At 42.3% G+C, this 533,098-nt stretch overlaps 7 protein-coding genes, 1 long non-coding RNA gene, 1 other non-coding gene and 1 pseudogene across 19 annotated transcripts; 5 read left to right on the top strand and 5 right to left on the bottom strand.

The window, feature by feature from the left end:
* Positions 1-1,143: 1,143 nt before the first annotated feature.
* NDUFC2 (NADH:ubiquinone oxidoreductase subunit C2) lies at positions 1,144-9,338 on the bottom strand. Its single transcript, XM_061406152.1, has 3 exons — positions 9,016-9,338; positions 3,154-3,297; positions 1,144-1,325 (listed from the first exon to the last, which is right to left on the bottom strand). The coding sequence occupies exons 1-3, from the start codon at positions 9,182-9,184 to the stop codon at positions 1,276-1,278; spliced, it is 363 nt and encodes a 120-aa protein (XP_061262136.1). The 5' UTR covers positions 9,185-9,338; the 3' UTR covers positions 1,144-1,275.
* A 6,907-nt stretch (positions 9,339-16,245) lies between these two features.
* Positions 16,246-44,376, bottom strand: ALG8 (ALG8 alpha-1,3-glucosyltransferase). Of its 5 annotated transcripts, none has more exons than XM_061406146.1 (13): positions 44,210-44,376; positions 39,578-39,656; positions 32,996-33,189; positions 29,987-30,096; positions 28,935-29,002; positions 26,079-26,205; positions 25,411-25,514; positions 24,474-24,594; positions 21,606-21,745; positions 19,972-20,111; positions 18,610-18,707; positions 18,213-18,285; positions 16,246-16,876 (listed from the first exon to the last, which is right to left on the bottom strand). In XM_061406146.1, the coding sequence occupies exons 1-13, from the start codon at positions 44,302-44,304 to the stop codon at positions 16,645-16,647; spliced, it is 1,581 nt and encodes a 526-aa protein (XP_061262130.1). In that variant the 5' UTR covers positions 44,305-44,376; the 3' UTR covers positions 16,246-16,644. The 5 variants fall into 5 exon arrangements, with proteins under 5 accessions (XP_061262130.1, XP_061262134.1, XP_061262132.1 ...); XM_061406150.1 differs by having other exon boundaries at positions 19,972-20,077; positions 21,606-21,704; positions 44,210-44,369; XM_061406148.1 differs by lacking the exon at positions 44,210-44,376 and adding an exon at positions 43,462-43,531.
* Positions 44,377-107,181: 62,805 nt separating this feature from the next.
* On the bottom strand, positions 107,182-128,317 carry KCTD21 (potassium channel tetramerization domain containing 21). The gene is made up of 2 exons (XM_061407682.1): positions 128,220-128,317; positions 107,182-110,365 (listed from the first exon to the last, which is right to left on the bottom strand). Exon 2 carries the CDS (start codon positions 110,332-110,334, stop codon positions 109,552-109,554), a length of 783 nt encoding a protein of 260 aa, XP_061263666.1. The 5' UTR covers positions 110,335-110,365; positions 128,220-128,317; the 3' UTR covers positions 107,182-109,551.
* Positions 128,318-128,346: 29 nt separating this feature from the next.
* On the top strand, positions 128,347-192,697 carry USP35 (ubiquitin specific peptidase 35). 2 transcript variants are annotated; one of them, XM_061407674.1, is made up of 12 exons: positions 128,347-128,811; positions 135,226-135,908; positions 136,866-136,998; positions 138,545-138,674; positions 139,090-139,191; positions 140,762-140,920; positions 145,523-145,716; positions 187,368-187,461; positions 188,367-188,473; positions 188,922-189,426; positions 189,505-190,419; positions 191,643-192,697. In XM_061407674.1, the coding sequence occupies exons 2-12, from the start codon at positions 135,236-135,238 to the stop codon at positions 191,808-191,810; spliced, it is 3,180 nt and encodes a 1,059-aa protein (XP_061263658.1). In that variant the 5' UTR covers positions 128,347-128,811; positions 135,226-135,235; the 3' UTR covers positions 191,811-192,697. The 2 variants fall into 2 exon arrangements, with proteins under 2 accessions (XP_061263658.1, XP_061263657.1); XM_061407673.1 differs by having other exon boundaries at positions 188,922-189,495; positions 189,664-190,419.
* Positions 159,268-161,603, top strand: LOC133241749 (phosphomannomutase 2-like). Its single transcript, XM_061407683.1, is given in 3 exon segments — positions 159,268-159,395; positions 159,565-159,895; positions 159,897-161,603. Coding segments are annotated over 3 exon segments (744 nt in total). The 5' UTR covers positions 159,268-159,330; the 3' UTR covers positions 160,245-161,603.
* Positions 192,698-193,480: 783 nt separating the features above from the next.
* GAB2 (GRB2 associated binding protein 2) lies at positions 193,481-377,118 on the bottom strand. Of its 2 annotated transcripts, none has more exons than XM_061407675.1 (10): positions 376,869-377,118; positions 251,468-251,768; positions 219,770-220,013; positions 205,007-205,599; positions 203,884-203,978; positions 202,600-202,864; positions 200,808-200,898; positions 200,447-200,549; positions 198,070-198,195; positions 193,481-197,272 (listed from the first exon to the last, which is right to left on the bottom strand). In XM_061407675.1, the coding sequence occupies exons 1-10, from the start codon at positions 376,947-376,949 to the stop codon at positions 197,129-197,131; spliced, it is 2,043 nt and encodes a 680-aa protein (XP_061263659.1). In that variant the 5' UTR covers positions 376,950-377,118; the 3' UTR covers positions 193,481-197,128. The 2 variants fall into 2 exon arrangements, with proteins under 2 accessions (XP_061263659.1, XP_061263660.1); XM_061407676.1 differs by lacking the exon at positions 376,869-377,118 and adding an exon at positions 296,282-296,741.
* Positions 282,530-283,361, top strand: LOC133241748 (RNA-binding protein with serine-rich domain 1-like; annotated as a pseudogene).
* On the top strand, positions 293,990-294,061 carry TRNAC-ACA (transfer RNA cysteine (anticodon ACA)). Its single transcript has one exon. It is a non-coding gene; the product is annotated as a tRNA-Cys (tRNA).
* LOC133241750 (uncharacterized) lies at positions 373,553-400,913 on the top strand. Its single transcript, XR_009734677.1, has 3 exons — positions 373,553-375,698; positions 380,993-383,885; positions 394,416-400,913. It is a non-coding gene; the product is annotated as an uncharacterized LOC133241750 (long non-coding RNA).
* On the bottom strand, positions 396,339-531,424 carry NARS2 (asparaginyl-tRNA synthetase 2, mitochondrial). 5 transcript variants are annotated; one of them, XM_061407679.1, is made up of 14 exons: positions 530,916-531,423; positions 526,074-526,183; positions 525,585-525,705; positions 521,009-521,149; positions 514,444-514,524; positions 465,355-465,449; positions 424,840-424,972; positions 419,122-419,220; positions 418,984-419,021; positions 412,882-412,948; positions 411,294-411,431; positions 402,018-402,115; positions 400,012-400,038; positions 396,339-396,728 (listed from the first exon to the last, which is right to left on the bottom strand). In XM_061407679.1, exons 1-14 carry the CDS (start codon positions 531,054-531,056, stop codon positions 396,584-396,586), a joined length of 1,434 nt encoding a protein of 477 aa, XP_061263663.1. In that variant the 5' UTR covers positions 531,057-531,423; the 3' UTR covers positions 396,339-396,583. The 5 variants fall into 5 exon arrangements, 4 of the variants coding, with proteins under 4 accessions (XP_061263663.1, XP_061263662.1, XP_061263665.1 ...); XM_061407678.1 differs by lacking the exon at positions 530,916-531,423 and adding an exon at positions 528,426-529,798; XM_061407681.1 differs by lacking the exon at positions 412,882-412,948 and having other exon boundaries at positions 418,984-419,016; positions 530,916-531,424.
* Between the last annotated feature and the right edge of the window lie 1,674 nt (positions 531,425-533,098).

The raw sequence follows: 533,098 nt of genomic DNA, 5'->3' as shown, positions 1-533,098 counted from the left end.
TCAGTGATGCCATCCAGCCATCTCATCCTCTGTCGTCCTCTTCTCCTCCTGCCCCCAATCCTTCCCAGCATGAGTCTTTTCCAATGAGTCAACTCTTCACATGAGGTGGCCAAAGTACTGGAGTTTCAGCTTTAGCAGCATTCCTTCCAAAGAAATCCCAGGGCTGATCTCCTTCAGAATGGACTGGTTGGATCTCCTTGCAGTCCAAGGGACTCCCAAGAGTCTTCTCCAACACCACAGTTCAAAAGCATCAATTCTTCGGCACTCAGCCTTCTTCACAGTCCAACTCTCACACCCACACATGACCACAGGAAAAACCACAGCCTTGACTAGACGAACCTTTGTTGGCAAAGTAATGTCTCTGCTTTTGAACATGCTATCTAGGTTGGTCATAACTTTCCTTCCAAGAAGTAAGCGTCTTTTAATTTCATGGCTGCAGTCACCATCTGTAGTGATTTTGGAGCCCCCAAAAATAAAGTCCGACACCGTTTCCACTGTTTCCCCATCTATTTCCCATGAAGTGGTGGAACCGGATACCATGATCTTCGTTTTCTGAATGTTGAGCTTTAAGCCAACTTTTTCACTCTCCACTTTCACTTTCAAGAGGCTTTTGAGTTCCTCTTCACTTTCTGCCATAAGGGTGGTGTCATCTGCATATCTGAGGTGATTGATATTTCTCCCGGCAATCTTGATTCCAGTTTGTGTTTCTTCTCTGTTTAAAATCCTTTAGTGACCTTCTACTACCTAGAATCGAGTCAAAATTATTCTACATGACTCACAAAACCGTCCATCATCTGGCTTGCTTGGTTCACTCTGCACTAGAACTGGAGCAGGTGAAACTCTTCTGTAAAAGGCCATATATTAAATAGTTCAGGCTTCATAGACCATAAGGTCTCTGTCATAACCACTCAACTCTGCTGCAGAAGGAAGCAGCCATTAACATGTAAACAAATGAGCCTGGTTGTGTTCAATAAAACCGGACTGGCAGTGAGCCAGATGTGGCCCACAGGCTATTAGACTGCCAACTCTGAACTAGAACTAAACTCCATTTTAAAATCTACCAGATGTCTTCTCAAAACTAGCTAAATGGAAACTGACCATTCTCTGATAAACTGTTTTTTTGACAGAAAGGAGTCAGAGCGCTTATAATGACCATTTTAATCACAAGGTGTTAACATTAAGAGATTAACATAAACTTCAGATGTCATAGAAACAGTTCAACAAAATACAGAAATAACTGATATCAATTAAACCGGAGCAAGCATTTTGGAGACTTCAACGCACTGGATGGAATTCTTCAAAAACTTCCCCGTAAGTTTTCTTATCTATAAAAAGAAAAATCACAAAAGATTTTAAAATCATGTTTAAAAAATCATACTTCCTAAAGAAACATTAACACTTAATATTGTTATAAGAACTGCTTTATTTTCTAGTCCTCAACCCAGCTTCCCAACCAGGCATTTTGTTCCACTGAATGAAGAACTGCTTTGAGTCTATGGTGATGTCCAGATGGTTGTCTAGAGAGGCAAAGTGCTGTCAGAGGGATCCTGGCTGAAGGAGTGGAAGCAGGATTGAACAGGGAGCGGCCCAGAGCTGAGGTGGTCAAGCTTTCCATGGCTGCACTATTGGTGCAGAAGGCTCTTTGCACACCTGCCAGTAATCTGCTGCTCAGAGAGAATGAGCCTGTGAGGCTACACGCACTGTCAGAGGGAGTTAGTGGAAACATACAGGCGAAGAGCCAGAGGTATGGGTCGAAGGACTAACTGCCACTGGGTCTCCCTCTTAGAAATCACTATTCCCAAGATCCTTCCATCTCCAACATCCAGCAATCCTGACTATTCCCATCCCAGACACAGCCACTATTCATGGCTTTGTACTAGTCTTTGAGCTCTTTACTGCAAAAAAAAAGCCGTACCCTTCTGATCCACCACAAACATCACATATATGACTGAAGGATAAGGAAATTATTATTAAGAATCATACAATTTCAGAGTTAAGTAGGACCTTACAGATCACCATTCAGTCTGATGAGATTTAAAATGCTTAAATTGAAATGCTTATTTACATAAATAGGAAAATCTAAAAATCTATAAAATTACAAGTTTAAAAATTCCCTACACTCATTCATTCACGTATGCAAATATCTATATTGCATATTTGTATAAAATATAAACAAGAAAACAGCTGTATTACAGTTACATTCATAGTTGCACAAAGATAAGTAGAGTGTGGTCAGAAAATTCCTGTCTATAGCACGATGACTCTGGAGCAGGAATCTGTAGGTGCACAGGGTGGAGATGGGGCAGGAGGAAGACTCAGGGGCACCGCATGCACGCAGTGACACAGGGCAGGCTCAGGACAGCATTTCAAGCGGCACGAGCTGAGTGACACAAGATAAGGCAGGGTTCTGTGTAGGTGAGGCCAGGCATTATTTATTAAATGCCTACTATGTGTAGGTTCTGGGCTGGAGGCGGGAGAAACAAAGATGAAGCTTCAGTCCAGTGAGGAACACAGTCTGTGTGTGTAATGGGGTGGATAAAAGTCTAAGTTAAGTGTTTATACCAGGCAATCAGCCTGGGGGGAAAAAGCCATCTTAATGGAGTCTTGATTTTATCCAAAAGGTAATGGATAGCTATTTAAGCATATCCATATTTATCCAGAGAGATGTGATTTTTGCTAAGAACAAAAGCAGAGGCAAGCTGGAGGCAAGTGCAGGAGTCTACACAAGAGATTACCAGGGCCTGAACCAGGGTGGTGGCAGTGGCAGAGAGGAGAGTTCAGAGTTGAGAATTATTTAGGGATTAGAACGGTAAGACTTGATGACTAATGAGAAGTCAGAGACAGCTGTGAAGACGATTCCCAGGCTTCTGGCTGGAGCAACCAGGTGGGCGGTAGTGCCATTCACTGGAGCAGGACACAGAAGCCCAGGAGGTCTGGGTGAGCAGGGGGGACGTGAGTCCTGTTTGCTGTTTGAGGGACGCAGAGGTGCTCAGCCAGAAACTGGATATATGAATTCAAGAGAATTTTGGTCTACAGACAAAGAGGCGGAAGTCAACAGAACACAGAAGGCCTGAAGTCACAGGCATGCGAACGATTAACTAGGGAAAATGGCACAGAGCAAGAAAGAAGTTTTCTACAATGAACTTGAAATACCTTTTTCAGGAAAATCCTCTGGATGTGACTTTATATATGAGAACATATCGTGGTCCCTCACAGCATACATATAGTCTTGACGTTTTAAAAGATAATATCCAACAAAAACAAAGGAAGTAATATATAGAAGCTGGCGATGCAAACCTGAAATCGAAACCACAAATTCCAAAGAAAGCAAAAATCAGTCTTGTGTGTTAAAAATCACATTTTTAATGTTTTAGATACATAGTTTGTAATTTCTTCCAACATTCTTAAAAAAAAAAAAAAAGCTGTTGCATATGGGTATTTTGAACACACAGCTATGACCATGGAACATCTTCCTAAGGATATCTGGCAACTATGAAAAGCAACATTTTGTCTACGAATGTAACTATCAACAGAACCTAAAATTTTTTAAATTCATGTTTTATAAGTTTCTTCAAGGATAAAGGTGGATAAGCACAAAAACTTGAATGATAGACTGACAAAGGAAAAAAAAAAAGCTCTTCTTTTTTAATAGGTTAACTTTAGACCTTAGACTTACACTAACCTGCATTCCAGGACATGTTCAGGACATGATGAGTAGAGGTTAAAGCCCTCTACAAATGGTCTAAGAGCAGTTTGGTTTGTCTCCAAATACCGATTTGTATTTACATATCTAGTGGTTACTAAAACAGTACACTGTACTACAAATACATCTCATTCTCTTGTATCCTCTGAATTTTCTAATTTTGCAAGTACTACCTATTCAAAAACTATCTCTAAAAAAATCATCCTACTGGGACGTCCCTGGAGGTCCAGTGGTTAAGACTCCATGCTTCTACTGCAGGCGGTGTGCACTCGATTCCTGGTCAGGGAACTAAAATCCCACACGCTATTCAGCACAGCAAAAAAATAAAATCATCCTGTTATAATAAGACTGGAGAGGATCAAATCACATGATCTACAAAGCCAAAATTTTAAATGTGAAGGGGAGATCCAAAGGTATTAACTTTATATAAATTTTTTTTTTTTTACAAAAGGCTAAGTGTAGATTTTATAGCTATGCCTATTCCCAGCCATTCTCGTATCCCACACAGGCTTTCATTCCTATAGTTTTATCTATTATCCAAGTACTGGTAACCCACTAGTAACGTCCGACTCAGATACCTATCTAAACAAATATATCCAAATATCTGACAGATACGATAACCTGGATTCTCCCAAACCAACTCAGTTCCTTCCTATTCATATCTTTTTCCTGAAAGACCATTTACCCAGAAATCCAAGTCCTGGGTAATAAGCATACTAATTATCATTTTTTTTTCCACCCTTATCCTCTACATTCAGTCACTGTCAATTCTACCTAATAAATATTTCCTTAACTCATGCTCATTTATATAACTGGTTTACCTTTCATCTCATTTTCTACTCCACATTGATTCCAGCTTTTACCCTGTCACTAGAGGAATTTTTACTAAAACACAAATTAGTTCGTCAGTCCCTTCTTCAATGATGGTTAACAAGACCCCAATCTCCCGCATGTGACCTCCCAGGCCCTTCATGAGCTGACTCCTCCACCTTCATCTTCTGACACTCCCTGGTATACATATTGTGCCCAGCAACACTGAACTACTTCTAATTCCTCACATAACCTAGGCTCCTTCATACTTCTATACATCATGTACTGATTACTTCTCTGCCCAGCAATGTCCTGATCCTTCAAGGCTTAACTCACACAACACTTCTGCTAAGAAGCCTTCCTAAAACTTTCCTGGAGTTAAAAGGATGAATTCATCCCTCATGATATGTAAACTGCTATAGTAATTATTTCTCCCTCTACTACCAGGCAAAGTCAATGTTTCGCTCATCTTTATATATTAGCACACAGACAGCACTTAATAAATAGGCAATAAATGGATGAATGGCCGTGGGCAAATCAATTTACTACCTCTAAAACAAAGATAATAATACCTAACCGTTTTTCACAGTAGTTATTAAAAGTGTTTTGGGAAAAATTGTAAAACAATAAAAATACAAAATATCACTATGATCTGGGATTGGACAGCACTCAGACTATTTTGCATTCTCCCTTACCCCGAAAGCAGCTTCCCTGATAGCTCAGTTAGTAAAGAATCTGCTTGCAATGCAGGAGACCCTGGTTCGATTCCTGGGTTGGGAAGATACCCTGGAGAAGATAGGCTAGCCACTCCAGTATTCCTGGGTTTCCCTTGTGGCTCAGCTGCTAAAGAATCCGCCCGCAATGCGGGAGACCTGGGTTCAACCCCTGGGTTGGGAAGATCCCCTGGAGAAGGGAAAGGCTACCCACGTCAGTATTCTGGCCTGGAGAATTCCATGAACTCTATAGTCCATGGGATCACAAAGAGTAGGACACGACCAAGCAATTTCACTTCACTTCACTTTACCCAGAAAGGAGATTCCCAGGTGGCACTAGTGGTAAAGAACCCACTTGTCAATGCAGGAGACATAAGAGATGCAGGTTCGATTCCTGGGTCAGGAAGATCCCCTGGAGGAGAGCATGACAACCCACTCCAATATTCTTGCCTGGAGAATCCCATGGACAGAGGAGCCTGGTGGGCTACAGTCCATGGGGTCACAAAGAGACACAACTGAACTGACTTAGCACTGAATAGCACAGCACTTACCCCAGCCACTGCTTCCCCTAATGAGCCACCTGTAATACCACAAAGTGTGCTGCGTTTTCCCATGTGCCACTGGACTAGATAACAGACCCAGACTCGCTGTGTTTACCCATATCCTGCACAGAAGATAGGCATGGCCTGGCCTCTTCTCAAGTCCCCATTTCCCTAGCCTCTTCTCTTTCAGCAGTGGTCTCCCTCTCACCATATACACAATCCCTTCACAATCATTTTCCTCTTTTTTCCTTTACTCAGTTGACCTAAACTTGAAAGCCACAGTGCTCTTTGCAGAACACAATAAATTACTCTTACCTTAGACTAGAAATCAATACAGATGAAGTTTTGCAGACTACACTTATATACTAAGTCTAACTTTAGGGCAGGTGAGCGGTATCCAGAAACAAGGGTTTAAAAATAGGTGATGGGAGAAAAGCTTAAGAAAAAACTGTATTTAATATTTTCTGTGTACTTGAAAAAGATCTGCACAGATATCCCAACTACTTAGAGAATGCCAGATACTCTCCATGGTCACAGCTGGAAAAAATCCACCATGTATTCCTCCTTCCCCATTCTTCCTACTCTATCTGTATAAGTTTGTATCAGAATTCATCTTTTTCATAGATATGCCCATCTGGTTTGTAAATCTCTGGATGGTTCTATATTTCCTTGTTATCTATACATTCATTCAATAAATACTCACTGAGCATTACTATTCGGCAGACATTGAACTAGATAAATACAGTATGCATTCAATAAATGCTGCTGAGGGTAACGATTTCAATAAAGTTCTCAAGGCCTGAATTTTCCAAAGCAACAAGGGAAACTCAGGAACTCTGACCCCTAGGCCTGGGCTACGTGCTTTACATTCATCATCCCCCCTAGTTCTCACAGCCACACAAAGAGGTAGATACCATCCCTATTTCACAGATGAGGAAACTAAAGCTCACAGAAATAAGTAACTTCTCCAGAATCAAATGGCGAGTAGGGAGGAGGAGGTGCATCAAATTCGAAAGCTTGTGCTCTTAACCACTATGTTCTTCGGTCTCCCAGAAAAGGCACAAAACATTCTTTGACAACAGCAAGGTGAGATTAAGTGATACAAACTTCAAATTTCAGCCAATCTTTTCTTCTTCTGGAACACCATCTCTCTGATCTGAACCTTCTTCAGACTCCTAAAGTACTGTCTGCTCACCCAGCTATCAAAACACCTGTCACGCCTAGACTCATACCTGCTTGTCTCACTGACCCAATTAGGAGTTCCTCAAGAGCAGGTCAGTATTTCTCCTCCCATACCCAATGTGTAACACTGCCTGGCACAGAGAAAAAGCTCAGTCAGGACTCAACAAATATACAGTAAACTGTGCAACAAGAGCTAAGCAAAGGGAAACCTGTTAGCACCTTCTGTGTGCCACATTTACCTATAGATTCTCACTTAATTCTCACAAAAAAATTTGCAAAGATGAATTATTCTCACTTTATAGGTGAGGAAACTTAAGCTCTGATCAAGTAACTTGCCCAAAGTGACAGAAATGGGAAGCAGTGGGGCAAGGCCATTTAACTCCAAAGTGGACCTCTTTCCATTACACCAAGTAACAGGCCTGGGCAGTGTGGAGTTGTGATAAAAAGGGAGAACACTCCATAGTTCCTAGTGGCAGAAATGGACAAAGATCACTCATTTCTGTGGAGTGGGGTCATGTCCAAGGCAGATGGGGTTTCAAGTCTATTTGAGCCCTGGAAATGCTGACATCTGGTGGGTTGGGAGTCAACCTCCAGGCATACATACACCTGGGAGGCAAAAGAGGCACAAGGGAGTGATTTCTGGTTGCCCGAAAGAGTGTAAGTTGCTCAGTCATGCCCGACTCTTTGCCACCCCATGGATTGTAGCCGGCCAACTCCTCTGTCCATGGAATACTCCAGGCAAGAATACTGGAGTGGGTTGCCATTTCCTTCTCCTGGTTTCCTGAACCACTGAATTAGTTTTCTTCCTAACTGGGCTTTTTGGCTCCAGTTTCTAACAAAGTCAACCTTTTAAAACACAAGTCCAATCACTGTATTTCCTTGGCAGCTTTCAAAAATTATGTAAGGTTCCCGACTGCCTGGAGAATAAATGGCCACAATCTACCTAAATCTTTGTTGCCTTATCACCCTACTCTGCACTTACTCATCATCAACTGCCCTCCCATCCCCATGCTCTTGCTTCCATTCACTCTCAGTAGCTTCCCATGGCCTGGAAGGCTCTCTCCAAGAATTCCTCTGACAGATCATGGCTAAATTCAAAAATATCTCTTATAAAGTTTCCCTCTTTTCCCTTGGGAAATCCACAGACTTTAGCACAGTTACTGTGTCTCTTGGGCTTCCCAGGTGGCTCAGAGGTAAAGAATCTGCCTGCCAATGCAGGGGATGCAGGTTCCATCCCTAGGTGAGGAAGATCCCCTGGAGAAAAAAACAGCAACCCACTCCAGTATTCTTGCCTGGAGAATTCCATGGACTGAGGAGCCAGGCTGGGCCCATGGGGGTCGCAGAGTCAGACACGACTGGGCACGCACACAGTGTGTCACTTATTATCACGGCTGGTCTCCGACAGGTGGACACGGACTTACTGGGAAAGACAGCCTGCTACTCAATGTAAGGTCCCCAGACCAGCAGTGTCTGGGAGACTGGGACCACGAGGCCTTTCTCTCTCCAGGGCTAATGAATCAGAATCTGCATTTTAACAAGACCCTCAACTTATCAGTATGCACATTAAATCTGAGAAGTGCTGGTTCTCAAAGTAGACTCTTGGGGTTTACAAACAGACTGTGCTACTTACGACCTTGGTCAGGCTGCTTTAACCTTTCTAAGGCTGTTTCCCCACTGTGGCTAATGCTCCCCACTCTGTCTTACCCCATGGCGTTTGATGACTAAATGCTATAACGTAGGTTTAGTAGAGCAATGGATAGACTGAGAGCTAATTTTTGCACCCCTACAAAGCGAAATGAGAGGGGAGCAAGCAGTTCCATCCGGGGTCCTTCACAGACTCACTGCGAGGTCGTGGGTTGCACTGCATCTGTTTCCTGAAATGACACTCTAGCCGGCCCGATTCTGAGAAGCTCAAGGGGAGCGGATACCTGAGACAGGCGAGACAGGGCCAGTTAACGCGAAAAGGCCCGGAAAAGCGGAGGCACCCAGGCAGCCTAAGGCAGAGCCGGCCCTCAGCCCTACGACCCCAGCTCCTCCCGGCCGATCCCGTCCGCGCAGCCCTCACCGGCCGACAGCACCGGCCTCCGCCGGATCGCGTTATCAATCAGGCCGGAGCAGTAGCCCAAGAAGCCTACGAAGGCGAGCCGCGGGTCCGTCAGTTTCGGCGGCGGCAGGCTCCGGGCCTCATCAGGCAGGAACTGGAAGGTAGCTCGGCCCTGCCGTCCAGTCATCATTGTGACGCCGTTCCCACTTGAGGCCTGGCCTCAGGCCTTCAACTACAAAGAAAACCACAGGGACCACTGCAGGGGCCCAGGCTGAAGATTTCACCTCCGAGCGCTAGGCTGAAGGGCATGGCGCAGGGCGGTGCGGCACGCAAAGGCTTCCCCGGGCGCGCTGCTGCCGGAACCGCGCGCGCGAGGTTCCGGGCTACTAAGTATCCCATGTCGCTAGTCTCCCGGGCGGCGCTAACGCCACAAGTAGAAGTTCGGGGGTTAGGTACCTATCGAGCACTACAATAAACGAGCCAAACCCGGAGAAGACTAGGAGACGTTGCTTTTTTCACCCAGTCTCCCTTGCCCGCTGGAGAAGGAAACGGCAACCCACTCCAGTGCTCTTGTCTGGAGAATCCCATGGACAGAGAGAAGCCTGGTGAGCTACAGTCCATGGGGACGCAGTCAGATACGACCGAGCGACTAACACACACCCTTGCCCACAACTGTCTCTCCTTCCTCCGCCCTAGAGTGTTCCTTCGGCAAGAATTTATTTTTGTATCCAAAACCCCACGTAGGCTTGATGGGTAGTTTTAAGCAACGTAATTAATTGACATCAAATAAAAACGAGTTTTCTTTTTCTGAGTTTCCCGTCGTTCATCTGCATAGGAACACCCTTCACAAAGCCTAAAATTAAGGTCCAGCCAGCCATAAAGAATTCGGAGAATCCCAGGGCTGAATCATTTAGCTAAACTCTCGAAATTAAGTCTGGGTCTTTAGGTCCTTGCACGTCGCTGAGGGACGAGGTGTTTCCTAAAGTTTTGAAGAATGGAAGAAAAAAGAGAGAGAGAATCTATAATATTCTGCCAAGTAATTGTCCAGTCTCTGGTCACCTGCCTCCAACTCCGATCTTTGAAAAGCTCTCTGTTTAGACAGCCCTTGTTTAGACAGCTGAAATATCTTCAACATTTTACTTAGAAGAATGCTGATTAAACCAGAGGTTAACGCAAAGCCGTATGCCTCAGGTATTGATTTCCAAAGTGGAAGAATTAAGTATCAACTAATAAAGGATGAGACTCTTATGCCTACAAAAGGACTCCCAGATCTGTAACATTTAAAGTTAGGATCTTCCAAAGGAATGTATATTGGAACAGTTTCTTGAAGTTTAAGCTGTTTGACATAGTAATTACCTGAGAATCTGCCTTATGTAAATACCAGTGTGACACATGAAAGAGGTTTTTTATTTTTTTTCACAGTCTTTTAGATTTTATTTATTTAGCTGCGCCTTGGTTGCTGCCAGCGGATTTTTCTCTAGTTGTGGGTCAGGGTTTAGTTGCCTATTAGCAAGTGGGGCCTTAGTTCCTTGCCCAGGGATCTAACCTGTATCTGCTGTATTGGAAGGTGGATTCCTAACCAGGGAAGAAGTCCTTGCACACTCTTTTTATTTTTTTAAACCCATAGTGTTTCTTTTAAAATTGTACCAAAAGAGTGAAAACCATAAAAAATCTACCTTCAGTTCAGTTCAGTCGCTCAGTTGTGTCCGACTCTTTGCGACCCCATGAATTGCAGCACACCAGGCCTCCCTGTCCATCACCAACTCCCGGAGTTCACTCAGACTCATGTCCATCAAGTCAGTGATGCCATCCAGCCATCTCATCCTCTGTTGTCCCCTTCTCCTCCTGCCCCCAATCCCTCCCAGCATCAGAGTCTTTTCCAATAAGTCAACTCTTCGCATGAGGTGGCCAAAGTACTGGAGTTTCAGCTTTAGCATCAGTCCTTCCAAAGAACACCCAGGGCTGATCTTCTTCAGAATGGACTGGTTGGATCTCCTTGCAGTCCAAGGGACTCTCAAGAGTCTTCTCCAACACCACAGTTCAAAAGCATCAATTCTTCGGTGCTCAGCTTTCTTCACAGTCCAACTCTCACATCCATACATAGAATTATGTTAATTTTGAATACTAGATGATGTTAGGCAAACACAAATATTCAATATTGCTTAAATATTCTTCTCCACAGTCTTCTCGGTCCACTCTCTCTCTCTTTTAAGAAACTTAAGACCTACAAAAACAAAAAATACAAAGAACAGTATAACAAATACCCATATGCTGTCACCCAGAATTGTTAATATTTTGTCATATTTTAAAAGGAAATAAAACACTATAAATATAGAACCCTTTCCCATCCTCCTCGGAGACAATCATGAGTTTAGTATACACTTACAGTTCACTTTTTATATTTTTACATATATTTAGTATGTATTATGCTTTAAAATTTACATAAATTGTACAATTCAGTGTTTCTGTTTTCTCTCACTTTCATCATTCCACATGTTTTGAGAGCCATCCATGATGATATAAGATCAAGCTCATTCCTTTTGATTACTGTATGATATTCCATTATATAAGTAAGTTACATTTTAGTCACCCATTAACCTTTTGATGGATATTTAAGTTGTGTTCCATTTCTTTTTGATTTACTTAAGACTGTAGTCCACAGTCTAGGGTCTAGAGAAGCTTTGGGGTATGTTAACCAGGACTAAGAGACATACAAGAATATTATATTACAAGGAGTAATATCCATTAGTAATAGCCCCAAACTAGAAACATTTAAAATGTCCATTAAGAGCAGAATAGAGGATAAATTGCCATGTTTTCATTCAAAGGTATATCCAGTGTGATGAACTTAAAAAAAAGGATCATGTTAAAAAAAAGATTAAAAGATCAGAGAAAAAGAGATGTTAGAATACAATAAATGATCCCATGTATAAAGTTCAATATTAGGCAAATATATACTATTTAGAGATATCCATATTAGTAGTAAAATTATAAAGAAAAGCATGAGAAGGATTAACACAAATATTTAGAATATTTAGTTACCTCTGTGGGATCTTCTTGGACCAGGAATCAAACCCATGTCCCCTGTGTTGTCAAGTGGATTCTTAACCACTGGACCACCAGGGAAATCCAGTAACTTTTTTTGGGATAAATTAAAATTTTAACTTTTTAAGTTGTGGTAAAAAACATAACATTAAACTTACCATCTTAACCATTTCTAAGTGTATAGTTCAGTAGTGTTAAGTATATTCACATTGTTGTATAACAGATCTATAGAACTTTAATCTTGCAAAACTGAAACTCTCTATCATTGAATGCTAATCCCTTTTCCCTCCTACCCCCAGCCCTTGGTAACTGCCTTCCTTCTTTCTGTTTCTATGATTTTGACCACTTCAGATACATAGGAGTGGAATTACAGTCTTTTGTGACTGGCTTATTTTATTTAGCAGAATGTCCTTGAAGTTTATCCATGTTGTTCCATGTGACAGGATTTCCTCCTCCTCCCTTGTTTTTTTGGCCTCACCACATGGCTTACAGGAACTTAGTTCCCCAACCAGAGATGGAACCCCAGCCCTTGGCAGTGAAAGTGTGGAGTCCTAACCACCGGACCAGGGAATTCCCAGGATTTCCTTTCCTTTTAAGGCTGCATAATACTCCATTGTAAAATGTATATGCAACATTTTTTATCTACTTGTCCATCTGTTGATGTCCATTTGGGTTGTTTCCACCTCCTAGCTATTGTGAAATAATGCTATAATGAACACAGATATGCAAAAATCGCTTCAAGATCCTACTTTGAATTCTTTTGGATATATACCTGAAAGTGGGATTGATGATTCATACGGAAATTGTATTTTTTGAGGAATCTTCATACTGTTTCTCCCCAATGGCTGAACCATTTTGCTTAAGGGTTCTATTTTCTCCACATTCTTGCCAACACTTCTTTTCCATTCTTTTGATAGTGACCATCCTGTAAGTGTGTGGTTTTGATTTGCATTTTTCTTATGATTAGTGATGTTGAGCATCTTTTCATATGCTTGTAGGCCATTTGTATATGTTTGGAGAATTATCTATTCAGTCCTTTGTCCATTTTTAAATTGAGTTGCTTGGTTCTTTTTGTTGTTGGGCTGTAGAAGAGACCTGTATATTCTGTATATTAATCCCTTATCAAATATACGATTTCCAAATATTTTCTTTCATTCCATAGGTTGCCTTTTCACTCTATTGCTTTTTTTTGAAAGTGAAAGTCGCTCAGTCGTGTCCAACTCTTTTGTGACCCCATGGACTATACAGTTCACAGAATTCTCCAGGCCAGAATACTGGAGTGGGTAGCTGTTTCCCTTTCCGGGGTTCTTCCCAACCCAGGGATCAAACTCAGGTCTCCTGCATTGCAGGTAGATTCTTTACCAGCTGAACTACCAGGGAAGCCCTGTTTCTTTTGAGGCATAGTCCAATTTGTCAATTTTTGCTTTTGGTGCCATGTTTTTGGTGTCATATCCAAGAAAATCACTACCGAATCTAATGTCCTACAGCTTTCCACCTATGTTTTCTTCTAGGAGTCATCTTCCTGGCTCTTACATCTCTCTAGACACTAGAATATAAATTCTTGAGTGCAGGAATATGTCTTTCTTGTTCACCTTTTGATCTCCAGCACCTAGCACAGCATATGACACTCAATAGGAACTCAGCAAATATTTGAAGCAAGAATGAATTGCTTTTCAAACTTTAGGAAGGATAAAAAGCGGGTAATACCTAGCATAACACCTGTTATGTAGTATGCTTTCAGTAGAAAGGGCCACAATGTGTGGGACCTCCCCTTTGTGTATCCTTTGAAGGGTTGTCACGATAGGAATAGAACATCATTGGAAAAGACTCTGATGCTGGGAGGGATTGGGGGCAGGAGGAAAAGGGGATGACAGAGGATGAGATGGCATCACCGACTCAATGGACGTGTTTGAGTAAACTCCGGGAGATGGTGATGGACAGGGAGGCCTGGCGTGCTGTGATTCATGGGGTCGCAAAAGTCAGACACGACTGAGTGACTGAACTGAACTGAACTGAACTATGGTTTCAGAGATCAACTGGTAAGTTAGAGGAAAAAAATATGAATTCAGCATTAAATGCCTTAAGAAACAGCTGCACATGTGGAAGGAGATGCTTTACACAATGTTGAACACCTCAACACTGCCTAATCAGCTATCTATTCATTCAGGAAAACTGTAAAAAATGAATCCTCCCTGAGTGCTCTTCTGAGAGGCTCTAGGATTCTGTACGTAGGTATACTATGGGTCCAGTCCTTTTTATAACTGTCTTATGTAACCTGCTACAGTTGCTGATGGACAGTACACTCTGTGCTTCAGAGGATGTTAAGGTGATAACAGGATGAAGCACTCTTTGCTTCAGATGGAGAAAATTAATTTGACAACAGGATGCTCTGTGCTTTGGACAAGCTGGTCCCTTACAGTTAGATGTGTATCTTAGCAAGAATTTTAATGAACCCAGATTCTTGCATCTTCCTATACGCAGAAGAGCACTAAAATTATTGAGATGTCTGTTCTTCGTGACTAGCAGTAATCTTTTACCAAAATGTATACTTGAGTGCATGTATTCTCTAGTCCCAAAGTCACATATATACTTGAACCTCCCCCCTCCTCTTCAGAGCAGTTCTCTCAGAGTTACTGAGAAGCTATTTCCTAGGCTACAGCCTTTACTACAGTCCCTGAATAAACCTGAAACAACTCCTATGTTGCGTGTGTGTTTTTCAGTCAACACTTCTGAGACTGAAAAAAAACCCAAAAACATTTACTGACCTTTCTATAAAGTGGAGATGCTGAATACAGGACTTTATTGTGAGAAACTAAAGGCTGTATTGATTCAGGGTTTTGAGGTTTGTAAAATGGTTCTAATTTCAGTTGTCATTAGCATAGTAGCTCACGTTTTTGGAGCACAAAAAAGCAGGTAGGTGGGCCGAAATAATTTTTTATTTTTACCATGATTATACTGGAAGAGTAATTTTATCTAACTGCTTAAGAGTAAAACATCTTTTTCAAAGATTTTAATAGAATGTTTTTTCCTCCCATTAAGTGCAAACGGAAACTGCATGGACTACGCATAGGGGGCAATTCTCTCTGACACTGAAGTGCTCCCTTTACAAACAGTAGTTTCTAGGTGGGAATTATTAACACGGAGAACGATGCCAGTGTTGGGCTGGAAAGAGGGCATCTTCTTCCCGCCCAGTTCTGGCTCTATCTCCTCAACCTGGGAAAATGTATTGTGATCAAGAATACCAAGTCCTTCCCACTTTTCTTTTCCTTCCACTTGTTAAATTTTGGTACACTGCATATAAAATTAAACAGCCAGTAAAAAATGGGCTTCACATATATCTTGTTTAAATTTTGATAGTAACTTTGCTTGTTTTCACTTACAGATTTCAGAACATTTTGAAGTTGAATCTTGAAGTGCAGACAATCAAGCGACAGGGTATAAAAGTCAGCAGAGAGAGGGAAGAAAGGAAGTGGCAGGAAATGAAAGGAAGCAGAGGTAGGAAATAGCACAGCGCACCGGGAATTCTGTTGGGACAGCTGGAGCACACGGCACAACGGGGAACTGTGGGGAGGAAAAGAGGCTAGAGAGGCTGTGCTTCCCCCCTCCTTTGGCAAATATCCCTCATCTCTGAATGAGACTCAAAAGAAGACTTGGAAAATAGAGTGAATTTAAGAGATGGATAACTGGATTAGCACCCCAGGATTCTATTGACCTTGGACTCTCTCTGATCTTCTTAGGGGGACAAGGGGTAAATAAAATGTGAAGGTTCCTAGTGACAGCTAGATAAACGTTGGCTGAATTGGAATGTGCTGCAGATATTAGGCAATCTGGGGTCCTGGTTAAAGTGTATGAAGTACTCTCAAGGTACGGGGAGGACTAGATTGGGCTGGGAAAAAAAAACAGTTAAGACTGTTCACACAGGAAAGTTTAAGGAGTGACCCTACCGAATTTGGAGTACGTGCTTTTAGAACAAATGAACTGCAGAAGATGTCCTTAACTCAATGTAAGAGCAGAGTGGCTTATAATCTTCGCTGACAAACCGAACAGTTCATTAAATATTGTCTTTGTGAGTATTGTCAATGCATAATTTCAATGGAATAAAAAAAGCACCTCCTGGAACAAGGTGTACAGAATGGGGATTAGTGCACACCATTTGTTGTGTGCACACCAATAGGAAAATGGAGGAGCTGGAAATAATCCAAAAAGTTTTTTGTGCAGAAATACAAAATAGTATTTTATTTATACTTCCCTTAGCACATGATCTTAATTATGCTTTATATCCTGATGATGGTTATTATAGGCTACAAAAAATCATGCTGTTGATCAGATTCCCTTCTTGCCTAGAGCAAGCACAGCAGTCTCAATGACAATTTTAAAAGGGGAAGGCGAGATTTGTTTCAGATGTATTTCACTGCTTATGGAGGACAAGTGGCTTCTCACCATGGTGACAATCAGGTTGCTAGGCTGGGCAAGGCCAAGTTTACAAGAATGGTCCTCCCACAGATTTACTGAAATGAATGCTTCATGCTACCAGCAACTTTCTTCAAGTTCTGATTAACTTCCCATGAAATAATTGCTTGGAATACATCCAAGCAGTTCCTTTACTCATTGCTTCTTTGTCTTGCCGACAGGAGGGTCAGTCAGTACGGAAACATACAGTTTGAGCCAAGCATATGTGATGCCCACTGCACAATACACTGAGGTCAGTAACAAAGGGATAAACGGGTACTTCAGGTTCCAGGAGGTGAAAGGGAATACAAATTCACAGAAGACTTCCAGAGGTCCCAGGCCAAGGAGGTAGAAAGTTTCCATCCAATTAAAAAGAGGCTTTTCTTTTCTGAAGAAAAAAGGAGAGAAGTCTGACTTTAGATGAGTCATTCTGCTTTTGCAAACATTTCTCAACTAAAGCTGCCCAACTGCACTGTCTTGATGTGCAGTGCAGCTAAAGCCAGAGTCAAAAGAATGCAAAAAATTTCACATTTAGAAAAAAGTGATAAAACTATATCATTCTATTAACTCAACAATCCAAATTATCCAGTCATCATCGATGCTGTCACTTGGCTGAAGTTGCTGAGGGAGAACTAGCTATGCATTTGGAAGACGGAAGGGGGCTGGATACTGTGATGCTGGAATAAGAGTATGGTAATCAGTACATAATTTTTGTTTGGTAAAGTCATATACAATTTGTTAACCATTTTTTATTGTAATTAAGTAGTAGTAAGTATATTGATAATGTTGTGTAACCATGACCATCGTCCACTTTCAAAACATTTTCAACACCCTAAAAAGAATCTTTGGAGACAGTAAAGCTGGATAGGTGCTCCCTATCCAGCACCACCACCGCTCGCTCCCACAGGTCCCTGTAACCACTGATTTACTTTCTGTCTCTATGAATTTGCATAGTGTAGATATTTCATGGCAACCCATTCCAGTACTCTTGCCTGGAAAATCCCATGGATGGAGGAGCCTGGTGGGCTGCAATCCATGGGGTCATGAAGAGTTGGACGTGACTAAGCGACTTTACTTTCATGCATTGGAGAAGGAAATGGCAACCCACTCCAGTGTTCTTGCCTGGAGAATCCCAGGGACGGGGGTGCCTGGTGGGCTGCCATCTATGGGGTCCCACAGAGTCTGACACGACTGAAGCAACTTAGCAGCAGCAGCAGCTATTTCATATAAATGAAATCATATGATATTTGTCCTTTTTGTGTCTGGCTTATTCAGAGTGATGGAATATGAGTAATTTCTCCTGCTATTGCTGATATTCAGAGAAGGCAATGGCACCCCACTCCAGTACTCTTGCCTGGAAAATCCCATGAACGGAAAAGCCTGGTAGGCTGCAGTCAATGGGGTCGCTAAGAGTCGGACATGACTGAGCGACTTCCCTTTCATTTTTCTCTTTCCTGCATTGGAGAAGGAAATGGCAACCCACTCCAGTGTTCTTGCCTGGAGAATCCCAGGGACGGGGGAGCCTGGTGGGCTGCCGTCTATAGGGTCGCACAGAGTCGGACACGACTGTAGTGACTTAGCAGCAGCAGCAGCATTGCTGATGTTTTGTAAGGTTGTGATATTACCACTAATACTTAAAAAATTAAAATGTAAAAGACTTAATCATTTAGGAGTAAACATTTCACAAGAGTAAAAAGAATTTTAAATGTACTTTTTTAGATTACCTGAACAGAGTCTTCAGTGAGGAAATACTATAGATGGTAAACAGTAACATGAGTATGATTTTAATGGGAAGTTCTGTTAAAAGAATAAAAAGGTACATATGATGATTAAGTTGGTAAGAGGAAGGTTTATGATACTTTAGGGAATACTTAAAGGAATATAATCACACTGACATAGCTATATAGTGCTAGGAATGCTTTTTGAGCTTAACTATGCATTTTTGTGACATCTAAAGATACTGAGAATTAGGGATATATTGGAGGTTTTATTTAAAAGAATGGATGAGCTCTCTCTTTCTAAGAGACTTTAAGGTAGTTTAAATCAGATAGCACTGATCTGCAAGCGCTGATGTAAAGGCATGACAATCAGATAGATCTGTCTTAAAAAGAAGCTATTTACCTGGTGCAGTGAAGAGCAGAGGGAAGAGGGAATAATGTCCTGTTGTGGTCAGAATCAGAAAAATTGAAGCATCTACTGCTTTTCCCACCGATAAGAGGCTAAAAATAAAAATTCTCAAATAATTCTTAGTGTAATTCATTAAAACATCAAATGAAGCTTATACTTGCAAATAGCTATACATATATATATATCATATTATTTCTAGAACTGGCTTTGCATAAAACATATTAATCTTTGCTACAAGTCCAATTCAATTGAGAATATTAATTTTTTTAGTGGGAAACTTGAAGCAATACATAGAAGAATGTACTACACTGAATCATGGAACATTCAAAAAAGAATCTTGTCTCTCTGAGTAACTGCCTCCTCAAAGAAAGGAATATTGTGGGGTTGGGAGCTGCTTAATGGTGGTAGACAGGGAAACTGGACTTGAGAGTTTTATTTCCAACCCTATAGCTCTTCTTTGGGACAATGCCCCACATGTCCTGGTGTTCAATTAGAATTCTAACTAAAGACATTAGGAATTTTGCCCTGTTGAACTCAGACAAGACATGTACTGATCTGACATATTTGCTTAATGTTCTTTCAGAGCTTAAATGACGTCTCTCAGGATTTAAGAAAAAGCTTAAGAAAAGGGCTAATTCTATTACCATCTATGTAACTGGGTTTCAGTTGTATATAAAATAGACACATTGTGCTTTTTTTTTTTTCCCCAGCATGGCATAGTGAAAAGAACTTAAGATTCACTACGGTAAAATTCAGGTTAAAGTCCTAATCCTGCTATTTGCTAGCTGTGTGACTTTGGATAAGGCAAACTCTGAGCCCCAGTTTCTGGGGCTTTATAAAGACAGGGGATAATCATTTATCCTAATTATCTTATAGGCTGTTGTGGGGCTCAAAAGAAAGAATACAAAAGCACAAAACAAAATCCCAACAATCAACAAAAACAGTTCTGAAAACTCTGAAGTGCTGTGTGTATGCTAGGTATTATTCCATAATGGACTCACTCCTTACTTTGACTAAACAACACCCAACAAGGAATTGTGGGCGTGATGACATCAAATACCACGTTTTTTCATACTACGCTGCCATTCAAAATTCAGCAGTAACAGGCTGGTATCATGACTCTTAATTACCACAAGACCCCTTACCAAAAAATGCAGAGACAATACAGGCAGTTCTGCATAGCTTAGAACTTTCACAGGTCCAAGGATCCCAAGTTAAGCATCACCATTCTGTCCAGGTATAAACCTTTTCCCACACATCTTTGCCTATCCCACTGAACATGTCAAGGGACAGATCAGATGGAAAACAACAGGGTCACTGTGAAATATGCCAGAAGTGCTCACTAACTGAGCTTACCTCATTGGGAGAACTGCGAGGAGAATGGCTTTTTCATGGACGTGCCAACCAAACATGAAGGAGCTCAAGGCACAAAGAATCAGACATCGGAGAAAGCCTCTGGGCCCTTGAGGTTTACACCAAAGACAGAAAACAGAGGGCTAGAAACAATAGGCAAAGATAAAACTTCAGTATCATTTAAAATAGGCTTTATTGAAACATCGTTAGGTGAATATAATTTACATCATCTCTGAAAAACAGTAGCTCATTATTCTCCATCAAACTGAGATAATCTGCTTTGTGAACAGTCCACTAAAAGTTAACATAGAAACACTACTCAGAAAAAGGCATTTGGAAATACATATTTAACTTGTTAAAATTAATTCTACTCATTGACATTAATAAGGAATGATAAGTTCTAGGATAGCCAGTATAACCCCCATTACACCTTCATAATTAGTTAACTAATAGTCACTGAACTTATTAGATCAAACTACAAAAGTTCATCGATATTGTGGAGCTAATAATAAATTCAATGGGAAATGGCAACCTACTCCAGTGTTCTTGCCTGGAGAATCCCAGGGATGGCGGAACCTGGTGGGTTGCTGTCAGTGGGGTCGCACAGAGTCAGACATGACTGAAGTGACTTAGCAGCAGCAGCAGCATATTAATAAGCAAACACCAGGGACTTCCCTGGTGGCCCAGTGATTAAGACTTTGTCGTCCAATGCAGAGGGTGCGGATTCAATTCCCACATACCTCGTGGCCAAAAAACCAGATCACAAAATAAACAATTTTGTACCAAATTCAATAAAACTTTAAAAATGGTCCACATCAAAAAATCTTAATAGTAATAAGCAAACATCTAACTCTGTGAGCTGGAGTAGTGTAATTTACAAGCAATCCAAGGCCTTCCACATGCAGCTTACAAGGCTGAAATTTTAGGAAAAAGTTTAACCTCAGTTAGAACATGTGGATAAATAGGCCAACAGAGCTTAATTACCTACCAGTACCGCCATGCAATTAAGTGGGGTCAGGTGTCTTGTGAGTAGGCTTGATTATTCAGAAACAAAAATTAAAACTGAGTGTAATTAGGTATGACTGAGTTATTTATATTGACTTCTACTAAAATTATATCATGAAATTGAGTTCATCATGATCACTAACAAAAACAACTTTGAATGATGCCTATAACAGCATCTGACTCATATAAGATTCTTATCCGATGCTCAAACAGCCACTGTGGCATCTCAGCTCATTATCAAGACAAAATATCCAGGCGGTCCAGAAAAATTTAGACTTTTGATCAGTTCACCATGGAAGAAAACAAAAACCTGATGTCCTTACTACACTGTCCTCTTTCTCCACGGTGTGGTCCAGGATCCACCCCTCCCCGGGCTTTTCATTCTTCTTCATCTGATGGTGAACAGATGGTCTATTAGCCTTTCGTGAGGACCTCTCTCAAAGAGGCTTTACTAGTAATCCTTCCTTATGGTGTTCAAAGTTACCCTAAGAATTGCTAGGAAATGCCTCAATCTGCAGCAGGATTACAGGCATGGAATTTATCCTACAGTTAGGAAAACTTGAAATTCAACCAGCCACACACAAAAAAAGGAGAGAAAACTCAATAAATGAGGACCACGTGTGAATTCTTACCAACATGGCAATCAGAGTGCAGATAAAGGTGGCCAAGGGAGTCACTGAGGGAAGGACTGTGTGTTGGAACTGCTGAACTAAACCACTTGTCATTGAGGCCTTGGGAATCTTGTTGGGGTCAAGAAGTTTCAGTTCTAAACCTACAGAGTAAACAGACATTTTGTTTTGATCAATGACACACCATGTGTTATGTGGCTTCCTTGGTGGCTCAGCTGGTAAAGAATCCGCCTGCAATGCCAGAGACCTGGGTTAGATCCCTGGGTTGGGAAGATCCCCTGGAGAAGGGAAAGGCTACCCACTCCAGGGTTCTTGCCTGGAGAATCCCACGGACAGAGAAGTCTGGCGGGTTACAGTCCCTGGGGTTGCAAAGAGTCGGTGACACTTTCACACTGTATTTTACCAGTCAATTCCTTGAGGAAAAAAAGAATATGCCACTAAATCTTATGACTGCTTCAAGGTCAAGATTTCATTAACTCAGTCCCACAATATTCTATCTAAAATGCCTCTGGTTTACAATGTGGTTGTCTATATTGGAACAGGAAACCTTGCTGGCAGGTAGCATGGACAGCAATTTGCTATCATCTCTAAAATGAAGCAAGCTTTCTCAAATACTACCATGTCACAAGCCAGCTTTGAATCCTTCCTTGACTATGGGATAAAGTCCATATTCCTAAGCACAGTCCACAGTATCTTCCATGATCTAGCCCCTCCCACCTTGCCAGACTCATCTGCTTCACCTTGTTAAATATAGTTCGGCTGCAATGAGCTGACATACCCCTCAGACACCCATGTCCCTCTGCACAGACTACTCCTTTTGCATAGAATGGCCTACTCACTTTAGAGCTAACTCCTAATTCACTCACCTAAGAAAGCTCCTAACTCAGGAAGTAAAGCTGATTTTCTTGTGGGTTAAGGTGGTCTCTTATACATGCTGCACTGTATCTGTTTATATGTTCATTTACTCTCCTACACTGGGTTCCTTAAAGGCAGGAATGACAATTTATTTCTATGCCCAGCACATATCATAACATTCCAAGAAATACTTACTAAATGAACCAAGTCCAAGGATAATGATGCAAGCCCCAGCCCAAACAAGCTAACAGAAGAGTCAAAGATGGTCTGAGCACCTGAATGGCCCCATCTAATGCCACTGAAAATTAGTGAAATGTGAGAAAAGTGTAGACTACTAAAATACTTTCTATTCATTCACCTCTTCCCTTTTGACTTCAGCCTGCAGATTCTCTCTTAAAGCTAATAATTACCTGCCTGAAACAGAATTGCCTAACCTGCCACTGGCTTTCCATTCACAACATTCTTGAGGAGACAGATACACAAGATGAGGTACAACAGTTTCCTGACTCAGATAAGGCAAGTGGCCCCTGTACCTCATATTATGCCAGTCATTTAAAGTTTTCAGAAGTGTTAAGAACTACTTTATAAGATGCCAGATATATCAAGGCTGGGCTCAGTGGGTGAGTGAGAATACCAAATTATGATTTCCCGCAAGTACGTGTCCAAAACAGTAATAGCAGCCGCCATGCATTAAGCACCTGCCATATGCCAAGGGCTCTGCAGCCATTACTTTTAGCTCCTTGAGGCACACAAAGATGAGTGACATGCCTAAAGTCACACAGCTTAGGTGGAAGAATCAAATCCAGTGCTGTCTGGTTCCAAAGCCCCTGCTACTGACAGCCTGGCATGTCTTTATTGTTGCATTTGCTTCTCACAATAAGTTGTTACATTTTAAGGGTTGTAAAGGTAGACTGCAGTCCATGGGGTTGCTAAGAGTCAGACATGACTGAGCGACTTCACTTTCATTTTTCACTTTCATGCATTGGAGAAGAAAATGGCAACCCACTCCAGTGTTCTTGCCTGGAGAATCGCAGGGATGCGGGAGCCTGGTGGGCTGCTGTCTATGGGGTCGCACAGAGTCGGACACGACTGAAGAGACTTAGCAGCAGCAGCAGCAAACAAGCAACCAAACACCTTATGTGGCTTGCAAAGCCTAAAATATTTACTGTCTGTCCGGTTACAGAAGCTTGCCTGGCGTTCTCTTGGTCCTGCCATTTCCCATCACACTAGGCTGCATTCACAGATGAGAGACTGTGAGTTGTTCTACAGTTAGTTATTTTCAGAACCGTCTGAAGGTATAAATTCCTTTTCATCACATCGCAAACTTAAAAGCATAGCCTAAGTTTTCTCTTTCTTTCATCTCATGCTGAATGCATGCCTACCATTATCTTTAATACCCAGAATCATAACTTACACATTCTTAAAAATACTTCTTCACATTTTAAAGTTTAAAAGTAAGGTTATAACTGCTGAAAAATGTTTTACTTGAGGTAAGAATTACCTTTTAAAAATGTCTGAATATTTTATTCCCAAGGAAAGGAACAACCATCTCATTGCCACAAAGAGCTTTTATAAGGAATGCAGTCTATTTCCACTGCTGAAGTATCAGTCCCTAGAACCACTTCTCTGTTTATCCTGAGAGCGGAAACGCGGGGCTGGAGAACAAACAGTTCAGCCTCATTCACAAGACAAAGCAAGGTTTTTTTTTTTCCCATTTCTCAATGTGACTAGCCCTTGCAATATTCATAGTCTAAGTAAGAAGGCTTAGGGAATTCCATGTAGGTCCCTACATGGACTCAGTGCTCTCACTGCTGGGGCCCGGGCTGATCCCTGGTTGGGGAACGAAGATGTCACAAACCAAAAGCAGAGACGCCCCCTCCAAAAAAAGGTGGTTAGCACTCAGTGCTCTCACTGCTGGGGCACGGGCTGATCCCTGGTTGGGGAACTAAGATCCCACAAACCATGAGCAGAGACCCCCCCCCCCCCAAAACAAGGTAAGAACGTTTGCTACCATACCGATGACAGACAGCACTTTATCCAAAGCACTGTACAAAGCCCAGAAGTTTGGAGCCCAATATGCGTGGCAGAGGCCCCTCTTGAAGGGGAATAGTCGGGAAAAGACTTGAGGCAGTTGGTTCTGTTGAAAAGAGATTAAACAGTGATCAATCTTTTCTAAGTTAAAAAAGAGATCTAGGGTACTATCTGTGGCATTGTGTGAAGAAAGTTATGAGGTCTGAGTTCCAGTATTTGTTCCTTCAAGGAAATAGTTATGTGATGCTGAGCAGTTCATAGAACTTCTTTTTGTCCAACCTTCTCATCTGTCATGTGTGACAAGGTACATCAAAGTATTTTGAATACCAGTCTGATACTGTGTATAATAATATAATATAATAATGGAAGAATTCATAAGGGGCAAAGGAGAACAGACTGCAGCTTCATCAAGTTTACTGAAGAAATGGGGACGACGCAGAACGCTTGATGAGACATGCAGTGTTTCCCAGTTTTAGCAGCAATTAAAATTAACAAGGAAAGAAGCAAAAAAAGGAAAAACACCTGCTGAACATCTGTAGTATATTTAGTATATATTCTAAAGTAAACACTTTAGAATGTTTGCTGTCAATGACTGACTGGCAAAACGCTGAGGACTGACTTGGGGTTACAAATAAAACATAGCAAACAAGCAAATAAACAAATCCAGAAATCTGTGAATACTTACGATCAACTCTGTGTGAGTGTGTGTTTGTGTGAGACATGTTGTTAAACATACAAATATATGCACATACATATTTGCATAGGCACAAAAATGCCTGAAAGAATACCATCCTATCTTTGTGGAGTCATAGTTGGAAGGAGTGAAAAGGGAGTAGTTTTGCTTATTTTATATATCCCTGGCTTTATTATTTTTTCTAAATAATACCAAACATGTCTTCTTTATAACAAATAAAAGACTTACCAAGGCTAGAAAAGGACCCAATGAAAGAGCAGAAACTAGGAAAACAATCAGTCCCAGGGAAATAAGACGGACAAAGCTGAAGCTGTTCCATCGGATGGATCCATCTACAGAAAAGACCATTATCATTAACCAGGAGCATGGAAAGCCATAGCTTATATAACATGCCCAAATTAGTAGTAGCCCACGACTGAGCGACTTCACTTTCACTTTTCACTTTCATGCACTGGAGAAGGAAATGGCAACCCACTCCAGTGTTCTTGCCTGGAGAATCCCAGGGACAGGGGAGCCTGGTGGGCTGCCGTCTATGGGGTTGCATAGAGTCGGACACGACTGAAGTGACTTAGCAGCAGCAGCAGCATGATAATATACCAATCTTTATGATGTGGCAAGAACACAGAAAAGTAAGAATGGGTTTTTACCCATTTTTATAGGATCAATAGTTGAAAGATACCTGCTGTGCCTCATAAAACCCTCTCATAGGAGTTCCTTGGTGGTCCAGGGGTTAAGACTATGCTTCCACTTCAGGGGGTATGGGTTCAATCCCTAGTCAGGGAACTAAGATACTAAGTGTGGTCAAATAAATCAATAAAAATTAAAAAGCAAGCCACTAAGTCAAGACAAAATAAAAAAAAAAAAAAAAGAAAAATAACACAATCACTAAACCTTGCCTTGTTTATTTGCAGTGAAACAGTAAGATCGCAGCAAATATACACCGTAAGCTGGTGCTACATAGAGGTAGATGTGCTTGAAATGCAGGAGAACAGCAAAGAGAAATGCTCCTTCCATATGCCTTTTCTAGAAGATTGAAAAGGGAAATATCAATTCAAAATTCAGGGTAAACTAAACACCATAATGTAGCATCCTGGACTGGATCCTGGAATAGAAGGATGTTAGTGGAAAAACTGGTGAAATCTGAATGTATCAATGTTGGTTTTTTAGTCTTGATGAATGTACCATACAATGGTAACATTACAGGAAAATGAGTGAAGGGGTATAGGAACTTTATTGTATTTGAAAATGGTTAAGATAAATGGGTGAGGGGAGAAGAGAAATAGGTGAGGGAGATTAAGAGATGAACTACAGTTGCAAAACAAATGAATCATGGGTATGAAAGGTACCGTGTGGAAAATGTAGTCAGCAACTATATCTGTCATCTCAGTATGGTGACAGATTGTAACCAGACTTACCGTGGTGATCATTTTGAAATGGATAGAAATATTGAGCCATGATGTTATGTAACAGCAACTAACAGTGTTGTAGACCAATTATTACTTCAAAAACAAACAAACTCATAGGGAAAAGATTAGACCTGTAGTTAGCCAGAGGTGAGAAATGGGGGAGGGAGAATTGAATAAAGGCAGTCAAAAGGCACAAAATTCTAGTTACAAGACAAATAAGTTCTAGGAATGTGATGTACAATATGAGAAATATAACACTGGTGGTGTTTCAGTCTCTAAGTCATGTCCAACTCTTTGTGACGCTGTGGACTATAGCCCACCAGGCTCCTCTGTCCATAGGATTTACCAGGCAAGAATATTGGAGTGGGTTGTCATTTCCCTTTCTGGGGATCTTCTTGACCCAGGGATCAAACCCACATCTCCTGCTTGGCAAGTGGATTCTTTACCACTGAGCCAGCAGGGAAGACCAGTATAAGAACAGAAGGAATTGATTCCAATTAGCTTTTACAGTTTGAGAAGGCAATGGCACCCCACTCCAGTACTCTTGCCTGGAAAATCCCACGGACGGAGGAGCTTGGTAGGCTGCAGTCCATGGGTTGCTAAGAGTCGGACACGACTGAGTGACTTCACTTTGACTTTTCACTTTCATACATTGGAAAGGAAATGGCAACCCACTCCAGTATTCTTGCCTAGAGAATCCAAGGGACGGGGGAGCCTGGTGGGCTGCCGTCTATGGGGTCACACAGAGTCGGGCACAACTGAAGCGACTTAGCAGTAGCAGCAGCAGCAGCTTTTACAGTGAGCCTAGTGGGTTCATAAATTCATTACTTCAACAAATATTTATTAAGTACTAAGTTTGATGTTGAGGTATAAATACATCGGCATAACAACACACTACAAATTCTCGCTAAGGGACCCAAAGATGTTAATTACCTTCACTCTCTTATAGTTAAACAATAGCTGGAGCTGATTTCCAGAGAAGATCTGGGAATCAGAGTATGAATAATTATAGATAAACTATGCTAACAAAGAATCACTTAAATCGCACATTACATATTAGGTAACATAGAGGACGACTGGGCTGAAGGCAGCAAGCAGTACCTGATCTAACAAACCACCCAGGAGAATTAAAGGCATTCTGATTCTGGGGGGAAAAAAAACAACCCTCCAAACTGAGTTGACTATGACTAGAGAAGTCTGAATTCTACCTACCTCACGGGAATTTTGGAAGGACCAAATGAGATAATGGTCCTGGGGTTCAGCAAAGAAACTGCCAGAGGGACCGTGAAAGGCCAGGTTCCTCCTTTCACTGTCTCATCAGGTGTGGTCTAGAACAGATGAATCAGCAATGGTAAGGCAAAACCAAAGGGATGCTTCTAAATCTCTCCACCAATTTTATTATTTATTTAAGATTCAGAGAAAGTCCAGCTGGGGTTCTACAGCTAAACTTTAGTTCATTTGTTCAACAACCATTCACCCTTCACTCATTGAACACCAATTATGATCTATGGATAGTGTGGCTTATAATGGTTAAAAGAAAAAAAAACTTATCCAGACATTCATAGTTGATAAAGAACTTTAAAACAGATTATTGAATTTGATCTTTCCAAAGTCCCTGTGAGGTAAGTGGCCCCATTTAATAAACAGAATGTATCGAGGGTAAATTTTATTTTATGGATGAGAAAACTGAGGCTGGGAGGGTCGGAAGACTTGCCTTGGGTTGATGGTTCCCAAACCTGATGGTGTATCAATATTCCCTGGAGATTCCTAAAACCCAATCCCAGAGATGAGGAGACATCCAGAAATCTAAATTACCTGCTTTCCTCCTCTAAAGAAAGGAGGATAATTTTAACAACTTCACACAACAGTTGCAAGGTTTACTCAATAAGATATTATATATAATGGACCCAATGCCAATGCTTTTAAATTACTTGTCTGAGTCACACAGCTTGTTTGGGTTATTCAGGATTTCAACCCAGGTCTTCTGGTTCCAAATCCCATACTTTCCATTACACTATGCTACATGCTTCTGATGGGTAAGGCCCCACCATCATAGTTACTATTCTGTATGAACTATGGAAGACTTCCTTTCTGGACAATCCAAACCAAATATAGAAACTCAAGTTTATTTCAGGCCTGCCACACCCTAACACGTTTTTAGAGTATAATTTTCTCATCTGTAAAATGGAAAAAAGTATTACTAAAAGAGAAGATGGAATTTGTGAGAAATACTCAATACAAGTGTGAATACCACTTGGCAATGGAAAACAGTTGGTCAAATAAATTTACCTATCACCTTTACAAGCTAAAAACCAAACTAATATAACTAGCCTATTCTGTGTTTACCTGAAAGAATCGTGCAATGGAGAGCAGCATTAATCCAGATAAAAAACCATTGTACTGGAAATGAATATCTGGACTTAGGTCAAGGAAGGAAAACAGAGGATACCAAATTCACAATGAACTGTGCCAGCAGACTGAGCATCAAAGTTACAGGTGCTTATTTTACAGGTAAATTAAAGACAACAGTATTACTACCAGTTTGGACTTTGCATAAAAGTGTTTTGTATAAATTGTAAAATTCTGGATGAACTTTTAAATTAAAATTTATGTTTAAGAAGAAAACCAGGAAACTTTCCCATATGTTCTGTAAGTTAAAGAATGAACAGCTAAAGGAGTATTTTTTGTTTTGTCTTCTAGAATCAGGGATGAGAAAGGAAGGGACCTAACAGCTACCAAAGGCCATTTCATGCAGCATTTCGTTGTCAGTAAGCATACAATGAACCTGTGAGGTAGTCAGAGCCCAGAGCATTACTATACTTATGGCCTATCACCACTCAGATGACAAAACTGAGATCTGAGTCCAGGTCACACCTAAACCAAGGTCTAGGTGCTCTCACCTACACCTGGCTACGTCTAGGAAAACTAGAAATCTGGCTTCGGTCATTTGGATTTTAGTTACATTCAGACCCTTTGGATTTAAGAACTTTGCCTATTAACATGGGGCAAGCCAAGAGGGGAGAAAAGCAGGAAGCCTTGTTTCCACATGCAATACTGTGATAGGCCCTTTTCTACAAAAGGTATTTAGAATAATATAAACTATTTCAGATATGTATATTAGATTAATCTAAAGACAGTTATAAGTCCCAGTATATTGCTTTCCTGGTGATTTACCTGATTCTCGAACATCATCACTAACTTTTCAGGGACAAAGTGCTCTACAACCAGAGGGTGGTAAAGTTGAGTAGAGACCACAGTTTGGGGAACTGACTAACCCATCCCACATCCACTTTCAAAAGCAGCTCACATTTCAGAATCATCATTACAGAAAGAATTAATCTTATACTTTAGTACATATCAAATAAATAAGGGAACAGTGCATAAAACGTCAAGGATACGGTCTACAATCAACAACCCGAAGTTCCACAGCAGTAGTACTGACAGAATAAACTTTGGCTTCTCTGTAAGTTCTTTGCCTGCTTTTTTCCCATCAATGCATTTACAGCACCTAAATTGGAACATGAGGAAAGAATCAGAAACAACATCTTCATTAGAACATTGCAGTACTTTTACAGAGTGCTCTGATACACTCTGTGGTGTTTTATTAGCCATTCATGAGAAGCTGTCCATGCCATTCTTTTCTTTTTAACGTGGAACTATTTTATTTTGAAAACGAATGATAGAAAAGCAACATTCAGGCTGAACAGCAGTTGGAAAACTAAGGTTTGAACGTGAAAGTGAAATCGCTCAGTCGTGTCCAACTCTTTGTGGCCCCATGGACTATAGCCCCCCAGGCTCCTCCATCCATGGATTTTCCAGGCAAGAGTACTGGAGTGGGTTGCCATTTCCTTCTCCAGGGGATCTTCCCGACCCAGGGATCGAACCCAGGTCTCCCGCATTGTAGGCAGACGTTTTACCGTCTGAGCCACCAGGGAAGTCCAACTAAGGTTTATATCAATCCAAATATGAAGGGGAAAAAAAGGAAGGAAGAAATGGAGGAATGAGGAGAGAAAAGATCAAGGAAATAACGCTACTATTTATGGAGCACTCGGTATATCCAAGATGCTTTCACTAAGAGTATAATATTTACTTCCCAAGGACTATGCAAGGTTTTCTTTTTAAAAAGGAGGGAAGAGACTCCAGGAGACTTTCTTGTAGCCCTTCAATAGGTCTGCACCCAAATCACAGCTCAATGTTGCCAGTTATCAACAGGGAAGAAAAAGAAAGGTGACAGGATCCAGGTCTGATGATACGGACAACTTTTCAGTTAAAGTGCCCTTGGGTGTCACCGTTCCCAAGTAATTCCAGGGAGTTACAAAAGTTTTAATTGCTTCCCTGTCGGTTCATTAGAAACAAGGATTGGGGTGTCCATGCCATTCCTAAACCTAAAAAGGTGGTAGCAGAAAGAAAGTCCTCAGGGCCAGTTTCGTGTCTCTCTCAGCTACGCTGACTTGAAACAAAGTCTTCATTTAATAAAACAAATTAAAAAAACCAAAAACCCAAAAGAATTTTGAAAACTGAGAGGACACACACTATTTTAGTCCGTAAGACTAAAAAAATGCAGACCAGGATAACACTACATTCTAAATTATATGTCATCAAACCAGCCAAATTAAGAATAGGCCGGCGAGAGTTTGGGAGAGAGTGGTGGAGGGGATAGGGAAAAAAAAAAGAATAGAGACACAAACTTGCAGCTTTCAACTACCCAAATAATTTTAAAAACTCCTATAAAAAAATGTATGTCATTTAAAGGTAAAGAATACAGTGATTAAGCGACAGCAGCAGGTGACAACTGTACGATCCATTTCTATTTTGTAAAAATTATATTCAGACACAAAAAGAGGTTGAAATAATAGGCACCAAAATGTTGATAGTGATAGCAGTAAGTGGAGGAATATGGGTTCCTGTTAACTTTAGCGAAAGTGAAAGTGTTAGTCACCCAGTCGTATCCGACTGTGTGACCCCAAGGACTGTAGCCCGCCAGGATCCTCTGTCCGTGGGATTCTCCAGGCAAGAAAACTGGAGTAGGTTGCCATGCCCTCCTCCAGGGGATCTTCCCGACCCAGGGATCGAATCCAGTTCTCCCACCTTGCAGGCAGATTCTTTACCGTCTGAACCACTGTATATGTGCTGTTTTCCAAAATTTTGACAACAAGGATGTATTATTCTATGAAAAGATTTTTTTTTAATGTGTTTCATTTGAATACCAGCAAATCCTGAAAACAAAGAAAGCTAAAAGGGAAAGCAGACATAATAAAGATGCAGTTGGACAGGGGCTAGGGAAAGGTGTCTTGCTTTTCCTGCCTGTAGGCTGAGTTTCCTCATAAATAGAGAGAGTAACCTTATAGGGTAATTGAGAAAATGAAGCAAGTTACTAATCTACACAGAGTGCCTTGTTTGAAGGTTTTCTCTTAGTTAGCTGTTCTCTCTTACACTGTAGATGGAAATGAACTCTCCTCCTTCTCGCTGCCTGCATACCCTTTCCCTGGGAGCATGAATTTAAAGATTTTGAGTTAAAAGGAGTACATGATATATCACCTTCTCCTCCAACTCTTGCCAGGTCATACACAGAATGAAGGTCAGGGAGCCAAACAGGAGTTATTCCGTAAGGGGCAAGAGGTTCACTTGAGAAGGCCACATAAACAGAAATGATCTATTTATGACAAGGGGCACTAGTAACAGAGTTACTTCTCTGTCACAATCATATGAGTAGGCTTAAGTATTAGGACAGAATAGAGACCAACAATGACTGGGAACTCACTATTTGGAAGTCACTGTGCAAAACATTCTACATATATGTATTCAACTACTTAAAAGTAATTTATAAGTAAAAGGTGCAAAACATAAAAGTATACGATATAAACATAACTTAAAATTAACGAAGAGTCTTTGTGAAGGAATGAATCCGGAGATTGCAACTAGAAGCGCTCAGTGAGATGTCTTGAGTTTCCTAGAATGGACACTCCATTGGTGGTTAGCACTATGCGTGTGTGTGCATGAGTGTGCTGTGTGGTGTGTATGTGAGTATCCTAAAGAGTATCCTAAAGAATAGGGGAGGTCACAGCAGCATGTGGTGGCCTGCTACAAGATAGGAAAGAGAGGCATGTAGAGCAATTCTGGGCAGGAGAAATGGTCCTGGAACTCTACTTGGGCCTACTTTTCACAACATTCACAATCTTGTACTATCTCTACCTTGTAACCCACCTTAACCCCCATTTTTTTCCCCACAAGATTCAGCTAGACTGCTAGCTGTAAGTACTCACTGTGCAGTTTAAAACGCAACAGTTACAAATGTCCCAGCATTTGCTATTATATGAACTTCGTTTGCCCACAGTGAAGAACAGGTTAATACTATTTGATACCATCTCCTCAACATCTTCCACACGGAATAGCATTCTCAGACTTACTCATGGACGGCATACACAAAGAGTGCGTCTGTAAAGATGACAGAAAATCTCTGGAAGAGTAAGGTCCTTGAGCTGGAGTAATTCAGATTACGGACATTCAGCATCTCTTGATCAAAATATTTTGCAACATGTGACAGGGCATACTCAAACCACGCAAAAAAGGGAGGGTAATCCAAGGTCCACTCTGAAGTTGCCTGTGGTAAAAACAGAAGACAGAATATATCCTAAGTAACTGAATAAACAAAGAAGATACAAAGACTGGAAATTTTCATTCTCTGGTCTTCAAAAACAAAAACAAAAACAAAACACACATAAAATGAAATTACACTTAAAATATGCCATAAATAGAAAAATCTCTGTTAGGACTGAACAGAACACTAGAAGTCATTTCCTGAGTTATTTAATATAGTCTTCAAGTTCCTTAGAGTCAACTGTACTTCAAAACAAATTAATTTGAAACCTTGTAGTAATGAATTTGCTTATGACATGGTTCTATTCATCTAAATATAAAAAGGGAGCTTTACTGTTTTGTTGCTAAGTTGTGTCCAGCTCTCCTGTGACCCCATGGAGTGCAGCCTGCCAGGTTCCTCTGTCCATGGGATTTCCCAGGCAAGAATACGGGAGCGGTTGCCATTTCCGTCTCCACAGTATTTTCCTGACTCAGGGATCAAACTCATGTCTCCCTCATTGGCAGGTGGATTCTTTACCACTGAGCCACCAGGAAAGCCCCCGAAATAGAGTTAAGGCATAACAAATGATTCTTTAGCTTGGGTTTAAGTTCTGTCCCAGAGACACAATTTCTCTACCTGTAAGATGAGATATTGTGAGGACTAAATGAGATAATACATATGAAATCTATTTATAAATAACAAAATGCTAGACTGATCTACTTATCTTTTGCTCCACTAGGTTATAAGACCCTTCAGAGCAGAAACCACTCTGTCATTTCTGTATCTTGAACGTTAAGTTCCTGATATATTAAGAACAGTCATTAGTTAAGTGAATAAACAGTCGCTAATGATTAAATAAAAATATAAATCATATGAAAAATATATAAACTATACAAAAACATATAAACTATATATAAACTTTATGGTGCTATAGTTTGGTATTTTGTTTCAGTTTCTACATTCATACAAGAATGGTAGTACTCACCTCATAAGTTATCTCATTACATCTTATATAAGTGTGTGTGTGTATAGTGCTGAATCAGATACAAACTAAGTATCGATAAATATTATTTATTATAATTTACAAAAGTGATTACTATTTCCATTACTTGTCCCTAAAACTAAACCTAGATCTTATACCTAAACAGCTGAGATAGCAATTATCTCTCTACTCTGCACCTGTTGCTCTTTTCAATTGAAAGCTCTTCTCCTTCTGGACGGAGAAGGCAATGGCACCCCATTCCAGTGCTCTTGCCTGAAAAATCCCATGGATGGAGGAGCCTGGTAGGCTGCAGTCCATGGGGTCGCTAAGAGTCAGACATGACTGAGTGACTTCACTTTCACTTTCATGCATTGGAGAAGGAAATGGCAACCCACTCCAGTGTTCTTGCCTGGAGAATCCCAGGGACAGGAGAGCCTGGTGGGCTGCCATCTATAGGGTCGCACAGAGTCGGACATGACTGAAGTGACTTAGCAGAAGCAGCAGCTCCTTCTGGAAGTACACTAAGGGTTCACTTGGTACTAACTTGGTGCCCACAGGGACTATTATTTAGGGTCTCTCCTGTGTTATAAAATGAGGCAAGAGACACTCAAATAACTTGTTAGCTCTTTGTTTCTGATAAGGAAGAATGAAAACTTTAGGTCCTAATAAGAAGCAGCCTGTTTACGCCCCGGGCAGGTATAAAATGCAAAAGCCTCAGCCCTGATCCAGCCCAGAGGCTCTCTGTATAGGGCACTCAATCTACAAATCTACAAAACCACCCACTATATTCTCCCTTATGAAATGTTCCTTCACTAATCTCAAATCTCCAATGTGGGATATAAACAAGATGAGCCACTGAAAAATGGAAAGTAATATTAGAAATTTTATTTTTTAATCTTATCCTTCTTAATTTTTATTTTTAAAGTATATTAATACAGTAGTACTTTTATTATTTATAAAGACATATTGGGTAGTAAATGCTTAAAAATGACTTCTTGCTAGGGTGTGTATATATATATATATATATATATATATTTTAACGTTTAGCAATTACTGGTCTATATAATTTCAAGAAGTTCAACAGGAATTTAGACTATTAACATCCATGGTTTCCAGCCACAGTTTCTATGTCAGAGCTCACACTACCCTTAAAGAGCCATTTATCTTACTGGAAGTCTAAACAATTTTTCTACTTTATCGACATATTTATTATTCTAAATAAAACGGGGAAAAGGAAGCATTAAAAGGACTGAGAAAAGGAACAGGTGCTGCCCGAGAGATAGTCATTTTCCCAAAACAGTGTCCCTGTGCTTCCCTTGCTATATCTAACCCCACACCACCTCAGGTCCTCTCATATGCTGCTGCTTCTCCCCACTGAGACTTCCCACGCCGAGCCCAGAAGGTCCTCCTGACCTCAGGAACTTCCAGCTAGAGCCATCCTCTGACCTAAACAGCTTCTGGGAAGCCAAGCAAGCTATTAGCTCACATTTCCTCCCAAGTGACCAATTCTCTCACTTACATGTGGTAGAGCTGGGGCTCATATTCTGTGTCTCCTGACTCCAAATGCATTAGCTCAGGAAGCTACTAGAACAGCAAAGACCCTCACTCAGTGGAGGATGGTGACTACATGTTGACCAGAATGGGGAGGTCTCAGGCCCCAGGAGGACAGCAGAGCCCAACAGGAAGAAGAAAGTCTCTCCGGCTCAGCCAACTCGAGGCTGCCACAACTCAAGCCGATGAAAAGCCATGGCTCTTTGTTGACTACAGCCCTCCCAACTTCCTTTTCCCCTCTTTCTAAGAGCTCTCCTGCCCTTGCTGTGCAGGGACCTTGCCACAGTTGAAGACCCTGAATTGCAATTTTCTGTTGATTTTTTTTTTTCCTGTTGATTTCCTGTGTGTGTGTCTGTGTGTGTGCGTTAGTTGCTTGGTTGTGCCTGACTCTGCAACCCCAGGGACTGTAGCCTGCCAGGTTCCTCTGTCCACGGGATTCTCCAGGGAAGAGTACTGCAGTGGGTTGCCACTCCTTTCTCCAGGGGATCTTCCCAACCCAGGGATCAAATCCAGGTCTCCTGTACTGCGGGCAGATTCTTACCATCTGAGCCACCAGGGAAGCCTCTGTTGATCTTAAGTAAGTCCATTTTTGCTGGAAAAATAACTGTCAGTCTACTTGTTTTAGGTCAACAAAGATTCAAAACAATTGTGTTCATTCCACAAATATTTACTTGGGTGTTTTTGTCTTTCCCAACCAAGGGAGCAATCCTTTTGAGGTCAGAGCAGAAAGGAAGGTTAGAAGCCATGGCTAAGGAAGGCTCTACAATGCAATCTACTGCTCAATATCTACTCTCCTCAGTATGACAAAGACCCTTCCAAACCCACAGCAGACACCTTACCATCCCTCTGTCAGCCTCACTGACAACTGAGTTTTGCCCCATTGATTTCTTTCATTGTTACTGCTGAGGAGAGCAGGAAGAACAAAGAAGTATACCATTACTAGAATCTCTTTTCATATAAACCTCTTGTATCTAAAATAAATGAATAACAAGTGACAGCTCTGGCCTAAATATACTTCCAGGAGTACTAAAATAATAGGTAGTAGTGAAAATTATAGGAGTAAAGGAGAGAACATCCAGAAAGAATGAAAGAATATTAAAAGAAAAAGGAACCACAAAGAGAAGCCCAGAGGAAACCAGCTTTTGAAAGAGTATTTAGATTCAGAAGAGTTAGCAAAGGAGACCAAGAAGGAATAGTCAGAGATAAAAGGAAAAAATGGTGAGACAAGGGACTGACTTTCCATACATAGGTTGAAAGTTATTATATTAATAATGCTAATTATTAAGAACCTTTAGTAATGTTTAATGAGCACTTTTACTCTCAGTACATCACATACATTATATTCACTTTATCCCAATAATTATTTATTATCATCTAATATTAATAGTTGGTGATGCGGAGGCTTTAAGCGGTCAAGCAGCCTACCCACGGCTGCCCAGCACAGGTTTTAAGCAGCAGAGCTGAAAGTCAAATCTAGACAGTCTGGAACCACAGCCCAGCCTCTTGACTACTAGGCCACACATAAAGTTTCCTCACTGGTTTGCATTATTATTTACTTACAGTTCCTTAGCATTCCTATTAAATACTTGCAGTGTTATTATGTGAAGAGGAATTTAGTCAATTAGATCAATTATTCTCAAGCTTTTTCAGTACAAAGGTCTATTATGACTTGACCTAAAAATCCAAAAGGCAACTACAAACTCACAGAAACAGTTTAGCAGTTGTCTTAAGAAAAACCTCCCTGACATCAGAGTGCTGTTTTTGATCAAGTAATTTCTGAGCTAAGGTCTGTTTTCCATGAAGTATCAGATGTAAGTTAGTAACTCATACCAGAAATAAAAACACAGACATGGTTTTTATAATAATGGGAGAGAATGGTTTGTATATTGCCAGATACCTACACATCACATTTCATTATTCCTGTCCTCATAAATCACAAAATGTTAGGGAGAGACAGGATCTTAGAGATAATTCATTCCAAATCCTCATATAATTGATGAAAAATCAAGGCTCAGAGAGATGAAATATATTTTCTAGGTGCTGCAGAGCCAGGCCTAGAATCTAATTTTCCTTCTTTCCCTATCCAATATTCTTTCAAAAAGGATGTGACAAATATTATAATTCCCCATGTAAAATTTGGGAAACTCATTTTGAAGTAAAGGGGTCCCCTAATAGTGCCAGAGGGCAGAACTGAATGAAACTGACTCTTCCTAAAACCAAGCTCCCTTGCAGAGTTTGTGATTAACCTTTCTATCCAAAACTTTATTCCCTTTCTTTTTAAAAAATTTTATTTATTTTTGGCTGTGCAGGGTTTTTGTTGCTACGTGAGGATTTCTCTAGTTGCAGCAAGTGCAGGCTATTCTCCAGTTGTGGAGTGCAGGCTTTTTATTGCAGTGGCTTCTCTTACTGTGGACCATGGACTCTAGGGAGCGTGGACTCAGTAGTTGTGGAGCACGGGCTTAGCTGCTCTGTGGCATGTGGGATCTTCCTGGACCAGGGATTGAACCCCTGTCCCCTACATTGGCACGGAGACACCCAACCACTGGACCACCAGGGAAGTCCCTTTATTCCCTTTCTTGTCCCACCACGTTCTCCTTAGGAATTGAAGAGTATCAAAGAAAAGAGGGGGCTGAAACCAACAAAATCCTGTGGGGTCTACTCAGGTATAAGATTCTCCACAACCCCTACTTCTTGTTTGGCCTTCCAAAGAGCAAACTCAAGGAGTTAATGATTAGAACAATAGTCACAGGACTTTTAGATCCTCCTGAAGGGATATAGATAACAAGTGGACTCCTATCTTTGAGTTGTTCTGCAGAAACTAATACCCTCAGTTGGTGGATGATGCTGACTACATGCTGACCACAGCACATAGACCCCAGGCTGGAACCAGAAGGTTGATGATTAAGATCCTCTAATCACTGCAGATGGTAACTGTAGCCATGAAATTAAAAGACGCTTACTCCTTGGAAGAAAAGTTATGACCAACCTAGATAGCATATTGAAAAGCAGAGACATTACTTTGCCAACAAAGGTCCATCTAGTCAAGGCTATAGTTTTTCCAGTGGTCATGCATGGATGTGAGAGTTGGACTGTGAAGAAGGCTGAGCACTGAAGAACTGACGCTTTTGAACTGTGGTGTTGGAGAAGACTCTTGAGAGTCCCTTGGACTGCAAGGAGATCCAACCAGTCCATTCTGAAGGAGATCAGCCCTGGGATTTCTTTGGAAGGAATGATGCTAAAGCTGAAACTCCAGTACTTTGGCCACCTCATGTGAAGAGTTGACTCATTGGAAAAGATTCTGATGCTGGGAGGGATTGGGGGCAGGAGCGAAGGGGACGACAGAGGATGAGATGGCTGGATGGCATCACTGACTCGATGGACCTGAGTCTGAGTGAACTCCGGGAGTTGGTGATGGACAGGGAGGCCTGGCATGCTGCGATTCATGGGGCTGCAAAGACTTGGACACGACTGAGCGACTGAACTAACTAACTAACTAACTAAACATCACTCTATGACTTCACCACCAACCAATCAGAAAAATACGCATGAGCTGATTATGTACCCTGTGACCCTCACCCCCTACTGCTACCTTTAAAATCTCTTGCCTGAAAGCTACTGGAGAGTTCAGGTCTTTCAAGCACTAGCTGCCCATTCTCTTTGCTTGGCGCCCTGCAATAAACACTGTATTTTCCTTCACCATAACCCAGGTCAGTAGACTGATTGGTTTTGTGTGTGCCAGGCAAGGGGGCCCAAGTTTGGTCTGGTAACATGAGGAAAGAATACAAGTTTTTTTAACGATCCATTCAACCTAAGATCACAGGGAGAACTCTTTTAATATCAGTAATACTTGTATGATAAGGGTGAAAATTATCAACTTACCTCATAATACCACTGTGATATCGGCAAACTGTGGGTGATAGCAAGCCAGTTTCGGTGTACTTCAAAATCTGTGGAATGGCTATGCAAAACAATCAGATGAATAAAATGAGAGCTCAAAATATTTATCAATTTCACATTTCTAAAATTATGCTTTTAAATGATCGACACCCCTTACATAGTCACAGCTCACTATCCTATAAAGACAAAAATAGGTACTATATAAGCCTGAAACACTTCACTTATTTGGAGGCCAGACTTCCTTCTGGAAAAGCTGGGGAATCTAAGTGAAAAGGGTCTCTAAGTTAACCACAGGCTGACCTAAAAGCCCATACTTTTTCTCATGGGAGGCCCTCAGGCTATTGCTCAGAGACGACTTATTCTTGTTCATAAACAATGTTAGTAAGATTCATGATCTGGAAAAGGCCTCACAAAAGCTGGATATTCAGGGATGAGTAGGTAAGTTCATGAGACAGAAAAGGTGGGGGGAAAAATGGCCCTGTCTTTCCCATATCTCCAAATACTGTTTACTAGTCTCCCACTCACTAAATATAAATATATCTAAGTATGTGCCCTATAGGGGAGGAAAACTGTTTTCCCTTCAACCCCTCTAGGTTCTGTGGCTGACCTAAGAATTAAATTGACATAAGACAGAATGGTGCTGCTGCTGCTAAGTCACTTCAGTCGTGGAATAACAGGAGGAAAAAAAAAGACAAATTATTTCTATTTACTTATCTATTTTTGGCCACACCATGGGCAAATGGGATCTTAGTTCCCTGACCAGAGATTGAACTCACGCCTCCTGCAGTGGAATCACTGAGTCTTAACCATTAGACCACCAGGTTAAGTCCCCCAAAAAGACAATTTGAATTATTTACATATGTACAGAAGTCCCAGAAGATATGAGATGAGACTCATAAGGTAGCCAGATGACTGAGGCTCATCTCACTATTCTGAGAGCTATGGAGAGGGGAAGCGGGCTGAGGCTTCAAAGACAGGCGAAGGTAACTCAAGGGTAAGTCTCTTAGGTGAAAAAGTGATCTCTGGTAAGAGCTACCTTCCAGATACAGGCCCCCTTTCTAATGTATTCCATTGAAAGTAACTTTGACAGCTTTCAGAGCTTCTCCTGTATCTGTAGTTCCTCAAATTAATAGGTCCCCCCAAATCCTTACGCCAAAGAGGCATATTTTGGGGTGCACTTCAGCCACCCTTTGTTCTTCTTTAGCAAAAGCTTATTTTTCTGTTTGCTCACTGCTGTACTTCCCCTCCACATCTTGCACAGCACCTGATATGTGTGTGGATGGGCTCCATACATTCTGGCTGAATTAACCACTCACCAGAGTCAATGAGTTCCACAGCAGAACATGACTTACACTTTCCAATGTTTCATACATTTCTACAATGACAACTCTGTGATGAGTTTCCTAGCCAAGCTCCTCCATGTCTCTTTCATGGCTTGCCATTCCAATATTCATCAAGCCCATGTTCCCTTATGTTCAGTTCTTGGCCTTCTTTCTATTCAGCTTACTCTGCGCTGGACAATCTTATTCACACTTACTACTTCCACTATGAACTGTGGAATGGTGACTCCCAAATCACATATACAACCTTGGTCTCTTTCCTGAGTTCTAGAGAGAGGCATCTCCAACTTCCTGCTGACAATGTCACCTGAACCTCCTACAGATTTCTCAAAATCACAATTCACAAATGATCTTATGACCTAACAGATTTCTCAAAATCACAATTCACAAATGATCTTATGATCTAACATTTCCATTTCTAGATATATACTTGTAGGGGAGCAAAATGTGTCTCTTTGGCAAGAGGATTAATTTAAGCTAATTATTTTTAAGAAACAGAAGACTCAGGAATCCTTTTTTAGCACCCTCTTAAGGGCCCAACGAATTTATATAAAGGGCTTTGTTCCTGGAATAGAGCTATCACCACTGATACTGGTCAAGAATATGGGCTAGGTGTGGTGGAAGAAATTCATCAGAGCCTAGAGATCAGAGTCCACTCTGTCCCACTGTCTCTTCATGGCCCAGCAAACATTTGTTTACCAAGCGTTTGCTTTTCCATCTCCATGTTGACTGCCTTTCTCCCCTTTGCAGTCCCAAACCATTACCCTTAACATCTGCTTGTCTTTAGTTGAAGACAGTATTTAAGGTGGAGGTTTCAGTCATTTTGGCAAGTTACTCTGTTATCCTGAGTCTCTCCCATGTACATGCTGTTACACTTTTATTTGATTTTCTCCTATTAATCTGTCTCCTGTTAATTTAATTCATAGACCAGCCAGAAAAACCTGGCCAGAAGGGTAAATGAAAATTTCTTCCTCCCCAAGACACTCAATAGAAATGCACACATATGTTCAACAAAAGACATTTACTAGGTATGTTTTCAGGCCTCATTATATGTCAGAGACCTTTACTGCTACCCAATCTAAAGTGAGTCTCTGGGACTTCCAGAGTATTGGCGGTCCAATACTTAAGACTCCAAGCTTCCACTGCAGGAGACATGGGTTTGATCCCTAAGTCAGGGAACTAAGATATCATGTGCTGCCTGGCACGGCCAAAATAATAAGGATAAATAAATAAATAAATCTACTTTAAAAAGTACTTTATTGCCATCACTTTAATTAAATAAGTCTTCCCTGTTAGTCTTCTTATAAGATCTCATTTTTTCCCTTCATAACACTTAACATAAGCATTGTTATGTAATTATACACTTGTGTTGATCTGTTTCTGGGCCTGCTATCCTTACTAAACTACATAGGAGTTCCCTGGCAGTCCAGTGGTTAGGACTCAGAGCTTTCACTGCCATTGGGCCCAGGTTCAACCCCTGGTCAGGGAACTACAGTCCTGCAAGCTGTACGATGCAGCCAAAAAACCCAAACCAAACCTACACTCTGTAGCCTTAGGGATGATATCCATTTTTTCCCTCCTCTCTAGTACCCAGCCCCAGTATCTGGTTCATAATATAGCACTTAGTAAACATCTTGGTCCCCTTCATGGATCACTGCCTTGCCGTGGCACAGGGGCTTGCGTAACTTAATGAAGCTATGAGCCATGCCATGCAGGGCCACGCAAGACAGACAGGTCATAGTGGAGAGTTCTGACAAAATGTGATCCACTGGAGGGAATGGCAAACCACTTCAGTATACTTGCCATGAGAACCCCATGAGCTGTATAAAAAGGCACAGGGACAGGGAAGCCTGGCATGCTGCAGTCCATGGGGTCGCAGAGTCGGTGACTGAACAACGACAACAAAAATATTTTGGTGAATACTTTTGCATTTATCCTGCAGCTTCTCTCTCACATCCCAGGGGTTTCCTGTTTGAGAAGCAGACCATCAACTACAACTGTACACATTCTTAATCCTGGACCAAGAGCGGTATTCAAAATAACCATGCTGAAGACACATTTCTGGGCTGAAGTAACTAAAGCAAGGAATGTCGATTTATATACACAGTTAAAAAGAAAAATTCCCTTTCATTCGGATTTGAAAGGAACTTTCTTCATATTTAGAAAGATTTTTTTCCAATTTGCTTTTAAAAGGAAAAGATGTTTTTTTATTTCAGTTCTGCAAAGTTCAACTGCCAAACCCCTTCTTTTCCCAAGCTCCTGTAATTCATTTTGCTAAACCTACATAAATACTTCATTGCTTATATAGACATCAGTACATGTTTACATTCTATACACACAGCTCTTTCATACCCAACAAGAGGTCACCAAGATCTTGAACTAAAGGATACCAGTAAACCAAATCCTAAACTGGGAACTGGGGTAGGGAGATCCATAGAGAGAAAAGGAAAGAGGGAAAAAGTCAAAGGAGAAAAATTAGGATGAACAGAATGTGGACGCCAACATTAATAAATATTGAGTACCCACTGTATACACCTGGTGGCTGTTCCCACGCTTTCAGTCTTGGTTTTGCGTCCATGTGTCACACACTGGTCTAAACCTGAGTGATCTGGCCCTGTCTACCTCATTCCTTACTGCTCTTCAGTCACAATGGTCACTTTCTGTTCCTAGAATACTGAGTTCTTTCTTAGCACAAGGCCTTTTCACTTACTCTTTCCTATTCCTGGAACTACTTTTCACATTGCTTATTCTTCTGCACCCTACAGCTTTCAACTCAAACATCATCTCCTTTTGAGTATAGTCTTGCCGGGTAGTCGCTCTCTACTTCTTTCAGACCTCATCACAATCTGAAACTTTTCTGTTCCTCTATCCGCCCCCACCAACTCCTTCGAGGACAAAGACTGTAAATGTCTTCCCAACTGCCTCTCCAGGACTTAGAACAGTGCATATTAGCACAGGAGGCAGCTGATACATACTGTATTTGAATGAATGTTGGAGGTAGATGCTGTTTACCTGCATATTAAGGAAGAGGACCCTGAAGCCCCAAAACACTAAAATCAGTGCCAGACATGACTCCAGCTATCCTGAGCTATGATCTGGTCACTAGATTCTTGTGCATAGGTAAAATAACTAAAGCGCTGAGTGGGAAGCATAGCAAAGTGTAGCAGCGACCTCACCACTTCAAGTTCCTTTTCCTCCTCTCATCCACGATTACTCTCGCCCGTCCTAACCGACGGGCCTCCCCGCCCAGCCCCGGGTCGTGTGGGTCCCTTACTAGGTAGGGATGAGAAGGCATTTGAGGAGCGTCACCCCGAGCGCCAAAGCCGAAAACCAATTGCTACCGCCGGTCGCGATCCCGAAAGCCGCCATTGCTACGGCGCCGCCAGCTTTCAATCAACTAGACCCGCCTGCACGGCCCCGCGCATGCGGGGAGGGCCCTCGGAGGCGGCGCCCGCGAGCTGCGCGCATGCGCCGAGCCGCTCAGCCACTGAGGTAGAGGGAGGCCGGAGCTGGGGCGTTTAAACCTCCCGCCCTCACCGCCCCGCCTCGTGCCCCGCCCCGACAGCCTCCCAGAGTCTGCGCGGTTTCCAGAGCGACAAGTTAAGTTTCACAGGCTGTTTTTTTTCTGTTTTGGTTCACAAAATTGTTGGGTGTCTGCTCTGGTTGTTGATTTTGCCTGTCGTTGGGAAACCTAACTGAGAGAAAACTGTATTTTTTCGTAGAGCCGTTCACGTACTAATGGAAAGAATTGTAATCCCAGAGTAATAGTGGATAAAAGTACCTCAGGATGTTTATTAGAGGCACCTAATGTGAACACCTAGAGTATTATTAGCTCCAGGTAGAAATTGCCTGGGCAGAGATTCCGACGGGAAAGCTTGGGGAGGCACCTGCCTGAGGGGAGCCCTCCGTGAAGCCTGACTAAAGTCTAGTGCTTCTTCTTTGTGTACTCTTGGGGCCTTGCTAAAGTTCAGATTCTCAGTAGGTCTTACAAAGTCCTACAGTGGATACTGCTGATGTCCGGGCCGAAAGAGCCGAGGCACAAAGAATGGAGCTAGTCTTGTCTCCCTCGTGTACTGTCTGATGGTGGACAAATGCCTTAAAAAAAATTTTTTTTTGTCAGAGTACAGTTGATTTACAATGTGTTAGTTTCTGCTTAGAGCAAAGTGAATCAGTTATACCTATATCGACTCTTTTTTAGATCCCCTTCCTTTTTAGGTCACCAATGAGTACTCAGTTACTCCCTGTGCTATACAGTAGGTCCTTATTATCTATTTTATACACAGTAGTGCTCAACATTCAGAAAACGAAGATCATGGCATCTGGTCCCATCACTTCATGGCAAATAGTTGGGGAAACAGTGGAAACAGTGTCAGACTTTATTGTTTTGGGCTCAAAAATCACTGCAGATGGTGATTGCAGCCATGAAATAAAAAGACGCTTACTCCTTGGAAGAAAGGTTATGACCAACCTAGATAGCATATTGAAAAGCAGAGACATTACTTTGCCAACAAAGGTCCGTCTAGTCAAGGCTATGGTTTTTCCTGTGGTCATGTATGGATGTGAGAGTTGGACTGTGAAGAAAGTTGAGCACCAAAGAATTGTTGCTTTTGAACTGTGGTGTTGGAGAAGACTCTTGAGAGTCCCTTGGACTGCAAAGAGATCCAACCAGTCCATTCTAAAGGAGATCAGCCCTGGGTGTTCTTCAGAAGGACTGATGCTAAAGCTGAAACTCCAATATTTTGGCCACCTGACGCGAAGAGTTGACTCATTGGAAAAGACTCTGATGGTGGGAGGGATTGGGGGCAGGAGGAGAAGGGGACGCCAGAGGATGAGATGGCTGGATGGCATCACTGACTCGATGGACCTGAGTCTGAGTGAACTCCGGGAGTTGGTGATGGACAGGGAGGCCTGGCGTGCTGTGAATCATAGGGTCGAAAAGAGTCGGACACGACTGAGCGACTGAACTGAACTGAACTGAACTGAGTGTGTATATGTGGAGAAGGCAATGGCACCCCACTCCAGTGTTCTTGCCTGGAGAATCCCAGGGACGGGGGAGCCTGGTGGGCTGACATCTATGAGGTTGCACAGAGTTAGACACGACTGAAGTGACTTAGCAGCAGCAGCAGTGTGTATATGTCAACCCCAATCTCCCAATTTATCCCACCTCCTGAATGACTAACTTTCTAAACCTAGTTTTCCTTTTTAGTAACTAAGAGATAAAAGTGGTGTCTTCTTCCTAGAGTGGTGGTGAGGATTAAATGAGAACACATAAATTGCTTGATATGATGCCAGGACAGAATAAATGTTCAGTAAACAATGTTTCAGAGAAGTACTTTGCTGAAAGATGAACAGCAGGTGGGTAACAATGTCACTGTCCTCATATGAGTGTATGCCCTCTTGCAACTTCAAATGCCACCCACATGAATTGTTTTTCAGTCACTAAGTTGCATCCTACTCTTTGCAACCCCATACTGCAGTACATCAGACTTCCCTGTCCCCACATGAATATGACACTCAAATTTATATCTCAGGCCCAGCCCTTTTCTCTCACCTCCAGACTGTTATATCCAACTGCCATCTCTTTTTTGTTGTTCAGTCACTCAGTCATGTCCAACTCTTTGCGACCCCATGGACTGCAGCATGCCAGGCTTCCCTTTCCTTCACCATCTCCTGGAGTTTGCTCAAACTCATGTCCATTGAGTTGGTAATGCCATCCAACCATTTTGTCGTCTGCCATCCCCCCTCCTCCTGTCTTCAGTCTTTCCTAGCATCAGAGTCTTTTCCAATGAGTCAGCTCTTTGCTTCAGGTGGCCAAAGTATTGAAGCTTCAGCTTCAGAATCAGTCCTTTCAATGAATATTCAGGACTGATTTTCTTTAGGATGGACTGGTCAGATCTCCTTGCTGTCCAAGGGACTCACAAGAGTCTTCTCCAGCACCACAGTTCAAAAGCATCAATTCTTCAGCACTCAACCTGCTTTATGGTCCAACTCTCACATCCATACATGACTACTGGGAAAACCATAGCTGTGACTATAAGGACATTTGTCACCAAAATGATGTCTCTACTTTTTAATAGGCTGTCTAGGTTTGTCATAGTTTCCTTCCAAGGAGGAAGGAAATGTCTTTAATTTCATGGCTGCAGTCACCACCCACAGTGATTTTGGAGCCCAGAAAAATAAAGTTTGTTGCTGTTTCCATTTTTTCCTATCTATTTGCCACAAAGTGATGCAACTAGATGGCACATGGGATCTAGTTCCCTGACCAGAGATCAAACCTGGGGCCTCTTGCTTTAGGAGCACAGAGTCTTAGTCACTGGACCACCAGGAAAGTCCTTCTTAGATGTTTTAAAGGCATCTTACTTTGGTTTCCTAGGTTGCCGTAACAAATAACCACAAACTTAAAACAACAAAAATTTATTCTTCTACAGTTCTGGAGATCAGATGTCTAAAATCAGTCTCACTAGGCAAAAGCCATGTGACATCACCATTGGTGCCTTATGGAGGTTCTGAGAGGAGAATCTTTTCTTTTTCAGCTTTTAGAAGTTGCCTGTATTCCTTGATCACTTCCTTGGATCACTCTAACCTCTTGCTTCTACTGACACATCTATTACTTTTTAGACTCATATGTCCCTTGCTTCCCTTTCATAAGGATACCTGTGAGTGCATCTGGGGTGCTCCCATCTCAAAATATTTAACATAATCACATCTGCAATATCCTGTTTGCCATTTAAGGTAATATTCATGAGTTCCAGAGTTTAGGACATGGTTATCTTTGGAGGCCATTATTCCGTTTACCACACAACTCACACTCAGTGTATCCAAAACTGAACTCATGATATTTCAGTATTATCTACTCAGAGAATGACACCAATCATTTGTTCACCTCCCCTGCCTCACACCTGCAAACTCACTGTGAACTTACTAACTCAATACCCATTCCCAATTCTCCTTCTTTGTTTTCCTTTTCTTCTAAAGAGTCTAGAAAAGTTTTAACAGTTTATCTTGCAGCTTCCCTGGAAGCTAGGTGTGGCCTGATGACACAGTTCTTTTTTTTTTTTTTCTGATGACACAGTTTGCTGGGGGTTTCTGGGAAAGGATTTCTTTTCAGTCAGTTCAGTTCAGTCGCTCAGTCGTGTCCGACTCTTTGTGACCCCATGAATTGCAGCACGCCAGGCCTCCCTGTCCATCACCAACTCCCGGAGTTCACTCAGACTCAGGTCCATCGAGTCAGTGATGCCATCCAGCCATCTCATCCTCTGGCGTCCCCTTCTCCTCCTGCCCCCAATCCCTCCCAGCATCAGAGTCTTTTCCAATGAGTCAACTCTTCGCATGAAGTGGCCAAAGTACTGGAGTTTCAGCTTTAGCATCATTCCTTCCAAAGAACACCCAGGGCTGATCTCCTTTAGAATTTCTTTTAAATCCTTCTAAAAGAGGCAGTTGGTATGGATTTTGCCCCTTTTTTCATTCTTCCTGGCTTAGACTTGGTCATGATTCATGGAATGATTCTGAGGAAAAGGCACATCATGCTGGCCCTGACATCACTGAGCTGCTAAACAAATGCTGTCTACCTCCAGAATTATTCTTACCTTTTTATTGTCTAAGGAAATTTATTAAGCGAGGAAACACATACACACATCATCATCATCCTTATGTATGTGGGCCACTGTTGTTAGATTGTCTGCTCCTTCCGGTTAAAATGTTTCTAACTGCTATTGCCAAATCCTGTCCATTTGACTTCTTGATGACATCCACTCCTCTCCACCTTCTGTTCTCTTGTCTAGCCTAACTTGCTTTCAACTTCTAGTACATGTCATGTTCCCTCCTGTCACTACACCTTTACACATTCTTTCCCTGTATTTGGAATGTTCTTTCTTCTCCCAGTTGAAAAACAAAATTAAAAAAAAAATTTAACTGAATAAGTCTTAAAGATCATATTGGTTTTATTCAATGATTTATGAATCAAGCAGCATCTGTCTAGCAGATAGAAAGGAATTCTCTGGCAGAACAACCGCTGCAACATATGCACTCAATATTTGTTGAATGGCATGAATGTCTGGAACATAATTCCAACCCAAGTCTCTCCTACTGGAATCACTCTTTTTTCCCCACAGTTTACCACCCAGAATGAGTAGATTATAGGCAGAGGGGAGCAATAACAAAGAAGTTATGCTAGGCAAAAAAGCAGATTGGTTATTGCAAGGTTTCTTTTCCTATAGAGGATGCCAGGGGGTTGTCAGGAAGATTACTCACCTAATGATACAGTGATTCCTGATTTTCTGGTTTTCGATTCCATTTCTGGGAGGACAAAACTGTAATTATATTGACTGGGGGATTTTTGCAGAAACTAATGGCTGTGGGTGGTGATTTTTATTTTGACCAGCCAAAAATTAATTCTGTTATTTCACCAACACTTTGTGGGTTATCACGTTCAGTAGTTTAGCTGACACACCTGTAAAGCCTTCTTCAGCACCATGGATTTAATTTTCACTGTCCATATCAGAATCAGTCACTGAGATTTTTGTCTTTTGGCTGGTCTAATATTCCCATTGTCTGAATCAGAACTATATTCTGAGGCACTAGGTATTTATGTTGCTTGGACAATCAGAGAAAGCATCTGCGTGAAATTCACTGAGAAATTTTTCTTCACTCACATTTTGTGATATGTCATTTTTGAAAATTTTAAGGTAATAAACCTGCATCTATAATATACACAAGATTGGAACAAAAACCTAATGGAGCAAAATATGAATGATAATGAATCATACGTTGCATAATGAACTACTGATCAAGTTTAAGCTCTAACAACTTTGCACGGTGCTGTTAATTGTATCACTCTCTAAAAACATGTTGATTTCTGTCTCTGGTCAATAATGTGTTTAGTTAAGTCTTATTTTGGTGATGTGGAGCTTAGCACAAGTGATTCCATTTTGGGCCTATTGTCTTGTTTTTAATTTCTCTTTAAGCTAGATATCTCTCCATTCTTTAGCTCTTAGATCAAGCATCACTTTCCCAGGAAAACCTTCCCTGCCCTCACTTCAAGCACCTGTCCGCTGAGGGCAATTTTACATTTATTTGTGTGATTATCTAATTTCCCATTAGGTTTTCATACTATTAGGGCAGGGACCTTGTCTGTACTTAAAACTGGCAGAGCAGCCACTACAACATATGCACTCAATGTATGTTAAATGGCATGAATGTCTGGAACATGATTCCAACCCAAGTCTCTCCTACCAGAATCACTCTTTTTCCCCCACAGTTTACCACCCAGAATGAGTAGATTTCAAACCTGGGGAGATTTTGTGCCATTTTTCCAACTCCTTGTCACATTTTAGTATTCTTGCAATATTTCATACCTTTTTATTATTGCATTTGTTATGGTGATCTGTGATCAATGATCTTTGATGTTACTGTTGGGGAGAGGAAGCGTTTTCCCCTCTACCCCTCTTGAGTTCTTGTGGCTGGACTAATGACAGAATTGACAAAAGAAGAGCTTAACAGAAGAAAAATAAACCAATTTTAATTCATGCTCATGGAGGTCCCATAGAAATGGGACCTAAGAAGTGGCCACACAGGAGACTTTCCTGCTTTTTAGACAAAAAGGGAAAGCAAAAAACTAAATTTGTGAGGAATTGACAGGGCGAAGAAACTTAGGTTTTGGGTGCCCAATTAGTGAAGAAACTAAACAGAGCTTGGACTTGGGATAGTAAATTAAAGAAGTATCAGGTTTATTTATATAGGCTTCTTGGCTCTGAATTCCCTATCTTTGGCAGTCAGAGTGTCTGCCAATACAGGGAGCACACCTTTTGCATGGGAAAGATTTCTCTCCTGCTTTTAGGGAGACAGAAGGGAGACTCAGAGTGTCCACCTACATTGGCTGTTTTTTATGTAACTTTAATTCAAAATAAGTAATATGCCATCGAGGTCCATTTTGGAGTGGCCTACCTTGGGCTCCAACTTTACTATTGCAATTGTTTTGATGTGCCACTAGCCATGCCCATAGAAGATGGTAAATTAAATGGGTAAATGTTGTGTGTTCTGACTGCACCACCAACTGGCCATTCCTCTGTGTCTCTCCTATGTCCTGAGACACAATAATATTGAAATTAGGCCAATTAATAACTCTACAAAGGCCTCTGAGTGTGCAGGTGAAAGGATGAGTCACACATCTCTTGCTTTAAATCAAAATCTAGAAATGATGAAACTTAGTGAGGTGGGCATGTCAAAGTCTTCCTCTTTCACCAGTGGGCCACATTGTGAATACAAAGGAAAAGTTCTTGAAGGACATTAAAACTGCTACTGCAGTAAACACACAAATGATGAGAAACCAAAGCAGCCTTATTGCCGTTATGGAGGAAGTTTTAGTGGTTTGGATAAAAGGTTAAAGTAGCCACAACACTCCCTTAAGCCACACCCTAGTCCAGAGCAAGTCTCTAACTTTCTTCAATTCCATGAAAGCTGAGAGAGGCGAGGAACCTGCAGAAGAGTTTGAAGCTAGCAGAGGTTGGTCCATGATGTTTAAGGAATGAAGTCATCTCCATAACATAAAGGAGCAAGATAAAACAGCAAGTGCTGATGTAAGAGCTGCAGTAAGTTATCCAGGAGATCTAGCTGAGATAATAAAGGTGGCTATACCAAAAAACAGATTTTCAAAGTAGACAGAATAACCTTATATTAAAAGAAGACACCATCTAGAACTTTCATAGCTAGAGAAGAGAAATCAGTTCCAGATTTCAAAGGACAGGCTGATTCTCTTGTTAGAGTCGAATGCAGCTAGTAACTTTAAGTGGATGCCAGTGCTCATTTACCATTCTGAAAATCCTAGGACCCTTAATAATCATGCTAAATCTACTCTGCCCATGCTCTATAAATAGAACAATAAAACCTGGGTGACAACATGGTTTACTACTCTTTTAAGCACATTATTGTGACCTACTGCTCAAAAAAAAATTTCTTTCAAAATGTGGCTTCTCATTGACAATGTGCCTAATCACCTATGAGCCCTGATGGAGATCTACAACAAGATTCATGTTTTCGTGCCTGCTCAAACAACCTCCCATCTGTAGCCCATGGATCAGGGAGTAACTGTCTTTCAAATCTTATTGTTTAAGAAATACATTTCTTAAGGCTGTAAATGCCACAGATAGTGATTCCTCTGATGAATCTAGGCCACTTCAGTTGAAAATCTTCTCAAAAGGATTCACTGTTCTAGATGCCATTAAGAACATTCATATTTCATGGGAAGAAGTAAAAATATCAACATTAACAGGAGTTTGGAGGAAGTTGATTCCAACCCTTATGGATGGCTTTGATGGGTTCAAGACTTCAGAGGAAGAGGTAACTGCAGACGTGGAAATAGCAAGAGAATTAGATTTAGAAGTGGGGCCTGAAGATATAACCGAATTGCTGCAATCTCATCATAAGAATTTAACAGATGAGGAGTTGCTTCTTATGGATGAGCAAGGAAAGTGGTTTTTTGAGATGGAAACTACTCCTGGTGATGATGTGAAGATTGTCAAAGAGACAAGAAAAGACTTAGAATAGTACATAAACTTAGTTGATAAAGCAGCAGCAGCAGCAGCAGGGTTTGAAAGAATTGACTTCAGTTTTGAAAATAGTTATACTGTGGGTCAAATGCTATCAAACATCTTTGCACGCTACAGAGAAATTGTTTGTGAAAGAAAGTGCCGACTGATGCAGCAAATTTCATTGTTTTCTTTTAAGAAATTACCACAGCCACCCCAACCTTCAGCAACCACCACCTTGATCGGTCAGCAGCCATCAACATCGAGGCAAAACCCTCCATCAGCAGAAAGTTTTAAATAATGGTTAGCCTTTTTTAGAATAAAGTATTTAAAAATTAAGGTATGTACATCTTTTTTTAGACATAATACCATTGCACAATAGACTACAGCATAATGTAAAGACAACTTTTATATGCACTGGGAAACCCAAAATTCATGGGATTGCTTTACTGCAATATTTGTTTTGTTGTGGTGGTCTGGAACCGACCCTGAATATTTTTGAGGTAAGCCTGTACTTCCTTAGTTGTGGCTTATATTTTCACCTCATAATCCAGATGGGAAATTCTGCTTATTCACTGGTTTCCAGGCAGATCTGCTCATACACGGTATTTATGAATACAAAATACTTGACTGAAAAGCTGGGGGTCACGTAGCAAATCCTTTAAAGTCTACAGGAGTCAGCCTGGCCCTGGCTTCCCTGCTTTGCCCTTTCCTTGTGCAGTACCAATCTCGCCATTTCCCTGGTCTCCCCTTACTCTCTGAATCAACAAATCTCTTCCATAAGCAGAGCAATTTCAGAGCACTTTCTGCAAGAGCTTATCAAGGTTTTTTCCCAAAGGCAACTGCTTTTCAGAGAGGGATTCTGTGGCCACCTGTTAGGATAATCGTTTCCCATTCCTGTTCCTAATTATATGTTTATGAGTGTTGCACCCAAGGGTCTGAATCAGGTCTTACTTGGTTTGTTTTGTTTACCCCAACTTCCTGCGCTGAGCTCTCAGTAACATTTATATTGATGAATGGTAACAATGAATTGATGGTTGAGAAAATGGTTGAAAAGTTGATTCAAAGAATGAATGCTGCTACTGCTGCTAAGTCACTTCATAATGAATAGGTTGATGTTAATTTGATCTAATGGTTCCCAGGGATCTTTGCTATGCAAAAGAAAGGGGCTGATTGACTAAGAGTCTAGCCCTTATTCTAGTCCCATTTCTGCCTCTAACTTGATAAATATCCACAGGCTATCACTTTTCCTTTCTGTACTTTGGCTGTAAAATGAGAAGGTGGCTCCTAGTTATTCCTTTCTTTTCTATCAACCACACTTCATTCTAATCCCACCTGATACCTGAAGCTTCACCGTGGTTGGCCGGCTGGGTAGCTTATTAAAACTCACCTGTCTGGCTAAGAAGTGCTTTCAAAGCTAGGACCCGCCTGGAATTGTTTCAGCCAATGCGTCATACTCAGCAACACCAGATTTTACCACCTGCACTTCCCTCACTCTCCTCTAATGCCTTAGCTAAGCTGGATATTGAATGAGTTCCCTTTCATCTTTCCCCAGCTTTATGTATTAAATCTCACCAGCCTTTTCCTAAACCCAGTCCTCAAGCACAAGGGCTTTGTGTATGCACTTCCTTAACCAGGTTTATTGTCTCTGGAATTTCCTGAAACTTCCTATAGCATTTCTGAAGGAAGTAGGGACCCCATGTGGTATTTTTGGCAACATTGCCATTTTAGCTGCTTTTTCTTTGGGGCCTTACAGCTTGAACAACTCATTGTGAGTCCTCAGAGGAAAGAGTTTGCGAGAACTGACTGACCAATGTTCATTCATTCATTCCTAGCTCATTGGTAGCACTAAGCCGCTGTGCCAGCAACTAAAATTTTACTTTTAGTGTCAAAGAATATCCCACTGTTTCCTTTCATATGATGTATTTTATTAGTGGTGCCAGGGCTCCCATTTCAGTAATCTTTGCTCTGAGGGGTTCTGAGGTAACTTAGGTAGCACAGAATCCTAGAAAATTTGATTGGTTCACAGTTTCTTGTGAACTAGGAAATGAATAATTATTATTACTCAATTTTGATACTAATTATTCAATTATGATAATTATTCAGTCATTAGCATATACATCTCTTTGTCAAACATAGAGCTACATAATAATACGTGGGGCATCTCATTTATGTAAACATTATGAGCAGATACCATTGAACAGGTTAAGAAATCCATAGCTGGTGACTGATGTATTTGATGGATTTGATATTCTAACCACTCCATCAGATACCAGCATCTGCATTCCTAACCACCACACTGCTTCTTTCTCCTAGCTACCAATTTGCTGTTCTGAAGGATTATATACGGAAGAGAAAGAAACTCTTTCCCTATTAGCCCTTAGACTTTTACCTTTGACTTGGTAGTGTTTGCTGTGGGGTCCCTTCTCACCTTGTCTTCAGGAGTGTTCTATACTTTGTAGCTCTCCAACCATAAGCCCAGAGGAGTCCAGACTTCATTGAGTATCTCGATATCTGGATCCTTCCCCTTGTCCATATCTGAAGATCATACCAATGTCAACATTATATGGATCCTGGAGACCAACTAGGAGAAAGATGAAAACAAACTATTTTAAGAGCAAAAGAATTTATATATATAACTGAATCACTTTGCTGTATACCTGAAACTAACACAACATTGTAAATCAACTGTGTGCTTTGTGCTCATATGTACTCAGTTGCTTCAGTAGTGTTCGACTCTTTTGTGACCCTGTAGAGTGAAGCCTACCAGCCTCCTCTGTCCATGGGATTCTCCAGGCAAGATTACTGGAGTGACTTGCTATGCCCTCTTCCAGGGGATCTTCCCAACCCAATGACTGAACCCACATCTCCTGCTCTCCTACATAACAGGCAGATTCTTTACCCACTAAGCCACCTGGGAAGCCTGTAAATCAACTACGCGTGTGAGTCGCTCAGTCATGTGCGACTCTTTGCGACCCCATGGGCTGTAGCCCGCCAAGCTTCTCTGTCCATGGGATTCTCCAGGCAAGAATACTGGAGTGGATTACCATTACTTTCTCTAGGGGATCTTCCTGACCCAGGGATTGAACCAGGGTCTTCTGCATTGGAGGCAGATTCTTTACCGTCTGAGTCACAAGGGAAGCTCTAGTATAAAAAAAAAAAAAAAAAAAAAAAACCACCTTGCTGATTATCACCAGGTGACCCTATTTCATTGGAAGAAAATGTAGATGACATTTTTAATGAATAATAGCATTGTTTAATCTTGGAGCACAATGGAGGAAAACATTTGACTCCAAATCCCAGCCACCAAACCAGAAGTCCAAAATAGCCTTTCAATTCAGTTTAAAACCTTAAAGCAATTGTCTTAGCCTAGTTTTTCCCCAAAGTACAGCCTGAAACAAATGCTTATATGAGTATTATAATAGTTTAATTTGATATGATGATCCCAGGAAGCAGGAAGAAGGGGAAAAGGGAATGAAATAGGGAGAGAAAATGTCGAGTTGAAAACCATTAAGGGCAGCTCCTGGCTCCAACATATGAGACCTTCAGAGAAGCTGTATAAAATGCGTATAAGGATTGTCTGCTCAGAGGAAGAAGGTGCAGTACCCATCAGCTTCCATCTCCCATTGGTTAAGAATGGCCCCAGGGAACATTTGGATTTCAAGTAAATGAGTGTTAAGTGGACTCCCACAAGCATCCCTTGAGGCAGCTCAGAGAGGCTGAAAGGCTGCAAATGAGAGACCTGAGGCCTCACACTGTGAGGTTGCATCTTCATGAAGGTATACTTTATGCACCTTGGCTGGAACCAGAGGTGAGACTGTTAGGGATTGAAGTGAAACACAGGAGATTTTAGATAGCTCCCCTCTTGCACCATTCAGGCCCACTTATGCCTTCCTCTGGTGGCTCAGACTGTCAAAGAATCTGCCTGCAATGCTGGAGACCCAGGTTCAATCCCTGGGCTGGGAAGATCCCCTAGAATAGGGAACGGCTACCCACTCCAGTATTCTGGCCTGGAGAATTCCATGGACAGAGGAGCCTGTTGGACTATAGTCCATGGGGTTGCAAAAAGTCGGACACAATTGAGTGACTAATATTTTCACTTTCATATGCCTTCCTCATATGCCTTGGATATATGCCAAGCCCAGTGGGTCATAAAGTCCTCTTCAGTATGGCTGCTTGCTGCAGTCCCTGCAAACACTTAATAATCTACGAGGATTAGTAAAATATGTTATTCCTGCTGCTGCAGTTGGTCTCAAAGCTCTAGCTGATATTCATCACCGATGTCTTCTGCCACCCAGTCTAGATTTTCTTTATCTTAGCCAGCACTTTGGCTAGTCTGGATTTCTCATGTGGTGGGGGGTACTATGGCCTTCATCCCCAAAGCCCTAATAGTTGCCTTACCTTTGACAGAAACATAGTTATCATAATTGCTTGCTTATCCTTACCACTGTGTTAGTTAAGTGCTTGACTTGGCACTTAACTAAGCTTTACCTGAATGCTCCACCGTTCTGATAATAGTCCTTCTGGGTGGTGAGATATAGGAGCTGCTGCTGCTGCTGCTAAGTCGCTTCAGTCGCGTCTGACTCTGTGCGACCCCATAGACAGCAGCCTACCAGGCTCCCCCATCCCTGGGATTCTCCAGGCAAGAACACTGGAGTGGGTTGCCATTAGGAGCAGTGGGTCCTAAAATCAACACCTTCTTCACTGAAAGTAGGTCCCTTGTTCTGAGTCAATCTTGTGTGTGCACGGGTTCTCATATAGTGGTTCTGGTGTAGGCGCAGAGAAGGCAAAATCATTACAGGCTAGGCACCATATCACTGCTCCCTCCAAGACTAAAGGGGTTTGTTCATTATTTGTTAAGCATCAGCTATTATGTAGAAAAGAAACAAGCCATAAAATTTTAAAGATATGATGGAGAAGAATGTTAGTATATAGATATACGAGGAAACATTCTCTATATAAATATGCTTAAATTTTGTCTTTTTACATGCTCATTCTGATTTGCCATTTTTATCCATTTGTGTTTAATTTTTCAAGAATGAGATTATGTACTGTACCAATTAACCCTCTACCTTAAAAAATATACAATAAATGATTCTTACTAAAAAAAAAAGACTAAAGAGGTTCAGTGTAATCAACTGGTCACTAAGAGGTGAACTGGTTTCCTTAAGGATTAGAGCTCAGCCTTGGTCTCTGCTATTGACTTCCTAAGCATTTAGCAAAGGTAGTAACTAGATCAGCTTTGATAAGAGGGAGCCTAACCTGCTGAGCCCATGCGTAGCCACCATCTTTGTCATCATAGCCACTCAACTCCTGGCCGTATTGTGCTAGCACTGAAGTAGCTGAGGAGAGGCTGACTGAGCTACAGGATGAGTCATCTTCTCTCCTGGTTGTTGAGCACCTTCTCTATAGTGGCTGCTCTCTTATGGCATTAACTTGGAATACAAAGATCTCTATGCCACCTTCCACATGTCCATACACCTGTTTCTTGCCCAGTTTTTTTTTTTTTTTTAAAGCATTAAAAAAAATTAATTACTTTATTTTTGGCTGGGCTGGCTGTTGGTTGTTGAGCAGGCTTTCCTCTAGTTGCGGTGCGCCGGCTTCTCCTTGTGGTGGCTTCTCTTGTTGCAGAGCGTGGGCTCTAGGGCGCACAGGCTTCAGTAGTTGTGGCATGTGGGCTTAGTATTTGCAGCCCCCAGGCTCTAGAACACAGGCTCAGTAGTTATGGTGCTCATGGGGCTAAGCTGCTCCACAGCATGTGGGTTTCTCCCAGATCAGGTATCAAACCCAGGTCTCCTGCATTGGTAGGCAGATTCCTCACCACTGAGCCACCAGGAAAGCCCCTTGCCCAGATTTCTTTAGTCCAATCTTCCAGTGGTGTTTCTTTCAAGTCTCTGACCACTCACTTCAAGCCATTCACCTTTGCTCAGGAGATCATGTAGACTGTAGAACTATACCTCAGGCTACTTTTCTTTCCTTCGTAATCAACTGAGAGCACTGATTTTAGCTCTGTCCAGGATTTCCCTTAACTACTATCCTTTACAACTACCCTTTGAGTCATAATGCAGTTGTACAGTTTTGGCTAGTACCAACAAATTGTACCAACTCATTTCTCAAGTAGGGGCTTCCCTGTAACTCAGATAGAAAAAAACCTGCCTGCAATGCAGGAGACCCAGGTTCAATCCCTGGGTCAGGAAGATCCCCTGGAGAAGGGCATGGCAACCCACTCCAGTATTCTTGCCTTGAGAATCCCATGGACAGAGGAGCCTGGTGGGCTACAGTCACAAAGAGTCTGACATGACTGAGTGACTGACGATACAATACGTTTCTCAAGTAGGTTTGAGTTTTTTCTTTCTCCGTCAGTTCATTATATGGTCCTATCCCTTCTACCCACAAACACCATAGGTATGAACTGAAGAAGTGTCAGTGTAACAGAAATAGGGTACATGGGAATCTGGGCGTAGTGTAATTGTATTTTCTGGACCTGTTCATGTCTAATACCTAAGGCACCATTTCTATCCTATAAAGGATTGATTTTCCAATCCTTATGGCTTGGTGGATCTGATAATGCTCACTCATGATCGGCAGTGCCTGTCTTATAGTGACTTGGTGAATTACTTTTCTATGGCTGCTGTAACAAATTACCACAAGCTTTTAAAGCTGTGGTTTGAAACAATGGAAATTTATTGTCTTACAGTTCTAAAGGCCAGAAGTTCAGCATCTGTTTCACTGGGTGAAATCAAGGTATCATTAGGGCTATACTCGCTCTGGAGGCTCGAGGGGAGAATTTGTTCCCTGCCTCTTCCAGTCTTTTTGATACGTGCCAGCATTTCTTGATTTGTGGATATATTACTTCAGGGTCTGCCTTCAAGGTCACCATTGCCTTCTCCTCTTTTTATGTGCATGCCAAATCTTCTGCTCCTTTCTCATATGGATACATATGATTGCTTTTGGGGCCCAGTTGAATCATCCAGAATACTTTCCCTGTCTCAAAATTCATAAACTAATCACAAGGCAGACTCTATTTTGTCACTTAAGGTAGCATTCACAGGTTTTAGGGATTAAGACATGGATATCTTTTGGGAGACTGCTATTCAGCCTGTCACACGTGGTATTCCAAGGTCAAGCAATTACTCTCCACTAGGACCCTGCTGCATGTAGAATCTGGTTTTCAAATATTGAGTGGTTCTGTGCCATAGAAGACATGGTCTTGATCCAGAACTCTAGGGCTGCAGCTCTTGTAGAGTTTTTCAGACATGCTATATAGCATCCTTATGCCCCACAGATCTTCTCGGTCATATGCATGAGTGTTAAGGTAACTTGAACTGCAGACTGAACCTGCTGCAGAATCTTCTTTTGCCATGAGCAAAAACAAAACAAAACAGAACTGGCAATCTTCCAAGTCACCAGGTAAATGGACCAGAGTAGCATGGTAGTCTATTATATGCTTCCTCCAAAATCCACCAAGCACGTGGTTCTTCTTCAATGATAGGAATGCTACTGCAAAAACTTGTCCTTTACCTTAGATGGAATGTTTTGCCTACTCTAGGTCACTGAGCCCCTAAAAACTTCTCTAACATGGTAAGCCCTTGAATCTACATTGAGTTTTTCTCGCATTCTCTGGAATAATTATGTCTTATTGGGGCATCTAAAGTCCTTTTCTTTTTTTGCTCACTAGCATGAGGCCATCATTCTAGAGACCACTACCAATGTTGTCTGCAATGAGACCACTCTGTGACAGAGCAAGAGAGTTAACACAGACTTGGGGCAAGATAGCGAATATAGACTAGTATCCTTTCCAGATAAAGGTGAACCACTTTAGATCTTCTTTACCAATGGAAATTGAGAAGAACATGTTTGTCAGATCAGTAGTCAGATTTCAAGTTGCAGTAAAGATAGTCCATTCAGCATGGAAGCTACAATTAAAGTTACAAGTTGGTTAAGTTTATAATAGTCCACCATCATTTGCCAGAGCCTGTTTTTTTGTAGGGGCAAGTGAGGTGATTTGAATAAGGCTATAATGGGGATGACCACTCTTGACCCTTTAAGTCTGTTTGTGCTCGACTTTGTCATTCCTTCCAGATGCACTGTTGCTTATGGTTTTCTCCCTCGACTTGATGGGGCAGTGGGCTGCCTGGGTAATATCAAAGGCTTCCACTCTAGCCCTTTCTGTGAAATCAAGGCAAAAATTCTGATATCTGCTAAATCTATCTTTACCAATCTCTACTCTCAGAAACAGGAATTAATTACAGGGTGGGTCTATGAACACATTTCACCTTGAGCAATGAACTTGGGCTAGAAGTCCTTTTATCACTTGGCTTCCTTTTTTTTTTTTATTTTTAAACTTTACAATATTGTATTAGTTTTGCCAAACATCAAAATGAATCCGCCACAGGTATACCCATGCTCCCCATCCTGAACCCTCCTCCCTCCTCCCTCCCCATACCCTCCCTCTGGGTCGTCCCAGTGCACCAGCCCCAAGCATCCAGTATCGTGCATCGAACCTGGACTGGCGACTCGTTTCATATGTGATATTATACATGTTTCATTGCCATTCTTCCAAATCTCCCCACCCTCTCCCTCTCCCTCTCCCACAGAGTCCATAAGACTGATCTATACATCAGTGTCTCTTTTGCTGTCTCGCATACATGGTTATGGTTACCATCTTTCTAAATTCCATACATATGTGTTAGTATACTGTATTGGTGTTTTTCTTTCTGGCTTACTTCACTCTGTATAATAGGTTCCAGTTTCATCCACCTCATTAGAACTGATTCAAATGTATTCTTTTTTTTTTTTTTAAACTTTACATAATTGTATTAGTTTTGCCAAATATCAAAATGAATCCATCACAGGTATACATGTGCTCCCCATCCTGAACCCTCCTCCCTCCTCCCTCCCCATACCATCCCTCTGGGTCATCCCAGTGTACTAGCCCCAAGCACCCAGTATTGTGCATTGAACCTGGACTGGCATCTCATTAAATATATGATATTTTACATGTTTCAATGCCATTCTCCCAAATCTTCCCACCCTCTCCCTCTCCCACAGAGTCCATAAGACTGTTCCATACATCAGCGTCTCTTTTGCTGTCTCGTACACAGGGTTATTGTTATCATCTTTCTAAATTCCATATATATGCATTAGTATACTGTATTGGTGTTTTTCCTTCTGGCTTACTTCACTCTGTATAATAGGCTCCAGTTTCATCCACCTCATTAGAACTGATTCAAATGTATTCTTTTTAATGGCTGAGTAATACTCCATTGTGTATATGTACCACAGCTTGCTTATCCATTCATCTGCTGATGGGCATCTAGGTTGCTTGCATGTCCTGGCTATTATAAACAGTGCTGTGATGAACATTGGGGTACACGTGTCTCTTTCCCTTCTGGTTTCCTCAGTGTGTATGCCCAGCAGTGGGATTGCTGGATCATAAGGCAGTTCTATTTCCAGTTTTTTAAGGAATCTCCACACTGTTCTCCATAGTGGCTGTACTAGTTTGCATTCCCATCAACAGTGTAAGAGGGTTCTCTTTTCTCCACACCCTCTCCAGCATTTATTGCTTGTAGACTTTTGGATTGCAGCCATTCTGACTGGCGTGAAATGGTACCTCATAGTGGTTTTGATTTGCATTTCTCTGATAATGAGTGATGTTGAGCATCTTTTCATGTGTTTGTTAGCCATCTGTATGTCTTCTTTGGAGAAATGTCTATTTAGTTCTTTGACCCATTTTTTGATTGGGTCATTTATTTTTCTGGAGTTGAGCTGTAGGAATTGCTTGTATATTTTTGAGATTAGTTGTTTGTCCGTTGCTTCATTTGCTATTATTTTCTCCCATTCTGAAGGCTGTCTTTTCACCTTGCTAATAGTTTCCTTTGTTGTGCAGAAGCTTTTAAGTTTAATTAGGTCCCATTTGTTTATTTTTGCTTTTATTTCCAATATTCTGGGAGGTGGGTCATAGAGGATCCTGCTGTGATGTATGTCGGAGAGTGTTTTGCCTATGTTCTCCTCTAGGAGTTTTATAGTTTCTGGTCTTACGTTTAGATCTTTAATCCATTTTGAGTTTATTTTTGTGTATGGTGTTAGAAAGTGTTCTAGTTTCATTCTTTTACAAGTGGTTGACCAGATTTCCCAGCACCACTTGTTAAAGAGATTGTCTTTAATCCATTGTATATTCTTGCCTCCTTTGTCAAAGATAAGGTGTCCATATGTGCGTGGATTTATCTCTGAGCTTTCTATTTTGTTCCATTGAGCTATATTTCTGTCTTTGTGCCAGTACCATACTGTCTTGATAACTGTGGCTTTGTAGTAGAGCCTGAAGTCAGGTAGGTTGATTCCTCCAGTTCCATTCTTCTTTCTCAAGATAGCTTTGGCTATTCGAGGTTTTTTGTATTTCCATACAAATTGTGAAATTATTTGTTCTAGTTCTGTGAAGAATACCGTTGGCAGCTTGATAGGGATTGCATTGAATCTATAAATTGCTTTGGGTAGTATACTCATTTTCATTATATTGATTCTTCCAATCCATGAACATGGTATATTTCTCCATCTATTAGTGTCCTCTTTGATTTCTTTCACCAGTGTTTTATAGTTTTCTATATATAGGTCTTTAGTTTCTTTAGGTAGATATATTCCTAAGTATTTTATTCTTTCCGTTGCAATGGTGAATGGAATTGTTTCCTTAATTTCTGTTTCTGTTTTCTCATTATTAGTGTATAGGAATGCAAGGGATTTCTGTGTATTGATTTTATATCCTGCAACTTTACTATAATCATTGATTAGTTCTAGTAATTTTCTGGTGGAGTCTTTAGGGTTTTCTATGTAGAGGATCATGTCATCTGCAAACAGTGAGAGTTTTACTTCTTCTTTTCCAATTTGGATTCCTTTTATTTCTTTTTCTGCTCTGATTGCTGTGGCCAAAACTTCCAAAACTATGTTGAATAGTAATGGTGAAAGTGGGCACCCTTGTCTTGTTCCTGACTTTAGAGGAAATGCTTTCAATTTTTCACCATTGAGGATAATGTTTGCTGTGGGTTTGTCATATATAGCTTTTATTATGTTGAGATATGTTCCTTCTATTCCTGCTTTCTGGAGAGTTCTTATCATAAATGGATGTTGAATTTTGTCAAAGGCTTTCTCTGCATCTATTGAGATAATCATATGGTTTTTGTTTTTCAATTTGTTAATGTGGTGTATTACATTGATTGATTTGCGGATATTGAAGAATCCTTGCATCCCTGGGATAAAGCCCACTTGGTCATGGTGTATGATCTTTTTAATGTGTTGTTGGATTCTGATTGCTAGAATTTTGTTAAGGATTTTTGCATCTATGTTCATCAGTGATATTGGCCTGTAGTTTTCTTTTTTTGTGGCATCTTTGTCAGGTTTTGGTATTAGGGTGATGGTGGCCTCATAGAATGAGTTTGGAAGTTTACCTTCCTCTGCAATTTTCTGGAAGAGTTTGAGCAGGATAGGTGTTAGCTCTTCTCTAAATTTTTGGTAGAATTCAGCTGTGAAGCCGTCTGGACCTGGGCTTTTGTTTGCTGGAAGATTTTTGATTACAGTTTCAATTTCCGTGCTTGTGATGGGTCTGTTAAGATTTTCTATTTCTTCCTGGTCGAGTTTTGGAAAGTTGTATTTTTCTAAGAATTTGTCCATTTCTTCCACGTTGTCCATTTTATTGGCATATAATTGTTGATAGTAGTCTCTTATGATCCTTTGTATTTCTGTGTTGTCTGTTGTGATCTCTCCATTTTCATTTCTAATTTTATTGATTTGGTTTTTCTCCCTTTGTTTCTTGATGAGTCTGGCTAATGGTTTGTCAATTTTATTTATCCTTTCAAAGAACCAGCTTTTGGTTTTGTTGATTTTTGCTATGGTCTCTTTTGTTTCTTTTGCATTTATTTCTGCCCTAATTTTTAAGATTTCTTTCCTTCTACTAACCCTGGGGTTCTTCATCTCTTCCTTTTCTAGTTGCTTTAGGTGTAGGGTTAGGTTATTTATTTGACTTTTTTCTTATTTTTTGAGGTATGCCTGTATTGCTATGAATTTTCCCCTTAGGACTGCTTTTAAAGTGTCCCATAGGTTTTGGGTTGTTGTGTTTTCATTTTCATTAGTTTCTATGCAAATTTTGATTTCTTTTTTGATTTCTTCTGTGATTTGTTGGTTATTCAGCAGAGTGTTGTTCAGCCTCCATATGTTGGAATTTTTAATAGTTTTTCTCCTGTAATTGAGATCTAATCTTACTGCATTATGGTCAGAAAAGATGCTTGGAATGATTTCTATTTTTTTGAATTTACCAAGGCTAGATTTATGGCCCAGGATGTGATCTATCCTGGAGAAGGTTCCATGTGCACTTGAGAAAAAGGTGAAATTCATTGTTTTGGGATGAAATGTCCTATAGATATCAATTAGGTCTAACTGGTCTATTGTATCGTTTAACGTTTGTGTTTCCTTGTTAATTTTCTGTTTAGTTGATCTATCCATAGGTGTGAGTGGGGTATTAAAGTCTCCCACTATTATTGTGTTATTGTTAATTTCTCCTTTCATACTTGTTAGCATTTGTCTTACATATTGTGGCACTCCCATGTTGGGTGCATATATATTTATAATTGTTATAATCTTCTTCTTGGATTGATCCTTTGATCATTAGGTACTGACCATCTTTGTCTCTTTTCACAGCCTTTGTTTAAAGTCTATTTTATCTGATATGAGTATTGCTACTCCTGCTTTCTTTTGGTCCCTATTTGCATGGAAAATCTTTTTCCAGCCCTTCACTTTCAGTCTGTATGTGTCCCCTGTTTTGAGGTGGGTCTCTTGTAGACAACATATGTAGGGGTCTTGTTTTTGTATCCATTCAGCCAGTCTTTGTCTTTTGGTTGGGGCATTCAACCCATTTACGTTTAAGGTAATTATTGATAAGTATGATCTTGTTGCCATTTACTTTATTGTTTTGGGTTTGATTTTATACACCGTTTTTGTGTTTCCTGTCTAGAGAATATCCTTTAGTATTTGTTGGAGAGCTGGTTTGATGGTGCTGAATTCTCTCAGCTTTTGTTTGTCTGAAAAGCTTTTGATTTCTCCTTCATATTTGAATGAGATCCTTGCTGGGTACAGTAATCTGGGCTGTAGGTTATTTTCTTTCATCGCTTTAAGTATGTCTTGCCATTCCCTCCTGGCTTGAAGAGTTTCTATTGAAAGATCAGCTGTTATCCTTATGGGAATTCCCTTGTGTGTTATTTGTTTTTTCCCTTCCTGCTTTTAATATTTGTTCTTTGTGTTTGATCTTTGTGAATTTGATTAATATGTATCTTGGGGTATTTTGCCTTGGGTTTATCCTGTTTGGGACTCTCTGGGTTTCTTGGACTTGGGTGATTATTTCCTTCCCCATTTTAGGGAAGTTTTCAACAATTATCTCTTCAAGTATTTTCTCATGGTCTTTCTTTTTGTCTTCTTCTTCTGGGACCCCTATGATTTGAATGTTGTAGCGTTTAATATTGTCCTGGAGGTCTCTGAGATTGTCCTCATTTCTTTTAATTCGTTTTTCTTTTATCCTCTCTGATTCATTTATTTCTACCATTCTATCTTCTAATTCACTAATCCTATCTTCTGCCTCTGTTATTCTACTATTTGTTGCCTCCAGAGTGTTTTTAATTTCATTTATTGCATTATTCATTATATATTGACTCTCTTTTATTTCTTCTAGGTCCTTGTTAAACCTTTCTTGCATCTTCTCAATCTTTTTCTCCAGGCTATTTATCTGTGATTCCATTTTGATTTCAAGATTTTGGATCAATTTCACTATCATTATTCGGAATTCTTTATCAGGTAGATTCCCTATCTCTTCCTCTTTTGTTTAGTTTGGTGGGCATTTATCCTGTTCCTTTATCTGCTGGGTATTCCTCTGTCTCTTCATCTTGTTTAAATTGCTGAGTTTGGGGTGTCCTTTCTGTATTCTGGCAGTTTGTGGAGTTCTCTTTATTGTGGCGTTTCCTCGCTCTGTGTGGGTTTGTACAGGTGGCTTGTCAAGGTTTCTTGGTTAGGGAAGCTTGTGTCGGTGTTCTGGTGGGTGGAGCTATATTTCTTCTCTCTGGAGTGCAATGAAATGTCCAGTAATGAGTTATGGGATGTCTATGGTTTTGGGATGACTTTGAGCTGCCTGTATCTTGGAGCTCAGGGCTGTGTTCCTTGTTGCTGGAGAATTTGCTTGGTATGTCTTGCCCTGAAACTTGTTGGCCCTTGTGTGGTGCTTGGTTTCAGTGCAGGTATGGAGGCATTTGATGAGCTCCTGTCAATTAATGTTCCTTGGAGTCAGGAGCTCCCTGGAGTCAGGGTTTGGACTTAAGCCTCCTGCTTCCAGTTATCGGTCTTATTTTTACAGTAGTTTCATAGCGTCTCCTTCTATACAGCACCATTGATAAAACATCTACGTTAAAGATGAAAAGTTTCTCTACCGTGAGGGTCACCCAGAGAGGTTCACAGCGTTATATGGAGAAGAAAAGAGGGAGGAGGGAGTTAGAGGTGACCCGAATGAGATGAGGTGGAATCAATAGAGGAGAGAGTGGGCTATCCAGTAATCTCTTCCTTATGTGCACCCCACAACTGAGATGTTCACGGAGTTATACAGAGAAGAGAAGAAGGCGGAAGGTGACAGAGGTGGCCAGGAGGATAAAAGGGGGAATGAAAAGGAGGGAGACAGATCCAGCCAGTAATCAGTTCCCTAAGTGTTCTCCACCGTCTGGAACACACAGAAATTCACAGAGTTGGGCAGAGTAGAGAGGGGTTAGGGAGGAGACACAGGCGACCTGGTGGAGAAAAAGGAGAGTCCAAAGGGAGAGACAGCAGTTAAGCCAGTAATCTCGCTCCCTAGTGATAAATGGGTACTGAAGATTGGGTTCTTAAAGGTACAAAATTGGTAACAAATACATAAAAGCAAAAATTAAAAATCTAGAGTAGAGTTTGGAATTTCAAAAATACGATGTTAAAGAAAAGAAGAAGGAAAAGAAAGAGAGAAAAAACGAACAAACAGAAACAAACAAGGTCGTGAAAATTATAAAGAAAATATAGGTACAAAATTGATAACTAATACCAAAAAGCAAAAGTTAAAAATCTAAAGTAGAGTTTGGAATTTCAAAAATACAATGTTAAAAAAAGAAGAAGAAAAAGAAAGAGCGAGAAAAAAACAAACAAACAAGAACAAACAAAGTCGCATAAATTATAAAGAAAATACAGGTACAAAGTTGATAACAAATACCAAAAAGCATAAATTAAAAATCTAGAGTAGAGTTTGGAATTTCAGATATACAATGTTATTTAAAAGAAGAAGAGAAAGAAACAGAGAAAAAGAAAAAGAGAAAATAAAAAAGGGTCACAGAAATTATTAAAAAAAAAAAAAAGAACTATAGGTACAAAATTGATAACAAATACCAAAAAGCTAAAATTAAAAATCTAGAGTAGAGTTTCGAATTTCAAAAATACAATGTTAAAGAAAAGAAGGAAAAAAAAAAAAACAAGGTCAAAAAAATTATAAAAAATATATATATGGAGTTTGCTTAAAAAAAAAGGGGGTCTTCTTTTTTTTTTTTTTTTTTTGCAAAGTAATCGGTTATAAAAGTGAAAATTAAAGGAATAATAGAGGACTTAAATTTTTTTTTTTAATTAAAAAAAATAGAAAAAAAGAAAGAAAGAATGATCGTAAAAATAGAAAAAATATGTCTAGGACTTTCTCTGGTTTTGTTGTGAATATGGTGGGTTTAGTTCATTTTTGGCTAGTTCCTTGGTCCGACTTATATTTCTCAAGATCTATAGGCCCCTTCTTATGTAGTTGGTACTAACCACAGGGTTTTAATCTATTGCCTGGAGCTTCCAAGGCGGTTCCGTCTGTTATAGCTTCTTCTGTTTGCTGGTCTCTTCAGTGTCTGGTTTCTGCCCTGACACAAAGGGGACGGTGGAGGACACTTTTTTCTTTTTTTTTAGGCTCACTTGTTCAGTCGCGCTGAGGGGAGGTTGGGGGGTGGGGATGCTGCAAACAAATAACACTGGCGTGTGCTCGCAGTGCCTCAGCCACACTGGGTCTGCCCCCGCCCCCCCCACCCCGTTCATGGCGCGTGTGGCCTCCCTGCCCACACTGCTCAGTCTTTAGGTTGCTCCGCCGGGAACCATCCGTGGCCGGCCCTGGGCTGCCTGCACTTCCAGGTCCAAGCCGCTCAGGTTCTGCCTGCACTTCCAGGTCCAAGCCGCTCAGGTTCAGGCACTCGGGTAGTCCTTAGAGGCGCAGACTCTCGGTTGGGCCTGCATTTTGTGCCCTTCCCAGATCCGAGCAGCTCAGGTGATGAGGTGTTTGGCGTGTGCGATTGCTGCGACTTATCGCCTCCCCGCCGCTCGGTTATCTAGGTGTGCACCGGCGCACCTTCTCAGGCAGATGTTGACCGTCCAGACCCCCAAGAAGTTTTAGTTAGCAAAGAAGCCTGCTTACGGTTTTATAGATAATGTCTCTCTGGGGCTGCGATTGTCCCCTTCCAGCTCTAGCTGCCTATCACCGGAGGGGGATGGTCTGCCGCCGGCTATCTCTGTTCAGTCCTTTGTTCCGTGTGCGGGCCTGGCAGTGTCTTAGGTTAGGGCTGGCTTTTTGCGTGGTAGATATCCCACAGTCTGGTTTGCTAGCCCAAATTATTTCGCTCAGATAGTGCTCGGGGTATTCAGGCCAGTTCCTTGCGATGCAGCCTGCGTCACGCCTCCCTGCCCACGCCGCGCCTCCCTGCCCAGCCCCTGCTTGCTAATGGCGGATGCAGGCGTCTGCGCTGCTTCTTCACTGGGGGAGTTACCGTAGGGCTCACAATGTGCAGGTTTTAATTGTTTGTTTATTTTTTCTCCCTGTTATGTTGCCCTCTGTGCTTCCAAGGCTTGGCACAGATTCGGCAGTGAGAAGGTTTCCTGGTGTTTGGAAACTTCTCTCTTTTTAAGACTCCCTTCCTGGGACAGAACTCCGTCCCTCCCTCTTTTGTCTCTTTTTTTGTCTTTTATATTTTTCCCTACCTCCTTTCGAAGACTTGGGTTGCTTTTCTTGGTGCCTGATGTCCTCTGCCGGCATTCAGAAGTTGTTTTGTGGAATTTACTCAGCGTTTAAATGTTCTTTTGATGAATTTGTGGGGGAGAAAGTGTTCTCCCTGTCCTACTCCTCCGCCATCTTAGCTCCTCCTCCTATCACTTGGCTTCCTTAATTCCCCACTCTAACCAGAGGCCTGTAGTGGAGTTTTAGGTCTCCTAGTATAATCAGCATCAGCTTACACTCCATATCCAATGATCCTGAAAAGTGTTCTTCCCTATCCAGCCATGTATCTCATCTTCCTAAGTCTAATGCCTTCAACCGTTTCCACATATGTTTCCCTGATATCTTCCAGTATGTATCAACCAGGTCTGCAATACCTTCAGTGTGGAAGTTGTCTCCCCTCAGAGATGGTTATTAGCCTGACAACAGATGGAGTGATATGGTCAGATACTGAGGAAGAAGACAAGCATCTGCCTCAGGGTTTTTGTAGCCTCTCCCGACAAGGAGGGACTACTGTCTTCTGGCAAGACAGAATGAGCTGTTTCTGCTGAAACAGAGAATTTTGGAGAATCTGAAAGTTTAAGATTCTAAGGTTTCCCAGCTAGAATGTCCCCATTTCAGCTGTTAGGATTCTATCCTTTGCTATTAGGACCCTGACACTCACATAGGAGGCATTAAAAAAAAATAAAAAATTAATTAATTTAGCAGCAGCAGGTCTTAGTTGCAGTACGTGGGGATTTTGATCTTTGTTGCAGCTTGTGGGATCTTTTTGTTGTTGCAGTATCAGCTGCGGCATGTGGGATTTAGTTCCCTGACTGAGGAGCAAACCTGGACTCCTTGCATTGGGAGTGCAGAGTCTTAGCCACTGAACCACTAGGGAAGTCCCGACACAGGAGGCTCTTGAGGTTGTGCGTTCAGTCTCTTCTGTAGCTCTGCCACTAGTCCCAAACTGAGAAGGGGTCTCAGAAAGAAAACATGGAGCCTAGTTTTTATAAAATCTTTATTATTTTCTGATTATAAAGTTATTGTATGCTCATTATAAAAAGTCTGTTAAGTATAGAAAAGTATAAAGATGTAGAAAAGTTCTACCACTCAATGCAACCGATGTATTTCCTTCTAATCTTTTTTTTCTGTGCTTATTTTAACTTAGTTGAGCTCACATATATATATACAGTTTTACCTGTTCATGTAAAATAGTCACTCAACATGAGAAAATTTTCCTGTGCTATTAAAATCCTATTTTTTAGTAATTGAATTTGAATAGAAAGTAAATATAGCAACATTTACTGAACTGTTCTTCTATTATTGAATATTTACTGTGCTGTGCTCAGTCACGTCCATGGGTTCTCTTTTGTGACCCCCATGGACTATATAGCCCACCAGCCTTCTCTGTCCATGGGATTTTTCAGACAAGAATACTGGGTTGCCATTTCCTTCTCCAGGGGATCTTCCCTACCTAGTGATTGAACCCAAGTCTCTTGTGTCTCCTGCATTGACAGGCAGATTCTTTACCACTGAGCCACCCCGGAAGCCCCATTGAGTATTTAAGTTGTTGCCAAATTTTTGCCACAAGGGCAAGAATGCAGCTTTTAGAGACAGGTGTATTTCAATTCCAGTGTCTTCTTTTTAATTTCCAGTCTTCATTCTGTGTAGCCCTGAGTAAATTGCTTACTTTCAAATCCATAATCTAAAAATGGGATGACAGTTCCTAAAGTTTCTGTGTGGAATAAATATGTGTAAATACCAAGATGTGTGTAAATACCTGTCACATAGCACATGTGCAGTAACTAGTACTGTGATGGGATATATTTCTGTAGAAATCTTAGTCCTAATTTTGAATGATTTTCTTAAATCTAAATTTTTTTGACTTTCCCAAATTGACTTCCATGGTATAGCACAGTGATTAAAAACAAAAACTTGGGAATCAGACTGTGGGGCTTCAAGTCTTGGTTTTACCAGTCACAAGCTGTTGAACTTTGGGCAAATGGTTTAACCTGTGACTCGATTTCTTTGTCTATAATATGAGGAAAAGTATAGTATGTACCTCACAGTATTATCCTGAGAATTGAGTTATTATATGGAAAACACCTAGAATTGTGTGGCACATGGTAAGTTCTAATGTTGTTGTTGTTGTTATTATTATTATTTGGTCAATTCCATCACTCAGAATTTCTCACTGGCTGACTTTTTCCCTCAGAAGCCCCATCTATTGCTCTGTGACTTAATTCCCCACTCCTTCTTCCCTCTTCTTCCTCCACCAATATTGAATTCTTATTTTATACTATCTCTATTTAGCTTTTTCCTTCCAAATTATACCCAAGGGGCTCAACTTTTCTGGAAAATGTAATAACAGAAACATTTACCTAGCACTCTATTCCAGGCACTGTGCTAAATGCTTTATATGAATTAACTCATTAATTCTCACAACAGTCTTATGTGTACATGAGTGCTCAGTCATATCCAACTCTTTGCAACCCCCAGGGCTGTAGCCCACCAGGCTCCCTTGTCCATGGCATGTCTCAAGCAAGAATACTGGAGTGGGTTGCCATTTCCTTTTCCAGGGGATCTTCCTGACCTAGAGGTTGAACCCGCATCTCTTGCGTCTCATGCTTGGCAGGTGGATTCTTTACCACTGAGCTACCTGGGAAGCCCAAATAGTATGTCTGCTTTATAGATGGGGGACATTATAGTTTTAGGAAGATGTGACAACTTACTCAAGCTCATACTCTAGGAATTGGTAGAGTCTGGAATTGAATACAGCCTGTGGGATTCCATTCCCCGTGCCCTAACCATTAGAGGCTGGTATCGCATAGTGATGAAGACTGTACACTCCAGTGTCAGAATATGTTCAAATTCTTAATTTGTTGCCTAGCTTAGTGGCTCCTGAAGGGATTTTTCCATTCCATTTGAGGCAGAAGCATATGTGATCTAGTTGTGTGTGTGTGTGTGTGTGTGTTTTAATTAGTTAATTTTTAGCATGTGTGGTCTAGTTGCGTGTGTGTGTTTTAATTAGTTAATTTTTGGCTGTGCTGGGTCTTCACTGCTGTGTGCAGGTTTTGTCTAGTTGCTTAAAGTGGGTATTACTCTTTAGTTTCAGGGCATAGGCTTGTAATTGCAGTGGCTTCCCTGTGGCTCAGATGGTAAAGAATCCGCCTGCAGTATGGGAGACCTGAGTTTGATACCTGAGTTGGGAAGATCCCCTGGAGAAGAAAATGGTAACCCACTCCAGTATTCTGGCCTGGAGAATTACATGAACAGAGGAGCCTGGCAGGCTACAGTCCATGGGTCGCAAAGAGTTGGGCACGACTGAGCTACTTTCACTTCAATTCACTGCACCTCTCTTGTTACAGAGTACAGGCTCTAGGTGCATGGGGATTCAATAATTACAGCACATGGGTTCCACAGTTGCGGCTTGCTGGCTCTAGAGCATGGACTCAGTAGATGTGGCGCACAGGCTTAGGTGCTCCACGGCATGTGGAGCCTTCCCAGACCAGGAATCAAACTTGTGTCCTCTGCATTGGCAAGCAGATTCCTATCCACTGCGCCACCAGGGAAGTTGCAGTTGTGTATTTAAATAGTGCTTTCTGCAATACCCAGCATAGAACCTGCCACAAAACAGATGCCTAATAAACATTTGCTCAAGCAAATAAATATATGCAAGATGCTGTTATAGATATCATGTGGTTCAGTTCAGTTCAGTCGCTCAGTCGTGTCCGACTCTTTGCGACCCCATGAATCGCAGCATGCCAGGCCTCCCTGTCCATCACCAACTCCCGGAGTTTGCCCAAACTCATGTCCATCGAGTCAGTGATGCCATCCAGCCATCTCATCCTCTGTCGTCCCCTTCTCCTCCTGCCCCCAATCCCTCCCAGCATCAGGGTCTTTTCCAGTGAGTCAACTCTTCTCATGAGGTGGCCAAAGTATTGGCGTTTCAGCTTAGGCATCAGTCCTTCCAATGAATACCCAGGACTGATCTCCTTTAGGATGGACTGGTTGGATCTCCTTGCACTCCAAGGGACTCTCAAGATTCTTCTCCAACACCATAGTTAAAAAACATCAATTCTTCGGTGCTCAGCTTTCTTCAGGTATGATCTAAATCAAATCCCTTATGATTATACAGTGGAAGTGAGAAATAGATTTAAGAGACTAGATCTGATAGACAGAGTGCCTGATGAACTATGGGCGGAGGTTCATGACATTGTACAGGAGACAGGGATCAAGACCATCCCCATGGAAAAGAAATGCAAAAAAGCAAAATGGCTGTCTGAGGAGGACTTACAAATAGCTGTGAAAAGAAGAGAAGCGAAAAGCAAAGAAGAAAAGGAAAGATATAAGCATCTGAATGCAGAGTTCCAAAGAATAGCAAAGAGAGATAAGAAAGCCTTCCTCAGTGATCAGTGCAAAGAAATAGAGGAAAACAACAGAATAGGAAAGACTAGAGATCTCTTCAAGAAAATTAGAGATACCAAGGGAACATTTCATGCAAAGATGGGCTCAATAAAGGACAGAAATGGTATGGACCTAACAGAAGCAGAAGAGATTAAGAAGAGGTGGCAAGAATACACAGAAGAACTGTACAAAAAAGATCTTCACGACCCAGATAATGATGATGGTGTGGTCACTGGCCTAGAGCCAGACATCCTGGAGTGTGAAGTCAAGTGGGCCTTAGAAAGCATCACTACGAACAAGGCTAGTGGAGGTGAAGGAATTCCAGTTGAGCTATTTCAAATCCTGAAAGATGATGCTGTGAAAGTGCTGCACTCAATACACCAGCAAATTTGGAAAACTCAGCAGTGGCCACAGGACTGGAAAAGGTCAGTTTTCATTCCGATCCCAAAGAAAGGCAATGCCAAAGAATGTCAAACTCACAGACTAGGAGACCCTAATCAGGTGTTTAAATCGCCATAACATCAAGATGAATATACTAAACACTTCTGTATAGAAATAAAGTTATCTCTATAAAAACAAAGAAGAGGGGGAGACTAATTTGGTTGGAGGCATACACTAAGGTTTTCTGGAGAAGTTATTGTTGGAGATAATCTTAAAGAAACAGTTACCTTTTTCAGGATGGAAGATGGCAAGGAAATCACATTCTAAGCAGAAGGCACAGAGGAAGGAGAGTTCGGGTATGTTCAAGGAATGGCAAGTGTCTGGGTAAAAGAGAAGTGTAGTTGTGTGGGAGGAGAAGTTGGGTAGGGGCCAGGTGAGTCTGACCTTGGACACCACTGAAATGGACATTTGGACTGCTTAGTGTTCATTCACCTACTTCCAATAACAACCCCCAATTTCCATTCAGGGGTCTACTGTACCTTATTCTCAGTCCATGTTGGTTGAGTAGGCAGGCCCTATCCGTACACACAGTTTAGACCCAGATAAACTGATGCTTGGAGAAGGAAATGGCAACTCACTCCAGTATTCTTGCCTGGAGAATCCCATGGACTGAGGAGCCTGGTGGCTACAGTCCATGGGGTCACAAGAGTTGGACACTACTTAGAGACTGAACCACCACCAACTGATGCTTGGCATATCATTGCTAACAGTGACACACGACCACATCAGACCACCAGAGCCCCCTATGCTCATTGTTTTTCCCTACAATGTATAGTTGAGATATGGAAGAAATGAGTTCTCTTCTTCCCTAGGACTGGACCTAGGAGTGTGCAGGCTGGAACTGCAGCATCCATCTTGCTACCATGAAGGGACAGCATAACCAAGAAAGGGATTACAATTAAAAAAACAAAAGGACAGCAAAGCTGAGAGATGGAGGAGAGAAACTATTTCTGGTGAAACCAGAACTTCTCTTAACTTTTCTAGTACATCGAGGCATAAGTCCACACACTCCTCCTGCCTTAAATTTTTTTTAAGCCAGTTTGAGTTATGTCTTCTGTTACTCGCAAACAAGAAAGATTTAACAAACATAGTCCTGCTAGGAATTTTTATTCCTGTAGATGATAGATTAAATGAAAGGATTCACATAGGCTATGACATGAACCTACTTGTGTTCTGTCAAGATCACTCTGACTTCAAATGCTCAAAGTCAGATGGATCTCTATTTGAACCCTGTCTGTATCAGTTATTAGGCCTGTGATATCAGGGAGTCATTCAGGGATGATATCAGGGATATCATTCAGGATTGTACCAGAGAAAGAAAACCTTTAGAAGAAAAAAAAAAGTATGTGTATGTGTGTTATATATATGTAATTATATTTATAATTTTGGGGGAGGGGCAACAAGTATTTTTATTGGAGAAAACTTATTCTGACCATGACCAGTTTACTGGTTCACAAAGGAGACATATCATGGAAACACTATTTAATCCTAGGCAAAAAATATCTACTACTAGATCAGCTGTATAAATCCATCCTGAGTCAGCAGTGACAAAATGCTTTACTTTGATGTCAGACATTTAACAAAACCAAAGCAGAAATAAAATATTTTAAAAATACCTTATGCCAGCAGCACAAGGGAAAAAAATCAGGGCCATGAGCTGTATATCTATATCTATATATCTGGAGAGGGAGGTGGGAAGGGGGATTGATTTCAACGAATTGGCTTTTGGGATTGTGGGGGCTGGCTAGACAAGTGTGGAATCTGCAGGCAGACCAGCAGGCGGAAACTGTCAGGTAGGAGCTGAGGCAGCAAATATGTGAATTTCTTCCCCTTTTAGGAAACCTCATTTTTGCTCATGAGGCCTTTTTAACTGATTGGGTGAGGTCTATCCAAATTATTGAGTATAATCTCCTTTATCTAAAAGCCAACTGACTGCAAAATACCTTGACAGCAACACAGATTTGATTTGTGTTTAATTAGAAAACTGGGTACTATAGTATAGCCAAGTTAGAACATAAAATTAACCATCACAGGAAGTTATGTAATTTCTTTAAACCTTTTGTTTTCTCAGCCAGAAAAACTGAGATACTGATACTTACTTACCTCAAACATGAAAATATATGTAAAGCAGAACTTTAAATAAAGCTCAGAGCATACTGCTAGACACAGTAGCAGCCCAGTTTATGGGGAAAAAATGAGGCATTTGCAAGAGTTTAGAACATTAGGGTTTGGTTTGGATAAATATATATATTTTTCTTTCTTGAATACTTTTAAAATAAAAAGTAATAAAAGGCTAGGGGAATCAAATCAGTTCAAACTGGTAGTCACTGAAAAGTTTGTCACCTCCTACTCCAGAATCTCAGGCCCTTTACTCAGAAGTAACCATTGTTGATGGTTTTCTACTATCTTTCCAGAATTCTGTGTTATATGTGTACATATATCCCTTTAAAAATGTTTCTAATATCTTAAATAATATTTTTTATTTAAAAATATTTATTTAATTTATTTAGGCTTCCCTGATAGCTTGGTTGGTAAAGAATCTGCCTGCAATGCAGGAGACCCTGGTTCAATTTCTGGGTCAGGAAGATCTGCTGGAGAAGGGATAGGCTACCCACTCCAGTATTCTTGGGCTTTCCTTGTGGCTCAGCTGGTAAAGAATCCATCTGCCATGTGGAGGACCTGGGTTCGATCTCTGGGTTGGGAAGATCCCCTGGAGAAGAGAAAGGCTACCCACTCCAGTATTTTGGCCTGGAGTTCATGGGGTCACAAAGAGTTGGACACGACTCTTCATTTTATTTATTTGGCTGTACCAGATCTTAATTGCTACATGTGGGATCTAATTTCCTGACCAGGGATTGAACCTGGACCCCCTGCTTTGGGAGTGTGGAGTCTTAGCTATTGGACCACAGGGAAGTCCTTAAAATTTTTTGAATGTTGTTTTAAATTTTTTAAATTGAAATATAGTTGATTTGCAGTGTTTCAGGTATACAGTAAAGTGATTCAGTTATATATATAAATGTATGTATATGTGTATAGATAGATCAATAGATATAGGTATTATAGGTGGCGCTAGTGGTAAAGAACTTGCCTGCTGATGCAGGAGACATAAAAGACCTGAGTTCGATCCCTGAATTGGAAAGATCCCCTGGAGGAGGGTATGGCAATCCACTCCTCTATTCTTGCCTTGAGAATCCCATGGACAGAGGAACCTGGCAGGCTATGGCCCATAGGCATGCAAAGAGTCAGGCGACTTATCATGACTTAGCACGTTATATAGATAAATTCTTTTTCAGATTCTTTTCTATTATAGGTTATTATAAGATATTGTATATAGTGATATGTAGTCGGTCCTCATTATCTATTTTATATATAGTAGTGTGTATCTGTTAATCCCAAACTCCTAATTTATCCCTCCCCACCTCCCGTTCCCACTTTGGTAATCATAGGTTTGTTTTCTATGTCTATGAGTCTATTTCTGTTTTGTAAGTAAATTCATTTGTATCAATTTTTTAGATTCTGCCCGTAAGTGATATTTGTCTTTGTCTTTGTTTTTGTCTGACTTACTTCACTTAGTATGATAATCTCCAGGTCCATTCATGTTGCTGCAATTATTTCATTATGGCATTAGTTCATTCTTTAAAAAAAAAAAAATTTATGTATTTATTTTTGGTTGCACTGGGTCTTTGTTGCTGCCTGCAGGCTTTCTCTGGTGGTGGCAAGTGTGTTCCACTCTTTGTTGTGGTGTGCAGGCTTTCTGTAGTTGCAGTGACTTTTCTTGTTACTGAGCACAGGCTCCAGGCTCACAGGTTTCAGTAGTTGTAGCACCTAGGCTCAGTAGTTGTGGCTCACAGACTCTAGAATACAGGCTGAGCAGTTGTGGCGCACAGGCCCAATTGCTCTGCGGTGTGTGGAATCCTCCCAGACCAGGGACTGAACCTGTGTTCCCTGTAGTGACAGGCAGATTTTTATCCACTGTGCCACTAGGGAAGTCCTAGTTCATTCTTTTTTTATGGCTGAGTAATATTCCCTTGTGTATATGTACCACATCATCTTTATCCATTCTTCTGTCAGTGGACACTTAGGTTGCTTCCATTCCTTGGCTATTGTAAATACACTGCTATGAAAATTAGGGTGCAATATATCTTTTTGAATTATGGTTTTCTCCAGATATATGCCCCAGAGTGGGATGTTGGATCTTATGGTAGCTCTATTTTTAGTTTTTTAAGGAACTTCCATACTGTTCTCCATAGTGGCTGCACTGACTTACATTTCTACCAATAGTGTAGGAAGATTTCCCCACACACCTTTTTTCACATCCAGCTTCCCCCATTTTGCCCCCAGAATCTTGCTATTTTAATAGTACATCTCAGAGAATGTTTCATTTAGGCACATAGAAATCCACTTCCTTTTTAAAATGACTGCAAAATGTCCCATTGTGTATTTTAACAAAATTTATTTAATAAGTGTCCAGCTGACAGTCATTTAGATTTAGATTACTAACATTTTTTTCTATGATATATACAAGAGTAAACATCTTGTACATATATCTTTGCATAATGTACAAGAATGTCTATAAGATAGATTTCTAGAAGTAGGAGTGCTACATTAAAGGGTTTGTACATTTAAAATGTCAATAAATATTACTAACCTGTCCTTCAAAAAGATTGCATTAGTTTACACCCCACTGATAGTATATAAGGATAGTTGTTTCCCTACGCTATTATCAACACTACCACCCTGGATTTAAACTCACTTTTTTTTTTTCCTTTAAAGTACCAAAATGCACATTTAAAAGAATAGGCATCATAATGATTCTTTCTCTGGGCAAGAAGTCCAGTTTTGTTTTATCTTTGTGATAATAGATCTAGGCCTTCTGCCCTGTCCTGTGTTCTCCACTCTGAAGGGTTGGGGCAGATGACCTGATCACAGAATAGCTCCAGGTCACCAGGCAAAAGGCTAGGCCAGACCTGGGCTTGTGTCCTGCCTGATGATGGAGTGCAAACAAGCCCAGTTCTATAACAGAACACAGAGCCATTGTCGGGAAACCACAAATTGCTGACTTGCTCCTGCAAACAATCAATACTCAGAAGCTGAGTCCAGGAATTCTAAGGCTGCACCCTGCATGAAGGGCTGAGTGGGGGAGGACACTCTGTTAGAAAAGAACCCCACAACAGAGGTCCTGGTGGTGCTTCTTAGAGAGCCATCAAGAAGGCCTTGTGTCCCCTTTGCCATGCCCTCTAATGATCCCAGAACCCTAGGCTGCCAGAGCCAGAGTGGATCAGGACATTATCTCACCCTAGTGGAGACCAAGTGAAGAGCCAGGGCAGTTCCAAGAAGTATGTGCTCACTTTCATGGGACAGTGTGGTGCAGTGATTAGTGACCACCTCTAGGCTCAAATCCCAATTCTGCATTTACCAATTCTCGGAAAACGAAGATCATGGTATCTGGTCCCATCACTTCATGGGAAATAGATGGGGAAACAGTGGAAACAGTGTCAGACTTTATTTTTTTGGTCTCCAAAATCACGGCAGATGGTGACTGCAGCCATGGAATTAAAAGACACTTACTCCTTGGAAGGAAAGTTATGACCAACCTAGATAGCATATTGAAAAGCAGAGACATTACTTTGCCAACAAAGGTCCATCTAGTCAAGGCTATGGTTTTTCCAGTGGTCATGTATGGATGTGAGAGTTGGACTGTGAAGAAGGCTGAGTGCCGAAGAATTGATGCTTTTGAACTGTGGTATTGGAGAAGACTCTTGAGAGTCCCTTGGACTGCAAGGAGATCCAACCAGTCCATTCTGAAGGAGATCAGCCCTGGGATTTCTTTGGAAGGAATGATGCTAAAGCTGAAACTCCAATACTTTGGCCACCTCATGCAAAGAGTTGACTCATTGGAAAAGACTGTAATGCTGGGAGGGATTGGGGGTAGGAGGAGAAGGGGACGACAGAGGATGAGATGACTGGGTGGCATCACTGACTCGATGGATGTGAGTCTGAACTCTGGGAGTTGGTGATGGACAGGGAGGCCTGGTGTGCTGCGATTCATGGGGTCGCAAAGAGTCGGACACAACTGAGCGACTGAACTGACTGAACTGACTGACTGACCAATTCTCTGACCTTGTGCATAGGACTTCAGCCCTCTCAGCCTCAGTTCTTCATCTATAGAATAGAGATAGCACTTACCTCAGTAGGACATTGTGAGGATTCAATTGATTATGTTTGTATATAACAGCATGGTGCCCGGCTCTTTGTAAGGGCTTAATGAAATATTGTTGTTGTTGTTGTTATTAATAATAATAGGAGCTTGTTTGTTGGGGGGACTAAGGAAGGCTTCCTGGAGGAGGAATCATTTGAACTAGATCTTAAAGATTTGGGAAGATTTCATACATTGGGATGAATAAAGAGAATGAGTGAAGTTCACATGTAAAGGCTCTCTTATAGCTTCCTGGGCCTGACCCAGAGACACTTGGAGGCCTCAGTGGTAGGTCAACATGGAGAGGAGGGTGAGGTAGAGACAGGGGACCTGCTTTGGAAATTGCCCAGTGGTTTTACAACTGGACAGATGGATGCAGGGGCCAGAGTGTATATTGAATGGACTCCACAGTGTCACTGGCATAAGAAGTCCAAATTGGAGCATGTGGCTGGGCACAGTTGTAGGAGTCTTTGCAAGGGGTTAGTGACATCATAGGAATAAATCCTGGAAATCCTCACACTGAACTCAGTGGCATATATTCTGATCAAACTGTCTGTATCTCAAATATCTCATCTTTCATTGCAACGTGACACGGTCTTCTCCCATTGTCCAACTCCCAGCCTGTCATTGCTTTGACAACCCACGTCTCGTTACATGTACTGTATAAGAAGAATGAAGCTGAGAGCTGGCTAATGCTCTCCTGCTGCAGCCTCTTTGGAGACAATTTTTATTGCATTGTCTCCCATAAACTTTGACATCTTATACCCCTTCCTGTGAAGTTCATGAACACTGAGAGTTCCCAGGTGGATCCAGGTTGCACCAGACATCATGGGAAGAGTAGGAGTCTTCCTCTACCAGATAAACATAATGATTAAATACATTCTGAAAGTAAGCTAGGGGACAGCTGAGGACCAATCTGGGATTTTCACTTATTCACCTGTTTACTTTTTGGGAAAATACAGGCAACAGAGGCTGTAACTGCCAAATGCCAGATTTGCCAAAAGAGCTTGGACTTTAGGTACTGCGTCATTAAGATCCATTAGAGAACTTCCCCAGTTCCTACTGAAAACACCTTACCTGCAAGGCCCATAACATAGCAGGAATGTCTTTGTTCCAGGGAAGTTGTCCTTATGAAGCAGACAAAAACCTGCAACTGGGTAGATGTGTCCAGGGGCCAGAGTGTAGATAGAAGGACTGGCAGAGCCATATAGTTTTCTGAACCTGTGCAAAGAAGCTAGGGTTTAAGACAAAGCTTTGGCCCCTGGCAGGAGGTCAGAGGACTTCCCACTTCATTATTCTTGCCTGGAGAATTCCATGGACAGAGGAGCATGGCAGGCTACAGTTCGTGGGGGTGCAAAGAGTCAGACATGACTGAGCGACTAACATACACACACACATACAGGAGAACTGAGCCACCTCAGGGGCAAGCAGAAAGCTGGAGCATCAGAGCTCCTCACAGGCTCACTGGACACCAGGCTCAGGGGCAGCAAGACCAATTTCAGAAGAGGGGTCTTGACACATGGCTTGGCTTGGTGTCATGAAACAACCCCTGTTCTTATATGTGTTTCTCTTTTATGGGTAAGGTGAAGGTATTTGTTTTAAGTTTGGCTATCTGCTGCTGCTAAGTCGCTTCAGTCATGTCCGACTCTGTGTGACCCCATAGACGGCAGCCCACAAGGCTATTCTGTCCCTGGGATTCTGCAGGCAAGAATACTGGAGTGGGTTGCCATTTCCTTCTCCAATTTGGCTATAAGTGAGAGTAAATAAAGAGTAGCTCAAAAAATGTTGACATTCTCAATCACAAAATTGTAGAGGTTGTCAGTCCTGGGCTGATACAGCACTCCCTGATGTCAGTGACCCAGGCTCCTTCCCTGTTGTGGCTCCACCATCCTCAGCATGTGGCTGTCACATCATCATTCATGATGGCTGCTCCTGCCATGTGTCTGACATTCCAGCCAGTATAAAGAAGGAAGGGACAAAGAAGGGCACACTCCCTCACTTGAGAGACATGTCCCAGAAGTTACCTGTACCACTTATAACCTGTTGGTCAGATTTTAGTCATATGGCCATACCTAGCTGTAAGCGAGGCTGGGAAATATGGCCTTTCTTCTGAGTGGACAGATTTATGAGTTCCTATTACAGAAAGTAGTAGGAAAAATGGATACTAAGGGACAACCAGCAGCTTCTGCGACAATCAGTTTATCATCTGTTTTCCTAAGGGACTGGATATCCCTGAAGCAAGAGAGTATGGTCATGTTCTTGTGGGTAGGTAAATCTCTCCTTTAAAGGGGTGATGTTTCTTTGTGAAAATTGTAGAGGACAGTGAAGTATAAAAGAGGAAATCAGTGTGAAAGATATGCTTGAAATAGGCAAGCTGAAGACCAGCTGTCTGTTTGGGTTTCTTTCTGGGAGCTGGGAATCGGAGCAGTTTATATAGGTGAATAGGATCTCTGGGTGGGGAGAAAAATGGCCTCTGATACACTGAGGGAGGTCTCCCTTAGGGTGTTCCTAGCTGAAGGAGAGGACCTAACTTTCTAAGGTGATCTAGCTCATGTTGTTCTTAATGTTTATTTCCATTTTGCTGTCCCCTGAACCCTAGGGAAAGTCTTGTTCACTGCCTGTGTCTGGTCATAGCTATGTCATTGGAATTATAAGATGGGGTTTCTTTCCACCTTTGAATGCAGGTTCCATCAGGGCAGGCCCCTTTTCTTTTATGTAGTGGCTGCCTGATGATGAAAGGCACATACCAGCATGGATTGCTTCTATTACATTCAACATCTGCTGCTTCCCTCCCTCAACACTGCCTGGCAGCCTTTCCCTGTGGCAAGGACTTAGATGTGGGGTATATCTCTAGTTTAACACTGAATCCCCAGAGCCAGATATGCAGGAAACACTTGGTGATTAAATTGAATGAACATAACATAGTAAACTCCTGGAGTTGATGATGGACAGGGAGGCCTGGTGTGCTGCGGTTCATGGGGTCACAGTCAGACACGACTGAGCGATTGAACTGAACTGAACACGCAAAACTCTTCATAGTCTGGTCCCAGCATATATTTTATTTATTTATTTTTAAAGAAGTAATGTTATCTTTAAAAAAAAATTGTGTATTTGGCTGTGCCAGGTCTTCGTTGTGGCATGTGGGGTCTGTGATCCTCATTGCAGCAGGTGGGCTCTTTTAGCTGCGGCATATGTGGGATCTAGTTCCCTGATCAGGGATCATACCTAGGTCCCTGCATTGGGAGCGTGGAGTCTTAGCCACTGGAACACCAGGGAAGTCTCCCAGTAGATATTTTAGTCTCTTCCCTTAGCCTCAACTCTAGTTAGTCTCTGAAAGTGTTAGTTGCTCAGTCGTGTCCGACTCTTTGCAACCCCATTGTTGCAAACCATGTAGCCTAACATGTAGCCTAAACCCCATGTAGCCTGACAGTTCCCTCTCTGTCCATGAAATTCTCCAAGCAAGTACTGGAGTGGGTTGCCATTCGCTTCTCCAGGGGATCTTCCTGACCCAGGGGTCGAACCCAGATCTCCTGCATTGCAGGCAAACTCATTACTGTCTGAGCCATCAGGGAGGCCCAGTTAGTCTCTGCTGCTGCTGCTGCTGCTAAGTCGATTCAGTCGTGTCTGACTCTGTGTGACCCCAGAGACGGCAGTGCACCAGGCTCCCCCGTCCCTGGAATTCTGCAGGCAAGAACACTGGAGTGGGTTGCCATTTCCTTCTCCAATGCATGAAAGTGAAAAGTGAAAGTGAAGTCGCTCAGTCATGTCTGACTCTTAGCCACCCCATGGACTGCAGCCTACCAGGCTCCTCCATCCATGGGATTTTCCAGGCAAGAGTACTGGAGTGGGGTGCCATTGCCTTCTGGTTAGTCTCTGCTGCTGCTGCTAAGTCGCTTCAGTCATGTCCGACTCTTAGCCACCCCATGGACTGCAGCCTACCAGGCTCCTCCATCCATGGGATTTTCCAGGCAAGAGTACTGGAGTGGGGTGCCATTGCCTTCTGGTTAGTCTCTGCTGCTGCTGCTAAGTCGCTTCAGTCATGTCCGACTCTAGCGACCCCATGGACTGCAGCCTACCAGGCTCCTCCGTCCATGGGATTTTCCAGGCAAGAGTACTGGAGTGGGGTGCCATTGCCTTCTCCGAGTTAGTCTCTAGCCTCAACTAATAAAAATAGCAATATTGATCATTATCATGCATTGAATGTATATCAGGTGCCAGTCATTGTTCTTAACATCTTATGTGCATTGACTTTTATAATACTTATAGAACCCTATCAGGTGAATATATCTGCAGTTGTCTGATGAGGAAATTAGAGGTGAGATACTTTGCTGAAGACCATGTAGCCAGCAAGTGGTTGAGCCAGGACTTGAAGTCAGGCAGTGTGCTCAGACCCTTAACTATTCCCACCCACCCCTTTTCTAGTGCCTCTGTTTCAGAGGCAGCCTTGCTCTTTCCAGTCTCAGAGCTGGGCTCTGCTAGAATGCCTTTCCGTAATCTCTGGCTCTAGCAAGCTCTGTTTACCTTTTAAAGTACTGCCCAGATTTCATCCCTATTTCCACCTGCCTCTCCAACTAGGGAGGAAAGCTTCCCCTCTCTCCTCTTTGCCCCCTTTACTAGTTGCTCCCAACCCTGACCTGAAAGCTCTCCTGAAATTGGGACCACATCTCACGTCTCAGTATCCCCAACCTTCAGCATGGTACCTGTATATGGAAGGTCCTTCGTTCATGTTTGTTGAATAAGTAATTGATCCCACTCTTTCACACACGAGGAAACAAGTCCAGACAGGTGGAGGGACCTGAACACATCACAAAGCAAGTGAGAGAAACAGCCAAGGCCAGATCCCAGGACTCATGATTCTCAGTCTTGCTCTTGTACACAACCATGCTGTCTGTGCAAGGAATATTTGAAAAAGCCTTCATGCATTTGAGCCTTTCCTCATTCTGTCTCACATCTCACCCCAAAGAGCACTTCTTTGAGAATGCTGGTGGGAGAGTGAGTTTTGGCAAATCTTGTCTGGAAGTCATGAGGCAATAGGGACAAACAGACAAACAATCTTGGGATGTATTTTGCTGACCCAGTCTTTAAAAACAGCAGAACAAAACACTCCAAACTGAAGCTGTGGCCTCTGGCCAGCAGGGCACCAAGTCAACTTGGACGGAATTCACTAAATGGGTCTTCCTCTTTTTTTATTAAAATGGTGGGGCCATTGGATAGGAAATGCTTTCTGTTTTGTCTGGATTTTCTTCAAGACAAAGCAAAAAAATATTGAAAATTTCACAAGGTCCTAGAAATTTCCAAATGTAAACTAGCTCTGGGCACATCTTATCTTGCCCCATCTCATTGTCACATGAGTCCATGTGGCCCAAGACATGGAACTCCCCGCTATGCTGAGATCAGAAAAGGCTAGAGGAAGAGCTGATAACCATTAATCACAGTTAGCAAAAAAATCAGAGAAATGATTAAGAAAACATTACACTTCTTTTATTAACTCAATTCTAGACTCGGGTCTGTGCCCCGAGTCCTGACAGTGCCTACATCCTTAGAATAGAAACACTCCGAGTTTGGGAAGTGGAGGGTGGCAAAGATGACAGGTTAGGAAGACCCTGAGCTCACCTCCTCTCACAGGCACACCAAAATTACAATTGCTTATAGAGCAACTATCGATGAGAAAGACTAAAAGACTGGCTGAAAAGATCTTTTGCAACTAAAAGTATAAAGAAAGAACCAAAATAAGATGGGTAGGAGGGGTGGAGACATGGGATAGTTAAGACCCATACCCCTGGGTGGGTGACCCACTAATGAAGGTTAATTACAATTGCAGAGGTTGTTTCCGGGGACTGAGGGGTCCAAGCCCCACACTGGGCTTACCAGCCCAGGGTTCCTGCACCAGGAAGATAAGCCCCCAGAATGTTTGGCTTTGAAGGCATGCAGAGCTTTCTTTTGGAGAGCCAGAGGGCAGTGGGAAATAAAGAATACACTTTTAAAGGATGCTCACAAAATCTTACACATTCTGGGATCCAGAGCAGAAGCAGAAATTTAAAAGGATCCTGAGTTAGACCCACTTTCTGATCTTGGAGAGCCTCCCAGAGAGTCAGGAGGCAACAGGAGCTCACGCTGGGGACACAGACACTGGTGGCAGCTATTTGGGGGAGCTTATTCTACCATGAGAACCCTGGTACTGGCAAGTGCCTTTATGGGATCCTTCCTCTAACTTACTAGTGCTTGGATCTACTCACCATACCAGCAGGCCACCACTGGCTCTGAGACATCTTGCACCCCTCAGCCAGCTGCCCTGGGATCTGACAGCATTCCCCAGTGGGCTGACGTAAGCTGCAGGACACCCACACCCTGCAGCCAGCTGTGTCAGGAACTGTCCAACAGCGGGCTCACACCAGCTCTGGGACCCCCAGGGCCCTGCAGCCAGAGACCTTGAGACCTGGCTCTGCCTACTGGTGGGCAGGCACTTGCTCTAGGATTCCCCTGGGCATTGTCCCTGCCCATCAGCAGGCTAACACCAGGACTGAGACACCAGGGACCACTAAGACTGCTGCCCCAGATATAGTTGACCCACTTACCAGTGGGTCAGCATTAACTTTGGGACATCCTGGATCCAGCAGAAAGGCATGTCAGGAGCTGGCTCCATTTACTTCTAGGCCAGCTGTCCCTGGGATACAGCCCCACCATCCAGTGGGCCAACATTAAGCTTAGGACACCCTAGATCCAGCAGAAAGGCATGTCAGGAACTGGCCCCACCCACCAGCAGACCAACACTAGATCTAGGACCCCTGGTCCTGCAACCACCCACACAGCACCTGGCTCTACTTTCCAGTGGGCCAGCACTAGCCCTGGGACCCCAGGGAATGTAGCCAGCTGCTTCATGACCTGGCTTTGCCCACCAGCAGCTGGCAACCTGTACACAAGGCAGGGCATGGCAACCAGCCAGACCAATGGTCAGCAACTTAAAAACAATCATGTATGTGTATATATGATTGTATAGCTATACAAAAACCTCATGGTAACTGCAAAAGAAAATCTGTAATAGGTATAGACACAGAAAAGAAAAAGGAATTCAAGCATAACACTACAGGCAGACATCAAATCACAGGAGAACAAAAGAAGGGAAAAAAGACCTACAAAACAAATCCAAACGATTACCAAAATGGCAGTAAGAACATACATATTGATAATTATCTTAAATGTAAATGGACTAAATACTCCAACCAAAAGACACAGTCAGGCTGAATGGACACAAAAACAAGACCCATATATTTGCTGCCTGCAAGAAAATCACTTCAGATCTAGACACATATACAGACTAAAAGTGAGGGGATGGAAAAAGGTATTCCACACAAATGAAATCAAAAGAAGCAAAAGTAGCAACACATATCAGACAGAAGAGATTTTAAGATAAAATCATTACAAGAGGCAGAAAATACCACATAATGATCAAGGAATCAATCTAAGAAGATATAACAATTGCAAATATATATGCACTAGTATAGGAGCACCTCAATATATGAAGCAAATGCTAACAGCCATAAAAGAAGTACTCAACAGTAACATAATACTAGGGTACTTTAACACCCCACTTACACCAATGGACAGATCTTCCAGACAGAAAATAAGGGAGCATAGGCCTTAAATAATATATTAGACCAAATGGATTTAAAGCAGCAGAATACATATTCTTTTCAAGTGCACATAGAACATTCTCCAGGATATAACACATGCTAGGGAACAAAACAAGCCTTGGGCAAATTTAAGAAAATTGAAATCATACTAAGCATCTTTTCTGACCATAATACTATGAGACTAGAAATCAGCTATAAGGAAAAAAACCCTGCAAAAAACACAAACACATGATGGCTAAACAATATGCTGCTGAACAACCAATGGATCAATGAATAAATCATAGAAGAAATGTAAAAAATAAAAAAATACCTACAGAAAAATGAAAACAAACAAACAAAAAATCCAAAATCTATGGGCTGCAGTAAAAGCAGTTCTTGCAGTGATACACACCTACTTCAGGAAGCAAGACAAATCTCAAATAAACAACCTAACATTACATCTAAAGTAACTATAGAAATCAGAACAAGCAAATCCAAAGTTAGCAGAAGGGAAGAAATCATAAAGATCAAAAAAGAAAATGAAAAATACTAAAAAAAAGGTAGAAAAGGTAAATAAAACCAAGAACTGGTACTTTGAAAAGATAAAATTGATAAACTTTTAGGCAAATTCATCAAGGAAAAAAGAAGGCCCACATCAATAAGGGTTTCCCAGATAGTGCTAGTGCTAAGGTGCCTGCCAACACAGGAGACATAAGAGACGTAGGTTCAATCCCTGGGTTGGAAGATCCTATGGAGTAGGAAATAGCAACCCACTTTTGTATTCTTGCCTGGAGAATCCCATGGACAGAGGAACCTGGCAGGCTACAGTCCATGGGTCAGAAAGAATTAAAAGATGCTTGCTCCTTGGAAGAAAAGATATGACCAATCTAGACAGCATGTTAAAAAGTGGAGATATTGTTTGCTGACAAAAGTCTGTCTAGTCAAAGCTATGGTTTTTCCACTAGTCATGTATGGATGTGAGAGTTGGACTATAAAGAAAGCTGAGCGCTGAAGCATTGATGCTTCTGCAGCTGTGGTGTTGCAGAAGACTCTTGAGAGTCCCTTAGACTGCAAGGAGATCAAACCAGTCAATCCTAAAGAAAATCAGTCCTGAATATTCATTGGAAGGACTGATGCTAAAGCTGAAACTCCAATACTTTGGCTACGTGATGCGAAGAACTGACTCATTTGAAAAGACCCTGATGCTGGGAAAGATTGAAGTCAGGAGGAGAAGGGGATGACAGAGGATGAGATGGTTGGATGGCATCACTGATTGGATGGATATGAGTTTGAGCAAGCTCCAGGAGTTGGTGATGGACAGGGAAGCCTGGCATGCTACAATTCATAGGGTCACAAAGAGTCAGACATGACTGAGCGACTGAACTAAACTGAACGGAACTGAGTGACTAACACTTTCACTTTCAAATCAATAAACTCAGAAGTGAAAATGAATTTACTACTGACACCACAGAAATACAAAAGATCATAAGTGATTACTATGAGCAATTATATACCAGTAAAGTGGACAACCCAGGAAAAAAATGGACAAATTCTTTGAAAGCTACAATCTCCCAAGACTGAAAAAGGAATAGAAAATATGAATAGACCACTTACCAGTAATGAAATTGATTCAGTAATTTGAAAACTCCCAACAAACCAAAGTCCAGGACCAGATGGCTTCATAGGTGAATTCTACCAAATATTCAGAGGATAGTTAACACTGATTCTTCTGAAATTATTCCAAAAACACTGCAGAGGAAAGAACAATTCTGAATTTATTCTAAAAGCCAGTATCACCTGATACCAAAACCAGATAAAGATATCAGACAAAAGGAAAATCAAGGGTCAATATCACTGATGGTTATATATGCAAAAATCGTCAACAAAATACTAGCAAATCAAATTCAACAATGCATTGAAAGGATCATACACCATGATCAAGTGGGATTTATCTCAGGGATGCAAAGAGGGTTCAACATTTGCAAATCAGTCAATGTGATACACTACTTTAAGAAATTGAGGGAAAAAGATTTTGACAAAATTCAATATCAATTTATGATAAAAACTCAATAAAGTGGATGGTGGAGAGATGGGGAAAAAAGTGGAAAGTTACAGATTTTCTTGGGCTCCAAAATCACTGCAGACAGTGATGACAGCTATGAAATTAAAAGATATCTGCTCCTTAGAAGAAAAGCTATGACAAACATCAGTGAGTCAGGCAGTCAGTTCAGTCGCTCAGTCATGTCCAACTCTTTGTGACCCCATGGACTGCAGCATGCCAGGTTTCCCTGTCCATCACCAACTCCTGGAGCCTTCTCAAACTCATGTCCATTGAGTCAGTGATGCCATCCAACCATTTCATCCTCTGTTGTCCCCTTCTCCTCCTAACTTCAATCTTTCCCAGCATCAGGGTCTTTTCAAATGAGTCATTCTTCCCATCAGGTGGCCAAAATATTGGAGTTTCAGCTTTAGCATCATTCCTTCCAATGAATACTCAGGATTGATCTCCTTTAGGATGGACTGGTTGGATCCCCTTGCTGTCCAAGGGACTTTCAAGAGTCTTCTCCAATACCACAGTTCAAAAGCATCAATTCTTCGGCGTTCAGCTTTCTTTATAGTCCAACTCTCACATCCATACATGACTACTGAAAAAAACAAAGTTTTGACTAGACAGACCTTTGTTGGCAAAGTAATGTCTCTGCTTTTTAATATGCTGTCTAGGTTGGTCATAACTTTTCTTTCAAGGAGCCAGTGTCTTTTAATTTCATGGCTGCAGTCACCATCTGCAGTGATTTTGGAGCCCCCCCCCCAAAAAAAAACAAAGTCTGTCACTGTTTCCATTGTTTCCCCATCTATTTGCCATGAAGTGATGGAACCAAATGCCATGATCTTAGTTTTCTGAATGTTGAGTTTTAAGCCAACTTTTTCACTCTCCTCTTTCACTTTCATCAAGAGGCTCTTTAGTTCTTCTTATTCCTGAGAAATCTGTATTCAGGTCAAGAAGCAACAGTTAGAACTGGACATGGACCAACAGACTGGTTCCAAATCAGGAAAGGAGTACGTCAAGGCTGTATTTTGTCACCCTGCTTACTTAACTTATATGCAGAGAACATTATGTGAAATGCTGGCCTGGATGAAGCACAAGCTGGAATCAAGATTGCTGGGAGAAATATCAATAACCTCAGATATGCAGATGACACCACACTTATGGCAGAAAGCAAAGAACTAAAGAGCCTCTGGATGACAAATATAGATAATGCATTAAAAAGCAGAGACATCACTTTCTGACAAATGTCTGTATAGTCAAAGCTATGGTTTTTCCAGCAGTCATGTATAGTTGTGAGAGCTTGACCATGAAGAAGGCTGAGCACTGGAGAATTGAGGCTTTTGAACTGTGGTGCTGGAGAAGGCTCTTGAGAGTCCCTTGGACAGTAAGGAAATCAAACCAGTCAGTCCTAAAGGAAATCAGTCCTGAATATTCATTGGAAGGGACTGATGCTGAAGCTGAAGTTCCAGGACTTTGACCACCTGAAGCAAAGAGCCTTCTTATTGGAAAAGACCCTGATGCTGGGAAAGACTGAAGGCAAAAGGAGAAGAGGGTGGCAGAGGATGAGATGTTTAGAAAGCATCACTGACTCAATGGATATGAATTTGAGCAAACTCTGGGAGATAGTGGAGGACAGAGGAGCATGTTATGCTACAGTACATGGGGTCACAAAGAGTCGGACATTACTTAGCAACTGAACAACAATAACAACAACTGGCAGAGGATCAGTGAAACAGAATAGCCAAGAAATGAACCCACATTCTGGGCAATTAATCTGTGACAAAAGAGGAAGAATATATAATGAGAAATGACAATCTCTTCTATAAATGGTGTTGGGAAAATTGGACAGGTACATGCAAAAGAATCAAATTGGAGTAATCTCTCACACCAAGCACAAAAATAAATTTAAAGTGTATTGAAGACTTAAATGTAAGATCTGAAACCATAAAACCTCTGGAAGAAAACAAACAGTAAGCTCTTTGACATCAGTCTTAGTAAATATACTTTTTGTGTATGTCTCCTCAGGCAAAGGAAACAGAAGCAAAAAATAAACAAAACTACATCAAACTAAAAAGCTTTTCAAAGTGAAGGAAACTACTGTCAACAAAATGAAAAGGTCACGTACTGAATAGGATGCGATACTTGCAAATGATATATCCAGTAAGGGTCAGAAAAGGTAGAGGAACCAGAGATCAAATTGCCAACATTCACTGAATCATAGAAAAACCAAGGGAATTCCCCAAATCATCTACTTCTGCTTCATTGACCATGCTACAGCCTTTGACTATGTGGATCACAACAAACTGTGGAAAATTCTTAGAGACAGGAATACCAGATCACCTGTATGCAGGACAAGGAGCAACAGTTAGAACAGGACATGAAACAGTGGACTAGTTCCAAATGTGGAAAAGGGTACGTCAAGGCTGTTTATTGTCACCCTGCTTACTTAACTTATATGCAGAGTATGTCATGCAAAATGTCAGGCTGGATAACTCACAAGTTGGAATCAAGATAGGTTATGGAATCAATAACCTCAGATATGCAGATGACACCACGCTAAAGACAGAAAGGGAAGAGGAATTAAAGAGTCTTTTGATGAAGATGAAAGAGGAGAGTGAAAAAGATGTCTTAAAACTCAACATTCAAAAAACTAAGATCATGGCATCCAGTCCCATCACATTGTGGCAAATAGGTGGAAAAAAGGGAAACAGCAACAGATTTTATTTTTCTGGGCTTCAAAATCACTGTGGGCGGTGACTGCAGCCATGAAATTAAAAGACAGTTGCTCCTTGGAAGGAAACTATGACAAACCTAGACAGCCTATTAAAAAGCAGGGACGTCATTTTGCCGACAAAGGTCCATATAGTCAAAGCTATGGTTTTCCCAGTAATCGTGTATGAATGTGAGAGTTGGAACATAAAGAAGGTTGAGTGCTGAAGAACTGATGCTTTGGAACTGTGGTGCTGGAGAAGACTCTTGAGAGTCCCTTGGACAGCAAGGAGATCAAACCAGTCAATCCTAAAAGAAATCAACCCTGAATATTCATTGGAAGGACCAAAGCTACAGTACTTTGGTCACCTGATGTGAAGAGCTGACTCACTGGAAAAGACCCTAATGCTGGGAAAGATTGGGAGCAGGAGGAGAAGAGGGTGACAGAGGATGAGATGGTTGGATGGCATCACTGACTCAATGGACATGAGTTTGACCAAGCTCCGGGAGATAGTGAAGGACAGCGAAGCCTGGCATGCTGCAGTTCATGGGGTTGCAAAGAGTGGGACACAACTTAGCGACTGAACAATAACAACCAAAAATATACCAACAAATCATACAACACCACATCAAAACTACAAACAACCCAATTTCCAAAGAAGACACACAGATGGCCAACAGGCACATGAAAATATGCTCAACATCACTATTCATCAGGGAAAACTAAATCAAAACTACAGTGATATCACTTCACACCTGTTAGAATGACTACTATCAAATAGACAATAGATAACAAGTGTTGAACAGGATGTGGAGAAATGGGAATCCTTGTGCACTGTTGGTGGGAGTGTACATTGGTGCATTCACTATGTAAAACAGTACCACTACAATACTGTAAAGTAATTAGCCTCCAATTAAAATAAATATATTAAAAAAAAGAAATAAAGTAAGTGGTGGGAATTAGTCAAAAATAAATAAATAAATAAAAATAAAACTGCAGTATGATCCAGAAACTCCACCCCTGGTTATTTATCCAAAGAAAATGAAAATATTAATTAGAAAATATATATGCATCCCTATGTTTATTTATAATAACAAAGATATGGAAACAACCTCAGTGCCCATCAATAGATGAATGAATAATAGAACAATGATCTACCTATGCATCTATATCTATATGCATGTATATAGAATATTTCAGTACAGTTCAGTTCAGTCGCTCAGTCATGTCTGACTCTTTGCGACCCCATGAATCGCAGCACGCCAGGCCTCCTTGTTCATCACCAACTCCCGGAGTTCAATCAAACTCATGTCCATCAAGTCAGTGATGCCATCCAGCCATCTCATCCTCTGTCGTCCCCTTCTCCTCCTGCCCCCAATCCCTCCCACCATCAGGGTCTTTTACAATGAGTCAACTCTTCGCATGAGGTGGCCAAAGTATTGGAGTTTCAGCTTTAGCATCAGTCTTTCCAAAGAACACTCAGGGCTGATCTCCTTTAGAATGGACTGGTTGGATCTCCTTGCAGTCCAAAGGACTCTCAAGAGTCTTCTCCAACACCACGGTTCAAAAGCATCAATTCTTCGGCACTCAGCTTTCTTTATAGTCCAACTCTCACATCCATACATGACCACTGGAAAAACAATAGCCTTGACTAGATGGACCTTTGTTGGCAAAGTAATGTCTCTGCTTTTCAATATGCTATCTAGGTTGGACATAACTTTCCATCCAAGGGGTAAGCGTCTTTTAATTTCATGGCTGCAGTCACCATCTGCCGTGATTTTGGAGCCCAAAAAAATAAAGTCTGACACTGTTTCCACTATTTCCCCATCTATTTCCCATGAAGTGATGGGACCAGATGCCATGGTCTTCTTTTTCTGAATGTTGAGCTTTAAGCCAACTTTTTCACTCTCCTCTTTGACTTTCATCAAGAGGCTTTTTAGTTCCTCTTCACTTTCTGCCATAAGGGTGGTGTCATCTGCATATCTGAGGTTATTGATACTTTTCCCGGCAATCTTGATTCCAGCTTGTGCTTCTTCCAGCCCAGCATTTCTCATGATGTACTCTGCATATAAGTTAAATAAGCAGGGTGACAATGTACAGCCTTGATGTACTCATTTTCCTATTTGGAACCAGTCTGTTGTTCCATGTCCAGTTCTAACTGTTGCTTCCTGACCTGCATATAGGTTTCTCAAGAGGCAGGTCAGAAGGTCTGGTATTCCCATATCTTTCAGAATTTTCCACAGTTTCTTGTGATCCACACAGTCAAAGGCTTTGGCATAGTCAATAAAGCAGAAATTGATGTTTTTCTGGAATTCTCTTGCTTTTTCCATGATCCAGCAGATGTTGGCAATTTGATCTCTGGTTCCTCTGCCTTTTCTAAAACCAGCTTGAACATCTGGAAGTTCACAGTTCACGTACTGCTGAAGCCTGGCATGAAGAATTTTGAGCATTACTTTACTAGTGTGTGAGATGAGTGCAATTGTGCAGTAGTTTGAGCATTCTTTGGCATTGCCTTTCTTTGGGATTGGAATGAAAACTGACCTTTTCCAGTCCTGTGGCCACTGCTGAGTTTTCCAAATTTGCCGGCGTATTGAGTGCAGCACTTTCAAAGCATCATCTTTCAGGATTTGAAATAGCTCAACTATTTCAAATAGTTGAGGGAATTCCATCACCTCCACTAGCTTTGTTTGTAGTGATTCTTTCTAAGGCCCATTTGACTTCCCATTCCAGGATGTCTGGCTCTAGGTGAGTAGTCATACCATTGTGATTATCTGGGTCATGAAGATCTTGTTTGTACAGTTCTTCTGTGTATTCTTGCCACCTCTTCTTAATCTCTTCTGCTTCTGTTAGGTCCATACCATTTCTGTCCTTTATCGAGCCCATCTTTGCATGAAAGGTTCCCTTGGTATCTCTAATTTTTTTGAAGAGATCTCTAGTCTTTCCCATTCTGTTGTTTTCCTCTATTTCTTTGCATTGATCGCTGAGGATGGCTCTTCTTGCTATTCTTTGGAACTCTGCATTCAGATGCTTATATCTTTTCTTTTCTTCTTTGCTTTTCTCTTTTCTTATTTTCACAACTGTTTGTAAGACCTCCTCAGACAGCCATTTTGCTTTTTTGCATTTCTTTTCCATGGGGATGGTCTTGATCCCTGTCTCCTGTACAATATCACGAACCTCAGTCCATAGTTCATCAGGCACTCTATCTATCAGATCTAGTCCTTTAAATCTATTTCTCACTTCCACTGTATAATCATAAGGGATTTGATTTAGGTCATACCTGAATGGTCTAGTGGTTTTCTGTACTTTCTTCAATTTAAGTCTGAATTTGGCAATAAGGATTTCACCATCTGAGCCACAGTCAGCTCCCGGTCTTGTTTTTGTTGACTGTATAGAGCTTCTCCATCTTTGGCTGCAAATAATATAATCAATCTGATTTTGATGTTGACCATCTGGTGATGTCCATGTGTAGAGTCTTCTCTTGTGTTGTTGGAAGAGGGTGTTTGCTATCACCAGTGCGTTCTCTTGGCGAAACTCTATTAGCCTTTGCCCTGCTTCATTCCGTATTCCAAGGCCAAATTTGCCTGTTACTCCAGGTGTTTCTTGACTTCCTACTTTTGCATTCCAGTCCCCTATAATGAAAAGGACATCTTTTTTGGGTGTTAGTTCTAAAAGGTCTTGTAGGTATTCATAGAACCGTTCAACTTCAGCTTCTTCAGCGTTACTGGTTAGGGCATAGACTTGGATTACTGTGATATTGAATGGTTTGCCTTGGAAACGAACAGAGATCATTCTGTCGTTTTTGAGATTGCATCCAAGTACTGCATTTCGGACTCTCTCGTTGACCATGATGGCTACTCCATTTCTTCTAAGGGATTCCTGCCCGCAGTAGTAGATGTAATGGTCATCTGAGTTAAATTCACCCATTTCAGTCCATTTTAGTTCACTGATTCCTAGAATGTCGACATTCACTCTTGCCATCTCCTGTTTGACCACTTCCAATTTGCCTTGATTCATGGACCTGACATTCCAGGTTCCTATGCAATATTGCTCTTTACAGCATCGGACCTTGCTTCTATCACCAGTCACATCCACAACTGGGTATTATTTTTGCTTTGGCTCCATCCCTTCATTCTTTCTGGAGTTATTTCTCCACTGATCTCCAGTAGCATATTGGGCACTTACCGGCCTGGGGAGTTCCTCTTTCAGTATCCTATCATTCTGCCTTTTCATATTGTTCATGGGGTTCTCAAGGCAAGAATACTGAAGTGGTATGCCGTTCCCTTTTCCAGTGGACCACATTGTGTCAGACCTCTCCACCATGACCCTCCCATCTTGGGTGGCCCCACAGGTCATGGCTTAGCTTCATTGAGTTAGACAAGGCTGTGGTCCTAGTGTGATAGATTGACTAGTTTTCTGTGAGTATGGTTTCAGTGTGTCTGCCCTCTGATGCCCTCTTGCAACACCTACCGTCTTACTTGGGTTTCTCTTAACTTGGATGTGGGGTATCTCTTCACGGCTGCTCCAGCAAAGGGCAGCTGCTGCTCCTTACCTTGGACGAGGGGTATCTCCTCACCACTGCCCCTCCTGAACTTAAACGTGGAATAGCTCCTCTAGGCCCTCCTGTGCCCACGCAGCCACCGCTCCTTGGATGTGGGGTAGCTCCTCCCGGCCACCGGCCCTGGTCTTGGGCGGGTAATCATAGAATATTACTCAGCCATAAAAAGAATAAAATCTTGCCATTTATGACAACATGGATGGACCTGAAGGTTCTGCCAAATGAAATGAATCAGACAGAAAAATACAAATACAGTATGATTTCACTTATATGTGGAATCTGAAAAGCAAAACGAACAAATACAACTAAACAAAAACAGAGTTGTAGATACAGGGAATGAACAGGTGGTTGCCTGAGGGGAAAGGGAGAAGCGGAAGGAAAGAAATAGGTAAGGTAGATTAAGAAATAGAAACTCTCAGTTGCAAAATAAGTGAGTCAGGGTATGAAATATGCAGTGTGGGGAATACAGTCAATAACTCCATAATGGTGACATACTGTAACTCTGCTTGTTATTAGTAGGCCGTGCTACACGGCTTGTGGGATCTTAGTTCCCAAACTAGGAATCGGACCCAAGCCCTTGGCAGTGAAACTGTGGAGTCCTAATCATTTAACCGTCAGGAAATTCCTGTATCTAAGCTTATTTTGGTGGTCAGATAGGCATTCCCTGGCCCTGGGGCCTTCTCAGTGGTGGAGGTGGTGGTTTGGGGCATCAGTTATGAAGCCAACTGCCTGTGTGCAAAATCCTCCTTCAGCCTCTTCCTTGCTGTTTTACTTCCCTGCGCCTCAGCTTCTTCACTGTCCTAGTCAGCTAAGGGTACCATTACAATGTATCAAAAGCTAGGTGTCTCAAACAACAAAAACTTATTTTCTCATAGTTTTAGAGGTTAGAAGTCTAAAGGCGTCAACAGGGTTGGATTCTTTGGAGACCTCCGTCCTAGGTTGCAGATGGCCCTGTGTCTTCACACGGTTCCCCTAGTATGTCTGCCTCTGTCCAGGTTTCCTCTTCTTAAAAGAACATCTGGGCTTTGCTGGTGGTCCAGTGGTTAAAAGTCTGCCTGCCAATGCAGGGAACATGGGTTCAATCCCTGGTCAGGGGAGATCCCACATGCTGCGGAGCAACTAAGCCCATGCACCACCACCAACTAAGCCCGTGCACCACCACCAACTATGTCCGTGCACCGCAACTAGAGCTGGTGCTCCGAAAAAAGAGAAGCCAATGCAATGAGACATCCACACACTGCAATGAAGTGTAGCCCTCTCTTGCCACAACTAAAGAAAGCCCGTGTGCAGTGACAAACACCCAGCATAGCCAAAAACAAATACATAAAACTTAAAAAACAAACTAGGTGGGGAGGAGCAGATGCAGCCCACAGGAAGTTGACCCAGCCCTGCCACCGACTGGCTTTGGGGCCCTGGCCATTTTCCCTACCTGTAAAATAAAGATGGTGTGCCAGGAGTGAAGGAAGCGAGGTTCCAGGGTCGAATTAGCCCAGGGGGAAGGGTATGCAGACCTGCAGTGCCATTGCCTCTGCTGGTTAATGCTGGATTTCATTTACCTAAGACAATTTCAAGACACAAGTTTATTTTCTATTTTACCACTTAAGAATAAATGCCATCGGGTACTTCCTTGGTGGTCCAGTGGCTAAGACTATTTGCTCCTAATACAGAGGTCCTGGGTTCAATTCCTGGTCAGGGGACTAGATCCCACATGCCTAAACTTAAAGATCCCACATGTCACAGTTAATACCTCATGCAACCAAACAAATATTTTAAAAAATAAGAATAAAAAATAAAAAAGAATAAATATTGTCAATTATAATCGAAAGTTCCTATCAATTGTTAAGTCTCCCCCTGATTTCAGAAATGTTGGAATGTGAAAAAATGTCTTAGAATTGATGAAAGAGGATGTCTTGTTTCTCTCCTTTTGGAAAAATCTACTGAAGGGGAACAGGCAAGGCCACTTGGCCTTCAGCCTCAGATTTTGGCCATTATTCAATGTCAGATTTATGCAGAGAAGTAGGGTGGTGAGACACCTTTCCAACTGATGCTCATCACTTGCAGAACTAGCTGAATTCATGGCTGGGGAACAGATCTAAAAAGCAGCATAGGCCTCACTTGAGCTTTTGGTGCACCTCAAAGAGTGAGCTCATGGCTTTGGGGCCTGACAGACCTGGGTTCTGGTTCCAAGGCTGCTAACTCTCCAACCAAGATGTTGAAAGAAGAAAGACCCCCCCCCCCCAAAAACAAACAAACAAAAAAAAAACACACAAAAAACCCCAACAAAACAAAAAACAAAAGCCAAAAGAAGAAAAGAAGAAAGGCTCCCATGTGCAAAGAGGGCTTTGTAAGATGTGGTGTGGACAGTTGCAGTATATGGGAAAGAAGAGGGCTAGGAGGCAAGGGTCCTGGGTCCTCCCTGGCCGTGTAGCTGGAACAAGTCCCTCCACCACTCTGGACCCATCTCCTTATAGGTAAAGAAGCAGAGTTCAGTCATTTATTCAACAAATGTGAACTGAGGAGCTCCCCTTGGAGGCAGTGTACTGAAGGCTAGGGATCTAGAGGTAGAGGGGTGGTCCCTGCTTTGGGAATGATCCCCCCATCCAGTGTTCCAGTGTGGAGAGCAAAGAATTCAGAGCCAAGGTAAGGGAGCTAGGCGCTATCCATGCATTTCCACATTTCATCATTTCATTCTTATAATTACTCTATGAGGTAGGGAGCAGGTATTTTTATCCCCACTTCCTAAATGAAGTCATTGAGACTGAGAGAGATGGTGTTGCTTGCCAAGGTCACACAGCAGAGCCAGTATTTGGACTGGTCTGCTTGACCCAAAGCCAATTCTCTTTCCTCTTCACCTTTGGTGGTCAGATATAAATTTCTTCCTGTCACAACATTCTCAGATTCTATGCCCAAAATAGCCAATGAATGTCACATTTTGACAGTCTGTTCTCTTAGCAGGCAAGTAAGGAAGCCTCTCAGGAATGCCGGTGGTGGTGGGGGTGGGGGCTCAGCTTGTCTAATCTGCCTCTCCCTTTAAGGATGTGGGGGTGCTGTGTTTCAGTGGAATGAACCTCATCCTCACAAAAACTTTAGGGCTTCACTCTTCACTCAAGGGAATATTCGACTTCCCTCGTGCTCAGATGGTAAGGAATCCACCTGCAATGTGGGAGATCTGGGTTCAATCCCTGGGTTGGGGAGATCCCCTGGAGGACAGCACGGCAACCCACTCCAGTGTTGTTGCCTGGAGAATCCCCATAGACAGAGGAGCCTGGTGGGCTACAGTCCATGGGGTCGCAAAGAGTTGGACACGACTGAGTGACCAAGCATAAGGGAATATTAGTAGTATGACATGATATTTGAGTGATTCCCCTTTGCTTGGTTGTTTTAGCCCCAGAAGCACTTAATAACGTTCAGCATTTCACACTGGAAGATACAAAAATTCCAGGACTGCTCTATCAGTGAGTATGTTCACAGGATGAAAAGGTGGCAGAAGACAAGCAAGGCCAGTCCAGTGCCAGGAGCCCCCTGACCATCCCATCAAGGGATCAAGGGATTTAAAACTCTTTGCTCACACAGCTCCAGAGCTAGGAGGATCATTCTTCCATCCAACTCTGGCTGGAAGAGACTTCTAGCAGGTAGAGCTGAACTCTATCTTTTTGTCTTCACCCAAGGATGCTTTCTGACCCAGGACTGGATGTGATTTGCCTGAGGTCACCTGGAACATTAGTGGAAAAGCCTAGATCAGAGTCCTGGCACTTGGAAGCCTAGTTCTGTTTTTGGCTTCACAACTGAGGGGAATTAATCCTGAAGGAGGGTTCAGACTGGGTTTTCGTCTTGACTTGGCCACTTAACTTGAATCAAATGACGTAGAATTTAATTTCATAATTGGCCACCCTGGTGGATCAGTTGGTAAAGAATCTGCCTGCAATGCAGGAGACCAGAGTTCGATCCCTGGGTCAGGAAGATCCCCTGGAGGAGGAAATGGCAACCCGCCCCAGTATTCTTGCTTAGAGAAGCCCATGGACAGAGAAGCCTGGCAGGCTACAGTCCATGGGGTCACAAAGAGTCGGACACAACTGAGCGACTAAACCTACCTACCTACCATATGCTGGCACTGTTCTTACACACGGTGTGTTCACAGGCAAGTCATTTCATCCTCATCTATTAAAAAAAAATCCATCCTTTGCTTCTTCTCTCAGAGCCTTGCTGTGAGGATTAAATGAACAAAAGAGAGCAAACTGCTTTGTAAATGGTAAAGCGGCATGAACACTGAGGCTGTCCCATCTCTGTGGCCTTCTCTACCTGGAGCAGGCACCTTAGCACTGCCCACCCGATTGGAATTTGTTTACCTCTCTCCTCAACAAAGGTCCGTCTAGTCAAGGCTATGGTTTTTCCAGTGGTCATGTATGGATGTGAGAGTTGGACTGTGAAGAAAGCTGAGCGCCGAAGAATTGATGCTTTTAAACTGTGGTGTTGGAGAAGACTCTTGAGAGTCCCTTGGACTGCAAGGACATCCAACCAGTCCATTCTGAAGGAGATCAGCCCTGGGATTTCTTTGGAAGGACTGATGCTAAAGCTGAAACTCCAGTTCTTTGGCCACCTCATGCGAAGAGTTGACTCATTGGAAAAGACTCTGATGCTGGGAGGGATTGGGGGCAGGAGAGAAGGGGATGACAGAGGATGAGATGGCTGGATGGCATCACTGAATGGATGTGAGTCTGAGTGAACTCCGGGAGTTGGTGATGGACAGGGAGGCCTGGCGTGCTGCGATTCATGGGGTCCCAAAGAGTCGGACACGACTGAGTGACTGAACTGAACTGAACTCCCCCACTGCATACCCTGAGGCAGGAATGTGCAGGGTTCATCTTTACTTTCTCAGAGGCCCAACCCTGGGGTCGGTATACATTAAGCATATAAAAGAATATGTGAAGAAACAGTCCGTGTGATTTGAGAATCTGATTTTCAGACCCATGCCTATGCCAACCAGAGGGCGCTGAAAGGCCAGAGGAGGAAGGGCTCAGTGAGAGGGTGGGGGGGCGGGGCAAGATGGGCGTCCACTGTGGATGGACAGGGTTTGGGTCACTGGAGAGGAGAGCTGGGATGCTTCAAGCAGTAGGAGTGCCTTGGGCAAAGGTCAGGAGTTAGAAATCCGTTCGGATTGCACAGGGGACACTGAGGGCATGAGTAAGATAGCAATGAAAGATACAGACAAAAGAGACTCATGTACCCCGGTGTTCATCGCAGCACTGTTTACAATAGCCGGGACACGGAAGCAACCTAGATGTCCATCAGCAGATGAATGGATAAGAAAGCTGTGGTACATATACACAATGGAATATTACTCAGCTATTAAAAAGAATGCATTTGAATCAGTTCTAATGCAGTGGATGAAACTGGAGCCTATTATACAGAGTGAAGTAAGTTAGAAAGAAAAACACCAATACAGTATATTAACGCATATATATGGAATTTAGAAAGATGGTAACGATGATCCTATATGTGAGACAGCAAAAGGGACACAGATGTAAAGAACAGACTTTTGGACTCTGTGGGAGAAGGCAAGGGTGGGATGATTTGGGAGAATAGCATTGAAACATGTATATTATCATATGTGAAATAGATCGCCAGTCCAGGTTCAATGCATGAGGCAGGGTGCTCAGGGCTGGTGCACTGGGATGACCCTGAGGGATGGGATGGGGAGGGAGGTGGGATGGGATGGGGAGGGAGTTGGGAGTGGGGTTCAGGATAGGGAACACATATGCATCCATGGCTGAGTCATGTGAATGTATGGCAAAAACCACTACAATATTGTAATTAGCCTCCAATTAAAATAAATAATTTAAAAAAACCAAAGCAGAAAATGAAAAAAAAAAAAAGATATGGAAAGATGATGATGATAGTAATGCTTACAGTAATGGTAGTAAGTATACTCCTGGCCCTATTCAAAAAGCTGAAGATGTAATCCTCATCAAACCCTTGGAACAACACTATGAGTTGTAGATACTATCACCATCACTTTACAGACAAGGAAACAGATGTTAAGTAACTTGCTGAAAGTCATATAGGCATTAAGTAGCAAAGCCAGGATTTGATTCTAGGCAGTCTAATTCCAGAATCTGTGCTCTTAAGCAGGTTGAAGTCTGTCTGTAAAGAGCCAGGGACCTTTGGACTTTTTCTTGTGTTATAGGAAAAAGTTTGAGCAAGATGGAGTTTGAGTAAATTTGTCTTACTGTAATAAGACATGGTAAAAATGTCTTATTTCACAGGTGGAGGATATCTTATTTCACAGGTGGAGATGTCTTATTTCACAGGTCCCTCAAACATAATTGTGCACTTTCTGTGTGCTGGGAACCAGTGATACAAAGAGCCAGGTAGAGCCCCTTCCCCCAGAAACACAGGGTTCAGTGGGAGGCATGGACGTGTGCTGGAGGAGGCTCCCTCAGGCTCTCCAGAGCCCACTGTATGCCTCTCTCCCCCCATGATCAATGACTTCATGTTGGTGCCTTGAAATTGATTATGGTGGGAGTATTTACACCATGAAAATTGGCCGATGCTACAGACCATTGCTTTTCCCTGAGAGCTGGTTGTTAAATATTTACCAGTATACCACTGCCTGTGAACAGCTGCAGTATGCTGATAAAAGTCCACACCAGATAGAGGGTGGTACAAAGCCGGCTGGAACTGACTCTACTTGGCGAGCCAAGGAGGCAAGGTTTATGCAGAGTGTTGAAGGATGAGCTGATATGGAGGCAGCAGAGGAACGGCAGGCAGCTCTGGTGAGGTGTGGAATGGCCTCACACCGTCATTCTTTTGCTTTGTGAAGGCAGACTGTGGATGGCAAGAAGTTTGGCAACCTATGAGATGCCAAACGAAAGGGTGTTTATTAAGCAAATTCAGTACTGGGTTTATTAATTTTATTTATTTTTGGTTGTGCTGGGTCTTATTTATTTATGTGTTATTGCACTGGCTGTTCGGAGAAGGCAGTGGCACCCCACTCCGGTACTCTTGCCTGGAAAATCCCATGGACGGAGGAGCCTAGTAGGCTCCATGGGGTCCATGGGGTCACTAGGAGTCGGACACGACTGAGCGACTTCACTTTCACTTTTCACTTTCATACATTGGAGAAGGAAATGGCACCCCACTCCAGTGTTCTTGCCTGGAGAATCCCAGGGACAGAGGAGCCTGGTGGGCTGCCATCTCTGGGGTTGCACAGAGTTGGACACGACTGAAGCAACTTAGCAGCAGCAGCAGCACTGGCTGTTCTCTAGTTGCGGAGAGTGGGGGCCACACTATAGTTGTGGCATGCAGGCTTTCCAGTGTGGTGGCTTCCCTTGTTGCAGGGCGTGGGCTCCAGGGCACAGACATCAGCAGTTGTAACACATAGGCTCAACAGTTGTGGCCTCCAGGCTCTAGAGCATAAGCGTAGTAGTTGTGGCACATGGGCTTAGTTGCTCCTCGGCATGTGAGATCTTCCCAAGTCAGAGATCGAATCTGTGTCTCCTGCATTGGCAGGCAGATTCTTTACCACTGAGCCACTAGGGAAGCCCTATAATGGGCTTATCAAGTGAACTAAGATCCAACCAGTCCATTCTAAAGGAGATCAGTCCTGGGATTTCTTTGGAAGGAATGATGCTAAAGCTGAAACTCCAGTACTTTGGTCACCTCATGCGAAGAGTTGACTCATTGGAAAAGACTCTGATGCTGGGAGGGATTGGGGGCAGGAGGAGAAAGGGATGACAGAGGATGAGATGGCTGGATGGCATCACTGATTCGATGGACGTGAGTCTGAGTGAACTCCGGGAGTTGGTGATGGACAGGGAGGCCTGGCGTGCTGCGATTCATGGGGTCACAAAGAGTCGGACACGACTGAGCGACTGAACTGAACTGAATTGGGGTTGGGGAGGGAGAAACCATGTTGCAATGCAGCAGGATCTCTAGAGGATTTGTGAGTTCACTGGGCCTTTACCCAGCACCTCAGTAAAAGAGAAGCAAGGCTTTTGGGAGGGACTTAAGAAAGGGCTTGAACACTCTAGGGCTGTCACTTAACTGGAATGTTGACAAAGCCTTTGAAATACTACCAAATACATATATTGGGGTGGGAGGGTCAGGGAAGTTGGTGGGAAAGAGGACCAGGAGCGGGAGCAGTGAGATCAGACACACCCGACTGGGTGTGTACTTCTGCCCAGAAGTCTGAGCCAGGCAAGGGCACCACTGAGCTTGTTGTGTTGCGGGGTGGGGTGCCCTGGATGCTCTGGGTTGCTCAGTGATCCTCTGGCTTCCACAGGGCAACTCTTCTTCTCAGGGCCCCACTTGGTCCCTTTGCCCCAGACTGAGGTAAGCATGCCACCAGACTTGTCTCCACGGCTCTCTGCTTGAGGCCACACTGTCCTGAAGGTTCTGAAGGAGACTGAGGTCACAGGGCTGTCCTGACAGATGGAGCTGCCAGAGCCAAGACCCCACAAGGCCTGGAAAGGAGCCTGGGCCCCTCTCTTTGCTGGGCCAGTTGTCAAGGTGGTTTTGCTCTGCAAGATGATCATGGGGTCTCATTTCCCTGCCAAACGCTGCCCTAGCCCTGAGTTCCCTGGGACATAGGCAGACTCAGGCAGTCAGTTTGAATAGACTGCAGTTCAGGAAATGGATGGGCTGTGAGATTCTGTGTGATTTGAACGCATGAGAAATTGGCTCAAGGCTGACCTTGACTATGCCCCCACTTACAGTAGCATGTTTTAGGAATAATTTGTACGACAAAGCTGAAAGTTTGGGGTGAACAGAGGTGCAGTTACAAAAGTGCCATGCTTTAGGCCACACAGCAGTTTACAAAGCAGAGTGACTGCATCTCAGCCTGGGGGGCTGTGTAGGGCACTGAGATGTGGGCAAGGGGGCTGGCCACCTCGGCACGGGGAGCTCTGGCCCAAGGGTGGCATCATGAGCTTGTCCTTCAATAAAGGCAAAGGGCTTCAGGTGGTCCTGAGGGTGAGGTCTCAGGGAGCGGTGCCTGAGGTGACAGCTCTGCTGGTCTTCCCACAGGTAGGGGCCCTGTTTTGTGGCCTCACCAAATGACACACCAAAATGCCCTAGGGTTCCCTTGAGCACCCTTCCTGACCATCCCTCTGCATGCCCAGGGAATGAACAGAGAGCTGACAACGTCATGCGTCCAGAAGTGCTCTTTAGTTGGGACAAAGCTCTCACCTGTGCAAAAGGCTAAATGAACTGAGTCCAGTTGAGATCACTGATCACTATCGGGTCTTGCTCAGGGCAGTAAGGGGCTCAGACAAGCACATACCTGCCTCCCAGTCCACCCTGACTGGTCCTCTGGGATGGGGCCGCCTGCAGGCTTATTATCTGTTGCACAAGCAGGTGGCTGCACACACCAGAGTGAGATGTGTGCTCAGTGAGGGCCTTGCATGCGCTGCCCGTGGCTCCCCTTCTGCTACGGCCCCGAGTGGACACTCCCCCACCCTGCTTGGCTCCTTGGCCTTGGCTCATGGTGTTTCCTGGTACAGTGCAGCCTACCCTGAGAGGCCCAGCTCGACCACCCATTAAGCCCTTTCTGAGAGCTAAGTTTACTTTCCCCAAGTTCCCAAGCCCAGGGTGTGGACCTCTAATCTTTTCTACGCTGAACATATCTGTGACTGTTCCCATCCTCAGGGCCCATATACCAGGTACCCCAGAAGGCTTGTTAAATTGTTATATGTTTGTGGTGTCTCCAGCTTAACAATCCATCATTACTTCTAAGAGAGCAAACATTTATTGAGCTATGTGCCAGGCCTAGCTAGGAATTTTCACATACACAACCAGGTCACATAACACTGGGAGGTGGGGTTGTCATCAGATGAGGAAACAAATCAGGGAGGCCCCGGGACTTGTCCAAGTTTACACAGCACGTGCTGGAGCCAGAATTGAGACTCAGGTCAGCCTGATTCCAAAGCCAAGGTTTTTCCCCTTATATGTAGACACAAAATAATAACAACCATTTATCATTTATACTGTATTCTCATATACATTATTTCATTTGATCCTCACAACAGCCCTGTGAGGTAGATAGGGTTATGGGTTACTGTTATGCCCATTTCACAGATGAAGAAACAAAGGTGGCTCAGTGAGGTGAGTGACTTGCATAAAGTCACACAACAAATTAGTGGCTTCACAGGTCCTGTGCTTTCTCTAAAGTCAAGCTGCTTGAATTAAGAAGCACCAAAAAGACGGAGAAATACTTTTTATGAAAAGGAACATGGGACAGTAGTGATTTATGAGATTTCTTCCTTAAATTGTTCTGCTGTGGTCACACCTTCTGCTGGCTGGTCTGAACTGTGTTCTCCTGAGTGGCTTTCCCAAATACCAATAGTCTGGTGGCCTGGGACAGTTGTGAGACTCAGGGGTCCCACTGTACGGGGGCGGGGGGGAAGACCTTTATTACTTAAGGAATGTGGCCTTTCCCACAGCTGAGCACACAAGCTCCTTCCTCAGCCCATCCCCTGGGGTACCTGTGGCACCAGGCGTCTCTGGCTTTGTCTGAGGGCCCCTGCCTAGTGGGGAAGACTGTGGGACTTCCACGGTCACCCTCATTCCAGGGATGAATCATAACGTGCAGTTTTGAGACTTGCACTGCTTATCACCCCTGGAAAGTGGTGGCTCAGGGTGTCTTGCCCTGGGTCTCACCCCAAGGAAGTCAACAGACTGGTTATGCACAGAAACAGTACCACATTCCTCAGAGCAGTGTTATAGGTGCTGGACACTTCCTCCAAGGGCAGTGTTATGGTTCAGACCACTCCTGGGCTCCTTGCTACACACTGCCAAGACCCTGGTCTCCTTCCTCTGGGGAAGCAATCTTCAAACTTACCAGAAGATGGTCAAAAGCTATGCAGGGTCATGTCTGGTGAGGAGGGAGGGTCATAAACAAAGTGAAGCTGTAAAAAACAGGGATGACCTACAGGGACAGGGATGACTTACAGGGAATGTCAGGGGGCTAACCTTGGTTTTGAAGACAAATCCCAAGGGGAATCCTAATTCCAAGTAGTAATATTTTCAGAATAGGTATGTGGCCTCTCTCAAAGTGACTATTCTGAAAAACAAAATACACATTTGGGTGAGAAGAAAGGTCTACCAGGAACAGAAAATGCTTGTGGGAAGACAGATTTCAGCTCAAGATAAGGAAGGACTTTCTAACAGCCAGCCATGACAGGGGCTGGTTGTGGGGATGACGGATGTTCTGTTGCTGAGAGTATGTAAGCAGAGATAGTTATCTCCTGAAGGTACTGGGGGGAAGCCCTCAGCCTCAAATGTGCTGGGGTGTGCTTGGGGTGGGAGAGCACTAAATGACTGTTGAACTATTTTCCAACCCTGAGAGTGCATAATATATTTGTTTAAAAGAATCTGTTTCAATGACACTTCAAATTCTTGGAGAAAGAAGTCAGGGATCAGGCCACATGATGAAGTGCCTTTCATTGTAGTGGCTCCAGATACTTTCAAATCTTCACAGGGATTAGCAGCTCATTCCTGAAGCCAGGAATCCCAAGATGCCTAGATTTGGCCCTGTCAAGAGGGACACCCCATCTTCTGAACATGCCTGGAGACTCACTCCTCTATGCCGGGCCAGCTCAAATCCCACCCCCACTACCTACTTCATTTCCAAGCCAGCCAGCAAGCCCCAGGTCCTGGCCACATCCCGGGGATGGAGGGGCAGGCAGGATGGGAATCTCTGGGGAATTCCTGTTCTGAGAAACCAGAAGGAGCCTCTTATTCTCACTTCACCCCCCTCTACCAAAGGAAGGGCTGCAGGCAGTGCCTCATGGTACAGAGAGAGCTGGAGTCCAAGGGAAAAGTGCTGTTTTCTATCTAGCCAGGAAGTCCTCCTGTAGGACATGATGGCAGACTTCACTTACAGCAAACTGCCCATCTCCAGCTCAAAGCGGCAAGGAAAAAGGTGGCTGTGTCAAGAGGACACACAGATTCCTATGGGTGGACTGCATTGTTGGGGGGAATCAAGTCCTGCTATGCGATTAATGCAGATTAGTATGGTACCCTGCCTCACACCACCGGTGAGACATTCTCCAACATCCTGGCTTTGGGAAGACCCCCTCCAGTGTTGCTGGGGTCCTTTTACCTATACCGTATTAATCGAATAATCTTATTGTTCATAAAATCCACAGCGTGTGGGTGAGAAGAGTCGATGCAGAAGCCATCACTCAGTGCAATCTTGAGCACCTCCTCCACAAAGACCTGGAAGCTGTTGATCTGCTTGTTGGCTGGCACCACCCAGAGCCTCTTGAGGTTCTGCTTGGTGTACTCCTCCTCTGGCAGGCCCTCCACATTGGCCACCCAGTCCAGAGTCAGGTGGTTGGGGTCTTGCAGGTGGCTGGTGATGGAGGAGAGGTTGCCATTGGAGCAGTAGAAGAGCTTGGAGCCGAGGAGCTTGAGGAAGAGGCAAGAGGTGCTGAAGATGTTGGCATTGAAGACCTCCATGCTGGAAGAGGAGAGGCTGTAGATCTGGGGTGCCTCACGCACGGTGAAATGGACCGTCTGCACACGCTGGTTCAGCGTGATGTTGAGCATGGCGTTCTTCTCGGCCTTGGACAGCTCCACCTCCTTCTCCTGCAGGGCCTCAATCAGGGGCTGCACCTGGTAGAAGTCGGCCTCCCTGCGCAGCAGGCCCATCTCCTGGAAGTCCTCGGGCAAGTCCAGGTGGGAGGTTCGGAGGAAGTTGAGGATGTAGCGGAACACTTTGCCGTCACGGTCAATGAAGCAATTGCCCTGGCTGTCCCTCTTGGTGGGCATCTTCCCGCTGAACATAGCACCCAGCATGGAGTCAGGGAAGCTGGTCAGGGTTGCCAGTGAGGTTGTATAGAGCTTCCCCCCGACATTGAGCGTGATGGGGTCAGACATGGCAGGAAGGCTGGGGTGCAGGAAAATAGTCCTACAGAGAGAAAAGAAAGAAATGACCATTACCCAACCATATCTGATGTCTTAGTCTTTTGGGGCTGGTATAACAAAATACTGTAGACTGGGTGGCTTAAGTAACAAATGTTTATTTCTCATAGTTCTGGAGGCTGGGAAGTTGAAGGTCAAGGTAGGGGCAGATTTGGTGTCTGATGTGTTCTAATATGGAGAAGGGGCAAGAGAGATCTCTGGAGTCTCTTTTATAAAGACAGTAATCTCTTTCATGAGGGTGGAGCCCTCATGACCTAATCTCCCAAAGGCTCTACCACCTTATACCAGCCCATTGGAAGTTGGGATTTCAGTGTATGAATTCTGGGGGACACAAACACCCAATCCATAACATCTGGGTAGTCACGGTTCTCAATTTCTTATTGTATGTCCTTGGAGTTGAAATGAATGAATAACTCGATAAACAATTGGATGGGTAATAATTGTCACTCAGACAGTAAAGCGTCTGTCTACAATGCGGAAGACCCGGGTTCGATCCCTGGCTTGGGAAGATCCCCTGGAGAAGGAAATGGCAATCCACTCCAGGACTATTGCCTGGAAAATCCCATGGACAGAAGAGCCTGGTAGGCTACAGCCCATGGGGTCACAAAGAGTCGAACACAACTGAGCAACTTCACTTTCTTTCTTTCTAAAGCATGTTAGGTTCACTAAGGGAGTTAAAAAAGAAAGAAAGAAATGAAAAGAAAAAGCAGAGAGGGATGCCTTCTGGCGAGGGTTACCCCTGCAATGTCAAGAGTCACAGTGACAGCTTGGATGTGCCAGCGGAGGGGAGCTTTGTAAGCCTTCAGGCATCTGTTTTGCTGTGAGACTGAAATACAACCCAAAGAACTGCTAAGAAAGAGAAATATCAAGACTCTACTTTCTCCAAAGAAATCTCGATTAAAACTTAGAGAGAAGAAATACAGCTCCACTCACCAGAACACCGACACAAGCTTCCCTAACCAAGAAACCTTGACAAGCCACCTGCACAAACCCACACAGAGCGAGGAAACGCCACAATAAAGAGAACTCCACAAACTGCCAGAATACAGAAAGGATACCCCAAACTCAGCAATTTAAACAAGATGAAGAGACAGAGGAATACCCAGCAGATAAAGGAACAGGATAAAAGCCCACCAAACCAAACTAAAGAGGAAGAGATAGGGAATCTACCTGATAAAGAATTCCGAATAATGATAGTGAAATTGATCCAAAATCTTGAAATCAAAATGGAATCACAGATAAATAGCTTGGAGACTAAGATCGAGAAGATGCAAGAAAGGCTTAACAAGGACCTAGAAGAAATAAGAGAGTCAATATAAAATGAATAATGCAATAAATGAAATTAAAAACACTCTGGAGGCAACAAATAGTAGAATAACAGAGGCAGAAGATAGGATTAGTGAATTAGAAGATAGAATGGTAGAAATAAATGAATCAGAGAGGATAAAAGAAAAACAAATTAAAAGAAATGAGGACAATCTCAGAGACCTCCAGGACAATATTAAACGCTACAACATTCGAATCATAGGGGTCCCAGAAGAAGAAGACAAAAAGAAAGACCATGAGAAAATACTTGGGGAGATAATAGTTGAAAACTTCCCTAAAATGGGGAAGGAAATAATCACCCAAGTCCAAGAAACCCAGAGAGTCCCAAACAGGATAAACCCAAGGCGAAACACCCCAAGACACATATTAATCAAATTAACAAAGATCAAACACAACAAATTTAAAAGCAGCAAGGGAAAAACAACAAATAACACACAAGGGAATTCCCATAAGGATAACAGCTGATCTTTCAATAGAAACTCTTCAAGCCAGGAGGGAATGGCAAGACATACTTAAAGTGATGAAAGAAAATAACCTACAGCCCAGAATATTGTACCCAGCAAGGATCTCATTCAAATATGAAGGAGAAATCAAAAGCTTCTCAGACAAGCAAAAGTTGAGAGAATTCAGCACCACCAAACCAGCTCTCCAACAAATACTAAAGGATATTCTCTAGACAGGAAACACAAAAATGGTGTATAAACTCGAACCGAAAACAATAAAGTAAATGGCAACGGGATCATACTTATCAGTAATTACCTTAAATGTAAATGGGTTGAATGCCCCAACCAAAAGACAAAGACTGGCTGAATGGATACAAAAACAAGACCCCTACATATGTTGTCTACAAGAGACCCACCTCAAAACAGGGGACACATACAGACTGAAAGTGAAGGGCTGGAAAAAGATTTTCCATGCAAATAGGGACCAAAAGAAAGCAGGAGTAGCAATACTTATATCAGATAAAATAGACTTTAAAAGAAAGGCTGTGAAAAGAGACAAAGATGGTCAGTACCTAATGATCAAAGGATCAATCCAAGAAGAAGATATAACAATTATAAATATATATGCACCCAACACGGGAGCGCCGCAATATGTAAGACAAATGCTAACAAGTATGAAAGGAGAAATTAACAATAACACAATAATAGTGGGAGACTTTAATACCCCACTCACACCTATGGATAGATCAACTAAACAGAAAATTAACAAGGAAACACAAACGTTAAACGATACAATAGACCAGTTAGACCTAATTGACATCTATAGGACATTTCATCCCAAAACAATGAATTTCACCTTTTTCTCAAGCGCACATGGAACCTTCTCCAGGATAGATCACATCCTGGGCCATAAATCTAGCCTTGGTAAATTCAAAAAAATAGAAATCATTCCAAGCATCTTTTCTGACCACAATGCAGTAAGATTAGATCTCAATTACAGGAGAAAAACTATTAAAAATTCCAACATATGGAGGCTGAACAACACCCTGCTGAATAACCAACAAATCACAGAAGAAATCAAAAAAGAAATCAAAATTTGCATAGAAACTAATGAAAATGAAAACACAACAACTCAAAACCTGTGGGACACTTTAAAAGCAGTCCTAAGGGGAAAGTTCATAGCAATACAGGCATACCTCAAAAAACAAGAAAAAAGTCAAATAAATAACCTAACCCTACACCTAAAGCAACTAGAAAAGGAAGAAATGAAGAACCCCAGGGTTAGTAGAAGGAAAGAAATCTTAAAAATTAGGGCAGAAATAAATGCAAAAGAAACAAAAGAGACCATAGCAAAAATCAACAAAGCCAAAAGCTGGTTCTTTGAAAGGATAAATAAAATTGACAAACCATTAGCCAGACTCATCAAGAAACAAAGGGAGAAAAATCAAATCAATAAAATTAGAAATGAAAATGGAGAGATCACAACAGACAACACAGAAATACAAAGGATCATAAGAGACTACTATCAACAATTATATGCCAATAAAATGGACAACGTGGAAGAAATGGACAAATTCTTAGAAAAGTACAACTTTCCAAAACTCGACCAGGAAGAAATAGAAAATCTTAACAGACCCATCACAAGCATGGAAATTGAAACTGTAATCAAAAATCTTCCAGCAAACAAAAGCCCAGGTCCAGACGGCTTCACAGCTGAATTCTACCAAAAATTTAGAGAAGAGCTAACACCTATCCTGCTCAAACTCTTCCAGAAAATTGCAGAGGAAGGTAAACTTCCAAACTCATTCTATGAGGCCACCATCACCCTAATACCAAAACCTGACAAAGATGCCACAAAAAAAGAAAACTACAGGCCAATATCACTGATGAACATAGATGCAAAAATCCTTAACAAAATTCTAGCAATCAGAATCCAACAACACATTAAAAAGATCATACACCATGACCAAGTGGGCTTTATCCCAGGGATGCAAGGATTCTTCAATATCCGCAAATCAATCAATGTAATACACCACATTAACAAATTGAAAAACAAAAACCATATGATTATCTCAATAGATGCAGAGAAAGCCTTTGACAAAATTCAACATCCATTTATGATAAGAACTCTCCAGAAAGCAGGAATAGAAGGAACATACCTCAACATAATAAAAGCTATATATGACAAACCCACAGCAAACATTATCCTCAATGGTGAAAAATTGAAAGCATTTCCTCTAAAGTCAGGAACAAGACAAGGGTGCCCACTTTCACCATTACTATTCAACATAGTTTTGGAAGTTTTGGCCACAGCAATCAGAGCAGAAAAAGAAATAAAAGGAATCCAAATTGGAAAAGAAGAAGTAAAACTCTCACTGTTTGCAGATGACATGATCCTCTACATAGAAAACCCTAAAGACTCCACCAAAAAATTACTAGAACTAATCAATGATTATAGTAAAGTTGCAGGATATAAAATCAACACACAAAAATCCCTTGCATTCCTATACACTAATAATGAGAAAACTGAAAGAGAAATTAAGGAAACAATTCCATTCACCATTGCAACAGAAAGAATAAAACACTTAGGAATATATCTACCTAAAGAAACTAAAGACCTATATATAGAAAACTATAAAACACTGGTGAAAGAAATCAAAGAGGACACTAATAGATGGAGAAATATACCATGTTCATGGATTGGAAGAATCAGTATAGTGAAAATGAGTATACTACCCAAAGCAATTTATAGATTCAATGCAATCCCTATCAAGCTACCAACGGTATTCTTCACAGAGCTAGAACAAATAATTTCACAATTTGTATGGAAATACAAAAAACCTTGAATAGCCAAAGCTATCTTGAGAAAGAAGAATGGAACTGGAGGAATCAATCTACCTGACTCCAGGCTCTACTACAAAGCCACAGTTATCAAGACAGTATGGTACTGGCACAAAGACAGAAATATAGATCAATGGAACAAAATAGAAAGCCCAGAGATAAATCCACGCACCTATGGACACCTTATCTTTGACAAAGGAGGCAAGAATATACAATGGATTAAAGACAATCTCTTTAACAAGTGGTGGTGGGAAAACTGGTCAACCACTTGTAAAAGAATGAAACTAGAACACTTTCTAACACCATACACAAAAATAAACTCAAAATGGATTAAAGATCTAAACGTAAGACCAGAAACTATAAAACTCCTAGAGGAGAACATAGGCAAAACACTCTCCGACATACATCACAGCAGGATCCTCTATGACCCACCTCCCAGAATATTGGAAATAAAAGCAAAAATAAACAAATGGGACCTAATTAAACTTAAAAGCTTCTGCACAACAAAGGAAACTATTAGCAAGGTGAAAAGACAGCCTTCAGAATGGGAGAAAATAATAGCAAATGAAGCAACGGACAAACAACTAATCTCAAAAATATACAAGCAACTCCTACAGCTCAACTCCAGAAAAATAAATGACCCAATCAAAAAATGGGCCGAAGAACTAAATAGACATTTCTCCAAAGTAGACATACAAATGGCTAACAAACACATGAAAAGATGCTCAACATCACTCATTATCAGAGAAATGCAAATCAAAACCACTATGAGGTACCATTTCATGCCAGTCAGAATGGCTGTGATCCAAAAGTCTACAAGCAATAAATGCTGGAGAGGGTGTGGAGAAAAGGGAACTCTCTTACACTGTTGGTGGGAATGCAAACTAGTACAGCCACTATGGAGAACAGTGTGGAGATTCCTTAAAAAACTGGAAATAGAACTGCCTTATGATCCAGCAATCCCACTGCTGGGCATACACACTGAGGAAACCAGAAGGGAAAGAGACACATGTACCCCAATGTTCATCGCAGCACTGTTTATAACAGCCAGGACATGGAAGCAACCTAGATGTCCATCAGCAGATGAATGGATAAGCAAGCTGTGGTACATATACACAATGGAGTATTACTCAGCCATTAAAAAGAATACATTTGAATCAGTTCTAATGAGATGGATGAAACTGGAACCTATTATACAGAGTGAAGTAAGCCAGAAAGAAAAACACCAATACAGTATACTAACACATATATATGGAATTTAGAAAGATGGTAACAATAACCCTGTGTACGAGACTGCAAAAGAGACACCGATGTATAGATCAGTCTTATGACTCTGTGGGAGAGGGAGAGGGTGGGGAGATTTGGGAGAATAGCATTGAAACATGTATAATATCATGTATGAAACGAGTCACCAGTCCAGGTTCGACGCACGGTACTGGATGCTTGGGGCTGGTGCACTGGGACGACCCAGACGGAGGTAGGGGAGGGAGGAGGGAGGAGGGTTCAGGATGGGGAACGCGGGTATACCTGTGGTGGATTCATTTCGATATTTGGCAAAACTAATACAATATTGTAAAGTTTAAAAATAAAATAAAATTAAAAAAAAACATACAAAAAAAATAATTAAAAAAAAATGAAAAGAAAAAACAAAGCCTGAGTCCCACCCTCCAGAGACTGTTTTAATTGGGTGTGGCATGTAACCCCACCATTGACGTATTTTAAAGCTGATTCTAAATGTTCAGTTAGGACAGAGAACCACTGGTCTAAGGAAAGGCAGAAAATGCACCTGGACTGAATGCTATGCTGGCTGCCCTTACGTACATTTGCTTACACACTATCCTTTGACATACACAATACCACCAGTCATCCCCACTGTGAGGGAAACTGCCAGGATTCACTCCCCAGGCTTACAGTGGTACAGGGTCCTGCAGGATTCAAGCCCAGCTGCCTTTATACGAGACAGAAAAATGTATTCATCCTTACTAGCCAACTACTGGGCCATTCTCGGTACTTAACAGACATTCTGAGGTGTAGAACTCCAAGCCCTGTTCTCCTTCTGCTGTATCAATGTTGCCTTATTTATTTTTCTATCTAAAAGAATGCACAACAAATGGCTGTGATTAGTACCATTTCCATCTATCTTTCAGGCCCACAATGGGTCACTCGGTCCTCTGGACTCCCAGTGACGCTCCTTCTGGATTCTCACCCTCCCATGATGACCTGCCTGGCCATGAAGATGCCCTTGGCTCCTGATGGCCTTCCCTTTCCTACCATGATGGAACCCCAGGCTCCTCTGAACCTTGCTTTGTAGTGCGGATGTGGGCCTTTGCCACCAAGCACCCTTCCTGAGGGCTCTTTACCCACTCCTTAACAACTCTCCCCCGCTATCCCCCCACTGACCTCACAGCCTCTAGTGTCCATGGCTGGTGAGTCTCCTTCAACCTGAAGTCTTGGATTCTAACTTTTCTTTAAGGGTCTAGAAATCAGGGGATGTACTGTTTTTGTTCCTAACATGATACCTTCCCAGGAGTCAAATTGTGCAGTGAATCCAGGAATCTTTCCCTAATGTTGGGTGTGGGGCACAGGTAGGAATCAGTCCCAGTGCTGCCCCTGAGAAGAGGCCAGGCTGGCAGAGGAGACCGCAACAACAGGCAGTGATGAGGAAAATGACCAGCTACAGCACAGTGAGGACAGCTAATATTTCATAATAACGTTAAATGGTGTATAATCTATAAAAACGCTGAGTTGCTACGCTGTAAACCTGAAACTAATGTTGTAAATCAACTCTACCTTAATAATAAAGAAAGAATAAAATAAAAAGAAGGAAGGAAGGATGGAAAAAAGGAAGAACAAGCAGGAGTAGGCCTGGGGTGAATTCTGGCATGCTTACTGTCCAGATGGGAAAACTGAGGTCCAAGCAGGGGACTGCCCTCAAAGTCACCCAGCAAGGGTAGCAAGCAGGCCAGGGCGGTTGTCACCAAACATCTGCCTTCTGAGGGGGCTGACTGCACTGTGAACCTGTGAGTCACTCAGTCGTGTCTGACTCTTTGCAACCCCATGGACTATTTGCCCCACCAGGCTCCTCTGTCCATGGGGATTCTCTAGGCAAGAATACTGGAGCGGGTGGCCATTCCTTTCTCCAGGGGATCTTCCGGACTCTGGTATCGAACCTGGGTCTCCCATAGCGCAGGCAGATTCTTTACCATCTGAGCCACCAGGGAAGCCCGACTGCACCGAGACCCCTTTACTCCAGAGGGTGGTGGCCATGCTGGGTGTGGAGGACTCTTGGCTGCCTCACCCAATTCTTTGGCGGGGTTGGCGTGGGGGGTGAATTCTGTTCCTGTCCAACAGGGCACTTTGATATTGCAGAAAGGCATTAACCATCTGGAGTGTCTGAAGAGAAACAAGCCCATGATGAAGTTACAAAATCATTAACAGAAGCCTGGAGCAGATGGGCTGTGAGACGGTGGTGGTGGGTGGGTTGGGGTTGGGGGAAGGGGGGTGTCCAACAGAGAAGGCTGGGGGAGGGCTCCTAGGAAGGGGCGGTAACCACGCTGCTGAGACTTGCAGCTGAGGTGTATGCTTGGCCTGGGGCCCGAGTCTGACCAATTTTCCCTCCAGGGGGTGCAGGCAGGAGCTGGACCCAGGAGTGGGCCACCTGCTTTCTCATTCCAGCATCTCCTTTTCTTTCTAGATAATAATCTGCACCTTCAACTTTCCAGTCTCTCTTTCTCTTTAAGGCTCAGGCTCTGTGAAGTGGCTGAGCTCCAAGGAAAGGAAAGGGCAGGCTTTGGCGTGGCAGAGAGGCTGGGATGTCTTTCCTGACAATTCTCTGGGCTGCAAACCCCATATCTCCTAAGTACATAACTTCTGAAGAGCTCAAAGCAGGTGGGGAGGACAATCAGGTGCCACAGGGCAAACCGGGGCCCTTGGATGGGCACTCAAAGTCCTATTTTTCTGCATGCAAAGCGACAGAGCAGCTGCCTTCCTGCCCCCGCGCCCTGCTGTGCGGCTCCTGGTCATTCATCCAGGGCAGTGCCAGGGGTTGCAGTCTGGGCCGAGGCTGGTTAGAAGGAGGTCTCCTGACCCCTAGAATACAGACTCAGACACAGAACACTGGGGGAAGGAGAGGGTGGAATGACTAGAGAGAGTAGCACTGAAATACATGTTACCATATGTAAAATAGATAGCTGATGGGAAGTTTCTATATAGCGCAGCAGGGAGCTCAGCCTGGCGCTCTGCAACAATCTCGAGGGGCGGGATGGAGTGGGAGGTGGGAGGGAGGTTCAAGAGGGAGGGGATATGTGTATACCATGGCTGATTCGCGTTGATATATGGCAGAGACCAACACAACATTGTAAAGCAATTATCCTCCAATTGAGAAAAAAAGAAGGTAGGTCTCCTGACCCCAGACTAGGGGGCTCCCTGTGCTCTTCTCCACAGACTCAGGAATCATAGAAGTCAGCCCTTCCAGCCCCTATTTCCTAGTCACAGTGCCCAGCGCCCACCGTGGAAAGTCCACAGGCTTGGTCTGAGAGCCATGATGACACAAGGGGGTAGGAACTGGCATCCCAAGGCTGAGCAGCTTCCCTGAGGGTGGCAGGGGCTTTCACCACTGAGCTCCAGCCCCACTGTGTACCCAGCTGCCTCTTAGACATGCCCACCTGGATTTTCTGTGGATACCAGAAGCCTCACAAAGAGTTCCTCTTCCCCAGATCCTGCTGTGACTTCTCAGCCACCCATCTGCGTGAGCCCACAAGGCAGCCCTGACTCAGCATCCCTAACATTTTTCTCAACTGTCTCCTTGAACCTGTCCCTGTAGGAACTCCTGGAGCTCAGGGCTCACCCCGACTCCCCCAGCATCCTCACGTGGCTCCCTGCCTCCTTTCTGTCCACCTGCCATTTCAGTTTGCAGGCTGATTTTCCTGAAGCAGTGCTGCCTGCTCTGACTACTGTGTGCAATCCAATCTCAACTTCAATCCCGCCTCTCCCCACACTCTATGCTCCGGCTGTCCTGACACCACGGGATCCGCCCTCCCCTGCCCTGCCTTTGCTCTCCTTATACCACCCTTCTTCACTTTTTTCACTTTCTCTGCATTCAATCTATGAGTCACTGCCTCTATCTATCCCCAAACCTCCACTTTGCCAGCTCTCTTCTTGGGGCTTCTGGTCCCTTGCACAGACCACCATTCTATCATGTAATCAATCATGTAATGATCTGCTTTGGATTTGGCCCTCCTCCCTAGTGCTCTCAAGGTGAAGATCACTGGACATCGATATGCATAAAAAGAACCTCAACTCTTATCTCGAAACACAGATGAAAAATTAACTCAAAAGCGGTCACAGACAAATGGACTGTGACTCAGCAATACAAGCCAACTAGCTACTGACACACAACACAGAAGCCCCAAAGCATCCTATTAAGTGGAAGAAGCTGGCCTCAAAAGGTCACATGGTGTATGATTTTACTTATACAACATTCTGGAAAAGACACACCTATAGATACAGAAGTCAGACCAGTAATTGGAGAGGCTGGGGATAAGACTGGCTACAAAGAGACTGGAGGAATATTCTGGACTGACAGAAATATTCAATATCTTGATGTAGTGGCAGTCAGATGACTATATAAAGATTATAGAAATTCGTGTAACTGTACACCTAAAAAGCATGACTTTTACTGCACATAAATTATGCCTTCATAAACTGGAAAAAACCAAGATTGTGATTATGTCATGAATAATATAATACACTGGGTTATGACCAGTTTTATATATATTGTTGTGAAACTTTTGTTTCATTTGTGTGTGTGTGTGTCTGTGTGTGTGAGAGGCAGAGAGAGAGAGAAAGGAACTGGAAGGTGATATAAAGTGTACCTTCATAACGTGGGTTATGATGAAACTTGTTTGTGAAAACCGCTGCCTGGTTTGTAATCTCTGTGGCCGCGGTGACCCAGCTCCTGTCCCTCTGTGTTCACTGCCGAGCACATGGCGGGTGCTGGGGGTACTGCGGAGGAGGGGCCGAGGGAGGAAGGGATGAACACGTCCTGAGCATTCTACTACATCCTAGGCCTGTACACCCACCAGCCCTTTTAACTCATATAGCAGTTCTACAAAGCAGCCATCGTTCCGTTAGGCAGATAGGAAACAAGAGACTCAGGAGACTGAGGACTTGCCCAGGACACACGGCCAGGGAGTGGAAAGCTCACTCTCTTTCCCCTGCACAGGCTGCTGAGAGCTGGAACAGCAACAAAAGGCTGTTTCATAGCTTTCACAAGTTTGAGAATCCCTGAAGCAGCCTTTTAAAATAGTGCTAGGCAGCTTGCTTGGCAAGACAGAGCTACCACCTGCTGAGCACACACTTCCTGCTTTTATAATGCTTTGGCTAACACACAGTAGCATTTTATTTATTTTTAACAAATTATATAGAAAAGTATAGAGAATGATACTACCGTGCTGATTCTTTACCTGCATTACCTCACTTGATGTCTATATAAGCACCCTGCCGGACAGATGCTATTATTTCTGTTTTACAGATGAGGAAACCGAGGCTCAGGAAGGTTAAGAGATTGCTCAAGATTACAGAGCTAGTCACTGGAGGAGCTGTGATCTGAATCCAGGTCGGTGCGAGTCCAACACCTCTCACTGTTTCCCCTTCCCACCCTGAGGCCCTAACATGAGTGGAAGGTGCACATTCCCTTATTCTCTGCCCAGATCCGACTGAGGTAGGTCTTTTGGCAGCTAGTCTGGGGCTGGCCTGGGACTCTGCCCACTCACATCTGAGGATATGGGGATTGGATCCTGGATGGCCTGGAGCCCCTCCATAGCTGACACACCACAAGTCTAAACCCTACTGTTTCAATAGCAACCCATGATCCCTAATGACAAAGCAGCAAAATACAAAAAGCCAGGTTTTTTTTAAAAAGCCAGATTAGAAAAGATGAATGAGAATTACAAACCGGACCATGAAACAGGAGATAAAAGAAACTCCACCACTGTCTGAACAAATAATTTGTCCTAAGCAGGAGAATTTCCAAGTCTGCCTCTCGACTCAAAAAGAACCAAGAAAAAAGATCAGCCCATTTCCCTCTCTGAGAAAACCAGGAAATTATCCCAGGCAGATCCTCGGACCATCTGCCTGGGCAGGGAAAGTCAGGGGGCCTGGGAACTTGGGAGGTGGCTGGAACTCTCTCCTCCCTGAAATAAGTCTGTGGCCCAAATGAGGGGTGGTGGATCTTAAAGCCCAGCCTGGTACCATGTGGAGGGCAATCCCAGTCTAGAGTCTGAAAATCACCCCGTTGCAACCTTTAATTGTAACAAAGGAAATAGAATTCTCTGAGAGTGAGTGTCCTGTAAGCAAGGGCAGTTAAGACATTGCTCTGGAGTCCTCCTTTAAAACTATGTCCTTTAAAACCATTCCCACAGGTCTCAAGAGACACAGCTACTGCCTGGTGAGTACTTATTAGGTACTTGCTATTAGACACATTTGCTCAGTTAATCCTTGTAACTTCCTTTGAGGAAAGCATTCTCTCCACTTCATAAATGAGAATCTGAGGCTCTAAGAGGCAGGTGACTTGCCCAAAGAAATGTGTGGCGGAGCCAGGATTCAAGCCCAGGCCCGTCTGACTGCCATGCTCTGAATGACCTTGGGAATTCAGCAGTCAACCCCCTTGCAGAGGTTTGGCACTTGTCCTCTCCTACCTCTTACCAGGTGCTCTCATACCTGCCACCTCATTTTGATTCTGACATGCATGACCAGTGAGTGTGCAGAGAACCAACATTTCCTGAGCACTGAGGACATGTCCCGAGCTATGCGAGGCATTTTCCTGTAGATTATGTCACTGCAACACCACACTGAGGCTGTGAGGCAGGTACAATTATTATCTCTATTTTCTGGATTATAAAACTGAAGCACAGAGCAGTGAAGACAGCTGCTTAAGATCACACAGCTAGCAGTAGCAGAGCTAGAATTCCAAGTGAGGCCTCTCTTCAAAGCCTGTGCTGCCCAGGGACTTCCCTCGTGGTCCAGTGGTTAAGAGTCCACCTTGCAGTGCAGGGGATGTGGATTTGATCCCTGGTTGGGGAACTAAGATCCCATGTGCCGCGGGGCAACTAGAAAGTCCATGCACTGCAATGAAAGATCCCACGGGTCAGGCCTGCAGCCAGGTAAGTAAATATTTTTTTTTTTTAATTACACCTATCTTAAAAAACCCCTGTGCTCCCTTCGAAAACAAAGAAGCATATGCTTCTTTATTAAGAAGCATAAATAGGACTCGAATAAACAGAGACCTGTGATGATTCTGAGAGGCAGTATCTTAAAGCTGTTCTTCCCTGGTGGCTCAGACAGGAGATCTGCCCACAAGGCAGGAGACCCAGGTTCAATCCCTTGGCTGGGAAGATCCGCTGGAGAAGGGAGTAGCAATCCACTCCAGTATTCTTGCCTGGAGAACTCCATGGGCAGAGGAGCCTGGCAGAATACAGTCCATGGGATCGCACAGAGTTGGACACGACTGAGTGACTAACACTTTCACTTCACTTAAAAATTAATTATAGTTGTTATGCTATTCTAATCCCACTCCCAAAAGTATTTTTTCAAAAGATTAAAAAAAAAAAAGGATTAAAATCTTATTTTGGAAAAATTGGTGATAACCTAAAAGAGTATTTGAAAAAGTATATTTTAGTATAATGTATGAAATCAGACTGTGAGGCAATGACATTTCAGACTGTGGTGTTAAGACAATGAAAAGGGGAAGGAATTTTGTAGTAACCATGTTGAAAAGACTGATTATCAATTAAAAAAAAAATATTGATCCTTACAACAACTCTGGGATGTAGGCAAGATAGATCACATTATCTTTATTTCACAGACACAGTGAGAATGAATCCCTGGCCCAGGGCTTTGTGTCCATTCTTGACCTCTGAGTCATGGCCTCTGGGAGGTTCCAGGTTTGGACACTGCTCAGAGGACTAGTCCTTTGGAGGCAGCCTAAGGTCTTCTCTAACCCGGGTCCTGAACAAGAGACTGAACCCAGATGCAGAGGTCCTAGTTAATAGCCCACACACTAACAGAGCCTTAGAACAAGCAAGGGCTCTTTCTGTGCAATTCCCTACATTATTGCCCACTAAGCCTCCATAATGAAGGTATTTTACATGCAATCTACTCCTTTTACACACCGAGGACCAGTTGTTTTAACAATCAAACTACAAGGCTTTGATAATTATTTATCTTTTTATCCATCCATCCATCTATACATCTATCATGTCTCTGCTCTGCTCAGAGCCTAGAAATGATACTCCAAGTAGCAACGAGCACACCTGACTCCGGATCGTGGTTTTTAAACCTTAACTCCTACAAAAACAAACTATGGTTTCCTGGGGAAACTGGTGATTCCAGGACTTTGACAGGAAAAATTCAAGGTGAGCCTGGAACATCTCTTTCCAGACAGCAAAGAAGACATCAAAGATTAACGTGATCAAGTCAAAAGAACACAGATCTCAAAAGCTGTCATCACAAGGAAAAATTTTTTTCATAACTATGTGATCATTCCACAATATATACAAATATCAGATCATAATTTGCTGTTTTTCTTGTTTAGTTGTTAAGTCGTGTCTGACTCTTTGAGACCCCATAGACAGTAGCCTGCCTGTCCATGGGATTTTCCAGGCAAGAATACTGGAGTGGGTTGCCATTTCCTACTCAGGGAGGTCTTCCCAACCCAGGGATTGAACCCATGTCTCTTGTTATCTTCTGCATTGGCAGGGGCATTCTTTACCACTGTGCAGCTGGGAAGCCCACTTTAGTTACAAGAGGGAAAAACTTAACCTTTTATGGAAAGATCAGGCTGTTATGACCTTATCCAATAATCAAACTTAGCATTCATGGATAGGATAGTAGGATTCTGATAACATATGCCTCCTAATGTGATGCAATTATAAGTACACAACATTGCCAGAAAAGAAATAAAACAAGTTGAACCTAGTTATTGCTAAAATAAATTAAACGGGTAGAGGGGCTCTATCTAGATTAAATGAATTGCTTAGAGAGATATAATTAAATGTAATGAATGAATGTTGACTGCATCTGATTAAAAAAATATGAGATAATTTTTGACAGTTGGAGAAATTTGAATCTCAACTGTTTAGTAGATAATATTGAGTTCTTGCTATTTTTCTTAGGTATGATAATAGTCTTATGGTTATGGTACAGAATGTTATAATTAGGAGATAATATGCTGAAGAATTTAGGGGTCAAGTGTCAAGACATCTGTAACTTTTCAATAGTTTAGCAAAAACTGTACATGTGTAAAAACAAAATTGTCAATGTGAATCGGTGCATCGGTGAAAGGCTATTCCTTCAATGTTTCTGTATGCTTAAAAATTCTAAGAATATTTTTATTTTGAAGGAAGAGGGAAGAAAAGAGCACTTCTTTCCTGCGACTACAGATGTAAAGTTTAGTCAGAGTGCCTGGCCCTAGTAAATAGCCAGATTCCATAAATATTAGATGTTATTACTACTACTAAGGCGCATTAGCATCTCACGATCTTCTCCTGATGTCTCAGTGCTCTGGAGGATGAAGACGCTAACCAGGGCTAAGCTAAAATAGCCCACAGTTGGTGGAGGGCAACTGAATGTACATCCAAGTAGTCTTCATACTCAGACGAAACTGCCCACAGGAACCACAAAATTAGGCCTGCCTGTCTCCATGCTGAGATCCAGGCTGGGAGAAGATGGCTGTTTAGGCCTTGTTTTCCCTGCTTCCTTCTGAACTCAGTCTCTGCTACTACAGTAGAAAAGAAACTCCTGTGATGGTTTACCAAGAATGTTAACAAAGAGGGGCCACTTCTGGGCCTCACAGATGTTTATGGGAAGAAGAAAGTGCTTGGGCTTTGGTGTCACCTGGGCTTGCATTTGAATCAGGCTCTGCCACTTCATTAGCTGTGTGGCCCTAGACCAATTCCTGGGCACACGATGGTGATCATAACAACAACAGCAGTAATAATAATGGCTGACGTTTATTGAGCAGTTACTACTATGCTATGCACTTTGTGTGTGCTTAGTTGCTCAGTCGTGTCCGACTCTTTGCAACCCCATGAACTGCAGCCCACCAGACTCCTCTGTCCATGGGGATTCTCCAGGCAAGAATACTGGGGTGGGTTGCCATGCCCTCCTCCAGGGGATCTCCCCAATCCAGGGATCAAACCCAGGTCTCCCACATTGCAGGTGGATTCTTTACCGACGGAGTGACCAGGGAAGCCCTTTATGCATGTTAATTTCATAGATGAAGATGCTTATTATTATCCCTACTTTACAGACCAACCACATCACGCCCTCTCCTATCTCTGCAGTTTGGCATCTGCTATCCCTCTGCCTGCACTGCGAAGAAAATGCCATTCATCTGCCAGGCCCATTGGCTGCAATTCATTCCTTTCTTCTTTGCATCTCCAGAGCATTTTATTCTTACTCCTTACCAAGGCTCACTTTCCTTAAGTAGACGGTTGCTTGGCCACCCTGTCAGGTCAGGGATCTGTACCCCAGATCTGTACCCCAAGAAGTCAGCAGGCAGGGGAAGGGGGAAAACTTTCTCCCCGTTTAGTCATATCCATTTTCCTAGTCCCAGACTATCATCTACCAATAGGGAGGTTTACCAATCTCTTCTGAATTTTCAAAACTTTCTATTTTGAAACAGTCTCTTGAATTTTCAGTTTGGAATCTGAGGCACACGGCAAAGCCCAGGTAATTACCTGGAAGTAAATATAAGAACTCCCAAAGTATAGGGGATGCATAGAACACAGCTAGGTAAACTTCAAGGATGACAGCACTCAAAGTGAGTAATGCGTCTCCCAAAAAACTAGAGCAGTCTTCCCCATCTTACTTACACAGCCCACCAGATAAAGAGTCTGGCTCACAGCCCTGGAGACTATCTGGGGATACCGCCCTCCACCTCCCCTTCCTGGCCTCCCCACACCCAACAGCTATATCTTTAGCTCTGCTTTGCCCAGTTCGTATCTCTAAAAGGCCCAAATGCTGTTTGCTCTATTATATGCTCACCAGACAGAGAAGGTGCTTCCCAACTCAGATGACACACTTGGATCTTTGAAGGAGTCAACCAACAGGGCAAAGTCAACCAACAGGGCTGGAGAAGGGAAGTCACCTGACCTGGCTTGCACAGCAAAGCATTCTCTCATCTGGTGTAGATTTCCAACAATCATCACCATCCTCTACCCTCTTCCAGAACCTTCCTTCATCCTTTTGGCTCACCCTTAGGCTTCACCTTCTGGTTTTCCTCAGGCCCAACCACTCTTCCACGGTCTTCCTGCTCCTCACAAGAAAGATAATTTATGAACAAACGTCTTTCAAACCTACCTCCTCATTTCATCCTAACAATAAGCCTCGGAGGTTAGCAGTGAGGAAGCTGGTCCTGTCACACAACCTGTGAAGGACCGGGACACTTGTCATCTATTCCCGGCCATTCACTACAGATTAAACCTCTACCTCCCTGCACTGCAGGAAAAAAAGCAGTGCCTTGAGAGTAAGGAGTCCTTGGGTGGTTTGGGGCAAGTCATTTTACTTCTCTGAGCCTCAGGTTCCTCAACTGTAAACCGATATGGTGACGTCTTCACAGGGTGTGAGTTGAATGAACTCAAATGTGTGACGCCGGGTTCAAAGGATGGGCTCTTTATTTTCTAGTCACAAGGAAAAGATGCTCCGTGCATCTGTAGACATTTGCCCATCTGGGCACTCTCTTACTCAAGTCCTATCAGCGCTGCTGATCCAGGGCCGAGAGGGATCCTTTTCATCTTTCCGTCTCCACCCTTCCCTCCCCAACGCTTTTCGGCTCATTCCACCCAATCCAACTCAGGCTTGCTTCCTTGGCTTCCTTTGCACCCATTCCCCAGCCCCTTCTCCGATCTCACGCGCGTTCCACTTCTTATCTAGAGACCCCGCCCCTCCTTGACCCACCCACCGGACTCCTCCCACAGTCTCGGCCCTTATTATCCGGGCTTTTCAGACTATCGCCATCCGTCCAGGCTCCTTCCACCAGCTCCGCCCCTTCTTCCCCATAAACGTCCCCTCCCCCGCAGCCACAGGCGTTGCTATTCCCATTGCACGGATGAGAATGGCGAGGCTAGGGTAGGCTAGATGACTTCTCACGGTAGGACAGGTGTCCAGATGGGTCCGTGACCCCTAGCCAGCAGTCCCTGCACCCGACACCCCCGTCCGTGCCGCACCCACCTCCTGCCCTCGCTCAGCAACCTCCCCTCCGCGGGCGGCCAGCGCAGCTTTGCGAGGGGGGCGGAGGGCCGGAGCCCAGCCCAGGGGCGTGGCGGCCCGGGACCCGCCCGCTGCTCTCTGGGACTTGTAGTCCTCCAATAGGCTCTTTGTAGCTCTGCGTTTCGGGCGTCGAACTCCATCTCCCGGGAGGCATTGCAGTTAGCCGGCCCGCTCCCGCCCCGCCCCCACCAGAGCTCAGGCCGGCTGGCCTTAAAGGGGACGCAGCGTGAGTGGCGGTTCGCAGGGTGGCCCCCGCTGGGCTCCGCCCCTTTTCCCGCACCTCGCCCCTCCCCCCAACTTCGCCCCGCAGCCCTGTGGCTACGCAGCTGAGTCGAGCTCCCCAGTTACAGACTTGTGCAGGGCCGGGTGGAGAGGTTGGGCTTTGCAGTGGAAGCAGCATCCCTGCTGTCTGGGACTTGGCGGAGGGCGTCCCCACTCCGGGGGAAGCGAAGGACCCGCCCTGACCTCGCCTGGCCCAGCCTGGCTCCTTCCCGGCCAGAGCTCCCCTCCTTAGGAGCTGACTCCTGAGGCCGGGGCCACCAGGCTTCCGAAGGTAAGGGGACTGGGGCGTGTATGAGGGTTGGGGGAGGGAGTGTCTGAACCATCCTTTTGATGGTTCGAGAGCCCGGACACGCGCGTGGGGCTCTGAGAATCCGGGGCTGGGAGGCGGGAGGTCTGGGTGCATAGTGGGCCTGGCTGTGTGACCTTGGGCGAGTAGCTACCCCTCTCTGGGCCTCCATCTCCTTCATCAATTGTGTACATAGAGACCCCGCCCCTGCCCCCGCCCCCCTCAGGGTTGAGGGCACCGGCGCCCAATATATCATGAAGCTCACCGGCCTTTCGTGGGATCCGCAGACCCAGTCTGGGCTGGGAGCAGGTGCAGTGGTATAACTGGAGGGGGTGGGGTGGGGCCGAGGTGGGTTACAAACTGGGGGCGCCCGAGAGGCCACCTGCGCTTGGAATGGGCTCTGCTATTCTCTGCATTCTCGGCCAGGGCGTACTCCAGCTACAAGAAGCCTTGCGCACGGGAGACCCCGGATATGTCAGCCTGGTGCCCGCCCTTCCAGAAAGCCTGGGGTGGGGTGGGGATGGGGGCGCGGCCACCAGAAGTGTGTGAGGGGTGGCCCCCATTGCTTATGTGTTTCTGAGAAGGGAATATATCCCACCTCCTTCCCTTCTCTTCCTCAGTTCCCCTTCAGTAAAATCGTAGGTGGTTTTTACTGATAACCTCTCCCCACCTCATTTTTTCCCCTCCTTTCTTTCGGGGTGACAGTTTGGTGGCCCAAATGAAGGTCTCCCGGTAGTATGGCAAGGGAATCCTTCCCAGGGCTGCCTTGCATAGAAGTTCAGTTAAAAAAATCCAGAGAGGAATGCTGCTGTCCAGAGGCCTGAGGGACCAGGGATGGAGAGCTTCTGGGTGTCAGGAAGGACAGCTTGGTGCTCCCGTCTCCCCCTCCCACAGGCAGCTCCAGCACCCAGGGGAGCCAAAGGAGGGAGACTGGGTCTGAGGGTCAAAGAGGAAAGGAAATGCGCTTCTCAGTGCTGGGCTGCTGGGCCGGGGGTGGGGGTGAGTAGGGGGCGTGGGTTGCTGTGCTCCGGCATCTGAAGAGATTGAGTGAGACCTTGAAGCACCCTTCCGTGTCCCAGGAGATTCTGTGAGCTTTCTACCTGAGAGTTAACCAGGAACAGTCTTCTTTGTTTGTTTTCTTTTTCTTCAGCTCTGGTTGTTGGAGTCATTTCTAGAATGGCCCATCCAGTGACCTCTGTAGGGGCTCTCTTGGCTGAGGTTTTCAGATTCTCAGGGTTGTGGATATGCACGACTGGACCTGACCAGGGGGCGGTGAATGGACCGAGGGTCAGGCCTGTCCCTGGAAGGAGCTTTTCTAGCGACATCCTTGGTTTTATCTCATCTTGCTGTCATGTCTCTCGGTCACTTGGCACTCCTTCACCTCTGTGCCCGGTCCTGTGCTGGACACTGGGCACAGACAGGGGAATTGGACCTACTTCCTCCCCAAAGAGATCCCCACCTGGTGGGGGAGATGGATATAAAATCAATCTGGTTCCACTGCTGAAGGATGAGAGAAGTGAAGACGGCCTTGGGAGGCCAAAGCCCAGAGACTTGAGTTGCAGGGGGATTTGGAAAGGCTTCCCAGAGGAGGGGTCATGTGACCCGGGTATTGAAAAATGAGTCAGAATTTGCCAGGAGAGAAAAGAGGATGTTTTCTCTTTCCCAGCAGAGAAAACATCCCCAAAGTGTTGAGCAGGAAAAAGCCCACTGCCCAAATTCCTGTAGACTCACCACCACCAAATGGAGTTTGTCAAGTTCATCTCTAACCCTGCCCCATATTAGCTTAGTGTCACAGAAAAGACTTGAAAGACAGGCTCAGGAGTTTGGACTTTACCTTGAAGGGATTGGGGAAGCCTTGAGGGTTCTAAGCAGGGACATGGCAGGATGGAGTTTATTATTTAATGAGGTTGCTTTGCCAACATTTGCAGGGTGAGTGGGAGAGACCGGGGAGGGATGGGGAAGTCTGAGCTGGGGCCCGGGAAGAGAGTGAGGCAGGACATTGTGCACACAGGCACACACACAGGGTGCTTTGGGGTTGATGAGTGATGGACAGTGGGTACATTCAGTCTCTATCATGCAGGAACAGAGACTGTCAATACACCGTGGAAAGGCAGAGGGTCACTTAAGAAGGACAGTTAAAGGGACCTGGGCTTTCCAGGGGAGGGGTCATGATTTTCTTCTCATGTGCTTTCCCACTTCCTGGAGCAGGCTGGATGTTGCTGGGACTCCCAGGCTGCCCATACAAGCCAAGGGTGTGGGGAGGAGCCACAGCACTGGCTGGGAAAGGCTAAGGAGTGAGCAGGTGGTCATCTTCCATTTGGGGCTTCATAGACTCCAAGAGGTGGAAAAACACCAGCCTTGATGGTTGTGGCCACAATGTGGGTAGTAGCTGGACTAGATCTGAAACCTGGACTCTGTACTCCTACAGGACACATGCCTCTAGTGGAGGTTGGATTGGGGAAGGGAAAACGGGGATTGGTTAAGAGGCTACTGCACTAGTCCAGGCAAGAGGTAAAAAGGAGCTGATATTGGGCGGGGCTGGAGCTCAGGAGAAAGAATGGAAATGATGAGTTGGCAGTGAGGGTTAATGGATGAAATTCCTTCCAGAATCAGCTGGATCAGGAGTATGTGTCTCCTTTGTCTCCAGACAGTATCAGTTTTGCTTCTCAGTGCAGATGTCCCAAGAATAGACTCTTATTTTTTCTTATCTATTATCCAGCCCTTGGGGCTTCCCTAGTGGCTCAGATGGTAAAAGAGTCTGCCTGCAATGCAGGAGACCCAGGCTTGATCCCTGGGTTGGGAAGATCCCTTGGAGAAGGAAATGGCAACCCACTCTTGCCTGGAGAATTCCATGGATGGAGAAGCCTGGCAGGCTACAGTCCATGAGGTCACAAAGAGTTGGACACGACTGAGTGGCTAACACTGTACCTAGCCCTTGATGTGCCTTGTGACTTGAGGGATCTCATTTCCCTGACCAGGGGCTGAACCGAGGCCATGGCAGTGAAAGCGCCGAATCCTAACCACTAGCCAACCAGGGAACTCCCTGCCCTCTCAGCCTCATCAGCGGTAGGCTCAGAATGGTCCCCATTTCCAGATGAGAAGGCTGAGGAGTCTCAGGAGGGACTCACCCAGGGTCACCTGGTGATTCTAAGGCAGAGAACCCGAGTCTTCTACTCTGACTCAGGCTTTTCTGGGGGAGGGCACAGTTGCTGTTTGCTGCTGCATTTGGCATGGGGCAGGTGCCTCTAGGGTCAGAGCCAGCGTTGACAGGGTGTGTCCTCCTCCAGAGCCTAGAAGGAAGGTAGTTCCCCACCCTCCCCGTGGCCCCCCCACACACCGAGGAGCACTGGCAGTCTGCTTCCTCCTCCCCAAGGGCGGCCGAGTGCAGGTTCTAATCCCACCCTGCCAAGGCGCGTCTTTGTCCCTTGTTGGTTCTCAGCTTCCCCACCCGTGCCGTGGGGAGAGCAGGCATTATTCTACCTCCCTTCTGTGGCCTGGGATGGGTCAGGTGAGGTCCATGCCTCTAAAAACCCCGTTGCATGAATGCATCCAAGATATTCCTGAGTGGGTTCGTTGGTGACCATGGTGACAGCTGACCTCAGAGTGCCTGTGTGGGAGTGGGGGCGGATAGGCAGAGCTTGCCAGAGTGGTCAGGCCACAGACTGCACAGAGGCTGCACAGCTGGCCTTGGAGATCACACCCTCGTAGAATGGCTCCACTGACCAAGCTCCCAGCTGCCAGGCATGTATCATGTATTATGAGGCAGGTATCAAGTAGAACAGTAGGAAATTGCCAGCCTCTGATCCCTCGCTTTTTATCCCCATTTTACAGAAAAGAGGCTCATGCTATTATGTGGTCAAGGTCACACAATGAGTTGCAGGACTAAATGGGATTTATTCCAGGTCACACTTGAATGCAGGACTCCTCGTTCCTAATTTGATTTTCTTTCTACTTCCAGAGCCTTCCTTAGCGCTAGAACTCTATTTATGCCTGCCCCAGGTCTTTTTCCTCCACACATGATGTTAATATCTCATTGATTAGAATTTCTCCTTGGTTGCCTGAACACCAGGGTTTCTCGGCATTTTGGGTTGAAAGTATTAAGTCCACTAGTCTGGAGGGTAGGGGTTTGAGGGATGGTCTGCAAGGGACTGCTCAGGAAGGAGAGGACCAGGGCTGAATGCAGATTCATTTTTAAAGACACTTTTAAAGGCCTTTTGAGAGCACGCCTTACTTACATTGACACTCCACCAATGCATCTGTCTCCACCACCAGACTGGAATCTCCTAAGGGCGAGGACTTTGCTTCTAAAGCAAAAAGCATTGACACTTTTTGAGCACTTTCTTGTGCCCAGCACCATGCTAAGGCCTTTATATTTGTCTTCACAACAGCCCTACAGGGTGGAAATAGAGGCTCAGAGAGCCTCTATCATTCTGGATGGTAAGCAGAATGGATCCCTGATGACTCTCAAAGAATAGAGTCTAACACCATTCCAGACTTGGGGGATATGAACTTGTACTAAATGCTCAGGTGATTCTGAAGCAGCGAGGCCAGCATTCAGGAACCGCTATCTGTGCCCTAGCTACACCCTCTAACCGCAGTAAACTCCTCAGGGGCACCTACTCTGCAGTGACTGGTCCCTACCTGGAGGAGCTCACAGTCTGGTGAGAGAGAGAGAGAGAAATGAGTCCATTACATTGTAACACTTGTAGTAATGGAGGTTTGGTCTCAGTGGAGAGCTAGGACAGAGAAGGGAGTGTCTCCATAGGACCTGGCACATAGTTGGGGGTCCCACAGTATCTGTGGTTTTGAATAAAAGTTTCTGGCCCATCATCTATGAAATTTCTGGCATGTCTTCACACCTACTCCAGGTCTTAAGAGAGTAGTTTTTACTGATCCAATAAGTTTAATTAAACAATTACCATATACTGACCCTTATACTGGGTCCTGCCCAGTATGGGATTAAACAAAAGAAGCAAAGAAATGATCCTGCCTTTTAGGACCTGAACCTGTGGGAACCAGCATGAGAGTCAGGAATCGAAGTGGGTCAGTTTAGGATGAAGTCTTCCAGAAAACAGCTCAAATGGAGAAGGGCAGAGATTTGGCTCAGAGGAATAAGGAATAACTCTCAACACACACTGCATCTGCTCATTCAGCAGATCCCTACTGTGTGCCAGGCACTGTGCTAGGTACTGGGGATACTGTGGTGAACAAAACCTGACTTGGTTCCTGCCCTCAGGAACCTATATATTAATATAGTGCAGGAGGATGACCCCAACCAAGAAATCATGATTAGTACTCTATAGGAGGATAGGATGCTGTGAAACTGTTAACAGGGGTGTTTGACCCATACAAGGACGTCAGGCAGGCCCTCTGTGAGGAAGAAGTTGGAGCTGAGGTTTGTAGTGTTAGCCAACCAGGGAGGGGACAAGCAAGTGCAAGCGCCCAGTGGCAGGGAGGATACAGTGAGCCCAAAGTGAGGGGCTGATGTAGGCTGAGGCTCGGGAGGTGACAGGCCCCCACTGTGCAGGGCTGAGCACAGAGACAAGGTGCTCTGCCTTGGTGGAGGAGATTCGAATCCATACAACCCGGCACTGTGTGATCCCAGCTACAGTGGACGAAGTGGCCAATGGAGGTGACCAATGGAGAAATCCAGTTGAGGGGTGAATTCAAGCCTGGAGGTCCAGGGAGTTCTAATTAAGGTCTGGGTGTTTTAAGTGGGCTTTAGAGGAAAAACAGGACTTTGCCTGGTTGTATGAATATGTGTTCATGGTGGAGGTCTTGGGAGATAGGATGTTTCAGGTGAAAGGCACGGTGAAGGCGAAAGGCACGGTGAACACAAAGAGGAAAAGGGTAGGTCATTTGAGAAAGAGCAAGAAGCTGACTGGGGGCAGAATAAAGTGTGCAGGGATCTCTGGAAGCCCTGTCAGCCCTCCCTTCCTGGAGGAGTGATTTGTGTGTGCGCACAGCTCATCTTCCCGCAGGACATGACTTGGTCAGGGCTCTGGACAGCAGCTTCTAGATCCAGCTCTTACCTGCCTTGCCAAGAATGGACTAGGTGGTCAGGGAGGCCCCGGGGTGGAGTTGGGAATGGGTAGGGGAGAGGCAAAGGGGCGGAGCAAACGGGAAGACTCAGATGTTGCCTTTGTGAGATGCATCAGCAATAATTACAATCCACTGGGGCTTATTTATGTGCCAGGCATTGTGCTTTTACCTCATTAGGATACCTCCCAGGGACGAACGCATCGTTGCCCCATTACACGGATGGGGAGCTGGGGTCCAGAAAGGTTGAGCTGCTCGCCCCGAAGTCTCAGCACGCAGGAGACCACGTGGCGGGGGGAGGGGGGGCGTGGAGCTCGGTCCTGTCGGGCAGATTGTGACCCTGCTCCCTGTCCCCCACAGCCTGGTCACCATGGACAAGATCCTGGAGGCCGTGGTGACATCATCATACCCAGCGAGCGTGAAGCAAGGGCTCGTGCGGCGCGTGCTGGAGGCGGCGCGGCAGCCGCTGGAGCGCGAGCAGTGCCTGGCGCTGCTGGCGCTGGGTACGCGCCTCTACGTGAGCGGCGCCGACGAGCTGCCCCGCCGCGTGGGCTGCCAGCTGCTGCACGTGGCCGGCCGCCACCACCCGGAGGTCTTCGCCGAGTTTTTCAGCGCGCGCCGCGTGCTGCGCCTCCTCCAGGGAGGCGCCGGGCCGCCGAGCGCCCGCGCGCTGGCCTGCGTGCAGCTCTGTCTGCAACTGCTGCCCGAGGGGCCCGGGGCCGACGAGGTGTTTGCGCTGCTGCGGCGCGAGGTGCTGCGCACGGTGTGCGAGCGCCCGGGCCCCGCGGTCTGCGCGCAGGTGGCGCGGCTGCTGGCACGGCACCCACGCTGCGTCCCCGACGGCCCTCACCGCCTGCTCTTCTGCCAGCAGCTTGTGCGCTGCCTCGGCCGCTTTCGCTGCCCGGCCGAGGGCGAGGAGGGCGCCGTGGAGTTCCTGGAGCAGGCCCAGCAGGTGAGCGGGCTCCTGGCGCAGCTGTGGCGCGCGCAGCCCGCCGCCATCCTGCCCTGCCTCAAGGAGCTGTTCGCCGTTATCTCCTGCACAGGTGCGTGTGCCCTGGGGCCGCAGTGGGGCCCGTGTGTGCAGTCTTCTGCGTGGCGCGCCCGCTTGGTGGTGTGGTGTATGCACGTTAGTGCACAGGGGTGTGTGGGGGGATGTGCTTTTACTTAGCAGGCCCCTCCTGAGCTCCTGCGGGTGGAGGTGGGGGCTCAGATCCTGTGGTCCACTCCTCTAGAGGGCCAGGAGGAGTTGGGGGAGGGGGATGAGTGAGTCAACAGGAAGCGGGGATGGTCATCATGCTCTGTGGGTCAGGTGAGTTTCCAAGTGATGATTTTTGAGGCTGGCCTTGAGAGCTGGGCAGCGCCAGGCAGCAATAGGGTGCTCAGGGCAGGCAGAGGGGTAGATCCAGAGACATGATGGAGCCTGTACCTGTCAACTGTGAATTGTAAATCTTGGCCCTGTTGACAACTGTGGAAATTGGACTGTAGTTTAAATGGCTAAAATAAAATTTGTGCCTTCCCTGATTATAGGGTTGTTCATGGGAAAGGAAGGGAATGCACCTGGCTTGGAGGAACCAGGGCTGGGTGTGTAAGGACCTAGGTCTTTCATACAATTGGACAACAAATTTTGATGACTAATTTTTTTTTTTTAATGTCTATTCGGTTCACCTGGAATGTCCTTCCTCCCCTCAAGTTACATTGCCCTCTTTCCTGTTCTTTCCAGCTCCACTGTTACTATCTAAGGGCCTTGCCTATACAGGCGTAGTTAGGGGTTAGTACTTTTTTCTTTGCTCAGCTCAGGGCCAGAGCAGTGCCAGTGAAGGTCTGTTGAGTGAATGAGCTAAGGTGAGATAGAGGCTGGGATGCTGTAGGAGGCGAGGAGGTGGCCCCAGTGTGCTCTTTGCAGAGGGCCCCTAGTTCCTTGGCAGCATGAAGGACATGGGGTGCTAGGGGAGGGGTGGGGCCCATTTGTCCTCTAAGCTCAGCCCCGGCCCCTGTTCCAGAGGAGGAGCCACCGTCTAGCGCCCTCGCCAGTGTGGTCCAACACCTCCCGTTGGAGCTCATGGATGGTGTCGTCCGGAACCTCAGCAATGATGACAGTGTGACGGACTCCCAGATGCTGACCGCCATCAGCAGGTGGGCTGAGAGACAAGTGGTGGTCAGGTCTCTCTCTGTGTCCCAGAAGCCCCTTCCACTGGGTGGGATTGCTGGGTTAGATTTAGTGTCAGAGGGCCCAGGCCCTCATGCTTGTTCAGTCCATCCATCCTTTGAGCCCTTCCTGTGCCTGGCCCAGGGCTGGATGTGGGAGACACACAGAGAGCTTTGCTCTAGTGATGCTCTCAGGCTGTCTACCAACTCTGTGACCCTAGACCAGTCAGCGGACTCTCTGAGCTTCAGTTGTCCCATCTGTAATAGCAGAGGTAGTATAAAAAGTTGTCAGGCTCCCATGGGGTCAATGATAGGAGATAAAAAGTACTTTATGAAGTGCTTTCTGAGTTTGGCAAGTATGGTAAACAGAGTTTGGGTACTTTTCAGCTCACAGAGCTCTTGCACATCCCCCACCTCATGTGAACATCATCACACCTGTGATCTAGCCACACCTGCCTGGCCAGTGACCTCAGAATATGACACCTACCCTCCTGCCTGCAGGCCTTTGGCTCTGCAGACTCCATCCGCCTGGCATCCCCCCTCCCCTACCATTCTTTCCATTCCTGTGTGCAGATCCACTGTCTCCTCCATTGGGCCTTCCCGGATTCCTTGTCTTTAGTGGGTGAGAGAGTGGGCTCTAGAAGTAAACTGCCTGAGTTCAAGTCTTGGCTGTCCCACTTCTTGCTTGTGTGATTCTGGGCAAGTTACTCAACCCCTCTCTGCCTCAGCATCCTCATGTGTAATTTGTAGTATAATTGGGCCCATCTTACAGGGTTGTTGTGAGGGTTGAATTAGGTAAGATGAGATGTTACATGGTGCCTAGAATAGTGCCGTGGTAGCTGTTACTACCATATTTACTACTTCTTTGTAGCAGGAGCTACCAAGTATAAAAATAATGATATTAGTGCTTTTTTTCCCAAGTACCTACTGTGTGGCAGCTTCATGGTCCGTGCATGCAGGTGTTATCTTGTGGGGGGGTCACAGGGGTTAATACATGTAAGGCAGAGCAGTGCCTGTTGCAGAATGAATAAATGTTATCGGTTAGCCATTGTTATCTCTTAATCCATACAACAACCCTGTGAGGTAGGTGTCGTCTCTATTTGACAGAGGAAGAAACTGAGGCTAAAGAGAGTAAGTGACTTGCTCCAGGTCACGAACGAAGGTTTGCTGGAGCCAGAGCTTCTGGCCTCGGGGCAGTACTTCTCCTGCCATTGGGCCCCACAGTCCAGGCAGAGGTAGCTGAAAGCCCTGCTCTGCTACTGCAGCGCAGTGTGTGTGGGGGGAGGTTTGGGGCGTTCAGAGGGCCTGGCTTCCCTCCTGCCGGGCTGGGAGCCCCAGTCTCTGCCGGGTGCCTGTGCTTGGCTTGTTTATAGTCCCCAGGGTGTCCTGTTCATCCCCCAGATCCCAGGGCTGCCCTGTGTAGGTGTGAGTCAGTGTGAGGGGATCTCAGGTCAGTATGGCTGGTCCCTGGGCTGCCCGCTCCCAGGCATTTGGGACTCCCTGGTCCTTGTGTCGCTGTCACTCCCCTCACCAGGATGATCGACTGGGTGTCCTGGCCCCTGGGGAAGAATATTGACAAGTGGATCATTGCACTGCTGAAGGGTCTGGCCGCTGTTAAGAAGTTCAGCATCTTGATCGAGGTTTCACTCGCCAAAATTGAGAAGGTTGGTGGGCCCCTGTCCTAGTCCTGGCCTCTGGCCTTTCCCACTAGTCTCTTGCCAGGGGCAGTGCAGGTCTGGGAGGCAGAGCACTGAGGCTCCCACCCAAGCTCACTGTGACCTGGGACAATTCACTGCTTTCCTCTGGGCCTCAGGTTTCCCCCATTCATTCCTCTGACTCTTCATTCAAGTGTGTGCATCTGTCACTTTTGGTGCATCCATCCATCAGATATCTGACAGTCTTGCTGTCCATTTCACCAGCTGTCCATCCACCCAAGTCTGTGAGCACCTCTGTGTTCTGGCTCCCTCATGGGTCTGCTGCTTTGACTCCGGTGTCTCTGGCCCCCTTTCAGGCCTGTGGCTACACTTGGCCCTGGGTGGCCCAGGTCTGTGGGACTCCTGACCAGGTTTTTTTTTCCAGGTTTTCTCCAAGCTTCTGTATCCCATTGTCCGGGGCGCCGCCTTGTCCGTCCTCAAGTACATGCTCCTGACCTTCCAGCACTCCCATGAGGCCTTCCACCTGGTAAGGACACCTGCATGTTGCCCTGAGGATGGGTGGGTGGCCCTGCATCCCCCAGTGGTCTGGCTAGAGGCCAGACGTGTTGTCTCTGTTGGGGCTTAAGGGGTTGGAGCTTGAAGGCTAAGACCTCCCAGTCCTGGATGTTAGCACTGGAAGAGACTTGAGATCCAATTTTACAGATAGAAAACTGAGGTCAGAGAATGCATGTGACGCTCCCCCTGGGCCCTGAGTACCGGCCTAAAATGAACGGCAGTAGTGTTTCTTGGGTGCCAGCTGTGTGGCAGGCACAGTGCAAAAGACATTACATGTTCATTCATTTTACTCCCAGAGTAGCCCCAAGACAGGTTTTTGTCATTTTCTCCATTTTTCAACTGAAGAAACTGCAGATTAGGGAGATTAGATGGCATGTTGCAGGCACACTGCTGGTGAGTGGTACAGGGAAGATTCCAGCTGAGTTGGTTTCACTGAGTTGGTCTGACCCAGTGTAGGTCAGGAGTCCATCAGGAGTCCAGTCTAAACCCTGCTGTCCATCAGCACCCAGGAGGCCTGGCCTCAGCTCCGGGCCCTTTCTGCTGCCTTCTGGGCCCTCCCTTGGGAAGAGCAGCCTGCAGCCCTGCAGAAGGGGCCCGGGATTCTTGTGGCCCTTGATCAGTGCTGAAAAATGCTTCCTGACTTGTGCAGTGGGAAGAGCACCGAACCAGGGATTGGGGTTGCATGGGGTTGAGTCTCAGCTCTGCCGTTGATCAGATGTGGTGACCTTGGGCCAGACACTTAGCTCTCAGAGCGTGGGTTGGGGGTAAACCCTTAGGCTGGTGGAACAGGGTTAGATGAGGTCACATTTGTCATAGCCTGTTACGTGCAAGGGACTTGATATATATATGTATATATTTCCCCCCCCCATCCTTCTCCTGGGCTCCCCTGCTTCCAGTTTCTGTGTCCTGACTCTTCCATCCTTGGTACATTATGGTGTGGCTTCCCTATAGGTTTGAAAGTTAACACTATAGCACAGAGGAAAAAAAAATGGGCTTTGGGTTCATACAGACCTGGCTCAGACAGCAATGGTGAAGTCCTTGCCAAATTACATAAGCTGTCTCATTTAATGTCTTCATCTGTAGGATGGGGAGAGTAATCGCCACATGTCACCGTGGGAGGAAGTGCTTTCCACGTTAAACATTTGCTGCCACTCATCTCTGTCAGGGCTGCCACAAGCTGACCACACTGTGGCCCCAGCATCACTCCTGGGTAACAGAGTAGCGCGGGTCACTCTGCCCTTCAGGCTCTTCAGGCAGATCGGTTGGCTGATACTCGATAGCTGGGGCTCAGGCCTGCCCTCAGCTGTGAGCAGGGAACTATTTTCCCATTAAACAGATGAAGAGGGTGAGGCAGATTCTTTATTTGTGTTGTAAAGAGTCAGCTGCCTGCAGAGCTTAGAGCCCCAGGCAGGTGAGGGGCACAGTGGTCAGGTGGGCACAGCTCCCTGCTTTGAAGAAGCTCTGGGTGCTTCCAGCATTGATTTCCACCCCACAACTCAGGCGGGGAATCTGGTGCTGACTGACCCTCCTCTGCTCTCCAGCTCCTCCCTCACATCCCCCCGATGGTGGCGTCTCTGGTCAAGGAGGACTCCAACTCGGGGACCAGCTGCCTGGAGCAGTTGGCGGAGCTGGTGCACTGCATGGTGTTCCGGTTTCCTGGCTTCCCGGATCTGTATGAGCCCGTCATGGAGGCCATCAAGGTGAGCGACAGTCCCCACTGTTCCCGCACCCCACTCTGACAAAGGTGCCAGTTGGGGCTTTGCTCAAGGCCATGCTGCAGGTTGGTGGCAGCCGTCCCTCCTTTAGCCCTTGACTGCCTCCCGTCATCTCCCCGGGCGCATCCTGTGCTTCAGGCACCCTGAGCCACCTGCCATTCCCCTAGATGGCTCTTCCTGTCTTGACTGTTCTGAGCCTTTGTATGTGCCAATCACTCTAACTTAAACTCCTCTCTTGTTCTGCCTGGATAGCTCCTGCTCCTCCTCCTAAGCCTTCTTGAAGGCTCTGATGACTCTGAATGAGCCCCCACCCCAGCCCTGTTCCTTGGCTGGATCATGGCCTCTTTGAGCTTCCACAGCCCTAGTCCATCCCTCTGCCACACAGCGTCACTGTCTGTGTGTCGGTCTGCTCTTAGACTGAGCGCTCCAGGAGCAGACTTATGCCACACTCTGTGCCAGGCCCAGGCTGGGAACTGCGGACGCAGGCATGAGGCAGATCAAATCTCCTCCCTGTGAGAAGCTCACAGCCTAGTGGGGTGACTGACGTGTTTACCCATAACTCTGATCTAAGCAGCTTATGAAATACCTGTGAGGATCAGCCCAAGAGCAGTGAGGAGGCAGAAGAGGGACAGATCTCCTCCAGTCAGAGGTGGAAGCTGCAAGGAAGAAAAGGCTTCTGAACCCAGTTTCATCTGAACAGTTAGGACAATAACCAGTGTTTGTAGCTAGAGTCACACTTGCCAGTGTCTTCTAATACATTCTGTCTTCTGTTGCTTACTAGAAACCTATGAGGCAGGTACTGATGTTTCAGTTTCATAGATGAGGAAAATGAGACTCTGAGAGGTATGGTATTTTATTCACAGTCATGGAGATAGTGAGAGATGCAGCCAGGGCCCAGGGTTGCCGAGCCCTTTCCCACTGCATGATACAGAGGACAGGTTCAAGTGTGGGTGACGGATGTCCAGGTAGGTGGTGATCCTTTTAGGACCTCTGATCTGACTTCCATATCTGTAACACAGCAGATAAGTAACCTGAGAAATGTCCCATTGGAAAGCACCCAGAAATGCTTGTTAAAATATAACAAACATCTTTTTAAGTATATAGCTGAGCTTGCAAGAGAGTAAGTAAGGATCCACAGGGTCCGAAAAGGAAGAGAAAATCAAATTCCAGAGTGGCGAATGAGAGGTGATACTCTTTAGCCATGAGGTGGGGACGGAGGTTGGGTGAGATGGCCAACCTCAGCCCCCACGGGGCATGAGCTGGTGGGGACAGGAGTTGAGGTTAGGGCCTGCCGTCAGGAGGGAGTTAGTATCAAGGGGCCCCTGTAATTCGGGACCCAAAAAAGGCTTTACTATTAGCAAAATGATGTTCTAGAAAAAATACACATGGTCCCAAATAGACATCAAGGAAAGTTCTCCGGCTTGGATTGGGAAAAAAGAAATTTGTCATCACTGGACTGCTCTCATCTGATTTTAGGGGTTCAGGTTCATATCTTTTTCTGCAGTTATGGGACCTCTTAAGCTCAGATACTAACACTGAAAGTGGTCATAAACTTGTAATACCCAAGGGTTGCCTGATAAAAGCAGAAAAGAAACCACTTTTAAGCCACAAAGATAAAATTCTATTAAAGATGAGTTTATAATCCCCAAATACAAAACACACAAGGGAACAATCCACCGTGAATGAGAGTAGGAAAACACAACATTTACCTGTCATTTACTTGGATTTTCTCAGTTCTTCCAGTTGAGCATGAGAGAGTTGTTTTTTTTTTTAACAGTCAGAACTAACCAACAGCAGAAGCAGCTGCCTTATTAGATCATGAGCTCCTTGGCACTGGAGGTGGTTGAGCAGAGGAGACAGGGCTCAAACTTGTTGGAAATGACTGTTCCTGTGAGCTTCTGATGGGCAGGGACCATGTCGTTTTGATCTGTGTGTCTAATAAATGAGTGAATGAACAGGACTGTGGTGTGACGTATGGTATCATGGAGGTGTGAACAAAGAGGGAGCATGGCCCTGAACTGGGCACCAGGGGAAGCTCACGCTGAGGAAGACCCAGGTTTTGCACACTGGAGGCTGTGGCCTGATCCAGGGGGTCGAGGTGAGTCTGCAAATACATATGCAATTGGCTGTAGGGAGTTAAGCTCTATAAGACAGGTGTAGATAGTGTGAGGGCCCCCACTTGAGAAGATTATGGAAAGTCTTCTGGAGAGGGGATATAGGAGTTAGACCTTGAGGGACAGGAACTGGGAGGAGGAGGCCAGGGGATAAGGTGTGGGAGCAAGAACGTGCATGTCCAGTTTGGTGGTCACATGTGGTGGAAGGGAGGCAAGACGAGAAGATGGGCAGAAAATAGGGCCGAGTGACTGCATGGTTCAGCAGATCTGGGCTTCTCAACGTCTCCTCCGAAGTACTTGACCTCAGAACAGGGGACTTACCCCAAGCAGCCTGACACAAGCTCAGTTTCTGTAAAATCTCATGTCATCTCAAAGATTCAAGTATATGCTTCATAATTATAAACATCTGTTTTAATAGAAACATATTTTTCTTCCTTGGATTTTAGCTAATATAGATCTAGGAAGATGTGTGATACTTGCTGTATGGCTTTGACTGCCTTTTGGTACAAGCTAGTTTGAGAGGCAAGTCTGCCAAGTATTAATAGGATTTATTATTTATAAAATTCTTCCACATTTTATTCATCCTTTGAATTGTTTTTTAGTTGCTAAGTCATGTCAGACTCTCTGCAACCCCACTGACTGTGGCCTGCCAATCTCCTCTGTCTATGGGATTTTGCAGGCAAGGATACTGGTGTGGGTTGCCATTTCCTTCTCCAGGGAGTCTTCCTGACCTCTGTATACAGGCACCTTTATAAATTCTGAAAAGTTCTCTCACTTAGGGAGCTGTGTTAAGTTATGGCAGTTTCTCTGGGGGCTGTGGTCCTTGCTGAGGGAGCTACATTTTATGTAGATTTCTAGTAACAGGAGGAGCTTGAAAGTTATTTGAAAGTTTTTGTTTTATTCTCTTTATTCTCCTATGAGTACAAAGTTACCTTCTTTGGGAAAAATGACATTTGATTTTTTTTCTAGTGTGGATATTTTTGCATTTTGTGGTGTTGGGGAGCAGAGAGTGTTGGTTCTGTCTTTTTGTCCCTATTTGTTCATGTTGTGTGTGGGTGGGGTTGGATTGGCGATCGTAGGAAGAAAAAAGAAGGGACTACAAAGTTACTGAGCCCTTAGCTTCTTTTCTTTGGGTTTCTCTGGTGGCTCAGCTGGTAAAGAATCTGCCTGCCAGTGCAGCAGATGCAAGAGACGTGGGTTCGATCCCTGGGTCAGGAAAATCCCCTGGAGGAGGAAATGGCAGCCCACTCCAGTATTCTTGCCTGGAAAATTCCATGAACAGAGGGGGCTGGCTGGCTACAGTCCATGTGGTTGTAAAGAGTTGGACACGGCTAAGCACACATGCCTAGCTTCTTGCCTCAGGCACCTCCTATATTTTTACTATCTGTGGGAGGTGACTGACTAATCTGATAAATTATCTGATAAATAGTCGTGGGAAATGAGTGAGCAAATGTATTAATCCACTGCCACTGCTTGAGCCCTGCCTTTTGCACTGATGAGGGCTTTCAGTGCTGAGCTAGTTTGAAGCTCAGGAACCTTAGACAAATCTAGGAACTGTGCTAAGATCTGGAAATAAGAATGGGGCTAGAGGAACTTTCATGAATATCACTTAACTCTAGTGAATAATATTGCATTATTATGCTAGGGTGTCTTTCTTTAGACTATGTCCTCCTTAGAGCCAGTGCTTTGGTTATACTCTCTTCAGTGCGGCTCTCCAGTGTGAAAAGGGTAATGAATGGTAAAGTGTGCCAACCCCTGCGCCTGTGACCAAGGACTCATACCTCAGACCCCCAGGATCCTCCCACCGTCCTGACTGTGGGATCAAGTTCCCAGGGCTGTGTGTGTGTGGTGTTGACTAATTTGAAAAAGCTGACTGTGCGAACTTTAACGTGAAGAATGTATAAATAGGAGCAGGCCCCATGAAAGTATAGCGTGCTGAACTGACATACGAGTAGGAGTGTCCTCATTTGACAGATGAGCAAACTGAGGTCCAGGGAGGTTAGCTGACTGAGTCAGGCTGGCTTACTGACCACAGCCAGAGAGCTGTGAGGATAGGAGTCAGGACCAGGGTTGAGATCTCAGCACGGCTGGATTGGGCCAGGGGGCCAGTGTTGTCATTGCTTAAAGTGTGTCACATCCTGGACTCATCTTAACATATAGTAGAGTCTTCATTTACTGCCTCTTAAGAAAATCCTTTATCTGGGTCTTGGTTTTTTCATCTACATAGTGAAGATTTTACCCCTTTCTAAAGGCAGTTGTGGCATGAAAGATCATCTCGAAAGCCCACGTGTCAAGATGAAAACCTAGAGTATGTTTGAAAGCAGGGGACAGTTCACACACATCTCTGTGACATTTTTTGGGTGGTGTGCTTGACCCGTGTGTAGTAGGCTGTACTCCAGGGTTTCCTGGAGGAGGTGGTATTCTTCGAGCTAACCCTGGTGCTCAGTGACCCTCTGGCTTGTTCCTCACTCAGGACCTCCATGTTCCCAATGAGGACCGAATCAAGCAGCTGCTGGGGCAGGACGCCTGGACCTCGCAGAAGAGTGAGTTGGCCGGCTTTTATCCCCGGCTCATGGCCAAGTCAGACACGGGCAAGATTGGTTTAATCAACCTGGGCAACACGTGCTACGTGAACAGCATCCTTCAGGCCTTGTTCATGGCTTCCGAGTAGGTGCTGTTTTTATATGTCTTGTCTGCTTGTGCCTCTGTCTGCTGGGCTTCCCGGTGTGTGGCGGTGGGGGTGGGGGTGGGGATGGGGGGCTCCTGCTCTGTATCATGGGCACAGTTCCCTGAGGTCTCTGGGTAAGTGAAGGGCAGGTGAGAGCTCCCAGAGGGCTGCAGGCCATTGTCTAGGCAATAGGTCAAGACTTGATGGGAACTTGAGATGGGGATTTGGGGGCCAGGCTGCAGCAGGAAGTGGGTCTGCTGCGTTGGTCGACACACTGACTTTCCTCCTAGAGTCTGAGAGGGTGGACAGTGTCTTCCACTGTAGAACTTCCACCTTCCTTGGCATTAGTGAAACAAAATTGTTGTCGTCAGTGGGTACCTATTCAACTGATGACTTGCTTAAAGATCAATCAAGCTTTCGGCCACAGAAGCAGACATACTTTCCTCCCTATTTTCCTTTTTTTAAAAAAAATTTATGGCTGCACTGGCTCTTCGTTGCTTCTTGCCGGCTTCCCCTAGTTGGGGTGAGCGGGAGCCACTGTGGTTGTGGTGCGCAGGCTTCTTGCTGCGCTGGTTTCTCTTGCTGCGGAGCACGGGCTCCAGGTGCTCGGGTTCAGAAGTTGTGGCACATGGGCTTGGTTGTCCTGAGGCGTGTGGGTCTTCGTACCCAGACCAGGGATCGAACCCTTGTCCCCTGTGTTGGCAGGCAGATTGCCAACCACTGATTTTCCTTTTTTGTGTGTGTGTTTAAAAATGCGCATAACATAAAATTTACCATATTAACCATTTTTAAGTATATAGTTCAGTGGCGTCAGATTGTATTCACAATTGTTGTGCAGCCGTCACTATCATCCATCCCTTTAACTCTTTTCCTGTTGTAAATCTGAAGCTCTATGCCTATTAAGTAATAACTCCCCATATTCCCATTCTCCCTTCCCCACAGCCTCTGGTAATCACCATTATACTTTCTGTGATTGTTGTCTCTGCTTTAAGTACCTCATATATGGTACTTGTCTTTTTGGCTTATTTCACTTCGCGATTCATCTATATTGTAGCGTATCGCAGAATTTCTTTCCTTTAAGGGCTGGGCAATATTCCATCGTGTGTATAAACCACATTTTGGTAATGTTCATTGGTAAAATGATAGACGTATGATTGCGTCTGTGTTTTACCTGTTATGAACACGGGGGCACAAGTGTCTCTTAGAGACCCTGCTTATGATTCTTTCAGATACATACCCCGAAGTGGAATTACTACGTCATTTGGTAATTCTGTTTTTTAGACTTTCTGAGGAACCTCTGTCTTGTTCTCCGCAGTGACAGCACCAGTTTACATTCCTACAAACAGTACATAAAGGTGTAGATTTCTCTATATCTTTCCAACATGTCTGGTTTTTTGTTATTTGTTTTTTTAATAAGTCATCCTAATAGGTGTAAGGGTTTCCCTGGAGGCTCAGTGGGAAAGAACCCTCCTACCAGTGCAGGAGATGCGAGTTTGATCCCTGGAGAAGGAAATGGCAACCCACTCCAATATTCTTGCCTGGGAAATCCCATGGACAGAGGATCCTGACAGGCTATAGGGTTGCAAAAGAGTCAGACGGGACTTAGCTAGTAAACAACAACAATAACAAATGGGTGTGAGGTGGTATGTCATTATGGTTTTTAATTTGCCATTTCTGTAATGATTAGTGAATCTTTTTATGTGCTTATTGGCCATTTGTGTCTATTCTTCAGCAAAACGTCAATTTAAATCCGTTGCCTATTTTTGAATCAGGTTGTTTTTGTTGAGGGTTAGGAGTTTTTTTGTATGTTCTGAATATTAATCCCTTATCACATACATGATTTGCAAATATTTTTTCCCAGAGCCTTCTAGGGTTGTCTTTTTACTCTGTGGATAATCTTTTTTTAAAAAAAAAAATTTATTGGAATATAGTTGATTTACAGTATTCTGTTAGTTTCTGCTGTTTAGCAAAGTGAATCAGTTATACATAGACATATATCCACTCTTTTTTTAGATTCTATATAGGCCACTGCAGAATATTGAGTAGAGTTCCCAGTTCTATACAGTAGGTCCTTATTAGTTATCTATTTTGTATACAGTAATGTGCCTATGTCAATCCCCATAGCCCACTTTATCTCTCCCCCCCTCCTTTTCCCCCTGGTAACTGATAACCATGACTAGTGTTTGTTTGTTTGTTTTACATCTGTGACTTTTTCTACTTTGTAAATAAGTTCATTTGTACCATTTTTAAAGATTCTCTGTGGAGTGGATAGTCTTTTTTTTTTTTTTTCAGTTGTTGAAAGAGGTTGCTTTTTAAAAAATTTACTTTTATTGAGATATAATTGACATATCACATGACATTAATTTCAAGTGTATTGTGTAATGATTCGGTATACCATTAGTTGGCCCTTGAACAGCATAGGTTTGAATTGCATGGGGCCACTTACATGTGGATTTTTTTTCTCATAAATATATTGGGAAAATTTTTGGAGATTTGTGACAATTTGAGAAAAAATTGAAGGCAAACCTTGTAGCCTAGAAGGTATGTTATGAATATATGAAAAATCTGTTGATATATAAATAACATAAAAAGTGTATGTTAACTGCTTATGTTATTGTTAAGGCTTCTAGTTGACAGTAGGCTATTAGCAGTTATGTTTTGGGGGAGTCAAAAGTTATGCATGGATTTTTGACAGCATGGGAGTTGGTGCCCCTAACCTCTGCATTGTTCAAGGGTCAACCATATGTCTATATTATGAAATGATCACCATAATAAGTCTACTTAACATCCATAACCACACATAGTTACACATTTTTTTGTTCTGATAAGAAATTTAAAGATTTATTCTCTTAGCGACTTTCATATTCGATACAGTATTACTAAATATAGGAACTATGCTGTACATTACATTACATTCTCAGGACTTTTTTTTGCAACTGAAACTTTGTTATCCTTTGACAACCTTCATCTATTTCACCCATACCCAATCCCCATCTCTGGCAACCATCGATCTGTGTTGATTCCACATATAATTGAGATGATACAGTTTGTCTTTTTCTGTCTGACTTATTTTACTTAGTGTAATGTCCTCAAGGTTTGTCTAATTGTCGTAAATGGTAAGATTCCCTTATTTCTTGTGCCTGCATAGTAGTCCATTGCATATATGCATACTGCATTTTCTTTATCTGTTCATGCGTCATTGGGCACTGAAGGTTGTCTCCATGTCTTGGCTCTCGTGAATAGTGCTGCTTTGAACACGGGGGTGCATGTATCTCTTTGGATTGTAATTTGTCAGGTGTGTGCCCGGGTGTGAGATTGCCGGATCATATGGTAATTCTGTTTTTAGTTTTCTGAGGAGCCTTCGTGCTGTTTTCCTTAGTGGCTGTACCAACTTACATTCCCACCAACAGTGTAGAAAGGTTTCCACTGCCTCCTCCAGCATTTGTTATTTGTAGACTTTTTAATGACTTTTCTGACCGGTGTGAGGTGAATTGTAGTTTTGACTTGCATTTCTCTGATAGTTTAGTGATGTTGAGCATCTTCTCATGCGCCTACTGGCCATCTGTATGTCTTCCTTGGAGAAATGTCTATTCAGGTCTTCTGCCAATTTTTCAATTGGGTTTTTGTTGTTGTTGTTGAATCGTATGACCTATTTGTATATTTTGGAGATTAAGCCTTCTTTCTTGTCTTTTAATATAAGCATTTTTAGTTATAAATTTCCTCCTTAGGAGCACCACTTTTGCTGTGTCACATAAGCTTTGGTATGTTGTGTTTTTGTTTTCGTTCATATCTAAGTATTGGGATCAGGGGCAGGAGGAGAAGGGGATGACAGAGGATGAGATGGCTGGATGGCATCACCGACTCGATGCACATGAGTTTGGATGAACTCCGGGAGTTGGGGATGGACAGGGAGGCCTGGCATGCTGCGATTCATGGGGTCGCAAAGAGTCAGACATGACTGAGCGACTGAACTGAACTGAACTGAAGTATTTTCTAACTTCCCCTTGTGATTTCTTCTTTGATCCATTGGTTGTTTACAAGTGTGTTGTTTAGTTTCAGCAATTTTGTGAATTTTCCAGTTTTCTCTCTTACTGAATTCTAAGTTTATCTTGTGGTAGTCAGAGAAGATACTTTGTATGAGATCTATCTTTTAGATCTATTGAGACTTAATTTGTAGCTTAACTTACAGTCTCTTCTGGACAAAGGTCCCTGTGCACTTGAGAAAAATGTGTATGTTGTTGTTGTTGGGTGGAATGTTTCTTTAATATGTGTTAAGTTTCCCAGTTTCTCTGTTTATCTTCTGTCTGGTTGTTCTGTTTGTTATTGTGAGTGGGGTCATGAGGTCCCCAACTGTTAATGTAGAATTGTCTATTTCTCTTTTCAATTTTGTTAACTTTTGCATGATTGCTTGTAATTAGGGGTGTAAATGTTTGTAATTGTTATGTCTTTTTGCTGTATTGAGCCTTTTATTAATATATAACGTCCCTTTTGTCTCTTACTACCTTTCTTGACTTAAAGTCTGTTTTGTTTTACATTAGTACAGCCACTTCTGTTCTCTCTTGGTTATTATTTGTGTGGCATTTAGTTTCCCATCCTTTCACTTTCAACTTCCTTGTGTCTTCGTATCTCAAATGAGTCTCTTATAGACAGTATTAAAATTGGATGTATTTTTATCCATTCTGCCACTGCCAGTCTCTTCTGGTGACAGAGTTTAATACATTTGCTTTTATTAAAAGCTTTTATAGAGTTTTTAAAATTTATTTTTTGATTGGAGGATAACTGCTTTACAATGTTGTGTTTCTGCTGTACAACAGTGTGAGCCTCTCTCTTGAGCCTCCGTCCCATGTCCCTGCCTTCCAGGCCATCACAGAGCACAGAGCTGAGCTCCGTGTGCTGCACAGCAGCTTTCCACTATCTGTGTTACACATGGTGGTGTATCTGTCTCAATGCTACTCTCTTAATGCATCCCATCCTGTCCTTCCCCCACTGTGTCCACACGCTCATTCTCTACGTCTGTGTCTCTTTTCCTGCCCTGCAAACAGGTTCATCAGTACCATTTTTCTAGAAGGGAACTGACTTCTGCCATTGGGCTATTTATTTCCCATAAACCCTCTAGCTTTTTTATCCTTCATTTCTTGCATTCCTGTTTTCTTTTGTGTTGAGTTGATTTTTTTTTTTTTTTTTGGTTCAGTCCCCAGTTTGGGAAGATCCCTTGGAGAAGAGAATGGCAACCCACTCCAGTATTCTTATCTGGAGAATCCCATGGACAGAGGCGCTTAGGGGGCTACAGTCCATGGGGTCTTAAAGAGTTGGACACAACTGAGCGACTAACACTGCTACTACTTTAATAACATACAAAAACTCTGCTCCTTCACAGCTCTATCCCACCTCACCTTGGTTGTTGATATCACAGAATTACATCTTTATAATCATGTGCCCTAAAACATAAGCAAGTAATTCTTTTAGATGCATTAGTCCCCTGAATTATGTGGAAGAGTTTTGAATTTCAAATCAAAGTTATAGTAATACTAGCTATTGCATCAATAATTGTCTTTTTTCTTTACATATAATCATTCACGTATTTACCTTTGTTGAGATCTGTATTTTTCTATGTGACTTTTAAAAATTTATTTATTTTTAGTTGAGTGATGATTGCTTTATAATATTGGTTTGATTTCTGTCATACATCAACATGAATTAACCACAGGTGTACATATGTCCCCTCCCTCTTGAATCTCCCTCCCACCTCCCGTCCATTCCTACCCCTCTAGGTTATTATAGAGCCCCAGTTTGAGTGCCCTGAGTCATACAGCAAGTTCCCATTGGCTGTCTGGTTACATATGTTAGTGTATATGCTTCCATGCTACTCTCTCCTTTCATCTCACCCTCTCCCTCCTTTCCCTCATCCTTGTCATGGCATCCGGTCCCATCACTTCATGGGAAATAGATGGGGAAACAGTGTCAGACTTTATTTTTTGGGCTCCAAAATCACTGCAGATGGTAACTGCAGCCATGAAATTAAAAGACGCTTACTCCTTGGAAGGAAAGTTATGACCAACCTAGATCGCATATTCAAAAGCAGAGACATTACTTTGCCAACAAAGGTCGGTCTAGTCAAAGCTATGGTTTTTCCAGTGGTCATGTATGGATGTGAGAGTTGGACTGTGAAGAAAGCTGAGCGCCGAAGAATTGATGCTTTTGAACTGTGGTGTTGGAGAAGACTCTTGAGAGTCCCTTGGACTGCAAGGAGATCCAACCAGTCCATTCTGAAGGAGATCAGCCCTGGGATTTCTTTGGAAGGAATGATGCTAAAGCTGAAACTCCAGTACTTTGGCCACCTCATGCGAAGAGCTGACTCATTGGAAAAGACTCTGATGCTGGGAGGGATTGGGGGCAGGAGGAGAAGGGGACGACAGGATGAGATGGCTGGATGGCATCACTGACTCGATGGACGTGAGTCTGAGTGAACTCCGGGAGTTGGTGATGGACAGGGAGGCCTGGCGTGCTGCGATTCATGGGGTCACAAAGAGTCGGACACGACTGAGCGACTGGACTGAACTGAACTGTCCATAAATCTGTTCTCTATATCTGTGTTTTCACTGCTGTTCTGCGAATAAGTTCATCAGTACCATCTTTCTAGATTCTATATATATTTGTTAATGTATGATATTTATTTTTTCTCTTTCTGACTTACTTCATTCTGTATAATAGGCTCTAGGTCCATCCACCTCTTTAGAATTAACTCAGATGTGTTCTGTTTTATGGCTGAGTAGTATTCCATTGTATATATGTACCCCAGCTTCTTTATCCATTCATCTGTCGATGGACATCTAGATTGCTTCCATGTCCTAGCTATTGTAAATAGTGCTGCAATGAACATTGGGGAATATGTTTTTCAGTTTTGGTTTCTTCAGGGTATATGCCTAGAAGTGGTATTGCTGTGTCCTATGGTGGTTTTATACCTAGATTTTTAAGGAATCTCCCTACTGTCTTCCATAGTGGCTGTATCCATTTAAATTCCCACCAGCAGTGCAATAGGGCTCCTTTTTCTCCTCCACACCCTCTCCAGCACTTATTGTTTGTGGATTTCTTGATAATGGCCATTCTGACCGGTGTATCTCATTGTAGTTTTGATTTGCATTTCTTTAATAATGAGTGATGTTGAGCATCTCTTCATCTGTTTATTAGACATCCATATGTCTTTGGAGAAATGTCTATTTAAGTCTTTTGCCCACTTTTTGATTGGGTTGTTTGTTTTTGTGGTATTGAATTGTATGAGCTCCTTGTATATTTTGGAAATTAATCCTTTGTCACTTGCTTCATTTGCTATTATTTTCTCCCATTCTGAGGGTTGTCTTTTCACCTTATTTATACTTACATTTGGTGTGCAAAAACTTTTAAGTTTAATTAGGTCCCATTTATTTATTTTTGTTTTTATTTCCATTTTTCTAGGAGGCGGGTCTTAAAGGATCTTGCTACGATTTATATTATACAGTGTTCCGCCTGTGTTTTCTTCTAAGAATTTTATAGATTCTGGTCTTACATTTAGGTCTTTAATCCATATCAAGTTTATCTTTGTTTGGTGTTAGAAGTGTTCTAATTTCATTCTTTTACACATAGTTCTCCAATTCTTCCAGCACCATTTATTGAAGAGCTCTTTTTCCCATTGTATATTCTTGCCTCCTTTGTTAAAGATAAGGTGTCCATAGGTGCATGGATTTATCGCTGGGCTTTCTGTTTTGTTCCACTGGTGTATACTTCTGTTTTTGTACCAGTACCATACTGTCTTGATGACTGTAGCTTTGCAGTATAGTCTAAAATCAGGTAAGTTGATTCCTCCCAGCTCCATTCTTTTTCCTCAAGATTTCTTTGGCTTTTTGGGGTCTTTTGTGTCTCCATATGAATTGTGAAACTTTTTGTTCTAGCTCTGTGAAAAATGCCTTTGGTAGTTTGATAGGGATTGCATTGAATCTGTAGATTGCTTTTGGTAGTACAGTCATTTTCACAATATTGATTCTTCCCACCCAGAAACATGGAATATATCCCTCCATCTGTTTATGTCATCTTTGATTTCTTTCATCAGTGTCTTAAAGTTTTCTGCATACAGCTCTTTTGTTTCCTTAGGTAGGTTTATTTCTAGGTATTTCATTCTTTTTGTTGCAGTGGTAAATTGCACTGATTCCTTAATTTCTCTTTCTGATTTTTCATTGTTAGTATACGGGAATGCAAGTGATTTCTGTGTATTGATTTTGTATCCTGTGACTTTACTAAATTCACTGATTAGTTCTAGTAGTTTTCTGATAGTATCTTTATGGTTTTCTATGTACAGTATCATGTCATCTGCAAACAGTGAGAGTTTTACTTCTTCCTTTCCAGTCTGGATTCCTTATTTCTTTCTCTTCTCTGATTATTGTAGCTAGGACTTCCAAAACTATGTTGAATAATAGTGGTGAGAGGGTACCCTTGTCTTGTTTCTGATCTTAGAGGGAATGCTTTCAGTTTTTCACCTTTGAGAATGTTTGCTGTGGGTTTGTTGTATATGGCCTTTATTATGTTAAGGTAGGTTCCCTCTATGCCCATTTTTTGAAGAGTTTTTTTAAATCATAAATGGGTGATGAATTTTATTGAAAGCTTTTTCTTCATCTATTGGGATAGTCATATAGTTTTATCTTTCAGTTTGTTAATATGGTGTATCAGATTGATTGATTCGTGTGTATTGAAGAATCCTTGCATCCCAACTTGATCATGGTGTATGAGCTTTTTAATGTGTTGTTGAATTGTTTGCTAGAATTATTATTGCAGTTTTTGCATCTATGTTCATTAGTGATATTGGCCTGTAATTTTCTTTTTTTGTAATATCTTTGTCTGGTTTTGGTGTCAGGGTGATTGTGGCCTCATAGAATGAGTTTGAAAGTGTTCCTTCCTCTGCAATTTTTTGGAAGAGTTTCAGAAGGATAATAGACATTAACTCTTCTCTAAATGTTTCATAGAATTCACCTGTGAAGCCATCTAGCACTAGGGTTTTGTTTTTTGGAAGATTTTTGATCACGGTTTTAATTTCAGTGCTTGTAATTGGCTTGTTCATAATTTCTGTTTCTTCTTGGTTCAGTCTTGGAAGGTTGAACTTTTCAAAGAATCTGTCCATTTCCTTTAGGTTGTCCATTTTATTAGCATACACCTGTTCATAATAGTCTCTTATGATCTTTTGTATTTCTGCATTGTTGTAACCTCTCCTTTTTCATTCCTAATTTTGTTGATTTGATTTTTCTCCCTTTTTTTTTCTTGATGAATCTGGCTAATGGTTTGTCAATTTTATCTTCTCAAAGAACCAGCTTTTAGTTTTATTAACCTTTTCTATTGTTTCCTTATTTTTCAGTTATTTCTGCTCTGATCTTCATGATTTATTTCCTTCTAACTTTGCAGGTTTTTTGTTCTTCCTTTTCCAGCTGCTTTAGGTGTAGAGTTAGGTTGTCCATTCAGTGTTTTTCTTGTTTGTTGAAGTAGAATTGTATTGCTATAAGCTTCTCTCTTAGAAGAACTGCTTTTGCTGCATCCAATAGATTTTGTGTTGTTGTGTTTTCATTGTCATTTGTTTCTAGGAATCTTTTGATTTCCCTTCTTATTTCTTCAGTAACCTCTTTGTTACTTATACATTTATTATTTACTCTCTATGTGTTTGTGTTTTTTTGCAGTTTTTTCCCCTGTAATTGATATCTAGTCTCATACCCTTGTGGTCAGAGAAGATGCTTGATACAATTTTAACTTTCTTAATTTTACTGAGGCTTGATTTGTGACCCAAGATTTTCTGTGTTACTTTGAGGTTCTGACTTGTGTGTTTTCTTTTCACCTTGTAAGACTCCTTTGAGCCTTTCTGTATGACAGGTCTGCTGCTGCTGCTGCTGCTAAGTCACTTCAGTCATGTCCGACTCTGTGCGACCCCAGAGGTGGAAGCCCACCAGATTGCCCGTCCCTGGGATTCTCCAGGCAAGAACACTGGAGTGGGTTGCCATTTCCTTCTCCAATGCATGAAAGTGAAAAGTGAAAGGGAAGTCACTCAGTCATGCCTGAGTCTTCACGACCATGAATTCCTTCAGCTTTTGTTTATCTGGAAATGTCTTGATTTTTCCACACTTTTGAAGAACAATTTTGCCAGATTTAGGATTTTTGGTTGACAGTTTTTTTTGTCCTTTGAGCATTTTGAATATATCTGTCCACCTTCTTATGGCCTCCAAAGTTTCTGATCAGAAAATCTACTGATAATCTTATGAAGGATCCTGGTATGTGATGATTTGCTTCTCAGTTGCTGCCTTCAAGATTTTGCTGTTTGTCTTTTGAAAGTTTGATTATAATCAGTCTCACTGTGGGTCTCTTTGAATTCTTCCAATGGATTCTGTTGAACTTGGATGTTTACATTTTTGTCTTCATCAAATTTGAGGAGTTTTCAATCATTATTTGTTTCAGATGTTCTTTCTGCCCTTTTTTCATTCCCTCCTCCTCCTTCTGGGCCTCCCACAGTATATTGGTCCTTCTGATGGTGTCCCATGGACCTCTTAGGTTCTGTTCACTCTTCTTCAGTCTTTTTTCTTTCTGTTCCTCAGCCTTGATAAAATTCCATTGTCCTGTGTTGAAGGTCACTGAGTTGTTGTTCTGCCTGCTTAAACCTGAAAATCTACCTCTGTTAAGTTTTAAAGTTCATTTATTGTACTTTTCTGCTCTAGAATTTCTTTTTTTGTTTCTCTTTTAGTTTTTCTCTTTATTGATATTTCGATTTTGCCCACAAATCATTTTCTTGACTTTCTCCATTCTTCTTTTAGTTATCACCTTGAAGACCATTGCTTTAAAGCCTTTGTCTCATACATCTGCTGTTAAGTCTTTTTCAGGGACAGATTTTGTTGAATTTTTTTTTTTTTTCCCTCTGAGTGGGCTGTACTTTTCTGTTTCTTTGTATGCCTTATGATTGTGGAGCTTTGGACATTTGTTAATATGGGAACTCTGGAAATCAGATTCTCCTTCTTCCCCTGGGTTTTGTTTTCTTTTGTTTGTTTCATTTTTGGTTGCACTGGGTCTTCATTGCAGCATTCGGGCACAGCAGTTGGGCTGTGTAGGCTTAGTTGCCCCATAGCATGTGGGATCTTACTCCCCCAACCAGGGATTGAACTTGAGTTCTCTGCACTAGAAGACACATTCTTAACCATGGGACCACCAGGGAAGTCCCTGCTTTTGTTTTTTATTGTTATAGTCTGTCTCTGTGCTGCAGGGCAGCCTGAAGTATAAATTTAATGTCTTCTTATGTCTTTTCTGAGGCTTTCAGATGGGCATGTGCAGTCATTTTCTAGTTTTTCCCACATGTGCAGTTGTCTTTTAATGCCCTAGTCACTAACGTTTAGCTCCTCAAAAGGGAAAAACGAAAAATGAAGCGGTGAAGTAGGAAAGTGGGAGTGGGGAGAGTGCTGGCCTTCTAAGTCTCCTGGAAGTCATAATTTAGCTTGAGGTGGAAGGATTTATAACAGTGGTGGAACCTGTAACAGTGATGGCTGCCCATGTCTCTGTCTGCATCTGTGTGATCAGGAGCAGCAGCTGGAGCAGGAGTCCTTAATACTGGGGGATGGAGTCCTTTTTACCCACCGCAGCTCCTGCAAGATGTGTGAAAAACACTCCAGGAGCATGTGCACAGCCGTACTCCTTCTGTGCAGAGAACTGAAACTGACTCCAGCTCACCCTGGAAGCTTTCGCCTGGAAGTTGCAAGCCTTTAACACACTTCAGAGTTCCCCAAATAGTTACATTAGACAGATTCTGCCAGTACAGTTATTGTCGAGGTGGGGAGACAGTTTCCTAATACATCCTACTCTGCCATCTTCCCAGAATCCTCTTTCTTCTTTAGAGTAGGTTTGGTTCCTCAGATGATAAAGAATCTGCCCACAATGCAGGAGACCCAGGTTTGATCCCTGGGTCAGGAAGATCCCCTGGAAAATGGTATGGCTACCCACTCCAGTATTCTTGCCTGGAGAATTCTGTGGACAGAGGAGCCTGGCAGGCTACAGTCCATGGGGTTGCAAAGAGTCAGACATGACTTAGGTTTACAGAAAATTGACTCTTAGGTTTACAGAAAATTGAGAGGAAGATTGATTTTCCATGCCCTGTGTTCTCACAGTTGCATTGCCTCCTCTGTTATCAACATCACTAACCAGACTGGTACTTTTTCTTTTCCCGCTGAGGAGAAACCTGCACAAAGACAAACTGTAATCACCCAGAGTCCATAATTAACATTATGTTCACTCTGTATTGTACATTCAGTAGGTTTGGAAAAATGTATAATGACACCTATCATTATGGTATCATATAGCGTGTTTTTAAAATTTATATTGGAGTGTAGTTGATTTACAGTGTTGTGTTAGTTTCAGGTGTACATCAGAGTGATTTAGTTACAAATATAGATCCATTCCAGAGAAGGCAATGGCACCCCATTCCAGTACTCTTGCCCGGAAAATCCCATGGACGGAGGAGTCTGGTGGGCTGCGGTCCATGGGATCTCTAAGAGTTGGACATGACTGAGCAACCTCACTTTCACTTTTCACTTTCATGCATTGGAGAAGGAGATGGCAACCCACTCCAGTGTTCTTGCCTGGAGAATCCCAGGGACGGGGGAGCCTGGTGGGCTGCTGTCTATGGAGTCGCACAGAGTCGGACATGACTGAAGTGACTTAGCGCAGCAGCAGCATATATCCATTCTTGCTAAGATTTTTTTTTTTCATATAGGTTATTATAGAATATTGTTGAGTTCCTTGTGTGATACAAGAGGACCTTGGTGGTTATCTGTTTTATGTATAGTGGTAGTATATACTAGTCTCCAATTCCTAATTTATCCCCCCACCTTTCCCCTTTGGTAAACATAAATTTGTTTTTTATGTCTGTGAGTCTGTTTCTGTTGTGTAAATAAATTCGTTCGTGTCATCTTTTTTTAGATTTGACATAGAAGTGCTGTCATAGGATATTTGTCTCTCTATCTCATGTACTTTACTAAGTATAATAACCTCTGGGTCCATCCATATTGCTGAAAATGGCATTATTCCATCATTTTTTATGGCTGAATAATATTCCATTGAGTATATTTACCATTCTTTATCCATTCATCTGTTTATGGACGTTTAGATTGCTTCCATGGCTTTTTTTTTTTTAATTAATTACTTTATTTTAATCGGAGGGTAATTACTTTACAGTATTGTAGTGGTTTTTGCCATCCATTGACATGAATCAGCCATGGGTGTACATGTGTCCCCCATCCTGAACCCACGTCCCACCTCCCTCCCCACCCCATCCCTCAGGGTCATCCCAGTACACCAGCTTTCAGTGCCCTGATTCATGCATCGAACGTGGACTGCTGATCTGTTTCACATACAGTAATATACATGTTTCAGTGCTATTCTCTCAGATCATCCCGCCCTCGCACCTTCTCCCACAGAGTCCAAAAGTCTGTTCTTTATATCTGTGTTTCTTTTGCTGTCTTGCATAGAGGGTCATTGTTACCATCTTTCTAAATTCCGTATGTAGGGAAGTTCCGGGCAGAGGTCCAAGTGCCAGCGAGTCCTGTTAGGTGCATGTGGAAACTAGGGTCATGACTGCGCCCGGTCCAGCGCTCTGCCTTTTCGACGTGGACGGGACCCTGACGGCCCCGCGGCAGATTTTGTTGCCATGGGCACAGATTTTGTGATGACGCTCATTCTGACCTCCCCCTTGCATGAATCAGTCACTGAACAGCAGCCATTCAAACTTGGGACTGGTTCCAAGTGGCCTCACTGTCTTCAAGTTCTGTCTCTACCCTGCTTGGTTCAGGCCGGATGGTAGCAGTGAAAATTACCAAAGACATGGATTGCTTTCTGCAAAAACTGAGGCAGAAGATCAAAATTGGTGTCGTCGGCGGGTCGGACTTTGAGAAAGTACAGGAGCAGCTGGGAGATGACGTTATTAAAAAATATGATTACGTGTTTCCAGAAAATGGCTTGGTAGCATACAGAGATGGGAAACTCTTGTGTAAACAGAATATTCAAGGTCACCTGGGTGAAGCCCTAATCCAGGATTTAATCAACTACTGTCTGAGCTACATCGCGAAAATCAAGCTCCCGAAGAAGAGGGGCACTTTCATAGAGTTCCGTAACGGGATGCTGAACGTGTCGCCGATCGATCGGAAGAAGCTGCAGCCAGGAAGAACGCATTGAGTTCTACAAGCTCGATCGGAAAGAAAACATAAGACAAAAGTTCGTGGAGGATCTGCGAAAAGAGTTTGCTGGGAAAGGCCTCACGTTTTCCATAAGAGGCCAGATCAGCTTCGATGTCTTCCCCGATGGCTGGGACAAGAGGTACTGCCTGGGACACGTGGAGAAGGACGGCTATAAGACCATCTATTTCTTCGGCGACAAAACCATGCCAGGCGGGAATGACCACGAGATCTTCACAGACCCCAGGACGGTGGGCTACACGGTGGCGGCGCCGGAGGACACGCGCAGGATCTGCGAGGAGCTCTTCTGCTGACTGGCCTGCACCCCATGGGAGGGGTTGCTCCCTGTGGGAGGGCTCCCCCCAGCCCACCCTGCAGTCCTCGCTACCATCCCCGCTTGGCAGGGGAATCGCCCTCCGTTTTCAGGGCCAGAGAAAAAGGCTTGTCAAGAACGGTTCCCAGGACTGCCTCCAGCAGAGAGTTACATCCCCACCCGAGTCTCCGACCACCCCCACTCTACCCGATACGTGCAGTCACAGTGCCCCCAGGGGTTTTGTTTTTAAACTTCCCCATCATTCCAGAACAGTCCAGAGAGAATGAAATGAGTGAGCCTGGACCCTCCCTCTTCATGGGTCTCGTGGAAAATATAACAGATGTTCATGTTGGGACCCGCTGCATCAGCACTGGAAGGGGGCTCTCTTGATGAGAAAGGACAGGACGTTTATGATGAGGCCGACCCCAGCACAGACAGTTAAGACATTTCCAGAAATGAAGCCCATGAATGTCTGCGCTGGCCCAGTGACCACTGACCCCTGGGACTTTGCATGTCACTCGCTGAGGACTCGGGGTAGCTCCATATCCACTACACATTGAAGAGCCCATTGGTTCCGGAGACATGGACGGTGGAACCAACAGCCCCGCCGAGAACTGGCCCGCAGGCCGCCTGAGATGCTGCTCTGAGCCCCAGCCCCGCGAGTGCCAAGGCCTTCACACTTCACTCCTCAGGGATCAGGGAAGGGCCTGAGCTGCTAACAGATCTGGAGCCCGGTCTTTGAATAATAAGCCCGCCCCCTCCCTCACTCCCTCACCCAGACTTTGACCCCAGGGCTGGAGCAGCTCTGTCAGGCCTCTAACCCTGTCTCCCCTCTCTCCTGCCTCCTGCAAGTTCCTGTGTGGCTGGAAGGACAGCAGCTCTGGCCCTCACCCAGAGCATGGACATTAGCTTTCCAAGAAAACGGTTCACACATCATTTTTCAGCTTTGGTCCCTCCAGACCGGGGTGGGGTCAGTCCAGGCGTGACCTCTGCTGGGGACTCTCAGACCTGAACCTGAATCTGGGGGTGGGGGAACTGGAGAGGGGTGTTCTGGCACGCCACTAGTTGGTCCCCACCAGGTGCCTTCATCACAGAGGAACCTGGTTCCCCCCTAGCCTCCCCTGAGCCCAGCTTGTCTTAGCCTGGAAGAGAAAAGCAGCACCAGTTTGGAGGTCAGCCCCAACCAGCCCCGCCCGCAGTCACGTGCTAGGGTGACCGTTCTCAGTGGTCCCCAGGACTCAGCAGTCCTGGGGCATCTTTCCTGGCTGGATTTTAAATGATACTGCAATGATCTTTCAAAATGAAAAGTAGCAAATTAAAGTGATTTTATTGGTAAAAAAATAAAAATAAATTCCGTATGTATGCATTAATATACTGTATTGGTATTTTTCTTTCTGACTTACTTCATTCTGTATAGTAGGCTCCAGTTTCATCCACCTAAAAAATTAGGGTTAGGGTTAGGGTGGATTATAGTAGGCTCCAGTTTCATCACCTTCACTCAAATGCGTTCTTTTTAATCTCAATTCAGTTTAGTCGCTCAGTCGGACTCACTCAGTCGTGTCCGACTCTTTGTGACCCCATGGACTGCAGCATGCCAGGCTTCCCTGTCCATCACCAACTCCTGGACTTTACTCAAACTCATGTACATTGAGTTGGTGATGCCATCCAACCATCTTATCCTCTGTCATCCCCTTCTCCTCCTGCCTTCAATCTTTCCCAGCATCAGGGTCTTTTCCAATGAGTCGGTTCTTCGCATCAGGTGGCCAAAGTATTGGCATTTCAGCTTCAGCATCAGTCCTTCCATTGAATATTCAGGGCTGATTTCCCTTTGGATGGACTGGTTGCATCTCCTTGCAGTCCAAGGGACTCTCAAGAGTCTTCTACAATACCACAGTTCAAAAGCATCAATTCTTCTACACTCAGCTTTCTTTATAGTCCAACTCTTATATCCATACATGACCACTGGAAAAAACATAGCTTTGACTAGATGGACCACTCCTCCTGTGCAGTGACTGCTTATTCTAGGTATTTTATTCTTTTTGATGCAATAATAAATAGAATTGCTTATTGATTTCTCTTTCTGATCCTTCATTGTTAGTGTATAGAAACGCAACCAATTTCTGTGCATCAATTTTGTAACCTGAAACTTTACCAAGTTCATTGTTGAGTTCTAGTAGTTTTCTGGTACATGTAAGATATTAAGAAGATGTGGCAAGAATACACAGGAGAACTGTATAAAAAAGAGCTTCATGACACAGATAATCATGATGGTATTATCACTCACCTAGAGCCAGACATCCTGGAATGTGAAGTCAAGTGGGCTTTAGAAAGTATCAGTAGGAACAAAGCTAGTGTAGGTGATGGAATTCCAGCTGAGCTATTTTAAATCTTGAAAGATGATGCTGTGAAAGTGCTGCACTCAATATGCCAGCAAATTTGGAAAACTCAGCAGTGGCCACAGGACTGGAAAAGGTCAGTTTTCATTCCAATCCCAAAGAAAGGCAATGCCAAAGAATGCTCAAACTACCGCACAGTTGCACTCATCTCACACGCTAGTAAAGTAATGCTCAAAATTCTCCAAGCCAGGCTTCAGCAATATGTGAACCGTGAACTTCCAGATGTTCAAGCTGGTTTTAGAAAAGGCAGAGGAACCAGAGATCAAATTGCCAGCATCCGCTGGATCATGTAAAAAGCAAGAGAGTTCCAGAAAAACATCAATTTCTGCTTTATTGACTATGCCAAAGCCTTTGACTGTGTGGATAACAATAAACTGTGGAAAATTCTTCAAGAGATAGGAATACCAGACCACCTGACCTGCCTCTTGAGAAACCTATATGCAGGTCAGGAAGCAACAGTTAGAACTGAACATGGAACAACAGACTGATTCCAAATAGGAAAAGGAGTACATCAAGGCTGTATAGTGTCACCCTGCTTATTTAACTTATATGCAGAGTACATCATGAGAAACACTGGGCTGGAAGAAGCACAAGCTGGAATCAAGATTGCCGGGAGAAGTATCAATAACATCAGATATGCAGATGACACCACCCTTATGGCAGAAAGTGAAGAACTCAAAAGCCTCTTGATGAAAGTGAAAGTGGAGAGTGAAAAAGTTGGCTTAAAGCTCAACATTCAGAAAACAAAGATCATGGCATCTGGTCCCATCACTTCATGGGAAATAGATGGGGAAACAGTGGAAACAGTGTCAGACTTGATTTTGGGGGCTCCAAAATCACTGCAGATGGTGATTGCAGCCATGAAACTAAAAGACGCTTACTCCTTGGAAGGAAAGTTATGACCAACCTAGATAGCATATTCAAAAGCAGAGATATTACTTTGCCAACAAAGGTGTGTCTAGTTAAGGCTATTGTTTTTCCAGTGGTCATGTATGGATGTCAGAGTTGGACTGTGAAGAAAGCTGAGTGCCAAAGAATTGATGCTTTTGAACTGTGGTGTTGGAGAAGACTCTTGAGAGTCCCTTGGACTGCAAGGAGATCCAGCCAGTCCATCCTAAAGCAGATCAGTCCTGGGTGTTCATTGGAAGGAATGATGCTGAAGCTGAAACTCCAGTACTTTGGCCACTGCATGCAAAGAGTTGACTCATTGGAAAAGACCCTGATGCTGGGAGGGACTGGGGGCAGGAGGAGAAGGGGACAACAGCGGATGAGATGGCTGGATGGCATCACCGATTCGATGGACGTGAGTTTGAGTGAACTCCGGGAGTTGGTGATGGACAGGAAGGCCTGGCGTGCTGTGATTCATGGGGTCACAAAGAGTCAGACATGACTGAGTGACTGAACTGAACTGAACTAATGTATGGTATCTGCAGACAGTGACAGTTTAACTTCTTCTTTTCCAATTGGATTCAGCTTTTTACCATGGAGTATGATGCTAGCTGTGGGTTTGTCATATATTGACTTTATAATGTTGGAGTACATACCCTCAATGCTTACTTTCTGGAGAGTTTTTTTTAATCATAAATTGGTGCTGAATTTTGGCAAAAGCCATTTCTTCATCTATTGAGACGATCATATGGTTTTTATTCTTCAGTTTATTGATATCATGTATCATATTGATTGGTTTGTGGATGTTAAAAAAAAAATCCTTGCATTCCCTGGGATGAATCCCAGTTGATTAAGGTGTATGATCTTTTTAACGTATTCTTGGATATGAATTGCTAGTATATTGCTAAGAATTTTTGCATCTATATTCATCAGTGATCTTGGCCTGTAATTTTCTTTTTTTGTGATATCTTTTTCTTGTTTTGTTAAGAAGGTGATGGTGGCCTTGTAAATTGAGTTGCAAAGTTTTCCTTCCTCTGCAACTTTTTGGAACAGTTTCAGAAGGATAGGTGTTAACTCTTCTCTAAATGTTTGATAAAATTCGCCTGTGAAGCCAACAGGTCCTAGACTTTTCTTTGTTGGGAGGTTTTTAATCATGGTTTCAATTTCAGTGCTTGTGATTGGTCTGTTTATATTTTCTATTTCTCCATGGTTCAGTCTAGGGAGACTATGCCTTTCTGAGAATTTGTCTATTTCTTCCAGGTTGTCCATTTTATTGGCATACAGTTGTTCATAGTAGTCTCTTAATATTTCTTGATATTTCTGTGGAGTCAGTTATAACTTTCCTTTTTTCATTTCTAATTTGACTGATTTGAGTCCTCTCCTTTTTTTTTGTTGATGAGTCTGGCTAAAGGTTTATCGATTTTGTTTATCTTTTCAAAGAACAAGCTTTTAGTTTCATTGATCTTTGCAGTTGTTTTCTTTGTGTCTATTTTATTTATTTCTGCTTTGATCTTTATGATTTCTTTCCTTCTACCAACTTTAGGTTTTGTTTGTTCTTCTCTAGTTGTTTTAGGTGTGAGGTTAGGTTGTTCATTTGAGACCTTTCTTGATTCTTTAGGTAAGACTGTATTGTTATCAGCCTGCATCCTAGAACTGCTTTTGCTGCATCCTGTAAGGTTTGGACCATTGTGCTTTTGTTTTCGTTTATCTCTAGGTATATTGTAAATTTCTCCCTTGATTTCTTCAGTGATCCAATGGTTGTTTAGTAGCATGTTGTTTAATCACCACATGTTTGTGTTTCTTAGAGTTTTTTTCCTATAGTTTATTTCTAATCTCATAGCGTTGTGATCAGAAAACATGCTTTACATGAGTTTGATTTTCTTAAATTTACCACGGCTAGTCTTGTGTCCCAGTATGTAGTCAATCCAGGGGAATGTTCTGTGTGCACTTTAGAAAAATGTGTGGTCTGCTCCTTTTGCATGGAATGCTCTAAAAATATTGATTAAGTCCAACTCGTCTAACGTGTCATTGGAGGCCTGCATTTCCTTATTGATTTTTTTGTGTGGATGATCTGTCCTTTGACGAAAGTCGAGTATTAAAGTCCCTCATGATTATTGTGTTACTGTCAATCTCTCCCTTTATGTTTGTTAGTATTTGCTTTACATGTTGAGGTGCTTCTATGTTGGGTGCGTATATAACTGTTAAATCTTTTTGGATTGAACCCTTGATCATTATGTAGTGTCTCTGTCTCCTATAACACTTTCATTTAAAGTCTATTTTGTCTGATATGAATATTGCTACTCCAGCTTTCTTAAGATTTCCATTTGCATGAAATAACTTTTCCCATCCCCTTACTTTCAGGGTATAAGTGATGGTAGGTATGAAGTGGGTCTCTTGTTGTTGTTCAATCACTCAGTCATGTCCGACTCTTTGCGACCGTGTGGACTATAGCACGCCAAGTTTCCCTGTTCTTAACCATTTCCCAGAGTCCTCTCAAACTTATGTCCATTGACTCAGTGATGCCATCCAACCATCTCATTTTCTGTCACCCCCTTCTCCTCCTGCCCTCAATCTTTTCCAACATCAGGGTCTTTTCCAGTCAGTTGGCTTTTGGTATCAGATGGCCAAAGTATTGGAGCTTCAGCTTCAGCATCAGTCCTTCCAGTGAATATTCAGGTTTGATTTCTTTTAGGATTGACTGGATTGATCTCCTTGCTATCCAAGGGACTCTCCAGCACCACAGTTCGAAGGCATCAATTCTTCAGCGCTCAGCCTTTTTTATTGTCCATCTCTCACATCCATATGTGACTACTGGAAAAACCATAGCTTTGACTAGATGGACTTTAGTTGGCAAAATAATGTCTCTGCTTTTTAATATGCTGTCTGGGTTTGCCATAGCTTTTGTTTCAAGGAGCAAGTGTCTTTTAATTTCATGGCAGCAGTTGCCATCTGCAGTGATTTTGGAGCCCACAAAAATAAAATCTGTCACTGTTTCCATTGTTTCTCCATCTGTTTGCCATGAAGTGATGACACATGACACAACAATGCCATGACCATTGTTTTTTGAATGTTGAGTTTTCAGCTAACTTTTTCACCTTCATCAAGAGGCTCTTTAGTTTCTCTTCACTTTCTGCCATAAGGGTGGTGTCAGCTGCATATCTGAGGTTATTTATTGATATTACTTCCTGTAAAATTGATTCCAGCTTGTGCTTCATTCAGCCTGGCGTTTGGATGATGTACTCTGCATATAAGTTAAATAAGCAGGGTGACAATATATAGCCTTGACATACTCCTATTGCCATTTTGAACTAGTCCTTTGTTCCATGTCCAGTTCTAATTGTTGCTTCTTAACCTGCATACAGGTTTTGCATGAGGCAGGTAAGGTGGTCTGGTATTCCCATCTCTCTAAGAATTTTCCACAGTGTGTTGTGATCTACACAGTCAAAGGCTTTAGCATAGGCAGTGAAGCAGAAATAGATGTTTTTCTGGAACTCTCTTGCTTTTTTTATGATCCAGCAGAGGTTGATGTTGGCAGTTTGATCTCTGGTTCCTGTGCCTTTTTAAAATCCAGATTGTACATCTAGAAGTTCTCGGTTCACATACCTTTGAAGCTTAGCTTGAAGGATTGTGAGTATTACTTTACTAGCATGTGAAATTAGTGCAAATGTGAAGTAGTTTGAACATTCTTTGGCATTGCCCTTTTTTGAGATTGGAATGAAAACTGACACTTTCAAGTCCTGTGGCTGCTGCTGGGGGCAGTTTAGTTGATAAGTCATGTCCAACTCTTGCAACCCCATGGACTGTAGCCTGCCATGCTCTTCTGTCCATGGGATTCTCCAGGCAAGAATACTGAAGTGGGTTGCCATTTCCTTCTCCGGGGGATCTTCCCGACCCAGGCATTGAACCCGGGTCTCCTGCACTGCAGGCACAGTCTTTACCAACTGAGCTACGAGGGAAGCCCAACCAAATTTGCTGGTATATTGAGTGCAGCACTTTCACAGCATCATCTTTCAGTATTTGAAATAGCTCAACTGGAATTCCATCACTTCCACTAACTTTGTTCATAGTAATGCTTCCTAAGGTCCACTTGACTTCACACTCCAGGATATCTGGCTGTAGGTGAGTGATCACATCATTGTGGTTATCCAGTTCATCATGATCTTTTTTGTACAGTTCTTCTGTGTATTTTTGCCACCTCTTCTTAATCTCTTCTGCTTCTGTTAGGTCCATACCGTTTCTGTCCTTTACTGTGCCCATCTTTGCAGGAGATGTTGCCTTGGTATCTCTAACTTTTCTTGAAGAGATCTCTAGTCTTTCCTGTTCTATTGCTTTCCCCTCTTTCTTTTCATTGTTCTCTAAAAAGGCTTTCTTATCTCTCCTTACTATTCTCTGGAACTCTGCATTCAGATGGATATATCTTTCCTTTTCTCATTTGCCTTTAGCTTCCCTTCTTTTCTCAGCTATTTGTAAGGCCTCCTCAGACAACCGTTTTGCCTTTCTTTTTCTTGGGGATGGTTTCTTGTGTAGAAAGCATATATTGGTCTTGTTTTTGTATCCACCCAGCCAGTCTATGTCTTTTGGTTGATACATTTAATCCATTTACCTTTAAGGTAATTACTGGTATATATGATCCTATTACCATTTTATTCATTGTTTTAGGTTTATTTTTTATAGATCTTTACCTTCTGTTGTGTTTCTTGCCTAGAGAAGTTCCTTTATCATTTTTTGCAAAACTGGTTTAGTGGTGCTGAATTCTCTTAATTTTTGCTTGTCTGGAAAGCTTTTGGTTTCTCCTTAAAATCTGAATGAGAGTCTTGCTGGATATTCTTGGTTTTCGGTTCTTCCCTTTCATCATTTTGAATATTTTGTGGCATTCCCTTCTGGCTTGCAGAGTTTCCGTTGAGAAATTGGCTGATAACATTATGGGTTTTCCCTTATGTGTTGTCTTTTTTCCCTTTTTTTTTTTTAATAGTTTGTCTTTAATTTTTGTCAGTTTGATTATGTGTCTTGGTGTGTTCCTTATGGGGTTTATCCTGCCTGGAACTCTCTGTTCTAACTGGACATGGTTGACTGTTTCCTTTTCCATGTTTGGGAAGTTTTCAGCTATTATCTCTTCAAATGTTTTCTTGGTTCCTTTGTCTCTCTCTTCTCCTTCTATGACCCCTATAATGTGAATATTGGTGCATTTAATGTTCTCCCAGAGGTCTTTTAGTTCAGTTCAGTCGCTCAGTTGGGTCCAATTCTTTGTGACCCCATGGACTACAGCATGCCAGGCTTCTCTGTCCATCACCAACTCCTAAGTGATGTTAAAGGTCTGTTAGGCAGTCTTCATTTCTTTTCAATATTTTTTCTGTATTCTGCTTTGCAGCATTGATTTCCACTATTCTCCCAGGTCACTTATCCATTCTTCTGCCTTAGTTATCCTGCTATTGATTCCTTCTAGTGTATTGCTCATCTCTGTTTGTTTGTTCTTTGTTCTTTTTCTAGGTCCTTGGTAAACATTTCTTAAATCTTCTCAATCTTTGCCTTCATTCTTTTCCTGAGATCCTGAATCATCTTCACTATCATTATTCTGAATTCTTTTTCTGGGAGGTTGCCTATCTCTACTTCATTTAGTTGTTTTTCTAGGGATTTATCTTGTTTATTCATCTGGGAAATAATCCTATTTCTTTTTATTTGAGGTAGCTTTCTGTGATTGTGGTTTTAGGTCTGGAGGCTGATGGGATTGCAGTTCTTATTTCTTTTGCCTGCCCTCTGGTGGATGAGGATAAGAGGCTTGTGCAAGCTTCCTGATAGGATGGACTGGCTGTGGGGAAAACTGGGATTTGCTCTGGTGGGCAGGGTAGTGCTCAGTAAAATTTGAATCCAATTGTCTGCTGATGGGTGGGGTTGTGCTCCCTTCCTATTAGTTCTTTGGCCTGAGGTGACCCAGTCCTGAAGTCTATATGCTTCTATGTTGGTGCTGCTAAGTCTCTTCAGTCGAGTCCGACTCTGTGCAACCCCATAGATGGCAGCCCACCAAGCTTTCCCGTCCCTGGGATTCTCCAGGCAAGAACACTGGAGTGGGTTGCCATTTCCTTCTCCAATGCATGAAAGTGAAAAGTGAAAGTGAAGTCACTCAGTCGTGTCCGACTCTTCGTGACCCCATGGAGTGCAGCCCACCAGGCTCCTCCGTCCATGGGGTCTTCCAGGCAAGAGTACTGGAGTGGGGTGCCATTGCCTTAGTAAGGCTCAAGAAAATAAGGTCTGTCACTGTTTCCATTGTTTCCCTGCCTGTTTGCCATGAAGTGATGCGACTGGATGTCACGATCTTAGTTTTTTGAATGTTGAGTTTTAAGCCAACTTTTTTACTCTCCTCTTTTACCTTCATCAAGAGGCTCTTTAGTTCCTTTTCATTTTCTACCATAAGCATGGTGTCATCTGCATATCTGAGGTTATTGATGTTTCTCCTGGCAACCTTGATTCCAGCTTGTGCTTCATCCAGCCTGGCATTTTGCATGATGTACTCTGCATATAAGTTAAATAAGCAGGTGACAGCTCTGGGAGATGGTGAAGGACATGGAAGCCTGGTGTGCTGCAGTCCTTGGAGTCACAAAGAGTTGGACATGACTGAGTGATTGAACAACAACAAAAGTAGGGCTATTGATGACCTCCAAGAGGACTTATGTGGAGACACATCTCCTAGGACTGCTGCTGCTGGTGCCCCCATCCCCATGACAGACCACCATTGACCCACACCTCTGCAGGAGACCCTCAGACACTCAGAGGCAGGTCTCGCTCAGTGTCCTGTGGGGTCACTGCTCCTTTCCCCTGGGTCCTGTTGAGCACAAGATTTTGTTTGTGCCCTCCAGGACTCTCTGTTTTCTCCAGTCCTATGGAAGCTCTGTAATCAAATCCTGCTGGCCTTCCAGATCAGATTCCCTGTGTATTCCCAGTCCCTTGGCTGGATCTTCAGGCTTGGAAACCTAATTTGAGGCCTAGAATCTTCACAACAGTGCGAGAACTTCTTTGGTATTATTGTTCAACAGTTTGTGAGTTGGCCTCCTGGCAGCTATAGAGTTTGATTTTATTGTAATTGTGCCCCTCCGACTGTCTTGTTGTGGCTTCTCCTTAGTTCTTGGATGTAGGGTATCTTTTTTTAGTGGGTTCCAGTGTCTTCCTGGCAATGGTGGTTTAACAGCTAGTTGCAATTTTTGTGCTCTGGTAGGAGTAGATGGGAGAAGGCAATGGCAACCCACTCTAGTACTCTTGCCTGGAAAATCCCATTGACAGAGGAGCCTGGTAGGCTGCAGTCCATGGGGTTGCTGAGAGTCGGACACGACTGAGCAACTTTACTTTCACTTTTCGCTTTTCATGCATTGGGGAAGGAAATGGCAACCCACTCCAGTGTTCTTGCCTAGAGAATCCCAGGGAGGGTGGAGCCTGGTGGGCTGCCGTCTATGGGGTCGCACAGGGTCGGACACGACTGAAGCGCCTTAGCAGCAGCAGGAGAAGATGAGCACACATCCTTGTACTCTGCCATCTTGCACCAATCCTTTCATTGTAGTTTTGATTTGCATTTCTCTAATAATTAGTGATGTTGAACATCTTTTCATGTGCCTCTTGGCCACCTGTATGTCTTTTGTGGAGAAATGTCTGTTTGGGCCTTCTGCCCATTTTTTGATTGGGTGGTTTGCTTTGATGATATTAAGCCTTATGAGCTCTTTGTAAATTTTGTAGAACCATCCCTTGTCAGTCACATCATTTGCAAATATTTTCTCCCAATCTGTGGTTTGTCTTTTCATTTTATTTATAGTTTCTTTTGCTATGCAAAACCCTTTTAGTTTAAGTAGGTTCAATTTGTTTATACATTCTTTTTCATCTTCTTTTCCATTATGGTTTATCACAGGATATTGAATATAGTTCCTGTACTATACAGTAGGACCGTATTTATCCATTACATATGTAACAGTTTCCATCTGCTAAACTCAAGAACTCGATCCATTCTTCTTCCACCAGTGTCCCTCTTGGCAGTCACCAGTCTATTCTCTATGTCTGTGATTCTTTCTATTTCATATATAAGTTCATTTGTGTTATATTTTAGATTCCACTTAAAAGTGGTATCTTATGATACTTGTTTTTCTCTTTCTGACTTATTTCACTTAGTATGATAATCTCTAGTTACATCCCTGTTGCTGCAAATGGCATCATTTCGTTCTCTTTATGGCTGATTAGTGTATTCCATTGTATATATGTACCACATTTTCTTATTCCATTCATTTGTTGATGGACATTTATGTTATTTCCATGTCCTGGCTATTGTGAATGGTGTTGCTATGCACTTAGGAGTACATATATCTTTTTGAATTATAGTTTTGTCTGTACAGATGCCCAGGATTGCAATTGCTGAATCATATAGTAATTCTATTTTAACTTTTCTGAGGAACCTCCATACTGTTTTCCACGGTGGCTGCAGCAACCTACATTCCCACCAACAGGGTAGGAGGATTCCCTTTTCTCCACACTCTCCGGCATTTGTTATATGAAGGCTTTTAAAAGAAAAGTGATTAATTATTTATTTTTGGCTGTGCTGGGTCTTCGTTGCTATGCATGGGCTTTATCCGGTTACATCGAGTGGGGGCTTTTCATTGCGGCGTCTTCTTCTGTGGCAGAGCACTGGCTGTCGGGTACCTAGGTTTCAGTAGTTTCAGCCCTTGGGGTTGGGCTCTGTAGTTGTGGCATGCGGCCTCTAGCGTGTGTGGGCTTCAATAGTTGTGGCATGTGGGCTTAGTTGCTCTATGGTATGTGGAATGTTCCGAGAGCAGGATTTGAACCTGTGTCCTTTGCATCAGCAGGCAAATTCTTAACCGCTGGACCATCAGGGAAGTCCCTGTACACTTTTTTAATGATGGACATTCTGACTGGCACGTGGTGGTACCCCATTTGGTTTGTGTTTCTCTAATAATTAGTGATACTGAGCATCTGTTTTACCGAAAGTTTTCACTTCCGTCTCAGGTTCAAAGAATTTGTTAACAAAATAAGCTATTTGTTTTATACAAATAATACAAATATTTATTAGAGAATTATCTAGCTTACTTTCAGTATACTAACATTAAAAGAAAAGAGAAATAGAAACAGCAGAGGATACATCACCAAATCGGATTTTGACCAACATCTAGACTCAAACAGTGCTGGGAAGTCCTGTGTCACAGCACATATGGAGTCCCAGCTGGGGAAAGGTCCCAAGTAGTGTGTCCACTCCATGGGTGAGACTTAAAAAATTGCAGTTTGCGGTTCACGCTTGAAATCCTTGGATGCAAACTGATGTCATCATCAATCTGCATAAAAGTAGAAGAGCTGTCAAGGTGACTAGAAGAAAGGCCAGCCAGGAGAAACAGGACCAGACATTGGACCATGGTGTTAGTGTTTCTCTAAGTATGAGAAGATTGAAGAATTTGGGCTCATAAAAGATAAAAAACATTACCTGAAAACATCTGACTATCTGAAGGCCTGTTTTGTCCCTTTTTCCTGGAGCACAGAGTGAGCGCCTGCTTCCTGATATCCACCCTGAATTCTTTTCAGGGAACGTTGAAGGTCAGCAGTGTAGTGGCCGTGGTTTAATCTTTGCAGAGGCAGTCTGCTAGTGCCAGTTTCCAGTTAGCAGGGCCCTTCATAGCCACAGAAATGACTATGCTTTGGGGGCATTTCATGGCCATTGTGTCCCATGGTGCTAGAAAGGCTCGTTCCCAGGTCTAGACAGGATTTCATTGATAGGCCACTCAGTGTGCTGTCATTGGACTAGGCCCCATGAATACCAAAAAGTCTCCAGACCATACCTATCTTATTAGCCTCTTGAACCAGGAAAATATTCTCTCTTGTTGCTTCTTCCCATATCTGGAGTTACATTATTAAACCCATTGATTTCATAGGGAACTAAATACATCCTTTTATCAGTAGCTCAGTCATATACTTGGTAATGTGAGAGACAACAATTTCCTGGAACAAGTGACATAGAACATAATATAGCTAGCCGTTATTACTAAGGTCACAAGTAAGAATTTAAGCCAGGAACTATCATTAGGTATATCCCCAGGTCATCTGACTTAGGTAAATAACTTACTGTTATTCTTAGTGTTAACTTAGTGTTAATCTCCTGGTTGTAGATCGTGGAGCGTCTGATCTTTATCCAAAGATTGACTACTGATATAAGAAACAAACTTAAAGTGTCCTTTTAACAACTTAATTAAATTTTAAACACTATAACAACAAGGAACTATATCTGAGAAATGAGTAACAAAACTGGAATTTAATGTTCTTTGAAACATAAACATTTTTCATTGTTAAGGGTTTTAACCCTGCAGCCAGGGAAGGCTTTGTCCCATCAAATAAAAATGAAGTTTGTCAGGGAGTAGAGAATAGCTAAGTGGATGTTTTGGGTTTCCCATAGCCCCTGACTATTTGATTTACAGCTATTGCTTACCCATTTTAAACTCCCCAATTTAATTGCACTCATCTCACATGCTAGCAAAGTAATACTCAAAATTCTCCAAGCCAGGCTTCAACAGTACGTGAACCATGAACTTCCAGATGTTCAAGCTGGATTTAGAAAAGCAGAGGAACCAGAGATCAAGTTGTCAACATCCATTGAATCATTGAAAAAGTAAGAGAGTTCCAGAAAAACATTTACTTCTGCTTTATTGACTATGCCAAAGCCTTTGACTGTGTTCAGTTCAGTTCAGTCGCTCAATTGTGTCCTACTCTTTGCAACCCCATGAACCGCAGCACTATGTGGATCACAACAAACTGTGGAAAATTCTTAAAGAGATGGGAATACCAGACCACCTGACCTGCTTCCTGAGAAATCTGTATGCAGGTCAAGAAGCAACAGTTAGAACTGGAAATGGAACAACAGACTGGTTCCAAATTGGGAAAGGAAAATGTCAAGGCTGTATATTGTCACCCTACTTGTCTACCTCATATGCAGAGTACATCATGAGAAATGCTGGGCTGGATGAAGCACAGGCTGGAATCAAGATTGCCAAGAGAAATATCAATAACCTCAGATATGCAGATGACACCACCCTTATGGCAGAAAGTGAAGAAGAACTAAAGAGCCTCTTGATGAAATTGAAAGAGGAGAGTGAAGAAGTTGGCTTAAAACTCAACATTCAGAAAACTAAGATCGTGGCATCCAGTCCCATCACTTCATGGCAAATAGATGGGGAAATAATGGAAACAGTGTCAGACTTTATTTTTGGGGACTCCAAAATCACTGCAGATGGTGACTGCAGCCATGAAGTTAAAAGACGCTTGCTCCTTGGAAGAAAGCTATGACCAACCTAGACAACATATGAAAAAGCAGAGACATTACTTTGCCAACAAAGGTGTGTCTAGTCAAGGCTGTGGTTTTTCCAGTAGTCATGTATGGATATGAGAGTTGGACCATAAAGAAAGCTGAGTGCTGAAGAATCAATGCTTTTGAACTATGGTGTTGGAGAAGACTCTTGAGAGTCCCTTGGACTGCAAGGAGATCCAACCAGTCCATCCTAAAGGAAATCAGTCCTGAATATTCATTGGAAGGACTGATGTTGACTGAAACTCCAATACCTGTGGCCACCTGATGTGAAGAACTGACTCATTGGATGAGATGGTTGGATAGCATCCCTGACTCAATGGGCATGAGTTTAAGGAAGCTCTGGGAGTTGATGATTGACAGGGAAGTCTGGTGTGTTGCAGTCCAAGGGGTCACAAAGAGTCAGACATGACTGAGCGAGTGAACTGAACTGAATTTAGGAGTAGACTATTGCCATGTTTTAAGGACATCAGGATAGCAATAGTCTGAGAGTGCTGGGAAAGCTTGAAGGCAGGTGGAGAAGGGGATGACAGAGGATGAGATGGTTGGATGACATCAGTGACTCAGTGGACATGAGTATGACCAAGCTCCAGGAGATAGTGAAAGCCAGGGAAGCCTGGTGTGCTGCTGTCCATGGGGTGGCACAGAGTCGGACACGACTGAGCGACTGAACAACAGCAAAGCAGAATGAGCTTTATGTTCAGTGCTTTACCAGAGTACCATAATCTTCAGAGATCATTGTGAAATAATACTTATTTACTTTACCAAAGGGATAAGATATTTAAAAAAATAGGATTTTAAAAACAAATATAAATAAAGGCAAAGAAATTCACAATCTGTTACCAAAGCTGCATTCTAAGAAAACTTTGTTTTCTTGACAAATTTCAGTCTGGTACCGTGTTAACTGTTAATAACAAAATGTGTTTATCTGGTTTCTCTTAAAAAGTCTTTTCTATAAATCTTGAAGAAGTAGCATTATTTTTGCAAAGGCATCAGAATGAAACCATAGAAGGCGTGTTTAAAATCTGATTATGTTACAGTTGACAAAGCAACCTGGTCATTGCTGTGACACATAACACTTTCATATGAAAAGTAGAATTTTAATTGACAACATTTTATCAGGACATATCAGATCTTTATGAATTCCACATAATTTTAGGATATCTATATTAGTAAATCAGCCATACAGTATAACCAAAGATTCGTCACTCCTCCAACAATACTTCTCATGTAATTTAACATGTCAAATGAACCCAGGTAGTTTAATATCTCTCTTTGGGATGTCTCAGGAGCCCTCTAAAGCACTCCAAAGTCAGCTAGAGATCAAAAGAACTTCATTATATGCAGAGTACATCATGAGAAATGCTGGGCTGGATGAAGCACAAGCTGGAATCAAGATTGCCAAGAGAAATATCAATAACCCCAGATATGCAGATGACACCACCCTTATGGCAGAAAGTGAAGAAGAACTAAAGAGCCTTTGATGAAAGTGAAAGAGGAGAGTCAAAAAGTTGGCTTAAAGCTCAATATTCAGAAAACTAAGATCATGGCATCTGGTCCCATCATTTCATGGCAAATAGATGGAGAAACAGTGGAAACAGTGTCAGACTTTTACTTTTTGGGGCTCCAAAATCACTGCAGATGGTGACTGCAGCCATGAAATAAAAAGACGCTTACTCCTTGGAAGAAAAGTTATGACCAACCTAGACAGCATATTGAAAAGCAGAGACACTACTTTGCCAACAAAGGCCTGTCTAGTCAAGGTTCTGGTTTTTCCAGTAGTCATGTGTGGATGTGAGAGTTGGATCATAAAGAAAGCTGAATGCTGAAGAATTGATGCTTTTGAACTGTGGTGTTGGAGAAGACTCTTGAGAGTTCCTTGGACTGCAAGGAGATCCAGCCAGTCCATCCTAAAGGAAATCAGTCCTGAATGTTCATTGGAAGGACTGATGCTGAAGCTGAAACTCCAATATTTTGGTCACCTGATGCAAAGAGCTGACTCATTTGAAAAAACCCTGATGCTGGGAAAGATTGAAAGCAGGAGGAGAAGGGGATGACAGAGGATGAGATGGTTGGATGGCAAAGATGGTTGGATGGCATCACCGACTCAATGGACATGGGTTTGGGTAGACTCCGGGAGTTGGTGATGGACAGGGAGGCCTGGCGTGCTGCAGTCCATGGGGTCGCAAAGAGTCGGACACGACTGAGCCACTGAACTGAACTGAACTGAGAATTTAATTTTAGAAAGTTTTGCCAAAACTATAAAAAAAGGTTTATAACACTCAGTTAGATAGGATCATATAGGTCACTGTGAAACAGTTATTTACTTGGCCAAAGTAACAAAAGATTTTGAAGGTTAACATAGAACAGATCACTTTAGAGGTAAAGAAACTTAAAATCCATTATCAAAGGCAATTAGATGTCTGAAAATTTGTACTATGCACAAAACTCTTTTCTTGGGGTCCGTCTTCCATAAACCTCTGTTTAAAAAAACAAAAATCACTTTGTTCATTTAGAAACAGATACCTGTATGTCAGACCTTTTTTTCTTAATAAAATGTAATTTCAATTTTCATACTTTTTTTTTTAAACTAAAAACACACATCCTACTATCCTTAAGCAACCCTGAACTGTCCTTTATATTAGCATTCTGTAAATTGGTGAACATAAATACCAGTGATAATTTCTAAAAACATTTGCTTTCTTATAGAGAAAATCTCAGGGTGGCACCAAACATACTCATTAATAGTGCAGGATCTCTTTAGTTTCTCTGTAAGAGGAAGTTAGTGTTCAGTAATTAATATTTTAGAATCTTATTTTATTTGGAAATGACCTAGCTATTCAGTAAACTTTCATCAATTAGTTTAGCACAACTCTAGAAATTCAAGTTACTCCAACCTGGAGAGACTATTTTAGATAGATATTCCTAAAGCATAATGAAGCATTTATAAATTAATAGAATTTATCTAAAAGCTCCTGTCTCTTTTACATTTTTCTTTGTTTAAAAGTTTCTTCACTTGAGTTACTTTCCTTATGGACAAATTTAGCTTACATTAAACTAGGCACAATAAAAGTATTACACAGTGTTGATGACTCAAGACATGTCTTAATTAGATTAGCAAATAAACATTAATGATGAGTTGCTTCAGTTGTGTCTGACTCTTTGTGACCCCATGGACTGTAGCCCACCAGGTTCCTCAGGTCATGGGATTCTTCAGGCAAGAATCAGATCAGATCAGTCGCTCAGTCGTGTCCGACTCTGGGACCCCACGAATCGCAGCACGCCAGGCCTCCCTGCCCATCACCAACTCCAGAAGTTCACTCAGACTCACGTCCATTGAGTCAGTGATGCCATCCAGCCATCTCATCCTCTGTCGTCCCCTTCTCCTCTTGCCCCCAATCCCTCCCAGCATCAGAGTCTTTTCCAATGAGTCAACTCTTCGCATGAGGTGGCCAAAGTATTGGAGTTTCAGCTTTAGCATCATTCCTTCCAAAGAAATCCCAGGGCTGATCTCCTTCAGAATGGACTGGTTGGATCTCCTTGCAGTCCAAGGGACTCTCAAGAGTCTTCTCCAACACCACAGTTCAAAAGCATCAATTCTTCAGCGCTCAGCCTTCTTCACAGTCCAACTCTCACATCCATACATGGATTTCTATTTCCTCCGCTAGGGTATCTTCCTGACCCAGGGATCAAACCCATGTTTCTTATGTCTCCTGCATTGGTAGGCTTTATCACTAGAGCCACCTGGGAAGCCATAAAATATTTACTATTTCCCAGTTCATGTGAACCTGAAATTCATTTAGGTTGATTTCTCTTGTAATTGTTTGATTTGTAAATGCTTACTTTTCTTTAAGTCAATTGAATTAGAGTTCATATGCAGATTGATCTCAGCAATATTATCCAAAACAAAGACACACTGAGACATACATAAATCCAGACAGAGATGTCATAGTTTTCTGCTTGAGATTTAAAATGTCTCTTTGACTCCTCCCCCCAACCCTTTCTTTCTTGGCTTGAAGTTATAATTTACCCAAGGCTGAGGTTTCAGGCAAAGTGGGCTGTGTATTTCAAGGACATGCAAGGGTTAACTTCAAGCTTTTCCCTGTGTGAGTGCTTAGTCACTCAGTTGTGTCTGAGTGGCGGGCTTTAGCCTGCCAGGCTCCTCTGTCCATGGGATTCTCCAGGCAAAAATACTGGAGTGGGTTGCCATTTCCTTCTTCAGGGGATCTCCTGACTCAGGGATCGAACTTTGGTCTCCTGAATGGCAGGCAGATTCTTCACTGTCTGAGCCACCAAGCTATTCCCTAGGCAATGCTTTTTAACAGGCTGCCTGTGTTTTAACTGCAAATGCAAAAAGAACCAGTTTTGCAGTTTCAAAGAGAAAAAAAAATCTAGAGTCTAAAGAATATCATGGCCATCCTGTGTCCAAAAAAAAAAAGTCATCTTTCTATAGTCACAGTTTTACAGCTGAAATATAGACCAAATAGTGCTAAAATTGACGGTGATAAAAGGGGCAGATGGGCTGATAAAAATCTTGGATTGTCCCCCTGGGGAGGTGGGGTCTTTGATCAGAAGAATCTGAAGGGGCAAAGAAACTTGCTAGAGTGGGGGAAGCTAGGCTCCTCACTCCCCTGATAGGGGAAGTTAGAAGGGGATTAGCTGATGGAGAGGGAGACAGCGAGTTGGGGAGGTAGAAGTCCACACCTGCACAAACAGGAGAGAGAGGGCAGTGGGGGACACTGTTAGAGCTGTGGGCAGGCACAAGGGAGAGCCTACTTAAAAAGTGAACATTTAATGCCAATTTTTTTTTAATGCCAGTATAATTTTGGCATTGTAGCATGGACAGTTGCCCTCACAAATCTCATAATTCTTTTTCCAGTTGTAACTTCTTAGACAATTTTAAGTTAGCTTCATGTACCTTACAGCAGGCAGAGAAGAGGATCCAGCGTCTCACCCGGAGTGTCACATTCTTGTCCTTTTTCAGTCTGTGCGAGCCGCAAACATTCAGTAACTGCTCAGGGTTTGGACCATTTTTTAAGATTCCAATTCTCACATAATCCAGTGACTATGTACCGTTCATTGTCTGACGAGCAATAAGGTGAATCTTGCCATCTGGAAATAAACTCTTCATCAACCTTAATCTCTTTCTTCTTGAAGAGGGCGTTTTGTTTCACAAATCCTACTCAGCCAACTAGTGTCTTGTTTTCACTTTCTCAGGTTCAAAGGATTTGTTAACAAAATAAGCCACTCCTTATATACAAATAAGTAATACAAATATTTATTAGGGAATTATCTAGCTTGGTTTCAGTATACTAACATTAAAAGAAAAGAGAAATAGAAACAGCAGGGGATACATCACCAAACAGGTAGGTTTTTGGGAAAAGGTCCCAGCTAGTGTATCCGCTCCATGGGTGAGACTTCAAAAATTGCAGTTTTGGGTTCCTGCTTTTAATCCCTGGATGCAAACTGATACCATCAATCTGTGAGCAAATTGCGGCTCTGGTTTCATGTCAATGCTATTTTTTTGTCCTGTAAAACTTGGAATCTTGTTAAGCCTGGCGCTTGGTTGACCAGTACCCCTCCAGGGGCTCAACGATTTCAGAACCTGTCTCCCATCTTATCTGTGGTGCCTCAAGTCTTGCATTCACAGCAGGCAGTCAGGGCACTCAAAGTCAGGGCAGTGTCCAGGCAGGTGAAAAGCTAGGTCAGAGGTCTGCTCTGCTTTGTCTCTGAAGCCTAAACAAGACTATTGATTTAATTTCCCTAACAGCATTTTTTCATGCTACTGGCCATCTGTTTGTCTACTTTGGAGAAATGTCTGTTTTGGTCTTCTGCCTGTTTTTCTGTTGGGTTGTTTTTTTGGTTGTTGAGTTGTATGAGCTATTTGTATATATTTTGGATATTAAGCCCTTGTTGGTCACATTGTTTGCAAATATTTTCTTCCATTTTGTAGGTTATTATTTTCATTTTGTTTATTTCCTTTGCTGTGCAAAAACTTTTAAGTTTGATTAAGTCTCATTTGATTTTATTTTTATTTCTATGGCCTTGGGAGTCTGTCCTAAGGAAACATTGGTACGTTTTGTATTAGACAATGTTCTATGATCTTTGTTTTGAAGTCTGTTTTGTCTGATAAGAGTATTGCCACCCCTGCTTTCTTTTCATTTCTATTTGCATGAAATATATTTTCCCATCACCCCACTTTCAATCTTTGTGTGTCCTTTGACCTAAAGTGGGTCACTTATAGGCAGCATATTGAAGGCTCTTGTTTTTTCATCCAACCTTCCATTCTGTATCTTTTGATTGAAGTATATTTAGTCCATTGACATTCAAGCATTCAAGGTAATTATTTATAGATCTGTATTTTTTTTTTTTTTTGCCATTTTAAACCTTGTTTTCCTGTTCATTTATTCATTTGGCTGTGCTGGGTCTTTGTCACGGTGTGTGCTATCTTTTAGTTGTGGCATGGAAACTGCTAGCTGTGGATGTGTGATTTAGTTCCCTGATCAGGGATCGAGCCCTGGCCCTCTGCATTGGGAGCATGGAGTCTAAGCCACTGGGCCACCAGGGAAGTCTCCCTGTTGATTTATATTTCTTCTTTGTCCCTTTCTTTTTCCTGTTGTGGTTTGATGATTTTCTTTTGTATTATAGTTCCCTTCTTTGTGTGTGGGTGTGTGTGTGAATTTATTGTATGTTTTTGATTTGTCGTTACCCTGGTTTTCAAGCACGGTAACCCCTTCCTGTATCTACTTGCCATGGACTGGTAGTCATACACCCCCAGGTGTAGTCACACTGGATTCCAGCCCCAGTCCTCTCCCCACTTCTGATACCTGAAGCCTGAGTTCCAGCACTCCCTGCTGCCAGCTCCAGTGGACCTGCATGTCAGGCTGGGGAGTGCCTGGTGGTACTGACCATCTGTGCAGTTCTTCCTCTGCTCTGGCTGCCACGAACAGGCTGCTGCGCTCTCCTCTGAGGCCGTGAGGCTCCCCTTCCATCCTGGCTGACCTCCTTGCCAGTCAGGAGGCTTCCCAGGTTGCAGAAGTCTTTCCTCCTTTATAGCTCCCGCCCAGTGGTAAACATCCCATCCCAATTCCTGTCTTGCTTGCTTGCTTTTTTTCCCTACCCAGTTACATGGAGATTTTTTTTTGCCCTTTTAGCCTGTCTGAGGTCTTCTGCCAGTGTTCAGTAGATATTCTGTGAGGATCATTTCACATATAGGTGTATTTGTGGCAGAGGGTGAGCTTCATGTCCTACTACTCCAACATCTTGATCTGTCCCTGTGGTCAGTACTTCTAATCCCTAGTGTTGTGGTCAGAAAAGATGCTTGATATGATTCCAAGTTTTCTTAAATTTACCAAGGCTTGCCTTGTGGCCCAGCATGTGGTCAATCCTGGAGAAGTTCCACCTGCACTTGAAAAAGAATTTGTATTTTGCTTTTGGATAGAATGCTCTATGAATATCAATTAAGTCCATTTTGTCTAATATGTCATGCAAGGCCGTTATTTCTCTATTAATTTTCTGTTTGGATGATCTGTCCCTTGATTAAAGTGTGTGGGGAGGGTTAGTGTCCTCTCCTATTCTTGTACTGCAGTTGGTTTCTCCTTTTATGGCTGTAAGCATTTGCCTTATATATTGAGGTGCTCCTGTGCTGGGCACACATATTTATAGTAGTTAGATCTTGGATTGATCCCTTGATCATTATGCAGTGTCCTTCTTTGTCTCTTATGCTATGCTATGCTATGCTAAGTCGCTTCAGTCGTGTCCGACTCTGGGCGACCCCATAGACGGCAGCCCACCAGGCTCCACCATCCCTGGGATCCTCCAGGCAAGAACACTGGAGTGGGTTGCCATTTCGTTCTCCAATGAATGAAAGTGAAAAGAGAAAGTGAAGTCGCTCAGTTGTGTCTGACTCTTCACGACCCCATGGACTGTGGCCCACCAGGCTCCTCCGTCCATGGGATTTTCCAGGCAACAGTACTGGAGTGGGTTGCCATTGCCTTCTCCATTTGTCTCTTATAACAGTCTTCATTTTGAAGTCTGTTTTGTCTGATGAGCTACTCCAGCTTTCTTTTGATTTTTATTTGCATGGAATCCCTTTTTCCATCTCTTCATTTTCAGTCATATGTGTCCCCAGATCTGAAGTGAGTTTCTTGTAGACAGTATATATATGGGACTCGTTTTGCATCCATTCAGCCAGTCTGTGTCTTTTGGCTGGAGCATTTAATCCATTTATATTTAAGGTAATTATCAATATGAATGTTCTTATCGCCATTTTGTTGTTTTGACTTTGTTTTTGTAGGTCTTTTCCCTTCCCATCTTCTTTGCTTTCTTCTCTTGTTGATTTGTTGACTATCTTTAGTGTGGAGTTTGGATTCCTTTTTCTTTTTTTATGAGTGTATGTAGTGTAGATTTTTGGTTTGCAGTTACTATGAGGTTTTGATATAACAGTCTCTACCAGATTGTTTTTTAAGTTGCTAGTCTGTTAATTTCCCATGCATTTCCAATATGCTGCATTTCTGCTCTCCTCTTAACGTTTGCTGGTCTTGATGTCATATTTGTGGGTAGATGATTTCTTACCTTTTTGTATGTTTGCCTTTACCAATGGACTGTCCCGTTCATAATTTTCTTGTTTCTAGTTGTAGCCTTTTCTGCCTAGAGAAATTCCTTTAACATTTGTTGTAAAGCTGGTTTGGTGGTGCTAGATTCTCCTAGTTTTTGCTTGTCTATAAAACTTGCTGTCAAATCTGAACGAGAGCCTTGCTGGGTAGAGTGTTCTTGATTGCAGTTTTCTCCCTTTTATCACCTTAGCTATACCATACCACTCCCTTCTGGCTGGCAGAGTTTCTGCTGAAAAATCAGCTGATAAAGGTATGGGGATACCATTTTATGTTATTTGTTGCTTTCCCCTTGTTTTTAATATTTTCTGTCTTTAACTTTTGTCAGTTTGATTAATATATGTCTCAGTGTGTTCCTCCTTGGGTTTATCCTGTATGGGACTTTTTCCTTTCCCATATTAGGGAAGTTTTCAGCTATTACCTCTTAAAATATTTTCTCAGGCCTTTTCTCTCTCTTCTCCTTCTGGGACCCTGTAATGCAAATGTTGGTGTGTTTAATGTTGTCCCAGAGGTTCGTTTAGTGTATTTTCACTACCCTAAAAATCCTCTGCTCTATCTGTTCATCCCCTTCCAACTCCTGGCAACCTTTTTACTGTTTTCATAGTTTTGCCTTTTTCAGAATCATACAATTGGAATCATATAGTATGTAGTCTTTTCAGATTGAGTTTTTTAACTTAGTAATATGCATTTAAAGTTCCTCCATTTCTTTTCATGGCTTGAGAGCTCATTTCTTTTTACCACTGGAAAATGTCCAGTGTCAGGATGTACCACAGTTCCATTTATCCATTAACCTGTTGAAGGATATAGGATATTTTGTTGCTTCAAAGTTGGCAGTTATGAATAAAGCGTGCATCAACATACTTGTGCAAGTGTTTGTGTGGACATAAGGTTTCACCTCCTTAGGGTAGATACCAAAGAGTATGATCGCTGCATGGGATGGTGAGAGTATATCTGGTTGTGTAAGAAATTGGAAAACTTTCTTCCGAGGTAGCTATACTATTTTACATTTCCACTAGCAATAAATGAGAATTCCTGTTGCTCCCTGTCCTTGCTAGCATTTGGTGTTGTCAGTGTTCAGGATTTTGGCCTTTCTTTTTTTAAAAAAGTAGTACTTACTGGAATATAGTCGCTTGCTAATGTTGTGTTAGTTCCTACTGTACAGCAGAGTGAATCAACTATATGTATATATTTACCCCCTCTTTTTTGGATTTCCTTCTCACGTAGGTCACCGCAGAGCACTGAGCAGAGTTCCCGGAGCTGTACAATAGGATCTAATTAGAGCACTGAGCAGAGTTCCCGGAGCTGTACAACAGGATCTAATTAGAGCACTGAGTAGAGTCCCCGGAGCTGTACAATAGGATCTCATTAGTTGTCTGTTTTATACGTACTGTCTCTAGTGCATGAATTTTGGCCTTTCTAGTAGGTTGTTGTTGTTGTTCAGTGGCTCAGCCGTGTCTGACTCTTGGTGACGCCATTTACTGCAGCACACCAACTTTCCCTGTCCTTCACCATCTCCCGGAGTTTCCTCAAACTCACGTCCATCGAGTCGGTGATGCCATCCAACCATCTCATCCTCTGTCGTCCCCTTCTCCTCCTGCCTTCAGTCTTTCCCAGCATCAGGGTCTTTTCTAATGAGTCAGCTCTTTTCATCAGGTGGCCAAAGTATTGGAGCTTCAGCATTAGTCCTTCCAATGAATATTCAGGGTTGATTTCCTTTAGGATTGGTGTGATTTCCTTGCTATCCAAGGGACTCTGAAGAGTTCTCCAACACCACAGTTAGAAAGCATCAATTCTTCGCTGCTGAGCCTTCTTTGTGGTCCAGCTTTCACATCTGTACATGACTAGTTGGAAAACCATAATTTGACTATACAGACCTTTGTCGGCAAAGTAATGTCTCTGCTTTTTAATATGCTGTCTAGGTTTGTCATAGCTTTTCTTCCAAGGAGCAAGTGTCTTTTAATTTCAAGGATGCAATCACTGTCTATGGTGATTTTGGAGCCCAAGAAAATAAAGTCTGTCAGAGTTTCCATTGTTTCCCCAATGTATTTGCCATGAAGTAATGGGACTGGATGCCATGATCTTAAGGTTTTTCTGAATGCTGAGTTTTAAGCCAGCTTTTTCACTCTCTTCATTCACCTTCATCAAGAAGCTGTTTACTCCTTGCTTTCTGCCATAGGGGTGGTGTCATCTGCATATCTGAGGTTATTGATATTTTTCTTGGCAATCTTCATTCCAGCTTGAGCTTCATCCAGCCCAGCATTTCACATGATGTAACTCTGAATAGAAGTTAAATAAACAGGGTGACAATAATAAACAGCCTTGATGTACTTCTTTCCCAATTTTGAACCAGTCCATTGTTCCATATCCAGTTCTAACTGTTGCTTCTTGACCTGCATGCACACGGGTTTCTCAGGCAGGTAAGGTGGTCTGTTATTTCCATCTCTTTAAGAATTTTCCACAGTTTGTTGTGATTCATACAGTCAAAGCCTTCATTGGCTAGGCTTTACTGTAGTCAATGAATCAGAGGTAGATCTTTTTCTGGAATTCTCTTGATACTGTAACAGAAAAATTTTAACTTTAATGAAATTTGGCTTATTATTTTGGTGATTTTTCTAAAAAGGTATTCACCACACTCAAGGTCATTAGGTTTTCTCTTGTTGTTTTCTAGGAGTTTTATACTTGAGCATTTTATGATCCATTTTGAGTTAACTTTTGTGATGGGTGTAGGGTTTGTGTTCAGATTACTTTTTTTGGTGGGGGACGTGTACTTGTTCCAGTACCATTTTGTTGACCAGAGTGTGTCTGCCCCATTCTACTGCCTTTGCTCCTTTATTAAAGATCACTTGACTGTGTTTATGGGGGTCTGTTTCTGGGCTCTTTATTCTATTTATCGGTTCCCCTGTTCTTTGACCAGTACCACACTTCAGCATCTTTTTGACAAGTCTCAAAGTAAGGCTTGTTTTTGGCTGTGGGAGGAGCTCCAGGCAGTTTGTCCTCTCAGCTTCAGCTCCAGGGGAACGAGGTTGGAGCTGAACTCCAGGACTTCCTGACACCACTGCTGCTGTGGTTCTCAAGCTGCCTGGGGAAGGACTAGCTTTGTTTTGTTTTTGGATTTCCAGTCTGCTGTAGACTCCTACTTTTGTACAATATAATGCAGTGACTTACTAGGTGATGATCATGTGTCTGTATAACAGTGGTGTCAAATCACTATACAAGTTTCTAAATGCTCTCTCCGAACCTGCTTTGTCACAGCCTGCTAAGTGGACCACACTTTGGTTACACTGCCCCTGTATGCTCAGAGCTTTTTGTGAGAACAGGAGCTCAGCTGGGGCCTGGGAACTGGGTTGTTCCAGGGGATGTGGTTGTCAGGAAGGGCTTCTTCTCGTCTCCCATAGGATCAGACTTGTCAAGAGCCCCAGTCTACCCCCACAGCACCCTCTTTTTTTCAGCATATTCTTCACATTGACCCCTGCCTCGCTCATTTGAGGAAAGAGGAACAACTTGGGGGTGGTCCTCGTGGAAGGGGCTCTGGTTGGAGTAGGGGCCTGCTACTCTGGACGGTCTGAACACCATCACCCAGGGACGCAGGGCGGAGGGTGTGCGCGGCTGGTGGTGATATTGGCATGGATTCTGGAGCATGTCTGAGAGTTCAGATATTAGAACCTTAGGACATTGAGCTCTTGGAGCCAGGGGCTGTTAGAACTGGAAGGGGGATGGCAGGGGTCATTTAATTGTCCAAATCGAGTTGTTCACCTGCCCCCCTGCCCGGATTCTGGCTGAGTTGAGCTACAAGTGTCTGTCCTGCCTGTGGCCTGGAGGCCTTGGGTTGCCACAGTGTGGGTGAGTTAGAGGTTCTTTGGGTGCCCCGGCTTAACTCTGGGTGCTCTGTTTTGAAGTTTCAGACATTGTGTGCTCCGTTTGACCGAAAACAACTCGCAGCCCTTGATGACGAAGCTGCAGTGGCTCTTCGCCTTCCTGGAGCACAGCCAGGTGAGTGCAGGGGGAGCGGGCTGCGGGGTGTGGGGCATGCTGGAGAGGAGGCCTGGTCTGCCGCCTCGCCTTCACCGGAACCCGCCTGCACCTGCCTCCAGGCCCCTGCTTGCTGTAAGCTGTTGGGCCCCAGTCCAGGCGGGCATGGGTTCAAGGGCAGAGCCCATGGGGCCGGCTCAGTGCCCTGACTGGGCAGGAGAGGGCGAGCCAGCAGAGCCCCCCTGTGCGGTGCTGCCCACTTCGCTCCCGTCGGTGATCCAGTTCACCGTATGAGGTGTTGCTCTGTTGCCTGGCTGTCATTTTGGAGCACTCACACTGCCAGGCACCCTGAGGGCTGTATTTGTTCAATTCACTGCCTCTGCCCTCATGGAACCTAAAGGCCTTGACCAGGCATCACACCAGGCCCTCTGCAGGGGCGGGGGGCACAGAGGTGCATCAGCCAGTCATGCTTTCACAGGGCGCAGTCTGGTGGGGAAGATGGACCTGTAGACTGGAACGGTAGTGCTTAAGCAGAGAACGAGGCGTGTGTGGTTTCCACGCAGGGTAGGGAGAGGCTGATCATGAGGGGGATGGTGGCCCTTGGAGGACTGCGTGGGACAGGGGACCGTGCATCTGGGACTTGAACTCTAAGCTAAGCTTCTGATAGGGGAAAGGGTGTTTCAGGCAGAGGGAATGGCAACAAACAAGGGAAGAAAAACACATCCTCTATGTGGATGCTGTGCTCTTAGGTGGCATGGACTTAGAAGGATGGGAGAAGTCAGGGACGGACAGCTGGGAATGAATGGGGAGGCTGGGAGTTTGGGGCAGTGATTCCCCAGGGTGACCCTCAGGCCCGGCACACTGTGGAGCTGGTTGGTGAGTGGCCCCCCAGCTCCTGACTTGTCTCTCTCCCGCTTTGGTTGCAGCGTCCCGCCATTTCTCCAGAGAACTTCCTTTCTGCATCCTGGACACCCTGGTTCAGCCCCGGCACCCAGCAGGACTGCTCGGAGTACCTGAAGTACCTGCTGGATCGGTAGGGGAGGCGGGGCCTGGCTCTGCTCAGGGCTCCGTGTCTGCAGAGGGTGCTGGGGGGAAGCCCCATGCCCCTGGGCGGCGCTGTCTCTTCCTGGAAACTGGGCTGTGGCCCGGCGCTTGTGGAAGGCTTGGAGAAGATGGGGACAGGGGCTGCGGGTGGGGGCACATTCTGGAGGTGCTGAGGTGAAGCATGTCCGGGGAGGGTAAGTGTGTGTATGTACACCGTGCTTGCCTGAGTGTGTACCTGTGTGTTTTCTCATCAGCGCTCTGGGGGCACGTGCACAGCTTTTTGTGGCAGGTTTGTGAGCTTTATGCAGGTTTAAGTATGTAGCGTGCATGCTTGTCCTGAGAACACATGCAAGTGTGTTCCCTGTGCCATCTCCTGCACGTGTATAAACGTGTGTGACCCATGCGTGTGGACGAAAGCCCTTTGCTCCCCGCGCCAGGCTGCACGAAGAGGAGAAGACTGGGACAAGGATCTGCCAGAAGCTCAAGCAGTCGAGCTCGCCCTCCCCGCCAGAGGAGCCCCCCGGCCCGAGCGCCACCTCCGTGGAGAAGATGTTCGGGGGCAAGATCGTGACTCGGATATGCTGCCTCCGCTGCCTCAACGTCTCCTCCAGGGAGGAGGCCTTCACGGACCTCTCACTCGCCTTCCCCCCGCCCGAGCGCTGCCGCCGCCACCACCACCATCACCACCACCGCCGCCGCCGCCTGGGCTCAGTGATGCTCCCCGCGGAGGACGCTGGCGCCCAGGAGCCAGGCAGCGCCGGGCCTCGGAGGCAGAGGAAGCACTGCATCACGGGGGGCGTCCCCCCCACCATCCTGGACATGGAAGGCCTGGGCCCCCATGGCCTCGGGGGGCAGAGCGGGCAGGAGGAGAAGGTGGAGAGAGGGGAGAGCACAGAGGAGGAGGAGGCGGCAGGAGAGGAGGAGGAGGAGGGGGAGGAGAAGGTGAAGGCGGAGGTGGAGGAGAAGGTGGAGGAGGAGAAGGTGAAGGAGGAGGAGAAAGTGAAGGAGAAGGTGGAGGAGGAGGAGGAGGAGGAGAGGGCAGCCCAGGAGGAGAAGGAGAAGGTGGAGGAGGAGAAGGAGAAGGTGGAGGAGGAGAAGGAGAAGGTGGAGGAGGAGAAGGAAAAGGAGATGGAGGAGGAGAGGGCGGCCCAGGACAAGGAGGAGGAGGTGAAGGAGAAGGTGGAGGAGGAAGAGAAGGTGGAGGAGAAAGAGAAGGAGGCCCAGGAGGAGAAGGAGGCGGCGGCTGATGGGGAGGAGGCGGCGGCCGGCCCGGGCCCAGGGACCCTCCAGAGTGCTGCGGCCGCCTCCGGGGACGGCTCCCGCTCGGTTCTGGACCTGGTCAACTACTTCCTGTCGCCCGAGAGGCTGACGTCAGAGAACCGCTACCACTGCGAGTCGTGCGCGTCCCTGCAGGATGCCGAGAAGGTGGTGGAGCTGAGCCAGGGCCCGCGCTACCTCATCCTGACGCTGCTGCGCTTCTCCTTCGACCTGCGCACCATGCGGCGCCGCAAGATCCTGGACGACGTGTCTGTGCCCCTGCTGCTGCGCCTGCCGCTGGCCGGGGGCCGGGGCCAGGCCTACGACCTGTGCAGCGTGGTGGTGCACTCGGGGCTGTCCTCCGAGAGCGGCCACTACTACTGCTACGCCCGCGAGGGCGCCGCCCGCCCCGCCCCGGCCCTGGGAGCCGCCGAACGGCCGGAGCCCGACAACCAGTGGTACCTGTTCAATGACACCCGGGTGTCCTTCTCCTCCTTCGAGTCTGTCAGCAACGTCACCTCCTTCTTCCCCAAGGACACGGCCTACGTGCTCTTCTACCGGCAGCGACCCGAGGAGGGGTCCGAGGCCGAGCCTGGCTCACCCCGCACCCGGGCAGAGCCCACCCTCCACAAGGACTTGATGGAAGCCATTTCCAAAGACAACATTCTTTTTCTGCAGGTGAGCAGACCCCCACGGGCTTCCAGCAGCCCACTGGCTCGGATTAAGTTGCTGCTCCTCTCTCAGAGTCTTTTCCTTTTTCCTTTGATCCACTCACCTCACTCAGTGCTGGGGAAAAAAAAATCAGTGCGCCAGACAGACCTCCTGCTTTAGAGGGACACACATTCAGTTCAGTTCAGTCGCTCAGTCATGTCTGACTCTTTGTGACCCCATGAACCCACAGCACGCCAGGCCTCCCTGTCCATCACCAACTCCCGGAGTTCACTCAGACTCATGTCCATCGAGTCAGTGATGCCATCCAGCCATCTCATCCTCTGTCGTCCCCTTCTCCTCCTGCCTTCAATCTTTCCCGGCATCAGGGTCTTTTCAACACACATTAGGAAGGACCGTTTCTTTATCAAGCTGTTGTGTGCTGGAGGAGGGGCTCCATGAGTAGTGGATACGAGTGGGTGGGAAAGGCCTTTGGGAGGGTTGCCCTCTCACTGTGCCAACTCCAAAGAGTCTAGGGTGGCATCACTTAGCAGTGAAACAGCCAGGGCTCTGAGCAGCGTGAGGCATGCTGCCGTAAACAGCTGGGGTGGTCACACCTGGACCCTGGCCTGCAGCACCTGGGTGGGGACACTGGGTCTGCTTTTCCATTTCCGCCGAGTCCTTCAGGGGGAGGTGGGTCTGGGGCCAGTGGTGAGGGGTCTCCAGGGCAGGCCCCAGCGCGGCAGGAGGGAGAGCTTTCTCCTCGGCAGAGTCTGTCCCTCCTGCCTCGACAGGAAAGAAGCCTGCAGAGAGGTCCTGGTGGGGGAGGAAGTGACCTTTGAAGTCTCTAGACTGTCTCCTCCAGGTGCCACCTGAGGCCCCTGTCCGCTGTTCAGTCTAGTAGTGGAAGTTCACCTCAGTAGAAGTGAGGTGCTGGGAGTTCAGTCTAGTCAGTGGAAGTGAGTTCCTTTTCTCCAGGGTGCTGGGAGCTTATACTGGGAGGGGAGGAGGAATGGTTTCAAAGCCTAGATACAGGATGGCTGTGGGTCCGGCCCTCCCATCCTCCGGCTGAGCAGGAGTGCCCTTGGGGGGAAGCTGGGGCTCTCCTCTGTGCCCGGCTCTGGGGCCCTCCCCAGGGGTGAAGCTCCGAAGGGCTGGGTGGCCGCGGGAGGCGGGGTGGGTGGTGAAGGGGGCACTGTGGCTTCAGAGCCTACGTTTGAAGCCTCCTGCTCCATCCCCATCTGTGTTTCCAGGAGCAGGAGAAGGAGGCGCGGAGCAGGGCGGCCTACATCTCCGCGCTCCCCGCGTCCCCACACTGGCGGAGGGGCTTTGACGACGACAAAGACGAGGACAAAGGCCCTCCTGGGGGCTGCGGCCCTGCCGGTGGCAGCGGTGGTGACTTTAACAGACTGGTCTTCTGATGGGAACCTTCGACCCACCCCTCAGCCCGATCTCGCTTGTGGGGTGCCACAGCCAACCTCGGGGTGGGGGGCCCAGGTCCCGGGCAGAGGCGCTCAGCCAGGTGGGGTCTGGGGGAGGCCATGGAGGCAGCCCCTTCCAAGGGCGAGAGCGATGGAGCAGGGGCTGCCGATCTCAGCCTGGCAGGCACAGAGACTCAGAGGCGGAGGTGAGACCCGAGCCCCTTAAACTGCCCTCGGGCCCCCACGCTGGGATCAGCCCCCTTAAGACTTGCACCTGAGAGTTGTGGTCAGCTTGGAGAAGCCGAGATGGACACTCCCTGGGCCTCAGCTCCTGCCCTGTGTTTGCCATCAAGTAGCAGTTCCCTTCCAGCTCCTTTCAGACGACAATCCTGTGTGTCTATAGCACAGACCTGAGGAGGGTCCCAGCCCCAGCATAAACAAGGGGCTGCGTGTCGCCCCTCCGGCCGCATCTTGCTTCTCCGAGGGGACTGAGGCGGTGTGTGTGGGTGCCGACGCTGTCCTCTTGTGAGGCGCGCAGGTGGGAAGCAGGCTGGCGCGGGATTAGAGAGGCACCCCCGCCCCCTCCCCGCGAGCAATGCAGAGGGGAAGGACGGCCGCTTAGCCCCCTCTCCTGCCTCAGTGCCTGAGAATGCCCCCTTCTGGGTACGAGAGAGAGTCCTTATTTTACTGCAAGTGTGTGTGTGTGTGTCTCACGACGTCTGTCCTGAGGGACGCTGGCTGGCTCAGCGCCTCAGCTGTTTGTCATGGTCCCCGGGGCTGGTGGGGAGCAGATACTGCCCGCGTTGTGCCCTGACACTGCTGTACCCTTTCTAAACGGAGCGGAGAGAACCAGAGTGTCAAACAGGAATAAAAAGAGGTTCTCTGAAGCCTTCAAAGCTGTCGTTCTTCCCGCTCTAGCCATGGCTTCTCGCGGTCTCTGGGCAGGAAGGCAGGGACACCCCCTTGCCCTGCCGACCTGCATGCTGCACCAGGGAGGTGAGTGTGCCCTGCACGGAAGTGCTGTGTAAATGTGAGGCCTGGTGGCCGGGATGTGCCCAGATTAGGGGGGGTTGACTCTGGAGGGATGGGTGCACAGGCTGGGGCCACCCAGACAGGACGCTGTAGACGGATTCATCTGTCAGCTCCTGGATGCCTGGAGCTCGCGGCTGCTCCCACACTCCTTTCTTACCCCGGAGAACCTGGGTGAGTGGGCTCAGGCCAGGAGCAAAGCAGCCTGCAGCCCTCAGGGCCTGCCCATCTGGGAACCTGGCACAGTGACGGCCTGGCCGGGGGCTTCCTGGGCTACAGTGGAAGAGCTGAGCTTTGGCCCCAAAGCCCACAGAGCCCCGAGACTCGGACCAGCGCAGGTGGGCTGACGGGTCTGTCAGAGACCGAAAGGTCATACTCAGAACTCACCTCTGTGGTCCAGCGCGCCTTTTAAGAAAGATGAGCGGACAGAGGTTGCTATTACTTCCATTTCACACACCAGGAATACAGATTCCAAGGTAAGGGGGATTCGCACTTGTTCTTACAGCCAGGAAAGGTCCCCAGTTGGCTCCTGTTGAGTGGAAGGTGGAGTGGCCGGGGATGGGGGCGGACCGTCTGGCCGAGGACCGCTGGCCTGTGAAGCCCGCCGCCCGCCCCCCGGACGAGGCAGACGCCGCAGCCTCTCTGCTTTCTTCTCACGGACTTTATTGTCATCTAGCTCCGCCTCCAGTAACAAGGGCCCTGCAAGCTCCAGGCCTGTGCCACCACCGCAAAAACAGGACGCCTGTGAACGCATTCCCATCCCACCCCAGACCTACTTACAGGATAAATACATGTTACATTTTTTTTTTAAAGAAAACAATAAATTAATAACTTAAGTGATTAGGCACCAACAGCGATTTGAAAAATTAAATGTCAATTTTAAATGGTAACAGGGCCAGAAACCTAAGACCAGGCTTCTTCCAGCCCATTTTCTCTTCTTGATAAAGCAATGATTCCGTGGAAAATGATTCTACATTTCAAGACACGTGTAACCAACAAACACATAAGAACACACACCACCAAATATCACACGCCAGCCCCACGGCAGACGGCCCACTGGTCCCCCGAAGAGGTCAGTGGGTTTCAGAAGGCTGCAGCTTGGTGCTCCTGTGCGCAGCCTCTGACGCTCGCCGTGCGCAGGACGGACGGATGGAGAGGGGAAGGACACACCGACTTCCCTCCTGCCCCGTGCTCTGCTTCCAGCTTCCGGAGCTCCCTCAGAGGGCTGTGGGCAGGGCAGGGTGGGGTGGCCACAGCTGGGGGCCTTAGCCCCGGGGCAGGCTGAGAACCATTGTGCTTCTGTCCTAGGGATGGGACGCTGTTGAACGGTTTCGAATGTAAAAGTTACTGCAATCAGGTCTAGGGAGGGCACTGGGTTAACTGGCCCTCAAGACAGGTCACAGAGCAGGGAACAGCCACAGACAAGGCCTCAGCGCCCAGCTGACCCCACCAGTGGGGAAGAGACACAGCTCCCTGCAGGCACTCCTCCCTGCCTCTGACCCCGCGGAGTGGGGGAGCTGGACCAGGAGGGGACAGCTGCTGCTCCTGGGAGCCCCAGGCAGGAGGGGGCTCTGCTGGCTGATGCAGGGCTTCCTGGGGTCTCCGTCCACGCCGGGCCACCAACAGAGGTGAACTCTGAGCCACCGAGGGAAATCTCAGACACCTGGTACTTGGGGCTTTTGAGCCCCAAGTCTCTGCTTTCAGCAGTCTCTGCTCCCGCCTCCACCCTAAGGGTTTGGAGGTTGGAGGAACCAAGAGCTGGAGGGAGGCCTCCTTGGAGGTTAGATTTGAACACCTCCATCTCTCGAGACTCCAACCAGTCTCACTCACCTTATGGCACATTCGGAAAACATTGACATCATTAGGGCACCTGATGATCAATAGGGAATGATACTGGGAACTGACGCATCCATACCTGGGCCCACCTGTAGCCTCTGGGGTGGGGGTGGGCGTACCATTCAAAGCCCTGCCGTATGAGACTGTCTGCAGAGGGCCCTAAAGGGACACAGGGCTGGGCAGTGACCTACCAAACCCTGCCCAGGGTAGGCCACTGCCACCATCACCACTTCATCTGTGCGAACACCAAGGCCTTGCTGCTGCTGAGGGCCTGGCCTGGGCCCATTCTCCCAAAGGTCTCCTGTTCCCAAAGCACAAGTCTCTCCATCTTCCTCCACTAGAGCCCAGACCCACCCTCCTTCCTCTAAAAATCTGACCCTTCTTCCCCTCCGGCCAAGTCAGGCACCCGCTTTTCCTAGAAACCACATTCCCTGATCTGCACACCTCCCCACTCCTGCCCACACACCAGCCTCCTGGAGAAGTGGTCTTGACTTCTCCACACATCCCCAGCTTTGAGTCTCTCACGGCCATCATCAACGTGTCCTTGTCTTTTTTCCTGATCGAGCGTGACCTTCTCAAACACAAAGTCTGATTAACTCCTGTGTCCTCAGGGTGCAGTCCAGACCTGGCCACAGCAGCCGCTGCCATCACCTAACTGAGTTGATGTGACTAATACTAGGAAGAGTTCTCACCTGTTGAGAGCATCTCTCCCAGGACAGAGTACAGTCAGGCCTCAGGCTGCTGAGGGGGTGAGTGTGTGTGTGTACACACGCTCACAGGACCAGAAAGGTGAGCAGCAGTCACCTCCCTTAGGTAGGGTCAGAACTCATTTCTTTTGGAGGAAGAAGGCCTGTTCTCCCCAGGGTAGGATGAAACAGCTGGTCCATCCAATTGCCTCTGAAACTTTTTAAAAATTTGGCGAAGAACTTTAACATAAGAGAGTCTCCCTCCCCAGACTTGGGAGAAGGAGCCTGGGGGTGATGCCCCCCTTCTGTCCTGGCAGAGGGTGACACCGACCTGGGGGCCTTTCCAGCCCTGCCCTTTCCTGTCCCTGTAGCCAGGCCTGAGTCCAACAGGGCACCTGGGACTCCACAGAGCAACAGCGGGTGACCTGAGCTGACTGGGCACCAGGCCACGCCCTAACCTTTCCTGGGCCCTGCACAAACCTCAGTTGGAGGGCACAAGCCACCAACCACCCTGCCACATCCTCGGGGCTCTGTTCCACCCGCCGTCCGTCAGTCCTGGGGACTGCCCTCGCCTGCCACCAAGCCAGCTGCTCCCCGACAGCGACGTCACCAATCCCTTTCTGCTCAGCCTGCGCCTCCGCGGCACTGCCGGGGGCTCTCTCTCCGGCAGGCGTGCTGGGTGGGGCGCAAACCCCACAGCCCCCACCCCAACTCTCAGCCGCCCCAGCTGCGCCGCCCGTCTTACAGAAGAAGCTCACTTGCTGTGCCGTCTCCATGCCAGTCCCGGGCACCCCCGGGTGCCTCCGCCCAGGCTGTCCCAGGGTGGCCCCTCGGTACCCCCACCCCTGCACGTCCCGCTTGCACCCCGCGTCACCCCCCCACCAGCTCCACCGGCCCCCCCTCGCCATGCTGGCGCCCCCGCCCCCACGCTGTCACCCAGCACAGTCCAAGCCTTGTCCAGAGCGGCGCCTCCAGGCTGGCAAGGTCAGGGGGAAGGCTCTCTGTCCCGGACAGCAGAGCCAGCCTGGTGCTTCACGTTCCCAGGGGCCGGGCCCCACAGCATCTGTCTCCCCATCTCCTGGGCTCTGAGCCCCCCTCCGTGTTCTCGGTGGCCGGTTGTCCCCAGCCTCTCCCTCCTTCCACATCTCCCACTCCTGAAAGTGGGGGGCTGCCCCGAAACCCCTGCGGGGCTCCACTGCCCTTCTGTGTCTCGGGCTCTAATTCCTCTGTCCCTCAAGACGGTCTCTGACCTTCCCCCGCGGCTCCTCCGCCTTTAGGTGGCCTTGCCCCGCCCCTGTCAAGGAAGACCGTGTCCACACTGGCCTGCTGATCCTTGGGTGCCTGGTCAGCAGGACGATGTGGCCTCTTCTGGGACCGAGGTGGGGAGCCCAGTAGCTGGAGGCCCGACGGTGAGGTGGGGAATCAGCTCGAGCCGCGGCCCCGCCCCCGCACATCCTGTAGATATTCGGGTCTGAAGGGCAGGCGGAGGCTTAAGGATGCTTTTTGGCAAGAGCTCTAACTAAGGTAGGATGGCCATTGCTGATAAAAATCAAAGGTGGGCCCGGAGAGGGCGGAGGAAGTGCCTCCATCAGGCCCTCGCCTCCCAGGGCGAAGGAGTCAGGGTCCCTGATGCCAAGTGCTTTGAAGGCCAGACTGGCAGAGGAGAGAGGAGGTGGGCAGGAGGGCGCGCTGGAGAGGCGAAGGGCAAGAAGACAGGGAGGCCGGCTCTGCAGACGTGGCCTCTGGGCCCCTCCCTGGCACGGGGTGTCACAGCTTTGCGCCCTTGGAGGGCTCCGAGGACTGCCGCACGTCTGTCCACTCCTGCATGGTATTCTGCAGGGCCTGGGTCTTCTCCTTGTCCACTTGAACGTAGTCCACCTTCTCGTCGGAAGTGACCGATGATGTGGATGGCTGGGGGACAGGCCAGGGAGGTGAAGGGGCTGTGAGTTAGCGTAACGTGGGGAGCAACAGGTGGCTGTTCCTGAGTGGTGTCAGGGCGAGGAGATGGGCTTCTACCTGCCTCTCTGACCTGTTTTTTCCCCCTCAAAGTGGCCTGTAGAGCCTGACCTCCACCTTGCACCAGCCCTCCTCCTGCTCGATGCCACAGCCTCTGCCAACCCTCTTGCTGTTGCAGTTCTGAGGGGACCCAGGCCCTTCCTTGGGTCCAGGCCTCCACCCACTCCCCGTGGCCCCTTGTCCAGGAGAGGGAATTGGGCAGGCGCCACCAAGCGCCAGCTGCAGGGCTCTGTGGGGGAGCGTGGTGAGCACGCACAGCCGCCCTGGGTGGAGGGGACTGTGTCAGTGCTGCGGTCGGGACCCGGCAGCTAAATGTGCCTCTGGGGGTGGGGTGGGTGGGGTGCGGGTATGCCTTTCGCAGGCTGTGCCTGGACAGCGCATTCTCAAAGAGCTCAGCACCGGGACACATGATCCCCGCATCTCAGCTCTGTCACAGATTCACACGTGATCCTGAGCGGATCACGACTCTGTGTGTGCTCATCTGTCCAATTGCATGGTGAGGGGAGGGATGGGTGGATGGACGAGGGCCTGTGGACTCAGGGTGCCTGAGTGCTGAGGCTGAGGGCACATCAGCCCACTTGAGACCCAGACCTCAGGGCAGCCCAGCCGGATGAGGCCCCTGGCCTCCAGGACCCCTCCCCCCAGGGCCCCTGGAGCTCAGTGGGACCACCCCCCACTCCCACCCTAGGCACCTTGCGGTGGGGGCTCGGGGAGCTCGGCTGGAAGTCCAGGGCCAGATAATCCACACTGCCAGTGCTCTTCTTAGGGGCTGGGCTGTTGGTGCCGCTGGGAATGGGAGATGCAGACACGGGGTTTTGCTATCACAAAGGAGGGGAAAAACTGTTAATAACTTCAGGAAGTGGACTAACCGACCACTGGGGGAAAAACATGCCTCTGGGAGTGAGAGCAGCTAGCTCACCAAAGGCCTGCTCTGTGCCGGGGACAGCCCGTGTTCCTGTTTAAACCCTCACAACAATCCTGTAGGCATTATTACTTCTCTTATTATTTTTTTTACAATGAATATAAAACTGGTTCAGAGAGTTAAAGCAACTTGCCCAGGGCTGCACAGCTGGTGGGCAGGGCAGACCTTCCAGCCTGGGCTGCCCTCGCTGTGCCGCGCTGCCTCCTGCCTGGGCCGTCAGGCCGCGCCTCACCCTCCCTGCCTCCCAGACCGGCCCTCGCTCGCTGCCCTCAGAAGGGAGCTGTGTCCAGTGTGCGCTGGACCAGCCCTGCTTCTCTGGGGCTCCCACCACAGCCTGGAGTGGAGCAGTTACCCCGCAGCAGCCTGGCCCCCAGCCTGTCCCAACTCCTCAGGGGTCACTAGAGAGGGACCTCGTCACCAGGCGGCATGAAGCCCTGGTCCCCCAGCAGCTCTCGGATGACCCACTGCAGGGCCAGTCTCCCCAGGCGCTGAGGCCAGCTTGTCTGGCTCTCTCCTGAGGACGCCTTCTCATGAGAAAGGCGACAGTCCTGTGCTGCGCTTCGGTTCCTTCACTTGACGGGTGGGTTCGCGCTCTCACTATATGTCTCTTACATGTCCATGTGTCTCTGTGTCTCTCACATGTCTGTGTGTCTCTGTGTCTCTCACATGTCTGTGTGTCTCTGTGTCTCTCACATGTCTGTGTGTCTCTGTGTCTCTCACATGTCTGTGTGTCTCTGTGTCTCTCTGTCTCTCACACGTCCGTGTGTCTGTGTGTCTCTCACATGTCTATGTGTCTGTGTCTCTCACATGTCCGTGTGTCTGTGTCTCTCACATGTCTGTGTGTCTGTGTGTCTCTCACATGTCCGTGTGTCTATGTGTCTCTCACGTGTCTATGTGTCTCTCATGTGTCTATGTGTCTCTCATGTCTATGCGTCTCTCACGTCCGTGTCTGTGTGTCTCTCACATGCCTATGTGTCTCTCTCACGTCTATGTGTCTCTCACATGTCCATATGTCTATGTGTCTCTCACATGTCCATATGTCTATGCGTCTCTCACATGTCCGTGTCTATGTGTCTGTGTCTCTCACATGCCTATGTGTCTCTCTCATGTCTATGCGTCTCTCACATGTCTGTGTCTATGTGTCTGTGTCTCTCACATGCCTATGTGTCTCTCTCATGTCTGTGCGTCTCTCACATGTCTGTGTCTATGTCTCTCTCACATGTCTGTGTCTCTCACATGTCCATGTGTCTATGTGTCTGTCTCTCACATGTCTATGTGTCTGTGTCTCTCTCACGTCCATGTGTCTACGTGTCTCTCACATGTCTGTGTCTACGTGTCTCTCACATGTCTGTGTCTATGTGTCTCTCACATGTCTGTGTCTACGTGTCTCTCATATGTCCGTGCAGCTGCACCCTGGGCAATCCCCGTGGCCCACTCTGTGAGCGCCCCCCCAACACGTGCGCTTTCCTGCCGCGGGGCACTCAGTGGACGCCCATACTCCCACGCCTCCTCCCAGTCATGGGGACAATGGGATGAACACATGAGGAGACCTTTTGCTTCTGAAGTTTTAACAGGATGGAACAAGGGGGTTAACTTGGGACGCTGCCCCAGTTCTTCCCTGTAGGCTCCCCCGATGACGATTCTGAAACACGGTCTAACTGCCTGGCCTGTGGACCCTTGCGTGGCCCCCACGGGACAAGTGCAGGCTTCTGGAGATAGCATTAGGGGTCCTTCGTGGTCTGACTTCTAGTCCAACCTCCCCGCTGGCCGCCCCCACCTTCAGCCAGAGTTAATGACCATGATTCTCCGTGTCCCCATCCACATGGCCATCTCTGCCCAAGACCCCCCGTTTGCCCACCCTGCTGTGATCGCCCGTCCTGTGGGTGCGCCCCCATAACATCGCCTCTCCAGGGCACTGACCACACTGCTTGGGTCACAGTCGTGAGAGAGGCAGGCCTCCTCTCCTCCCTGAGGGCAGGGACTGCATCTTCCTTGCCTCTGATGACGAGTCCACAGAAACTGACATGTATGTGCTCCAGACAGACAGACAGACGAGTAGCAGCACACTGCCCTGGGGCTGGGGTGAGTCAGCGGGCTGGGAAGTGCGGAAGCACTAGGTGGGCTCCAGGGGTCCCCAGAGGACTCACCATAGGGACGTAGTTCTCTTCACTGTCTCCGGAGTCGGTGCTGGTGATGCTCTGTGTAGAGATGGGGCGGCAGTACTGGGAAGAGCTGGGGCTGAAGGAGTGGCTGTTGGGGGGCGAAGACAGGGAGTAAACCCTGGGTACGGCCAGCCTCCTGCCGGGCCCTGGACCCCACACCTCTGGACAGACCTCTGGCCTCCATTATCAGACTAAGATCTGACACGGAGAGGGGACTGTCTTCCCTTCATCACAGAAGAGGAAGCCAAGCCCTGAGCTACCAACAGCATCAGGAACGTGGCGGCCTGTTCCACTCACCAACCCACTGCCCCATCCCAAGCTCTCGCATCCACAGACAGACACTCACATGGCCCTGGACCAAGACCTGGTGATGGGGGACTTGAAGGGGAGCTCATCGATGACGGTGTTGTTTCTCAGGTCAAGTGGTGTTGGCTTTGCTGCAGCAAGAACAGAAGGTCGATTCATCAGCCAATGATGACAAGGCCACACATACAGACCCTTACACATGGCACACAAGTGCGTTGAAAATCCCTCCTACTCATCCCAGTTATACATGGGGAGACGAGGCTCCGTGAGGGTATACGATCTCTGCTCATGAAGTCATGTCTTCAGATACCAAATTATCTATTCCTCACACTGTACTGATGGCAATCATACTTTCAGATCTAAAATGAGCACATGGGCTGTGAAAACATTTGTGACTGAGAATGAAAACAAGAGATGATATCTGAAACATCATGGAGAAGGCCACCATGAGCCCCCCTGCCACTTCTGGGCCAGGACTGTGGAGCCTTCTATGGAAGAAGGTGAATGTCACAAGGCCCTGAGGGCTCCGATTCAAATGCTGAGCTCTGCATTCTCTGCTGACCGGACCCAAGGGGGCTTCTGTCTGCCCACTGACTCTGCTTCTCCCCTTGAGTCCCTGCCCCTGATGCAGGCCTGCAGAATGTGGTCGAGGCAGACCCGGAACCTGAACTGCAGTTCTTCTTCCTGGTCTAAATGCACCAGTCATTGTCTTAGATGCTTTACTTCTGAACAAACCCAGGAAGTAGGCATGACCATCCCCACTTCACAGATAAGAAAACCAAAGGCTCAGAGAACTCACATGATTTACTCACTCACACTCCTAGGAAGCACATCTACCCGGTTTGAGAGCTCAGTACTTCCTTTTATAGCAGAGTGTATCTTTTAATGGAATACTCTGACAATTCTACCTTTTTCAGCCCTAGAGCTAATAAAAATCTCTTATCCTTGAGTTGCACTTCATACACTACGAAGCATATTAAGATATATTATCTATGCCCTTCAATGTCTCTGATAGGCATGTTTTAAAAAAAATTAATTTATGTATTTTAATTGGAGGCTAATTTCTTTACAATACTGTAGTGGTTTTTGCCATACATTGACATGAATCAGCCACGGGTATACATGTGTCCCCCCCGTCCCGAACCCTCCTCCCACCTCCCTCCCCACCCCATCCCTCAGGGTCATCCCACTGCACTGGCTTTGAGGGCCCTGTCTCGTGCATCAGACTTGCACTGGTCATCTATTTCACATGGTAATTAATATACATGTTTCAATGCTATTCTCTCAAATCATCCTGCCCTCGCCTTCTCCCACAGAGTCCAAAAGTCTGTTCTTTATATCTGTGTCTCTTTTGCTCTCTCACATATAAAGTCATCGTTACCATCTTTCTAAATTCCATATATATGCATTAATATACCGTATTGGTGTTTTTCGTTCTGACTTCATTCTGTATAATAGGCTCCAGTTTCATCCACCTCATTGGAACTGACTCAGATGTTTTATACTTCCCACTTCACAGATGAGAAGCGAGGCATAGGGACAGAGAAGGATTCGTTTACAATCACATGTTAGCAGGTGGCAGGGCTGCAACCTGAATCCATCCTATCTTTCTGATCCCTGCACTTCTGCATTCTGGTAGCCAGTCCCTACTGGGATGAATTTGGAGAGTGTGTAATGTGTGTGCGCGCACATGTGTGTGTGTATTTGGGGCGGTTTAGGCTCCAGAGGCTGTCACTTCCTTGCAAGGCAAGTTTAGGATCCACGGGATCCCTAAATGAATGCACAGTCCCTGAAGAGTGTCCAGAGCTGGGCTGGGGAAACCGTGGACTTACCCTTCCGGTCAGGTTTGAGGTTGCGGTTGACAGGGGGTGGCTGGATCTCACTCCCTCTGCTGGAGCCTCGGTGCAGAGAGAGGGCTGAGGAGGGGTAGCCGAGTGAGTCAAAGTGGTGCGGCCCGGGGCTCATGGGGATGTAGACACTCTGGGAGTTATCACCGGCTCGCTCCAAAGCCAGCAGGGTGGAGGAGCCTGGGTTCATGGGCACGTAGTTGTCCTCGGAATTGGTGCTGTCTGATCGACCCACGACTGCTTTCGCTGGCTAGAAGTGGAGATAAATACCGCTGTTACCAGGGAGAGGAAAACAAGAGGGGGTGCAGATCTGTACACCCAAGGGCAAGAGAAGACGGAGCTGGGCGCACGGTCAAGCTCTAAGGCAGACCCTGGGAAAACCAGGTAAGAAAGCAGCGGGGAGACAGGAAGAAACGAAGCCTGTGGGCCTCTTCTAGCTTCCACGATCCCTTGAAGCTTACTTATAATTTGTGATAAACCTTGTATAAAACATCCACAGGCTTTCTGGCTGCCTGACCACGTCAGAGGGCCTGGGTCACAGGTTTGGTTCAGGACCCGCCCCCCTCCTCAATTCCACACTCATCACTGGAGGTCAGCGGCTCAGGCCCTGGGCAGGGCAAGGAGCCTCTGGGGGGCCTCAGCGCTGGCAGGCGAGGCCTGGGTGGGCAGGCTTCCCCAGGGCAGCTCTCAGTGTGACTGCCGGGCTGCAGTCAGGGCTGCAGTGCGGCCACCACCCTGGCTGCAGCCTTCCTCTACCTCCTGTCCTGTCTGCTGGATGCATATACACCTAAGCTGCTTTTGTGCACGATCTTCCCAGGGAGGCTGAAGGCAGGCCCTCGTCGACGTAGCTGGGCCCGACACCCAGCAGGGCTATCATCGACGCCCTCCTGAAGGCGGCCTGGGATGCTGCTCTGACACCATCCTTCTGTCGCTGTGCCCGACTCTGAGCGCCACCCCTGCCTGGGGTCTCATCCCCCGGTGGGACATTACGGTTAGGGTGCTGCACATCCCAGCACCTGCGTCCCCTGCATTCTAGACCCTCCCTGCTCACCCTGGGTGATGAGCCTTCTTGTCTAGGGCACCTAAGTACACACATTTCTTCCAGACCAGGATACGTGCATCTTTCCAAACACTCAATCCAGGAGTTCTCAACGAGGAAGCAAGGCAGGCTCCTAAGAGGTAAACACCCAGGCTGTGGTTTCAGTTCTGTGGGCCTGAGCCTTGATCCACCTGAGCTGCCTTAAGGACCCCTGATTAAACCCCACTCACCAGGAAAGCGCTGACTGCATCGCTCATGGACTCAGCAGACCGGCCGGCACTGTCTCCACCACGCTGCGGGTAGTCGTAGGACTCGCAGGAGGAAGCTACAGCAGAGAAGAGAAGACCCCTGAGAACTCAGAGTTTGTCCCTGTGCTGACACTTTCCCACACCCTCCCCAGTGTTGCTCAGGATCGTAACTGCTACTCCAGGAGATACCGCTCTCAATTCCTAAGACAAGGTATTGCTTCTACCACATCACCCCTCAACTCACAAATTCCTCCTGGGCTTCTGGGCATAGCTCCAGGGTTGTTCAGTCGCTAAGTATTGTCCAACTCTTTGCAACTCTGTGGACTGTAGCCCACCAGGCTCCTCGGTCCGTGGGATTTCCCAGGCAAGAAGAGTGGAGTGGGTTGCCATTTCCTTCCCCAGGGGATCCTCCCGACCCAGGTATCAAACCCATGTCTCCTGCATTGGCAGGTGGATTCTTTAATGGTGAGCCACCAAGGAAGCCCAGCTACAGGGTTATTACCAAGAGGTAAAATGAAAGAGATTAATATTATTCTACTTTTTCATCAAACGGAGGAGGTTACATGCAGAGTTGGAATACTCTCAGTGGGAAATGAGCAACAGTAGAATTTAAATACCTCAAATAGACATTCAGACTTTAACCAGAATTGCAAATGTGGCTTAGAAAATATTTTGTAAATCTAATTTTAATAGTCTGTTGGTCCACAAAGGTTTGGCTCCAGTTTGGACTAGTCTTCTAAATTTATTTTTGAAATCTTTCATTTGATTTATAAATGAGTAAAAGACTATGATCTGGACCTCTAAACCCCTAATACGTTGTAATGTGGTTAACCAGGAATGTTGTTTCCTTAGTGGAACAGTAACTTCTCTCAGGCAGGATCTGCTAAACTCTTGCTGCTGTGGTGTTCACTAATAGCCTCCAGGGTTGGGGGCCCAGCTAGGAAAGGTCTGGGGTGAGAAGATGCCTAAAGCTGTGAGCATCGCTGACCTAGGTGGGCCTTAAGCCCCTGTGGCCTGGATGACCGAGAACTCGTACAATGCTGAGTGCCTTGTGCCCCTTCCCTTCCTCCCACCCGCTCTGGGTGCAGCCAGGGCTCACACTGACCTCGGTGAAGCCGGCTGTTGTCCATGGCTGGGAGGGTGTTACGCCTGGGGATGGTGGCGGCGGCAGAGACCGATCTGCTGCCTTCCCCGGTGGGAGGTCTCTGCTGAGGGCTGCCCCATCGAGGTGTGTCTGCCTGACTCGGCTTGGGGGGCCGGGGCGGGGGAGCTATGGCCGAGTCCCCAGGCGTGGCCACTGCCATGGCGTTGTGGTTCTTGTCCAGCGTGAACGTCCTAGGGATCTGGTAGGCCGAGAGTGGGGTGGTTGGAACGTCCACGTTGTCCACCAGGAGGTCCCCAAACTCCCGGCACAGGGTGCTGCTGGGCGTCTTGAAGGTATACACATCCTCGTTGTCTGTCTCGGAGCCGGTGAGGCTGCCCTTGGTGTGGCCGTGGGCGGCCAGGCTCCTGGGGAGGTCGTAGGCACTGTCTCTGAACTCTGTGTTGTGCCGGCTTGGCTTCGGGAGGCTGTAGAAGCCGTGGACTTGACCACCGACCCCGTTGACACAGTGCCCGTTGCCCTGGGCAAGTTTCTGCACAGCTGTGTCGCTCCTCATGAGGAACGAGGCCCTGGAGCCCTGAGAGAAGCTGGCACTCCTAGGAGACAGAAAGAGGGGGGCGCGGGGGTTAGAGGAGGCTGGCCGGAGTGTCCACACCCCGCTGCAGCGACGTGGTGGGGAACAAACACAAGCTGAGGAGGCTGGAGGCCTGAGGCTTATCTGGACACAGTATATCTCCTCTTGGAGTTTCAGTAAATGCATCTGCAAGAATGAGGATTAAAATCATAACTTTGCAGCTTGTTTAAAACTGGACAAGGCGCATCTGGTAAGTATGTGTTCAGTGTCAGCCTTTGTCCCGTCCCCTACCCCCTCATGTTCACCGCTTTAAGTGGCACAAAATACACGCATGTGTATACAAAGGCTGTGAGACAGTGGGAAGAACCCTTAAGTTGGTATCAGAAAACAGCAAACAAGTCATTTTATCCGAGTCTCAGTCTCCCCACTGTAGAACAAGTCAGCTGACATGTTCTAGGTTAAACAGAAGTATTCAAATGTAAGCTATAGATTTATTTTCCATCATGTTCACTGAGAGGCATTCGGAGGGGAAAATCTCTCTCCAGAAGACTAAAATACTATAGGAAAAATGTTTTCCAGTTTAGGAACTATACTCAGGAGAGGAAAGGTCTTGATTATTACTTTTTAAAATTCAGGTTTTGGGAAAACAAGGCAAGATTAAAAACTAAATGATCTGGGGGTGAAGGGTTTGTGTGAGTTCCATCCCCACCACTAATACACGCTGTGGGCTTCCCCAAGGAGGGACCTGGGTGTCTTACACACTGCAGGCTTCCCCAAGGTGGGACCCGGGGGGTCTTACAGGCTGTGGGCATCCCCAAGGCGGGACCTGGGGGGTCTCCAGGGTCTTTTCAGGTCCATCTGGTTCTGAAAAGCCATGACCCCTTGGCTGTACTAGCATGGCTTCCAAACTACATTCTGTGTTCTGTGTAGGTCCCTCCAGAAATGAGAAGATGACATTCTGAGCAAGCAGAGATTCATGTCTGCTTTTCTCTCTCTCATAGGATGACTCTTCATAGGATTCCATTTGGGGAAAATGAATCAGAATTCTAGAATAATCCTGTACAGTGGTGATTCCCAGCTTTTGGGAGGCTATATGCCTCTTTAAGGATCTGATAAAAATCTCTTCTGGCACTTCTCACCAGAATAAGGCAAATCTCACACACATACAGATTTGCAAGCTATCAGAGGGATGGGCAGCCCTTAACCCACTGAGGCCAATCCATGGAAGCCCCGCCTTATACAAGCTCTCTCAGCTCATGGGGAGCTTGTTATTTATGGATGTAGCCACCAGATGGTGATAGATATTAAGGCCCATCAGCTTAGAAAGCGGAAGGGAAACAGGTGTCTAGGCCAGGCTCTCTTTGTTAGTTAACTTGCATCTGTGATGGCTGGGACTGACATTTCAGACCCCACACCGTTCACGACCCTCGTCCCTGGGCCTCCATATTCTCTTCCTTTCTGTTCCATTTCACACACGTAAGCAAGCCAGCATCCCTGGCCTAGAGCACTGAACATCCAGCCTTCAGATCCTGGAGGGCCTGGGTCTGAGGCCGGGGAGCCAATGGTAGACATCAGGGGCTCACATCTGTCTTTGATGCCTTTCATTGTGTCTTTTGGAGCTTCCAACTCTGGCGGATGTTCCCATCTGGATCTGTCCATTGAAACAAACCTTTCCTGACATCTCACTTTCCATCTGGGCCAGGCCCAATGGATACAGAGAAGCCTCCTGCCCTGGCGGAGGGGGCACTGTGGTAGAGGAGGTGACAAGCCTGCAAGCCTTACAGTCAGGCCTGTGAATATGCAGCTGTTGACATATTTAGAGCAACCCTCCCCGGCGGTGGTGGTGGTGCAGAGTGTCAGGGAGGCTTCTTCAGCGATGTCACTCTGGACTGACTGGCAACTGGCCAGGCAAAAGCAAGAGAAGGGAAAAGGTGTTCCCATAGAGGCAGAGAAGTAGAATGCCATCTGGCAAGTTCAAGAACCACAAGCTGTTCAGGCTAGAGCAGGAGCCTTGGGAGGTGGGGTTGAGGGATGACAGTGGAGGGCCAGGCCTGGGCTGAGGAGAACAGGAGTCCTTGAGAGTCTAAGGTGGTGAGGGGTGTGGAGAGCATCTCAGGGAGCCTGCAGTGGCCTTCATTATCTCTCTGCTGACTCTCCGGTTTGGGGAAAGGCACCAAGCCACTCAAGCCAAAGCCCAGGAAGAACCTTTCTCATTTCTCACTCCATAAGCACATCAGGTCCTACTGACTTCACCCCAGTTCAGGTCCTCCTGATTTTCTTCTGCATTAACAAAAGGGCTAGTAACGAGACTCCGTAATCATCTGCCCGGCTCTCTGGTCCTCTTTTCATCCCACTCACGCTTCCTTTCCTAACTTCCCAGCTTAACAATTCTCAATGCCGTCTCAGTGTCTTTAGGGTGATGGCATGTCCCAGCTCCACCTCACCCGCCCAACCTCTTCTCCCCAGCCGCCCTCCCCAGGCTGGGATCTACGCAGTTGGCTCTCCAGGGTTCCCAGAAGACCCCAGGCAACCAGGCCTCTGTGCCGTGTTCGCTGTCTCTGGAAGGCCCCTCTCTCCCATCTGGCAGCTCAAACTCAGCTCCAGTGGCACCTCTTTTGAAGTAGGTTCTTGCATTCCCCACCTCCCAGCACAATCGCTTGCTCACTCTCTTCTTGGAGCAGGTAGGAACTGTTACCTGTGTCACATACCAGTTGCTTATTTCCTCCACCAGGTTGATTTCCTTGAGGAAAGAAACAGTGTTTTATTCATTTTCTTCTCATCAGCACCCAGATTAGTGCATGTCATATAGTGAATAGTGAATATGTGTTTGCTGAATGAACAAGCAAATAAACTTATAAACAGACACACAGGTAAAGAAAAGCCTTGGTGCTGCCATCCACTTTCCCCGAGCTTGGCCTGAACCCTCAGGAGCAGCAGATGGAAACTCTTTTCTCTTCAGAACACGAGAGCTCCTGTCCCAGCCTCCTGCTGCCCTGGTGTCTCCTCTCCAGTTACCGAACTGCTCACTCATCCCTGAGCTCCCGGCCTGGGCTGGCATTATCTACATTTCTCTGGAATGTTTCCTTGATGCATCACGATCTTACAAAGCGCCAAAGAAGCCTTTCTGCTCCACAGAAGGGTTTCAGTCCCTCAGACTTTCCTCGTCACTTCACTCACTCTTCCTGCTTTGTTCCCACAGCACTCCATGTCCCCCGCACACACTCACCTCAGCCGTGTCTTGTGTGACAGTTATTTGAGTCTTGGTCCTTCTACCTGACCCTGTGTTCCCAGAAGGCAGGGCACCAAATCCCATCCCCAGGCACAGCCCCTGGCATGTGGTAGACGACACCCATGCCTGCTGAGGGGACTGGTCATCACTGCAAGAATCGGGTCAAAGGAGCTGAGCAAGGGAAACAAGCTTGCCCAAAGATATGCACTTTGGCAGCAGAGCCGGGGCCAGCTCCCAGACCCCTGGACTCCCTGCTCCTAACCCACACGGCTGTAGTGTGATCACTCCAGACAAGAGTCAAGAGCAGGCATTCTGAGCACTCAGGAGTCCTTGGCTTTCTACCACCTTCCCGGAAACCTTCACTGAGGCCGGTATCACCCTGATGTGCCGAGGTGCTTTCTGGGACAGATACCCAGAAGCAGTAGATTTGTACAAGGGTTTCTCTTCTGGGCTCTGGGCTGACAGAGACCTCATAAACTGAGCACCGTACTGTCCCAGGTGGGCTTCCCTGCTGGGTCAGGGATAAAGAACCTGTCTGCCAATGCAGGAGACATGAGTTTGATCCCTCAGTTGGGAAGATTCCCCTGGAATAGGAAATGGCAACCTGCTCCAGTATTCTTGCCTGGAGAATTCTTGCCTCTATCCACGGGGGTGGATAGAGGAACCTGGAGGGCTACAGTCCATGGGGTCACAAAGAGTTGGACATGTCTTAGCGACTAAAGAACAACTGTGCCAGGGCCATCATGTGTGATGTTGCTTTTAATCTTCCTGATGGTTTTGGGAGACAGGTATTACCCTCGTGCATCAGAAGAGAAACACAGTAAATGGCAGAGATGGTGCAAGAAGATATTCAATCACAAGTGTATAGGGGAGCTCCCTGGGGACAGAGGGAAGTTTGCCAGAAAATATTCCCCCATGCCAGCAGCTTCCCTTTCCATTGCTGGCCCCCCGCTGCTCTAGAGGCTGCTGGTGGGTGGGGCTATCCTGCCACCTCGGTCTGAAATCAACTCCAAACTTCTCTCTCGGCTTTTAGAAACGCTTTCTTAGTTTTTCCCAGCCACTTTATTTTGCACTTTTTTTATTTTTTTAACACATTGTCACACATCATGGAACATACAATTTCACTCTTTTCCACTCTGTGAGATACCAAGTACGATAACAATGAAAGGCCCGGTTTGATTTTCTTTTACAACTTCTTCTTGTTCAGTCGGTAAGTTGGTTAAGTCAGGTCTAACTCTTTGTGATCCCGTGGACTACAGCATGCCAGGCTTCTCTGTCCACTATCTCTTGGAGTTTGCTCAAGTTCATGTCCACTGAGTTGGTAATGACTGTGTTCCCATTTAAGGAAATCTTGTAAACACTTGTAAGTAAATTAGCCACCATTTTAGGGTTCTGGCCCTGTCGCTGGCAATCTTGAAAGGTCATTTGGACCATCATTCTGCATCTGACTCATTCCAAAGGGATCCTTCCAGTGAGGGAAGAAAGCTCAGAAAATTCTGTCTCACAATCTCTAAGAGGTGACATGGTCTTTGTATCTCAAACTTTTCTGGCTGCAATATTGAGCTTGCCTTCTCTCTGCAGTGACAGAGAAAAGCTGTGTATGTGAAACTAACTGAAAGTAAAAGCTGTATCTTCTGCCTTTGGTTAATCACAGCCACGAACAATCAGTCACCGGTTAAATTCTCCGTCGACATTTCTGGTTTTACTTTTTACCCACCATCTTTCTGTAGAAGACTGCTACAGGGTCCGTGATGCTTCCATTTTGGAATTTCATCCCTTGAAATTTTGCTTCCCTCAACTCTTACCAGAATTATGGCTTTCCAGGACGTGTGACTTACCACATCACGTCACTTGTTGCCAGTTTAACAGCCTTAAGACAGAGGTCGGTTAAGACTCGCTAGAATCTAGAATGAGGTCCCGAGTGCGTGTGTGTGTTCGTGTGCTAAATCAGTTCAGTTGTGTCCAACTCTGTGACCCTGTTAACTGCAGTCCGCCAGGCTCCTCTGTCCAAGGGATTCTCCAGGTGAGAATACTGGAATGGGTTGCCACGCCCTCCTTCAGGGGATCTTCCCAACCCAGGGGTCGAACCCAGGTCTCCCGCATTGCAGGCGGATTCTTTGTTGTCTGAGCTACCAGGGAAGCCCGAGGTCCCAAATACTAGAGGATAAAAATAAATCTAGTGAAACTAAATTGTTTCCAAAAACAAAAATGATTCTGCTTGCTTTGACAGCATCAGTTCAAAACTCCTTCCACTGGCAACAGTTACTGTTTTGAATGATTACTTATTTTAGCTCAGTGGAAGAGCTGGATTTTTAGAACTGAAGTCATTTTAACCAGAATACATATTATCCAGTACTTAAAGAAACATTAGTGGCTAGTAGTGTAGTAAGAGTAATAAAAAATTCATGGTTTTATCTCTAGGATGCTTAATTTCTTGTAGCTGTATATCAGGATCCCTCATAAATATAAAAGGGATAGAGAGAAGGCTAGTATTATTAGCCTCAGTAAATATGATTTCAGTAATCAATCAGGCATATTTACATCTGTGCTAGGCAGAGATGAATGAGCTAATTCTCTCTCAAAATCCCTACTCAAAAGTAATCCTGTGAGATTACTTTGGAGATCAAAAGAGGTAACTACTGTTAAAGTGCTTTGTAAACTGTTTGTTTCCAGAATGAAGTATATAATGAAGCTGTGCATGACTAAAGCCCATCCACACACTTGCCAACGCTTGGCATTGCTAGTTTTTTTTTTTACTGAAGTCATTCTAGTGGAGATTAAGCAAAACCTCACTGAGGTTTTAATTTGCATTTCTCTGATGCTTCAGCATGTTTTCATGTGCTTATTATTGGCCATTCTTATATCTTTTTTGTGAAGTGTCTCTTCACATCTTTTGCCCATGCAAAAAAATTTGCTTGCTTGTCTTCTTCTTGAGTTGTAATAGTTCTTTATGTATTCTAGAAATTAGTTCTCTGTCAGATATATGCTTTGAGTATTTTCTAGTATTTGTTGAGTAGTATTTGCTTTTTGTTGTTGTTGTTTTACTTTTTTGTCTGCACTGCACAGCATGCAGGATCTTAGTTCCCGGACCAGGGATCATACCATGTCCACTGTAATGTAGGGCAGATTCTTAACCACTGGGCCACCAGGAAAGTTCACCATTGTATTTTCCTAATGGGATCTTTTACAGAGCAAAAGTTTTAATTTTGATAAAGACTATCAGTTTTTTCTTTTATGATTCCTGCTTTTTAAATCCCATTTAAAAATCTTTTCTTACCCCAAGATCACAGAGATATTTTCTTCTGTAAGTTTCAAAGTATTAGACTTTACATTCAGGTCTCTGATACTTTTTAGCTTTTAAGTAGTGTGATAGAAAGTAAAGGTTTTTAAAAATTCCTATATAGGTATCTATTTGTTGAAAAAACTTTCATTTCCCTATTGGCACCTTAGTAAAAAACAAACAAACAAACAAAAAATATATATATACACACACACATACATATATTCATTCTAGCCCCTCCAGATTCACTAATCTGTTCTAGTGATTCATATGTTTAGCCGGTCATTAATACACCTATCATGATTAACCTTAGTTTGACAGAAGGTCTTAAAATCAGGTAGTATAAGTCCTCTAACTTTGTGCTGTTTTTTCTTTTTTTAAAAATCACTTTGGTTATTCACATTTTCACATAAATTTTAGAACTAGTTTATCAATTTCTGTGAGAAAGCTTGCTGGGATTTTTATTTGGACTGCACTGAATCTATAGATTAATTTGGGAAGAATTACCATTTTAATAATATTAAGTCTTCCAATTCATAACTATAGTATATTACCCTCCTCCATATTTAGGTTTTTAACTTCCCTCAGCAATGTTAGTGATTTCAGTGAAGAGGTCTTGCATGTCTTTTGCTAAATTTATTCCTAAGCAGTCCACTTCTTTTGGCATCATTATATAGATTTTTAAAGTTCATTTTTTCATTTTTTTTGTTGCTAGTAAAAGTTATTTTTGTATAGTAATCTTTTCTCCTGTGAATTTGCTAAATTCACTTATTAATTCTAGTACTTATTTTCTATATTCTTTAGGATTTTTAATACAAACAAGCATGTTACCTACAAACAGAGACTGTTACACCTTCTTTTCTGGTATTTGTGCCTTTTATATATTTTTGTTCCCTTATTGAACTCACTAGGATCTCTAGTACAACTGTGAATAGAACAAGGCAGAGCAGGTATTGTCTCCTTGTCCCCAGTATTAGGGGAATATATTTACTATTTTTCCACTAGGTGTGATACTAGCTGTAGGCTGTCCTTAGAAGTAGTTTGAGATATTTCTCCTCTATTTACAGTTAGCTAAGAAATATTTTTTATAAAGATGTATTCAGATCAGATCAGATCAGTCACTCAGTCGTGTCTGACTCTTTGCGACCCCATGAATCGCAGCACGCCAGGCCTCCCTGTCCATTACCAACCCCTGGAGTTCACTGAGACTCACATCCATCGAGTCAGTGATGCCATCCAGCCATCTCATCCTCTGTCGTCCCCTTCTCCTCCTGCCCCCAATCCCTCCCAGCATCAGGGTCTTTTCCAATGAATCAACTCTTCGCATGAGGTGGCCAAAGTATTGGAGTTTCAGCTTTAGCATCATTCCTTCCAAAGAAATCCCAGGGCTGATCTCCGTCAGAATGGACTGGTTGGATCTCCTTGCAGTCCAAGGGACTCTCAAGAGTCTTCTCCAACACCACAGTTCAAAAGCATCAATTCTTCGGCGCTCAGCCTTCTTCACAGTCCAACTCTAACATCCATACATGACAACAGGAAAAACCATAGCCTTGACTAGACGGACCTTTGTTGGCAAAGTAATGTCTCTGCTTTTGAATATGCTATCTAGGTTGTATTATGTTTTGTCAAATCTTTCTTAGCATCTACTGAGGCATATACATGCAATGAAATATTTCAGTTCAGTTCAGTCGCTCAGTCGTGTCCGACTCTTGCGACCCCATGAATCACAGCATGCCAGGCCTCCCTGTCCATCACCAACTCCTGGAGTTCACTCAGACTCACGTCCATCGAGTCAGTGATGCCATCCAGCCATCTCATCCTCTGTCGTCCCCTTCTCCTCTTACCCCCAATCCCTCCCAGCATCAGAGTCTTTTCCAATGAGTCAACTCATGAGGTGGCCAAAGTACTGGAGTTTCAGCTTTAGCATCATTCCTTCCAAAGAACACCCAGGGCTGATCTCCTTCACAATGGACTGGTTGGATCTCCTTGCAGTCCAAGGGACTCTCAAGAGTCTTCTCCAACACCACAGTTCAAAAGCATCAATTCTTCAGTGTTCAGCTTTCTTCACAGTCCAACTCTCACACCCATACATGACCACTGGAAAAACCATAGCCTTGACTAGACGGACCTTTGTTGGCAAAGTAATGTCTCTGCTTTTCAATATGCTATCTACGTTGGTCATAACTTTTCTTCCAAGGAGTAAGCGTCTTTTAATTTCATGGCTGCAGTCACCATCTGCAGTGATTTTGGAGCCCCCCAAAATAAAGTGTGACACTGTTTCCCCATCTATTTCCCATGAAGTGATGGAACCAGATGCCATGATCTTCATTTTCTGAATGCTGAGCTTTAACTTTTTCACTCTCCTCTTTCATCTTCATCAAGAGGCTTTTTAGTTCCTCTTCATTTTCTGCCATAAGGGTGGTGTCATCTGCATATCTGAGGTTATTGATATTTCTCCTGGCAATCTTGATTCCAGCTTGTGCTTCTTCCAGCCCAGCATTTCTCATGATGTGCTCTGCATAGAAGTTAAATAAGCAGGGTGACAATATACGGCCTTGACGTACTCCTTTTCCTATTTGGAACCAGTCTGTTCTTCCATGTCCAGTTCTAACTGTTGCTAATGAAATATTTACTTAGCCTTAAAAAGGAAGAAAATCCTGACACTGGCTACTATATAGATGAATTTTGAGGGCTTTATGCTAAATGAAAAAATCCAGTCACAAAAAACACTGTAAGAGTAGCCTAATTCATACAGATAAAAAGTAGAATGGAGGTTGTTAGAGGCTGGGGGGAGGTGAAATGAGACGTTAAGGGTATAGCGTTTAAATTTTGAGAGATGAGAAGAGTTCTAAAGATTGGTTGCATGAGTGTGAAAGTACTTAACACTACTGAACTGTACACTTAAAAATGGTTAAGATAGTACGTTTTCTATTATGCATATTTTAACACAATTTTTTTAAAGGAGAAAAAAAATCAGAGGAAGAAAGATACAATTACATCCAGGAGAATAAGAATATAAAGAACAATTGACCTCTCATCAAAAACAAAGAAAGTCAAGAAGACCATAGGATGGCATCCTTTAGAATGCTGAAATAAAGCCATTTTTACACTCAGCAAAAATGTCTCTCAAAAATAAAGGTGATACAGTATGGCACAGGGAACTATACTCAATATTCTGTGATAAACCATAAGAGAAATATGAAAAAGAATGTGTATTATACTTGTGTATAACTGAACCACTGCTGTAGAGCAGAAATAACACCACACTGTACATCAATTGTATACTTCAATAAAATGAATATAATCAAAGGTGAAATAAAGGTATTTTCAGATAAGTGAAAGTTGGGAAAACTGGTCACCAGGGGAATCACATGGCCATGACTGGTAAAGGAGGCTCTTCACGCGAGTTTCCTGGCAGTCCAGTGTAAGGACTTGGCACGTTCACTGCCATGGGCCTAGGGTCAATCCCTGGTCAGGGAATGATCCCCACAAACCACGCAGAGTGGCCAAAATGAAATAAAGTTAAAAAAAAAAAAAAAAGGAACTTCAGGTTGAAGAGAAATGAAACCATGTAAAAACACCACTAGATAATGTTTAATATTTGTTTTCAACATTCATACATATTTTAAAGAATTTAGAAGGGGAAAAAAAACACTTTATAATTTTGAAGATATTTACTATTTCTGCTTGTCTTTCTTCATTCCTGCTTATAGTTTTCTTCTGGTAAGACCTTGGCTTCAGCCTTATTATTTCTTTAAATTAAATCTCCTAGAAATTCTTTTACTTCTTTTTCATCTGAGAATGTCTTTGTTTTCATTCCTGAAGGAATACTTTTACAGAATTCAGACCTCTGGGTTGATAAGGGTTTCTACTCCTTTTCATTAATTTCAAGTGTGTTTTCTTTTCTCATATGGAATATCATTATAATGTGGACTTTTAAATCTGTGTGTAGAAGCTCCAACACTGGTAATAATGAGATTGGTCTCTGTGCTCGCCCTTGAGAATTAGTTATAGTTTGCTCATTTTCTGTATGCCCAGAAATTTTGGATTATATTCTGAATGTTATGTAGACTGCGTTCTTTTATCATCCTCTGGAAAATGCTGATGTGTTTGTTTTTGCAGGCAATCAACATGGTTAGGTTTAGCCTTTTAAGTTCTGTTTCTCCTTTTGTGTGTAGTAGTAAAAATCTCAGTTTAGTTCACAAAGCTCTTGTTATGCTGGTTTGAGTCTACCTCACACATGGGTTCCCTGGTGGGTCAAACAGTGAAGAGTCTGCCTGCAGTGTGGGAGACCTGGGTTCGATGCCTTGGGTTGGGAAAGATTCCCGGGAGAAGAAAATGGCAAACAACTCCAGTATTCTTGCCTGGAGAATTCCACGGACCCTACAATCCATGGGGTCGCAAAGTCGGACACGACTGAACATCTCACTGTCTGCACGGCTCCACGCCCATCCCACAGCCTCCCATCAAGGTGAGCCTGAGACTTGTGTGGTTTTCATATCCAGAATTAGGAACTCCCTTCTCTAGCTCTCTCCACTCTGGGATACTCCACTCTTCCCCAGCCCCCGAAGGGCTCCTTTTCTGGTTCCTCTAAGCAGAAAGATGAGATTTCTATAGAGTTTCAGCAGCCTGCCCCACTGGGCTGCTTTGGGAGGGGGTCCATACTCAGGACAAATCCACCAGAGACAGAAAATTCACTCTGCGTAGTTGCATCTCCAAATTTTGCTCTGCTACATAATCTGCTTCCTTTCATTTACAGAGTCTTTGGGTAATTATATTTTGCCTGGAGTTTTTAGTTGTAATTAGTGGGAGGGATAATCTGTAGTGGCTTCTGCCACCACAGAGAAACTGAAACTTACACGTTCTTTTTCAAAGTTTCTTTTTCCTAAATTTCACCATCTCTTTACTCATTATCCGTTTTCCCTCCCTGCCACAGATTAAAGCAATCAACACAACTATTCTAAAGTCTTTGTATGCTAACTCCAAAAGCTGAGCTTATTTTGCTTCTATGACCTGAGTTCTCTTGACTACAGGTCAACTTTACAGTGTCTTCAAATGTCCAGCAATTTCTCACTATCTTCCGAACACTTGGGATGCTACGTATGGGAATTTCATTCAAAAGAAAAGTCATGTAAATTGAATCTTGTTCAGTGTGGGTCCCTTTTTTTAAAATAAATTTGTCCTGCCTTTTGATTGCTTCAGTGCCTTCAGTTGTTTAAAGTGTTTTGTCTGGAGTTTATAATTGTTATAGTATGTTTGCTATCATGCACACTACTCTACTACCACCAGAAACTATATATCCCGCTGAAGAAAGCTTCCTTCCCACCCTCCATTCCTGCTTGGAATCCTACAAACACTGAGTTTACTATTTTTTAAAATCTCCCTGAGATCCTACTCATCAACCTCTTGCTCCCTCACCCACACAAGTCAAAACAAAGACCCAGAGGAAAGCACGACTTGATCAAGGCCCCACAGTCAAGTTGCTTCCCCAGATGTAGGTAAGTTCTGTTTCATTCATGAACATCCACAGGCTATGGAGATAACATATTTCTGTAACAGATTTGTTCAAATATTTATCATGCAACGATACGTGCTCTGAGTCCTGTCCCAAAGGACAGTAACGCATTAATATAAAAATGGAAGGGTGACCTGCAGTCTGTGCTAGCATCATTTACAGTTTTGCAGAATACCAGGATCTCAGGACCCACCGCAGGCCCACCGAATCAGACGCAGCATTTCAACAAGATGCTTGGGTATTTCGTGTGCCGTTCCTGTTTGAGAGACACTAATATAAAGTGCTCTGTCTTTCACTAAAACTATGACTGTACAGCCTCTCATTCCTTACTCCCCTGTGATCCTATGTGTAGCGGAAGGGGTGGGGGCCTGGGAGAGCATCTGGCAGTATGTCCCGAGGACCTCCTACCTCATGGGTACCTCAGGAATGTTTTGCCATTTTATGTTCATTAATTATGCTCATGAGTTAATTATTCTCACTCTGCAGAGAAGGAAACTGAAGGTCAAGAAGGCTAAATAAATGGCCCCCAAGGTCACAAAGTGGCCAAACCTGAATCTGAAACCATAACTGACTGAACTGAAGAGCCTGTGAAATACTTTGCATTCTACCAGTGTCCCTGGTCTGTGGTTCAGAAGAATTAGGTGCTAACTAGTTCAGGGACCTTGGCTAATTCATTCTACCCATGTAGAACTCAGCCCCTCATGCGTACACTGATGGAGGTCGCCTGAATTAGCGAAAGTTCACAAATGAATCGTGCTGCTTGAGGAAAATGAGTTTTTGAGGCAGATTTCAAACTGAGTATTGGGAGTGTATGAAAATGACTCAGAAAACCAGAATCACAGAATAGCACGGTGTAGAGAAAAGAGTACACGACCAGAAAGGAGAAGCCTGGGTTCTAGTCCGACCTCTGTCATTCAGAAGTTGTGAGTCTCAGTTTCTTCATCCGTGAAACAGAGAGAAATGATCGATCCTAGCAATTTCTCAGTGTGTTTGATTGGTTTAAGTGTGATTATGCATGAAAATATTCCGTAATGTGATTTATCAATAAACCAGCTCTCTAACTGCCTTAATGCTCATAACACAAATTAGTTATTTCTCAATTAATTAATTCAGGAACATGATTTGCAATCTGCTGGCCATGGTAGAATTGGGAACCAGTTCCAGCAGAGTCCACAAGCCCTGTGCTTTTGTTTACCCTAATGATGAGACTAAAAGGTAATAAAAGTATGTACAGGCTCTATACCTGAGAGAGTTTTCGCTGTCAGAAAAACAAAAACTTACTCTAGAGCAGAGAGTTCTTGCTATGACTTTCTGTGATGATGAAAATGTTTTGTATTTGCATGACCCTGTATGGTAGCCAGTGGCCACGTGTGGCCACTGAGCACTTGAAATATGGCTGGTGCAACTGAATAACTTAATATTCAATGCAATTTAATTAAAATAATTTTCTTTTAAATTTATGCTGTTACAGACATCTTTGGCATCTATTTTCTTTCATCATCACCACAGTCACAACTGTTCTTTCTTTCACTGTGTCTGGTCTTAGCTGCATCATGGGGGACTTTTGTTGTGGCTCACGGACTCTCTAGTTGTGGCATGCAGGCTTAGTTGCTCCACGGCTTGTGGGTAGTAGTTCCCCGATCAGGGATCAAATGTGTGTCCCCTGGGCTGGCAGGCAGATTGTTATTCACTGGACCACCAGGGACATTCCTGAGTTTTATTTAATTTTAATTGATTCCAATTTAGATAGCCACATGTGGAGAGTGGCTGCCACATGGAACGCTGCAGTGGTAGCAAAACTGAGATACGGATTTACTCAACAATGTTAAGGTTTTATAGCTATATTGTTAGGGTCAACAAATGCACTGACTTTGTTTTTGATTCTGAAACTCTAGCTTCTTAACGCCTTTTTTTCCAAATTAAAGTTTTTATAGCAAGATTTTTGATAATGAAAGGATTCTTTGGAATCCAAGTATCATTATACAGCGATGTAGATGATACCCATAAAATGTGAAGGTTACCTAAACTAGAGCAATGGTGATTTTGTTTTATAATTATGTATCTGGTCACCTGGAGAGATATAATGATAGTTTACTCCCGCGCCTTCAAAATTAAGAAGCAGAGGCTGAAAAGGACCGGGCCCTGCGAGCGCTCGGCAGCGCGCCTACCGTGTGCTCTCCGCCCTGCGGCTGATGCACTGGTGCAGATAGAGGTACTCCTGAGGCGCGCTGGCGGACAGGGCGGGCTGCACGTGGTTGGACAGCGCGGGCTCGAAGGTGAACAGGGTCGGCTGGCTGGAGTGCGACGGGGCCGAGGCTTTCCGCTCTCGGAGAAGGTGCTGGCTGGAGCTGCTGAGCTCCGCTGGAGAGGAGCGCGGCCCGTGCGGGGCCGAGGAGATGTTCCGCAGGGAGTCTGTGAACAGAGAGCAAGAGCTGTGTGAGGGGACGGGGAAGGGAAGGCGGCCCTCTCCGGACCGGGCGGGCGGAGGACGAGGGGCTGTGAGGGGCAGAGGCGACGCCCCGCAGCGGCAGCGTCCTCAGCGCCTGCCCGCCCGCTGCCCTCCCTTACTGCCCCCTCCCGGCTCAGGACCTCCGCGCTGCCCCCGGGGTCGCCCGGAGGCCACTGTCGCCCGGTCACCACCTGCCCCGCTCCGGGAGGCGAGGCTGCTCAGGGTCCAGGCCCTCGGCGAGGCCAGCCTCGGGCAAGGGAACGCCACTGCCTCCCCTCTCTCTGGGGGCTCCTGGGGCATCGCCTCCCTCAAAGCTACGCTGGCTTTATTAAATGAAGCTCTGCTTCCCGAAGGCTCAGGCAGCAAGGGGCCTGGACCATGTCACCGCACTACCTGGTAAAGTACACGGAACGGAACCACCAGTCCCTTCAGACCGTCCGGGCCCCTCCAGCTTGCCCTTCCACGTCCTCCCAGGACGATGCTGCCGGGCTCCTGTACTCTGTCTGTGGGTCTTTTTTTTCTTTTTCTACTTAACTCTTATCTTAAACTCTCGCTGTTGTGTTAGAAAGGAAGCGAGGTACTAAAGACAGATAATAGTTTTAGAGTGCTACACCCCAAGCCAAGGGCATTATTCATTTGGCTGGCTCTCTAAGCTTAGTCCAAATGCCTTAGCACAACATACAAGGCCTTTCACAGTCTGACCCATTTCCTGCTTTCCTCCTCCCATACCCCAGGCATATGGAAGCTTCATCAGTCCGTGGACACACCAGCCCCTTTTATGATTCTTTGCTTTGGTTTGTGCTCTTCCTTCCGCCTGGATTTTACTTCTTTAGCATCCACAGGCAGACTTTTAAGACCCTACACGGATATCATATTCTCCCTGAAACGTTCCTGGACTTGGTCATTGTTTTGGGTGTGAACAGCACGTGGCCCACGCTTCATTATACCCACTGTCACCCTGCTTCCTTGCCTGGCCCATGGGTGTCTAAGAGCAGTGACTGCTGACGTTACCTCTTCAGTGCCAACATTTATCTAATAAAGCCCAGGTACACAGAACAAGTTCTGAGTCTGTCTTTGCAGAATAAGCAAAAAATAAAAAAATGTATTCGGCATACAGTAACTCCACCAGCAAAACTTTTTGTTCAAAAGAAAGGTTAGATGTCATTTCTGGCAGTGTGATGGCCAGTGGGGCTGATGTTTTAGTGGTGATGATGGGGGCTTTCTAGGGCTAGTGAACATTTCAGAGGGGACTTAGTTCTCTTTCTACCCTTTGTTATCTGACCTGTTTTAGCACCCTTCTCATGGCCCTGGGCGGGATCACCAGCTCTACAGCATTAATGACTCTCCAGTCTTTTCTGATGCTGGAGAGGTCAACTAATGCCAGCATGTAGCAGGAAACGCCATGGGCCTCTGGGGAAAAACTGTTCCATCGACAGCTCTGTCGACCTCCAAAGTGAATGCCCATTACAGGTCTTGTGAACTGGATGTCTGTTAACAGAATCGATGGCTATGTTACTCCATTAGATGTGCGAGATGAGCTCTCCAATGGCAGAGGGTTGACACCCGGGAGAGAGGAAGGCCCAGCACCAGGGGAGGTGCCAGGGCAGCCTCTTGGGGGGCATCCTGCACTCTCCGTGGTCTCTGGACCCCCTCTCCCCCGGCCAGCCCATCCAGGGGGCTTTCCTCAGTGCTCTGCGCACACCCTCCTGTGACCTCACTCTCCCTCTGGAGACTCTCTGGGGTATCCTGTCCATTCTCACAGCTTCAGCTATGTGATGACAACTCACAGATCTTAATCTCTGGCTTGGTTCTGTCTCCTGAGCTTTCTGTCCTATAACTGCTCCCCCGTCCCTTCCTCCCCGCCAGCCCCCCAATCTGCCGAGCACCACCATTCAGCTGTCCCACAAGCAGGTCAAGCTCAACAATCTCAATGGAACTCCTCCTGCATCCTGTGTCTCAGTGACGCACACCAACACCGCCATCCGGTCAGTTCTCCGAGACAGAAGCCCAGGCGTTATCTATCACCCTTCCCTGTTTCTCAATGACCACCTCCTGTCTTTGTGCCTCTGCCCTGCTTAAAATGCATCAGTGGGTCCCTGTGATCCTCAGGAGGACTTACAGAGGTCTCTCTTTTTAAAACCACTTCCTGTTTATTTCTTCAACTGTGCTTCTCACTTGAACTTTCCTGTGTTTCAAACAGAATTTCAGGAGAATACCAACCTCTTCTGCATCACTGCATACATTAGGCGATGAACTCAGTGACGGCAGAGGTACTGTCTCTTTTGTAAGTTTTATTCCTAGAAGGAAGCCCCGTCTATGACACAGGTCCACAATCGTGTGTTGACTGAATGTCTGAAGTACACAGCATAATAAGTCAGACCCCCTCAATACCACCCATGACTCCTCATCACCTTCAGAATAAAGACCAGGTTCCTCAAACTGACAAGAATAGCCGTGTTGTGACAACCAACTTATCCTGCCTTCTCACCCAATTCCTTTTTCACGCCCCCTGTGTTGAATGCTTGTGGGTCAAGCATTCAAAGGAAGACTGACCCAGCCTCAGTGCCACCAGCTCAGGCTGGGGATGCAAATGTGACCCGGTCTGTTTAGTCACAGAGGAGGAGAAATCATTTCACCCTGGTCTCAGTTTCCTTGTTTACAAATCTCCAGAGGGTGGCTGTAAGGATGAAACGCAGAAAGGGCCAGAGAAATGCTGCCAGTTGTAGTACTCAAGATGTGTTCCAGTCTCCTCTGTCATCTGTGGTGCCTAGAACAGTCCCAGAACACAGTGGGTATTCATTACATATGTGTTGAATGAATACAATAATTTTCTCTGGCACAAAAATCCATACATGCTTGTTTCTTGTGGTCAAAATCAAAGAGGTTTTCGAGGTCTGGTAATAAGATGGAGTAGGTGTTAGGATGAGTTGGGCCCAGAGACACTTGGAATTTCACTCTTCTGACATAAAACCATGTCTATGAAACCAGTTAGCTCCATAATGGTCTACAGCCCCAGGAAAGTTCTTCCCAAGCTGTTTTGGTATGAAACCTTGCCAAAAATCCTACCTCAGCTTGCAACTTTAAAAGACTTCTATCTGAATTCATGTGATTACTCCTTCGTGTCTTTATGGGTTGAACAGTGTCCCCTCCAAAACTCAAGGAACCTCAGAACGTGACATTTGAAAATAGGGTCTTTGCAGATATAATGAATTAAAATGAAGTTACATGGGATTAGTGTGGGCCTTACTCCAGTGACGGGAGTCCTTATAAGAAAACAGAGATAGAGACACACAGGGAGAACACAATGGGATGACAGAGGCAGAAGCTGGATAAATAAAAGGTGGGATATTCATACAAGGGAATATTATTCAGTCATATAAATGAATGAAATACTAATAACTTGCCACAGTATGGTTGGATCCCCAAAACACTGTGCTAAGTGAAAGAAACTAGTGACCAGAGACTATGGATCACATGACTTTGTTTATGTAAAACGTCTAGAATAGGAAAATTCAAAGGTAGCAAGTCAACTAGCGGTTGCCTGGGAAGGAGGTGGGCTGGTAAGCAGGAATGGAAAGTGACTGCTAATGAGAACAGTGTTTCTTTTTGAGGCTGATGAAAATTTCCTAAAATTAGACTGTGGTGATGGTTGCACAACCCTGGGAAATGCTAAAACCACTGAACTGTATACGTAAATGGGTGACTTTTATGGTATGAGAAATTGTTGCTTAGAAGCTAAGCCGTGTTCGACTCTTTGGTGACCCATGGACTGTAGCCCGCCAGGCTCCTCTGTCTGTGGAATTTCCCAGGCAAGAAATCTGGTAGGGTAGCCATCCCCTTCTCCAGGGGATCTTCCTGACTCAGGGATCGAACCTGCATCTCCTGCACTGGCAGGCAGATTCTTTACCACTGAGCCACCAAAAAGCCCAATATGGGAAATATATCTCAGTAAATTTCTAAACACACACACAGTTGACAGTTCCTCAAAAAGTTAAACACAGAATCACCACATGACCCAGCAATTCCACTTGTAGGTATGTCCTAGGAGTAAAGGAAACACACGTCCACAGAAAAACCCGTAAACAAATGTTCACAGCAGCTTTACTCATTATAGCCAAAGTGGAAACAACCCAAATGCCTATAAGGTGATGGATATATAGAGAGAATTTGGGATATCATATAACGGAATATTATTCAGCAGTAGAAGAATAAAGTACAAATACATGTTACAAAATGTGTAAACTTTGAAAGCATTGTGCTAAGTGAAAGGAAGCTAGATTCCACCGGTATGAAATGTTAGAATTGGTATATATTCAGAGACAGAAAATAGATTAGTAGTTGCTTGATGATGGGAATAGGAAGTGACTTCTAATGGGGACAAAGTTTCTTCTTGGGGTCATAAAAACGTTCCTAAATTAGACTGTGATGATGGTTGCACAATCCTGTGAATATACTAAAAACACTGACTTGTATACTTTGAGTGATATACAGTATGTGAATTAAACACACACACAGGCATAAGCCCTTTGCAAAGCGTGCAGTGTAAAATATATGCAAGAGATTAACAGTCATCCAGTTAAACTCATGTGACCTTTAGTTTTTATTTCCTCTCTGAAAACTGAACGCTCAGTAAATACCAAGCCCTTGCTAAACTCCCTTGAGAAAAAGACATTCCCTGCTTCCTACCTTCAGTTCCCTATACTTCCCTCCAACCCCACTGTAGAGGGTTTTACCCCATAATCATAGCAAGGCAGTGGGCAGCTCAGGTAAACAGAAAGCTAGAACTTATGGTTTGGGGTGAAAAGCCTCAAGCAGGTTGGAATTCCACCTCACAGTGTGTGGGCCTCGTGCATGGGACAGGAGTCAGGAGACCAGGGACCCGGCTCCAACTCTGCCTTTATGAGGTCGTGGACAGGTCTCTGAGCTCTGGCTGCTTACCTGTGAGCTTGGGAGGATAAACCCTGGGCTGCCTACCTATCTCACTGGGCTGCTGTAAAGGGCAAATGAGATAAGCTTGTGAAAACAAGTCTAAGCACTCATATAAAATGTTCGTTTAAGATTTGTTTTTATTGCCCTGGGTACCTCCTGTGGAAAGGAAAGAATGCTAAAAATAAAGGAAAACATTAGACAATATGTGGCTGGGCTGTTTTTGGTGTGTGGCTATCAGGCAGTTGTAATGATGTGTCTTGGGTCATTAGGAAGGTCAGTTACACAGCAAGAAGAAAATGGGCATTTCCAGACTTCTGGCCTGAGCTTCGATCTCCAAGTCTAGACGAAAGATAATGTCAGAAAACGCCTGAGTCAATTTGTTTTCTTTTCAACAGGGTTTTATTTTTTCCTCGTCTTCCTGGCTTCTTTTTAGGGCCCTACAAAATCACTCCCCTTCCTTTCCACAATCACTCATGGGAAGCCTGCCCAGCATAAAAACACTCCTCCCACCTTCTTGCAAAACTCTAGAACAGGAAAGCTCTGAAGGATTTCAGCAGAGGAGCCCAGCCCAGCCCAGCCCAGCCATCCACTGGCTAGTGATAACAGGAGCAGGAAAGGGGCGGTTGGCGAGAGTTTCTGGAAAAGATGACTGGCCAAATAATGACTGGTTCCCTTATCTCAATGCCCTTTTAATCTTTATCCCCCCTCCCAAACCCTCACCCCAAGCCTCGGTGGGTCTCAGAACCCATAAAATGGCAGACCAAAGCTGATGCTGGAGCCCAGGCTGGACTCAAACCCTGGCCCTGGTCACTCCTGGCTCTGGCCTTGGACGGGTTACATAAACCTCTTGGAACCTCATTTGTTCAACAGGGAGAACACATAGTTTGCAGGGCTGCTGCAAGGATTGGAGATCATTTATACAAAGTATTTAGCAGAGCACCCCACTATTCTTACTGCTCCTATTCCTAGGGTACACATGAAACCGACTGAGACCTTGACATTGGCCAAGGTACGGAATCGCTTTCCAAGTCACAATTCTACCTTGTATAGATGTTACATGTGAAAGTAATAAGAACAAAAATGTCTATATTGACTGTAACAACTACAGCTGCCATTTAGCAAGCACCTGCTATGCGTCTCTGGTCTACCCTGTGAAGTAGATATTATTTCCTCCGTTGTTTGTTTGTTTTGTTTTATGGGGGGGATGGAGAAATTGAAGTGCAGAGATGTTAATAATGAGTTCTGGGTCACAGGCCTAGAACGCAGCAGAGCCTAGATCTAAATGAGATCGCTTTGTCTTCAAAATCAATTCTTTTCAACCATGGAGAGAGAAGAATTCCTACACAATCCTTACGTGGTGAATGGTACTAGCTTTATGGGAGGCAGAGTCAAACAACAGAAGGAGGGTCAAGGCCCAGCTCTGTCAGCCTTGGCGGACTGACCTCCGGCATGCCATCTCCCCTTTCTGAGCCCTCTTTTCTCTATTTATAAAAGCAAGGACTTGGATTAGATGAGGGATTCACATCAAAGTCATCTTTGGGGAACTTAGGAGAGCTGCTCCATGTAAGATCTAACGAGTTATATTTACACAGAGATTTAGATTCAGAACCAGTGGCTTGGTTTTTAATAATCTCTGGTTCTTAATTCTGGGGCAGGGGCAGAAGTGTTAGAGCTGACTGAAAAATCAAGGGCAAAGCAAGCTCTGAAAGCCAAACGAAAGAACAAATTCTTCCCCAAATCTTTCTTGGTATCATCAAACTTCCAAATTGGAAACCATCCACATTCTTCCTGGCCCTCCTTATCATCTGTTCATGGCCAATTCAAAAGGAACGGGCGAGCAACAGAAAGAGGCTAAAGTGGGTCAGAAACGTGGGAGTCCACATTCTCAGACGACTTTGCCGCAGGGCCTTGGACAAAACTTTTAATCTCTCTGCACCTCCTCTCCCACACTGTGAAATGCCAAAGAGAACCGAACACTTTACAGGGTCCTTTGAAGGACTCAATGGGATAAAATATGAGTAAATAGTAACTATTAAATACTAAGTAAATGGTTGTTGGTTGATACTTGTTACATTATATCATTTGTTCCTAGAAGTAGAAAAGTGGTAAGATTCTGAGGGTTTCTTACTGGGAGAAGATGAGTAATGAAAGAATTTTGCAAACAACGGTGTAGGATTTTATGGGATGAGTGATCCCTGGAGAAAGCTAAATGAAAAGCAAGAATCAGATAGGCGGTGAGTTCTAAAAACAAAAGCCCTGGACTTCTCGGGTGGTCTAGTGGCTAACTCTGTGCTTCCAATGCAGGGGGCCTGGGTTCAATCTCTAGTCAGGAAACTAGATCCCACGAGCCACAAATAACAGGCTGCATGCCACAACTAAGAATTTGTGTGGCACAAGGAAAGATCCTGTATGCTGCAATCAAGACCTGGTGCAGCCAAATAAATAAGTAAATATTAAAAAAAAGGAAATAAAAACATCCTGTTGACAGGATGGCTGATGGCAAAATTGGATCAATAGATCCAGGTCATTTTAACTCACAATCACAAGCCTGAAGTAATTTAAGAAGGAATAATCCTCAAAATCCTCTCACAGACATCATCATTAAGAGAAGTTATTCTTACATTTACGGTCAAACACAATAACTCCCATAACACGGCAACTGGAAGGGATCCTGGTGTCCAGTCATTCATTTATTATCACTGCCCAGAAAGGTAAGGCTACTTGTCCAAGGACATACAACGGGTCAGATGTAAACTCTGGAATTAAAACTTAGCTCCTGTAGCCCAGGGGTCCTTCTGAAGTACCAGTAGAAAGATGTATCCATGTGAACAAAGATATATTCTCTATAATGGGGGGAGGGGGGCAGGGCGGAATCAAGTCAGGAGATCTGATGACCAAGACACTGGGTATCAGGACTGCTGTTTTGTCATGAGTTTATGTTACTCATATTTGCATGAAAAGTAAACATTTGCTGGATCAAACTACTGAAGACTAGTATAAATAATTCCCCAAGTTCAAAAATATAAGGCTCCTAATGTTTATAAAAACTATAAAGCAGAGGAAGAGAAAAGAGGACGCAGAGACAGGCAGAAACATGGGACCCTGTGAGACCTTTCAGGGGCCAGACTTCCCCATCGCCCCCTCCACCACTTCTGAGGAAGGATCTGGGAAAAAACAGCATCCCAGAGATCCAAGAGCCAAGTCCAAGGGCCCTGACCTCGATGGATATGATCTCTCAGTCTACTTTGGCAGAAATCGATCCTGCAAAGGGCCCGGGGCAAAGGCAGTGAGTGGCTGCAGCTCACGGGCATGTCAGCCAGTCTCTGGTCACACATCCTTACGTAAGGGGCATCTCAAGTCAGAGATGGGAACCTAAGGTCCACAGCAAATGCCATGCTTTCTAGGTCTCTGGTGAGAGCCAATCGTGCCTTCCTCTAAATCTTCGGCAGTGTTTCATTCTGCATTTCATGTTGGGAATTCACAAATCTCTTGTACAGAACTAGGCTGAGAGCTGTTAGGACTCAGGACCAAGACTGTTTTCTCTGACAGCGTTCAGTACAACACTGTGTGCCTACTCAATGTCCAGATCAGAACAAAGGGCTCAATAAACACATCACAGCAGCAAGTTTTGTCGGAAACGATCCTTTTTGGGTCAGAAGAAGGAATGAAGAGCTCCAGGATCCACAGGTCAGCTGCTGTTCCGGGTGAAGGAACTGGGATCACTTAGCGAGGCTGTCTGAGCTGTGCTTGCTTCTGGGTTGGGACAGCTGGTCTATATTTAGGCACGCATGCACTGTCCTGTCCATGTCAGACAGATCAGGTTACGAGCTGCATTCTCATCTTACCTGCCACGTGGACAGCACATCTCAGTTGTGACAGACCTTACATGGTTGACTATTGACTGTGTTCCCCCCTCATCCTCAAATCTCTCATTTACAGTTGGAGACACTGTGGTTCCCCCACAAAGCCAATCCATAAATGGAATGAAGCACTCTGCTGTTTACTTAGGGTCATGAGGACTGATTGTGGGAACTCTGCTAAGAGCTACAGGCCTATCAAAAAGAGTGGCCCTGGTCCTCGCTCTAGGAGTTTATACTACAGTTGGGAGAACAAGTTTATACTCAGGGCAGCACTTCTCCCTTCCCCCAAGGAACTTTGGGAACCCATTAGTATTCCCATGAGAATCAATCCATCTAGTGGGCGCCATAAGCTCACACATCAATGATGCATTTGACCTTTGTGACCTTTCCATTGAAATACTGAAACCATATCACTGTATTTTTAAACTAACCAACTCCACAAGAGGCAAGTTTCCCCTTTCTTTGACAGTGGCTTTCACTAAGAGACAACTGGCCACCAGCATGAACCATGAGTGTCAGACGTTAATAATGGGAGTTTATCAAGGATCATTAGCAGTGGCAACAATCATAAGAACAATTCCTGGAACTGCTCAAGTCTGGATGGGGAGGCTGGGATTCTAAGAGCTCCAGCTTGTCGAGGGAATTCTCAGATCCACAGCATTACTTGACCCAGAACTGTGCCTTCGGGAGAGGCAGCGTGGTTCAGGGAAAGGAATGTGGGTTCTGAAACTGGAATCTCAGCTGGTTTTGCTGTGGAACCTAGGAATGGCATCTGAATCTGTGTCCTAATGCGTAGAATTGGTACCGACAGCTCCCTGTAGGGTTGGCCCAGGGACTCCAGAGGTGCCCCAGTGCCTGTGGGTCAGTGCTCCACAAAGGAGCCCTCTCCCTCAACACTCCATCCGGGGGTCACCTGGTGTGTGAACTGCGTGTGCAGACCTTCAGGGTTTGGTTACAGAGGCAGGACTGGTCCTCTGGCCTTCCAGTGGTGGCAGAGGGCAGCAGGCAGAGAGCCTGGCAGGACTCAACTTCCCGCTGGCAGCTCTTTTTCAGCCGCGGCCTCCATCCTGGGGTCGTAACAATCGCCCAGCTTCGTATCTTGAGCTTCCCTACTCATCTCCCACTCTTGTGTCTTGATGCCTCAGCATTCCTCATTTTTTCCCACTGGGATCCAAAAGGGAGAGTTATTTTTTTTAACATCCCCAGGAGGGCCCGCACACTACGACCATATGTACATGGATCTGAGCAGGCTTGCCAAGGCATATTATTATCACACTAGAACAGGGGTTGGCAAACTAAGGACCGTCAGTCAAATCTGGTCCCCTGCCTGACTTTATAAACAAAAGTTTTACCCCTAGTCATGTACATATTGTTTATGGCTGCTTCTATGCAAAGTGGAGTCCTTGTGACAAAGAACATACAGGTGGTAAAGCCTAAATATTGACTATCTGGCCCTTCAGAGAAAGTCTGCCAGCCCCTAGACTAGTAATTCTCTGTCTGGTTTGTACAATCATGTCCTCTCTCAAAAATCTTAGTATCTAATTTAAGTTTGTCACTAAGGATACAGAAGTGGGTTGAAACTAAGACCCATGAATCCTAAACTCATGCTTTGGAATAATCAAGAGAAAGAACCACAGGAAAAGCCAGTTTGGAGAGCTCATGAATGTAATTATAAGAAATCATAATCATTCTCATTTTAGCACACCTTGGGCACAAACAACAAGCTAGCTGCTGGTCAGCATACAGAATCAGAAGGTGTAAGAGGATAACAGGACTGATTTACGCTGCCAGACTTGGGAGAGAACACCAGTTTTTTTTTTCTGATTCTTAACCATTTCTTCTTCTTCCATATCACAGATGCACAGATGTCATTTTCTGTATAGAGATCTTGTGTGTTTCTGGGGGCGCTGGGGAGGGGGGTTAGAGTTGCTTTACAATGTTGTGTTAGCTTCTGCTGTACACAGAAGGACATCAGCTATATATGAGCGTGTATATATACATACATATATATCTATCTCCACTCCGTGGGTCTCCCTCCCACATGCCTAGGTCAGCACAGAGCACTGAGCTGAGCCCTCCGTGCTATACCGCAGCTTTGCACTAGCCACCTATTTTACACATGGTACTTCCAGTCACTCCTTAACACATTACTTTGTCTCCTTTTCATCAAAGCACTTATTACTACTATTTCACCTGTGACGCACTGCTGATGCTTCAATATGGTGGCCATAAAAACACGCCTCTCAGATCTCCTGATGTGGGTAGCATATTTTCTAACAGCCCCAGCTGTTGGCCCTCTGCATCCCTTAACTCCCCTGGGCTGTTCTCATCCACTGACAAAGAACAGCATCCTGTTCCTATGAGGAGATGGGACTCCTTCAATGGGAAACCTTGGCTTGAGACTTTCCAGTGACCAGCCCGAAGCTGTCTTAGATCTGCACTATGCTCCAATCCTCCTTCCTTCCTTCTCTTCATCACTGGTGTCAGACCTGCAGCCCAGTGAGGGCTTTCTTCCTTTCTCAGGGTCCTTCCCAGCATCCTTCACAGGCATCTCCCCCAGTAAGTCTCTCGCACATCTAAATGCATCTCAACAGCAGCTTCTTGGAGAACCTGAACCAACATACCCAGTGTCTAAAAGAGTCTGATGAACATCTGGTTGGCCCAGGTTCATTCTGCAAGTAAACCACAGACCCAGAATCACAGCCCAGTCCTCCACATCAAAACCTTTTCTACCGACAACAATCATCTGAGAATTACGTCCTTGGTACCTTTGTCCAGAGGGCCACTGCTCTGAGGAATCTGATGAGAAAATGTGTCCACCAATGACCAATCCCCACGGCTAGCCTCTGAGCTCTCTTTACAGTTATGTGGACTCTAGTGGGCATGAGGACATATGTCTTAGATTCAGAGAAAGCTAAAAATATGGTTTAGGGCAATCAAGAAGAGCTGGCTTAGGTTGAAAATAAAAGCAGAAAGAGCTCTGTGTGATACTCTCTTAAAGGAATGTAGGGAAAGCAGCTACAAAGGTAAAGACAGAGAAGGTCATCACAAAGGAGCAGACACAGCAGTGGGCCTCCCCAGGTCATCATATGTGCGCTGAGGACCCCACACAGGCACTGTGACAGCATGAAGCAAGGAACAGTACCTAGAATTTCAGGGTATGGTTTAATTATTAGGAACATAGATTCTGGAGCCAGGTTGTCTGTGTCTGAATCCCAAGTTCTTTAATTAGTAGTTGTAAGAACCAGGGAAAGCTGAGCCTCTTTGTGCCTCGGTTTCTTCATCTGTAAAGTGGGACTAAGACAGTAAGATCCCTACCTATGAACCTTCAACCTCGAACTTTCAAAGGTGTGACTATGCATTCGTATGTCCAATCACGTGAGTTAGTGCCTCTGTCTGGTGTACACTGTGAGTGAGTGCACCTCTACGAGTGGGTATGCTCCTGTGTGCTTTACTGTACAGAGCGCAGTAGCAGAGCAGCTTCATTTCAAGCTAGGTCTGCAAGAGGATGACTTCACTGAACTCCTGGCTGTGCAACCCGAGGAGCTTATTGATGAAGACCTGATGGAACTGGAGGCCCAGAGAAAGGATGAAGGGAGACAAGAAGAATTAGTGAAGGGATTCACAATGCAGGAAATGGCAGGGGGTTTTCTTTGTCTGAGGAGGCACGGTCAGTTTTTGAGGCACAAGACCCGAATGTAGACCGGGCCGTGGCAGCTGTTCAGGATCCAACCCGGCATTACCGTGTCGTCTAACATCCAAAGAGTTGGACATGATGAGAAAAAAAGAGCTACTACCCAGGCATCACTGTATCGTTCTTTTCAAGAGGGTCGACAGGATTGACTCCAGCAAGGAACCAGAACCTGAGCCATCAACATCAGGCATGAGTGATGCAGCTTGTCCTCCGTCTCCTACTGCTGACGATTCTTCAGCTCTACCATCTCCTGCCTCCTCTAGTCAGTAATTCTTCTTGCCCGTTCACGTGATGCCAGCCTGTATGTCAGCTGCTGTACTGTAGCACTGTACTTTCCAAGGTCCTGGACTGTCAGACTAAAAATGTTTTATTTTTCTGTTTGTCTGGTATGTATTATTCGTGTGAAAACTATTATAGACTTAGTACAGTACAGCGCTATGAAGCCAATTGTGTTAGTTGGGTCTCTAGGCTAACTTTGTCGGACTTACGCACAAACTGGACTTACTAATGTGTTCTCGGAATAGAACTCATTTGTATGGAGGAGACTTCACTGTAATAGATGTCCACTTCATAAGATTATGAGTTAAGATCTGTGAAATGCTTTGAACACTGCCTCCTACAAGGTAAGCTCTAGGTAAAGATCTCTTTGTTAGTAGTAGTACATTTAAAGAGACACCTTTGTTTTTGAGCATCTCAGTAACTTAAGTATAATGCATTTCAAATTAAGAAAGTCAGCAAAGTTTGTATGGTAAACATATAAATCACACACAGTAAAAATGTTTCTGAATTTAGGCAAAACAGAGATAGTGTTCTTTAAAATGTTTCATTTTGGGGGAGATAAGACTCTTGAGAGTCCTTTGGAGATCAAACCAGTCAACCCTAAAGGAAATCAACCCTGAATATTCACTGGAAGGACTGATGCTGAAGCGGAAGCTCCAATACTTTGGCCACCTGATGCGAAAAGCTGACTCATTGGAAAAGACCCTGATGCTGGGAAAGATTGAGGGCAGGAGGAGAAGGGGGCAGCAGAGGATGAGATGGTTGGATGGTATCACCAACTTGATAGACATGAATTTCAGCAAACTCTGAGAGATAGTGAAGGACAGGGGAGTCTGGTGTGCTGCAGTCTAAGGGGTTGCAAAGAGTTGGACACGACTTAGCACCTGAACAACAACAATGACAAAGAATAACATGCCATACACACTCAAAGGACTGCTTTGAAGATCACAGAGAAGGCTGGAACAATTTATTAGCTATATACTCCACAGATAATTCATGTGTACTTATCATGTACCAATGGCTTCCCAGATGGCATTAGTGGTAAAGAATCTGCCCGCCAATGCAGGAGACACAGGAGATACAGGTTTGATCTCTGGGTCAGGAAGATCCCCTGGAGAAGGAAATGGCATGCACTCCAGTATTCTTGCCTGGAGAACCCCATGGACGGAGGAGACTGGCGGGCTATAAGCCATGGCATCTCAAAGAGCTGCAGATGACTGAGCACGAGCACAATACAATGCTATCAGGGACCAAACACCACGCTGTGTGGTTTACATGGATTCTTATGTAATCTTAAAGAATGCTTAGAGATGGGAATACCAGACCACCTGACCTGCCTCCTGAGAAATCTGTATGCAGGTCAGGAAGCAACAGTTAGAACTGGACATGGAATAATGGACTGCTTCCAAATTGGGAAAAGAGTACGTCAAGGCTGCATATTGTCACCCTGCTTATTTAACTTATATGCAGAGTACATCATGAGAAACATTGGGCTGGATGAAGCACAAGCTGGAATCAAGATCGCTAGGAGAAATATCAGTAACCTCAGATATGCAGATGACACCACCCTTATGGCAGAAAGCGAAGAAGAACTAAAGAGTCCTTGATGAAAGTGAAAGAGGAGAGTGAAAGCTGGCTTAAAATTCAATATTCAAAAAACAAAGATCATGGCATCTGATCCCTCACTATGTGGCAAACAGATGGGGAAACAATGGAGACAGTGACAGATTTTGTTTCTCGGGCTCCAAAATCACTGCAGATGGTGACTACAGTCATGAAATTAAAAGATGCTTGCTCCTTGGAAGAAAAGCTATGACCAACCTAGACAGCATATAAAAAGCAGAGACATTACTTTGCCAACAAAGGTCCATCTAGTCAAAGCTATGGTTTTTCCAGTAGTCATGTATGGATGTGAGAGTTGGACCATAAAGAAAGCTGAGCGCTGAACAACTGATGCTTTTGAACTGTGGTGCTGTATAAGACCTGTGAGAATACCTTGGACTGCAAGGAGATCAAACCAGTCAATTCTAAAGGAAATCAAACCTGAATATTCATTGGAAGGATTGATGCTGAAGCTGAAACTCCAGTACTTTGGCCATTTGATGTGAAGAACTGACTCACTGGAAAAGACCCTGATGCTGGGAAGATTGAAGGCAGGAGGAGAAGGGGACGACAGAGGATGAAGGGTTCGATGGCATCACTGACTCGATGGACATGAGTTTGAGCAAGCTCTGGAAGTTGTTGGTGATGGACAGGGAAGCTTGGCATGTTGCAATCCATGGGGTCACAAAGAGTTGGACCTGAGCGACTGATTATATGGTCTTTATAATAGTCTTGGAAGAATGTCTTGTTTCTATTGTACAAATGGAGAAACTGAGGCTCAAAAAAGTAAATTGACTTGCCCAAGACCATGTTAAGACTGAACTCATCCATGTTGTGGATTCATGTATTTATGATTCCAAGACCTGTGCTCTTTGCTCCTTACTAAATTGACCTTCTGAACTGGTGTGTATGTATGTACGTATATACACACATATATGCATATACACACATACATGCATCACACAAGTGAGAGGTGAAGCCTGGGTTTCATCTCTAACCTTGCCAGTTAGCTATATGATCTCGAGAAAATTAGCTCCCCTTTCCTGACCTCCAGACACTGTCATCTGAGGAGTGTGGAACTAAACACCCTCTAAGGGCCCTTCAAGAGCTCATATTCTAGAATTTTCTCAGTCTATGAAATCTACTCCCTTCTCTGTCTTGGCTGAGTGTTTTGGCTATTATGATTCACAAGTTATGATGAATTTGTTCACTGATCTCACCCACAAAAGGAGTGAGGAGGTGGGAAATAAAAGCAAACAATAAATAAGTGATAGATATATAAAATAAAGTTCAGGTCACTGGCATATTCTATCTTTTCAGATTAGTTAGATCATCATCCATTTTGAATTTTTTTTTTTTTTTGCTGTCCTTTTTCATTGTATACCACTGTTTTATACAGAATTTTAGACTCTATGTCCTGTTAATAAGGTTAGCATTTCTTGAAGCTTCTTTTTGCACCCCCCACCCCCCACCCCCAACAGGGAATTTCTCAAAACAACAATGTTTGGAAGTAAACTGTCATTTTCAAACTGTCATTTTATATAATTATAACTATTTACAAAGTTATAAGCAAACACTATAACTAAATCATTCATTTGAATCATCACTGGCCAGCTGCTATGAGTCTCTACTAATGTGGTGCCAGAAAGATAGAAGGGCCATGTTCCCAACCTCAGTCTCTCAGTCTCCCCTCATTCCCAGACTCTGTACTCTAGCCTTGGCGAATTAGTTTCAGTTCCCTAAGCTCTTGGGAACTTGAACATGCAGCCCACAGAGAAAGCAAGAGAAACCTGAGCTTTGGGGTGGTAGATGTGTTAATTGCCCTGACTGGTAATCATTTTACAATGTTTGCATATATCAAATAGTCATGATGTATACTTTAAATATATACAGCTTTGTTAATTATAATTCAATAAATAGATGGAAAAATAAATATCTGGTTATTTATTTCTATTTATGTGGGGAAAAAAGAAGAGAGAAACCTGAAGTAACAGAAATTCCTGTATTGATGGGTTTTAACCTAAGTTGATTAAAACTTCAATTTCTATCACTACCTTGATATTGAAATTAAACTCAGAAGTCTGAAAAAAACTTTTTCTTTTCACACTTGAGGTTAACCTCAATTTTTTTTTTTTTAATCTGTTAGTCATATTCTGGCGTATAGCCAAGGCAGAGTTCAGTTAAAGGCAGGCAAATCTTGGTGAAGACAGAGGGCCCCAGAGTACCCCAGACTGTGGTACAACACACAGAGGAGGCAGGCAGTCACTTTAAGAAGGGCTCCAGGGGCAGTGTGGCAGAAAGAACACAAGCCGGAGGACTTGATAAAGCTCGAGAGCGAGATCATGGCTTAAGCTCTTCGCTGGCACATGACCCTAGAACGTGACCCAAAAACAGGTACTCAGTGTGCTGAGTGAGTGAGTGTAGAGCAGAAACTGGGATCACCCAGCCACGTGGGCAGCAAAGGCCAAGAGGAGGAAGAAGCATGTTTAGGGAAAGCAGAAGCAGATTTTCTTCAGAAATTCAGGTAGACCACTGGCCACCTGGAAGTCAGCCACTGGGTAGATGGGCTCCAGCCACTGGCTTACTGGTTCGGGTAAGAGAGGGGCTAAATAAAAGCAGGAGAGGGTACAGGCCTAGGTGGAATTCGAGATGACAGTCAGGTTAACAGGAAATGACTCAAGAATAGGAAAAGTAGACAAAGTCCCAGGGCTGACCTTAGTTTACACGCAAAATGAAGGTCAGAACTGAGCAAAAAGGATGAAGAATCCCAAAGCCCTGACTCCAGGCTGGGGTGCAGGGTGGGCCTCAATGGGAAGGCAGAGTCCAAAGGCCTCTGGCCGAGTACAGAAGCAGAGGCTGGGAACTGGGTGATCCCGACACCACGTAACCTCTAGATGACCGCTCCCCAGACTTTTCCATCTTATGGAGGAGTGAAAACACTGCCTCTCTGTTTATTTGTTTGTACACTTTAAAAAACTGACACACAGGGTTCACAAATTTTTACTGTGAATATGGAAAAACTATTGTTTACTGTAACTGTCATTTCACACACACACAAACACAAGGACACTTTGACAAACACGCACAGCCCTAAGAAGAGAAGCTCTGGATAAAGGCAAGTTATGAAATCTGACTACATTTAGCCTTATGAAAACTGACTACATTCTCATTATGTTTTTGTTTTTGTTGTGGACTGAGGACATTTTTCACAGCTCAGCACTGGTCTGTGGGACCTTGTTTGGCAATAGTTGCTGCAGACCAATATTTTTGCACTGTGTTCCAGCCTTCCCAGGCCACCAAGGGTGAGAAGGAGGGCAGGCCATCTGGGTCCAACGCCAGCTTCCAGTGCTTGACTCCACCTCCCCTGCAACATTTAGAACAGCTCCTTCTCGCCTGTTTCACATATTGTGTCCATGTAAGATTTAGTTAACAAGCATTGCAAGGAAAAAAAAAAAAGTTTGAAAATCACTGATCCCCAAGCTCCTCGTTTACTGTTGAAGAAACCAAGAGCTACACACTGGATTCAATAACAAAGCTGAAATAAAAAATCAGGACTTTGACTCCCAATTCAGATCTCAGAGAAAGGTGACCATACCTACTGATTTTGCAGAGTTCAAAATCCTGGGCAGAACTCTATATAGCTGGATGTTTTAACCATAACCAAGAGCTTTAGAGGTCCAAGGTGACCTTACCACTAAATTCAAAATCCTAATTCTACCTTTAGCCAAAATTAGAGTTATGTTGGGCTTTGGAGTCTGGTCTGGGACCAATTCCACAATAATTTATTACCCTCCTTCACTAGAGATAATTAGAAATATTCAAAGAACAGGAAAGGGGGGAGCATCTCATGGGATGTCTGGAAGTTATCCAAAGCTTCTGGTGTTGAAGAGCTGGGGTGAGGCGCTCTCATTTCTAACAGTCTGTGGGTTTGGCAGGTAACACTAGACTTAATCTAAGCTGGCTGGCTGGGGTGCTGAAGGGCAGTCTCTGGTACACAAGGGAAAGCAGGAAGGAGGATCAAGGCTTAGAACGAAGCAAAGAGGGTCAGGTTTCTCCCTGTCTCCCTTGCCTCCTCCAGAGGGTCTGGACTTTGCTGCAAGTCAGGGTTGAAGCCTGTTCCAGGACAATGCAAAAGTGTCTGTGTGGATTTTATGGAGTTCATGTCCCAGCTCAGAGCCTACTCTCAGGGTGACCAGACCCAGCTGTGGACAAAAAACAACAAACAAACAAAAAATCGAGGAAGGTCTGATATTTCAGGGTTATTTAGAATAACATTTTCTTTTTCAAAATAGGGCTTGAGGACTTCGGATCTGGCTGGAAACTGGTCTGGATGTTTATTTTCCTCATTGTCTCTGGAAAAAAAGGGTGGGTGATTCAGACATCTGCCTCCACCTCTGGGCTGGGGCCTGGGTCAGTCTTCACTCTGATCTTCACTCCTCAAGGGACCTGTGTCAGTCTGCGGGGGAAGCTGCCTACCACCTCCCACATTTGCTCTAAGCTTCCCACAAAGGTCCCCCAGAGGAGTGAGAGATCTGAACTCAGTTTAAAAAGGCAAAATACAAAAGGTAGGGGAGGGAACAAGGCAGGAAAAGGTCCTCCCAGAATGAGAAGAGAGACAGGGTGAGGTCTCCAAGAAAGGCTTCTTCCCTCCCCAGCCTCGTCTACTCCCAGCTTTTCCCTCTAACCCCTGCTTCTCCCTTGGCACCACTCCCTGTGTGAGGGGGAAGGACCAAGGTCACCAGAAGGTATCTGAGTGGACTGCCTGACTCCACCACAGCCCTCCCTGCTGTAAGAAGTCCAGCTGGAATAAGGGGGCCTGACCTTTCAGGCACTAATCATTCTCCTGGAGAGGAAGGAGCTGTTTGAAGACCCTGATAATATTCCTCCACTGGAGGTTGAAGACTTTCCCAAAAGCATATTGATGAGTATCATTTCATCTCAGAGGGAACCAGGACTTAAAATAATTCTGCTGTTGAGTTACTGGGAAAACTCATGGATTACTAGAAGTTTATGGCCCCTGCCTAAGGATAACATGCAAATTCGTGAAGCATTTCCATATTTTATGGGGCTTCCCTAGTGGCTCACACAGTAAAGGAACTGCCTGCAATGCAGGAGACCTGGGTTCGATCCCTGGGTTGGGAAGATCCCCTGGAGAAGGAAATGGCAACCCACTCCAGTATTCTTGCCTGGAGAATTCCATGGACAGAGGAGACTGGCAGGCTACAGTCCGTGGGGTCACAAAGAGTTGGATACAACTGAGTGATTAACACTTTCACTTTTCAAATATTTACAAAATGCTTAAAGGGGGGCAGTCTCACCCAAAATTTTAGTAGGGACAGATAAAGAACAGTTGGCTGGAAGGTCATCTTTCCATAGAGTTAGTCATGCAACTGTCGTGAAATTCCTGCTAGGGAGTTTAAGAAGAGAAAAAGCTACAATAAGAGACAGGATATGGAGGAGGCTCTGGCCTTATTTCAAAATCTTCAAGAGTTGCAAATGGGGGTCTGGTGATCTAACCTCCCTGAGCTTTTAGTTCACAGTAGTTTGTTGGCTACTTTGAGATGGATCATGTTGTCTTGCTAATTTAGCCCTTTGAGATTAATATTAGTGCACAGATAGCACTTTGTATATGTAAAGCTCTCAGTGATATATCAACTTCTTGCTTCTCTTCCTTGCTGGCTATTTTGTGATTTACAAACAGCCACAATAAACAGGTCTACGAGGCCAATATCACTGATGAACATAGATGCAAAAATCCTCAACAAAATACTAGCCATCTGTATCCATCAATACATCATAAAGATCATAAACCATGATCAACTGGGATTCATCCCAGGTATGCAAGGATTTTTCAACATATGTAAATCAATCATTGTGATATACCACATTAACAAATTCAAGAATAAAAATCATATGATCATCTCAACAGACGCAGAAAAAGCTTCTGACAAAATTCAGCACCCATTTATGATATAAACTCTCCAGAAAGTGGACATAAAGGGTACATAACTCAACATAATAAAGGCCATATATGACAAACATCAATAACCTCAGATATGCAGATAACATCACCCTTATGGCAGAAAGTGAAGGGGAACTAAAAAGCCTCTTGATGAAAGTGAAAGAGGAGAGTGAAAAAGTTGGCTTAAAGCTCAACATTCAGAAAATGAAGATCATGGAATCTGGTCCCATCACTTCATGGGAAATAGATGGGGAAACAGTGGAAACAGTGTCAGACTTTATTTTTTGGGCTCCAAAATCACTGCAGATGGTGACTGCAGCCATGAAATTAAAAGACGTTTACTCCTTAGAAGAAAAGTTATGACCAACCTAGATAGCATATTCAAAAGCAGAGACATTACATTGCCTACAAAGGTCCGTCTAGTCAAGACTATGGTTTTTCCAGTGGTCATGTATGGGTGTGAGAGTTGGACTGTGAAGAAAGCTGAGTGCCGAAGAATCGATGCTTTTGAACTGTGGTGTTGGAGAAGACTCTTGAGAGTCCCTTGGACTGCAAGGAGATCCAACCAGTCCATTCTGAAGGAGATCAGCCCTGGGATTTCTTTGGAAGGAATGATGGTAAAGCTGAAACTCCAGTACTTTGGCCACCTCATGCGAAGAGTGGACTCATTGGAAAAGACTCTGATGCTGGGAGGGATTGAGGGGCAGGAGGAGAAGGGGACGACAGAGGATGAGATGGCTGGATGGCATCACCGACTCGATGGACATGAGTTTGAGTGAACTCCGGGAGATGGTGATGGACAGGGAGGCCTGGTGTGCTGCAATTCATGGGGTTGCAAAGAGTCGGACACGACTGAGTGACTGAACTGAACTGAACTGATGACAAACCTATAGCTAACATAATACTCAATGGTGAAAAGCTGAAAGTTTTCCCTCTAAGATCACGAACAAGACAAGGATGCCCACTTTTACCACTTCTATTCAGCATAGTTTTGGAAGACCTAGATATAGCAATCAGAAAAGAAAAAGAAGTAAAGGGAATCCAAATTGGATAAAAAGTTAAACTGCCACTGTTTGCAGATGACATAGTATTATACATAGAGGATCCTAAAGATGTACTATAAAACTACTAGAACCCATCAATGAACTTGGTGAAGTTGCAGGTTACAAAATTAATATACAGAAATCTATTGCATTTCTATACACTAACAACAAAAAATATGAAAGAGAAATTCAAGAAATAAATCCATTTACGATCACATAAAAAAAAAAAAAAAAAAAAACACCTAGGAATAAACCTACTTAAGGAGGCAAAAGACCTGTACTCCAAAAACTAGAAGATGCTAATGAAAGAAATTGAAGAAGACATAAACAGATGGAAAGATATACCATGTTCACGGATTAGAAGAATCACTATTGCCAAAATGACAATACTACCCAAGGCAATGTATAGATTCAATGGAATCCCTATCAAATTACTAATGGCATTTTTCACAGAACTAGAACAAAAAAATCTCAGAATCTGTACGGGGACACCAAGGAACTCGAATAGCCAAAGCATTCTCAAAAAAGAAAAACTGAGCTGGACAAATCAGGCTCCCTGACTTCAGACTATACTAGAAAGCCACAGTCATCAAAACAGTACGGTACCAGCAAAAAATATAAATCAATGGAATGGGACAGAAAACCTAGAAATAAGCTCATGCACCTATGGTACAGTAATTTATGACAAAGGATGTAAGACTACTCAATGCTGGAAAGACAGTCTCTTCAACATTTGGTGCTGGGAAAACTGGATAGCCACATGTAAAAAAATGAAATTAGATCATTCTTTAACTCCATACACAAAAATAAGCTCAAAATGGATTAAAGACCTAAATGTGAAACCCAACACTATAAAATACCTAGAGGAAAACATAGGCAGAACATTCTCTGACATAAATCACAATAACATCTTTGTCAATCCATCTCCCAGAAAAATGGAAATAAACAAAACTAAACAAATGGGACCTACTTAAGCTCAAAAGCTTCTGCACAGCAAAGAAAACAATAAACAAAATGAATCGACAATCCAAAGATTGGGAGAAAATATTTGCAAATGATGTGACTGATAAGGGATTGGTCTCCAAAATTTACAAACAGGTTATGACCCTTAACAGTATCAAAACAAACAACCCACTCCAAAAACTGGGCAGAAGATGTGAATAGACATTTCTGCAAAGAGGACATACTAATGGTCAATGGGCAGAAGAAAAAGATGTTAAACTTTGCTAGTAATTTGAGAAATGTAAATTAAAACTACAATGAAATGCCACCTCATACCTGTCAGAATGGCTATCCTCAAAAAACTCCACAAACAACAAATGCCGGAGAGGGCGTGGAGAGTAGGGAATCCTCTTAACACTGTTGATGGGAATGCAAACTGGAATAGCCACTATAGAGAACAGTATAGATGTTCTTTAAAGAACTAAAAATCAAGCTACTGTAGGACCCTGCTATCTCACTCCTGAGCATATATCTGGAGAAAACCATGATCTGAAAGATTACATGCACCCCAGTGTTCACTGCCTCACTGTTTACAGCAGCCAAGACGTGGGAGCAACCCACACGTCTATCAACAGAGGAATGGACAAAGAAGCTGTGGCACATCTATACAATGCATCTATACTCAGCCATTACAAAGAATGAAATAACGCTATTTGCTGAAACATGGATGGACCTAGAGATTGTCATATTGAGTGAAGTCAGTCAGACAGAAAAGGAAAAATATCATATATTCCTTACTGTGGAGTCTAAAAACAAATGATACAAAATAACTTATAAAACAGAAACAGACTCAGAAAACCAACTTATGGTTGATGGGGAGGAGAAGGGATAGTTAGGGACTGTGGAAAGATCATGTACAGACTGCTATATTTAAAATGGATACCCACTGGGGACCTACTGTATAGCGCATGGAATGCCACTTAATGTTATGTACCAGTCTGGATGGGAGGGGGTTTGGAGGAGAATGGATACATGTATCTATAAGGCTGAGACCCTTTGTGTTCACTTGAAACTATGACAACATTGTTAATTGGCCATACCTCAATACAAAACAAAAAGTTTAAAGTTTGATTAAAAAAAACAGGTCTGTGAAAAGGGATTGGGACCAATGAAAAGGAATCAGAGCACACAGTCCTAGGATGGAGTTAAAGCTCTTAAGAGTCTGGACCTGGCGACACTGCTTCTTTGGGAGCGTCAGTGCCTTTAAACCTCAGCTTCCTTACTTGTGCAACAGGGATCACGCTAGCGGCCCTGCCTCTCTTGTATCTTTATGCTCAAAGGAGACTGCGTATAAGTGTTTCTATAGACTGTACAGTTCTCTAAAAACAACAGGGACTTAAATCATATCCTGTTCATCTTGACCTTCAGATATAAACATCATCACATTCACCGAAAGCACTACATGGAAAGCAGAGAAACAAGCCGCTGCCATTCACACTGCACACCTATGCACTTCCCCAGCTTCCCCCCAACCCCTCGGTGAGGGAGCGTCATCTCCACATTACAGATGGTAACACCTCCGAGAGACACTTATTCAACGTCTAGAGCTCATAAGTAGCAGCAGCCAGTGTGCCTTTCAGAGCACATGTGAGAGTGAGGGGCTGTGCAGGCCCTGCACTGGCCATGGGATCAGAGGAAGACGGGGGCCACCGGGGACGAGAAGCTCTTGGCTTAGAGGATTCAAAGGGCTGGGGGCCTTCCAAGCAGTCGGTGGCTCCTGAGCCCATGAATAATTCATCCAAGCTCCGCACTGGGAGCTGGTTCTTTTTGTGTGTGGTACATCTGGTCAGGGACAGCTGCCCATGACGGAGCCACAAACGTGAGGTCTCGGCTCTGCCTGCTCGTAAAGACAGCTCAGAGCAGCTTTCTGCTCCCTGCTCGGGGGACTGAAGGCTGTTTTGATTCCCAGAGAAGGCAGGGTTCTTACTGTTGCTTGTGCATGCGTGTACACACACACGCACACACACACCCACCCCCCCAAACAAACAAAAAGCCAACTCCACGTATATGACCTGAAATCCTGATATTCATTCTTGGAACTGTTTTTCCTTCCCGAGCGTCGTTCTTGGCTTCCTGTCAGGAGGCTGTTTTCCCCACCCTTGGGTCGATATTCAGACTCTGTGTCACTCTTGGTTTGGTCTTGATACTAGGCAGGTTTTATCCTAAGCATTTTTGGCTGAAATATGTGAGGAATTGGAGAGTCGTAGCAGAAAGAAGAAGCTGGGGGTGGCAAGAAGGATTAAAAAAAGACTCCATCTGCCACAGAACTCCTTCCAGCTGAAAGTGAAAAACACAAGTTTTTTTTTTTTTTTTTTAAATGACAGGTCCCATCACAACTCTTAAAAAAAAAAAAAAAAGAAACAAGGAATATGTACTTGGAGGAGGCTCTGTATGAGAAGGAATTTCTACAGGACCAACAGCAAGTGAGGGTATGGACCGCACAGGTCTTGGGGACACCTCTGCATAGAAACCAATGTGAATCCTGCATTGGGAAATATGAAACTTGAGGGGCTGCCAGTGGTCTAAGGTCTGTGCTGATAAGCTCATAGAGAAACAGAACTGGTAGATGAAAAGATTTTCTCTGTTTGAAGAAAGGAAACTAAGACCTCAATCAAGTGACTTCTTCACATCATCCCAGAGTTGGGATGTGAGCTCAGGCACACCGATCACCCACCCACCACAGACTCACCAACAGAGACTGATGGCTGGATTAAAGCTCTACAAGTTACTAAATTCTTGGAATAGTCCAGCCCGAGGATTTCAGCAATATGGACCGGTAAGGAGGGAAACCTGAGCCAGCTGCAGGACCCCGGCGGAAGGGGTCAAGGAGTGCTTTCAACCTAATATGTGGCATCCACAGGGGCGAAAACAACAGGGCTTGGTTCTGGCTGATGTTCACGTTCCAGGAGGGCTGGGGCAAAGAGATGGCGTGTGAGAATGCAGAGTCAGACTCGGGTTAGACTAGAATCCCGGCTCCATCATTTTTTAGCTGTGACCGTGAGTCAAGATCATTGCTACCTCAAAGGATTACTGTGCATTTCGAGTAAGAATGTATTTTACACACCCTATTTTACAAAGGGTAGATGCTCAATACACAGCTCCTATTATGTCCTTTTGTGGTCACTGAGGGTTACCTATGAGTACAGGATGCATCCCACACGAGGCAGGTGAGCAAGCCCTAGCAACAGGAGAGTGGCACTGTATTTAGGAGGAAGCTTGGCTTCCCTGGTGGCTCAGAGGTTAAAGCGTCTGCCTGCAATGTAGGAGACCTGGGTTCGATCCCTGGGTTGGGAAGATCCCCTGGAGAAGGAAATGGCAACCCACTCCAGTATTCTTGCCTGGAGAATCCCATGGACAGAGGAGCCTGGTAGGCTACAGTCCATGGGGTCACAAAGAGTGGGACACGACTGAGCGACTTCACTTTCACTTTCACTTAGGCAGATGAGGGCTGCAGAGTCTGTCTGAACCCAGCCAATGCATGGGTATGATAGACAAGAGCTTTAGTCCTAGAGTGTTAGGCATGGGAAAAAAAATAGCACTCAGTTGTTTTTTTTTTTTTTTGAAAGAAATGGAAACACAGTTGATTAAATGAAATAAAGCACTTTAGCAAAAGTAGGTAGTCAAATGTTGACTTCCTTCCTGCTTTTCCTCATATCCTGATTCTAAAAGAAACACTGACTTAGATGATTAATCTTCCTCTCCTTACCTGAGGGTTTCATAGATAAGACACACTTTTAGGAAAAGCTTCTAAGTTAAAACAAAACCTATTATGTGGCTGAATCTTGTTACATACCAGATTCTACCAGAGGAAGAAAAGCCCATTTGGTTTCATCAGAAAGATCTCACAAAGAATCCTAAACCTCTATCATAGACAACTAATATTCTTGCTCTGACAATTAACGCACTAGATATCTATTAAATAATCCCTTATAAAAGAAGTTAAAAGTTAAAGGGAATATATTGTCTAATAGACAAAGCTGTTGAAAAATACTGACTTGCTTACTTGTTGCCTCCTTAACATTCTCCCTCTTCCTTCCTTCACTGAGCTGGTGGTGTGTGGGCTGGTGCCTCCATCCCTGGTGATGCTTCTGTTATAGAACTTCCTTGGGACTGTCTGGTTATGTCTGTTCCCTCCACTAGACTATGAGGTCCGAGTGCTGGAACTCTACTGTTCATCTTTATAGTCTGTAGCCTCAGTGGTTATGACAGGGACTGTCACAGAATAAGTCTTCCATAAAGATCTGCTGAGTGAATGAACATTGTATGAATGAACAAATGAATATTCCTACCAAAAGAAAGTAAGCCCAGATGATGCAGTTCTACATATTTGAATTTGAATCATATTTAAATTCTATATAGTAAAAGTAGGGATTCAGACAGTAACTGTTTTTAAAATACATGATTTAAAAACAAGATATTTGCACCAAGAATAAATTTTGCTACATTTTAAGGATAAATTTTTTTTTGTAGGGACACCTCTAATCCCACAAGAAAATAGTTCAAAGTAACTTTCTTTCTGGTTCCTCCCCAACCCCATTATACATATTTCCTAAAATCTTATGTATTCCTTGGACTTACTTCTCACATTTATGAAAGCTTTGAGACTAGAGGGTCTCTGGATTTTTTCTCGTGCTTTTTAAAAACCTCTTCCTTATTTTCTTCCTCTTTTTTTTTTTTTTTGCATAAGCATTTTATTCCTCCATCAAAAATAAAATGTAAAACAAAATCCATAAAAGTTATAATAACAAAGATTTGGTCAGATGGAACCAAAAATTCCACCCAGAAAGAAAAAATTATACCAAAGAATTTAAGAGTAAAATGGGGCTTCATAATCCTTCCTCAAAGAAGATCACAGAATTCCTAGGGAAGGACATCTAGTCCAGGCACAATCAGCTACATAATTTGCAGAGCCCAGTGCCAGGTGGCAAAAGCCCTTTGCTCAAAAATTAAGGACTTCAAAACAAATAAATGTAAAGATAACTTGTGCTCATGGATTTTAAGAATCTGCATTGTTAAAATGTCTATACCACCCAAAACCATTTACAGATTCAGTGCAATCCTCATCAAGATTCCAATGACATTTTTTTTTTACAAAAATAGAAAAAACAATCCTAAAATTCATATGGAACCACAAATCACCCCAGATAGCCAAAGCAATGTGGAGAAAGAACAAAATTGGAGGGGTCACACTTCCGGATGTCAAAGTATATTATAAAGCTACAGTAATCAAAACAGCATGGTACTGGCATATTAATAAAAAAACACACACAGACAAGTGGAACAGAATAAAAAGCCCCAGTATATGGTCAATACTTCATAAAGGAACCAAGAATACTCAAAGGAGAAAAGTCTTCAGTAAATGGTATTGGGAAAACCAGATATTTACATGCAAAAAAAATTAAATTAAAACCCAATCTCACATTATGCACAAAAATTAACTTGAAATGCATTAGACTTAAATGTAAGACCTGAAACTATAAACATCCTAATAGAAAACACAGAGGAAAAGTTCTTTGACATTGGTCTTGGCAATGATTTTTTTTTTTTTTTTGATGTGACACCAAAAGCACAAGTAGAAAAGGCAAAAATAAACAAGAGGGACTACATTAAACTACAACGCTCTGCACAGTGAAAGAAACAATCAATAAAATGAAAAAGCAGCCTCAGGAATGGGAGAGAAATACTTGCAAACCTCATATCTGATAAGGTGTTAATACCCAAAATACACAAGGAACTCATATCATTTGACAGCAAACCTGAATAGACCTTTTTCCAAAGAAGATATCTGAATAGTCAACAGGTACAGAAATGCAAATAAAGTCAAAACCACGAGATACCATCTCACACCTGTTAAATGGCTAGTATCAAAAAGATTGCGGTAAGTGTGACCAGAGATACGGGGAAAAGGGAACTCTTGTGGACTAGAGGTGGGAATATAAATTGGTACAGCCACTATGCAAAACAGTATGGAGGCTTTCCTCAAAAAATTAAAAGTATAACCATACAACCCAATAGTTCCAGTTCTGGATATATCACTGAAGGAACTGAAATTACTGTCTGGAAGAGTTATCTACCCCCTCACGTTCATTTCAGCATCATTTACAGTAGGAGTGACATGAAAACAACCAAAGGTCCACTGAGGAATGAAGGGATAATGAAAATGTGACCATATATGTGTGTATATATGTATCAAATTATACACACACACACAATTTTTTAAACTGGTGTATATTTATAATGTTGTGTTACTTTTTGCTGTACAGTGAATCAACTGTCCATAATACACAAATCTACTCTCTTCTAGACTCCAAACCCGTATAGGTCACTGCAGAGTCCTGAACAGAGTTCCCTGCACTATACCGTAGGTTCTTACTATCTTTTATATACAATAGTGGGTACGTGTCAATCTCAGTCTCCAAATTTATCATCCTCCTTTCCTCCATGGCAACCATATGCTTGTTTTCTGTATCTGTGAATCAATTTCCGTTTTGTAAACAGTTTCATTTGTACCATTTTACATTCCTACCAGCAACATATGAGGTAGGATGCATGAGCAAAGTATGTTTCTTCACATCCTGGCCAACACTGGTCACTGTCCATATTTTGATTACAGTCATCCTAGTGGGTGTGAAGTATTATCTCATTGTGGCTTTGTTTCACATCTCCCTAATGAGTAAGGATGTCCAACATTTTTGCATCTTCTCATGGGCTTACTGGTTATTTGTATATCTTCCCTGGAATAATGTCTATTCAGATCCTTTACCTATTTTTAAATGAGGTTATTTTGTTGTTGTTGTTACTGAGATGTAATAGTTCTTTTTATATTCTAGATACTAGACCCTAATCAGATATGATTTGGAAATAATTCCTCCCATTCTGTAGGAGGAGTATCTCAAAACTGTTTTGCAGCCCTAAGGCAGATCTACTGAATCAGTACCCATAAATTAAAAGAGCAAAGTTTTTAGGGTGATTCTGATGACCCACCAGGTTTGTGAACAAATAATCCAGACCAGAGCTTCTCAAATTTTACTGTGCCTACAAATCACCTAGGTATCTTAATACAATTCAGAGGGAGATACAAAACTTCCTTAGGATACCATGGTAATAACGGTTGCAAACATGATCAGCTGATGAATGCTAAAATTAGTGGGCAAAAGTTTAAGCAGAAATGGGGTATTTGCACATCATTAAAGTACTTCCTGCAAAATATTTATTAATTATGAAAGCACAGATAGCAGCTTTACAGCAGAAGAATGTGTCAGATACCATCTTAACCAAGCGATGAGGTAACATGACCAGTAATAAGGCATATTGATACCATGTGTCTCCTGATACAACGTGCAGAGAAAGGCACATTACCTCTGTGGTAGTCTCCCCCAGACCTCAATCTAATCATGAAAAAACATCATACAAATTCAAACTGAGGGAGATTCTACAAAATATCTAGCCAGTATGCCTTATAAGTGTCAAGGTCAAAGAAAAACAAGAGAGGCTGAGAAACTGGCATCCCAGATTGGAGGCCCTAGAGGCAGAACCACCAAATCTAATATGCTATCCTGGACCGAATCCTGAACAGAATAAAGACGTTGGTGAAAAACAAGTGAAAGCCCAATACACTGCAACTAACTGTATTGTACCAATCAACATTTTGACAACTATACTCTGGTTAAGAAAGATGTTAACATTAGGGAAAGCTGGATGAAAGATACATGGGAACTTGCTGTACAATTTCTGCACCTCTTCTGTAAGTTTAACATTATTTCAGAATAAGAAACTTTAAAAAATATGCAGATTCTGATCCTGTAAGTCTGAGCAGAAGTCTTCTGTCTTCCTAACAAGTTCCCAGGAGAGGTTGATGCTGCTCATCCATAAATCCCACTCTGATAGTAACAGTCTAAATCGGTGGTTCTCAAACTTAACCATGCATCAGATCACCTGGCAGGCTGGTTAAAACACCTCCAGAGTTTTCTGATTCACTGAGTCTGGGGTGGGGCTTAAGAATCTTCATTTCTAATAGGTTCCCAGATGAGGCTGATGTTGTTGATGTGCTAGAAACAGTTTTTATGTTTTTAAAGGGTTCTAAAAAGTTTAGAAAGCAGGTATAGGAATCAGAGATTGTATGCAGCCTTCAATTATTTACAAAAAATGGATGCTGAGCCCCAGACCCTTGCCACTTGGTGTGAAGCCTTTAAAAGACGGATGCCTAGGTCCCACCCCTGACATTCTTAGCTAACTGATTTGATATGTATCTTTAGCATCAACATTTAAAAAATGTTCCTCTTTAATTCTGATATGTAACCAGGTTTAGGAAACTACTAACTTAGGCTTTCCATCAGCCACACACACAAAAAGAACCCTACTCCTCAATCATCCTAGAGTTGGGGATAAGCCCAAACAAATGTCAAAGAGCATTTCTGCAACTGAAGCCTCACTTAAAAATGTTGAGCTACTCTTTCTGTGAGGGCTAACAAAATCTGAACACAAGTCAGAATCTCCCCCTTCTCGTGTGTCCATTCCCAGGGAAACATAAAGAACAGTGGATTGTACATCAACAGTACTCACAAAGAATCCCACACCTCCCCTTGCCAGAAAAGTGGCAAGTATAACCATGCAGGTTGTTCTGAAACAAAGGACAGGAGTGGACAGAGGATGCATCAAAGAAGAGAGCAAGGTGCAAGCTGCCCGTGTGTGGGTGACAGGTTAACCAGGCGCAGACAGCTAGAGAGCTGAGGGGGGGGGAAGGGCAGACCTGAGAAACGGGGTAGCACGGAGGTACCTGAAGAAATGCCATCAAGTACCTCGAGCTTCATCATAACCCCAGCATGCCTGCTTTCCACGTGAGCAGACTCAGGGCTAGGAGGCCCTCTGCTGTGGCCAAGCCCTTCACACTCTTATCCTCTGCCTACTTCCCCCCCGCCTCAGAGGACAGCCTTTAGCTAAAGCCCACTCTGCTGTTCAAGAAGTCTGAAGGCCGTCCCCTGGGCCCCAGGGGCCCAGCCACTGCCAGGAGGCGCCTGCCTGGTCCCTACTGAGAAGCGTCTCGTACCTGTGCTCTCTTCTGCCTGGTTGAAGCCGCAGATCTGGCAGATGCTCTGGACCCACTTATTCATGTCCTCCTCCGTCTCGGCCACCAGGTAGAAGGTGCGCTCGCTGGTCTTGATGTCGAACACGAAGCTGTCCTGCAGCTCCTTCTTGTTGAAGGTCAGGCCTGCATCCACCTGCTCGCAGAAGTTCAGGTTGATGATGCGCAGGGGCTTCTTGGAGTGATCGTTCTTGTAGTATTCCAGGACGTCGGGGTCACCGCTCATCCGGCCGCTCCGCAGGATAAACCAGCGCTTCTTCCAGGCCTGAACAGGAAGGAGTGAGAGGAGGGGGAAAGTCATGAGTTACTTCAAAGCTTTTCACAGGTCCTCAGATATCACCAGGCTAAGGCTGGGGACTGTTGCACCTGCCGGCCGAGCGTGGCCTCTATCTCCTTTTTGTGTTTCCCCAGAGTTTAAGACGGAGAAGGCAATGGCAACCCACTCCAGTACTCTTGCCTGGAAAATCCCATAGATGGAGGGGCCTGGTAGGCTGCAGTCCATGGTGTCGCTAGGAGTCGGACATGACTGAGCCACTTCACTTTCACTTTTCACTTTCATGCACTGGAGAAGGAAATGGCAACCCACTCCAGTGTTCTTGCCTGGAGAATCCCAGGGATGGGGAGCCTGGTGGGCTGCCGTCTATGGGGTCGCACAGAGTTGGATATGACTGAAGCGACTTAGCAGCAGCAGCAGCAGAGTTTAAGACACAGCAGATGACTTTAGTACACACGTTACTGCAGCATTTCACTACTGAAACAGGGTCTTATCACTATGAAATGAGATATGTCATTTCAAGAAGTCAGATGAGGGCTAAAAGACTTTACACAATTATTCCATCAAGCTAGAATACAGCCTCAAACTCACAGGACTTTTAGTCAGGGTGGAACTTGCAAAGCTGTAACATCTCAGTTTATGGATGGGGCCCCCCGCTAAGACAGAGTGAGCTGAAGCAACAATGTCACAAACAGCAGGTAGCGGAGAAAAAAGCTTCCAAGCTTTCAGCACCTGGTGCTTTTTACCCAATCACGACGCCTTGGAAGAATCACACAGAAACCCTTCTAAAACTTCCCTGAAGCACATAACTTCAGAATTTCCCCCATGTCATTCACTATATACAGTGGATAATACTATGTCCCTAGTATTTATAATACAGCCCTGTACCTAATAAGCATTCAATATATATTACTGAATGAATAAACTCCTTATGTCATGCCATATTATAGAATTTAACTCAGTTGCACACTTCCTTATGTGGTTGTCTACATTCCACGTCTTCAGTGAGACTGAGTAATCTGTGAGCAGACATCACACGAAGTGGTAAAAAGATATCACAAATAAAACAGAGCCTCGGGTGGAGTCTATGCTTCATCACGGACTAGCTGTGCGATTTTCACATAAAGTTATTTATCTCTTTGGAGCTTGCTTTATCTATAGAATGAGAACCACCACTTTATCTATAGAATAGAAGATCACCACCAACTGTCCTACCTACCATATAGGGTTTATACTGCACACAAAGCACTGTGATGCAACCCTGAAGCACCACCAATGCCAAGGATCTGACTGCCATCACGGTTCTTTAGACCTCACTGGGACTTCACTCCATTAATCCTGGCACCTTGCACTCTCACCTTCTATCTCCATCCTCACTTCCTTCTACCTGCCTTGTTCCTGTGATCCATCATTATAATCATTCTCTTGCTTCTCTTCCTCTCTTTATCTGGGAAACCATAACCCTTGACTAAGTCTAATGCTTAACCTACTCTGCCTGTTCCCACTCAGTGGAGCTGGAGAAAATCACACAACCACATTGGCTGCTCTCACTTTAAGCTCAAGTGAGCCCTCACGCTGCGACAGTCTGACTACATTGATCTGGTCCGTGATTTTCCGTTGCTCTTTGGCAATCTTCTGAACCTTGCCCTCTTTAAACCTGTAGCACCTCCACTCTTTGGTATGAGAATATACAAGCAAGCAGAAGAGAATCTACACATGTTCCATTACCGTATTTACCAGTCTGCCTGCATTAGAGCAAAGTGGTTTATTACTGTGCAGCAGGGGTGGTCCACCCAGTCTAAGGCCCACTTTCTTCCACTAGAGCATCACCCCCTCTCACTACAGGGGGCAATACTGTATCTTGGCACTCACTGCATCTTCCTTCCCTCCTAGGATCATTCCCACCAGGACACCAACTTGTCCCATCTCAGAAAAAAAAAAGTTTGGCTTGATCTCACATTCCCTTCCAACTATGGCCCAGTTTTCTACTCCTCTTTACAAAAAAACCTCAGAGATTTCTACAGTGTTAATCATTGTTTCCTCTCCTCCCATTCTTTTCTTGGAAGCAATACAAGAAGGCTGCCCCCAACCCCCACCTCCTTCAATAGAGGTCTTAAAGACTTCAACACTCAAAGCAACTTTTGGATTTTACTTGATCTCTCAGCAACATCTGAGAACAGTTTATTATTCCATTCTCTTTGAAGCATTTTCCTCATTTGGCTTCAGTGCTCACTCTCAATCTTCCTATCTCCCAGCTTCCCTTTTTCAGTTTCCAGTTCTGGTTCCTCCTCGTCTCCCTGACTTCTAAAGGCTGGAATGCCCCCATGCTCAGTTCTTAGACTCTTCTCTTTCTATATCTACTTCTTAGGTTATTCTATTTAATTTCACAGCTTTAAAAGTCATCTAACTGCTGTAATTCGCAAATTTATAGCTCCGGCCCAAACCCATCTATAGAACTCTAGCGTCTCATACCTGCTCCTCACTAACAGGCATCTCAAATCTTTATTTATTATTTTTTTAATTTAAATTTATTTATTTTAATTAGAGGCTAATTACTTTACAATATTGTATTGGTTTCGCCATACAGCAACATGAATCCGCCACGGGTATACACGTGTTCCCAATCCTGAACCCCTCTCCCACCTCCCTCCCTGTACCATCCCTCTGGGTCATCCCAGTGCAGCAGCCCCAAGCCTCCTGTATCCTGCATCGAACCTGGACTGGCAATTCGTTTCTTATATGATATTATACATGTTTCAATGCCATTCTCCCAAATCATCCCCCCCGCCTCCCTCTCCCACAGAGTCCAAAAGACTGTTCTATACATCCGTGTCTCTTTTGCTGTCTCGCATACAGGGTTCTGGATACCATCTTTCTAAATTCCATACATATGCGTTAGTATACTGTATTGGTGTTTTTCTTTCTGGCTTACTTCACTCTGTATAATAGGCTCCAGTTTCATCCACCTCATTGGAACTGATTCAAATGTATTCTTTTTAATGGCTGAGTAATACTCCATTGTGTATATGTACCACAGCTTTCCTATCCATTCATCTGCTGATGGACATCTAGGTTGCTTCCATGTCCTGGCTATTATAAACAGTGCTGCAATGAACATTGGGGTACACATCTCTCTTTCAATTCTGGTTTCCTCGGTGTGTATGCCCAGCAGTGGGATTGTTGGGTTGTATGGCAGTTCTATTTCCAGTTTTTTAAGGAATCTCCACACTGTTCTCCATAGTGGCTGTACTAGTTTGCATTCCCACGAACAGTATAAGAGGGTTCCCTTTTCTCCACACCCTCTCCAGCATTTATTGCTTGTAGACTTTCGGATCGCAGCCATTCTGGCTGGTGTGAAATGGTACCTCATTGTGGTTTTGATTTGCATGTCTCTGATAATGAGTGATATTGAGCATCTTTTCATGTGTTTGTCAGCCATCTGTTCAAATCTTTCTTTAAAAACACATTTTATTTATCTGGCTGCATCGGGTCTTAGCTGGGGCATGAGAAAGCTTTGTTGTGTCACGTTGCATCTTTCATCAAGCCACATGGACTCTAGTTGTGCGCAAGGGCTCAGTGGCAACACCGCTCAGGCTTGGCTGCTCCACGGCATATGGGATCGTAGCTACCAACCAGGGCTCGAACCCGCACCCCCTGCTTTAGAAGGCAGATTCTTAACCACTGTGCCATCAGAGAAGCCCTGGCATCACAAACTTCCTTTAAACTGAGCTCTTCCTATCCTCCAAGTCTGTTCTTCCTTCAACGTTTCCCATCTCAGTTACAAGCAGCTCCAACCTTCCAGCTGCCCAGGCCAAAAATCTTGATGTCAGTCATCAACTCCTAAACCCAACGGCAAATCCTGTTGGTCCAAACAGTTTCAAAATACATTTACAACCCGGTCACTTCTCCACACCTCCACTGTTACCCACTTGGTCGAGTCCACCGTTCGGCCGCCTCCCTGCTTCTATGCTTTCATCCAGCAATCTGTTCCCGACATCGAAGCTGGCGTCAATCAGAGCACAGCACTTCTCTGCACAAAGTGTCCTCTGGCTTTCCACTTCACTCAGAGCAAAAGCCGAAGTCCCCACAGTGGCCAGTGAGCCCCAGGCAACACCCCTTCACCCACAACCCTCACCTCAGCCCTGCCCCTCTCTGCTGCGCCCATTCTGCTTGAGCCACGCTGGCCGCACACTCCTGCCTCAGGGTCTCTGCTCTGGCTATTCCCTCTGCCTGGAATACTCCTTCCCCAGACATTCCCATTGCTTATGTATTCCATCACGTCACTATTTAAATGTCACATTACTGGACAGACAGTTTTTCTGGCTGCCCAATAGTCACACTCTCTCCCCCTTACTCTGCTATGCTGATCTCACCAGCAGCCACACCACCTAAAACACCGTAGGGTTGCTGATTCTACCCAGCTCCTAGAACGGAAACTTCACGAGGGCGGTATTGGCTCTTTTTATCCCACGCTACATTCTCCGTGTTTACAGCTGAGCCTGGCACATAGGTGGTTATCAGTAAATAGGTACTGGATTGATTACTGAATCATCCTCTCCCATCCAAGTATTAAGCAGGCCCAACCCTGCTTCGCTTTTGCGATCAGACGAGATCAGGCACGTTCAGGGTGGTATGGCCATAGACTGAATCTTCTTCTTACATGAACTCCTGACAGAATCTAGAAGGTCAGGGGATATAACTGGTGCCTAATAAGCCTTCGGTGGAAGTGAAGATAAAGGAATAGGATAGAGCTGAGGAAAAGAAATGTGAGTACCTTCAACTACAGTTGCCTAAAATCTTGCTCAGGCCACTGTGTACCAAACTCTGTGTGCGCTTGTGTGTGTGCAAGCCTCAGGTGCCTGTATATAATGCAGGGGTGTGGACAGCACGGTGAAGGTTTTAGAGGTATTAAAGTGTGTGTTTCAGTTGACGTGTCCTCCTTTAGGGCCTGGCTCTGTAGAAAGAACTGTCTCCAAATCACTGGGGTGCAGGTGCAAATGTAAACACACACACAGGCACCGTCACAAGCAAGAAAAAGGTGTGTGTGCAGATAACATCAGAGCCTGTCAGGTTCTGCTCGCAAGAAGTGGTGGAGGCTGATCAACGGCTGCGTACGAAATGCTGATAAATTTATGATAGAGCAGGCAAAGCCATCTAGTCTGGTCCCAGATTCACATCCCTCTTCTGCCACAACACCCTCTGCTCCAATGAAAGTTGTGTTATTTATTTATTTTTTTTGGGAAACCACATAATTCAGAAGCAAATATAAGCAACTCCAAAGAGTCTAGCTCAAAAGACAACTTCTCCAATGCCTCAGCTGCAATGGACTTCTACTTCCCCTGAACCTTCATAACACTTTTTATGAACTTCTCATGGCATGTCACTTTTTTTTTTTTTTTACAACATATTACAGATATTTTAGTATTTGTTATTTCTTCCCAAGTAGACAATGAATAAAATCTCCTCCTACTCCTCTCTGAATCTCCATGGTAGGTGTTTGCTAAACATTACTAACTTGAACTGCTCTTATCTCCTTGGCCTCAGGTATGTTTATGTTTCCTTCCTGCCATCCATCTATCCATCCATCCACGCAACAAATATTTATTTAGTGCTTCATATACTTCAGGGCCTTCCCAGGTGGCGCAGTGGTAAAGAATCTGCCTATCAATGCAGGAGACACAAGAATGTGGGTTTGGTCCCTGGGTCAGAATGATCCCCTGGAGTAGGAAATGGCAACCCACTCTAGTATTCTTGCCTGAAAAATTCCATGAACAGAGGAGACTTTACTAACTTCTCAAAGGAGGACAAAGGCATACAGATTGCTGCATTTAGAGGGTATTGTGGCAGAAAGTGAAGAGGAACTAAAAAGCCTTTTGATGAATGTCAAAGAGGAGAGTGAAAAAGTTGGCTTAAAGCTCAACATTCAGAAAACGAAGATCATGGCATCCGGTCCCATCACTTCATAGGAAATAGATGGGGAAACAATGGAAACAGTGTCAGACTTTATTTTTGGGGGCTCCAAAATCACTGCAGATGGTGATTGCAGCCATGAAATTAAAAGACGCTTACTCCTTGGAAGGAAACTTATGACCAACCTAGACAGCATATTGAAAAGCAGAGACATTACTTTGCCAACAAAGGTCCGTCTAGTCAAGGCTATGGTTTTTCCAGTGGTCATGTATGGATGTGAGAGTTGGACTGTGAAGAAAGCTGAGCACCGAAGAACTGATGCTTTTGAACTGTGGTGTTGGAGAAGACTCTTGAGAGTCCCTTGGACTGCAAGGAGATCCAACCAGTCCATCCTAAAGCAGATCAGTCCTGGGTGTTCATTGGAAGGACTGATGCTGAGGCTGAAACTCCAGTACTTTGGCCACCTCATGAGAAGAGCTGACTCATTGGAAAAGACCCTGATGCTGGGAGGGATTGGGGCAGGAGGAGAAGGGGACGACAGAGGATGAGAAGGCTGGATGGCATCACCGACTCGATGCACATGAGTCTGGGTAGGTTCCAGGAGTTGGTGATGGACAGGGAGGCCTGGTGTGCTGCAATTCATGGGGTCGCAAAGACTTGGACACGACTGAGCGACTGAATTGAACTGAACTGAACTGAACCGAATGCCAAATGAAATAAAGCAGACAGGGAAGGACAAAACACCACATGGTATCACTTGCATGTGGAATCTAGAAAATAAAACAAACTAGTGAAAATAACAAAAAGGAGAAAGACTCACAGACACAGAGAACAAACTGGTGGTCACCAGTGGGAGAGGGAAGAGGGTAAGATCGCGGTAGGGGATTATGAGGTACAAACTATTACGTACAAAATAAACAAGCTACAAGGATATGTTGCACAACACAACGGAGTGTAGCCAATATTTTTAGCTGTAAGTGGAACATAACCTTTAAAAATCGTGAACCATTATGCTGTACACCTGTAAATTATATAATATTGTACATTAACTAGATTTCAATTTTTAAAAAGGCATACAGATTGAAGAGGAAGAAAAAAAATTGTTCCTATTTGGATGGCATGATTGTCCACATAAAAAATCCCAAGGAATTCTGGAAAAAAAACTCCTAGGACAAGTAAGCAAGTCTGGCAAGGTCACAAAATACAGGCGAACCTCACTGTGTGGAGCATTGCTTTATTATGGTTTGTGGGTGTTGCATGTTATACGAATCGAAGGTCTGTGGCAACCCTGTGTCAAACAAACCTGTTGGTACCACTTTTCAAACAGCATCTGCTCAATTTGTGCCTCTGGCTCACATTTTGGTAATTCTTGCAATATTTCAAACTTTTTCATCATTACATTTGTCATAGTGATCTGTGATCAGTGATCTGACGAAGCTCAGGTGACAGCATTTTTTAGCCATATTTTTAAAAATAACTTTCATATGCACCAGGAAACCAAAAACTTCAGATGACTGCAATATTTGCTTTATTGTGGTGGTCTGGAATCTAATTTGTAATATCTTCAAGGTATGCATGACAAGATGAACATACAAAAATTGATTTGCTCCTGTAGTCTATCAAATAAACACACTGGCGAAGAAAATGAAGATACAATGCCATTCATTTATATAATCATTTAAAAAACACCTAAGAGGCATGAATCTAACAAAACATGTTCAATACATGTATGCTGAAAACTACACAATGTTGATAAAAGAAAGTTTAAAAAACCTACATGGAGAGGCACACCATGTTCATGGGTTGAAAGACATGACACAGTACAGCTCCCCAAACTGATGTCCAGATTTAACACAACTTTAATCAAAGTCCCAGCATGAGTTTTTATGGATGTAGGCAGAAGTATTCTAAAATGTACAGGGAAAGGCAGAGAAAGTATAATAGTCCAAGCAACTTTGAAATAGTAGATAAAAGGGGAGAAACAAGTCCACTAGATTTCAGTAATTACAGTATAGCTACAGAAATCAAGACCACGTCATACTGGCACGTGCATGCACACGCACACACACACACACACACAGAACAACGGAATAGAACAGGAAACCCAGAGAGAGTGAAAGCTGCTCAGTTGTGTCCGACTCTTTGCGACCCCATGGACTATACGGTTCATGGAATTCTCCAGGACAGAATACTGGAGTGGGTGGCCTTTTCCTTCGCCAGGGGATCTTCCCAACCCAGGGATCGAACCCAGGTCTCCCTCATTGCAGGCGGAGTCTTTACCAGCTGAGCCCCCAGGGAAGCCCACACAAATATGTTCAACTGATTTCTGACAAAGGTGAAAAAGCAATTCAGTGGAGGATAGCGTTTTCAATAAATGATGCTGAAGCAACAGGGAAAAAAGTGAATCTCAATCTAAGTCTCACACCTTATACAAACATGAACTCAAAATGAATCTTGAACTCAAATATAAAGTTATAAAACATTTAGAAAAAAAATTGGAGGAAATCATTGGATCTAGTGCTAAGCAAAGAGTTCTTAGACCAGACACCAAAAGCACAGTCCATAAAAGGAGAAGTTTATAAATTAAGATTTCACTGAAATTCAAAACTTTTGCTCTGCAAAAGAAGAAGCTAAAAAATAAGCTATAGAGTGGGGGAAAATATTTGCCAACCACATATTTGACAAAGGCGAGTATGGAGAACACATAAAGAACTCTCAACACCCAACAGTTTAAAAAGGGAAATAGTCCAAGTAGGACATAGGCCGGAGAAGGTAATGGCACCCCACTCCAGTACTCTTGCTTGGAAAATCCCATGGACGGAGGAGCCTGGTAGGCTGCAGTCCATGGGGTCGCTGAGCATCGGACACGACTGAACGACTTTCCTTTCACTTTCCACTTTCATGCGTTGGAGAAGGAAATGGCAACCCACTCCAGTGTTCTTGCCTGGAGAATCCCAGGGACGGGGAGCCTGGTGGGCTGCCGTCTATGGGGTTACACAGAGTCGGGAGACGACTGAAGCGACTTAGCAGCAGCAGCAGCAGGACATAGGCAGAACATGAAACATGAAGAGACATCTCACTGAAGAGCATATACAGATGGCAATTAGGCACATGAAAAGTTCAACATCATTAGCAATTCAGGAAACACAAAACCACAAAAAGATATTATCACAAATGTAACAATGGTTAAAATTTTTAAAACTTGTAACAACACAAAATGCGGGCAATAAAGGCAGAGAAAATGTGTCACTCAAACATTGCTGGTAGAGTCTAAAAGAATATAACCACTCTGGAAAACAAGTTTGGCGTTTAAAAAAAAAAATTTTTTTTTTATTGGAGTATAGTTGCTTTGTAATGCTGTGCTAGTTTCAGGTATACAACAAATTGACCCAATCATACATATAGATATATCCCCTTTTTTTTAATGTTCTTTTCCCACATAGGTCATTACAGAGTACTGAGTAGTTCCCCGTGCTATAGAGCAGGTGCTTATTAGTTATCTGTTTTATATATAGTGGTGTGTATATGTTAATCCAATCTCTCTGTTTATCCTCCTCTCCATTCCCTGGTAACCATAAGTTTGCTTTCCACATCAGTGCCTCAACTTCTATTCTGTAAATAAGTTCACTTCCACCCTTTTTTAGATTCCACATATAAGCAATATCATGAGATATTTGTCTTTCTGTGTCTTACTTCACTCAGTGTGACAATCTCTAGGTCCATTCACGTTGCTGCAAATGGCATTACTTTTTTATGGCTTAGTAATATTCCATTGTCTATACTAACAGGTGTCACATCTTTATTCATTCATCAGCTGATGGCCATCTAGGTTGTTTCTGTGTCCTGGCCATTATAAACGGCGCTAAAATGAACACTGACGTGCGTGTGTCTTTCTGAAACATGGTTTTCTCTGGCTATATGCCCAGTAGTCAGACTGCTGGGTCATACAGTAGTTTTATTTTTAGTTTTTTAAGGAACTGTAATACTGTTTTCCATAGTGGTTGTACCAACTTACACTCCCACCAATAGTGTAGGAGGGTTCCCTTTTCTCCACACCTTCTCCAGCATTTACTATTAGTAGATTTTTTTTTGATCATGGCCATTCTTATTGGTGTGAGGTGATACCTCATTGTATTAATAGCTTTGATTTGCATTTTTCTAATAATTAGTGATGTTGAGCATCTTTTCATGTGCTTTTTGGTCATCTGTATGTCTTCTGTGGAGAGATGTTGGCAATTTCTTAAAGAAAATAAACATGCAACTGCTATATGACCCAGCAATTGTATTCCCAGGCATTTATCCCAGAGAAATGAAGATTCACATTTATATAACTTTCACATGAATGCTCATGTAAGTTTTATTATAATAACTCAAAACTGGAACAATCTAGACTTCTTTCAGTGGGTAAGTGGTAAATAAACTGTCATACTTCCTTGCCATAGAATACTACTCAGCAATAAAAAAGGACAAAGCATTGACGCATGCAAAATCCTGAATGAACTTCCACAGAATTATGCTGAATTTTGTTAGAACCAATCCCAGAAGGTTACATAATGTGTCATTCCACTTATAGAGCATTCTTGAAATGAGAGAATTTAGGAATGGACAGCAGATTAGTGGGGCTTCCCTGGTAGCTCAGTTGGTAAAGAATCCACCTACAATGTAGGAGACCCTGGTTTGATTTCTGGGTTGGGAAGATCCTCTGGAGAAGGGATAGGTTACCCACTCCAGTATTCTTGGGCTTCCCTCGTGGCTCAGATGGTAAAGAATCTGCCTGCAATGCAGGAGACCTGGGTTCGATCCCTGGATTGGGAAGATCCCCTGGAGGAGGGCATGGCAACCCACTCTAGTATTCTTGCCTGGAGTCCCCATGGACACAGGGGCCTGGCAGGCTACAGTCCATGGGGTCGCAAAGAGTTGGACATGACTGAGCGACTAAGCACAGCACAGCAGAATAGTGACTGTCAGTGGTTGAGGAGAGGGTTGGAATGGGATAGAAGTGGGTGAGGCTACCATAATAAATAATAAACAGCTGGTGGGAACCCACTGTATAGCACAGGGAGCTCAGCTCAGCACTCTGTGATGACTTAGGTGGGTGGGGTGGGGCTGGGTAAGAGTGAGGTTCCAGAGGGAGGGGATCTATGTATACATATAGCTGATTCGCTTTGTTGTACAGCAGAAACTAGCAAAATATTGTAAAGTAATTATACTCCAATAATTTTTTTTTTTTTTTAAAGAAAAAAGAATTGGCTGTGGCTTTCCTGGTGGTTCAGAGGTAAAGAATCCGCCTGCAATGCAGGAAGCGCAGGAGCCGTGGGTTTAATCCCTGGGTTGGGAAGATCCCCTGGAGGAGGAAATAGCAACCCACTACAGTATTCTTGCCTGGAGAATCCCATGGACAGAGGAGCCTGGTGGGCTATAGTCTACGGGGCTGCAAAGAGTTGGACACGACTGAAGCAAGTTAACATGTGGCTATAAGAGGGCAGTATGAAAGAGTCCTTTGGTGATGGAAATGTTCTGTATCTTCACTGTAACAATACCAACATCTTTGTTGTCATACTGTAGCACAGTTTTGGAAAATGTTATCAGTGGGTAGAAAGTGGTACAGGTTACTTGGGCTATTATTTTTACAACTATGTGTGAATCTAAAATTACCTCACGATTGAGAGTTTAATTTAAAAACTTATCCACAAGAGAACTGCAATGTTCACAGAAGAGAAGTAAAGATCATGGAGAGAAAGGGTGTTCATACTTGGCGGATGATTATAACCAGACCTAGCTGTCCTCAATCTTTCCCACTCAAGGACAAGAGAGGGGCTCTTCAGGAATCACATGAAAATATGATTAAACTTAAGAGCATTCAGGGTCCTGAGCAGGAGGACACAAAATGGAGTGAACTAAGAGTTATCAGCATTTCTAAACTCACTGAACTATCTGCCAGATCTAGAAAATATTTGCTGCAATGGCATACATGATTCTCTGCCTTGGGGAAACTAAATAAGGTACCAGCCAGCTTCTCCTATTTTTCTGTGTAGTAGCCAGGTTCCAAGACAGCCCCTAATGAATCTCGTTTCCGAGTGTAGCCTTATGTAGTCCTCTTTCCTACTGAATGCAGATGAATAATAGGATACTGCTTAAATGAAAGTGTGTGACTTCCAAGGGTAAGGCATGAAAGACACTGTAGCTTCTGTCTTGCTCTCCTTTGGATCGGCTGCCATGCTGTAAGGACACTCAAGCAGTACAAAGGAGGAATGTATATGGTGGGGAACTGAGGCCTCCTGCCAGCTGTGAAAAAGAGCTGTTCTTAGGATCATATCTGTCAGCCCTAGTTAAGATCACAGCAACTGTAGGTACTTTTTGACTGCAATTTCATGAGACCCTGAGCCAAGTCCACCAAACGAAACTGCTCCTAAATTCCCAATTCACAGAATTCACATTAAATACTAAATATTTATTTCTCCTTTAAGCCAGTAAGCTTTAAGGTAATTTGTTATCCTGCAATAAATCATACATTTTACTTTGGGCTTCCCAGGTGGCTCAGTGGCAAAGAATCTGCCTGCCAATGCAGGAGTAGCAGGAGATGTGGGATTGATCCCTATGTTGGGAAGATCCCCTGGAGGAGGAAATGGCAACCCATTCCAGTATTCTTGCCTGGAAAATTCCATGGACAGAGGAGCCTGGCAGGTACAGGTCATGGGGTCGCAAAGAGTTGGACATGACTGAGCATGTATCATGAGCACAAGCACATTTTAATTTTCACTACTAGGGCCATTTGGGAGAAGGCAATGGCACCCCACTCCAGTATTCTTGCCTGGAGAATCCCATGGACAGAGGAGCCTGGTAGGCTGCAGTCCATGGGGTCGTGAAGAGTCGGACACAACTGAGCGACTTCCTTTCACTTTGCACTTTCATGCATTGGAGAAGGAAATGGCAACCCACTCCAGTGTTCTTGCCTGGAGAATCCCAGGGATGGGGGAGCCTGGTGGGCTCCCGTCTATGGGGTTGCATAGAATCGGACACGACTGAAGCGACTTAGTAGTAGTAGTAGTAGTAGTAGGGCCATTTGGGTGTAACCTGAAACTCCAGTACTTTGGCCACCTCACTCGAAGAGCTGACTCATTGGAAAAGACTTTGATGCTGGGGGGCTTTGGGGGCAGGAGGAGAAGGGGACGACAGAGGATGAGATGGCTGGATAGCATCACTGATTCGATGGACATGAGTCTGAGTGAACTCCAGGAGTTGGTGATGGACAGGGAGGCCTGGCGTGCTGTGATTCATGGGGTCACAAAGACTCGGACACGACTGAGCGACTGAACTGAACTGAAAGGTATCCACTAGGAGGAAAGCCTTGTCTATTTAGAAGACTAAAAGTAGAGCCTAAAAGATGGATTAATAGGCTAAAGGAACAGAAGAATCTAGAAAGAGACCCATACATACATCACCTCTAGATTTGAGAAAAAGACGATACTGCAGTGCTGTGGAGAAAAACAAAACAAATTCAAACCTGTCTTTTCAATAAGTGGAACTAGGTCAATTTGATAACGGTGGGAAAAGATTCTTTATCCTTATGTCATGCCATATGTGAAAATTAATCTCAGATCACTGTAAACCCAAATGTGAAAGATGAAATAATAAAGTATTTAGAAGAAAACAAAGGAAAATATGTTCATGACTTTGGGGTAGGTAATGATTTCTTGAATACTCAAAATGTACTAAGACAAGAGATAAAGAGAGCAATTATACAACATTAAACTTAATTTCTGATCATCAAAAGGTACTGCCAAGAGAGTGGGAGGAGATATTTGCAATACATATGTCTCATATTCAGAACACATCTAAAAAAGTGTACAAATTAGCAGGAATAAGACCACTCAACAGAAAAATGAGCAGACACTATACAAGTTTGATCAGACACTATACAAAAGAAAATATTCAAGTGGCAATAGACATAAAAGGATCTCAACTTCTTTACTCATTGGAAAATGTAAATCAATAACACAAAACCACCAGAATGTTTATTTTTAAATTTTTTAAAAATTTTATTTATTTTAATTGGAGGCTATTTACTTTACAATATTGTATTGGTTCTGCCACACATCAACATGAATCCACCACAGGCGTACATGTGTTCCCCATCCTGAACCCCCCCCTCCCACCTCTCTCCCTGTACCATCCCTCCGGGTCATTCCAGTGCACCAGCCCCAAGCATCCTGTATCAAACCTGGACTGGTGATTCGTTTCTTATACGATATTATACATGTTTCAATGCCATTCTCCCAAATCATCCCACCCTCTCCCTCTCCCACAGAGTCCAAAAGACTGTTCTATACATCTATGTCTCTCTTGCATACAGGGTTATCATTACCATCTTTCTAAATTCCATATATATGTGTTAGTATACTGTATTGGTGTTTTTATTTCTGGCTTACTTCACTCTGTATAATAGGCTCCAGTTTCATCCACCTCATTGGAACTGATTCAAATGTATTCTTTTTAATGGCTGAGTAATACTCCATTGTGTATACGTACCACAGCTTTCTTATCCATTCATCTGCTGATGGACATCTAGGTTGCTTCCATGTCCTGGCTATTATAAACAGTGCTGTGATGAACACTGGGGTACACGTGTCTCTTTCAATTCTGGTTTCCTCGGTGTGTATGCCCAGCAGTGGGATTGCTGGGTCATAAGGCAGTTTTGTTTCCAGTTTTTTAAGGAATCTCCACACTGTTCTCCACAGTGGCTGTACTAGTTTGCATTCTCACCAACAGTGTAAGAGGGTTCCCTTTTCTCCACACCCTCTCCAGCTTGTAGACTTTTGGATAGCGGCCATTCTGACTGGCATGAAATGGTACCTCATTGTCTTTTTGATTTGCATTTCTCTGATAATGAGTGATGTTGAGCATCTTTTCATGTGTTTCTATCTGTATGTCTTCTTTGGAGAAATGTCTGTTTAGTTCTTTGGCCCATCCACCACATTAACAAATTGAAAAATAAAAGCCATATGATTATCTCAAGAGATGCATAGAAAGCCTTTGACAAAATTCAACATCAATTTATGATAAAAACTCTCCAGAAAGCAGGAATAGAAGGAACATACCTCAACATAATAAAAGCTATATATGACAAACCCACAGCAAACATTATCCTCAATGGTGAAAAATTGAAAGCATTTCCTCCAAAGTCAGGAACAAGACAAGGGTGGCCACTTTCACCACTGCTATTCAACATAGTTTTGGAAGTTTTGGCCACAGCAATCAGAGCAGAAAAAGAAATAAAAGGAATCCAAATTGGAAAAGAAGAAGTAAAACTCTCACTGTTTGCAGATGACATGATCCTCTACATAGAACACCCTAAAGACTCCACCAGAAAATTACTAGAGCTAATCAATGAATATAGTAAAGTTTCAGGATATAAAATCAACACACAGAAACCCCTTGCATTCCTATACACTAATAATGAGAAAATAGAAAGAGAAATTAAGGAAACAATTCCATTCACCATTGCAACAAAAAGAATAAAATACTTAGGAATATATCTACCTAAAGAAACTAAAGACCTATATATAGAAAACTATAAAACACTGGTGAAAGAAATCAAAGAGGACACTAATAGATGGAGAAATATACCATGTTCATGGATTGGAAGAATCAATATAATGAAAATGAGTATACTACCCAAAGCAATCTATAGATTCAATGCAATTCCTATCAAGCTACCAACGGTATTTTTCACAGAACTAGAACAAATAATTTCACAATTTGTATGGAAATACAAAAAACCTTGAATAGCCAAAGCTATCTTGAGAAAGAAGAATGGAACTGGAGGAATCAACCTGCCTGACTTCAGGCTCTACTACAAAGCCATAGTCATCAAGACAGTATGGTACTGGCACAAAGACAGAAATATAGATCAATGGAACAAAATAGAAAGCCCAGAGATAAATCCAAGCACCTATGGACACCTTATCTTTGACAAAGGAGGCAAGAATATACAATGGAGAAAAGACAATCTCTTTAACAACTGGTGCTGGGAAATCTGGTCAACCACTTGTAAAAGAATGAAACTAGAACACTTTCTAACACCATACACAAAAAGAAACTCAAAAGGGATTAAAGATCTAAACGTAAGACCAGAAACTATAAAACTCCTAGAGAACATAGGCAAAACACTCTCCGACACAAATCACAGCAGGATCCTCTATGACCCACCTCCCAGAATATTGGAAATAAAAGCAAAAATAAACAAATGGGACCTAATTAAACTTAAAAGCTTCTGCACAACAAAGGAAACTATAAGCAAGGTGAAAAGACAGCCTTCAGAATGGGAGAAAATAATAGCAAATGAAGCAACTGACAAAGAATTAATCTCAAAAATATACAAGCAACTCCTGCAGCTCAATTCTAGAAAAATAAACGACCCAATCAAAAAATGCACCAGAATGTTTATAATGAAAAAGACTGATAGTAGAAGTATGGTGAAGACTGTGGAGAAACTCTCATACCCTGTTAGTAGGAATGTGAGTTGGTATAACCACTTTGGAAAACTATGGCAGCATTTACTTTAGCTGAACACACACCCCAGGGCCTTGGATTTACTCCCAGATGCTTACCTCAAATAACTGTGTACATATATTCATTCAGACATATAAAAGTATGTTCACTGCAACATCATTCATAATAGCCCAGATCATGCCTGCCTTTCCGCATTCCTTATTTCAAGTGCTTGCTATCTATAGTCTGAACTATTTTCATAGCTTCCTACCGTTATTCTAATTTAATGCTTATAAATGACTCAAGTTTAATCTTCCAATCAGAGAAAAACTCCAATCACATCATTTCCACTCCCCTATCCAAAAATCTAATGACTCCCTATCACTTGCATAGCAATGGCTAAGTCCTATGGCTTAGTTTTTTTTTTTTTTTAAAGCTAAAATTTGAAAAAGATTTTCAGTATGGTAAAACATAACATAAATTTTACCATTTAAATGTATAGTTCTGTGGCATTAAGTATATATACACTGTTATAATGTCATTGACATTATCCATCTCCAGAACTTTTTTATCTTCACAACTGAAATTCTCTACCCATGAAACATTAACTTCCCATTCCTCCCTACACCCAATCCCTGAAAACCACTATTAGACGTTCTATATCTTTGAATCTAACTACTCATATATGTGGAATGACATAATATTTGTCCTTTTGTGATTGGCTTCTTTCAACTTAGCCAATTTGACTTACTTCACTATATGGCTAATTCCTGGCATAACCCAGTCAGGTAGAAGAAACACTATTAATTCAGATCAACAAAAACTCAACCAAGGGGCACCAAGTGCAGAGAAATAAGGAGAGCAGTGAGAATGAGACACTGAGGTAAGGAAAGAATAAGATAGATGATTCAGACTGTGATAAGCAAAGCAAAGCTTGCGATTACGGTAAAAGACTCAAATTAGGGTAAAAGACTCTTGCTCTACAATGTTGGACAAACTTAACATCTCCTAAGCCTTAATAACCAAATATATAAAAGGGAAAATAACAAAACTAATAATATTGACTTGAGAATTAAATATGGTTATTAAGTGTGAAGGCAGCTAGGACCAAACTGCATGACACACTCCAAGAACATAGTTATTGAATCAAAAGCAGCCCAAGGACATTCTGAGATCATGTAACTGGCAAAAGACTTAACACTATGAATGATTCCCAGATTTCCAACTTATTTTTTTCACCAGTAAAAGGCGTTATTTTGTCCTTTGTCTGGCCCCATACCACACAATAGCAACTCCTCTGAATTTTAGTTAGAAGTATCAGGATTCTTCCAGTCTGTTGGATTCAAAATCATCTACTTCCAATTCAACTCTTCTTGCTACTTAACTGTTCCTGACAAGTCAATAGTTATATTCACTAAAACAAGCACAAATTCTCCTAAATGCTTTGAGGGATAAAGAAAGGAGGCAAGACCCAAACATTCCTTTCAAGTAACTTTCAATGTTTACAACAATGCAGGGAGGTAAGACATGATCACATATCCCTAAAACAAAAAGCAGATTTTTATAAGCAACATAAAAGGAAATACAATATGATATTGGACCACTGAAGCAGAGAACCAAACCTTTAGGAATGGGCAGGAAAGGGAGGGGGAGAGAGAGAGAGAAAGAGAGAGAGAAATGAACATGAATGAATATGAACTGAAGAAGGTAGGGTTTGATACATGGTTTTGGGAAGGAAGGAGAAAAGGTCAGTTCTTATAGAGCACATAGTATGACCAAGACCTGGGTATGGGAAAATATAAGACAGGTTCGGAGAACATGGAGTAGTCTTCTCTGAATGTGGAAAAGAAGGAGGAAAGGAAGAGTTTGGTGGTCCTGGAAAAGTCAACACCATCCTACAGATTTTTTAAAATTTAGTTTTTAATTGGCGCATCCTATGAATTTTTAATCTTTCCTTTATTGATAAGGGGGGGGGTCACTGAAGTGAACAGATCAGCAGAGAAATGATTACTACTGCTGTACCCTTAACTGGCAGAATGAGGAAGACCAACACGAGAAAGGAAAAACAAGAGGCAGGAAAACTAAGAAGTTGTTGCAACAGCCTGCAATAGTGAGAGACGATGGTAGGGGGACAAGAACACAGAAGACAACGCAAGTCACTTTACTCAACGACAGGGCTTAAAGAAGTACATGGCACCAGGGTCCACCCTCAAGAAAGAACCTTCCATTTGCATCAGTGATTTAGAGAACACCACCACCATCTCTGTTGAAATAGAAGTGACTGTTTTCCTTTTGTGCCCAAATTCAGTAAAAACAAACAAAACAAAACTGTTTCACAACCACCCAGACCACAGACGTGCACCGTGGATACACATGGCCCAGAAGTTGCATCATTCTGGCTTTAAGTGGAGAATTCATACCCCACATGAAGCTGTCTCTGTTCTTCAGATTAGATCCCAAGGTCTCCTTCCAACCATGTAGAATGCAGCCATTACTTCTTCCTATTGAACCTGGCACCTAGAATACTTAGAGGGATCCCAATTTAGCTTTACACTGGCCAGATCGCATGGAAGCACTATGATCAGTTTCGGCGGTGTGAAGGGTCTTGAAATACAATGGTACCAGGATTTAGCAAGGTTCTGACCAGAATTTTGACTGTTGTCTTCTGAGCTACAAGGAGCTGATGCACAGCAGAACGATTTGATGTGTTCTGGGTGATCCCACATACTAAAGCTCAACTAGGGTCAGCAGGGGCATGCCACAGAAAAGTAGATGTTTTTTACACTGTAAATAAGAACTTTCTAAAAGAGTGGTCCAAAGCAGGTCCTTTGGAAACTGAAGAACTACTCAGCATCAGAGATACTAAAGAGGATTTAGCCTAGAGCAGAGTTAGCAAACTTTCTCTGTAAAGAGCAGAGAGTAAGTATTTTAAGCCTCACAGATCAGACATTCTCTTACAACTACTCAGGTCTATAGGGGCATGGAAGAAGTCATAGACAATTTGTAAGCAAACAAGAGTGGCTATGTTCCAATAAAACAATTTAGAAAAAGAGCTGGTGGGCAAGATTCACTCGCTGTCCCCTGACCCAGACTAGAAGGAGGGAGGGAGATTCAAGCAGATCAGTAAACAGAAAGGGACTAAGGTCTCTTCCCACCTGGAGAGCTTTATACATTTTTAACCAAGAAAATCTGACATGGTAACACCTCATTTAATCAGATTATTCAGATTCTTGGAACGGAGGGATATGTTCTTCCCTCAAACCAAGTATTAACTAGAACTCCCTTAGTTTCAGCCTTGACAGTTGAAAATATTTCTGAAACTCTAGAATTGTCTGCTTTGCCTTAGGTATTTTACCCAAGATAACAGAACTTTGATGACTAAGGACTTCTCAGAGCCTCAAACCATCTTTCCAGATACCAAATCTTATATGTCTTGTGGCTAAAGTTGTAGAAGGGTCAAGGCATTTCTTGGAAGAGGGTTTTGTGTAACTCCTGGAAATGGGCGTGTCCTTTCAACTTCCCTCTTTCTGATGAGGGTAAAGTCAAAAACTGCCAACAAACCAGGAGAACCCTGTTAAGTGAGAATTATAGTTAATTAATTAGAATCTAACTGAGGTTACTGGCTGATGTCAATAAAATGAACTTACTAGTCAGGGACATTGAAAAATAATACATCTTCAAAAAGCTCTTTGCTTTAAACACATTGAAAAAAAAAAAAAAAAAAACAACCCCACCTATAACACATGCACACAGTCATACTCACACTTACCTCTCCCCTGGTGAAAACTCCCAAGTGGTGATATGATTTGAGTGCCAGCTCAAACGTCACAAAGAGAGAAGAATTTGATCTGACCTGTGAGTACATGATACACAACTATATCCCAACACACAGCAGATCACACTTATGCCCCATAACAGTTAAGAGTAAACAGTAAGAGTCCAGCGGGTTCCCTAACAGTCACACATTTCTAGAGGAACACTTCCTGAGAAAGAAGCTTCATGCTATCCTTCCTCTAGGTATCCTTCAGCTACTTTGGACCATGGTGACTTTACACTCGGAAGGGGAAAAAAGGCACTTGCCTGAGCTCCTGCTACATTCCAGGTGCTTTCTATCTATTATCACATTTAATCCTCAAGTGTGTGCTACAAGGCAAATCCTTTTTTACAGGTGAGGAAAAAGAACTTCATCGAATTTAAACCATTTGCAGAGATAACAGCCCCAATCTTCTGGTTCAGTGAGTCAGGACTTAGGTCCAGAAAGAGAAGAAGAAGCTAATGCAGATGAAGTGCTGACTACATTTTGAGAAACACTGGCCACAGAGTTTATGAAAGGTTAAGTTCACAGTCAGTAGGTGATGGCTATAGAGGGATTAGAAAGAATCTAGCTCTCAGCTCTTAGTCCAAAGTTATTTCCAGTCCTCAAATCCAAATGCCTGAGATCACAGTTATATGCTCCCGACTCGGACAGAGGAGCCTGGTGGCTGCCGTCTATGGGGCTGCACAGAGTCAAACACGACTGAAGCGACTTAGCAGCAGCAGCAGCAGCATTCATCTGAGTAACAATGTTTCTGACTCTAATGAACCTTCTTTGCTTCTTTGGCACAGAATGAACTTTACCTTACCGTAAGATGGGTCCATTCCGAGGTCAGGGGCTTTTTTATCTCCAAAATTTAGCACAGTGCTTGATAGATGTTATCCACTATATAACTCTCCAATGAAAGATACACCAAAGGAAAAAAAAAAAAGGAAAGTGTCTATTTGCCCCCTCTTTTGGTGAAAACAAACAAAACCTCTCAGTTCTATGGTATGCTCTAGGATTCTAACCTAGAGAAGGAAATGGCAACCTACTCCAGTATTCTTGCCTGGAGAATCCTGTGGACAGAAGAGCCATAAAGATCTGACATTAAGATTCAGCTCTAGGGCTTTTGTTTGTGTTATTCAGAGTGAGAAGGTTGGGATGACAGGAGCCTGAAGTTGCAGTGACCACCCTTTGGAGTCTAAGAACAACCAAGACACAGAGAGCAGAGTGAAATGGACCTGCGTTAAATGTGAGTCCTAAATCAAGATGATTCGGAAGCCAGGTTTCCCTTCTTGGCTTAGGTGTCTCCACAAACTCTCTTTTCACTTCAGGCAATTTAGGGCACTAGCTAATCAACACAGGTTTTAAGTATGTGAACTATTCTGGGACCCAGGACCAGTTTGTTATCAAAATGACAACTCAGGGGTCCTTTCCACATGCTCTTGTCAAATTCATTATTCAATCTATTTTCTACTTCCTTCGCTTTCAATTTCTTTTCCACTAGTATTTACTCCCCTTTTCCTTCCAATCATTCAATCAGCATTCATTAAATGTTGATAAATGTTAGTGCTTACTAGCGCCAGCTAGCTCCTTTAAGGTCTCATGACCTGTGGAAAGGACAGGCAGGTACAGTGCACGGGGCACTCAGAGGCTGAGGTCAGGGCTCCGACAGAGGCATGAACAGAGCGCTCTCTGCGTGGAGGGGTCACGGAATGTTGCAGGGCACAGGTGACACCTGGATTGGGTTTCAAAGGATGAGAGGAGTTTTGCTAACTCTCTCCAGTAAGAAAAAATACTGGAGGAGGAACTTTCCAGGGAAAGAGAATACTACAAGTACAGTTAACTTTCATTATTCACCATAGTTATGGTCTATAAAGTCACCACAGACACTGAATTAGCAAATACTGAATCATTTCTCCTCGAGGAAATTCAACGGTTAGGTTCCTGCAAGCCTCTGGTCACATTATCTTTACATAATCCATACATAATCTTGTTTTATGTTTGTTTCTGTATAAAGACACCTTATTTAACATATACCGCTCATTCGTTAGTATTGAACTCATGGCTAACAGGGCTCCAGCTCAAGTCTGATGAGTATCTAATATGTGTTTTCTCTATAAGGCACATGATGATCTTGTGCTTAGGACTCTGGAGAATAGTTCAGCACTCTGTTTGGGAGGCATTTTATTTTGGTTTAATTAATCAAATTTTTTTTTTTTTTGCTAAGTAGCTCCCATTTCTTTTTTAACATTTGAGTATAGTTGCTTCACAATGTTTTGTTAGCTTCTGCTGTAAAGCTAAGTGAATCAGTCACACACACATATATATATATATATATATATATATTCCATTTTCCTTGGATTTCCTTCCCATTTAGGTCACCACGGAGCACTGAGTAGAGTTCTCTATGCTATATGGTAGGTTCTCATTAGTTATCTATTTTATTCATAGTAGTGTGCATACATATAGTGTGTATCCATAGTGTATACATAGTATGTGTGTGTGTAAGCCACTCCCAGTCTTGAGGGGGCATTTTAAATAGTAAAATCATCAAACAAAACAGTGAATAAAAATGGCATTAAGAGGAAAAGGCATTAAAGTTATGTCTTTGAAGCTGAAGGATGAAGGATAAAAAATAGCATGGAAAGGTGACCACTGAAAGGAAGGCTACAAGAGTGATTTGTGGCTGCTTTAAGTAGGGTTTCACATGCTGGGTTTTACATATTTCCTGCAGGCCAATCATTTTCAATGTAAAATTTGATACAAAATTAAAAATTTGAGGGGCCTCCCCAGGTCCAGGGGTCGGGACTCCGCCTTCCAGTGCAGGGGTGCAGGTTCGATCCCTGGCTGGGGAACTAAGACCCCAAGTGCCTCCCAGCCAAAAAACCAAAACATAAAACAGAAGAAATACTGTAACAAATTCAAAAAAGATTTTTAAAATGGTCCATATCAAAAAAAAAAAGAACCTTAAAAAAATTGAGAATTCCCCCATAGAATAATAATATACATTTTGTGTGCATACTCAGTCATGCCCAACTCTTTGCAACCCTATGGACTCTAGCTTGCTAGGCTCTTCTGTCCATAGAATTTTCCAGGGAAGATTGGAGTGGGTTGCCATTTCCTACTCCAGGGGATCTTCCCGACCCAGTGACCGAACCCACGTCTCTTGCGTCTCCTGCATTGGCAGGTGGATTCTTTACTACTAAGCCACAGAGAAACCCCAATATACACTTTAGTATTTATTAATAAACAAAAGCCACTAGGAATTCATTAACTCAATTATTTTACTAACCACGGTATCTACATATTTTTTAAAAATACAAACATGCAAAACATTTATTCATTGCATAAGTAATGCATGGTGCCAGAGAATGTGTGTGTTTTCAAGGATCCAGTCCATCGTGCTGGAATCACTGTCGTGTACCTAACGGAGCAGCCCAGGCAGAGGGAACAACATGTGCAAAAGCCCTGAGGAGAAAGGAAAGCTGGCTCATGGGAGGACCTGGCCGCAGGCCACGGAGCAGAGAGACGGCAGTGGAGACCATCAGGAGGAAGGCGCAGGGGCAGAGCATGATGAAGCTCTGGAGGTCACTTTATGAAGTGCAGCTATTATCTTAAATAGAACAAGACTGGAACTTTTCCTGGTGGTCTGGCCAAGACTCTGTGCTCCCAATGCAGGGGGCCTGGGTTTGATCCCTGGTCAGGGAACTAGATCCCACGTGCTGCGGCTAGGAGTTCACATGCTGCAAGTAAAGATCCATGTGCCACAACTAAGACCCCAGCCAAGACCCAGTGCAGTCAAATAAATAAATATATAGATTAAGAAAAAAAAATACGACTTAAAAACAATACAGCAAGATCCCTCAATAGGGGTATATTAAGTAAACTTAATTAAGTAAACATTAGAATTGAAGAATCAAGAACAATGTGGTATGATCCGACTTATAGCAAAAACCCTGTATGTTTATGGATTCATATATGTGCACACCACATATATGTGTGTACATATGGTTTACATATATAGTATATACCTGCACACTCACAGTGTCTTACAAATGCTCAGAAAAGCATTCCAAACTGTTACCAATGGGTTCTTGGGGAGGAGAATGGGTAATAAGAGACTAAGGGAACTTTCACACCCTAATCCATATACTTCTGTATTTTTAAATAAACAGACATGAGACCACTGGGTGGATTTTCTTTTTTTTTTGTATTTTACATTTCTTAAAGATCATTCTGGCTTGTAGCAAGTGAAGGGCAGGGTGGAAAGAGCATGAGCAGGGAGCTCAGACAGACAACTGGCGTCCGGATCAGGACAGTGGCAAAGGATATATACTTTCAGGATATATTTCAGAAGCTGCAATGGCTGACTCTGGTGATGGACTGAATATGGGGGATAGGGGAGAAGGAAGAACAAAGCAAGTCTCTAAGACTTCCAGCTTGAGCAAGCAGGTTTTCTGTTATGACTTATGGGGGAGAAGGGAGCCACAGCCACGATTCTCTGCCCTCTCACAGTGCATTCTAACAAAGGAGTAAAATGAATTTGACATGTGTGAGAGGGAGAGGGTCACAATCTGGGAAACCAAAGAGCCTTGTACCAGTGATTACATTGACTGAATTCTATGAGATTGATTCCCCAAAGACCAGGTCAGTCTTTTTGCAGAGGACTCAGGGAATCCATTAGTGAAATTACCTCTCCCATTGAGAAAACGGCAAATGAATCATTGCCAACCCTTTGCGTTTTGGAGGAACAAAGGTCATTTCATTGAAGGGTTTCCCTTTCATGTCCTTCAATGTTCTGACCTGAGTTGTATTTAATGCTTTGAATTAAGCGAAAGTTGCCAGGGCAAACGAGGGCAAAGACGAGGAAAGGGTAGACAAATAAGGCCCACAAATATAATTAAACTGTTTCCTTTCCTCTAGGACAAAGGCTTCTCTCATGCATCTCCCCTACTCCAAGTAAGAGAGAGAAGACAGCTTCACAGGTTTCTGCTTCCCTAAAGACCTGGTTTCGCGCTTTCTTAAGCAACAGTGGTATTTAAAACTCCGTGTGTCAGGATCACTGAGACACCTATTCATAGGTAGATGTTCCCAGGTCCTAGTTTCAACAGAGATTCAGACTCGGTAGGTCTAGAGTGCGGTCCAGGGACACAAACTCCACACGACTGGCCCAAGGAGCCCAGTGTGAGAAGCACTGCACTACACTGCTCACGACAGTTGATTAAATGTCGTCATAATTCAGTGAGCTGCTCTGCAGAAAGAAGCGGATCATGCAGCTCTGGGTTATACTTTTAACTCTGTCTCTGGTCAGTTGGCTGGGCATGGAGAGAACACTTCTATGCTCTGAGTCATGGTTTTCCCATTAATAAAGCACAAGTGTGACTTTCTGGATCTCAACTTCCCTCTAGTCTCTGACATTTTAGGACCCCAGGAAAAGAGAAAGGGTTGGAAACGTCAAGTAGGGCTTCCTACTTGTACCAGAGTGACTCTCCCTGAGGTACTCAGACTGTGGATATACAAGAATAAGAGCATAAGATCCAGTGCTTTCTGGAACTGGCTGGTTATAAGCAAATATGGAAAAGCTACTCTTAGGGTACAAGATGAACCAGGCGTGGGGCCCTTCTGGAGCCTGGCTTCTGTTTCCTAATCACAGCACTCAGTATAAAAGCAGGGAAGTAATTCAAAGGATGGAAGGAGAGACTGAACCCAATTTCAAAGATTAACCCAGGTGTTCAAGTAAATGCCCTGTCTGCCCCCTGGGAGCCCTCATTTACATCAGTCCAGCTGCCTGAACTACGTATATCTGAAAATACATTCCCACACAGAGACTCCTCTATGGCTTCCATGTGATTTATTGGAAAAGCTTTCGTTTAATTTATAAGTCAGTATACACCATTAGAAGAATGACCTCTGGAGCTAACATTTCTTTTTGTTTCCCCCCTTGTTTTAAATCAATATTACAGAGGTATATAATTTATATGCAATAAAATTCACCGATTTTAAGAGTTCAGGCCGATGGGTTGTGATGAATGTAAACACCACATAACTACCATCACAAGAGAGAACACTTCCATCATCCCAAGGATCTGTCTTCTCTAGAGCATCACAGTAACAGGAACATACAGTAAATATTCTTTTGTGCCTGTCTTCTTATGCACAACATAAAGTTTTATGACTCATCTAGACTGTTTCATGAATCAGTAATTGCTGATTTTAACTGCTGATAGTATCACATCTTAAGGAGTTACCATATCTGTTATCCATTCACCTGTTAATGGACAGTTACATTCCAGTTTGGGGCCACCGTGAATAAAGCAGCCAGGAATAATCACGTATAAGCCTTTTTGTGAAAATGTCAATTCTCCTAGGTAAATACGTATAAGTGGAATGGCTGGGTCACATGGTAAGTATACACTTGATTTTATAAGAAAATGCCAAACCGTCTTACAAAGTGGTTGTCCATTTTTCAGTTCACACTAGCAATCTGTGAGCATTCTAGTTTTCCACAACACTTCAGAGCCAATCTAGTGGGTAGGTAGTGGTATCTTGTTGTGGTTTTAATTTGCATTTCCCTGACGACTAATGATGCTGAGCATTTTCCATGTGCTTATTGGTTGTTTTGGGGAAGGAAATGGCAACCCACTCCAGTATTCTTGCTTGGAAAATCCCTTGGACTGGTAGGCTACAGTCCATGGAGTCGCAAAGAGTCAGACACAACTGAGCAATCTCACTTATTGGTTGTTTATCTTCTTTTGTGATGTCTGTTCAAATCTTTGGCCCATTTTTAAATTCACTTTTTATTACTGAGTTTTAAGAGTTCTTTATATATATTTTGGTTATGGTCCTTTGTCAGATATATGTATTGAGAATATTTTCTCCCAGTTTATGACTTGATTTTTATTTTTTATTTTTAAATAGTGTCATTTAAAGAGTGAATGTCCTTAATTTTGTCCAATTTATCATTTTTTAAGTAGCTGAGGCTTTTTTGTGTCTTGTATTTCTTACCTAAGAAAGTCCTAACTCAAAGTCAGAAAGATTTTCTGCTTTGTTTTCTTGTAGAAGTTTTATAATTTTCGTTTTTATGTTTAGGTCTATGATCCATTTTGGGTCAGAGTGAGGTAAGGGTCATGGTCCATGTCTTTCCACATGAATATATAGCTGTTCGAGCAGTGTTTGCTGAGAAGAAATATCCTTTCTTTATCAAGTTGCCTGAAGTATAAACGACACAAAATTTAAAATCTTTAAATTATACTTTATATATGTGAAAGTGAAAGTCACTCAGTCAAGTCTGACTCTCTGAGACCCTGTGAACTGCAGCCTGTCAGGCTCCTTTGTCCATGAGGATTCTCTGGGCCAGAATACTGCGTGGGTAGCCATTCCCTCCTCCAGGAGGGATCAAACCCAGGTTCCATCGAACCCAACCCAGGGATCAAACCCAGGTCTCCCGCATTGCAGGCAGATTCTTTACCATCTGAGCCACCAGGGAAGCCCTTGATATATGTGGGGACCTGATAAATATATACATCCTATCTCTTAATTTGCAAAAATTTCCTAGAATTTGTTTACAACAACTTATCTTTACTTTAAGATGTGAGACTGTTATCAGTTGGGAGAGATGGAGTTGAATGAATCCTGAGTGTTGTACAGAACATTTCACAGGGAAGGAGCAGTGACACACTGGGGCTCTGGTGCCCTGAAGCTTTATTACTTTACAAGCTACTGTTGGTCACTTAGCTGATTCAGAGCTGTCTCTAGGTGTGGAAGTGTGTATTGACCACTTCAGAAAATAGAAGAACCAGGATCTTTTCATCTTAAGAGGTAGAAACCACTTATTCCATTTATTTCTAGGTATCCTCTCTTCCTGCCTCTGCGTGAACAATGCAGCTGAATAAATATCAGAGTGGAAAATTCAGCTCTCAGATAATTTTCCATCTTGAGGCAACCCGACTCTGTGATATAGGGTCCTCTGGGGCCCTAGACTCTCCCAGAGTCTCAATCTCTTCCATGACTTCAGGACAAAAGTTTTCAGGTTCCTCAAGCATGTCCCAGACTCAACCCTGGTTCCTTTCTAAATAAAGCTCTGTGATTGAAACCAACCATTTCTGACCTTAACCCTTTTCTGAGAAAATAATGTTCCACTGTAGCAGTTAAAAATACAGAAGTCCAGCAGTTTAATATCTAGACTGCATATTTCTACATTAAAAACCTTATACCTATTCACCATGCCTGACCTCTACAGAAATTTGGCACTTTATTTTTGTTAGAACCTTCAACTTCTACTGTATCCTAAACTCAAATGAGCTTTCCATAAACCTGGATATAACATGAGTCATTAATCTTAATAAATCAATCCCAACCAAATAAAAACCTATACACTTTCTAAAATATCAACCCAGAGTGAAATTAGACCAGAAAATTTCTCTAAAAGGATTATGAGTAAGCAGTCTTTATTTATAATAGCTCCAAGTTTCATCACGAACATTATTACTTCAGATGCAGAAGTATTTTGTAAGCTTCTTGAAGGTAGAGAAAAGATGCATGGTACAGTGGAAACTAAACAGGATTTAGAATCTGAAGGTGTAGGTTCAAATTCCTGGAATCACTTACTACTCATGTGACCCCAATGAGTCACCTAGCCTCTGCGAGCCTTAATTTTCCCACCTGTAAAACAGAACGAAAGCCACCTACTTAACATGGTTATGGAGAGAAAAAATAAGGCAAGGTTTATGTTTTTAAATGCTATGTACAAATATAAACCTTATCTTCTAATTGTTTGGAACATGAGCTTATTATCCCTGTATTTGGCCATAATTCAATGCAAGAGACCATAGTAAGTCAAAAAGGATCTCCTGATGTCTATGTAGGAGACATAAGTGGCCACTGAAATCACACACTCTTAAAAGTCAGGTACGGCACCCATATATAAACTCCTAACTTTGAAATGTTAACTTTTCAACCCGGTCACTAAGGATGCTTAGTGAGCACCACCAACTCTCACGTGCACCTGTAGTCCTGGATGTACAGACTTCACCCTTTTCCATACACGAAGCTGCAGCTGTAACACATGGCACAAGGCTCGAGACAAGTGGTGGTGGAACGCTACACGTCCTAAGCCACGGGCCTTCTCGGCCAACTTAGACTTGTCACTATTAATATCTGGGTTTCTATTAATACTCTCCCTTTCCCTGTGAGCCAATTTAAATCTGTTCTGTAAAGCTATTCTTAAACCACACATTCTGGAGCCTGGGCCTGGTTCCCAACTACAGATCATAACTCTCCATTTTGGCTTTTCTACTTGCAGAAATATTAATAATAGGAATTTTGCCCCAACTGATTCTCAGAGGAGAGGTGGCGCTCTGTTGGAATTTGGGGAGGGACAAGTCTTTGTTATGCAGGACTGTCCCACGGCCCTCACACACACACATTCCTACATCCCAAAGGGTGTGGTACTACCACTGGCTGAAACCCACTATAACCTGACATCCACCTGTCTCTGCCGCCTTGATCCCTGTTGACGTTAGTCTCTTCTCAAGTAGAACGAGGACTGGGGGTGTTCCCCTCTACATCTTGAGAAAAGGTTCTTAGCTTCTCCAGAGATCCCATCTTTGTGGAGAGACAGATTAAGGTTCTGATACAAGATCTCCTGAGGACTGGGTTGCTGAGACCAACTGAATGTCACTGTTGCTCTACTGAGACAGTTTTAACCAACACAGGTTTTTATTCTCTTCAAGTCACATGAGGGTTGAGGGGCGGGGAGGCTCAGGTAATGGGGTGCATGCTAAGTCACTTCAGTCGTGTCCAACTCTTTGCAACCCCATGGACTGTAGCCTGCCAGGCTCCTCTGTCCATGAGGATTCTCCAGGCAAGAATACTGGAGTGGGTTGCCATACCTTCGTCCAATGGATCTTTCTGACCCAGGGATCAAACCCACATCTCTTATGCCTCCTGCATTGGCAGGCGGGTTCTTTACCATCTAGCACCACCTGGGAAGCTCCCAGGAAATGGGGAGCGACTGCTAATGAGTCAGTGAGCATGGGACCCAGGGAGGTGGTAACCAGACAGAGAATGGTGGGTCCTGAGAGAGGTTCCTACCATAGCTCAATCACAGAAATCAGCTTTGTGCTGTGCTGCAAATGACTAAGAATACTGACTTCCCTCCCAACTCCAGGCTTCGAAACAATTCTTTTTCCATGTCTACAAGGCAGAAGGTTATGCATTAATAAGATGCCCTGAACCCACTGAATGCCACAATCAAATGAATGCCCCTGGTGTTTAATGTAAGCTCTGAGACAGGCTGTCCCGAGGAGGAGGAAGAAATGGAGGAGGAGGAAAAGTGGAAAGGATAGATCATCTCCCTATAGTTCTTTAGTAAGAAAATACAGAAAGGCCAGCCTATGTGGCTGAGGGGAGAGGGAGGGGGTTGAGGCGGCGGGAAGATGCTGTACTCTGGGGTAAACTGCAGTCAATGAGGGATCGTTTCTCAGAAACGAGCCAGAAGTGAGTTCAGGCAAGTGTGGATGCCGATGCTGCTTTGAACACCTCAGAAGGGAGGATGGATTTCTCAGGAGTGAAAAAGATGAGCTCTCTAGGAGTCAAAGAAAAGGATAACAAGTTGAGCACTAGGCCTCCTCCTCCTACCAAACGCAAAGGCTGCTCTGATGAGAAGTCCAAGGATCGCTCTAAAGAAAAAGGGGCCTCCAAAGAGTCAAGCGAGAAGGATGGTGGTGGGGATAAAACTCTCAAGAGCCACAGCGCTGCCAGTGGTAGCGGCAGCACCAGCTCTCCTCCAGCTCCTCTTCGGTACTGAGCCGCCCAGGAAGTTCCAGCACACCCCCCAGCCCCAGCAGCTCTGTGGCACCCCGAGTTGCACTCCTTCCTGGTGTAGACAGGACAACAGGAGGCATTCCTGTTCCAAATTGAAACCACCCAAGAGAGAAGGAAGGGACAGGAAAAGGGAGCCATTCCCTTATATCCACCAAGGAGCACACTGGGATGCTGACCAGGAATGTGCCCAAGGATCATGTCGGGCAATCCTCTCCAGCTTCGGGAAAATAAACATGATTGACGTGCCTCCAGAAAGGATGCACCCTCATCTGTCTAAAGGCTATGCCTGTGCGTGGTTTGAGAATCCAGATGAAGCCCAGAAGGCACTAAAGCACAGGGACGGAGGACAAATGTGTGGCTGGGAGGATCACTGTCACCACTGGGCTGGGCCCCTGGCCTCGGCCACCCACCGGGTGATTCAGCCCTGCCAGGAGAATGTCGCCACCGCCTCCCAGGTGGCGCAAGTCACCCTGACGGTGCAGGAGAAGGTCATGGTCCTGGCACATAGGTCCCTGTGTGTGGTGATCCTAGCCCCCACCTAGATGCCACAACACGAGCCACTCCAGCTCCAACTCCGCCCCGACAAGCAGGGATGCTGAAGCTCTGCCCCTGTGACTCACGTCTCACCCAACTCACTTCTGTCAGTTTTCCAGCCAATGGAGGATCGGTAGAAAAGAAATCCCTCACTTTGGCAGGCTTCAAAGGTGCGGGCAGCAACCAACACGTTTCCCCTGGCGGTGGACTTTCGGCTGCAGAAGGGTTGTTGCTTTGGGGTCCTGCCTATTAAGACACCCCCCAGTTTTCCGGCTGGCCAGCTCCCACACTTCTGGTGCCTGAGACTCAGCTTAGTGGCAAAGCCAGCTGGGATGAGCAGAGGGCTGCAGGTTGTGGTTCGGCCCCAGCCTGGGAGCACGTTTTCCATCCCACAGATGACCTGGGGCCAATCTGGTGGCCCGGTCAGGCCCTAGCCTGCGGGTCTGCAGGGTCCCTCAGGAGAGAGTGTGATTTTACGCAGCTGCCCTTCCCGTTAGCCTGGCCCTGCTCGAGTCCTCTCCTGACCTCTAGGGTCACATACCCACTGTTCAGCTCAGTTCAGTTCAGTCCCTCAGTCGTGTCCGACTCTTTGTGACCCCATGAATCGCAGCCAGGCCTCCCTGTCCATCATCAACTCCCAGAGTTCACCCAGACTCACGTCCATCGAGTCAGTGATGCCATCCAGCCATCTCATCCTCTGTCGTCCCCTTCTACTCCTGCCCCCAATCCCTCCCAGCATCAGTCTCTTGCAATGAGTCAGCTCTTCGCATGAGGTGGCCAAAGTACTGGAGTTTCAGCTTTAGCATCATTCCTTCCAAAGAACACCCAGGGCTGATCTCCTTTAGAATGGACTGGTTGGATCTCCTTGCAGTCCAAGGGACTCTTAAGAGTCTTCTCCAACACCACAGTTCAAAAGCATCAATTCTTTGGCACTCAGCCTTCTTCACAGTCCAACTCTCACATCCATACATGACCACAGGAAAAACCATAGCCTTGACTAGACGGACCTTTGTTGGCAAAGTAATGTCTCTGCTTTTGAATATGCTATCTAGGTTGGACATAACTTTCCTTCCAAGGAGTAAGCATCTTTTAATTTCATGGCTGCAGTCACCATCTGCAGTGATTTTGGAGCCCCAAAAATAAAGTCTGACACTGTTTCCACTGTTTCCCCATCTATCTGCCATGAAGTGATGGGACCAGATGCCATGATCTTCATTTTCTGAATGTTGAGCTTTAAGCCAACTTTTTCACTCTCCACTTTCATCAAGAGGCTTTTTAGTTCCTCTTCACTTTCTGCCAGGTCATCTGCATATCTGAGGTTACTGATATTTCTCCTGGCAATCTTGATTCCAGCTTGTGTTTCTTCCAGTCCAGTGTTTCTCATGATGTACTCTGCATGTAAGTTAAATAAGCAGGGTGACAATATACAGCCTTGACGTACTCCTTTTCCTATTTGGAACCAGTCTGTTGTTCCATGTCCAGTCCTAACTGTTGCTTTCTGACCTGCATACAGATTTCTCAAGAGGCAGGTCAGGTGGTCTGGTATTCCTATCTCTTGAAGAATTTTCCACAGTTTATTGTGATCCACACACTCAAAGGCTTTGGCATAGTCAATAAAGCAGAAATAGATGTTTTTCTGGAACTCTCTTGCTTTCTCCATGATCCTGCGGATGTTGGCAATTTGATCTCTGGTTCCTCTGCCTTTTCTAAAACCAGCTTGAACATCTGGAAGTTCACAGTTCACATATTGCTGAAGCCTGGCTTGGAGAATTTTGAGCATTACTTTACTAGCATGTGAGATGAGTGCAATTGTGTGGTAGTTTGAGCATTCTTTGGCATTGCCTTTCTTTGGGATTGGAATGAAAACTGACCTTTTCCAGTCCTGTGGCCACTGCTGAGTTTTCCAAATTTGCTGGCATATTGAGGGCAGCACTTTCACAGCATCATTTTTCAGGATTTGAAATAGCTCAACTGGAATTCCATCACCTCCACTAGCTTTGTTTGTAGTGATGCTTTCTAAGGCCCACTTGACTTCACATTCCAGGATGTCTGGCTCTAGGTCAGTGATCACACCATTGTGATTATCTGGGTCATGAAGATCTTTTTTGTACAGTTCTTCTGTGTATTCTTGCCACCTTTTCTTGATATCTTCTGCTTCTGTTAGGTCCATACCATTTCTGTCCTTTATCGAGCCCATCTTTGCATGAAATGTTCCCTTGGTATCTCTAATTTTCTTGAAGAGATCTCTAGTCTTTCCCATTCTGTTGTTTTCATCTATTTCTTTGCATTGATTGCTGAGGAAGGCTTTCTTATCTCTTCTTGCTATTCTTTGGAACCTGCATTGAGATGCTTATATCTTTCCTTTTCTCCTTTGCTTTTCGCTTCTCTTCTTTTCACAACTATTTGTAAGGCCTCCTCAGACAGCCATTTTGCTTTTTTGCATTTCTTTTCCATGGGGATGGTCTTGATCCCTGTCTCCTGTACAATGTCACAAACCTCATTCCATAGTTCATCGGGCACTCTATCTATCAGATCTAGGCCCTTAAATCTATTTCTCACTTCCACTGTATAATCATAAGGGATTTGATTTAGGTCATACCAGAAGGGTCTAGTGGTTTTCCTTACTTTCTTCAATTTAAGTCTGAATTTGGCAATAAGGAGTTCATGATCTGAGCCACAGTCAGTTCCCGGTCTTGTTTTTGTTGACTGTATAGAGCTTCTCCATCTTTGGTTGCAAAGAATATAATCTATCTGATTTCGGTGTTGACCCTCTGGTGATGTCCATGTGTAGAGTCTTCTCTTGTATTGTTGAAATAGGGTGTTTGCTATGACCAGTGCATTTTCTTGGCAAAACTCTGTTAGTCTTTGCCCTGCTTCATTCCATACTCCAAGGCCAAATTTGCCGGTTATTCCAGGTGTTTCTTGACTTCCTACTTTTGCATTCCAGTCCCCTATAATGAAAAGGACATCTTTTTTGGGTGCCCCCAAGTTACATGTGTCTTTTCACATGTACTCATGCGTGTGGCACGCATGCACACATACCCCATGGCTCCCTTTCTCTCTCTGAAAATGGTAAGTGAGTTGACAGCCAGCTCTGCCCCGCTGTCACGGAATCCCCAGTTGTGCTGGTATCCATGGTGGTCTTACAGGTTACCCTGGCAGCTTTTTTGGCTCTTCTCGTAGACTCAGTACTACAAATTTTCTGTTCTGAGTTTTACAACTTTGTAGCGTTGTAGATAGTGTTGTGTTTGTACTTTACTGTGTAGAATAAAAGGGCCGTGTTTAATAAACCTAGGATTAGAGTGCAAAAAACAAGAAAAGAAAATATGGGAAAGGCAAGAGGGAGACTATTTTCTGCTTTCTCTAAGCTGTGGGGTGTTCAGCTTAAGAATAATAACTAAATTCATCTACTCTATGTCAGGCACTGAACTATGCACTTTATTATATATATTTCATCCTTATAACCATCCTATGAGTAGTTACTATTTCTGATCCCATTTAAAAGATGAAGAAACTGGGGTATAAAGCAGCTAAGTAAACTTAAGAATAGATAAAAAGCTATGATGTGTCAAAGCCAGGATTTCTGATTCTGTCTTCTGGGCCCTTCTTGCTAACCAAGGCTTCTTCTCTTAAACTCAGATCTCAGCTAGAGATGCCTGCAACTTTTTTAGATCTGAAGTAGTAAGACTCTCAATGAGGGTGGCAGAAACTGGAACTGAAAATAGGACATTCCATGGTGGTTTAGTCTCTCAGTCACGTCCAACTCTTTGCAACCCCATGGACTGTAGCCTGGCAGACTCCTCTGTCCATGGGGATTCTGCAGGCAAGAATACTGGAGTGGGCTGCCATTTCCTTCTCCAGGGGATCTTTCTGACCCAGGGACAGAACCCGGGTCTCCTGCCATGCAATAATATACTGCTTCGTGTTAAATCTGTCTTGTTTGGCTGTGCTGGCTCTTGCCTGCGTGTGCAGGATCTTCGCTGTGGCACCCGAGCCCTTTAGTTCAGCCTGCAGGATCCTGACTTGCAGCACACAGGCTCTTAATGGTGGCATGCAGGTTCTAGTTCCCTGGCCAGGGATCGAACACCGGCCGGGCTCCCTGCGCTGGGAGCACTGAGTGTTCACCACTGGACCACCAGGAATGTCTCTATGTTGAACCTTATAATTAGAGAAACTTTCAGTGGTGATCTGTCAGAAAAACTGGGTTCAATTCTTAGTCTATCTTTTATTGTGTAATCCCAGCAACGTGCCATGACCTCTCAAAGATGCATGAAGTATCACCTGCTCTGTTTATCTCATGGAGTTGTAGTATTTATCTCACGAGGTTGTAAAGAGAATCAGGTGTGTGTAAGCATTAATGTATCGGCTTTGGGACCACTTTGAAGATTTTTTTTTTAAGTTCTCCAAATGTTTGGATCAATGCAGCTGCTGGATAAACCAAGTGTTACCCACCACAATAAAGCAGTCCTGAGACCAGACCAGAATCCTGGATTGTTGGGAATATTAATAGCCACTCCTGCTTTCTTTATACATGAACCCTATGGAAAGCACCTGATGTGATTTCTCTGTGACTCAGGTGCTCAGGGAATGATTCCCTTCCTCACTCCTTTCCTGCACCGATCCCTCCCCTACTCCTACCCTGCCGGCTTTGTGCTTCTATCAGTGAATTACGAGGGGCTTGTTACTCCAGAGCCTAAGAATAATCCAGATACGAACAGAACAAGAACTGTCTGGGATTCCCCCATCTCAGGATCACTGGGGCTCACAAGCAGCGCTAGCAGCCTCCCTATGGTTCAGTTCCCCATCCCCCAAACAGGCTGATTCATTTGTTCAGGGGACACCATGGAGTCCTGCCAAATGCAAATAGACTGACTATGGGGCACGTGCCAAGCTATGCTGGGAGCAGGCTCATTAATGCCACAGTCACTACAACAAATAACAACAAAAGCCTCTAGGTACAAATTAGCACACATAATAAACTTAATTCAAGAAACACTGAAGAGACCCTTAGTCGCATTTTAATTCAAACAGCACCGTTTATCACAGAAGGGCCTGGCGGCCTCTACAAACTGAAAATAAGATGCTGGTACAGATTAGCTTCTACTATGCTCGGTGACCTTACCAACCTAAATTCACTTACTACTACTGCTACACACACACACACACACACAAATGTGAAAGGAATGCCGGGAAGAGTGCAGAGTAACTGAAAAGAACTCATAGTCTGGAAATTATGAAGGGGGTCTGTGTTCTATTCCAAACTGGATTATTCCTTAGCCTCCGGACTTAGAAGTATCAAGTCCCATGTAATTCGCTCATAAAAGCACAAAGCCAGGAGGGAAGTAAAGGAATCATTCACTGAGCGCCTGAGTCAGACAGCAATCACATGAGGAACTTTACATAGGACTCACACGTGAACAGGAGTGGCTATTAATGGTTCCAACAAACCAAGACAAAACCACTGTGATGGGACTGGCAAACCTCTTTTCCAAAGTAATAAACGCAGTGTGCTTCAGCAGGGGCAAAACACCAGCTACAGAGACAAATAATACTAGTCAGCATCTGAGCACCTATACGATGTGCAGTATTGTGCTAAACTCTTTACTCATGGACGCTGTCTGATTTTCAATACTCACAACCACCTAGGAAGTACATGATACTGTCTTCAATTTGTGGATGAACGAACTGAGTTGCTTAAAGTGGTTAAGCATCTTTTCTGGTCAGTCAACCAGGTTCAAGTCCCACCTCAATCATCTGCCTGTGTGACTTCAGCAAATCCCTCAGCTTTGCTGGTGGCTCCAGAGGTAAAGAATCCGTCTGCCAATGCAGGAGACACAGGAGACACAGGTTCGATCCCTGGATTGGGAAGATCCTTTGGCAAAGGAAATGGCAACCCACTCCAGTATTCTTGCCTGAGAAATACCATGGACAGAAGAGCTTGCAGGCTACAGTCCACGGGGTTGCAAAAAATTCAGACACGATTTAGGGACTAAACAACAATAGCAGCAATATCCCAACAGTGAACGGAGATAAGACCAGTCCTCCCTGGCACTCACTGACTGCTGCAAGGACTGCATATTACACAGAAGAGTGACGTGTATATAAAACTATTTCACCTTCTCTTAAGTGGACTGCAGTCAATGGCAGGCAGAGACTATGCCACATGATCTTTTAAAAACCCTGGAGGCTCAGACTGTAAAGTATCTGCCTACAATGTGGGAGACCCGGGTTTAATCCGTGGGTGGGGAAGATCTCCTGGAGAAGGAAATGGCAACGCACTCCAGTATTCTTGCCTGAAAAATCCCATGGACAGAGAAGCCTGGTAGGCTACAGCCCATGGGGTTGCAAAGAGTCAGACATGACTGAGCGGCTTCACTTTCACTTTCAAGACATAAAGCATGTACTGAATGATTGTACATTCATCATCACTATGAATGAGTAGATGATATCAATACAAATATGAATACGATGATTATGCACTCAAGATTACAGATGAACAAAGTCTGTCTGCCTAGTCATCTTTTCAACATATTTACTGAGCACCCACGTCTGTGACTAGCACTGTGCCGCCTGCCATGGAGACACAGGGATGAGTATGAGGCCCTGGAGGAGCCCAGCAGTGCACTAAAGGGAGGCTGAAAGGCGGCAGTGAGAACCAACACAGCTCGAGTCGGGGTTCATCATGGCAAGAAAGGAGAGACACAAGGAAAACAGGCTGGGACAGATGGTGGAAAGGCTATAAATGACCCTCTAAAAAGAATTTCAAAAGAATCAGCAAACTGCAAGAGCTACCATGAGGAAGGAGGGAAAAAAAGGGCAGGTGGAGAAACTGTTGTTCAGTCCCTCAGTCGTGTCTGACTCTGCAACCCGTGGACTGCAGTATGCCACGCTTCCCTGCCCTTCACCATCTTTTGGAGTTTGTGCAAGTCCATGCCCACCGAGTCAGTGATGCCATCCAACCATCCCATCCTCTGTAGCCCACTTCTCCTCCTGCTCTCAGTCTTTCCCGGCATCAAAAGTCTTGCGTGAACTTGAAGCCCACCCCTAAGTTCTGATTAGGGCTGGCTGCTTATGCGATTTCTTCCCCTCTTACTCCATTCCTGTCTTCTTCTTAGCCTATACTGATATCATAAAAGTCTTCTTCTTTTATGCCTTTGGCCTACCTAGGTTACAAACGGCCCTGATTTTAGAGGGTCTCCAGGCACATTTCAATTTCTGTTTTCTTATCTGCTAGATCTTTATAACATCCCAAGAGTATCATGCACATAAAATGAGGTGTCATGTAACTGCTCAACAAGTAGATCTCCACATGCAAAAGATCGAAGATGAAACTTCATACGGTATACAAAAATCAACTACAGATGGATTAAAGACTTAAGTGTAAGGGTTAGAACTACAAAACTCTTAGAAGGAAACACACAGGAAAAGCTCCGTGTTGGATCTGGCAATGATTTCTTGGATATAACACCAAAAGCACAGGTAGCCAAAGGAACAACACAGGTAAATTGAACTACAGAAAAATTACAAACTTGGGTGAATCACAGGACACGGTCAAAGGGTGAAAAGACGACCCAGGCTGAGAAAAAGAATTTTTGCACATCGTATATCTGATAAGGACTTAATACCTAGACTATGTGAAGAACTGTTACAACTCAACAACAGCAAAAACCACCTCAGTAAAAAAAGGGGCAGATGTGAACAGACATTGTTCCAAAGAAGATATACAAATGGCCAATATGTGCATGAAAAAATGTTCAAGCTCACCAATCATTAGGGAAATGCAAATCAAAACCATAGTGAGATACCAACACATGTTCACTAGGATGGTTGCTATCCAAAAAAAGAAGAAGAAAGTTAACAAGTGAGGCAAGGATGTGAAGGAACTGGAGCCCTTGTACACTATGGTGGGAATGTGGGTGGTGCAGCTGCTATAGAAAACAGTTTGGTGGTTCCTGAAAAAATTAAAAACAGAATTTCCATATGACCCAGCACTTCCACTTCTGGGTATATACCAAAAGAATTGAAAACAAGGTCTCAAATGATATTTGTATACCCGTGTTCACAGCAGCATTATTCAAAGTGACCAAAAGGTGAGAGCAATCCACTGTTCATCTACGGATGAATGGAGAAACAAAATGCAGTATATAGATACAATGGAATATCACTCAGCCTTAAAAAGGAAATTCTGACACATGCAACAACATGGATGAACCCTGCAAGCTGAAATCGCAAAAAGACAACTCCTGTACAATTCCACAATTCTCACTGAGTTTTGGAATTTTAACCATTAAAAGAAAAGAAGAAAAAAAGGATTAAACTATTCTACATTTCCTTTCAGCTGTAAAAAATACAAACACACTGAAGGCTAAAAAGATTAAGAATAGGCTAGAAGAAAGGAAGCATTTTTGAGCGCTTATTATGTGCAAAATACTGTGATGGGGCCGAGAGATTCACGAATACAAACCTAGAAAAGGAAGGCAACAGTTTCTGATTTGAGAGAAACAAAGGTGGACATCACCATGTAGGTGAAGGTTACAGGAGATCGTGATTACCTGCTAGGGGAAATCCAGGAAAATCCACCAAAGAGGTGAAATTGAGGGGCCTTGATTTTTGAGGAGGGATGCGAGGGATTAGAAAGAGTCAGTCGGGCAGAACGAGGCAGAAGGGCCAACGGGAGTCCTTACAGAGAACGGACGCACTAGCCAGGGCACAGGCCACAGCAGAGACGGGAGCCAGGCTGGAAAGGCAGTCTGGGAGCTGATTGGTAAACACCAAAGAGTGGGAAGGGAGCTCGGATTTTATGCTCTAAGCAGTGAGGAAACACTGACAGCTGAAGCTGGAGAGAGACAAGATCGGACGTGCATGCCATAGAAACATCACTTTGGCGACAGTGGACAAGAGGGAAGGTTCAGGGCAACAGGAAGCTGCCGCGGTCGCACAGACAAAACAGGATGAGGGAAGGCCGCGGCAGAAGAGGAGGGAAGAAAGCTCTCCCTGCCTCATGCAGCTCCCACTGACGCAGGCAGGAACGGTGCGCGCGCTCCAGAAGGTTGGCTCTTAACATTATGGGCCCTCAACCACATTCCTACTGTCTAAATGGTTTCTCACTATTTGTGAATGTCTCCAGGTCCAGGGCAATCACTCAAAGGGAGGAAACTGGCACAAAAGTTAATCTGTTTCAGCTGCGAGGCTACCTCTTCACCCTCTTTGGACGAGAAATAATGGAAGGCAGCAGTGGAAAAGAGCATCTGGCTGCAGCAAAGACCCATCCCTTCCCGTGCTGGAGCTGTTGCCTCATCCCTGGGAATCACGACAATCAAGAATGGAGAATCGTTCTTTTCATCCCTTCTCACAGCATTATCCCTGCGACCTCATCCCCTAACAATGGTGGGGTCTGTGTTATGTTTTCCCTCCATCGCCACCCCTCCCCACCACGGCCCAACGGAAAGGCTGTGCCCCAGGGACCCGTGATGGTGAGGCTGTGAGCCTCACAGCCTCTGAACTGTCTTTGAGGGGCAGGACACTCCTTCAGAAAGGGCTGCCTGAAGGAGCTGATTTAAAAAGACCCATCGTTAGCTAGAGGGAATGGGGAAGACTTGTTTCCCCTCCCTCTATTACACTAGCAAAAAAGATTTTCATGACGTTCCCCAGTGGTGGTAAGTGTGTGATTAAACAGACACCCCTGTCCATTGCTCAAAGCTATTTGCTGATATGATGTATTTGGAAAACAATTTGGCAGTATTTCAAGAGCCTTAAAAATGCTCATTCCCTCTTGCCCAATAATTCTCCTTTCTGGCAAGTGATAAAGGAAAGAAAACTGTACATGCGTGAAGACACACAGCATCAGAAGCCAAAAAAAGTGGCAGTTTCTTTTTATTGAGATTTTTTTTTTCTTCCCATGTCTACCTCTCTGACTTTCCCTTAGGCTTTGTAATGTTGATCTCTGCAAGAGAACCAGATATAATGACAGAAATTGTAACCTCTTACCTGAGTAGACAACTTAAAGTAGACATGCTGTAAGAAAATTTACATGACTAACCAAACTCAGCAATGAGTTACACGAGAGGCTTTCTATTCATTTTTAAGGCAGGAAATTATTATTAAAAATTCATTTAAGGTAATGAATTTATACATTCAGTATTCTACCATGTACTCTTCCAGGCACTCTGCCAGGGGCTGAGGGACTGAGTAAACAATACAGACATGGTCCTTGATCTCAGAGCCTGGTGCCTAGCAGAAATGTCAACAAGAAACAAGTAATTACAATAAAGCATGATCAATATTATGATAAAGATAAACATGGTGTGCTAGTGGGATGAATAGAAGAGTGTCTTATCCTTACTGAAGGGATCAGAAAAAGCCAGTGGAAACAGTTAGGGAATTCGGACTTTATCCTCAGGACCAGAGAAGTATTGTAGTTTCCAGAAGAGGAGAGCTTATGGCTGGATTTCTGTTCTGGAAAGATCACTCTGGTTGGTGTGTGAAAAGCTGGAGAGGAGTAACTACAGTCAAGCACCATCAACCAGGAGGCTATTACAGTCCCAGTGAGAGGTGAGGCTGGCTTGGGCTACTGTGGGGTAATGGAGAGAAAGAGGAGGCCACACAAAGGACATATTTAATAGCTAGAATCAACTTCCTATTCATTGCTAGGACTTCCCTTGTGGCTCAGACGGTAAAGCGTCTGCCTACAATGCAGAAGACCCGGGTTCGATCCCTGGGTTGGGAAGGTCCCCTGGAGAAGGAAATGGCAATCCACTCCAGTACTCTTGCCTGGAAAATCCCATGGATGGAGGAGCGTGGTAGGCTACAGTCCATGGGGTTGCAAAGAGTTGGACACGACTGAGCAACTTCACTCACTTGATTCATTGCTAGAATGTGAGGGCTGATACAGAAGAATGACTTCTAGACTTCTGGCTTGAGCCAACTGAATGCAGCTTTCCTGGAGCACTAGGAAATTTGGTACTGGGTAGATGATACTGAGTATAATTTTAGACATTTACACCTGGAAGGTCTCCAAGACATTTTTGTGGCACTGAACTATGTAAGCCAAGGATTCAGTCCTCACAGTGCACAGGTGGGCTGGAAATACAGATTTGGATGTCATCAGCCTATGGGCCTGGTAACTGAGGCAATGGGAGTGGATATGATCATCCTTCTAACAAGGGTTTATTGAGCTCAGCACAGTACCAACTGCTATGAGACACGGCAGAGGGGAAGAGTTTCCCCAGATCACTCCTTCCAGGATGCCTTCCCACGATCGTAGACTAATGGAAATACAACTGACCTCTGTTACTGCTTAAATTTACCTATTTATGCTGTACCACTCAAGAGGTAAGTCTTGGCTGGCTTATCTTGCCTATAGATTGTAAATAATTCCTCACAGGCAGGAACCGCGTCTCATATCTCTTTACTTCCAGACCACAGCAGTGTCTGGAGCATAGTGTGTGTGTTTAGTGTTTGGAAATTGATGTTGTAATAAGGAAATACAGCACAGATTACACTGCATTTCCTCTAACACCATTTGTTTTATAAACATTACACAGGAGGAGGGAGAAGACTATATTATCTGTTTTAACCAAACTTTTGTTTTTGGACAAGTTTTCAAAAGTGCTCCACTTGCTGAAAAAAACAGATACGTTCTTAAATTGTGAAATTATTTCCACCTCCTGTCAAGTCTTTGGTCACGAGCATATACCAGGTGTCTGCTACTAAGCTCTGGACAGCTCTGCAGCAGTCTTCAATGGTACCTGCCTAAGAGAAGCTCTTTTTCATAGTACTCTTGATCCTGAGTGGTGATTTATTAACACTTATTTATTCATGGTGTTGTGATGGAGGCTAGTCTGAGAGACACAGAGCTGGTGTCTGCCCACAAGTGTGCCTATAATCTCCAACAGCATAGATTACCAAGAGAGGTTTGGATAGAAGATACAGATAAAACATTAAGACTAGGTAAGATTAAATACTGACATTCCACTCAGACAGAATACTGAGTACATCAGAGTAGAGGAGAGAAAGGAAAAGGGAATGTTAAGGGAGTGTAATGGTTAGAAAAAGAGAAGGGTTGGAGGGAGAACAATGACAAGTTTTTTGGGAGTCTGAGAAAGATAAAAACACAATCAAGCATAGCAGCCTCCACACTGTTAAGGAGAGGGGAATATCTGAGGTCACAGAAGGGGACAGGCTTTGTGCCAAGTGATTTACATGCAGTCTCTCATTATTGATTGCAATCCTATGAGGTAGGAATCCTTCGTCCCATTTTATGGATAGAGTAACTGAGCTCAGGGAAGTGGAAGAATTTCATAAAGATCTCATGACACTCAAGTATTTCCAAACGCAAAAGACTGTAAAGCCTCTGGATAAAATTCTGTAGGGTGGTTGGTCATTTTCACTTATTTAATTCAAATTAATTCACTTATTAATTCACTTAGTTAATTCAAAGTCATCCATTTTACAGCGATGTGCTGGAGTCAGCTTCTATCAGCTCACAAAAGCTGATTGTTAAATTTTCAGTAATTCTGCAACTCAGCTGACTTCACCTTAGTAATCTGAAATCAGTCGGTGGGAGTATTTACATCATGGAAACTGGCAAATTCTATAAATCAGGGTATCTTTTTTTTTTCTTTCTCAGAACCTGCTGTTAAACGTTTATCAGCACACTGCTGCTTAAGAACCTTAGAGACGGAAGGGAATGATTTTTATCTCACTTGCCAAGTCCCATCCAAGTCCTACCTATGGGTTCCAGTTGGACTGTGCTGAGAAGCGTTCTGAGACTTCTTTTGTGTTTATCTACCGTAAAGAAACTGCTAAAACCACAGAGATGTTTCTCATGGGCAGAGAGGGGGAAGTGGCAGCAGCCGTTCCTTGTACCTTCCACCTCTGGCACAATCTAATGCTTTGAATCTAGAGATGGAGAAAAAAAGAGACCCAGAGACGGAAGGTCGTTTACCTGAAGCCACTTAGTGAACAGGGTTGAGGCTAGACGTCCGATAACCCGATTTCTTGTCCAGTGATCTCCCTAGGCAGCACAGAGAGGGTGAAGTTGAGGCACTCTTACTTAGCTAGCATTAATAATGCTGAGCAGCATTTAGTAACTGTGGTCACCAAGCAGGAATGCCACAGAGGGCATACAGGTATACAGCGACGGGCGAACTGGACGAACTCCTGGGCCTCTTGGCCCTGAAAGCCTATGATGCTAGGTTTCCAGGAACTCTATCAATCCTCATACGCACCTTCTTCCTGACCACAGAAACTACTACCAACCTAAAGTATACGATTTCTAAGAATCTTACATGACTTAGCAACACCCTGACAACCACCACACTGTCAGTAGTCGAGAGATATAGAGATTATACTTAGAGGGTGATTTTACCAGAAAACATGAGCTGAATAATGCCATGAACAAAAAAGAAAATCCACAATTGCTTACTCCTATGAATTCCACTAGTAAATTATTCCTAAAGCATTTTCACTCATTTAAACACTGCATTTTTTGAAGTAACAATGCTCAAGAATCAAGAGGTATAAAATGGCAAACAGAAAAACGTCTTCTTTCACCGTAACTCCAGCCATCCTGCTTTCTGCTTTGTAGAGATAATCACTGTTATGAGTTTCTTGTGTTTCAATTCAGAGACAGTTTATGTATGCATCAGTGAATATGTATAATATTTCCTTTTTCATACAAATGGTCGTATACTATGATTCAGTATCATGACAGATAATGTAACTGAGGCTTATTTTTTTCCACTTAAATTATATCTTGGGGCTCATTCCATATTAGTACCCAAAGAAGATGCTTCCAACCTTCTCAGATAAATGTCTTATTTAAAACCGTCACAACTTGATGCCAGAGGAGGGCCAGCAAACACAAACACCATTCAAATGAAAAAACTACTTAAGCTCATGTTGATAAACATTTCGGGGGATTTTGCTTTTGCATTACTTTAGTTTTCCTTGTAAAAATGAAATGATACGTCATGGTCACAGGTCAATAAAATTAGAGTAGTAAACTCTAATTGAATCAAATTTGTACAGTATTTTTTCTGTGGGTTAAAAAATCTAAATGAAGAGCTAAAAACTAAATTATGGTCATGAAAGTGTTCTGAAGGGCTTTCCTATAGGAAATGAAATTGTTACTTTAAATTAGCTTTGTCTTATTCCAAAAAAGATTCAGATTAATTATTTCATTATTTGCCTGTGAGGTGTCTACATTCTCCTCTGAGTTTCCTGAAGTGCTTGAGCTTCTCAAGAGTAACAGTTTGTTCATCTTTGTATTCTCAGATACAGACAGAGACACCAACATGAACAGGGACCTCAGTGATTCTTGTTGAATAGATGAAAACACAGATTAGACAATATTCAAATCACTTGAGCACTCAGTTTGCTACCCTGAAACATGTCCAGAGAAGACACAGTTCTGACCCAGTGAGATGAAGGCTAAGGAGAAACTGAATAGAAATGTATTTGGGCAGAGGACCTTGTCTATTTAACCACAGCCTATGCTCAAGATCATTCATTCCTACTAAGCGCAAATGCAAGTCTCACTTCAGTCGTGTACGACTCTGCAACCCCATGGACTGTGGCCTGCCAGGCTCCTTCGTCCATGCGGATTCTCCAGGCAAGAATACTGGAGTGGGTTGCCATGCCCTCCTCCAGGGGATCTTCCTGACCCAGGGACTGAACCTGCGTCTCCTATGTCTGCTGCGTTGGCAGGTGAGTTTTTCATCACTAGTGCCACTTGGGAAACCACACCTCTTATTATTCAATACAATTCTGCAAGTATGTACTGAGCATCTGTGCTGGGTCCCCAGTGGGAACTGGACACGTCTATATCTGGGTCAATTTTTAATCCCTATATTATCATCACTTCTGTACACATCTAATTCCCACCACAGACTGAAACTCTAAAGGAGCATGATTCAATCACCTTTGTATCTGAATATGGAATGGGATTGCTGGGCATTCGAAGTCTAATATATGATCAGAATAGAGACCCATGTACCTCATGCTGGGAATCAGCAGAGAGGGGTGGGGGCAGGGGAAAGTAAGTGATCCAGGGATGTTTCTTGTGGAACTAATAATATCAGAGACAAGTCTTAAAGGATTGGAAAAAAAACAATTCCCAAAAGCAAATTCTAGGAACAAGAGATCAAAGATGGAAGAAAGGAAAAAAAAAAAAACTTTGAACATAAAGGGGAAGCCATGATCATCAAAATGTATGGAGGTACCAATACTTGTGAAGTGTTCAGGAAACACTTTACTACTGAGTGTTTCTAGAGCCGAGAGAGTCTCGGGAAAAGAAGAGAATGAAATAGTAGGTTGAGTCCCAATCACAAGGGGTCTCAGATCATTTAAGAAATAAAACGGTGGGGCCCCAAATTTTAAGTAGAAAAAATATGATATCAGGAGAAAAATTCAGGCTTTAAGAGGAAGACAGAGCTGGGATTATATCCTAAACTCTTAATCAACAGCAGTGAGACTCTGGAGAAGCAATTTAATTCCTTTGACATTGAGTATTTCCTTTATAAGGTGAGTATAATATATACCTTACTAGATTGAAATGAGGAAGAAATGGATGTTTATGAGCTTTATAAACTGGCAAGGGCAACATAAATATTAATTGTTGTTACAATCATAAATTGTGCTTTGGGAAAAAGTCTTATAGCCTTGTTGAAGATTTGCTGGATGTGAGAGGAAAGCCTAGAAGTGGAATAGATAGAAAATGGTGGTGGAGCAATCATTTGCTAGTGCAGACCCTGTTCCTCCACCTGCAGACCCAAGGCCCTGACCCTGAGCTCTTCCTGGAGCACGACCCTCAGGAATGAAAGGATATATATATTAACCTCTAGACATTCATGATTCCAACAGACTGGACAAAATAAATCCTGGGTCAATGATTTAAATGGGATGACAAAATCAATTTCCTGTTGCAGAGTATTTACTGGTAGCATTGCATCTTCAGTCTTTCCAAACATCAATCCATTAAGCAATCAGCCAAAAACATTGAGTCAGAGGGAGTCTTAAAAAGGACATTAAGTGTAAGATGTTAATAACAGGGGAAATTGGGTATAGGTATGTGGGAACCCTCTGTACTATATTCTCGATTTTTCTACAAATCTAAAACTGTTTGAGGAGACAAAAGTCAATTTTTTAAAAGTAAAAGTTCAGAGTCCCCCCCCCCCGCCACCCCACCCCCTCCATAATAGCCCCAAGCTAAAAACAATCCAGGTATCCATCCATAGGAAAACAGATAAACTATGGTGTGTGCATGCAATGGAATACTGCTAAGCAATAAAATGGAATGGACTATTAAAATAAACAACAACATGGATGGATTTCAAAAGTATTATGCTGAGTGACAGAAGACATACACAAAAAAGCACATGCTGTAAGACTCTATTTATATGAAATTCCAAAACAGGCAACAATAATTTACAGGGGGGGAAAAATATCAGAATGATGGTTGTTCCTGGAGAGTAGGGTAGGAACTATCCAGAAAGGGCATGAGAAAGCTCTCTGGCACGATGGTAATGTTTTATAGATTTATTGGTGCTTGAGTTACTACATAGGTATATGTCTACCAATTCTCAGAGAACAACCACTTAAGACTTGGGCGTTTCACTCTGTAAACTTTCAGTTAAGTTCAGTTGCTCAGTTGTGTCCGACTCTTTGCAATCCCATGGACTGTAGCATGCCAGGCCTCACTGTCCATCACCAACTTCCAGAGCTTACTCAAACTATGTCCATAGAGTTGGTGACGCCATCCAACCATCTCATCCTCTGTCATCCCCTTCTCCTCCTGCCTTCAATCTTTCCCAGCATCAGGGTCTTTTCCAATGAATCAATTCTTTGTATCAGTTGGCCAAAGTAAACTTTACCTTAAAGAAAAATACTGAACAAATACTGAACAAACCCTGGACTTTGGTTAATCAGTTAGTGATGTGCATACTGAAATATTTAGGGGAAAGTACAATGATGCCTGCAACTTATTTTAAATGCTTTAAAAAATAAGATGAATAATGGATCGACAAAGGGATTGATAGGTGGATAGATATGTAATACAGCAAGTGTCGTAAAATATTAATGGTGGAATCTGGATCATGGATATATGGGCATAAACTGTAAAATTCTTTGAACTTTGCTGTATGTTTGACATTTTTCATTAAAAGGTTTTGGGAAAAATAAAGAACATTTTGGGGTCTTGTGTCTGGGTTGGGTGATTGAGAGAAAGAGATTATATCTAAGCTTATCAGACCACACTTATAGGCTCCTAAAATTAATAAAAATCCTTTACACTTAACTCTTTACATGAATACACACAGTGTTTCTATATTTATCCTCATTTTATCCCCCAATCTGATTTATGTATCTTTCATCTGTGATCCTTGAGAACATCTTCATTTTAGCATTTGTTGTCATTTCCTATTTTCATTCTGTGTCACCCTACTGGACTTTCGAGAGCTCCTTAAAAGCAGCGTCCTGCCTCTCTTTTTTGACTTTGTGTTCCCTTTGCCTGGGACAATATCTGACATATATACAAGGCATTCACCCAACATTTTTCGGTATATCCCATGAGTGACAAGGAGAGCCGACCAGGTCAATCAGTCCCCTTTGAAAGCCAGGTGGAAACAGAGAAGATTTCCCACAGAGATACGCATCCAGGACATATTCTATGGAAGGAGTTCTGCGCTTGGAAGGCATCGACTAGATGGAGAGGGGCCTGTATTTCCTCTTCTAGTTTCTATCCTGACATATTGCTACCCAAAATACTTTCTAGATGAAACCAGTGTGGCATATACTGTAGGTTGGCTCACTCCACTGCCATCCCACTCTCCTTCTAGTTGAAAATAGTGGAAAACTAAAAAATCACTTTACAGACTGCTTGCAGTTAATCTACCAATTATGCGTATTCACACAAGACAGGTAAGCTGGAAGTGGGGTGATGGCCACTGGCCTCCTCTTGGCTACTTCTTGTGTCCTCTGGCAAGTAAGGACACAGATATTGATACCACAGTGTTCATGAAGCTGAGGCGTTTTTCAGTTTCCTGAGTGCCATGGGGCAGTTGCAGCAGGAGCTTCTCAAGTGTGACCTCCTAACTGCCAGATCATGGCAATGGAGCAGGGGAAGAGGGTTGGATTGATCACCTCAATGGTATTCTAGGGGTGGGCAAAGAATGCGTATCACTTCTGGAGTCCTAGACCAGAACACACAGCTTTAGTTCTTGCTAACATTTGGTTAGCATCTAATACCTAAAGTTAAATTCCTTCCTGTTCAAAGTATCTGGAGTGGTTTCCATTTCTTGCACTGATTCCTGGGTATAAAAATCAAGAAATAAGTTTGAGTTTAAGGGCAGGCCCCTGTGGATGGGAAAGAGATTGCACTTCGGGGTTTTTCCGAGTACCCATTCAAGTAAGTGTTGAACCCTACTCTGCGCTGAACATTTGGCTAGTGACTGGCCCTCAAGAAACAGTGGTTTGCTTTAGGTAGAAGATCCATGCAATCATGTGAAAGAAGAGGGCACAGTGATGGATGTTTGAAAGAAGGAAGGAATGGTCAGAATGAGGTCAGATGAACTGGGTGGCTTTAAAGGAGAGAGAAAATGCTTATCCTGAGACCTCAACTCAAACACTAACTAAAATGGTTATTAGGATTTTAAAGGAGAGAGAAAATGCTTATCCTGAGACCTCAACTCAAACACTAACTAAAATGGTTATTAGGATTTTATGCATAGCACAGTCATCTCCATTATCTCCTTTAACGCTCCTTTCCCACCATCCACTCCCATTTCTGGGGGTTAATATTTGAGTGTTTCCTACGTGGCAGGAACTCACATACATTTTCTCACGTAAACTCTGGAACACCCTACCAAGTGGGATCTGTTATTAGCTCCCTAACTTGCCTGAGGTCTCACAGTTATTAAAAGAGCAGAGCCAGCACTCAAACTCCTATCTTTTGATCCAAATCCTACATTCTTAAGGGATCACAAAGCCAGAATTTCACTTCCTCAGAAGACATAACATGTTTAAAAACTAACACTGTACAAATATGAGGAACTGTTATCCTTGTCACGGAAAACCTCTTTCTCCAAGTTTGAAGTCTTCAAGGTAAGAGAAACAGTGTCCAACTGGTTTGGGCCCTGGAAAGGGACTGAGAGGTCCTAGGCTGGCTTAAGTCAGACCAAACCCACAATGGACAAAAGCAGTGAGGGGCAGAGAAGGAAAAGCAGTTGCTACCACTACCGCGTCTTCACTAAGCCAGCGCTTTCTCTCCTATATCACTGTTTACAGCTCGCAGGACACTATCCGGGCCTAATAAATGAACGTATCCATTGGGAAGGGGGAAAACACACATGCCCCCTCTGCGTACAAAGGGACATTTGTGTCGGGCAGTCTCAGAGGCTGACACACACCAAGGGTCTGCCCCTCCTCCCCGCACGCCTAGAAACAGACAAGAAAGGCAGCTTTCTGGTACCCACAATGGGGGGAGGCTGTGGCAGGAGAGAGAGCACGCTCTCTCCAAAACTGCTGACTTGATTCATCCCCAACTGACACAATGTGGAGAGGAAGACTTCAGGAAATGGGCAGATTATGTCCAAGAAAAGATTTCCTGCAAGCAGTTAACGGGAAACTAACATGAAAAGCAAGGACTAAAAATACACAGGCTATTGGAAGCTAGCGGTGAGGCCCCAGGGCCCCGCAGTTCTTCAAGAAGTGTCTAAGGAAGCTACTGGCTTGAAACTCTCCCTGAACACCAGCCTAGGAAGATCAACTTGCCACTGGCTTTATTCCTTAGAAAAAGCTCATCAGGCCCCCAGTGTGATTTAAATTTCAATCTAACATTCATCAAATCCTCATTGTATTCTAGGCTCTCTGTTCATATAAGTCATTACTACACAGAAGGCAAGGACCCTAGAGTCTTAGACACAGAGCCTAACTCAAATGACGAGCGAAGGGGATAGGTAGTGTAAATGATATCCCATGTCTATGTGAATTTCGATGATCAAGGAATAAACCTCACAATGTAAGACTTAGGAAGATTTAAAGGGTTGGAAAACCTGCCGGAAGGTGGCTCTGGAATGCAGGAAATCTATTTGTACTTGAAGGCATTTGTAATGACAGATCAAAGCTTGGCTTGAACAGTGAGAAAACTAAAATGCAACTTGAGGAGACTAAAAATTATCTATTACAGGGTGTTGTTTGTTTGATTTTTAAGAAAGAACGTTTCTGTAGATGTTTAAAGGCAGAGGCAGGCCCATGGAGTTCCCTCCGTGCCCTAGGGCCTGAGCAGAAATTTGAAGAGACGGAGTTTGTTTTCAGAGTCTTCTCTTTCCCCTTCTCTTGTTTTACTTCTAGAAGCCTAATTTTGCCAACTCTTTATTGAGCCCCAGCATCAGAGTACCCCCTGCAGCACTGAACAACAACAGATCAAGAATCTCAGTTTAAAAGGAAAAACGCATTCTACAAACATCAGAGGGAGGAGGGCATAACTTCTGAAGGGTGTATCACCCTGCCGCCCCATGAATACACTCCTAACCGAGCAGTTTATAAGTCCTCACACCCAGAACCTTGGGCCCCGACTACAAGAGGAAAATCTCATCACAAGTCATCTTTCAAACACTCAAACACGTATACTTTCAGGTTTATAATAAATACTCTGAGACCAAAAATCTTTCTATGCCGTATTTTTGCACCCAATGGGAGCCAGATGTGAAGGTACACTGGAAACCAAAACGTAGGTGGTCCTACGTGATCAGTGTCTAGGGAGGCTGGGAAGGGAGAACAGAACGTTGTTTTTGCCTTTTTTCTTTCTTTTTTTTTAACCAGGGACGATGATCTAAGACTTCTTTTGTTGTAAAATCCCCTGGATGCCTTTGTTGTTGCTGCATTCGACGCCTCTGAGCGCTCCTTCTCTACTAATGCGGCTCCCAAATCCTTTGGATTATCTGACACCACCACTTCCTGCATCTCTGTGCTCCTTTTCAGTCTTATGGGATCCATTTAAGATCCACAATCCCCCAGGATTTCATCCTCAGCTTCCTCTGTTCTTACTCTCTATACTCCTTGGTGGTTTAGATTCCACTCATTGCAGAGAGTTCTCCTAGACTTACCTTTCCAAACCACACTTAAGGAGCTAATGGGCGGCTGTGAGTAGAACTGGCACCTTTACCTCCATTTGATACCTTCTTCCTATCATCTGTATCAGAGGGAAAGGGGAATTATTTAACTGGCACCCTGAATCTCCTAAGCCTTGGTGAACTGCTTTATTATATAAATAGATAATGAGGATTTTGTGTTTTGTCTCTGTGTGTCTGCACATTAAGTTTATTTTATAACTTGGAAATGTACGTACTGTACCTGTCATTTCATTGCGTGTGCGTGTTTGTGTGTGCTCAGTCGTGTACGACTCTTTGAGACCCCCAGGCTGTAGCTCACAGGCTCCTCTTCCCATGGAATTCTCCAGGCAAGAATACTGGAGTGGTTGCCATTTCCTTCTCCAGGGGATCTTCTGACCCAGGGATCAAACCCTCATCTCTTGTATCTCCTGAGTTGGCAGGCAGATTCTTTTCTGCTTTGCCACCTAGGAAGCCCATATCTAAATAATAAGCATCATCAAAGAGTGAAAATTGGACAGGAATTAAAAATATGGGAAAATCAAGTGGCCAAAGGGTGTGAAAACATGATGTTAAGAAATTCTTGGTTTTTGTACTATTGGAAATAAAGAACAAATTCGATCAGTGACGTAAGAAGTGATATAAATTAAACTAGAATATGTTAGCAACTACTCTCTGCTTCTAAAATTGGAGTCATGATGAAGAGAAGAGAGCCACTGGATTCACCTACTCGGAGTCTGGCTGTAACTCCCCTGGCGTTACTTCTGAAGACTATGGCGCTAGCCAACGGTGATGCTGAGAGAATACTGGACCCGGCAACGGGGCTCTCCAATGAGCTCTGCTACTAAACACTCCTGTGAAGCATTCACTTAATATATACATTCTTAGCATGTGGTCTCAGCAAGAGATCAGATAATGATTCATACCTCATTGCATATTTCAGTCAATGGGCTTGATTTCCTCATCCAATACTATTTGTCTCTTAAGCCAACTCTCCAAAAAGTTGTAAGGACAGTGGTGGAATATACAAAAGGCACCAGAGAAGCAACCCTGCAATGGTTTCCTTTGGTTGCAGTCTCACATGCGGCAGTGAGGGGGCAGGGCCTAACAGAAAGAAAAGGGCGAAATTCTTCTTAGTGAAGTCAGAGTCAAGACTTAGTTCAGAAGAGGCTAGGGAGTCATAACACAGTACACTGGGGAGAGATGATATACTTCACCCCCTGACAATTCATACTGCTCTCTTAGGAGGAAAACAGCAAGAAGGTGGAAGCTGGAGAAAATGGCGGAGGTCTGAGCAAAAGAAGATAACATTCTTACCCACAGAAAAGCATAATTCAAATCATATTCCACCCCTATACTGTATCAAATCCAGCTAATGGTGAGAAATAGGAAATGTTCTGTCAATCAAAGAATAGCAATTGAGTTCCTCCCTACATTCCATTTCCTTCTCCAGAGGATCTTCCAGATCTAGGGATCGATCCCATATCTCCTGCATTGCATCTGATGGCTGAAAGGGAAGATATTTACCCCTGAACCTCCAGGGAATCCCCGCTTCATACATTCCAGAGGGCACATTCTATGCAAACTCTGAAATTAAGGAGCTCAAAATCTAGCTAAGAATCCATGTGTATTTAAAAAATATAAGTAGCAGATAAACACTATAAGTCATAAGTGATATCAGGAGTTTAGAGCAGTGAGTAACTGCTGCGCTTCTGGGTGGTCTAGGAAAGCTTTATAAGCAACAAACCTGGAGCTGGGCCAGGTCAATGTCAAGGCTTGAACTATGCTGTCCTTCCTGGTTGACCTTTATTCTTTGGATCAATCATCAAGGAATCTTTAAATATGCAATAACAGAAGCCACCAAGTTCATTACATGAGTAAGTAAAAGTACTTTGCAAAATGTAAACTATCATATCACTTGAATCTTTAGAAGAGTAAGATTATTTGTCACAATCAGCATAATAATAGCATTTAACAGATGCAAACTATTATACAAAGGATGGATAAAGAAGGTCTTATGGTAAAGCACCAAGAACTATATTCAATATCCTACGATAAATCATAATGGAAAACAACATGAAAAAGTATATTTATATGTATAACCGAATCACTTTGCTGTACAGCAGAAGTTAACCTATATGTAAATCACCTATACGTCAATAAAATGTAAAAAACAAACACCATTTAATGTTAATTGAATGCTGTGCCAGGCATTACATTATTGACTGGAAAACATAATACCTATTTACAACCTCTGTCTTCCTCTATTATAGTCTAGAAAAGCAGAAGGTTTGCTTTCCTAGCCTTCCTTCTAACTGTGGGTATCCATGTTTCACAGTTCTGGACAGAAAGACATAAGCAGATATGTGCTGAGGGCTCCTGAGAAAGCCTTTGATTTTCATGTAACCATGAGGTTGAAGGCTAACACATGATGAATGGGTGAATGGGAAGATATACAGAATAAACGTCCTTGATCACAACACTGAGTCTCTAAACCAAAGGCAGAAACTTCTTATTTTAGACCTGTAAGGTGGTAATGCTATTTAACATTATTAATGAACACGAGCAAACTCTGGGAGACGGTGAGGGACAGGGAAGCCTGGCGTGCTGCAGTCCGTGGGGTTGTGAGGAGTCGGATACGACTTGGTGACTGAACGACAACACTATGTAAACCCCCATCAGTCAGCTTAATAAACTGAAGATATTCCTGACATACTTACCATACGCTTAGCAAAGGTTATAGAGTAGACAGGTGACAGAAACAAACTTCAAGCCCATGTCTGCCAGACCCAAAGCCCTGACTCTTAACTACTGCACTAACAACGGTGTGAGTGGTGTTAGGAAAACCTGGGTCTCCCAATGACCCAAAGCCCTGACCCTTAACTACTGCACTAACAACGGTGTGAGCGGTGTTAGGAAAACCCGGGTCTCCCAATGACCAATCCTGTGTTTGTTTCAGTTGGAGGAAACTTTACGTTCTGGGTACATCTTAGTGATACATTTGAAAGAACAATGATGCTAACTTCCTTGGCTCTCAGTTTAGGAGTAAAGGGACTCAACTTATTGATTTATACCACTTATCTTCTCCTGATTCCCTTCTTGACAAGTCTGTGACCTTCTTCTTCCACTCTGATTTTCTTTCATGTTTGAAATCCAGAAAAACATTTACCTGCAGAAAATTTTCATATCCCCTGTCTGTTCTGCACCCATCTGGACTTTGGAGATGGCCACAAATGAATTTTGTCCTTGTTTTCTATACAACAGACAAGTTTCATTTCCACAAGCATCTGATAACACTTAAAAATAAACAGCAGACTGTTTCTGGAGCATCTCTTATCCCCTTGCAATAGACCAAACTGGAAGATCATTCAGAAATATCTCAAAAAGCCTAAAACAACACTGAGCTGATGGGGCTAGTGATCAGCTGTTGGCAGCTTGTTAGGGTTTTCATGACTTCACTTGAGAGTGAAATGTACTCTTCCTCTGTGGTTATGACTGGTCATTAGCAGGAGGATTAATGGGGCTGCTTTGGCTGTCATGGAAAGCTTAAGACACGTTCTTTATGTGGATCCCTTCTCTGCAAAGCTGATGGGTCACCTCCCTCAGCCAATTAGCTAATTGTCTGAAATCACTCCTCATAGATCAAGAAACACTGTCTGGTGAATGAACTCTGTTCATGCAAAAAGCAAGAGCCTTTTGTTTCCTTTTGAAGACCCTATTCAACTCTAAGGCCCCTTCCATCTACAACATTCTAAATTCTACAAATATGAACAATCAGTTCCAATGAATGAATCTTTCTGGCTTTATGACAAATGAATGTTTGTTTTTTTAAAACTATGGGGGCTTTTTTTTTTTTTAAAGAAAAAATTGTTTCTTAAATGCAGCTTCCTGACTGTGCCAGGTGTGAAACAGTCAGTCAGAGCAGCAGCAGTGGTGCTGGGCATCACTGGCTGTTCCCCTCAAAGCTTGTTGGATTAACGTCATCCTGGATGCTTTCTAGTCTGCTGACCAAGCACGGTCTTCCCAGAAAAATCTAGACTGACTGCTCAATTCTAACCAAAACAAAGCACCAAATCCTAAAAGTTCAGGGCTATCTGGAAGACTGGTAGCTGGCTCTCACTATATAAACAAGAGTGAGTGGCCCCTTTTTTTGTGGCTAACACTAGAAACTGGAGACAACGTCCATCTTCGGCCTGCTGGGAGAAGATGGGCTGAGAATCAGTCACCTTGCTTTGGGTGGCAAGACACCCTTACTTACACTATTTGCATAGTGTCTCTCAATGATTCTTATTTTCTTCTTCCAAATACAGTGTTATTTTACTCAGGTGCTATTCCCCCTAGTACTAAGATTTGTTTCTTCAAAAGACTAAAATCCCACAAGGACAGAAAAAAGGGAGAGCCCAAATCTCCTGCAACTGAGAATATTGGAAAAACTTTACTGGAGATGTAATATAAGACCTAAATTAAGGATGGACAGAATTTTACTAAATATAGATGAGGGAAGGAGTAAAAGAAAGTTCCCCAGGAAAGAGATAACGGAAAGTACATACCATGTAACAGATACCATGCTTTCATATAAATTCTTATCTATGCCTTATAATGACAATGCTGGAAAAGCCGGGTTCTCTCATAGCCTTTAAACACTTGAAGAAATCTACCCCAGGTTACGAAGCGAAGAAGTGACTCTAGGTCTCAAACCCAGATCTGGCTCCCAAGCATCTTTCCCACCACACTACTGAGGAATGGCACGCAGAGGTGGGAAAGACGTGGCTCATTTAGGGGACGTGAACCGAAATAATGTGGCGGGCAAGGTTACGGCAGCTTCTGAGTACCTGCTCTTTGGGAGTCCCCCTTGAAAGAAAAGAACCCCGTAAGACAGACCCTACCAGTGCTTTCAGGTATAACCACAGTGAAACTGTCAACCCTTTGACAAGGGAAATCAGAGAGTAAGGTCATGTCTTTTAGTAGTCATGGAGCTGACACTCTTGTTCAGGGCCATGATGGTTGCTTCTTTCATCATCTCCATTTGGCAACATATTCAGATTGAACCTCAAAACTATCTGAGCCTTGATCCCACTGTGTACTAGTGACGCAGGTCAGCGTATACAAAAGGCAATGGTTATTCAAGGGGAACACATGGTTATTCAAGGATATTCAAGATATCCTACATATCTACATTTTGAACTCTATATGGATTCTCCCCAAATATCTCATAGTCTTTTTCCATTTACCAACATTACGCCTTTTCCTATTTCTCTATTCACAGGCTCTAAAATAAGGGCTAATGCATAGAAGTTGCTTATTAGAAGTTTACTGAAAAAAATGGTAAATAATAGGCATTCAATAAGTGCTTGTTGAGTGAATAAATGAACTGGATATTTCTGTTAGAAGTGCATGAGAGATGTTAAGCCACAGACTCAAGGTCAGAGGACTGGGGTACAATGTAAAGTAACATGGTAAATACAAGCTAGAGCCACCAGACAGGCTGGGGGCACCCCGAATGCCAAGCATGGGAGTCTGACTCATTTTAGGCAATGACAAAGAGAATCCTGAATGTTGCTAAGGATGAAAACCTCGTGCACGATGGTGGTGGGGTAAAACCTCAAAATGACTCCAGGTTTTCGGCTAACAGCCTGAAGGTACCAGACAGCTGTTGGGAAGACAGTGAACTCTCTGAAGGGAGAGGGCCAGGGAGATGGAATGAAAGCAGAATCCTTGTCTGTCTTTGCTTCACAAAGTTCCTCACCTTTCCATGATGATCCAGAAGATCTAATTCCCCTGCTATTTTCTTACTGTCATCTTTACCCTTTGTCTCAGCTATTTTTCTCTTTGGAATCCTCTGACCACTCCTCACATTCCTGATGCAAGTTACCATTTGATTGGATAAGTGTAATAATGTGTCACCGTCTCAGAAATGTTTAAAATGCCTCAGAATTTCCAACCTCTGTGGGAGAGAAAGGTCAGTGTAAATATATTGTGTTCTTGTCCCTCTGGACAAGACAAACTTCGCCTACTCAGTTCTGGCCAAGAGCCAAGGCTGAGTGAATTGCTTTCTTTCCGCCTACCCTACTAAAGCAAAGCAGAAATAAATACAGGGAGTATCTCACTGCGTGGCCTATCCGAGTAAGACTGCACCTGCCTTTTGCTTTCCAGATGTGCCTACATGCTAGTGGGAACACCATTAACTGTTCTGCCCGGAACTCAGCCCAGTGCCTGTGCTTAAGCTCATCCTCACACCTCCAGGACCCTCACCTCACTCTCCCACTGTGCTGAAACTATACTCCTCCTTCAAGGCCTACCTTAAATGCTACCTCTATGATGCTTTCTTTTATCTTTTAAATGAAATGCAAAACCTTCCCCATGTAAACCCCTTTGACACCCTGTCCCTTACAAATCACAAGACTTGTGAGATAGTTTCTGCTGAATGTCTTTTCTCTCACTCTATTCCATTCATAAGACATTAGTTTTGAGGCCAGGGGCTATGTAATTTGGACATCCTTTATGGTTCCAAATAGGAAAAGGAGTACATCAAGGCTACATATTGTCACCCTGCTTATTTAACTTATATGCAGAGTACATCATGAGAAACGCTGAGCTGGAAGAAGCACAAGCTGGAATCAAGACTGCCGGAAGAAATATCAATAACCTCAGATATGCAGATGACACCACCCTTATGGCAGAAAGTGAAGAGGAACTAAAAAGCCTCTTTATGAAAGTGAAAGAGGAGAGTGAAAAAGTTGGCTTAAAGCTCAACATTCAGAAAATGAAGATCATGGCATCTGGTCCCATCACTTCATGGGAAATAGATGGGGAAACAGTGGAAAGTGTCAGACTTTATTTTCGGGAGCTCCAAAATCACTGCAGATGGTGACTGCAGCCATGAAATTAAAAGACGTTTACTCCTTGGAAGGAAAGTTATGACCAACCTAGATGGCATATTAAAAAGCAGAGACATTACTTTGCCAACAAAGGTCCGTCTAGTCAAGGCTATGGTTTTTCCTGTGGTCATGTATGGATGTGAGAGTTGGACTGTGAAGAAAGCTGAGCGCCGAAAAATTGATGCTTTTGAACTGTGTTGTTGGAGAAGACTCTTGAGAGTCCCTTGGACTGCAAGGAGATCCAACCAGTCCATTCTAAAGGAGATCAGTCCTGGGTGTTCATTGGAAGGACTGATGCTAAAGCTGAAACTCTAATACTTTGGCCACCTCATGCGAAGAGTTGACTCATTGGAAAAGACTCTGATGCTGGGAGGGATTGGGGGCAGGAGGAGAAGGGGACGCCAGAGGATGAGATGGCTGGATGGCATCACTGACTCAATGGACGTGAGTCTGAGTGAACTCTGGGAGTTGGTGATGGACAGGGAGGCCTGGCGTGCTGCGATTCATGAGGTCGCAGAGTCGGACACGACTGAGGGACTGAACTGAACTGAAATCTGGTTCCCAGTGCAGTGTCTGTACTTACTACAAGTAGAAAGCTATCAAACACTTGCTGAAATAATGAAATTATTACTTTCAATGAACTTCCACACATATTACTTCCAGGCATGATTATCCCTACTTTACAAATAAGAAAACGCAGGCCATGTAAAAGTGACTCAGAAAACAGACCAAGTTTTTCACAGAGGCTGAGATAAAAGGCCCACATAAGAGGATGCAGATTGACTCTGGACACTTCTTGGATAACTGCTCCCATCTTTTATTGAATAACCCATCGAGAACATAAACTGCTAGATTTTTGGGGAGTAAATTTGTTGATATGCATATTGAGTCAAGAAGAAATTCACGCAATCTGAACCAGTACGTCTATTTCGCAAAATTCATCTTAAGAAAATATCTAGAGATGTGGACAGACTTGCAGAAGAAGAGGACCACTGCACTGTTGTTTAAGACAGTAATAAAATCTGTAAAATCTCTTGCTTCCCAATTGACAGATTGAAAGTAAGTTGTATCTCTTTCTTTCCAAATCCCAAAGAGGCACACAGGGAATAAATTAGTACTTGTGGTTATGGTGGAGAAAGAGAAATAAAGGGAGAAAAAGGAGCAGACTAGAATTTTTTAACACTTTTCAAAAGATGAAAAATAGATGTATGTACATAAAACCCAAGTGACAACAGGCCAGGCAAAGAAACATGGGGAAAAATTGCATGCAGTTTTCAATGTTGATCCTCAGTGGGCTGGGAAAGGTCCCATGATGAACATTAGAGCATCACTGTCCAATAGAAATGTAATGCAGGCCACATACATAACCCTGAAATTTATTTTTACATTTAAAAAGTAAAAAGAAGTAGGTGAAATCAATTTTAATAATGTCAACTACAAATTGGCACTTGCCATCTACCTCTACAAGGATTAAATAATGTGCTGCTGTAGCCACTGACTTTCAATACCCTCTGAAAGGAGTTCAGGGTGCAGAAAAGAAATGAGGCACTCTTTGCTCTAGGAAAAACTGGCACAACAGGTCTTCAGATAGTTAGGTATTTTCAGGAGCCAATTTTATGAGCCCAATTCTTGTATTTCCTATCTAGAAAAGCACTAAACTCCTTCACGGTGATGACTACTCCTCATTACCAGTGCAAGGAAACCTTCTGCAAAAAAAATATGTGCTTGACTGCATGTACTCCCCCTTCACCAAAATCTCATATATACTGACTTGTACCTTACCTCCATGGAGCAGTTTCTTAGAGCTATATGAGATGCTGTCTCCTGGGCTATAGTCCTCATTTTGCCCCAAATAAAACTTAACTTAAAAAAATGCACAATGTGAAAGCTGCAATTCAGCAATAATATATCCAAAATATCATCGTTTTAACATATAATCAATATAAAATGAATTTTGAGTTTTTCTTTGAAATCCAATGTGCATTTTACACTTATAGCATATCTTAATTCAGATGAGCCAGGTTTCAAATGCTGAACAGCTCACACTTGGTTACTGGCTATTATACTCCACAGTGCAGAATTAGAGGTTAAGGAGAACAAGGTCAGGAAGAGGAGCAGAAATCAAAGTGATTAATTTCAGGGCTGCCTAAATAACCATCTGGGCAAAACATTTTAGATATGCATGGACTTCAAAGTTTAATTCCTATGCGTTCTTTCTGAAAATACTACCAAGGATGCTAAAAGCAAAAAAATAAAAAATCTTAAAAAGAAGATGACATGGGGCACAAGAAAGGAGATTTAACTCAGGACTTCAGGGAAATGGCAGCAGGCTTTGAAAATAGAAATGAAACTCTCTGGTTTTAAGAGAAGAATGTGTCAAGATGGAAGTCATTTCCCGCAAAAAACAGTATGAATACGAGCTAAATGATGTGAGTAGTCATAAGGTAAAGGCAGATGTTTCTTTCTTCAGTCCAGGAAAAAAAGGCAATTAGAAAATCCAAGGAAAACAAAAAGCAAAGACAAGGTATAAACACAAAGCAAAGAGAATGTGGCAAGTGATGGAATGTAGAAAGAGAATCTCTTTGATCTTGATGTTTAGAACATTCTGGCTTAAATGTCACAAGTTTGTATAGCTGAACCTTATTTTCTTCCTAGTGAGTCAAACTATGCAACTCAGTTCTGTTGTGATAAGTAGGTAACTGTAATACTACAAAATATACACACTAGTTAATTTTTAGAATCAAATGCACAGGTAAAACTTCCGACTTATTTTATAGATCTGAATATAAATATTATCTAGCTACACAGTACATGCCTTAAGATAGGAATGGACTGATTTTCTCTTTTTACCCGGTGGAGAGTCAAAATATTCTATATACAGTAGGGAGGGAAAAACACAATTTTAGGACTAAGTGGTATGCTGCATACAAGTTTGACGTACTGGCTTTAATGATTCAATGATGCCTTTTTGTGCAGGAAAACAAAGGTTCCAGTTATCTAGTGTTACAAACTGGCTTCATGAGTGAGCCACACTACGGCCATTAAATTATCCTCCGAATTTATAATAAGTGTTTTTAAGCTTAAAATGTTAAATGAAATAAACTGTACCCAAAACTGTAGAGACAGAATGAAGCCTAGGCAAATGGAATGAAATCTGAGCTACACTTACGTATTAGGAGAGATTTAGGTTAGAGTTCAGTAAGCACGAAACTTAAAGAGGCGTGGGACTCTAGCTGAGACAAAAGTGCTACAAGGAGCAGCCAAGGTTAAGAGTGAGGCCCTGGCACCACCTCTGATCCAGCTGTGTCATTATTCCCTCTTTCCCAAAGCACACACTCTGTACTCATTAAATAGCCACAGATTTAGATCCTCAAGGCTTCTTGAATGATTTAGGATGGCCAAGGAACCATCAAACTAGGCAGGGTAGTCAAGGGAGGCTTTTTAAATTTTTGTTTATCTATTTATTTCTGGTTATACATTTTATTGCTCTATTGTTTAAACTTTTTATTTTGTTTGGGGGAATAGCCAATTAACAATGTTAATGCTAGTTTACTTATCATTTAGTTAGTATGTGATAGCTTCAGGTGGACAGTGAAGGGATTCAGCTATACATATACATGTATCCATTCTCTCCCAAACTCTCCTCCCATCCAGGCACATAACACTGAGCACACTCCCTGTGCTATACAGTAGGTCCTTGTCGGTTATGCATTTTAAATACAGCAGTGTGTACATGTCCATCCCAAACTCCCTAACTGTCCCTTCCCGTTATACTTTCCACACCCAGCTTCGCAACTGTAAGTTCGTTCTCTGTTTCTATTTTGTAAGTAAGTTCATTTGTATCATCTCTTTTTTAGATTCCACATATAATGGATGTCAAATGATATGTCTCTTCTGTCTGACTTACTTCACTCAGCATTTTTTTTTTTTAATTCAAATGTGGGCTTCCCTGGTGGCTCAGTGATAAAGAATCCACCTGCCAATGCAGGAGACACAGGTTCAATCCCTGGGTCGGGAAGATCCCTTGCAGAAAGAAATGGCAACCCATTCCAGGGTTCTTGCTTGGGAAATCCCATGAAGAGAGGAGCCTGGCGGGTTACAGTCCGTGGGGTTGCAAGATTCAGACATGACTTAGTAACTAAACAACAAAACAGTTGCTGTAGAATATTATATGTTATAGGTATACACTATAGTGATTCACAATTTTTCAAGCCAGTATTATAAAACATTGGCTTTATTCCCTGTACTGTACTTGTAGCTTGTTTAATACCTAAAAGTTTGTACCTCCTCCTCCCCTCCTCCTCTATTGCCCCTCCCCTTCCCTTTCCCTACTGGTAACTACTGATTTGTTCTCTGTGTCTGTGAGACCACTTCTTTTTTTTTGTTATGTTCACTAGCTTGTTGTACTTTCCAGATTCCACATATAGATGATAACACAGAACACTTGTCTTTCTCTGTCTGATGTATTTCCCTTGGCATAATGCCCTCCAAGTCAACCCACATTGCTGCAAATGGAAAAATTATTTTTTATGGCTAAGTAATATTCTATTCTGTACACCACATCTTTTTTATCTATTCATCTGTTGATAGACACTTAGGTTGCTTCCTTATCTTGGCAATGCTGCCACAGACACTAGAGTACATGTATCATTTAGAATTAGTGGTTTTGTTTTTTCCGACATATACCCAGGGGTGGAATTGCTGGCTTATATGGTAGTTCTGTTTTTAGTTTTATTTGAGACACCGCCATCATATTTTCCACAGTGGCTGCACCGATTTACATTTCCACCAACAGTGTACAGGGGTCAAGGGAGATTTCTTGGAAGAGCTAAGCCCTGAACTGTAACCTCAAAGGATATGTAGGTTGGAACATGGTAACTCTGGAGACCACGGAATCCTTAATGGACAAAGTGGAAGCAGAAACCAGCTCCCAGACTGAAGTGCTAAGGAGGCTCTCATGGAAGGGAGGAGAACGCGGTCAGCTGGAAGACACGGTGACCAGTAGGCACTGGGAGACACTGTCTTGTCCTCACCCCACCGCCGACACAGAGACTGCTTTTCAGGACTGTATTTCAGAAGATGGAGGTGTAACCACAAATGGGTAAACTGGGTTTCCGTTTTCCCCCCATCAACCTACACTCGATCCTCTCTGTATGAGACCGACTGTCCTTTCTCTACTTGTCTTACAACTCACATTTCTCCCCATAAGTTTCCCACTAGCAAATAATCACATCAACGACAGAAGAGTTTGCTTCCAGGGACCAGGACAGTCGACTTGGCAGCTGGTTGGACAGTCCAGCAGGCAGAATGACTACAGCGCTTTACTTCCCACGCCGGACTTTGAAATCTGACTGCCCCACTCGGCCAGAGAGAGAGCAGGATATTTATTAAGGCGCCTTAGATAGATCTATGTACTCAAAAAACATCCTGTGTAAGTCTCAAACACCTCTTCTCTGCACTTTCCGGGAGCTGGGGTTTGAACCTAAAACTTCTCACCCCAAGTTCCATGCTCTTCTCTCTATACCATACTACCTCCTAGAGAGTGAGGAAGAAGAGGGAGTGAATTTACCAAAGCTACAACGATGAAGAGCAAGAACTGAGCACTATAGCCTGTTATCTTCCCATTCCCTCCTGTATTTTTAAAAAGAAACAAAACACTCCTGCTAAGCAAGACTCAGAGGTTCCTCAAAGACGACAAAAGTGAACAGCCTTAAATAGACTTTTCTTTAAAGGGCAGGAGGGCACGTTAAATATCAGAGCACAGGGGACTTTTCTCTGACATGATTCTGTCCTGGCTGAAAGAAGGTTTTTGGGGGAAAAGACTATTTCCCCAGTATGAGCACAGCATCTAAGAGATTCCACAAGGGGTAGTGAGTTAGAGAGGGAAAGGAGGGAGGCTGACTCACTGTTTGTTTTCCAAAAATAAAAACTCAAACCAAACACAGTGAGACTCAGCTATCCAGCTGGGTATTCCAAGGATTAACTGTCTGTGTGGCCAGGCACTTAACTTCATATTTCTGATGGACCAGCTGTAAAATGGGAAAAGAATTCAGAATATGGTTTCTGGTCAAGAGAGCACCAAGAGAGCTGTATTTATAGCTTCTGAAATACAAACCAATGCAAATGGCCTGACATAGAACCCTTGGCCTTAGGTCCCAACATCCTTACTATGGAAAATGTAAGTTTGGGCTGGGGATATGAATGTCCTCAGAAAGGCAGTGTTACTTCACATTTTTATATTCTTTTCACAGGTTACAGCTGGGCATTTTATAATATAGATTCTACCTCAATGTTTAAAACAAAATGCCGGCATAATAGACTAGAAAGTATATGCATTTTGTTGTTGGGAAATTATGAGTTTGAATTGTGGTTGTATGATTTGAGCAAATTACTTAATCTTTCTAAGACTTCTTTTCCTCATCGTTAAAATGGGGATATTTGTCTATCTTAGAATCTTTATTTATTCAGAATTAAAGTTTCTGATACATAAGACACTCAAAAGATAATTTCCATATCAACCCTTACCTCACACCACATACAAAAATTAACTTGAAATGGATCATAGATCTAAGTGTAAAAGCTCCCAGAGGGAAACACAAGAGAAAAATCTTCATAAGACTGATTTAAATAAACAAACAAACAAAAAATTATAAAAGAATAAAACAGATTATCAAAATCCAAAGCTTTTGCTTCTCAAATGGGATCATTAAGAAAATGAAAAGGCAAGCCAGCCCCAAGGAGAAAATACTCACATGTTTTCACAAAAAGAAACATTTCACATATTTCTAGCTTACAAAGAGCTGTTACTCAGACCATGTTAAAAAAAAAAAACAAACTCTTTACAACTTAATAACAAGAAGATAAATTATGCAATTTTAAAAACAAGTAAAAGATGGGAACAAAGACTATACAAAAGAAGCTATATAGACAAAAGACCAGTTATCACCCCAAAAGATGCTAAAGATTATTAGATATCAAGGAATGCAAATTAAAGCCACAATGAAATACTACTACTTGTAAAGCCATCAGAATGGCTAAAATTAAAAAGGCTGACCACACTAAGTGCTGGTGAGGAGGTGGCACATCTGAAATCACACACATACACGGTCGGTGGGAATGTAAAATGGAACAGACAACTTTGAAAACAGGCTGGCAGTTTTAGAAAAAAGTTTAACCAACAACTACCATATGACCCAGCCATTTGCAACCCAGGAGAAGTAAATATATATGCCCACACACGTGCAAATGAATGTTCATACCAGCTTCGTTTAAAATAGCCAGAAACTGCGAACGACCCAAATGTCCAGCCACAGGAGGTATAACCATGCAGTGGACTAGAACTCAGGGATAAAACAGACATACGCACAATGACACGGACACATCTAAAAAAATCATGCTGAGAGAAAGAAGACAGGCAGAAAAACGCACACACTGTATGATTCTATTCATAAAAGGCAAACTAATTTATAGCGACAGGAGAATGCTAACCTGGGGCAGAGGGCAAATGGAAGGACAGAACACGAGGAGACCAGAGAAGTCTTTGGGGGCTGACAGAGATATTCCGTATCTTGACTGTAGGAGTCACTTCATAGGTATACACAACTGTTAACATTCAGTGAATTCATTCAGATGTAATTTATTGTGTGTAAATTATCCCTTAAAGTTGATAAGGAAAAAATAAATTCACTATGCTACGCCTCCTGCTACTAGAATCAAGGGAGAAAGTTACTGTTGCCAATCTCATGGCCACACGGAACACGGGAAACTGCATACACGTTGCCGAGGACAGGAATGGTGCTGCAGAAGCCTTTCATTTACTGAGGATCAGTTTGGGTGTTTGGCAATGTGCTGGGCACTCTATACATCTCTATACACATTATTTAATACTGTGTAAATAATATTCAATGTTGTGTAAAGCTATCTTATTAATTCTAACAAGTTTGATGAGGTAGGCACTATTACTTCTGTTACACAAGAGGAAACAGGCTCAGAAGGAACTCATCAAATCTACCCCACATGGTAAATGGTAGGTCTGGATTCAATGATGGATCTGGAATCAAACCAGGTAAGCTAGACTTCAAAAGACAATGCTATCATTTCCTACACTGCATAAGGCCTCCTCAGGAAGGCAAAGCCCTGACGGCCCACAGACAGGAAGGGTTCCTAGAGAGTCTGTTCATCAGGACTGGCAGATCCTCGCAAGCCCTTCTCAAAGGGGCCTGAGAGGGTGGGAAGAGGGGTATGCCTCTGCTTGTGAGGCCAAGGAGAATCCTCTCACTGGGCTCCAGCATCTGCTGGTATTTTGTTAATTCTTGGCTCCTCCATACTCACCCACCCACTGGTTTCCCAGAGAAGAAAAGCCAAAATATCTTGGCTGAACAGGCGAATGGGTCACAGATGACAGAGGTAAAAAAAAAAAAAAAAATCAAGAAGTTCTGTAATAAGCTTTTTAAAAGCAAAAACAAATTGCACACTTCCTCGTTCTGCATTTTCCTTATTCTCTTTGAGTTATCCATCTTGTGAAACATTCTTCCGTCCACATTTTCATTCATCACAATGGAAAATGTGAGGCCAATGGGTCATGCTGAAAGTTTAAATAAATTTACAGTCTTCCCGTTTCAGACCAGCAATAACCCAGTTTCCCTGAAGCCAGCCAATGGATCAAGAAGAAGGTGGCTTGAGCTGCAGAGAGTGGGCCACGGAGAGAAAACACGGGAAGCTCAGATCTAAAGGGGTATTTCAGAATGGGGACCAGCTCTGAGACGACGGGGCAGAGACCTGAGTTCTGGGATTAGCACTGTCGAATCATCTGTGAGGCTCTGGCAAGTCACCCCCTCTCTCTGAGCCAATCTCAGAAGATTAGATTGGTTATGTTTTTCAACTCAAAAACAAAGGCCCTCCATTTATAACCAGAAATAATCTTTCCCCTAAACCTTTAAGATTCTCATGCACTTCCTCTTTGCGAATTGCTCTGTTGCCTCTTTAATTCCCCAGTAGCCAAGCTTTACTTTCTGAAATCTGTACTATAAAAACAGGCAGCTTTTCATTTATCAGCATATATTGTGACACCAAATAAAAAATCTTAAACTATATACAAACATACAGTGAAATTCTGTCATAATCCTGAGTGTGTGTTAACTGATGGTCAGGGATTAAATGTGCTAATTAATGTAAATTGTGTTTGGGGTGGTTCCTCATTTCCGTTCCTGACTTAGTATGAACTGCAATATTACCAAAGCTCTTTGCTCCCTCCTCACGCAGGTTAAAAATTCATTCACACAGGGAGGTGTGCTTTTGTGATCATATAACTGGCTTCTCCTCCCCCAACCAGACTCTGCCAAATTGTTTCTGGTAAGTCAGCTCTGGAAAGTAAAAATTCCCTAGACGCTCTGGACGTGGGGTGAGAGGAAGACACATAACCCAGCAGGGGAACTGAAACATTCCCCCTTGTGTTCACTTCTGTCCCGGGAGGATGGGGGCAGGGAAGCTGCAGAAGAAGCTTTCAGAGGAAACAGACTTGCAGGACTTTTGCTGCAAACAATCGGGTACTACATCCAGCTCCTGACTGAGGCAACTAAAACCACTGGAGAACAAGTGGGCCAGAGTTCTTGCTCCAAAAACAAGAAAGTAGCTCACTTCTGCTTCACATATTATAGCCTAAAACCTATATTCTAGGTGTCATCCCTGGAGCTCAACGCCAGTGTTGGAAGGCAACTTTGACATCATTAGGCCAGTGACCCCCCCCCCACCCCCTTTTTAAAGAAGTAGAACCCTTTATTTCTACATAGAAAGTTTCCTGCAGAACCATGACATATAAAAACAAAAACAGAACTGCTCCGGGGTGGGGACGGGGGACACACACAGGGAGAGGCCTGCCAGCTCAGCGGCCGTCATCCCTCTCATCGGGCACCATTCTGGATTCCCAGGACCGTAACCAACACTATTAAGTCTGCTGATGTGTGCTAATTTGTGTGTGAACGGTAGGTCCACTGATTTGTGGAGTTTACAGATAAAAACATCGATGACCACACCTTTATTTTGACTCAGTAGGCTGGGGTGGGTGCTCTCTGTGTTTTCCCTTGGATCTTCTCCTCCAGTGATCTCATTAACTCTCAGTGCTTCACTTACCATTTCTACATGGAAGACTCAAACTGTACATTTTTAGACATACAATCTCTCTACTGGGCAAAACAGGGTGTCTGCGACATTCTGATGGGAGGGGGCAAGCACGGATCCAGGGATCCATGTAGACAGGAATCTGGACATCTGGAGGCAGAATCCAAAATTCTGGACAGGTCTCTAGTTGTAAGAGAACTAGTGAGAAAAAAAGAAAAACAGGACTTTCTAAAGACTCAGGGTACAAGGCAGGGACTCGGTCAAAGGAACAGATTTTGAGCAAGAGCCCTTTTTAAAATTGGGGGCCAAAGGCAGAGGGGGACTAGCTTTCAGGCTGACATGATGTCAACTTTTAGAGGTTCAGATCTGGTCCTTAAATTCTACCCCACCTCACTCCCATCGTGAGCAGAACTGCTTCACAGGTCTGTCATAAGCTCTGAGAGGACAGAGCCAAGCAGACCTTCACAGCTGAGAAAGTCCAGGTCCTACTTGTCTAGCAAGCTGGAAGCATGTGACGAGCTGAGAAGATGCAGGCCAGATGTCCCTAATCCTTTTTCAGGTCATTCACTGGGACAGATGCAGATCCCTATCAACCCTAGAGTCATTTCTCTCCTTATTGCTGCTATAAAACTAATGTTTTGTCCACAAAACTGCTATGAGACACTATGGTCCCAGGGAAGGTAAACCTCCTCCCATTCAGCCCCAGAAGTCGAATCCCAGTTAGTCTAAAGCAATTATGCAAACCCATTCCCCTTTGCCAGGAGTGGCCCAAAGGCGGGCCTGTAACCTAGTTCTGACCAAAACAACAACAACAACAACATCAAAACCCAACTCCATAAGGGGTTTTTGAGGAGGGAAAGCGCCTAACTTTCTTGGTGACATACTTGAGCCACTGAAAGAACCCTGACACTTCCTGCCTCTCACTCTGCTAAACGAACACCAATGTCCTTGTGATTTAAGTCACTATTACTCAGATTTTCTGTTAACTGCTGCTAAAAGTTTTCCTGACTGATCTGCTGACCTACTTGAAAACCAGATGAGCTCTGTATCCTGTAACCTTCATTATGTGGATATACAATGTTTCTTGCCTTCAGTTTTAGGAGGTTTACAGATTTTAGAATCCTTACTCTGGATTAATGGTTCTCAAAGTGTGCTCCCTGGACCAGTAGTATTAGTGTCACCTGAGAACTTGTGATACTTGCTATTTCTTGATGATGACCCCGGACCTACTAAATCAGAAACCCATTCAATGGGGTCTTGCAATATGTGTTTTACTAAGTCCTCCAAGTGATCTGATTCATGCTGAACTTTGAAGAACATTGTTCTGAGCCAAGCATTACTCAATTTTTGTGATGATAGAAATGTTTATATCTGTACTGTCCAGTATGGTAGTTGCTAGCCATGTGTCTTCTGAGCACTTATGATGTGGCTAGTGTAACCGAGAATTAGTTTTAATTTATCCAAATACCTGCCCACAGCTAGTGACATCTGTAAAGAGATTTTATATTTTCAAGTCACAAAATAAGCCAGCGGTTCTTACACTTCAGTGTGCATCAGTGGTCCCCCCTAACCTTTTTGGCAATAGGGACTGGTTTCATGGAAGGCAATTTTTCCAATGAATGGTGGGGGGGGGGTAGTTTGGGGATGATTCAAGCACATTACATTTATTGTGCACTGTATTTCTCTTATTATTACATCAGCTCCACCTCAGGTCACCAGGCAAGATCCCAGAGATTGGACTGCATTAGAGGATTTTGTAGAACAGACTGCAGGCCCCAACATGTAGAACTGATGATTCAGTAGATTTTCCTAGGGCCTGAGAATCTGTCTAGTTGGTTCCTAAGAGAAGGGCATGACAACCCACTCCAGTAACCTTGCCTGGAGAATCCCATGGACAGAGGAGCCTGGCTATGTGATGCTGATGGTACCAATGCAGGGACAGCACTTTGAGAACCACTGGGCTTCTAGCGGCACTAATGGTTAAGAACCCGCCTATCGATGGAGCAGACACAAGAGACTCGGGTTCAACCCCTAGGCCAGGGAGATGCCCTGGAGGAGGACGTGGCAAGCCACTCCAGTATTCTTGCATGGAGAATCCAATGGACAGAGGAGCCTGGCAGGCTACAGTCCATCGGGTCGCAGAGAATCAGACACACACAGCAGGAGGTAAACCAAACTTTCTTGTGCCTTCCTACAACCTATATGAAAGCCACTTTTCTACCATTCTAACCAATGTTTTCCTTTGTGTTCATCAAATTAACAAACTGGTAAAGTTCCCGGACAGTAGACGCTGGCATCTTCGAGCTTTGTATGTCCCACTGTACACTCTAGCTCAGTGCCCTGGGTCTAACAGGTGCCTGATATTATGAAAAAATGACTGTCCCCTCAAAGAGGAAAAGTTTTGGAAGGGTCTACCATGCTCCACAGACCATGATTATGTCCTTTTAATCAGGTGGCAGGCCATAGGTTTCAAAAGAGATGCACATAAAGGTTAAGTGACTAAGGTACTAGGCCCTACTTCTTATCTTTCTATATTTCAAATTATTACCTCATAAACTGTTTAGATCTATTTGTAGAAGTGATGTGTGTGTGTGTGTGTAAATACTGAAAACTAAATTATTCCAGAATCAAAAATACTTCTGACGCTTTAATGGTGGTATGAAAGGCAAAAGGACTGGTGATCTAGACAGGGTGCTCCACCTTCTCAAATTACACCACACAGAAAACCATCTCTGCCAAAGACCTGGCTGGCCAGCAATCCAGCTTTTTCAAGCAAGCATTAATGGGAAAGACAAGAATCAAGGACAAACACACAGGGGACTTTTCTGAAGGTCAGAAAAGCAACAATAAATACCATGCCCAGAAAAGCTTTTAAACCTGACCTTTTTCTCTGCCGAAGCCATTCGCTTTCCAGCATCTTCAATCTAATAGACTGAAGTGGGCTGAAATGGCTCTTAGGAGAGAGCTGGGGCTAGTCTGTTCCTTAATGCTGCCTCTCCAGCGCTCCTCTAGCAGCAGCATTCCGGGTAATTACATCATTATACCATAATGGAACACATGCAGTTCGAGTGAAACAGCCCAGCAGCTCCCCAGTTGAGAGAGGAGAAAAAGGCTGCCACTTTCCCATTCAATTTCCATTAACCCTTCAGGTTCTGGATTATTCTCAAAGGCAAACCACCCTCATATAGGACTTTTCATAATTTTAAAACAGAGGCCGTGGAGGTGGAGCTTAGCTGAAGACTAGGAGCCAAGTGTATACATTCATGTCATGGAAATCTTTCACTAGAACAGCCATCAGGAGACTTGGCTACAGCTCTGGCTGTGCTATGAACATCTTGCATAACCTTGGGGGAAATCATTTGCGTCTTTTAGGTTTCAGTTTCCTTATCTATAAAGAACAGTAAAACTCTCAGAGGATCCCAAAATGTCCCGGTAGGCAATTTGGGATTAGATCGAATGATTGCAAGAGCTCTTCCAGCTCTAATCTATTATCTAAAAAGACTCCACCAATAGGGAAGGCAGAGAAGGAGTAAGAGATGAAAGGCCAACTCAATATGGTTTTCAATAAGTTAATTAGATGAGGGTTTCTGCCTCTACTCTGATCCATGCATCAGTGTCAGACTATCTTCATCAATATCCATAGCAACTTTTCAAAAGACCAAGGTCAGAACTCATTAATGTATCTTAAGCCTGTCTCCCCAAAGAGAGAAAAGACACAGGAATACAAAACATATTGGGATAGAAGCTAGGAAACCAAGGTCCTAGCTGTCACTGACTCCTCCTATAACCCCGAGTCAGTCGCTTAACCTTGGCCAACTCATCTTTAAGGCACCGTGGCACAGGGGAGAGGGGTTAGGATTAGACCCTTTCAGTTCAAGCAGTCTACGATTTGAGATCTCTGAACAAGTTTCAAATGTGCCTACTGGATACTGAGGCTGCAGGGGTGGGTGGCGGTTGGCACCAACAGCATGCTAAAAATGTCAAACCCTGCAAGACAGAAATGAGTTCTCTTATGATATTCTAAAGGTTTTCTCACAGACATGTCCCAAATATTATCTAACAGACCTCAAGGAAAGAACTAAAACATACAAAGAAAGAATTAAAACATACAAAGCTACATATTCATCGTATATCTGAGAATCTTCTCTTTCTAGTGTCCAAAAGGAAGAATATAAAATGTGTTCTCTGCACTTGTCTTCTGGGCTTCATACAGAAGGTAAGAGACTTTGATTTTTAGTGGTAAGGTAATGTAGATATTCTGGAAGATCTTCCCAAGAAAACAATTTAAAAAGCTAAATAAATAGTCCTAAAAATTAGTTTTAAAAGTGCATCATTGGCACTTCCCTGGTCCAGTGGCTAGGACTCCATGCTCCCAAGGCATGGGGCCTGGGTTTGATCCCTGGCTGGGGAGCTAGAACCCAACTGCCACAACTAAGACCTGGTGCAGCGAAATAAATATTTTTTAATTAAAAAAATAAAAATGCATCATGCTGAGCTGTCAAGAATACTTGAGGGAATGAAAATTAAAGGAATCTGCACAGAGCAAAAATTAAATGAGATGAAAAGCAGGTGGAAACAACCCAGATGTCTGTTAATAAAGAAAGGATAAACAAAATGCATCTATCTTATGCATATGATGGATTACTATCCAGCCTGAAAAAAGGAAGTTCTGACACATGCTAAAGACATTATACTATGTGAAATAAGCCAGAGACAGTGCAAATTTTCTGTGATTGCACTTATATGAGGTAACTAGAATAGTTAAAATCAGAGACCAAAACTAGAATGGCCGTTGCTGGGGGCTGGAGGTAATGGAGTGTTATTGTTTAATGGGCACAGAATTTCAGCTTGGGAAGATGAAAATGTTATGGAGACGGATGGTGGTGGTGATCACCACTGTGATATCTACCACCACTGTGATATTACCACCACTGTGGTATCTAATAACACTGTGAATTATCTAATGCCACTGAACTGCATACTTAAAGACTGTTTACACGGTTAAATTTATATTGTATACCTTTTCATAATAACAAATAATTAAATGAAAGCAGAAATCCTGGAAGGAAAGAGAACACTACAGCCAGCTTTTGCCCTGTGGCTATGTAACAAACACTAGTGACCGCTACAACGATCACTTATGGTATGGGCAACTGAAGATAAAGTCCGGGGCCCACCTTAGGTGAAGCAGTCTTATATGAAATCTCCTTTTAATTTGGGATGCCAATGGACTATACCCTCAATATAGAGACGAAGCATAAACAAATCCACAGCACTGAAAGGGACCACAAAGAAGCTATCCTGTCTCAACCAGAAGAGGAGACATGTCTCTCCTAAGAATCCATAACCAAAAGCTGGCTCTGATGAAGATTTGTGATCAAATTCATGCAACCTTAAGTGAAGATCTACAAATAGTCCACTTAGCAATATTTTCAAAGATATTGGCAAAAGCAACTCCTCATCCTTTCTAGCAGGATAAAGGTTTTACCCAGGCCTCAAATAATTCCCACAGATAAAAGTCCTAAGGAACATTAGATCTTAAAACAAAAGCAAAACAAAAACCACACATCCCAAAATAAGCCACATGAGGGACAGCCAAGAAAAACAGAGCAAAATAAGAGCCTCAAAGCCTTCAGATATTGAAACTAGAGACAAAATATGAAATGTCTATGATTTTTATATCTTAAGATTTAAGAGAAAGACTGGAAAAAAACTAGTGAGGAACAACAGAGTACTGAAAAAGAACCATGCACATTTGAAAACATACCAAACAGAACTTCCAGAAATGAAAGTTATAGTTGAAATTAAAAAGTCAATGGCCAGGTTAAACAGCAGATTAGATACATCTAAAGAATTGATTAGTAAATTAGAAGAGCAATCCCAAGAAATTCCATCGAACGTGACCAAGAAATGAAGATTAAAAAAAAAATCAGAGTTTAATGGATGATAGTGCTAGAGGAGTCTAACATGTATCTACTCTTTTCACTGAAGTTCAAGTAAAATTAGAAAGAATGGAGAAAGGCATTATTCAAACAGCTAATGGCTGAGAATTTTTCCAGAATAACTGAAAGAACACCAAACTTCAGATCCAGCAAGCTCAACAAATGTCAAAAAGGATAAATAAAAAACAACATATTATGATGAAATTTAAGAACACCAAAGACAAAAAAAGATATTAAAAGAGAAGCAGAGAGAGATCATCCACAAAAGAAGAGCAATTAGACCATCAATTGGCTTCTCAACAGCAAAAGTAAGATCTAGAAGACCACAGAAAAATATTTCCAATGTATTAAGAAAAAATAACTGTCAAAAGAACGAGGAGACAAGCCACAGACTGGGAGAAAATTTGTGTAAAACAGAGATCTGATAATGCACTGCCATCTAAAATATACAAAGAATGCAAGACCTCACTAAAGAAGACACACAGATGGCAGGTAAGCTATGACAAGATGCTCCGCATCATATGTCACTGCTGCCAAGTCGCTCAGTCGTGTCCGACTCTGTGCGACCCCATGGACTGCAGCCCACCAGGCTTCTCGGTCCATGGGATTCTCCAGGCAAGAGCACTGGAGTGCGTTGCCATTTCCTTCTCCAATGCGTGAAAGTGAAGTCGCTCAGTCGTGTCTGACTCTTAGCAACCCCTTAGCCTACCAGGCTCCTCCATCCATGGGATTTTCTGGGCAACAGTACTGGAGTGGGGTGCCATTGCCTTCTCCCATATGTCATTAGGGAAATGCAAATTAAAACAATGAGATATCTCTACATATATACTGCTGCTACTGCTAAGTCGCTTCAGTCGTGTCCGACTCTTCGTGACCCCTTGGACTGTAGCCTACCAGGCTCCTCCATCCATGGGATTTTCCAGGCAAGAGTACTGGAGTGGGGTGCCACTGGCCCAAATCCAGAACACTGACAACACTAAATGTTGGTGAGGAGATGGTACCAATAGGAACTCTCATTCACTGCTGGTGGGAATGCAAAATGGTACAGCTATTTTGGAAAACTTGATAGCTTCTTCAAAAACTAAACATGCTCTTAGTTTATGATTCAGCAATTATGCTCCTGCTACATTTACTCATGAAGCTGAAAACTTATGTCCACATAAAAACTTGCGCATTGATACTTAGAGCAGCTTTATTCATAATTACTAAAACCTGGAAGCAACCAAGATGTCTATCAGTATGTGAATGGATAAACTGTGGTACATTCAGACAGTAAAATATGATTCAGCACGAAAAAGATACATGAATTAGTCCCAACACTAGAAGAAATAATTATGCTACATGATAAAAGGTATTAACTAATGCTACTGTGGCAATCACAAAGAAAATACAAGTATCAAATCAGTATGGGGTATACCTTAAATTTGTATGTCAAATATAATCCAATTAAAAAAATACATGATCAAGCCATAAAAAGATATGAAGGAATATTAAATGCATATTACTAAATGAAAGAAGCCAACCTGAAATGGCGACATACTGTGTAACATTCTGGAAGGACAAAATTATGGTAACAATAAAAGTATCAATGGTTGTCAAGGGGAAAGGATGAACAGGCAAAGCACAGAGGTCTTTTACAGCAGTGAAAAATACTCTGTATGATACTATAAGGATGGATACATGCCGTTATACATCTGTGCAAACCCACAGAATGTACAACCATAATGTCAACCGTGGACTCTGGGTGATTATGACCTGTCAATGTAGTTTCGTCAGTTTTAACACATGTACCACTGTGGCAGAGAATGTGGATAGTGAGGAGGCTATGGGATTTCCCTGGTGGCTCAGATGGTAAAGAATCTGCCTGCAATGCAGGAGACCTGGGTTGGGAAGATCCCCTGGACGAGGCATGGCAACCCACTCCAGTATTCTTGCCTGGAGAATTGCTATGGACAGAAGAGCCTGGCGGGCTGCAGTCCAAGGGGTCACAAAGAGTCGGACAACTGAGCAACTGAGCACGGCGCACGCATGTATACAGGCAGGGGGTATATGCGAAATCTCTGTAATTTCCCCTCAATTTTGCTGTGAGCCTACAAACGCTTTGTAAAAATCTTAAAAATATTAACTATCAATGCATAAGTGTATAGCTAATTAAACTTTCAACAATGAAAGCAAAATAAAGCTATTTTCAGACAAAAACCGTGATTGCCACAGACAAACCCTCATTGAAGTCAGTTTTAAAGGATATATTTTAGGAAGAAGAAAAACAATCCCAGATGGAAGGTCTCACGTGAAAGGAAACAAAGATGGGCAAAGATACTGATAAATACGTGGGAAATCTGAATTCTGCCAGTAGGAAATAAGATTACTACTTAATCTGTAAAGTAATAAAGAAGTTAAAACTAAAATACTGGGTAACGACAGCATAAGTTGGGAGGAATGATTGGAGTTTTTCTAGGTTTCTTATATAATTTAGAAAAATGGTGGCTCTCCAAAAAACATGTGCACATTTTAATCCCTGGAACCTGTGAATATTATTACAAGCCAAAAAAAAAAAGAAAACCTGGAGCCACCATAAGCTTAGAGAGGCATGGAAAAGATTCTCCCCTACAGTCTTCCGAGGGAGTACACCCTATGACACTTTGATTTTGGACTTCTGGGCCTCCAAATTGTGAGAGATTACATTTCTGTGGTCTTAACCCAACGAATTTGTAGTTATTTCATACAGTAATGATGGGAAACTAACATAGAAGGTAAAGATGTTCACTTTAGACCAATCAAATTAAAATTTATATGCAGATAAAGAAATCAGTTCTCACTAAATGGATTTATAAAAATTAAAACTGAGTAAAAATACTGACTTTTAAATAGGAAAGGGTAAGTGTAAGACTCATACAGAAAGACAGAATAGCAGGAAGGAGAGACTTAAGCAACCATATGATAAAAATATACTATAAAGCCTCATTAATTAAAACAAAGTGCATGGTCATATATACAGATAGACAAATGATTGGAATTTAATGTATTATAAATTCACAAATGGGTACTAATGTGTAAAATACTTAGTTTATGATAGAGGTGACATCTCAAATTCTGGGAAACAGGTAAGCATTAGTGTTCAGTCGTGTCCAACTCTTTGCGACCCCACGGACTGCAGTCCGCCAGGCTCCTCTGTCCATGGGATTTCCCAAGCAAGAATACTGGAGTGGGTGGCCATTTCCTTTTCCAGGGGATCTTCCTGACTGAGGGTCTGAACCTGGTTCTCCCACTTTGCAGGTAGACTCTTTACTGTCTGAGCTACCAGGGAAAAAAGATATGAGATGGCATTTAAGATTTAAATGAGACTGACAAATTTGAATCTGTCCTAAGCACAGATCAAGATAAATTCCAAGTGATCAGAGATTTAAATGTAACATAAAAAGAAACTATGAAAGCAACAGAATAAAATGTAGTACATTTCTTTTATAACTTTTTATTACAAAGATGCCTAGAAGCCATAAAAAAAAAAGATGATTAAAGTGACTACACAAAAATCTATAAATCTTACATGGCAATACAAACAAGTATGTGTAGGAGCATGCATACCCAAAGCATGCTAACACATACATGTATAGGCAAAACCAGAGAACAAATGTTAAGCTGTGTTAGAAGTAATAAACATTGTGCTAACATTTGCGATTCCCACTATAAAAGGCCAATCTCTGAAATAAAGAGCTTCTACAAATCAATGAGACCAAGAACTGGAGAAAATGAGCAAGGTATGTGACAGATTGCTCATAGCAAAGGAAACACAAATGATTTTTTAAACACGTGAAAAGATGATCAGTGATGACATACAAAAGGAATACAAATTGAAACTATACTGAAATTCTATTTTCTACCCATGAGACTGGCAAAAATCCAGAACTTTGACAACTATGCTGGTAAGACTGTGGAAACGCACTCTCATATATTGCTGTGGGAGTGTAAACAGATCCAAACCCTCTGGAAGGTAATGCGGGAAAATTACATAAAACATATCTAAATTACAACAGTACAGATATTTTAACTACAAGATTCTTTTCTAGAAATTTGATCTAGAGACAGACTAATACATGTGCATAATGATATAGGTACATTTTGTAGATTTACTTAAAGAAGAAGATAGAAAACAATGTAACTGTCCATCAATAAACATTTAGTTATGGTTCCTTCAATTGATGAAATACCACCTGACTATAAAAAAAAAAAAAGAAAAGGGGGCTTCCCTAATAGCTCAGCTGGTAAAGAATCCGCCTGCAATGCAAGAGACCCCAGTTCGACTCTTGGGTCAGGAAGATCTACTGGAGAAAGGATAGGCTATCCACTCCAGTATTTTTGGGCTTCCCTGGTAGCTTAGATGTTAAAGAATCCATCTGTAATGTGGGAGATCTGAGTTCGGTCCCTGGGTTGGGAAGATCCTTGGAGGAGGGCATGGCAACTCACTCCAGTATTCTTGCCTGGAGAATCCCCATGGACAGAGGAGCCTTGGCAGGCCACAGTCCCTGGGGTCAGATATGACTGAGCAAAGAGTCAGATATGACTGAGCAACTAAGCACAGCACATTAAATACATGTGCGTGTGTGTGCACATATATAGTGGGGAAGTAAACCCATGTATCAATATGGAAAGAGTATCAGGATATACTAAGTAGAACAAGCTAAGTACATAGAAAGTTGTGCTTTATTACTACCTGTATAAAATAGTTAAACAGAATACTTATATACTTGTATCTAATAATTTGTATTAGAATATAGCAGCCTAATATATATTTATTATAGGCATATATATATATTGGGGAATTGGAATTGAGCATATGGACACAGGAGGATAAAAGGGAGATTCTTCATAGTACACTTTTTGAATATTTGATATTAAAACCATGTGAACATACTGTCAATCACATTTAAGAATTTTACAAGTATGAATAACAGAATATGTAAGATAACTTCTAATCATTAAACAGAGTATAGCTTCCAAATTAGTAGAGGAGTAAAAATAAAATGAGGAAAATTAAAGTAAAATACTCAATCCAAAAGACAAGAACACATATCACAACCCTAGATGGTTGAAATAAATCTAAATATTTCCATAATCACAATAAATGTAAATCCGTTAAACTCACCAATTAAAAGACAAAAACTGTCTTAACGTATTAACCATAACAAACGTGAATTAATGAAACTCCTGACTTGAAAGACAAAGACTGTCAGACTATATAAAACATAATCCAGTTATACATTGTTCTTAAAAGGGACTTCCCTGGCAGTCCAGTGGTTAAGACTCAATGCTTCCAATGCAGGGGACACAGGTTCCATTTCTTGTTGGGGAACCAAGATCCTATATGCCACACTTGTGGGGTCAAAAATAATTAAGAAAAAAAAAGATACACCTGAAATATAAGAGCAGTGGTAGGCTCAAAGTCAAAGATGGAAAAAATAAAAATTGCTTGAGGCATGTATCCTATGCAGAAGAATGCTGGTGCAACCAAATGACTATCAAGCAAGGAGATATTAAGACAAAAGGTTAACTTTACACAGATAGGAGGTTCAAAGGTCCAGGAAGATACATAATTCTAAAACATGGCTTCAAAATATATAAAGCAAGAGCTGTGATCACTGCAAGTAGAAATCGACGAGTCCATTATCATAATGGGAGATTTTATACAACCTCTTAGTAGATTTAAAAAGGGCAAGGCTCCTTCTGTCCCCTCAAATTAATCTGCTTTGGACCACTACACCATCACATCAGAAACAAAGTTTATCACTTATTACTGAGAAAATCAATCACGATGGAGAGACATGCTTCCTGTCTGGTTTTAGTGACCAATATTCAAACAGAGAAATGGGAAGTTACACATTATCCACACATAACAGCTAGATACTAACTCAGATGGCTTTGTCAGCACCTCTATGTGTTTTACGCTTCAACTTTTTAATCCGTAAGCTCCTCAAAGGAAAATATTGCTCTCACACATATGTGTATCTATCCCAGCATCAACCACATACCTGGTATATAATAAGTGTTCATTAAGTGTTTTATTGAATCATCTGTTGTTGGAGAAGGCAATGGCACCCCACTCTAAGTGTTCAGTAAGTGTTTTATTGAATCATCTATTGTACACCCCTTTAAAAAATGCCTATTCACTCCAACATTTATGAAGCACCTCTTATGTACCAGGCACTAGGTTAAGTGCTGGGAATACACAGATGAAGGAAACAATGTCTGTATTCCAGCAGAAGAGAAACAGGTATTTTTTCAAAAACTACAAATGGAGACTATAGTTATAACTATAAAAACTATTGATGGAGAGGTAGAAAGAAGAGCCCAGAAAAAGTACCTGGAGACCTGAGGGAAAGTTCTCAACCACTTAACAGGTTATTTACAAGCAGTTACTGTATTTCAGTGGAGAAGGCAATGGCACCCCACGCCAGTACTCTTGCCTGGAAAATCCCATGGATGGAGGAGCCTGGTAGGCTGCAGTCCATGGGGTTGTGAAGAGTTGGACACGACTGAGCGACTTCATTTTCACCTTTCACTTTCATGCACTGGAGAAGGAAATGGCAACCCACTCCAGCATTCTTGCCTGGAGAATCCCAGGGATGGGGGAGCCTGGTGGGCTGCCGTCTATGGGGTCGCAAGAGTCAGACACAACTGAAGTGACTTAGCAGCAGCAGCAGCAACTGTATTCCAGAATCAGATAGATGCTATAGAAGGGACATTTAAGTCAAGCCTTACCAAGCACACATGGGGGGCAAAGTCAGGCAGAGGACATTCAGGACAAGAAAACAGCAGCATATGAAGTTGCAGGGGAAACGTGATTTGCTCAAGTAGCTTGGGTAATGACCAGAACCTACATTCCCAATGTCTTTTCCATATTAATTCTTGACACTCATTCCCCTAGGACCCTATTTATTCCAATAGAGATCCTTGTCTAGGTCCAAGTCTTTCAACCACAATCCAAGATGAAATTCTCTTAAAATTACAGCAAAGTATCCATAAATTTAACTTAAAAATTTCACGAGATTAACTGCACTGAATACAACGAATGCTACTATTTCATGTTCAACAATGCTGCTTACAGCTCACTACTGACTTCACCACTTGTTAATTGCTTTCTACCCCAGAAGACTCTTGAGAGTCTCTTGGACAGCAAGGAGATCAAACCAGTCGATCCTAAAGGAAGTCAACCCTGAATATTCATTGGAAGGGCTGAGGCTGACGCTGAAGCTCCAATACTCTGGCCACCTTGATGCGAAGAGCCAACTCATTCAAAAAGATCCTGATTCTGGGAAAGATTGAGGGCAGGAGGAGAAGGGGACAACAAAGGATGAGATGGCTGGATGGCATTACTGACTCAATGGACACAAGTTGGAACAAGCTCTGGGAGATGGTGAAGGACAGGGCAGCCTGGCCTGCTGCAGGCCGTGGGGTCGCAGAGTCAGACACAACTGAGTGACTGAATGACGACCATTTTGTAAAACTCTTACTGTTTGTCACAGTTCAAATGTGTTTTCCCAACTGGAAGTGTATCTAATTCCTCACTGGATAGCCTAGGACGAGCCCTTTTCAGGCGTATTTACTGAGCAACTGCTGCGTGCAGAGGAAACACTGTACTAGGCCTCAAGTGAGGTGTGTGTGGCTAAGTTCTCCAAAGAGCATAACCCAAGGATATTCTCAAATTTTTCTGGAAAACTTTTCCCAAACTAGACACATTCATCTCATATCTACTAAGATAGAGTAAGATTTGGATACACAAATGTTGGGAAAAGCTTCCCAGGTGATAGCAGCTTGATACTATTACAAAACAAGTATTTGTTTTGCAAAGAAATAGACAGCAGACAAGAAAAATGAAACCTCAGGTAAGTAGAGGGACTCTCACCAGTGATCAAAAAGCCACTAGAAGCAAAGACTAGAATTCAGCTTATTGGATGCCCAGTCCATTTCAGAAAGTTCCCATTAGGAAAACTCTCTCTATTGGTGTTCCTTCTTCTTTTGTACTGACCTTTATCAGAAATTCCCCAAGGGGGCCTTGGCTTACTCAGTGCTAATTAGATTTCCTCCACCTGCTCTGGGATTTAGAGGGCAGTGCTAATGCAGTGCCCTCCTCAGCTAACAAAGCCACTGGCATTCCCGGTATGCAGGGGCTGGCCTCCAGTTCTTCAGTCAACAGCAATTAAAGGGCTCCTATCCAAAGCTCAAGGAGGAAGACAGAGATGGGAGGGGTATTCCTCAAACCAAAAAGTCAAGTCCAGCCAAAGACTGGGACTGACTTACTGAAGAGCTGAGGGGAAACAGGGAAAGTCTTGGGAGGTAGGAATGGAATCTGGGTGAGGCAAGCCAACTAACAGCTACTCATCATCCTCTCACTCCCCTGAGGAATGCAACCGCCACCCAGACTGAGGGGATAAAGCCTCGGGGGGACAGGAGCCCTCACCTAAAAATAAGTTATCAAGAAACATTTCCCTTTCTCGTTTCAAGGCGGGTCTGAACTGCTCAGCCAAGAATGATGACCCCTCCCTCTCCAGGCATCATGTGTAAGTGGACGTTCAGCCACTGACTGGCAGAGTACAGTCTGGATGTCCAGTCATTAGCTGGTGTGTGACTCTACACCAGACACAGTTTCTCTGGGTTTGATTTTTCTCAACTCCCAGAGTTGATTCTAAGATCAAACGGGAGAACAAATATAAAAATGTTTTCTAAACTACAAAATGGTGCAAAAGCTTTAATATACTCACAATATAAACTCAATTAGATTCCAACATTTACTAAGTTCTAGAACAGTGCTTATACAGATTTGGTGCACAGATGTTATAACACAAATACTAGCTGTTAGATGTAAAAAAAACAAACAGAATTCTTATGTGGAAATCAGACTGGCACAGAAGATAAGGTCTCCAAAAGAATATTGTGAGTGTGAAGACAGAGTAGCACAAAGTGAGGAATAAGGAGTAATTTATCCTGCTACTAAGGAATAGTGTTTGTCTGGCCAATCAACAGATTAAAATTGCTCATTGATATAATTAATTTCCAACTGCTCTATAATAGGCTTGCTCTCCAGAAAGATATTCAGAAGAATTTTGTCACCTCAAATTCTCAAAGCAAGGACTTTATGCATATTATTCTAGGCCCCCCCCAAATTACCTTAAAAGATACACACACAAAAAATGAGCCCATTCAGTTCTCTCATGATTCTCATCACTTCTCTTAATTTGACAGCGAAAATCCACATATACTTTGACCCAGAAATTCTACTAAAAACTGACTCTACAGCTAAATCACATATGCCTAGAAGTCATTGAAATATAGTACTGGTGATTAGAAAGCACGCTATAATCTCAACTAAATGTATACAGATTGCTATAAAGGTAGTCACAGGATGAGCAAACACTTTAATAAAAACTGGAACAAAGTATACTATAAAAAGCAGGAATTTCCCTAATTATTTGTACAAAGTAAGTAAGAGAAGCAACAATGGACTCGAATAGAAGGTGGTATTTCAATGAACATGGTAGTTTCCCCTTATCCGCAGTTTCACTTTTTGGGGTTTCTGTTACCTGTAGTCAACTGTGGTCCAGAAATATTAAATGAAAATTCCAGAAATAAGCACCCCATAAGTTTTAAATTATGCACCGTTCTGAGTAGCATGATGAAATCTCTGTCCTGTTTGGAATCCGCAACCATTGACAACATCTTCTGAGATTCAATCATTGACGCTGTCATGGCTCGATGACTCAGGATCCCACAAAGCAAATGATCCTCTTCCTGATATATTGTCATAAGGTCAACAGTGGCCTAATGCTTTGTCACAACACCTGTGTCATTCACCTCACTTCACTTCATCTCATTTTTCCATCTCACATCATCACAAGAAGAAGGGTAAGTACAGTACAATAAGATATTTTGAGAGACAGATGACATCTGCATAACTTTTATTACAGTATATTATCATTGTTCTATTATATTATTATTGTTGTTAATCTCTTACTGTGTCAAGGTTATAAACTGTGTATACATACACAGTGGTATATGTATAGGAAAAGACAGTATATATACAATTTGGTACTAGCCATAATCTCAGGTATCCACTGGGGACCTTGAAACATATTCTCCCATGCATAATGGGGGACTACTATATGTATACTATATAATAGTATATAGTATACTATACTATATGTATACTATATAATAGTATATAGTATACTATACTATACTATTATATAGTATATATATACTATATACTATATGTATGCTATATAGTATGTACTATATAAGGAACTATACAGAATACAAGTTATGACAAACCTAGATAGCATATTAAAAAGCAGAGACACCACTTTGCTGACAAAGATTTGTATAGTCAAAGCTATGGCTTTTCTAGTAGTCATGTATGGATGTGAGAGTTGGACCATAAAGAAGGCCGAGCGCTGAAGAACTGATGCTTTTGAACTGTGGTGTTGGAGAAGACTCTTGAGAGTCCCTTAGGCTGCAAGGAGATCCAACCAGTCCATCCTAAAGGAAATCAGTCCTGAATATTCATTGGAGGGACTGATGCTGAAGCTGAAGCTCCAATACTTTGGCCACCTGATGCGAACAGCTGACTCACTGAAAAAGACCCTAATGCCGGGAAAGACTGATGGCAGGAGGAGAAGAGGGCAAGAGGAAGAGATGGTTCTATGGCATCACTAACTCATGGACATGAGTTTGAGCAAACTTAGCGAGATAGTGAAGGACAGGGAAGCCTGGTGTGCTGCAGTTCATGGGGTTGCAAAGAGTCAGACACAACTTAACAACTGAACAACATACAGAATAACAACAGAAAAGAAAAATAATAAATTGTGTAAGTTTTCATCTTCAACTTCAGGCTCTAAAAGATCATCTTCAGAGTCAGGTAAACATCCCCAAGGCCAGGAAAATTCATCATCCCTTTTGGTCTCCAATTGATTCTTTTAATCACTGGCACTCACTGCAGTAGAAACTTAGTCACCTCTGCTTTTAACATTGGGTTCTGTTGCCCATTAACTGGGTGAGCTGCAGTGTATATGAACTTGATAGTTAAGTATGTGTCTCTACTACTTTTGAGCCACAACTTAGTGTAACAAAATTTAAATCTAAAATGTAATGGAATAGCCAAAAATGTACCTCTGATCAGCTAACATGGCCTATAGCTTCTTTTGGTTGCTAAAACTCTAGGATCTGAAACTTGTATCTCTGTCACATTTTGTGGGGACATCCTCCTCCATTAGAAGAATCACATCAGGGCAGATCATCTTGCTGTTAAGTACCTTCTGCTTTGGGCCAGAAACTTTCCTCTGCAAAACAGGTGCATGTGACACAAAATAAAAAGTGTTTTTGGGGGTGGGGGAGGAAAAAAACACATCTTATGTGTTAGCAAATTACAGGAATAACAAAAGCATTTATCCGCACATAAAACTATACAGTTGTGAAAGCCTGAAGTTTACAAGAGCTGTATGGAATGTTATTCGGTGAACAGTTATTCTCAGATGATGGGATTTAGGGGGTGAATTCTTGTTTTTTTCCCTTTGAATTTTCCAGCATTTTTGATTAATAACAAACACGCTCCATTTTAACAAAAGTGATAACCATCCTGCCAAAAAATAAAAATGTCATTGATCTGTAGATGCTAACACAGAACTATCGCCGTGGTTTATCTCACGGGGTTGCAGTGCACAAAGTCATAAGGAGTCAGAACAGCACCTGGGATACGAAGCATTCCAATGTTACCTGTTATCATACGGTTGGGTGAAATATAACAAGAGGCAAGACAGCGCCATCTCAGCAAGGGTCTGGGGTGGAAAAGATACTTATTTTTCTTTTTTAAAAAAGTCTTTATTTTTTGCCGTGCTGGGTCTTTGTTGCTGGGTGAGGGCTTTTTCTACTCGCGGTGAGAGGGGGGACTACGCTCTAGGTGCGGGGGCGGGCTTCTCCTGTGGTGGAGCACAGGCTCCAGAACGCGGGCTTCAGTAGTTGCGCGTATGGGCTTACTTAGCTCTGCGGCCTGCGGGATCTTCCCTGACCCGGGATTGAACCCTGTGTCCTTGGCTTCGGCAGGCAGATTCTTAACCACTGGCCCATCAGGGGAGGCCCATTTATTTTTCACTGAATACCAACCTGCCCAGATTCCTCAGAAAAGAGTTCCAGGCCAAAGTCACCTGATTCCTCAGCTGTTGAACTGTCAGAGCAGAGGCAGGGGGGGAAAAGACTAGTGAGGCAGGGTAAGGAGGAAAGCAAACACAAGGCTGTGTATTAATAAGCTGGCTACAGTTTAATATGAAAGTACAAGCAAGGGCACAATCATTCGGAATGTTCCAAGCTGAATGACACAGAACTACCGTAGCTAAGAACAGTGTCTGTGAGGAACAGAGGGGGAATGATGGGAGGAGAAAGGCAGACAGCAAGTAACTCATCTGCTGGCTCCTTCCCCTCCCTAGCAGAGGTGTTAAGGCCCCCAGAGCCAGGCTGTGCTACCCCAACCCCTTGGGACAGCCCCTGGGGAAAACACACCCAACATCTGCATGTGGAACTGCTAGGAGGAGCCAGAGCCTTCGTCGGTCTGGTTGGATGGAGCTCAGGCCTCAGAGGGGCCACGGCTGTCTCCATGATGGGCATGACAGAGACGTACCAGAGCCCAACCCTCACTCAGGGAGGTGAGACACGCAGCAGTGCTAGGAAATGAGGAGAAAGCCCCAGCAGCTGAGACTTGCCATTGAGCAGCCAAGGCAGGCCTGCAGTGGGGGAAGGGGCAGGCGGAACCAAGGAAATCGACACTGAGTCCCACACAACACATACACTTGTGTATAGAATGGGACTCACACCACTACGTATATGTTATTTTTTAAAAAAACATTAGAAGAAACTGTACTTAGTCTATACTCAGTGGCCTAATGGAAAGGGCAAGAACTTGGAACCGGAAAATCCCATTCACTGAGTAGTTGCTGTGAAACTTTGGGTGGGTTGCTCATCCGTATAATCAGGATATTACATGGTTATTGTGAAGATTAAAAGAGCTCAGGTGGCTAAAACAGATGTTAGGCTCTGACAGACACGGCTCTGCCTCTTACATGCGCGAGGAGGATCCTTTTCCTTCTCTCATTGGAGCCTTCATCCACGCTCCTCCAGGAGACCTCAGGTTACACGACCAACATCATTCTACTTAGCATTATTTATATTATGATCATTCACTACCCTGGAAGCTCCTTGGGAAGAGGGTTATTATTTGATTCTCTAGTGTTCCCTCTTGGGATCCAGCATAGCTATGCTCACATGGGATGGGGTAGGGGGCAAGCACATGATTGCTGAATGAAGTAGAACTCCAAACACCAATTCTTAAGGGAGACAACTTTTGTTATGGCTATTAGTAAAGTCACAGAAAGGACCCACGCGACTTCTTAAACATAGTCTAACATCTGTTCTGAAAGGTAGGCAAAAATAAAATTGAAGGCTCTGAAGTTAGGCAGATTTGCATTCAAATCCCTGTACCATCCCTACAAGGGTGACATTTGGGTAAGTGACACAAATCCTCTAAAACTTTAGTTCCCTTAAACATAAAACGAGGACCCTACCGGATTTAATAGAGTTACTGTAAGAACTGAAATTACGTAATACAAACTATGCCTCGGGATACTCTTATCCCCCTACATTCACCCTGACCAAGGCTGCATAGTCCTACAGCTCCTAAGAGCTATCATCCTTTTCCTAACCTCCAAGGCACTGTTCTGCAGGAGAGACTCTGTGAACCCAAGTGAGAGAATGATTTGTACAGCTATAATGATGACACAGTTTCTTTCCACTATATTCGAAGAGTCATTCATTCATTTGATGAACCTATATCCTCTGGGAGGCTCCAGAGGAAGGACACTTGAGCCCTACAAACAGCATTCTTCCACCTGTTTCCTTCTTTTCTGAAAACTTACCATCAGAGAGAATAAATGGTCTGTCGTCCTTTCTAGGAAAAAGAAACTACTTTGAATTACTACTGGCATCTTCCAGGATACTGATTACCTGCACTGTTAGTGGTGTTGTTACAGATTATACACACAGCAGAAATACAGCAGATTCAGCAGCGGTTCATTCTGTGTTTTGAACCTTTTGGTACAGGCTGACTTTTGGAGCACCACTGTTATTTCTATATTCAAAGCAGCAGCAGAAAGGGGAGAGCTTTCTCAGCTGGTTAAGGATGAAAGTCACCAGCAGCAAAGACAGAAGGACCCTAGGTCCCTAAAGACTCAATGCATCCATTAGACCAACCCTGGATTCCAATCTCTGAGCTTCTTTTACATGAGAGAGTAACACTGATAATGTTTAAGCTGCTGTGGCCAAGTTTCTCTTACTAGCAACCAAAGAATTCTAACTTACTGAATGGTGGTCCACCATGTGGGCACCGTCCACATAGGTACACACAGGATGATCAGCAGGTTCAGGCAGTTGGGCAACTCTTTGGCAAATGTCCTAAGATGTAACTAAATGGCTTTTTTGGGGGGGGAGGGGTGGTAGGGTGGAAAAGAAGAGATTTTTGGTATGGGTAACAGGTATCTGCTTTTTTTTTTCTCTTCTTTTCATTTAACACACTTTTACTAAATGTCACTCTGTGCCAGGCTTTGTACAAAATAGCATCCTTTGTAGGTTGACAAAATGCTTTCACATCAGCCACTCTGTTTCAGCTCCTACCCTCCTGCCTTTGCTTTAGACCTGCCAGGGACACTCACCAGAGGTGCTGAGAGAGTAAGAGCGTCTGTGATCCCTGCTGTGGATTGTAGCAGCAAGCACAAAGGCAATAAATAAGAAAGACACTGAAGTCTTAGTTGACAATATGGTAACAATGCTTCAAATCAATCTGACCAGTCCCTTAAGGTTCAACACTGGGTACTTAAACTACATCATTCCACTAGTGGCCCTAGGGTTAGGCCCACTCTATCCCTCTAAATGGAAAACTCTGAGAAGGAAAATAAGAATTCCTCATTTTCCAGCTACTTGCCTAAAGAGAAAAACTATGAAGCAAGGAAAGGGACAAAAAACCAGCTAAAGTGGAGAGCGATACGTGTAACCCGAATAAATCCTAACAGTCTAAGTGCCTTAGTCCTGGGCAGAATGGCATTTAGAGACATTCCAGCAATTAAAGGTTAAAAAGAAGAGGAATAATCTCAGTCTTTACTTATCAGTGGGTATAACCCATCATTTTACCTTCTCATCATCAATGGCTGAAATCGTTCAGGGTGTCTCACTTACCAGTCTACCTACCCCAACCTTCCACACCCAGTTTTAAATCTGTACTCTTCTCCTTTCTCTTTATCTTTCAACTCTTTTCTATGGAGATTCAGTGTGACTTCCTGATTTTTACATTTTTATCCCTTCAGTTTATTAGAACAAAGTTGAGTTTTGAGAGAAGACCCAGAAAACAAGAATCTGTCCACTTCAGCAACCAGGGAGAGAGTGGTGGGGAAACCATCAATACTGATGTGAATAACTATTCTGTTACCCATTCTATACAGTCAGATCTAAGGCTGCCAGGTGGTTGTCATGACTCCCTCCAAACAAATTAGGGACCCCAAGTCATAAAACAGCAAAGGTCAAAGCTTCTAAACATGGAGTTTAAAATTCTTTAATACATACTGAAGGGGGCCAAGACAAGGAGAACTTTCAAAAACATACACAATACTTAATACATGTAAACTGTTTAGAACACAATGCCTGGCACGGCACTCAATTAATGGAGCTATTATTATGCTTTATGTTAACTAGATCCTTTCCATCTCCAGCTCCTCCGTTGTTAGAGTATCCATACATATTTCTGTAATAGATTTACTATGTTGTGTAATACAACCATCCCTTGGTATCCCGGAGATTGGTTCAGGAGCCCTAGTGGATAACAAAATCTAGGGATACGCACATTCCTTACATTCAATGGTGAATTACAATGACTACAGTTGGCCTTCTGTATCTGTGGGTTTTTCCATCTGTGGTTACTGAGAGGTGACTACCGCTCAATCTAAGGAGTGTGGTGGACTTGCTAGCTCCCCTAAAGCCAGGCTCTTTTCATGCTTCCTTGTTGCCCCAGCCCAGTGCAGGGCCTGACACAGCTGGTATCAACACCTGCTTGTTGAAGGACTTGCTTTTGTTAAGTGAAACATTCCAGGCCCAGTTTACTTTCCATGAGACCCCTTGGCAGAGATTTGATACATCATGAGGTCCGACTGAAGTAATACCCTATTAAAGCACGATCAGCAGACCAACCTTGGTCACACATTCCAACCAGTGACTTACAAAGTTGATCCCAATTTGGTCTTATAACCTCAAAACACCAACTTTCTCAATAGAGATTTTCCACACACTTGACTCCCCCAGGTGTCTCTCCACCCTCAAGACTTCCTCATTGGCTCTCAGAGAAAAACAAAATTTGACAGACCAGGGTCTATGATGCAAACAATCTTGTATTTATGACAGGTGTGGCTTTGTTTGTGCCATTTCTGGACTCATTATAACATGATGTCCCTGTCAACAAACACTTACAAAAATGAAGGACCTGGAAGGAGGGTAGATGTGAAGCCCTGAGTTCGTGGCTCAGGTCTGCCAGTCTCAGATATGTCAGTCATCGTATCTCACTAATCATTCATTTCTTACTGTGTAAATGATGATTCATTCAAATATTTGCTAAATGCCTATTATCTGCCAGGCACTATTCTGAGTGCTAAGCCTACAAAGATGAATAAGAATATCCCTATCTCCCAGGTTTTGATAATTCTATTGGAGTTGGAGAGAGATTGTATGCAACAATAATACAGTGTGGTAAGTATCATAATTCGAGGACACAGTTCTACAGAAGTACGAAGGTAAGACTCTTTATTTCCTCTGCGTGGGTGGTAGACACAACAGGGAACTAAGAACTAAGAGGAAAAAAACCATGCTAGGGCTTTATTAATTCTGTGCATACAACAGGTAAAGGGGTGGTGAGGAAAACCAATGCAAGAATGCAGTTGCTAAGTTGGATCTCAAATGAAGAACAGATCAAACCCATTCAGATATTGTTTTAATTGCAGTGTATACTGCACACAGGGACATGTGTAACAAAGGGAAGATCATAAACCGTACAGTTTCCAATATTCAGGCATTTGACTTAAGCTACTATTATGAAACATCCTCATCCATCATATTAACTTTTTCAAATCAAAGGCTACAACTATTCACTTTGATTTTAAAGTAGTCTGATTTTTGTCTTTTAATCCAGATACAGTTGGAAGGATCCAAGGCTCTGCCTCTGTATAAATGTCTCTACAGTCTCACAGACATGGGGGATGTTTTTGTTGTAAAATGCTTCATATGGAAAAAGCGTTTAACTGTACAGCAAATATGGATAAAATGACAAAGACAGAGGCAATAACAGACCAGTAATCATTAAACAACTTAAAGGCATATGGTGGTATTATTCCAAATGTGGCCACTGGTAAAGAGGCAAAATCTTCAGACTTATCGATTATGAGTTCCAGATCCAATCCTAGAAACCAGGTACAAATATATGAGCTAGAGTGCGAGGCAGAGAAAGGGCCCCAGACCTGGGCCACCCCAAAACCTGTGAAGCTTATGGAGCCAGTGAGTGGTGTGTCTCCATCGCTCTCTTTGACTCAGTGACTGGGGCTCCAGATTTTCTTTGGGAGCCTTGCAACCCTGAAATCCTGCCAGGATGTCCTAGCTCTTCATTTAGTAAAGTGTATTCCATTCAGAAGCCACACACACAGACCCTCTTACCACATACACTCGGACACTCCCAGTCCTCACATCACCCTTTTGCCAAACCACCATCAGTACCTTGGAGGAAGTGACCACTGTGCCCTCCAGACTCATGCATTTACCCTAGTCTGATGGATCTGACAAGGGAAGCTTATTTAAACTCACATGTTTAAAAGATCAGTATGTAGTTATGATAAAGGGACATACGAGAAAAATGTTAATAGTAGGTGTGTAAACAGGACCAGACAGGCAGGGAGACGGATTTCCCTTTAGAGCTGTGCTCCCTGATCATAGCAGTTTATTGCCTTAGACTATACTAAGGTGTGTTTGCTTCTTTGAGAGCTCAATGCATACACCCATATATGAATCCAAGTAACAAAATGAAGATTCCTTAAGTGGAAAGTCTGCCTTTTTTGGCACTAACCACAAGAGTCCACTAAAAATCACACACTTTAATAAAGAGATCTAACACTGATACAGTACTTGCAGGTACTCTAAGTGCTTTATATATTAGCTTATTTAATCCTTGCAACTAACCCTATGAACGAGGTTCTGTCATGAGCCTCACGTCATGGGTGGATATGGAGAAGGCAATGGCGACCGACTCCAGTACTCTTGCCTGGAAAACCCATGGACCGAGGAGCCTGGTGGGCTGCAGTCCATGGGGTCCCTGGGAGTCGGACACGACTGAGCAACTTCATTTTCACTTTTCACTTTCCTGCATTGGAGAAGGAAATGGCAACCCACTCCAGTGTTCTTGCCTGGAGAATCCCAGGGACGCGGGAGCCTGGTGGGCTGCCATCTATGGGGTCGCATAGAGTCGGACACGACTGAAGCGACTTAGCAGCAGCAGCAGTAGCATGGATGGATAAACTGAAGCACAGAGTATGCTGCCTCGCTGGTAGTTAGTGGGATTCAAATACAGGCCATCCAGCTTCGGCTACAACTCTTTTGCTACTTAAGTAAAAGGCTGTGTTCAGAAATCTGTTTTCCAGTTTTAGGTCAACACCCAAGCATTTAATTTTATTTTAGGGGGAACACATTCTTTGTCTACTACGGGATGAGACAAGGATGTCCTGTAGGTCTGGAAGAACCTCGGTTTCAAGTTACAGACCCTTGTTTCTTTTCTTTTTGGCTGTGCTGTGTGGCTCGTGGGATATTAGTTCCCAACCAGGGACTGAAGCCAGTGGTGAGAGCACAAAGTTCTAACCACTGGACCACCAGGGAATACCCGCCCCACTCACCCAGGTTTCAAGTCTGACTCCAGGCTCCTGACAAGAGAGAGATGGGGTGGGTGTCCAGGGGAGGACAGGGAATGACATGCCGGCCAGGAATGTGTAGCTTACTTCACTCCGAGAGCATGCTACACTTTGGAGAAAAGAGGACCCAGCTTTAGCTCCTGGCTCCATCACCTGGATGTTTGGTGGTCCAGGGTGGTCAGTTTCTTAGCCTGCACATGTTTCTGGCTGAAATGGCAGTATTATCTACCTCGCAGGATTATACTGAAGATTTAATAAGAGGTAATAGACTAATATATGCAAAAGTCACTTACTATGTAGTAAGTGAACTGTAAGATTCACACTGAACCTCCTTCCCTACTTCACATTTCTTGCTTCCCACTCTGATTAGAGAGAGGAGGAGAATAAATCTGCTTAGGAAGAAAAGCAAGACTGAATAACTATGGACACTGGTTCTACTATTCAGCACCATTTGGGAAAAACTGCTCTTCATGCAGTGAGGACATGAACTCAGTGGTGTGGCCACTCACACCCCGCCCCACCTACAAGGAAGTGTTCAACCAAGTTCTCTGAAACCTGGCCGCAGGTTTCAGAGACACCTGTGACCCAAGCTGTTAGCATTCTTCCCCAAGACTTTTTAATTTGGAGTTTCAAGAACAGGGACCTTGCCTTTTGGGTCACAGGGACAGGAACACTAGAGGCTGCAGGTGACTTTCCTGCTTATGACTTAGAGAAAAGAAATCCAACCACAGACAAGCAGTCATGAGACACAGGGGGAGCCCCGGGGCACTGAAATCTGACTGCGGTATCTCAAGCCCTCAGAGTTGCCCAGGCATCCAGAACACGTCCTTCAATTTTCTGAGCTTCCGTAGTACCTTTCTAGCTTTCTGCTTATGTTTGTCTGGGGTAGTTTCTGTCATCAGTAATTTAGAAAGTCCTTAAAGCATTAATTCATATTTTATGCCAGACTTTCTGCAAGGTGCCCTATGAACTCCCATGCAATCTTCACAGCAGCCCTGACAGGGAGGCACTGGTTCTTCCTCCCTTTTCACTCCAAGGGCATACCCACAACAGCGGGAACCTCTTTGGAAGCCTAGGGTCAGAGTACAGATTGATAGCTAACTCTCTGTAACCAAATCACACCCACACACCACACCAACCAGAGCTTATTTAGACTGCACCTCCTAGGTCACATTCCCAAGTCAAAATAATCACGGTGGCCGGGAGAATGGAACTTTCTGACTGGCCAAACCTTGATTAAGGGTGGATGGAACCAGCATCCTCAGAGTCACACATTTGTCTTAACAGAAATTAAGGCACTGCTAGGATGGAGACAGGGGAAGTGGATTCAGGGGAAGCAGTCAGCAAGTGTTCACTACACACTTAAAAGGAAAAAGAGAATAAAAATGTTTTTAAGGTGATTTAGATTTCTGAACTATCTGATCAACAACTCCCTCTGCTCACATTACTGTCTCTTGTGATCTCATACTTCCTTAGTCTAATTTAGGACTATTTTCCTTCTGAGGCTTCAACTATTCTCCACGGGGAAGCTAGTTAGTTTACCAGTGACTCTCTAAACACTCATGAGTACCAAATTGAAATGTGGATTTGGTGAGATTATCAAGAGATCTCAAGGCGCTTTCCAGAAGCTATAACACTAAAACCTGATTAAAAGCATGTCCCATTTGACTCAATAAAATGTCCTTGGCTGTCTCCTTGCCCTGGCTTCCTCCTTAGTAAGCATAAACCTGAAATTACGGGAAAATCAGGCTTCCCTGGTGGCTCAGTTGGTAAAAGAATCTGCCAGCAATACGGGAGACCGCCTGTTAAATTACTAAAGGATAACTGTGAACTTGTGGAGGCTTTATTTTATGCTTTGTTGGGTCAGGGCTATTTCGGTATTATGTTCATCAGTCCCAAAAGGTCTCTTTGTCTGGGGATATAATCTTTAATTCTAAACTGCAGCCCTTCTAGGGTTTCATTGAAAAGTTTCAAGTCTTTATCATACCCCCCAACCTGACATATCTCTGCTATGTATGAAACCTCTCCTGTGTTGAGAAGCAGCCGAAATCTCAGTTCAGTTCAGTTGCTCAGCCGTGTCCAGCTCTTAGCAGCTCCATGGGCTGCAGCACACCAGGCTTCCCTTCCATTAGCAATTTCAGTCTTCCAGTCGTGGTTTCCTCCCGGCTTCTGAAATTCTTGCTTGGTGGTGGTGGTGATCTAGTCATGTCTAGACTGATCTAGCTCAGTCATGTCCGGCTCTTTTGTGACCCCATGGACTGTAACCTGCCAGACTCCTTTGTCCATGGGATTTACTGGAGTGGGTTGTCCTTTCCTTCTCCAGGGGATTTTCCTGACCCAGGGACTGAACCTGTGTCTCCCGCATTGCAGGCAGATTCTTTCCCACTGAGCCACCTGCGAATAACAAAAGTCTCACTTCTCCAAGTACAATCCGGAGGTCATCCAAATACGTGAGGGATGTTTATACGCATAGGCTCTATTGCTCCCGTCTTCCAAGATTTTCCCTTTCAATTTCCAGCTGTTTTGTCAACCCAAACTCTTCAGGCAAAGAGTACAGCTTTCTATCTGAGTTCCAGCCACCCTGCCTTGTGCCTCCTGGGAGATAATAAAACCCTCAGAAGAAAACCCACGTGACTGTGGCTCTCACTCACGCTTTGTATCTCTCCCTTATTTCAGGAGTCAAACCCTCTCTCGTTTTCGTCTACTCTGGTTTCTCTTCAGTGACATCAGACGATAGTTTTCACATAGTTTGTTAAGAGCTTATAATTTTTTTAACTTCTTATTTTGTATCAGGGTATAATGATTAACAATGTTGTGATGGTTTAAGGTGAATGGTGAAAGAACTCAGTCATACGTATTCATGCACCTGTCCTCCCCCAAACCCCTCCCATCCAGGCTGACATTGAGCAGAGTTCCCTGTGCTCTACAGTAGGTCCTTGTTGGTTATCCATGTAAAATATAGCAGTGTGTACATGCCCATCCCAAACTCCCTAACTGTTAGAGCTTATAATTTTTTTTTTTCCTGCAGTTTTAATCTCATACAAGGTACTTCACCATTACCAGAATTGGAACTTCTTCCACTCAACATTTAAGGATGAAAAGCTCCACACTCCTGCAAGAGAAACCCATCTTCAATCCAGACATACATGAAAACAGTACGGAGAGAAAGTGTTTCAGGCACTCAGACCATACATCATTTAATCACCTGACCCCTTAATTCCTTCAGAATGCTTCTTTCACTTTTACCTCACTCAGTTAATATGAAATACCCTGCTCAAGCTTTCTGTTTTTAAAAACTTGGCTGTGTCAGGGCTCAGTTGTGGGGCGTGGGATCTTCTGCTGTGGTGCACGGGCTTCTCTCTAGTTGTGTCGCGCAGATTCCAGCGCGTGCGGGCTCCGTGGTGTGTGACACATGGGCTTGAGCTGAGGTGCGCAGGCTCGGTAGCCCCTTAGCGCTAAGTTTCCTATGCCCCCTCACCTTTTTAGGTCCTACCACACTGCCCTTACTCGGGTGCTCCAAATGCTCTTCTACCCCAAAGCCACTGCCCCTGAGGGTCCTTCTTCCTGAAAATTCCTGTTCCAAGTAACTGAGAGGTTTCTTCCGGCCTTTTAGTTTTGTTCAGGTGTCAGTTTCTCGGTCAGAGGCCTTCTCTTTCTTAAACGCACGTTCCTGTCTATGCTTTGCTTTTGCCTTCACTGCCCCTGTGCACCTCCTCCCTGGTGAACTGAAGCCCCTCTGTCAGGCACCTTGTCTCTTTCAGTTCCATACTCGATGTCTAGAACGTGGCTGTATACACAGCAGGTGTTTACTAGGTATGTTTTCACAAAAAAGCACTACAGTTCATTATGCATGTATAGAGTATACGCTTCTTCAAAGGCAGGGAACTTCTTTTATACTGCTGTATCACTAACACCTCCTATGGAGGCCTTAAATACAGTAGAGACCGTCTACTGAACTAATTTAATAGGACCAGATAGAAGACAGCATGCAAATGCCAAGTGACACCCAGATGTTTTATGATGCCCTCATTTGTGGCTTTTATTATAGATGTTTTGCAAAGATATACTGCATTCCTGATTTATACTCTTACCTTCCACTACTATGGTCATTTATTCTTCCAACCAACAGATATGTCTAATACAGTGAAAGAACCTGGTGAATGCGGGTATCTGAGGCACTGACAGTGTAAAATAGTAATGACAGCGAATCTGGGGAATGGAAAACAAGCTGGAATCAAAAAGACAGACAAACAATAAAGATGAAAATGAAGAAATAAAATAAAGAAAGAGAAATGAAGGAAATCAGATGAATTCAATGGAAGGGGGAAAAAAAGAAAAATAGACTAGCTTGTCTCTGTGCTTGGCTTTGACCAGCGAAGCCAAGGTTTTTTGTTTCTTTTCTGTCTTTGTATATAGCTTTATGGTTCTGAAGTAAAATGTGCATTTTAGACTGAAATGTCCATATGTTAGCTTCCATCTGTTGCCACTGAGGAAGGCTTCTGTGAGGGCCTCAGGAGAGCCCTGGTATCTGTGCTGACCTGTGTGTTCCACTTGTACATCAGGCAACTAAGTGCAGTCTACTGACCTTGTGAGTTGGCTCTGTCATGTCTGACTCTTTTTGCAACCCTATGGACTGCAGCCAGCCAGGCTCCTCTGTCCATGGGATTTCCCAGGCAAGAGCCCTGGAGTGGGACTGCCATTTCTTTCTCCAGGGGATCTTCCCAACCCAGGGATCAAATCTGGGTGTCCTGCACTGCAGGCAGATTCTTTACCATTTGAGCCACCAGAAAAGCCCTTGAAACCTTGGATCCTGGCTTAAAAATGGGGGGAAAAAAAAAAAAAAAAGGACACTGAAGAGCCAAATGTAACAAATGGAGAAAGAGGTGGTTCCTAGATAATTAATTATAATCCATGCCTCAGGGATGCAGAGCAAAGGAAAGAGGGCAACAGAATCAGCTTGTTCTGGAAAAGCTTATTCTTGGGAGAGAAGACCCTGCGGGGAAGGAACAGGAGTAAGATACTCCCCCATGTATCTTGCTTTTGCAAGGACTTTTGCCTTGACTTCTTCCCTCTCACCTTTTCTCTCTGCTTAGACTAAGAACAGCAAAAATACTGATTAATAATCAACGAGGCATAACTGGAGACAGGTGACCTAGGAGCTCTTAAATGTGCCTGATAAGGAGCAAGCCCCAGTGGCCTTTTCTGGGAGGAGACCGGCCCTGAGATGCCCCCATCTTCAGGTCACTGGGTCCAAGTCTTGCTCTGGAATGCCAGATCTAGCTTCCTTGCTATATTTCCCTGCTACATTAGTAGACATTCACACTATTATTCACACATTCGTAGACTTCACCTATTTCAGAAAACAAGAACACACAGCAGGTCCCATGTTAGTACTGGAGACAGAATTATCCTGATGCTGTACCATGTCTGGACATGTCTAAACTATGAACACATCTATCTGGCAACCAAAGATGATAACTCTTCCAAGACTGCAAAAACACTGAATGTTTTTTCTGGGACCTCTGTTCACTCTGACCATGGGCTAGCTCTGCAAAGCATGGTCCACAACCCTGTATCTGTGTTTTGGATATAACCAGGAGAAGTAGAAATAACGAAAACAATGGAAAGAGCAGTGAACAAAACTACAAGTCCCAAGCCTGCCACTGACTAGCTCGAAGGCTGTGAAGGAGCCGATTTCTCTGAATCTCAACTTTCTCCTATTAAATAGGCCAAAGATTAAGCACTGAAGATACATTGCAATGCTCTATACATGTTAATTCCTCCTGTCAAAAGTGTTATTAATCAAAGAGAATATATACAGAGTGCTTAATAAGTGCCACTTAGTAAGGCACTGTTCTAAGCGCTTTGCAGTTACTCTTCTCAATAAGATAAGTTACTATCTGCATTTCACAGATGAGGAGATTGATTCAGAGAGGTGAAGAAGCCCGCCCAAAGTCACAGAGCTTGTAAGGGGAGGATCTGGGCCTAGAATCTAAGCAGTCTGTCTCCAGGATGTATTCTTCTTATTTCTGAATACTGGTCCTGCTGCTTCTACCACCATTTGAACTTCAAAAAGCTATCATATTTCATTGATTCTAAAACCCTTTCTTCCTTAAACAGTTTAACCTCAAAATCAGAATGTTTTTTTTTAAAGTATTTATTTTTAACTGAAAGATAACTGCTTTACAATATTGTGTTGGTTTCTGCCATACAGAAATGTTACACTTTTAACCTGTCAACTTTTTTAAGTCTTTTTAAAAATACATATTTATCTGTTTATTTGACTGCACCAGGTCTTAGTTACAACACAGAGGCTCTAGAGCCCATAGAGCTCACGAGTTGTGCTCAGGCTTAGCTGCCCTGTGACACGTGGAACCTTAGTTCCCTGACCAGGGATCAGACCAGTGTCCCTTGTATTGGTAGGCAGATTCTTTTTTTTTTTTTAATTTTATTTAACTTTACAATATTGTATTGGTTTTGCCATACATCAAAATGAATCCGCCACAGGTATACATGTGTTCCCCATCCTGAAAGCCTCCTCCCTCCTCCCTCCCCATACCATCCCTCTGGGTCGTTCCAGTGCACCAGCCCCAAGCATCCAGTATCGTGCATCGAACCTGGACTGGCGACTCGTTTCATATATGATATTATACATATTTCAGTGCCATTCTGTTTCTTACAGGCAAGCTACAGTCAAGACACAGCTGTCAACAAGAATGTACGTGGTTGTCATTTCTGGTGGTGTGACCGCATCGGAACAACTCTGAACAAATAACTCAAGGTCCGTTTCAGGGAGAAATGTGAATTTCAGTAGTTGTGAGAAGACTTTGTTAAGATCTTCCGGTCAGCTCAAGAAGGTGCCAGCACTGAAAATGGCAGAAACACCTTAAGAGAAGTGGTACTATCGGTGCTCTTGATGACCCAGAGGACAACTATCAAGTAGCAAAATATGGATAAGTCAAAAACTGATTCAAAGCTGGAACTGAATATCAGAAAGTTTTAGAAATCCTTTACCATATACTTCAGATATATTTTTCTTTTTGTGTATGCAAGAGAGTAACACACTATAAATCCATGTCCAAGTAAGTCTAAGAGTGTTCTGTTAAAAAGGCATTTTCTCATAAAATAAAATGCATAAAATAACAACGTACGTTTAAATATATACCATCTCACACTAAAGGAACACTGAATAATAACGTTTTAAAGGCCTCATTTGAAAGCTGGGACGATAAAATGCAAATAAAACACAAATAACACACAGCATTCAAAGGCCTTCTACAGACCGACTAAACCCCGCTTTGCCAGTCCTGTCTCCTCCCACTCTTCCGAATGGGCTACATATCAATTATTATATATGTGGTTCCTTGAAGTCTGCCTACCCCTTTTTACTTCTGTGCTTTTAAACTGTTTCTTCCACTGAAAATGTTCCACCCCTGACCCATCTAAGACTCCTTATTTACTAAAAAGTGACTTTGAATAGTTCCTTTAATCTTTTAATTCTTCAGTTTTCTTATCTCTGAAATGGGAACCTAACTCTAGGTTTGATCTAAGGATTTAGTGAGCTAATGCATGTAGAGTGCTTAACACAGTATTTAATTAATTTGTAGCCAGGCAGTATCATATGTGCCTGGAGGCTGAGTTTCAACACTGAACTGGTCTTAGGCACACAGTATACTTAACAGCAAAGCCAGAACAAGAACCAAAACTTCCTCATGCCCAGTCCAGAGTTCTCTTTAGTTTAAGAAATGGCTCCCCTTCCCTCCTCGCCAATCCCAAATATTGATAGACTGGTGAACAAGGTTCTTCTATTTTTCTAGAAGCCTGTTGTTCCTCCCGCTCCTTTCCCTTTATCAGATGTCCTACACATGATAAAAGGTAAAAGAAATCTGAAAGGTTCCATGTTTGAACACGCTGGACCATGCATGAAAAAGTTAAAAGGGTTTATCTTTCAGAGCCTTCGGTGTGGTTATATACACAGAGTCTCCAAAAAAAGAGAAATACTGTGTGGAATGTTTGCCAAATTATGCGATCCCCAAACCAAAGGCATCACATATGTGAGGTCAGGCTATTAAAACCTATGCACACACCTTCACAGTTTCCAGGGTCCCCAGAGAATGAAAGCTCTAATTCCCTAACATGACACATGAGTCCTTAGAACATGACCCCATCGACCTTGTAAATCCCACTACTCCTCCCTCATATCAGCTCCATTCCGATCATTCCAGCATGTCAGGGGCCAGTTTCACAAGGTCTCCCTCTGGCTGAAATACCTTTCTTCTCCTCTTTCAGTCAGGTCCCTTCACTGAGACCTTCTCTGATCATTTTCACTCAATTAACTGGACCCTCCTCTGTTCTCACATTGCACTTTGCTGATGTCTGTACTGTAGCACTTTTCTCAGTGGACCTCAATTAGTGGTTGCTTGATCAATGTCCTTCTAATCCAGGCTCTTGAAGGCCAAAAACCGTATTGTTTACATCCCCAGAGAGAGGCGTCCCGCAGACACTCAGTACAAGCCTATGCCCTGCCTTAACGCTCTTCTGCTGGGACCTCCATATTCCAAGATCCACAAAAGGGAAGACTCGAGTTAGCGCTATTCAAAGGGATACTTATATTTTTAGGTCTAATGGACCTTCCAAGAACAGCAGTTAAGTAAGTCTTTGTGTATTGCACAACTCCTACACAGAACTAAGTCATCACGCATGCAAATAGAGCCAATCCTTCCTGTTTGCAGTCAGTTGTCATCCTAAGCCTCCCTTAGACTTAGCCACTACAAATTTTTTTTACAGCTCAAAACACTGGAAAATACTCTTCCTCCAATTTTAATAAAGTCCCTGTAGATTTGGGAGCAGAAAACATTTGATTTATTTGTGTCTACTAATAATCAGGAATTCCGACAGGATCCATGGTTATGAGATCAAAACTAGTGGTTTATGAGCCATGATTTTTCTACTCACAGGGAAAGTTTTGTGCTTCTCAGATTCTCTACATGAATGCTTTTCAAAAAATACATTTAATGTAACTTTGATCTGACTTTAGAAACAGGCTTCCAGCAAAGGCAGTAAGTCATTAAGGAATTCTACCATTTCCACGGAAAGTAGGAAGAAGATAAATAATTCACAGACTGAAACACTGAAGACACTGGTGGTCCAGTGGTTAAGAATTTGCCTTCCAATGCAGGGGACACAGGTTTGATTCCTGGTCAGGGAACTAAGATCCCACATGCCATGGGGCAACTAAAGCTGTGTGCCACAGCTAGAGAAAGCCTGAGCACTGCAGTGGAGATCCAGAATAGCCATGAACAAACAAACAAACAAATAAACAAACACTAAATTTAGCACGAGAAAAATCACAGCTAGAAGAAAAGTAATCAACTTCCTCTTCTTTTCCTCACACCAAAAGGGCTCTGAGGCTCTGACCACTTCTTTTTTGATATAATCCCTTGGGTGTCTTCTCTAGATGTACAAGCACTGGTCAAGATTTCCAGGTACACACTTTCTGAAATACACATTTCTAAAGTCTGGGGTTCTATATTCTCTCTCTTCATTGATAGCAAACTAAATTGAGCATCATATTCCCAAGCTCTCACCAAGTTCATATTACTAAAATATTTCCCACTGGGTCAGAATTAAGCCCATAGTAACAGCGAGTTTAGAATGCAAGGTTGTAACATGGCCAGAAAAGGACATGCTGAATAGCTTGCTTGTTATACAACCAAACACCAAAAAATTTCAGTTGAAATCTGCCATCACGCTCATACTCTGCCTCTGAAAGGCTGTGTAATGTTAGCCAAGACATATTTACATGGAAGTAGCAGGGGGAGCTAAAAGGAAATGAAGAGCTTTACTCCCAATCTGCTGGCTACCTGAGGCTCAGAGAGATTAGATAAACTGTCCAAGGTCATGTTCTTATTAAACAGTAGAGCCAGGATCCAAACTCGGACTTGTCCCACAAAAACATGTGCTTATTCTATATAGACAGGCCAGGCTGCTTGGGGCCAAAAATCTGCTTCCCTTCTTTTCTAAGGGAGAAGACTTGGCAAATTTCCTAAATTTCCCTATTTTTCAGTTCCTTATCCATAAAATAGAGAAAATAAAAGTGCCTATCTCTTACGGCTGCTGTGAAGATTAAATGAGATAATACGTAAAAAATACACAGGAAATGCTCAGAACAATACCCCATATACATAAGAACAGGCAAGTCTATCCGCGAATAGGCAAATCCATGTAAATATTTTATACACATACCTACATATACGTATTTGTGTGTTTGGCTCACAATATATTCTCATAAAATAATTTCTTTCCTCTTGACTCAATCCTCTCTACCAATCTTCTGATCTCAGAGCTATGGACATGCTTAGAGAACATAACTTCACAGTAAGTAATGCAATAATCCTACTCCCACAACTAGTCTTGCTTATTTTTGCTTTAAAAAAAAGAAACAAACTTAACTCTTGCCTTGCCTTAACACATACTTCTTTGGGCGGAAAAAGAAGAATGAGAAACTCCACATAACAGAGACATGAACTAGGGATTTTGTTCAGAAAAGAATTTTCCTCTTAATATCTAGTTGAAAAGAATAAGGATGCTAATATAATTCAAATCAATATTTAATGGGCATATATATGCTCTGCTGTGCTGTGCTCAGTCCTGTCCGACTCTGCAACCCTATGGGCTGTAGCCCTCCAGGTTCCTCTGTCCATGGGATTTCACAGGCAAGAATACTGGAGTGGGTCACCATTTCCTCCTCCAGGGAGATCTTCCTGACCCAGGGACTGAACTCATGTCTCTTGTGTCAGCTGCACTGGTAGGCAGATTCTTTACCACTAGCATCGCCTGGGAAGCCCCAGGTGTATAAACAGGAAAACAAGACTTATTAGTCTTTCCTCCCTCTCTAGGTGCAATCTAGCAGGAAAGGGGTGTACACATGACTTGATCACTGGCAGAATTTGTTTAGTGCTAGGCAAGAGTTTCAGTCAACACGCTCTGGCAAACGGCATATATTTTACTATGGGGGAAACATCTAAGATTTACATGAAGCGTGAGTCCATGGTCTTCTCCATTTCTTCTTTTAGAGACTCTGACAGAAGGAAGTTCTACTGTTCTGATTTTGTGACTTTATAAAAAATTAAGAAGCAACAGAACTTGGTGAGGTCCAGAAAATACAATCAGAACTAGATATATACGCTTCTTAGTAACCCTGTAAAATTTTCTATTTTAAAAGTCAATTAAAAAATTGATTCATAACTACAAAAATAGTGCATGATATATTCTTTTTATTAAAAAAATTGAGAAAAACCATTTGGCAGCTCTTTAAAAAGTTAAACATAGAGTTACTATATGACCTAACAATTCCACTGGGTCCTTTACAAAGAATGGGATGGGAAACTGGTTTCCATACAAATCACCCAAGCATTCATTTTAACAGTCACGTTAAACCGGTTAAACAAAATGTGACATAGGCACACAATGGAATATTATTCAGACAAAAAGGCATGAAGTACGTAAATGCTACAGCACAGATGAACCTGGAAATGATTATGTTCAGCAGAAGAAGCTGAACATAAAAGGCCATGTATATGATTCCATATATGAAATATCCACAACAGGCAAACCCACAGAGGCAGAAAGCAAGGGTGGTTGCCATGAGCTTTGGGGAGGAGGGAATGCAGAATGGAATGGAGACAGCTACTTCAAGGCTTACAGAGTTTCCTTTTGGGGCGAGATTGCTCTGGAATGAATAGTGGTGGTGTACAACCATGGGAATTACGCTCAAAACAATGAACTGTACACTTTAAAGTGCCAAATTTTATGGCATGTGAATTATATCTTAATAAAGTAAAAAAGAAAAGAACCGAAACATTATAAAGTCAAAGTCCCTTTGACCATCTCTTCTCAGCCAAATCCCCACAGGGTACCAGTGTTATCCGTTTCATATGACCCCTCGTTATAACATTTATCCCTCACCACGCCTAGCAGAGGTCCCTGCACCCGGCAGGCATTTAGGCATTTGTTGCACAGCAACTTCCTACATGGGCAAGATAATGCTATTTTGTTCTCTTAAGGATCATATAGGTCCCTTTGTAACCACCATCACACAAATTCATCCATTTTAGGATCAGGCAGCTTTAGACAGTCTATGTTAACACCACGCACGGCAAGTGCAATAACAAAAGAGCACAGCACTTGCTGGCTCAGAGCTCACCAACCACAAATCCAGTTAACAGAAAACCCTGATAGGGACATTCATGCAAATGAGAAGGCCATTTGCATCTGTCCCCTCTGTTTACAAAGCATTTGGAACTGAAACTGGGCTTGGCAAGGCTATTATGCTGAAGCCCACAACAGCAAGCAGTAAATAAGTGATTTCTAACCTGGTCAAGTCCAACTTAAAAAGAAGTCTTACAGAGTCTCATAAAAGGACTCACTCCCAGAACACTACAATATTGTATTTCTAGTCTTTTTTTTTTTGCAGAGGTCTGTATAATCAGGGGGTGCACAAAGTCACATGAACTAACTTTTTAACACATACTCCTGGGCCCCATCCCTCAGAGGTTCTGATTTATTTAGACCAGAGCAGGCTGGCATCTGTATGTTCTAAAGTTCCCTAGGTCTTTTAGAAACAGTGTTAGGAAACTTCAGGAAGAATGGGATGGGAAACTGGTTTCCCACACATCATCTAAACATTCAGGTAACGATCCTGCTAAACTTACCTGAGCTGTGTGCTCAGTCCCTCAGTCGTGTCCAACTCTTTGCAACCCCATGAACTGTAGGCTGCCAGGCTCCTCTGTCCATGGGATTCTCCAGGCAAGAATACCGGAGTGGGTTGCCATGCCCTCCTCCAGGGGATCTTCCCAACCCAGGGATTGAATCCTGCACTGCAAGCGGATTCTTTACCATCTGAGTCACAACAGCTGCCAGTCAGAAGATGTGAGTGTATTCCCATTTTACTGAGGAGAAAATTGACACTCAGGGGTTCACCTTTTAAAGTCAGTAATGAGGACAGGGCAGCACTTCACAGTCCTGACAAACGCATCCTATCTTCCTCATACAGACTCTCCAGACTCCTTTTATGGTCCTGGAGCTGTGAAAATGTGGTCTGGTAGTGCAAATTTGGTTGATAACCAGTTTAGGTCATTTCACTTGGGACTTAATGTAATGGAGCGTAACTGCTTCACTATCTTTGAAATGCTTCCCAATTTGTGTTCCCTTGTTGACGTAGCAGTTTCTCATCATGTGCTCCATCTATAAAGTGCATCCTTATTTGCAGCGGTTTGAGTTGGAAAGGAGGATGTGATACGAGAAGCCCCAGCCATGGAAGGGGAAGTAAAAGAGAAGCCTCCCCACCACCCACCCCGCCCACCCCCGCTTTCTGGGGAAGGAAAAGGGCAGAACAGGTAAACAAAGACCCAGTCCCCATTCACACACCCGCTCCTCACACACATGCCTTCTTGTCACCAAAACCTGCTTCAAGTCAGGGAGCAACGGAACTTAAAAATCCTGAGACTCCAGTTTCCCATACGGTAGATGTGGGTGGCCTTCAGGCTCCTGAAGCTGAAGCTTCAGCTCTGTGCCAGTGTATGCTACGGGAGCAAGGGACTGGAGGCAGCAGCAGGCGGCCGCCAGAAAGAGGAGGTTGGGGCAGCACCATCCACTCTCTAAAGTCTGAGCGTGGCATTCAGGGCATCTAGAAGCTGCTGAGAGACTGGTGGGCCAGCAGAGGTCTGCCGTTGGCGCAAAGAGGCCTCAGTGCACAGGGACTCTGGGACAAATGTCTAGCACCACCACCTCCATAGCGGCTTCCTGCACATTGTTCCCGAAAGACAGACACTATTAGTAACAACTCAACAGACAATGCCAGGATACTTCCCAAACTAGATAAAGAAGCAGAGGACACCACACAGACATCAATACGGATGGCCACACAGATATCCTCTTCTAACTCACACAAAGACGTAACAGGCGTTCTCACCAAAGCAGTCAGTCACAGGTACTAAACATCAACTATTTGTCCCACACTGTTCTAGGTTGGTGAAGACCTGCAGATAAATGATGCAACAAAATTTCTACCTGATCAAGTACGACTTGGGGGTGTAGAAAGGGAAGGGGGTAGAGTTCTGAAGAATGAAGTATTTACTCAAAAAGCTCTGATTAGGAAGTTAAACTTGGAAAAGAGTCAAAGGATATTGTTTATCTGGAAAAATTAAACTATTAATATGGCAGTTTTAAACAAATGGCCACAGATTCTTTGACATTCCATCGACCAAGAAACTCTGAGTCTGTGTTTCCGTCCCTTGAATTTGAGTGGGCCTGAGACTCCTCTGATCACTAGATTTGGCAAAGGTAACACTGTGTGACTTCAAAGATGAGGTCCTTTAAAAAAGGCCATGAAGTGTCTATCTTGGCCACTAAGACCCTCACTTTCAGAGCCTGTGAGCCACCATCTAAGAAGTCTGATTACTTAGAGGCTGCCATATTGGGAGGAAGCCCCAGCTTTGTGTAAAGGCCACTTGCAGACACTCTTAGTCAACAGCCCCATCTGAGTGAAGCCTCTGAGTCATGCCAGCCCTGCTGACACTTTTCAGATTCCAGTTCCCAGAAGTTGAGGGACCCTTTGCCATTCAAGTCTTCACAGCTGAGGTGCCAGACATTTGGGAGCAGAAAAAAGTCCTTCCCATGTCCTGTCTGAATTTTTGACCCATAGTATCTGTGAGCAAAACAGTGGTTGCTTTATGCCACGAAGTTTTGGGCATGCCTTATCATGTCCAAAGATTTATTATGAAGCAAAAAAATTGGAACAACAGATGAGAACTGACAGAAACCCAGATCAATGATGTAAAAAAGATATGAAGCTATATTTTCTTTGATTGCCTAAGGCTGGTTTGAGAGAAACTGTTATCATGGGGGACTAAAGAAACTGGAATACTCCTTTGATTATTAAGAATATCTATTTTATCCACAGCTGCTACAATAGAAAAAGCCTCAGTTATGTGGAATCTTAGCAGTCCAAAGAGCATCAGGTAAGATACCACACTCCTGTGATGATTTTCAGCATGGAGCTGACATTCACGTGATGCCATTCAAGGTTGCCCAGTGACTCATTTTTGCCTATTTTCCATGGTGCATGGTGTATAATGGCTATTCAGTAACTCTGCAGAATGACTGCTAAGGTCTGAGAGCTATGGGAGAGACATTCTAGATGAGCCAAAGGGATCATGGTGAGGAAAAGGACTGAAAATGGGGTCCTGGCGGCCACTGGAGCCTCATTCTTCCTCCTTCCTCATCTACATACGTTCCTTCAACTGCCTGTATCTTTAGACCTTAGATAAGCTGTTCTCTTTACTTGAAATGTTCCTCTCCCATCTGCTTGATGAACACCTACTTATTCTTCAAAGCCCAGCTCCACTGTCCTTTTTGCTGTAGCTTTCTCTGTGGCCCTATTTTTTTTAAAAAATTTACTTATTTATTTATTTATTTTAATTAGTGTGGCCCCATTTTAAGTGAAATTAATCCTTCTGTTCCACTCTCCCGCAACACTTTCTACAACCCCGAGTACAGAAGAATGCTCTCCATTATATTAAGTTTAGATGTCTACTTTCTTTGATAAACTGTGAGCTGCCAGAGAGAAAGGATGGTTCCTGCTCGTCACCTTACTTCTTGCCTAAGTGCCTGTGTGCCAAACACCAGAGGTCAAAACCAAACAAACAAAACTGCTGCCTCTGAGATACCCACGTAATTAAGAGGAGCAGTCTAAAAACACAGTCACAGCAACATCCTAAGAGCTGGACAGAGGAGTGGGGGGATGGTGTGAGAATTTACATGTCCTTCAGGAGGGGACCTGGGAGTGGCACAAAGTAGGTGACATTCTAGGGAGGTCTTGCCATTGAATCGAGATGAGAAGCCTGCCCGGCGGAAATCTATGGAGTTGGAGCTAAAAGTTCTCAGAAAGCAACGACTAAGTAAAAGGAAAGCCTGGTCAGGTCTGGTCATTTGTTTCCCTCCCTACTGCTGGAGATTCCCTGTTCAAGCTATTTTAAGAAGCCCCCTGCCCCACCTTTTTTCACACCCAAAGCCATTTAATCTTCCCAGTTGTGTTAAAAAGCAACTAGTATCTGAACAAGCAATTTGTTAAAAAAAAAAAAAAAAAAGAGTCTTTGATACATGAAAATGTATTCAAACCAGTAGCCATCAAATACATCCAAATTACAACAAGGGACTACTTTTTCATTTGTCAGATTGTCAAATATTTTCAATAATTATACTGCCTGTTATCGAAGAAGAATCAGGGAAATCAAAACTCCATCCTTTCTGAGAGGCAGTTTGGATATAACAAAACCCATGAAAATAACTCCATTTTTTGAACTAGACATTCCATTTACAGGACTTTTTCTTAAGGATAAAAGTCTTTGCTATAAAGATCATCAGACTATTATTTAAAAGAGTGGAAAGCAGTAAACCACCTAAAGGTCTAACAACAGAAGACTCAAATAAACACAGGACTGCGAGAACTGTGACAGTACCGCTTACAGAGGGCTTGCAACGTGCCTGGCACTATCATATTTAATGCCACAGCAATGTATAAAGTAGGTATTGAAGTGAATGCTGAGTGTGACTTTTCCAGCTGCACCAGGTTGGCAAACAGAGGCCACAAAAGAAAGAGAGCAGTCAATAACTGAGGCTGGGCTCATTCAAGATTTTATTAATAAAGTATAGTGTGAAACCTTTTTAATCCAACCCCCTGTGCCCCTGCACTGCCCCCCCCCCCCCCGCCCGCAGAGGAAGAGCAGCAACTGGAGGGGGCCTTGGCTCCTCTGACCTCGTGCGTTGTGTGGTCCTCTGGGGTGATGCTCTCCCTCCTCCCACAGTGCGCTTCTCCAAGTCAGTCAGTTACAGAGCTTATGCGGCTACTGCTGCTGCTGCTGCTAAGTCGCTTCAGTCGTGTCTGACTCTGTGCGACTCCATAGACAGCAGCCCACCAGGCTCCTCTGTCCCTGGGATTCTCCAGGCAAGAATACTGGAGTGGGTTGCCATTTCCTTCTCCAAAGCATGAAAGTGAGAAGTGAAAGTGAAGTCGCTCAGTCGTGTCCAACTCCTAGCGACCCCATGGACTGCAGCCCACCAGGCTCCTCCGTCCATGGGATTTTCCAGCCAAGAGGACTGAAGTGGGGTGCCATTGCCGCACAAAAAAGAATTGGGACAAGAATTTTTAAAAACTGTAAGGCCTGGTGAACATCTGCTCAGGCAGCTGACTGACAGATCTGCCTGGATCATCCTGGACGGGAAAGGGAGGAACGGCATGAGAAGGGGCACCAATGCTGCTTGAACCATGCTTTGGCATGAACGTGCGTCTCCTCCATCAAGGAGTCCCATGGACCCTGAGGACCTTAAGCCCTCTTGCCAGGTTCCCAACCAAGACAGCCGTCCATTAGGTAAGTGGACTCCAGCTGTGGGGTGCCAGCAGAGGGAAGGGTTGGCCTATAAAAAACTGAAAGAACGGAACACCAGTTTCCTCTCGGTGTCTGGAGAACACACAGTGGGGAAAAGCCTGTTCTCTAGAGAGCTTACAAGTGCGGGGAGTGCACACAGGCAGTGCTGGTCAGGTAACCAGCAGGTGCCATCAAGGAGGACCCAAGGGCAGCCATGTAAGGGACACTTTACTCCTGGCCCTCTCCCTCTAGCCCATCCCTACACACCAACCACTGGAGCCGAGACAAGAGCAGGGAAGAAATACTCCAGACATACATATACATCCTCCCACCCCCAAACTCTCTGAGGAGAGGAACAGGGAAGAAGAGTAGAAAGACAGACCAAATCAACCTTTTCCCACTTCACAGCCCCAGAGTCACAAGTCTGGACAGTACTAGGAGGAGGAAAAGCTTTCAACCAGGTAACAGTGAGATTTTACAATGATGCACTTTCAGTAACCCAGGGTGACCGAGAAGCCTGTGGACTCTGCCCTCAGTCTCATTAGGGATCGGGCCCCTGGAGAAGCACTCCCCAACCTTTTTGGCACCAGGGACTGGTTTCGAGGAAGACAATTTTTCCACAGACTGCGGTGAGGGCAAATGGTTTTGGGATGATGCAAGTGCATTACATTTATTATGCAATTTATTTCTCTTCTTAATACATTAGCTCCACCTCAAATCATGAGGCATTAGATCCTGGAGGTTGGGAACCCCTGCCCTAGAGGAAATGGAGATTTTGACAAAGCACAATTGGGAGTTCTGACTAGAGGAGGGCAAAAACGTTCATGTTTACACTCCTCTGAGTTAAAATTATGCAATTAACTGGTTAAAGTTATCCCTGTCTCCACTTCACGGATTATGAAATGAAAGCTCTGGAAAGATCAAGAAACTTGCTCAGGGCTTCCCTGGTAGTTCAGTGGTAAAGAATCTGCCTGCCACTGCCAGAGACGTGGGTTCAATCCCTGGGTCGGGAATATTCCCTGGAGAAGGGAATGGCTACCCAGTAGAATTCTTGCCTGGAGAATCTCATGGACAGAGGAGAGTGGCGGGCTGCTGTCCATGGGGCCGCAAAGAGTTGGACACGATTGAGTAACTAACACAACACTTCTTTAAATTTGATACACTAATGACTAATGAGAAAGAAGGACAGAGGTGATGGCATATAAATAATGTGGTCATACTTATTAAAAGCAAAATAAATGGCTTGCTAGACAAACTCACTGTAGGTCAAACAAAGAAAGGAATGGGACACAGAGCAGACAGCCTCCATAAGAGTAAGGGCTATATCCACATTTTAAACAATTTAGTTTCAGCAAAATATCCAGTGTTGCTAATGTGAATTATATTGATTCCAAAGTTAAATCTATAAAATTTTTTTGTTTTAATAATTGTAGAAGGGCTGTAAGAAAACATTTCTACATCATAGTTTTTGTTTATAGACATTTGGGTAACATAATAATAAAGATAAATTAATTCAACATCAAGAACCTGTAAGAAATGTTTATAAAGTGTCCTTACATTACACATGCTTGAGAAGCTCTGTGTTATGACACATTAGGGCTTTCCTGGTGGCTCAGACAGTAAAGAATCTGCCTGCAAGATGGGAGACCTGGGTTCCATCCCTGGACTGGGGAGATCCCTTGGAGGAGGGCATGGCAACCCACTCCAGTACTCTTGCCTGGAGAATCCCCATGGACAGGGGAGCCTGGCGGGCTACAGCGCATGGGGTCGCAAAGAGCTGGACACAAACTGAGTGGCTAAGCACAGCACACGTGACACATTATGCCAGAGCAACCATTTAAAGCCAGTCTTAGCAGACCATTTGTGTCACAGGGAGATACTTTCAATACTGTAGTAACTTAAGCATACAAAAGGTGGTACAGTCTTGCTCCGATTTTGTAAAATACAGAAATCACATATAAGCATAAGAAAAAAGAGATTAGGATATACACTAAAACGTTAACAATGTTTATGCTATAGTAGGTGCTACAGTAGGTATTACAGGTGCTTTTTATTAATGTCTCTGCTTTTTAAATAATATTCTGTATTTATAAGTTTATTACATGATTAAAATTTAAATATTACCAAAAATTCAATTTTTACAGCCTATCCCAAAGTTTCCACAAATTGCTGCTAAAAGAAAAAAAAAAACAAAACACCACTCTTTCAGTCCAATTCTAGCTCAAGCTCTTTATTCTCCAAAGAAATGTAACCAACCCTAAAGTAATATTTGTTCAAAACTTAAAAACATATAAAGTCCTCTGGTGGCTCAGACAGTAAAGAATCTGCCTGCAGTGCAGGAGACCTGGGTTCGATCCCTGAGTCAGGAAGATCCTCTGGAGAAGGGAATGGCAACCACTCCAGTACTCCTGCCTGGAGAGTTCCATGGGCAGAGGAGGCTGGCGGGCTGCAGTCTATGGGGTCACACAGAGTCGGACACGACTGAGCGACCAGCACTGCTACACTGAAAGCACAGAAAGTCCTTGTCAACCAGTGACTCACTGGGCTTCAGCACCTGGGCTACAAGGATGAGCAAGATCACGGTGCACTCCAGAAGACACCATCCCGGGGAAAGCACAGCATAGATTACCAGTGCTGCTAGGGCACAGAGACACAGGAGCATGGAGAAGGGGTTCCGTAACTCATTCTGACGGGGCCGACAAGGCAGGAAAGGCAGCCACAAGGTGACACATGAACGCAGAGCTAAGAATGCATCAGGAAATGGGTGCAGAAAGGTGAAATGGCAGATTCCTCAGCAAGTAAAATCTAGACGTACGTCTTGTGACACTGGCATCACTGACCACACTATACCAACCTCTCCTGGGCTCTTTGCCATTTGTATTGTCTGCCATTAAAATCCACGCTGCTTCCCCAGCAGGACTGTAAACTCTGAAGGGAATACCACGGACACTGCAGACCCATTATTCATTAATGATAGCATCTTCAGATAGACTTCTAATGGGCACTGAACTTAACATACTGTAGCCTTTGTTGGTATGCAAAAAAATTATATATCTATTGAGCCTATATTCATATTTTCCTCTAGAAAATTATGTCAAAAGATCAAAGTAACAGATTCATTCCTATAGTCCTCAAAAGAAGATTAATCTCTTCACTACTGTATATAAAACTTAGCTCTCTCCCTTGCTCTTGTAAGTCAGCCAAGCTCCAAAGAGTATGTTTCTCCAAGGTAGGCTAAGGAAAGATATACAGACTGCCTGTCCAAGAAAACCTTTCAAGTGTCCCATGGTGACACTTAATGATACTTAAACGCTGTGACTTGCCAGCTAGGGTGAAACTCTCAGATGATGCTCCACCTGATAACACAATGAGCCTATACTGCCTACAGCTGTGAATAACTTGAAGTAACATCCTCGTCTAACCGGGGGAAATGTGTACATAAGGGATGGTATATTCACACATCTTTTTTTCCTTTGTTTTCACATATATGCTTATAAGACTTATGTACATGGCGAGAAATTTACTTTAAAATATTCCAGCAAAGAAACAGTAAAAGGGACAGATGAAGCCAATGAGATGAAGTCCTGATAGTATTTGGAACTGTGTGTGTGACCAACACAAAAGTAATGAGCGCCCCTTCAAGCCCATGAGGGTTTCTAGATACCATTTTTACTAAAAGAATTCTTACAGGAAACGGCTAATTCCAAGTCTGGATCAGAAATGTACAAGATAGGCCTGGAACATCTTTGTACAAGATAGGCCTGGAACATCTTGTCGTTATCAGATAACAAAGAAAACTATCAAATGCTAGTAAGGTGAGGTCAAAAGGACCCAGAAACCAACTTGAACAGGCTCCCACTAGCTAAAGATAGTACAAGCTGGACATCAGTAAGGACAACAACCAGAGCCGGTTCAAATATATCAAATGTGTATAAATATGTCAGCTCATAATACTACTCCAAAACACCTTAATTAATCACTTTGAAAGTTATTAAATCCAAAATTTTGACAACTGGTAGATAAAAGAGAAGCAAACATAAACTGGGCGGGGGGGTAGTTGTAAAGCAAAAATGACAGTGACTTTGAACGTGCCTTGCTTACAGCTGGTGCTTACACTGTAATGCAAGGGTTCATAATCTCACAAAGGGAGACAGACAAAAGCCTAGCCTGAGCGTCCAAACTAGAAGTGAAAAAAAGTGCCACAGAAACAAGCCAAAAAGAAGGCTCACTTTGGAGGGGCCTGGGAGGTAGGAGACATCAGAGCTTTAAAGGGTTACCACTTTGTGAGTTTTTGCATTTTAAGTCATTCTCAAACATGGGTTCCTGAATCACACATTAATTTTTATATCCCTTAGCACACAAGGTTATAGCAGCAGACAAAACCCCATGTGGTTTCATTTTCCTTCCTTGAGATCAGGTGACCCTTGGGATGTTCCTCTTGGGAAAAAAAAATAACTCCTTACAATTGGATGTAATTGTAATATCTAGCTTGGGAACTCCACTTACATTCCGTCATTGTGAACTTCAGGCCTAACTCAACCTTGAAAGGGATGTGAAGACAACCATGCTCATGTCCTAAATGCCTATGGAATAATTAAGAAATATAAACAAACATCAGACCCTACTGCCACATCCCTCAATATTAAAGGCCTACTCTAGTCTAGACATTATGCTAAGTTTTTGTGTTTTTTTTTCCCACGTTATCCAGTAAATTCTCAAACCCAGAGAGGTAAGATGTATTTCGCCAATTTTTACAAACAAGGAAGCAGACTCAGAAAATCACCTCATTTGCCCAAGGACTCAGAGCCCCTTGAAACACTAAGACAGAGGTCTTCTGAAGATAAACAGTGTCAACACACCACTGACATTTCGCACTGAAGGAGTGGCTATCTGAAGGCAAAACCTTCCGGAGTTAGAGTGATGCTCTTCATTAATAAATGTCATCCTACCATCTAAGGACTACTTTTATGGACTATTCTCAGCTTTCACTTACTTCTCAATCCTCTGATTTCTGCTATAGACTCCTCCAGTCTGGATGGATTTCCACTGCCTCTCAAATGCCATGTACACAGCCCACTATCCATTTTAATTTCCAAGTTCCTTTCTAAGTCCAAATCTTTTGAGTTCAACTCACATCCCAACTTTCTATTCCACGAAGCTCTTCAATCTTTTTCCAGGCTAAGAGCTCTCACCTCCATGAAACCTGTTGTCTGGACCACACAACTCCATATAAGGACATTGCTCTGTTTCACATGTGTATTTCTGGTATCTGTAGCCTGTAAATTCCTTGAAGGCAGGGTTTAGTACTGATTTATGCCCTTTGGATGGTAAAAGATACAAAATACACTCTATAAACAAGTGTCAATGTTAGCTTTGATGCAGGCAATTAGCCTGCTCAGGAACCTATACTCTCAGCATTTCTCATAAACTTGAGGTTACCATAACCTCCATTTTCCCCTTCCAGTTAGAGAAAGGTCAGCTAGAGATAGACAGCAACATCAAAGCTGTTTCATTAAGCAAAGCAGCAGGCGTGCCTTCCTGATTTGTACAACTTTACGCCCTCTGGTCCTTAGATCCCTGAAAGAACATTCCATTATCATTCAAGGCTGTGGAGATTCCATCCTGTTTTTCCTCTCGGATAAGTACTAGCAGTGCCGAGTACTAACAAATAAGGGGTCTTTTAACTTGTGGAAAGATACATATAACATAAAATTTACCATCTTAGCCATGTTAAAGTGTACAGTTCAGTGACTTAAATATTCACACTGTTGTGCTAACATCATCAACATCCACTTCAAGAACTTTTCATCTTGTAGAACTGAAACTCTGCTCATTAAACAACAGCTTCCCATTCTTCCCTCCTCCTAGTTCCTGGCAAGCCTCTATGAATTTGACTCCTCTGGGTACTTCATATGAGTGGAATTACACAATTTGTCCTTCTGGGATTGGCTTATTTTACTTAGCATAATGTCATCGAGGTTCATCCACATTGCATCATGGCCTTGTGTAAAAATTTCCTTTCTTTTTAAGGATGAATAACATTCCACTAATATGTATATCCACACTTTGTTTATCTGTTGATAGACATATGGGTTGCTTCCAAATGAGGAATGCTGATCCAATGCTGGTGACAAGCAGCTCAGGAGACTGGCCCTGGGATGGAGCAGTCTCTCTGATGCTGTGAACACAAAGAATCAATCCAGTGATTAGGACCACAGAACACAAAACCGCTAAAAGGAATCTGCATATGCTTCTCTCTCCTAGGAACTGGAACTAGAAAGAGCTTTTGTTTAAATACTCAAATAATACGTTGGAATACAGCTGTGGCTGCCTAGGATGGTCTAGAAACAAATCCTGAATTCTCTAGTTTCTGCAGACCTCCCTTCTCCCCTGTTCTTTTCTTCCCCTCAGCGTTGAGACATAATCGACATGTAACACTGTGCTAAGCTTAAGGTATACAACATGCTGATCTGATAGCTGCATATGTATCCTATGCTGATACGATTTGATATGATTCACATGCAGGTCTCCCTGGTGGCTCAGACCGTAAAACATCTGCCTACAATGCGGGAGACCTGGGTTCAATTCCTGGGTCGGGAAGATCTCCTAGAGAAGGAAATGGCAACCCACTCCAGTGTTCTTGCCTCGGAAATCCCATGGACAGAGTAGCCTGGTAGGCTATAGTCCATGGGGTCTCAAAGAGTCAGACAAGACTGAGCAACTTTGCTTTTCACATATGCTGCAATATGATTACCACTATAGCATTAGCTAATACCTTCATTCACATCACATTCTTTTCTGTGGCAAGAACCCTTAAGATATACTCTCCTAGAAATTTTCAAGTGTACAATAAACTAAAATTATAATGCTGCACATTAGATCTCCAGAAATTATTCATCTTCTGATCTGAAGTTTGTACCCTTTGATTAACATCTCTTCAATTTCCCTACCCCCTGGTCTCTTAAATTCTACGATTTAAGTCTGGCTTTTTTATATGCCATACATAAGTGAGACCATACAGTATTAGTCTTTCTCTGACTTATTTCATTCAGTATTAATACCCTGAAGGTCTATTCAGTTGCTGCAAATAGTAGGATTTCACTCTCTCTCGTGGCTGAATATTACTGTATTGTGTGTGTGTGTGTGGGGGGGGTCACATCTTCTTTATCCATTCATCTACTGATGGATACTTGGATTGTTTTCATATCTTGGCTATTGTGAATAATGCTGCAATCACCACTGTGGTATACATATTGCTTCAATATCCTATTTTCACTTCCTTTGAATATATACTCAGAAGTGGAACTTCTGGATCTTATGACAATTCTATTTTTAGTGTGGTGGTGGTGGTTTAGTCGCTAAGTCCTGTCTGGCTCTTGCGACCCCATGGACTGTAGCCCACCCTGCCAGGCTCCTCTGTCCACGGGATTTTCCAGGCAAGAATCCTGGTGTGGGTTGCCATTTCCTTCTCCAGGGGATCTTCCGGACCCGGGGATTGAGCCCCGGTCTCCTGAATCGCAGGTGGATTTCTGCATTGCAGCCGGAGTCTTTACCGACTGAGCCACGAGGGAAGTCCCCTCCATACTGTTTTCCATAGTGGCTGTGACAATTTGCATTCCCACCAACACTAAAACAAGGGTTCCCCTTACTCTACAGTGGCAAGTATTCTTGCCAAGACTTGTCGTCTCTGGTCTTCTTGAGGAACAGCTGCTCTAACAGGGGTGAAGGGATAGCTCATAACGGTTTTGATTAGCAGTTCCCTAATGATTCCTGACCGTGAGTTCATTTTCATGAACTGTTGACCATTTTTGCTTCTCCGTCCACATGTTCTCTCTCGCCTACCTCTCCAGTCTCATAGCCCTCTACTTTCAACATCCTGCTGGTGGTCCAGCAACACTGAACTGTTTTGTGTCCCTGGACACACACCACGCAGGTCCTGGCCACCTGGCCTCCACTGTCAGTGGTCTCTCTGGCTGGAAAGCTTTCCTCTCTTGGCTTCCTTCTAGTTATGGCATCTCTCCAGGAGGCCTTTCTTTTTCTTCTTTGTAATCCCAGGATTTGAGTGCTTGGCATGTAATGGCTGCTTGATAAATTATTGAACTAAACTATATTTGTTACATTCACAATCTCTGTTGAGAAGACAAGTTTAAAGAAAAATTCAAGGTCAACGGATTACAGGTAATTTTTATTTATACTTCAATATTGTTCAAGCTTTCTAACGATGTGATGACCTGTCAAATTTTAGAAAAATTTAAAAACACTCTGATCAAGAATAAAGTGGAGGAATCAGTGTACCAGATTTCAAGACTTATCAAAAAGCTAGAGTTATCAACAGTATGCAGTACTGCAGAAGGATAGACACATGGGAACCACGGATCAGTACAGAGAACCCAGAAACAGACCAACACAAATATACCCAACTACTACTACTACTACTACTAAGTCACTTCAGTCGGGTCCAACTCTGTGCGACCCCAGAGACGGAAGCCCACCAGGCTCCCCTGTCCCTGGGATTCTCCAGGCAAGAACTCTGGAGTGGGTTGCCATTTCCTTCTCCAATGCATGAAAGTGAAAAGGGAAAGTGAAGTCCCTCAGTCATGTCTGACTCTTAGTGACCCCATGGACTGCAGCCCACCAGCCTCCTCCGTCCATGGGATTTTCCAGGCAAGAGTACTGGAGTGGGGTGCCATTGCCTTCTCCGATATACCCAACTACTTTATGACAAATGGAGAAGGAAATGGCAACTTGCTACCTATTCTTGCCTGGAAAATCCCATGGACAGAGGAGCCTGGCAGCACAGTCTTGTTAACAAAGGGTGCTGGAGCAATCAAGCATCCACTCCCAAGTAATAATGATACTATTAATATTAATGAAAATAATGAATAAAATAAAAATCTCAATCTCGGTCTCACATCTTATGTAACAATTAACTTAGATCATGGACTTAAGTTAAAAATATAAAATCAAAATATTTGGAAGGAAAAACACAGAGAAAATCTCTGCAACAGGGCTAGACAGAGCTCTTGTATTTGACCAAAATAATACAACCCATAAAAAGAAAAATTGCTAAAAAGGGCTTCATCCAAATCAAAAACTTCTCCTCTTCACCCTGTCTGGTAGATGAAAAGACAAGCTTCAGACTGGGAGAAAATATTTGCAAACTATGTATTGACAAGAACTGATAGCTTGAGCATATACAGAACTCTCAAAACTCAACAGGAGAGCTTCTCCAGTGATTCAGTGGTGAAGAACCCACTTGCCAATGCAGGAGACACAGGTCTGACCCCACGTGCCTCAGGACAACTGAGCCCATGTGCCACAACTACTGAGTGCATGAGCTACAAGTGCTGAAGCCCTCACGCCCGAGAGCCTGTGCTCTGCAGCAAGAGAAGCCACCACCGTGAGAAGTCGCGAACTACAGTGACGAGCAGCCCCTGCTTGCCGCAACTAGAGAAAAGCTTGTGCAGCAACAACGACTCAGCACAGCCAAAAGTAAATAAATAAATAATTTTAAATATATGTAAAAAAATTTTTTTTAACTCCACAGTAAAAAAACAAAGAATCCAAATAGATAACAGACAAAAGACTTGAAGAGAGACATTTGACCAAAGAGTATATACAGGTGGCAAGTAATCATATGAAAAGATATTCAACAACACTGGCCGTTAGAGAAGGTAACCAGTGGGTGAGTGGCTAAACAAATGAACTGTTTTACATCCATGCCATGGAATATTACCCAGCAGCGAAAAAGAATGGACTAACTAGTGATACGTACAACAATGCGGATGAATCTCCAGTGAATCACGCTGAATGAAAAGAGCAATCCTCCAGAGTTATGCTGTGTGAATCCACTTATATAAAACTCTTGAAATAATATATTAGCATGGAGAAGGAATCACAGGGTAAGGATGTGGTGGGTATGGGACAGTAGAGGTAAATTTAGAAACGTGACTGCAGTATGCACAGACAGGTACTCCCTTAAAAGCTTCGGTTTTCTTTGTGAAGGGGTGGGCAAGGTCGTCCGCTAAGACTGAAGGGATGGATTAACTTCTATTCCCAGAATCTAATACAGTTTCTGGGACACAGATCTTTTAATAAATGAGCTTACTGAACAAACAAGAGTTTTCTTAACTCAGGTTGTTCTTTAGCGTCAATACACAATTTTCTCCAAACCAGCCACTAGGGGGCAGTGCTGCTGCCTATCTTTTCCCCTAATATTTTAACCCAGTGAAAACAACAGAAAATAACCGGGCAGTGTGTGTCAACGTGTTTTTTTTTCCTCAAGAAGATATCGTTTCAACTTTACATCCATGCATACGTGCATGCACACACATACACATGCAGACTGTGGAATGATGGGAGGGCAGTTCCTTCTGCCAGCCTCTCACTGCAACCATACTATGTCGCCCCCGAGGTAATACTCACCATTTCCCAGAGGTCATTTTTTTGGTAATTCCTCGAGGGCACACAGCAAATAATGAACAGACCCTTTAAACTTTCTTACAGTTGATAACTTAGACCACACATTAATGAAGGAATCCCTAAAGTTAATCCTGGTAACTAACATACATTTTCCATAGCTTCAAGTTGATTTTTTTTTAAAACCCCTATACCTACCACCAACCCAAATTAACTAAAAAGTAGATTAAAAAATAATTTTAAATGGTGTAATCTATTTCATAAACTTCTTTTTGCTTTGTTTCAGATTCCTAACACAGTCTTATAATAAAGATTCCTCAATCTATAATATCACATGGCTAACATATATAACAGAATAAGCAACAGTTTGGGGGTGTGTGTTTAGTCATAGGGCTAGAAAATTTCCTACTTTGGTTCTAGTGAACTTGGGCCTCTAATGAACAGAGGAAGCTGGCAGAGTTCTAACTTAAAACAGAAATTCTCAAAACCCCCAAAGAAAAGAAGATGTAAAGGAAGACAGGGTTACACAAACCAGCTCAGCTTCAATTAAGACAAGTGAACATCCACAGCAGGGGAGACTTCCAGTCATACCAATGGAACACATCACACCCTAGCCTAAGAAAACCTACCAGTTTGGCCTTATGGTCTGGAGTACAAGGGAGATAACGAAAAGGCTGAAGTCATCTTATGACTTAAGGCTGTCAAGTACTTCAAATGAGGGCAAAAGGTGCTTGACCCCAAAGCCTCTGAACCCGGTTATTTTGAACTAAAGTTGCTTGGAAACAAAAATACCCAAGAAATAGATCATGAGAGTCTGGGTGATAGAGTTGAAGTAGTTATCAGTCAATGTAGATAAAGTGTCAAATTGCGAACTGTTTCAAAAACAAAGTTTCAAGGTTGTTTAGGGCAGTGTTCTAACTTGACAATTAAGTCTCATTTTTATTGGATACTTTATTCCACTAGCTCTGGTAAGGGATGGTATCACACTTTGATTGACAGTCTTCTGAAGCTCTTGGGGCCGAAGATTTTGTTTGTTTGTTTGCTTTATACTTGTGAAAAGATTAATAGCAAATTACTCTTCTTAGCTAATATAAAAATGCACCTTTGCTAAGGAACTGATATGGCCCTCAAGAGGAGAAAAGCTTCTTTCTTAACAACTGTAGTTCTTTGGCTACATGGACATCTCTGAAAATGAGCTTTAAAACTGAGATGAACACTTTATTGTCTCATACCTTCTATATTTAAAATCTGTGTCCACTTTTGAAAGTCATGTGCTAAATCCTTAGTCTTTTTTTTCCGCCAGCAGATGATCTAAATAAGAGCCTGATTTCATTTACATACACACTCACTTGCACTCCCCAACAACACTTCCTTTGAAAAACAGAATGTCACTTCCTCAATCCAGAGGCCAGAAGTCCCTTGGTTCTGATCTGGGGAGCCAAGACAGGAAACTCTGGTAAGCTTTTGCCTCTCCCCCTGTGGACAGCCACGGGTGCAGCTGACAGCGGGCAGGGTCTATTCAGAGCTCCCTTGATGCACTGCAGCTGGAAGGCAACAGCTCACTTCCATGCTGTGGGAACGATCCCAGAGTCCAGCACGGACAGGCAGTTTAACAACGGCATTTCACAGCAAGGGAAGAGGAGAGGATGGGAGACCCGGACATCTTTTAGCGACCTTACTTCTATTTCCAAATTCAGTCGAATAACCCAAGGCTGATTTCAGCCAAATCTCAGTCACTGGCATCATCTTGTACTTTGACCCCACCAAGCCAGGCATCTTCTGGTGGGACCGGGGCGGGGGGGGGCGGGGGGGGGGAACCAGACCACTCACTGCTCACACCAGGCTGCACGACCCTCCCCAGGAGTGGAGCCTCTCACTTAAAAGGGAGCGGCTGTCCCGGTAATTTCAGTAAACTCTGTCGGTTAGCACCACCTGGCAACTGAGACCCTTGATCTCTCCTGACCCCGGACGCCAAAGGGCTGTACAACACAAGAGCCGGGCCAGTAGTAGCAGACCAAACTGCAGTGTCACCTTCGCGGGGTGGGGGGATGCATGTGAGAGACATACAGCATAAAGGCAAAGAAGGGGGACAAACAAATGAGTCACTTAATACAAGGGCTGCACATGCTGCTGACGCTGCCCGTGATGCAGCGGCTGTGGACTGGAAGGAAGCAGGCGGCCACCGGGAGGGGCGGGCAGGGAAAGCGCGGTGGGAAAGGGTGGGAGGCGCGTCGCCCTTTGTGGGGGGCCCGGCCGCGCGGCCCCTCGGCCTACGTCCCCCCTTTCCCGCCCACTCCCCGAGCCCCGCAGGCTGGAGCCGCTCGGGGTCAGTACGGATCCCCCGGCCGCGGGAATCAACTCTTTACGGTCTATGAAAACAATCAATACAAACTTCAATACGGGGTTTAGTTTACGGGGAGGCTGGCCGGGGAGGCGCCGCAGCCTCAACCTGGCCGCCCGCCCGCCCCGCCCCTCGGCGGCGCACCTGTGACAGGTGTGCAGCAGCCCCGGGTCGCGGGGCGCGCCGGCCGCTCCCGGCACCCCCGCCCGCGCCTCCGCGAACCCTCCCGGGGAGCCCGGCCCGTAGGCAGGCCGCGGAGCGCCCCTCGCCCCCGCCCGCACTCACATAGCGCCTCAACTTCTTCTCGGGGGGCGATTTCCTCAGCCAGCCAGTGCACACCACGTCGCCGCCGCCGCCGCCGCTCATGCTGCCGGCAGCCCGGAGCCCGCCGCGGGGTCGGCGGACGAGGGCGCGGGCCGCTGGCTCAGCCGGCCGGCGGTGCGCGGCTCGCGGCGAAGGGGAGGGGCTGGGGCGGCCGGCGGCCGCGGGGCGAGGGCGAGGGCGAGGGCGAGGCGGCGCGGCCCGGCTGCCTCGCGCGCGCCCGCGCCTTCTCCCGGCCCGGCCGCGGCGGGGGCGCCCCGGCAGGAAGGGCGGCGCGCGCTCGCCACGCCCACAGCCCGCCGCGCCCCCGGGCGGGCCGCCTGCGGAGACGCGGACACCGCCTCGCGCCCTGGACCCAAGGCTCTCGGGAGCGCCCGCGGCCGGCCGCGTCCCCCGGGGTCTTTTTTCCGAAGCCTCCGGCAGTCAGCGGGGCAGGCGGCCGCGCCCTTGGTGGGCGTGGGGTAATGGGCAGGGACTGCGCGCCCTCGATGGTGAATCGACCTTTCACAGAGGGTCGTCAGCCAGGGGCCCGAGGGCTGCTCCTCTGTCCATTCCCCCTTCGTTTCAGGTTTCAGTGGGTCAGGTTCTGGCTGAAATGAGTGATTCGCTTTCCAAGAGTTTCATTAACTCTCACCCCCTTGGTGGGAGAAGAAAAAAAAAAAGATTACTACGTGTTGGGCTGGGCGTACGTTCCTTGCTTACATGATCTTCGTTACGAATCTCCAAATTGAGTGGGGTGCATTATTACCATTTCACAGATAGCCTAAAGCCTTGGCAGTGCAGTCAACTTTCTCATTCTAGGGATGGGTCGGGGTTGGGAGTGGTACTGCTCATCTATTTAAAGTGGAGAACTGCTTTCACGTCCGCATTAATTTAGGGTCCTCTTATTATCAGAATGGAGCAGGAACTGGCAACCCACTCCAGTATTCTTGCCTGGAGAATTTCATGGACAGAGGAGCCTGGCGGGCTACAGTCCATGGGGTTGCAAAGAGTAGGACACGACTGAGCGACTAACACACTATTATCAGAAAATAAAGTTCTGCTGGCTTCCACACTGCCTCTGGGAAAAGCAATTCAGTAGAAAATTCTTACGATCTGTAGAATCAAGGGGGCAAAAATGAGTCAAAAATACTATTTCATAGTGAATTGGAAGGCAAGATGGTGTAGGGCAAGAAACTGGGGTCAAAATTTTTTAGCGCTCCAACTTACTGACACAAGTTACGAGAACTCTCTGGGGCTCATATGATGCAGATGCCTCTTACTGCGTTGTGGAAAGGCTTAACTGAGATGGAGAACGCAGAAGCACATACCTGATGAATCTAGCATTTTGTGGGGAGGGAAAAGGGGAAAAAGCCCCCAGCAAAACCGGAAACCTTTGGTTAAAGGCTCTTTTGAACTCACAAAGTACCTTTACAAGCAGCGTTAAAAGGTTAGGCTCTCCACCCTCGCCCCGGTTTCTTTGAAGAGTGGATAGTAACCCGTTATGTCAATAGGGAACTTCTGCGGGCATCTTGCACTCCCAAAAACATCAGACTAAGGCTACTTTGCTCATTTCCCAATCTCTGAGCAGCAAAGCTAGCTGTTGCAAGCTGTTGGACATCCTTCTGATTTTACAGATCTTTGTTGGGTTGGGGAAAACTCAACCATTTCAGTTTGTAAACGCTAATTCTAAGCTAATTCTATGCTTAGCTCTTCTAAGCACCTGGGAGGGTTTAGCAATCAGCAACCCTGGACCCAATTTTCACTGATTTTCTTCACTATCCGGTGTGCTGCTGGATATCCATGTAAAAGCAGGACAATCGGGCTATCTCGGGTACCAGGGCCTTTTAGCCTTTCAACTGAGGTATACTTAAGACACATGCAAGGGCCACCACCAGAATTATAGCCATTTTAACCTCTGGCTTTAAGTACCTTCTATAAAACCTGACACAAATAACAAAATATTCAAAGCCTGCCAAATCAATCAGGAGGCGGTGACTCTTGACCAAAATAAAGCAATCCTCTGACTTCATTCACATCTGAGTCATGGTGCCAAGACTCAGGGATTGCAGAGTCTGAGAAATCTGCATGGCTTGTTTGCAGCTGAGGTTTGTGATGCAAGTCAGGCATACACACAGGAGGCCTTATCTTTCCTTAGAAGAGTAGTCTTCTGTTAAGTGTCTTTTTATAGCTATAGGATTCAAGACAGACTGGGAGACTGTTCAGCAACCATTAGTTGGGAGTTGGGCTGCACTTGGCCAGAAACTCTTGAGGGTCTTATTTTGTTTAGCTAAAGATGCCACCCACCTGTATTTTATTTACAATTTCCTGTGGAAACATTTCGAGGCCAATGACAGGAGAGAGCCTTGAAATACAAGAGTATCAGCGTCAGAAGTCTTCTCTGAACATACCCCTCCTCCCCCAAAGGTTAGAGGAAGGGGCTCTTCTTGGTGCTCGCCCCCGGCTCCCCAATCTTTTCATTACTCAGTTGCCAGTACTTAGCTAGGGCTGCTCATGGGTGGAGGGACTGCTGCTGAGGTCCTTGGCTGCATCCCCATGTGGCTCAGTCTTCTGGGCCTGAGATAGGTAGAAGCCAGGCCTAGAAACAGACTTCGCACAGGACGTTCCTGTCCGGGCCTTTGCTAAGTCCTCTCCATTCCTTTGCTAAGTCCTCTCCATTCCTTGCCTTTTTTTTTTTTTTAATGCTCCTTGGTTTTCACTGGGGAGGGATGGAAAACAAATCATCTGAATGATTTATTTAGATGAAGATCGGCGCCATCTATTGGAACCAGTTGGGACGACAGTCCCCCCCTTCCCCCGAGAGGACGTGCATCACTAGTCTATAATTTAGGCAATTTTGATTAAAGACCACAGGTATTTCCTGGGGGAATTAATGACCCGCTGCAAGGAGCGCCGTTAATTCTGTATTCATTAAATCCCCAGGAAATGACCCATCTTATAAGGAGGGTTTCTCTGGAGGGGCACTGCAGAGATTAGAGAAACGCACACCTGGGAGGAAAGCCACAGCACCACGTTTCGCTCCCGCCCCTCCCCCCACAGAGCCTGAGTTCTAAAGGGCGCACTCTGACTTTTGAGTGTCCTCAGCGACAGCCTGCATCCGTGCCTGTCTCGGAGTTGAGGCTTTGTGGCCGGTGGCAGGTGCATGGCTGGTGGAACGCTCCCAGGAGCGGGCTGGAAGGAGAGATGTCCTCAACTGCACACCAGACCGGGTGATTAATACCGCCCACGCCAAGCCTGACGTCAGTGATCGGACTGGGGGTGGGAATAGATGTTTGTGTCCTAGCCCTTCTGCCTTTTCTCCCTTTCAGTTTAGTTGACAGGTTAATTTCTGCTTGCTGCTTGTCAAGGTCAGTATAACCAGCTGGGCCACCTCAGCTGGTGACTTTCAGGACACTTCTTTCTCAGGCATGTTGAGCTGGCAGCCTTTCTAACACCCAGGTGCTTTGAGCCCACTTGCTTCCCTCCATCACATTAATCTGACCTACTCAAATCAACTTTCAGCATTTGGGTGGGACTGAGATCTGAAAGTGAGCTTGGAGTGTGGTTGAAGACCTAACTGGGTTTCCTCCCTGTTATACCCAATGGGAGACATTCTGGAAGTAAGCTTTCTTAAAGAGAAAAGTTTGAGCAAGTTGTTCCCCAATTTCTCCTTTGTAAAGAATAAGAACCTGTGCTAATTGCTTTAGGGCAGTTAGGTTCCTGGGACATCTCTGCTGCCATGGTGGTGACATCACACTACCCCCAGATCAGGCTGCAAAATCAGGTACCAAATTCTTGGAAGAACAAAGGCTGTCAAGGTCCCTGGCAAAGTGCCTTAGAACTCCAAACCCTACTTTGCAAGATGACTCCTTACCTCCTTCAGAGTCCTTCTACCTTGAATTAGGCCTTGAACAGATTATTTCAAGACCCCTTTCCCTAAAATTCATGTATCTAACCCCCAAAACAGTTGTTCATTCTTAAGGGTCACACTGCACCTGTATAAACTGGGTTATCACACTGTACTGTAAAAAGTTCCTGTTTACTTGTCAAAGAACTGTGAGTTCCCTGAAGGCTGGACTGCGTTTTCCTTTTTTTTTTTGTATCCCCAGAACCTCCAAGCATGATGTCAGGCATAAAATAGATGTTCAGTAAACATTTGTGAATGAAGGAACCAGCCCTTAAAGGATGACAAGTGAGAGCTATGGACCCTTGGGGCATCCAGTACTCTCGGATCATCCACACCAGATAACAGTATCTGAGAAGGTACCTGTAACCAGCAGAAGTGCTTAAACCCAGAGGGACTGGCCTGATGGGAGGGGCTGAGCAGCTGGAGGTAATTCTTTGAAGTTTCACTTGTTAACCCTCGGTTTCCAAATCTGTGGTACAGATTCCCCAGAAACCCCCCTGTCTGGGACTAATAATTAAAATCATTTGTGGTTGATCTGGTGTCTGGCCTCGTTCTGACAATTCGACAGGGTGCTGTCACCTGTACCAACACTCAGTACTAGCAGGGGCCAGAGGAACCATTCTCCCTGACTCAAGCTGGGTTTCATAGCACGGTGGACCAGAAATGCCTTTCTTCTGCACCAAATGCAGGCAGAGTTGCTGTGCGGATTTGTTAGTCTTTGTTTTGCTGGGGATCCAAATGCCACAGGAGATTATCTAACTAATTCCACCAGTTATCCAAGATGACGGTTGGACCCATACAACCAGTGATGGGCTGGTAAAAGTTTAAAACCTGGCTCTCTGGTAGGGTCAGCAGTAGCCTTGATTTGTAGTATGTGACAATTTTTGTGCAGCAAATATGAACCTCCCCACAATTTTCTCCCCAACTATTAATGATTTTAAGCTATCAACTTCATGTCTTTGAATACAGAGTTAAAAGATGCACAGTAATACACCTTTAGTATTTCCATCAAAAAGATACAATAGACATAATGCCAAGAGCAAATAGTAAAATTGTATCAAAATAATTAGTAACTGATGAATTCTGGTTAGTTTTTAAATTAAGGTATCATTCACATACCAGAAGTATCACGCTTTTAACCTGTACAGGTTAAAAGTGTGTACAGGTTTTTAGTATATTCTCGAGTTGTGCTACCATCACTGCTATCTAACTTTAAAACATTTTCATCACTCCAAAAGAAACTCCACATCTATTAGCAGTCACTTCTCATTTCCCCAACAGCATTTGCTGGCAACCACTAACTTACTTTCTGTCTCTATGGATTTGCCAATTCTGAACATTTCATATAATCGGACTCATATACCACATGGCCTTTTGTGTCTGACTTTTCACTTAGTACAATGTTTTCAAGGTTCATTCCTGTTGTGACATCCGTTTTTCTTTATCCCTCTTTATGGCTGAGTAGTATTCCCGTACAGCCATGCACCATGTTTTACTTATATATACTCCTCAGTTAATACATATTCCAGTTGTTTCTACTTTTGGACTATTATGAGTAATGTTGCTGTGAACGTTCATGTACAAGTTTTTGTGTGAATCTATGTTTTCACACTCTTCACTATACAGCTAGGAGTCAAACTGCTAAGTCACACTGTGACCCTGCGTTTAACTTTTTATAGAACTCTCTGTTTCCCACAGTGGTTACACCATTTTACATTTCAGGCAGCAGTGTATGAGGATTCCAAGCTGTCCACATCTTCTCCAATACCTGTTATTTTCCACTTTTAATGATAATTTAATTTCAATGTTATTCTTTAGCAATCAGCTTGCAAAATTTTCCATAATTTAACAATCTCTTCTCACAGGCTGGCATGAGCCAGCCCAGAACACCAGTACATACAGCCCTCCACAGAAAATCCCGCTGTCCTTCTCTGTAGTCAGTTCCACTTCTTTTTGCTGACAAGAATAATGCCCAACAGATTTGGATTTCCTTCTTACATCCTTCCTATAGAAAACTGAAACAGAAAACCTCAGGGTTTTTTTTCTCTTTCATTTCTGGAATTAAGAAGATTTTTGAATCTGGAGAATCACAAGGTTTTCAGCTCCCACCAAGCACTCTGGGCAGAATAGAGAGTTTCCCTCCTCCATTTACGTTGAGAACAAAAATAAAACCCAAAATGTATTTTCCTGACACCCAGATGTATATTCTGGATGAGCTCTTGAGCAGTTGCTTCAACAGGGCAAACAGCTGTGGTCTGTTTCAACATAATTTGATGTAATCAGGGTTAATTTTGATGATGCAGTAACTCTGAAGACTGTTTTTTAACTGGATTACTGTTGGGTCAACAATCATGTGGCATTACATTTAGTGGCTGAAACAAAAGCCAGAATTAAAACAGCCTTCCCCCCAGCCCCCTTCTAAATGACAGCCCCGCTGGGATTAGAAGTTATGAGGCACATGTAACACAATTAACTAAAAAAAGAAAGTAGCTGCAGTGAAATTACACGCAAGCTTCTCCAAGGTCCAGAGGGTCCACTGAGAAAAGAGCTGGAAGCGTATTTGTTGTTGTTGTTTTCTTTTCCTAGAGTAGTGAGAACATGTTGGCAGACATCATTATAACTTCGTATTTGGAACCGTTTCTGCAGAACAAAGTCTTTATCTTACTTTGAGGGATCTGGCTGTCAGTGTTTATGCCAGCCCAAAAGCAGGGTCTGAGCTGCTCTAGGCACACACACGCTTTATTTAGTCTCTTCCCACTTTTCAGTTTTGGCTAGTCTGAAACACAGCTAAGGCCCGTGACAAAAGCCATTCTTCAACAGTTCTGGAAAGCAGTATCTTCAAAAATAGATGTCTTGGGAAGCTGCCAAATGTGTTGGTTCTTCAAAATCTCTTTAATTCAATTTTGTAGTTCAAAAAATATCTCACATGCATCCAATCCCCTCTGTAAATAAGTCTCCATTCATTTCTGTTTTTGTGATTTAGGGGATCAAAAAACTTGAAAAGCAAAGAAGTCATCACCCTCCTACTGCAACTTATTTATTAGGAATTCCTCATCTAAATAATTTCCTGATCAACAAATATTCTGAAATAATATGTAAGTGTGACAAAAAGGTAATGAGACAAAGAATAACAAGAATTTTTTTCTACTAGTTTACTAGTGTCTTTAGTTGTAAAAGCAGATACCCATTTTAAATTTGCTTATGCCCCTACAGGGAATTAACTGGTTTAAAAAAAAAAAAGGTATATCCCATGGAACCCAAGAAAAAGTTGAATGTGGCCTCAGGAAGAACAGCAACCAAGGACTAAATATAGCAAGAACTAGGCAGCCAGTTTGTATGTGTGTGTGTGTGTCTCTCTCACAGGCCATATGGTTTTTCATTTCTGAGTTTTTGCCTTTAGTTCTCTCTGCAAACTGCTTTCTCTGTCTCTTATGGTACATGTTTGTATTATGGCTCCTAAGTTTGTGTGTTCCTGGTTCAAGCAACCAGTCCAGGCTCTCTAGTGTTCTCAACCCCAATTTCCTAAGAGGAAAAGAGACTGGTCCACTTGGGGTCAGGTATCTACCCCTAACCCTATCAGCAAGGGAAGCTCATGTCCCCCCCGCCCCCCGTTGGTGGGCCACCCACTGGCTAGTGTAAGGGTGGGGGATTCTCAGGTGAAAGATGGGTTCAGTAACTAACTAGATACCTTGAACGGTGTTTAACAGAGACACAAACACCAATCTTGTTTCTTTCAGGACATATCCAGTATTTATCATCTGAAGCTCAGAGAATACTTAGGAAGGCATGTATTTCTATTCAAATACAAAATATGTTTATATTCATATATATATGTATATATAAAATTTAGGGGTTTCACATACTTGTTTGTTACTCAGTTCTCAATAAAGATTTTCTGAGAACCTACTATGTATGACAAATTCAGCATAGGAATACTGAGGTAAGATCAAGGTCTTATTAAGAAGTTCAAGCTATTTCTGGGGAGAGAAACAGATAAGCGGGTGTCTACAGTGGCATCTGGGCAAGGTTAGAGCATGAGAAATGATCAGCTAACTATAAGGGACAAACAGAAAGGGCTTAGGTTTTGCTTGTCTTCGGGTGCCTCACAGAGAGGCACAAGAGTAGGCATCAATTAACGTTTGTTCAATTAGATGATGTAAGCAGTAGCTCCTTCCATTTTTAGACAAGAAACTTGTCTAGATTTAGAGAGCAAGGTGGAGAAAACCACTAACTGAAAATATGAGTGACTTTCTGTAAGTTCATCTTAGGACTTGCTTCTGAATTTCTTCCATCAATCAAATACATTCATTCAACAAATATTCACCAGGAACCTACTAGGTACAGGGCGCTTGGCAAGGTGCTGGCTATGAAATGATGAACAGCATGGAGAGGCTCTTGAGAAGCCTACTAACTCACTGTACTCTGGAAGCAGTGTCGGAGAGATGCCCTTGAAATTCACATTCAGTAACAGATTTCAACAACAAATTACGAGTTGAACTCATAGTTACTTCTCATTCCTGAGTTTTTGCTCTATGTTCAGGCAAGGCTGAAAAGGTTAATTTAAAAGTTCAATTTATGCAAGATTTTAGAGACATTTAGGGGAGAAAACCAGTTTGGGAGTTATATTTTAAGGAATATTTCCCTTTTGTCTAGTGGACACATTTCCCTTTTTTGTTTTTGGACACCTAATTCATTCAAGGGTTATTTAATGAGTACTCACTATGTTCCACATACTCTCCAAAGCACTAGACACACAAAGATAAATGCCCTCTCCTTCTCACGAAGCTCATGTTCTGACAAAGAAAAACGACAGCGTGAGACGACTGGTACTTGTGTATGGTAGGAGGGAGGGAGTCTGGAAACCGCTGGCCAACCCCTGGTATCCTGAGATGCAAGTACTACAAATACTAACACCAGTAATACAAACATATGAAAATGTAGCAATCCTAGCTGCATTTTGGAGTGTCACCACTCTTGAAATAAAACCCCATGGCCTCGGAGAGCGTGGTTAGAGTTGTTAATATCTTGAATCTGGGTGACTAAGAGGCGACAGGTGTGTAGCTGAGAAAGCCACCCAAGCCCGATCACAGGCATGTGGAGACAGGCAGCGCTCAGCCAGGGTGCAGGGCACACTCCAGCTCGACAGGCAGGACAGGACTCTGTTGAGGGCTGCCAACCCATGAGAAAAAAGTTAATCAAGAGTGAAATGACAGTCAAAATAAACACCCGAAAGTTTCCATACGTATTTTTGTGGTTGTTGATCCATGAATAGCCCACTCCTACGCTTTCTGAGAAACATTAACCCGATACAAGAGCCTTCCAGCACAAGTTAGTGAATTGGGTTAGTGAGCTGGGTTTTTTTCAATAAAGGTGACATGTGTGGTTGGGGGCAGGGGTGGAGAAAGGAAGGGGAAGCACCTGGATGTCGCTTTATTACAGGCAAAGGAGGAATCAGAGTGGGAGAGAAACACATCACAGAGAAAAACACAGGAGAGGTAGTGGAATAGAAAGGAAGAGAGGGAGAGGGAGAGGTTGAGAGGTGCGGCAGGGTCTGGGCCTCATGGGTTCCAGGGCCACAGCCTTCTGTGGGCTGGCTGTCCAGTCCTTGATAGAGAGGCACAGAAGCCAGCTCAAAGGTCCAGACAGAACGGTCAAATTCTTCAATGAGCAGATCTGTGTAATTATTACTTTTTACTGTAAAAACATTAAGACCTCACTGAAGGTTTCACACTAATAGTGTGATATTAAACCATCTATATTAGAATCATTCGGGTTTCACAGGCGACACAGAAGTAAAGAATCCGCCTGCCAATGCAGGAGATGCAAGAGGTGGCTCAGTGGTAAAGAATCTGCCTGCCAACGTAGGAGACATGGTTTCAGTCCCTGGGTTGGGAAGATCCCCTGGAGAAGGAAATGACAACCTACTCCAGTCTCAAACTTAAACTGAAGAAGTAGGGAAAACCACTAGGTCATTCAGATATGACCTAAATCATAAATCAAATCCCTTATGATTATACAGTGGAAGTAGATCAAGGGTTAGAGCTGACAGACAGAGTGCCTGAAGAACTATATGGATGGAGGCTCCTAATGTTGTATAGGAGGCAGTGACCAAAACCATCCCCAAGAAATGCAACAAGGCAAAATAGTTGTCTGAAGAAGCAAGAATATTAAGAGGTGGCAAGAATACACAGAAGAACTATACAAAAAAGATCTTCATGACCCAGATAACCACAATGGTGTGATCACTCACCTACAGCCAGAAATCTTGGGACTGCAAAGTCAAGTGGCCCTGAGGAACCATCATTATGAACAAAGCTAGTGGAGGTGATGAATTCCAGCTGAGCTGTTAAAGTACTGCACTCATTATGCCAGCAAATTTGGAAAACTCAGCAGTGGTCACAGGACTGGAAAAGGTCAGTTTTCATTCCAATTCCAAAGAAGGGCAATGCCAAAGAATGCTCAAACTATCACACAATTGCACTAATCTCACACGCTAGTAAAGTAATGCTCAAAATTCTCTAAGCCAGGTTTCAACAGTATGTGAACCAAGAACTTCCAGCTGAATTTAGAAAAGGCAGAGGAACCAGAGATCAAATTGCCAACATCCATCAGATATTAGAAAAGGCAAGGGAATTGCAGAAAACATCTATTTCTGCTTTGCTGACTACACTAAAGCCTTTGACTGTGTGGATCACACCCTCTTGATGAAGGTGAAAAAGGAGAGTGAAAAAGCTGGCTGAAAACTCAACATTAAAAAAACTAAGGTCATGGCAACTGGTCCCAGCACTTCATGGCAAATAGATGGGGAAGAAGATGGGAACAGTGACTTTCTTTTCTTGCACTCCAAAATCACTGCGGACAGTTAACTGCAGCCACGAAATTAAAGATGCTTGCTCCTTAGAAAAAATGCTGTGACAAACCTAGACAGCATATTAAAAAGCAGAAATTTCAATTTGCTGACAAAGGTCTGTAGAGTCAAAGCTATGGTTTTTCCAGTAGTCAGGTACAGATGTGAGAGCTGGACCATAAGGAAAGCAGAGCAACTAAGAACTGATGCTTTCAAATTATGGTGCTGGAGAAGACTCTTGAGAGCCCCTTGGACAACAGGGAGATCAAACCAGTTCATCCTAAAGGAAATCGACCCTGAATACTCATTGGAAAGACTGATGCTGAAGTTGAAGCTCCATACTTTGGCCACCTGATGCCAAGAGCCAACCCACTGAAAAGACCCTAATGCTGGGGAAGACTGAGGGCATGAAAATGGGGTGTAACTGAGGATGAGATGGTTGGATGGCGTCACCGATGCAACGAACATAAGTCTGAGCAAGCTCAGGGAGATAGAGAAGGACAGGGAAGCCTGGCACGCTGCAGTCCATGGAGTCACGAAGAGTCAGACGTGGCTGAGTGACTGAACAATTAGAATTATTCAGGATGACTGTTAAAAGAATGCAAATTGTGGGCTGTTCCATCCTAGACCTTTTAGGGTGAAACAGACTTTCCAGGGTGATACCAGGATAACCTGAATTTTTAATAAGCTTCCCAGGTGATTCTTACACATAATCAGCTTTGGCAAAGATTATACTAAAGGGGAATCCCTGAGTCATGGGAGCACCTCCTATTTATCTCTGTATCCACAGAATGGAGCACCACACCCAGCACAGTGAGCCTACTGAACTGAACTGAATACACCAAAGACGTTTTGAGAGAAAAGTCACTCCATCCCATATCCTGAAACAGCTGATTCCATTTTCCCCCATACACTTCTACTCCATGGACATAGCTTTTACATTGTTGTAATTCCAAAGTACAGTTAAAATTTCTTTTTAACATTTTTTCTTATAATTTCTATGGCTATAAAATATTTCATTCAACATGCAATAAATATCTTTGTTCATACAGATTCTTTGTTTGTTTGTTTTGAAAGGGATTCCCTTTGGAGATTTTACATTTGTGTAGTGTTTTTAATTTATGAAACACAACACTGTATGTTAAATATTATCCTCATTTTGCAGATGCATACACAAACTCAGAGATAAAATAACCTGCTCAAGGTTCCACAGCTAGTATGCAGTATGTCAGACACAAACCATAGTCTTCTCCCTCTACATCTAATACCCGTTCCAGGACGCCAAACATCCAGCACATTTTCTGGCAGGAATCTGACCCCACAGTTTCCTGATGCAGAAACCTGTAATGGAGGATGTAGATGGAAATTACATTTCAAGAGATCACTGGCCAGCTGTACCCTAACTGTATAAGGCATCACTTCCTGCCTGTTGCTGCTGCTGCTGCTAAGTCACTTCAGTCATGCCTGACTCTGTGCGACGCCATAGACAGCAGCCCACCAGGCTCTTCTGTCCATGGGATTCTCCAGGCAAGAATACTGGACTGGGTTGCCATTTCCTTCTCCAATGCATGCATGCATGCATGCTAAGTCGCTTCAGTCGTGTCCGACTCTGTGCAACCCTATGGACAGCAGCCCACCAGGCCCCTCTGTCCATGGGACTCTCTAGGCAAGAATACTGGAGTGGGTTGCCATTTCCTGCCTGTTAGGGAAATGCAAAAAAAAAAAAAAAATGTAATAGTGGTAGAAATCTTCGGTGAAAGAACTTACTGTTCTTCAACAGCAAATTCATAGCTGACCCAAGTCCATTTCTGCAAAGGGGGCTGGGACTGTCGTGAACACTGTGACACTATTAACTGAGCTTCTTCCACAGCATGACAGATAACAGGAGGAGGAACAATCACTATAGGCTACATAAGATGACAGGAAGGAGGCACTTGAGATGTTAAGCCCTTCTAACGTCACGACTGGCGTCACAGGGCGCTTGGGTAGCAGCTAAGTGGATGGTGCAGGGAAGCATTCCTCGACCAAGAGAAAGGCCCGCTTTCAGGATACACTGCCTGGTGAACACCCTAGGGAGGGGTGCAGCCCTTCGGGGAAGGACCGACTGTCCCAACTGAGCAGCTACAGAGTCTATTCTGGAGAAGAGATGGCTGAGGAGAAGGAAGTGTGAGGTGGTTTCTAATTTATTATATTTGCATGCCATGGAGAAGCAGGTTCTGTTACTATCAGGTCACAATCAAGATTTCTCCAAGGCTTTAAAAAAAAGCTATCTCTTGGGCTTCCCTGTTGCCTCAGTGGTAAAGAATCTGCCTGCCAATGCAGAAGATCAGGGTTCAATCCTTGATCCGGGAAGATCCCACAGGCCTTGAGCAACAAAGCCCGTGTGTCACAACTGCTGAGCATGTGCTCTAGGGCCCAGGAAGCCACAACAACTGAGCCCACGTACCACAGCTACTGAGGCCCGTGTGCCCTAGAGCCCATGTTGTGCAAAAAGGAAGCCGCTGCAATGAGAAGCCCACACACCGCAGCAAGGGAAGAGCCCCCATTCGCTGCAGCTAGAGGAAAGCCTGAACAGCAATGAAGATCTAGCACAACTAAAAATGCATGCATAAATAAAATTTTTTAAAAAGTCTTAAGATAGACAGTTTTTACTCACTGACGCTTCAGTGGGTTAATTAGAAACTTGGAAAAATACAGAGGCGAATACTTTATATATTATATACAGGGGGACGGATAGACGAAGAGATTTTTCAAATCTGGGATCACTGGAAAACAGCAAACTAGCAGTTCTTGTTTAGCCAGTTGCAGAGAACATTCTGCACGTGACAAAAACCAGGTTCTGAGAAATACAGTTCTCACTGTATATGTATGTATTTTTAGCATGGAAAAAAAAAAAAACCCTTTGCTACAAGGACCCACCAAGTTTCTATTCTCAGAGTATCATCTTGAAATATCAAAGGCTGGTCACTCTGTGGAGGATATTAATAATTCCTATCAAAGCTCTTTCATCTACCTTCCTATGTATATTCTAAGATGATCCCAAGAGAAAGGTAGGAAAAATACAAACACAGACATGAAACAGAGAAAACACACAGTGAGCGTAAGTACACTGCTGGGTCTGGGACGCTATATTCCATTTTCAATCTTTACTACCATGTATGTGGGCTCAAGCATCATTTTCCATCACATTCTTAACTTTCTTTTTCCTGTACAGAACAAGGAAATCAGAGGCCAGTGTGCTCTGCACTGGGGCTTAAGATGCAAGATTCGTTGATGACTATAAATAAAGTTTTGTGCTTTCAGTTTTCTCTGGGGGCTGAGAGTGGTGAGCTTTATTTGTAGTCTTACTCTCCAGCATTATTAGGAATTCCTAATAACCAATTTCCGTTAACAAACAAGCTAATCTAACCAAACAAATTTCTGGCACAGTAAGCTACAAAGGAATGAGGTCCATAATCTATTGTGGATATGTTAAAAAAAAATATAGTAAACTATAAAACAATGCCCACATGATAGCTGTATTACAAATAACAATTATGAACAGTAAAATCACTGCAGATGGTGACTGTAGCCATGAAATTAAAAGACATTTGCTCCTTGAAAGAAAAGTTATGACCAACCTCAACAGCATATTAAAAAACAGAGACATTACTTTGCCAACCAAGGTCTGTCTAGGCAAAGCTATGGTTTTTCCAGTAGTCATGTATGGATGTGAGAATTGGACTATAAAGAAAGCTGAGTGCCGAAGAATTGATGCTTTTGAACTGTGGTGTTGGAAAAGATCCCCTTGGACTGCAAGGAGATCCAACGAGTCCATCCTAAAGGAAATCAATCCTGAACATTCATTGGAAGGACTGATGCTGAAGCTGAAACTCTAGTACTTTGGTCACCTGATGCAAAGAACTGACTCACTGGAAAAGACCCTGATGCTGGGAAAGACTGAAAGGCAGGAGGAGAAAGGGACGACAGAGGAGGAGATGGTTGGATGGCATCACCGACGTGATGGACATGAGTTTGAGTAAGCTCCGGAAGCTGGTGATGGACAGGGAAGCCTGGAGTGCTGCAGTCCCTGGGGTCGCAAAGAGTAGGACACAACTGAGCAACTGAAATGAACTGAACTGAAAGATGTAGTTGAAGAGTCATAATCTGTTAATTCAGTGACTAGCTGCCTGAACGGCAGTTTAAAAACCATCTAAACTCCAGATTTCCTTATAAAAGTTCTCCAGAAACTACAACACACTGTATTAATAACGGATGTAAATCCACTGGATTCCAAACCAAACTTTACAGGAGCCAGCTGGAGTCTTAGCTGACCCAAGGGGCAGTCTAGGGCTCCTGTCAACGGTGGAATGTCTCAATTTCTGGAGGGGTGCTGACCACGATCTAACAAGATCCATCTTACAGAAATCCTACTGAATCATTTTGGCTCAGGGTGATTAAGGATGGTTTCCATTCTTTCCTTAATGCTTTTTCCATTTTTTTTTAATAGGTACTTTATTTTTGGCTGCACTGGGTCTTTGTTGCTGTATAGAGTACTAGCTAGTTGTGGTGTGGGGGCTTCTCATTGTGGTGGCTTCCTTTGTTGCATGCCCTAGGGCACAGGGGCTTCCTCCCTTGCAGCATGTGGGCCCCGTGGTTGGGTTGAGTGGGTTCAGTAGATGTGGGGCACTGGCTTAGCTGCTCTGTGGCATGTGCAACTTCTCGGACCAGGGATTGAACCTGTGGTCCCCTGCATTGGCAGGAGGATTCTTGACCACTGGACCACCAGGGAAGTCCAGCTTTTTCTATCTTTTAATTGGAATATAAACTGGGAAGAACTACAATCAGATATTACTGCCACTTCTTTTTTTTTTTATTATACATACTTTAGATTGCAGACTGAATACAAATATTGATCAGAAGCCAAAAAACCCCAGACATTTCTTATCAATTCAATCCAGGCCAATCTGTCTTTCAACTCTGCATTTTTATGTTCTTGCCTCACCACTTACTAAAATAAATACATGAATAAATAGCAATCCAATTCAAATAAGCATCTTTCATCTATAATTATCTGAAGTAAGAGATTTAAAGAAGGGTAGAGTTAATCCATCTCACCAATTGCATCTTCAGTGCCTGTTCAGTCATGCTTGAACGTCTACATTCAATTTACAGAGAATATAAACGTACAGCTCTGTAGAGGGATGTTTCTGGCCAATCCCGTTTTAGAGGAACAAAAGGTCAAACAGTCCCTTTGCTGTTCTGTGACAGAGTCTCTGGGCTCGGTCAGAGGCTGGGAGAGCTGTGTCTAGATCTGGAATGGATCACTTACACAATTAAGTTCTTGTCAGACCCTCCTACCCACAGCCACCCCCCACCAAAAAAAAAAAAAAAAAAATTGACAGCACAACTTCCCCAGGCAGGAGGATAAGCAGATGGAAAGTAACTATTTTTCTCCACCTACTTCAAAATTTGAAACAAGAAAGGGAATTAATGATGGAAAAAACATTCCTAAGTTTTAGAATACATTCTTACTTGAGTTACTATTCTGAGGAAATGTTTGGAAATCTTGGGAAAGCAGAATCTGATTTTTTCCCTCATTGGAAACTGGTTATTCAAGAGAAAATAAACACCCTCAGATCACCTTTTAACTCACAGATTAAGTCCTATAACAGAATAGACCGTCCTTAAGTATTAAATCCATACCTTTATTCATTATACACAGAATTATACAATGCTGTTTCTGTGTAGAATTTGGATATTCACATATAAGCTGACAAGTTAACATTTAAAAGTTTTTTTCCATTGATGCTGCCTACAAGCAACAGTTTAGTTTTGGCATACTGCCCCCCGCCGGCACCCCCCTTTTTGGACATGCTGTGAGGCAGGTGGGATCTTGGTTCCCTGACTACAGATGGAACCTGCGCTCCCTACAGTGGAAGCACGATTTCTCAAGCCCTGGACCACTAGGGAAGTCCCTAGTTTTGGCTTTTCATCATCCTTATCAGATATCAGTACTTGTTGTTTGTTCACTTATTGGTAAAATGTAAGTACTGAGTCAAAGATGGGAAATTACTAGGCTGTTATATAAGTGGCCAAGTGTTTGGCTTCAATCAGATACTCATTATGTAATCAACTGTGAGAGAAAAGAATGAATGAGTGTGACAGTTTGGAAATACACTCCTGGAGACTCAAAAAGATAAGGAAGAATATATGTTTGATGCCTTGAGAAGGAACCCTTTCTACCTCACATACACACACATTGAACACACTTAAGTCTACTGTTAAACAACCTTATTATACGTTTGCAGAGACCAAGTATGTACTAAAAGAAAATCTAAAAGTCAGACTCTAAATCAATTATTGTTAGTGACTATGTCCAATAGATTCATAGAAGATTAAGAGACAGATCCTTAGAACTGACTTACTTTAACATGATAGCTCTGCAGCTGAAATAACTGGAGGCCACAAGGATGATCTTACTTGCCTAATGTTCCACAGTTAAGCTACTGGTGGCACTGGGGCCAGAAACTGGGGTTTCTCTCATTCAGTATTCTATCACTGTTCTTTTTGATGCCCAGCCATCATGTTAATTACCATCACAATTCTATCTGGTTCCTCAAAAATCACTGCAGGTATGATTCCTAACAGCCTTGGAAACTATTACTGCATCCAGGTTTCAGGCCTGTGAATATTTGTGATTCTTGCACCACAAAATATAGTATCAAGGCTTAAAGGCCAAATCAAATTAACTGACGTCACGAATGTTTTAAAATAGTTTCTCTCTTTTATCTTCCAGGTCTACGGCTAAATATCATCTTTTCAGAAATGCCTCCTCTAGCAAGCTTATCTACGATTGTCCTATTTACAACTTTTATGTGTGTGTGCGTGCTAAGTCGGTTCAGTCATGTCTGACTCTTTGTGACCCTATGGACCACAGCCCACCAGGCTGCTCTGTCCATGGGGATTCTTCAGGCAAGAATACTTGAGTGGGTTGCCGTGCCCTCCTCCAGGGGGTCTTCCTGACCTAGGGATCGAACCCATGTCTCTCAGGTCTCTTGCATTGGTGGGCTGGTTCTTGAACACTAGTGCCACCTTGGAGCATAGGTCACATTTTGAAACAATACATTTGTTTACTTATCACTGGAATATCTTCTCTAACACACTGTAAATTCCATGAAAGCAAGGTTCAGGACACTACTGTTTATTTAGCAACTAGCACAGTTTGTGGCATGTAGAATAAGCTCAGATAATATTTGCTGACTAAACAAATGAATTTATCTCACTATCCCATGGTTGAAACAAGTCATATGGAAGCCATAATTGTCCCTTTTATGCTGTCCCAAGGCTTCCCAGGTGCTCAGTGGTAAAAAAAAAAATCCTGCTCATGCAGGAGATATGAGTTCAATCCCTGGGTTGGGAAGATCCCCTGGAGAAGGAAATGGCAACCCACTCCAGTATTCTTGCCTGGGAAATCCTGTGGACAGAGGAGCCTGGAGGGCTACAGTCCATGAGGTTGCAAAAGAGATACAACTTATCGACTAGACAACAACAACCCAAACTTAGTATCTAAACCCAAGGATTAACGTTCCAGGAAAGCAGATTTTAGCTCAGCAAAAGCAACCAATTAGATTCAGAAATGGAATGAGCTGTTTTGTGGGGTACTGAGCTCTTTGCCAAGAGGCTGCCAAGGCACACAGATCCCACTGCTTTGGGCAGAAGTCTGACCCTGACATCTTAGTGTCTCCTATGACTTCCAACTCTAGGCTCTGCAGTTCTTTCCAAATGTTTGATTCTGAATTAGGTGCATACAGTGCACACAGAAATTCATTAGGAAATAAGCTAAGAGAAGTTATCTAATGAGACTTGGAAAATAGATTATTCACGTATGCATGCCTTTTTACGATTATTTGCTGCATATGAATTCTGAGTTTACAATCTGCCATAAGTCCATGTACCTGTACGTCAATGAAGACTAAAAACAGAGTTAAAAAAATCTGGGTAGCATTTTATGGTTTTAAAGACACACACACTTTCATATAATTACCATATCAAGTCTGTGAGGAAAATTATACCTGAGCTTGTACAGGGTAAATGGCTGATCCAAACTCATAAATGTACCTGCTAGAACCGTCAGGATGCAAACTCCCAAAGTCAGTGATCTTTCTGACTCCAAATTATCCACCCTTTAGGTTTAGCTATATATCCTCCTCTTGGATGAAAAATACCTTTCTTCTAAATTCAATGGGAAAAGGCCAAATAGAATTTAAAAACCTGTTTTTTTTCTTTCATAGGTATCAAGAATATCTTTTATTGATTATCAGAAACATTACAAACATCTAATATGAACAAACTGTAACATGACAGTGATTAGTTTGAACAATTAATACATCTCATTAGCTTTTATACTTAAGGATCAACAGTTACTAAATGTGATTTTTTTTCACACAGTCTGATGAAAAATATTTCAATTCACAATAGCAACTTTCTTAACTCAAGATTCAAAAAAGGAATATTTTCTTCTTTAGTAAAGCACTGAGAATAAGATGGGAATTTATCACAGGTTAAATGGCAAGGGAGAAAAGGTCCAGCAGCATTTTATTTTCAGCCAGTAGTTTCTTGTCAAAGGTCATAGAGAGCAGTGGTCTACGATTAATACAAAGGGAAATACACGTCATCCCATCCTAGTGTTTGAAGGGACCTTTGAGACCATCTAGTTCAATTTCTTCTCTTTTTTCTTATTTGACACAATAGCTTTGAGATTTTATTTGCTATAAATACCTATTGAGAGTTCATGTTTCCAAGAAATGCCTTCAACTTTCTAAGAAAATCATGATCACATGTATTTTTCAGGCATCTTCTGGCATGACAATTACATACCGAAACATTTGCAATTTTGTTCTCCTATATGCATATTTATGTTCAATACCTCTGGCACAGGGTGGTTTTCCTTAGTCAGTCTTCCAGCTACAAAAGACACGAATGAGTAAATCTTGGAAAAGGGATAACATCCTTGATATTGTCAATTCCTAAGATGCACTGCAGATAGCGTTCAAATCCCATCCCAAAACCTCCATGTGGCACAGATCCAAATCGACGGAGGTCCAGGTACCTGATTTTGAAAAACAGAGTATCATTACCTATAAATGCTTCATTTAAGATCAGACGTTATGATAGAATTTTATGTTTCAAAAGTATCTTGCAGTCATTTGTGCTCGTCACATCACTGTGGCAGACCCGTCTTTCCACCTTAAGACAGATGAAGGACACAGGAGTTAGAGTGATCTGTCCAAGATTATGGAGACGAAACAGCAGCAAATCCTGCCATGCATTCATGGGCTTTGGTCACATGATCCTAAGTTTTTGTTTATTGGATACTTATATACAGAAAACTTGTCTCATTAGGCTATAGAAAAATTCCTAAGAACTGTATTATTTTTCTTTAAATACACTCCTCTTCTGCTTCCTAGTATATCAATGATAATGTTCTTTTTTTCCTTATCAAAATCATACTGTTCAATATATAGAGGAAGGTGAAGCAGTTTGCCTGATGTATTACAAAAAGAGATTCCCTTCCTACTAGTCTGTAAGCTACATCAAGGGCAGGAACTGCATCTTATTCAACCTTTATCTCCAGTGACTACCCAGAAACAGATGCTTACAACATGGAGAGTTATTGTTTGAAGGTATAATAATATACTCTTGAGGGCTGCAGTGAGGAAAAACTTCAACTCCTCTGCATTAAGCCTGGTGGAAAATGTCCAGAGTCATTTTTCTGAAAGGCTACACAGCCTCTGAAGTCCATCCATGCACGTTCTACTCCCACATTAAGACTACATGCTAGAAAACGGTACACTCAGGATTCAAACTCAGATTCCAAGATACCAGTCCAGGATACAGTTATTTTATGAAAGGAAAAGAAAGAAGAAGACTCTATAACTCTTTTTATTATGTCACTTGATGGTGGGAATTCCTGAATTATATAATACAGATTAAAATAAATTTATAGTTTCTTGAATGATTTGTAAAATATACAAACATACAGCATAAAACTTAAACACCACAGCTGGTAGTCATTTGGCTCTTTAAGAATAAAGACTATAACCTATTCCCCCACTATTAATGACTACATGTATTGGTATTTTAGCTAATTAAGTACTTCTCTTTCTAAAATAAAAGACAAACTACAACTAGGTGAGTTACAACCAAGTGAGACATCAATAAGAAAGAAGTTATCTAGGATAAAACCTGAGATTAGTAAGCATGATCAGGAATAATGGAAGGAACTCAGTCTTGAGTAACTGAAATGTTTGATAGCTGAATTAACTTTATAAGGCATGGAGGCAGAACATACTTTGATTTAGTGAGAAAATGAGATGAAAGGCATATCATACCACCTGTCACAAACACCTGCAGGATTTGAGCTGGCTGCTAAAAGTCCAGTATCCAGCTTTAGCTGGCTTTAAATTTCTCATACACAGATGTCAGAGCACTGGCATAAATATCTGGAAACTGAATTCAGAAGAAGCATTCTGCCTGTAGTATTTTTCTTACCTTTGCTTTGATAGATGGAAAGATTTACTTCTAAAAAATAAGTTTTCAAAAGAACCTGTATTTGTTTGATTGTTGCTATATTGGTTCTATAGAAGAGATGGTAAAAATTGTGGAACTAGTTACAGATTTCATTTGCATGGGGCATGTAGAAACGAGAAGTGAAAAAATTCTTAGACACCTGGGGTAGCTACACATTCAGTGTGGTAGAACACTAGCAGAGATCACAGACTTGAAGATTTTTAAGGTCATTTTTACCTTTAAGATACCATGATTACCATATAAAAGGAAGCAGATTCCAACTGTTAAAAAATAAAATTCAATGAGTCAATTTTAAAAAATCTTTATTCTATGATTCATCAATCAGGCAGGACCCACCTATCAACAGAAAAGAGCTCTACAAAATGATTTTAGGCAGAAGGGGGCAGGATAAGGAAGTTAGTAGCAAAGAGTGAGTGGTTTTAGGCAAGGTCATCTTCCTTTAGGAGACGACAGGTGTCCATCAGGCAGACAACCTCACTAGTGCTGACCAGGTAGTTCTAGACTCTCTGGTTCAAGATTCCACTACTGGGAGATGTTGAAATTATAATTAATCAGATATTAAGTCTAAGTTTGGGGATGTGAGTTAGCACAAGTGACCTCATTTGGGCCTGTTGTCTCTTAAAATAATAAATACTTACATTTGGAGATGTTAAGAATTTGAAAATTTTAGTTGGGAAAAAAGCAGTATTGAAATGATTAATAAAGACCAGAACAAGTCTAAACCAATGATTAAGATATATCTAGTTTTTAATATATATATATATATATATATATATCTAGTTTTTATATACTATGAATAACATCTTATAGACAGAAAATAAATTGAAGTAAAACGTGTAAGTGTGACAATCAGGTTCAACCCAACAGCAAAACTCAGCACTAAGGAGGAAAGGCGGAAAGAAATTAAACTAAACTTCTACTCTGTGTAGATACTTAACTTATATTGCTTCATTTCATCCTCACAAAAATCCTGTGAAGTAGATATTACCATTCCATTTTATAACCAAGAAAACCAAGGCTCAGAAAGATTAAATATGCCAAAGTTCATTACTGATAAATAAAGCAATCGAGGGCCATTACTTGAACCCGATTTCAGGCTTTTTGCATCTCTGAAATCTAGTTCCATTACCAAAAGGGAAGTGTGTAATTTGATCTTTCCCTCTGCTGAGGACAGCAGAAGAGTTAATAATATGGTTGATACTACTATACAAGATCCTGAAAGAGTCTTATTACAGAAATATGAATAAATAAATAAATAAGTTGTATATAATGAAAAGTACTTGAAAAAGGGATCTGCAGAAGGAATACCAGAACAACTTAGGAATGCAGAAAGATGATCTTCCCGAAGCAGCTTAGATTTGTACAGTTGGTGGAGACCCCAGGGATCACTTAGCTCAAGCCCCTAATTTCAATCATAGAGAAAATGAAGCATAATGGTTAAGAACCAAGTCCCAGTTCTATGCTTCTGTGTGCTCTTGATTAAGACAGTTAACACCTCCAGGTCCCAGGCCTGGATGGATAATAAAAAGGGAATAAGAATGGCACCTAACTCTGGGGGTATTGTGATGATTACACAAAACAATATCCATCAAAATTTTAACATTGTTATCTGGCACACAATTGGTAATAAACAAATGGCAGAATTATTATTACTACTTTTCAAAGACTCAAAGGGAATAACTAATCTCAGGACCTGTTCATTGTTTTAACCCTCTTCTATAGCACCCTGGAAATATAAGTGAAAACTATGTAACATTCAGACCCAGAGCCAGAACAAGAGTCATCAGGGGTCATATTCTTACCATTGGTAGGCTTCTGTCAGTCCTAATCTGTAAAATGAAAATAAGAAAATTCTTTCAGAGAATGACAATAAGATCAATATACTAACCACCAGACATTTATTTTGGGTTGTGTGCAAAGTGCTCTTTATAAAGAAGTAAATACCCAAACTTGTGCTCTTAAATAATAATATATAATACAGTTGAGGAGCTGCACCTTTATTAGGTGGTAAGAAAGGTAAGAAAACCAATATTAAGAAAACCAACAGTCCAATATTATCAAATAACAAATGCTATGGAAGGAAAGCAAGGTCCAGAGCTCAAGAGAGGGGGTTCATCTGAGATAAACTTATTGTCCTGTGATATAAGAAAACCACTATTACTACTTCGTAAGGATGTCTAAAGGTATACCCAGACAAGGGATGTACAGACACAATTTTCTTTCCATAATAGTAAAATAATAATATAGATTCTGAGGCTACTTCATAATATGGTTGCAAATTGTTTTTTTGCCAATTTGAGAAATGTTAGTTAATTAAAGTTCTTAGTACTCATTAAAATTTATTTCAGTCCTTAAAAGTATTTGGGACCATGGTATCTCAAAGTGATCGGGATTATGAAAAATTCAAATATGCAAAAATATGAAAAACATGAATAGAAGTCAAAGACAGATCCCGGCGATAGGGAAACACATATATCCACTTAATTAGGAAAGATAAATTTGGATATTATCAGATATTAGGTAAACATTTAATGTTATGAGGAAAGGTTTCCTGAAGGAAGGAAGCAAGTACAGAAAACAGACCAATTAATCTTTCAACAGATGAGATTTCTTGCCATGTGTGATTTTTATTGTGCTTTAAAAAAAAAAAACCCAGAGAATCTTCAAATTCTTTCCATCTAAGGAGTTTTACTGTCACTTCAATTCCACAATTTTCCCAGAACTTCCTAACACTATAAAAAATACTAAGGAGTTAGTAGTCTAGCTGATAAAAAGAGTCCTCCCAGAACATATTTATCCCCTTTCTTCTGGATGCTAACCCAAACAGAGCAGTTCGGATGACTGGGATTACAAAACCAAATTACTCCACAGATTTATAAGTTGGGATCTTGGAAAAGCAACAACTTTTTAAGCACTTCTCCATTAGGAAGAGAAGGCCTTACAAATGGCTAATTTAACAAACACGTCAAACAATCAAGACTTTTCCAGATTACTATGAAACCTAGTATTATCTGGAGAGAAAGATTATGCCTTCAACATGGGAAAGTCTTTTTTTTTTTTTTCAAAAGTCTGGCACAGTAAAAGTGGAAACCATGGAAAACAGAGGTTTATAACCTTGGTTAGTTTAGGAAGTCATTGTGGTTTTTTGGCAGACCATGCATATACAGGAGTGGTAGTTCAATTAGAAACATGATTCCCCTACTTCTCATCTCCAAAACATTTTCTGTGTGTTTATGGATACATTTCCCAGGTCTCAAACAGTAAGTAAAAGTTATTCAAATACTTAAATCAAGATACTTACATAGTAGAAAACCCGAGGAAGGGAAAACTGCTTATTCTAAATGCTACCTTAGCAGATAAATTTTAGTTTCTTTCTTCCTCCATCTTAATCCTTTCCCTGGTTCAGAGCCTGTCTTCACGATTTAGTTTAAAATCACACACACACAAAAACCCAACAATTCCTTTTCTCCCAAAACACAGAGAAAAGGGAAGAACAAACTTTAAGGGGCTTTAGTTGTCTTTCCTTTCTCTATCACTAACTTTTAAAAAAGCTATTTCTATAGGGAGAGAGATATACAAATAGTGGACAAAAGAAAAAAAAAATCATTGTGTCATATAACAGCTCTAGGCTTTCAGAAAAAGAAGCTCAGAGAGGTTAAGTAACAACCTGCTTCAGTTCACACAGAATCTGAGATTCAGGTCTGTCAGGTACTAAGACCTACGTACTACTCTGTTAGTCTGCCATTACTGCCTCTGAGTGCCCCATTCCCATTTTTTAAGTTTCATTTTTTCTAGTTCTGATCAGTACCTGGCCAATCGCTGTTCTAATAAATGGTACCGTTCCTCTCTGAGGCTTCCTCCAAAGAGTTCTCCAACTCCAGGAACCAGAAGATCAACAGCAGCAACCTGAAAAGGAAAAAACTCACAAACACCATTCTGTTTTCATACCATCCCAACAATGTCAGCTTCTGAAGCAAGTGGAACTTACAACATTTTGATGACTGGCTGTTTAACTGCTTACAGTTAAACAGAATCTTATTTATGTTAGCTGTTCGTGTCCCTTGTTTTAATACTAAATGTTTAACTATTATGTTTAGAATATAAAATGCAGGTGGACAGTTGCCCCTCTGGCACCATTTATGTGGTATACTTAAAAAAATATGTTTTCTGCACAAATGTGGTACAAATGTTAGTCATAAAAAATGTGGAAAGTATTAATAATTATAAAAATATTTTAAAACACCTATCATCATGCAAAGGCAATTATACGTTAGCATATTTTCTTTCAGGTTTTTTCCTTGTATGCTTAAAGAGTATAACAGAGATCAAATTACATATAAAATTTACCATTCTCATTATCTTAGCCAACAAAATACAATAAATATTTTTCCTATGTTAGTAAAAATACTTCACATACTTAATGTTTTAATAGCTGCACAGTTTACTGTTTAGAAGTATCATAGTTTATTTAACAGCTTTCTGTTGAATATTCAGAGTGTGTGTGTGTCTTTCATAAACAATGTGGCAATGATGTTTTTCTTTAATTTGAAGTATGTTAGTACATGTAAAATATGCTCTGATTGTTAATCAAATTAAAACAGAGAGATACCACTTTGGTGTTATCAAAATGGTGCAGATAAACAATATAAACAAATATGGATTAGAGAATGCATAAACTAATACTCTCATACCTCTGATACAACCTTTCTGGTCAGCAATTGGGCAAAAGATAATCAAAAGCTTTAAAAGTGCAATTTGCTTTGACTCAGCAATAGGAGTTCTAGGAACTAGTTCTAACAAAATAATCAGAGATGCAAAAAAAGAAAAAAAATTCAACACACAGAATATTTACTACAGTATTGCTTATAATAACAAAAAATTCAAGTGTACATCAAGAGGAGACCATCAGATAAATTTTAGACATGGAAGAAAATAGACTGACATCTATAATACATAATGAGGTGTAAACTGTGTTGCTATGATTTCTTTTCTTTTATTCCTATTTTCTTATTTTCTACAAGAAAGGTGTTATACTGTTGTAATAGAACAACAAAAAAATTGTAATAGGGTAAAATGGTGGCTTGATGTTTTAACTTGTATTTCTTCACTTACTAGTAATATTTACATTTTTGAGAACGTTTATTTGCTATCTATATTATTTTGTGACTTGGCAATTCTTTTTTGCAAGTTGGGGCGGGGAGGACAAAGAGGTGCCAGGTAGACATTTATAAGGCCAGTAATAAGAAGGCACAAAACTCAGAAAGATTTAATTTACAAATAAAAATAAGGAATCCATAGAACACATTTAATAATACATAAAAATCTAATCTTTAAATGTACATTATATTATAAACTCTTTTCTTAAATTTGCCTTACTTTAATATTAAGCCATTCCCCTGTTTTGATTTCAGAATTTTTGACTGAGGTATACTTTATAAATAACTAGTTTAATAAAAACTGTAATAATTTAAGAATGTGTGCCAAATGCTATATAATCCTCATTAATATCATTAAAGAGAAAATATGAGATGTGATTTTCATCCCTCAGCCAAATTAAATTGAGACGGGACAGAAATATACTAATGGTTTCTAATTTTACAGAGTCTCCTGCTACTCAATAAGCTGGTGAGAAGTAAGTGTACAAACAGGTCTTTTTCACACTACAACTGTTGGTTGACTACATTTTACATTATCATGTACTAGTATAAAGGAAGAAGACTGTTCTACAAACCATAGGAAATGTATTTGTGGTTTAAGCCTCTATGAGCTTGGCTCTAACTGCTGACTCTGACAGTATCTGGCCCCTAAAAACACTGAGGTGCAGTTGGAAAAGAAAGCCTTCCAGAAATGACAGTGTGAAGGTGCAGATGGGCTGCAGGTAACAAGGAATGAAAATCCCCTTTGGATAGTAAAACGGCTAGTCTGGGAGAATTTTAGATGTGCTGAAATGCACTTTTTACTTTGACATAAATTCCCCAGGTATGGGCAAAACTGGAAATTCCCTTCATCACTACTGCTGGATTTGAGGCTCAAGTTATTTTGATGCAGTTCGATTCATAAGCCCCAGCAAGGGAAATTCATTAGATATCCTTGGTATTTAAGTCCTAAAAGATAATGTTCTTAAAGTGCTACACTCAATATGCCAGAAAATTTGGAAAATTTATCAATGGCCACTGGACTGGAAAAGGTCAGTTTTCATTCCAATCCCAAAGAATTTTCAAACAATTGCATACAATTGAGCTCATTCACATGCTCAAAATCCTTCAAGCTAGGCTTCAATCTGGAGAAGGCAATGGCACCCCACTCCAGTACTCTTGCCTGGAAAATCCCATGGACGGAGGAGCCTGGTAGGGTGTAGTCCATGGGGTCGCTAGGAGTCGGACACAACTGAGCAACTTCACTTTCATTTTTCACTTTCGTGCACTGGAGAAGGAAATGGCAACCCACTCCAGAGTTCTTGCCTGGAGAATCCCAGGGACGGGGGAGCCTGATGGGCTGCCATCTATGGGGTCGCACAGAGTCGGACACGACTGAAGCGACTTAGCAGCAGCAGGCTTCAATCGGACACGAACTGATAACTTCCAGATGTACAAGCTAGATTTAGAAAAAGCAAGAGAATTTCAGAAAAATATCTACTTCTGTTTCATTGACTATGCTAAAGCCTTTGACTGTGTGGATCACAAAAAACTGTGGAAAATTCTTAAAGAGATAGGAACACCAGACCACCTTACCTGCCTCCTGAGAAACCTATATGCAGGCCAAGAAGCAGCAGTTAGAACCAGACACAGAACAACGGACTGGTTTCAAATTGAGAAAGTAATATGTCAAGGCTATATACTGTCACCATGCGTATTTAACTTTTAAGCAGAGTACATCATGCAAAATGCCAGGCTGGATGAATCACAAGCTGAAATCAAGACTGCTGGAAGAAATATCAACAAACTCAGATATGCAGATGATACCACTCTAATGGCAGAAAGTGAAGAGGAACTAAAGTGCCTCTTGATGCAGGCCAAAGAGGAGAGTGAAAAACCTGGCTTAAAACTCAACATTCAAAAAAACTAAGATCATGGCATCCAGTCCCATCACTTCATGGCAAACAGATGGGGAAACAATAGAAACAGTGACAAACTTTATTTTCTTGTACTCCAAAATCATTGCATATGGCGATTGCAGCCATGCAATTAAAAGATACGTGCTCCTTGAGACCCCATGGACTATACAGTCCATGGAATTCTCCAGGCCAGAATACTGGAGTGGGTAGCCATTCCTTTCTCCAGGGGACCTTACTGACCCAGGAATCAACCAGGGTCTCCTGCATTGCAGGAGTATTCTTTATCAGCTGAGCTACCAGGGAAGCCCTCCTTGGAAAGAAAGCTATGACAAATCTAGATACAGAGACATCACTTTGCCGACAAAGGTCCGTACAGTCAAAGTTATGATTTTTCTAGTAGTCATGTCAAATGTGAGAGATGGATCATAAAGAAGGGTAAACGCCAAAGAACTGATGCTTTCGAATTGTGGTACTGGAGAAGACTCTTGAGAGTCCCTTGGACAGCAAGGAGATCAAACCAGTCAATCCTAAAGAAAATCAATCCTGGATATTCACTAGAAGGACTAATGATGAAGCTCCAATACTTTGGCCACCTCATGTGAAGAGCTGACTCACTGGAAAAGACCCTGATGCTGGGAAAGATTGTGGGCAGGAGGAGAGGGGGATGACAGAGGATGAGATGGTTGGATGGCATCACTGACTCAATGGACATGAGTTTGAGCAAACTCAAGGAGATAGAGAAGGATAGGGAAGCCTGGTGTCAGGCAGTCCATGGAGTCTCCAAGAGTCACAAACCACTTAGCGACTGAACAACCGCCACCACCCCTTGGTTGAGTACTCTTCCTTCCAAGTTGACTTCACAATATGTGGTCTATTGAGTGTACATATCCAATGTTTAAAATTTTATGATTTACTAAGTAACACTGATACAATTTTAAAAATTAGAATACTACTGGGTGATCCTGGCATCTTATCAGGGACTTCTGGGCAGTCATTTGTCCTAATCACACATGGCTGAATGGAATGAATGGACATTATTTTCTGTGAAACCAATACCCTAGCTGAATATTTGCCACCAGCCTTTGGAGGAATTGCTTAGGACTCAAATTCATGGTATGTGATATTTTGCATGTTTGCTTAGATTCACTTCATTTAGATCCACAATCTGTCCCTTTCAAATGATCAAATATGTTTGGTCATTTATAAGTTATTCTTATATGTTCAAATGAGCAAAAACTTAGGCTATCTGAAATCAGAAAATTTTAGAGCTGGTTAGTACACTGTAGGTCATCCAGTACAATTCTCTAATTTTTATGGCGGGAGAAGCTCAGGCTCAGAGAATGGAAAGACATGCCTAAGGCCATACAAATAACTAGTCCAGACAAATAACTAGTAAGAGAGCTGGCTTTCAAACAAAGCACTAGTAACTTCTTAGTCCAGTGTACTTTTCACTATAACAATTGGGCATGCCACTATTAAAATTATTATTTTTTGGAGAGGGTGAGGGGAAGAAAGAAAGAAAAAGAAACTATAACTGTAAAAATATACCATATTACTATGCATTACCTCTGGCCAAATGTTATAAGCATAGGTTAAACATTTTCCTACTCCCCTCTCTTGACTTCCCAGAGAAGGCAACTGTGAGACGCACTTGTTTCAATATTTTTAGATTGCATTGCACCCTTTGCAGAAGCTCTTGCAACCCTGCTCATAATCTGTAACTGCATCCCTACCAAAAGAAACACAGAATTCAGTTAGCTGACCCAAAGCCTGTTCACTCACCATTGAAAAAAATAAAGTAGGGATGGAAGCAGACACTTTGTTTACGTGAGCTGAAAAGAAATCTAGGTTGATAATAAATCAGTGTTGTATATATCAGTAGATTAAGTAAGTTACATTTTAATAATTAGCTCTGAGAAGCTATAGCACTGCATAAATTACAAAAGTACATGAATGTTTATTATAATACTTTCAGGTTTCAGGCTGTGAGATCAAATTAGAGAGAGTGTCATAATGAAGGCCTCCCGGTACTTCTAAAGGTAACTGTGACTGCAGTCTACGAGAGAATTGCCTTTCAAGGAATCTTATGTAATGGCATTTAATGGAATCCCCCTGCCCCGCCCCCCCCACATACACACATTTTAACAATACTGTGCTTTAACATAATAAAGACTTCATCAAAATTTAGAAAGAAAGAGGACTTCACACTTATTGACTACCTACCATCCCAAACACTGTGCTATGCATTTTGCATATATTATTAATTATGAATTAATTCAATCCTCATAATTCTGGAAAATATTATCATCTAATTTTTACAAATGGAGAAATAAAACTCAAAGAAATTAAATGGCTTACCTAAGATCACATAGTTTATAACACAAAGACCTGAGACCTGAACTCAAGGGTGCCTGATTCTAAAGCCTCGGGACATTCTTATTCCATGGAGCCAACATCAAAAAAAATTTAGAGTAAAAGTTGCTCTTTAGCTTCCCAGGAACTTCCTTAGCAAATCAACTCACTCACTATTTGTCCCAGACTGTGCTAGGCTCAATTCATTCATCTTCCAACCATGTGTGTGTGTGTGTATGTGTGTGTGTGTGTGTGTGTGTGTGTGTGCGCGCACGTGCGTGCATGCACGCGCTGAGTCCTGTCCGACTCCTTACGATCCCATGGACTGTAGCCTGCCAGGCTCCTCTGTCCATGGGATTTTCCAGGCAAGAATACTGGAGCAGGTTGCCATTCCTACTCCTGGGGATCTTCCCAACCCAGGGATCAAACCAGTGTCTCTTGTGTGTCCTGCACTGGCAGGCGGAATCTTTACCACTGAGCCACCTGGGAAGTCCATCACCAAATAGACATCAGGTGCCTGCTATGTCCCAGGCATTATGCTAGGCAAGAGGACACACTCATAAGTGGAAAAAAAAAGGCCCTCAAGTCCTTTGGCATAGAGAAAAGTGTCACTAAATAAACAGTTATACAAATAAATGTAACAATACAACCGTGTTAAGAAATAGGATGGATTAAGTTAGTAACCCCAGGTTTGAAAAAAGTGGTACACTGCCATTTAGTGAATCTCTGACTCAGAAGAGAGGATTAAGGAAGGTTTCTCTGTGGAAACGATTACTGAGAAGAAGAGATCTAAGAATAAGCAAAATTACTTAGGTGAAGGAGGTTGTTCTTAATTTAGGGAAGACTATGTACAAAGATCCTGTGATGAGGGAAAATCCTGCCTACCTACCAGAAGACATGAGATAGGAGCAGCCAGACTACACTGAGGCTTGTAGGCCAAATAAAGAATCTTGACTTTTGGTGTAAGAGCAGTGGGAGGCCACTGAACGGTTTTTAGAAGAGAGAGAATGTTACCAGATTTACATTTTCTAAAAGTTCAAGCTGAAATGGGGAGAATGAACTCAGAGGAGGAAAGAACAGATGCAGGCAAAAGACTGGTTAGAAGTTAAGACTACTTAACTTCAGTAGTTAAGACTACTGAAGTAGTCCTGGCAAGATATGATGATATGTTAATCCAGAAACATAAAAGTGGAAATAAAGAGAAGTAGATGGATTAGAGATTTATTTAGGAGTATAGAAATGACAGAACTTAGTAACAGTTTCAATATGTGAAGTGAGAGAAGAGAACATTTCAAAGATGACTCAGGACTCTGGCTTGCACAATTAGATGAACCCTGAATTTTCAAAGAAAATCAAATTTTGTGGGAGAAAGGGAGAAGAAGTGAAATCACAGGTTCAGTTGGGGGTATGTTAAGTTTGAGATGGTTTTACCATGTGTAAATGGTGGTGAACTCACAGGAGAAGCCTGGATTCAAGACATAAATTTCTGAGTCATGTGAAAATACACAGTGAGTTGTGGGTAAAGATGAAATAATCATCTGGGGAGAGAAAAGATCTGGGGAGAAAAGGATGGAGGCATGAGGAATTCCAGCATCTAGTGGAAGAGGATGAACCTGAAAAGGAGACTGAGAAAGAATAATTCACTAAGAAAGGGAGAAAACTAGGAGAATGCTGTCATAGAAGTCAAAGGGGGAAGAAGTAAGTCCTAAATAGTGCTGAATAATGCTGAGAGGTGAAGTAAAAGACTTTTTAAAGAGTCTGTTGAGCTTAATAACATGACAATTATTACTGCTCCCAGAGTTTCAGTGGTACAATTAGAGGGAATGACAGTGGTTTGAATATAAATCACATTAGAGGGCGGAGGAATGAGTGGTATATACCATGGTGGTTAGAAATAGTCACCTTCCTGAAGAAGACTTTAATTTGAGAAAGGAAAATTTATATAGAGACTACAAAAAACAGACATAATGCCACTAATTAGTTTTACTGATCCTTTAAATGCCATAGAAATCCAGAAAAGGCAGGCTCAGGGTGACTGGGTTAGCTAGGGAAGTCGTCACAGAGCAGGAAAACCTTAAGCAGAGTATTTTTAAGTGCAAAATTGAATGACTGAAAAGTGCTCTACTGAGGGAAATTATGAGAGGAATATACAGTGTGTGTGTGTGCTGGGGGAGAGAGGTGGAAGTGGGATAGGGTGGAGTGAAAAAAAAAAAAAGCAAGAGATACAGACATATTCCTGTTTTTTGATGTAAGCTCAACACCAAACAGACAACCTGCAACTGGATAATCCACTCCCTAGTCACTCTCCCTTTTTCTGCTGCCAACCTGTGGGCCTATTCATTTCTCATAACTGATTATACCAGAGGCTTGGTAGGGAGAAGGGAAAATAAGTGTCATAAATCAACTATGTTGCTTACTGCATTTGGATAATGCTGGTGAAAGGTAGGGATGTATAAAGTCAGTGGCTAACGTGTAATTTTATATTTGTGACTTCTGAGGTAGTGTAATAAAGTAGAGAACACAGACTTCAGAGCCAGAGGAATCAGGTTTGAATAAGAACTCTATCACTTTCTATCCATGGAGCCTTAAGAAATGCAGTTGGTCTTTTTGCACCTCACTTTTCTATATGTAAAACTGGAAAAACAACGAGTTTCTTGGCAAGGTTGTTTTGTGATTTATGACTTAAGAGATGACATGATAGTATTTGCTTCATACTAATTGGTGGCTCCTACTGTTTTAGGAATGCTGTAATATGAGCAAAGACAGGAAAGACATTCAAACAGATAACCTTGTATACCTAAGATGAGGTAATTTTATTTATTAGGGGGTCCTGATCTACATTTTCCTACTGGTATTTATCTAAAAACAAGTGAAAAGTACAAGACAGCAAAGTTTACATTTGGGACCTTTTCTGAGATAAACATATTTGTCTCATAGATTTTTACAATTAATGATATTAAATAACTATTCAATACATATTTAAAGAGTAAAAAATATTCTTATTTTATGTTACTGCCAATTTTGTGAAGGAGAGAAGAGACAAAAAGGAAAGCACCAGAAATATAAAAGCCAACTGTAGTTGAGAGAAAAAGAACAGAGGACAAGAAGAGCTAAAGAAGACAGACAGACAGAGACAAGATAGGCAGAGAAGAGAGCCAGTCAGAAGAGGAACAACCAAGAGGAGAATGCACCCAGCCCTCTTCGACCCCTGCACAGCCCTCCCCTCACCACTTCTATTTGATAGTCAAAGTACTCTAAGCTGCCTGCTATGCCAAGCCAGCTCTTCTTTTGTCTGATAATGCCACTACCATCATCTCCCCCTACCGCATGTGGTCTCCTAATCAGTATTTAATTTGATAGAGACTGGGCATATTGCTATACACTGCTCTAGGGCTCTCAGTAATTTAAAAATACAAAACAAAATGCACCTACATTTGCATCTGTTTAACTGAGAAGGACACCCTATAACAGAAATGAGGGAGTGTGCTTACAGAACACTGGGATCTTCTTTGGAAACACATTTTTAGAGGTGCCTGTGAGGAACATTATCATTTTAAGAGATAAAGAGTGAATGATATAATTTAAGAAAATATGCCAAAGGATAAATTAAATTAAATCAAGGGGAAAACCTCAGACTCTGGGATGACTAACCCCGATTTATTTAGTGTGTTTACTTACTGTGTGCTGAGGGCCATCTTCATTATCCCTCATGTAGAACGGCTTGAGTACTAACGGATAATTAATGACAAAGACTGGTATGTCGCCACAGTGCTTCACCAGGTATTTTTCATGTTCAGTGTGTAGATCAGCACCCCACTGTAATGAGAAAAAAGAAATTACCAAAGGAGAAGACAGAGCTGAAATATATAATGCGGGACCTAAAAATAGCCTGTATCAGTGCCAAGGGCTTCTTTTCCCTGAGGATCAGGGATGTGTGGAACCGTCTGCTGAAGTTACACAGATAGAGAAACTAGAGAGAGATGTGTGAACAGAACATTCAAAAGCCTGGAAAGATGAAAGCTGGAACTAGTAGATAAACACTGTGCTTTTCTGTGCCCCAATGAGGGAGCAGCATTTAGCAGACAAATAGGAAGACACAGTATGCTTTCCACAGTGCAGAAAAGCTGATTCAGAATCATAATTTTTATTAATATTGGCCAGAGCTTCTTCTACAGTTACTGTTCCTAAGTCTCAGGAAATTAAATGATGAGAGATAATATTCCTAATACTGAGTCTATCTTTGGCTAGCTGGCTTCTCCCAGTGAATTTTTTTTTTTTTAATAGAAGAGTCAACTAATATATCAGGTGCTCTTTGATGAATATTTAATAACACTGTTCATCTATTTATTCAGCAAACACTAATGTGCCTATTAAATCCCAAGTACCATCTAGGTACTGGAAACAGTGGTAAGGAAAACAAAACCCCTAACTTCATGAAGCTTCTAGGGTAGAAGACAAATATTAAACTAAAAAATTATACAAAGAAATCAATTGATTATAAATATAATAAGCACAGGACACTCATAACTTAAGAGAAAATCTAACCTAACATCTAACATCTAACTTAAGAGAACATCTAACTGGGAATAGAACTGGTATAAGCAGTAGTTTGAAGACAAAGGTATTATATTCTTAACATTATCTTATAGTCCCCTTTGTCTGGCAGTATCTTAATTACAGGAAAGAAGCACTGGCAGAGAAATGAGGAGACCTGCCTCTAACATTATGTGCATGGTCACTAGATCATGCTGTCTTTCCAGACCGATATCCTTGCCAATAAAATAAAGGAGTTCTGGGAAAAAGCAAAAACATAAAACTCAAGTGTTCTTCAAAGTGGGTCACAAATTAGAAGCCTCCATAAAGTTCAAAGGAAAAAGAAACCTGTTTAATGTGTTGCGTAAACTTATTTGATCACATAACCTCTTTTGTCTGTGAGCTGAAACATCATTCAGAAAATACTTTGAGAAACACTGAACTAGTTGATTGCTACACTGATATTCTATTCTATATTCTACGATATTTCTAAGGAATTTCATCTTTAAACTTGGGAAACTTCTCTATAACTCCTTTTGTCACTGCTAATCCAAATGATATGATTCTACTTCAAAACAATTTTTCAGTCTATATATGTCAACAAGGTTGGGCAAACATCAAAAAAACCCAATGAAATACTGCATATTGCTAATAAGAGAAATAAGGTTATTTTAAAGGATTCTTAATGAAATCAGATAAATATGAGAAAGAAATTTTCATATATATATCCTACCTCTGGAGTGAAGGTGAAGTTCTGGGATGCCTGCTTTAAGATCTCCACTGCCTCAGTGTAAGAAATGCTGGAGAGAAAAAGGGTAAAATCAGAAAAAGGTCTATACAACGGGCTGTTGTTAATTAGTGCATCTGAAAACTGTAAAAGGCTTATTTTCACACTGTTTTTTCAGATCACACATGAGTATCAAATGATTGCTGGGTTATCAGGAATGATTATAAAAAATGATTATTGATAATCAGGAATTATGGCTGATTTAATCTTATGAGAGTCTGAGCAGTGTGAAGAGAAATGGCCATTCAATAATCACACTTGTAGTGTACACAAAGAAGCTAGTCACTCAAGAAAGTAAAGATTTTCTCTGAATTCATGTTATGCTAATGCATGAAAAGGTGTTAAATACTGAGACTGAAAGAGGAAAACTCTTTCCTGAGAGCTATCACTCATTCACCCAACATATACTGAGCATTTACCATGTTCTAGGCATCATTCCCGGCACTGGAGATCCAGTAAATAAACACAAAGACCCTGCCTTTATGGAGAGAGTGTGTGTGTGTGTAGAAAGATAAATAAACCAGAATAATAAAATGTCAGGGAGCTACTGGTGCTATGAAATAAACAAAGCAAGACAAAAAGAGGGTGTGTATGTATGTATAGAAAGATAATAAACAAAAATAATATAATTCCAGGGAGCTAATGGTGCTATGAAGATAAACAAAGCAAGGTAAAAAGGGGGTGTTTGGTGTACTATTTTAGATAAGATGGTCAAGAAAGGCCTTGCTGAATTGGTGACATTTGAACAGAATCCTGAATGAAGTAAGGAAATGAGCCATATAAATACCTAAGGGAAGTATTCCAGGCAAAGCGAACAGTGAGTACAAAAACCTGCAGTGAGGAACAGTTTGGCTTATTCAAGGAACAAAACAAAACAAAAAAGCCAATGTGACTACAGCATATTGAATAAGGGGAAGAATGCCAGGAATTAGATGGGAAAGGTAATGAGAGGTCAAATCCTATGAACTATTTCAGACCATGGTAAGGGATTCATAATATATTCTAGTATTGGAAGATTGTTCAGGAAAAATACCACTGGTTACCTCAGTAAGAAAGCACCATGCCTAAAGCAAGCCAAACTAAAAATTTAACAGTTTGAATAGGTGATATATGCATATGGTTAAAAAAATCAAGATGAATAAAACAGTATACATCTTCATTCCACCCCTTTCACATAGCCACTTAGTTCCTCTCCTCATAAACAATCATTGTTACTGGTTTCCTGTGTACTCTTCCAGAGGGCTTAATGCATCTCTAAACAAATACTAATACTCAATCTCCCCTTTTTATAGATGGCAGCTGCAGCGTAATGCTATAGCATGTGCATCATACACACTCTTTTAAATCGTTTCTTGCTCAATATATCTTGCAGATATTTACACATTAGTATATGAAGAACTTCCCTGGTGGCTCAGACAGTAAAGTGTCTGTCTACAATGCGGGAGACCCATGTGCAATCCCTGGGTTGCGAAGATCCCCTGGAGAAGGAAATGGCAATCCACTCCAGTACTACTGCCTGGAAAATCTCATGGACAGAGAAGCCTGGTAGGCTACAGTTCATGGGGTTGCGAAGAGTCGGACACGACTGAGCGACTTCACTTTTACTTTCACCATATGAAGAACTTTACCTTTTGAACTATTACATAACATTCCACTATATGGATATATCCTAATCAGTCAAACCAGTCACCTACCAATGGGTATTTCAGCTGGTTCCAATCTTTTGTTACGGCAAATCATGACCACATATATCTAATTTATGCTTCCCAGACAGCTCAGTTGGTAAAGAATCCGTTTGCAATGCAGGAGACCCTGGTTTGATTCCTGGGTTGGGCAGATGCCCTAGAGAAGGGATAGGCTACCCACTCCAGTATTTTCAGCTGGTAAAGAATCAATCTGCAATGTGGGAGACCTGGGTTCAATCCCTGGGTTGCAAAGATCCCCTGGAGAAGGGAGAGGCTGCCCACTCCAGTATTCTGGCCCGGAGAATTCCAAGGACTATATAGTCCATGGGATCACAAAAGAGTTGGACACGACTGAGCGACTTTCACTTCACTTCACATGCTCACACAAATTTTGAACATGGGAAAAACAGAATTGTTGGCTTCTAGAGTACTTGCATCTTGGAGTTTTTATAGTTTTGAAAGACACTGCCAAAGATATCATCCATTCCCCCTTTATAGGGTTACACCAATTTATGCCCACTAGTAGTATATGAAGGTGTTTCTCTATTTCCTCTCCAACAGTATTTTGCATGATTAAAAACAAAAATCTACAAGCTTTCTGAAGACCTTTGAGCTAAAAAAATATCTTACCCAACCCAAACTTATTCTCTGAAGCAAAAACAAAGTTCAAATTTATAATAACTAACTGGAAAGAGCTGTGTCATAAAGTACAAATAGACTTCCCGAAGCTATGTTTTGAGTGATAGGTTTTTTAAGATGGAAATTCTATTCAAAAGAAAATCTAGTATTAAATAACACATAATTTCTAAGTTAGAATGGTGCTGGTGTTGATAGTAGTAATGCTTTTTAAATGAGCATTTTATAGGAGGGAAATTGAAGTGTAGAGAGGTTCAGTAATTTGCCAAAAATCACTCATGTAAGTAAGAAGTAAAGCTTGATGTGCTGACTCCAGAGTCTAAGCTTTTAACTCCTGAGATAACGCCTAAACCACTTGCAGTTTCATATGTTCTATCGAAACGAAACATAAGGGGCCCTGGGTTCTCCCTCTGACTCTACCACTTACTAGCTATGTAAATCACTTCATCTCAATGAAGGTTTTATAAAATGTCATCTTTATTTAAAAAAAAATCTAAAAATACAAATATTAAAAAATTAAGTATTTACACATAAAATAAGGACACAGGGCTATACTGTCTTAAGCTTTTTTCTACTTAGATATTCTACTGTTCTGTTCCATCAATTACTTGATATGATCTATTCATTATACTGAGAAATATAAGAGCAGTCAAAAAGGGAAGCACTAGAATCTTGTACCATTGATATATTACAGGTACAATATCAAGAAAAAAAAGACTCTTCGTGTTTAAATAGCTCTCCTTATTCTAAATGTTCTATGATACTCTGCCTATACCTTAAGTTGAGGCAGAACTTTCAAGTTCAAGTTAGAGTTCTGACACTGGATATCCTTGATGGCCTTCAGCAATTCTCTCTACTTTTTCTTGGTTACGCACGCGTTCGTGCTTAGTTGTGTCTGACTCTGTGTGACCCCATGGACTTCAGCCCTCCAGGCTCCTTGGTATGTACAGGGAATAATATTTCTTCTCCTTTCCAGAAACTATTTCCAAAGTGCTATGAACTCTGAGAATCATGAACTCTGAGAATATTCCCTCTGGTTGTTCCCCCTCTTTGTTTCTAGCTGCTGGGACCTCTCTTATATGCTAATGAAGCCAACAGTGCATTTCAGAGGAGTTCATAATATTTTAACTAACGTCTTTAGATGTTTTGTAGGAGGGTTTTCAAGTTATTGAGTTTTTGACATACTGCTTAAGCAGCATTTGGTCATTTCAACAAAATTACTCAAGTTATCACTTTTGTGATGAGAAAACTGAAGTTTAACTACTCAGAGTTGTTGTGAAGATAATGAACTTCAGTATATGTAAAGTTTATCACTGTCTGATACATAGTAAATATTCAATAAATGGTGGATATTTTCCCTCCATCTAAGATCTTACTCATTAGATAGGAGCTGGATAACTTCTCTTAAGATCTGCCTGATTCTGTTTCCAGCACAGATTCCTCAAGATGCCCAATTTATTTCTTTCCTTATCTACTTAATTAAAAATTTTATCAATACACTTATGTCCAGAACTCTCCTGTACACTCCAGATCTGGACACTCAAACTGCCTACCTGACATCTACAAACGGACATCTGAATGGATCTCAATCATAATGTGACACCTCACGGGAATGAGCCTGTTACCACCCCATCTCTCTCTGCAACCTGGCTGCTACTCCTTCCTCTGTCTCCATTTCCATAGCTATGTAAGTCAAAGGCTTTCAAGTCACTCTCTTTCTCTCTCACTCTCAGCAACTCCTGTTTGCTCTATCTTTAAAACCTATCCTGACTAGGACCGTTTCTCTCCCCCTCCACTGTCACCATCCTGGTCTGTTGATGGCTTTATGTGTCAAGTTGGCTGGGCTGCAGTATCCAGATATTTGGTCAAATATTCAGGATATTTCTGAGAAGGTGTTTTTGGGATGAAGTTAACATTTAAATCAGTGGATCCTGACTAAAGAAGATACCCTCTCTAATAACATCTAGTTTGAAGGCCTTACTAGAGCAAAGAATGGCCTCCTCCAAGAAGGAAGGAATCTGCCAGCAGGCTGCTTTTGACTTGCTCTTCGCTGAGTCTCCAGCCTTCAGATTTTGAATTTGCCTAGTCTCTACAAATACATGAACTAATTCCTTAAGATGTTCTTCTCCCACTTACCCATATAGCTAGTGCTCTTACTTTACTTTCTCGAGATCTTTACTCAAAAATCATCTCAGTGGGATCCTCCCCACCATGCTATCTACTATTTCTATCTCCTCATTCTTCCTATGTCATATCTTCTATCTCTTTTTTTGGTTTCTCCCCCCTAAGTATTACTCATTTTCACAGATTATATGTTTCACATTTTTATCTTGTTTCTTGGCTATTATTATCTCCACCAGGAATGTAAGCTCAGTGAAGGCATGGAGTTTTATCTACTTTGTTCATTGCTTTAAAAGCAGTTTTTAGATGCTAGAACAATGCCTGGCATATAGTAAATATTCAATATACATTTAAGTAAAGAAAAAGTCTCCAAAGCCTTCACTTTTACTTCACTGTCCTTTGCTTCTCTACCACAGGGCTCTTGACTCTTCCCTCATTTGCTCTTCCCACATTTGCTGCCTTGTTATTGGTTCAGGGTCAACAATTCATCACTTTTAACTTGTAGTCTGCAGGTCTAGGTTGCTACCTGATTCTCAGCTTGGTCCAGTGTGCCAAGTTTTTCTTATTTCCCTCCTCAAGGATAGGTTGGATTCTTTATTTTCTTAGAACAGAAACCTGCTAAGTTTAAGATGGCAAGAGAAAAATGATACTAACTACTTTGAGAGACAATCTTTTATTCTTCAGAGTATCAACCTTGCTTCCTTGATACACTGTAAATACCCTGAATACAAAGTTTTTAAAAATTTGTTTTAATTGGAGGATAATTACTTTATAATATCGCGATGGTTTTTGCCAAACATCAACACGAATCGGCCATAAGTATCCGTGTGTCCCCCCCAATCCTGAATCCCCTTCCCTATCCTATCCCTCTAGGTTGTCCAGAGCACCAGCTTTGGGTGCCTGGCTTCATGCACCAAACTCACACTGGTCATCTAATTTACATACGGTAATGCTGAATACTAAGTTTTATGTAAATTGTTTGTATTAGATATAAGAAGTTATTTGCTGTTTTTCCCATATCAAGTATGTGTTTAATAATAAACTGTGAAAAGAACAGCCTATCTGATTAATATGACTGGTTGACTAAACAACCAGTCCAATATCAAATGCTATATAATGGGATTACAGTGAAAATGAAGCAATAATGTATGTGCAGTATTTACAATATGGATTTTTAGGTTTTAAAAAATTGGCTTAAAAACAGTTCAGAATATATTTTCAGATTTTAGGCAGCAAAAGCAAAGAAAAAGAAAGAAGATTGAAATAGAGAAAAACGGAGAGGCAAACATTACATGTATCTTAAAAGCATATTTTTTAATCAAGCTAGATTTTGATTACTAAAGCATTAGTCTGAATTGCAGTAATACGGCTAATAATTACCATGTTCATTTATCTTGCTAAGATTTATTCATTTATTTATTAATTCAACATTGATTGTCAACTATGAACCAGACACAAGAACTATAACTATCATTAAAATACAAGTGTCCCTTGAGTCTAGGGAGTATGATAAGCAGATAAACAAAAAATTTAATACATAATAAATTATGATAAATATGATGATAAATTATGAATAAAGTTCAGAGAAAGTATAATATCTACTTACATTAGAAAGTTGTTTTTTAGCATATGTTCTAATCTGTCCTTCGTAAAAAAACAGAAAAAAAGAAAATTTAGTAAATGCAATTAGAGTCATTGCATGTAATTAACATAGTCAGAGGGCTTTATCCACAAAACTAATTACCTTTTGGCCAGGAGCTAAGAATTTGTGACAGAGTTCAACATCTTTAGGACAATTTGAGAGAACTGTCATTGCTGTAGTCTTGAAGAGGCTCTCCATAACCTAAGAGAAATGATACAGAATTGTATGACATGTTAAGTTTCATGAAAAAACCAGTTTAGGGCTCTGCAGGGACTATTCTCCAGGTTTTAGCAACTCTAAAGCCAACTCATGCGAAGAGTTGACTCATTGGAAAGGACTCTGATGCTGGGAGGGATTGGGGGCAGGAGGAGAAGGGGACGAGAGAGGATAAGATGGCTGGATGGCATCACTGACTCGATGGACGTGAGTCTGAGTGAACTCCGGGAGTTGGTGATGGACAGGGAGGCCTGGAGTGCTGCGATTCATGGGGTCGCAAAGAGTTGGACACGACTGAGCAACTGAACTGAACTGAACTGAAAGCCATTAGGCCTCTTACTTTCTGAATATACTGCAGCAAGCTAATTCAGTTTCTAGACTGATTAAAAGAAACATCACAACTTATTCTCAGAGTAGGAGGGGAAAAAAGAAAGAAAGAAAGAAAATGTCTGAAGTTTTTGTTAACAGTTTCAAAAGTAGTAATGAAGTGAGCTGTCAAATGAACAACTAAAACAAATTGATGCCTCAATTTCAGTCTACTTGCTTGTAGAATCAGAGCAATAACAGTACCTGTTTTACAGGACTGCTGTGAGAATTAAATGAGATAATACATGCAGAAGACTTAGCTCAGTGCCCAGTTCAGAGGAGCACACAACCAGCATCAGTTGTTGTGAAGAGTGGAACATTCTGAAAAGTGCTTCATTGAGTCACTGATAAATGAAAGTAAACTTTAAGATTATAGAAGCAATGAGATCTAGCTTCATCCAAATACATACATTTTTGCTTTGCTAAGGTATAAAGTAAAAATAATACAGATCAAATATGACACAAATCAGTATATAAGATTTCATTCTACCAGGGGTGTCTGTAAGTCTCTCAGGGGAAAAATTTGTTCTTAGAAGAAAAAAGTGACTGGAATGGAAAATATTTCTAAAATATTTTTAATCCAAACTAAAATTCTTCTTTTGAAGTCAATGAGATCATACTGTGGTTTCCAAATGTGTCCCCATAAAGAAATACATATTAAGTCCAGGTTGCCTCACCAGACAGTTGTCTCCCTTTCCTCTGTGAATCACCAGACACTCTATCAATGTTGCAAATACAGTGGGGCTATATAAGTGTCTGAGTAATTTAATCAATCAGCTACAGGAAAGAATTTAATTATCAAATAACAACTAGTTAGATTTATGTACGTATATAAAATATTTGGGGCTTCCCTGGTGGCTCAGTTGGTAAAGAATTCACCTGCAATGTGGGAGACCTGGGTTTGGTCCCTAGGTTGGGAAGATCCCCTGGAGGAGGGCATAGCAACCTATTCCAGTAATCTTTCCTGGAGAATCCCCATGAACAGAGGAGTCTGGCTGGCTACAGTCCATGGGGTTGCAAAGAGTCGAACATGACTGAGCAACTAAACAATACACATAAAATATTTTATACTTCTCTTTATATTATTTTATATTATACATGTATTTTATAGAAAAGTAAGGAATAACTTGATGAAAGAAGAGCAAAAGGAGGCTAAAGATGTTTTACTTTGAGGCTATATCATCTTCAATCCAGCAGAGAGATAAAGAACTTACTAAGTAACTAAATGATTTATGAAGGGTTATATCTCTCAATTACTGAAAAAAGCCAATGTATTTTGGGAGGAAAAAACATATAAATTGGAGAGTATGCTTACACTATTGAGAGACAAAATACACCTATTTGCAAGATAAAGACTTTGCCACTAGGCTGGTAAAACAGTATCTTTGATGAGCAGTATATTTCCCTTTGAAGAAGAAAACACTGGCTCTTCTAACATTGACTTTCAGACTATGTTTTATGAATATATTAAAGAAAACAAGAACTTAACTGAAGAGTTAACATAATCCTCAGAGGTTTTAAAAACTATATTATTCAATAGCACTGAAATATCAATAGTACTATTTAAGTGTTTATACTTCATAAGAGGAAAATATCCCTTGTTACAATACTGATTTAAGAGACTGCTCTTCATCAAGATAATAATTTCCACAGAATTCAATTTATCAAAGGGAGAAAATTAAAAGAAGCAGAAGATTACTTTGGGAAGAACATATTTTTTTTTCTTTTATCTTTTGGAAAAGGTTTATATTTCAATTAATCAAACTATTCAACAGTGTATATGCCCGGAGTATCACTCAGTAAAGTAGCAAATAATTAAGAATCAGTTACAGAATACATAATTATAGAGCAAAGATTATAATGTTTAATTAATTCTAACATAACCATGTCTATTGTCTTTATGAACTTTCCCTCTGGTTTTATGTTGGGGCAGTGAAGAAGCAGGAGGTAAAAGGTGTGCTTCCATTCTCTACAATACTCTCATCGCTTGAGCCAAAGAATAATAAAGAACTGGGTGGTGAGCTAAAACTAAAAGGTGATTAAGGAATTTTACTGACTCCATGAGGCTCATATTCTGAATCCCTAAATCTGGAAAGGTGTTACTCAACAGTGTTACTATTAACATTTTTGGCCAGACAATTGTTTGTTAGGGGGGAAGAGGCTGTGCACTGTCAATGTTCAACAGCATCCTTAGCCTTTACCCACAAGATGCCAGTAGCAACCAGTCTTCCCTATTCCTCCACCCACTCCCTGGTGTCTCTGGGGAACACTGCTCTACAGAAATCAAAGAGAGACAGTAAAGGAGTATATGTAATATGTATATGTGGGGTGTGGCCAGAACACCCGCTCAGGACCAAGATCTTCATCTGCTGGGAATATTAACTGCTGATGTTTCATAGTTGGGTCCTTCTTCAGCAACTGCCCAGACCAAGAGTGCTGTCTTACCCACCCAAAGTTACAACTTGTCCCAGGTTATCTTGTGTCCAATGACTGGCTAACATCGGGAGGCACTTGCTTTCCCATGGGACAACCATGAAGGGCAATTCTAGCTTCCAAGGTCCTCACAGAATTGGCAAAGGCCTCTTTGTGTAAACACAAAGTGTCTGAGGCAAAGGCCTCAAAGTGTAAATACATCACACTTCAACTTTTCCTTCTGTTCAGTAGTGCTGTCTTCCTTTCCTTTCCAGATATTTCTCTAGAGAGCATTCCCCAGTACTAGCTACACACAAATCTCTGCTTTAGAGTTTATTTACTAGGAAATGCAACTTAGGATAATAAAATTGTGACTCTATTCTGTTAAGAGGAAAAGGTAGTATTTCTGTTTTAAGTGGCATTGGGTCATTTACTGGGTGAGTAAGAGTAGAAATGCAGGTCAGGAAGCAACAGTTAGAGCTGGACATGGAACAATGGACTGGTTCCAAATTGGTAAAGGAGTACGTCAAGGCTGTATATTGTCACCCTGCTTATTTAACTTATATGCAGAGTACATCATGAGAAATGCTGGGCTGGAAGAAGCACAAGCTGGAATCAGATTGCCGGGAGAAATATCAATAACCTCAGATATGCAGATGACACCACCCTTATGGCAGAAAGTGAAGAGGAACTCAAAAGCCTCTTGATGAAAGTGAAAGTGGAGAGTGAAAAAGTTGGGTTAAAGCTCAACATTCAGAAAACAAAGATCATGGCACCTGGTCCCATCACTTCATGGGAAATAGATGGAGAAACAGTAGAAACAGTGTCAGACTTTATTTTTGGGGGCTCCAAAATCACTGCAGATGGTGACTGCAGCCATGAAATTAAAAGACGCTTACTCCTTGGAAGAAAAGTTATGACCAACCTAGATAGCATATTCAAAAGCAGAGACATTACTTTGCCAAAAAAGGTTCGTCTAGTCAAGGCTATGGTTTTTCCAGTGGTCATGTATGGATGTGAGAGTTGGACTGTGAAGAAAGCTGAGCGCCGAAGAATTGATGCTTTTGAACTGTGGTGTTGGAGAAGACTCTTGAGAATCCAAGGGACTCTGCAAGGAAATCTAACCAGTCCATTCTGAAGGAGATCAGCCCTGGGTGTTCTTTGGAAGGAATGATGCTAAAGCTGAAACTCCAGTATTTTGGCCACCTCATGTGAAGAGTTGACTCATTGGAAAAGACTCTGATGCCGGGAAGGATTGGGGGCAGAAGGAGAAAGGGACAACAGAGGATGAGATGGCTGGATGGCATCACTGACTCGATGGACATGAGTCTGAGTGAACTCTGGGAGTTGGTGATGGACAGGGAGGACTGGTGTGCTGCAATTCATGGGGTAACAAAGAGTCGGACACGACTGAGTGACTGAACTGAACTGAACTGAAGAGGAGAAATGAATAGAAGAATTGATACAAATTTCTAAAATAAACATATTGTAATTAGAAAATCAAACTAAGATATTAACCAAAATGGTAATGGAGAGAGAATTCATAGTAACAGTTAACAAATTTGGGTACTTACTAAGTATCAGGAACTATCCTAAGTGCCTTATAATATTATCTGCCTAATCCTATGCTGCGATTCATGGGGTTGCAAAGAGTCGGACACAACTGAGCGACTGATCTGATCTGATCTGATCTGAATCCTATGAACTACCCCATGAAGTAGGTATTATTATTCCCATTTTCTGGATGAAGAAATTGAGGCTCAGAGAAATTAAGTCCCATGTGTAAGGTCACACAGTCAGTAAGTGACGGAGCTAAGAATCAAATCCTGGCCCATCCAACTCCAGAGCTATGTTCTCTCTATTGATTATGGCCACAGCCTCCTGAAAAGTCTCCCATCCCTGTTTTTATCTCCTCCTAAATCATTCTTCATCATGCTGCTAGACAGGTATTTCTAAACTGTAACTCTGACCATGGCCTTTCCTCACTAGGAACTCTCTCTCCTTATCTTTTGTATTAAGTTCAAATCCCTCAGCATGGCATTTAAATACAAACTCTATCATGATCTGACTCTTGACCATCTCTCCAGCTTCATTCCTGTTCCAGAGTTCTGGCAGCTCCTGTGGATGCTTTCTCATATTATAGCTACAGGCATGTTTCTCTAACTATAAAGATGCTTTGTTTATTTGCTTAGCAAATACCAAAAGCTACTATTTACTAAGCCTGCTTTATGCAGACCCCATACTTAGTGCTTTACACTATATACAGTCTCTCATTTGTTGTTGTTGTTTTACTTGGTGACTACTAAGTTGTGTGTGACTCTTTGCGACCCCATGGACTATAGCCCACCAGACTTCTCCTCCATGGGATTTTCCAGGCAAGAATACCGGAGTGGGTTGCCATTTCCTTCTCCAGGAGATCTTCCTGACCAAGGGATGGAACCCACATCTCCTTTATTGGCAGACAGATTCTTTACTACTGAGCCACCACTGAAGCCCACTCTTTCATTTACTTCTCACAGTAAACTAATAAAATAGCTACTATTTTTCTCATTTTACAGGGCGGAAGCTAAAGATCACTATGGTTAGGTAACATAGCAAAGTTAATGGCAGCGTTTGGACATGAACTGAAATTGGTATGATTCCTGTAGTTTAAACTATTACACTAACAGCATTCAGTAGATGTTTATTAAATTAAGTAGTTCTCTATCTTCTTCATTCTGTGAACACCTGTAAGGCACAAATGTCCGAGGTAAAAATGTATACAGAAGCATTTTAATGTCACAGATGTCTGATATTTAGAAACTATTTTAAAACTTGAGTACCTACCTGCATGAGATCTTGAAGGCTCTCCAGAAAAGAAATCTCTGCTTCTACCATATAGAACTCTGCCAGGTGCCTCCGGCTCTGAGAATTCTCTGCTCGGAATGTTGGACCAAAGGTAAACACTTGAGTAAAAGCTCTGCAATTCAAGATTAACAGTATAAAAATAGGATTTATATGATTAATTCTAAGTTTTAAAAAATTCAGTGAATGCTTAAGGAAAAAAAAGTTTTGTGCCTCTGTCTCATCCACAAATCCACACATATTAGCTGTTATATTTCTTTAATGGGTGATAATAATAGTTTCATTAAAAATGTTACATTTATAGAAACCATTTTATCCCAAAGGAATTTGCAAATGTTTTACAAACCCTACAGCTTACTAAATATAGACTTATAACCACTTCTGGGTGCACTCCACTGCAGCTGCCTTAAACAGCAGACAAGTACATTTCACAGCAGTTGAGAACAAAGTCAAAGACAAATACCATAGCCCAAGAAGCCACACAGAGAATCTAGATAGCAACAGTTAAAATCAGAATTTCATGTGGATGAGGTGAGTCAAGCATTTTCTAAATATGTGAAAAAGGAATATCAGATATGCGTGGCAACTTGCCTTGTTAGGCTTACTCAAGTCCTTTACGCCCACTCAAGAGTTTTATTCAGTGTTGAATGACCCCTGACATTTGAGGGGTGGGGTGGATTTTGAAGAACTGTCTATTTTAACTGTGGTTTTCAAGAACCACTATAGCTCAACAACATACATGGAAAAAAATTATTTTTTTTATGTCCTGCAGCGAAGTAGTCATGATACCTTCATTCTGTAATATTTATAGTGCCCTTCATATATGAAAAAGGTTAACAACTGGGACTAGATCAAGCATGTATGAACAAATGAGTATTTCATGAGGCCATGTAATCTTTGAATTGTAAAGTTTGGCTGGAGCAAAACAAGAGATTTGGGGCTCCTTAGCTGTTATCCTGAACACTCTTCATTTGTCTGTCATCAGTCAGATAACATTAAGATCAGAAAATAGTACAGAAAACAAATGGGTTATAGATATCAGGGTTTTTGTTTTGTTCTTTAAGTAAAAATACTCTAGAAAATTAAACAGTAAAACAATAATACTGGAAATTATGAGATTTATTTTTTCTTTCAAAGGTCATTTCAGCTAAGGCCTAGTTGGTAAGAAGCTTAGGAATTTATGTTTTGGTTCTACAGTTACCTTCCCAAGACCACAATCATTTAACCTCTGTGAATCCTAGTTTCTCACGGAAAAACAAACAGTAAAAACTCAAAATTACTACAGTAACCTCTCCCAAGATTCAGATCCAGACTTGCCTACTAGAATGTTTCTGAAAACACTGACCCTACTTTGTCCAAAATGAAAACTGTTCCCCAAAACAAGAGAAAAATAAAATAGTGAACAATCCTGGTTTTCCTTTCACATTTTCCCCAGTTCTATTAATCTCAGTTAACCCACCTCATCACCCAAACCAGATCCCCATCTCCCTCACTGCTCACACGTTTCCTGTCACATAATTTCAACTGTTCACACCTAGGAAAACTCTTGCAAATCTAGAGACTATCCCTTCCCCCTCCCCAAATGCTTGTTTATTTGCTTGGCTGTGCCGGGTCTCAGCTGTAGCACATGGGATCTTCAATCGGATCTTTGTTGTGGCATGCAGGGGCTTTTAGTTGCAGCATGTGGGATCTAGTTTCCTGACAAGGGATCGAACCCGGCCCCCCCCAGCACTGGCAGCATGGAGTCCCAGCCACTAGACCACCAGGGTAGTCCCTCGAGACTCTTATTTCCACAGATGCCATCTTAGTGTCATCTCTTGTGTCTGGCTCCTGCCTTTCTTTCACCAGTCCCAAGTTTTCAAATTCAAATCTGACTATATATCAGCCCTAATTTAAAAACCTTCAACGGCTGCCCCCTGCTCAACGGTTAAAATTCAAACTCCTAACTTGGACCGGACCTTCCTTGCCAAAGCCTTTCCTCCAACACACTGAGGACACTCTCCTTACATGCCCTGCATGCCTTAAGGCCTTTTCACTGGCTATCTTCTGTCTGTAGTGCCCATCCCCTGTTCCTCCCTCTCTAATGGCAAATCTCCATCCTTCAAGAATTGACTTAAATGTCACTTTTTCTTACCATATGTCCCCAACTTTATTGTTTCCTCCTTTATATGACTAACATTTTGTTTATGTATTTATTATATAAAATGTATCACTTAGAAATATAATTATGCATTTTGTATCCTTTCCCCTCAAGAAACTGTGAAATATCCTAGAGCAGGAATAATGTTTTATTCATTTTTGCATCTCCAGTGTCTATGATAAAACAGGTGCTCTAGTTGAATGAATGAGCAATGATGATGATGACAGGCCTCCTCAGCTGTGAACTGGAAAAGCACAACATTCTCACAAACAGTAACATTACAAATAATGCACAGGAAAATACTTAGATGTATTTTACCATGGCTGTCACACAATAACTAAAATGGATCAGAAAATGTAGGTCTGTCCCAACAATAAATTAAAAAATTACAGGGCCATGAGTTTCCAATATTGCTTATGCAATCTCTCGCAAGGCTGGCAACAGTATATCTAAATAAATAAAGTGACATTTTTTCTGACACTGTATCACAAGAAATTGCATATACAGATGTGCACTAATGACAAAGGATATTCTACTGAGATTTTCCAGGGCATAAAAAGAAACTCCATGGTACAGCATAAATTTACTTTGAAGGCTCTAAGACTTCTAAGAGATGGACAGCTATCCTGAAATACAAGGAAGGCCAATGGGATTGCTGTTCAGAAGTGACACATTATATATCAAGGTACTAGATACAGAGAAAACAGTGATTTCTGAAAGTACTACAGATTCAAGTCACAAGGGCATCTGCTTCTCACATGGACAGGGAACTCTAAGATGAGCAGTGTTAGTGATTTTTAACAATGGTTAACGATTTTCTCTCGCAATAAATATAGCGGTGCTTCCGAGGTGGCTCAGTGGTAAAGAATCCACGTGCCAATGCAGGAGACGCGGGTTCCATCCCTGGGTCAGGAAGATCCCCTGGAGAAGGAAATGGCAAACCACTCTAGTATTCTTGCCTGAAGAATCCCATGGACAGAAGAGATTCTTGTGCTACATGACTCTCGCAAAACAGTCAGACACAACTTAGCAACTAAAAAACATAAAATATAGAAGAAGATCGGGGATTTTTATTTTGGTAAGGATCAGATTCTAATTGTGGTGCCCAAAAGTTAAGAATTTCTCTAATAGAGTAAGTAAAAATCAATGGTCATGGTGCTTCCTCTGAATTACCAGAAAGATAAAATGAGCTGGAATGCATGCTGAAAATTTCCCTAATTTTGCATCTAGTCTTTAAGCAGATAAATGTTTAAATAATTCAGTAAAGATCACCCTATGTAAGCATCCAGTGTTTTTTTAAAATTAATTTATTTTTTAACTGAAAGATAATTGGTTTACAGAATTTTGTTGTTTTCTGTCAAACGCATGGGAGTGACAGTGGTCACTGTTAGCAAGTGCTCCTTGTGGACCAACCATTCGTTGTGAGAACCGTATAGTTAACTCCTTTATCATTAACTAAATATATATATTGTTACTTCTATTTTCCAGGCAAAGAAACTGAAGTTCAGAGAGGTTAGGAAACTTCCCCCAAAGTCATCGAGTCATAGCCTAATTAGTGGTGGAGGCCAGATTCAAATCTAGATCTGACTCTTAATGATCATAGCCTTAATTATGATATTAAATTAATGATGCTCATAGCCAAACATGTACAAACCCAGGAAACAGGAGAGAAAAGTTTGTAATATGTGCCTGCCCCTGATCCCCTTTCTCAAAGATAGCTAGGGTGAGTGGTTTGGTTTATTGTGAATAGCTTATTTATGTGTTAAAATCTTAGCTCTCTAAAATAGGTTGCCCTCATGCAAATAATGAGAAGATAAATTTTAATCAGTATTTTGTAACTTTCAGCAGGTCATTCAGCCTTTCTGGTCTTCAAATTCTTACATGAGTGGGAGATAGGGGCAATTTGGCATTCTCTAGTATCTTTTACAATAATTTTGTTTCTAGGTCCCTGTGAAATTGCTACGTTTTAAATTTATGCTGATTTCCTTTTTTTTTCTCTACCTTCCACACACATGCAAGTGGTTTGCAGCAAGGCTTGGCCCAAGCAATAGTTAAAATAAGATCTGAGAACAAGGCCATTTCTAAAATAAGATACAAAACCAGGTGAAAGGCCAGTACTGCTGTGAGAAGAAACTAGCAGAAAAAACACTCAGCACTAAGAATCATTCTTGTGCCAAATTATGGAGAGAGGAAAGCTATATAAGGAAAGTCCATGAGCTTGGAGTTGATATTTAAGATAACAAAAGTACATTGAATACACATCAACTAAGATAGCTACAAAAACAGCTTTTTAAAAATAAAAAGTAAAGTTACCAAAAATAGATTCTACAAAGGTTATTTTCTCCCTTGTGTGGAATTTTATGAAGCCCTAAATTGGCAAGTGGATTATTATAAGACAGTCACTGATTGCTTGGCCATTTATTCCTCTGGCCCTAAAATTTAAGAGCTAATCTTTTCAAAGAAAAGAGGAATTTCTGTTGTTTTTAGCTGAGAAGAACTCATCTCTTAGCATAAAAGGGATCAGCAACTTTCCCTAAGGCCACCCTCAAACCTTCTATCACTTCTCAACTTCATTCAGGAAATGTTCATTGAACTCAAGTGAACTCAAAGACAGCTTTAAACAGGCTTTTAAAACAATCTTTCTCAAGTGGTATTACCATCATCCAGAAAACAATCAACTATTTTGCTACTGCTTTGTATCCATTGGGTTAGCAATTCTGTGACATATTTGTCATTCACTGCTTCTACATGCCTAACAGAGTGGACACCAGGCACCTCCTTTTCAGCTTTCCCCTTTCCTCTATCTTGCAATAATACACTTGGTGGAAGGGTTTATAAAGAGATGGAGCTCTCACCACTTCATTAATTCTTATCAAGACATCCTAGCAAGGAGGCACTCTAAAATCTAAAAATGTCTTTATCATTATTGCTAAACATTTCTGCAAAATTAATTTTATTATGTCCTGTTGTAATTGTTTACTCATTAAGTTGTGTCTGACTCTTGGGACCCCATGGACTGTAACCCACCAGGCTCCTCTGTCCATGGGATTTACTAAGCAAGAATACTGGAGTGGGTTGCTATTTCCTTCTCTAGGGGATCTTTCCAACCCAAGTATCAAATACATATCGCCTGTATTGGTAGGCGGGTTCTCTACCACTGAACTACTAATATGTCCTAAGTATCTGATTTAGAACTGAATTTGAAGTCCAAGAAAATTTAATCTTAATTGTAGGATGAGAGTCAAAGTTTGATAGAGCCTGACAACAGACTTGCTAAAGGGAATGAAGAGTTGCCTCCTCTGATGAGCATGTGAACTGGGGGAGGGACATTCAGCAAAGGGAATACAAATCACACAGGTCCTGAGGTAGGAGACAGCCTGACATCTTTAAAGACAGAAGTAGGCCAGCAGCAAGATGAATGGTAAGAGATGAGGTCAAAGAGGTAGGAAGAGATCAGGATCAGAACACAGAGGGTGGTCCTTGTAAGCCACTGTAAAGAGAGTCTGGATTTTATTTACTACTCCTTGAAATATCTAACATTGTATTTTTCTGTTTTTCTGACCTCCATCTCTGCCTCCTTCTACATTCTACACTAGCTGTTCAACAAACACTGCTAACTCACTTCAGTTGTGTCTGACTCTGCGCGACCCCGTAGACAGCAGCCCACCAGGCTCCCCGGTCTCTGGGATTCTCCAGGCAAGAACACTGGAGTGGGTTGCCATTTCCTTCCCCAATGCATGAAAGAGAAAAGTGAAGGTGAAGTCGCTCAGTCGTGTCCGACTCTCAGCGACTCCATGGACCGCAGCCTTCCAGGCTCCTCCGTCCATGGGATTTTCCAGGCAAGAGTACTAGCACTCTTCAAACTTAGTCCGAGAACCTCTTCTTTTCCCCCTGTATACATTTTCCCTAAATGACCTCACCTCAGTCATTTAATTAATTTTCAATTAATTACTTGTTGGCACACACAATTCACCAATTTGTATCTCTGGCCCAGACTTCTCTAAGCTCTAGAAGCACACATTCAGCTCTACTCAATCTTTCACTTGTCTCAAATAGAACTCATGCCTTCCTGACCCCTCACACTGGCTTCAGTCTTCTTCCAAGTTTCTAGGTCTATCCTCCCATTAGATACACCATGTACTACTATTCACAGAGTCTTTCAAATTTTTTTAAAAATGACATATATGGATGTGACTATTTGCTTAATGTCCATCTTTTTCACTAGACTGTAAATTTCATGAGTGACCTTATCCATTTTTTGATTCATTACAATATAACCAGTTCTTAACCCAGTGCACAACACACAGCAGATAATCAAAACTTGTCAAATAACTCATTTTCTATAAAATACGCTGATGCCCATAGTCTGAATCTTTGAAACAGCACTGGGATGGGGGTGAGGACAGAGGAGCAAGAAGAGGAAGACATTAAACAGAATATCAATTACTAAGCAAAAAATTCTGCTATGCCCTGAAATAATTTTTCATAGAAGGCACTAGGAGATAAAAGAATCAGTTTTTTGAAAAGACTCCCCACATGTTAGTTTTCGTTCTATAGGTAACAAGTACACTTTTGAAAAATACCATATCAGAAGAACTTCTCTAATTAGCAAAGATTTTACTTTTTGAGAAACTAAAATATAACCACACGAAAAAAAATTTCCCTAAGTCTTTTTCTATGTAAATGGAGAAGCACTTGACGTTCTGGCTTTTGCCGGAGTGGATACCAACAAGTTAAAACAATTATTGTCATTTCATCATTCCTGCAATGATGGACTTTTCAGAGGATGGACTATATTTAGAAATAGCATGTTTCTCCAGGATCAAATTTTGCTATTTTTTTTTTTTGCCACTTAATTTTTTAAATTGAAGGATAATTGCTTTACAGAATTTTGTTGTTTTCTGTCAAATATCAACAAGAATCAGCCATAGGTACACCCATATCCCCTCCCTCCTGAACCTCCTTCCCTATCCTGAGTCATACAGCAAATCCCCACTGGCTATCTGTTTTACACATGGTCATGTAAGTTTCCATGTGACTCTCTCCATATATCCCACCCTCTCCCTCCTCCCTTCCCCCCAGGTCCAAAGGTCTGTTCTCTCCATTGCTGCCCTGCAAATAAATTCATCAATACCATCTTTCTAGGTTCCATATATATGTGTCAGTATACAAAATCTATATTTCTCAGCATTTCTGATTACTTCACTTTGTATAATAGGCTCTAGGTTTGTCCATCTCATTAGAAATGACTCAAATACATTCCTTTTTATAGCTGAGCAATATTCCATTGTATATATGTACTACAGCTTCTTTATCCATTCATCTGTTGATGGACATCTAGGCTGCTTCCATGTTCTAGCTATTGTAAATAGTGCTGTAATTGACACTGGGGTACATGAGTCTTTTTCAATTTTGGTTTCCTCAGGGTATATGCCTTGGGGTAGCATTTCTGGGTCATATGATGGTTTTATTCCTAGTTTTTAAAGGAATCTCCATATCATCTTTCATAGTGGCTGTATCAATTTGCATTCCCGCCAGCAATGCAAGAGGATTCCCTTTTTCTCCACACTGTATCCAGCATTTATTGTTTGTGGACTTTCTCATAATGGCTATTCTGACTGGTGTGAGGTGGTCTCACATTGTAGTTTTCATTTGCATTTCTCTAATAATGAGTGATGTTGAGCATCTTTTCATGTGTTTATTAGCCATCTGTATGTCTTCTTTGGAGAAATGTTTGTTTAGATCTTTGAGAAAATAAAGTTGACAAACCATTAGCCAGACTCATGGAGAAAAAAAAGGGAGAAAAATCAAATCAACAAAATTAGAAATGAAAAAGGAGAGGTTACAACAGACAACACAGAAATACAAAGAATCATAAGAATATTATGAGCAACTATATGCTAATAAAATGGACTACCTAAAGGAAATGTACAGATTCTTAGAAAGAATTCTAAGACTGAACCAGGAAGAAATAGAAATTATGAACAAGCCAATTACAAACACTGAAATCAAATCTGTGATCAAAAATCTCTCAAAAAACAAAAGCCCAGGACCAGATGGCCTCACAGGCGAATTCTATCAGACATTTAGAGAAGAGCTAGTGCCTATTTTTCTGAAACTCTTCACAAAAATTGCAGAGGAAGGAACACTGCCAAAGTTATTCTATGAGTCTACCATGACCCTGATACTTAAACCAGGCAAAGACACCCACAAAAAAGAAAATTACATGCCAGTATCACTGATGAACACAGATGCAAAAATCTTCAACAAAATTCTAGCAAACAGAATTCAACAACACATTAAAAAGCTCATTCACCATAATCAAATCAGGTTTATTCCAGCGATGCAAGGATTCTTCAATACACACAAATCAATCAGTGTGATATACCATATTAACAAATTGAAAGATAAAAATTATATGATCATCTCAATAGATGCAGAAAAAGCCTTTGACAAAATTTAGCACCCATTTATGATAAAAATGCCTCAAAAAATGGGTAAAGAAGGAACCTACCTCAACAGACTAAAGACTATATATGATAAGCCCATAGCAAATATTATTCTCAATAGTGAAAAACTAAAACATTCCCTTTAAGATCAGGAACAAGACAAGGATGTCCACTTTTACCACTATTATTCATGATAGTTTTGGAAGTCCTAGCTACAGCAATTAGAGAAGAAAAAGAAATAAAGGGAACCCAGATCGGAAAAGAAGTACAACTCTCACTGTTTGCAGATGACATGATACTACACATAGAAAACCCAAAAGAAACTATCAGAAAATTACTAGAGCTAATCAGTGTAAAAAGTCGCAGGATACAAGGTCAATACACAGAAATCACTTGCATTTCTATAACCCAACAATGAAAAATCAGAAAGAAAAATTAAGGAATCAATCCCACTTACCACTGCAAGAAAAAATAAAATATCTAGGAATAAACCTCGTAAGTAGACAAAAGAACAGTTTATGGAAAATTATAAGACACTGATCAAAGGAATCAAAGATGATATCAACAGATGGAGAGATATTCCATGTTCCTGGGTAGGAAGAATCAATATTGTGAAAATGACTATACTACCAAATGTAATCCACAGATTCAGCATGATCCCTATCAAATGACCAATGGCATTTTTCACAGAACTAGAACAAAAAATTTCACAATTCAAATGGAAACACAGAAGTCTCTGAATAGCCAAAGCAGTCTTGAGAAAGAAGAATGGAGCTGGAGAAATCAATCTTCCTAAGCTCAAGCTATACTACAAAGCTACAGTCATCAAGGCAGTATGGTACTTGCTAATTGCTTTAACTGTGTATTTGTCCTCACATTTTCAACGAGATACTACAACCATCTTTTCAAAAAAGGTATACATTTTATCAAATGCATCTATTCGTGCCTAGATTATCCCTCCTGTAATCTCCCATGTTTAGTAGTCCTTGTACTGAGAGAATATACGAGAACTTTAGGTACATGCACCACATAGTATTTACATGTTATTTAAGTCTATGAAGATTCAAAGGCTACCTTTTCTGAAATCTTATACTATAGCGGAAGATGAGTCATTGTGACACTGAACTGTCAACAATGTCCTGAGCTCAAGTCCTGTATTGATGAGCCTTACTTTTTAAAGGTCATATAGTAATTAATCCAAAGCCTGTAATCCAAAGACCTAAACTGAAATTCTGGCTGCTGCTGCTGCTAAGTCGCTTCAGTCGTGTCCGACTCTGTGCGACCCCATAGACGGCAGCCCACCAGGCTCCCCTGTCCCTGGGATTCTCCAGGCAAGAACACTGGAGTGGGTTGCCATTTCCTTCTCCAATGCATGAAAGTAAAAAGTGAAAGTTAAGTCGCTCAGTCGTGTCTGACTCTTCGTGACCCCATGGACTGCAGCCCACCAGACTCCTCCGTCCATGGGACTTTCCAGGCAAGAGTACTGGAGTGGGGTGCCATTGCCTTCTCTGAAATCCTGGCTACTCTGCTTATGAACTAGCCAGGTTAACTTCTTTGAGATTGAATTTTTCCATGTGACAATGAAGTTAAGTATACATTTGTGATGGGACTACTATAAAGATGAAATGAAACAAAATATGAATAAAGCTTAATGTAATGTAAACTTAATGTAGTATTAATTAATGTAATTAATATGGTAAGTGGTTCAACAAACGGGTTAAGACTATTTTTTGGTCTCTTTCTGTTTATGTCTCCTTTCTTTCCAAAGGTCTATCATTCTCATTTCGTTGGTCTCAAAATCTCTTTATAACTTTCAATCAGTGCAAAAGAGATTTTGCTTATGTAGGCTATGTCTACCAATATTTACTATTAAAACTGAGAAATTTTTAAACATTGTTCACTTAAAAACAAACGATACACCCATCATGTCATAAAAACATCTTTTTAATAAAACTTTATAAGAGGAGTGGCATTGTTTTATATTTTTGTAAATTTTCTTCATATCTGGCTTAATAGAAGACAGCTGGATTCTCATATCTGCTTATGCATTCAATCATTGTGTTATCATAACTGGAAAACTCAATGTATACTCACGAAAGAATAAAAATGAAAAGAACAAATACTGGCTTAGTATTATTATGAAAATAGTTTTCATTTCAAAGGACTTTCTGAAAGGGTCCTGGGCAGGGGGCAGACAAAACTTTGAGACCCATCACATTAGGCAATGATTCTTAATAAGCGGTATTAATTCTGGGCTCTACCTGTGGAGACTTACATTCAGAAAATCTAACAAGAGTTCTGGCCATGAGTATATTTTGAAGTTCTACATGTAACTACTATGTGAACTCCTGATTAAGCACTGCTGCTGCTGCTGCTAAATCGCGTCAGTCGTGTCTGACTCTGTGCGACCCCATAGATGGAAGCCCACCAGGCTCCCCTGTCCCTGGGATTCTCCAGGCAAGAACACTGGAGTGGGTTGCCATTTCCTTCTCCAATGCATGAAAGTGAAAAGTGAAAGTGAAGTCGGTCAGTCCTGTCCGACTCTTAGCGACCCAATGAACTGCAGCCTACCAGGCTCCTCGGTCCATGGGATTTTCCAGGCAAGAGTACTGGAGTGGGCTGCCATTGCCTTCTCCATATTAAGCACTACTACCCTAAAAAATAGTTAAGATCACTAATCAATGTATTTTTTAAAAAGTTTGATAGCTATCATCCTTTAAATGGATATAATATATGCTGGTGAGGATGGAGGGAACTCCTTGTACATGCTGATGGGAATGTAAAATCGTGCACTTACTGTGAAAAAGTCTGGTGATCCCATAAAAAGTTAAAAACAGAATTATCATATGATCCAGCATTTCCACTCTGGAGTATGAACACCAAAGAAATGAAAATAAGTGATCAAAAAAACCCCTCCCTGTATGTTAGTCACTCAGTTGTGTCTGACTCTTTTTGACCCCATGGTCTTGTCAGGCTCCTCTGTCCATGGAATTCTCCAGGCAAGAATACTGAAGTGGGTTGTCATTCCCTTCTCCAGGAGATCTTCCTGACCCAGGGATCAAACCCAGGTCTCCTGAACTACAGGCAGATTCTTTACCATCTGAGCTACCAGGGAAGCCCTCTCTGTGTGGATGTTCAAAACAGCATTTTTCACAATAGTCAAAAAATAGAAACAATTCAAATGTTCATCAAAGAATTAACAGATAAATGCTGCTGCTGCTGCTGCTGGTGCTAAGTCGCTTGAGTCGTGTCCAACTCTGTGTGACCCCATAGATGGCAGCCCAGGTTCCCCCATCCCTGGGATTCTCCAGGCAAGAACACTGGAGTGGGTTGCCATTTCCGTCTCCAATAATGGATAAATGAGATATGGTACATTTATATGATGGAATATTATTCAGTCATGAAGAGAAACAAAGTACTAATATATCCTACAATATGAATGAACCTTGGAAACATGATGTTAAATGAAAGAAGACAAATACAAAAGACCACATATGGTATAATTTCCTTTCTGTGAAATATCCAGACTAGGCAAATGCAGAGAAACAGAAAGCAGAAGAGTGGCAGCCAGAGCTGGGAGAAGAGGGAACGGTAAACGACTGCCTCATCGGTATGTGGTTTCCTTTTGGGGTGATAATAATGTTCTGGAACTGTATAGTGGTGTTGGTTATAGAGTATCACTAAAAGTAAATTTCAGGTTATATGTATTGAATTCTATCACAATAGAATTTTTAAAAAGAAACTAACTGTCCAATAGGCACTTTACACATGTTTTATTTCATTCTTGCTTCTCTATGAGGCAGGTGATTTCACTTTATTTACAATGGAAGAAACTGAAGCTTAGACAAGTTAAGTAATGAGCACAGAGCAGCACAGCAAAGGTAGTTTTAGCCAGAGCAATTTGGCTCCACAGCCCACTTTCTGCTGAGCTGTGTGTGTGCACTCTTCAAAACTAACAAAGTGTAGCACAGACGATCAATGGTCCCACAACCCCACAAAATGTGCTACAAAAAGAAGTTTTGTACCTTTAATGTCACCGTTACTTGAGTGGAATTTGCCCCTCTATACAAGGTCATTTCATTCCTGGTTGCTGTTTCCGAAATACCTTTCTTCTTCCACTTGCTATCTCTGCATTTGCCACTTCCTACCATTTACAGCTCCTTTTGTCTCTCTTAGGTGTTACCTACAGCTCCTCCTTAGTGGAAAGGGGAGTCATTTATAAGCTTTGATGGTCAATCAGGATACTTTTTCATTCCATTTTAGGTTACAGAAAAGGATAACATGTAACACTATAACATGATAACACTGTGGGTCCTAAAAGGTTGAACTTGAGTTAAAACGAAGCTTTGTTAGAAATGCTTAAATGATCTACAGCAATAGTTTTATTACTTTAGCACACATTAGAATCATGGAGGGTTTGTTATCACACAGTTTGCTGGACCCCACACTCAGAATTTCTGCTTCAGCAGGTCCGAGGGTAGGCCTGAGACAACTTATAGGTGATGTTGATGCCCCTGGTCCAAGGGTAACACTTGGAGAGCCAATGATCTAGAGTGGTTCTCAATCTTGGCTGCATAGAATAACCTATGGTACTTCAAAAAACAATGTTGATGCCCAGAAAAACCAATTAAATCTGTTTATCTTGGAACTTGCACTAAAATCTGATGCATCTGTATTAAAAAAAAATCTCCTTAGATGCTATAACCACTGATCTAGACCTTCTAATTGTTAATTATGATTGAAGGTAAAAGGTACAAATAATACTCTTGTGGTTTCACAAAAAGGGTATGGTTTGTATAAAAGCTAGGGGACTACTACGAATAAAATATTTCTAATATTCTTGACAGATTCCTAATCAGAGCTTGGTATATGAACATAAAAGCACAAAGGGACCATGGCACACTAGGAATAGAGGCAAGATCCTTTCAAAGGAGCACTCAGCCTATAGAAATAATGCAGAAACATCTTGATTTCTCTGCATCCATTTTCCCCGAATCGGAACATGAGGAAAGAGGTCAGTGGAGGACAGAGTTACTGGATATTCTTCTGAATCTGTTCAAACGCCCAGTCATACATATTCTGTTTATCCCACATCTCCTACTCTACCAAGGGCTTCCCCAATGGCTCAGAGGGTAAAGAAACCATCTGTAATGCAGAAGACACAGGACGTGTGGGCTTGATTACTGGGTTGAGAAGATCTGGAGGAGGAAATGGCAACCCACTTCAGTATTCTTGCCTGGGAAATCCCATGGACAGAGGAGCCTGGCCGGCTGTAGTCCATGGGGTCACAAAGAGCTGGACATGACCGAGCATGAGCACGATGCTGCCCTGCCATACCAGGCCTCTTTCCCCCTCTTCTGATAAAATAACTCTCTGAAAGGCATTGATAACTTTAGAATTATTCAATAAACTATGCTTCCACCTTCTGTTAACATTTCATCTATATAAAGATGCATAACTCTCAGTATCAGGCTTTTCTGGGCTCTTTACTCAAAATGAGTAAATTTAAGCCATTTTATTCATCATCTTCTGAATTAGAGAATGAATGAATTGTTCTCCAGTGGTCGTGGCTCCCTGAGAAAGAATATCCAAAACTGATACACAATGAAAGGGACACAGCCTTCATCTTTTGATTTGGCTTCACTGATAAATATGTCTGTAAAAGCCACAATGAAACCATGAGTGCTGCACAGAAACTAAAAAGAAATATTCTTAATGGTATATTAATAGATCATGGAGTGATCTACACAAAAGGTAGAGACTTTGGATTGAACTATCTGAGCAGTTGTTTTCAAATTCCCAATTCATACCTAACTCTTTAACAGCTCTCTATAAAATCCATTATCAAATCAAACACATATTTTGGCTACAGGTGAGCATGCATGAAAGTTTTTGAGATACTTCTTTGTATGTTGTTCCTTTTGTTTAGTTGCTAAGTCATGTCTGACTCTCTTGTGAGCCCATGGATTGTCACCCACTCTTCTGTCCATGGGATTTTCCAGGCAAGGATACTGGAGTGGGTTGCCATTTCCGTCTCCAGGGAATCTTCCTGACCCAGGGATGACACCCACATTTCCTGCATTGACAGAAGGGTTCTTTATCACTGAGCCATCCGGGAAGCCCACTTTCTTGTAAAGTAGTCCCACTATCTGCCTAGAGTTCAAATGTTTTCACTGAATCTCACACTACACTGTCTGAAGAAGAATCAGGAGGAAAGTACAGAATAGTCACCCAGTTGAAGACACTAAGAAAAGTCACTTAACGATGTTTCAGGAAAAAAAAACAACTTTAGGTTTTTATCTTTACTTCCCAATCTCCGTAATTCATTAGTACTAAATCAGCTTCTTAAGGGTGAAAAAAGGATGGCTCAGGTTTTGTACATTCTCCAAATTGTACGTTTATGTGGCACTTCAGTTTACTATCCTATGAACCTATCTCAAGTGCAAAACATACATTTTATTTTTTCAGTGTAGGGATGTACTATGGGAGATCAAGTGGGGGTTGACATCAGGATAAATAAAAATATGAACATCAACCAGTATATGTTACTAAGCTTGTTACCAATTTCTACTGCAAGAAAGAAGCAAAATGCATGGCTGAGTTTCTTTATAAGCAATTTCACCTAGAGCAGCAAAGATGAAGTTTCCCTTTATTTTGTAGAAAAGGAAGTAAATTTAATTTGATAAAGTAAAATACAAAGAAATGTTTCAGTAGTTTTCATGTGCATAGTTTACAGGTGAATTTTTAAAATTTTAATTTTTCTTAAAAGACACTAAATTTCTGAACTCATACAAAGAAGAAGTCATACCAACACCAAGGGAATGAAATGAAAATGAAATTCTGCTTTCATATAACGAGGTTACTTTAAAATATCTAAACAGATCCAACATAATATTACCCCAAGTTTGTTAATGTATATTCTCTTGGGTGACTTTTTTCCCACCAACTAGAATAGATTGATGAAATAAATTAAAATTACAGGTACAATTCAAGCCCACAGATCATATCAGCCAAGAAGAAAAAGATACTGCAGCCTAGAGTCTAGCTATGTGTCCTTTATCTTATAGTCGTCATTATCTACCATGAAATCATATTCATTTATTTCTTCAACAAATATGTATTAGGCTACTGACCAATATGGGCTTCCCTGGTCTGCCTGCCAATGTAGGAGACACAGGTTCAAACCCTGGGTTGGGAAGATCCCCTGGAGAAGGAAATGGCAACCCACTCCAGTATTCCTGCCTAGGAAATCCCAAGGACAGAGGAGCTTGATGGGTTACACTCCACAGGGTCACAGAAGAATCAGAGAGTTAGTGACTAAACAACAACTAATCACTATGGAAAATATAGACATAAATTGGACATGGCCTTTCAGTTCAGTTCAGTCCCTCAGTCGTGTCTGACTCTTTGTGAGCCCATGAACTGCAGCACGCCAGGCCTCCCTGTCCATCACCAACTCTCGGAGTTCACTCAGACTCACGTCCATCGAGTCAGTGATGCCATCCAGCCATCTCATCCTCTGTCGTCCCCTTCTCCTCCTGCCCCCAATCCCTCCCAGCATCAGAGTCTTTTCCAATGAGTCATGCAAATTAAAACTATAATGAGATACCATATGCTTAGTAGACTGATTAAAAAAATACAACACTGGACTTCTCTTATAGCTCAGTGGTTAAGAATCTGTCTGCCAATTAGGACACACAGGTTCAATCCCTGGTCTGAGAAGATTCCACATATCTCAGGGCAACTAAGCCTGTACACAACTACTGAGTCTGTGCTCTGGAGCCTGAGAACCGCAAGTGCTGAGCCCAAGCGCTGCAACTACTGAAGCCCTACAGCCAGTGCCCCGCAATAAGAGAAGCCACTGCAGTGAGAAGCCTCCATACTGCAACTAGGGAGTAGCCTTTGCTAACTACAAATAGAGAAATCCCCCACACAGCAGTGAAGACCCGTCACAGCCATAAATAAATAAATAAAAATATAATACCAATTTTTTTCAAGGATGTGGAGCAAACAGAACTTTTATACATTGTTGGAGAGTACAAGAATTTCAGAAATCTGTGTGGCAGTTTCTTCTAAAGTTAATCATACATACAACCCAGAAACTCTTAGGAATTTACCAAAGGGAGATGAAAACTACTTGAACATAATGGGCATATATGCATGAATTTCCACAGAGCTTCATTCATAATAGGCCCAAACTGGAAACAACCCACGTGTCTACCAAAAGATGAATGAATTAACAAATTGTATGTCCATGCAATGGAATAATATTCAGAAATTAAAAAGAACAAACCAGGGCTTCCCTGGGTGGCTCGGTGGTAAAGAATTCGCCTGCTAGTATAGGAGACACGGGTTCAGTGTCTCATCCAGGAAGATCCCACATGTGCAGAGCAACTAAACCCGTGTGCCACAACTGTTGAGCCTGTGCTTTAAAGCCTAGGAGCCTTAACTACCGAGTCCATGTGCCGCGACTACTGGGGCCCACAGGCCCTAGACCCTGTGCTAGGCAACAGGAGAAGTCATGGCAATAAGAAGCCTGTGCACGGCAACTAGAGAGTAGCTCCCACTCTCCCCAACTAGAGGAAAGCCTGCATATCAACAACGACTCAGCTCAGTCAAAACTTAAAAAAAAATTACAACGACAACAACAAAAAACCACTGGATGAACGTTGAGTGAAAGATGACAGAGAAGAGTCTGATAAATAAGATACTGCTGTCGTTGTTCAGTGGTTCAGTTGTGTCCGACTCTGTAACCCCACGGACTTCAGCACACCAGGCTTCCCTGTCCTTCAACATCTCTGGCAGCTTGCTCAAATTCATGTTCATTGAGTTGGTGATGCCATCCAACCATCTCATGCTCTGTCATCTCCTTCTCCTCCTGCCTTCAATTATTCCCAGCATCAGGATCTTTTCTAATGAGTTAGTTTTTCACATTAGGTGACCAAAGTATTGGAGCTTCAGTTTCAGCATTAGTCCTTCCAATGAATATTCAGGATTCATTTCCTTCAGGACTGAATGGTTTGATCTCCTTGCAGTCTAAGGGATTCTCAAGAGTCTTCTCCAACACCGCAGTTCAAAAACATCAATTCTTCGGCGCTTAGCTTTATGGTCCAACTCTCACATCCATACATGACTACTGGAAAAACCATAGCTTTGACTAGATGGACCTTTGCTGGCAAAGGAACTTCTCTGCTTTGTAACATGCTGTCTAGGTGTGTCATAGCTTTTCTTCTAAGGAATAAATGTCTTTTATTTTCATGGCTGCAGTCACAATCTGCAGTGATTTTCAGATCAGATCAGATCAGATCAGTCGCTCAGTCATATCCGACTCTTTGCGACCCCATGAACTGCAGCACGCCAGGCCTCCCTGTCCAACACCAAATTCTGGAGTTCACTGAGACTCACGTCCATCGAGTCAGTGATGCCACCCAGCCATCTCATCCTCTGTTGTCCCCTTCTCCTCTTGCCCCCAATCCCTCCCAGCATGAGTCTTTTCCAGTGAGTCAACTCTTTGCATGAGGTGGCCAAAGTACTGGAGTTTCAGCTTTAGCATCATTCCTTCCAAAGAAATCCCAGGGCTGATCTCCTTCAGAATGGACTGGTTGGATCTCCTTGCAGTTCAAGGGACTCTCAAGAGTCTTCTCCAACACCACAGTTCAAAAGCATCAATTCTTCAGCACTCAGCCTTCTTCACAGTCCAACTCTCACATCCATACATGACCACAGGAAAAACCATAGCCTTGACTAGAGGGACCTTTGTTGACAAAGTAATGTCTCTGCTTTTGAATATGCAGTGATTTTGGAGCCCCCCAAAATGAAGTCTGTCACTGTTTCCATTGTGTCCCCATCTATTTGCCATGAAGTGATGGGACCAGATGCCATGATCTTTGTTTTTTGAATGTTGAGTTTTATTTATTTATTTTAATTTTATTTTTAAACTTGAATGTTGAGTTTTAAACCAGCTGTTTCACTCTTCTCTTTCACATTCATCAAGAGGCTCTTTAGTTCCTCTTTGCTTTCTGCCATAAGAGTGGTATCACCTGCAGACCTGCAGTTATTGATATTTCTCCCAGGAATCTTGATTCCAGTTTGTACTTCATCCAGCCCAGCATTGCACATGATGTACTCTGCATATAAGTTAAATTAGCAGTCAAAGGCTTTAGCAGTAGACAATGATACAGATGTTTTAAGATACTGTGTGTTACCATTTATATAAAATATATAAACAAATTAAATATTATATAAACACTATTTATATGAAATTCTAGAAGAGGGAAATCTATGATGAGAGAAAGCAGATCACTCATTGCCTAGTACACAGAGCTGGGGAGAGAGACAAAGGGCAATTAGGGACTTTTTTTTAAGGTGATAGAAATATTCTACGTTTTTATCATAGTAGAAACTACAAAGCTTTAGACATTTTTCTAAATTTATTGAATGGTACATTTAAAATGAGTGCATTTTTATATGTAAAGTTTACTCAATAAAGCTGATTGAGAAGCAACAATAATGAAAAGGGTTTATCTGTACACTGACATTCCATTACTTGCTATTGAAATTACAACCTTATCCCAGCTATAGTATAAAAGGTGAAGTGTCAACCTCTTGGAACCAAAGAAAGGGCACAGCAATGATTTACTTAAAGAACAAAAGAGTCCAGAACACAGAGATGCCTCACTATAACAGATTATGTTGACCTAATCAACATTAGAGGAGCACACCTAATCTGCTCTTACAGTTTATTTCTGATTTGGTCTTCAAATTATGACGAGTATCTGATTTTTGTGTCCTAGTCTCTTCCTTTATTCCAGGCACTGGTTTTAGTCTGATGTTCTGACCTGTCTTTCAAGTCCTGAATCCTGGCTGACTCTCAATTTGTCCAAATCCTCTGCTAGGTGTAAACTCCATTCTATTACTGTTGCAAAACAACTTGATTCCTAGCTATCAGCTATTCTTTCTGGCTACACCACCCTGGCTTCTTTCTTTAGCTGGTCTTTCATAATCACTCCGGGTTCTCCACGTCCCAGTTGTCATCAGTACTGCCAATACAGCACTTACCATTTCAATGTCAAACTGTGATAAACACTGGGCTTCACACACACTCGAACTTTCACAACAGTTCTGCAAGGTGGCCATTACAATTTATCTTTTTGGTTAGGAAGTGGAGGCTCAGACATTAAGCTTAAAAAACTAGTACATAAGTAAGCTAGAATTCCAACTCAAACCTCTCAGAGGTTTGTTAATTTCTTCAATTAACACAGCCATTCACTAAATGAATTCAGTACCTCTCGGCAGGGGTAATATTATCTTACTAGCTAATTAATTCATAACAGCACTGGCAAGTCTCTACATGTCAATCAACAAGGCTATCTCATATTCCTTGGTATCCAACACAGTTACATGTCATTAGGGTGAACATGAAAATTACTGCTGAATAAATGAGTAGCCATAGAAATTTTCAGATAGAAGAAAACAAGCTTGTGAAAAATAAGCCAAAATGATAGAAATTCTCTCTGTTCCCAACCTAACCTAAATTCTGCAAACATGCAACCAACACAGATTTCCCCCTTTTCTCCTAAAAATATAATTAAAGCCACCTAAGCAAAATAGAATTTGAACAAGATTCTATAGTAATTGAAAGAAGTAACATCAGTCCTGCTTTTTATAGCTCCTATATTGTCCATATTAGTCAAATTACTAAGTATTAATTTGATGTGTCACTATAGTAACCTTTCAGAAAATGCATATAGGCATTGCATCTCATACACAATGAGTTCTGTATCATTATTCAAAGGACTGACTGAGAATTTTTTTTAACTCACAGCAAACTTGCTTATTTCAAAAGCACTCAATATTTCAGATATTCTGTCTGCTTAACCAGAACTCAGCAAGCTAGGTAACCCAAGAGTAGGGCTACTCTCCTGTACACTTGAGATAAAGAAAAGGTAGGTTAGCAATCTCGCCCACAAAGGAATGCAAAACTCTAAACAGGTAGAGAGCCCAATGCTTAGACTTTCAAGGTGGTATACTGCAGATCTAACACATTTAAACACAGGAACTAAATCATCATGCAAATAGTACATTAACTAGTAATTAAAGAAAAGCAAATTAATACCTTTCAAGTTAGTAAAAACTGAGGTCAAATAGTGCACAGATATTTATATTCACTCCTTCCTGAGATAACCTCAAAATAATAATTTAAAAAATTAAAAGCAAGAAATAGGAAGAGGGCCTTCAGTGGATAGGAGCTCTCCCACACACCTTTGGAGGACAGAAAACGAATGGCTGAGTGATGACCAACGCGTCAAAACATGGAAACCATTATCTGGAACACATAGTGAGCACACTGCAGCAGAACAGTCAGCCTGCACAAAGTACCATGGTGAGGCTGGGGAAGCGGAAGTGGAGACTCACTCAGAGTCTGCACGTGGACGTGCCAGCCTTCTCCCCTCTCCCACCCGAGTGGCTGGACACCTTGTGTCGCCACTAATCAGGCCACAGAGGGTGGCCTAACCAGCACCTGATCACTAGGGAGGTCTGTAACAACACAGATTGCTGGGGCTACTCCCATTGTTTCTGATTCAGCAGTGTTTGCCAGGTGCTGAGAGGAGAGGGAAAAGGCAACTTCTTTTTAAAGTGATGAAAATAGTATATAAAGTTAGTGATGAAAGTTGTAAAACTGTGTGATGGTAATAAAAACTACTGATTTGTACATTTAAAAATATTTTTTATTTTAATTACTTTTTGTTATTGAACTGTCCATTTTTAAAGGGTGAATTCTATGGTATAGGAGTTATATCAGTTAAATTGTTCTTTAAGGAAAAAATCATTCTGTTGACCTTTGACCAATTTGGAGTAGGGGATGGCCATCAAATATCTGAGTATAACTTGGTGAAACTTCTATATCAGCAGTCTGTCCATGTTTGTGGTTCTTCATCCATGAATTCAACCAGGCAAAATAGTGTAGCACTGTAGTATTTATTTACTACTGAAAAAAAAAACAACTCTTGTGTAAGTGGACCTGGACAGTTCAAACTCAAGTTGTTCAAGGGTCAGCTTGTATTTAATTGCACACAAGTCTCAGGGCTTCCATGGTAGCTCAGCTGGTAAAGAATCTGCCTGCAATGCAGGAGACCCCAGCTTGATTCCTGGGTCAGGAAGATCTGCTGGAGAAGGGATAGGCTACCCACTCCAGTATTCTTGGGCTTCCCTGGTGGCTCGGCTGGTGAAGAATCTGCCTGCAATGCAGGAGACCTGAGTTCAATCCCTGGGTTGGGAAGATCCCCTGGAGAAGGGAAAGGCTACCCACTCCAGTATTCTGCCCTGGAGAAGTACATGGACTGTATAGTCCATGGGGTTGCAAAGAGTTGGACATGACTGAGAGCCTTTCACTTTCACTCACAGAAGCCCACCAAATAGATTTGAACTATTAAATCACTTCTCTCCTTTGTCATCCCTATGCTCAATATATCGAGTTTCTTCATCCATTTCTTTAAGCCAGTTATCCTGGCTGTTGTCCTAAACTCAGACAAGATACATAGTCATAACCTTTTCATATAAAGTTTAACAACAGATTCTAAGTATTTCCAAATGGACAAAGGAATAGGAAATAGAAACTAGTCTTCTAGCTTTTGAGGATTTGGATAAATAAAATTAATTCAAGAACAACTATTAAACACAATATAAAAGTACCGAGGGTGTCCCATTGCCAGATACAGATTAACACGTACTGAAGTAACTAAAACATTCTTTCTACACCACAAAATGCTCTGGAATAATGGTAAGAGAAAGTTGCATTAACCAGGTTTCTGTTGTTCCAAGGGTAGAAAAGCAACAGAATACAAACCAAATGTAACATTCAGCGATCATTAAATATAAGTAACATTTTTAAAAATGCACTCTCATGTAATCATTCCACTGATAAAGTTACCTCTAAATTAAATTCAACCTAGACAAGGTGAAATTCCCTTGCCATATGCTCTTCTTGCCCTCAGGACAATCTTTTTTACAACAGCTACATTTCTAATTCCTTATTTAGTGTCTGCCTTGCTCATTAGACCATGCAGGGTCAGAAAGGTTGGAATCATATCTTTCCTGCTGCTATCTCAGCACCTAACCTAGTGTTAGGCACACAGTGGGCTCTCAACAAATGTTCAATCAAATTAAGATTGATTTTTGAGCCCTGCTTCATGTAAGTGGTAGTAATAGAAACCAAGACAACAAAGAGGAACAAGATACAGTTTGAGGAATTTACAGGCTAATAGGAAGATAAAGATACAAACAGGTAATTTCAACATTTTTAAATAAATAAAATTGATAGAAACCCTCTTCTAACAGATATTTAAGTCTTTATTCTGTATCAAGTAACAAACTTAAACACAGTTCCTAAATACAAAATATAGCTCAGTCTTAGCTATAGAGGAAAATAATGATTCTAGAGACACAAAATAGGTAAGAATAAAGCAACATGCACACACAAAAGGGCATTTAAACAGGAAAGATGTGGTGGTGGTGGGTACAGAGGTGGGTAGGGATTCTGGGTGAGATCATTTTTAAGCTGAGTTTAGACTGATGTGCAGTGGTTAGCTTGACAAAGTCATGGGGGAAGGACATTCTAGGTAGAAAGAAATAAACAACATATGCAAAGGAAAGTGAAACAGGATGATGTGATGAGAATATTATAAGCAGTTTAGGACAGCTGAAGCAAGGGAAGTGGAAGCAAATGACTGAAAGAATGCAAAGGGTGTGGGGAAAGAGGCTCGTGAAATGATATCCATACAGTTGCTGTGACGAGGACAGAAGGATGGTAGTGACATTTTCTCTAATACAGGGACTTCAGAAGGAAAAAACAGATCTGGAGAACAAGATGTTGAATTTATTTTTTAACATGTTGAGATGAGTATCCAACAGCCAACTGAAGAAAACAACTGGCGCTAGTTTACAGGTGGGAGCTGAGCAGAGATTCCAAGTTGGAGAGATGAACTTCACCATACTATTCTTTGACTGCCGCCTCGTATTTTTCCAGGCTTTTACTCGAGTATGTCTTCACCAACAGTTCTTCGGTGAGACGTCCAATTCTGTAAGCCTACCACTTCTGCCAACATCATTCTCTACTTTTATTTCCTCACTTCCCTCCTTACTGAAGCACAGATTCCATGATCTTTATTATAACCTTCTGTACTTAGCTACTTTCATCATACTCATTTGGTAACATCCAACCCTGGTTAATCCACATATTCACATTCTCCACTCATACCTGAGAAAGCTAAATATTCCGAATAAGAAGTCTCTGCATTTTCTGCTCAATTTGCTGGAAATGCTCATCCCCTGTCTATATTATACAAATAATGAATGAAGTTCTTGAGTCATTCACAACAATAGTATGTTAATTCATATTTCTATTAAATAGGGCTAATTTTTAACATAAATAATACATTTGAAGTAATCTATGTGTTTTAAGGTCCCATAATTAAGAGAACAACATAATCATCATCACTCACACACAGTCAGGAAACAATAAGGTAATTAAAGATTTCAAAGTTTCATGGTTATATCATTTTCATGAATAGAGTAAAAGCAGTGATGAATGTACATTTAATTGCTGTTGCAGACTAAACTTTACAGTAGAAATGGTAAGAGGAAAAATTTTGAAGGATGAGAATTTGTGTTCTACAAATTCAATTTAACAACACTTACTAAATCACCCACTATTGTTTAGTACGTAAGGATGTTTAGAATATTTATCTATGAGACAGGCACATGAGAACAATTACAAACTGGCTAAATGTTAAAGACAATAGAACCTTTTTTTTCCCCTCTAGGATATGAAGTGATAGTCATTATAAAAGAACAAAAAAAGAGAAAAACAATCTCAGTTGAGAGAAAAACAGGGAAGAAGTCAAGGAGGAAATTATATTTCAGTCGAGCAGATATGAGCTAATATGGAAAAAGCAGCATTAGAGGAAGAATATTAGAAACACAGAGATACATGAAAATGCAGAGCAGGAATAAAACAGCCAAAAGACCCTGAAAATCAAATGAGTATCAATTAACAAAGTTCAGATAAGTAGCTAAATATTAAACGTATGAAGAACGAAAAGACATATGGGATGGGAAGACAGTTTCACACCCAGTTTTAATTGGTACCGCACTTTAAATCAAGTTCACATGCTGACATATTACCACAGCCACTTAACAGGATGAGTGCATCCTGAGTATGAATGTTTCATGGCTTCTGAGCTCAGCATCTGAACTGATGAGATAACCCAAGGAAATAAATGAGTTTAGGAGTGCTCATACCAGTCACAGAGCAGCCAATTAATCAAACTGGAATGAAATCAATTCAAAGACCAAACTGATTCTTTTCTCCCAAAAGAGAAATAGCCAATTTTTTCTCACTATCAAAGTAATAAACACTAGTTTTTCAAATACGAAAAAAAAGTTAAGTTTAAGGGAGACAATAAAAATGAGCAGAGATACTCATTGCTTACAAGTTGAATACTGGTGCATATTTTCCAGACTTTCCCCCATATATACATGCACACACATTGTAAATAACCTCATGAGCACTTTTTTTCTCTTTTAACAACATGTTGTAAAGCTTCATCAACAATTTTAATGGCTGTACAGTAATCCATTCTTTAGATGAATCATAATTATTAATAATTAATTCCAAGTTTATTGTTTTAATTTTTTAGTTTCTCTGTTGAGCAATTTTAGCTATTTCTAAAAAGTAGTATTCCATGACTTTTATACTTCCTTAGATTGCTGTAACAACTTAAAACAAACTGATAGCTTAGAACAACAGAAATTTATTCTATCTAGCTTGTGGAAGCTAAAAGTCTGAAACTGAGATGTTGGCAGTGCCTTGCTTCTGCTTGATCTTAGGGAAGAATACTTCCTTGTCTCCTCCTAGTTTCTGACAGCGCTGAGCAATCTTTAGCATTCCTAGGCATCACTTCAATCTCTGCCTCTGCCTTCATATGGTCTTCCTGCCATGATTAGATCTTTTTTGTATCCAAAACTTCTCCTTTCTCTTATAAAGATACTAGTTATCAGATTTAGGGCCCACTTTAATCCAGAACTTTAATTTGATCACATTTGCAAAGATTTTATTTCCAAAGAAGGTTGCATTCAGAGTTCTTGTCTTTTGGGGAGACAAAATTCAAGACATTACAGAATCATCCAAGAAACAGAAATCTCTACTATTTTTTTTCCTAACAGAATAAACCCTCTGAATTCTTTCATGAATCTAAGAAAATATGAGGTTTTAGTGATCTTATGTTTCCTGTATATTAAAACATTTTGCTATCTCATCAGCCTAGAAATTATTTTATTATTCATCAATTATTCCTAATTAATTGAAAAACAGTAAAACATTTTGAGAACAGAATGATGGATGTCTCAGATACATAGTGATAAGGGAGAGATGCACAGTGAGATCACCTTCAGTTTTCTCATTGCAGTATATCAACTATCATGTCATTTTTTAAGATATTAGAAAAGCCCAGAGACACTATTATTGTAGTCTTTTCTGTACTTTTCAAAGAACACCATTGAGAACCGAGATTTCTTATTTTTCACTCAAAATGACAAACATTAAGAAAAATGATAGAGATGCTTCATAAATACTGAACAAACCAGCAAAGGAACACAAAGAGACAGATAGTAACAATCTAGTCTCTAACAATGTTCATAAAATTGATTGTGTAAGTGAAATCTGAGACTATGAGGCTTTAGATAACAATATCCTAAATCAATTTCTCAGACACAAGAACTGGTAAGTGAATTATACAATACTATGGGCAAAAAGGAAACATGGTACTTTCATCTAACAAATCATTCCACAGCAAGGACTGCATCATATAATAATTTGCAATACCAACTTGGACCATACTATTCTGCTAAAAGGATATGTGACAATATTCTTTTTCTGTTTTAAAATACTTAATGTTTTTCTTCTAGTTTTACTGAGATATAATTGACATGCAGGACTGTAAAAGCACCTTATAATGACTTAAAATTTCAATAAAATGATTACAATAAGTTTAGTAAACATCCATCATCTTGTATGTATCAGTTCAGTTCAGTCACTCAGTCGTGTCCAGCTCTTTGTGACCCAATGGACTGCAGCATGTCAGGCCTCCCTGACCATCACCAACTCCCGGAGCCTACTCAAACTCATGTCCATTGAGTTGGTGATGCCATCTAACCATCTCACCCTCTGTCATCCCCTTCTCCTCTCACCTTCAATCTTGCCCCGAATCAGGGTCTTTTCAAATGAATCAGTTCTTTGGATCAGGTAGCCAAAGTATTGGAGTTTCAGCTTCACCATCAGTCCTTCCAATGAATATTCAGAACTGAGTTCCTTTAGGATTAACTGGTTGGATCTCCTTGAAGTCCAAGGGACTCTCAAGAGTCTCCTCCAACACCACAGTTCAAAAGCATCAAATCTTCGGTGCTCAGCTTTCTCTATAGTCCAACTCTCACATCCATAAATGACTACTGGAAAAACCATAACTTTGACTAGACAAACCTTGGTTGGCAAAGTAATGTCTCTGCTTTTTAATATGCTGTCTAGGTTGGTTATAACTTTTCTTCCAAGGAGCAAGCGTCTTTTAATTTCATGGCTGCAGTCACCATGTGCAGTGATTTTGGAGCCCCCAAATATAAAATCTCTCACTGCTTCCACTGTTTCCCCATCTATTTGCCATGAAGAGATGGGATCAGATGTCATGATCTTAGTTTTCTGAATGTTAAGTTTTAAGCCAACTATTTCATTCTCCTCTTTCATCAAGTGGCTCCTTAATTCTTCTTCCCTTTCTGCCATAAAGGTGGTGTCATCTGCATATCTGAGGTTATTGAATATATATATACAGCCTTGTATATATACAAAATAGAAAAAAAGTTTTTTCTTCATGATGGGAACTTTTAGGATTTACTCTCTTGACAACTTTCATATACAAGACACAGCAGTGTCAATTATATGAATCATGTTGTACATTTCATCTTATAACTAGAATTTTGTACCTTCTGACCATCTTCAGCCACTTTCCCTCTTGCTTCACCCCTTGCCTCTTGGTAACCACATATCTAATCTCTTTCTCCGTGAGTTCGTTTATCTTTGATATATAACTGACTTATAGCACTAAGTTAGTTCCTGGTGCACAATATAGTGATTTGGTATTTCCACACATTATAAAATGATCACCACATTAAGTTGAGCTACCACTTGTCACCATATGAATATTATCACAGATAATATTCCCCACTCTGTACATTTTATTCGCATGACTCATTTATTTTGTTAACTGAAAGCCTGTATCTCTTAATGTCTCTTCCCTATTTCACTCATTTTCCTACCCCCTCATCTCTGGTTAACTACCTGTTTGTTCTCTGTATCTGTTTATGACACTGTTTATGTTTAATTTGTTTATTCATTTGTTTTGTTTATTCATTTGTATTTTAGATCTCACATATAAGTGAAATCATACAGTATTTGTCTTTCTTGGATTTCTGTCGTTTATCATAATATCCTGTAGGTCCATCCATGTTGTTGCAAATGGCAAGATTTCATTCCTTTTTATGGTTAAGTATTACTCTATTGTATTCTATACTATATCACATCTTCTTGTTCCAGTCATCTGTCGACGGACATATGTAGTTCTCATATCTGGCCATTGTAAATAATTCTGTAATAAACACAGGGGTGTATATATCTTTTCAAATTAGTGTTTTTGTTTTCTTTGGAAAAACACTCAGAAGTGAAATTGTTGGATTGTATGGTAGTCCTATTTTTAATATTTTGAGGAATCCCCATACTGTTTTGAAATGGGAATACCAGACCAACTTACCTGCCTCCTGAGAAATATGAATGCAAATCAAAACACAATCATTAGAATTGCACATGGAAAAACAAACTGGTTCCAAATTGGGAAAGGAGTACATCGAGGCTATGTACTGTCCCCCTGCTTATTTAACTTACATGCAGAGTACATCATGCAGAAATGCCAGGCTGGATGAAGCACAAACTGGAATCAAGATTGCTGGGAGAAATAATAACTGCAGGTATGCAGATGATATGACTCTAATGGCAGAAAGTGAAGAGGCACTAAAGAGCCTCTTGATAGGGTGAAAGAAAAGAGTGAAAAAGCTAGCTTAAAACCCAACATTCAAAAAACTAAGATCACGGCATCTGGTCCCATCATTTTGTGGCAACAGATTGGGAAAGAGTGGAAACAGTGGCAGATTTTATTTTCTTGGGCCCAAAAATCACTGTGGGTGGTGACTGCAGCCATGAAATTAAAAGATATCTGCTTCTTGAAAGAAAAGCTATGACAAACCTAGATAGCATATTAAAAAGCAGAGACATCACTTTGTTGACCAAAGTCCATCTAGTCAAAGCTTTCGTTTTTTCAGTACTCACGTACGATGTGCTGGAATCAAGATTGCCGGGAGAAATATCAGTAACCTCAGATACACAGACAACACCTCCCTTACGGCAGAAAGTGAAGAAGGACTAAAGAGCCTCTTGATGAAAGTGAAAGAGGAGAATGAAATAGTTGGCTTAAAACTCAACATTTAGAAAACTAAGATCATGGCATCCAGTCCCATCACTTCATGGCAAATAGATGGGGAAACAGTGGAAGCAGTGAGAGATTTTATTTTTGGGGACTCCAAAATCACTGCAGATGGTGACTGCAGCCATGAAACTAAAAGACGCTTGCTCCTTGAAAGAAAAGCTATAATCAACCTATACAGCATATTAAAAAGCAGACATTACTTTACCAACAAAGGTCCGACTAGTCAATGTTATGGTTTTTCCAGTAGTCATGTATGGATGTGAGAACTGGACTATAAAGAAAACTGAGTGCCGAAGAATTGATGCTTTTGAACTGTGGTGTTGGAGAAGATTTCTGAGAGAGTCCCTTGGACAGCAGGAGATCCAACCAGTCCATTCTAAAGGAAATCAGTTCTGAATATTCAATGGAAGGACTGATGCTGAAGCTGAAACTCCAATACTTTTGCCACCTGACACGAAGAACCGACTCATTGGAAAAGACCCTGATTCGGGGAAAGAATGAAGGCAGGAGCAGAAGGGGATGACAGAGGATGAGATTTTTGGATGGTATCACTGACTCAATGGACATGAGTTTGAGTAGGTTCCGGGAGTTGGTGATGGACAGGGAAGCCTGGGGTGCTGCAGTCTGTGGGGTTGCAAAGAGTCGGACATGACTGAGCGACGGAACTGAACATGTACAATGTGAGAGCTGGACCATAAAGAAGGCTGACTGCTGAAGAATTGATGCTTTCAAATTGCAGTGTTGGAGAAGACTCTCGAGAGTCCCTTGGGCAGCAAGGAGATCAAAGCAGTCAATCCTAAGGAAATCAGCCCTGAATATTCACTGGAAAGACTAATGCTGAAACTGAAGCTCCAAAATTTTGGTCATCTGATGCAAGAGACTACTCACTGGAAAAAACTCTGATGCTGAGAAAGTTTGAGGGCACGCAAGTATGTCAAGGCTGTATCTTGTCACCCTGCTTATTTAACTTATATGCAGAGTACATCATGAGAAACGCTGGGCTGGAGGAAGCACAAGCTGAAATCAAGACTGCCGGGAGGAATATCAATAACCTCAGATATGCAGAAGACACCACCATTATGGCAGAAAGTGAAGAGGAACTAAAAAGACTCTTGATGAAAGTGAAAGAGGAGCGTGAGAAAGTTGGCTTAAAGCTCAACATTCAGAAAACGAAGATCATGGCATCTGGTCCCATCACTTCATGGCAAATAGATGGGGAAACAGTGAGAGACTTTATTTTTGGGGGCTCCAAAATTACTGCAGATGGTGACGGCAGCAGTGAAATTAAAAGATGCTTACTCCTTGGAAGGAAAGTTATGACCAACCTAGACAGCATATTCAAAAGCAGAGACATTACTTTGCCGACAAAGGTCCAACTAGTCAAGGTTATGGTTTTTCCAATAGTCGTGTATGCTTGGGGCTGGTGCACTGGGACGACCCAGAGGGATGGTATGGGGAGGGAGGAGGGAGGAGGGTTCAGGATGGGGAACACATGTATAATTTTTTTTAAATTAAAATTGAATAAAAAAATAAATATAAAAAAATAAAAAAATAAAGAAAGCAAGCTGAGCGCTGAAGAATTGATGCTATTGAATCTTGGTGTTGGAGAAGACTCTTGAGACTCCCTTGGACTGCAAGGAGATCCAATCAGTCCATCCTAAAGGACATCAGTCCTAGGTGTTCATTGGAAGGTCTGATGTTGAAGCTGAAACTCCAGTACTTTGGCCACCTGATGCAAAGAGCTGACTCACTGGAAAAGACCCTGATGCTGGGTAAGATTGAGGGCAGGAGGGGAAGGGGATGACACAGGAGGAGAGGGTTGGCTGGCATCAGACTCAATGGACATGAGTTTGGGTGGGCTCTGGGAGTTGGTGTTGGACAGGGAGGCCTGACATTCTGCAGCTCATGGGGTCGCAAAGAGTTGGACACGACTGAGCGACTGAACTGAATTGAACTGAAGAGTAGAAGGAGGCAACAGAGGATGAGATGGCTGGGTGGCATCACTGACTCAATGGACACGAGTTTGAGCAAACTCCGGGATACAGTGAAGGACAGGGAAGCCTGGAATGCTGCAGTCCACGGGGTCGCAAAGATGTAGACACAATTTAGTGACTGAACTTAGTCACAATATACTATTTTGCATAGTGAATGCACCAATTTACATTTCCGGCAGTAGCGCATGAGGGTTCCTTTTTCTCCACATACTTACTAACTTTTGTTATTTGTTGTCTTTTTTATAATAAGCATTCTAACATGTGTGAGGTGATATTTTATTGTGGTTTTGATTAACATTTCTAATAAGAGTGATGTTGGGGATCTTTTCATATGCCTGTTAGCCACCTGTGTGTCATTTCTAGAAAAATTTCTATTCAGGTCCTCTGCCCAGTTTTTTATATTGAGTTGTTTATTTTTTTTGATGTTGAGGTGTATGAGTTCTTGGTATATTTTGGATATTAGCCCCTTATCAGACATATTGTTTCACATATCTTCTCCTTTTCAGTAGGTAGCCTTTTTGTTTTGTTGATGGTTTCTTTCACTGTGTAAAAGCTTTTAGTCTGATGTAGTTTTTGTTTATTTTTGCTTTTTTAAAATAACTTTGCCCAAAGAGACATATCCAAAAAAAAAAATATATTGCTGAGCCCAATCTCAAATGCTTATAGTTTCCTCTGTAAGTTTTACAGTTTTAAGTCTTATATTTAAGTCTTTAACCTGTTTTGAGCTTGTTTTTGCACACTGTATGAGAAAATAGTTCCATTTTTCCAACAGCATTTATTGAAGAGGCTGCCCTTTTTCCACTGTACATTGTTATCTCCTTTGTCATAGATCAACTGACCACGTAAGTGTGGATTCATTTCTTGGCTCTCTATTTTGTTTCAGTGATCTACATGTCTGTTCCAGAATCATACTGTTTCGAATCCTCTAGCTTTGTAGTATAGCTTGAAATCAGGGCATGTGATACCTCCAGCTTTGCTCTTCTTTCTCAAGACTGCTTTGGCTATTTGGGGTCTTTCGCTTCTATACAAATTTTAAAAATATCTGTTATAGTTCTGTGAAAATCATCATTGGGATTTTGATAGGAATTGCACTGAATCTGCAGATTGCCTTGTGTAATATGGTCATTTTAACAACAGTATTTATTTTTCCTTGTGTGACAATATTTTTTCACTGTTCATGACAATCATACATCAAAATTTATTTGATATGGTTAATAAGTGGACAAATGCTTAAAGACAAGTGTGTACACAAAGTTATTTGGAAGGAAAAAAATAACATGTAGAAATGAAAAAATTCACTGATTTGATCATTCTGACTGGTGTTTAGTAATATAAAAACAAAAATGTTTTGCAATTATTGAGCAAAGAAATGGCCAACCTCTCTTCAATAAAATTAAGAGGTATCAAAGTTATTTTTGATAATGTGCTGCAAGAACCAGAATAATAAGCTAGAGCCTATTAAAGATGTATCTGAAATTGGAACCTGTATTTAAAGTACAGACATATTCCAGGATCATACATGGCAACTGATACACAGCTGGCTACATTCAAAAGGGCGTCTATTTGGAGTACTTTCAAAACCTAGAAAGGTAAAGACAAGAATCTGGGTTTAGCCATCATATTCAAGAAAATAAAAAAAAAAACACAGAATGAGAAAATATATTTGCAAATCAGGTATCAAATTCTTATATGATTTGATATCTGATATCAGATAGATACCAGTTTATCTGTTATCAGATATATATCAGTTTACCTGATAAGAGACTTATATCTAGAATATATTAAGAATTTTTTTATAACTAAACTATAAAAAGACAAATAACTAAAATAACTGAAAACATGAACCAAGGATTTAAATAGACATTTCTCCACAGACAACATCTGAATGGCCAATAGGCACGTGAAAAGATGCTCAACATTAGTCATGGGGGCAATGCATAATAAAAACCATAAAGAAACGTCACTTCACACTCAGTGAATATGTTAGTCCCTCAGTCCTGTCTGACTCTGCAACCCCCAGACTATAGCCTGCCAGGCTCCTCGGGTCCATGGAATTCTCCAGGCAAGAATACTGGAGTGGGTTGCCATTCTCTTTTCCAGGGCATCTTCCCAAGCCAGGGATGCAGCCTGGGTGTCCTGTGGCACAATAGAAGATATATAATAAATGCTGGCAAGGATGTGGAGAAATTGGAATCTTTATACACTGCTGGTGGGATTGTAAGTTTGGTGCAGCCACTGTGAAAAACAGTCTAACAGTTCCTCACATGGTGAAACTTCCCATGTAACCCATCATTTCCACTTCTAAGTACCTATCCAAGAGAAATGCAAACATGTTCACACAAATACTTGTACTCACACAGTTGTGTGAACATGATTCATAATAGCCAAAAAGTAAAATCAACCCAAATTTCTATTACTTGCTGAATGGATAAACAAACATGCTATATTCATAACATGGACTGTTATTCGGCAATAAAAAAGAATCAAATACTGATACATACTACGACACTGACAGACATTGAATATATTCTGCAAAATAAAGTAAACCAGTCACAAAATGCTATATATGGTGTGATTCCATTTATATGAAATATCCAGAATGGGAAAATTCACAGACACATAAAGCAGATTGATCAGTGGTGCCTAGGATGGGAGAGAGGATGGTGAGGGACTGCTAATAGGAAAAAGCCTCTTTCTCGGTGATTAAAAATATTCTTAGATTATAGTGATGTTCAGAAACCTGAAAACATACTAAAACCTACTGAATGGTACATTTTAAATTGGTGAATTTTATAATAAGTAAATTATCTCTCAATAATAAAATTCTTAAAAATCTGGGTTTGCTCTATTTAAATACTCACTGAGATTCTAATAAAGTTGATTTTCACCATTCCTTTATTTTTACTTCAGCAAACTATTCATAACATGGCTTAAAAATATTTATTAACAATAAGGTCCATTACTCCCAGATGGTAAACTGTGCTGAATATTTTCTTGGTACACTGAGGATTAGTCAATCTTCTTAAATAAGTATTTAGATTGTTAGTAATTTTTCATTAGTATAAAGTTGATTTCAACTATTTTTTTTTGCTCATCTTTACAGAAACTGTCAAATCATTTCCTTAAGAATAATTCTCACTGCAAAAGTATTTCTCTAGAGAGGCTGTACTAGTTTATACTTCTAATAGCAATGTTCAAAAGAAAAGCATCAGTTTTATCCTGAAATGTGCCTGACTGTGGTTTTATAAAAATATATATAAAGGGGAAAAAAAACACCTGCAACAAAACTAAAAATCAACAAAACCAATAAAGAAAACAAAACAATAATAATCAAAAATCCTTTTAAATACATTAGGCCAAGGCTTCCTCTAATTCTGGGTTTAACTGACAAAAAAATGGAAAACTTTATTACATGACATCTTGTAAGTATAAGTTTTACAATTTAGGGCATTTCTAATTCTTTCAGAACAGACACTCAACTTATACTGCACTATTTATAGGCAGACTGTAATGAAAACACTTAGCTTTTGTTTATTTAAAAAACATTTATAGCTATGTCTGCTGAAAGGGCTTAAAATCAATAATCCCTCAGCAGCAGCAAGATACTAGTGACTAAGTCTTATTTTCTAAATACCATTTTCCAAGAAAAGAAATCAGGGCTCTAGAAGAAACAGCTGATTCTGAGATCAGGGTGTGGAAAATTAAAAAATATGGTTGGGATAACTGCGAAAACATGAAGCAACCAAGATGTCCTTCAGTAGGTGAACAGAAGGATAAACCATGGTACTTCCAGTTAATGAAATACGCCAGTTCAGTTCAGTCGCTCAGTCATGTCCAGCTCTTTGTTACCCCCATGGACTGCAGCACTCCAGGCTTCCCTTTCCATCACCAACTCCCAGAGCTTACTCAAACTCATGTCCATTGAATCAGTGATGCCATCCAACCCTCTTATCCTCCGTCATCCCCTTCTCCCGCCTTCAATCTTTCCCAGCATCAGGGTCTTTTGCAATGAGTCAGCTCTTCACATCAGATGGCCAAAGTATTTGAGCTTCAGCTTCAGCATCAGTCCTTCCAGTGAATTTCTTTACAACTGATTGGTTGGATCTCCTTGTAGTCCAAGGGCCTCTCAAGAGTCTTTGCCAACACCACTATTCAAAACCATCAATTCTTCAGCACACAGCTTTCTCTGTGGTCCAACTCTTACATCCATACATGACTACTGGAAAAACCATAGCTTTGACTAGATGGACCTTTGTTGGCAAAGTAATGTCTCTGCTTTTTAATATGCTGTCTAGGTTTGTCATAGATTATCTTCTAAGAAGCAAGCGTATTTTAATTTCACAGCTGCAGTCACCATCTGCAGTGATTCTGGAGCCCAAGAAAATAACGTCTGTCACAGTTTCCATTGTTTCCCCATCTATTTGCCATGACGTGATGAGACTAGATGCCATGATCTTCGCTGTTTGAATGTTGAGTTTTAAGCCAGCTTTTCCACACTCTCTCACTTTCATCAAGAAACTCTTTAGTTCCTCTTTGCTTTCTGCCATAAGGGTGGTGTCATCTGCATATCTGAGGTTATTGATATTTCTCCCAGCAATCTTGATTCCAGCTTGTGCTTCATCCAGTCCGGCATTTCACATGATGTACTCTGCATACAAGTTAAATAGGCAGGGTGACAATATATAGCCTTGATGTACTCCTTTCCCAATTTGGAAGCATTCCATTGTTCTATGTCCAGTTCTAACTGTTGCTTCTTGACCTGCATACAGATTTCTCAGGAGGAAGGTAAGGTGGTCCGGTATTCCCATCTCTTTAAGAATTTTCCAGTTTGTTGTGCTCCGCAGAGTCAAAGGCTTTGGCGTAGTCAATAAAGCAAAAGTAGATGTAATACATCAATGTAATGAAATACTACTCAATGCTAAAAAGACATGAGCCATCAAGCCATGAAAAGATATGGAGTATTAAATATTAATACATATTACTAAATGAAGAAAAGGCTACATATTGTATGATTCCAACTCTATGACATTCTAGAAAGGGCAAAACTTTGGGGACAGTTAAAAGATCAGGGATTGCCGGGGATTAGGAGGGAGGGAGGGAAGTAGGGAGGGATGATTTGCAGGAGCGTACATTTTTAGAGCAGTGAAACTACTCTGTATGACATCACTTCTCCAAACCTATAAAACGTACACTACCAAGAGTGACCCCTAAGCAAATGATGGACTCTGAGTAACAGTGTAGGTTCATCAATTACAGAACAGGAAAACAAACTAACAAAGGAAAAAATCTTGGTATCTAACAGTACCAGAGAATAAGGAGGTACTTAAAAGACAAAAGGATAGGGGCATGTGAAAGGGATACAAGAATTAAAATACAACAAGTCCCAACACCTAAAACAATCTGAGGAGTAAAGTAAATAGCAGAGCATTGAAATACAGCCTAAACCATACATCAGTCCATCATGATACAAATGACGACATAAATAAATAAATCATAGTGAAGAGACAACAAATCATTCATACAGACTAATTCTGAATACTGTCCTCATCCCAGGACATGGTGCATAATTCCATCTCCCACTTCCCAACCCCTCACTCCTACCTCCAGTAAGGGTGGGTAAACCCAGTAACTCATTTTCAAAGAACAAAGCAGAGGAAGAGAAAAACAGTACATTTTCAGTGGTGAAACTTGGCAAGTAACACAAGCAATCAATGTGAATAGCATCATATTGATACCAAGTCCTCCCTGACATGATATGACAAGAAGAGCATTTCACTTCCGTGGTATTCTTTCCACTCCCGTTGCCTCCCTGAAATTTAAGAAAAACATAAGAAAAACCCAGACTGGCATACTTCCTACAAGCCATGAAAAATAAGGAAAGACTGAGAAACCGTTACAGACTAGATGAGACCAGGGAAACCTGAAAACTAAATGTAATTCCCTGGTGGCTCAGATGGTAAACAATCTGCCTGCAATGTGGGATAGCTGGGTTTGATCCCTGGCTTGGGAAGATCCTCTGGAGAAGGGCATGGCAACCCACTCCAGTATTCTTGCCTGGAGAACTCAATGGACAGAGGAGCCTGGTGGTCTATTGTCCATGGGGTCGCAAAGAGTCAGACACGACTGAGCAGCTAAGCACATCCTAAAGTGGACCCTGGAAAGAGGCACTGACGGAATGCCAATGAAATCTAAATAAAGTCTGGAATTTATAGTTAATAGTAGTGTATTAACGTTGGGTTCTTAAGTTTTCACAAATGTACCACAGCAACATGTAAGATGTTAACAATAGGGGAAACTGGGTGAGAGGTATACAAGAAGTCTGAGCTGTCTCTGCAACTTTTCTACATTTAAAAATTATGCAGGGTTTCCCTGGTGGCTCAGTGCTAAAGAACCCTCCTGCCAACACAGGAGACACAGGTTCCATTCCTGATCCAGGAAGATCCCACATGCTGAGGAGCAACTATGCCCCTGCACCACAACTACTGAGCCTGCGCTCTAGAGCCCTGGAGCCGCAACTACTGAGCCTACGAATCACAGCTACTGAAGTCGCATGCCCTGCAGCCTGTGCTCCGCGCCAAGAGGAGCCACCGTAATGAGAAGCACATACACTGCAACCAGACAGTTAGCCCCTGCTCTCCGAAACTAGGGAAGAGCCCGTGCAGCAACGAAGACCCAGCACAGCCAAAGATAAATAAATAAATAAAATTATTTTTTAAATGTTATTTTTAAAAGTTATTAAAAAATAGAAAGTTTATTTAAAACAACAAAATTAAACTTTAAAATGGAGCCATAAACCCACGAAAGCAACATAGATATCCTTTTAGAAAATGTTAACCTTCTAAATATAGCGACCATTTACTCCGTTTTAAAAGTCTGTTAAAAAAATTTAGGAAAAAAATGCTAAGGAAAAGAAGACTAGCAATTTCTTACTGGAGACTAAATCATGCATTAATCTTAAACATAATGTACTGTGTACTAATAGTACTAAAACTCTATTAAACTAGCAATATTTGACTACCCGTCAGAAATACTTCATAACACACTAAAAAATTCCTCATATTTTGTCCATTTAATCTTCTGTCAAGTTTCACAGTACCGTGTATTCTGTGGTTCACTGTACTTTACTGGTAAAGAGGGAACATAATCCACTACCGATATTATAACAGAAAAAATTGGCAAACTTATACTTTTCCCACATTATGACACATTTGAGGGAAATAAACCTTTTCTCTAGTTTGTAGATAAAAAGAAACAAATAATGAAAGGTTGTTAAGAAAGGTTAGCCTAAACTTGGATAAAGCTAATAGGGAGATAGCACATCCTTCCAATATAATCCAAGGCTACGGACACACTCAAAGGTTATTTAATTACCCAAGAGATGACCTTTGCTCCATTATTCTATTTACTATTGAACTAAATAGCCCAGATTAAGTAAAGTTACATGTTAACTTATAGATTTTTGTCCAGTAGAGATGCAAATCATTTCTGTCAGGTAGAAGAGAAAATTCTAAAGGTTAGAGTTAATTGATCTGCAGGATATCAGCTACTTTGTAGCTAATCTAGCAATCTTATTCTAAAATTTCTTTATTAAACTGCCTATTAATTCACAGCCTCCCAAATGCTCTTTGAACTAGTCTTACTATTTTACTTATTTCCTCAGTAATTAATAACTGAATAAAATATTTGATACATGTTCACTTTATATTTCTATTAATGTTTTAAATTTAAAAAAATTATACTGACAGGCACAAGAAACTTTCCATGACATGCCTGACATGGCCTTTCCCACAAACAATTCTGCAGTTCCTACAATCTCACAGAGCTATTATGGTAATAGTTTTTCTATACCATATTCTGATAATATTTTCTATTATTTGGTCTCTGTAGTTATCAAATAGTATCTTTCTTTCTCAAGGTAAATCAGAAAAGAATCTAAGTATATATTATTTTCAAGACTATCTTTATTCCACCATTGACATTCTTTATCCTGCCAGTAAAGTCCATTAAAAAAAAAAGAAAGCTGGGGTACATATACACAATGGAGTATTACTCAGCCCATTAAAAAGAATACATTTGAATCAGTTCTAATGAGGTGGATGAAACTGGAACCTATTATACAGAGTGAAGTAAGCCAGAAAGAAAAACACCAATACAGTATACTAACACATATATATGGAATTTAGAAAGATGGTAACAATAACCCTGTATACGAGACAGCAAAAGAGACACTGATGTACAGATCAGTCTTATGGACTCTGTGGGAGAGGGAGAGGGTGGGAAGATTTGGGAGAATGGCACTGAAACATGTATAATATCATGTATGAAACGAGTCGCCAGTCCAGGTTCGATGCATGATACTGGATGCTTGGGGCTGGTGCACTGGGACGACCCAGAGGGAGGGTATGGGGAGGGAGGAGGGAGGAGGGTTCAGGATGGGGAGCACGGGTATACCTGTGGCAGATTCATTTCGATGTTTGGCAAAACTTATACAATATTGTAAAATTTTTAAATAAAATTAAAAAAAAATACAAATACTATTTCCCCTCAGTTTTTCCACCTGCACATTTAAAAACAATGGGAAATACACAAAGATTCCCTATTTTCAATGTAGCCATTTCCTAAAAAGATTTTTAAGTCTCAAGCTCTGTATGAGAAAACAAAGATATTTATATCTGGGTAAAGACTCAGTACTTGTTGAGTCAGCATTAAGAAAATTACCCACAGAATCACAGAATATAAGATTTAAATAATAAAGATTTTCCTGTTTAATCTCTAAAAAGAAGGAAATTGCACTGAAAGGATTATAGTGACTTTCCAGAGATTTGAAGACTGGCTAAAATTAATGGGCTCTGACTTCTAACACTTTTTAATTGGTCACACATCATGATGATTGTGTGAGTTAATTTCCTTTATTTAAACCATAATTTTAAAAAGTTTTTTCTTCCATCTGTTCCAAGTACCTCTCTTATAATTTTCAGGTGTGAATTATAACTGTTTTTACTTTCATAAACATGATTAATTATACTTATATTTTGATTATATATTTTGAGATTTAAGCAAAAAAGATTAGTACAAAGAAAAAAAAAACACTTCATATTTCCAAAGTTACATTCTTCACCAAAAAAAGTGTATACTACCATGATTTTTTTAGTAAGACATCTGGATATTGTCAAAGTGTCAATCTAAATGTACTTTTAGTGAACTGAAGTAGACTAACCACAAACCTTAACTTCAATTATTAGGTTTTAGCACCAGGAAAGGAAACATTATTACACTCTCACCCAACCCATAAACAGTAGCCCATGCGAGTAAAATCAAAGAAAACTCTGTACCCTGACATCACTTCAAGATGAAGCTGTCCTGAGACAGTTAAGAAAACAGGAATATTGAAGAAATTCTCCTCAGGCACCTTTATTTTGCTTGAAGGCTGCAAAAGAAAACAGAGGCCACAAGAAGCTATTACATGTTCTGAACAGCATTCACATTTCTGTCACAACTAAAAATCACAAAGCAATTTAAAATATATGAGGACAGGTCATTCTCATGAAAAAAAGGCAGTTTTCAGTAACACTTAAAAGAGAAAATCCCTGCTTGGTAAGTGCTAAGGTCAAGGAAGTTTGCTCCATATTTTTGAAACGCACAACAACTAAAGGGCAAAGTACTTTGGTCACAAAATATACTCTTTCCTAAAAACTGATTTTGATTGAGGGGCAAGCTGAAGCAAGAAATTATGTTTTAGATGTGAAGCATTACACAGTCTTTCACAATTCTGACCCATGATTAAAATTTAATTTTCCCAAGGGAATAGCCTCTAAAACATGTCTTGTCATATTATTATTAAATTGTTAATAATAATGCTTTTAATAGATTTTTATAAACACATTATAAACTATAAACATGTTCATTTCACTTAATCTTCATGACAACTAGGAGATAAGAAAAGCCAGATCTTATCTTTCAAAGATAAGATGAACATTTACATTTAAAGATTTTTATGAACTTGTAATATAGAGTGATTAGTCCATTTGAAACTGGTCAGAAACAAGCCAGTCAACATTTATTAACAGTTAAGATAAAAAGTTATTTGGAGGTCATGCATAATTTAAATAGTATAATTAAGAAACCTTCTGTATCAAGTTATGACTATTATATTCATTTGGAGTGAAGGAAGATAATTTACCTACTCTTATATTTCAAATTGTGATCTGAAAATGTTTCAATGTAATGGTGCACTAAAACCAATACTGTAAAAGCAACCAAGCCAATATAAAACTTTCAACAAAGGATGTAAGACTCCTTTTAAGAGGCAGAGTACCAACTGCTGAATTATAGAAACAAATGAAATGAAGGTATCTTATTTAATTCCTTTGGTTGTTCTAAAAATACTGCATATCATGTACGGGTATGTGTGTGTATGAACATGACTATTGTTGTTCAGTTACTAAGCTGTGTCCTACACTTTGTGATCCCGTGGACTGCAGCATGCCAGGCTTCCCTGTCATCTGCTATCTCTGTGGAGTGTGCTCAAACTCATGTCCACTGAGTCGGTGATGCTATCTAACCATCTCATCCTCTGCTGCCCTCTTCTCCTTTTGTCTTTGAAAGGAGAATGAATGTAATACCTAGTGTAAAACTACCAAATGAAATTATTCATTTATTTTTTAACTGCCAATTATTTTTAAAACTTAACTTGATCTGGTCCTAAATGCCCTATTATTGCTTTTTAAAAATTCATCTTTTATAAACAGTGCTGTGATGAACATTAGGGTACACGTGTTTCTTTCAATTCTGGTTTCCTCAGTGTGTATGCCCAGTAGTGGGATTGCTGGGTCATATGGCAGTTCTATTTCCAGTTTTTTAAGGAATCTCCACACTGTTCTCCATAGTGGCTGTACTAGTTTGCATTCCCACCAACAGTGTAAGAGGGTTCCCTTTTCTCCACACCCTCTCCAGCATTTATTGCTTGTAGACTTTTGGATTGCAGCCATTCTGACTGGCGTGAAATGGTACCTCATTGTGGTTTTGATTTGTATTTCTCTGATAATGAGTGATGTTGAGCATCTTTTCATGTGTTTGTTAGCCATCTGTACGTCTTCTTTGGAGATACATCTACTTAGTTCTTTGGCCCATTTTTTAATTGGGTCATTTATTTTTCTGGAATTGAGCTGCAGGAGTTGCTTATATATTTTTGAGATTAGTTGTTTGTCAGTTGCTTCATTTGCTATTATTTTCTCCCATTCTGAAGGCTGTCTTTTCACCTTGCTTATAGTTTCTTTTCTTGTGCAGAAGCTTTTAATTTTAATTAGATCCCATTCGTTTACTTTTGCTTTTACTTCCAATATTCTGGGAGGTGGGTCATAGAGGATCCTGCTGTGATGTATGTCGGAGAGTGTTTTGCCTATGTTCTCCTCTAAGAGTTTTATAGTTTCTGGTCTTATGTTTAGATCTTTACTCCACTTTGAGTTTATTTTTGTGTATGGTGTTAGAAAATGTTCTAGTTTCATTCTTTTCCAAGTGGTTGACCAGTTTTCCCAGTACCACTTGTTAAAGAGATCGTCTTTTCTTCATTGTATATTCTTGCCTCCTTTGTCAAAGATAAGGTGTCCATAGGTGCGTGGGTTTATCTCTGGGCTTTCTATTTTGTTCCATTGATCTATATTTCTGTCTTTGTGCCAGTACCATACTGCCTAGATGTCCATCAGCAGATGAATGGATAGGAAAGCTGTGGTACATATACACAATGGAGTATTACTCAACCATTAAAAAGAATACATTTGAATCTGTTCTGATAAGGTGGATGAAACTGGAGCCTATTATACAGAGTGAAGTAAGCCAGAAAGAAAAACACCAATACAGTATACTAATGCATATATATGGAATTTAGAAGGATGGTAATGACAACCCTGTATGCGAGACAGCAAAAGAGACACAGATGTATAGAACAGTCTTTTGGACTCTGTGGGAGAGGGAGGTAGGGGATGATTTGGGACAATGGCATTAAAATATGTATAATATCATATAAGAAATGAATCGCCAGTCCAGGTTTGATGCAGGATACAGGAAGCTTGGGGCTGGTGCACTGGAATGACCCAGAGGGATGGTATGGGGAGGGAGGTGGTAGGGGGGTTCAGGATGGGGAACACGTGTACACCTGTGGCAGATGCATGTTGATGTATGGCAAAACCAATACAATATTGTAAAGTAAAAGAAAATAATAATAATAAACATATAAAAAGATAAAAAAATTCATCTTTGAGACTCATTATCACTTAAACGATATTGTTTCCACGGACTTAAACACTCAAGACTAAAATATCTGACATGTTAGGATTTCAAAATAAAAGATGTATTCTCTGATATGTCTTCATTATTTACTAAATGATTACATTTCAAGTAAGGCCCAGTACATTTGTATGAACATTATAACTTTTTCCTTTCCTTCACCTCTTTAACTTCTTTCATCTGTAATTTGTACGGGTGTTTTATTGACTTCTCTAAAAGTGGTTTCTCTCATTTCATGTATAAATAAAAAAATCTAATATTTAGGAGTTGATTTTACTCTCATTTATTAGCATTTGTACAAAAAGGAAATCTGAGTTTCTTACATCTCTTAAATTCAACTGTTTTAAAGTTACAAACATATCACTACTTCATTATGACTTTCAGTGTCATATGGAAACATTTACTTACTGAAATTCATACTATTTTAATAAATTACTTCCTTTTAGTTTTCCTTTACATTACAAGGAATGCACTACAGCAAACTTTAAAAGCTTCTGTATGTTTTAAGTTATGCTATCTATAAATTTTATTTCAGGATATTAAAGGGACATTATAAAATATTTCTTTTAAAAAGTAATTGCTGAGAGATATCAGCAAAAATGGTGGGGCAGGTAGCTTCAAACTCCAACCCCTCCACAGAAAAACTGAAAATAATAAGTAAAAACTGTAAGAATCAATTATGAGAACTCTGGAAATCAGTCAAACATGGGTTTCCCTGGTGGCTCAGATGGTAAAGAATCTGCCTGCAATGCAGGAGACTTCAGTTCGATTCTTGGGTCAGGAGGAGCCCCTGGAGAAGGGAGTGGCTACTCACTCCAGTATTCTTGCCTGGAGAATCCCATGTACAGAGGAGCCTGGCGGGCTATCACCCCTGGGGTTGCAAAGAGTTGGACACAGCTGAGGAACCAAACAAATGCTGATTCAAGAAAGAGGAAATTTAAAAATGGTAGACTCCACCCAACAACAGTAGACTGTGAACTCTTCAAGTGCACAGGCACACTGTCCAAGACAGACTAAACGCCAGAACACAAGTCTCAACAAATCACATAACTTATCTTCTTTGTATATAATGGAATGAAACTATAAATGTAAACTGGTACCCTTACTGGGAAAAGAGTTTGGTGGTTTCTTAAAAAGATGAACAAGAAATACTATATATACAACATACAGACTTTACTTCTAGGTATATGTCTAAAAGAATTAGAACCAAGTATTCAAAGAACAATATATTGAAAGTATCAAACACCATTATGAAGTGAGATTGATCCTAGGGATGCAAGGATTTTACAATCTCAGAAATCAATCAATGTGATACACCATATTAACAAATTGAAGAATAAAAATGATACAATCACCTCAAAAGATACAGAAAAAGCTTCTGATAAAATTCAATATCCATGTGAGATAAAAACTCTTCAGAAAGTGGGCATAGAGGGAACATACCTCAACATAATAAAGACCACATATGACAAACCCATAATGGCATACTCAATGGTGAAAACCTGAAAACACTTCCTATAAGATCAGGAACAAGACAAGGATGCCCATTCTTGCCATTCTTATTCAATGTAATTTTGGAAATCCTAGCCACAGCAATCAGAGAAGAAAAAGAAATTTTTAAAAGGAATCCAAACTGCAAAAGAAGAAGTAGAACTGTCACTGTTTCCAATGACATGATGCTATACATAGAGCATTCTAAACATGCTACCAGAAAACTGCTACTAGAGCTCATGGATGAATTCAATAAAACTGCAGGATACAGAATTAATACACACAAACTGTTGCATTTCTATACACTAACAAAGAAAGATTAGAAAGAGAAATTGAGGAAACAATCCCATTTACCATCATATGAAAACAAACAAAATTCCTAAGAATAAACCTACTTAAGGAGGCAAAGACCTATATTCTGAAAACTATAAGACCACCAGTGAAAGAAATTGAAAATGATACAAACAAATGAGAAGATAAACCATGTTCTTGGATTGGAAGAATCAATATTGTTAAATGGGGTCATTTCCCAAGGCAATCTAGAGATTGAACACTAATCCCTATCAAATTATCAATGGCATTTTTTTATAGAACTAGAAAATTTTTGAAATGAGTATGGAAATACAGAAGACCACACGTAGCCAAAACAGTCTTGAGACAGAACACAGCTGGAGAAATCACACTCCCTGGCTTCAGAATATAGTACAAAACCACAGTCATCAAAACAGCATGGCACTGGCACAAAAAAGAACACAGATCAATGCAGCAGGACAGAAAGCCCAGAACAAACCCATTTGCTTATGATCAATTAATCTATGACACAGGAAGCAAGGATATACAAGGGAGAAAAAAAACAGTCTCTGCAATAAGTGGTGCTAGGAAAATATATACACACAAAAGAATGAAATTAGAACATTCTCTAACACCATATACAAAAATAAACTCAAAATGGACTAAAGATCTAAATTTGAGAGCAGATACTGTAAAGCTCCCAGAGGAAAACATACACAGAACATTCTTTGGCATAAATTGCTGCAATATTTTTTTGGATTTAACTCAGAGTAATTGAAATAAAATCAAACACAAATGACACCTAATTAAACTTGCAAGGTTTTAAATGAAAAGACAATTTATGGAATGGGAAAAAATGTTTGCGAACAATGTGATCAACCCAGGATTAATTTCCAAATGCACAAATAGCTCAATATTAAAAAAGAAAAAACAGAAAAAATTTAAAAATGGGCAGAAGGCTTAAATAAAGATTTCTCCAAAGAATACACACAAATGGCCAACAGGCACATGAAAAGATGCTCAATATCACTAATTTTTAGAGAAATGCAAATCAAAACTACAATGAGGTACCACTTCACACTAGATAGAATGGCCATTATTTAACAGTCTACAAACAATGAGTTCTGGAGAGGGTGTGGAAAAAAGGGAACCCCTTCATACTACCAGTGGGAATGAAAATTGGTGCAGCCGTAGTCAAGAACAGTCTGGAAGTTCCTTGAAAAACTAAAAATAGAGTTACTATATGATTCAGCAATCCCACTCCTGGGCACATATCTAGAGAAATACAAAACTCTAACTTGAAAAGATACACGTACCCTAATGTTCATAGTGGCACTATTTAAAACATTCAAGACAGATGAATGGATAAAGAAGATTTAGTGTGTATGGGCTCGATAAAGGACAGAAATGGTATGGACACACACACATACACACAGTGGAATATTCCTCAACCACACACAAAAAAGAATGAAAATGCCACTGGCAGCAAAATGGAAGGATTGATCATATAATAGCACTTCAGATCAGATCAGTCGCTCAGTTGTGTCTGACTCCTTGCGACCCCTTGCGAATCGCAGCACGCCAGGCCTCCCTGTCTATCACCAACTCCCGGAGTTCACTCAGACTCACGTCCATCGAGTCAGTGATGCCATCCAGCCATCTCATCCTCTGTCATCCCCTTCTCCTCTTGCCCCCAATCCCTCCCAGCATCAGAGTCTTTTCCAATGAGTCAACTCTTTGCATGAGGTGGCCAAAGTACTGGAGTTTCAGCTTTAGCATCATTCCTTCCAAAGAAATCCCAGGGCTTCCAAAGAAATCAGAATGGACTGGTTGGATCTCCTTGCAGTCCAAGGGACTCTCAAGAGTCTTCTCCAACACCACAGTTCAAAAGCTTCAATTTTTCAGCGCTCAGCCTTCTTCATAGTCCAACTCTCACATCCATACATGACCACAGGAAAACCCATAGCCTTGACTAGACAAACCTTTGTTGGCTAAGCAATGTCTCTGCTTTTGAATATGCTATCTAGGTTGGTCATAACTTTCCTTCCAAGGAGTAAGCATCTTTTAATTTCATGGCTGCAGTCACCAGCAGCATTGATTTTGGAGCCCAGAAAAATAAAGTCTGACACTGTTTCCACTGTTTCCCCATCTATTTTCCATGAAGTGATGGGACCAGATGCCATGATCTTCGTTTTCTGAATGTTGAGCTTTAAACCAACTTTTTCACTCTCCACTTTCACTTTCATCAAGAGGCTTTTGAGTTCCTCTTCACTTTCTGCCATAAGGATGGTGTCATCTGCATATCTGAGGTTATTGATATTTCTCCCGGCAATCTTGATTCCAGCTTGTGTTTTTTCCAGTCCAGCGTTTCTCATGATGTACTCTGCATATAAGTTAAATAAGCAGGGTGACAATATACAGCCTTGACGTACTCCTTTTCCCATTTGGAACCAGTCTGTTGTTCCATGTCCAGTTCTAACTGTTGCTTCCTGACCTGCATACAAATTTCTCAAGAGGCAGGTCAGGTGGTCTGGTATTCCCATCTCTCTCAGAATTTTCCACAGTTTATTGTGATCCACACAGTCAAAGGCTTTGGCATAGTCAATAAAGCAGAAATTGATGTTTCTCTGGAACTCTCTTGTTTTTTCCATGATCCAGCGGATGTTGGCAATTTGATCTCTGGTTCCTCTGCCTTTTCTAAAACCAGCTTGAACATCAGGAAGTTCACGGTTCATATGCTGAAGCCTGGCTTGAGGAATTTTAAGCATTACTTTACTAGCATTTGAGATGAGTGCAATTGTGCAGTAGTTTGAACATTCTTTGGCATTGCCTTTCTTTGGGATTGGAACGAAAACTGACCTTTTCCAGTCCTGTGGCCACTGCTGAGTTTTCTAAATTTGCTGGCATATTGAGTGCAGCACTTTCACAGCATCATCTTTCAGGATTTGAAATAGCTCAACTGGAATTCCATCACCTCCACTAGCTTTGTTTGTAGTGATGCTTTCTAAGGCCCACCTGACTTCACATTCCACTGACCTAGAGCCAGACATCCTGGCTCTAGGTCAGTGATCACACCATATTGATTATCTGGGTAGTAAACATCTTTTTTGTACAGTTCTTCTGTGTATTCTTGCCATCTCTTCTTAATATCTTCTGCTTCTGTTAGGTCCATACCATTTCTGTCCTTTATCGAGCCCATCTTTGCATGGAATGTTCCCTTGGTATCTCTAATTTTCTTGAAGAGATCTCTAGTCTTTCCCATTCTATTGTTTTCCTCTATTTCTTTGCATTGATCGCTGAAGAAGGCTTTCTTATCTCTTCTTGCTATTCTTTGGCACTCTGCATTCAGAGTTTATATCTTTCTTTTTCTCCTTTGCTTTTCGCTTCTCTTCTTTTCACAGCTATTTGTAAGGCCTCCCCAGACAGCCATTTTGCTTTTTTGCGGAATCTAAAACATGGTATGTATAAACTCACTTACAAAACAGAAATACACTCAGAGACTAGAAAACAAATTTATGGTTACCAAAGGAGAACAGGTAGGGAGTGATAAATTAGGAATTTGTGATCAGTGCAAAGAAATAGAGGAAAATAATAGAATGGGAAAGACTAGAGATCTCATCAAGACAATCAGAGATACCAAGGGAACATTTCACACAAAGATGGGCTCAATAAAGGACAGAAATGGTATGGACCTAACAGAAGCAGAAGATATTAAGAAGAGGTGGCAAGAAAACACAGAAGAACTGTACAAAAAAGATCTTCAGGACCAGATAATCACAATGGTGTGATCACTCACCTAGATCCAGACATCCTGGAATGTTAAGTCAAGTGGGCCTTAGGAAGCATCACTACAAACAAAGCTAGTGGAGGTGATGGAATTCCAGTTGAGCTATTTCAAATCCTGAAAGATGATACTGTGAAAGTGCTGTCCTCAGTATGCCAGTAAATTTGGAAAACTCAGCAGTGGCCACAGGACTGGAAAAGGTCAGTTTTCATTCCAATCCCAAAGAAAGGCAATGCCAAAGAATGCTCAAACTACCGCACAATTGCACTCATCCTACACACTAGCAAAGTAATGCTCAAAATTCTCCAAGCCAGGCTTCAGCAATATGTGAACCACGAACTTCCAGATGTTCTAGCTGGTTTTAGAAAAGGCAGAGAGGAACCAGAGATCAAACTGCTAACATCTGCTGGATCATGAAAAAGCAAGAGAGTTCCAGAAAAACATCTATTTCTGCTTTATTGACTATGCCAAGCCTTTGACTGTGCGGATCACAATTAACTGTGGGAAATTCTGAAAGAGATGGGCATACCAGACCACCTGATCTGCCTCTTGAGAATGCAGGCAGGTCTGTATGCAGGTCAGGAAGCAACAGTTAGAAGTGGACATTGAACAACAGATTGTTTCCAAATAGGAAAAGGACTATGTCAAGGCTGTATATTGTCACCCTGCTTATTTAACTTATATGCAGAGTACATCATGAGAAATGCTAGACTGGAGGAAGCACAAGCTGCAATCAAGACTGCTGTGAGAAAGATCAATAACCTCAGATATGCAGATGACACCACCCTTATGGCAGAAAGTGAACAGGAACTAAAAAGCTTCTTGATGAAAGTGAAAGAGGAGAGTGAAAAAGCTGGCTTAAAGCTCAACATTCAGAAAACAAAGATCATGGCATCTGGTCCCATCACTTCATGGAAAACAGATGGGGAAACAGTGGAAACACTGTCAGACTTTATTTTGGGGGGCTCTAAAATCACTGCCGATGGTGACTGCAGCCATGAAATTAAAAGATGCTTACTCCTTGGAAGCAAAGTTATGACCAACCTAGATAGCATGTTCAAAAGCAGAGACATTACTTTGCCAACAAAGGTCCATCTAGTCAAGGCTAAGGTTTTTCCTGTGGTCATGTATGGATATAAGAGTTGGATTATAAAGAAAGCTGAGCACCAAAGAATTGAAGCTTTTGAACTGTGGTTTTGGAGAAGACTCTTGAGAGTCCCTTGGACTGCAAGGAGATCCAACCAGCCCATCCTAAAGGAGATCAGTCCTGCGTGTTCATTGGAAGGACTGATGTTGAAGCTGAAACTCCAATACTTTGCCCACCTCATGCAAAGAGCTGACTCACTGGAAAAGACCTGATGCTGGGAGGGATTGGGGGCAGGAGGAGAAGGGGATGACAGAGGATGAGAGGGTTGGATGGCATCACCGACTCGATGGACATGAGTTTGAGTAAACTCCGGGAGTTGGTGATAGACAGGGAGGCCTGGCGTGCTGCAGTCCATGGGGTTGCAAAGAGTCAGACATTACTGAGTGACTGAACTGAAATGAGATTATCATATACACACGCCTATGTACAACACAGACCTACTATACAGCATGGGGGACTATATTCAGTGTCTTGTAATAATCTATAATGGAAAAGAATCTGAAAAAGAATAACATATAAAACTATCACTTTTTTGTACATCTGAAGCTAACAACACTGTAAAGTAACTATACTTCAATTTTAAAATTGTTATAAAAAATAAAAATAAAAAACAAATATTCAAATAGATACGTGTACATTAATGTTCATAACAATACTACTCATAACAAAAGTAGAAATACTGGTAAGTGGATAAACAAAATGCAATATATATATAAACAGTGAAATACTATTTAGTTATAAGATGGAATGAAGTATTTATATATGCTAAAACATGGATAAAGCTTGAACACACTAAGCTAAGTAAGAAACATTTTAAAAAAGGCCACATACTACACAATTCCATTTATATGCAGTATCTAGACTAGGTAAATCCATACAGACTGATTGGTGAGAGCCAAGGTCTGAGGAGCCATGGTCTGATGGCTCAGACGGTACAGAATCTGCCTGCAATGGAGACCCAGGTTCTATCCCTGGGTGGGGAAGACCCCCTGGAGAATGAAACAGCAATCCACTCCAGTACTCTTGCCTGTAGAATCCCCTGGACAGAGGAGCCTGGTGGTCTACAGCTCATGGGGTCGCAGATTTGGACACGACTGAGAGACTAACACTTCACTTTCATGGTCTGGGGAGAAGAGGGAAATGAGAAGTGACTACTTAATGGGCATGGAGTCTTCTTTTGAGGTAATGAAAATGTTTTGCAACTTAATAGGTGTGGTAGTTGTATAACACTGTAAATGTAGTAAATGCCACCAAAATGTACCCTTTAAGTAGTGAATTTATATTATATGAATTTCAATTTTTTAAAACACATACATAAACAAGTAATTATTGAACCTGATAGGGTCAAAAACTAATATGGGATTGCAACTTTAAAATTCACAGTCTAAATACTTCCATTGTAATGAAGAAAGAATAAGAATATATTAACTATTTAAACTTAGTGATTTTGCCAGTGGGAAAGGACCTCTTTAACAAGATCCTCAAATGGCAACACTGAAGTTAAGGATTTTATTTAATAAAGGAAGAGATAAGAAGTCAGCAGAACAACAGATTAGGGATAAAATATTTTGAACATCTAAAATTGACAAATGATTAATGGGTAGAAAATGTAAGGACCTCCTTGAAGAAAACAAGAAAGAGAAAATAAGCTGCTCGCCACCTGGACAATGGGTATGAAAAGCAGATTTAGAGTAAGGAAAATTCAAAAGGTTAAGATGTATGAAGAAGCACTCAAATTCACTATGAAGTAGAGAAATACGAATTAAAACAAGGCATTTTAAGATGAATTCATTACATATATCTGACTCACAAAGATTAGAAAGTTACATAATATCAAGTGTTAGAGGTATAGTCAGTATGTAATAGGCAGATTTCTATTAATAAAATGTGTTTCAAGATTCTCAGCCCTGGTTTATTCAACCACTAAGCCAAATATTGATGTGAAGAGATTTTACAAATTTAATTAAAGTTCCAAATCAGATGTCCTCAAGATCTGGAAATTTCCTTGCTAGTGCTTTAAAAATAAAAATATTTAAGTAAAAAGTTTTCTACAGCTGGCTGTAGGAAAGTCAGAAATTTGAAGCATGAGAAGGATTTGAAATGCTGTTGCTCACCTGAAGACAGAGAAAGACATACGGAAAGGTGCTTAGAGCAGTTTCTAGGAGCTGAGAGGAATCTGGCTAGCAGCTAGCAACAAAATGGGAACCTCAGTCCTATATATAACCCTATAGCAAGAATGGGTTTGGAAGAGCAAGCTCCAGATGGCAACACAGAAAGCTTAGAGAGCTGATACACTGGTTTGTATATCAAACCAGTGAGACCCTGAGCTGAGAGATTGATCCCAGCCATGCAATTCTGATTACTGACACAGCTATAGAGCTGTAAGCTAATAAATAGGTGTTGTTTTAAGTCACTAAGTTACAAACTGATAGAAAACTAATTCAGAGGAAAACAGGAATGCTGAGGTAATGCCAGTATAATATAAACTGGTACAGTTATTCTGGATAACAGTGAAATTAATCCATATACCCTATGACCGAGGAATTTCTGGATATACATTCTAGAGAAATTTTCATACAAGTGTATTATGGAATATGTAGAAGCCTATTGCAATTTTTTTTGGGGGGGGATGTAACTTAGAATTGGAAACAACCTAACTTTCCATTACTAGAAATGGTAAGCAAAATGTAGAAGGCAAGCATAAAGAATATCGTGTGGCAATGACGAGCAAAAAATAGATATACCTATAGCAGCATAGAATTTCAAAACAGAGCTAAATGGAAAAAAGTAGAAAACAGAATAATATAACAATAATAACTCTATTATCATTAATGTGAATTTAAAACATACACAAAAAATCACTCATATTTTATGAGGCTATATTAATAGTAAAAAGATATAGCAAAGAAATTAAGGTGACTGCCTCCAAGAGAATATAAGGAATGGAAGTGGTGATTGGTGTAAAGCAGAAAAAATAAGGCGAGAAAAAGATTATGCTGGATGGTATTTTATCAGCTTGGCATTATTGCTCCCATCTAAACTGAGGACTCTGTTTCCTAGAATCCCCAATCCTGCATGGTTCCAGGCTACGGCTGGCCTCCTATTGTTGAAAAGGAATGTGCGTAAGATTTGAGAGGAGAAAATGGAACTGAAGTCATTACTCTCAGAAGACTGTGGCAGTCTGACACCGTGACACACTTACCACAGTGCCTGGTGATCTTTTAACTTTCAACTTGTCCGCCTTACTACTGACCAACAATAGCTCTATGGCAACCACCAAGTGCTGGACGGCAGTTACTACAGAGTCAACTGTGTTAGATTAGTTGCATTAATGTCTCCAATTTGTCACACCTCTCTATTTCAACCCCCTTGGCATATTACACACTAACCCTGAGCCTGGCCATGTGACTTGTTTTGGTCAGTGGCGTGGTAACAAAATTAACACAAATAGTGGCCTGAAAACCTGCTTGTGTAGTTCACATTCTTTCTTGGAGCCACGTTACCAAAGAGATTCACATCCTGATTAGTATAATGGGGAAATCTGAGAAGTAAGTGGAAAAGAGATGAGTCATCCCACACAAAACCATTCTAGATGGCTCAGCTCTCAGCCAACCCATCAGCTGACTAAGCCTAACCCAATCAACCACTCAAATGACCTGTAGACTCACAGAAAAGAATAAACGGCTTTGCTACACAGTGATAGGATACAAGGGCCTTGCAGAGACCAGTAACAACTGTGTGCTGTGAATAAAAATTACCTTTAAATAAACTATTTTCCTGAGGTTAAAAAAAATAATCATTTAGATACAGATACTTCTACAAAAACAACCATAGCCAAGGAGTGTATAAGCATCTAACGAAGAGTATCCCCATTTACAGAGAAGGAAACTGAGACACACAGGTTAAGTTCCTGTCTAATATGACAAAGAGAATGAACCAAGGTGGTGAGACTCCAGGACCTCTATCCTTAACCAAACATTATTTCCAGGATTCATAAGAAATGCAATGGTTGTACTGAATCAATAACAATGGTTGATTCTGGGGAAGGAAATTAGATTACTGGAACAAGGTGTGATGGAATCCTCCTGTACTTTGAAATAGATACCTTTTGAACAATTCAAAAACTAAATTTAAAATAGCTTATTTCTTAAAAAGTGGAACTCTGAGGTATTATCAGCAAGTACTTAAAAAGTATACTGGTTTTATTCCCTGTGTATCCTTTATCACATAAACACTAACACTTTAATCTTCTGTCGGTGGTGTGGATTAGTTTGATAAGCACAAACAGGAAAATCAAAAAGCGAAGAACCAAGTATGAAACAAAGTCAAATACCAAGAAGAATATAGGTGGTTGGTAAAATCTAACACTGCACTACTTATAATGAAAATGGGCTTCCCAGGTGGAGCTAGAGGTAAAGAACCTACCTGCCAATGCAGGAGACATAAAGAGACATGGGTTCAATCCCTGGATCAAGAAGATCCCCTGGAAGAGGGCATGATAACCCACTCCAGTATTCTTGCCTGGAGAACCCCATGCACAGAGAAGCCTGGCGGGCTACAGTCCACAGGGTTGCAAAGAGTCTGACATCACTGAAGTGACTTAGCATGTACACGCACAAAGTCTAACACTGCACTACTTTTAATGAAAACAGAGTTGGTGCAGGACAAAAGATGAGAAGGTCAAAATACGGAGTTCTTTGAGTGCGTATGAAGTTGCTTCAGTTGTGTCTGACCCTTTGCAATCCCACGGATGGTAGCCTGCCAGGCTCCTCTGTCTGTGGGATTCTCCAGGGAAGAATACTGGAGTAGGTTGCCATGCCCTTCAACAGGGGATCCACCTGACCCAGGGATCAATTTCACGTCTCTTATGTCTCCTGCATTGGCAGGCAGTTGTTTACCACTAGCACAACCTGGTAAGTAATTGTTCCATAAACGCTTGACCAAAAGAGTGCTGAAAAGTGTGAGTGAGGGGATCAGCAATCAGAAGCACAATGAGACATAAAAGCTTCTAGCCAAGTGCCATGGAATTGCTGGCCTAAAAGATATCCTTGGTGCATATTTAACTTCATGTTTGTTTTCAAACATAGGTACTGATAAGCAGAAATAAACTATTTCTTATATTAATGTATTGCTTATAAATAATTCTCCATTACTTTCCTAGCAGAAGTGTAAACAGATGTTTACTGTGGTTTTTCTTTAATATCACCATCATCTTAACACTGACAAGTATTTTAAAAAACATAAAAGGTGCAGAATGTATTTTCTGCAATATGTAGTTGTAAGTTTAAAGTACATTAGAGGAAAAGTTTCATTTTCTTTAGAGATGTAAACTGTGTGACCACTATGAATCCATCTCCTTCCTATCTACTCCCACTCAAAAACACGTAATTTGTAGATATCCTATATAATTAAACACCAGTTTTGACTAAATATAAAAGACATCAACTATCCTCTGCCTACCCTCCCAATACCAAGTTCCTAATTCTGACATCACACAGAAAGATTTGAAAGAGATGATGAGATAGTATCATCAATATCATCTTCTGATCACCAAAAAAAAAAAAAAAAGCTCTTCATCTTTTTTCAGCTTTCTCAAGACTGTGTCTCACTTACTTCTAAAGGAGGCATCTCCCAGTATATTCTCTCATATAATCTTTCACTCAACAAATCTTCAGTGACCTCTGGGACAGCTTCATATCCCACCCGACCCCTTCACCCCCATCTCTTTTATTTGGTATAGAGACCTTAGTTCCCTGATTAGGGACTGAAATCGTGCCCCCTGCATTTTAACCACTGGATCACCAGGGAAGTTCCTCTGTCTCTCTTTTTGCTTGCAAGTCTTAAAATCATCCAAAACTACATTAAGCACTGTGAGAGTCATAAGTAAAAATTAAACATAATATAAAATGCTATGCTTCATTTATTTTTAAATAAATAGACCTTATTAAGATCCTGAAGCAAAGCACTGAAGTGGGTGACAGTATTTGGCTGTTTACAGTATTATTCTGTTCTTTTCTGTATGTTTAAAGTTATCCCAAAAAATTGATCAACATTTACATTTCTTAAAAATGTACAGCATATTATTGTGTTATTCCCACAGATGTCAATACTTTTCATTCTATTTCCCTCAAGCATAAAATAAATTATTTTACTTTATTCAGGTTCTCTGTTTTTTCTTTTGTCTAATTACTAGCGTTCTGTAAGTTTAAAGTTGTAGTATTTTATCTATATGATGCATTGATGCATCATATGCATATGATCCAGTCTCATGGTTGCACTGTGAATATAATTATTATGTATTTCAAAAAAAAATTTATTATGTATTTCAGAAAGGGAAAAAAGAGTTCTAAAATTGAAAATAACCAACTTAAAAATTAACTTTCCAAATCTGTGATTATATTTCTGCCATACTTTAAAAAAAGAAAAGAAAACAAAATAACTAAACTAGTCTAAATAAAAAGTAAAAAATAAAATAAAAATTAAACTGTTTAACACCCTGTCAAAAAACCCGTAAAGACAAAAATCAATAAGCCTGAGACAAGTAATGAGATGCCAAGGTACTCTGGTTGGTATAAGTTAAAAAAATACACAATAAATGAAAGCTCTGATTCCAAAAATTTATTTCACTGAATAAAAATAAAGAAAATCATCATATTCTACTGTTTTTCCCAAATAAAATATTAAAGGGTTTTACTACATACTAAATACTAAAGAAATATATTGAAGATGGCATAAGAATAGCTAAAAAAAATTACCACAGCATTATTATCTTGATATTCCTCGGGAAAAAACATATATTCACATCACGCTATCTGCCACAAGGTAGATTAAAATTCTGCAACTTATTTCTGATTGACACAATTACAGATGGTCCCCTGCCGTCTGAATTACAAATTTTTGACTTCATGAAGGCATGAAAGCAACACATTCAGTAGAAACCATACTTCAAAATGCAAATTTTGCTCTTTTCCCTCCTAGTATGATACTCATGACGCTGGCAGCAGCTGCAACTTTCAGTCAGCCACTCGATCATGAGGGTAAACAACAGATTCACTTACAACTATTCAGTAGCCACATAACCACTGGTTTTCCACTTTGGGCACGATATTAAATAAATTACATGAGATATTCAACACTTTATTATGAAATAGGCTTTGTGTTAGATGATTTCGCCCAACTGTAGACTGATGTAAGTGTTTTGAGCATGTTTAAGGTAGGTGAGGCTAAGCTGTAATGTTTGGTAGGTTAGTGTGTTAAATGAATTTTTTACTTAATGCTATTTTTTCCATTTACGATGAGTTTATTGGGATGTAACCCAGCTGTAAGTAGAATAAGGTCTGTATATGGTCACCAAGATGCCTAGTACCACATACATTAGTGATGTGAGAAAGTATCTTTATATATTTTCACATGAATGTGGGTCTATTTCTGGGCTTTCAGTTTTATCCCACTAGTTTGTGTACTGATATCACACTATTTTAATTTAGATGCTTTATTGTGCATTTTAATACTTGGTTACTGAAGCATTTTTGATTACTGGATTCCTTAGCGTTACTATGAATGGAGACATTTCCAAGGTTTCTCCACTGATAAATAAATTTGTGTCTCATTTCAAATACAGATATTCCCATACTTCCAAGTTCTGTTTCATTTTTCAATTGAATAAACATTTAAAATAACAGTAGTTGCAGAGTGAACTACTGTGTGCCAGGTACCAGACTAAATGCAGGAATACAGTAATGAATAAGAGACATAAGGAACTCCAATATTTTTAATTTTATGGATCAACACTGTGAGACAAAAGTAATTTAATAAGAAGCTTTAATCTAAGTTTTCGAAACTTGTGAATATGTTTAAAGGAGGTTACACTGACAAAGTCTTACTTTATTTATTCATTTATCAATTGGTCTGTTAATAGCCTGAAGGAACTTACAGAACTTTCCCCAAGTTTCCTAATGGCTGAATAAGGAGGTAGAAACCATGTGATCCATAGAAAATGACTCACAAGCAGTATCCTGGCCAAGTTTGCTGAAAAGCCAGTTAATACCATACACATCTAGTAGAATGGCCAAAACCCAGAAGACCGACAATACCACTGGATGTGGAGCGAAAGGAACTCTCATTCATGTCTGGTGGGAATGCGAAATGGCACAGGCATTCTGGCAATTTCTCACTAAACATACTTTTGCCATACGACCCAGCAACTGCATGCCTCGGTATTCACCCAGAGTTGAAAACTTAGATCCACATAAAAACCTGCACATAGATGTTTACGAAGTTTTATTCATAATTTCCAAAACTTGGATGCAACCAACAGGACCTTCAGTAGGTGAATAAATAAACTGTGATAAATCTAGATAATGGAATATTATTTCAATGCTAAAAAGAAATGAGCTATCAAGCCATGAAAAGACATGGAAGAAACAAATACATATTACTAAGTGAAAGCAGCTGAAAAGGCTACATACATACTATATGATTCCAACTGTATGACATTCTGGAAAGCAAAACCATGGAAATAGTAAAAATGTCAGTGGTTGGAGGAGTTAGGGAGGTGAGAAGGATGAATAGCTAGAACACAGAGGCGGAGGACTTTTAGAGCAGTGAAACTATCGTGTATGGCAGGGACTACAGTGGTGGATATATCTCACTATGCATTTGTCCAAACACTCAGAATGTACAACACGAAGAGTGAACCCTGAAGTACACTACGACTCTGGGTGACAATGATGTGTCACTGTACTACCATCAATTGTAACAAATGCACCATTTTTGTGAATGAGGCTGATAACAGGAGAGGCTAAGCATGGGTGGGGGCAAGGAAATATTTGCATCTTCACTCAATTTAGCTGTCAACCTAAAATTGCTCTGAAAACTAAAATCTGTTTAAAAAAGTCAGTGAACATATGGATCTTTATGATCAATATGATATATATCCTTCATCTGCCAAGAGAAATGATTTCTTCTCTATCAGTCTCAGCAAATGTAAGGAAGAGAGACATAAAGAACTCTTCAGATAGAATACCTGTAGCACCAGGAAGCTTAGGAAGTTGTTTGTATTCATACAGGGTACAACAAGATCATTACTCTGGCTTCTTTACTGCAAAGATAAAACTCAGAAAAAGGAACGTGGGGGTTTTTTGTTTTTATTTTTTCATACTTTGTAAACGAGCCCAGAGGTTTCAGAATTAAATGATAAACCCAATAAATAAATACTGAAGAACAGGGCTGACTTAATTATTGCCATGCTATTGTAGTATACTTCAACGGTCAAAATTTGAAGTATACTACAACAACAATAAAAATATAATCTCACTTGATAAAAACAAAAAATTAAATTTCTAAACATGTTCAGAGTCTAGAAAAAGCACTTTCTGAATGCAGGGGCAGTGAGGTTTAAGCCATTTAAAAAACTGATGATAATTTATATTTGAAACAGTCTATTTCTACTAAAAGTAGTTTGCTGAAATCCACTAAAAATGTGCTAATGTGATCTTTTTTTCTATAACTTTTCTGTTGAGACATACAACACGCTAACGCATAAAAGGAAAAAGTACACCTCAATGATTTATTACAAAATAAATGCCTATGCAACAACCACTCAGATCACAAGATAGTAAAGGAACAGCATCTGAGAAGATTCCAGTGTCCATTCCTCCAGCAATTCCTCTTTCCTTCCCAACACTGACTGTTCATCTGGCCACTAAATTATTATATGATTTTTCTAAGAATAATGAAAGACTAGAGATCTCTTCAAGAAAATTAGAGATACCAAGAGAATATTTCATGCAAAGATGGGCACAATAAAGGAAAGAAATGGTATGGACCTGACAGAAGCAGAAGATATTAAGAAGAGGTGGCAAGAATACACAGAAGGATGATACAAAAAATATGTTCATGACCCATATAACCATGATGGTGTGATCACTGACTTAGAGCCAGACATCCTGGAATGTGAAGTCAAGTGGGCCTTAGGAAGCATCACTACGAACAAAGCTAGTGGAGGTGATGGAATTCCAGCTGAGCTATTTCAAATCCTAAAAGATGATACTGTGAAATGCTGCACTCCATAGGCCAGCAAATTTGGAAAACTCATCAGCGGCCACAGGACTGGGAGAGGTCAGTTTTCATTCCAATCCCAAAGAAAGGCGATGCCAACAAATGTTAAAACTATCGCACAATTGCACTCATCTGACATGCTACCAAAGTAATGGTCAATGTTCTTCAACCCAGGCTTCAACAGTATGTGAACAGAGAACTTCCAGATGTTCAAGCTGGATCTAGGAAAGACAGAGGAACCAGAGATAAAATTGCCAACAATGGCTGGATTATACAAAAAGCAAAAGAGTTCCAGAAAAACATCTATTTCTGCTTTATTGACTATGCCAAAGCCTTTGACTGTGCGGAGCACAATAAACTGTGGAAAATTCAAGAGATGGGAATATCAGACCACCTTACCTGCCTCCTGAGAAATCCATATGCAGGTCAAGAAGCAACAGTTAGAACTGCATGGAACAACAGACTGGTTCCAAACTGGGAAAGGAGTACGCAAGGCTATATATTGTCACCCTGCTTATTTAACTTATATGCAGAGTACATCATGCAAAATGCTGAGCTGGATAAAGCACAAGCTGGAATCAAGATTGCCAGGAGAAATCTCAATAGCCTCAGATATGCAGATGACACCACCCTTATGGCAGAAAGCGAAGAGGAACGAAAGAGCCTCTTGATGAAAGTGAAAGAGAGTGAAAAAGCTGGCTTAAAACTCAACATTCAAAAAATGAAGATCATGGCATCCGGTCCCATCTTTTTATGGCAAACAGATGGGGAAACAATGGAAACAATGACAGACTTTCTTTTCTTGGGCTCCAAATCACTGCAGATGGTGACTGCAGCCACGAAATTAAAAGATGCTTGCTCCTTGGAAGAAAAGCTATGACCAACCTAGACAGCATATTAAAAATCAGAGACTACTTTGCTGAAAAAGGTCCAACTAGTCAAAGCTATGGTTTTTCCAATAGTCATGTATAGATGTGAGAGTTGGACCATAAAGAAAGGTGAGTGCTGAAAAATTGACACTTTTGAACTGTGGTGTTGGAGAAGACTCTTAAAAGTCCCTTAGACAGCAAGGAGATCCAACCAGTCCATCCTAAAGTAAATCAGTCCTGAATACTCATTGGAAGGACTGATGCTCAATCTGAAACTCCAACACTCTGACCACCTCATGCAAAAAACTGACTCACTGGAAAAGACCTTGAAGCTGGAAAAGACTGAAGGCAGGAGAAGGGGACAACAGAGAATGAGATGGTCAGATGGCATCACTGACTTGATGGACATGAGTTTGAGCAGGCTCTGGGAGTTGGTGATGGACAGGAAAGCCTGGCATGTTGCAGTCCATGGTGTCGCAGAGTTGGACACAGCTGAACAACTGAAGTGAACTGAAGAATAACAGACTAAACCCAAAGTTAGCAGAAAAAGGAAATAACAAAGATAAGAATGGAAAGAAATGAAAGAGAAACTAAAAAGATAATAGAAAAAAAATAAAATCAAGACCTGGCTTTTTGAAAAAATAGAGAAATGGATAAATTCCTAGGAACATACAACTTCCCAAGACTGAATCAAGGAGAAACAGAAAATCTGGATAAACAAATTACTAGTAAAAAATATTGAAACAATAATCAAAAACCTACCAACAAAGAAAAAGACTAGATGGCTTCACTGGTGACCTATATTAAACCTGAAAAAAATAACACCAATCCTTCTCAAACTGTTTAAAAAATAAGACAAGGGAACACTTCCAAACTTGCTTTACAAGGGCAATATTACACTGAAAAATACCAAAGCGAAGCAAGGCCACTGCAAGGAAAGAAAATTACAGGGCAATATTCTTAATGAACACAGGTGTAAAAATCTTTAACAAAATATTAGCAAACCAAATCCTTTGAAAGGATCATACACCATGATCAAGTGGGGTTTGTTCCAGGGAAGCAAAGATTGTTCAATATCTACAACTCAATTAAGGTTTTCTCTCAACAGACACAGAAAAAGCATTTAACAAACTTCAACATCCTTTCATGATAAAAAACTCTCAACAACAATGAGGGTATAGAAAGAATGAACATCATAATAATAAAGGTCATATATGACAGGTCTACAACTAACTTCAAACTCAGTGTTGAAACGCTAAAAGCCTTTTCTCTAAGATTAGGAACAAGATTTGGAAAACCACCGTCACCATTTTTATTCAGGATAGTCCTGGAAAACCTAGCCAGAGCAACTAGGCAAGAAAAATAAAGGCATCAGAATCAGAAAGGAAGAAGTGAAACTGTCACTATTTGCAGATGACGTGATATTACATATAGAAAATCCTAAAGACTGCACACACACACACACATACATACACACAAAGTTGGAATAAATGAGTTCAATAAAGTTGCAGGATACAAATATATTAAAATCTGTTGTATATTTCTATACTAACCACTATCAGCAGGAGAAAAAAAAAGTCTCATTTACAGCTGCATCAGAAATAATAAAATACCTGGGCATAGATGTAATCGAGGAGGTAAAAGACCTATACACTGAAAACTGAGACACTGATGAAACTGACAGCACAAACTAAATGACATTCTGTTCTCACGGGTATGAAAAATTAACGTTGTTTAAACGTCCATAGTATCTAAAGTAACCTACAGATTCAATGTGATTCCTGTCAAAATTTTAATGGCATGCATCACAGAAACAGAAAAAAATCACCTCAACATTTGATGGAACTACATAAGAGCCCAATTAGCCAAAGCAACCTTGAGAAAGAACAAAGTTGGAGGTGTCATGCTTTCTGATTTCAAACAATATCACAAAGCTATCAAAACAGAATGGCACTGGCATAAAAAGAGACATCAATGGAACAGAAGAGAGAGCCCAGAAATAAACTCATTACATAAGATCAATCATTTTGTGACAAGAATATACAACGGAGACAAGATAAGTCTTTTCAATAAATGGTGTAAGAAAAACTGGACAGACATGCAAAAGGATGCAACTGCACTCCTAGCTTATACCACACACAAAAGTTAACCGAAAATATATTCAAGGCACAGAAGTCAACCGTGAATTTAAAAAAACAAAACAAAAAAAAATTGAACTTTTGAATATAAGACCTGAAACCATAAAACTTCAAGAATTTTAACAGAGGGAGGAAAGTTCCTAGACATTGGCCTTGACAAGGTTTTTCAGATTTGACACCAAAACCAAAAATAAACCAGAGAGTTTATTTGAGACTATGCTGCTGCTGCTGCTGCTAAGTCGCTTCAGTCGTGTCCGACTCTGTGCGACTCCACAGACGGCAGCCCACCAGGCTCCCCTGTCCCTGGGACTCTCCAGGCAAGAACAGTGGAGTGGGTTGCCATTTCCTCCTCCAATGCATGAAAGTGAAAAGTTAAAGTGAAGTCGCCCAGTCGTGTCCGACTCTTCACGACCCCATGAACTGCAGCCCACCAGGCTCCTCCATCCATGGGATTTTCCAGGCAAGAGTACTGGAGTGGGGTGCCATTGCCTTCTCCGATTTGAGACTATATTAAACTACAAAGTTTCTGCACAGCAAAGGAAATCACCAACAAAATAAGAAGGCAATCTATAGAATGGGAGAAAATATTTTCAAGCCACATATCTGATAAAGGGTTAATATCCAAAATACATAAGGAACTCATAAAACTCAACAGCAAAAAATAATATATAAGAAACTGAACTAAAAAAATGGCAAAAGGACCGAAATAGATTTTTTTTCCCCAAAAAGATGACATACAGATGGCCAACAGGCACATGAAAAGATGCTCAACATCACTAATCATCAAGGAAATGCAAATCAAAACCACAATGAGATACCACCTCACATCTGCTAGGATGTGTAGCGTCAAAAAGATAAGAGATAAATGCTGGGGAGAATGTGGAGGAAAGGAACTCAGGCTCACTGGTGGTGAGAATGTAAACTGACACAGCCACTATGGAAAACAGTATAGCGGGTCCTCGTGAAATTAAAAACAGAACTGCCATGTAACCCAACATCCCCACTTCTGGATCTATATCCCAAAGTTTTCCAAAGGAAACAAAATCATTATCTCAATGAGAGATATGTATTGGCATGTTCACAAAAGCATTATTCACAACAGCCATGGTATGGAAACAATGTGTCTGTTAGCGGGCAAAGGAAAGAAAATGTGAGACACACAAACACACAGGCTTGCACACATACAAACAATGGAATATTCTCTCTTAAAGAAGGAAAAAGGAAATCCCTGTCCTTTACAATGATAGGATGAACCTGGAAGGCACCATGCTAAGGGAAACTGGCTTGACAGAGAAAGACAAATACCTCAAATGCCTTGCAATATTACTTAAATGTAAAATCTAAAAAAAGAAAAAGGTCAAACTCATAGAAACTGAGAGTAGTATGTTGTTGCTGGAGCTACGTGTTAAGGACAATAGGGAGAGGTTGGTAAAAGGGTAAAAACTTTCAGTCATAAGATGAATAAGGTCTGAAGATGTAATGTGCACTAGATCTGCACTATATAATAGTATACTATAGTGACTATAGCTGATAAACACTATACTGTGTAAGGAAAACTTGCTTAGGGAGTAGAAAGTAAATGTACTCCCTTTCTAAAAAAATAAACAAATATGTAGGGTGATGGACATATTAAGTCAACTGAGGGAATCCTTTCTCAATGTGTAAGTTCACTAAATCACCACACTGTAAAATTAAAGTATTTTAAAATTTTGTCAACTGTATCTCAATAAAGCTGGGGGGAAAGAAACCTTTATATTACTTTTTTGTTTCTGACTTAATATAATCATATAGTATATTTGATTTCATTCACTCAAAACTGTAGTTGTGAGTTTTAACCATGTTGTCTGTTCCTGTAGTTAATTCATTTTTACCATAGTAGGGTATTCCAGTTCATGATTTTATTACAACATATCTATTCTGTTGTTGGTACACATTTGGATTGTTTCCAGCTTGAAACTAATATGAATAATACTGCTATGTACATTTTTGTAAATATCTAGTTATACGCATTTCTATGCAGTAGAACTATTGAGTAATTGGGTATACATATCTCTGACATCAGCAGATTATGTCAAACTGCTTCCCCAAATTGCAACACCAATGTCCTTTTTCACCAGCAGTGTATAAGACTTTACACTGCACTATATCAAAACAGTGATTCTCAGTATGTGATCTGTGGTTATCTGGGGTTTCCCAAGATTCTTTCAGGAGGTTTGTGAAGTCAAAACTATTCTCATAATATTAGTAAGTTACTTGCCTTTGTCATTGTGTTGATACTTGCCCTGATAGTGCAACAACAGTGGCTAAATCTGCTGGTATCTCAGTTCAAATCATGGCAGGGGACTGAACTGTTCTATAGTCATTGTATATATTCTTCACCACTATGTGTTCATAATGAAAAAGAAAAAGCCAGACTGAAGAATGTCTCCAAAGAAGCTGTTTCAAAAATTATTTTTTTAAGTCTTTACTGATTTGTTACAGTATTACTTCTATGTTCTGTTTTTTTAGCTGGGAGGCATACGGGATCTTAGCTCCCAACCATGGATCTAACATGCACTCCCTGCATTGGAAGGCAAAGTCTTAACCAATGGACCACCAGGGAAGCCCCTCAATAATTACTTTTATTAAATACTGACCTTTAGTACATGCCTTTCTAATATCTGATGTGACAAAACAGGAAGTACACATAAAGCCCTTGTGCTGCATGGTGAAGTGCGACTGTTGTTGCAAACAAAAACACCTGTGTAACTGCACTGAGCAAGCTGCTCCATGTGTGTGCTGAGTCGCACAGTCGTGTCCAACTCTTTGTGACGCCATGGACTGTAGCCTGCCAGGCTCCTCTGTTCATGGGATTCTCCAGGCAAGAATACTGGAGTGGGTTGCCATGCCCTTCTCCAGGGGATCTTCCTGACCCAAGGATCGAACCCAATCTCCCGCACTGCAGGCAGATTCTTTGCCTTATGAGCCACCAGGGAAGCTTTATGGACACCATTTTTTCACTTGAAAGGCTGACATGATTATTCAGTCTTGAATATTTCAGTAATGTTTTCTCAAAAACAACTGAAGGGAGACTACTGCCACAAGGAACGCTACTGATGGAATTTTTTTTTTTTAACCAAGGATAAAATTTGAGCTCTGAAATGAGATTTTGAAAAATGTGCATCTGCCACTGTGACCATGATAGCGTTCCAGTCTTTACCGACTTTCATGATGAGACAGAGTGATATTATTGAATACAAATGTTTAAAAAATCTGCATAATTCAGGGAATCAGCACTTTGCAATTAACAAATGATTAATGCTACAAAATTATACATCATAAAGATTCACTCAAATTTTAAGCTAAACCAAAGGATTTCAATGTAACAAAGTGTGAAAGCATGAAAATATATTTGTTATAGTATGAACTGGGAAGAGTATTTCAGCCAGCAGAGTGGTAAGTACCTTATGATACCAGTACAGATTCCACATTGTAACTAATCTTTAAGGAACTATCATTTGCTGAGTTGTGGAATAGAATCAAAGAACAGACACAACCATCTAAAAGGCTATCAGAACACTCCTTTTTCCAGTTACATACCTACATGATGCTACATTTTAATACACTTCAACCAAAACAACGTATTGAAACAGACTGAATGCAGATACAAATAAAAGCATATAGATGTCTTGTACTAGACAGACAGTAATGAAATGTGCAAATATGTACAAAAATACCACTCTTCTAATTCTTTTTTAGAAAATATATTCACATAAATATTTTATATATGCTAAAATGTAATGAACTGATGAATTTTAGGTGGAGTAATAAATATTTACAGTTTTTTCTCAGCTTTGATGGCTAATATGGCAAATACCAACACATTATGCCTCATGGTCCCCCATAACTTTAGGGTCAAGGGGCCTGGGGAACTGCTGAACCAAAACAATCTCTCTGGGATGGCAAAAAGTTGGACATGACTGAATGATTGAACTGAACTGATCAAAGTTTAATAGTGAACAATATAACCCCGTCTTTCTCTATACAATAGAAAAAATTTTTGCTATGTTGTTTTGCCAACAGAAGACAGAAAATGCAGAGCCAAGAAAAGGGAACCCAAGAACTACTAAATATTTTTAAATGTGTTTCCCCAAAAAGCTTCATATTATGGGGCTCTGAAATCCTGTTTCTTTGAGGTCTTCCAAGAAAAATACATATTTTTGAATTGCTCTCCAGGTATCTGACACAAGTCTGACTCTGTGTCCTTGTAAAGTATGTAGCAAGGAGAGTAAGCAGCAGTTAACTAAAGAGTGGAAATCAATATTATCAGCAATGGAAATTTTATTTGACCTCCACAGTTACTGAAGTACCCACATCCTATTTTACCTCTTCGCATCTTCTACTTTGTCCCCCACCTCCCCATATTTTCCCCTATTCTATTTACTCATAATACCAGACAGGAAAAATTGAGAAGAGAATGTACAAAGAGGAAGCAAGGCACAGAAACTTAAGAGGTCTCAAATCAAAACAGCATGCCCTTGCCGTGTTTCCCCTAAGCTTCCATTTCCTTTAAAGAGCATGAAGGAAAGAGACAGCACTCACCGTCTTTAAGTTCCACATAACCAGTGAGTATCTGTTTTCTCTCCTTACCCCAACTAAGGGTTTACAGACAGGCTATGTCTTTTGTGATACAGATGATACAGAATCAAAGAACCTTTGAGTTAGATGAGACCTTAACAGAATGTTCCTTTCATTATAAAAGAAAAGACCCTAAAGCTGAAAAATGTGTTAAAATGTTAAGCCACATGTCACACACAACAAGTTTTTGGCAAGACCAGCAGCAGATTCCAAATTTCTCAGCTTCCAGTACAATGATCTTTCTAATATATGAAGTTGCTCCCTTATTTTCTTTCCCTGTGCAATAGGAACATTGCTATTGGACTCAAAATGCTTTTTTAAAAAAGTGTTAGTCTCTTTTAAGTATTGAAATTCTGACCATATAAAACAAATCAGAAACTAAATCTGTTATACAGTCCCCAAAGATATGTGGGTTTTAAGTTTTATGTTCCCCATCAAGCTATGTCTCAAAGGGGGGCTGCCATCACACTATAGGAATCATCCTTGCACGCCATGAAATTCCATCTCATAGATGAAAACTAATACCGGGGGAAATAGGCTCAATTAACTGCATCCTCTTTGGTTTTGTTAGTTTTGAGATGCTCCCATTATTAACAAGCCATGTAAGTAAGCCTTTCACTGATCTAATAATTTCCAACAAGTCCTATTGAAGGTTCCATATTTCCCAGTTGCGTACACTGAACTTCTAGTATAAAAATAATCTTTTCTCAAAAAAAAAAAATAATAATCTTTTCTCAAAATAAGGACCCACTTGCATTCCAGAACACCCACTAACTAGAACACCCACTCTTAGCCCTGAGAAAGGATTCATTCTGGCAACTTTTGATCAGTAGAAAAGGAAGTTATTAGTTAAGATTATTTGTAAACAGTCTGCTTTCCTGCTGAGCAGCCTGAGAAAGAACCAACAAAGAAAGAACCAAGATACAGATCTGGGGAGCCTGCAAGATCAGAGGGTGACACAGGCAAAACAAAAGGTGAGTAAACAATATTGCCTCATTATTATCATTTTCTTTTAGGAAAGAAATACAAGGCAAATTGCCCAAAGTCAAATTTGCTCCCAAATGTAAAGGGGTCAGGGAAAACACACCCAACATTTTCTTCATTATCATTCAAAGGATGTTAATTTTGGCTTATTAGTTGTCAGGCTGGGGCTACAGAGACAAATATATTGTCCCAGTTCATTAACTACCCTCTTATATCAATTTTCTAGCTTTCTGTGAGAAGGGAGATCTGCTGTTTACAATTCCTCAACCACTCATACAAATCAATTAAATGAACATTTCCTCCCACTTCAGTGTGCTAAAGGAAAAAGTGAGATTCTGGGGAGGAGGAGGTGAGAGGGAATTATTCAAGCAGTGAAGGCAAACTTGGAATATTGCTTATTAGAAAAATTTCCCTTTAGCCCTCGTGGATCATGAAACACGGATTTCAGATGTTTTCTTCAACACCTAAAACTGTTTTTTTGTCTCTTCCTTTGTATTTTTACTCTTACTTCAGTAGCTGGTGAGTTATCACTTTATACCTAGATTTTATGCCAATGGCTACTATCTCCTACTCCCCTCTCTCCCTCTTCTAACCTGGTCTTGCTGCTTTCTCCCTTAAGTCTTCTCCAGGCTTATAAACCTCACTGATTCCACAGTGCATCCTCTGCTCTGTCCTAACCTATCTTACCTTTTCAGGCTTCTTTCCTATTATTCTCCATTAAAAACACCCAGAAGGAGAAAAACATGTTGACAGTACTCTTCCAACCTAAGTAACCTCCTTTCCCCATTTTGCCTTAGTCATCCTTACCTTGAGTGTTTGCAGATGCTGTATTTTTCCCCTGGAATGCACTTGCGCCTCTCCCCACTGAGAAAGAATGCTTTACCAATCTTTTACCGCTTAATTATATACTGCTTTATAATGTTATGCAACTCTGTAAGTATCCATCTCTTCTGCTGGAATATAAGGTCCTTATTGGCAGAGACTATTTTATATTACTTTTAACCCCGTTAAAGGACCTGGCTCCGACTAAACACACTAGGCATTTAATAAATATTTAAAAAGCAAAACTGCAGTAAGTATCAAGTTGTTTAGTCGCTAGGTCATGTCTGACTCTTTTGCAACCCTAAAGACTAGAGCCCGCCAGGCTCCTCTGTCCATGGGATTTCCCAGGCAAGAATACTGGAGTGGGTTGCCATTTCCTTCTCCAGGGGATCTTTCCAACCCAGGGATCAAACCCATGTCTCCTGCGTTGGCAGGCAGATTCCTTACCACTGAGCCACCTGGGAAGCCACACTAAGTATCAAGAATCCTCATCAAATTTCCTTCTATGAAAGCTAATCACTTATCTTCCACGCCTCCTCTCAATATAAAAACTGAATCCAACCAACTATAACTAAGATGACATAGTTTCTTGCAGTTGCTATGAAATGTACAACAGGTTACTGACAACTGGACCAGAAAAACTTGGTCATCCTTCACCTCTGGCTGTGGTACTGAGAGATAATATACAAATTTCATCATTTGATGCTGTTTAAAAATCATGCAGAAAAAGTTCGTATCATTTGGGGGGATAAAAGTGTCCCTCGAGTCAAAAATGCCATGGACTGCTCCCTTCAAGGATGGTATTAGCTTAGACTGTTTGTAAACAGTGTGCTTTCCAGCTGAGTAGCCTGAGAAACAAAGAACAAGGAAAGAACCAACACTATTTCCATCGAAAACCCACTCACCCAAATAATCAAATGGGTCTGGTCCTAAAGAGTATAAGCTCAAAAGGCTTCCTAGTATTTATAAAGCTGACATTGCCAATTATGAGCATTTAACTGAATTCTACTGAATTTTAATTCCTGTACTGACAACATGCAAGTTCATGTGAAAACAAAAAGGAAAATCCACTTTCCACTTTCTTTAGCAATGGAAACAACCATTTGTAGGGAAAAAAAAAATCCCCTCCATATTAAAAGTTCAAAGGTTGCCAGCAGTCCTGATGTAGTTAACATAACTACTTCTGGGAAAACACAGGCCAAGAGTAGAGATAAGAAAAACAAAACAAACATGTGGCCTGGTACTGACATGCAAAAACTACTTTTTAAATATATCCAGATTCCAAACACAGTGTAGAATCTACAGTTTCAAGTCTGGTCTAAACTACTATCATCTGTTCACCTGGATTATGGGATTAGACTCAACTGGTTTTTCTTCTTCTGTACTTAACCACCCACCATTTATTCTCCATACAGCAGCCAGAATGATCTCATTAAGACAGTAGTGATTTACGCTACTCCTTTTCCTAAAACTCTCCAATGACTTGCCATCTCATGCAGAGTTAGAATTCTTAAAATGCCTGCCAAGTCCTGTGTCCAAGATTCCTAGGAAATGTTTCTGATTATCACATGAAGAAGGGGAGCGTCTGCAGTTTAGTTGGTACTACCAGAGTTTCAAATAGCCTATGGAACATTCATGTTAGTGAATTATGTGAATTTTGTCCTTTCATTATACTCTGAATTTTTCAGAATGCCTCCTTCATGTAAATTAAGGGAAGGCTGCACTTTGATATAGGACATTATCAATAATTACTCACCATTTCACAAAATCCCATCACAATTACTGTTTACAGTATTTGAGTCAGCAATATATACACATGCTTAAGTCCTAACTTATAACTCTTAAAGTCAGACACTCTACATAATCACCGCTTCAGTCCTGTCCAACTCTGTGCGACCCCATAGACGGCAGCCCACCAGGCTCCCCCGTCCCTGGGATTCTCCAGGCAAGAACACTGGAGAACTGGAGTGGGTTGCCATTTCCTTCTCCAATGCATGAAAGTGAAAAGTGAAAGTGAAGTCACTCACTGGTGTCCGACTCTTAGCGACCCCATGGACTACAGCCTACCAGGCCCTCCGTCAATGGGATTTTCCAGGCAAGAGTACTGGAGTGGGGTGCCATTGCCTTCTCCAACTTGTATTCTAAATTGTCATACATAATGAAATATACTACTTTCATTTATGTCTTCTTTATATTAAGTTGGAAACACTGTATTATTTTAAGTGCTTATATTATCTGTATTTCATTTCAGAGGAGAAAAGGGATTTTTACAATGTATTTGTATAAATATATACAACATATTACAAATATATAAAATAGAGTGTTCATCTTATCATGTCCCTGTACAACATGCACTTACTCTCAAACCCCTCATTTCCCACTATTCTTTCCATCATTCATTATGCTCCACACACAGTGTCCTTCATGACTACTTCTTGAAAACTTCAGGCAGTTCCAGCCACGGGACCTTTGTACTTGCTGTTTCTTCTGACTGGAATGTTCTTTCCCCAAGTATAAACATTACTCACTCTCTCAACTCCAATTCTCACTATTCAATAAATAGTACTGCATGCCATAAATTGTGAAAAAACATTTGCAACAATATACTCAGTGGAAGACTGATATCCAGAATATGAAAACACTGATATGCAATATATAACATAGATAACCAACAAGGACCTAATCTGTACCACAGGGAACTACACTCAATATTCTGTAATAACCAATAAGGGAAAGGAATCTGTTGCTGCTGCTACTGCTGCTAAGTCGCTTCAGTCGTGTCCGACTCTGTGCGACCCCATAGATGGCAGCCCACCAGGCTCCCCTGACCCTGGGATTCTCCAGGCAAGAAAGAGAATATATATATATATATATATATATATATGTATAACTGAATTATTTTGCTGTATACCTGAAACTAACACAATATTGTACATCAACTATACTTCAATAAATAAATAAAACCTGCAAAAAACAAACATAAAAAAGACAATACAATATAAAGTATCACAGAAGAGGAAACGAGTGGTCAATAATCATAAGAAAAAAAAATCTCAATTTCAATAGTTATTGGGGAAAAGCAAATTAAAATCACATCAAGGCCCCATTTTACATCCATGAGGTTTGCAAAAGTTTAAGACTGAAAATACTGGATACTGGCAAAGATGTAGAACAGCACACCCTGCTGATGGGAGTTCAAATTCCTTCTTCCCTCTAAAAAGTTACATTTGTCTAGTCAAGTTGAAGCTATGAACATGTACTTCCACTATTCTGTATATACACCTGAAGGCATACTGGAATTACCTAGAAAGTCTCAAAAAAATACAAATACTTGAGTCCCATTTCCCAGAGATTCTTATTTAATAGAAATATAATACTGAGGGAAAAAAGCTCATCCGAGAAAAACAGTATGATTCCATTTGTGTAATTTGAGAAACATTCAAATTGAAACAATTTTTCCTAGGGATCCATCCATATGGCAAAACTATTTTTTTTTTAAAGCATAAGAATAAAACACAAAATCAGGATAGTGGGAAAAAGCGGGAGATGGAACAGGGAGGGCAGAGTGGAGGATCAAAGGATTTTATAATGCCCTATTTCTTAAGTTTAGTATTTCAGTGGTACAATTGTATGCATTATACTGCCCAGAGCTTATACTAATAGGTTATTTATACACATAAAACTGCAGCACCCATATTTCTTGCCAACAGTAGCCTATCAGTAAATGTTGTTACTCTCCTTCTTCATGACCCAGATAATCACGATGGTGTGATCCCTCACTTAGAGCCAGACATCCTGGAATGTGAAGTCAAGTGGGCCTTAGGAAGCAGCATTACGAACAAAGCTAGTGGAGGTGACAGAATTCCAGTTGCGCTATTCCAAATCCTGAAAGACAATGCTGTGAAAGTGCTGCCCTCAATATGCCAGCAAATTGGGAAAATTCAGCAGTGGCCACAGGACTGGAAAAGGTCAGTTTTCATTCCAGTCCGAAAGAAAGGTAATGTCAAAGAATCCTCAAACTACCGCACAATTGCACTCATCTCACACGCTAGTAAAGTAATGCTCAAAATTCTCTAAGCCACACTTCAGTAATACGTGAACCGTGAACTTCCTGATGTTCAAGCTGGTTTTAGAAAAGGCAGAGGAACCAGAGATCAAATTGCCAACATCTGTTGGATCATTGAAAAAGCAAGAGAGTTCCAGAAAAACATCAATTTCTGCTTTATTGACTATGCCAAAGCCTTTGACTGTGTGGATCACAATAAACTATGGAAAATTCTGAAAGAGATGGGAATACCAGACCACCTGATCTGCCTCTTGAGAAATTTGTATGCAGGTCAGGAAGCAACAGTTAGAACTGGACATGGAACAACAGACTGGTTCCAAATAGGAAAAGGAGTACATCAAGGCTGTATTGTCACCCTGCTTATTTATTTATTTATTTATTTATTTTTATATGTATATACACACACACATACACATATATATGGATATGTTTATATAGACATGCATTTAAATAGTTAAGACCAAAACAGGGCTAAATTAGGGATTTTTGCAAATACTTTCTTGATCCTCACAACTGCCCTGGGAGAGAGTATTGCTTCTTTATTGTAACTGCAATATACTTGATTTTAACTTATATGCAGAGTACATCATGAGAAATGCTGGGCTGGAAGAATCACAAGCTGGAATCAAGATCGCTGGGAGAAACAATAACTTCAGATATGCAGATGACACCACTCTTATGGCAGAAAGTGAAGAAGAACTAAACAGGCTCTTGATGAATGTGAAAGAGGAGAGTGAAAAAGTTGGCTTTAAGCTCAACTTCGATTCAGAAAACTAAGATCATGGCATCTGGTCCCATCACTTCATGGCAAATAGATGGGGAAACAGTGGCTGACTTTATTTTTCTGGGCTCCAAAATCACTGTAGATGGTGACTGTAGCCATGAAATTAAAAGACAGTTACTCCTTGGAAGGAAAGTTACGACCAACCTAGATCAGATCAGATCAGATCAGTCGCTCAGTCGTGTCCGACTCTTTGCGACCCCATGAATCGCAGCACGCCAGGCCTCCCTATCCATCACCAATTCCTGGAGTTAACTGAGACTCACGTCCATCGAGTCGGTGATGCCATCCAGCCATCTCATCCTCTGTCATCCCCTTCTCCTCTTGCCCCCAATCCCTCCCAGCATCAGTCTTTTCCAAAGAGTCAACTCTTTGCATGAGGTGGCCAAAGTACTGGAGTTTCAGCTTCAGCATCATTCCTTCCAAAGAAATCCCAGGGCTGATCTCCTTCAGAATGGACTGGTTGGATCTCCTTGCAGTCCAAGGGACTTGCAAGAGTCTTCTCCAACACCACAGTTCAAAAGCATCAATTCTTCAGTGCTCAGCCTTCTTCACAGTCCAACTCTTCACATCCATACATGACCAGAGGAAAAACCATAGCCTTGACTAGACGGACCTTTGTTGGCTAAGTAATGTCTCTGCTTTTGAATATGCTATCCAGGTTGGTCATAACTTTCCTTCCAAGGAGTAAGGGTCTTTTAATTTCATGGCTGCAGTCACCATCTGCAGTGATTTTGGAGCCCCCCAAAATAAAGTCTGACACTGTTTCCACTGTTTCCCAATCTATTTCCCATGAAGTGATGGGACCGGATGCCATGATCTTCGTTTTCTGAATGTTGAGCTTTAAGCCAACTTTTTCACTCTCCTCTTTCACTTTCATCAAGAGGCTTTTGAGTTCCTCTTCACTTTCTGCCATAAGGGTGGTGTCATCTGCATATCTGAGGTTATTGATATTTCTCCTGGCAATCTTGATTCCAGCTTGTGTTTCTTCCAGTCCAGCGTTTCTCATGATGTACTCTGCATATAAGTTAAATAAGCAGGGTGACAATATACAGCCTTGACGAACTCCTTTTCCTATTTGGAACCAGTCTGTTGTTCCATGTCCAGTTCTAACTGTTGCTTCCTGACCTGCATACAAATTTCTCAAGAGGCAGATCAGGTGGTCTGGTATTCCCATCTCTTTCAGAATTTTCCACAGTTTATTGTGATCCACACAGTCAAAGGCTTTGGCATAGTCAATAAAGCAGAAATTGATGTTTTTCTGGAACTCTCTTGCTTTTTCCATAATTCAGTGGATGTTGGCAATGTGATCTCTGGTTCCTCTGCCTTTTCTAAACCAGCTTGAACATCAGGAAGTTCACGGTTCACATACTGCTTAAGCCTGGCTTGGAGAATTTTGAGCATTCCTTTACTAGTGTGTGAGATGAGTGCAATTGTGCAGTAGTTTGAACACTCTTTGGCATTGCCTTTCTTTGGGATTGGAAGGAACACTGACCTTTTCCAGTCCTGTGGCCACTGCTGAGTTTTCCAAACTTGCTGGCATATTGAGTGCAGCACTTTCACAGCATCATCTTTCAGGATTTGAAATAGCTCAACTGGAATTCTATCACCTCCACTAGCTTTGTTCATAGTGATGTTTTCTAAGGCCCACTTGACTTCACATTCCAGGTGAAGTGATCACACCATCATCATTATCTGGGTTGTGAAGCTCTTTTTTGTACAGTTCTTCTGTGTATTCTTGCCATCTCTTCTTAATATCTTCTGCTTCTGTTAGGTCCATACCATTTCTGTCCTTTATTGAGTCCATCTTTCCATGAAATGTTCCCTTGGTATCTCTGATTTTCTTGAAGAGATCTCTAATCTTTCCCATTCTATTGTTTTCCTCTATTTCTTTGCATTGATCACTAAGGGAGGCTTTCTTATCTTTCCTTGCTATTCTTTGGAACTCTGCATTCAAATGGGTATATCTTTCCTTTTCTACTTTGTTTTTCGCTTCCCTTCTTTTCACAGCTATTTGTAAGGCCTCCTCAGACACCCATTTTGCTTATTTGCATTTCTTTTTCTTGGGGATGGTCTTGATTCCTGTCTCTGTAGAATTTCACGAACATCCACCCACAGTTCATCAGGCACTCTATCTATCAGATCTAGTCCCTTAAATCTATTTCTCACTTCCACTGTATAATCATAAGGGATTTGATTTAGGTCATACCTGAATGGTTTAGTGGTTTTCTCCACTTTCTTCAATTTCAGTCTGAATTTGGCAATAAGGAGTTCATGGTCTGAGCCACAGTCAGCTCCAGGTCTTGTTTTTGCTGACTGTATAGAGCTTCTCCATCTTTGGCTGCAAAGAATATAATCAATTTGATTTTGGTGTTGACTATCTGGTGGTGTCCATATGTAGAGTCTTCTCTTATGTTGTTGGAAGAGGGTCCCGTCACTTCATGGCAAATAGATGGGGAAACAGTGGCTGACTTTATATTTTGGGGCTCCAAAATCACTGCAGTTGGTGACTGCAGCCGTGAAAATAAAAGATGCTTACTCCTTGGAAGAAAAGTTATGACCAACCTAGACAGCATATTCAAAAGTAGAGACATTACTTTGCCAACAAAGATCCGTCTAGTCAAGGCTATGGTTTTTCCAGTGATCATGTATGGATGTGAGAGTTGGACTGTGAAGAAAGCTGAGCGCTGAAGAATTGGCGCTTTTGAACTGTGGTGTTGGAGGAGACTCTTGAGAGTCCCTTGGATTGCAAGGAGATCCAACCGGTCCATCCTAAAGGACATCATCCTGAGTGTTCATCGGAAGGACTGATGTTGAAGATGAAACTCCAATACTTTGGCCACCTGATGCGAAGAGCTGACTCATTTGAAAAGAACCTGATGCTGGGAAAGATTGAGAGCAGGAGGAGAAGGGGACGACGGAGGATGAGATGTTTGGATGGCATTACCAACTCGAAGGACATGTGTTTGGGTAAACTCCAGGAGTTGGTGATGGACAGGGAGGCCTGGCATGCTGCGGTTCATGGGGTTGCAAAGAGTCAGAAACGACTGAGAGACTGAACTGAACTGAAAGTACTATACAGATATTAGTTGATTTAACATACTTTACAAATGTTAGATGGGTTCCCAGCTGGCTCAGTGGTAAAGAACCCACCTGTCAATGCAAGAGACGCAGGAGAGACGGTTCAGTCACTGGGTTGGGAAGATGTCCTAGAGGAAGGCGTGGCAACCCACTCCAGTATTCTTGCCTAGGAAATTCAATGGACAGAGAAACCTGGTAGGCTACAGTCCATGGGTTTGTGGAACAGCTGGATGGCACTAAGCAACTAAACAATGACAAACTTTTACCTGGATTATCTTTTTTTGTTTGTTTTTAAGTAATACATGCATATGATCAAAAATTCAAATAATATACAACAGTGGGCCCCATGTCCAGGGGTGAATGTACTATGAGTACCTAACTTCTAGATATGTCCTAGGCATCTTTGACATCCAAAAACTGTACTTCCTTAATAGAAATAGAAATTCTCAACAGAAAAATAAATGACTAGTCAAAATTTTCTTTTACAACTGAAGCATAGTTGATATACAATGGTTTCAGGTGTACAGCAAAGTAACTCAGTTATATATACATCCGGATCTATTTTTTCAGAATCTTTTCCCTTACAAGTTATCACAAAGTATTGAGTTTAGCTCCCTGTGCTTTACAGAGGTCCTTGTTGTTCATGAAAATGACTGGTCTTAAGGATGAAAGTTGTACAAAACTAAAAGAAGCCACAAGTATCATCAACAAGCACACAAATTTTCCACCATTGTCAGGTAGTATGGAGGGCAGTTTTCCCCATAAGGATCTTACAATCTAGATGAGGAAACAAAACTAATGTCAAAGAACAACTAAAGGACATTGACAACTAAACTACTAAATAGGAAATGACAACTAAACAGGGGTTGGAAGAAAAGAGTTGCTTGGAGAAGACGTCTGACTTGGGTTAGCCCTCATCCTATATAAAAAGATTAAAAGAAACAGGGAAGAGTACTGAAAAGTGAACATATCAAGCAGAACTAAAGTGATGTGTGCCATAAATAACTTAGCCATAAGAATTCATAAGCACCAAAATTCCCAAGGCCAAGTAAGTTCTCATTACCACTTCTAGAATGCACAACAGTTTGGAAGATAAGCCTCTAGTGTTTACAGCAGCCTGCTTCTGTCAATACATATTACATTTTCCTTATTTTTGATTAGCAATGTTAAGTTTTCATATGGTGCAGTGGTAAAGAATCTGCCTGCCAATGCAGTATTCTTGCCTGGAAAATTCCATGGGCAGAGGAGCTGGGTGGGTTACAGATCATGGGGTAGCAAAAATTCAGACATAACTGAGCATGTAAGCATGCACGGCGTCTTTCACATTGTATAAGTAGGACATTGAGAACCGTGGCAGTAAAAAGTAGTCCCAAAACGACTGGCTTTTTCTTCTTCTGGCATGACAGTGTGGGGAGTTCCACAGACCCACTCCTCAGTGAAACTGGTGAAAATTATAAAATAAAATAAAAAAACAAAAACCTACCCCCATCCCAGCCTTCTAAAGTCCCTTTAAATGGTCCTAAGTGCTTATGGCAAATGAAGAAACACAGAATTCAAGAAAATCTACTAGAACTTGGTAATGACAAGGAACTTTAGTGGTGTCTATAAACGACAATCTTGCTCCCACCCTTCCCCATCACAGCTAAGCAGGACAGAATCTCCACTCCAGACTGATGCCAAGGACACAGGGTTCTTCCGAACCCCAGCTCTTAGGCAGAGAACTATTTCAGCAGGATGAGCACCATAGCATGCTGGCATTTCTCATCTTGCCCACAGTTACTTGATGCTGAAGCTACACAGAGTGTGAGTATGGCCAAGAGGTAGCGGCTCCTGGAATGGAGGGTCTACATTTGGTGAGGAACTGCTAAGAACACTAGACCCAAATTCTCTTGCCCCAGCTCAAACCAACGAGACCTGGGGCTGTAGCCACCACTCAACTGAGGACTCAGCTCCTAAACTGTAATGTCACTTTCAGAGAAGTGTCCATTGTTCCTGCCCTCAGCCCTAGAGCCTGATTCACAGAGTCACCAGGGCTAGAAGCAATCATAAACCAGACTTCCAAGCCTCTCTCCAAAGGAACTGACTTTATTAGCAACAGGGTGTGGATAATCTCAAACCTAAGGGTGCTCTTAAAAACTGTGGTTGTAGTGATAGGCCACTGGGAAGAGACTGACATTCACTGGAGATAAGGCTGAATAAACTGTAGATCTGCTAGTTTGCAGAAAGAAATGGAAAGAGACAGGTAGGAAGAGATCTTTTGGGGGTCAGAATAAATTTCAAAAACCGACCTTAGGAAGCGTATCTTTAAAGTTGCCTGAATTTGACTGCAATAGTCTGTGAAGCAACCTATGTCCGTGAACACTGTCGAAAACAAAAGAGCAAGCAGCTGTAATTAGTTTAAGAGCTGGGTATGGTCTGGGAAAGAAATAGCCAAAGAGAGTCCTGCCAGAATCAATGTTATCCCTGGGTGGTAGTGGGCATACCCCCGGCTACATCCACTGAGGGGCAACACTGAAGACTTCACACTGCAGGGGGAGGGGAAAAGATAGATTTGTATCTAGAATAAAGAATTCCTATAACTCAACGACAAAAAGACAAATCAGGCAATTAAAAATTGGGCAAAGGACTGAAACAGATATTTCTCCAAAGAAGATATACAAATGGTCAATAGCCACAAAAGGATCTTCAACATCCTTAGACATTAGGGAATGGCAAATCGAAGCAACAAGATAACCACTTCCCATCCATCTGGATGGCTGTAATCAAACTGAAAATAATCAGCACTGGTGAGAATACAGTAAAAGTGGAACTCTCAAATATCACTGGTGGGAATATAACACGCTGCAACCACTGCAGAAAATAATTTGGTAGTTCCTCAGTAAGTTAAACACAGAACATACACATGTGACCCAGCAATCCCACTCCTAGAAATATATTCAAAAGAACTGAAAATATGTGTTCAAACAGAAATTTTAACATGAATGTTCATAGTATTATTATTTGCAAAAGCCAAAGGTGGAAATAACCCAATGAACATCAGTGAATGAATGGTTAAACAAAATGTGATATATCCATACAATGGAATATTATTCAGCAATAAAAAGAAATAAAATTCTGATACAAGTTAACAGAAGGCAGACACAAAAGGCCAGGCACTGTATGATTCCATTTATATGAAATATCCAGAAATCCACAGAGACAAGAAGTAGATGTGAGATTACTAGGAATTGGAGGTAAAAGGAAATGAGGAATTTTGGCTACAGAGCTTCTGCTGGGGTGCTGAAGAATTCTGGAACTATATAGCAGTGATGGTTGTACAACACTGTGACTATATGGTATGAACAGTTCATTAAAAATGGTTACTGTAATACATTTTATATTATGTACATACCCACGATAATAAAAGCAAAACAATCTAATGCCAAACTTCAGTACATAGTATGAGAATTCCCACAGTATAAGATTCAGATATAAAACTACACACCTTCACAGGTTCCGTTTAATAGACTTTCTTTTTTTTTTTTTTTAGACTTTCAATTTATTCTTCACTTTTTTTTTTTTTTTCCTTTTTTGGGCTCATAAAATCTGTTTTTTTTTTTTTTATACAATGGAAATGACAAATAGTTTCAAGAGATTAGATCAGATAGAGTGCCGAAAGAACTTTTTTTTTTTTTCTTTTTCTTTTTTTTTTATTCCTTTATTTCTCATGTGTTCCCCATCCTGAACCCTCCTCCCTCCCCATACCATCCCTCTGGGTCGTCCCAGTGCACCAGCCCCAAGCATCCAGCATCGTGCATTGAACCTGGACTGGCATCTCGTTTCATTTGGCTACAGAGCTTCTGCTGGGGTGCTGAAGAATTCTGGAACTATATAGCAGTGATGGTTGTACAACACTGTGACTATATGGTATGAACAGTTCATTAAAAATGGTTACAGTAATACATTTTATATTATGTACATACCCACGATAATAAAAGCAAAACAATCTAATGCCAAACTTCAGTACATAGTATGAGAATTCCCACAGTATAAGATTCAGATATAAAACTACACACCTTCACAGGTTCTGTTTAATAGACTTTCTTTTTTTTTTTTTAGACTTTCAATTTATTCTTCACTTTAAAAAGTATTTAAATGTATAAATGCTGGACCTGAATACTGTTCCTATTATGTAAAGTATTACTCCAAGATTTTCTCAGCCTAATTTAATTTCACAATATGTGATTATTCATCTAGCACATTTTGGCATAGAACTGTAATTAAAAGCTTAAATATGAATCACATATTTACATATAAACTGTATCTTATCGAAAGAAAAAGGCAAACAGAAAATCCACAGTGAAATACCACTTCACACTGTCTGGTATTGCTATAATAAAAAAACAAGAAGAAGAGCAATAATAAGTGTTGGCTACACTCAGGAGAAATTGGAACCTTCATACACTGCTGCTAGGAATGTAAAACAACACAGTCACTTTGGAAAATGGTTTGGTGGTCTCTCAAAATATTAAACATAAAGCTACCATGTGATCCACCAATTCCACCCAAGAGAAATAATATCCAAATGTTTTCACAAGTGTTCACAGTAGCATTAGTCATAATAGCCAAAAGATAGAAATAATCCAAATATCCATCAATGCCTAAATGGATTATAAAACACTGGATATCTTTATAATAGAATACTAGTCAGATATAAAAAGGAATCAAGTACTGTTGTATGCTACATGTATGAACCTCAAAAACTTTGTGCTAAATGAAAAAAACCAGACAGAAAAGGCCATATGTAGTATGACTGCATTTATATGAAATACTCCAGAAGAGACAAATCTATACAGAGTGGCTAAGCAGTTACCCAGAGCTTGGGGTGGGAACGAGAAGAGACTGCTAATGAGTGGGTAGTAAGTTTCAATACGGGGTGATGTAATGCTCTAAAATTAAACTGTGAGGATGGCTGCATAACTCTGTCACTGTACTGAAAACTATGGAACAGGATCCTACACCCCACCTTTATTTTTTATGATTCACCAATATAAATCTTTTAATCTTCCATCCAGAGCCCAGTGAAAACCCCCACACTAATTTCAACTGCTTGACTCTGCTCACACTGTTCCCCTACCTAAAATGCTCTCCCTAGTGTAGAGTACAGGGGCTTCCCTGGTAAGCGCAGATGGTAAAGAATATGCCTGCAATGCAAGAGACCCAGGTTTGATCCCTGGGTCAGGAAGATCCACTGGAGAAGGGACTGGCAACTCACCCCAGTATTCTCGCCTACAGAATTCCACGGACAGACCATGGGGTCACAAAAAGTTGGACACAACTAAGCAACTAACACACACACACACACACACACACACACACACACACAGAGGGTACAGTTAATTTACATACTTATTTTGAAGATGTTTCTGATCAAGTCAGTCCTCATGAACCTAATCAGTCCTCATGAACCTAATTATATTCTAGATTTCATATATACCACTTAAAACTGGTAACACTGTAACCTCAAATATATACATAAAGCAGTTCCACCTTACTTCCTATCAACGTTTAGATTTTGCCAGAATCTCTAATTCATGCTTTTAATCTCTTTTATCTTCTCAGAGATAAACCACTCACTGCAGAATCATGAGGATCAAACATAATTGTGGGAACTCAAATAGGGCTCTAAGACAAAGAGGAAAAAAGTGTACAACCAGGGACTATTGTAGGATAAGTAGCATCAAGAGTGAATGAAAAGAACCTCTCTGGTGGTTCAGTGGTTAAGAATCCCCCTGCCGATGCAAGGGTCATGGGTTCGAACCCTGGTCCGGGCAGATCCCACATGCCAAAGGACAACAGAGCCCGTGTGCCACAACTACTAAGCCTGTGCTCTAGAGTCCACGAGGTGCAACTATTGAGCCTATGTGTTGCAACTACTGAAGCCCAAGTGCTCCAGAGCCCATGCTGTGCAACAAGGGAAGCCACTGCAACAGGAAGCCCACACACTGCCACGAGAGAGTAGCCCCCGCTTGATACAACCAGAGAAAAGTCCACCCAGCAATGAAGGCGCAGTGCAGCCAAAAATAACTAACAATTCTTTAAAAAAAAAAAAAAAAAGTGAATGAAATGTGCACTCCTTTCTCTATCAAATCCTGCAAACACACCTGCTTCACCGACCAGAACTGTGACTACATCTTTATATCCCTCTTAATAGCGAGCAACTTTTCTGGTGGCTCAGACAGTAAAGCGTCTGCCTACAATGTAGGAAACCCCAGTTCAATCCCTGAGTTGGGAAGATCTCCTGGAGAAGGAAATGGCAATCCACTTCAGTATTCTTGCCTGGAGAATCCCATGGACAGAGGAGGCTGACGGACTACTGTCCGTGGGGTCGCCAAGAGTCGGACACGACTGAGCGACTTCACTTTCACTTTTTTCAGTTAATAGTGAGCACATCATCTTGAACACAGATGGTACCAAACGTCTGCTGAATAAGAAACTGATGCTTTGAAAGCAACTTCCTACATGTTTGTTCAGTAGTACCCAAACCTTAACAAGTACCTGAAATTGTAAAGCAGGAAATATGGATGAGGAAAAAGAAAATGAAAATGATGGGACACACACTCACTTCTCGACAGTGTATGATGTTCTTACTGTGTATTTCAAGGTGGCCATCTTACTGCTTTCCTCAAACCTAAGTATGTATACCAGGCATCCTTACCTTTTAAGTAGTCACTGCACTTCATCATTATCAGAGGAAAAAAAGAACACTAATACGAGAAGCAAAAATTTAGGTATGACACTTCACTTTCTCCTAATAGTGGAGTGCCAAGACTCAAACTCCTATCTCTCTACATGCAGTCAGGAAGAAACCCACACCATGAAGCTTGGAAGCGCACTAATGTGTGAGGTGGGAATAAGGAGCACTGCTTTCAAAGGAAAGAGGGTTGGCAGGGGCAAAAGACAAGTCTTAGGAGATGAACTGCTGAAAACAGCAAAGACAATGGGTCATTAAAAAAAAAAAAAAAAGCCACAGATTGGAATTTGATCTAGACCCTGACTGCAGGAGCCTAGGATCAATCAATTCAAGAGCATCTCTTTCTGACACTCTGAATAAACAAAGCTAATTCCACTATCTAAAATTCCTCAGCATGGCCCTGAAGAACTATGAACATAGAAGTTATTTGTTTTACTTCTGTTTAGTCACTCAGTTGTGTCTGACTCTCTGTGAGCCCATGGACTGTAGCGCGCCAGGCTCCTCTGTCCATGGGATACTCCAGTATCCAGGCAAGGATACTGGAGTGGGTTGCCATTTCCTTCTCCAGAGAATCTTCCTGACCCAGGATCAAATGTGCGTCTCCTACACTGGCAGGTGGATTCTTTATCACTGAGCCACCAGGGAAGCCCTCTCATTTATTAAGCTTCAGAAATTCATTTTCCCCTTTCTATACATTTATACTTGCCTTGTGTTGTTTAGAGTCAAAAACATACATGTTCTAATCATTCAGACTTGCCTGGAGGATTTCTCTGGTGGTAAAGCACTTAGCTCCAAATTTATCTTATTTAAGTTTGCTACACAAATATTTTTTATTTAATTTGGGCCTAATAATTCCCTTTATACTTATAAAAACTCCTTTTTAAAAATTTATTTATTTTTTAATCGAAGGATAAATGCTTTACACAATTTTGCTGTTTTCTGTCAAACGTCAACATGAATCAGCCATAGGTGTACATATGTCCCCTCACGTCAGGACAACTTTTGTAGTGAATACACTGTTCGATTACATGAAGGGAAAGCATCATTACCAAGAGTCAGAATGTACTGAACCACAGAGAGTAGTTTTATACAGGTCCTGTCATTTGATGGAATCACCCAAATGTATAAAGAATTTTGACTTCCCTCAGAGACATAGAAATCAGTGAATAAATACAAAAAGCACCAATTATCAACATATATTTCTCTTTGTACGTTGTTATACTAACTGGCCAATGATTTTAAACAGGCTGTCTAACTGGCAAATGAAAGGCTTTCAATTGCCTACAAGTAAGAAAAACTGGTAACTTTTAAATTTCCTGCAACAAGTGCAGGCTAACAATGCCTGGCCCATAGAAGGAGCTCAAAAAATAATTGCTGAACAAAGGACTGAAATAAAAGCCTTCACGAGGTATACAGACTAAATCATTTTTATGAAAAATACATTTTCTAAAGACTCTGAAAAGAGAAAATATTCACATGTGTACTTTTCTATTTTAGTTTATCCCTTAAAATAAAAATTACATCCAAAAATGTTAACTGGGGCTTGAATCTGTATAAAAGATATCTTAGAATTTTTATTAATTTCTTCAAATTTCTCTAGCTTATCACTTCACAGTTATCAAAAAGGCAAATAGAGTGGTAAATTAAAAATCCACTCCTTTCACAAAGGAGGCAAGAATATACAATGGGGCAAAGACAACCTCTTCAATAAGTGGTGCTGGGAAGAAAACTGGACAGCTACGTGTAAAAGAATGAAATTAGAACACTTCCTAACACCATACACAAAGATAAACTCAAAATGGATTAAAGACCTATTAAGACCAGAAACTATATAACTTTTAGAGGAAAACCTAGGCAGAACACTCAATGACATAAATCAAAGTAAGATCCCCTATGACCCCCCCACCATAGAATAATGGAAATAAAAACAAAAGTAAACAAGTGGGACCTAAATAAACTTAAAAGTTTTTACACAGCAAAGGAAACTATAAACAAGGTGAAAAGACAACCCTCAGAATGGGAGACAGTAATAGTAAATGAAACAACTGACAAAGGATTAATTTCCAAAATAGATAAGCAGCTCATACAACTCAATACCAGAAAAACAACCAACCCAATCAAAAAGTGGGAAAAAGAACTAAACATTCATTTCTCCAAAGACATACACATGGCTAACACACACATGAAATGATGCTCAGCATCACTCATTATTCAGTTCAGTCGCTCAGTCATGTCCAACTCTTTGCGACCCCATGAATTGCAGCACGCCAGGCCTCCCTCTCCATCACCAACTCCCGGAGTTCACTCAAACTCAACGTCCATCAAGTCAGTGATACCATCCAGCCATCTCATTCTCTGTCGTCCCCTTCTCTTCCTGCCCCCAATCCCTCCCAGCATCAGAGTCTTTTCCAATGAGTCAACTCTTCGCTTCAGGTGGCCAAAGCACTGGAGTTTCAGCTTTAGCATCACTCCTTCCAAAGAACACCCAGGGCTGATCTCCTGTAGAAGGGACTGGTTGGATCTCCTTGCAGTCCAAGGGACTCTCAAGAGTCTTCTCCAACACCACAGTTCAAAAGCATCAATTCTTCGGCGCTCAGACTTCTTCACAGTCCAACTCTCACATCCATACATGACCACTGGAAAAACCATAGCCTTGACTAGACGGACCTTTGTTGGCAAGTAATGTCTCTCCTTTTTAATATGCTATCTAGGTTGGTCATAACTTTCCTTCCAAGGAGTAAACGTCTTTTAATTTCAGGGCTGCAGTCACCATCTGCAGTGATTCTGGAGCCCCAAAAATAAAGTCTGACACTGTTTACCCATCTATTTGCCATGAAGTGATGGGACCAGATGCCATGATCTTCGTTTTCTGAATGTTGAGCTTTAAGCCAACTTTTTCACTCTCCTCTTTCACTTTCATCAAAAGGCTTTTGAGTTCCTCTTCACTTTCTGCCATAAGGGTGGTGTCATCTGCATATCTGAGGTTATTGATATTTCTCCCGGCAATCTTGATTCCAGCTTGTGCTTCTTCCAGCTCAGCGTTTCTCATGATGTAATCTGCATATAAATTAAATAAGCAGGGTGACAATATGCAGCCCTGACGTACTCCTTTTCCTCTTTGGAACCAGTCTGTTGTTCCATGTCTAGTTCTAACTGTTGCTTCCTGACCTGCATATAGATTTCTCAAGAGGCAGGTCAGGTGGTCTGGTATTCCCATCTCTCTCAGAATTTTTCACAGTTTATTGTGATCCACACAGTCAAAGGCTTCGGCACAGTTAATAAAGCAGAAATAGATGTTTTTCTGGAACTCTCTTGCTTTTTCCATGATCCAGCAGATGTTGACAATTTGATCTCTGGTTCCTCTGTCTTTTCTAAAACCAGCTTGAACATCAGGAAGTTCATGGTTCATGTATTGCTGAAGCCTGGCTTGGAGAATTTTGAGCATTACTTTACTAGTGTGTGAGATGAGTGCAATTGTGCGGTAGTTTGAGCATTCTTTGGCATTGCCTTTTTTTGGGATTGGAATGAAAACTGACCTTTTCCAGTCCTATGGCCACTGCTGAGTTTTCCAAATTTGCTGGCATATTGAGGGCAGCACTTTCACAGCATCATCTCCCAGGATTTGAAATAGCTCAACTGGAATTCTATCACCTCCACTAGCTTTGTTCGTAGTGATGCTTTCTAAGGCCCACTTGAATTCACATTCCAGGATGTCTGGCTCTAGGTGAGTGATCACACCATCGTGATTATCTTGGCCGTGAAGCTCTCTTTTGTACAGTTCTTCTGTGTATTCTTGCCACCTCTTCTTAATATCTTTCGCTTCTGTTAGGTCCATACCATTTCTGTCCTTTATCGAGCCCATCTTTGCATGGAATGTTCCCTTGGTATCTCTAATTTTCTTGAAGAGATCTCTAGTTTTTCCCATTCTGTTGTTTTCCTCTATTTCTTTGCATTGATCGCTGAGGAAGGCTTTCTTATCTCTTCTTGCTATTCTTTAGAACTCTGTTTCAGATGCTTATATCGTTCCTTTTCTCCTTGGCTTTTCGCTTCTCTTCTTTTCACAGCTATTTGTAAGGCCTCACCAGACAGCCATTTTGCTTTTTTGCATTTCTTTTCCATGGGGATGATCTTGATCCCTGTCTCCTGTACAATGTCAGGAACCTCAGTCCATAGTTCATCAGGTACTCTATCACTCATTATTAGAAGAATGCAAATCAAAACTACAATGAAGGTACCACTTCACACTGGTCAGAATGGCCATCACCCAAAAGTCTACAAACAATAAATGCTGGAGAGGGTGTGGAGAAAAGGGAACGCTCTTGCACTGTTAGTGGGAATGCAAATTGATACAGCCACCATGGAAGACAGTATTGAGATTCCTTAAAAACTAGGAATAAAACCACCATATAAGTGAGCAATCCCACTCTTAAGCATATACCCTGAGAAAACCAAAAGAGAAAAAGACACATATATCCCATTATTCATTGCAGCGCTATTTATAATAGCTAGATCATGGAAGCAACCTAGATGTCCATCGACAGACGAATGGATAATGTTGTGGTACATATATACAATGGAATATTACTCAGCCAAAAAAAGTCAATCAGTTCTAAGGAGGTGGATGAACCTAGAGCAATTATACAAGGTGAAGTAAGTCAGAAAGAGAAAGATAAATATCGTATATGAATGCATGCATAAATATGGAAATCTAGAAAGATGGTACCAAAGAATTTATTTGGAGGGCAGCAATGAAGAAACAGATATAAAGAACAGACTTACGGACACAGGGAGAGGGGAGGAGACGGTGAGATGTATGGAGAGAGTCACAAGGAAACTTACATTACTGTATGTAAAACAGATAGTCAATGGGAATTTGCTGTATGTCTTAGGGAACTCAAATGCGCTCTGTATCAACCTAGAGGGGTGGGATGGGAAAAGAAATGGGAGGGACGTTCAAGAGGGAGTGGAAATATGTATACCTATGGGTGATTTACACTGAGGTTTGATAGGAAACAACAAAGTTCTGTAAAGCAATTATCCTTCCATTAAAAAATAAAAATTAACTTCTTTAAGTCACAATGTAAGTAATATAGCTGGTTGCACAGAAAATTAAAGAAGTATGAATTTCCTATATATGTTTTTTTAAGAATTATTATCAATAAAACTTCAGGTTCCGGTCATGGTCTATCCATATAACTCTCATTAAATTTAAATCAACTCTCAAGTGAAAAATATTAGCAAGCAATATAACCTCCAAGATGGGATGCACAACTTACTTCAACTTGAAAAAGTTCTCCAGCCCCCTCACAGTCATTGGATGTGATTACTGGAGTATGAATATGCACAAAGCCACTGTCCTGGAAGAAAAAGAGAAACCATTTGTCTCAGTACATCTGTCTGTGAAACAGTCCAAGAATATACACCTTTTTATATGATTAAAATAGCACTAAGAGAATGTCACATCAAATTTTTCAATCACTCAAATAAAACTACTGAAATATCAAATGGAGTGTTTATTATGCACAAAAAATATTATTAATAAATCCGAACTAACTTAGACAATATCTAGTCCAACCTCCTCACTTCCAAGATAAGGAAACTGAGGCCCAGAGAAATTTAATGAGAGGCCAAAGTCACACAACTCGTCAGTGTCGGAGCTGCAACTGGAACCTGGGTGCTCAGGCTCTCTGGTGCCATTTCTTCTCGCATCTCCAACATACTGGTAGTGATTTAACACACACTCACTCACTCAGGCTAATGCACCATGATGTTGCCCACATTACTAAGGGAATACAAAGTGATCAATATTAAGTTCAATTATTTTGGGATAAGAAATTGTAACAACTCTAAAAAGGAGAAAAATTTGGCAACCAGGGACTGAAGAAACAAAGAGCAAAACAGGCAGAAATATTATTTAGGAAGTCTGCCACTAAACTGCTAGCACAGTGCACTGCACGTGGCGCAGGCAGTGTGCTTCCTCCGCCTCAAGGAAGACTCTGAGCAGCAAACCCTAAGGCACCCAACTGCGATTCTCCCACTCTGAAGTCTGAGACTATCTCCATTAGTGAACCACAAAAGCTGTTACTAGTAAAATTGAGATAACCCAGCAATTTCAAAGGTATACTTTCATTTTGACTATGGATGTAGGTAAAAGGTTACACTCAGCATAAATGTTGCAAGGTAGGGGTGGGGGCAGCTATAGTGAATTTATGTTGCAAAGGCAGAAGAACATGTGTTTAATAGACACATTTTGCTCTTGAAATCAATACAATAAATTCATATATATACATCTGTCTGTGTGCTCAGTCACTTCAGTCCTGTCCAACTCTTTGCGATCCCTTAGACTGCAGCCCTCCAGGCTCCTCTGTCCATGGAATTTTCCCAGCAAGAATACTGTAGTGGGGTACCACGCCCTCCTCCAGGGGATCTTCCTGACGCAGGGATCAAACCGGAGTCTCCTGCACTGCACACAGATTCTTTATAGCCGAGCCACCAGGGAAACTCATATACACATCTAATCTCTGCTACATTCTACCGGTCATGGGTGAAATGTAAAATATGTCAGTGCACTACCAAGGGCCTCCCATATTTGCCCCTTCCTTCCTAATAAGACTGAATTCAAGTATTCTGGCTAGGATACAAAGCATCCAGCCAAGTACTTGCCTTATGATGTAGAATGATTACATTTTCAAGCTATAAATTAGGAGTCTTAGGAAGTATTCAAATATGTACTTAATCTGCAAACAACATTTGGAGAAGTGCTGCAGAGAGCACGTTATAGAGAACAAATGAAACAGAATCAATAACATGACTGCATTAAACTTTTACCTCCCAGGAGCCAAGAATTATGGACATGAATCATTTATTCCACATGAATGCAGGCAACTATGAGCATGAGTGCAGTAAACAAAGAAAGGAAGTGAAAAATCCAAAGGAAATGAGGGTGGCGAGAGGGAGGGGAAAGGGAGGAGAAAATTTAACGGCTGAATGTAATTGCCAGAGTTAGAACTGGTCAACTGCTACGAGAAACAATGCTGTAAATCTTATGGAAATAACTGGATGGGATTTTAAAAAATAAAAATTACTCAAATAATGCTAAACCTCCCAAAAGGCGTCACCAGCTTTTTAAGTCTAAACAGTGCTAGCAAGGCCTATCATATCTAAGACTATAACATTACCACCAAAAGTTATAAAGAAGAAGGTACAAAGGAATAACAAAGGTGAGAACAAAGTCCAAAAATGAGAAAGTGAACAGCGAAGCAGGAAAATAAATAGCAAGAGTACCATCAGTGGCTGCCTCCAACGGGGTTCCGGTGTCAAGTACTTATCCCATCCCATAGCAAAGGGGTTCCTAACGAGAGACACAAATGCCAGAGAAGGGGGCAAAAATAGTGGCCCAATTATTCAGATCTCACCCACCACCTCTAAATATCTAAGTATTTGGACAGATACATATTTCTACAACCAGATATGATAAACAATGAGTACTTGAAAGTTAAAAATTCGTGTACTAAGGCCCATATGTATTACCCAAAGACTCATGGACTGTTTTTAACACACACAAAACAAGTATCATTATTTAATCAGACTCAACAGAAAAGAAACAGGATAGCAATTGCTGGCCGCAGGCGCACCACTGGGGACAAACAGTGACAGCAGGAGGAGACCAACCAACAAAACGAAACCCAAAAACACTCCCCATAACAAGCAGTCACAGGAACTCAAAAACACAGCAGTCTAGGGTCATTTAACCCAGGGTCAAAGAACGCTCCCCACTGTGACAGGCTTTGAAGGCACTGCCATGCTGAGAAGGAAACAATCTGATACTCAGAGGAAGAAACTCAACTCACCAAGAAAGGGCAAACACATATTAACATCTTTTCAGGAGCCTCAAGTAACAAACACAGAAACAGCACCCAATACAGAATAATATATAACTCTAATTTAGTATGACCTATAACACTCATACACAAGTGGGAAGCATCTTAAAAGGGGAATATCAGGATTATGTTTTCTAGGGCCTTACAATTAAAAACTGAATTTTAAGATTCAAAAGTGCCTATCTTTACAAACATGTCCAACACTGCAAAAATTCATTATTTTTAACCACCTAAAAGATCCCTGGGTTGGGAAGATTCCCTGGAGGAGGGCATGGCAACCCACTCCAGTATTCTTGCCTCGAGAATCCCATGGACAGAGGAGCCCAGCAACCTACAGTCCATGGGGTCACAAAGATCAGACACAACTGAGCGACTAAGCACAGCACAAAATGTTTTTTAAACTTTACTTTGCTGATTCTTTGATTTCAGAGTTTTCTAGTTTATTCTCTCATGTAAAAATCGTTTATCTGTAAAATCTTCAGATAATAAACAACTGTGTTAAAAAAAAAAAGTGAAATGCATGAATTAGGAAAAGCCCACTTGTTAATGGCCTGCCAATACCACCACCTAGTGGCCAGAAATCCATAAAACTTTCAGAATTGAAGCAAGTCCACTGACTAATAGCTGAAGACAAATGGGGGAAAATACTTTTACATCTGAACAAATTTTCTGTTTGTATAGTTAAAGCACTACTGAAAAGCCACATGGAAGCTGTGTGAGAAAGCTTATGACAGCATATGAAAATGCACCCCTTTAAACCATAATGGGATGACATTGTATAATGTGATTTATTTTCCTTTGTTTATTCTTATGCTTTAAAGCCATGCTGTTCTTTAGCTGTCACACCAGAAATTATCTCTTAAGGAGCTCTGCAAAGAGCGAGAATTTTCTTGTGTTCTATGGCAGGGCTGCACCTGCATGAAGTTGGATGCTGTCCAAGGGAAGGGTGTGCTGTCAGACAATCTTCCCAAAAGAGCTGGATCTGGAGAAGTGGCTTAGGAAGAGTTCCAAAACCACATGGAATAATACTGAATTTTGTCTGTTGGCTCACTCTTGCCTTTGGAGCCCTTCCATCTACCACATGGGAGGAGGGTCTCATCAACTGACCAACTACATTCCACTGTGGCTTTCTTGGGTTGGGGATAAATGGCTGAAAAGCAAAGCTAAATGAGACAAATGTCTTTAGTCATTAGATCAACCTACTTGATCATCAATAATCCTTTAAAATTAGCGCTTACTGTATATATAATCTCTGTGACCAAGATGGAGAAACAGGAACTAGATTTACCCTCCTGTCTGAAACAATCAAAAGACAAAACAAAAGAATCCACGAGCAAACCACATGGAACGACAGTTTTCAAGACACTGGATATCAGACAATAAAGGAGAGTGAACCCTGAGAGACAGGAAATAAACATAATGAACCCCACCAGCAGCCCAGCTTATTGCTTTAAGATTTCCCAGATGACAACAGGAAGCAGGAATAAATAAAGCAGAGCTCAGCAGATTCCCTGAGTTGAAGAGACAGAGCTGAGAGTCTGAGGCCAAAATGGCAGGAATTGACAGGACTGAGTTCCAGAGAGCAGAGAGGTATGCAACAACTCCAGAGAAGCACAGAGAGTCACCCTGGAGTATGGATCAGTATTGATCAAGTGGAGGAATGATCAGCTCAGGCATGTGAGGAGACCATCCAAGGCCAGGGAAAGAATCATCCAAAATGATTAGAGGAAACAGTGCCTATTCCCACAGCCAGGTTAGAAGATCTCAGGAAGGCTTTGCCTCAGTAGTGGGGAATAACAGACCTAGACTGAGCACTGCTTCGGATTTACCTGAAAGTCAAAGTGTCAAGTCACTCAGTCGTGTCCAACTCTGTGACTCCATGGACTGCAGCCGGCCAGGCTCCACCGTCCATGGAATTCTCCAGGTAAAAATACTGGAGTAGGTTGCCATTTCTTCTCCAGGGGATCCTCCTGACCCAGGAGTGAAACCTGGGTCTCCTGCATTGCAGGCAGATTCTCTACCATCTGAGCCACCAGGGAAGCCCAGAAAAAAGGTTTCCCTGACTGGGAATTGACCCTGGGCTGCAGCAGTGAGAGTGCCGAATCCTAACCACTAGACTACCAGGGAGCATACAAATCATAAAAGCAAGATCCTGCCAGTAACTTAACTACATACCAGAACAGAACATAAAAAGCTTTATAAATATCCAGCACCCAGCAAGATAAAATTCACAAGGTCTGGCAACTAATCAAAGATTAGCAGGTATAAGAAGAAGCAGGAAAACATAATCTCTAATGAAGAGACTAATCAATTAAAACTGACTCATAACTGACTGACATGTTAGTACATAAAAATGGTAACGAAACAGCTATGAAAACTATACATAGTTTCAACTAAAACTTCTGAATATGTTCAAAAAAGTTAGTAGAGATATGGAAGACCTAAAAAAAAAAGGCCCCGATTTCTCCAAAGAAGACATACAGATGGCTAACAAACACATGAAAAGATGCTCAACATCGCTCATTATCAGAGAAATGCAAATCAAAACCACAATCAGATATCATCTCTACCAGTCAGAGTGGCCATTATCAAAAAGTCTACAAACAATAAATGCTGGAAAGCGTATGGAGGAAAGGGAACGCTCTTGCACTGTTGGTGGCAATGTAAACTGATACAACCATTATGACAGATGGTATTGAGATTCCTTAAAAACTAGGAAAAAAACCACCATATGACCCAGCAATCCCACTCCTAGGCATATACCTGGAGGAAACCAAAACTGAAAAAGATACATGTATCCCATTGTTCATTGTAGCACTATTTACAATAGCTAGAATATGGAAGCAACCTAGATGTCCATTGACAGATGAATAGATAAAGAAGTTGTGGTACATATACACAATGGAATATTACTCAGCCAAAAAAAGTGAATCAGTTCTAATGAGGTGGATGAACCTAGAGCCTATTACACAGAACGAAGTCAGTCTGAAAGAGAAAGATAAATATCATATTCTAACACATATATAAGGAATCTAGAAACATGTTATGGAAGAATTTATTGACAGGGCAGCAATGGAGAAACGGACATAGAAAATAGACTTATGGAGACATGGGGAGAGGGGAGGAGAGGGTGAGATGTGTGGAAAGAGTAACATGTAAACTTACATTACCGTATGTAAAATGGAGAGCCAACGGGAATTTGCTATATGGCTCAGGAAATTCAAACAGGTCTCTGTATCAACCTAGAGGGGTGGGATGGGGAGGGAGGTTCAAAAAGGAGGGGATATATGTATACCTATGGCTTATTCATGTTGAGGTTTGACAGAAAACAACAATATTCTGTAAAGCAATTATCCTTCAATTAAAAAATAAATTAAAAAAAATAAAATTAAATTAATGATCTGAAAAAAAAAAAAAAAAAAAAAGGCCCAAATCAACCACTTACGAAACCTATAATGTATGGGGTGAAAAATGCACTGAATATGAACAACAACAAAACAGGCATTGCAGAAGAAAAGATCAGAAAGCAAAAAAGACACAGCAAAAGAAACACACTGGGGGAAAAGAAGATTTAAAAAAAAAAAGAACATGAGTGAGCTATGGGAATATCATCAAGTGGCCAAATATATGCGGGTAACTGAAGTTCCCCAAAGGAGAGAGGTAACATAAAAAATATTTGATGAAAAATGACTGAAAACCTAGTGAAAACTGAAATACATAGATAAGAAATTCAATGAACTCCAGACACAAGAAGCATTAAAAAGCTATGCCAAGGCACACGTTAATCAAATTGCTCAAAGTTAGTGATAAATAGAAAATTTAGTATCAGTCAAAGAAAAAAGTACCACATAATAAAGCATGCCTGGAATAAACCACCAGAAGACTTTTCAGGATACTACTCCAGTGTTACAATTATTCAACTTCTTCACCAGAATGAACACTGAGAAGCAAAGCTCCTTACCTTAAAGAAAGAATGGATAGCAGCTGTGGCTTCACTGCGAACCCTCAGTACAGAACCCAGAACATTAGTCCTACACCTGAGGTGAGGATATTGTCTCAGATATTCTAGAGGATGCCTCTCTTTATATTTAAAAGGGAAAGCCTGAAACAACAAGAAAAACAAGTGAGAAGCTAACAAAGATACTGCTTTATAAAATCAGTTTACAGGACATTTGTTAAATAGCAGTGTTTTAGTGTAAAACTAAGATGCTTTCCTTCTCATTTTCTTAACATAATTGAATATGGTCCATATGAATTCTAACACATTAGTACAACAGTGAGTGAAATCAGAGATATGGGTTTGAATCCAGCTCAACTTCGTACTAGCTTTGGGGTTTTGGGCAAAATTACTTATTATCAGACAGGCTAATATGTTACTTACCAAATTTCTACCCATTAGCTATCAACCACTATTTACAAACAGAGATTAGGATATAATCATGCAAAACACTCCAGGAGAAGGAAATGGCAACCCACTCGAGTATTCTAGCCTGGAAAATTCCACAGACAAAGGAGGCTGGAGGGCTACAGTCCACGGGGTCGTGAAGAGTTGGCCACAACTGAGCAAGTGCAAAACACTCCACTGTTGGGCACACAGTTTAGAATATTGTAGATGTTAAAGATTACATTTTCTACAGCAGTATACACACAGCTGGTATTCAATTCTAAAATCATCATAGTATCTTGAAAGTCCACAAACACTCATAATCTATTAGCACTACTTATCACCATTTCTCAACATGTGCTACTGTTTCAGAACATGGGGGATGGTCAACAGCTGTCATCTAGGGGAGTATATATTCATAAAAATTGTAAAGGTAATTTTGACACTACCTAGAAGAACTTTCCTAAAAACTATATGACCAAAACCAAAGTTTCAATAAGAAAGCTAACAGAGAAGTGAAGTAAAAGAGCTCCTGTTGTTCAGTTGCTCAGTCATGCCCAACTCTTTGCAACCCCATGGACTGCAGCACGCCAGGCTTCCCTGTCCTTCACTATCTCCCAGAGTTTGCTCAAAATCATGTCCATGGTCAGTGATGCCATCCAACCATCTCATCCTCTGTCACCCTCTTCTCCTGTCCTCTATCTTCCCCAGCATCAGGGTCTTTTCCAATAAGTCAGCTCTTCACATCAGGTGGCCAAAGTACTGGAGTTTTGGCATCAGTCCTTTCAATGAATATTCAGGACTGATTTCTTTTAGGATTGACTGGTTTGATCTCCTCGCTGTCCAAGGGACTCTCAAGAGTCTTCGCTCACCATAGTTCAAAAGCATCAGTTCTTCAGCACTCAGTCTTCTTTATGGTCCAACTCTCACATCCCTACATGACTATTGGAAAAACCATAGTTTTTCTTTGCACCTTTGTCGGCAAAGTGGTATCTCTGCTTTTTAATACACTGTCTAGGTTTGTCATAGCTTTCCTTCCAAGGAGCAAGCGTCTTTTAATTTCATGGCTGCAGTCACCATCTGTAGTGATTTTGCAGCCCAAGAAAATAAAGTCTCTCACTGTTTCCATTGTTTCCTCATCTATTTGGCATGGAGTGATGGGACCAGATACCATGGTCTTCATTTTTTGAAAGCTGAGTTTAACCCAGCTTTTTCACTCTCTTCTTCCACCTTCATTCAACAGGCTCCTTAGTTGTTCTTCGCTTTCTGCCATAAGGGTGGTGTCATATGCATATCTGAGGTTATTGATATTTCTCCCAGCAGTCTTGATTCCAGCAAGTGATTCATCCAGCCTGGTATTTCTCATGATGTATTCTGCATATAGGTTAAATAAGCAGGGAGACAATATTCAGCCTTGATGTATTCCTTTCCCAGTTTGGAACCAGTCTGTTATTCCATAGCCAGTTCTAACTGTTGCTTCTTGACCTGTATACAGCTTTCAGGAGGCACATAAGGTGGTCTGGGATTCCCATCTCTTGAAGAATTCTCCAGTCTGTTGTGATCCACACAGTCAAAGGCTTTAGTGTAGTCAATGAAGCAGATGTTTTCTGGAATTTCCTTGCTTTTTCTATGATCCAACAGATGTTACCAATTTGATCTCTGGTTCCTCTGCTTTTTCTAAATCCAGGTTGTACATCTGGAAGTTCCCAGTTCACATACTATTTAAGCCTCGTTTGAAGGATTTTGAACAGTACCTTGCTAGCATGTGAAATGAGTGCAAATTGTGGGGTAGTTTGAACATTTTTTGGTATTGCCCTTCTTTGGGATTGAAATGAAACTGACATTTTCCAGTCCTGTGCCCACTGCTGGGTTTTCCGAATTTGCTGCCAGATTGAGTATAGCACTTTAACAACATCATCTTTTAGGAAGTGAAAATCTTAGCTGGAATTCTATCACCTCCACTAGCTCTGCTTGTAGTAATGATTCTTAAGGCCCACTTGACTTCACACTTCAGTAATCAGATCAGATCAGATCAGTCGCTCAGTCGTATCCGACTCTTTGCGACCCCATGAATCGCAGCACGCCAGGCCTCCCTGTCCAACACCAACTCCCGGAGTTCACTCAGACTCACGTCCATCGAGTCAGTGATGCCATCCAGCCATCTCATTGTCTGTCGTCCCCTTCTCCTCCTGCCCCCAATCCCTCCCAGCATCAGAGTCTTTTCCAATGAGTCAACTTTGTGCATGAGGTGGCCAAAGTACTGGAGTTTCAGCTTTAGCATCATTCCTTCCAAAGAAATCCCACTCCAGTAATGGTAACCTATTTTAGAATTATCTATTCCTTTTAGGCCTGTGCAAACACTAGTGACGTATAGAAATAGGTCCCATACCTACGGAAGTGACAATATGATCAAATTAACAAGAATCTGGGGACTGCTAGCAGGCTCAGAGTTCCCTAACGTGTGAATACTTACAAATGACACTGAAATGAGGGGGAAGAATACGGGAAGGCATCAATATTCACCAAGGAAAAACAATTTACAAAGAGTAAAACACAGGGCAAATGTTTAATAATGAAACCTTTCTAAAAAGCAAAAATAGTAATGGTTACCATTTTCATTCTTCTGAGTTCCAAATTATTTTCACAGTCTATTTTTCAGACACCTTCATATCCGATTCTTAATTTTAAATGTCAATTAGAACTTCTTAGAATATTGTTCAGAAAGCCATTTTTAAAAATTGCCTATTTTCTTTCTTTCTTCCTTGTTTTTAATTTCTTCCAGTTATCCAAAAGAACTAAAAATGAGCTAAAATAATGCTCTTTCCCTGTATTTCCTCACTTTTTATTCATTAAATATTTGAAGATGAGTACAGATAAACCACAGGGGAGTCAAATGGCTAGGGCATAAACTTCAGCTGTGCCACAACATGACCTAATGCAAGTTATTGTGCCTGGTTGGGCCTCATTTCCTCCAATTAGAAAATGGATTGATAATCTATGAAATTATCCCCTGTGACCTCTTTGTTGCTGTTCAGTTGTTAAGTCATGTCCGACTCTTTGTGACCCCATGAACTGCAGCAGCCAGGCTTCCCTGTCCATCACCATCTCCCAGAGTTTGCTCAAACTTATGTCCATTGAGTCAGTGATGCCATCCAACCATCTCATCCTCTGTTGCCCCCTGCTTCTCCTGCCTTCAATCTTTCCCAGCATCAGGGTCTTTTCCAATGAGTTTGCTCTTTGCATCAGGTGGCCAAAATATTAGAGCTTTACCATCAGTCCTTCCAATAAATATATGGGGTTGATTTCCTTTGGGATTGACTGGTTTCATTTCCTTACTGTCCAAGGGATTCTCAAGAGTTTATAACCTCTTTATCAATCTATAAATAAAAAGCTACCACCACTCCAGTATTCTTGCCTGGAAAATCCAATGGACAGAGGAGTCTGGCGGGCTACAGTTCATGGAGTCACAAAGAATCAGATGCAACTGAGCTAACACACACACTAACAAGAGAGTGTTCCAAAAACAAAAGTAAACATGTCTTAATGTAACATTTGTCTTTGTTCCACCCAAACATGACCACACTCTAGCACTGTCCAGTAGAATTTCCTGTGATAAATAGAAATGTTCTGTATCTGTGCAATGCAGGACAGAAGCCATTAGGTGCATGTGACTACTGAGCACTTGAAATGTGGCTAATGCCACTAAGGAAGGGAATTTTTTATTTAATTTTGAATCATTTAATATTAAATAGCCACAGGTAGCTAGTGGCTACTGCACTGGATAATACAGTTCTAGATAACGGAAAAGTCATTTCAAGGCAGAGCATTCCTAAGAACTCAGTTTGCCCTGGTATGTCTTTGTCATTGTAGCTGACTAGGCATGCTTGTAAAAGTGGCAAATTTCAACAGTGAAAGGCACCACAGAGATGCACGGAGTAGTATCACTTAGCTCCTACTCCTAAGACTCAACCATTTATATGAGTACTTTCTGCTACACTTTCTACGTTCCTCAGTCTATAGTCTGTTTCAATTATCTAGGAAGTCACGATTAAAATGATCCAAGTGCCATCTTCCTAACATTACACATAAAACACTGCTAGTTTTAACTAAGCCATTTTAAAAACAGCCTCCGTAAAAGTGTTATAAAACATACCTTGGCATCACAACTGCCAACAACTTCAATTTTTTCTGCCTTCAGTTCCACATTTTGCTTTTTGGATGGACTTTTTACCAACTGCCCTTGAACTTCCACAGAACTCCCAAAAGCCAGTTCTCTATAGTAATGAAAAACCAACATAAACAAGATCTTACAAGTAGCCCTCATATTAATACAAATCTTGCTATCAAAACACTAAAGTATTTAATGATAGAAGTTTACCCTTAATTGGGTTAAGAACTACATGTAGTTAAGAAAGAAGCAAAGGATAGGTAGGGGATATTGTCATATGAAAATGTTAGACAAGAAAACAATCTTGATTCTATGCATTTGGACTTGAGCATCAATGCTATGAAAAGCAGATCTGTTTAGAAAGATCACTGAGGGGCAATATGAACACCTAGATGATGGAAATGAGCAACAGAGGAGATGAAAAAACAAACCAAAAAACCCCAAAGTATTCTTAAAACAAAACAAAAATCTCACCTACTGTCAAAGCTTGAATCTGCTACAACCTGGAGGCTTTCCAAAGATGACCCATCATTTACGTGCAGGAACAGGACTTCCTTCTGGGAGCGGACTGAACGAATCCATCCCTGATGAGAAATATTTCTAAACTTGAGTTTAAAACACAAACATTTTATATTTTCATTACATATACACACAGAAGACTAAATGAAAAACAAAAAAATCCTCATAATCCTGCCTGAACAAATCAATTGCTTTTATAATAGCTCATCTACATGCATATATAATTTTATATGGTCCTTATCACAGTGAAATATAGCTTTGGCATTCCACTGTTGTTTCATTAATAAAGCTCATCATTTTGAATAGATGCCCCAAATACCATTAGGTTCATGAGCCTAATTCACATAACCAATCCCCCAATATTCCAGGTTTTCTTCCTGCCCCTACCCCCTCCCCTACACAACAGGGCACATATCTTGGTTCCTTTCTCCTTTTGTATCAAATTCCCAGAGAGATTACGTATGGACTAGAAAGGTCTTTGTGGGATTTTGGTTTTTTTCCCCAAAGTATCACACGAAAGAGTTCTCAAGAAACTTAGTAAGAACACATACTAAATAAAACATAAACTTTCAAAGACACTCTGAATTTAAATGATAGGTATGTATGAGGGCTTCCCTGGTGGTTCAGTGGTAAAGAATCTGCCTGCCAATGCAGGAGATGTGGGTTCGATCTCTGTGTGGGGAAGATCTCCTGGAGAAGGAAATGGCAATCCGCTCCAGTATTCTTGCCTGGAGAATCCCATGGACAGAGGAGCTTGGTGGGTACTGTCCATGGGGTCACAAGAGTCAGACACAACTTAGACACTAAACAACACAACAAGAATGCAGAAGTACAAATGAGATGTCTTCAAGTAGACCAGTAACAGTAAAAACAGCTCTCTGATGACAATCAACTTACATTTAACTAGCATAGAAGTTGAGAATATTCTAACAGTCTTTCAACAATTATGAAACAACTGATGGTGTTTGATTAACCATTTAAACACTGGAAAACCATGATTGGCTATTAAACTTGGGCAAAGTGGTATGATCCTACTTAGAAAAACTGTATTCACCCTGGCTTTCTTTGTATCCTCAGCACACCCTTTAGACACTGTTATTCAAGCCTTTCTATTACTTATTTGCATGTCCATATTTTGGGGATTTAGGAACGACGTTTGTAGTTGCCTTGAAGGCTATTGTCAGGGACACAGTAGATAACCCACAAGTATTTTTCAGTGGAAGAATATCTATCATATACTGAACACTTACTATGTGACAGGCATTTTACTACCTTCTTCATATACTGTCTCAATCTACTCCTCACAACAGCTCTATGGATTTTCATGAGTCACATATTACAATTGAAGAATTGAGGCTCAGAGAAGTTAAATAACTTGCATAAGGTCACACTGCCAGTAAAGGATAAAGACTGAATTTGAACTCAAGTCTACCAGGAAGCCCTTGATCTTTCTCCAGGGCTAGACCAAATAAAAGGTAAATTACCTCAGTCTCATACACAAGGCCCTTCGTAACTTGGAGCAAGGCCAATCAACAGTAATTTCCAAAGCACCACAGTCTTGCTTTTTACTTGTTAGTAAAAGTTAACATTTATGAAACACTGTTTAATGTGCTTCTGTTCTACTTCACTCTGTGAAATAAGGAATACCATTATCTCCATTCTTATAAGAGGAAATTGAGGTTAAGAGCACATAAGCGACATGCACATCATTAACAAGCTACCAAGTGGAGAGATTTAAATGCAGGCAGCTTAACCACAGCTCTGTCAAACTGCTATACTCCATTTTGCTCTTTAAAAATACTTATCTACTTAATCCTCACAAGAACTTAATGAAGTGAATATTATGTTCAGTTCAGTTCAGTCACTCAGTGGTGTCCGATTCTTTGTGACCCCATGAACCGCAGCACGCCAGGCCTCCCTGTCCATCACCAACTTCTGGAGTCCACCCAAACCTATGTCCATTGTGTCGGTGATGCCATCCAACCCTCTCATCCTCTGTTGTCCCCTTCTCCTCCTGCCCTCAATCTTTCCCAGCATCAGGGTCTTTTCAAATGAGTCAGCTCTCTGCATCAGGTGGCCAAAGTATTGGAGTTTCAGCCTCAACATCAGTCCCTCCAATGAACACCCAGGACTGATCTCCTTTAGGATGGACTGGTTGGATCTCCTTGAAGTCCAAGGGACTCTCAAGAGTCTTCTCCAACACCACAGTTCAGAAGCATCAATTCTTCGGTGCTCAGCTTTCTTTATAATCTAACTCTCACATCCATACCTGACTACTGGAAAAACCATAGCCTTGACTAGACGGACCTTTGTTGGCAAAGTAACATCTCTGCATCTTAATATGTTGTCTAGGTTGGTCATAACTTTCCTTCCAAGGAGTAAACGTCTTTTAATTTCAGGGCTGCAATCACCATCCACAGGGATTTTGGAGCCCAGAAAAATAAAGTCAGCCACTGTTTCCCCATCTATTTGCCATGAAGTGATGGGACTGGATGCCATGATCTTAGTTTTCTGAATGTTGAACTTCAAGCCAACTTTTTCACTCTCCTCTTTCACTTTCAGCAAGAGGCTCTTTAGTTCCTCTTCACTTTCTGCCATAAGGGTGGTGTCATCTGCATATCTGAGGTTACTGATATTTCTCCCAGCAATCTTAATTCCAGCTTGTGCTTCTTCCAGCCCAGCGTTTCTCATGATAAACTCTGCATATACATGAGAGGGTGACGATAAACATTATCATGTTAGGGATGAAGAAACCTATTCGAGAAGTTAGGATAACCTTGTTAAATACTCAAAGTTACCAAGTAGTAGAGCTGGAATTCAAATACAGTTCTTAGTTCAAAGGTCACATTTTTAATCAATGAATTCTTCTGAAATGCTCTTTCCACCCCATTCCCCTATCCTCTACCCAGGAACACATCCTTCAGCATTCAGCTGAAATGTCACCTCATGCAAGAAGTCTTCTTTGACCGCCTCACACTCTTAAGAACTTCCCTCTGTCTTCCCAAAGTTTTCTATAGAAATACAGCTAATACTTATCATACTGTTATAATTTCTTGTCTTAGCCATCAGCCCAGGGCTGTATATAATACAAAGTGAGCCACATATGTAATTTTACATGTTTTACTGGTCACATGAAAAGTAAAAAGAAATGACTAAAATTAAATTTAACAGTATATTTCATTGAATCCAAAATATATATCGACACGTAATCAATATAAAAAATACTGAGCTACTTTGCATTTTTTTTTTTGCTCTTCAAAATTGGTATGTATTTTACAACTACATTACCACTCAATTCAGATGTTTCTAAATTAGACTGTTTTTGCCATTGTTCAGTCACTAAGTTGCGCCTGACTTTTCGCAACCACAAGGACTGTAGCCAGTCAGGGTCCTCTGTCCATGGGATTTCCCTGGCAAGAATACTGGTGTGGGCTGCCATTTCCTTCTCAACAGGATCTTCCCCCATCCACAGATTCAATCCTCCTCTCCTGTCTTAACACTAAGCCACCTGGGAAGGCCCCAAATTAGACTGTACAGCACTAAAACTGAAGCCTGCTCACCTAGGGAATAGGTTCTGTTCTTCCTCCTCTCTAGACTACCACACAGAAGGTATCATTAATATATGTTGAATTAACAGATGAATGCAAGAAAATGTTTTGATTTGTATCATAGAAACCCATGAAAAATAAAGAAACACAAAGAGGGGGAAACTGGTCACACACCTAGAAATCAAGGATATGTGAGGACAACAAAAATGTGAGGACAACTGTATGAGTGTTACAGCAACCTAGTAAGTCAAACCATCTTGCTTGGTCTGCTCCTCTAAGCAGGAATCTTCCGTGTGAAGCTCCTGCAAATATTATTAACAAGAGAAATGTTAGCAGCTAACATTTACTGAGATGGACTACTGTCCTAAATATTTTATAACTAATCTTTAGGACTATGAACTAAGGACTATTATTATCTCCATTCTTATAAGAGGAAACTGAGGTTTAGAGCACATAAGCGATATACCAATCATTAACAAGCGACTAAGTGGCAGAGATCTAAACCTAGGCAGTTTCACACCAGAGCTCTTTCAAACTGCTACACTCCATTTCTTTTCCTAATTTACTGCATGTGTGTGTGTGTGTGTGTCCATCCCCATTGACTGCATGCAGCCCACCAGGCTCCTCCGTCCATGGAATTCTCCAAGCATGTACACTCCTACACTCCATTTGTTCTAATTCGGTGTGTGTGTGTGTGTAGGGGCGGGGCAATGGACTGCAGCCCACCAGGCTCCTCTGTCCATGGGTTTCTCCAGGTATGAACACTGGGGTGAGTTGCCATTGCCTTCTCCACTTAATTTACTAAACATAAGTTATATGCGAAGCCCTGTGGTAGTTAAAAGTTGAATAAACGGTATGGTTTGGTTGACCAAACGTTTACTGCCAACCATGTATGAATACTAAGACGGGTAACAAGACAGTTCCTGCTCTCAAGGAGCTTTGTCACTGTGAACACACGGCATGAGGGACAAATGAAAAGGGATTCGTTCATTTTTGTCTATGATTAACAACACCCTGCGCCATGAAAGCAAACTTCCAGCACTTTTCAGGCACTGAAAGTTTTCCGAAAAGTAACGGTAACCAAGGAAAGGAGAAAAATGTGGACACACGCTCGCCTGTATTTTCTAACTCTCCCCGCCGGTCGTTCTGTCCACCGACAAGCTGAGAGGTGGGTGAGCAGGACAAGCTTAGAGGCGGATGCGCCACATCCGTCAACGAGGACAAACCCGCCCCCTGCCGACACACTAACCTGGACCTTAACGCGCTCCCCGTTCGCGCTCTGGACCCCCAGAGCGCCCCGCACGCTCACTCTGGCTGCAGGTCTCTGCCTCGGGCAAGGAGCCGAGGAGCAGGAGCGCAGGGCTCGGAGCAGGCACCGCGCCCCGAACATCGCGCGGCCGCCCCAGGCCCTCCTCGGGACCAGCCCTGAGGCCAGCGCGAGCGGGCTCTGCCGGGGGGGACCCTCTCTCCTCCCCTCTTCCGGGCCGCAGCCCTACACTCCAGCGCTCCAGAGCCCCACGCGGGCTTCCTTCCCCTTCCCGGGCCCCCGTTCGGTCTCCACAGGACCTCTGCTTCCCGAAAGGGCGGAACGGAGACCGCTCATTCAGCGGCGAATGGCGAAGAGAAAGCGCTCCCTGTGGGCGCGTGGAACACCTGACAGACTCCCTCAGCTTCTAAACCCACGCCCCGAGCGCGGGCTGAAACACGCGCCGCGGTCGCCCGAACGTCACCACGCCAACGTTCACGTCATCACGTTACGAGGAGGTTCCGAGGGAGCATGCGTACTTACGACTCCGTTTAAAGAGGCGCTGGGGCGGAGGAAGGGGCGGGTCAGGAGCTGGGGTGGGCGGAGCTAAGACCCAAGGGTTGTAGAGATTAGCAAGGAGGTAGGTAACCACTCCTAGAGAAGGCAATGGCACCCCACTCCAGTACTCTTGCCTGGAAAATTCCACGGACGGAGGAGCCTGGTAGGCTGCAGTCCATGGGGTCGCTAAGAGTCAGATAGACTGAGCGACTTCACTTTCACTTTTCACTTTAATGCATTGGAGAAGGAAATGGCAACCCACTCCAGTGTTCTTGCCTGGAGAATCCCAGGGACGGGGGAGCCTGGTGGGCTGCCATCTATGGGGTCGCACAGAGTCGGACACGACTGAAGCGACTTAGCAGCAGCAGCAGCAGGTAACCTACCTAGGCTGACGTCTGACAGTCTTCGTTTCTAAAGCTTCCAGGTGAGGAGCTTCCCTGGTGGTCTAGCAGTTAAGACTCCGTGCGCCCAACGCAGGAGGCTCAGGTTCACCCCGGCTCAGGAAATTAGATTCCGCATGCAGCAACTAACGATTCTGCACAGTCGCCAGCGGCCACTAAGACCCAGCGCAGCTAAATCCATAAATTAAATAAGTAATTTAAAAAAAAAGACGTTTTACTCAAACTAAGTGAAACACTGATTTCATTTTTAAAAAAATAAAGCTTCCAGCTGATGCTTAGGGACGCAAAGTGGAAGACAAGGAGTGACTGATGGAAAAAGAAAGTGGACCAGAAGACTTGAATTATTGAGAGGATTAGCGTGGCGGTATCAGTAGCTGAGCACCCAAGAATTGATGCTTTTGAACTGTGGTGTTGGAGAAGACTCTTGAGAGTCCCTTGGACTGCAAGGAGATCCAACCAGTCCATTCTGAAGGAGATCAGCCCTGGAATTTCTTTGGAAGGAATGATGCTAAAGCTGAAACTCCAGTACTTTGGCCACCTCATGCGAAGAGGTGACTCATTGGAAAAGACCCTGATGCTGGGAAAGATTGAGAGCAGGAGAAGGGGACGACAGAGGATGAGATGGCTGGATGGCATCACTGACTCGATGGACATGAGTTTGAGTGAACTCTGGGAGTTGGTGATGGACAGGGAGGCCTGGCGTGCTGTGATTCATGGGGTCGCAAAGAGTTGGACACGACTGAGCTACTGAACTGACTGAACTGAACTGATCAGTTCTGAGAACAGAGAAAAACAAGACAGAGCACCTGCTCAAGTTACAGATGGGTGGTATCAAACATCTAAATAGAAAACTGAATAAAAGGGTGATCAGTTCCCTGGCACTGCCTTAGCGTGCGATGCTAAAGATGGCTTGCTGGAGCTGGTAGCCCTTTGATGGGTAAGAGTAAGTGAAGTCTTCAGACAGGGTAGTCGGAGAAGGCATGACAGTGTGAAGCTGTTGGACAGTGTGTGGAGGAATTGCTGGGCATTGCCTGCCAGAATCGTCAAGCCTCTCTCTTTCTTTTTTCCAACACAGTTATCTGCATTTGTCTGACCTGAAAACGACTCTTTACTATATTGTCACCTTTTATTTAAACCTACACAAACACACAATTTCCCCCAGATAACTCACTGATACTCATGAATTAAGTTTTTCTACATAATTAAAAGACAGAAATAAGGGCTATT

The sequence above is a fragment of the Bos javanicus genome, chromosome 29 (genome assembly GCF_032452875.1).
Source record: "Bos javanicus breed banteng chromosome 29, ARS-OSU_banteng_1.0, whole genome shotgun sequence".
Lineage (NCBI taxonomy): Eukaryota > Metazoa > Chordata > Mammalia > Artiodactyla > Bovidae > Bos > Bos javanicus.
The sequence above is the reverse complement of the archived record's forward strand: the minus strand, read 5'-3'. Positions and strand labels throughout refer to the sequence as shown.

Coding starts and splice junctions, on each gene's coding strand:
- NARS2 (XM_061407678.1), bottom strand. CDS start 528,809: ATGAGAAACGCTGGGCTGGAAGAAGCACAAGCTGGAATTAAGATTGCT. Junction 525,706..526,073: donor GATTCAAGCTTTGACAGTAG/GTGAGATTTTTG, acceptor TCATTACTATAG/AGAACTGGCTTTTGGGAGTT. Junction 424,973..465,354: donor CATCTTGAAGTGATGTCAGG/GTACAGAGTTTT, acceptor CTTGAATTGCAG/AGCTTTTACTCAAGTGTTTA.
- GAB2 (XM_061407675.1), bottom strand. CDS start 376,949: ATGAGCGGCGGCGGCGGCGGCGACGTGGTGTGCACTGGCTGGCTGAGG. Junction 205,600..219,769: donor CGCAGGGCGGAGAGCACACG/GTAGGCGCGCTG, acceptor TCTGTCTCCTAG/GAGTGCCAGCTTCTCTCAGG. Junction 200,899..202,599: donor CCTCAAACCTGACCGGAAGG/GTAAGTCCACGG, acceptor TTCTTGCTGCAG/CAAAGCCAACACCACTTGAC.
- ALG8 (XM_061406146.1), bottom strand. CDS start 44,304: ATGGCGGCTTTCGGGATCGCGACCGGCGGTAGCAATTGGTTTTCGGCT. Junction 25,515..26,078: donor TTTCACTGCAAATAAACAAG/GCAAGGTTTAGT, acceptor TCTTTTCTGTAG/ATGGATCCATCCGATGGAAC. Junction 16,877..18,212: donor TCACTGAAGACTCTGTTCAG/GTAATCTAAAAA, acceptor TTTTTTCTTCAG/AAAAGAAAAGCCTCTTTTTA.
- KCTD21 (XM_061407682.1), bottom strand. CDS start 110,334: ATGTCTGACCCCATCACGCTCAATGTCGGGGGGAAGCTCTATACAACC.
- USP35 (XM_061407674.1), top strand. CDS start 135,236: ATGGACAAGATCCTGGAGGCCGTGGTGACATCATCATACCCAGCGAGC. Junction 136,999..138,544: donor ATGCTGACCGCCATCAGCAG/GTGGGCTGAGAG, acceptor TCCCCTCACCAG/GATGATCGACTGGGTGTCCT. Junction 189,427..189,504: donor AGGAGGAGGGGGAGGAGAAG/GTGAAGGCGGAG, acceptor AAGGTGGAGGAG/GAGGAGGAGGAGGAGAGGGC.
- NDUFC2 (XM_061406152.1), bottom strand. CDS start 9,184: ATGATGACTGGACGGCAGGGCCGAGCTACCTTCCAGTTCCTGCCTGAT. Junction 3,298..9,015: donor GAGGCCGGTGCTGTCGGCCG/GTGAGGGCTGCG, acceptor TTTCGATTTCAG/GTTTGCATCGCCAGCTTCTA. Junction 1,326..3,153: donor AGAGGATTTTCCTGAAAAAG/GTATTTCAAGTT, acceptor TTCTTTTTATAG/ATAAGAAAACTTACGGGGAA.